Source organism: Aphis gossypii, chromosome 1 (assembly GCF_020184175.1).
Source record: "Aphis gossypii isolate Hap1 chromosome 1, ASM2018417v2, whole genome shotgun sequence".
NCBI classification, from domain to species: domain Eukaryota; kingdom Metazoa; phylum Arthropoda; class Insecta; order Hemiptera; family Aphididae; genus Aphis; species Aphis gossypii.
Window position 1 is genome coordinate 58,831,010 of NC_065530.1, and position 479,722 is coordinate 59,310,731.

The 479,722-nt window shown below is 26.0% G+C and overlaps 35 protein-coding genes and 3 long non-coding RNA genes across 60 annotated transcripts; 19 read left to right on the forward strand and 19 right to left on the reverse strand.

The window, feature by feature from the left end:
* Positions 1 to 5,094: 5,094 nt before the first annotated feature.
* Positions 5,095 to 8,976, reverse strand: LOC114128537 (cysteine sulfinic acid decarboxylase). Of its 2 annotated transcripts, none has more exons than XM_027993064.2 (8): positions 8,812 to 8,976; positions 8,268 to 8,719; positions 7,802 to 8,036; positions 7,170 to 7,389; positions 6,338 to 6,485; positions 6,013 to 6,241; positions 5,699 to 5,893; positions 5,095 to 5,548 (listed from the first exon to the last, which is right to left on the reverse strand). In XM_027993064.2, exons 2-8 carry the CDS (start codon positions 8,690 to 8,692, stop codon positions 5,375 to 5,377), a joined length of 1,626 nt encoding a protein of 541 aa, XP_027848865.2. In that variant the 5' UTR covers positions 8,693 to 8,719; positions 8,812 to 8,976; the 3' UTR covers positions 5,095 to 5,374. The 2 variants fall into 2 exon arrangements, with proteins under 2 accessions (XP_027848865.2, XP_027848866.2); XM_027993065.2 differs by having other exon boundaries at positions 8,268 to 8,739; positions 8,812 to 8,969.
* A 7,320-nt stretch (positions 8,977 to 16,296) lies between these two features.
* LOC114128534 (myotubularin-related protein 10) lies at positions 16,297 to 44,691 on the forward strand. 3 transcript variants are annotated; one of them, XM_050198030.1, is made up of 12 exons: positions 16,297 to 16,301; positions 32,738 to 32,795; positions 34,132 to 34,268; positions 34,326 to 34,481; positions 34,549 to 34,673; positions 35,608 to 35,745; positions 35,804 to 36,108; positions 36,180 to 36,326; positions 37,371 to 37,543; positions 43,334 to 43,504; positions 43,562 to 43,777; positions 43,876 to 44,691. In XM_050198030.1, the coding sequence occupies exons 3-12, from the start codon at positions 34,137 to 34,139 to the stop codon at positions 44,095 to 44,097; spliced, it is 1,785 nt and encodes a 594-aa protein (XP_050053987.1). In that variant the 5' UTR covers positions 16,297 to 16,301; positions 32,738 to 32,795; positions 34,132 to 34,136; the 3' UTR covers positions 44,098 to 44,691. The 3 variants fall into 3 exon arrangements, with proteins under 3 accessions (XP_050053987.1, XP_027848859.1, XP_027848860.1); XM_027993058.2 differs by lacking the exon at positions 16,297 to 16,301 and adding an exon at positions 31,644 to 31,988; XM_027993059.2 differs by lacking the exon at positions 16,297 to 16,301 and adding an exon at positions 31,645 to 31,988 and having other exon boundaries at positions 35,611 to 35,745.
* On the forward strand, positions 21,416 to 25,360 carry LOC114128556 (wee1-like protein kinase 1-B). The gene is made up of 2 exons (XM_027993093.2): positions 21,416 to 21,781; positions 22,510 to 25,360. Exon 2 carries the CDS (start codon positions 22,600 to 22,602, stop codon positions 24,157 to 24,159), a length of 1,560 nt encoding a protein of 519 aa, XP_027848894.2. The 5' UTR covers positions 21,416 to 21,781; positions 22,510 to 22,599; the 3' UTR covers positions 24,160 to 25,360.
* On the forward strand, positions 26,529 to 28,669 carry LOC114128568 (28S ribosomal protein S31, mitochondrial). Of its 2 annotated transcripts, none has more exons than XM_050198031.1 (3): positions 26,529 to 26,670; positions 27,168 to 27,335; positions 27,448 to 28,669. In XM_050198031.1, the coding sequence occupies exon 3, from the start codon at positions 27,491 to 27,493 to the stop codon at positions 28,604 to 28,606; it is 1,116 nt and encodes a 371-aa protein (XP_050053988.1). In that variant the 5' UTR covers positions 26,529 to 26,670; positions 27,168 to 27,335; positions 27,448 to 27,490; the 3' UTR covers positions 28,607 to 28,669. The 2 variants fall into 2 exon arrangements, with proteins under 2 accessions (XP_050053988.1, XP_027848908.1); XM_027993107.2 differs by having other exon boundaries at positions 27,226 to 27,335.
* LOC114128535 (uncharacterized) lies at positions 39,011 to 40,315 on the reverse strand. Of its 3 annotated transcripts, none has more exons than XM_027993060.2 (2): positions 40,231 to 40,315; positions 39,011 to 39,650 (listed from the first exon to the last, which is right to left on the reverse strand). In XM_027993060.2, exons 1-2 carry the CDS (start codon positions 40,246 to 40,248, stop codon positions 39,156 to 39,158), a joined length of 513 nt encoding a protein of 170 aa, XP_027848861.1. In that variant the 5' UTR covers positions 40,249 to 40,315; the 3' UTR covers positions 39,011 to 39,155. The 3 variants fall into 3 exon arrangements, with proteins under 3 accessions (XP_027848861.1, XP_027848862.1, XP_027848863.1); XM_027993061.2 differs by having other exon boundaries at positions 40,095 to 40,244; XM_027993062.2 differs by lacking the exon at positions 40,231 to 40,315 and adding an exon at positions 40,056 to 40,187.
* Positions 44,692 to 45,109: 418 nt separating the features above from the next.
* Positions 45,110 to 50,645, reverse strand: LOC114128565 (kelch domain-containing protein 4). Its single transcript, XM_027993105.2, has 9 exons — positions 50,417 to 50,645; positions 50,211 to 50,338; positions 49,733 to 49,903; positions 48,131 to 48,366; positions 47,488 to 47,654; positions 47,283 to 47,432; positions 45,657 to 45,884; positions 45,415 to 45,597; positions 45,110 to 45,349 (listed from the first exon to the last, which is right to left on the reverse strand). Exons 2-9 carry the CDS (start codon positions 50,316 to 50,318, stop codon positions 45,189 to 45,191), a joined length of 1,404 nt encoding a protein of 467 aa, XP_027848906.2. The 5' UTR covers positions 50,319 to 50,338; positions 50,417 to 50,645; the 3' UTR covers positions 45,110 to 45,188.
* A 163-nt stretch (positions 50,646 to 50,808) lies between these two features.
* Positions 50,809 to 59,389, forward strand: LOC114128530 (intraflagellar transport protein 122 homolog). Its single transcript, XM_027993053.2, has 26 exons — positions 50,809 to 51,057; positions 51,127 to 51,195; positions 51,500 to 51,609; positions 51,828 to 51,948; positions 52,005 to 52,289; positions 52,351 to 52,426; positions 52,494 to 52,685; positions 53,724 to 53,812; positions 54,060 to 54,168; positions 54,250 to 54,393; positions 54,455 to 54,592; positions 54,660 to 54,824; positions 54,878 to 54,997; positions 55,068 to 55,186; positions 55,244 to 55,397; positions 56,011 to 56,172; positions 56,266 to 56,432; positions 56,694 to 56,974; positions 57,034 to 57,178; positions 57,280 to 57,370; positions 58,001 to 58,101; positions 58,211 to 58,319; positions 58,390 to 58,549; positions 58,683 to 58,882; positions 59,017 to 59,181; positions 59,236 to 59,389. Exons 2-26 carry the CDS (start codon positions 51,137 to 51,139, stop codon positions 59,311 to 59,313), a joined length of 3,540 nt encoding a protein of 1,179 aa, XP_027848854.1. The 5' UTR covers positions 50,809 to 51,057; positions 51,127 to 51,136; the 3' UTR covers positions 59,314 to 59,389.
* On the reverse strand, positions 59,328 to 62,341 carry LOC114128531 (60S ribosomal protein L28). The gene is made up of 5 exons (XM_027993054.2): positions 62,188 to 62,341; positions 61,891 to 61,988; positions 61,676 to 61,804; positions 59,545 to 59,658; positions 59,328 to 59,481 (listed from the first exon to the last, which is right to left on the reverse strand). Exons 2-5 carry the CDS (start codon positions 61,975 to 61,977, stop codon positions 59,386 to 59,388), a joined length of 426 nt encoding a protein of 141 aa, XP_027848855.1. The 5' UTR covers positions 61,978 to 61,988; positions 62,188 to 62,341; the 3' UTR covers positions 59,328 to 59,385.
* A 3,335-nt stretch (positions 62,342 to 65,676) lies between these two features.
* LOC114128563 (polycomb protein Scm) lies at positions 65,677 to 74,254 on the forward strand. 3 transcript variants are annotated; one of them, XM_027993101.2, is made up of 14 exons: positions 65,677 to 65,846; positions 66,394 to 66,460; positions 66,719 to 66,861; positions 69,047 to 69,179; positions 69,585 to 69,685; positions 69,858 to 70,092; positions 70,159 to 70,344; positions 70,424 to 70,570; positions 70,630 to 70,764; positions 70,853 to 71,050; positions 71,451 to 71,609; positions 71,683 to 71,948; positions 72,018 to 72,145; positions 72,564 to 74,254. In XM_027993101.2, exons 2-13 carry the CDS (start codon positions 66,439 to 66,441, stop codon positions 72,141 to 72,143), a joined length of 1,851 nt encoding a protein of 616 aa, XP_027848902.1. In that variant the 5' UTR covers positions 65,677 to 65,846; positions 66,394 to 66,438; the 3' UTR covers positions 72,144 to 72,145; positions 72,564 to 74,254. The 3 variants fall into 3 exon arrangements, with proteins under 3 accessions (XP_027848902.1, XP_027848904.1, XP_027848903.1); XM_027993102.2 differs by lacking the exon at positions 65,677 to 65,846 and adding an exon at positions 66,073 to 66,161; XM_027993103.2 differs by lacking the exon at positions 71,451 to 71,609.
* A 4,126-nt stretch (positions 74,255 to 78,380) lies between these two features.
* LOC114128524 (protein unc-79 homolog) lies at positions 78,381 to 98,148 on the forward strand. The gene is made up of 48 exons (XM_027993045.2): positions 78,381 to 78,698; positions 78,807 to 78,926; positions 80,204 to 80,365; positions 80,705 to 80,875; positions 80,953 to 81,033; positions 81,096 to 81,275; positions 82,507 to 82,739; positions 82,814 to 83,022; positions 83,087 to 83,379; positions 83,896 to 84,040; positions 84,120 to 84,296; positions 84,373 to 84,496; positions 84,564 to 84,696; positions 84,792 to 84,928; positions 84,994 to 85,221; positions 85,320 to 85,466; positions 85,625 to 85,724; positions 85,860 to 86,029; positions 86,656 to 86,804; positions 87,658 to 87,815; positions 88,580 to 88,761; positions 88,823 to 89,024; positions 89,140 to 89,331; positions 89,565 to 89,654; positions 89,709 to 89,848; positions 89,909 to 90,030; positions 90,107 to 90,323; positions 90,388 to 90,526; positions 90,595 to 90,745; positions 90,813 to 90,906; positions 91,186 to 91,269; positions 91,333 to 91,478; positions 91,864 to 92,090; positions 92,197 to 92,411; positions 92,864 to 93,000; positions 93,500 to 93,607; positions 93,685 to 93,825; positions 93,896 to 94,050; positions 94,120 to 94,214; positions 95,304 to 95,555; positions 95,649 to 95,759; positions 95,849 to 95,965; positions 96,038 to 96,202; positions 96,280 to 96,458; positions 96,714 to 96,957; positions 97,054 to 97,194; positions 97,275 to 97,400; positions 97,744 to 98,148. The coding sequence occupies exons 1-48, from the start codon at positions 78,677 to 78,679 to the stop codon at positions 97,939 to 97,941; spliced, it is 7,509 nt and encodes a 2,502-aa protein (XP_027848846.2). The 5' UTR covers positions 78,381 to 78,676; the 3' UTR covers positions 97,942 to 98,148.
* Positions 98,149 to 99,012: 864 nt separating this feature from the next.
* Positions 99,013 to 100,771, reverse strand: LOC114128544 (uncharacterized). The gene is made up of 4 exons (XM_027993073.2): positions 100,652 to 100,771; positions 99,587 to 100,559; positions 99,400 to 99,517; positions 99,013 to 99,336 (listed from the first exon to the last, which is right to left on the reverse strand). The coding sequence occupies exons 2-4, from the start codon at positions 99,724 to 99,726 to the stop codon at positions 99,169 to 99,171; spliced, it is 426 nt and encodes a 141-aa protein (XP_027848874.2). The 5' UTR covers positions 99,727 to 100,559; positions 100,652 to 100,771; the 3' UTR covers positions 99,013 to 99,168.
* Positions 100,772 to 101,234: 463 nt separating this feature from the next.
* On the forward strand, positions 101,235 to 109,605 carry LOC114128558 (tyrosine-protein kinase hopscotch). Its single transcript, XM_027993094.2, has 18 exons — positions 101,235 to 102,380; positions 102,438 to 102,688; positions 103,202 to 103,321; positions 103,406 to 103,557; positions 103,705 to 103,827; positions 103,910 to 104,046; positions 104,103 to 104,315; positions 104,520 to 104,644; positions 104,993 to 105,146; positions 105,221 to 105,368; positions 105,441 to 105,548; positions 105,729 to 105,811; positions 105,887 to 105,964; positions 106,852 to 106,962; positions 107,802 to 107,930; positions 107,993 to 108,166; positions 108,359 to 108,528; positions 108,592 to 109,605. The coding sequence occupies exons 1-18, from the start codon at positions 101,622 to 101,624 to the stop codon at positions 108,929 to 108,931; spliced, it is 3,375 nt and encodes a 1,124-aa protein (XP_027848895.2). The 5' UTR covers positions 101,235 to 101,621; the 3' UTR covers positions 108,932 to 109,605.
* On the reverse strand, positions 109,589 to 111,361 carry LOC114128561 (uncharacterized). Its single transcript, XM_027993099.2, has 4 exons — positions 111,213 to 111,361; positions 110,593 to 110,701; positions 109,797 to 110,014; positions 109,589 to 109,738 (listed from the first exon to the last, which is right to left on the reverse strand). Exons 2-4 carry the CDS (start codon positions 110,693 to 110,695, stop codon positions 109,607 to 109,609), a joined length of 453 nt encoding a protein of 150 aa, XP_027848900.1. The 5' UTR covers positions 110,696 to 110,701; positions 111,213 to 111,361; the 3' UTR covers positions 109,589 to 109,606.
* Positions 111,362 to 111,485: 124 nt separating this feature from the next.
* Positions 111,486 to 114,134, forward strand: LOC114128560 (replication factor C subunit 3). The gene is made up of 7 exons (XM_027993098.2): positions 111,486 to 111,915; positions 112,001 to 112,138; positions 112,209 to 112,374; positions 112,435 to 112,634; positions 113,377 to 113,495; positions 113,588 to 113,756; positions 113,829 to 114,134. The coding sequence occupies exons 1-7, from the start codon at positions 111,829 to 111,831 to the stop codon at positions 114,015 to 114,017; spliced, it is 1,068 nt and encodes a 355-aa protein (XP_027848899.1). The 5' UTR covers positions 111,486 to 111,828; the 3' UTR covers positions 114,018 to 114,134.
* A 13-nt stretch (positions 114,135 to 114,147) lies between these two features.
* LOC114128562 (uncharacterized) lies at positions 114,148 to 116,471 on the reverse strand. Its single transcript, XM_027993100.2, has 2 exons — positions 114,897 to 116,471; positions 114,148 to 114,368 (listed from the first exon to the last, which is right to left on the reverse strand). Exons 1-2 carry the CDS (start codon positions 115,173 to 115,175, stop codon positions 114,288 to 114,290), a joined length of 360 nt encoding a protein of 119 aa, XP_027848901.2. The 5' UTR covers positions 115,176 to 116,471; the 3' UTR covers positions 114,148 to 114,287.
* A 114-nt stretch (positions 116,472 to 116,585) lies between these two features.
* LOC114128559 (46 kDa FK506-binding nuclear protein-like) lies at positions 116,586 to 120,120 on the reverse strand. 2 transcript variants are annotated; one of them, XM_027993096.2, is made up of 9 exons: positions 119,920 to 120,120; positions 119,603 to 119,698; positions 119,030 to 119,197; positions 118,865 to 118,963; positions 118,272 to 118,415; positions 117,667 to 117,968; positions 117,413 to 117,598; positions 117,168 to 117,346; positions 116,586 to 116,996 (listed from the first exon to the last, which is right to left on the reverse strand). In XM_027993096.2, exons 1-9 carry the CDS (start codon positions 119,924 to 119,926, stop codon positions 116,915 to 116,917), a joined length of 1,263 nt encoding a protein of 420 aa, XP_027848897.2. In that variant the 5' UTR covers positions 119,927 to 120,120; the 3' UTR covers positions 116,586 to 116,914. The 2 variants fall into 2 exon arrangements, with proteins under 2 accessions (XP_027848897.2, XP_027848896.2); XM_027993095.2 differs by lacking the exon at positions 119,920 to 120,120 and having other exon boundaries at positions 119,603 to 119,729.
* A 3,314-nt stretch (positions 120,121 to 123,434) lies between these two features.
* Positions 123,435 to 125,693, reverse strand: LOC114128575 (uncharacterized). 2 transcript variants are annotated; one of them, XM_050207933.1, is made up of 2 exons: positions 125,460 to 125,693; positions 123,435 to 124,156 (listed from the first exon to the last, which is right to left on the reverse strand). In XM_050207933.1, the coding sequence occupies exon 2, from the start codon at positions 124,097 to 124,099 to the stop codon at positions 123,782 to 123,784; it is 318 nt and encodes a 105-aa protein (XP_050063890.1). In that variant the 5' UTR covers positions 124,100 to 124,156; positions 125,460 to 125,693; the 3' UTR covers positions 123,435 to 123,781. The 2 variants fall into 2 exon arrangements, with proteins under 2 accessions (XP_050063890.1, XP_050063885.1); XM_050207928.1 differs by having other exon boundaries at positions 125,207 to 125,691.
* A 2,329-nt stretch (positions 125,694 to 128,022) lies between these two features.
* Positions 128,023 to 133,416, reverse strand: LOC114128548 (SURP and G-patch domain-containing protein 1-like). Of its 3 annotated transcripts, none has more exons than XM_050207910.1 (13): positions 133,129 to 133,411; positions 132,407 to 132,677; positions 132,223 to 132,332; positions 131,781 to 131,846; positions 130,219 to 130,442; positions 129,925 to 130,150; positions 129,643 to 129,784; positions 129,286 to 129,578; positions 129,076 to 129,215; positions 128,740 to 128,988; positions 128,504 to 128,664; positions 128,290 to 128,419; positions 128,023 to 128,163 (listed from the first exon to the last, which is right to left on the reverse strand). In XM_050207910.1, the coding sequence occupies exons 2-13, from the start codon at positions 132,661 to 132,663 to the stop codon at positions 128,137 to 128,139; spliced, it is 2,025 nt and encodes a 674-aa protein (XP_050063867.1). In that variant the 5' UTR covers positions 132,664 to 132,677; positions 133,129 to 133,411; the 3' UTR covers positions 128,023 to 128,136. The 3 variants fall into 3 exon arrangements, with proteins under 3 accessions (XP_050063867.1, XP_027848881.1, XP_027848883.1); XM_027993080.2 differs by having other exon boundaries at positions 130,219 to 130,493; positions 133,129 to 133,410; XM_027993082.2 differs by lacking the exons at positions 128,023 to 128,163; positions 128,290 to 128,419 and having other exon boundaries at positions 128,510 to 128,664; positions 128,720 to 128,988; positions 130,219 to 130,493; positions 133,129 to 133,416.
* A 113-nt stretch (positions 133,417 to 133,529) lies between these two features.
* On the forward strand, positions 133,530 to 134,653 carry LOC114128542 (BET1 homolog). The gene is made up of 2 exons (XM_027993071.2): positions 133,530 to 133,704; positions 133,775 to 134,653. Exons 1-2 carry the CDS (start codon positions 133,692 to 133,694, stop codon positions 134,125 to 134,127), a joined length of 366 nt encoding a protein of 121 aa, XP_027848872.1. The 5' UTR covers positions 133,530 to 133,691; the 3' UTR covers positions 134,128 to 134,653.
* Positions 134,654 to 138,954: 4,301 nt separating this feature from the next.
* Positions 138,955 to 145,990, reverse strand: LOC114128579 (uncharacterized). Of its 2 annotated transcripts, XM_027993124.2 has the most exons (5): positions 145,633 to 145,981; positions 143,018 to 143,181; positions 140,991 to 141,107; positions 140,797 to 140,915; positions 138,955 to 139,203 (listed from the first exon to the last, which is right to left on the reverse strand). In XM_027993124.2, exons 2-4 carry the CDS (start codon positions 143,150 to 143,152, stop codon positions 140,829 to 140,831), a joined length of 339 nt encoding a protein of 112 aa, XP_027848925.1. In that variant the 5' UTR covers positions 143,153 to 143,181; positions 145,633 to 145,981; the 3' UTR covers positions 138,955 to 139,203; positions 140,797 to 140,828. The 2 variants fall into 2 exon arrangements, with proteins under 2 accessions (XP_027848925.1, XP_050054093.1); XM_050198136.1 differs by lacking the exon at positions 138,955 to 139,203 and having other exon boundaries at positions 139,704 to 140,915; positions 145,633 to 145,990.
* Positions 145,991 to 152,381: 6,391 nt separating this feature from the next.
* On the reverse strand, positions 152,382 to 156,576 carry LOC114128527 (uncharacterized). The gene is made up of 3 exons (XM_027993050.2): positions 156,464 to 156,576; positions 152,941 to 153,059; positions 152,382 to 152,831 (listed from the first exon to the last, which is right to left on the reverse strand). The coding sequence occupies exons 1-3, from the start codon at positions 156,485 to 156,487 to the stop codon at positions 152,564 to 152,566; spliced, it is 411 nt and encodes a 136-aa protein (XP_027848851.2). The 5' UTR covers positions 156,488 to 156,576; the 3' UTR covers positions 152,382 to 152,563.
* A 1,802-nt stretch (positions 156,577 to 158,378) lies between these two features.
* On the forward strand, positions 158,379 to 171,531 carry LOC114128580 (chitin synthase chs-2). Its single transcript, XM_027993125.2, has 20 exons — positions 158,379 to 158,536; positions 164,187 to 164,324; positions 164,467 to 164,711; positions 164,799 to 165,092; positions 165,154 to 165,381; positions 165,457 to 165,656; positions 165,725 to 165,875; positions 166,074 to 166,276; positions 166,337 to 166,525; positions 166,587 to 166,851; positions 166,912 to 167,385; positions 167,452 to 167,652; positions 167,719 to 167,945; positions 168,020 to 168,187; positions 168,317 to 168,870; positions 168,929 to 169,071; positions 169,169 to 169,506; positions 169,581 to 169,748; positions 169,824 to 170,082; positions 170,785 to 171,531. The coding sequence occupies exons 2-20, from the start codon at positions 164,191 to 164,193 to the stop codon at positions 171,045 to 171,047; spliced, it is 4,704 nt and encodes a 1,567-aa protein (XP_027848926.2). The 5' UTR covers positions 158,379 to 158,536; positions 164,187 to 164,190; the 3' UTR covers positions 171,048 to 171,531.
* An 831-nt stretch (positions 171,532 to 172,362) lies between these two features.
* LOC114128581 (uncharacterized) lies at positions 172,363 to 174,573 on the reverse strand. Its single transcript, XR_003592764.2, has 2 exons — positions 173,890 to 174,573; positions 172,363 to 172,547 (listed from the first exon to the last, which is right to left on the reverse strand). It is a non-coding gene; the product is annotated as an uncharacterized LOC114128581 (long non-coding RNA).
* A 104-nt stretch (positions 174,574 to 174,677) lies between these two features.
* LOC114128525 (histone-lysine N-methyltransferase EHMT2) lies at positions 174,678 to 187,285 on the reverse strand. The gene is made up of 16 exons (XM_027993047.2): positions 186,167 to 187,285; positions 183,853 to 184,807; positions 183,698 to 183,784; positions 182,991 to 183,280; positions 182,562 to 182,854; positions 179,821 to 179,888; positions 179,532 to 179,761; positions 179,279 to 179,442; positions 179,061 to 179,219; positions 178,709 to 178,984; positions 178,494 to 178,635; positions 178,316 to 178,427; positions 178,063 to 178,237; positions 177,903 to 177,981; positions 177,637 to 177,815; positions 174,678 to 177,012 (listed from the first exon to the last, which is right to left on the reverse strand). The coding sequence occupies exons 2-16, from the start codon at positions 184,772 to 184,774 to the stop codon at positions 175,896 to 175,898; spliced, it is 4,293 nt and encodes a 1,430-aa protein (XP_027848848.2). The 5' UTR covers positions 184,775 to 184,807; positions 186,167 to 187,285; the 3' UTR covers positions 174,678 to 175,895.
* Positions 187,286 to 191,801: 4,516 nt separating this feature from the next.
* Positions 191,802 to 195,123, forward strand: LOC114128578 (ribosome biogenesis protein BRX1 homolog). Its single transcript, XM_027993123.2, has 6 exons — positions 191,802 to 192,295; positions 193,960 to 194,115; positions 194,194 to 194,314; positions 194,374 to 194,634; positions 194,692 to 194,786; positions 194,853 to 195,123. The coding sequence occupies exons 1-6, from the start codon at positions 192,182 to 192,184 to the stop codon at positions 195,027 to 195,029; spliced, it is 924 nt and encodes a 307-aa protein (XP_027848924.2). The 5' UTR covers positions 191,802 to 192,181; the 3' UTR covers positions 195,030 to 195,123.
* Positions 195,124 to 195,165: 42 nt separating this feature from the next.
* On the reverse strand, positions 195,166 to 199,879 carry LOC114128577 (protein lin-54 homolog). The gene is made up of 10 exons (XM_027993120.2): positions 199,276 to 199,879; positions 197,862 to 198,331; positions 197,581 to 197,790; positions 197,212 to 197,367; positions 196,910 to 197,122; positions 196,613 to 196,846; positions 196,412 to 196,537; positions 196,118 to 196,347; positions 195,618 to 196,037; positions 195,166 to 195,495 (listed from the first exon to the last, which is right to left on the reverse strand). The coding sequence occupies exons 1-10, from the start codon at positions 199,286 to 199,288 to the stop codon at positions 195,312 to 195,314; spliced, it is 2,256 nt and encodes a 751-aa protein (XP_027848921.1). The 5' UTR covers positions 199,289 to 199,879; the 3' UTR covers positions 195,166 to 195,311.
* Positions 199,880 to 200,053: 174 nt separating this feature from the next.
* Positions 200,054 to 210,088, forward strand: LOC114128576 (vacuolar protein sorting-associated protein 11 homolog). The gene is made up of 17 exons (XM_027993119.2): positions 200,054 to 200,433; positions 200,583 to 200,651; positions 201,395 to 201,568; positions 201,631 to 201,990; positions 202,088 to 202,174; positions 202,436 to 202,593; positions 203,671 to 204,040; positions 204,108 to 204,254; positions 204,346 to 204,534; positions 204,604 to 204,711; positions 204,781 to 204,879; positions 204,958 to 205,184; positions 205,279 to 205,451; positions 207,531 to 207,732; positions 207,797 to 207,892; positions 208,064 to 208,151; positions 209,607 to 210,088. The coding sequence occupies exons 1-17, from the start codon at positions 200,419 to 200,421 to the stop codon at positions 209,961 to 209,963; spliced, it is 2,919 nt and encodes a 972-aa protein (XP_027848920.1). The 5' UTR covers positions 200,054 to 200,418; the 3' UTR covers positions 209,964 to 210,088.
* A 22-nt stretch (positions 210,089 to 210,110) lies between these two features.
* On the reverse strand, positions 210,111 to 213,950 carry LOC114128533 (probable actin-related protein 2/3 complex subunit 2). 2 transcript variants are annotated; one of them, XM_027993056.2, is made up of 7 exons: positions 213,802 to 213,950; positions 212,347 to 212,431; positions 212,185 to 212,278; positions 211,835 to 212,121; positions 211,557 to 211,777; positions 211,255 to 211,459; positions 210,111 to 210,324 (listed from the first exon to the last, which is right to left on the reverse strand). In XM_027993056.2, exons 2-7 carry the CDS (start codon positions 212,418 to 212,420, stop codon positions 210,297 to 210,299), a joined length of 909 nt encoding a protein of 302 aa, XP_027848857.1. In that variant the 5' UTR covers positions 212,421 to 212,431; positions 213,802 to 213,950; the 3' UTR covers positions 210,111 to 210,296. The 2 variants fall into 2 exon arrangements, with proteins under 2 accessions (XP_027848857.1, XP_050052889.1); XM_050196932.1 differs by lacking the exon at positions 213,802 to 213,950 and having other exon boundaries at positions 212,347 to 212,570.
* On the forward strand, positions 212,762 to 216,575 carry LOC114128532 (DDB1- and CUL4-associated factor 13). The gene is made up of 8 exons (XM_027993055.2): positions 212,762 to 212,972; positions 213,835 to 214,217; positions 214,279 to 214,450; positions 214,528 to 214,675; positions 214,746 to 214,899; positions 214,972 to 215,118; positions 215,336 to 215,499; positions 216,405 to 216,575. The coding sequence occupies exons 1-8, from the start codon at positions 212,903 to 212,905 to the stop codon at positions 216,490 to 216,492; spliced, it is 1,326 nt and encodes a 441-aa protein (XP_027848856.1). The 5' UTR covers positions 212,762 to 212,902; the 3' UTR covers positions 216,493 to 216,575.
* Positions 216,576 to 226,680: 10,105 nt separating this feature from the next.
* LOC114128529 (uncharacterized) lies at positions 226,681 to 229,715 on the reverse strand. The gene is made up of 3 exons (XM_027993052.2): positions 229,341 to 229,715; positions 229,161 to 229,253; positions 226,681 to 227,144 (listed from the first exon to the last, which is right to left on the reverse strand). Exons 1-3 carry the CDS (start codon positions 229,371 to 229,373, stop codon positions 226,950 to 226,952), a joined length of 321 nt encoding a protein of 106 aa, XP_027848853.1. The 5' UTR covers positions 229,374 to 229,715; the 3' UTR covers positions 226,681 to 226,949.
* Positions 229,716 to 229,776: 61 nt separating this feature from the next.
* LOC114128528 (glutamate dehydrogenase, mitochondrial) lies at positions 229,777 to 235,462 on the forward strand. Of its 2 annotated transcripts, XM_050196931.1 has the most exons (9): positions 229,778 to 229,999; positions 230,054 to 230,536; positions 231,980 to 232,180; positions 232,592 to 232,678; positions 232,916 to 233,103; positions 233,170 to 233,286; positions 233,346 to 233,507; positions 233,579 to 233,783; positions 233,845 to 235,462. In XM_050196931.1, exons 2-9 carry the CDS (start codon positions 230,155 to 230,157, stop codon positions 234,114 to 234,116), a joined length of 1,614 nt encoding a protein of 537 aa, XP_050052888.1. In that variant the 5' UTR covers positions 229,778 to 229,999; positions 230,054 to 230,154; the 3' UTR covers positions 234,117 to 235,462. The 2 variants fall into 2 exon arrangements, with proteins under 2 accessions (XP_027848852.1, XP_050052888.1); XM_027993051.2 differs by having other exon boundaries at positions 229,777 to 230,536.
* A 5,757-nt stretch (positions 235,463 to 241,219) lies between these two features.
* LOC114128539 (tRNA (cytosine(72)-C(5))-methyltransferase NSUN6) lies at positions 241,220 to 244,759 on the forward strand. Of its 2 annotated transcripts, none has more exons than XM_027993066.2 (8): positions 241,220 to 241,567; positions 242,512 to 242,622; positions 242,933 to 243,140; positions 243,465 to 243,624; positions 243,687 to 243,888; positions 244,003 to 244,296; positions 244,375 to 244,536; positions 244,601 to 244,759. In XM_027993066.2, exons 1-8 carry the CDS (start codon positions 241,460 to 241,462, stop codon positions 244,709 to 244,711), a joined length of 1,356 nt encoding a protein of 451 aa, XP_027848867.1. In that variant the 5' UTR covers positions 241,220 to 241,459; the 3' UTR covers positions 244,712 to 244,759. The 2 variants fall into 2 exon arrangements, with proteins under 2 accessions (XP_027848867.1, XP_027848868.1); XM_027993067.2 differs by having other exon boundaries at positions 241,221 to 241,571.
* A 2,672-nt stretch (positions 244,760 to 247,431) lies between these two features.
* LOC114128526 (leucine-rich repeats and immunoglobulin-like domains protein 2) lies at positions 247,432 to 357,214 on the reverse strand. 4 transcript variants are annotated; one of them, XM_050198573.1, is made up of 10 exons: positions 357,048 to 357,214; positions 324,835 to 324,947; positions 273,897 to 274,285; positions 270,337 to 270,559; positions 270,134 to 270,270; positions 269,084 to 269,236; positions 256,779 to 256,959; positions 256,564 to 256,703; positions 255,389 to 255,515; positions 247,432 to 251,357 (listed from the first exon to the last, which is right to left on the reverse strand). In XM_050198573.1, exons 3-10 carry the CDS (start codon positions 274,261 to 274,263, stop codon positions 251,213 to 251,215), a joined length of 1,473 nt encoding a protein of 490 aa, XP_050054530.1. In that variant the 5' UTR covers positions 274,264 to 274,285; positions 324,835 to 324,947; positions 357,048 to 357,214; the 3' UTR covers positions 247,432 to 251,212. The 4 variants fall into 4 exon arrangements, with proteins under 4 accessions (XP_050054530.1, XP_050054531.1, XP_050054532.1 ...); XM_050198574.1 differs by lacking the exons at positions 324,835 to 324,947; positions 357,048 to 357,214 and adding an exon at positions 302,106 to 302,453; XM_050198575.1 differs by lacking the exons at positions 324,835 to 324,947; positions 357,048 to 357,214 and adding an exon at positions 286,412 to 286,568.
* Positions 303,933 to 309,401, forward strand: LOC126549436 (uncharacterized). The gene is made up of 4 exons (XR_007603543.1): positions 303,933 to 304,073; positions 307,683 to 307,813; positions 308,550 to 308,665; positions 309,369 to 309,401. It is a non-coding gene; the product is annotated as an uncharacterized LOC126549436 (long non-coding RNA).
* On the forward strand, positions 340,624 to 341,093 carry LOC126549437 (uncharacterized). 2 transcript variants are annotated; one of them, XR_007603545.1, is made up of 3 exons: positions 340,624 to 340,694; positions 340,773 to 340,921; positions 340,996 to 341,093. It is a non-coding gene; the product is annotated as an uncharacterized LOC126549437 (long non-coding RNA). The 2 variants fall into 2 exon arrangements; XR_007603544.1 differs by having other exon boundaries at positions 340,626 to 340,710.
* A 25,705-nt stretch (positions 357,215 to 382,919) lies between the features above and the next one.
* LOC114128555 (UPF0193 protein EVG1 homolog) lies at positions 382,920 to 399,201 on the forward strand. Of its 2 annotated transcripts, none has more exons than XM_050207849.1 (4): positions 382,920 to 383,151; positions 386,309 to 386,587; positions 386,647 to 386,790; positions 398,789 to 399,201. In XM_050207849.1, exons 1-4 carry the CDS (start codon positions 383,058 to 383,060, stop codon positions 399,025 to 399,027), a joined length of 756 nt encoding a protein of 251 aa, XP_050063806.1. In that variant the 5' UTR covers positions 382,920 to 383,057; the 3' UTR covers positions 399,028 to 399,201. The 2 variants fall into 2 exon arrangements, with proteins under 2 accessions (XP_050063806.1, XP_027848893.2); XM_027993092.2 differs by having other exon boundaries at positions 382,924 to 383,151; positions 386,309 to 386,530.
* Positions 399,202 to 417,919: 18,718 nt separating this feature from the next.
* On the reverse strand, positions 417,920 to 419,809 carry LOC114128550 (helix-loop-helix protein ngn-1-like). The gene has a single exon (XM_027993084.2). The coding sequence runs from the start codon at positions 419,698 to 419,700 to the stop codon at positions 419,155 to 419,157; it is 546 nt and encodes a 181-aa protein (XP_027848885.1). The 5' UTR covers positions 419,701 to 419,809; the 3' UTR covers positions 417,920 to 419,154.
* A 28,880-nt stretch (positions 419,810 to 448,689) lies between these two features.
* Positions 448,690 to 460,012, forward strand: LOC126549046 (uncharacterized). 2 transcript variants are annotated; one of them, XM_050197408.1, is made up of 2 exons: positions 448,690 to 453,169; positions 459,752 to 460,012. In XM_050197408.1, the coding sequence occupies exon 1, from the start codon at positions 449,235 to 449,237 to the stop codon at positions 451,269 to 451,271; it is 2,037 nt and encodes a 678-aa protein (XP_050053365.1). In that variant the 5' UTR covers positions 448,690 to 449,234; the 3' UTR covers positions 451,272 to 453,169; positions 459,752 to 460,012. The 2 variants fall into 2 exon arrangements, with proteins under 2 accessions (XP_050053365.1, XP_050053366.1); XM_050197409.1 differs by having other exon boundaries at positions 448,690 to 453,165.
* The last annotated feature ends 19,710 nt before the right edge of the window (positions 460,013 to 479,722 follow it).

Genomic DNA, 479,722 nt, shown 5'->3' on the forward strand with positions numbered 1-479,722 from the left:
TCACAGTACAACTGGTCAAAACCTAGACTCTGTAATAATAAATTCATTAAAAGCACTTGGAATTAACGATAAATATATGGTCGGTCAGGGTTATGATGGCGCTGCTTCCATGAGTGGAAATTTTAAAGGCGTCCAAACAGTTATAAGGGAAAGTCATCCAGCAGCACTTTACGTGCACTGTAGTGCGCACACTTTAAATTTAGCGATAGCTCATTCATGCAATGTTCAATATATCAGAAATTGTATTGGTACAATAAAAGCTATTGGAAATTTCATTAAAAGTTCGGCTATGCGGACAAATATATTAAAAACTAAAATAAAAAACATCGTACCTAATACCAAGTGGACTAAACTGACATCAATGTGTGATACTCGGTGGGTTGAAAATCACAACGGAATTCAAAGATTTGTTGAAATTTTCCAACCCATTGTTGAAACTTTGGAAGAATTACAATTAGTTCAAGACATCAATACGTCATCAAAAGCACTTCAATTTTATCGAGCAATAATTACTAGTGAATTTATATTAAGTATGGTTATATCAAATACTCTGTTTTCAATGACACTGCCACTATGTAAAAATTTACAATCAGTTAGTTGTGATTTAGTAGAAGCTGTACAACACATCGAAACAATACTAAACGAATTAATTCATTTACGTGAAAATATTGATAGTACATTTGATGACATTTTTGAAAAATCTGAATTTCTTTTAAAATCTATTGATGATGCAGAAAATATTAAAATTCCCAGAATAATAGCTCGTCAAAAAAATCGTGTGAATATCAATACTGATTGTCCGAAAACATATTTTCGTATAGCTATTGCAATACCATTTTTTGATGATTTTATAAGACAATTAAAAGAACGCTTCACTAACCATAAAAAAATAATATCATCACTATACTTTTTACTTCCCAATAAATGCATTAATTCTGAATTAGAAGCAAGTGATTTCGAATTGTACTCAGAGTTTTTAGATATGGATGCACTCTCAAATGAGTTAATACTTTGGAAAAGAAAATGGTGTGATAAACCAATAGTAGAGCGATCTTCTGAAATACTTGAAACATTATCAAATTGTAACCAAACTTTTTTTCCAAATATTTCATTTCTATTAAAAGTTCTTGCAACTTTACCAGTAACTACGGCAACACCGGAAAGAACTTTTTCGACGCTGAAAAGAATAAAAAATTACCTAAGAAATGCAACTGGAGAAGACCGATTGACTGGCCTAGCATTACTCAGTGTACATAGGAATATTGTTGTAGATCCGGAAGAAGTAATTAATCGTTTTTCAAATGAAAAACAAAGAAATATAGAGTTTGTCATATAAACCATTTTCCAAATTAAATGTATAGAATTAAGTTTAATAATTATTTTCAAATTTAGCAATAAAAATATTTAAATGTAAATTTCATTAATTTTTTTTTTATTATAATTTTTAAATGTTAATATTATTATTTTAAAAACAATTATATTTATATTACTAGTAATCTTATGAATTTTATACTATATTAAATTATCTATAAAATATTATAATAAAATTAGAACACATTTTTTTTTTTGTTTAAAACCCCCCCCGAAATTAATTTCCAGTTACGGCCTTGCCCTTGACTCCTTCTTGGATCCGAGTCTGATTCGATGATGATACAAACCTTTGTTTTATGAAAGACAGCCTTCCGTTTTTATTTTTAGTGAGATTCAACTTTAAATTATTATATCTCGACAATTACAATAAAAACATAGTAGAATACCTATATGGAAACAAAACAAAGAAATTAAACAGGCAAAAAGTTTACAGTTGTTAAAATATTATTATTTAATAGACTTATTCCTTCACCAAGTATTATGCATAATGGGGTTTTTAAAAAAAAAAAACGGTATTTCGTGGCCTTTCACATTAAATTCGGAGATATTCCATATTATTATTTATTATTGATCTAAAAGATACTGCGACGTTCCCCTAAGGTGTATAGTGCGTTTGTAAAATATTTACGCTGTGAAAAATACGTAGAACTAGTTTTTTTTAGAAAAAACTGACAACAAGTGGCTGTGGGTCCAATAAGAAGTATAAATTTGACACTTTTTACGTTTTTATGCATGTATAGGCGTATAGCACAGATTTTTATGCATCAAAATGTATGGACATTTGACATATAATATGCAGAAAAAATCATAAAAGTATGCAAGAAATTTGTATTTAAAATGGATGATAAAATATTAAATTTATTAAATTTTATTTTTCAACTCGCTGTTCATGTCATGTTTTATGTTATCGTATGATAACCGCACCGTCATAGAAGACACTATATATAGCTATAGTGTGGCACAGACTCTAAGACATGTCGCTAAACGCGGCAGCATAACATATCGTACCGTCCTCGGGTATCGGTTGACGTTCGTAAAACGTTTGTCGGGTGATCAGCATCGCTCGTTGCAGTGATGTCGAGTCGGATCGGGTCGACGACGGTGGACCGGAGTACAACTGCTCTTGTAGCGGTAACGCTTGTTCGGTGCCTCGCGCGGCGAGCTGCCTGAGCGGGCCGCAGGGTGGAGGTCGGCCCCAGAAAGGTTCGACGCACATACTTCCGCCGGCCACCGCCCTCAGCAGATACTCGACGTACTGCGACCGGACGTCGGGATCGTCACAACCGTCCAACTTGTCCAGCCACGCGTCCACAGTCGTCCGGTCACCGGCTGCCAACTGCGTGTGTGCCAACGCCCGCACCGTTCCCCGGTCGCATGCGTACGCTTTCGCTGCCGTCAGGATTTCGGCCGGTTGTCCGTTGTCGCTGAACGTAGCGGTCCGCCGCCATTGCGGTCCGCGCGCTGAAAATTCGTCGTCCACTTTCGGTCCGCTCGCGGAATCAAAATTCTCGCCTTCAGACCCTGCAGCAGAGACTTCCGATAAAGACTTTTCCGCCGCCGTCACGTCCGATCGCCGTTGCCCTCCGCCACTGCCGACCTCTGAGGATTTCCTACCACTCTCGCTCGTCGACGTAAACGTATATAATATACAATAGAATGCGACTTTATCGCAATGGCGCTTGATCACTGCTTTGCGGCGTACGACCGTCGACGTTAAAAATCTGCGAGTCGGCAATTAATAATATAGTCGATACACGCACACAATATCTTATTTTACGCTGTGCCTGTGCTCTTTATACTCATACTGTGTACAGTATTATCAAAAAACGATATTATGACGTATTATGTGACGGAAAAATTATTATTTATCATTGTTATGGCGACAGACATTGTAGCGATCTACCGAGTAGGAAATTCTTCAAAACCATTCTCATTTGTGCAAAATCGGAATTAATAAAATTAATCACGTATTTTCGTCTAAAATCTAAACGATTATATTATATATTATATCTGGTCCACTATATTATCGATTTATTAATTTAAATTGTTTTTACTAACATGAAATTAATAAGCACTTACCTAAAAATATGTTGTTTAGAAGATAAAATGTTTAAATATACCCAATAAAGTTTTATAATTGTAAGTGGAAACCAGTATCTGATAGTCATCAGTCATCAGGCCCTGATTAGTAATATGACTAATGAGGTATCGATAGTTATATCAGTCGATAAGTTATCGGTCAGTTATAATTCAATGATATTATCAATGGTAATAATGTTTATAAACAATAAAAATCATTTACCAAAAACTAGTAAACATTTGCAACATTTTGTAGCTGCAGCAGCAAGCTGTATACCTGTATAGAAATATTGTGTTATCACTTATCATTCCAAGTATTTCATTTGTGTAATGTGATTTCTTATTTACTTAACTTTTTATTCTTAAATATGTACCTATTATTATTTTTTGAATTTTTAGTTAAAAAGGCCCCCAAAATTTATAGTGCACAAGGCCCCTATTTCACTAAATCAATGGCCTGACAGTCATACTGCATTTGCGCGACACTATAGCTGTGATCGCTGGTTAGGGTCATCCGGCACTCGATTTGTACCTTCTTGTACACCTAATCATTGTCGATCACGTTTCGGAACTTCTTCAGTAGCCACGGAGGTGCCCTCATAACACCCGCAGCATCTTATATTGGCCAGGCTGAGTAACAGTATCAGTGTATAATCGGTGTGGGATAAACCAACAGGTGCATTGTACCACAAAACTCCCGATATTATAAATATTTAAGTATCATGTATCAATGTCAATGGTATATCTTGGATTTTTTTAAGGAGTGATAATTCATAATACATAAGAGAGGCTATAAAGAAGAGGATATAAATTTATTTATATATTATAATAAAATATAAATATTTAATAGTGGCTTACTAGTTAGTAGTTACTATCATTGCAAACGTTTTACATTCGAATTAACATTATCGAGAATATCAAAATATTGTTATGTCTGTTGTCTGTAGTTAGTATTACAAGAATACATTACAATACAACTGTTAAAATATAATAATCGATTATGTGAATATAATAATTTATAGGTAAGTTATGAAATATGATAACATTGTGTCTAGTATTATATTTAACTTATATTCAAATACCTAAGTTGTTTAGAAAAAAGTACGTGAATAATGAGTTTCAATTTTGCACAAATAGATAGTTTTAAAATTTTAAAATTATTAAAATTATTTTAACGAGAAATAAGTTATAATATACAAATAAAAAATACATCGGTTTTTTTTTTGTTTTTTGTTTATTTCAGTTTTTGTTCGTACCTAAATGTAAACACTGATGAAAAAATATTAATTAATATGTATGATTTATCACTTTTCTAGTTATTAAAAATTGTCGTATATTTAACACTCGTTTATTCCAGATAAATAATAGTTTTAATAATTATTTTTTTTAAATTTAAATTTAAATTATTTAAAATCTTAAATACTAAATGAATAGCTAATTTTACTTCCTTTATAAATAAAAGAGAAATTACTGACCTTGATTGTAGTATTTGTTGTTGTTGTTTTTTTATTGATTAGGTGAATGAAAGACCTTGGAAAAAGTGCAATGTACACTTCCCGTCTTATATTCTACCAGAGATGATAGGTATGTATCTTTTTAAGAGTAAACCCCACTGTTAAATGAAAAGTAAATACAAAATAAAACTACAAAGTTAAATAAATATATATTACGATCAAGTATATCAATATACAATGCATATAAATTATAAATTATAAATTATAATCGGTAACATTTTTATATTGATTATAACACTAATGATAGTAAACTCCCTTGTCTTTGCGCCGGAGCTTACATATTTGATAAAAATACAACAATATAATTATAATATAATTTAGTATACCTATCGCACTTGTGTGTAAACAACATATAGCACGTGAAAAATATAATATATTAAAAATCTATATCAGGAACTAACAACGAAAAATTACAAATCCGAACCCAGCCGTTCAATTTCGTTTACGAAATAATCCATATCAGCTTGGTCTAACGACGAATTTTGAAGCACAAGTCTGAAGAAATTCGGCAAATCGTTTACTGGCTGGTACGTGATCATCATCGTTCCTTCCTTCATCATCCTTTCTTTAATTTTAGGCGCCACCTGTAATCATCAATGGAGTAGGTAAATAGTAATAATTTGCTTATGGTTACATTATATAAAATTTTAAGTAAAATTAATACCGTTAAAATAATCGAATAACCGATCCATTCTATCTTTTGTTTTTACCCTCGAATATCATAATATACATACCTTATGTAATTTATTTTTGAAATCCGGTTCATTCTGACGTCCACGCAGGCTTGGTGGTATATACCAAAACGTAATGTTCGTGTACTCTGGTTCTTCTAGTACCAATTTGAAACCCGGTCTATTCCGTATCATCTCGGTGAAATATTTGGCGTTGTCAAAGTTTTCATCGACGTGCGCTTCTAGTCCGTCCGTTCCCTGTGTAGTAAAAAAGAAAAAAACAGATCAATATTGTTGAATAACTATTATTATGGTGGGTGGTAAAGCAATTTTTTTGTGAGGATATCCAAATTCGATCACCAAATTTTAGAACATACCTTCGCTTTCCACATGAACCAAAATTTGAACACGTCCGCTCGACGGCCGCACTGTATGTGCTTATCGCCGGTGTCGTACGTCGTATCATAGAACTTGTCTTTTTGGAACAGATATTGAGCGCAAGAAGAATTACTTTCGGTCAGCACATTTTTGTGTTTGGTCAAAAATGTTGAACACTGCTGTGGTGCAGTGAGCATTTTGTGAGGGTTCCAGGTGACTGAATCGGCTCTGCGGAAGATAAGGAACAACAATTAATCGCTCGATTTAATTTCAACAATATTAAATTTATGATGCGTTTGTTTATTCTTATTTTATTATAGATACCTGTCGATTCCAGTCAACAGGTGCTTGTGTTTTTTAGACATTAAAGCTCCGCCTCCCCAAGCCGCGTCAACGTGTAACCATATTCCGTATTCATGGCAAACGTCGGCTATTTCCGCTATAGGATCAAACGCCCCCAGGACTGTTGTACCTGTAATTTTTTATTCGTAATACATAATATTATAATTTGCTATTCCTCATTACCGAGAAAGTATATAATTCGATGTCAATGACCATTAACTATTTCTCGGTACAAATGATGAACGGGATTTTCAGAATTATAGCCTATTAATTACTATTATTAATAAATATATACTAAAAGGTTCGAGGTTAGGTTAGCCGTTACTTTCACTTTTTTTTTCAAATAAATTGTTTTATTCCAATTGAAATTATACGTTAGGAAACAAGACTTAAAAACTCAATAAAACATTTATTATTAAAATTGTTTTTAGTTTCTAAATGTTTGTATTATTAATGTTTTCACTTTGATATAACTGATTATTCAATGTAATAATAGCATATTTTATATTAATATAAAATAAAATCATATAAAAATTATAGGTCCATTATTAGTTATTACGAATTACGATTGCAATACATAACTTTGGTTATAAAATTATTTAAGTTGTATGACTAGTATTATTTTGATTTTCTATAATATGCTTGAATATTATAATGGTCGTTAAATCACAACGTACCTATAACCTATATATTATATAAGTATTTATAATTTATATATTTAGATACCTAAATGTAATAATACAATTATTTCAATATTTCGTTAATGGTACTATGATTAAGTGTGATTGAAAAAAATTAAACTCTCCAGACTTACCTGCAGTAGCAGACACCATAATAGGAATAGCCTTTTCTTCCAATGTTCGTTGAATTTGCTGTCGTAAATGACCCACATCCATTTTTCCCTTGGCATCTGTGTTGATTAAATACAAATTATCTGAACCGATTCCCTCGAACGCACATAGTTTTTTGATAGAATAATGCGCATCGACTGACGTATACACTACTAACCTTGGCAATCCATGCATCCCTTTTGTCTATTAACATATTTTATTATATAACAATTTAAAACAATTGACAATAATATAGCAAAATGTTTTTTTAGTATCTTACAACTTTGATAAGTGAAAAATTATGTTTAAAATTATACTTTAGGATTTTTTTTATTATATTGTTGTTGAATATGAATGGATCCATTAATAAAACCATACAATTGACGACGAGAGTTCATTTTATCAAACCTTCGTCGTCATGTACAAATCAAAGAGCAATAATATGACTTATAAAAGTAATTGAGAGTTAAGTAAGTTAGTTACACTAAGATAATTTTGACTAAACGATTTTACTCAATATTATGGATGTATATAATATAAGAAGTAATTTTGTGTTGTCTTCGCAAAGTATAAACTTTATATTACAGTAATAGCCCAAACTTATATTGTGACCTACCTTGACCTCGGGAAAAGCGAAAAACCTGGCACAGTTAATCGCGTAGCCGTTGGCTATCGAACCACCTGGACAAAATATACCGTCGCCCTTGCCATCGGGATATCCCAAGAACTTCCTCATTTCTGTTAAGACCGTTTCCTCCATAATGGTCATGACAGGCGCCACTTCAAACGTGTACACGCTCGGGTTTAGCGCATCGGTCAGCCACTGGCCGATCAAACCGTAAGGGTCGACGCTACAAACAATAATTTAAATATAATTTCGTCTTTAATCACGTCTGAAATATTAAATATATATCTCAGTATCTCCACATAATAATAATGTTTTAAAAATAAATTCTAATAAAAAAATATTACATACAAAAAAACGTATAATAAATGCTTAGGGTACTTAAGATCACCTAACATCCGTCATCCATTATTCTCTTATGTTTGGCTCTAACTACGTCTATAAAACGTGTACTCACCTGGAGAACAGTTGATTAATGAAATACGGATGTCCGGTCTTGACGCTGTGCTGTATGGTGTCCTCGATCAAGTGCAACAAGTGGCCGTGAGTGGTGGGTGAACGATCCAGCGTGAAGTCGAATGCAGCCTGCAGCTCTTCCGGGCTCTTCCAGTTGAGCACAGGGCGCCGACGATCTGTTCCCCGGAATACCGCCTGCTCGAGCATTAGACGTACCGCGTCCCGAATGAACGCTTCGTGGTCGGCCGCGTTTGGCGCGCTACGGTATCCGCACACTGCTGCCGACAGCGACTCCAGAGACGGACCTTTGCCGCCAGGATTTTCGTCCTGGACAACCTGCACCCCGGACGCGGTCACCATTAACTCGACCGGGCGCGCGGTCGCGTAATCTGTGGGTGCCGATGCGACTGGCATGACAATAGGCATGATGAAGTGTTGTGTGATAAAATAACACTGTAAAATAAAAGTTTTATCTTTGATGTTTGATTATAGTCGATGACCGCATAATATATAGAAAACGATGATAATAATAATATTTTGTGTACCTGTTTATTTTTCGGCTACGCTCGGCCGAAATACGATCGCTTTGGAGTGCGTCGTTAAATGCTGCTGTTATGCCGCTGCAATTGCACGCTGCAAACACTCTGCGGATGAAGTGCCGTTGTGACGGTACCTCTGAGTAATGACTATACTGAACCGGTGCACGGTCGACGGCGGTGCTTTTATACGGTTCGCGCGACGGTGAAGGTTAATAAACGAGCGCGGTGAGTTTGATTTTGAAAATCTCTTCCCCGCCTGCTCCTGACGGCCGAATGGATTTTATGCGTATAATAATATAGCAACATCACATAACTAATAATAATATAATAGGTTTAATCAAAACTAATTAAGACCGATGGCTGTGCCGAACGGATTTATAATTGTGCGGTCGTTTAAGTTCTGTCCGCGGTTTTTGTTTTTACCGCACTACCATAATATTATAATAGGTAGACAGGAGGTATATATATATATATATGTATAATATTATTAATTGTTATATAATTTTAATTTATTCACTTCAAATAATGCGCAGATCGTAGACGGTTCCCAACCACTTACCGAGGTAGATGTACTACAAAATACGTAGGTACCTATCGTTGAATGTGCCTGAAAACGTTACGGATTAACTTGAGTTATGCCACGATACTTAGCGCAAGCAATGCGTGAGTGCGATTAAATCCAAGTACGAATGACATCAAGTCAACAGTGCGATGGGTCGTGATGATATAACTTGTATTTTGTAAATTTTAGACCCAAAGTTTTAAACATAATGAAGTCATATGGCTTCTAGCCCGAATGATTATTGTGCGATTTTAAGATATCTCTTCGTGTAAATGTACCACCCAGTTTTGTTTATATATAGATACACTATTATTATAAAATAGTTCTACAATACAACTTAGAAATAATGGTGGTAAGTCAACAAGACGTGTTGCAGTAACTCGTATATACATATATATGTGTATATCAGATTTCCTGATATAAGTAGTTATATAGTTTTGGTAGTGCAGATTTCCTAATGTTATTATTCACTCAGGTATATATAAGTATTAATGGTAATTTTTGATACACCCTTTTTAATTATCGCCATAAGACATAATATCATATTGTTATTTGTTATATTTATCTAACCGGCTGTTTAGACGATATATATAGGTAGTATAGGTACTCTCTACACTACTATGTATATATTATACAGCACCGTCCTTGTATCGAACCCAGCGGTAGATTTATTACGAGTATTTTATATATATTATACATAGTGGACGTAGTAATAGTAATTGTAGTAATGGCAAGTATCAATATATATTAAGTAGTAGCATTATTGTATTATACTGTATGTCGTTAGAGAATCCAGCGAATGTGGGACATATACTACAGGTGCCGTCTTGGCAATCTGACCCTCGATCTTAATAATTAGCCTACATGCCCGCAGCCTTCCTACTATAGTTTTCAATTCAAAGGAGACAGGTTTTTACATGGTTTTAATGTACCTGTGTCAAAATTAATTATTTATTCCGCAGAGATGTATGTGAAAAAAAATGAAACAGAACGCCGAATAAAGGACGTGAGTGTATGAATCGCGGTGCATTGTTATTTGTTCCGTGATAGCACACGCGAGACTGTGATGTGGACAGAAAACAAATCGTTATGTTGTGGATACCTATACAACTCTTTGATAACTCCATCGTATCCGACAATCAATTAATACACTCAGAATACAAAATTATCTATCAACATTATATTGACACACGTGTTTTGTAATATCACAGTATTACACTATTATGGGCATGACGATCACATAGTATTCATCAATGTTTATATATTGTGAACCTAAAATGTCATATCGTTTAGCACAGTTAATTAATGTGTATAGACTATAGATTACCTAATTATTATTTTAGTAAGATTTTTTATTATTAACATTCTCAAGGACACTGTAGATTTTCTTTATAATTTAGTTTCAATCTACCGGTATTTCAGTTTTGAATACCTATTCAATTATTGTAGTGACTAGTGAGATATAAATTAATGTAAATATTTCAAAGATGATAAACAAAACAAACAAAATGTATACACTATAAATACTATGTAAGTAAATTACTTAATTATTAAATAAAAAAATATAATATACAATTCAAAACAAAAGTAAATTGATTTATAATTAGTAGTCACTCATCGTACTTAAGACAAGTAAGAATCACAGGTCAAGGACGTTCACAATAGTTACTGGAGATTTATATAATATGAATAATATATATTAAAAATTCAAAATGTGTATGAACGTAAACATTCAAGGTTTAAATATTTTTAAAGTTTTGTATTTCTTTTCAATTACTTACCTATATGATTTTTGATTTTTGATTAAATTGAAAAAAGTCAATTTTAAGAATGCATTTGTGTGTATTCTCATTTAAAATTAAATTTATTATACATGAATACTAATTACATTAAATTTAATATAAAGTAACTAAATGTAAAACCATCTGTCTTAAAAAGTAAAAAATTCAAGATCAGATAAAATGTCTAAGAAAAAATCGGAACCGTGATCCCCATGTAGTCCCTTACATCTCTTAATTTGCCTTGGTCCTTGACCGAGATTTATTATGGCACATATTTCAATTTTGGTAGGTCACTCAGCTGACTGGAGCATAAAAATAAGTTTTGTATCAATTTATTTTTGTTAATAGTATTATATTTTGCATTTAAATAACAATTCTATAGCTTTATTCAAAGTTCAATGTTTTATTTGGTTTAACTAAGAACTCAACATTTTTGCAATTTTAACATTTTATTTTTTTTTCAGAAATTTATTAAAAACATTTTTATTACGACATCCGTTCAATTTTTAATTCATCATGCTTAACTCTGTATAAATGAAAGTACTAAAAAAAAATGTATAAACCAATAAACATATTCTTTATTTCAACCTTAACAATAACGAGATAAAAGGATTTAAAAAAATTATACATAGAGTATATTATTTTTTTTTATTATTTTCACTTTATTTAACGTATTTTGGATAGCTTAGTTTTATTTCTGGTGAAGTCAACCTTGGGAACGAAGGTTATAAAATTGATTTCTGGCTTTAAATTATTTCTTTTTCCATAAAGCAACTTTCGTACCAATTCTAATTTAAAAAAATTATTAAAATATTTAATATAAACAATAAACATAGGTATTAATAATACATCTCTTCTATTTTATTTATTTATTGTTTTATAAAATCTTGGTATAATAAATATTCTACTTTCCATTATTTACATAATAAATTAACAGTTAGTTACTTAAATTTTTATCACTATCAGTAATATCCATTAGTAGTATTAAATAATAGTGTTAAGGTGTTATTAAGGGGCCGCGGCCACACCAACATTTGTTTTCTCTGTCTATTCGGGGACATAATAAGGAACAAAGATAATCCGTAATTCTATGATTACGACTCTCTGGTTCAATTTAAGGCAAAGGCACCTATTATATATTTTATAAAGAAGAATATTTTCTGTGCATTGAGTAAATAAATTTTTAATATTTACATTTTTGAATATGTTATTAATGGTTCAAAATAATCGAAATTATTTTAAATCATGCTAATAAGTATTTATAAAAAATGTACCTAAATATTAAAAATCTATCCTGTCAATACACACGAAATATTTTTCTTTATAAAATATATAATGGTGCTTTTATTCTAAACTGAACCAGAGAGTCATAATCGTAAAAATACGGAATATCTTTGTTCCTATATTGACTATATTATGAGATAGACAGAAAAAATAAATGTTGATGTGGCTGCCCCTTAATAACAAAATTATTGGCGGCCCCATAATGACATTGTATTTACAAGCTGTATACGCATATTCTAAATTCTAGTATATTACTATTTGAGAAATACAATATATAACATAAAGTTCTCAATGTTTAGATTTAATTTAAGTAAAATTTAAGTATTTTTTTAAATTTTATAGATATATATGTATTTTCAATAGTTAGTATAATAACTATTGAGTAATACCTAACTAAAATCCAAGTGAAGTTAAAACATTTTAAAATAAAGCATAAATTATAAGAGATCAAAGATCAGACAACCGGTTTTAAAACTCAGTTGTATAAATAATATCGATTAATATGAATTGATAAAGCTATATAGAATACTTATTAGCTATATTGTTTATAACTGAAAATACTAGAATACATTGTATATATATATCGATACTATTAACTATTTAGTAAATACCACTCACTCATTCAGCTACTCAGACACTCAGTCATATTTATGTATTAGTTCCAATGTTCTCATTGTTAAATGTTCTAACTCCTAACAATGGAGCATAGCTAAGTACTTAGCAATTTACTTTACAATTTGAAATTATTTAAATAGAAACAGTTGATAATTTTGTAATGATATTTTAAGACCTTATAGTTTGAATAAGTTAAAAAGCTTAAAATTTCTCTTACTTAGGTACTAATTATTGCTGTATCTGCTAGTTAATCCTATACTTTACTACCTACTTCACGTAACACAAATTATTTTGTAAGTCAACGTTTTATTTTTCAACGAATTTTCTGATCACACTGATCATGTAAGTATACCATTAAACCTATTACATAAAAATCAAATTACCTATTGAAAAATATTTTATCCAAAAAAAAAAAAAAACACGTATTTAGTTGTTTTATTTGTGGATTTAAATGTATATTGAACATAAAGATTACATACAAAATATATAACTATTTTTTAATTGCGTTATTGTGCACAAGATAGTAAGAGTGTGCCGATATAACACTTTTCTTTTTCATTATTTTATATTTACATGCACAATATATATTATATATTAAAAAATTTAGATACTAGGTATAAGCCGTATATGAACAAAATCTATACAACAAAAATAATATGTACCTATACCTACTTAAATATATATAATATAATGTATTATGTATATTAAATTATTAATACATTATGTTATATATTTTTTTTTTATTATTATTATATTAATTCTTCGATGACATTTTGTGGTCTAAATATATGTGCGGGGTAGGTACACAACTCAAAAATTAGCAATTTAAAAAATAATAATGATTATAATTTACATAAAACATAAATGGTACTAATAGTATTAATAGTAAAGCCGTTGCATATTGTATAATGAATTATTATATTATTGAATTGGTACCTATCATAGTTAATTAGATAAAAATATAAATGGTGGATCTTTTGTGAAAACACAGAGGTAAGTTGTACTTTAAAGGTCTTAATATGACAAAAAACATGTAAACGAAATTTAATACTAGGCAGTTGGCACATAATGTTTTCTAGACAATTTAAGCGAATGGCACTGTTATAATGTTATAGCTTATAATACTACAATAAAACTCAGTATATTGGAGACAGTATGACGTGTGTAAAGACTAAAGGTAAACAAATGAAAATTATACAATTAAATTAAATTAAATAAATGACCATAAAATACATAACATGTTTTATTGTCTGCGAACTTGAAAGCAAATAACCATTAATTTATATATACTATAATTATAACTAAAATATTATCAACTATCAAGCTTATTATATATTAGTTGTTACAGTTGTTACCAATGTTACCTATAATTAACAGGTGTGTCTTCAAAAAAAATTTTATTTTAGAACTTTAAATTATTAAGCTACATTGTAAATATTAGTAACATAATATATATGCTATGTACCAAAGGCGTTCTCAGGATATTTCAATGGAGGGGGATGAAAAAAATGGTTACATAATAAGCCGTAAGGGCACTAAAAGTAGACAAAACCTATATTACTAATATGTAAAAAAATAAAGAACCTTGGAGGAGATCTATCCCCTATTTCCCCCCGTGAGAACGCCCATGCTATGTACTCATGAATAAACAAATAACAGGTAGGTATTCAGATACTTTGGAAAGATGGAACTAGATTTTCTGTATATTATGCATGCAAATTATCTAATTTTTTTTTCAACTTTAGTTATAGAATTCTTAATTTTAATTTTTAACAACAAAATGTTGAATTCAAGAACTGTACTTTATAGTATATGTATATAATGTATTTTATGGTAATAAAGAATAATATTAAAATGCATCTAATTATTAATTAACATTTTTAAATTTATTTTTTCATCATTACTTACTTAGTAATACAATAAATTTAATTCTACGAAATCATTTTATGAGAATTTCCTGTAAAGATTATTGAATTATCTAAAATACAGTAGATGATTATTTTATTCAAATTGAATTATGTATTTATTTACAATATGTGCAGGTACAATATAGTTATTATCCTTTTTTATTATTAGCTTCCAGTTTTTACTATCATAGTATGATAACTTAACGATTAATGATTATATGATTCTATAAAATAAAACAAAAACTCAATTCTTATACAACAAAACTAGCTTCTACGAATCAGGCAATTATGTATTGTAATGATTTAACACCCAACCAAATTAATTATTATCATATTTTTTTTTTTACTTCCATCATTCATTTTATATGATAGGTTAGGTTAAAAGGTTTAGGTACAAAAATGACTGAAAACAATTCATCTGATGACGAAGAAGAGTTACTGCACGAAGAGGTCACATCGATAAAAATATACAAAGACGCATTAATTCAAATTAAAAATTTAGGTACATCAGTTAACTATAATTTTGCTCAGCAAAATAAATATCTTCAATCAAATAACATATCTAGGTACTTAAGAAAAAATAGCAGCAATAATAAAAAAACACTTCGTGATTTATTTTTTTGGAAAAAATAAGTGCTTAAATTTAATCTTTAAAAAGTTGGTCTCATACGATTCCGCTTTAAACATTTTTCACTATTATTTAATTTCTAATATGGTATATATTAGTGTATTATTAAAAACCAATAACCTGCATTAACATTATAATATATACAACATACATAATATATTATAATAATTTACCTATTATATTTTTGTTTTAAATCAAGTATTAACGATATATGTATAGTATATATATATATTATATTTTAGTCATTATTAGTTGAGAACATTAAGTAAATATAACTATTTATTAACATTTTATGATTTATGTGCATTTTTGGCGTTTATCAGTAGGTATATTATACAAATAAAAAGTGCAGGACGCACATGACACTATCTCTTTGATAGCACAAAACGCGAGACTTTATTACAAAATTATTTACTTATGTATACTAACAATTTATGTCGGTTCCAATGGGTACGTTCAATTTTCTTATAAACGGCCGAAATTGAATCGTCTCACCGGAAGGATTTTGTAAATGCACGCGTCATACGCACAAGCACAGCGCAATCAGAAAGGGGTGCAAATGCGTGGGAACAAATTTCGTGTTTCCCGTAACACGCGGACCGTGCATCATATGTATACATATATATAAATATATATTATAATATACGATATTATGTGTACACGTATGTATAATATATATATATTGTATTGTGTATATTACATAAATATATGACGAACAGGTGAGATCTTACGTGTGTGCGTGGGTTTTTTGTATAACGGTTCCGTGCGTACATCTGCCATTTAATTCCGCCTCAAGAGAAGTAATACTCCGTAAGACGAATAAGGGTAAATATATTTATATATAATATACACTGCACGCGAGACTCGTCTTTTATATATTTTAAGTAAACGTAATGCTAGTATTAAATGCATATAGCGTATATTTATAAATTATATTATATATATTATACGTTATAATATGGACAGCAGTTTTAATATTGGTCCTCGTCCCCAGGTTTAAAACATCTTCGAATAGTGAATACTTCCATATTTCCGTTAGTTATATTATGCTCATGGGTAATACTTATACAGGGTGATTCTCCAATCAATAAAGAATTTATTCAAATTCTAATTTTTAGTATTTTTAAATTTTTAATTATATTTAAACTTTAAAGATCACATTTTAACATTTTTAAGATTAATTATTGTATAGGTAGGTACTTCTCGGTAGTCTGATGAACTTGAAATTATTCAGAGGCAGATCGATAAAATTTCACCCACCTAGAAATATGGTAGAAACATTTTTGTAATATTTTTATCTGCCTATCGTATTAATAACTATTAAAATACTATAGTAAAAACTGAATTATTACTCATTACTAATCCACCACCTTTTAAAAAATTCAGTGGCGTCTGCCTCTCAATTAACTCCTTTTGCCACGCCACTTGACTATTGCTTAAAAAGTGTTCATGATGCTTAAACTTCTGTTTTTTTTTTTTTAATGAGAACCACTATTTTTTACTGTAAATTATTTAGGGAATAATTTTTTTTCAAAATTGTTATACTCGTATAGGTACCAAATTAAAAATTCGAACAAGTAATTTCTCAATACTTAAAATGTTTTTAATAAGGATAATAATCATCCTTAAAAATAGTTTTTCCAAAAGTATAAAATAAATGTAATGTTATTGTTGTACCTAGTATTTATTAGGTATTCTTAAACCATTTTTATGATTTTATAAGTGTTAGTAAATTTATATAACTTACCAACATTTTTAAATCATCGTATAGTGGGTGTAGCCTCCATATAATATATTACAAATCCATTATCATGGACCTATTATACTTTTATTATATTATATGACATTATACTTATACAAAGTTCAATATCTCTAAATCTACTCGTTCAAATTTTGATTTTGGTACTTATAATTTTTCAGAAATTTATTTGCTAAATAATTTACAGTAGAAAAGGTGGGTTTTCATTTAAAAACCAGAAATTTGTATCTCCTAACTAAATTACCTAACCTAACCAATGGAGATTCTCCGTAGAACTCTCCTTAAATAGTATAAAATATCTCAACAGTATTAAAATATGTTCTTTAGTTATATTAAAAATCTGATTTTGAATAATAGCATTATTGTGTAAAAACAGGAGGTAAGCAAGCTTGATGAATCATCCTGTATACGTACATACAAACGCACAAAAGACTCGGTGAAAATAATAATATAAAAACGCACATCTGCTGTGGAGGACTTGTCAAGATGAATGCGCCATTACTGTGGAGTTTCGACTATGATCGAACTAAAAATACTGTCAGGTAAAAATAATGAAAACAATTCGATCGTGTTGTTCGCTTTCGTAGAGACGCTAAAACTGTTATTTTGACACTTTTATTTTATAATTCAACATCTTATAACAGATGGTGTTTTTCTTTAAAAAATTGTACTACAGTCTACAGATGCCCAAAAAAATACGTCTATTATTCTTTATGATATTATTTAGTTTTACACAATAGGTATCGCTACATAATATATCATTTATTCATTGCGAATATGTGACCGCCATACAATATAATATATGCCTACCTAAAAGCAAAACATTTTATTGGATAAAATTCATCATGGATCTATAATATTATATACTTAGTTAAAACTTAAAATTGATTTCAATTAAAAATTATTTAATATTATAAACAATCTGAAATTTTTTTTACAGAATAAAGATATATTCAAAATATACCCCCACAATATAACCTATACACAGTAGCTGAAGCAGATTCATAGTACCTATAGGCTATAATTAATTAATATTCAGTATTCATTAACATAATATTTAGCCATATAGGTATAACCCTACCTACCTACTTAATTAAAAAATGTATTGCCATAAAAATTTGAATAAAACGTTTATTGTTTACTGAACTATAAGAATTAAGAGTTATAAATGTGAATAAATGATTTAATAACATTTAAAATGATTTTATTAAACAAGTATGGAAGACTACTGTACGAGTTACAAAACAGATTAATTATCGTGTTATTAATTATAGTGTTTCAACAACGATAGAATAAAGATAGGATTTTTTTAATTGACTACCACTTAAACAACGTTTTGCTCATGAAATTTAACGCAAATTTCATTATCAACAAACAACAATCATGTTCAGCCGGAAATGGTGACGAAATTTGACTTCATTATTAATTTAATAACTAAAACAGCTAAAACATACATTATTGACATTTTATAACATTGAATTTAAATCTTGATATATGACTAGGACAAGTTAAAATCATATATTTATATTTTACATACCTACATTGCATTAATATAGCTGTATTTAGTGTATTCAGCGACAATGCATGACTATGCAGTAGGTCAGAATTCGAGAAGACGTTGAAAAAAATGGTTCTACATCCCCTAGGGCCTAGACCCCTTTCTCATATGTTATTTTATCAATACAATAAAACATATACCGTTCAAAAACAAGAAATAAAATGAAATAAATTTAAAAACATAAAAATATATTCAAACTAATATTTATTATACGAAAAAAAATGTTACAAATTATAATAATAAATAAACAAAATAAAACATTTTCTTTTCGTTTAAGTAATTTACTATTCCATCAATTTAAAATGTAATTAATTAAATCCTCAGACATAAAAACAAATGATAATATTAAATATATTTAAATAATATTGCATCAGCACATGGACGCCAGCCAATTGCAGAGGGGGCAAGATTTCCCCCCTTGGACTGCAGGACAAAAAATATTATGGAACTTGTAGCTTAATTAATATTACGATAATATTATTATTATCTTTCATTTGAGAATTTTTTTATTTTGACCCCCCCCCCCCTAAAATGTTACCTATGGGCGCTCATGCATCAGCAATAAACAGGCACGCACACAAAAAAAATGTTGGGGGAGTTCATAAAAAAATTTACAATAATCAATATTTATCGATGAATGATAATCATATAAATAAACTAAACGGAAGATAGATTACAAATATAATCGAAAGTAAAAATTTCGAGCAAAGGAAAATAATAATTTATAAACCTGCAGCTGCAATACTTCAAAGAATCGATATGTATTGTTTTCAATTTAAAAACACACAACATAGCAAATTTACGTCCAGTAGAGAACACATTTTGATTGATATGTTGTAGATTAAGTGGTCAATTCACTCTCGTAAATCCAAAGAGAGATCAAAAGTACTATTCTTACCTTTAGATTGAACATTTAACGACAGGTCAATTCACTCTAATATTAAAGCAAATAACACAAAATTGATTCTATTTAATGCAACTACATTTGCTATGTAGGTATGTTGAAAGACTGAGACATACATACGAATGCAGCGTCTTCTTAGCTACACATTTTGCTTGACTCACATGAAACCTATAGACAATAGTAAGTAGTAACTTAAAAGTATTTTTAAAAATCTGTTCTAAAATATAAGTACTTAGATTAGGCTGAATTACAATAATATACAATTATAGTCAAACTTTTTTTATTTAATTATACACATCAATATCAATAATTTCCGGTATAATTACCAACTAATTATCATAAAAAACTTATTAAGACCTACACGTTTTATACAGGCGCCACCTGGCAATAATAATTATTTTTTAAAATATTAAGTAGATTCAAGATTTATATTTAGTAATTGCCTAGAATTATTATTATAATATTATGTACACACTGTTGTGACAATAATAAAAACAAGCAGTATAAGCATATACTTAAATGTTTTTTTTTTTGTTTTCAATTTTAATAACTACCTAAGTACCAACTGCTCATTATTTTACAGCCATGAGCTATGCAGATATATTTTATACAATATAGCTTTGATCAATTTGATCTTCGATCTAATTGATACAGAATTGTGTAAACGCGAAATATCTTTATATAGGTGCCTACATGGCTACATGTCTCGATTACATAATGTGACTTTGGTGTGAATAACTGCAATACTAACAGAGTGTAATATAATATCATAATTCAGAACTCGTCGGGATTAAGATAACGTCAATGAAGCAACAAACAATTTTAGAGTGGCCTGGAGTGTATACATTTAATAATTTTCATGGACAACATAAATCAATGTTAAATAATATTTTAAAATTAATGAAGAACTCCCCGAAGAAAATGCAGCATATTATTTGCGTGTATATTAATATTTTTGTTAATACAAAAAAAAAAGGGAGTGAAATAATTCATAACATAAAATTCAAAGACTTGATTTTACATAATTTATTTAATCATCCCTTTCATGGTCACCTAATAAATGATAAGTGTCTAGGTAGTTAGGTCCATAGTGATGCACGCAAATTGAAAACTAACTCGGGCGCAATGATAAACAAACGCACGTGGGACTCGTAAACAACAACAATAACATTTGGCAGGTTTTCCGACGTCATGTCATATCGGAGTAGTAGTATCGGGACACACGCGTAATAAGCATAAACCAGAATGCAGCTGATGCAGTGTGGTTGCGCAGCTGCTGCTGCTACCGTCCCGCCATTTCCATATTATTATTTTTTTTCCCCCTTCGCTCGGCGATAACGATAACAATAACAAATAACACCACAATCATACAAGACTACGGCAGTGGTGCATAATGCAGCAGCAACCCTCCAGACGACGAGCAACAGCTGCCATCAACACCGCTGCCGCCGTCGTTTTCCCGCGCTTTACCTTTGCCCGACAACAATCGCCCGTTCATTTGCGTTGGTCATACTGTATACTACAGTGTCGCCGAACCGTCGTCACCTGACCCGTACCGGCCAATCCGATGGCTCGGCGCCCTCAATGCCGCACATTTTTCGGTTCTTCTTGATATTAACAACATTTACATTTATCTCGACGACTCGACCGCCGGATGACTCATGTGTGCGCCCTAGCCCGCCAGTCAAGTTTTTATCGCCAGTTTCGAGTTTTTCGCTCGTATAATTTTTTTACGTTCGCGTTATCGTATTTAAATTCCGATTTTACCTTCTCGCAACTATTCTTTCGTTTCTCATTGTTACTGTGCTGTGTCGTTTTCACTTTCCTGATCTGCCCGTGAACACCGTTGTCGTCTATCACTATTCGCTTTCGAAACAGTGTTTTTTTTATCCGTGGTGAAAGTTTTTTTAAAAAAATCTTTGAATCTCACGTCTGTCTGGACCACAGTACCGAAGATTTAAAATGTCACCAGAATCATGTAAGTACTCAAACAATGATTTTAATTTCTACGATATTGTGATATATTAAATACTCCTCTGACTGTGAGGTAGCTTACAATTTTTTTTAAGCAACATTTTAAGCTTATCATCGGATGGCTTGGATTCCTGATTTAATTATTGTATTATGTATATTATTGTCCTGTGACCAATAAGAAATTGCTAATGTTGTAACATAGGTATTTAGGTATACTTTTACAGTTTTACAAACTCAAATGTACCTACCTAATATTATACAATTCAATTTATATAAAGTAGGTAATTAACATTCAAAAAATGAAAAAGTATTTTTTTCTTACAATAACTAGTTATTGTTAATTAATAAAATCTTAAAATAATTTTTGATAGGGCTCAATTTTTTATAGATCCTAGTACTTTTAAATTTTTTATTTTCAATCTATATTGATTTCATTATTATATTTAATTTGAAATGGAAAATCACGGGGAATTCCACCAAATAATTTTATTTAAACATATTTACCTATTTTAATAGCCAAATATTTATTTTTAGTACTAGGTATCATAATTTTTTACCAAATTAGGTAACCTATTTTTTAAATGTATTTATCTACCTATAAGAAAAATAGTTAACAAAACTAAATTTTATGCTATCAATATTATCATTAATCTGAATTTTAAATATTGTGAATATAGTATTTTTGTATTACTTTCATAATCTAATTAAGTATATTTTAATATATTTTTTCAGGTCTTGTGTAACTAAAGACGGCTATAACAATGTTCAATTTGTATGTTGACAAATTATATCTGAAAAAAATAGAATTTTATTTGACCAAACATGGACGGGGTGGACATACAACGGTTTTTCAGCCCAGTTACATTGTTACCTAGACGTTTAAATTTCAATGACTCTGATGAGTCTTCACCTTGTCTTATTGCTGCCAACATTCAAGAGTCTCCTAAAACTCCGCCTAACCATGTACAACATATTCCACCCATGACACCAGCCATTCGAAAACATCGTTCTGCAATTCCACTAAGGTTTGCTGAGCATTTAGCTTCACCTTCAAAAGCTGATTCACCTCAAAAAGATGAATTATCCTATTCACCTCCAATAAAAAGGATTCGTGTCCTTAAATTGGAAGAAGGTATATTGGATCGATCTCAATCTTCTGTAAAATCTAAATTATTTGAAAATAAGAATTCAAATCAATTACTCAATGAACCAACAATATCTAAACCTAAACAATTTAGCATTAACCCATTCTCTCCTGCAGCAACTGACCTACGGTTAAAATGGACAAATAATAATAACAACAATAACAATAATGAATCATCAACACTTGACAACTGGTCTAAAGATTTAACAAATGTTGAACTAACTGATCTTAAAGTATCTAGATACTTTAAAGAATTCAAAGTAGAAGATCTTATTGGAAAAGGAGATTTCGGTGAAGTTTTTAAGTGTATTAATATGCTAGAAGGAATGCCGTATGCTATTAAAAAAACACTTAAGAAGGTAGTAGGAACTAGACGAGAGAATTATGCTCGTAAAGAAGTATATGCGAATGCTGCTTTATTTAGTCATCCAAATATAGTTGCTTATCATTCTGCATGGAATGAGAGTAATTCAGTTTTTATACAACTAGAATATTGTGATGGTGGAAATCTAGATGAAATGATATTTACAAAACATCACAATTTCAATGATGCTGCCATTGAGCGCTTATTATCTCATTTAGCAAGTGGTCTTCATTACATGCATACGTCAAAAATGGTTCACTTAGACATAAAACCTGCAAATATCATGATAAGTCATTCTAAGTTCCTGGAAAAAGATGAAGATAAAGTTGATGGAGATATAGTTTACAAAATTGGTGATCTCGGTCATGTAGCTCACACAGACAATTTAAGTGATGTGGAAGATGGCGATGGCCGATATTTACCTAAAGAAATGTTAAGTGGAAAATATGATAGTTCATCAATAACAAAAGTTGATATATTTTCATTAGGAATGACTGCATATGAAGCCATTTCAGCTTTAAGGTTGCCAAGTGATGGACCAGAATGGCATTTTTTAAGAGATGGATTTGTACCGGATATAGAAGATTTTGAATTAAGTTTACTTATAGCAAATATGATCGACCCAAATCCTCTCAATCGGCCTAATGCTATTGATGTGTACAAAAATGTCACATTAAAAATGTCCGAGTTAACTGAGCTCTCCTCTTTACAGTTTAAAAGAGAATATTTAGCCAGCTGTACAAAAACACGGTCTACTCAATGTTCCCCAACTAATAGAACTACATCTACTTCTAAACGAGTTCCAATAGCTTTAAGCACATGGCATAAAAGGCGTCTGGTTGGACAAAAGTCAAAGCGTTACTATTCATTTTGAAAGTACAATATTGTAACTTACTTTACTCTGTTTTTTCTATGTTTAGATAGTAACTTGAACTCTGTGATGATAATTATAGTTTTTTTTTTTTGTATAAAGGGTCTCAAATTATTTTATATAAAGTCTGTGAATTTTTTATTGTATACGTTTTATAAAACTATGTGATTTTTCTATTGTTACGCTAGTTATAAATAACATAAGTTATTTGTGGTATGATAAATATTTCTTCTCACTGGCTGTGATACAGCATTCTTTAATATTATGATTTAAGTTTTATTATTTTTGCGCATTGTTCATATAAATTGAAGTTATCATATTGTCATTATACTTCTAAAATTCATTTCGGCCTAAAAAAATATTGTTTAAAATTGTATGATTACAAACTTTATTATTAAAGTTCTTTTATTACGGAAAAAAAATAAAATATATAACATTTAAATCTTTAATTTGAATACTTTATGAATTACATAATATTACTAATTTTTAAATCTTATAAACAATTGATATAACAACTAATATTGTTTTAAAACATTAGATACATTATGTTTTGATATTAAATAATTAAAATGTAATGTATATGTTGTATTAATGTTTTACCAAATAAAAATATATAATTTTAATTCTTTTTTATATAATAGTTTTAGTCTTTATAATTTTGATAATATTTAATAAATATACTGGCCAAAATGATTTTTAATGTATAATAGGTTCTTGGTATTATTATTTTTTTTATAAAATTTTTCATTTTTATTTCATTATTTATGTTGAATAATAATATTATCTATTTTAGTAACATTTTTTTTTTCATATGTATAAAACTGTCACTTTGTTAATATTTAAATTATACCCATATTATGAATAAGAAAACAACTTGAATTGCTTAAAATTCATTATGGATAATTTACCTACCTCTTTAAGTTTTATTTATGTTTTGTCATTAAGTTTTATACTGTAATAATTAAGATTATTTTCTTTTCAATACCAACAAAAATACTAGCGTAAATACTATGAAAAAATTAATAACTTGTAATTTATTATTATTGTTAATATTTAGTAACAATCATTTTAATATGTTTAAGTTTATGTTACATTTATGTTTATTAAGCATTATAATTTATTAGTTAAACAAAGTTACTGAACTGTTAAAGAATACCTATGTTCATTTTTAATGTTAAGAGATTTGTGTGTAACAATTGATGTTATTATATTTGATTACAAATAAAAAATAAACACTAATATTTTAAATCGTATTTTGTTTAAATACTTAATAATATATTAGAATGTATATAACATTGATTATGTGTTGTTGATTTGTATTTTGAAAGCTTGTTCTGAAAAAACAAAATATTGTTATTTGCATATAATTCCAACAATATAAATGGATTCATTTAAATTAATGATATAAATCAAATTTAAAAGGAATATTATGATTATTTTGGTTTATATTTGTGGCACACAGACATTATTGCGGTAGGGGTAACTATTTTGCAAGTAAAAAAGTATGATTTTATTTTTTTTATTATTACAAAATAGTAAGAATATAATTTATGTATCTTGGTTTATATGCTTTATACCTAAAAATGCATTCACTAAGAGTATAATTAGTTTTTTTTTATACATAATTATTTTTTTATGATCTTGCTTTTATCTAATCCTAATTAACACATAACCCATCCCCTTTCTGCAATACACTGATCAGACAACAAACCTTGTTCCAAATTCTTTCATCCACAATATTTCCTACTCCACGGTGGTCACAGAATAAATTTTATTTTATTTTCTATAGTGGTTATTAGATGATGAACCTTGCCCCAAATTCTTATGCGTAAAACAGTAATTTATTAAATACCTACAGAACTTAAAACCTTGTCCCAAATTATTTCATTTATTCTCTCTGTTAATGAATACTGTTACCAACTTGAATTAGTACAATTCCATGCTGGGTTTGAAACATAACAGTTAACAATATTCTTACAGTATCCAAGACAAGCCACTAGGCCGAAATATGATCTAAAGTGGTTGGAAATTTAAATTGAGTAAATGATGTCGTCAGAAGCCTCAAGGTTCCAAAACATTTTTTTTTTCACTGAAAACAATAAATTACTTTAACAGTAAGTTTCCATTAACATTCATCATAAAATAAAATATACCGAATGTAATAACACTATAAGAGACTTCATAATTAATGAGAAACAATTATTCAATTACAAACATGTTGTAATTAATGTGATTATTAGTAAATCCTTGTTTTTATAAATTTATCAAAATAAAGAAATTCAGTACTGATGTTCTGTGGCAAAGCCAACATCTATGTTGTGAATTAAATAATTTATTATTCTGTTAATTTTTAATTCATGCTTATAGTCATTATTCTACCATTCAGTATACAACTATTTACACTATATCAGTTCATTAACGATAATATGACATGAACTATGATAATCAGAATCCAAAGAAATGAGAATAACATTTTTGAGAATGTTTATGATTCAGTCAAAGTAATAATAATAGGTATATATAATTTTATATTCAGTAAATTCAGTTCTTGTATTGCTTATTAATTATTTTATAATGCCCTCATCTATTATCAAACCATCAAAGAGTTGGAAACACAATAATTTTAAAACCTTGTATGTAAAATCACAGAACAAAAATATCAAAATATATAATTATTATACAATATAGGCAGTAGGCACAGAATTGAGAATATTCTGTGATATAGGTATATGATCTAAGATAATATTATATATTATGATACATTATCAGCTATGGTAAATGTTACAAACACGAATTAAGATATCTTAATTCGTGGTTACAAACAGTAAGCACAAAACATGTGGTAGATAGTAGATACCTATAATATATTGTATAAGTATTAAATCTGTCTACTGTCTAGATGTCTAATACTCTAATGCACGAATTAAGATAAACATAAATCTTAATTCGTGGTCTCCTCTAACTTTTTAATATATAAGGCATATTTAATATTCACATTTTATCTCTAATAGGCATACAAGATTACAGTTAATAATTTACAGTAATCATTATTATTATCATTAACTCTAGATGATATAATCAAAGTTTGTATTTACAAATAATAGGTAGCATGTAAAGTAAATTTATTTTTCCAAATTTTGAAGTTGATATCGTGAAGTCGGAACTCCTCAAAAACACGAGTAAGATGAATTATTGTTTTGTTTTCTAACTCATTCCGAATAACGGTTTTTATTTGTATTTGCCATTGTGTAATTTAAGAATTCTATATTAATTATTTCATTATTTTTTTAGGGAATTTACAGTAATAGAATTTCAGATAGTACAATATATTAAAATGAATCCTACTCTGTCTATCAAGTGCATACCATTTATTAATAGTTCAAAACGTAATACTATTCGTGGGGTTTTTTGTTTAACTCAGCGTTTCAAATCAGACGATGATAATAATTCAAAAAAGAACCAATTGGCTGTTGAAAAACTAAATGATCTACTGAAAACCATGAAAAAAGGAAATGACACCAATGTGCTCCCTCAACAATCTAAACCTATTGAATTGGCACAACCTAGACAATTGGCTAGAAAAGCGGAAAAAAATAATCAAGAAACCAATGAATCTAAACACAACAAGCCATTAGGTGAAAAATTATCCGACGCAGCCACCAAAGTTGCTGAATCAATTGGAGGTGATACAAATAAAACTAAATCAGAATTATTGAATTTACTGAGAATTTACAACGATGAACCTAATGATTCTTCTGAAAAAAAGGTGAAATCTTCTGTTCAGTTAGATGATCTAATATCTGGAATGAAAATTGATCGTTCCCAACCAAAGGATGTGTCCCTTAACTTAAGTGATGTTGATAGAGCCCAACGAGTAAGAGAATTGATAGGCCATAGTTCTGGTGACTATCAAAGAACTAAAAATTACAAAAAACCAATGGATAATTATGTGCCAATTAGTTTATTTACCAGTGAACCACTTGGTATATTTAAAGATGTTGCTATAAATAAAGATATTCCAATATTGCCTACTTGGGATAGATTACATGAAAAGAGTTTACAAACAGCAGTAACACATCCACCGAAAAATATTTATGAACAAATGATTATTTGGACGGAACAAGGAAAATTGTGGAAATTTCCTATTGATAACGAACAAGGTATGGTTGATGAAAGTGATGTATTTTTCGCTGAACATGTATTTTTAGAACCATTAATTGATGAATGGTGCCCCAAAAAGGGACCAATTAGACATTTCATGGAATTAGTATGTGTTGGTTTGTCCAAAAATCCATTTTTATCTGTTGAAGAAAAAAAAGATCATATTAATTGGTTCAGACAATATTTCTATGAGAAAAATCAATTATTGAATGAAATTGGTGCATTTGAAATTAAGTCATTACCAGAAAATGTTAAGGAGTATTATAAACCTACAATTCCAGACAATTAAAATAAATGAATAAATATTGTAGTGTAGAGCTTATAAAAAGTTAATAAACTATTTGACAAAATATTATTTGTTTTATTGTTCAAAAAACCAACCTTTTATTTATTATAAGTGTAAAAAAACATTTTAAAGCTTAATTTATTGCACAATTTAAAAATTAAATAAACTAATAAAATATTTCTAATAATTTAGTAGAATATTTGTTTAGTATTCTATCCTTTAGATTGAATTATAATAAGGCATATTTATTTGAATGATTTCAAATATTTTAAATAATTAGTAAAAATAATTACCTATCAACATTTAAAAATTAGAAATCAAATTTTTAAAATAGTTTAAATTGTTTTTAATTTGGTACTCAATAACATTTAGAAAAATGTTGTGAATTACATATTATAAGGATTTTTTAAATGTTCAATATTTTATACCAGTGATTTTTAACCTGTGTTCTGTGGCCCACGGGTGGTTCGTGGTACTCATGTTTGAGATCCACGGAACTTTAACACATAACACACATCAATAGGTAACAAGATACAATTATAAATGTGTATGTTTTGTTTTTTCTAATTATTTAATTTGCAATATAAAATAATTATTATAATATATTTTGGTTTTGATAACATAAGATGTAAATAAAAGGTATTCGAAAAAAATTAGTAAGGTGGTCTACGATATTTAAAAAAATTTCATTTGGGGTCTGTGATCTACAAAAGGTTAAGAACCATTGTTTTGTACAATAAACTATTGTAAAACAGACAAAACTGATAAAAAAATAATCAATATACATTTTTCAAAAGAAAAGATATTACTGTAATGTTTGTTTAATTGTTTGAAGCAAATTATTTTATTTACAAATAAAATATAATAAGTGGTGTAAGGGGTTTGCCCCCTCCCCAAAAAAAAACCTAAATATTCTATATAATGGTTAGAACAAAATAAAAATGAAGTACTAATAACTCGTAATTTGTATCATAAATATATTATAACCCCCCGAAAAAAATTGTACCTATCTGCGCCACTGCTTAAGTCATGTAGCTCTGTTCTTGCATAGCCGATTCATTTGATTTTAAATGAATCATACAGCTTAGGGTTACTTTTTCAATATTTATTTGGAAAATAGGTATCTTTTATAACGCCAATACACGAGTCTTGAAATAAGTATAATGTCTCTAATCATAGAACGATTTTTAAGATTTTTAAAATTTGTTTTTACCTAGGTACCTAACCTATTCCAGTTATTCCACAAATATTTAAAGCTCGTGTTACTAAAAAAACTGTTGTTAATTATGTATTTATGTCCCCCGTCATATACAAAAACAACTTATACTGATTTAAGACTAAATATGTTGATTTCGACTAATACAGAATACTTTACTTTATCAGACTTAAATAAGTACTTTCGGCCTTAAATTAATGTATCCAATTGGAGTAGGTAATTCAGTAATTGGAAACTATTTATACTGATTTTCAAAAAATCGTTTGATAAATAAATCACAAAATTCTTTTATATAATATATTATTTTATCTTGGTATCCATGTAAGTTTTTTTAATTGGTTAAAATCTTACTTATTTTTTTAAATTTTTAAACCGACTTGATTCAACCATTTTTAAGCCTTTTCCATTCATATTAACGCTTTTATTAAAATAAACTTTTAAGATGCTAGGATTTATTAATAGAAGAATGATTAATTTAAAAAATACCAAAACCTTCAAAATATTATACTTTTCCCTCGTAATATAGTTTGGATCAATTATTTTTCCTACCATAGTTTTTCACGTATCAGTCTTATTAAAACTGTCCAGTATACATTTTTAAAATTATTACATTTTAAATGTAGGTGGGAACTCGTTTCAAAAAACTTGTACAACTTAAAAATTACCTAATTGGGATTTACAATTTGCAAGTCTAGGATATCATATTATTCATATTCATATATGATTATAATGATTATATATTTATATGACCTATTAAATGATCTTATTAGTTATTATTCTTATTCATTCTTCAGACACTATCCTTGATTGGTTTCAATATAATCAATCACCAATTAAGAAAATCTAATTTATTCCGTGTTCCATTTTATAAAAACAATTGTACTTTCACTTCATTTTTCCCCAGAGCTCTTTCATTGGCAACCGTTGAACAGTATAACGGGTTATGTTGATTTGTATTTTCTTCACGTTATTTTCAGCCAGAATGATTTTCTTGTTTCGTGAATTATCTAGTAAACTTGATTTCGGTTTCATTATTACCGTTTTATATTATTGTAAATACTTATAAGTACTATATTTTTTTTTATCTTTGTTCTGTATACATATAAGTTAATTTAATATTATACCTTCTGACATCTATTAAGTTTAAGTTTAAACCTCAAACCTGTACTCACTATATATTGTTACTTGTTAAAGCGTTTTATATGACCTGTTATTTATTTAAAATAAAATATCATGGATGATGCTTATTAAAACAAATTTAATTACGGACAGTTTAAACTAAAAATTAGGAATATTATATCCAAAATTTGTTTTATTTTGAGTACAAAGTAGTAGGTACCTACTTATATCTTCTTCTGGAATACAGTTAAAAAATTATTTTTAAAACAACGAGTTGTATAACATAACAAAATATTACGTTTTATTTGAAAATTATAACAATACTATGTGAGAAGTCCTGAATACTGCAGTAAATTCGTATAACTCGTAATATTAATACTATTTACTTGAGTTAGAGAGTCTATTTAATATATATATTATATAGACTCTCTAACTTGAGTTATTACTTAATAGCACTAATATAATAGTAATTAATAATAGCACTGCAATGAAAAACGAAAGAGGTGTCACCTTATCTCCTCTGATGATGTAGAAGTATAATGTATAAGTATGATGTATGCTTATCAATATTATCATATTATTTTTGTTTTAAGGTTTTTTTGGTTATGTATAATTTTTTTTTAAATTGTTAGAAATATCAAAATATTATTAATTGTTATTACTTAAAACTTTATCAATTCATATAATATTATTATATTCTATACACAGATGTATAAACATTAAACATAATATACGTTTATAATTTATATACCTGTGATTCCATATTCTAAATACAGAGCAAGAATAATTCTAAAAAACGATTTATTATAATTATCATTTATCTTAAATCTTGGTATAAACATATAATTAATTAAATAGTTGTTGTCATTAAACTATGCTGTGATATGTTTTTTAGTACTAGTTCGTCAGTTATTAAATTTTATTTATTTTAATAGTATTTTGTTGTGAAAAATTAACCTAATGCATAGATATGAGGTAGCTTTAATGATGAATGAAAATCGATTAACAAATAGCTTTAAAAGTTATGTTGGCTGGGATGATGACGAACAGGTAATTTTCTTAGGTATTATTTTAATACTTAATATATTAAGTAATAATACAAAAGGTATAATATATTATAAGAAACAGTAAGTCAGTAACCATTACATTTTAGTACTAAGAATAATGTTAATAATATTGTTTTGGTATAAATTTTAGACTATATGATCATTGTAAGTTCTGAACAATTTTCGCATTGTATACCCTGTGTACATTTATAGTTAATTTTGAGTTTTCTATAAAAATATTTTTGGGAGTTTTTATGATATCTTCAATAAGATTATAAAAGGTTACTTATTTGTCTAACAGTTATTTAAAAATATTTATTATTATTTGTATAAAAAGTGATACAATTTCTTTTAACTCTTAGGTAGTTAGAATTTTTTAATATTTTTACTAGAGAAAATGTTTTTTGTTGAAACTAACTAATATCCGATTATTATTTACTTTATACATATTATATTATTGTCAGTCATGATTAGTTGGGCACGTAGAAGTCATTTATACTTTATGTTTAATCCAATCATAAAGTTTTATTCAAAGTTCTATTTTAAATATTTTGAAATTATTATTTTTTTTTTCGTAATGGCTGTTGTAAAATTGTTGTCTATTGTATCTAACTAACATGTTTCTTCATATCTTTGACTAACAAATTAAAAATATAAATGACTATTTAATTATAATCTATATAAATAGATAGAAACAATACAATTTACAGTATCCTTTTGAGTAATTTTATTAAATTATGTATTAATTTTTAGATTTCAAGTTGTGAAACATCATTTATTGAGCAAGAATTTTCACCTAAACTCCATCCAGGTATTTAAAAACAATGTATTTATTTGTAATAAATTGATATGATTGTATATCTATAGTATTAGAAATGTTAAGGTATTCTATAAATTAGATTTATAGATACTTAATAATATATTTATTGTTATATTAATTATTTATTTGAAATAATTCTAAAATTAAATTTTTTTCTTGGGTTTTAACGGATTTTAGTAATACAACCAATTCTCCCTGTCAGCTGCTCTTGCTTTCCAGTCAGAACCATGTCTTCCCATCTTATATGGGACTATCTAAGAGATCTTTTCTTTGTGGATTTTTTGTCAATACCATGTGTAATAATGGGTTGTGACTCCGCCTGGCATGACCAACCCATTGTAATCTCTTACCATAGGCGTGCACACGGGTATTGCTGGTTATGCTATAGCAATACCTGTGGGCTGTAAACACTCACAATTTTTATTTTTTCTGACTAAAAATAGTTAGTAATGTGGTAGTTAAAATTTACAAAATAAGAAACATTACAAAAAAACGTCTAGCATTGTATTAATAATAATAATAATATGTACTGACGTATTGTATAAAATAAATTAAATTTTTGTATTTAATCAAATAAATAATGTATTGACTTATTATATATAATTTTTAGCAACACTACCACTAAGTCCTGTGCACGTCTATGACTCTTACTCTAGATTGTATTTAATATGTTCAGTTTCTGAATGAGTTCCCCTAATTTTTAATTTTAACTGAACCAAAGATCTTTCTTAAAATTCTTCTATCTCAAACAATCAGTTTATATTTTTCCATTTTACTAAATGTCCATATTTTTGCTCTGTAACTAATTATTATAATAGTGTAATATATACAATATAAGCTGCTTATTTGAAACAATTAGGGCCCATTAAGTTGTTTTTATATGAAAAATAAAAAAACATTAAAATTAATAAAATGTAAATTTCATTTGATTATACCTAACCAATAGCATTTTTTAAATAATGTTTTAGTTGTTTAAATATTGAAAACTATCTCTTCAGAATATCTGTTGGAAGTTAGTGACATGCAAAAAATCTGAAAATGTTTATAAATATTAGGAAAAATATGTTTATTATATAATGAAAGTTCTTACTGTTCTATAATCTATATTATAAGCAGCTGGAGTGTAAGAAACCAAATAGCGAAAAAAAATTATAAAACTTAATTGTATCATGAGCATATTCTGCCTTGCAAATTAAAACAATAATAATTATAATTATAATCCTTAATAAAACAAAATACCATTAATAGATATATATATATATATGTTGGTATAAAGTGTGAAAAGTTAAATCTTTAAATTTAAAAATATATTGTTGTAATATTACAGGTGAAATGATAATTGCTGAAGCACAAAGTGTTTTATTATTCACTCCAGTTAATGAACAAAAAACTGGAATATCAGGTGTTTTGTTTGTTACAAATTTCAGACTTTCTTTTGTTACATCAAATGAAAAACATTTAAAGGTAAATTTTAAATTTAATATTATTTGTATATTGTTATTTAATTAAAAACATTTTCAGGAAACATCATATCAAGAAAATTTGCTTTTGGGTCAATATGATGTATGTCTTTCCAATATAGATATTATTTATTTATTAACTGGGGACAAAAAAAAAAGACTTATGATAGGTCATCGTTTTAATGATAAAGTCAAAGGATTACATATTATTTGCAAAGTAAAAGAAACAATATTTTATTTTATTTTAAAATTTATAATTAATAAGTATTTATTTATGAAAATAGAATATGCGAACATTATCATATAGCTTTAAATTTTCACCACTTGGCCATGGTAAAATATTAGCAAATGCCTTATTGCATCATGCATTTCCAAAAAGACATCAGCTATTATTTGCTTATGACTACAGGTAAATGATTATTATTAAACAATTTAGTTGTAATTGGTTTTTAGTTTTTAACAATCAACTTAAATAATAAATATAATATATATACATTTGTTTTTTATGTTAATCTTGAGAATTTAAATTTAATATTTATGTAGTGTAGCCGCTGGTATACTTCTTTAATCATATTCTTTATTGCTATTGTATCCTTAAATACCACATATGCTTATCGTAAACAATATTTACAGATTTTATATTTCAAATTTCAAAATAAAAATTATATCTAAAATTTTTTTGGTGTTTATGGTGTTTATATATTACTAGATAACTTTTTTTGGAATAATTTTTATTTTATTTTTTTTACTTTATCTCATTTAAAAAAAGTTTTAATACATATAATGTAATAAGACTATTTAACAATATAAATTATTTATAATTCAATCATTATTCATTAAACTTAACATTTAAGTTTCACAGTTTATTATAAAAATTATTGCTAGCAATATTAATCATATTGTAAGTAGGTAACCTATTGAAATGGTGAATTCTGTTATTATTAAAGCAGAATCTAGACAGACAAAAAAAAATGAAAAAAGGTTTGTGTTTTTAAAACTATTAAAATAATATGTCTATGAAGGGAAAGTAATGTCGAGGTTTAATTGTCTTTTGTTTTTGCTAAGCCTTAGCTATTTTACTATGTGTGAACTGTATAAAATTGTCTATATTGTTCAATATATCCTAATGTCAGGTTGCATGAACAATGTGAACTATAACTAAAAATATTTAAATAAATCAATAATGAGCTAATGATTCTTTAAACATGATTTAGTTGACATTAATAAGTCCATTATATTTTAGTATTCTATTAAATCTATTAAATTTTTATGCGACCCGGCTTAATGTTATCAAAGAATTAAAAACAGTATCCTAAGTTCTAAAATTTATATATTTCTTTAAGTAGGGAGCCAAATGTTCAAAGTAGATATTCAACACCTACATTTAGATGTCGTGATGATTGGGAAAAAGAACTTCAACGTACCAAATGTTTTGGTTGGACTTTAAATTCATCTAATAATAAATTCCGTTTATCTCCAAGGTAAATTAATACTTCATATAACTATAATTATTTTTATAGACAAATAATATGTTTATAGCTTGCCACAGTATATTGTTATTGGATCTGCAGTTATTGATACTCATTTACGAATAGCAATGCAACATTTTCGAGATGGACGACTACCAACTTGGTGTTGGAGTACTGTAAATGGAGCCACATTATCTAGAAAGGCAGATGTTGTGGATCCGTCAAATCTAACTCAAGAAAATGCTATGTTAGAAATAGTAAGGAAATCACATCCTGGCCTTCTTAGACCTTTTATAATGGACTTAACCAAAAATTTGCCATCGCCAAAAGATGTTAATCAGAGTTTTATTAAATTACGAGAACTGTGTGCCCCTGGTTTGTTTTAATAATTCATACATAGTTATTTATATTCATTATTAATATTAAAAATGGATTTATTATATTAGAAAGTGCACGGCAGTTTTGGGTGCAAGATAACCATTTTTATTCTCTTTTGGAAGCCAGTAAATGGTTACAGTATGTTTCGAGTTGTCTTAGCTCTGCTCTAACAACTGCTAATAAGCTTAGTAGGAATGAGTCAGTTGTATTACAAGGTATGCATACTTACATTTTTAAATAGAGATAAATCATAACAATTTTAAGGTTGGTGTCACACTTGCAGAATATCCTCGGAGAAATAATCGCTATATGTAGCGATTTTATTTTTCCTTTGGGGAATTCTGCTGTAATGTGTCCAGTAGTATTTAAATATATAAATTTTGATATTGCGAAAATTCCGCTGCGGATATTCCATGAGTATGACACTAGCCTAAGGCACTTTATAAGACTTATATTAGGTATTCCTTGAATTAAGATAGTACATTATACAACATATTCTATACTATAATTATATTTTATTATTATTTCTTACATCTTTAATTTAAAAATATTACTAATTAATCCATTTAAAAATACATAAATGTTTTAATTTTATATTTTTTTCTGTTCTATGATGTTTTTAGAATTTGAAGGGAAGTAATTAAAAATTAAAATTAAAATAATGTGTAGTTTTTAGTATATATATACATAAATAGTAGTTAAAAAATGCTTTAGTTTTCAATTTTGAACATATTTTTCTTTCTGTAGAACATTGGATTTAATTTGTACTTTAGTAAGGTTAAAATTGAAAATTAAAATTCCTAGTTTTTTGTAAAAATAAATTGGAAAAAAAATAGAAAAAAATGAGAATTTTTAAGCAAAATCAGTTTTTGATAAAAACAAATTTTTTTCTTTGTGCAACAGAAACAAATGGCTATAAGTACTTGCAATTTTCACAAAATATTCATGTAATCATTTTCTATAAATATATATCAATTCTTTTTAAGCTATTTATTGACGTGAAATTTTCCATTTTTATTAATTTTATTTTTGGAAATGTCAACAAAAAAATATTTACTATATAATGCACGATTTGTATAGCTAAGGTTTGTAAATGTAATACAAAGTCCTCTATAAGCAGTTCTTACTGAAACCCAAAAAAAAAAAATTCTAACAAATAAATCAAAAAATGTTTGCAAGTTCTATAATTAAAATTCTACATTAATAACACGTCATAGTGTCATAGTGAATACTAAAAAATTATTATTATTATGTTTTAGAACGAGATGGGCGTGATTTATGCTGTGTAATCTCTAGTTTAGCACAATTGATGATAGATTCTCATTTTCGATCCATTGTTGGATTACAAACATTAATCCAAAAAGAATGGGTTGTTATGGGTCATCAATTCTGTACAAGACTTGGTCATGTTAATAGTACTGATTCTGTTAAAGTAAAGTATATATATATATATATTATATTTAATATAAATTATTTGTATAATACTATACATATAGTATATATTAATAATTATAGTTTCTGAAATTTGGCTATTTTATATGATTTTATATGTTCAATGAATGAATTATTTAAAAGTAATTAAAAATATTAGACATATTTTTTTTTTGTACGTAGGAAAAATATACTTTGGTTTTCAACTTCAATATCTTTTCAGATAAGATAATGAATACAGTTGATATGTTTGAGAGGTCTAAATTAGGTACTTTCTTAATACACAAGACTACATTCTTTGCAAAATATTCAAATATCACAATCCTGTTATCTAAAATTTGTCCAATTTTTAATTATCATAGATTACCTCATTTTTATTTAAATTAATCATTTTTAATTCTTTATGAGTTTTTTGAATAAGTATTATGAATAGCCCATATTCAAAGAATAAAAAAAAATGAAATTAAGAAAAGATTTAAGCACCATAATATTCATTCACATATTTTATAAGGCCGCACATGATACGCATTGAATAATATATACAATAATATTATTATTATCATCCATAACTATCAATTATCGAGTAAAATGTAAATGTAATATAAAAAAAACACAAAATTACAAAAACTAATAATATATATAAGATAGATAATTGTAAATTGCAACTTTGGTCCTTATGGATATCATAAAAATATTGTGATAGTCAGGATAACAGAGGTAGTTTTGGGCAGTGGTAATAATAATAGTCGTAGTCTAGTATAACAAGGAATTACACTAAATTAAAAATTACCAACTGTTTAAATTAAGAATTTTACGCATAACTAGTTTTTGATGAAATCAATTTTTCTATTTCAAAATTGAATATCTGTATAAGATGTAATAATAATATAAATATACAATAATAATTAAATAACTAAAAACATAGGTGCCGTTCTTACAATGTCCGGTTAAAACTAGCCGGTAGAATTCTATCATTTAACACGCCATGATAAATTATTCTGGTTAGCATTATCAGGCACTAACCAAACATTGTAAGAACGGCCCTTAACCACATAATTTAACAATTGATAGTATATGATAATTTTAATTCAGAATTTATGAATAATTGTAGAATTTTACTTTGCTTGTTTAGTCGTTTTCATGTTTTAAATTTAATTTCTTATTTTCTATTATTACTTCAATTATACTCAAATTAAATAAAGTTATAATTATCAAAACTATTAAAATTCTCATTAAGGCTACAATGCAAAATACTAAAAAGACCTAATTATTATTTGTTACTAAACCCCACACTTGTCAAAAGTCTGAATACCTAGATAAAGTAGTATTGTGTTATAAGATGTATTGGAATTGTGACCAAAACAACACTTAATACATATTACACTATAAATATTAAATCTTGTATTAATTAATTATGAGCAATAATATTAGTCTCTGGTGAGTAATAATTGTTAGGTATTAAAACAACTTAAGGATTAAATATTTTTATTTTGAAATTCCATGATAACAATACAGTACTATATGTATATAAAAAAAGAATGAATATAATATAATATAATATTAAAAAAAAAAAAAATGATTATGTAAATTAAAATATAAATAAAAAATTTTATTTAAAAACATTGATATTCTTCTTCATGATATACTGTCCAATCTTGACAGAAGTCATCTCCATCTGCTTTATATCGTTCCTCTAAATTCTCTACACAACTTTTTATATCAATTTTTAACTGTTCAGGTAATTCTAATTCATTAATTTCGGTATCTCTAATATTGTTAGCCAAAAGTCTTCTGGAAATTGTGTATGTACAAAGTTCTTGTAAAGTATATAATGGAGTGTTAATTTTAACTATGATTGGTGGGCATTCATGTTTTTGGTAATGAAAAATTTTTTTTCCATTCGCTAAAAGATATCTCTTTGTTATATGGTCAAAAAATTTCCAACTAGTATTAATGTCTTCTGGATCATTAAGATGATATTCAGGTTCATCAAACAGTAAGCAAGTTTCACATTCAAAATTTTCATCATAAGGTCCCTTTTTCCATATATTAATGTCTGATCCAATGCAATTTACAAATTTAATGCCTCCTTCATTATTATCCATAATCTAAAATTAAAAAAAAAAAAAATTATTTATATATTTACTGTTATTTTTTGTTATTGATCGATCCTATCTTATTTTTTTCTAATTAAGTATTGCAAATTCTAACTGGGATTTTAATTAATAGATTATAATTTGCATCTAGTTGATATATATATAAGTATTCAGAATTTGTTATTATAAATTATTTCATATTAAAATGCCTTGATACTTTTCACTAAAAAATATCAAAATATTCTTACCATATAATAATAAGAAAAAATAAATAAAAAAGTTTTGTTGTTATTAAAATAACTATTAGTTATTAGCTGTATAATTTATTTTGGAATCACCAAAAATTTAATGAATGTATATTTATTGCAAAAATGTATGATATATAGTACAATTCAGAGTACCTACACCCTCATTTACCTTAAATAATCATTAAACACGTCATTAAATAAACTGTACCTTTAAAATCATAAAATTCAATTTTTATTTAACAAATATATTTTTTCTGTTATATATTAATCGAAATAATTTTATATTCAAAAAAATAGTTACATTAAGATAAAAAAATAAATAAATCACGATTATAATTATTTACCTTTAATCTTTGACACATAAATAAAAATAAATTAGAATATAATATTAATTAAATATTAACTATTTATTGTTATCTGTTGATAAGAAAATACAAGTTGATTACAGTGTGTACTTGCAAGTTTTGACTATATATATAAACATATTATAATACCAACTGTGAATCATAACAATTATATTAGAACTACTAGAGCTATCTACCTTCTAGATTTTTAGAAATAATAAACCATATCGATATTATTTTGTTGATTTTGTTTTTGCGGATAAATAGAATTAATAATTCCGAAAACTGTAATAAAATCAAATATTATATAAATTTAAATAAATATGGTTAAAAATGATTTCTAGTCTATTTACTAACATAGCTAAACAATTAATGTATATTGTATAGCAGTGTTTCTTAAACTGTGTTCCGCGAAAATCACTTCAGGGTTCCACGAAACTTGAGCGCTTTTTTCAACATTTTCAAGAAAATTACTTTAAAAAATCTAACCAAAAATTAGTAGCGGCTAGCGGGGAAGAATGTTTGTGTATTAAAACTATTGAAACAGAGCAGGGGTTCTAATTATCGAACTGTAGTAACTTATTGTTGAAAGCTAAATAAAAATAGGTAACATTTGTTTTAAAAAAACTTAAGGGTTCCCCGATAAAAGTAGACACAAAAAAGGGTTCCACGGATAAAAAAGTTTAAGAAACACTGCTGTATAGTATTATAATCTGTACCAGTTAACAAACTTAAGTTACAATAAGACCTAACCTAATCTTGGGAATTCTAATTATTACGATTCGATTCCTTTAATAAATATCCCCGCGAAATAATAAACTTAGAGATTTTTAAAAAAAAAAAAAAACTATATCAATATTTCGATTTTTTTACAATATTATATTTCAAAAAGTTATGTGTCCCGCTAGTTAAAAAAAAGTCCCAACCATACTCTGTTGTTCAATAGGTGTCGAGTGAATTTCGTAATGGCGGAGTAATGCTTGTTAAAATACAAATAAATACTTGTATTTACTTTTGATCTTCGAAAATACCAACTAGATGCGATTTTTTATCAAAAGCTCCCCTTAAGTTAAAAGTTGAAGGACTGCTCCAAAATTGGATGACAGGCACAAAAAAAAAATAAAACCCATAATAATAATCAATATTTTTAAATACCTACAATAAATAATAGTATCCAAATAGCTAGAATTAGTTCGATAAAATTATAATATTTTTAAATATGTTTTAATGTTTAATCTTTCAGTATACTTAAATTTACCCACTAGAGACAGCTTTAAACACAATGATATCTCTAGTAGGAGTATTTCCGTGTAAAACTAACGAGTAATACAATACCTACTACAAATGACCATTATACGATTAATTTTATAATAATATACCTAATAAATTATTTTTCCGGACTTTTATACTTTTATACCGTTTACCACAATATTTGTGTTTATTGTTATTTAAAATTCTAAAATTTTCAAATTTTTACATAGGTACATCATGTATCTAGTATTTATGTAAATTTTTTCTATTTTACTGCTTTATTTAATTTAGTCCTTAGACTATATAGACAAAAAATACCATGAAATTTGTTTTTATATTTTCTTCTTCTTCTTCTAAGGCGTCTTAAAAACCAATAAGGTCCATTGTACATTGCTGCAACGACAACGGCTTTCCACTTTTCCCTGTTTCTTAACATTTCCTCCGTATTTTCCATGCCAATCAACTTGAGATCATCCTTAACTCTATCAACTCACCGTTGTCTGGGTCTCCCTCGGGGCCGTTTTGTATTTGGTTTCCATTTTGTTATACTCCCCAGTAGTCCTTCAGATCTCCAAATATGACCGGTCCATCTTATTCTGCTACTCTTCATAACTCCTATAATATCGGCTTCTCCAATTAATTCTCTTAACTATTCTCTTAACGACAATATTCATTATTATATATGTTTAAAATAACTATATATTTTTTTATTAATACGTATTATTTACACTTATATAGGTAATATGTTGTTATTTAAATTAATATAGACATTTTAATGTAAATTTATCATCATTTTTTAGTACCTATCTAGTGGTTATTTTTTCGCGGTACCAAATATTACAACAGTTCAGTGAAAGTAATTTCACTGAGCTGTGTAACCCTTAACCTATCAATATACTTAGGTAATATTTAATTGTAACAATTACATGTCATATTATTTATTAACATGCTATTATTAAAAATAAAAATTGTTTTTTTATATACCTAGCTATATAACAAATTTTCTGCTATCAACAAATGTTTAATATTTAGTTACTGTAAATTTCATTAGCCAAATCTCTTTTCGTGTTTATATTTTATGATAGATATCTAGGTTAGTGTATGGTACTGTAGTGCTGAAGCCTACTATTTAGCCAATTTTTTGATCTTATTGAGTTGATTAAAACCTTTGTTTATGTGTTACTGAATTTCTTGTTATAAGTAATGCAGATTAATACAAAACTAATATTAACTTCATAAAAAATAAAATACATTCATTACATTCAATGAAACTATAAAGATGAGGAAGTTGGGTTTCAGCAATATAACTATTCTCAGTGATGGGAAAGTTCTTTATAAAAATGAACTTATTCAAGTTCAAGACATTAAATATGAACTAGTTCAAGTTCATATTATTATCAAGAATAAAAAAGTTACTAAATAAAATGTGTTAAATTGCCAAGTATATAACTATGTCCATGAAAATTAAATTGTCAATGAGCAATCCCAAAACTTTTAAGATCATAATAAATAAGAATTTAGTTCACGTTTAAATTCATTTCTTGAAAATTGAACTTGTTCATGTGAAGTTCACACAATATGAACGAGTTCAAATGATCGCGTTCTTTCCCACCACTGACTATTCTCTATAATATTTATTTATTATTATTTACAAAGATTATAGTATATTTTTAGATTAATTAAATATTGAAACTATAGACATAGTAATTCCTTATATTATGGTTGTATTTTCTTACGTAGATTGCTATCTATTAATTATTGACCATTATATGGACAAAACTCAAAAGCAAATATTATTGTTTTACATTTATGTTTATTAATTCAACAATTTTTATTTAACTATATTTTTCAGTCACCATTATTATTGTTATTTTTGGATTGTGTATGGCAACTACTTCAACAATTTCCTTCAAAATTTGAATTTACTGAGACCTACTTAACTACTCTTTGGGATGCATCACATGTTTCCATATTTGATACATTTTTATTTGATTGTGAACGTGATCGCCATTGTGCTACTAAGGTTTGAATATTTTATTCAATTCTCAATATTTCTAGCTTATAAAATAATTTTATACAGGATATTAGCCCACTGATGTTACGTTCTATATGGGATTGGGAAGAACAATTCATGGATCATGATTTAATCCAATTTCATAATCCTCTTTACAATGCCTCTAAAGTTAAAGACGATCTATTAAAAGTATCAACAGAAATTTCATGTCTTAGTATTTGGACACAGTGTTACTATAGGTTTTTGCCTACTCTAGAAATATCAAACGGAGGAAAACCATTAGTAAGTGTCAAATTTTATTCATGTTTACTTTTAAAATTATTAAAATTATTTTATATAATTAATAATCAAAATAAAATTTTTTAAATTTTTTATCTTAGGAAGATTTTGCAGTCAGGGCACTAATAAATATGAGCGATAATGATTCCAAGGATACTCAAGAAGTCTGTACACCATCTAACATCGGATCTTTTTTTCCGTTTACTCATTGGAGATCTAGCAATTCAGTTCCTCCATCAACATTAACAATCAGCTCCTTATCTTTAAACACTAGCGATTTACAAATGGAAACATCATTGGTTGAAATACCTGAACATCTATAAATAAACAATTGCATAAAAAAATTTTCATTATAGTTTTTCTGATATAAATTTTAGTTCAATTTTAGTTCATAATTTTTTTTTTTCGACAGGCTATTTGTATCATATAAGTCTAATTTTAATACTACAGATAACCATATAAAATAAAATAATTGTACAATACATTTAAAAAAACTAACATTTAGTAAATATTTCTATTGACACAAATTCTAAAATAATACACTTGCAATTATTAACAAAAGAAAACATAGTATTATTGAATGTTAAAAAATATATCTATATTTTATTTAAATTTTTCTGTTTTAGCTGAAAATGAATCTATATGTGTTTGTGTGTGTATATGTGTTGTTACCTAAGTACTGTTATATCTATAATAATTTATTTTTAAAACTATTTTTTACAGTTTAATTTTAAAATATTTTATTTTTGTAAGATATATTGTGTTATTGTTAAGTTTTTTTTAAATACTGTTTATGTATTAATTTATTTGAAAAAAAGTATTGGTACAAATCTGTATTAAAATCAAAAATGTGATATATAATAAAAACTAAACAGGAAACATGATATTCAAAGTTTAAATAAAACTTTTATACATAACCACTGATTTTTTTTGTCTTAAAATACTTTCTATACTCTATTCCAAATATGTAGACTTGCATGACCGACTAAAACCGATTGATTGACGGCGCGTATCTCCTCCAATACTGACCAATCACAAAGCATCTAGTATCCGGCGGTTCGTGGGTCAACTTTATGGGAGTAAAGTATACTTCATAATTTATTGTAGTAGTAAAATAATAAAAATGTTTTTTTTTTTGTTTGACTCAATACAATAGTCATATAATATGAAATATGAATTCAAATTCATGAAATTAGAAAAGATGAATGTAAAAAAAACACATAAATATTTTTAATTATTATATTTTTTAAATGTTTTTTTTTTTTATGTCAATGTTTTAATTACCTCATTCATAACCTTTAACTGAAATATCTTTTATAAAAATTTAACTCATAATAAGTACACTATAGTTTTATTATGTTTTCAATCAATTTATATTTTTTATAAGTTATTTCCACAATGGTAACATTTTAATTCAATCAGTATCCATTTGACCATCTGATGATGATTCATCAGATTCATCAGATTCTGAAGAATCATCAGTTGACATACTATCATCAGAACTACAGTCCGAAGTCACAGTTTTTAATATATCATCACTGCAAATCATGTTCCATTTTTTTAACTTTTTGGTATCTGAAATTCATATTTAAATTCAAATAAGTTTAAAGATATTTAAAATTATAAAATATAGTTCTTACCTAATGAATAAAAGTCATTGAGTGTCAGCGATTTTGAGCCTTTTTCAACGAGTCCCCCATAGACAAACAAGGTATTATGTTTAAACGCTAATCCACTATGTGATCGCGGAGTTGGCGTTTCTGAATTTACCAAACATTGAGCTACTTCAGAATCTAGTTTGTTTGGTTGTTCTTTAACTGAAACTAAAATTAATAACCAATAAAAGTAAATATGTTATATCATTTTATTAGTTATTGTATACTTAATCTCCAAGTGGGTGTATTTTGTTCCATATCTAACATGTACAAATCATTATAAAATGTACTAGTTAAATCATCTTCTCCATGTTCTTCATCATAAACACCACCAAATAAAAATGCCTTATTATGTCCGGTAATTGGCGAACCAGATAAACTACAACGAGCAGTTGGTAAAGAACCAGCTTGTTTCACTTTTGACCAACGATAATTTGAACAATCTGTATCACCTTCTATAAAATTAAATTAAGCTAATTGACAAAAGTAGACAATTTATACTATAGCTTTTACTACAAAATATAATAAATACAATGATTGCAGAGAGAAGATGCCAGTAGAATTATTTATTTACTCTCTCACCCATATAAAACATGGCAAATTTAAGTTTAACAGAAACAGCCTTGTTTAACTAGCTTGAGTATTAGAACAAATTAACCTATTATACAACTTTAAGTTCAGAATATTATTTGTGTTATTAGATGTTGTAAAATATTAAAATTAATAATTTAATCATTTAACATAATAATCATTTGCATACAAAAAGCAAGTATAAAAACATATACAAATATAAAAATCTAAGGTAAGGTTAAAGATATTTTTTAAAATTTAAGTTTGATAATAGGTCAATTCACTTTAATATTAAGCTAACAACACAAGGATGGTGAATGGTTCTACTACAGAGTGGATTTCATCTAGGTTTTAATGATCACAATTTTTTTTTGCTGCACATGGGTTAGAAAGAATAATTAAATAGTGCAGTGATATCCTCTAATTGTATGTTTATAAAAAAAACTATAGGAGAATAAATATTCAATAGTATTAGTTTAATTGATTCTAATTCATTTTTATTATCTTTTTTGACATATTTTTAACTAGATCTATTGGTAGACATATACAGATACTTCAGTTTCATCTATTTTTATACAAGTTTGAATATCATAAAATGATCAATGAGCATACTACTATTAGGAATTACTAGGGCTTGGATTTATATGCTCAAAAACCTCAGAAATAGGCACAATAACATAATATGCATTTATGTTATTACTTTGTAGGAATGTGCCCTATAAAATAAAATAAAGTCTTTTATTTTCACTATTTTTAATATGTTTACATAACACTTTATATTATATTTATATGATTCATTTTTGTAATTATTTCAATATATTGTAATTCTAATAATTACACGACTAATATTTTTTTCATGAAAACCTACTCAATAAGAGATTACTACTTGTCCCGAAAGGTCTCAGATAAGAAAACAAATTCGTCAAATCACATGGACTATAAATATGTTATTTTAATTAAAATAAGTAAAATAAAATATATTATACATTTATAAAAGGTATATATGCGATAAAAAGTTAGAAAATACAGAAATATGCAGTACATGTCAAAAAATAACAAAATATGCAAAATACAACTTTATAATTGGGATTTATTGACTATAATTCAAACTTGTAGCTTACCTAGTTATTTTTTGGACTGTTTAGAAAAAACATGCAAATGCATAATATAAATCTGGGCCCTAGTAATTACCAATAACCTTTGATTACTAAATAATAGACATTATATTATATTATACTGTACACTGGTCGTTTATTTTTTTGCTTATTAAAATATAAACTTACTTTCAGGAGTTAATACAAACATGTCAATTAGAATTGTTCCTTTGTCATAATCTTTCTTAACTTTTTCTTTATAATAACCACCATAGACAATAATTCTACCATCCTCCATAGCAAACATTTGACAACCAGATCTTGGTGATGGTGCTTGTCCTAAAAATAATTTATAATAAGTTTAAATACAAAAGTACACAAATATCAATCATACCAGAAGTTTTGATAGTTTTCCATTTATAGTCAGCTAAACTGAATGCATATAAATCATTAAAATATTGGTAGTTATGAGTATTATCCTGAAATCCGCCAAATAATACCAAATGACGTTTGCTGAGTACCATTCTGTGACCACTGCGGCCGCAGGGGCCTCCTTCTGCCCTAAATACTGAATTATTAAAATCGTAGAAAAACCAAGTTTACCACACATCTGGTGTTTGCAATAACATTTGTTCAACAAAGTGAAAATGATGATACAATCAGAATTGATTTAACCATATTGTTATATAGTATAGCTACACTAAATAACATAATCAAATAAGATTTGCCAGCTCTGGTGTCTAATAATTGTATTTAAGATCAATGAAATACATTTTAAATTGTATTAAAAATATACAATTTTAATTACATTCATTTGAATAATGAGGAGGGTCTGTAATCTATTTTAATACATTTTAAAAATGCATAAATAATTATAAGTTAATAGATTTGAAAATAATATAATTTTTAAACTAAATCTAACACACACCAATTTTGATTGTAATTTTGTTCATTAAACTTTGAAAAATTTTAATTTCAATTAGATTTAACTAAAATGATAATTGAACCTAAACATCTTTATTATAATAATGACTTACATCACTTTTGTCCAATTTCGATTCTTTAGACTAAAAACCCATAAATCATTATAATGATAAAATTGATACTCTGAAGGACTGGCAAATTCTCCTCCAAAAATCCACAATTGTCCATTATCTACAGCAACACTTACAGCAGAGTGAGATGATCTAGAAGGTGGGGCACCAGGAGCATCCACTAATGTCCATGTATTATGACTTATATTATAAAATAATAAATCATTGTACATAATGGTCTGTAATAAGATATAATGAATTATAAAATTATACTTAAAAGAAAAAGGAATTATTCTATATTTTTGCATTTCTAAATATTAAAACATGTAACTAAAGGTTAAATTCTAGTTATAACATTTTATTGTCCTAATCCTGTACACAATTCTATGCAGAATAATGAATGTATAGGTTACAGTAATAATACAAAAAGGTTTTTGTTTCATCACTTTTAAGAGTAGTAGAAATGGTTAAATTATCAACTTAAACTTACTATCAACATTTTTTATAAGTGTTTAAGTATTAAAATTTAACTTTATTAGTGTTTTTGTTATGACTATTGACAAACGTCTTTGTAAGTCTTACATGTAACACTAAAAATATCTAAGAAAATGTTGATAATATTAAGCTTACATTTTTTTAAATATTCATCACAACTATAGAAAGGTTTTAACAAAAATTAATAATTTGAAAACATAACATACCATAACTAATAAAAAAGTGAAATGAAGTATTACGTTTTCTTCAAGGTACTAGATGATTTGTATAACAGTCTTGAAAACTGATTTAAAAATGAAACATTAAAAATTATAAGTGCGATTGGTCATTAAATTGAAATAAAATCTGAAGAATTTGAAGTAGAATACTTTTCATAAAAGTTTGTACTTAATAGTGATGAATTAAAAGGTGAACTAAGACTCCTATATTTTTTGTCTAAAATTGTAGCAGCCCAGAACTATCAAACAAAACAATTAATCAGTAGTTAGAAAAATGATCAACAATTAAAAAATTTGTAATCGTACAAAAAGCATTGACATTTTTTATCACTGCTCTTGCTACAAGTTGTTATTGTAAAAAAGCTTTTTCCAAAATAAATTTAGTAAAAAAAATAAGAAGCCACACGAAGCAAGACAAATTGGATGCTATATTTTTGTAGAGCATCACAGGAAAATTATGAAAATGTTATGAATGAGTTCAAAAATTATTAATTCAACTAGAACATATTGATTATTGTCAATATAATAAATATAGTACCTCTATTAAATCAATGCTATTGTTTAATAAAATTTAGTTGTAAAAAAATTAATTTAAAAACAATTTTGATATGTTCTTATGAAAGGAGTTAAAAAATTATCTATTATACTTACTTAAACCCCCTACAAAAAATAATTATAAGAATTCCAACCATATGTAGTATGTACCTATTGTTTTTTATTAAAACTTTATATATTAAATATTTTGTATTAATTACCAATAAAGTTAATTCTAAATAAAATTAATTACAGTAAGTACAATAAATGAAGTAAAAATTAATACTCGGTTATTAATGAAAAAAAGGTAAATTATTTCAAGTAGAACTTGACTTGGAAAATGGAAATTTTTACTTACATTTTTACCATTATGGAACTCTCCACCAAATAGTATAATTTCATCTTTATCCGGATGTGGAACAAATGAAAAATTTGATCTCCTAGATGGATTATCAATTTTTGTTTCAACCACCTTAACTTTTGCTTTGTTCTTAGCTTCAATATGAGCCACTATAGTAGATACTTCAGGCTAAATAAAAGAAAAATAGGTATAAAGAGTGTGATATAAAATTAGGTTAAAAAGGTCAACAGTAAACTATAACAAAATTAATTAATTGTTTTTTCATGGGACAACATAATGCTATTAAAAATAAGTAGACATATTGTATAAATCTTTATTATAATAAAAATTAATAAAATAAAATTAGATTAATTGGAAGAGTTCTTCATCGTAATACCTTTTGTTTACCGTTTCATTTTTAAAACTTATCATTAAACTGATTTTCTTGGACTAAATCAGCCCCTATCTTAAAGATACTATTTTTTAACAAATATACCTCTCCAATTTTTCCAATATCTTTTTTGATCCTTTGAGCTATTTTTTTTTCTCTTTTAGCAGTTGCCTTTTCAATGCGTGATGCTCCTTTTTTTTTATTTTTTCCCATGACCACTAACCTTATATTACCTAAAATAGTATTCAGTTTTATAAATATTATGTATAACAATCTAAATTATATGATTTTCAATAATAATACCAACTCACTTTTTTAAACAATTGTCAATTGACTACTGATTATAATAATTAATATTAATCTATGATACACAGAACCAAAGTAATTAATTTTTAAATAGTTAAAATTAAGATTTTTATTACTTATTATTTTAAAATTAATAATTAACTAATTAGTAATTAGTAATTAAGTAATAAAAATAAGAATATTCTGGTATTCTACATTTAAATAACATCAAATAATAATATTTAGTAACTACTAACGTGCTTATCACTCACTAATAACCACGTTGTTTTGTTTATACTTAAAAGCACGGTCTTAGATTATAACAATTTAAGATAATAAGCAAATCGTTATCTTATATCTAGAGTGGTCGATACCCAATAACATTGTTTTTCCAATCCCAATGGTTGTAGATAAATTATATTGTTCAATATTTTAAATTTAAATTTACTATTGTATAAGTTTAATAAATTATAAACCATCTAGAAATTGAAATTCAGCATTTCTAAATGTTAACACCTTTTTAAATTTTAAATCAAGAAATATCTCTTAAATTAAATTATTGAATAGTAAACATTCAGTTATGATTTTTTGATGTATTAGGAATTATTTTTTTCATTAACTTATATAAATAATACTTTTGAATACACTTTTACATAGGACGTGTAAGGTACACCTACCTATAAATTTTTGTTGTTTCTTTTATCAAATTAGTTATTAACGATCATACAATTTTTAGGTAGTTAAAAATGCATTGTATTCCAATTTGGCTTCATAAAATACAAGATAAAGATAAAATTCAACAATGGTAATATTTTTTTCCTCTTCTATTAACATATATAATATATTAGTAGGTATTTAGTTTGTTGTTACAATTGAATGTTAAATTTAATGTTTATTAAATTATTGTTTAAAATTAAATAACGGGTATATAAGGATTGTTTATTCTACTATAACTTATGATTTTTTCTTTTGAAGTTTATATATTTTTATATATATTATAGTTTTTAAACGATTTCCTACAATATTATTATCTGTATTTGTTTTAGAAGTAAAATAATTTTTGTTTTTGTTCCAAACAAAATACTATTAATGATTTTTTATACATATAGTATTTACAGTATTTGCTTCAGTATTGATGGTTCCCAATTACTTGCAACAGCAGGTCATGATGTTCTTGTTTATCGATCTATTGATGGACATCTTCTACATACTTTAAAAGGTAAAATATGTATCCTGTAACTATTAGCTTGGTATTTTGTATTATGTTATAAACAATCCATCTACATTTTATTTTATACTTAATTTTTTTAATATCAAAATTATTATTTTTTTTTTTCATTTTAATACGTAATTTGTGAAATTTAAAATTATAAATTAAGTGTAGTTATATTACAAAACTAATAAATATTTTTATAAAATATATACTTTTACTTTTAGGGCACAAAGAAAACGTTATTTGTTTAACAAATGCTAAAAATGGTAAACTATTTGCTTCAGGCTCAGCAGATAAAACAGTTATTCTCTGGTCATCTAAATTTGAACCAGTGGGAAAATACAAGTAATCAATTAAATGTATTTTTTTAATTATTACTGAATTTTTATATTTTTATTCAGCCACAATGACACAGTTCAATGTATGGATTTCAATTCCATTACTCATCATTTAGCAAGTTGTAGTTCTATGGAATTTGGTTTATACTCTTTAGAACAAAAATCTGTTCAAAAATATAAAATCTTGTTTAAAATAAACACATGTGCCTGGTCAACAGATGGTCAATCATTAGCCCTTGGGTATGATAATGGATGTATTTCCTTACGGAATCGAAGTGGAGAAGAAGTTGCAAATATTGAACTTTCTGATGGACAATCGATTTGGGCAATTACATGGTTATCATCTAGGTACTTATTAAAATAAATAATTTTATCATTTATGTTTATTATATTTTTATACGTGTTGTAGATATAACGAAGATGACATTTTATGTATTACTGATTGGGGACAAAAGTTATCATTTTTTAATAAATATGGTTCTGAAGTAATTAATTAAATAATACACACTTGATAAATAACTAAAAAATTCCAAATTTTTTTTTTTTTTGTAGACTTCCAAAAATAAAAACATTAGTTTAGAAGCTTTAACAATTAAAACATTATGTAATGATTCCTATTTATTAATTGGCGGTTGTAAAGGAAAATGTGGTATTTTTTCTATTGAAGGAATAAAGTTGACTGAATTTGAAGACAAACACAGTTGGATTTGGGCATCTTCTGTGCATCCTCATTCAAAATTTCTAGTAAGTTTCTTTGAATAAACAATTTATTTTAATTTGGTTGTATACAATTTTTATCTAAAATAAAAGTGACATAAATAGGAAGACAATTATATTCCCTAAAATCCTATTAAATATGTTTGCAGTTATGCTCTATTAATTACTTAAATATTCTCTAAAAAAATTATATAAACTATTGATAAAAAAAAAATGCGTAGATTTCAGATTTGAATTTCTGTTCATCTTAAAACCAAACAAAAATATTTTTAATAATGAAAACAAAACAACAAATTTTAATTCTTACCCAACATTATTGCCTTGAACAATTAATGATTTAAATAAGCTTTCAAACAACATTGAGAGTCAATATCATCAGTTATCCAACCGTACACTAATAACAAATTGAATAAACAATAACAAATCATGAGTAAAACAAATTAACATTTTATCTAAAAAGAAGGGTTGTATACTAGTATATCAGCTTCTTTACTGCATTCTAATGTTTAAAAACATTGAACAATTTATTATTTTGTGAAAATTTTTGATTCTTCGAGTTAAAAATGTTATAAAATCATAAAATATGCTCTAAAAATGCAAAAACTCCAAAATATGCAAAAATATACATAATAAAATCTTGTATAAAAAATCTTTAAGCCATGAACAAATTTTGGTGTGAACTAGTTATTCTTTTGATCATCCATTAACAATATGCAATATATAAATGTCGGCACTAGGTATAACCAAGGATTTGTATAAATTAAGTTAGTAAAATATTCTTGACTATGTCATAACTTTTTTTTACTCCATTAAGTAAAAAATGTTCTAACCTAGCCCATTTTATGTATTTTATTTACATTTAAAGTTTTAATACAATGATAGAAAAAGATTTTTTGATTAACTTTTAAAAACAAACATTTGACTCTACATTAATATTTATTGAAATGATTTAAAGATGTTTTTAATCTCCAAATTATTTCTATTTGTGATGTTTTTAAAATGTAGTTGTTTCATTATTTTTAATATTAAAACTTAAATAAAAGTTATATCTATCTATATTAATAGGCGTTAGGTTGTCAAGATGGAACATTAGCTTATTACAAAATCGAGTTTAGTGTAATACATGGACTTTATCAAGAAAAATATGCATACAGGTACTAAACTTGCAATTGTAATTTCACAGTTACACAAAATACATTTAAAAGGTTATGGTACACAAATTCTTAAACTAATTGAAGTCACCTGTTACTGTTCAAATAAATGGCACTGTTAATAATTTTATTAGTTTATAGATTTTCACTGACTAACAAAAAAATGCTTTTAATTAGAAAAAAATGTATATTTTTAGTTAAAATGAATATATTTTATTATTATAATTTCACTTTTTTTGTTATTCATTAGAGAAAATATGACAGACGTTGTTGTTCAAGATTTAGTTACTAATAAAAAAGTACGAATAAAATGCAGAGATTTAGTTAAAAAAATTGCAATTTATAAGGATCGATTGGCTGTAAGTTTAAGTTGAATATATTTAAAAACCATGCAATTTATTTTGAGTAAACATTTTTTATTCTTACATACCTTCATTTAGGTTCAATTGCCATCTAAAGTTGTAGTGTATGAATCATCTTTAAATCAAACATCTGAAATGCATTATAGAATCAAAGAAAAAATGACTGATAATGCTATTTGCAATCTACTAGTAGTTTGTTCAAATAATTTAGTCTTATGTCAAGTAAGGAAGTTTAAACTCTAGAAAAATAAAAACTTCATTTATTCCTAATTTACATTTTTAGGAAACAAGACTTCAATGTTTATCACTAGCTGGTACATATGAACGTGAATGGACTATGAATTCTGTTGTAAAGTACTTAAAAGTTATTGGAGGTTCGCCAGGCAAAGAACAAATTTTAGTTGGATTACATAATGGACAAGTAATTTTTAATTCTAGCTTTATTATTCTCATTAAATCAATTAATTCTAAATGTATGATATTCATAGGTTTTGATGTTACACGTTAATAGTTTGGTAGTACAGCAATTATTTAATGTAAATAAAAGCGTTCGTTGTTTTGATGTGAATATATCAATGGACAAAGCGGCTATTGTTGATGATGAAAATAAGTGTTCATTTTTTGATATGAAATCAAAAAAGCTTCTTTTTCAAGTAAATCTAATGTAAAATTGTGTGACTTAAAATTAAATGTTATGTAATTTTAGGAATCTGATATAACAAGTGTGGTTTGGAATTCAAAATTTTCTGATATGGCATGTTTTTCGGGTAAACATATATTTAATATAAAAGTAAATGAATTTCCAGCTCATCAACAACGGATCATAGTAATAAATTAATTTAATTATCATAAACCACATTTATATAATTTTTTATATTAATGCTTTAATATTTTAGGGACATGTAATAGGCATGTGGGGATCTAAAATATTTTCTCTAAATGATTCTATAGTATCTGTGATTGAAGTGGCATTATCAGTTCCATTATATCAATGTTTAGAGAAAAAATATTTTAGGTGTGTACAATTGTTTATAAATACATACAATCAAAATTATATTTATTTATTTTTTAGCAAAGCATATCAAATTGCCTGTCTTAATGTCACTGATACTGATTGGAAAATATTAGCTCGAGAAGCTTTAGAAAATTTTGAACTCTTAATTGCCAAGAAAGCTTTTGTTCATATAAAAGAATTAAAATACTTGGAGTTAATCACACTATATGAAGTAAGTTTGTTTCACATATTTTTTAAAATATATATTTATTATAAATTCTAATTAGCATATAAGCTGTATTTGTTTATTTTTATCAATAACATTTTATACCATCTTTTGTTTTTAATTTTACCATCAGTAGTATAATACTTTTCAAAAAATAAAATATGTATATTGAATTTTAAATTAATAGCTTAGATATCTTTTTAAATTTGTGATAAAATAATCAGCTTATAGATTTATAAAAATTGTATTTATTTATACTTAAATACTTTAAATTATAAAATCTTATAAAAATATAGTTATAAATGATGTCATCAGTGGATAATTTGATTCTTTTTTGCCATGTATGCAAATCACATTGTGGTTTTAACTTTAATATTAGAACAATTTCTATCTATTGTTAAACTTCATTTTAAAAATATGTTTCAATTTGTGTATAATAAATTATGTGAATAGCTTACTTAAAGCTTAATAATAGCTGAATTCACAAAACAAGATTTATTTAGTTTTTTGATACAGAAAACAAACAAATGCAAACTAGTGCTATTTTAAGAATATTATATTATATTATGTAAAATATACTATAAACAGCTATATGAGTGCAATTTAAAATTTTTTAAAGGAAAAAGGATCACATAATGATAAAGACAAACACTGTCTATTAGCTGATATACTTGCTTATGAAGGAAAGTTCAAAGAAGCAGCTAGAATTTATCAAAAATGGGGTTTTGAACATAAAGCTTTCACTATGTTTACTGATTTGAGAATGTTTGATTTGGCACAAGTATTATATTATATTTGTTTAATAATTTATTGTATATAAATTTTATAATACATATAAATGAATGTTAATGTAAAATAATTATTTGGTTCTTAGGAATTTATTGGATCAAATACTTCTGGTGAAAATAAGGAACTACTTATTAAACGTGCTGAATGGGCTATGAGTATTGATGAACATAAAGTAGCTGCAGAACTATATATTTCAGCTGAAGAATTTGACCGTGCTATTGATATTATGGTTCATAATTGTTGGACACATATGTAATTTTTTATTTATTGTTCATTAATAATATTTTATATTAAGTTATTACATCAGAAAATAAGCTCAAATATAGGTTTGTCTCTAATAATCTAGGAAATAGAAGAAATGAAAAAAATAAGTTTTTAAGGATAAAGTTATTATTGATTTATCTATCAAATTATGTAGATAATAAGAATAATATGAAAAACTCATAATATTTTTATGTTATTAAACTATGTGGAATAACTAAAAACTATTTAACATATTTTGCAATTTCATAGGTTGTTAGAACTTGGACGTCACACTGACAAAGCTGAAGAAGTAGTTCTAAGTAGAATTGGTGATGAACTTCGTAAATTAGGTGATACAGAAAGCGCTGTTGAAATATATTCTAAATTGGGCAAGGATATGGGACCTGACATGGTGTCATTGCATGTAGAGGCCCATAATTGGGATCAAGCTTTTGCCCTAGTTGAAAAAAATCCAATGTTTGCTCCTCTAGTATATTTACCTTATGCTGAATGGCTGGCAGAAAATGATAAATTTGTTGAAGCACAAAAAGGTATTTAGTTTATAGTCTTATGCTATTATATTTCTTATGTATTTTTCCTTTTTTTTTAGCTTTTTTGAAAGGTGGCCGTCCAGAACGTGCATTTCAGGTATTACAAATGTTAACTGAAAATGCTGTTGACGAACAACGTTTTCAAGATGCTGGTCATTATTATTGGTTATTAAGTAGACAATTTTTAAATATTGCTTCAAATAGGTAAATACTATCCTTAACTTAGTTATTTACTAACTAAGTGAATTAGGTATTAAGTTATTAATTCATAAGAAATATGTTTAACAAAAAGTTATTTATTGCAGTAATAATCCTGATAAAATGATAAACCAGTTCAATTTATATGACAAGTATGCTTCAATATATCATGCGTACAATGCTATTCACCGTTATATGGTTTGTACAGATGATTAAGGATTATTTATTATTGAGTACTTATACTTTTATTCACACCATTTCTCATGTATCATTTTATAGAAATTAGTGTTAATAGCAGAAATTAATATTAAAGTATTTTTTTTTAATTTGTACAGATCAGAATAGTAATGTTATTGTAAATAATATATATTTATAATTTTTTTGTAGTACAGTACAATAATAAAAATTAAATGACAAGTATTAGTTGTAAATTACGCAATTTTCAGTATTACATGAAGTTATAATAATAACTAATTAATTATAGTTCTAGCATTGCATTATTGTCCACAATGAACTTACTGTTTATTGATATAAATAATAAATATATTTCACATGTTTTTGTAATTTGTCTCTTAAATAGTACAATTATAAAACATTGACTATAGTCATATTAATTATAAGTTATGAAACTTGGATATTAATTGATATACCTCTTGTATCAAACAGCCACATTTGCAAAAAAAATATGTATGGAATATTTGAACAACCAAAATACTCCCTTTGATACTTGGATTATCAAATAATTATAAAGCATGATCATAATCTTTAATTTTCTAGTTGCTCATTTTCTCTCATATATTAATTATTTTCTGCACTATTCATTTGCAGGAGGATCCTTTTATGTCATATCAACCAGAAACTTTATTCAACATATCACGATTTCTTATGAATGAGACAAAAAACTTACATCTAAAAGGAGTTTCAAAATTGTAAGTTATTTAATATCAATAAAATAATATTGGGTTATGTATTACTTCACTTATATATAAATAATAAATTACCAACCAAATATTTTAATATAAATGTTAATTGTTTTAGTGCAATATTATATTCATTATCAAAACAAGCTCTTACTATGAGGGCATTTAAGTTAGCTAGACAAATCTTAACAAAATTACAACAGCTGAGGATTCCTCCTGAATATCAAGTACTAATATTTATTTACATAGTATAAATTTATAAGTATAAAATAAAATTTTTTTATCATATTACTCTAGGATTATGTTGATCTTGCTTCATTGAGTATTCGTGCAAAGCCATTTCATGACAATGAAGATCTTTTATCGATGTGTTATCGTTGTTTGACTTATAATTCTCCAGTTGTTCAAACATGTATCACATGCAACCATAAGTTTATTTTTTCATACATCAAATTTGGTTTGTATTATTGTATGATAGATTATTTTCCAAATATTAATTGACCACAAAACTTGATTTTTCAATTTAAATAATTGTTTTTAGACTGATTTTGTCAATTTTCATAATTTTGTTTTTATTTGATTTATATTAGAAATTTTACCATTAATTGAATTTCAATTGGAAGATTCTATATCAGATACTGAAGCATTAAAATTAATACAAAGTGCTTATGATGGAAGTAAGCCGAAAGAATCTGAAGATAAAGTTAATGATGTAAATAAATTTATTTTAGATGAAGAAAATCAAGATCAACTAGTTGATCCATTTACATACAAACTTATGAATTATGAGGTAATAATATAGTTATAAAGTACTCCTACTCCTATGATAATCATAATTTATATTTATTTTTCTTCAATGAGTATAATATACTCAAGGATATCTATGTATATGCTCAATGCTCCTTGATTAATTTTTTTATCTAGCTTAAAGAAAACACCTATCAACCCATAAAGGTTAACAAAACTATATTGCAATCAATGAGCACTACTAGTATTATAGTTTGTAAATGGCCAAAACCTTTAAAATTTAAATACTACAGAAACGTATTACCTGGATTTTCTGTGACAAACTGTCAAAATTGTTTTAAGGTATATTATTATTAAATATTTATTACATTTTTTACAATAATAGTATTTTTGCAGATGTTTCATTCAGATGAATATGAAGTTGAAATCTTAAAATTAGGTTATTGTCCATTTTGCAGAACTAAGACAGGATAGAAACAAAATGAGGATACAAAGAAAAAAGCTGTATATTTTAAGACAAAAAAAAAATATATATTTTAAAAATATTTAAGCATCAGGTTTCTTGCTTTTACCCAACTTCTTTAGGGTCAATGTAGCTCGTTTTTGTGATTCCAAAATAGCACTAGCCCTCCTCAAAGAAGCCTAAAACATCAATCATAAATTAATTTAATTGTTGATTATTTATCTTCAATAAAATTATAGTACTTGAATAAGGTCTTTTCTGTAATTGTTTCCAAGCAGATATTTTCGCAACTTGAACAATGATCTTCTTGGGCCACTAGTGAAGTTTACTTTTACAAGAGACTTTCCTGGTTTATTCTAAAAAAGAAAACAAAAAAAGTAATAATATACTTAACAGTACACAACAAAATGAACATCTAGGTTAGGGAATAATATAAAAACATAATTAGGATTTAATTTAATTTTAATATGTTAATACTAGATACTAGTACACAAGTTGTTAACTATCTACAGTTTATTTACTAGTGTCATATGCTATCTATATCAATAAAGTTATCTATACATTTTCCCTTTCTATTTTAAATAAATTAACAATATTGTTACGACATTTTTCATACATGTTTCGTCGTCTATACATGCACTAAATTAAATGCTGAGAGTGACGTGTGTGGTGGTGACATGAAAAAACATAAATTATCGAAAACGAGATCTAACCAGTCAATTAGTTAAAACTAAATACATTTTTTAAGAGAGACACTTTTATAATATAAGACTATTAAAATTTCAATGATAACTGTAAAACTACAAGCTCCAATAAAAATATTTAGGTATAACCCACCCATCCAGTTTATCATGCCCATCAACAACCATTATGATTACCATCTTATTATATTAAGTAACTATGTCGGTAGTTTGTGACATCAGCAGATGGTGAAGATGGACTGGACAGGTTATAAGTTTAGAATATATTTTGTTGCATTGGTTACTTAGTACTTGAGTCATTTAAAATTACTAAATGGATTTTTTTTTAAATATGAATTTATTAATGTTTAGTTTAGATTGTACTGTATAAAAATCCTAACCAACATAATATATTATAGGTAATAATACAGGTAACTATGAATAAATTAATAATAGATACGTAAAATATAGATTAATAAAAGCATAAAAAAGCCATAGTAAATACTACACTAGATGCCCATCAGTTATACAGTTATTTACTTCAAATTATATCAGAGTTGGTGAAGCAATATTCATCAATTGGGAGCTATGCTATCTTTCAACTAGTAAAATAAATGCTTAAAAATAATTATAAAAATTAGGTTGATAGGTGTGAGCCATTAATTTCACATTACATCACTTACTAATTTTTAAAAATAATTATCTAACGAAAGTCTAATTAACTTTTTGTCAGTAATTTTTACTATAAACTTAAAAATTAATTTAACAAATCAACAACAATTATATTAAATATAAGGCCTATTTAACCTAACTAAAAATCATATTAGAGAAAACCTGGCAGTAAACAATAACATTTAATCATGTATCTATCTATATTATCATAATTCTCTAGTAAAATCGTAACCAGCAGCTCTTATTCCATCCACAAGGAGTAGAATATACATTTTTTGACCCCGCTAATAACAAAATTATATTTAATTTAGTTTTAAGTAGCAGTTAAAGTCAAACAGATCATATGTCAAATACGGTTGTTACTTAGTGTTTCAGGAACAAAAGTTTTCTCATACTCTGTAGTAAATAACTTATACTAATGGGGAACATGACTGATTTATTAACAATTTGCCATATTATGTATACTTAATAAGAAAAATGTATTCAACTATACCAACAATTTATCAGATTTAAAATATAGTAACTTCAGTTTATTTCAGAGTTGGTGAAGCATTATTCATCACTTAATTGTTGATATTCAGTATTTAAATGTTTACTTAATCAATATAAATAATATTAAGTAAAAAATAATTTAACTGAACATTATTTAATAATAGTTTTGTTCTATACACATAAAAAACAAAAATGTTAAGATTCTTTATATTATTCTTTTTAGAATCTGACCTAGGAAGTAGGATATACTTAGGATATAAATCTGAAGTATATAACAAAACAATAAAATACAGTTGCACCTATCAAAAATTATTAGATGTAAGTATGCAAATCAATAAACACTTAAGAAACGTTAATTTCTTCAAATGACAACACAACAAACCTAAAATTCCCAATTTGTAGTAAAAAATAATCAACTAATTATTTGTTAATTATAGGTATGCTAAATTGGCATAAGATACCTAATGTAAAACATAATCCAACTTAAGTGTTAGCATAAAAATCTATAATCAATAAAATCAATACTTACTGCCAACTTGCGCTTTTTAGTAATGACAGTGAAACCCTTGTTATTAGGAGCAGATTCAACACCGATACTGTTATCGTGTACAAGACCATTGTAACGTTTAGAGGCCAAGTTTGTTAAATTCATTGGTTCCTAAAAATAATATTTCAAATTAAGCTATTTCTTATAAATTATAAAATTTATTATATTATATTACAGATATCTGCATTTCAACATACTTTACTGAATGGTTTCTTAATGTTGGTTTTCTTAGACAGAAATGCATTGCTGTTCCTAATAATCATCCAGCTAAGATCCGCCGACATCGTGAAAGTGTCTAAAAGGAAACAAATTGTCAATTATAGTTTTCGAAAACTGAAAATAAGTAAACAACTCGACACATGGTTCTATAGAAAGACTCAAAAATGTTACATCAAAAATAGTAACGCCAAAAAAAACACATTTTATTATATAAATAAATATAGAAACACAATAGTTTTAAACTTATATTAAAAATAGCAATTAAATTTACTTACGTATGGTTCAAATTTGAAGAAAATTACTAACTTCTAAGTACGAAACTTAATAAGAACATTAAATGAAATTTTGACAAATGTCAATCCGATTCAAAAGTAACCTCAAAACAATGATCAAACAGTGCAGCCTATTCCCATACTTAAAATAAGAGTGTTTATCAAATCACAATAATTGTTGGTGCTACTGATTTAATTGAAAAATTGAAAAATGTAAATCCTAATAATAACTTACTGAAGTATCATCAAGAATTTGAGGCATCTTAAACTTAAATATCTTAATTCTTAAGTTATAATAATAATAAATATGTATAATAATTTTAATGTTCAAATGTCAAATCGCATTAATAAAAAAAAAGTGGGCAAGTGAGTACCGCTCTGCTGTACATTAGGTGCCGTATGGATCATTATTATATATTATAGGAGAGTTAAATTTGAATCCAATGATAGTTATCATTGTATACGAAAAACGATTCTGAACGAAGATGATTTGTCAGCCTAGGATATAATTTCTAGTGGTTGGTAAAAAAGGTGGTTTAAAAAAACCAGCTTATATTAAAAATATTTTGAAAATTAAATCACGTAAAGAAAACGCGAATCTTAATAACTGGTAAAATTTTCAAGTATCTACGACTTATACTTTTTGAATAATAACAAATATTTAAAATCATTTGAGGATAAATCGTTATCGTTACGCTATTTTGTTAAAATTTAAAATTCAAACGCACTTAAAATTTTTCCTATAATGATGCTTCGAGTTTTCTCTATAGATACTTGAAGAGTTGAAGGTAAACTTATGGAAAACTTAGTGTTGTATTTTTAATCCTTAGTTATAAACACAAAAAATTTTATGATTTTTCAACTTCAAATATTTCGCAAATATTCATAATTTTGACGAATTTTCGTCAAAATTTGAACTTCAAATGCTAATAAAAAAAAAAATTGTGCCTATGTATTCTTATAATTTTTTAATCACTATAAGAATAACATATGAGGAACTTTGTATTAAATTTTCAAGTATTTTGATAGGGCAAAAAATTTTTATCGACACTTCAAAAATATTTTTTCAGAAAAATTGAAAATTTCAGTTGTCTATAAATAGCTCAAAAAAAGTCAAAATATATAGAAATTTAAATCACGTAAAGAAAACGCGAATCTTAATAACTGGTAAAATTTTCAAGTATCTACGACTTATACTTTTTGAATAATAACAAATATCAAAAATCGTTTGAGGCTAAACTGTTATTTAACGCGGTTTTTGTAAAAATTTAAATTTCAAACACTCATAAAAATTTTTTGTCTGAATCCGGTAGAGTTTTTTTTACAGATATTTGAAGAAAAATGTATGGAGAACCTTGTACCAAATTTTCAAAACTTAGTTATAAAAGAAAAAAATTTTATGATTTTTCAACTTCAAAATTACTTGCAAATTTTCGCGTTTTCGACAGATTTCGTAAAAATTTGAACTAAAAACGCTTATAAAAAAAAATTGTGACTAACGATTTTTAATTTTTTTTAGCTACATTAAAAACAACTCATAAGGAACCTTGTATTAAATTTTCAAAACTTTTTGGTCATCCAACAATTTTTATCGACACTTAAAAAAAAATTTCTCAAAAAAATCGAAAATTTCAGTGGTCTATAAATAACTCAAAAAAAGTCAAAATTTTTTGAAAATTTAACTATATACGGATACTACTGACATTAACATTTGGTGAAAATTTCAAGTATTTTCAGTGATTAGTTTTTGAATTACAACCATAAAAAAAAATCGATTTGGTCGAAAACTGGTTTTGCGTAAAAATTGCCGTTTTTCAGTCATTTTTTTTTTTTGTTTTTCTCGATTTTTTTGAAAACTGTTGGAAAATGTTAACTTTTTACCTCTATAATGCACCAAGAATATTCACTTTTACATCGGAAACCACCCCCATAGTTTGAAATTGGAGCATTATTTCGACTAGTTATGCTGTACACAGACACAAAAAAAAAAAAAAAAAAAAACACACATCATTGTAAAATCAATACATTCATCACTTCGTTCAGAATCTAAAATATGAATATACTTAAGGTTGTGCCATAAATAATATAATATTATCTACTATATTATCGGTACTAGGATACCGCGAAAAAATAACCCTTACTAAAAAATTGGGATAAATTTGCATTAAAATATCTATAATCCATTATGTATGTAGTACATATTGTATTATATATAGTGTAATATATCAGTATTCATAGTATAGATCATAGTCTTAGAAGACCTATAGGCTATAATTGAAATATCTAATTTAATACATAGGTGACCTTTGCTTTTACGAAATACACTCGACATCTACTATACGGCAGAGTGAGTTCCCCGTTTTTTCTAGAAAAATTCCGTGATTATTTATTAAGAGAATCGTGTACTAGAGAGCCACAAATCCATAGTCACGGTCTTACTATACAGTCTTAGAATTTGGAAGTTTCAAGTTACTACATAAAGTCTAAGTTAGAAGATCTAAACTTCAGATAATATATTTCAGATAATATTTAGATTCTGAAGATAACATAAGTTGTTCGTGGAAGATATTATTTAATATTTCATATTTGATAGTGATATTATGAAAAATGAAGTGCAAAAAGTTTAAAAAATCATTCTTTAAAACAAAAACTTACAAATGTAATTTTTATTAGAATATATAAATACAAAAATAAATTGACATATTTTAAAAGTTGAGTTTTATCTTTCATTTAGGAGATGGTCGTTGATATCATCAATCATCGTTTTATGATTTTATTTATAGTTCTTAATGACCTATTTCATTATCATAAATATAATGACGTATAAATATATAATAATGGTACTATTTTTTTTAAATATAAATTATAGCAATAATCGTAAAAAATATAATGTATCTATCATGGTATCTATCTTGTAATCAGTCGTTGAATTTTACATTAATAAATTACCACTTAATAAATATGTATTTTTATATAATTATTAATAGAATAAAAATTACGATTTTGACTCCACAAATTATTTTAACAAAAATAAATATTAAAGCTTAGACAAAAAACGTATTTCTAAGCAGATTTTAATTGGAAAAGGGCGTACACGTAATTCATTTCTAATATTCTTTCTCTTACGGTGTAGGGATAACTTAACTTCATTATTCTTCATGTTTCTGTTTATTTTAAATCGTGCTTAATGCCACGTATAAATGTATTATCACAGAAGTGTCAGAAGCACAGTCATATAAATATATCTATATGGTCGTGGTTAGAAGTACAAAAGTTGATTTAATTACGTTAACTAACAAAACATAATATAATTTATAATTAATTAAGATTATCGCAACTGTTATCTCATATGAAAAATTGTTCCCCTATAGTCCTATTTTCCATGAAATATCAGGTATGTTCCATGAAATTTGTATTTACATATTAACCATGGTTGTAGATACAACTACTGTTATGTAAACTTTACAATATTTTGTAAGCCACTGTTATCTTTCATATCCTGCCAATGGCGGACTAAGTTCTTTTGTTGACGTTTTTCTTTAGACTTAAAAAGCCGATAATGCTATTATTGCTATTTATCTAATCAACTTTTAAAAACTAATAACTATTGTCCTAGTTTTAAGCTTACTGTTCTACTTCTAAGCTTTTATATAACTAAATAAGTAAGTTTAATTTATTTATAACCTTTATTTTAGAGAAAAAGTATTAAATAAATTTAAACTAATTACAGCCATCTGGATATGGATTTTATTATTTTTTTTAAATTTTAAATTCTTTTAGCTGTAAAACATGATGTCTATTATCAAATATCAAGTTTTTGATATTAATTAAATTTTTCAATTGTTGATTATTACTTGTAGTACTTACTACTATGAATATATGTATGTATTATATATAGGTGTATACTTGAATAAGTTTGGCTCATAGTTTAGGTGTTCATTTAGTATCCTATATCTAATTTAATAAAAAAAAATTTAGTAAGTACCTGACTTTTTTTTTATCAGTAATTTATTTTAACTATGAGTATAATATTGTGGTAGTAGTATTACTATAGAAATAAAATAATGAAAATGAAAAAACATATTAACTTATATACCTAAATACACTTTAATTTTGTTAAAGGACACCAAATTATAACATTTATATTCATTACTTTTTATATTAAATCTTAAGATAACAATTAATTATTGTTTGATTTTTATATTCTAGGCTTAAATAGAAAATTAAGCACTAATTTGGACTTATTTTATACTTATGCAAACCAACAAGATGAGAGGTATGTTTGAACTATATTTTACTAATTTATATTAACTAATAAATAAATAATATATCAAGAAAACATACTAAATGGTTTATTTTTCTTAGAGAATAGTGAATTTACTTTAATTTAACCTAGAAGTAAACTTATAGTTTATAATTGAGAATGTTGGCTTAAAATGGCATTATTATAAGATTCAATTTTAATCAGATTTAACATTTTTATTGATTAATCTAAAAAAAATCTCCTAATTTATTAATATTTTACCTTTTTAAGGTCGCCCTCCGAAAGGAAAGCCAAGATGTACTATGTGTAATGACAAAAAACATCCTTTGAATTATGTATTACCTACACAAAATGGAAAAAAAGAATTTTGTTCTGTCAATTGTCTTACAGAATTTCGAAAAGAATATGTTAAGGTAATTATTGTAATTTAATTAATTAACTATTTGAGTAGCTATAAAATATTATTTTGTAATTAGGCTAGTAATAATGTATGAAACTGATTGTTGTGCATTAAATAAATGTTTATAAATAAAAAAATTAAGGAAGTCGTCAATTTTATGTTAGATCTTTATTATGTTACCATAAGATGACTATTAGAGAGATAAATTTTTTTTTTTTGTTGTTAACATATATATATAAATGAAAAATAATACTCATAATATATACATGATTTCATAAATAGCTCTTATAAAGTTATAAATATATATTTTACTGGAAATATTAACAATTTAGAAAGTGATGACAATTACTAATTAAAGAAAGAAATTATATCATTGCCTAGGAATTGTCATAATTTCCATAGTTTTTTAGGCAATGCTATCACATATTACTTTCTTACTCGAAAACATTGACTACCTCTCAACAGCCACATGCTAAAAATCATAATCATCATCTGCCAAGTTTGGTATCAACTGTCATTATTGTTCGTGATCTAAAAATAGCAGGTGGGGAAATGACTGATATCAACCGGTTGATTGAACAATTTTATGGCTATCACATATCGCAATATTTATGTCTTTAATTAAAAGTGTCCCTAATCTATACATTCAACATTGCCCGTTTAGTAGTGTGTATCTACTTTTTATTGCAGCACGTATTTGTTACTAATAGAATTTGCAAATGTAAAAATGATTAAAATACACTAAGCAAAGTTAAGAAAAATGTTAAAATAAACCTTATATGTTTATTGATTATTAGGATGATAGTGAGGTAATTAGTAATTAGATTTGTTAAAAATCATATTTTAATTAGACAGATTAAATTAAAATATCCAAAAAGTAATGGCATCTTTGCCTAATATCTTTAGGAAATGATAACATATAGGTACTTGGCAATTTATGATTTCCTTCCACTATTAGAAATTGTCAATATATCTGGTAACATATACATATTGACCATTGAAAATATTAAAAATGTATACTGAACATACTCATTAAATTTTTTCCTTTAATAATAAATTTATCAAAATTCTGATTATTTAAGATTTTCAAGCAAAGATAGAGACCATACTAATAGTAACTCATATCAATGGACTTAAAATATAGAAAAAGTTAGATGATGGTAAAACCAAATGGGAAAAAAAAGCTAAAACAAAATTGACTTATTTATTTATAAAGATTAATTATATTATTAATTCCTATAGTAATTGAGTCATGTATAAGCTTAAATCAAATACCTATTTTAATTTGTTATATATACAAAAATTATAGTGAATTTAAAAATATAGGTTCTTCGTGAATGACTAAAAAAAGTATTACTTATTATGGTAGAATTTATTATTTACTCTTAATCACCTTATATAAAATTCAAAACATAAGTATATATTACCTATGCAAGATACTAAAATTTACTTTAAATTTTAAATAAAACGTTTATAGTTTTTGAAACAATATGTAGGATTTTAACTATTTTATATATAAAAAAAATTTTAATTCCAGGTATATTATATTGATTTAAAAATAATATTCTGTTGTTAATTTACAAAATTTCATTTATTTTTATCAAATTTATGGCATTTGGTAGCATTTTAGTATTTTAGAGTCCAATATAGATTCAGAGTATAATATTTTATAATGCAAATATTTAACTCTCATGACAATATTTGTTAAATCTGTTACTATGGTAAATGTATCTAATTAAAGTACTAAAATTTTTTTTTTTTATTATTATCAGTCTAAACAACCCATCATTTAACTTTATTAAATATGATCAAAAATTTATTTCTCAAATCATTAACAGTAAAAAATAAAATTATAGTTTATTACCCATAATAAAACTATGACATTACCTAACCTAACTATTATTACTTTTGCTAAGTTTTGTATTTTAACAGTTACTAATTTTTATAAGTTAAGTTATAATAAATAAACATCTGATAAAACTATAATATTTGATTATATATTATTAATATTGATGTTTAAAATATTTTAAACTATTTTTTCATGTTATAAAATTTAAATTTAAACTGTTATTTAATTGCACAACAGGGTTATTTATGTGTGTGTGAGTGTTATACTACTTATTTATTTTAATTTTTAGTACTAAATATATATCTTAGTATTTATTTAACTAAAATTAACTCAGTTATCATTACTATAGAATGGATGTGCAAATTGTGATAATATAATTAAAGGCTCTCCAGTTAAACAAGAAAATCAAGATTCTACAGCAAAAAACTTTTGTTCAACTGTTTGTTTAAATAAACATCAAAGGAAAGAACAAACAAAAAAAAGTTAGTCCTTGTATTTAATTTTGAAACCCTTACTAAAATTTCATATTTGTATATAAATATATATTTTATAATAGTTTAAGTATATTAAATTAATGTAAAATTGTACAAGCATGATTAAAATTTAATGTATATTATAAAATCCTACTTCGCTTTCTTCATAGTTGTTAGTCACATTAGATTATTAGATACATTTTTAAACATATAATAATTGCAAAACATGCTTAAAAGTTTTATAGTGAATTAAATTTCTATTATTAAAATTCATTTAGAACAATCATTTTTAATTATTCAGTGTTGTTTTGCAATAACAATGAGGTGGTAATAACTATGTGCTAAAAATTATATCTTATTTATCTTGATGTTAAATACCAAAGTATACTATTTTATATTGTTTCTTTGTTTTAGCTGTATTTGGAGATGTTCAAGTAAAAAATCCAGTATTTGATTGGGATAATTATCTTAAAGAAACTTCAAGCTCTGCAGCTCCTACTTATTGTTTTAAACAGGTTAAAAAAAAAATAATTAATTTTTGTGAATGATTTGTATGGAATATATTGTTTACATTACATAAATTCTATACCTTAATACTTGTGATTATAATTAATTATTAAGTTTGAAAAAAAATAAATAATAATTTTAAATTATATATTATCTAACTTAAAATATTATTACATTTAGCATGAAGTATCCCCGGAAAATGAATTTAAACCGAGTATGAAATTAGAAGCTGTTGATCCTCGGAACATAACATCTATGTGTATTGCAACCGTCATAGGTGTTGTTGGTCCCAGAATACGTCTTCGTCTAGATGGAGGAGATGATAAAAATGATTTTTGGCGATTAGTTGACTCTACAGAGTTAAAACCAATTGGTTATACAGAAAAAAAAGGCGGGATGTTACAACCTCCACTTGGTAAATTTATGATTTTATGTATTTGTATTTAATTGATATTGATGAAAGTTTTAAATTTATTTTTAGGTTTTCGTATGAATGGTTCACTATTCCCCATGTTCTTAGTGAAAACCCTTAATGGAGCTTTCTATTCTCCAGAAACTGCTTTTAAATCTGAACCAGATACTCCTACTGATAATTTATTTAAAGTTGGTCAAAAACTTGAAGCAGTGGATAAAAAAAATCCCCATTTAATTTGTGTAGCGACTATTGGTAGATTAATTAATTACATTAACTTATTTTTTATATATTTAATAAAGTAAATATAATTATATTGTTTTAATTTTATTAGGTGATGTCAATAAAAACAATATATTTGTTACATTTGATGGATGGAGAGGTGCATTTGACTATTGGTGTTCATATGATTCTAGAGATATATTTCCAGTGGGATGGTGTATAAAAAGTGGCCATCCTTTGCAGCCACCTGGTCATAAGGGTAATAAATATTATACTTGGTTATTATAATAAAATAAATTAACAAATCAACTATTGCAGGATCTCGTTATTCAGGAGGTAGACCAAATAGTGCACAATCTTCAGCAAATATGAAACAAAATTTTAATGATTCTATAAATTTAACTCCAGATAGTGCTAGTGATCTTGAAGCTGGTATTCAAGAATCATGTTCTGGTATTAAAATCCTTAATTAATATTATTTAATACATTTATTTTATAAGTTTGATTTATTTATAATTAATTAAAACAATTTAATTTCCAGTATTTATAAACCATGAGTGCAAGTGTGGCCCATTTATGGATTCTTCTAAATTATTTGAACTTCCCAAGCAATTAGGGCCTGGATTAGTACAAAAAGTTTTAAAAGACACTATACAACATTTAGTAAACACTGCACATGATATACAATCAGTGACAACATTGATGAAGAAACAAGGTGATAGTACATGTACAATTACAGGTAAACACAATAAATAATAATTATGTACTACACTTATTTTTAGATCAGTAATGTGGTCAACTTATATAAATTTTTCTCTAATATTGGGTCATAATAAAGTAATTTAATAAAATATAAAAAAAAATAGTATTTTTAACCTTTTTTAAATTATTAGGACCTTGCTCTATACAGAAGCACTTAACTCAGTTTGAATTTATACACACTAACCCAGCCTATATTATCCTCAATAATCATCCCTCTCCTTCACAAAAACAAACAGCATACATCTTCAATATGTTAGCTGTATATAAATTAGTTCGAAAAATTTAAATAAATTTGGATTAAAAGTTTTCTCAAGAATCAATAATTATTTTTTAATATTCATTACAAAATAATAACATTTAATTTGTTTGATATTCAGCTACATATGAAGGAAAATCTAGAGTTTTTAAATTACCAAAAATTGAGAAAACAGATGAGTTTTGGGATTATATAAGAACTCTGTTAGAGGATCTATCATGCTGCAAAAATTTATTAAGTCCTGCTTTAAATGTTTGCTCCGAGTGTAAACTAGAAAAGAGTAAATAATAATATTTAATAATTATAATAATGTATAAAGTTTTATGTTATTAAAATAATTTTTTTTATTTTAGATGTGAATGAAGTAATAACCAATGATAGCAAAAGTATAAAACGACATGGTTCACCAGAAAGTTCAACTCCAGATGAAGTAACATTAGTAACAAAAAAACCATGTACAACTGAACCTGAAATGGAAGCTGCATCTTCAACAACCCCAACTGAAGGGCCATTAAGATTACCTGTAGACCCTGCAGAATGGTCTGTAGAAGATGTTATTCAACATATAAATTGTATAGACTTACAATTAAATACATTTGCTGATCTTTTTAGAAAACATGTAAGATTTATTATTTAAGATACAATTTAATTATATTAACATGTTAAATAAATAAAATTATTATTTTAGGAAATTGATGGAAAAGCTTTACTATTATTGAATTCTGATACAATGATGAAATATATGGGACTTAAATTAGGACCTGCTTTAAAACTTCAAAATTTAATCAATAGATTAAAACCTCGACGAAGATAAAAGTAAGTTTTATTTATTTATTAAAATACCTATTTAATTATAAATTCAGTGAGCAGTGTGGCGGAATGGTCACTCAGCTGGCCATGGCCTTGACACAATCATTTCATTTACTTGAATTTGGCACAGTGCAAAAACGTAGTACTTCGTAGAACACTAGTACATAACCCCACATTCATTACAATTGTATCTTTTTACCCCACCAGACCCACTCTATTCAGAGTGACGTCCACTCAAGTGTAAAATTCTCTTAGATAAGTGGGTAGCAGTGTGCTAAAATATTGATACTCAAGTCACAATCATACTCAATAAAATATTATAGACAATATAAAATCAACTAGAAAAAAAATATGAGAATTTTAACTATTGTAATTTTTCCTTTTTTTTTGTTAAAGAAATATATTTTTTCTTTATATTTTACAGGTAAAAAGCATTAGGAACTTATTATTCAAGGTTGATAACAGTAAAGTTTAAATTATTAAAAGTTGGCTCTCCAACTATTTTAATGTATTATGAATGATTGGTGCTTAGGTAATAGACATTTAATATGAAATTAATTCACATACAATTTTTTTAATTTATAATAATTATGTTTTCCTTAATAAATATATTATTTTATTTATGAAATTTCTATTAACTAGCGTTAAATCATTGTAAATTTTTGTTTTCTAATTTATATAGACAATAATTTATCTTTTATCTGATATAAAATATAAAATATAGTTATATATTTCTTTATAACTAAATTTTAAACCATATTTTGTTGTCATTGAATCTATTTAATAATCAATAATATGTTAAGAGGATGTTATATATTGTGTTGTTACCTCTGTCTACCGCATATCCATATGTGTAACATAACAATATAATTTTTCATAAGACTAATAGTAAGCTTTAAGTCAATGTACAATTTAATTGATCTATTTTCTCTGTGCTCAGTGGTGATTTTACAATGTACAAATTTGGCATGTTACATAATGGGCAAAAATTAAGTCATTTGTACGTTTAATACATTTAATATATTGTTTTTTTTTAGAATAATTTTCTTCTAATTACTAGTGTATTATCAAGTTCAGAAATTATAATTATATACCTTATGAATTTTTATTAGAAAATATAAATTGTTGTATGATTTTTTTTTATTAGAATCTATAAAATCAGAATATTCTTCTTTATACAATGGATTTTATTGGGTATATTTAAGTTTTATATTGCCTATTATCTTAGTGATTGAATGAATTGAATAATGTAATGGTAAGTATTAATTTGATATTCTGGGAACCAAAACCTCGCTTAGCACAAATATTAAACTATAGTCCATGATATCCTATTAGCTAAAATGATTAGTTTAATTAGTAGTGACAAGTAAATAACTAGCAACAAATAATTTTATAATATTAAAAAAGGTAATTGTGATCATATAAAAGTTATAATATTTTACACTCCATGGTTTTGTACTTTTAATTTATGTTATTTTTTTGTTATTAGCTTTAATTTATTTATAAGATAAATCTGTAATATTTTATCAAATTTCAACTTTTGTAATATAGGTATATTTGAATTTAGTTTTAGTAATAGAAATATTTATTTTATTTATTAATTATATCATAATATTAGTAGCCGTAATGGGAGAAAAATGTAATGGCAATTGTTTCTGTGATTTTAGAAATATTTTGATTGATTGTATTGAAAAATTATATTTTTTAAATGAATATAGTATTTTGTTTGCATTTGTATTGTTTTATAAACATACCACATTAACTATCAGTATTAACATTTATTTGTACTTACATAAATTTTATCTTTGTGACTATCCCAACCAATATTAAAATATTATTCAAAGAAATATTCACAATACGATTAATTATAAATATTTTAAACATTGTTGTTCACTTGTTACATTTTATGATTTATTATAAAACATACAAGTCATATCTTATAACCTAACTTTTATAGTTACACATATGGTTTTTACAGTAAACAATTATTCATATAATACATATAAAATTAACAGAGTTTGCAATAGTCACGTGTAAAAAGTAGTAAGTACAATTTATTGTAGAGTGCAATTAGTATAAGTATTTTGACTAATAAAATCTAATATCTATTTGGTAGTTATACACTCAATTTTAAATTAATTTGGTTTTATCCTCACTTCTTACACATTACAAATTTTGACTGGACAACGAAAAACAATAATCAGTCATCGTAGTCTACCTCAAAATCTCAAAATTACTATTTAAAAAAAAACATTTTTTACTGACTAGGTGCATTTTTTTAGATTCTGAACGGAGTGATGAATGTATTGATTCTACTATGATGTGTGTTAATTTTTTTTTTTTATTGTGTCTGTACAGCTAAACTAGTCGAAATAATGCTTAAATTTCAAACTTTAGAGAGTGGTTTCCAATGGCAAAGTAAATATCCTTGGTGCATTATAAAGGCCACATATAAAAATTGTTCAACAGTTTTCAAAAAAATCGAGAAAAACAAAAAAAAGTGACGGATAAATGGGAATTTTTACGCAAAACCAGTTTTTGACCAAATTGATTTTTTTATATGGTTGTAACTCAAAAACTTATCACTGAAAATACTTGAAATTTTCACCACATGTTTAAATTATCGTTATTAATACATCGCTAAATTTTCAAAATATTTTGACTTTTTTGAGCTATTTATAGACAATTGAAATTTTCGATTTTTCTGAGAATTTTTTTTGAAATGTTAATAAAAAATTTTGGCCCAGTCAAAATACTTGAAAATTTAATACAAAATTCTTCATAAACTCTTCTTATAGCGATTAAAAAATTACAAGAATACATAGGCACAATTTTTTTTATTAGCATTTGAAAGTTCAAATATTGACATAAATTCGTCAAAACCATGAATATTTGCAAATTATTTTGTTGGTATAATTCGTAAAAATTGTTATATAAGTACCTAGCTAAGAGTTAAAAATTCAAAACGAGATTTTCCATAAGTTTAGCTTATAATAATTATAAAAGAACTTATATTTTGGTATATTCAGACCATTAAAATATAAACTACTTTTTTCACTAACCATTCGAAATTATAATAATTATATCCTAGGCTGACAAATCATCTTCGTTCAGAATCTTTTTTCGTATACAATGATACCTATTATTGGATTCAAATTTGACACTCCTATTATAATATATAATATTAATCCATACGGCACTTAAATGTACAGCAGAACGGTACCCACTTGGGTTAGGCTTTTTTTTTTAAATGTTTTTGTTTATTACATCTATGTACTAAAGTAAAAAAAAATAATAATCCTACTATTACTAAAAATGATATAATTTAATACTTAAGTTAGGTAACCAACTTTATTCTAATTAGAAAATTATGAATGACCTAGATATTTTAGAAACATCCAAATTACTTAGTCCCAAACATACCACTAGGCGCTTGCTGCAATTCATGACATTTTTTATTTGTACCCTGTGGCCACCAGGACCATTAAAAATTATTTAGATTTTTGATACTTCATTCTTAAAATCGTTTTGCGTTTTCTATTTTTTTTTTCACTTTTTTACTTATATTTAATTGAATAATTTATATAAAAAAAAATTTAAATATCAAAAATCAAATCTTATACGTCACCCAATATAACTCTCCTCCTAAACTTTTAATTAAGGTATTTTGCTCTAATAAACCATTCAGTAAGCCGTATTATTGGAACAAAATTGACATGATTTCTTGTACGGTATATTTTTGCTACTGTGGCGTTCCCTTAAAGCTTCGGAAAACTACTTTTTAGCATTGACGGATCCAATGAAAATGGAACTGTACGTCTGTGCATGATTTACAGTATCAATCCCTAAATAAATAAAGTTCTTTGTATATAAAACCTATTAATATTTTGAGTGGAGTGAGACGTGAGTCATCGTGTGTAAATGACAAATGTATAATATATGATACAGGTAATGAGGTAACCTGATACTTTGTAGTTTTTAGCATTTAATATAATACTGTAAAATACTATACTGTAATGTATTATTAATATATATATATATATATTAATAATAATGATTTATGGGACAGGGAAGGATTAAGGTTTTGAAAAATATTTATTCTTCCGAAACATCAAGGCTAGGTTCGTATATACGGTTAGGTATTATTGCATTAATTATTATTTATTAGTAAAATAGACAATTAAATATAAAATATCTAAGTATACTTACTAGGTACTTATGTAATATTTGGTGTGTGGACCTTTCTCCCCGTGCTATACTTCCATTTTACAACCTATTATTATGTGTAAAAAATATATAATATATTGATCCAAGGGGGAAATGTCCAGTAAGTAATACAATCGGACGAATGTAAATACACGAAAAATATACCTACATCTATTATAAATAATACATTCAAATATCTAATACATGTATTTGATTTAACGGTGTGTTTTTTTTTTTATAAAATTTATAATTATTATGGACAAAAAGAATTTTATAAAAACAGTGTAGGTAAGTCATTAAACTTCATTCTGAATTTCAAATATTTAATTTTAAAGCTAATGATTGCAAGAGTAAATTAAAATTGTTTGTTTTACATGCCAAATTGCCAATATACGTAAAATATAGATTTCTGATTCATAGGTATTCCAATTTTTTTTATCAGATAGGTACCTACTATATAATATCTATTAATGAAGGCTCATTATTATTATTGAACCATATTTCAAAATTGACCAGAAAAAAATATAAAACAAACAAGCAAACTGGATCATGAAACTCTCAGTAATTATATTTTAAAAACCCAAATACATCTTTATTATAGATTTCATTGATATATTCGGTGAAAATAAAATCATTTTCTAAAGAAAATAATACCAAGTCTTTAAGTTTAGATGCGATACCAAGTTTTTTATTTTTTTTTTTTTATTCATATAAGTAGGTACAATATGATAATTAAAATTAAAATTTTACCTATTTCTAGTAAATGTAATCTAAATGCATTTATTTGTATTTAAATTTAGATCATTATATTTGTTCATCATATCGGCTGAATTGATTGAGATCATACTGTAATTTACTACAATCATTAATTTAAGAAATTTGCATAAATAAATCTAAATCATCCACAAAATAATGTGGATTTAAAATATTATTAATTTATATATGTATTAGATTATTGAAAACAATTATAAATAGTGGAGGCGAAAAACCTTTTGGAACTCTAGAAAACTCTCTCAGTATTTTGAGAAATTGAATTTCCTATTTTAACTTATTGAATTCTGTCAGATAGGTATGGTTTAAATCATAAAAGGATAGAATTTCTAACACCGACAAATTATTTAGGAAAACAAATATTTCGCCTATTCCGAAAACAGAAAATGAACAGGATGAGAAATCAATAATATATCTTTACTAAGAGGTGAGACTATGCGTATATGAAGAAAAAAAGTTATACTAGGAGTATATAATATATTATAATATATTATATACTACAGCTTTTATAAACTAATTCAAAGTAACTCATAAAATATCTCTAATGGTATCTGGGTTGTAGTTAGCGCCGTTAGCAGGATTATTTTTAGAATATAAATGTGTATTAGGAATATTATTAGGTAGGTACCTACGTTGCTTCCTATCATTGATTAACTTCCAAAAATATATTGAATTTAGGATTAATAATTATTGAAGCTTGAAAGGTACGTTTTAAATATTGGCTGAATAATATATTTTGGATATTTTTATGTATATTAATACAAACCTTTCAAACTATATGAGCCCCATACCGAGTTTTATTTAGCGCATCGATCGAGATTTCTGTTAATTCATGGTAAAACGTAAATAAAATGTATAACTTATAACTTATATAGGTACATATTGTATATTATTACCAATATTACCTAATTCAACATGTTACAGTCTTATTTAAACAATTATAGGTACCTACTTAAATATAGATATACCAGAATACCTTAAACGCCTTAAACAGTTATAATAGTTAGGTAAACATAGCGTTGTATCATAATAGTATAATACATTTTTATAATATACCTACTCAATAGCACAGAATATAATAATAACAATTAACAATTATAATTAGGTATTAATATTTTCCCAATTTAGACTATTAAACCAACATAATATTGTACATTTTAATTTGTGTGTGTCGAAAAAAGTTATTTTTTATTGGTTACGTGGTATTACTGCCAAGTAGTAAGTACAGCATCAAGCCATTAAATCAATAACTTACTTTAAACACGGTCCGTGTCCCTAAACACGGAACCGCGGCGATGTATGTGAAAACTGAAAAGTATCAAATTATACTATATTGTAGTCTCTTAAAATCTTAACGTTACAATTTCTGGCATTTTTGCCTTGGCATTGTAATAATTGCAACTTTTAACGATAAATTAAACATAATATTCATAAGTCAATAATGTAAAAAAAAGAATACTTTTTATATAATAGTTATTTTGAGATTATTTTAACCTATAGGTAGACTAGCTGTAGTAGTAAATATAGTAAATATTTTAGTAAATCATAAAGTAAATCATCATGGTTACTAAATCAGTATCGTGTAAGTTGGCAATTTAGGTATTTGTGTACGAACCAAGTATCTACCATACATTATTGAGTACTGAAAAATTAATAAAAACAGTTAAAAATACTTTAATTTTTCTTTCAGTTATTGCTAAAATCAGACACCTTCAAGATTATCAACTACGATTGAGCTATAACATGCTGCCTTGTCCAACTGGGCTAGACATAGCTAATTGTTTAAAATATTTTTCTCAAGTGCTTTTGAGTAAGCTTGAAATATTATAATTTATAATTAATAATTTTATTGATGAAATTTCAACAAAAAGTGTATAACCTATTACTTAAATAGGTACTCATTTAGTTCAAAATACAAACATAATATATTAAGTAATAATTTAATAATTTATGTAAGTTTTGATATTTGATCATTATAAACTATCATAAAAGTGCATAAAAATAATTATGTATAGCAATATTTTTGATTTTTGTATAGAGATATGTAGACTTGTCACTTGATTATGTATAATATAGTTTTACATTTTTTCGTAAAATAGCCATGTATGATGTTATACTTTCTATTTTTGACGTAATTTTAAATGATATTTACTTGGTCTACCTAATTATATATTACCTATTGCCAATATGTTCAAGTATTTGGTACTATTATTGACATACATATTGCCATATTGGCTATTTTCTATAAATAAATAAGTTTGATAATTTTATATTCAATCACATTTATGTCACACGTCAGGAAAGTGATTTTTTTTTATTTAAGTAATTTTATCATCTGTATGATGTATGAATAATATAGTGAGTAGAATCACTAGTTCTAAAGAATGTATGATGGTCGATACCTACCTGGGCCTGACGTTTCTTGGCGGAAATAAATAAAAATATCTGGGTGGTGGCGTGTGTGCAAATAGTGCCATATGAATTTGAATTTTAAATTTTTTATAGTTTTTGATAGTCTACTAATTTTAATTGTTTTATCGTTTAACACACTAGTAACGTGCATAAGGTAATTATCAAACCGATTTTATTACCCAGCTATACTTACCATCATCTTTTATATTTTACTCCACTTCATCACATTTTTTTGTGTTAAATATATAATTTAAAATATCACATTATTCAAGGTGTATTTCAATTTTACAGAGATTATTATATATTGTATTTCAATACCTAGTTAAATTTAATAAAATAATTAAAAACATTATTATATAAAAATAGTTATCTATCTTGTATTTATACAACCTTTGTTAGCTTTCCTGAAAACTTGAACTTAGTAAATAAAAATCGCTAACTATTAGTAATAAAAAAATATTTTTAACTTATTTTAATTATTTTAGTATTTATTATAAAACTAATTAAAATATTATTTTTCTTTAATTTTTCTACTCTTTAAAATTTTATTTAAAGGAAATTATTATATTACATACAGTTTAGTAATAAGTACCACTATTTTTATTTTTACTGTAAAATTAATATTATATTTCAAGAATTAAGTTATTTATTAAAAAAACATTTAATATGTTTCAGCAATGTTAAAGGAAGTTTCAAAATCACCACATGAAATGATTTTACACCCAGAAATGGATGCTACTCGTTTAGCTCTCTATCCAACATTAGATTACACTGGCTTGTATTCTGCTCTTGAATCTTTACTTCATTCTGCATCTTCTATTAATACTGGTTTACAAGGTAGGTTATAGGTTTATATCTATAGATATTTCAATGAGACTTGTTGGTGGGAAAAGGGGTACTCTGGTAGTCTGGTATCTCTATTTACAAGGCGGTTACATTTATATACCTAATTTAAATTGTCTGTGATTTTTATTTTATTTAAATACAAATCACAAATTAATTGTTATATCAAGTACCTATAAGAAAATTACTAATGATCTACTAAAGGCATATAATTTGTTACCCAAACCATAAAATCATTCTATTTATAAACATTGAATTGGTGCCTACTTTGTTGTAAGTAGGTATCTACATTTTGGATACATTAATTATATGACACATAATACATTTTATTAGCGTTTGGAGAAGCATTCAATCAATGTGTGGCTTGTTTGGTTCCCTTTCTTGGTGGCGATACTTTGGAAAGCTTACCATATATGATTGCAACTGCTTTTCAAGTATTACCTTCATCAGTACACCATGATTTGATCAACACGTTATGTTATTTTGTGATACCATTTACAATACGTAAATTTATTAGCATTTATCAATACAAATATTTTTTAATTTGACCCTAATACAAGTTCATTAATTTTGTTTTTTAGCTAGAAATAAATGCATGAACAATGCAGCATTATCTGTAGCTGGGATTTTATTACTAGTTTTTCAAAATACATTTGATACAGGTAAATTAATATATTAATTAAAATACCTAACTATGTTTTTATGTGTTTTGGTTTGTTCTTAGCATTACATTTACAACTAGTTGAACGTCTTATGACATTTAAAAAAAATATAAAGAAAGATTTACTGGTGGTAATTGCATATGGAACTTCAGTAGCAAGATATCATGCCGCAAGATTATTATTCAATTATTGGCCTTTATACAATGCCAATAAATTTGACAGAAATAAACCTAAATCGATTGGTAATTTTTGATATTATTATTTCATGTTTCAAAATAATTAATTAAACTTACAAATAGGAAAAAACTAATTAATTAATACTTAATTAAACTCACATACTTTTTTCACTCATTTAAATAGATACAATTTTAAATGTTTTATTAAAAAAAAAAAAAATTAACTACTTTAAAAATAATTTTATCATTTTTAATTTACTAAATTCATACTATTCTGTATTAAGAATATAACTTAGGTAAGGGTTGCCAGATTTAAAAATCACCAAACCAGGACATCATAATATTATTAAATAACCTTTTTTTTTAGTATAGTTAGTAAAATTATATGGAAATGATAAAAATCTATTATTTTATTTAAAATAATAAACCAATACAATTTTTTTTACATAAACTACATTTATTAGTTATTAGCTAATTTTGATATTTTTCTGTTGAATAGATTTTTTTCAATACAGCTATATTATTCTTAATTTTTTCATAAAATTCATTATAAGTTAGACTAAAATTCATTTTACATACGTGTACAATATTATTCCATGTTTCATTATTAAATAATATAATATAAAGTTATTTTCGCTCGGCTTCCATTAACTGGGACAAAACTAATGTCCGATCGTGGCACCGGGACAAATGGCAAGCCTAACTTAGGTATATGTAATTAGTTATATTTTAAAACTAATGCCAAATATGTTATTTTAATTATTTTAAATTTCCAAGTATCTATATACATTGTAAGTTAAATTTATAATTAATTTACTAAATATGTGTTTAAAATTTTCATAAGAACATTTTAGAAAACTTTAACTATATAGGTACTATTGTATATATTAAAAAAACCATATTATTTAATAATTGAAAATGACTAGTTAAGGTAAATACTAATTAACATGTTAATAATTATTAGTATAAGTACATATTATATAACCATTTTTTCCAGAGGCGTGTCCAGCGGGTAGGCCTGGTAGGCCCGGGCCTACCCTGATTTTTAACCTTTAAGTATACCCAACATATGCATTTTAAAATTATATTTATATAAGCACACAAATGTGTTGACTATACAAATTATTTTTATAACTAGGCCTGTCCTAAATTTTGGTTCTAGACACGCCTCTGATTTTTTCTATATAATATTGTGTCAATCTATTAAATTATTATAATTTTTTTTTTGATTATCTACATTGTTTAAAAAATTTATTTGGATTTTAATAAAACTAACAAAGTATTTCATTACTTGAAGGAAATTGGTTGGCATTACTATGTCAAAAAAAAAATTGCCCAAAAGTGGGATATGGCCCTGCTGAACGTGTATGTTTAAACCATGAATTATCTATGAAACATGCTGAAAACTGTCCACCACCATTTTACTTATGTACTGATTGTGCAGAAGATTTACATAATAAAAAACCATCATATCAATTCCATATTGTTTTACAACCATTACTTTTAGCTACATGGAAATGTGAATATCAAGTAAATAAAGTTATTAGTTAAGTTTATAATTATCTTAATTTTAAATTCTACAGATATATTTAAATTATTTTAAGGAATGTAAATCACAAAATACTATGATTAGTGTGACATGTTTTTCACCTGAGTGTGCATCCATGAATAATAATCGACCCATTAGATTATGTTCAGATTGTAATAAACACATTCATTCAGAAAATGTTGACCATATTGTTCACTGGACTTTAAAATCAGCTGGAGAATTAGATAATGAGATGCAAACTTATTTGGTTGAGTCAATTGTTAGGTAAATATTTAAAAAATTATTTACAATGTATTTAAATTAAATAATATTATGCAATAAATTTTAGTTTATTAAAAGAAGTACGGCCACCTATCTCTGAGGCTACTAAAGAAAGCCAAACTAAAGCAGCTGTATTTGGAGCTAAGGTTAAGGGTACAATGTCATCTAGTAAAACGGATAAAGAGGATGAACAACCAGAAGTTACAATAAATGATAGACAACTTATGGGCAGAACTGGTGTTTGGTTATTAGTTGCTTTATATCGAATAGAAGATCAAGAACCTCCTCGTTCTAGTATAATGGGAAGATTATTATCAATACTATTTCATTGGTTTCATGTCACTGCTTATTCTTATGATGGTAAATTTGAATCTCAAATATATATTTACCTAAAAATTGTTTTTGATTCTTAGTAAAGTAAGCTATTGGTTTTACAATAGATTTTTTTTCTATTATAAAATTATTTTAACAATTTATAACTTTAAATTTTCCAAAAGTTCCATAAATTACATTGTGAATTTAGATTTATATCTTTAGGGTTATCTATATCAATTATTGTGAAAAAAAAATGATGTTTTCAATAAAATTGACTTAAAATTGTTAAATAAATTTTAAATTTATATGTAGCATGTAATTTAGTTGGTAAATACCTAATCGATTTATGCAAAATCAAATGTACTTAAACATTTTTGAAAATTTTTTCTATCATATTTTTGCTATGTATTGACTATATTATTCTATTATTATTATTTCTTTTTTTTTTTTGTATAAAATACACTAATAATTAAAAATCTACAAATTAATTACTTATTTGTAAATAATTAATTTTTGATACCACAACAACTGTATATTTTATTCTATTCATTCTTATTGTAGACCAACAAGAATGTACTTTAGAGTATATGAAAACAGAATATATTGGTGAACGGTGGCTGAAAGGTGTTAGACAACATTATTTTGAAGCATTTGTCAACTGTTTATTACCATGTCCACCAGAATATGCACAAGTTGGCGGTAATTGGTATGTTACCTACTTACTTGAAATATTGTTAAAATATTTTATAAAATATATTATTTATAATAATACATTTAATATTTAGGGATATGTTAGCTAGTCAAACTGCACTAATTAAAAATGGCTTAAATCAATTATTATGTCTAGTACCTTATGACATTGTCACATCAGAAATTTGGGAGTTAATCATGCCACATTGGTTAGAAGCTATTGTTCGAGATGTTCCACCTGATGAATTACCAGAACTGCGGATGCTTTTATGGTACTATTAGTTATTTAATATTTAAAAAAATAAAATTATGATTTATTTTAATATCATATATAAAATTTATGTTTAGCAAAATATTAGACTCAGATATGAATCCTTTAGGATTTGATGCTACAAAACTGTACAATTTCATAGGGGTACGTTTCAAAGGCACATCTGCCAAAGTACAAGAACAAGCTTTAACTTGGATTCAGGTACAAAAATTTTACTTATTAAAGTACTAACCATTTTTTATTTAAATTATATTTATATATTTTACAGGTATTAACTAGCTTAGAGATTATTATACCAATTCATCTATTATTTAACTTCTTTAAAGATGGATTAGACAGTCTTAAAAAAATTTATAATCATGAAAATATAAAAGTATCGGATTTTGTGAAGAGTAATTTAGGTTAGTATTTATAAATATACATTATGTATTGAATAAATTAATTTTGAAAGTACTTTAGTTGATAGTTTTTTTTTAACAATAATTACCTATTTCAGATCCTGTTATTATTAAACGTACAGAAAGTGTTACAGATGATGAAGATAAACAAAATTATTATACTCGACCAGATTTGTTGGAAGATGATTTGAAACTTAGCTGTTGTGTGTTAATGTTGGATATAACATCGAAACAAGTACTTTTAAATTTATATCAACTTTTATATAAAAATGTATTAAAAATAATTTAAAATTAATTTAGATGGAATTACATGGTATTGAACGGCATACAGGATTTGCAAGTGCAATGAACCATGAAGTATGTAAATTAATTACCAACTCTTTAGTTACTGGATGGTTTACTGAGTCACACAAAGATTGTGAAAACAAAATGGAATGCATATCTTGTGAATTAATTGTATTATGGCATCAATTGGCTAGTTCATTAGTGGAATATATTTCCTTACCAAATTTAGCACATCCTCCTGATGTAAGTAAAATACTATAAATATTATAAAGGCATTTCTAAGGTCCTGTCATTCTTTAATGTAGAAATTGTATTCTATTTACCTTAATTTGTATTTAAAGGATCCGATTATAGAAGAATGTTTTTCTGATGATACAAAAAAAACACCTACAGAAGTTGATAAAAAGGAATCAAAATGCGAAGGAACTAATTTATCATTTATGCTAACTCCAGACACTATTGGTGGACTTTTAGTTAACATGCCTCAAGTAAAATATTTACAAATAAATAATCTATAGCTTAAATTTTTATACAAAATAAAATATAATTTTTAATAATAACAATTTTTTATTAGAATTCTTGTATTTTTCGGAATTATATTATAAAAAGTTTAAGATAAAATAATTAGACAATAATAATTTTTCAGCTAATGACTGCAACAGTCGAAACTGTTGTAGAGCAATTAGATTTAACTCCAGTAATGCCAGCTATTGCCAGAGCTATTACATTAACAGAATCTGATGTTGGTAATTATTTTTTTTGACAAATTTTACTGTTAATTAATGAATTTAATTTTTAAAATTCATATCAACTAATTTAATTATTTAGTAAAAGATTAATGAGATTATTAATTATCTATTATCATTAATACTATTTTTAAGGAGTTGCAACAGCAAGAGTCGCACAAGCTAAATTAATGAACGAATATGATGAACCAATAGATGAGTCTGTCCATAATATTCAAGATTTTTGGCAAACAGCTCAAGGAAGGTTTCGAATTAAAATTGACGAACTTCCTGATCAGCTGCAATTAGTGTATCATATTCTTAAAGTATATACTTCAATATCTATAGACCTAGTGAATCTCAATATGCATAGTAATTGTAAACTTAACATTACAATTAATTGGGTTAAGCATTGATTTAACTTTTAACCAAGTTTTATAACCTTATGTTCACTGATTTAATGAACATTAATTTTCCAGGCTATTTCATGATATATTGAATCTGGTCTTTTTTTTACAAGCTATAAAGCATCTATAAAACATTTAAAGAAAGTCTTAACTCTTCTAGTATGCTCATACACTGTAAGACTTCTACTCTTTAAATATTATTATAGAAACACATATTTTTTAATACAATATATATTTTATATTTATATTTATTTATAAAATTATATAAATTGAGTATTTCCTAAATCGGCAAACATTCAGTATACTAAAATATCTACTAAGTATACCTATATGTAGCATATAGTTTTAGAACAGAATTTTATAAAATAAATATTTCAAAGAATATCTAGTTTATCTTAAAACTACAATAATTTAATTAAAAAAGGTTATATCAATAAGATATAATAGCAAAGTTAATAGAAGAATAAATAACTATGATTGTATGTTTACTAAAAATTTACATTTTTACTTTTATAAATTATTTAATTGTAATATATTTTATTTAGGAGTTCCCTAAGACAAATGACACAAGTTTCAAGTATTATTTATTACAGTCCTTGCATCTTGTAGTTCTACACTGTGATACATTAACCAAAGCTGTTAAAGAGCATAGAGGTTTTGTTATATGGTGTCAAGAAAATTTGATAATTAAAAAGTAAGTACAAGTATTGGTATAATATTTAAAGTTAAATTTAATTAAAGTACTTAAGTGCGCATTACATTTCATTATTAATATACAGTGGTTGCTGCTTATTAGACTCACTTTGGACTAGACCATTTGAGTCCATTAACTGAATGAGTTAACAAGGCAAATGACCCTCAAAAAATAAAAATAAATCCTTGCTTACTAAACAAATGTTTATTAAGATTTAAGATACTATGTAAAATTCTGTGTAATTACAAATAAAAATAAAATATTGCAATAACTTGGATACTTAATTAATTTTTCTAGAATTGATTAGATTTTCCCTTTTCAGTTAACTTCATAATCATTTCTTTGTGAGTTTTATGTTGCTGAATCCCTCTACTAAGCAAAATACCAGTACCATTTAAGCATGTTTGTTGAATGTGTGTACATTTTTCCTTAATTTTATAACTTTTAAAATATGATCTCATTAACCAGTGTATGAGTCAAATAGACAAACATTTTTCTGTATATTAGTTAAGTATAGATGGAAATTGGAATCAACTGTTTTGAGTCTAATAAGTGAATGAGTCAATTAACCATGAATCCAATAAGCGGTGACCACTATAATATTTTTTTAATTAGGTTAAGAGTCTAAGAATACATTTAGCATAGATACAAAGAATCATAATAAATTAAAATTTAATTTTAAATAAAATACAATAAATGTATCTTTAGATATACCTTTAAAGCTGTCCATTTTTGTATTTTTTAACAGATTCCTTCCTTTGATTAAATGCATTCCCAATGGAGATAACTACATTTAATATAATGTAAATAAATATTCAAGATTTAAATTGTTAATTTATTATGTTATTTTTAGCATTTGGGACTGTATAGAAGGTATAAAATCTCATCTTTGCGAAGTAGCTATACCAGTTATGCTTCATTGTTTATCATTACCATGTGGTAGTGATATTTTTTGGAAACTAATTAAAGATGAATTTCATAGTTCTGATTGGCGTACTCGTTTCAATGCAGGTATAAATTATATGGACTATATTTGTATTACATAAGATAATAGTTAAAAATAATACCTTAGTACTTCACTCTCATTAAATAAATGTTTAAAGTTTGATGTTTGTAACTTGTAAGACTTACATGTAAATCATTTTTAAATTTAATTCTAATTCTATTATTTTAGTTTAACTTTTAAATATTTTCATAATATGAGTATATAAATTTAAAATGTACCTGTATCAGTAATATTACATATGACCTTAACATTGTATTAAATCTGGTCTTTATTAAAAAAAAATTTAAAACAGTATAAAAATAAAAATGAAAGAGAATTTTTACATTTATATAAATATTTTATTATATTGTGGTAACTCTATTTATCCCTTCCCACATAAAAGTGTATATATTTTAAAGGTAAGTTATAATCTAATTTTCAAAATTATACACTCACAATAACAATTTCTCACTATTGAAGTATATTTTCAATATCATATATTGTTACAATTATCTATTAATATATTTATCATTAATTTAAAATTAAATGTTATTAAATCAAATAACTTAATATTAAATTATAGTACTTAATTTTAGGGGCGGATCCAGAAATATATCAAGGGGGGGCAATACAATACTTAACGCTGAATGTAACTAGTATTTCTCATAAGTAACAATGTAATAAATGTGTATATAATAAGCTCAAGGGGGGGGGGATATATACCCTATTTCCTCCCATTGGATCCGTCACTGCTTAATTTATAATGTTTATTTTATTTTTTTTTTTTAAGTTGAAAAAGTGGTACTAATATCTAGATTTGTGGATAATACACCCTTAAGAAATAACCCTACTCTTCAATCATGTATAACAAACGCATTTTGTTACCTTTTATCAAGCATGGATGATCGTAGTACTTATGTAGCTACAAGAGCAACTCTTTTACTACCTACCATTCATGACTCTGCGTTAAAGGTAATGTCAATCAACATAAATACCTTATTTATTTGAAATATAATGATAATTATTTATTTAGAATTTAATTCATTGTATGGAAATGCATTTCGATACTGTTATGATAGATAGACCTATGATATTACAATCTCTTTATCAGTTACACAATACACTGAATGACAGAAAAATACTTTCATGGGAGTTTTTCTTAGGTCGGTTTGATGCTCTATTTATAGAAGCTCAGATACAATTAAAAAAAAGTGGTGATATTACTCATGTACGAGGTAAAATAATACATAAATTATTTTTTTTTAATTATTCATAAACTAATGTACAAAACAATGTATTATGTATGTAAATGATTTAATAAATAAAAATTTGTTTTTTTTGTTGTTGCAGATTTAAGAAATTCTGACATCACTAGTGATTCATTTATTAAAAAAGTTCAAAGAGCTCATGAATCTATGGCATCTTCTTCAGAATCAAATTGTGTTCGAACTCTCAGTGCAAGTTTTGGGCAAAAATGGCCTTATAAAAGAACTATGTCTGCACCTGCTTCTACTTTAACAAAAAATGGACCAAAACACAATGGTTATATATGATTATTATATTATTTTTAATCAAATAAAAGTAAATTGCTTATTTTTAATAATTATATAGGTAATTGTGAATGTGCTAAAAATTTGAAATGTATTGATTATAGTTGTAAAATTATAAAATTATGAAAATGCATTAATATATATTATATATATATATAATTATGATATTTCATTAACATCATAATTTAAAATCATGTTACAATAATATGTATAAAACATTTCTAGGCGATAAAGTTTATAACAGACAGTTTTCTGCTCCAATTTTAAAAAGAAAAACTTCACAACTTATTACACCAATTCTTTCTATCCTTCCGGGTATAATTAATATTATTTTATAACAACCAATATTATAACAATTGTTTTTTTCAGATCATTCTTATGGAATGGATTCTCATGAAGATAATGCTAGTGAGCTTTTACAAAAAGTTGTTGATTTAGAAGAATCTGATAAAGAGACCAGCAGTTTGATTGTTTTTTTACTCATGCAATATATGTCAAGACCCGAGCATGTAATTTAAAGTATTTAAATAAATTAAATGTTTATGAAACTAACAATTTCTTCATAATAGGCATATCCAGAAGAATCAAAACATGGAATAAGAGTTCAAGGTATTGTGTTACAGCATTTATATTTGTTATTGGGTTATAATTACAATGAAAAAGGATTTATTATACCACCAGATAAATTAAGGTATTTGTATAATATATTTATGTAATGTTTAAAAAATTATTATTTATTTCATATGTTAAAAAAAAAATTATTTTAGGGTTTTACCAGTTTTTAATTCATTTTTGTCGAATTTACCGCAAATGTTAGACCAAAATTTTACAATGGGCCACATTATTGCACCTACTGCACTGTTATTACTTCAATATTGCCCTTCACCTGAAACACATTCTATTAATGCTACTTATTCTTTGTGGTTTTTAGAACCAATGGCTAGAAAGTCATGGCTCATGTCTGTAATGGTTTATTTGTATAAGGTAAATTATTTATAAATAAAATAGTTTACTGAGTTTAGATTGATTTATTCATATTTTATTTTAGTATAATTTTGATAAGGAACCAGTAAGTCTTCTTGTAGTGTCATTAATGGAAATTGTTTTGAATACACTAAATGCGCAACAACATGTTTGTAATAGAATACCTCCTACAGTTGTTATGCCAGATGCTTCAAAAACCAAAGGTTTGTTATTTAAATTAAGTTAAATGTATTATATTAATATATAATAAAATATTTTTAATAAATACTAGTTGAAAAAAATGGTGAATCTTTGTACATGGAATCACAAAAATTGTATGAATCTCAGCCATCTACCTCAAGAAAATATCCAACAAGTATGGAAACTCACTGGGAAGAAGACATTTCATTTCATAAAAGAACTCCTCATAAACAAGGATCTACGTATGCATTTTTTACATTTTAATCTAACATAATATGTAAATATAATTAATTGAAATAATTAAATTAGAGGCTCTACTGAACCAGATGAAACAGAATCAGATTTGGCCATCGCTCCAGAAAAATATAAATCAGACAGTACAACTGGTCATTACAGTTCACATGTATGTATTTATAGGGTTGGAATTAATAAATTAATAAGTTAAAAAAATAAAGTTATGTTACTTTAACTAAAAAACTTTTAAAAAATTGGTTAACTTACCATGCTTTGTGTACTTATCTAATTAGATATACTTTTTTTTCTTATAATTATAAATGAACACACTTCACATAGTATTATCTATTCAATATTTATTTTATATTGTCAAGTATGAATAATATGATAAAAATTAATTATATTAATCAGTATTTATTATTTCTATATATATATATATGTACAACAGGGATCATTTGACGAATCAGTAGACGAGACTTTTAATAAAAAAGCACCACTTCGATCATTTTGGTCCAATGAAAATAATGTTGATGTAAGAAAAACATTTATATTAATTAATAATCATAAAAATAATTAAGTAAAATGATTTAAATAGAAAACGGATAAATGGGGTGTAAAAGAAGGAATGAAAATGTTAGCAACTTCAGCAATAATTAGTGTTGCTAATCAACAAAATTTTTTATCACAACCTATCTTAGGAACAACTTCTACTTCATCACCTGAAATAAATACAACATTAAAGTAATTATGAGTTTATGAGTATAATGAATATAGATTGAATTTAAACAATGCTAGTAGTCAATGAATTTTTTCTCTTTAGAATAATTTTGGCTTATTAATAAGTGTAATATTTTTAGTATTTTAATTTTTGTAATTTGGTATTAATTTAGCTTAAAAAGCATAATATATTATGCAATATTAAACTGTAATACTGTAATATCAGTTTTATTGTATAGTAATATTGTGTAGTATTTTTATTTAGTAAATCATATTAGGTATTCTTTTTTCTTTTTACATTTATTAATTTTTAATTCTTTCAACAAATTTTAATTTTTACAATGTATAATATTTTAATTTTTATAAATAATCATATTACTAATATAATAGCAAATAATTATTCTTACAGAAAATCTGAAGAAATAATTGATGTACAAAAAAAACAAACAACATTTTATAACCCAAAAGACATTAGTCAAACATCTACGTCATCTTCTTCTGTTACATCTCACCCACCAATTGTTTCAAATATAAAAGATAAAATATTATTACAAAAACCAACACTAAAATCATATAACTGTCCTCAGTCTCCGCTGTCAAAAATGAAAGTTCATAAAAACTCATCTTTTTCTAAGGGTAATAACATAATCTTATGATTATGATTCTAAATTATAATAATAATGATATACTTATATTATATGCTATATACTCTAACTGAAATATTAAATATCTAAATTCTTAGAATCGACTACTGAAATCCAAACTGATTTGGGATTTAAATTGGAAGTTAGTATAGAAAAAAAACCATTGGAAATTCCAGTGCAGGAACGTCTTTTACCAATTGGAACAACTATAAATTTGGTGCAAAAAATGAACAAGACTTTTGGATTAGGAGACATTGACTCGGCATCACAATCATCCTCTCTCAATAGAGAAGATAGTTCTGAAAAAGAACAAGTATATTGTATTCATATTATTTATTTTACAATTAAACCTGCATAAAATAATCATAATTATTAGACATCATAATTTTCTATTGAATCTAAATAGACTTTATTATACACAATATATTGCTATTTTAATTTGATTCAGTAAAAAAAAAAATGAAATATACCTTCATAAACAATAAACATATACTTTATGTTTATATATTTCATTTTTTTTAAAACAATAGAAATGTACTTTAAATATTTAGTATAAATAACCAGGGGCACAATTTCAATGAAAACACTAAGGGCAATGAAGCCTCTCTATTTTTTTGTGATGTTGTTAATTTATAGTTATAGTTATTTGTTACTTTTAAAATCAAAATTAATATGAAACAATTTGGAGGTGCTAAGCTTACCCAAGCCTCCCAAATTATGCCTATGCATTTATTGAATATAAATGATATATTTTGTATTTTACAGAAAAATCTCCATAGTCCACGGAAACTAACAAAACAAAGTGCTCTGGATAGCCCAGAAGACAACAAATCATCAAATCTTTCTTCTGCACGACACTCTATGACTCATGGAAATGACTCTCAAAAGAGTTTTAATTACAAGTAATATAATAAAGACTTATAGAATAAAAGCTTACTGAATTAGACTTAATTAAAAATTGTTATAGGTAGTTTAGATTTTGACTAATTTTCAGCTAAAAATTATATAAGATTAAGATTTAAATTGTATTACTGTGATATTTGCTATATATAATGACAACATAGTTGTTCAAATCTATGTTTCCTAAGTAAAAGTAATTTTTTAGTGGATTTTTAAATCATTTTTCATTTGATTATTTTAAAATACTCAAATTTTATTTGCTTGAAACTTAATAAAACTGGCTTAATGATTGTTATATTTTAAATTTGTAATATTTTAATAATTCTCAAATTGACTTAATTTTTTCAAATTTAACTAAAGCTATGTTAAATGCTTGTCTTTAATCAAATTGACTATCATAAATATATAGACATTTGAATTTTGGTTAGCCACTTTTTAATTTGAATTTATACTGAAAAATAAAAGGTATAATAATAATTTTTTTTCAACAAATCAATTTAGAAATATCCATACTCAAAATGTGGATTCTCCAATTTATGAAGCTTTCTCTTCAAATAAAAATGTTAGCAATAGCACAAGTCGCATTGGAATAGATTGTATTCAAGAAAGGTATAATATTGTATTTAATAATTAATATGTAAAAAGTACAAAATACAAATATAATACATTATAATATTTATCTATAGGTGTAGCGATTGTGGAACACGTAAAGAAGAATATAGTGATGATGAAATTGGTCTTTGCATTGTATTGTTGGGGACTTTTGTACACCGAGCTCCTTCAGTTGCAGCATGTCTTTTACCCGAAATTCTAACTGTATTAGCCAAGTACATGCCTACTTAAATCATTATTGTTTTTGATATTTTTAGGTTTTAAATATGTAATTTTGAATAATAGATGTCATTCTAAACCTACTTTTCTATGGCAAAAAGAAAGTCAAAAATTTCTACCATGTGGTTCTACTAGTATTGCAAAAAAATTCTTAAGATGTATTCTTTATCAACTTGCACCAAATGGAGTGTTTACTCAAATATTTCAAATGAAACATACTGGTAATAATCATAATAATTTAATACCTAAGTAAAATGTCTTATATAAAGAAAACTATTTGATAATTATAGAAAACAATGATAATAACTTCTTTAAGAGTATTATACAAGCTTTAATGGACTTTAACGAAATGAATCCTATAGAGCCATTACAAATGGTTTTAGAAGTAAGTAACATATTATATATAAAATATAACATTATAAACAATATATAATATTAGGTGAATTCAAATTCGACTTATCTTAGTACAGTTTTCAGGATTTTCTAAAAAAGAAAACTTTTGGAAAAAAAAAATTATTTTAATAAATATTAAAAATGTAATTTTCAGTTACATATAATAATATTCACATTCAGATAGACAAACATTTTAGAGTTGAAAAGTGGAAAAAAAGTTTTACTTTTAAACATTGATATATTTACAAAAAATTATTTTTATTATTAAAAAAATATTTAAGAATTTTTATGTATAATAATGTGTTGATTCATCAAGCATGTTGATTCTCGTTTGTTCAGTTTTTTTTTTTTTTTAATTTTTGAGATTTAATTTTAGATTTTGAAATAATAAGAATTGTACGATAAAAGAATTGACCAGTATACATTTTAATTTTTAATAATTCAAAAACTGATTTATTGAATTTTGATCTAAATAGATAAATTTTTATTAGAGAAAAGTCAACTGTTTGGCACTTCATGGAAAAACTATTTATCAGCCTTCAAATTTGTTTTCCTGTATATATATTTATTATGCACACTTATTTTAAAGTTTTATAGAACACGTTACCCTAAAATTAGTAATTATTTAATAATAAAACTCACATGTCGCACTTAATAAAAAAACAATATAATATTACATTTAAAAATACAAATGTAGGTACATATTTTTTTTACCTAATAAATCACTTTTAACTTTATTAATAATATCTCCAAACAATATTCTTCAATTTATTACATAGCTATAAGCAACTAGGAAAAGTTCAGGTATGTTTTTAGCATAGTTAGCTAATGTAGAAAAGTAGATTTATGAATCACACTTCTTATTTTGAAATAAAATAATGTTACAAATCCATTAAAATAAACCTGTTGTCTTTTCATCAAAATTTTTCATACTAGTTTATAAATTTCATAATTTTCTATGTATTAAAGAATATAAAATCCATGTTTCATCCTCTTAAAATGAATTCATTTAGGGTGTATACTTTTATTTTTTTTACTTATTTCTCATCATTTAGTAAATTATTAAAACTTTAATTTTCAGGTCTTAAATTCCAAAAAATCATTATCAACTGATGACTGTTGTATAATATTATCCAATATTACATACTATATTGATATATTAACTACAGATACCATATCCACCACATCAACATTGACATGGACAACCATTCTTAATCAATTTGATACATTGTTTAGAAAAATTCAACTAACAATAAGTAGTTTTGAAAATATTAATTTAATATTCAAGCTAATGATTATAGTTTTGAAAATTCCAGGAATTATTTCAACCAAGGTAAAGTTTAATGTTCACAAATTAAATACTTATTTCCTCGTTATAGTAATAAATACCTTTTTAATATCAATATATTACATTTTATATTTTTAGAGTATCTTGGATCCATTTTCAAAAATATTAACTTACGCCCTTCAACAACACTATATTAATTATTATTTATTAGTTGATCTTTGTTCATCAAGTTACAAAACATTTGCAAGAGTAAGAACTGTTCATTGCTAGCACATTGAATAAATATTATACTTGAAAATGTATCTTAATAAACAATATTATTTTATTCTAACGCACAGGAAAGAGAAAAAACAATACTAACAAGAGCCGTTACAGTAGAGTTAATACAAGCATTAAAATTCAAAACACAGAATCTTAATAACAACCTTTTGGTTTATGTTTCTTTTATACTTCAAGTAAAATGAATAAATAACTTATTTAAAACATTATGAATAAAGTTAATGTACATTATTGTAACAATTATTCAGGATATTGGTGGAATATTACCAGAATGCTCAGCAATCGATAACATAGTGCCAACATTTCCAGCAATTGTAACTAGTGTACCAACAGGTGCTTCAGAACTTTTGCGGAATAATTTACAAGATATTTTAGATTTCTTAACAGATTTTAATACTCTAACAAAATTAAAGGTTTGTTCTTAAAATATAATTTATTTTTTAAAATGATTTACATTATATTATAAATATAAATTTATAAACATGCGTAGAGTCGATGTACGACGCCCGAAGAAGGAATTAATGAGGATACGTTTGGGAGTACTGTGAAAGCTGGAATGTCTCAATACCTGTCATTAGAATTATTAAAAAGTAACACTCGAGATGCAAGATCATTACATAAGATATTCCCTTGGTTATATTATGGACCTAATGAAATACAAACTATTGGGTAAATATTTTTGTTTTTTTATGACATTGTATTATATTAAAATGGCTATTTTATTTTGTTTTCGATTAAAATCATTAAATTAATATATCCATTATATTAAAAAAAAAAAAAAAATTCCATTAAAACTAATTTATTTTTCAGTTTGCAGGGGAGGTTTAGTTTTAAACCATATAATTTATACTTAGTTATACCATTCTGTTCAATATACATTTTTTTATATATTTATTTATATTGTATAATAAATGTTTATTTCAGATTATTTATATACAATTGTAAGGACTTCTCGGATTGTCTCAGTCATATACGTTTATTATCTTGGATTCTAATTGGATCACTCTCATATACAACAATGCAGAATAGACCTTGTCTACCACTGTCTCAAGATGTTTCATGTCAAATAGCTGATCACATTAATGTAATAATGACAGGATTTGCAGAGGAATCAAAATCATCAGTTATTCATATGTCATCTCTTTTCCATGCCTTTGTACTTTGTCAAGTAACTATGAATAATTATACAAATAATAAAATATATAATAAGACCACCAATTGTAATCCATTAAGTTAAAACGTAATAATAATAAATATTTATTAGTTGTGGACAATTTATATGGAACAAACAGCTCAACAAATGGTAACAGCTGGTGATCACCATTCGTTTACAATGAACATATTACATGATTTTTGGAATAAAGTTACTCAAAGTATGCTAAATTTGTCTTCAAAATCTAAATCGGTATGTCAAGTTATTAGCAATTGATATAAAAAATATCATTCATATTAATATTTTAAATGATGTATATTTATTTATATTAGATGGGAGAAATGGTAAACTTACATTTTTTGAGTTTACTTGAAGCATTATTGGAGTGCCGTACAGTGACATTATGTAAACTTATACCTATGTGGAAAGAGGTTTTATTTACTGATAAAAATATTAAGGTATAGTATTCAATACATGTAATTATATCTTGACATATATTGATGTATGAGCAGTATAAAGCATATATAATATGCAGAGTGTCCCGTTAGGATTTACCCATTTACCATCCTCCTTAAATAATTTTTTTAAATTTTTTACCAATACATTAAATTAAATTAAAATATAAAGTACTTATACTATCAGTCCTTGTCTCTAGGCAAGTCAAAAAATAAAACAGAATTCTGATATCTTCATTATTTCAGAAAATATCGCAATGGGTAACCTTCACAGGACATCTTGTTTATTTAGTAATAACTAATTATAAATAAATCTTTAATCTTTGTAACCTTTTATTAATTACAGTTACCAGGCCATATGAAATTACGTTTAGATACATGTATTGATTTTGAACCTAGAGAACCTCCAACAATGAAGCCTAGATCTGATCTTTCTAAATCAGAAGTCAATTTAGATACTCTTAAATGGCTACAAACATTACAATTTAAAATGGCACAAATTGAACTTCAATCATCCCAAGTCAATGAATTTTATAATGTTTAAAATAATGGAAATGTGTTGCTTTAAAACAGCGGTTCCCAAACTGTGCATCGCGGTGCACTAGGGGCACTTTAAGCACTTTCTAAGGGTATTGTGGTCTACAGCTCATAACAAATAATCTAAAATATGTAGAATTTTTTTTGTTATGTCTTTTACAGTATTCACAGCTGGGCACCGCGATTAAATTTGATCCAAAAAAGAGAATCAAGGAAAAAAAAATTTGGGAACTACTGCTTTAAAAGAATAATTTTATGTAGTGTAACAAATTGGAATAAAATATATAGTTTACATTTTAAAAAAACAGTTAATTTCTATATTTAAAATAAGACGACAATATAAAAAAAGAAGATTAAATTAACCATATAAATAGAATAATAATTTGATTAGGATCCAATATGTGTACACTAAAATCATCTAAATAATAATTATGCCTAATTTAATTCAGTCTTTGTATTTTAATTTAACAAGTAACTTTGAAATTACTACATACTGTATTTAATCTCTACATTTAATAGAAAAAACGAATGGTCAATGATGTATTACAAATTATACATTTTATGTAAAATATATTAAGGACTTTTAATTATACAGGAAATAGATAATAAAATACTAATTTAGGAACACATTAAGTTTTTGTTATTTATAGTCTTAATTATAATAATCAGTAGTGGTACTCATTGATGTTTTGACAATATTTCTGTGATAACTTTTTATGGTGGTTCTTAGTATTATTCCTACAATTGACCTAAATGTTACAACATTTTCTATACAGTTGATACTTATCTATTTAACCATATGCTATACTTACTGGTTGGTAGCTTATTTATAATTATTTCTAATTATTTCTGACTAACAGTACATTAAGTTCTAAAAAACATATTCTATCTTTAATATGTATTATATCGCAGTTATAGGATTATTAAAATTAATAATTTGTACTAATAAATGTTTGAAGTGTTCTTCATTATAACTACTTTAAGAGATTTTAGATACCGATTAGAGTTCTATAAATTATGATATAAGTTAGTTTTCAATTTACTCAAAAAACAATTGAAATAATATTTTTTTTAAATGTAAAATTTATTTGTACTGCTTTATTTTTAAGTTGGCATCTTAAGAGAATACTATAACAAATGTAATATTACTAATAATATATTGAAAAACTAGTCTTATCATATCTGATGTTTTTACAATTAAAAAATGATCTTAAATTCGCAATATATATTATAACTAGGATTTAGTACCATCTTTACTACTATACATATTTTGTATTTCCCTTTTAAGTTTTTCTTGTTTAGCTATTATTTTCTTTTTCTTCAAGGAATAAGCTTTTGGTTTCTTTACTCTAGGAGGAAATGTTTTTCTAACTACATCTTTCATAGCTTGAAATATATCAACCTAGAGGTACACAAAAAGTGAATTTCCTTTAAAATTTTATTTAACATCATTATTTTAACTCACCGTTCGAGATAGATGAACATAACGTATCAATCTTGATTTTAAAAAGAAATTATCACAGGAATATCGGTTACCATTTGGATCAGTAAGCGTAACATCACATAACGTCACGTTCATATCACTATAAAGTATTTAAATAGGTATTTAAATTTTCATTTTTTAACTCAAAATATCAATAATAAAGTAATACCAATCAACTTCTTTAACAAGTCCGTACACAGAAGTTTCATTTTGTAAATCAATAGTGGTATATTGATTTTCTACTGATTTTACCACACAAACTAAGCTTTCCACTGTCTTCATTTTCATCCTACGAGTCTTTCTCTCCATATTTTTATTTATAGTTCAATATAACTTTTTATGAAATTAAAAATTACAGACGCACGTAGTATAGTTTTTAATTTTTATTTATCATTATCAAAACTGAATGTGCATCAAAATATATTATTGATTTATACAATTTTTTTTAATAATATATTCAATTAATTTAAACCATTACGAGTTCTAATTAATGTATACTAATTTATCTGAAGTAGTGAAAATAAGCAAGTTTAACAATATCGCAATTCACATCACACAAGTTCAAAATATTCTTTACACCGACTATCGAACCATGAAAATACTAAATAGTAAACGGATGGCAGTGGAACGGTGAACGACTGTACGGCACTACGGCGGCTATGCTGCCCGGCTGCTGTGGCCCGTGCTTAATATTTAAACTTGTTGATATTATCACAGAATAAATATTTTTATTTATTTATTTTGTGATATTATCTGTAATTGGTGATACATGCATCTTAGTGATATCACTAAGTAACAACTAACAAGTAAGAACCATTGTATCTATTCTGTGTGAGAACTATGAAGTATGAGGTTACTGCACGGTCTTTGAAGATCTTCTATGATCGTGGCCCGTGGTTTACTCAATGGGTGGTATGGCGATCTTCACTTCATAAAAGATATTATAAAGGATGTTTATTTATCAGTTGCTTCTTAAAGTTTATAGATAAAACCATTGACTAAGATATATCTAAGTGGATAATACCTATAGCTACTTTATACTCCTTCACCTTGAATTGTCTCATGCACTCTTGACTTGTAGCGTAGAAGACAAAACAATAGCTTGTAGCAAAAAAGCTTGTAGTCTACTACTCGAATGATACCTGATAATGATTAATGATTGATGAACTACATAGTCGAGAATTCTAGAGTTCTAGACTTAGACTAATAAAGTAATAACACCAATGACTATTACCTTTTATCCAGTTAACTCTAAAGTAAAATTGCTGTCGAAATATCGACGAATGGTTTTACAAATTATATTTATTTGAGTTAATCTTAATAAGTCATCATGATTCATGGACATAAAATTTATCTCTAAAATATTCATGTACCTACAATTACATGTTATCTTTGCCTACTGAACGTTTTATCTCTGACCGGTGTCAACTCTATCACATGGAAAACCTGTAAACCATCTATTAGGATACGGGCATCAACATGTTGAAACCACAGCAAATACCAAATCTTTTCCGTGTTCGCGTTAATTCGTAGCCATCACGTATTAATATTTTTGAATAAGTGGACTTCCGACTTATTATAATATGTTATGATCTAATATCTATACTCTATAATATGGGCTAATGGCCTAAAGCTGAAACGGGGCTAAAACCACCTGTTCTTATTGTAACTTATACAACAGGTTACGTCACACACATTAAAACCGATCTAATCTTCCAGAGAATATTGGACACTACTAACTTATCAACGTATTGACATATTATTATTATTATTATTATTATACCGCGGCACGACCGTATCTCGAGTCTGGGTTACCGAGTTGAGTGAGTAAATAATAATAATAATAATAATAATAATCGTACTTGTAGTAAAATGCCTATTATAAAAAAAATAATAATGAAAAGTAATAAATAATAATGATATGTGCCGAATGCCGATTGGCGATTACGAGACTATTATAATTTATAATGAGTGTCTACGGTTTCTGATTATTTGTCGTGATTTTCTCGGAAATACATCGTATACTTATTATGCCCCACTAAAAAAGGAACATCTGCATCCTTATACTCATTCGTATAAATAATAATTGAATCTTTTATCATCTACGGATCGCGTGTTTCACTGACAAATATCGTTATTTGTTGAATGTTCGTAGTTTTCAGCCGTGGGTTGAATAATACCGGCGCCAACCGACACACGACGATATGATGGATTCGTCCATTTCGATCAAAGTGCACGTAGCTGTCCAAGCGACTCCTCACGAGATACCTGTCACCATCAATACAACTGTGGAAGATGTAATTATTGAGACCTCGAAGTTGTTAAACATTGGTCCGGTTGCTAGACATCTATTTGGACTGAGAGTCTTGAGCGCCACAGACGACAATCTGTGGTTGAGCCCCTCTCTGTTTATACTATATGCTAAAAATGAACATCACATTTATGAGTATAAGTTGAGGTATAAAATGCCGGATGTCAAACGATTGAAATCAATTGATTGTTATGCTTATAATTTCTATTTTTATCAAGTCAAATCTGATCTATTGAAGAGTAAAGTTACTGGGTTGTGCTATGACACATGCAAACGAGAGCTCATTGGCATGGGTGTTGCCGACATGTATAGGTCCATGTTAGAAGAAGACAAATCTAGAGAAACCGTCGAGCAAAATTATAAACACTTTATGCCCCAAGAAGTAGTTAAGCAACACATGTTTTTTTTGAAAAAGCCTGTTCAAGAAACTTTAAAAATACTTATAAATAACAATACAATTGGCCCTCTTTATGTACCTGTCATCAAAGAAAGTTATTTAGAACAATTTAATTCTATTGCACCAGATTACTTAGAAGAAGAATATAAGGCTTTGTACAGCGAAAATGGCAGTTCTGTGAATGTTGCATTTAGAGTAAATCCATTTCATTCTGAAATGCCTGGTATAAGAATGTGTACTGAAAACAGGAAAGAAGTATGTTAAGTTATTGGTGTGTAGGTAGATAAATGTCTTAACCAACACCTGTTTCAGTGGGTACATTTGGCAGCTATTGAAGACTTGTGCTTTCTATCAACAACTGATGATGGCACTGTTGAAATATCTAGAAAGACTGGTATTCCTATTCATTTGAAATTCTTAAGTACAAGTACAATGTTTTCATTCATAACATTATTAAATGGTTATTATCGTTTAATGGTTAATTGGAATTTTGACTTGTGTGCATCTACTAATACTCCATCTTTGAGCAAACTTAAATCAATTCGTTCTCATGGACCAATCAGGTACCTGTTTTTATTTATATTATTGTTTAGAAAAATATTTTCTTCCTATTAAATAATATAACTTTATAAGTAATTATTTATTAAATTTATTCTATCTTAAATACATTGATCATAATATCATTATTAATTTGACTTATATTTCCAAAACGAAATATGTCTTACTATTATTTATAAATATATGTTAGTAAAAGAAGTTATAAAAAATTAAAAATTTAAATAAATAGATTTTATTTATTCTTTTGATTAATATTAAATATTATACTACTTTCAGAAAGCAGATTATATTTAAGATATTATATACCTAAAATTAGTACTATAAACATTACAGTATTTACATTATAAATTATAGTTATTGTTATTATGCATTGAACAATGTTAAAATGGATTAAAATAATATCTAGAACAAGTTTGAAGTTTAATTAATAATTAACTTATTTTTCATAGTTATTATTCTTGCTAGAAAATATAATTTCAAGTTTTAACTAATACTTAAAATTATATTTTATTTCATAGCATAATGAAATCTACTTCTATCTTGAAAAAAAAAATGTCAAAAAAACATGGAAGTTTTATACTTAGACAAAGTATGAAGAACTATGATAACTATGTCATCGATGTTTGTGTTAATCAGAGGTAACATTTAAACTTCATACATGTTTATTAATTACAATTATAAATAGGTGACTTAAGTAATTATATTAAAATTTTAAATTTTAGCATGAAACCAATGACATATGTAATAGAAAGTAAGGGTGGATTTTATAAGCTTGCTGGTGATGATAAAATAGAATATCCTTCTATTTGGAGACTTATTACTAACAATAAAATGTCTTTGAACTTTATTGAATGCATTTTCCCATCAGATATTGGTAAGTTTTGTTGATTACAAAATAAAGTAGATTAACTACGTAGATAATGCTCTACCTACTCAATTTTTTTTGTAAAATTTGATATTTATTTAATAATTCTTAATATATTAATATTATAATTATTACTACTTATGTTTTACTTTTTAGCTATGAATGAACTATTATTATGTCAAAATACTAGTATTAAACATAGTATAGGTAATGATGATGAAGATGATAAAATTACCGGTCCCCATTTAATTAATAGCGATTCTATACATTTATTAAAAAGTAAGCACTTACTTAAGTAAATAATTATTGTATTAAAAATATAAATCTGCTTACTCTAATAATTTTAATTATTATTCACTAGCCATTTGCTCACCAAAAAAAAAAATGCAATCACTTATGAAAGTTCGAGTGGCTACTTGGTGCAAATCTAAAAGAAATGAATCCACTGTTGTTGTTAAATTATTTCAGGATGATGTTAATATAAATTTGCATTTAATGGTAACTGGTTTTATTAAAATAACTAAACACTTAAATTTAATAATTATTTTTTATAGGATTTGTTAAGTTTATCAAAGAGATGGAGTTCTGTGTCTTCGAGTGCTATTGTACGATTATTTGGTCTATGTGTTGATACACCAACTGCCTTAGTCAGTGAATACTTCGCATTAGGACCCCTTGATACATATCTGAGAACTAATAAAGACAATATATTATTTAGCAATTTAGTTGAAGCTGCAACATATATAGCTACAGCATTATGGGATATGGTAATTTTCCTTTATTTTGTAAATATTAAAAACTATGTTTTTCAATGTAAGCTCTATGAGTGGATACCTTAATATTATTTACTTATAGCCATATTGGTCATATTATATCAAAGTTGTACCTTTTTTTAATTTTATCAATTTCAATTTCTTTTTGAAATGTTGTTGTGTTGTATTCCTATTACTAATTTACATTTGTAATTTTAGGAAACTGCATGTTTAGTTCATGGTAAAATTCGATGTCATAAATTTGTAGTAGCCGAACATACCAAAAATTCCTTTATTGTTAAACTTACAGATCCAGGCATTCATAAATGTTATACTAGCCATGAGTAAGTATTTCAAATTTTTATTATTCAATAATTTTTAGTATATTTTTTTATAAATATTATTAAAATCTATTACAAAAGATATATATCAGGGATGGCCAAACCGCATTTTATTTATCTTATCGTAAAATTTTTATAAAAAAATTTTTTAATATGAATTTATGTATTATATAATAATATGACCTTTTTTTTTACATTTTGACTTTCATATTTATTAATATATTTGGTGGCTCGCGAGTCTCTTCTCGCTGGCCACCCCTGATAGGTGTAAACATAAAATGTATCTGTATAATATATAGAGACATTTAGTACTATTATTTAGTGTTTACATATGTGTAAATGTGTTTTTAGTTTGTATTGGATTCCAACAGAATTTTATAACACCATAGAACTTGCTCGAAAATCTCCCCAAGCTGATATTTGGGCTTTTAGTTCAACATTGTGGGAGTTATTTAACTATGGTATTATATTACCTGATGTTCAAAATGTTGAATTGTTTAAAAAAGTGAGTATTTATTATGCTTACTGCTAATAACCAACATATTCATTAAAAAAAAAAAAATCAAAATTATGTTCCAGAGATTTGAAAAAAATGTAAGGATGCCAAAACCAGATTGTTGTACAGATGACATATACCACATAATGACTGATTGTTGGGACAGTGACCCTTTTATAAGAAAAAAACCACAAGCAACATTAAGAGATTTAAGACAAATTTGGCTACAAAGTAATTGTGTATTATTTGAATATACTTGGCTATTTCCGCATAATGATTACTAATTTTCAATTATGATTAAAGTTTATGCTAGTCCTCAACATGAGTATACACCTTTAAAAAAAGAAGAAATATACTCTGATGATGTCACTTGTTCTGATGCAACAATTTATTATACTTCAGATTACACTAGTAAGATACAAGTTTTATGTACATAACCTTTTTAAAAGTAGATTATATAGAAATTTTTTTCATAATTTATAAACTAATGTGTAGAACAGGGGGCAGTAACTAATAAATACATTATATAATATGCCTTCATTGTATTGTCGTTACAACTAAATTTAATATAAATGTTTTATTTTTTCCTAGTTGAAACATTTTTGGATACTGTATCAAGCTCTTTTTCGGGAAGTGAAACAAAATCAGATTTTATTGATTTTAATTCTAACCCTGTACGTAAATATTCTATAGATTTGTCAATTTCTTAAAATGTATTAATTTAAAATTATTGTTTTATTCATTTTCAGGATGACGGAAGAAGTTATCAAAATGAAAATCCTATGCTCGCAGCTACCAACACAAGCTTCAATCAATTCATGGAACAGGTAATTAAATATTTACAAACAACTATTAGATTTATTCTCTATATTTGAATAATTAATTAAGAATTTTTTTCAACCCGTCGTTGGTATTGAATTAATGCTACGCTCACTTAATTGTTTTTTCATTATTATTATGTACTCAATAGAACATTGAAACCGTTACCAAAATATTTATTTTTAACGGTTTTTAAAAGATAATATTTTTTCTTTAAAATACATATAAATAATAATAAAATTAAAAACCACATTAATAAAAACATCTGATATGTAAAAGTAAAACATATAAAATATATAAAATATTATTTTGAATTTTCTTTTTTGTTTACTTTACATAAAATTATATTATAATATCATTTAAGTGGTCAAATGTATTTTGACCATTGCTACACAATATGCATGTATATGAAGTGATGCTCAGACACTCAGTGCTCACCTTATGGATACTGATGACTGCAGGTCAATAATCAACAAGTCATAAAAAAATGTTTACAAAATTCTTATATTTACAAAATTACATTTAGAAACATGTCAATTGAATAAACGGCTTCAAAAGAATTTTATAATATAACATACTAACTAAAAAAGCTAACGATTTTTTCAAGTGAGCTCATGATACAAATTATAGGTTAAATAATATACATTATAACAGCCAACAGGGATGGCAAATCCATGGTACACAAAAATTAAAATATTTTTAATACATATATATATATTAGTAGCTGACGTTACTTACATTTTATATAATAATAAACTATACAAATATATAATATTTTTCATGGCATACTTAAAAAAAAAGGTTATATTTAGCATGTAGCATTTAAATAATTTGCCACCCCTGGATTATAATATAAATTTATGAATTTTAAATAAAAAATATTTATTATGTGTAGCTTACATCCACGGAAGAGATAAAGAACAATTTGCAAAGTGCTATGAACTGCCAAAAAAAAACATATCAATTCAATAATGCTACATTGACATTACAACAAGTTATAGGACAAGTAAATATTTTTGATTTAAAATTTATTATTAAAACTATACATAATACCATACTGTGATGGGAGAATTCGGTTTTTGAAATTAACTAGTTCAAGTTCTTAAAATTCAACTTCAATTTGCTATTAAATTATACTGTCTTAATAAAATTAGTAGATACGATCGTGAATATCATACAATTATTAAAATAATGTAAATTCAGTGTTAACTATCATACAGATGACAGATCATAACATAGTTGGCACTTACACTGCACTTTTCTAAAACGAAATTATAAGAATAATATTCTAAAGAAATATCAACTTTGTACGAATCAAACAGTACGTTTATTATAAAATTAGTATATCTTAATATGTACTATGAAGTATAAATTAATAAAAATATGTAGATCAGTGATGGGCCAAAGGGCTCAATTTTGTCACAATTACATCAACTTTTCAAATGGGTGAAGGCAGTGGCATCAAACTTTGGTCACAGCCTGACTTTTCATTCACATTTTATTTACTTCATAGTTTTGTTGTAAGTAAATAATGTATATTAGAATATATTGTAGGATCGTAGTGGCGGTAAATAATTAAATATAAAATTATGTCACTTTAAATTTAAGTTCTGTGTGCCACTGTCTGTACCCGAAAACATCTCAATTGTGTCAATGAATGAACCAAAAATATTCATGGTTATAATTCATAAAAAATAAGAACTCATTTTATATCTAAATATTTTATTTTTCTTTAAATTGAACACATTTATGTGTAATTCACACAAAATTAATGTTGTTATATTATCGATTTCATTTTCATCACCATAAATACCAAAAATTCTAATTATTATAAATTCTCATTAGGGATTTTATGGAGTTGTATTAGAAGGATTATTAGAATATAGTGATAATAAAACCAAAAAAGTAGCTGTGAAGCATATGAAAAGATCATTCCAAACTGAGGATTTCCAAAGAGAAATTGGAATTATAGAAGTAAGTCATACTTTTCTACTCAAGAAATATGTTGTATTTATGTTGTTAAATTTTCATTTTAGGGACTTAGCCATCCAAATATTGTTGAAATTGAGGGTGTATTAGAAGAACCAAATTTAATGCTCGTAATGGAATATATAGAACTTGGTTCATTAAGCAGTTACTTGAGATTACATGAAGATGAACTCGTGGAGGAAACTAATAGATTATTGAAATACTCTTTGGACATTGCTCAAGTAATTCTATATTTAAACTATATTAAATACTAATATTTTAATCTTCACTTTATTATATTATACATTTTTATGTTGGGCTTTATCAATACCAAACATTGTAAAATACTATATTCATAAAAATATTTAATTAATTAAGTAATAAGTACTTTTAGAGTAAAATGTTAAATGTATTTTATGTATAATTTATGTTAGGGAATGGAATATTTAGGAAGCCTAAATATAATACATCGTGATTTAGCTACAAGGAATATTTTGGTATCAAGCCCGACAACTGTAAAAATCTCAGATTTTGGCCTAGCTCAATTTTTACCTGATGAAAAATATTATTATTTACAAACGATGCGAGATCTGCCTTTAAAATGGTGAGTTTTGTTATGATTACATTAAAATATTGATATTAAATCTTAAATTCTATACTTTTATAGGCATGCTCCAGAAGCTATTTTGTATGGAAAATTTTCTCCAAAAACTGATATTTGGGCTTATGGTGTATTACTTTTTGAAATTTTTTCCTTGGGTAAAGAACCAAATGTAGTTTCCAAGTTGGAAGAAAGATTAGACGTTGAAAAACTAATAAGAGTTTTAGAAGAAGGTCACCGGTTACAGTGTCCATCATGTCCACCATGCAGTATAGACATATATAACAAACTTATGAGGCCTTGTTGGGCTTATGTAGCAGGTGATCGTCCAAATTTCTCAGATTTAATAAATAATATTAAATCACTTATGACTCTTGAATCTGCTGAACACTTCACACGAGGATAACAAAGATGTTTTGAACAAAATATTATCATGACTTAATAATTTTACCAGACAATCAAGGGGTACAATGAACCTATATTAACAATCAAGTGTTCTGAACAGTTCATTATGATTCAGCAAGAACTTAAATTACGAGAATAATAATAAAATTAATGTGTATGTTTGAAAAAGTACTTAGAATACCTTAAGTGATAACTAAATACAATTCTCAAGAGTTATTCAATTGCAAATATCAAGTATTTAGAAATTTTGTATTTTCAAAAAAAATTGCACACTAGTAATCTAGTCAAACAAAATAAATATATTACTATACATATTTATAACCTTAAATGTTTTGTTGTAATGGAGGTGTAGATGAAGAAACAGCAGAAACCAAATATTCTTGTATATATGTTAAGATTTAATTTACTTCTATCGTATATGCTAGTTGATACTAAATACTGTAGTTATTATTTGCTTAGTTAAAAAAAAAATGTTACTTAATATTTGTATGCAATAAGACTGTACCCATTATGTTAATTCGAAAACTTAGTATTTAATAATCATAATGTAATTAAAATATGACGGTGAGGAAAACACAAGAACAAAACAAAGGATTTTTGTTGAAATACTGTCAATGAAAAATGCAAGACTTTTTTTTTTAAATAAACTGTATTGTACTTAAAATGAAAATACAATTTATTTAGCTATGGTAGAACTACACTTTCCACAATAGAATCTGTTGGACATCTCAGCCATGAATACCCCAGGCCCACAGTTTTCAGCAGTACACTCTTTCCTCAACCTATGCACTTTTCCATTCTCATCAACCTATAAATAATGATAATTATAAAAATCACATTTTAAGTTAAGAACTGATAATTCATACCTTATAAAATTTAAGTATTCCTAACTTAATCTTCTTCTTTTTATGTTTGATTTTTTTAGGTGTGGAATAATTCTTCTTCTTACGTTTTTTAGCACCACCTCTTAAACGAAGTACTAAATGCAGTGTTGATTCTTTCTGTATATTATAATCAGATAGTGTGCGGCCATCTTCCAATTGTTTTCCAGCAAAAATAAGACGTTGTTGATCTGGGGGTATCCCTAAATTACAAATTAAAAAAACAAGTTAATAATTAACAATGTTAATAGTTTGATACCCAAATATCTACTAAGTATAATTAATACATTTTAGTAGAATATTGGTAATATTTACTGTAGATAAAACAATGGTATAAATCAATCTAAAGAACCTAACCCATCAAAAACTATACTTGTTTTTCATAAAGAATTCATTTACTTCAGATATCATAAATATTAGTTTTAGAAGATAATTTAATTATGGCTGACATTTGGAATAAAATAATTTCTATTACATATTTTTTTTAAATTTTGATATAGAAAAAAATTAAATCTTGAACAAGTAGTTAATTAGTTAAAAATATTAAATTCACTTTTATATTGGAAGTAGGTTTTTGAAAGAAGGTAGGTAATATATTTTATTTATTAGTTATTACTTTTAATTTGAACACTATATATATATTGATTTACTATATTAAAGTATTGTATAATATAGATTTTAATTAAATAAGTTGTAACCAATGATAGGTATAACATATAAATGACAGTAGGATGTCAACAGATTTTGGTGCTATTTCAAAAATAATAGGTATTAAATTTACCTTCTTTATCTTGGATTTTGGATTTTACATTTTCAATAGAATCCGATGATTCAACCTCAAGGGTAATTGTTTTACCCGTAAGGGTTTTAACAAAAATTTGCATCTTGACCTATAAACAAGTAAAAAAAAACAATAAGTATACAAATATTGATTAAAATATTTAAAATTTAATAATATCAATGATTTTAAGATAGGTAGTAAAGTTTAAATGGTTTTTGTAAGCACTTCAAACAAAATTAATTAATATTTTATAAATGTATAATATGTATTGTATTGCCACAACAATAAGATAATATTGAAATCAATTATAAAATGCAGGAAATAATATTTCTATCAATAACATTAATTAAGTGTTAGTACATAAAACCTAACTATTGGGAAAGGCCAGTTCAAGATTTTATTTATTAAAACTAAAATTCGGTAAATTAAAATGCTTATTAAAAGTAAGCATTATTATTTATATTTTAAATTCTCATAATTTATAACCAAGGGATTTAACCTACAAATACAACAATATTATATAGGGTTAACGAAAAAAATGTAACAAGAGCATTTTTATATTATTAAGGTCTACAATAATAGTATAAAACACTAACAAACAAAAGAAACATAATACTTACGAATTAACTTCGCACAAAATGAAACGCCAAGTGAATCTCAAAATCAAGTTCAAATCGGAGCCATAGCCCTAAGAGAAAGATCAAAGAATCTTCTACTATACGAGACATAACGTCATAACCTATAAAAAATTGACAAATACAACAAACAAGTTGTTCACTTTTGAAAACTTAAAATGTCTCTTTTCCAAATATTTTTTAACAATACTAATTTATCAAATTATATATTGTTCCCGCCAAATAATTACAGCAACAAATGATAAAAATTAGTAATCTAAAATCTTAGGAGTTTACGATTCGTATAGTACTATAGGGCAATTAAAGGCATACGCTATATTTATTTTGATTTTAGTATATGTATCAGTAGTTATTATAACTTAATACTTATTACTTACGTAGGTACTAGGTATAGTTATTTTTTCACTGCACACATTATTTCAGTTGTCAAAATTTCTCTGTTATTGTCGTCCATCGTCATTCTTTATGTATTTTTATATGCTGTTGGATGTAGTGTTATAGTCTACTGTAATGCCAGTAGCTAAATAGCATCAACGTTTATTTCTTTAAAAACACATTATTTATTTAAACTATAGTTGTTGATCTTATTTATTTAAACAAAATGAGTCTGTGGGCTGATAAATACCGACCTAATTCTTTACAAAAAGTTGATTACCACCTGGATCAAGCTCAACATTTAACTAACCTTGTTAGTATACTGATTAAGTAGTAGATTTATAAATTTTTATTGTATTTATGTGTTCATATAATAATTTTGTAAAATTAATTTATAGGTAAATCAAGGCGATTTTCCACATCTACTATTCTACGGACCTAATGGTGCTGGAAAAAAGACTCGTATTTTAGCATTGTTACGACAACTGTATGGCCCTGGTGTCGAAAGGTTACGCACTGAACACATGAACTTCATGGTATAAGACTGATATAAATCTATTAGTTATCCACTACTTAACTGATTAATTACTTAATAATTTTTCATAGACTCCTTCAAATAAGAAATTTGAGATAATGACTGTTGCTAGCAATTATCATATAGAAGTAAATGCTAGTGATGCTGGTATGTATGATCGCATTGTAGTTATGGAACTCATAAAAACTGTTGCTCAAACTCATCAATTAGATTCAACTAAGCAACGGCATTTTAAAGGTAAAACATTTTATTGACATTTTTGGGGTTTTTTTTTTTAACTTAACAATTATGTTACAGTTATCTTATTAACTGAAGTGGACAGGCTTACTAAAGAAGCTCAGCAAGCCTTGCGACGAACAATGGAAAAATATATGGCTACTTGTCGTATTATTTTGTGTGCCAATTCCATTGGTCAAGTGATTCCAGCCATACGTAGTAGATGTTTAGCTGTGCGTGTTCCAGCTCCTACTCATGAAGATATTTGTAAAATTTTGAAAGTAAACATCAATGTTTAATAACTAAAATAAGTAAAAAATATACTTAAGTTCTCAAGTATATTAAATTGTTAAAAACAATTGCTTTTTTTTATGATTGAGAGGGATAAGAACCCAAAGTGGATATTTGTTTTTAACTGATTTTAAAAATTTAATAGGCCAGCTTAGCCATTAATGTTCAATCTTTAGCCTTTAACCATTGTTGGTGATAAACATGTTCATATTCATAACTGTTGAAAAAATATAATATTGTGTTCTGGAAAATTATTGTCACAGTGACAATCAGTAGCTTAGGTACTGAGGCAAAGTATTTATTATGCCTCTTAAATTATACTCTTGGTCACTAAAACAGTATATTACATACATAATAAATAAGTTCATAATAATTTCATGTAGTGCTAGATTTAGAATAGGTGCCGCCCCTACCCTAAGAAAAAAAAATGTAAATATTTACATAATTTTTTTCCATTTCTTACAAAATTTGCTGATTTTCCTGATTCCATGTTCTACAGACTAAAGTCCAATATTGTAGTAAAATAATTGAGTATTATTTTACAATTGGTAACTAGTCACTTATAAATATATGTAAATATGATATGGTTACTAATAAATCTTATTTATGTTTCCAATAATTACGGTATTGATGTATAGTATTATTTTTTGTCTAGTCAAATTAACATTTATATTTTATTTATTTGTCTTTAATGTGTTACAAATCATTGTAATTATTCTATAATATTTATAGACGATTTGCAAAAAAGAAGGATTAACATTACCAGATGAATTGGCTTTAATTATCTCTCAGAATTGTGAACGTAACTTAAGGCGAGCTATATTAATGTTAGAAGCTAGTAAAGTAAAACAGTTAGTATTTACATATATATTTATAATTTAATCTTTTTTTTAAATATTTGTAGTATTATTTATAATTAATTCAATTGAATTTTAAATAATAGGTATCCTTTTGATGTGAAACAAAGTGTTGTTGTACCAGATTGGCAACTTTATATTGGCGATACTGCCAAACAAATACTAAGCCAACAAACTCCTGGAAAATTGCTTGAAGTTCGATCTATGCTTTATGAATTGATTGTTCATGGCATTCCAACAAACGTGATTTTTAAAGTAAGTAAAATCAGATTATACTATAATATTATTAGTGATAACACAGTTTTTTCATGAACATACAATTTTCAGTTTTTACTTAAAGAGTTGGTGAAAAACTGTGACGTTTCGTTGAAACACGATATTGTTGAGATTGCATCGTTTTATGAACATAGTTTATTAAAAGGCAATAAAACCATGTTTCATTTAGAGGCATTTGTCGCCAAATTTATGTTACTTTATTCAAAATTCATGGAAGAGTCATTAAATGGTATATTTTAATTTGTATTTTACATTTAACTAGATTTCTGTTAACCTTAAATTATTGTTAAAATAACATTGTATACTTAATCACTATTTAATTTTTATAAAATTAATTATAAATTTTATTTAAATATACAGGTTGAACATTTTTATACTAACATTACTTTTTCCTTAGTTTGCATTATGACTCTTCAAGAGTGTTAGTAGTAAATCACCACTGACACTCTTTCCCTATCTGCGCTGTTTCATCATTCCTCACTTCATTTTTTGGTGTTAAATGTGTGTTATCTAAATCCACAATCCTGGACATGGTATACTAATGAAATTTTGATTCCATTGGTCTTTCCTTAATTGGTTAATATTAGATAGCTAATTAACACATAAATTATTTACTTTTTATTTTTATTATACTTCACTATATAATACATTAAATACAAACAAATATATTAATTCACACTACTTGTAAAATGTTAATAAACACAAATGTCTTAATGGCAATTAAAAAATAAATAAGATGAATATAATATAGGTTAGATAGTATATCAAGTGAGTATTATAAAATATTAATGATGCATTACTGGATAGAAAAACAATTTAGGGTACAGATTAGTATACCAAAAATTGGTAATGATAATATGTATAATAATATGTAATTATTTTTAATTATATTAATATTATATTGTATATATTATCAATTTTACTTAATATAAACTTCAAATAGCTTTCACTGTATTTTAGTAATATCATATTTGTACATAATTCTCAGTTCAAGTAATAGCCAGTAAGATGAATGCTACATGTTTGTTGACAAGAAAATACTACACTTGATCCAGCATCTAATTGTATATCTATGTTTGATTGATATTTATTACCTTCATGTAAGTGACATATAATTACCTCTTGTTTGTTTGTGGATGATTTCATTTTTAAAGTGAATTTAAATCTGTTGTTTAACACAAATTGAGGTGTCTCATAGTCAAATGGCCAGTCCATTGGTCGTCTAATAAATGCTCCAAAATCAATATCTATAACGGCCATGGTGAGGCGTAAAGTTTTTTCCACTACCATAATTTTATTGATACCACATTTGGGACATAAAGTCTCTGTATGTTGTCGAAACATATTCACACATGAATTTACATCATTTGGTGTTAAAACTAATGAAAAAAAAGCCATATTGAATTATACTTAAATACAATATGCTACACGTCACTGAAGTTATATTATATTGAATAAATTTATTTTAATAATTCAGTTATGTATAAAACAATATTAAGTTTAAATCTAATCTTAAAATGGCTTTATAATGTATATAGGACATAGGTTATAAACTCATATTTTCACAGTATTAATGAATGGTCTATGAAAGTTCTCACGATGATAATTTCATCAGTTTGTGGTTTAAAAATAAAAGATAAATGTAATCAAAATTGTTTTTCTCTATGGTTTTAATAAAATAAAAATAAATGTGTCTATATTACAACAATATAATTATTATTTACTTATAAAATTGACAAAAAAATCTCAGTTATATTACCGTGTTATAATTATTTTATTTTGATTTGATGATATAAATGAAATTTGATATCCTCTTTTTAATAGAAACTCTCAATATTTCACCTGTTGTTACAGAAAAGTGCTTATAAGAGGATGCATACCTAACCTGTATACATTGTCTCCGTCTTACGTATATATAACATAACATAGTACTCTTTCAGGGAAGGATGACGGACTGTAGTCCAAGTTGAGCAACCAAATCTTCACACTGAAGAGATTTTGGAATGTACAACATTGTTTAATTTTTTTGATATAAGAACTACAAAAAAAAGTTCTTGTTTCTATATCTATTATTGTTGCTTTTCAAACTTTTTGTGTAGTACTGAAATCATAAAAATAAACATAGCATTTCAAAATCTTCTGTATGAAATAGTTGTTTTCTTAACTTCTAATAATTTTTCCAGAATCAAGAAGTTTAACCGTTGAACATGCTTAAGATAAAAGTACACTAATTATTTCTAAATCATAAATTGAAATATTTTAGAATTTATTTTATCTAGTTTTTAGTTAATAAACTAGAAGCTAAAAAGCCACATTAATAATAGTGCTGAAATACACCAAATAATAAAAAATACCATAGTCCAGGAGCTAAGTTATCACATCAAGAATATTTGTTATAATTTAAGTTAGGAAAACAATTTAAATAATTTTTCTAATAACTATCTAAATGATCGTTCAATTTACACCTAAAAACTGGGAAATATTTTCTTTTGTTTTCATTAATGACATTATAAGTTATAACATAATATTAAAATATCTTGACAATTAAGAAATTAGGAAATAATATTAACTATTGATATTCAATTTCAATAGAATAGAAATTACAATTAAAGTTTTCTTAATAAACATAAAACATTAGTCTTTAGCACTTTATTCATATGATTGATTTAGAACTAAATTTACATAATATTATTAAAAACAAGCATCCACATAACTGTCATTTAAAACATTAAATATTAACCAAATGATAATTATCCAGAAAAATAAAAGTCAGGTATTTAAATAAAAATGAGTTCAACAATTATACAATTAAGAATTAAAAATTAATTTATTATAAGTCATTCATATACAATTGGTAAATTATTGCCAAATAGATTGGGCACAAATACTTTCTATAAATGCCAAAAAATGTTGACAATTCAAAATGTTACGATTCATAATAAACAAAATTGTATACTTAAGATAAAAATTGTCTCAAAATTAAAAACTATATTATATTATAAATACAGCTTTAATTTTTTATTTTTTATAACAAACGGAATACTGATATTCGTTGTGTGGTTGTTGTAGAAAAATGAATGGTAATTAACAAATAATCATAGGAATATCAGTCGGAATAAAAGACATAATGGATACACTTAATTAACATGTTTAAGTTCTACATCAAAAACTAATGTACTATTTGGTGGAATTTCAGGCGGACTTCCTTTAGCACCATACCTGAAAACAAAAACATTTAAATAATAAATATATGTTTATTATAAAACATTTTCTTCTTAAAATACATTATTCTCAATAATAATTTAGTATTTACACAACAAAATATGTTATATAAAATACATATGTTAACTATTAAATTAAGCATTAGATGCATTAGAAAATACTACTTACGCCATATTTGGTGGACATATCACTTTTCTTTTGCCTCCAACTTTCATACCGGCAATACCAATATCCCAACCCTTAATAACTTCACCACGTTGTAATCCAAAAGTGAATCCAGGTCCTTTCTGCATTGAATCAAAAACTTTACCAGTGGATTTAAGGCGGCCAATATAATACACTTTAACCTATAATTTATTAAAAAATATATTAGTACAAAATTCAAATACGAAAAATTAATACTTATTATTTACATTCTTTCCTGGTTTTGCAACAGCTCCATCCCCAACTTTAATATCATTTATGATAACTCCACCATTTAACTTTTGTTGTTGATTTTGCTTATCTTTAGGCAGTGGAGTATCTGGTTTAGTCTTTAATCCACTAAGTGGGGTTTTAGGTTCCTTATTTTTCTGTTTTTTACTACTTTCTGTTGTACCCTAAAATATAATTAGAAATAATTAACAAACATAAAATATATTATATAAAAAAATTAATATAAAATTACATTTATCAAACTTTTATTTGCGTCAGGTGTTTTGGGTAAAGGAGTTTTTTGACCTTTAGGGGTCTTTTCTTGACCTTTAGGGGTAATCGCTTCTTTTTTGGGAGTCTTTTCATTTCCATTTAATTGTTTTTTTGGGGTTTTTTGTTGTTCTTTTGTTTTTTTCGTCAATACTGGTACTTCTTCAATTTCATCGTCACTATCTTCTTCTTCTTCTTCGTCGTCGTCATCATCATCGTCATCATCGTCATCTTCATCATCATCGTCGTCATCATCGTCATCGTCATCATCAGCTAAATCACTTACTAGACAAAACAATTATAAAATAATAATACTGTTAAAACAATTCAATAAAAAATTTATGTGCCGTTTGAATATACAACCATAGCTTTTTTATTTGTTATTTTAAAATAGTAATATGGACACCGGATGAGAACTGCATACATACACAATCAATGTGTTAAACAATAAGGAAAATATTTATACTTAAAAATTCATTCAAAGTGGTTAGGATAGATAATTGTTACATAAAAATGACAATGAATTCAAAAAATGTACCTACATACTTCGTGTTTTATTTATCATATAGTAAATAACTTAAGACTTACGTTTTAACCCTTCGCCGTCATCATCACTATCATCTTCAAAATCCATGGTTTCATCATCACTTTCTTCATCAGATTGATTACTCTCATCCAATTTAATGGATTTATTTTTTTTTGAAGTATTATCTTCCAATTTACGTTTATTTCCTGTATACAATGAAATTAAATTCTTTTTACTATTGACATTACACTATGAACACTGAAAAAGCAAACTCAATTGTGCAAATAAAAGAATTTTCACACAATGCTAGGCTAAATGACTTCCCTAGAAGTAGGTGATGATAAGACTACAATTTTTTTGGTGAATAGTAATAATAAATCAGAGTAAGAAAGGAACGTAAGAACACAACAACTTAATTATAAAATTGTATAACAGTTAATAAAATTAATTTACATAAGTACCAATAAAACAAACATAGGATAATTAACCTTAAATATTTAAGAGGCACTATATACATACATTCAGAATTACTGTTTTTCAATATTTAAATGTAAGGAAACTTTCCTTACATTTAAATATTGAAAGTTAAGAAGGAGTTCTGCAGTTTGTACAACTTAGTGAAAATATCTATATAATATATTTTTTCTTTAAGTACCTTTTCCTTGTGCTGGTTTTTCAATTTGTGTTTCTTCAGATTCAGATTCACTTTCCAAATCAGAATATAATTCATCGTCTTCATTTAAATCTAAATATCCTATAAAAATATTCAAGAAAAATATTAATTTATATTTTTTAATCAGAATCTAAATTAAATAAATACCTGTCATATGTATGTTAGCAGTGGCTGATGTAACAAATTTTAAATCTGTTCCTCGTGGGAAAATATGATCCAATCGACATTGGTACAATTTTGATGCTTTAGACAAATGACAAAGAATTACTCGAGGATTATCATCAGTCTCGACATAAACAGTATGTACATCATCAGCTAAATAAAACAAAACCAATTTTAACAAATCAACTAAATGTTGTAGGTATATATATAAATGTTTTTTTTTACATAAACAATAAAATTAATTATTTTTTAGTTTATATGTAATATTTGATTTGGTGACTACTACAGAATTAACTTAAAACGCAATACAAGTAAGAACTTCAGTATTCAATAAAGGGTCCATTAGACAACCTAGTATGTATTAATAAATAAACATGTTTTTATATTTATTTTTTTTTGTGTGTGCTTAAGTTAGGTAGACAGTAATTAGTTTCAAGACATACACAATGTCAGGCAGCATCAGTTAAACATTTGATTACAAGATAATTTATACTACACCCAGGAAATATAAATTAAAAATATTTAATTAACCCATAAATTAATACGGTTAATACATACCCTTTTTAACGGATTCCAAATCAAGTGTAGCCATTGACAGATGGAATGTGTTTTCGACAACAGTACTGTATTTTTTCCCCGGTTCCATTACTATGCCTATTAACATGAACATCGTTATTCAATAAATATATATATAATGTGTATTATATTATAAAACAAAAACACAAATAGTTTACATAATAAATGTTAATCTTGCAATACAATTAATAAATATACATTGACAATCGACTACGATATATCATTCAACAAATAATATAATACACTAATGTTCAACAGATACACACGTGTTTATAAAAACCATCATTCAATATACTTACTCCACATTTTGTCGGTGGTATAATATAACAGATTAACAATAAAAAAAAATAATTGAGAATAATTATAATATTAAAAATTATTTAAAATACACGTGTTAAAGCGATAGAATTTCAATGGCGAACAACAACGTGACTTCAACAAGGCGAAGAAGCCGAAAATGAACGAAGATCAGTGTTTGACGTTTATCCTATTGCCGAACAACAAATATGAACGAGGGTTACAATAACCATGAGCCAACAGCCAACCGAACCGATAGGAATGCGAGGGACAGAAATTACACAGTGACTTCTCAGTATGACCATATCAAGGGAATCATTGTAGATTATATCATTTGGCGCGTTTATTAAATTCATGTTTAACACTGCTATATTATGCATTTTCGCAATAACATATTATTATATTACATTAAATTTTTAATTTATCATAGAAATTAATAAAAATACCATTTATTTAGAAACTCATAACAATAAATCGTAAATCGTTAGGCATTATTGACAGGCCCTGATTTACGCAAGTGCAGATGGAGCACTTGCACTTGGCCCCCAATTTTGGGGGGCCCCCCGATCTCCGTGAATTGTAGAAAATTTTGTGTATTAAAATTTTTTTTTAAATTAATTATTTTTAATAAATTATAATTCCTATAGACCTTATACTAGTATAAGTCATTCCACACCTCAATAGTCAATACAACATATTAAAATAATAATAATAGAAAATTGTTTGAACATCGGAAATATTTGATACGTAATAACTAATAAGTAATAACTATTTATAGATTTCTTCCAGCCCAGAATTTACAGATAACCCGTCGTTGGTGACGCATTTCGCTCCTACAATTAACATTTTTAAACCATTGGTTTAGATTATTCAGTTATCTACGGAAATGAATAGCGAAAAACATTAATAAATGTTATAAATAAACTAATATAGTTATAGTATTTATAGTACATGAAATAATGTACAAATATTTTATGAGTTTTGGGATATTTATTTAATACTTAACATATAAATATTTTGTTTTTATTATCAATATTTCCCCCTCCTCTCTATATAGATTTTTTTTGGAACATTTTTTTGACTTGTGGTGGTGGGGGTAGGGGGTAAAAAAAAAATTGTGCACTTGGCCCTAATTTTATTAAATCAGGGCCTGATTATTGAACGCATAAGTGAAATTCAAAAATTTACTTATACAATTTTTAAGATGGTAAAACGTTCTATTAGTAGATAAGTTCCTAATTGTACGTTCTATCTTCTATGTAAACATTGCTAACTTTCAACAAATAAGTTTTATTACCATTTTAAGTATTCTCTAATAGTCGAATAAGATCACCAAAAACATAATTACTAATTAGTGTTATTCTATTTTTGTTTCAACCTAAGGTTCAAATACCTATATCTATCTCAAATTTGTACAATTTTATCATTAATAATTAAAAGATAATAATTTCCCTTTTAGATTCTGAACGAAGTGATGAATGTATTGATTTTACAATGATGTGTGTTTTTTTTGTGTCTGTGTACAGCATAACTAGTCGAAATAATGCTCCAATTTCAAACTGTGGGGGTGGTTTCCGATGTAAAAGTGAATATTCTTGGTGCATTATAGAGGTAAAAAGTTAACATTTTCCAACAGTTTTCAAAAAAATCGAGAAAAACAAAAAAAAAAATGACTGAAAAACGGCAATTTTTACGCAAAACCAGTTTTCGACCAAATCGATTTTTTTTTATGGTTGTAATTCAAAAACTAATCACTGAAAATACTTGAAATGTTCATCAAATGTTAATGTCAGTGGTATCTGTATATAGTTAAATTTTCAAAAAATGTTGACTTTTTTTGAGTTATTTATAGACCACTGAAAATTTCGATTTTTTTGAGAAATGTTTTTTAAAGTAACGATAAAAAATTTTTGGATGACCAAAAAGTTTTGAAAATTTAATACAAGGTTCCTTATGAGTTGTTTTTATTGTAGCTAAAAAAAATTAAAAATCGTTAGTTACAATTTTTTTTTTATAAGCGTTTATAGTTCAAATTTTTACGAAATCTGTCGAAAACGCGAAAATTTGCAAGTAATTTTGAAGTTGAAAAATCATAAAATTTTTTTGTTTTCATAACTAAGGATTAAAATTATAACACTAAGTTTTCCATAAGTTTTCCTTTAAGTAGCTATAGAGAAAACTCATAACATCATTATAGGAAAAATTTTATGTGCGTTTGAATTTTAAATTTTTACGAAATAGCGTAACGATAACGATTTATCCTCAAACGATTTTAAATATTTGTTATTATTCAAAAAGTATAAGTAGTAGATACTTGAAAATTTTACCAGTTATTTAGATTGGCATTTTCCTTACATGATTTAATTTTCAAAATATTTTGAGTTTTTTTTGAGCTATTTATAGACAACTGAAATTTTCAATTTTTCTGAAAATTTTTTTTTGAAGTGTTGATAAAATTTTTTTGGCCCTATCAAAATATTTGAAAATTGTATTCAAAGTTCCTCATATGTTATTCTTATAGTGATTAAAAAATTATAAGAATACATAGGCACAATTTTTTTTTATTAGCATTTGAAGTTCAAATTTTGACGAAAATTCGTCAAAATTATGAATATTTGCAAATTATTTTGTAGGAATAATTCATAAAAATGTTTGTATAGGTAGCTAAGAGTTGAAAATTAAATACAAGATTTTTCTTAAGTGTAGCTTAGGTACAATAATTATAAAAGAACTAAAATTTTGGTGTATTCAGGCCATTAACACATAAACCACCTTTTTCACCAACCACTGGGAATTATATCCTAGGCTGACAAATCATCTTCGTTCAGAATCGTTTTTCGTATACAATGATACCTATCATTTCATTCAAATTTAACCTACCCTAGTCCGAGGTCAACCCCACCCCCTAATGTACAGCAGAACGGTACCCACTTGCCCGCTTTTTTTTTTTTGAAGTGTCGATAAAAAATTTTTGGCTGCCCAAAAACAACTTAAAAATTTAATACGTTTATTATAAGTCGTTCTTAATGTAGTTAAAAAAATCGTTAATCACAATTTTTTTTTACCATGGTTTAAGTTCAAATTTTTACGAAATATGTCAAAATCGAACAATTTTGCAAGTATATTAATTGTAGTTGAAAATTCATAAAATTGTTCGTATTTATACCTAAGATTAAAAAAATTAACACTAAGATCCTCATAAATTTTCCTTCAGATAGCTATAGAGAAAACTTGATGCGTCTTGTTAACTTACTTAAGGGCTCCTCTCCTCCCTAAGTTGGCAAACAGTGGAGTAACTCAAATTAAACAATTCTTTCACTAAACAGTAAACGGGCTGGCCTCAGGACAACTTGGTCAAGAATGCTCTCCAACGCAGGTCTCTTAACAACTGCCATACCTTACATAGTTCAAATTACATAATATCTCCCTTAGTGGTGGAGAAAGATATGATATATATATATATATATTATATATATATATATAGTGGTATTTTACACATAAGACACAACTAAAAAAGTTAAATATTCTTTTATAAATTATATTACTTAACATATTTACATATATAACACATATTGACACAATTTTTTAACATTAATTATATTACTTATAAATAAAAGTAAAAAGTAAAGTAAATGATAAAATTAATATCTTAAAAAAGTAATTTTGATTGAATTGGTATTAATTTATAAATATTTACATAACCACAAATCATACCACATACACAACTAAAATACAAAATATTTAAGAAATTAAGTTGTTTTTATAACATTATTATTAGTACAACTTTTAACACAAAACAAAAAAAAAATCACATATTTGAATATACAATATACATATATTTAAAAATTAATTGAATTTGTATATTTATCTTTGCATAGTTTGAACATGTTCTTTTACTTCTTCAATAAGATGTATAGATCTTTTAAATTCTCCATATTGTTGGTTGAAATTGGTTGAAACATTTCTTAGTTGATTTAAGTTATGTTCAGTGCGATCAATATTGGATTCTAAAGATGAAAGATTTTTGACCGTTTGATTTAACATATCATGACTCTTTGAACTTTTGTGGATTTGCTTGATAACTGATGACATATTATTGATATTCAACTTTACCCGTTCACTCAACAAATTTTTTGAATCACCAAAAAGGGATCTAGCACTTGTACTTGAAGCTGAGGTCATTATCAATTATTATTAATATTGTATTGATTCAATAAGCTTTTATCACCACAGTCACACCTAAACAATAATTTATTTCAAAATAGTTAATATTTTATGAACTATAAATTGTATAGGTTTAATAACAAAAAAAAAGTAATAATACTGAATTAAAACACATTATAATATAAAATTAGTAATTCTCATTATTATAAATACAATACAGTAGAATAGAGGTTGGCAACCCTCAGTCTATGAAACGATTTTATGCGGCCAACGATTACAATTTATAATTAGTGTAAAAATATAGAATACCACATTATGTATTTATGTTAGTTGATAAACTGTAAATAAAATAAAGTGTATAGCCCGTGAACATTTTTATTTTTTAGCCCCTAACACTAAAAAGGTTGCCGACCACTGCAGTAGAACCTTGATTATCCAGGGTAATGGTAGAGAGGAATCATACAAATAAATGAAAAACATAATTAATCTAGACTTTTAATTTGTTTATTTAACAGTGTTATATAAAATATGTACATTGTTATGTCGTAGTTATATTAGGATTTAAAATATGAAGTAATTTATCTAAGTTTTTTCTGTTTGAAATTATTTTCTTTAATTCATTTATTTTTCATTAACTCATGACGTCACAGAAGTCAAAATTTTCCTATGTGTCTATTTACTTTTGATACAATCAAATTTTTCAGAAAAGGGTAAACACTTAATCGCAAACAAGAACAATCGAGGTTCTTTTATACATATATATCAAATAAATCAAACTAATAAGTTATAACTATATAAGTTTATTAAACTTTAAATCAAATTTATAAAATATCATTGGATCTGAAGATCTAAACATCAGATACAGCTCAAATCATACTAAAAGTGTAGTCATTATTTATTTTGCTAGTATAGTTACTATTAACAAGTTATTATTTGGGTAGGTAGTATTTATTTAGTTTTTGATCAATTAATTAATTATAATTTAAAACGTAATTACATCTTTAAAGTGTGGTTACACTTAAGAAGTAATTAGTATTTACTCATAATAATAATTTAGGTACCTACTTCATAAGCCACATTAATTCATTAATTTTCAATTGATTAGAATGTCAAATTACTACTTACTTAATTTTTTTAGCGATTCTCAAAACTCTGAACCATTAATCTATAACCTGATTAGTTATTACCATCGATTATAATTTAAATGATGTATTAATTGAGGTACAAAAGTAAGATAATTTAAGTTTTATATTATCTCTTTTCTTTATGTTGAAAGGATGATTCATGATTCAAGTCAAGACTATAAATTAAAATAAGTAAGTTTGAAATTCAGAGATTCAATACTTTAGATCATAATAATATAGTAAATGCACTTTACAGCAGACGATCGAAGTTCAATAAGTCAAGACTGAAGACTTCTTGAACTACCAATGCTCTACGATGAAGACCAAGTGAAAATTGAAGAAAAGCGAAGAGCAGCTGCTGACTTTAGATCCTATCTAAAGCGACTGAAGCAGTGGTCAAGAAATACAAGAACACCAATAAACCATACACGATTATTAAAGATTATTATTTGCATTTTTGCAACCTTGATTAATTGAAAACATTATCAGGTTTAAGGACGGTGCAGTTAGGAGGGAGTGTCCCAAAATGATAATATTATGGGCCGAACCCATAGATAATATTAGGTATATCATAATCACGATTTCTTAAATTCGTATATCTTAAATCGTGAATCGTGATCATAATTAATATAAAAACAACATTTTACATTGTTAATATATTATGTAGGTATATGAGCCCGAAAAATAGTCACATAAATGTGTAAAATCTGTTGCATAGGGAACATTGAGCATCCATTGAACTATAAAATAATATTAATATATTATAATATAGTAGTTTAATCATAGATAATAAAAGAATTTTGGTGTATTCAGGCCATAAAAACAAAAATTACCTTTTTCACCAAGCACTGGAAATTATATCCTAGGCTGACAAATTATCTTCGTTCAGAATCGTTTTTTGTATACAATGATAACTATCATTGGATTCAAATTTAACACTCCTATAATATAATATAATAGTGATCCACACGGTACCTAATGTACAGCAGAGCGGTACCCACTTTTTTTGAATTATTATTATTTAAAATAATTTGGTAAACTAACTAAAAGAAAACTTAAATAAAATAAGTATTTAAATACATGGCAAGTATTTGTTTTTGTTTTAAAATACTTCTTAAAAGTTTTTGAAATGTAATTTAAATATTTTCTGAATGGATGTATTTGTATCTGTATTTAAATACAATTTTATAAGTATTTTTTACAAGACTGCTTAATAGCTGCTGAAGTTGGGTGTTGCCATTATACCCATAATCATAGAAAAGATTAATGTGTTTTACTGGTTTTAGTAAAATTTTGACTTATTCGCCTCATCTAGAGCGCTAATATTAAGGAAGAATAAATTTTCATAAACCTGTAACAAGTGTAACATGATTACATGAAGATAGTCAGTTCACTAGGTTTCTTGCATTCCTGCAAATCCTACGTAGGCTGAGTTGTATGTAAACTACAATACATTAATTTGTATTAAAAAATATGATTAAAAATAAATCTACATAAAATCATATTATGATTTTTTAATTTGATCATAGTTTTCAGTATTTATGTCATATGCGGTCTACCACTTACTTGTCATCTGCCGCACATCCATACATTATATTATATGGTCATTCTTAATGATTCGACTGTGATTAGGTTTTATCCTAACTATGATACCTACTTCTATAATAATAATATATATTATATAATACTAAAATAAACCTAGGTCTAACCATGATTGAAGATAGGTATATCTTTAATCGTGGGTTTAACATATGACATAATTAGTTACAATTTTGTTTATGCTGTAATATGTGATATATTTTTCTACATTCAACTAAAGGGTAAGTACTTAGTATATACATAAAACCATTCCCAATTTTTTATCAATCTCATCAGTAATGCATACACCCATCAATACCCTAACTATAATTTATTAATTAAAAATGTATCATTGTGACAACAATTTCTTAGTACACAGTAAAATAATATTTTCTGAAAATATAAAAATAGTCATGCTTTTACGCTAATGAAATATAATAATAGAAAAACAGCAACAACTTGACATTGGCTTATTGGGCTGCTTTTAAAATCAGATGGGACAAATGCCCACCTTGCCGCCCCCTAAATGACAGGTTAGTCATTGACCCACCTCATTCTGGAAATTTATACTTTCTATTATTCTATTATTCTTAGAATTTCATCACTAGATTTTCTAAAGTCTCTTAAAGTATTAACTAATGATTATGACGTATATATAAGATTAATATATTGTATACAATTTAATAAAAAACTTAACTTGTTCAAAATTTCAAAATTTTTTTTTGATTTTTGATGTTATAAAATCATTTTTATAACTGTAATTTATATTTTGTATGTATATAAATATATTATTTTAAAGAACCATTTGGTAATATTTTTTGGTAAATTCACTTTGTATAATATATATATATATAAATATGGAAAAAAATTACTTTTCTAAAATCTATACATAATATTTTCTACTATAAATGGGTTAGCATGAATTTGTTGGATATCTACTACTCTTTTTATTAAAAAAATATAAAAATATTACTTATTTCACTTGGATCCCAAAAAAATATAAATATCTAAGCTTTAGTATTAGACAAATGACAAATTTTATGTTGAAAATGATGTTAGTCTAAAAAAAATGAGATAGTGAGAACTAAAATGTTCCTGGTAAATGGAATTTAATAAACTACTTTTTTTTCGTGAAACAAGATCAATAGTCATTTAATAAACCATTTTTCATATAAAATTATATAATTTAATTTATAAAAAGTGTATACTTATGAGATGAATCAAGTCATAAAGGTTAAATTAGCAGAAATTAATAATTTAATAAAAAAACAATATAATATGAAGTACATACTATAGTAAAAACTAATACAAATTACTATGTTCAGTAAATTGCTTAAATATACCTAATTGATTTTAGTAATATGGTCTTCGAGGATTATTCTGAAACATTAAAATCAATATTATTATTAAAATTTAACAAATTATACCAAACTTTGAAGAATGTGTTATAGATTAAAGTTTTTTTTTTTTTTTTTTATTAAAAAAAATGATTATAAAATTACTTACCAAAGGATTAGGACGAAAACGATATGCCAACATCATTCGTTTTCGATAAGCATCAAATTCATCATCATTTTGTCTGAGGTCTGATGGTCTTTCAACACCCAAACCATGATTTTCATTATGAGAACCGCCTCTGAAAAGTACATCAAAAGGTAGTGTACACATTCATAAAATTTTAAGATATCCAATATTTAAAAGAGTATAAAAATAAAATTACTTATTAACTGGCTCAACGATACCAGTACCACTAGATCCCAAACCTTGTCCTTCGGACCACCCAAGTTTTTGTAACATCTGAAAACCTATATTATCTTCTTTTAATTTAAATTCTTTATAATCAGACAAATCAGGCTCGCGATCTTCTCTTAAAGCAGAATACTAAAAATAATATAATATTGAGTAAATAAATTAAATAAACATACAAAAGTATTACTTTAAATTTAAATTCAAAACCTTTTCCATAAACCTAGCAAGTTCATCTGGAGGTAAAAAGTCACCAATGTGATGTTTATCTTTAGACTTTTCAGTTAATTCTTCAGCCCATCTTTCGGTAGCAACCATTTCCTCTTTTCTTAATTTATGTTCCCATGTTCCACCTTCAGTATCTTCATCACTATCATATTCATATTTAAATTTTCCAGCTCTTTGTAAACTTTCCAATTGTTGACGTTTTTTAAGCATATCTTGATATAATAAATTTATCTGTAATAATAATTAGTTATACAATTAAAAATATTATCTATGCATGTATATGATTATCATATACATTATAATATAAGTTAGTATTACTTTATAATGATCTTCTGCTTTTTTCCAATCTTCTTCAGATAAATTTATTGTTCCAAATGATTGCATAGCATATTGTATTAAAGCAGGATCATTTCGTCCTACTTGACTGATCATGGGTCCAGACATACCAGGCACACCAACTAATTAAAAAAGTTGTTAAGATTTAGTGATTAGTAAAAAGAGCTAAAATGTTAAATATTATGTAATCACCAAGTTTTTGAGCATGAACTGGTTGAGGAATACTTTGACTAATTGCAATAGGAGTACCACCAATTGTTGAAGTGACTGTAGCTTTAACATTATCATTTGCCCAACGACTTTTACGTTTACGTTTTTTATTAGTTCCATCTTCATTCTCAAAGTCCGTAGCCGCTATTTGATTTGATAATGTTTGAGGTTTTATCTCAGTTGGTGTTAATTTATTAGCTATTATTTTTGCTTTTAAGTATCCAACTCTTTGTCGAAAAATTGTATAGGCTGGAGAACTTTTGTCTCTCAAAAATCTGAAATATTTAATAATATTTTAGTATTTTAATATTTTATAAATACATAAAAATTGATACATACAATAAATTAACATCTTGGGGTCGTTCTTGTAGTATAATATTTTCAATTTCATCGCCATATTCAGCAACTGTAGCTGCCAAACTTTCGACATCTTGATTTTCAAGAACTGCTTGTGGTTCACATCTCATCACTGTATTCAAAGCTAGACAACTCCGAATCAGCTTAATTTGCGATTAAGCGCAAACCCCCTCACCCAAAATCCCACAAACAACCCAATTTACATAATAAATTATAAATGTATAGATGTTTTTTTACAAAAACTACAATTTTTCGTAACAGTACCTCTCGGAACCGGAGTGTAAGTTTCAATTGTTTGAGGTGTTGCATTCAATATATGTGCTGCTTCTGGAGTTGGTCCCAAAGACACTGTAGATGTTTCAGTTACTATAAGTGATGGTTGCTCATCAGCATTACGAGGTACAGTTGTTGTTGTTGTAGTATCTGTAACTATTGTAGCCGTTAGTGGAGGAGTTTGCAACGGATATTGTTGATAAGGACCATGAGGAATCTGTAATATAATTTGAATTTAGATATATAACAAGTAAAAATATTACAGTATACTTGTTGATTTAATACTTTTGAATTATTTTGAGATATAAATACTGGATTTTGTGACTGATACATTGAAGTTGGTTGTGAAATTTGTAAAATTGGATGTGTGGTAACTATTGATACAGTAGGAACTTGAACCACAGTGGTCTGAGGTTGAGGCTGGATTGAAGTTACTTGAACAGATGGAGTGTTATAAAAATTGGATGGTTGGTATGATTGATTAATATTATATCCAATAAATTGATGATCTGGAATAAAGGGCTCCGGTTCTTTAAATGCATCTATACAATAATTTGATTCTAAAACATTAATACAAATTATTAATAATATCAATTTTAATTAACATTGGTAATAAACTTCAATGCTTTTATTTATTTATTAAATTAATATAATAAAGTAATGATTCTTTAAACAGTATACAATAATAATCTTAAAATGTATTAATGATTTTGAAAATAATTTTAGGACACTTCATCATATCATTAAGTATTTTATATAAAAATTTTAACTTTATTAGTGTCAATCACTCTTATAGTGATTGAATATTAAAAAAACTAATATAACATTTTAATTAGAATGAGATGAACAAATCATTTTGTTTGAATTTTGTAATTGCGTTATTAAATATTAAGAGTACCGAATTAAACTATGAACGGATTAATAAATAATATAATATTTTTAATGCAGATTAATTGCTAAAATTTTGATAGGTGGGTTTTAAAAATTCTAGCTTAAAAGATGTTTTTTTTCTAATAAAGAGTGTATCGAAGGACAGTTTGAAGTCAAATTTTACCACAAGATTGTATATTGTTAAAACTTTAAATAAATGTAAATTAGTCAAAGAATAATTTAATTGAATAAGCATTATTTTTAAAAAAAAAGTAAAAGAAGTACATTTATTTAAATTTAAATACATAGCATTCTGTTTGCACCATATATATATATTTAAATCTAACATAACAAATTTTCTAAGACATTATATATCAAACATCAATTTTTTTTCATACATGAAAGTACTTAAAAACAAAATAGTTATTTTGAATACATTTTTAATGAATGAAGATATACTAAAAATGAATTATAAATTCATAAATTAAATATTTGCCATGTTTACATCTTGTATAACAATACTAAATTATATAAGTTTAAATAATATAAATAGAATTTTGTTTAATAAATTGTATGGTATTTTTAAATTTTAAAATACTGAAGCATAAAATCATATTTTTTAATAATTAGTAATTAACTACATACTTATTCAAAATTCCCAGAAAAATATTTTGTTTGGAAATATTAAATTAAAAATATATCACATCATTCAAAAAAGGTAAATACATAAGTAAAAATACAAAACAGTTATGTTGTATTTTAAGGTCTAAAAGTAATTTTTAAAATAAGTAATACTATTCATACTTTTTAAAATGATGATTTATTAATAAAAGAATTCTCTTATAAATAATTTCAGAAACCAGCTATTAAACTAAACAATAATTTATTTAAAAATTTTTCACTTAAAAATATATACTCTGAAAAATACTTTAAAAAAATAATTTTATTTAGACGTCTTAAAATATTCTTATACATACCTAATTTTGGTCCATGTACAACATTTGGTTCAATATTATTTTCAAGATCTTTAGTATCTTTCGTATCTAAAAATATATAAAAATTCTAAGAAATTAATTCACAATAAAAAATTTAATTTATATGTATATAAATGTAAAAATATAAGATTATTTTAATTATTGTTAAAATAATTTATAAATAATATGAATAGAAAAAAAATTTTTTTAAAATTTTAAAATTTTAACTCAAAAAGTGTATCCTAAGAAAAAATAAAATAGTGATTAATTATACTTTGAAAAAGAAACAACGGATACCCATATTTGTATTTTAATTAATAATTCTGAAATATTTATACATTATACGCCATTGGATCGTTTTTATCTACAATATTATAACAAACATTTGGGCAGATACAAGATTAAAAATTTTACTATAAAAAATACATAAAACGTCAAATCTTACCAGAAATGTCATCTTTTTCAAAAACATCAGCTAAAGTAGGTTTATTTTTATGAGCTCCTGTGGACTCATATGGTAACTCTTCATTTGAACCTTTTGATGAAGTCTCATTCCTGTTCAAGCAAATTTGAAATTAATTTAAATAAATATTTTTAAATTAATAATACTAATAGAAAAATTTACCAACTTTTTTATACTCTTAGATTTTTGATAAAATGATTTGATTTTATCCAATTTTATTGCATTTTTAGTGGTAGCTAAAGGTTGTTGTGATTTTTTTTCTCCAGTTAATTCAGCAATTTTCTTTTTTTTTTCTTCAAATTTAGCTTGAATTTCACGTTTCTTTTGTTCAATTAATTGTTGTTGCTTAGACATTTCTTGAAAACGTTCACTTCGTGACTGTTTTGATGGAGTTGTTTCGGAAAACTTACCATTTCGAAACATTTTTTTAATATATCCTATACACAAAATAAATTAATATCAGAATGAGTTTACAAATTATTGTAATAAATATAAACACAGTGACGAGCTTGCCTCACTGGTTTGAGGGGAGGGGGGTGGGTGGGAAGAGAATCAACTCTCAATCACAATTCGAAATTTTTGAAATTTTTAAAAATTTGTTTTCAAAGTTCTGTGAATATATTAAATGAAACAGCCATTTCTGAAAATTATTGTTAGAATAAGTTACTGAAAATCTATACACCAAATTGACAAGAAATCCATGACAAAATAGATTATTTTGTCATGAAGAAATCCAAATTAATACAATCCAACATAACAAATTATTGCATCCCCCCCCCACCAAACAAAGAAACAAAATGTTAGTAATGTCACTGTGCATACTGTTTATTATAATTATAAACATGAAATTAATAGTATTTTTGTTTAAATATTATTAAATACACTTACAGTATGAGTAATAATTTTGGTATGTTAAATTGAAAGCTATAAAATAGGAATTTATGTTTTGAGAGAGTACTCAGAGTCAAATCACATCATAAGAATACAATAAAAAAAAAAATTATATCTATTTCATTACACAAATGTTTAAATAATTTCAACGCACAAAATGTTGTTTTCAGATAAACAATTAACTATTATAAAGAATAATCACATTGGTGAACAATAGATTAAATAGTCTTATATATTATGTTAAGTATAATTTTCAATTCTTAATAGTAGGAAAATCTAAACACTAAAACTAAACAGTGAAAACCATGAGATAGGTACTAACTTGCACAATACAAGTTTTGATATAATTTGTTATCACTTATCATTATGCAAGAAGTAGACAACGAGGCACTGATAAGCAAAAAAAAAAGAAATTATAAGTAAAATTTCATCAAAAATTTCACTCAATAATTTTTAATAATATAATTAAGTAATAAATATTAAAATTCATTGATGTATTTATTATGATAATGAATACTTTTTCAAAACAAAAAGATAAAATATAAGTATTTGTATAGTTGATGGATTATAAAGGTATGTTTTAATTAAACTATTATGCATAGAAATTTAAATATTTTATTGAGTTTATTATTTCTAATTTCAGATAAAATAATGCGTAGATCTCACGGAGGAAATTACTATGATCCACTGCCTTCTAACAGTTCATACGGTGGTGAGTTTATTGAAACAGAAAATGATGATTTAACGGAACAACTAAAAGATAAGGTGAATACTTTGAAGTCTCTCTCTATTGACATTGGTGCAGAAGTAAAATACCAAGACCGCTTACTAAGAGATATGGATCATGATTTTGAAACTACTGGAGGATTTTTGAGTAACACACTTGGTCGAGTTACAAAACTTAGTAGAAATAGTGGTGGTTATAATATGTTATATCTAATTTTATTTAGTTTGGCAGTATTTTTTATACTATATATATTTTTAAAACTGAAATAAAAATCAATATTGTATGATATACCTATTTACTATTATTAATAACTGTGATTGGTCATTTAAATTCTATATTTTTAAAGTACATAATGATTAATATTTTATTTATATATACATTTTAATAAATTAATATTTTACAAATTTTAGTTTTTATTTTATACTATTATTATAGGTACTTAAATATTTTACTAAAAATTTGATTATTATACTTCCATTTGTTATTAAATTATTAGATTATTAGTGTTAGTTTTAATTAATGCAAAATTATTAAACATTTCATTCAGTTGAATATGATTCTGACAAATATTTTAAATGTATAGAATGTTAATCATAAATACAGTAGAACCTTGATTATTCAGGATAATGCAATGGAGGGGTTACACTGATAAATGAAAACCATGGTTAATCGAGACTTTTTATTTATTTAACAATGTTATATATGTGTAATGTGTAGATTATTTAATTACTATTAATTATTATGTTATTAAGTTATATCAGGACTAATATAAAGTAACTAATCTTTGTTTTTTTACTGTTTGAAATTATTTTTCTTAAATTTTCTTGTAGTAAATTTAATCTAATTGTTACTTGGGGGAAAGGAAATCAAAAGTATAAACTATAAAGTATCTAAAAGTAAATTTTATAATTGTTAGTAACTAAAAAATAATTAAGAAAAAATGGAAAATTTTACGCAAATCCATCATTCTACAAAATTGTTTTTATTTTTTATAGTATAAATCTATTTTATTTTTTTACTATTTTACGGTATTTACAGAAAAATGTTATTAAATTCTGAATAATTTAATGTAGTAAATTTATAATATATTTAATATTTAGGTAAACCCTATTGTTATATTCTGTGGTAATATATTAATTTAACACGGTTGGTCAAAATCTTAGATCATATACATATCATGTATATAATCTAAGGTCAAAAAACTAAAAAAAATATATGATACACGCATTTATCGCATTTAGTGTATCTAAATACAAGATATACGTATCAAAGATTCATGATATTTTTATACTTCCAATTGAATTTTATTAACTATTAAATGTTATAGGTACATAAAAGGTCATTATACCGTCCATAATCTATACTCTATAGTATTATAGCCTATAGCAGAGGTTCCCAACTTTTTTTGACTCACGACACCCTTAGTCATTTTCTAAAAATTCGAATGCATCCTATTGACAAGTGACAACTTCGGTTTTATATAACAGTGTATAAGTATAAATAAAAGTAGTAAGATGTAGATATAATATACTATATACACATATTATATTTTATAAAACAAATTATCACATTGAAAATCAACTATATATTTTTATTTTTAATTATTATTGCATAAATATTATAATAAAAAATACATTTCGAATAATTCAATGGCACCCTATGGTTGCCGCAACACCCCAGTTGGGAGTCTTTGGCCTATAGGTAAATACTTATTAAGTCATAAATATTAAATAATACAAAGAATCTATACTCTATACACATTTTAAAATTATAACTAATACATCAGTATATGTATATAAATACACCAAAATTAATAAATTACATAAAAATTACATCTTAATTTTTACTTTATATAGTTATACCTATGTATAATTGGTTATATGGACTTATGGTTACCTGGTTTTTAAATTATATGCTATTTTAATTTTTCAAACATTTTGTTTAATAGATTAGATCTACTGAATAAGTGCACAAAATTAGTTGGGGAAATTAAAACGCTCAACAGGAGCAGATGAACACAGACTTGTGTTATATCTTATAACAAAGCAAAGAGTGCACTTCAGTGGCGCAACCAGGGGGGTGGACCCCGGGTCTGGACCCCCCCCCCTTGGATCATGCCATAGTATTTATTTTAATTTTATATTTTTAAAGTTACCCAAAAGTTTTCATCAAAATGTATTGATTATAATTATTATTATTAGAGTTGGTATAATAATATAATTGTATTTCTCAAGCAATGAAATGTATTTATAATGTATATATAGTATATACTCAGGAAGAGAACAGAAAAACAATATATAATAAATAAAAATTTTCCTGGACCCTCCCCCCCTTGAATAAATCCTGGTTGCGCCACTGGTGCACTTTAACTACTTCTCTGTACTTTTGATTTGATTTTCTATTTTATGTAAAAAGACCTACATAGTTACTCTTATACCTAGGTAGTGGATTCATATTTTATAAGAACAAAAATTTCAGTTTAGCGCTCATCTGTATTACTATAACTGTAATCTGTTGATGGGTATACGGGCACCTTAATTTAATTTAATGTTTTTCAAATTATCTTAAAAGTTATAACATTGTGTAGTAAATTTTTATTGTTCATTTCGGCTCAATTGCATCTAAACAACTATTAACAATACAACATAAATAATACATTAATACACACACAATAAAAAATTATCACTATTGTTTCATTTATGTTTTGAGGGTTCTGCTAATCAAATTTAAATTTCTTAGTACTATTCAGTAAATACAAATATTTACAATAATAGTAATTACTACCTTGTATATTTTGGCAAAAAATATGCATGATACTTATATAAAATATTAAAATGTACCTATCATGATAAACGATACTAGATACCTACTTTAAAATTATGTAGATATCACAATACAAGATACAATTGTATCTTTGATACTGCTCAACCCTGTATACTATTATAATAATTAAATGCAATATTTTTGGAAAAAATTATATTAGCAACACAATACTAAAATAAAAATAAATTATTTTAATAGTTACATCAAAAAAAAAAAACAAATCTTGAAATACCTATACTAAGATACTATTAGTGATACATATAAGCTGAAATACTATTTTCAACCTCCTATTTAAATTGTTTTTTCATTTACAATCTTACTTGAATGTTTCAATTCAAGTTTAAGAAAAATTTGTTATATTACATGTGTTATGGATTTCGTAAAAATTTAAAATTAAGATAACATTTTTTTAATTGGTCAACACTCAAGTTCTTTTATAATTATTATTTATGAAAAATCTTGTATTAAATTTTCAACTCTTAGCTACTTATACAAAATTTTTTATAAATTGTTAACTAAAAAATAATTTGCAATTAATATTCATGATTTTAATGAATTTTAGTCATTATTTGAACTTCAAACGCTAAAAAAAAAGCACTACAATTGCGCCTTTGTATATTCTTATAATTTTTGAATCACCATAAGACTAACTTATGAGGAATTTTGTGTTAAAAATTTGGCTATCTATATTCAAGTATTTTGACTCAGCCAACAAATTTTTATTGATTTTAATAAAAAAAAATAATAATTAACACAAATATTTAAAATGTCTATAAATAGCATTGAAATAAGCATAATATTTAAAAAATTAAATTATGTAAAGAAAATTGTTAATCTAAATAGCTGGTAACATTTTCAAGTATCTACACTTATAATTTTTGAATAATAACAAATATTTAAAAAATTTTCAGGATAAATCGTTATCATTGCGTGATTTCATAAAAATTTAAAACTCAGATGCTCATAAGTCATAACATTTCTCTTTTAAATGACACTCAAGTTTTCTCAATGGCTATTTGAAGGAAAACTTATAGAAAACTTTGTGTTGAATGTTTAACCTTAGGTATAAATACTAAAAATGTTTTGTATTTTAAACTATAACATTAATTGCATATTATACAGAACTGCATTGTTTAAAAGATATGTGTACGAAAAATAACCTATGGTTTGGTTTTTCTTCTAACATAACCTACTCTTAATCCAAGTGAAGTTCAACTAAAAAAGGTGTATTCGACCTTACACAAAGAAAGTAGTGCTATAACCTTTTGCAACATTTTACATCTAAGGAATCTAAAAAAATAAAAAAATATAAAATTATAATTAATCGATTAGTCAAGTTATTAATGGTGGCTACTTAAATCAGGCTTATCATGTTATAAGATATTCCTTCTATAATATAAACTTATTTTAAGTACTAATTTATATAAATTGTTTCTGTGTTCTGTCTAATGTTTTTTTTTTTTTTTTAAAGTTATGATTTAGTTTTTATATTTTTACATTGACATTTTTTATTCAATATGCATTCAAATATAAATTAAGTTCAAATGAACAATTCATTTTTTGACCAACTGGGACACCATTACAATTTACAATATCTAATATCTAATTCAATCTATTCTTGAATGTGCGACCTGATGATTTTGAACATGTCACATCATTTTTCAGTTGTTTCTAAATAACAGTTATGACATTCTTTGCCTAACACACACGGAACATAGAAATTTATACATGTTCATTGTCAAACTTTTTTTTTTAAATTGTGAACATAGGTACTGATTAATGGATTGAAATTGTAATAATTCTGAAAAAATTGAATTGTTCAATAACACCTAAATTTGTATGTTCCACATGTATTAGATAAAGACAAAACATTATTGTTAAGTATCAAATTCTCTTCAACATTATCTCTGAAAACTCATTAACATCTAAGAAATATATAAATAAATAAATAACAAGTAAAAATATAACCAATATTAAATATATTACATTAATTTTCAGTTTTTTTTATATAAATATAATATATGTATACAATATCATATAGGTATAGGAACCTTATACTTTATACAATTTAAACACCCAAAAGTGATACACTTTCAAGTGTTTATAAATAACTATAATAATTATAATAGAGAACATATTATTATGCCAATAGTCAGTTAACAAAGAAAATAATTTAACAAAATATAAAAAAAATAGGAAAAAAATAGTAGAATAATATAAATTTTAACAATAATTTTGATTTGACTCAATATTTATAGAAATCATTTAGGGAAAATGTCAATAATTATATAACCCTTTTACAAAATGTTATAAAAAATAAAAATAATAAACAATTAACTAAGTGTTTTTACTTTTAATTAACATTCAGTCATTAAAGAAATTGTTATACCTACCATCATATATAATATATATGTAATATACTAATATGTATAGCCATATATGATTTCAAAACTTTTAAACAGTATTAAAATTTTGGACGTTTTTCAAGTTGTATATTCCAACATTTTTGCATTAAATTATATCTGCAATAAAACAAGTAAGAACTGATATTTTTGTTTTTATGATTTAATATTGCACAATGAATTTAAATTAAGCTAATAATTATTTATAATAAATAATTTTTTTTTTAAAGGGTTGTGTATGTACAGTCAATTATTTTAATTTAATTTTATCCAAAACTTACCTACTGTGTATATTTTATTTAACCCAATTGACAATTAACCCCCTTCATTTTAAAACAATAAGTGTTATTATAAACAATAAATAAAATAATTTTAACATTTTAAATATAGAGCAACAATAATTTTTAGTATTAAGAGACAATTAATATCTTATAAGTTATAACTCATATAAGCAATAATAAAATATTCTATGTTTGATATTATGAATGTTAAAAGATAAAAATCATTGACATATTCTGATCTTTTCTCATTTTATTAAACATTGTATTATATTATACATCATCAATATTGTTCTATTGATAATATACAACAAATGGTTGACAAGTGAGGCTGGTCAAGTGGGAATGCATTGAATTTTGATTTCAACATAGACCATAACATAGAGTATAAGGTCTATAGATTTCAATGATACATCATTGTATACAATAAAACATTTTGATTGAAGACGATCTATTAATCTAGGATGTTTTATATGTAGGTAGTATAATTTTTATTGACAATTAAAAAAAAGAAAAAATATAAATTAGGTACCTATCTATAAAATAGTTAAAATATGTTGAAAATTATATCATAGATATAAAATGAAAGTATAAATATTTGATGAATATTCCAAGTTTCTTTGGTTATTTATTTTTAAATTATAAGAAAATAAGAAAATCAACTTTGCCAAAAACTGGTTTTGACTAAAACTCTCTGGTTTTTCTTAAATTGTATTATATATTTTATCCTTATAATAAAGAATAACACTGAGAATTTTATACTTCTGATATAAAAAATACTCCTAAAGTTTAAATTGAAGCATTTTTACTGTCCCAAAGACCAAAAGATAATAAGTTATCACTGATGACAGGCAGAAAAAAACAATATCATTGTAAAATTAATATAACTATTATCGCTTCACTCAGAATTTAATAATTTTTTACAATCTGATTTTTTTTTTTTTTTTTTTACAGTTTTTGAAATATTTACATACATAACTTTAACCAGGTGCAAAATTAAGCTATCAGTTTAAAGAGAATACTTCATACAGGTATTAAAAATCTTAAGAGGTGCTACAATTATTTGGGCATTAAATGTCAATATTGAGAAGGTAGCTAAAAAGATTATGATATAAATATGAATTAAACAATTTTAATTTAAAATTAAAAAAGTTAAATTCATGGGAATTTAAAAACTTTGAAGAAGTTTGCTATGCAATTCATAAATAAACTTGATCAAAAATAGTACATAGGTATTCAAACATTACTTTAAATTGTTGGTTGAATAATATTGCAAAAACAATATTAATGGTACTTATACCATTAATACAATTATTATTAATTAAATTATATATTATTTTAAGAGCGTGTACTGTATGTACCTATACTGTACCTATTGAGGATGCATAGGAATAATTATTAATCAACTTAATAGATTAAAAAAAAAATACAATACCAGATCCGATTAGGTGCCTAGTTATCAAGATGTCAGTCATCATCTGTGCAGCTGGAATCATCATCTGAATTGATGATATCAATAGATTCATCAGAAGATGATTTTTCAAGTGTGTTTATCTAATTGAATTTAAAATATTGAAAAAAAAATTATATTATAGTGTTCATTTTTGTAGTTATAAAATGTATACACACTTCTGTTGCATAGCTGGTTGAAGATGTCGTGTCATCATCATCATCATCGATGACAATGGATACAGACTGCTGGTTGTTAATTAAACCGAATGCATTCCATGTGTTGACTGAGCTTGTCTATATAATTTAAAATATATTAAAAATATTAATATATATGTATTTACAGATATATGTATACATGAAAATTTATCAATATTTTATATTTGTTAGTTACTAATTAAAATCGTACATCTGTTAAAATGATCTATTTATAGAGTCCAGTGCCGTGTTGAACATTTACGAGTAATGAGTATAAACCATGATTCACAATATATACCTATTTCAGTACCTAACTACCTTTAATCACCTTAATTTAGTATGACAAATATGATTATAATGAATTAATATAATTTTGACAACAATAATATTAACTTTTCATTAACTTTTTCATTTTTGCAAAAAAAAGGTTAGTAACTAACTAATAAATTTTCCTAGGTGATGTAAAATGTATAGAGCGCAATTGGTCTATCGACCCTAAAAATTTTAAAGTGCAATTGGTATATCGATCCTAAGATGTTTAGAGTGCAATTGGTAAACTCCCAATAATATAACTAATCACTCAGGCAATAATTTCCATCACTCCACTAACTGAGACCATAGTTTGTAAACTAAAATGCTACATAAAATGTTTTTAATTATCTATTACCTACTACGTTTAGGAATTAAATAAATTTGGAAAGTAAAATTGGATAGCAAATAACACTAAGTTAAATAATCAATAATCTATTTAAAGATAAAGCAGAGATCCAATCTTATCCATTTTGTTTCCAATTACTTGTGTTTTAAGAAAATTAACATAGGTTGACAGGCACGGCACTAGAATTTTTTTCCAGGGGAGGCAGAGTGGGGCAAATATTTTTTTTACGTGGGCTAAAATTTTTCAACAAATACTGAGGTTATTTTAATGAAATATAAATATTTTCGTATCATATAACATAATATAGCTATTATCTATATAGTACATACGTTTTATATTGTATGCTCTGAGAGTCTAAACAGATAATATATACAAACTTTTGAATAGTTAAAAATGTTTTAAGAATAATGTCAAATATTTTTCTTGTACCTTATGTAATAAAATGTCTAATCACAGACCTTCAACAACTATATTCATAATGATGACATGATACACAAAAATGATAAGTTCTTTATGACTTTAATATTACATACCTTTGTGAATGAATAATTATGTTTCTTTTACTTACCTACATTTCATAAATATAAATTAAAGTAATTGTGTTTAGTAATGAACAATTTGTTTCAATCATCTTTAATGCAATGATTTGGGATACGTTTATTTGTTCATTTTCATCTAGTAATTAGTACTCAATAAAGGTAATAAAAAATAAATAAAAGATTTTTTCTTATTTTACAAATTTCAAAACACATTTTATTGAAATTGTAGTAAATTTTTTCCTTATTAGACAAATAATAAATTTAATTTATTCCTCAATTTTTTTAGTAGTGACAAATATATTATATAAGCTAAATATTGATATTTTACACAATATCGTACATATTTTTTAGTGGGGGGGCTGGCGAAGGGGCTGATCTGTTTTCTGGGGGGGCTAGAGCCCCACCTTGCCCCCCCTTGGCGTCGTGCCTGTAGGTTGATAAGATGAGTAGTGAAATTGACGCGTATACCACATCTAAGGGACTCTATTATCAAATAACAATCTTAAATCCATTTATGGATTTGTATTAAGACTATTACCATTTGATGACCAAATTACAAAATTATATTTAAACATCGAACGAATGAATAATGTATAAAGTGCCTTCGTGCAGCTTGAATTCTGAAGTATTTACAACTTTGAGCCTTATAAAACCCTGCATAGGGATTTTTTTTTGTGCAAAACATACATTCAAACATCTGTACATTGTAGTTATAATGTTATATGTGTATTTAATTATATTTATTCATAGGTACTCATTACTGCAATTATTGTTATTAGGTAACTAATAAAATATTAGAATACGGTACATACCGCGATTGATATATCATCATCTCCTGTAAGATCAATTATATTGTCAGACCAGATTGCTTTTATATGGGCTATGAACTGTTCGTCATTCGTATAATAATATCCAGCAGGAATCATGTATTCATGTCGCAATACCATGGCGTCAATATTGTCTTAGATTTGTTATGCTAAACAGGTAATGTACGTTTTAAATATTTTCCAACTAGTTAAATATAATAACATATTTGAAATTGCATATTTAAAATTAAATGAATACAATATATTTAAATATCGATTGACTTTGACAAAGAAGAGTATCTAAATATTTATGTTGTTTTAAATTTATACACAGATTTTGAATACTCAAGACTCAAGAGTATCAATTTTAAATTAAGTTTTAAGGTACTATACATACCGACTGAAATAATTTATAGATTAAATCTATTTACATTGTAAATAAAGAAAAATTGAAAAAAAGTTTTTACTGCATAAACAGAAAATTAACTTGTCGTCTAATTTTGATTTCAAAATGTTGTTTAGTTTATACCTGTTTTTTTTTTTTTAATAACATAATTTTAAGTGTTATTCTTAATTATTATGAAATGAATTAATTTTATTTATAATTGTGTTATTTTATTATTTATGCCAATATGCCATGTTTGGACAAGCCGATATCGTTAATTATTTTTGATAATCATGATGTGCATTGTTAATCATGCGTTAATTCTATTCAACAAATTCCTCTATATAATACGATTTTTTTTTTTTGTTCTCCTGGAGATTTCGTTGTATGAAATTTTCACTGTATTATACTTAAACGTACTTAAAAAAAGTTATTTTATAAATGTAAGATGATTTTTTTACTTTCATTGGTTTTCAAAACTGAAAAAGGTACATTATAGAAACTTTACTCGTATCTGAATTAGATTGTATGTGTATTTTAGTATAATTTTAATTTTATAATTCAACATTTAATGAAGTGCATGAGGTAATTGGATTGTTAATACCATTGATTCCATTGATCAATGTTAATACTTATTTTATAAATTATTTGTAGGATTTTCTACACTCATGTAAGTTATACTAGGTACCTATCTTATAATCACTTAAATCACAAAAATGAAATGATGGAGATTGATTTAAACATTTTAAATCTTACACAAGTAGGTAGTTAAGTGAACAATCGGCTATCAAAACGGTATAGGTATAGTTAGGACCATATTTACGCACGGACAAAATAGACATTTGTCCTGGGCCCACGGGGCCAAGGGGTCCACCGGTGACAAACACTATGTAATATAGGTTTTATTTTGTTGAAATAAAAATTTATTTTTATTTTGTCATGGGCCATATATTTGGTAAATCAAGCTCTGGGTATAGTTCGGCAAAGTTAATGTATTCCGAAAGCACACCCAATGAACAATGCTCATCTGCTGAGAGCATAATATAATAATTATAATGAACACGACTAATCTTTTAAAGCGTCATAGTTTTCATATTTTGGAAAATTGATCAAGAAAATATATTACATGTATATAAATTTATAATAGAATGCATTGTAATTTTTTTTTTTTATACTATATAGTACCTATTACTATTACTATACTTATAATAATAATAATAAATACATTTTATAATTTTTAATGATATAATAATCACAACAAAAATTCTTTGTAAACTACGTGTAAAAATAGCTAAGTAAAAAAATAAAAATAAAACTTTAAGCACAATAAAGATGTTATATCATAAATAAATGCTAAGTAGGTATATTGAATTTAAGTAATCTTATTTTGTTTTAAGAATTTATTTACTCAGCGAAGAATTATCTAGAATAGTATATTAATATTAGTTATAATATTTTTTAAATAATAATAATTTATATTTTAATAGCCCTTCGCATTTAGTTATTTTGTTCATAACACTTTGTTTCTCTTAAAAAATAATTCCTCCCCAAGTAAATAAATTCTTGAAACAAATAAAGTTTACTTAAATTCAATATACTTAACATTTATTCATGATATCACACCTTTATTATTTTTTACCTGGCAATTTTTACACGTTTACAAAGGGTTTTTGTTATGATATCACTAATTTTTAATATTTTTTATCATAAATGCAAATAATAACAATAATAATAATGATAATGTTTGTTTTTTTGTTATTATCTATGCCCTATGGCAACAATGACACTAGAAACGACTGCCGTGATTCTGAATTTAATATAAATTTCCATTAAAAAGTTCGCACTTTTTAATTTATTTTTAAACCTACGATCTTGATGATTTGATTTTTACAAAATTAAGTTTACACAATGTTTCTGATGTTTTGGAGTTTACTAGGAGTTAATTGATCTAGTAGAAAATTAGTTATATCATATAACAAATTTGTCTGTATTTTAGACAGTTTAAAAGGACAACTCCTGCTTTGATATAGGTACCTACTATACACGTCGTGCAGTTATTATTATTTTTTTACTTAGCTCGCGCCACGACCGTGGCACTGGATAGCGGATAATTCAATAAAAATTGAATAAAATAAAAACAAAATAATTTAATTAAATGGTTAGAATTCAATAATAAAATAATAAATAAGTATCAACTCAGAAATTGATTAATATATATCTAAGTAAATATACTTACTTCGTCCTTCTTGTGCGTTTGGTTATTTATCAGATAATCAATATTAACAACACGATTATTGATATTATATTCTGAATAAATCGCCTTATCCTCATCCATGTCCTCGTCAAAATATTGTCAATAACGATCACATCATCACCATCTTCAACCGTATGTTTTGCAGCATAGAACGTCAAAATTAACATTGAATATTTATAATTAAAATATACCTACTCTTTTGATACAAATTACAAACACTATTTTCGGCTACCTATAGTGATGTAAATTACATAGGTATTATATTTATATTAGTGTAAATTACAAACTTCCAAATAGATTAGATTTTAATAGCATATGACTAACATTTTTGGACTTAACAATTTCTGGATCTAATAAATTGGATCAAAATTCTGTTAACTTCGACGATCATACGGTATTGTATAATTTATATATTACTATATTATTATATCATACAGTATTGAATTGTGGTCAGTTACAGTCGCCGGTGGTCGTAAACTCTATTTTTGTTTATCTCTTCATATTGCTATATTTTTTTTCGTGCTTAGTTTTTGATTTACAAGTTTACAACAGTATTAAAAATCGATATCAATACATTCATCACTTCGTTCAGAATCTAAAAGAAAAAAGTGGGAAAATCAATCTCAAGTAGACTTAACAAAAAATTCAAATTTATTTTCAGATTTCTTATCACTTCACTACATTAATCGAAATTTTTATTAAAAAACACGTCTAAATTTCCACGTTCTGAGTGTGTTATCAAAGACCGACGTGGTCGGTATCGAATCTCCTTTTTAATAAAACACAATGTACATTTAGTTGCATTACAATATATATAAGGCACAGAACAATTTATATAAATAAAATATAAGACAACTACATTGCAACGTACTTAATTTATTAACGTATTACATTATTAATACCTCACAGAGCATAGAGACCATATTTTATTTTATTTTTTTTTTAAATTATAAAATCTGTAATAATATAATAAATTTTAATTTAATCATCACATTGTATATAATGTTATTGTAAAACCGTATATTACAGAAGATAATTCTTTTAAAAAAATTAATGTTTGATATTTTAATCTCCGTGTTCAGTGTAAGTTGAATTTTTTCATAGTTTATCTCTCCTCTTCAATGATCAAACTATTTCTTAAATAATATATTAATGTGTCTATCTTCAGAACCGTTTTTTGTAACAAGTTTCTCTATGGTTTCTGACACTTTTAAGTCATAATTATTAATTTAGAGCGCAGAACAGTCAAAATCTAATGCATTTAAAAATAATTAAATATGCATGCACTTTGCACTTAAAAAAGAACAATTATGCATTAATTTTTTTATGCAATATTTTCATAAATATAAATATTTTACTCACAAACTATATTTATATAATATGCTAATAATTTTGATTATGATTAGATTAAATTAATTTCAAATAAAGTATTTATAGATTTTTAAAGAGCGTGTGTAAATATACATTAGTAAAAACTTTCAAAATAAATATATATTAATTTTTTTATTGCTAATTGTTCTAATTTTATTATAAATTTATTACTTGTCATCAAATATGCTCTAAACCAGTAGTTCTTAACCAGATTGCTATAGACCTAGCTTAAGGGTGACACAAAAAAGCAACAAAAAAAAAAATAAATAAATTTTTGCAAAAAAAAATCATATTATTATTGTATTCATATTAATATCAAAGTTTTGAACGTTTTTCTCTGTGTACTTACTGTAATTTTTTTTTTTTTAATAATAGAATAATTTATAAAGCTAAGATTGTTTATTATTTTAATGTTAAGATGACGCAGTGCTTGATTCTAGTGGTTAAAGGTGACATGAATCAAAATTATTGAGAACTACTGCTCTAATCAATAGTAAAGTTAAGAAATAGGCGCTTAAAATTACAAATACATTTACATATACACTAAATATGCACTACGCCATTACATAAACTTTTAATATGTTTTTGGACTTTTGGTAGTGCCATGAAAATAATTTCAAGCGTATTTAGAAGTAAATTGAATAGTCCAATAAAACATGCAAATGCAAAAACGTCCTTACCCTATAGTTATATTATACATATTAGGACAACTTATTTTCATTGCCTAGGCCCTAGGTACTACAACCAGGTATGACTTCGACTGTACTTGATCGTACTGATGAAACGTAATTTGAACTTTAAAATTTAAATGCATATTATAAAAAAGTGTGGACTATATATTTTTAGGTAATAATTTTATACAGTTATAAGAACAATTCATTTAGGATCTTGTATCAAATTTTTCAAGTATTTTTATCCATTGAATAAAAAAAAACTAAAAAAATTTAAAAATTTCTTATGCATATAAATAGTTTAAAAAGTATAAAATATTTTTTAAATTATACCACGTATAGAAAATAACCTTGTAAAAATGTTAAGTATCTACGGTAATTCGTAGTTGAATTACCACAAAAAACCAAAATCATTTGAGGAGATATATATAGTGATATATATTGTACGGGTAAATATCTAATGTCGTAAAAATATAAAAATACTGTAAATGGCCATAAAAAATTAATTTGACTTTTCAGTAGACATTATTTTAATAAGGGTTGCATAACATTAAGAACTTAGTATTAAATTTTCAAATTTTAGTTATAAACAGACATTTTTTATGAATTTCCAATTATAAAGTAAGGTTTATCGCCATTTATAAAAAAAATGTTATTTGTTCATAAATATAAAACTCAAAAAGTCAGAATATTTGAATTATTTCATTACTAAGTGAGAATGTTAAGTTTAAACGGTTATCCGTTAAATGAAATCAATTTTATCAATAATTACATGGTTTATTTTAAAAATGACCGTTTTTCTTAATTTTTTTTCTGTTCTTCTCGATTATAAAAAATTAGGTAGGTAGATAATGAGAATTTTATATTTTTGTCTAAAGTACCACTACTTGTTGATGCAATTTTTACCAGAAACCACTCCCATCTTTGAAAATCGAAACATTTTACCGAATACTTATTCTGTTTACAAACATAAAAAACAGATCATTGTAAATTCAATACATTTATTGCTAATCCGCTCAGAACTTAAAATATAATATTATTGTTGTTTGGTGCTTAATAAAGAAGTGTTATAAATTGATAAAAAATAAGCGAATACTCATACCCAGTGACCTAGGTATACTCATACACTTGGGTATATTTAATCATCACTGGTATAATGTATATATAGAATAAAAATGAGTATAATATAGTATATATATATCGAGATAGCCGTAATAATAAACGAATACGGAAATTAGTGACTTTCTCTTATTCAGATACCAATCAGACGACTTCTTATAATGATATTTTAGGTACACGAAGTTTTTATTTTATACAGACACTGATACTACTTGACATTTTTAGTGCCCGCAAGCTAATAAAATGTAAAGTTCAATTTCAGAGTTCTCATTCGCGACTAAATAAATAATTATTATCATATAGTAATATTAGATCACTTATCCTTATATATAATCTTACGTAATCTTGTGTTGCGTTCATTTTTAATTCACCAGCGATGTATATTATTTTTCTATATAATACACAAAGCATCATATTAGGTAGGTATATACCGTATATAAAATACCAGGTATAACTATCCATATACATTTACATGCACGACCGTATTTGTTCGTTTGTATATGTAGGCACAACACGACTGGACAAAACACACGACCGTTCGAAAAATATATTTTATCAAGGTTTATTACATTTATGATTTAGAAAAAAATTAAACACCTTTTTTCATTATGAAACAACTAAGCCATAGTGATATATAATACACAATATACACTGTACTGCATAATGTATATAATACACTTACACCCGTGTATTAAATATTTACACTAAGTGTATTATTTCTAACTGTAAGTTCTAATATACTAATTTTTTTTTAAAAACAATTTTACTTTGTTTAAGTTGGTTTTATATATTTTTTTAAGCAAGACAGCTATACAGCTAGACAGCTTATATCCACGTATTATTTTATAACAATTAGGTACACATTATTCTGCATAAATTTGTATTTTTTATTTATTTTTTCAATATTTTTAATGGAAACTTGTTGTCAGTATCAATATCTATTAAAAAGGTATATAAATTATTTACTTTTAAAACAAATGATTTATGTTCATTCAAATAACGTTTCAATTTTATGTACATATAATACATATTATAGTTAATAATATTAGTATTTAGAATACAAATCGAAATTTGGACAAATAGTTTATGGGTTATAACTTTTTAAGATAACTGTTATAAACTTATAATTTATAAGTTTTTAAACTTTAAAGTATAAGTTAGCACTAGACTAAAATTTTGCGGGTTATCACCGTACCTCCCAATTCCGCTTACTATAATCTATAAATACCTATAAGGCTATAGTATATTATATGCCCTAAGACTATGCATAGGTACTACAATGTATACAATGCATATTTGCAATCAAAAAGACCTCAACTGTAATATAATATTAACGTAAAAATAAATATTTTATTTTTATTAATTTATTCTTTGATTGAATGGAAAAAAAAAATATCGAGACTTTAAGAATTACGGATATTATATTTTTTAATATAGTGTCCTGTTTTTTTAAATTTTAAATGTATGTAATTTTTATTAGCTATATTCTGATTTTAACATACAATTACATGCATTTACTATTTTAATTTGATAACGTTTAATTTCTTTTATGCAGACCATTATATTATACATGCTGTATGTGTGAAAACTGAATATGTAAATACGGTACCATACGACATACATGTACTGTAACTACTAATTAATAATTTAAAAAATACTATTTTCTCTTTATTTATTACAATATAAATTCACACTATAGTACATACCTAACCCACCTACTCGATATTATATGCTCCTCAGTTATAGGCATTGTAATATACTTAATTTCAGTAATTACCTACTTAGTAATTATGTTTATGTACAGTTTTCAATTATATCTTTAGTATAAACTAAGAAAGTTTGGTAGGTTATGTAGTAGGTAAGTATAATTTGTCCTAGCATACGTTTGTTATTCGTCACAGAATTTAAACGTAGTATAATGTCTAAACCAATCAGCTGTTGTAGCGTATCAATTATTAATTATTTTACATAATTTGAAAATTCTTTAAAAATGTTACCGTCATACTGTCATACCGTTTGATTTAATGAAATGTGTTTTAATATTATCGTATGTAGTGTTGTGTTGATGCATTTATAATATTGTCATTCGTCTAATACTGTATAGCAATGTTAAGTTCGTTCGTTATTGTTTAGAACGGTGGAGTAAGATTGCGCGCGCTTTACCTTTTTGTGTATAGGTACCTAATATGCGATTGCGCGCGCCGCTCAATGCCGAAATAACAAAATACATGATTTTGACTTTTTAAAAGCATACTATTGAGCGTAAAATTGGATGCACATTCCCAAATCGTTTATTACAAATTTTAATTATTTCGTAATTATTTTTAATAATTAAAAACACTTACAAATACATATTTTACTCAAATGTAAACAATTCTAAAAAGTGAACAAATTATGTTTAATTGAATCTTCAGGGTGGTTATGCTCACTAACATTTTCTAAAATGGAATTATCAGTTGAAACTGTAGAGTGTAGACATATACTGTTTTTTATAGAATCCCCATCTATAACATATCCATATGTCTGGATGGTTGATAAATCGAAATGTGTACAAATTCGCTACTAACAAATCACTTCGCTTTTCCAAATTTGTATGGGGAATTTAATTTAAAAAAATAAATATAAATTATTAACACTGCAAAAAGAATACATAGACTGACAAAGATGAAACACGAACTCAACTAACTATAATAGGTATAGGCTATAAAACATGCGAAATTATAGTTAGGTATATAAGTATATTCATACACATATGGGACTTACAGTAAAAAATAATAATTCTAATCCAATATAAAAATATGATCTAAAATATTATAATAATATAATCAATTACTTCTTAGTGATGGGAAGTTTGTCTGGTATCAATAATAATACGTAATAAACAGTCTACTATAGTAACATACTTACATACTTAAGATTTACCGTGCATCTATATATTTGACAACGTTGCTTAGAACTTATATGTAAAAATAATATAGCTCGCGTAATCGTACGCCTAAAAAGCTACCGCCGATAATAAGGACTTAGTGCTATCGTATATAAAATACCATTAAATCTACGGAATTAGTGAATAATATAATTATATGAATAGTCTATAAATCATAACTCGTTCTGTTTATCGATATCAATCTCGGGGAGTAGATGAACAATATTATTAAACTGTGAGAAATTGTTGCAATAGATTTTACATAATATAATATACGGAACAAGTGCAACAATACCACTATAGCCACTAGGTACTCAACGTCTCGATAATATAATCACTATAGTATACATTATTATCATATTATATACTTCCTACTTAGATATACGTAAAAATTAACGGTGTAAAAATGTAAAATTCAGATTCGGATGCCATTACCCATTGAAATGTAAGTGTATATTTATGGTGTTTGTGCGGGGTAAAAATATATTAGGTACTAAAATTCTATACTATTCTATAGCTATGGTTGTATAACGACCTCCTGATGAATGTATAAAATCGTCGTGAGGCCCGAACGGTGAACCACCGACCGGCGACTATATCATACGTATACTTAAATTAGGTTTGCGCGAGAGTGTATTATCATATTATAAACAATAATAACTGTATATTATGTAATATATAGGTAGTATATTAAGTACGACTAATACGAATCGTTGTCTGTGTTTGGATAATAATTTTTATTTTGTATTTTTATAACGCTAAAGCTGTTGTTCTACGTCCGTCGACACGGCTGTTTTGTACTCATCTGCACGTACAGCGTGCGCACCTACAATACGTGGTCGGAATAAGAAAACGTTTCGGAAATTGTTTCGTTGTCGTCGTACTCCGCGTAGTCAACGGTGCTTCGAACACCCAAATTTGGTTTTCGATTTACACCACGAATGGTTTTGTCGAGAAAATCTAAGTTAGCCGTCAACACAAGTTTATCACGTTTTAAGATCTTAAGCTTTTTTTCGGCTTCTGCGATTTCTCGACGCGTTTCTTCAATGGCTCTGCTGTCACTGTTATCGATTTTTACATTCGCCTTGAAGAACCTAAAAGAACACGTAATTTCTCAAAACGTCTAACTAGCAAAAAAACAATAATAATAATACACTCATAACCTTGACTCTCGATAATACTATATAATATATATTAATTTACTCGATCGGATCTTCGGGCCTAGTTTCGTTTAACATCCTGAACACGTCACTCACTGTTTTCCAGACACTGTTGGTTCGTAGATAGACCATGAAAGAAACGTAATCATCTTCTGGTGTTGACTGCATAAATTCAACAAGATTTATTATTTGTTTTACCATATTATTGCCATTATTCACATTATTGGAGAAAAAAACCAAGGTTCGCATGACTAAATAGAACACGCTTTTTATAATCATTTAATTTTCTAAACTTTTCAGTAATTTTTTGGTTATGTAGTTGTAGTATATGTATAGGAACACAAAAAAATAATAATTACTGAATACAAAAAATAGTTACGTATTATTTTTTATAAAAGGATTATTATAAATAATAATAAAATATATTATTATTACACACCAGGTGTTCAATAGGTTTGAAAATTCTTAGTTATACTGTAAGCATATTATAATACTTACACAGAACAATAACAAATAACATTTATAATGTAAAATATTTAATAACCGCATTAATTATATCATAATATATTATTATTTATTAGTCTCATTATTATTATTATTATTATTATATTATAATCTCGTTTTAAAACTTACTGATTACTCTGTATAATTAATTTAGTTCTAAAACTATATCAATATTACAAAAATTATAATAATTATAGTTAGATAAGAGATTAGTCACTTTCAATACAGATATGCTACGTGAAAGTGAAAGTACAGCATTAAAAATATTAATTAATATAATACTACAATTATTATTTAAAACATAATTAACAAAAAATATTAAAAACAAATTTATATTTGTAACAACAAAAATAGTAATATCAATAAAAGATACAAATGACAGTATCGTAGTATCGTAGTGTAGTAGTGAAAAAAAGAAGCTTATAAACTAGTAAGGCCGTAAGCTAATAGTATAACATGGTGATTTTAATACCAATATAATAATGATTACCTAATGAAACATAATCATTATCGCATAATTAATTAGGTAGTTAAAATTGTTTTATTTTACTAGGTACTGCTTTGTTCTATAAATAATAAAATCAACACTGTTTTTAGAATGAAAAAAACACAAATTATAAAAATTAACTATAAATTGAATTCAAAAATGTATAAATATATTATAATAATATATTCTTGTTTAAGAAAAATCTGTATCTGATTTAGGAATAATTATACTATACCTAAATGAAACGAGTATCATGATTCATGAGTCATGAACTCATGACTATGATAGTAGTATTCGGAACTTCGCAATAGTAACTATTTATTATAATACTTAAAAACTTAGTTATATGCAACAAGTGAATATACAAAAAAAATATTTTGAATACCATTTTTGGTTAAATATTAGAACAAAGTATTGGATTATAAATAAATATTTAATTAACGAATTTAGTATAATATAGTTTCATTTATTATAAGCACATGTAAAATGAGTTTATTAGTTATATTACATATGTTTTATCTATCGATTGGATAACACAATATAATATAATATGTGAACGTATGTAATTCTTTGTATTTGTATGAATTTGTTATATAGCTGTCACGCTCAATCGTGTATAAAACATAATATAATAAGTTCAAACGAGTTCAACGCACCACCTACGATCGTAAATTTGTCCACCTACGTCGACATTGTTGTGAGGTAGTCATATAATAATTGGTCTACTGCAACAACAATATTTACGTCCACAGTTCTACATACTATTATATTCTTATCCTAAATAGGATTCACGCAAGATTTGTCGCCGATCGGATTATGATTACCTATTTACATTAAATGTATATTATATACGTACAACGCACAAACTGTAGATTATATATTATTACATATAAATTAATGATTATTATAATGCATATTATATTTTCCAGTTTTTTTTCGAAACACAACCAACAACACCCGTTTTAACGAACTAAATACACAGACTGGTCATTTCATAAGAATAATGTTGTATAATAACGCGCTGTGTTAATATCATATTATAATAGTTATATGGGCGAGATTATTGCGGAGGTGCAATAGACGGACAACGCCCCCGTCAATTTTATGCGTTCATTATTATTATTATTATTTATTACTATTATTTAAAATCCATTTGGAGGTTGAAGTATAACAATGGGTATTTAAAACCAATAAACCTTAATATAGCCCGATGTAGGTTTTATAAAATTAACAAAAAAAGTTTTGAATAAAGAAAACCTATTATTTTACTGGAGATGACATTTCATTCGATTATTCTGCAGTGATAGCATATTTATTAATGAAATATAGGTTTTACAATACTAAAAAAAAAAATGTGTACATCTATAATAATAGTGACACTTTGGTTCGTTAAGAAGACGTCATCATTATTCATTTATTGTATAATCCGTTTTATTTAAATGACTACCACATAGATAACATTAAAATTTAAATATTTAAAATTAGATTATCGTTTTAGAACGATTGAACATCTAAGTCTTTAGTAATTAGTGTTTTATTTTCGTGTATTTTAATTAAATACAATCAGATTCGTCTCATTCCATTAAACATTCTAGTCAACCGTTTTAAATACCTACTTACTATAACTGTCTATAACTAATCTTAAAGAGACATATTTCATTGCTTAAATAGGTAACTATACTTATGAGTTGCTCAATAATTGAAAAATATCAGATATGAATGATATGACCTAATTTACAGAACACTGATAAAATAAATATTATTGTATTTTATAATTGTAATAAAATTGTTTGTTCCCAGTTTAATTTATATTTAATTAATATATCATATTTTACATTTAGAAAGTACTGACCAATCTTTTTTTTTTTTTTGTAATACGCCTATTTTAAATTTTTGATACACATTTCTTAGATTTTCAGTTTATAACACGACTATTATTTTTATTTATAAGCTTCCTGTTATTATAATACTGTGAGTACCACGGTCATATAACTTTATTAATTTGTATGGCACACTTTCCAGGTATCCATATTCATACTACGACTCCCATAAAATACAAGTTTATACTGCAGAGTGCAGAACACCTAAACTGACCGATTTACGTTCCCTGGGCCGAATTATTTTACTAGACAGTGTTATACATTTTTTTTAGTATTATAATATTAAGGATTAATGATTTTATAAAAATTAAGTATTTTAACAATTTTATAATATTATAATAATTTTACAATATTCCACTTATTAGTACATGATAATTGAAATTAGTTAGTAGCCGTTTTCATCAAGAAAAAAAATGTATTACATTGAATACCTTGTCAAACAGTTATTTATAAAACATGAATTTCAATAAATACAAACTATTATGGGTTGGATATTAGGGAAATATACCTTAAACTAATTTATTAATCTATTTTCATAGATACCATTTCAAATAATATATAATTATACTTATATTTGTAATCATACTTAATATTAAATTATATATCATACTCATATATCTAAAAAAACGTTTTAAAAAATATATTACTTATAGGCAGATATCCATTTTATTTGTTTATTTAATATTTAAACTTACCTTTATTAAATTACTATGATTCATTATATTACTGTTCTTTTAACAATAACGTTTGATGTTTATTGTTTGCGTTATTACTATTATTATTAAAAAATAACAATTTAATCACATGGTTTTTAGTAAACATTGATAATCAAAATGTTTGAATGCTATTCTTATATAGCCAAATAATTTATAAATATAATTGTTATCATTATATTATTACTACAAAACTTTATCACACAAAAACCATACATAAATACAAAAATATTGTATTTTTATATTTTTTTAGTCTTAAAGTTAAACCTAAATATAGGTTGTAAGAACTTACAAATAAATAACATATTTTAGCAAAGAAATTCATAAATTTGCTATACATTTTTTTTAAATATAGGTAGGTAATGAATAAGGATACGTCATCACACGTTGTAATATAGGTGTTAAAGATATGTACAGTATTACCAATATATGCAATAGAATTTTCCAGTAATATGTAATATACCAATATGTACAATTTACTATTATATAACTTTATACATTATACATATTTGATATATATATATCAATAAACTAATTCTAAGAGAGAACTTCGTAGTTTTAGTATCCTTGTATAGTTGTACCTATTACCTATATATAATATTATCAACAGAGACACAGAGTTGAGGAAAATAAAATCAGTGACCATGAAATTCCAATAAAGCGAAGAAACAATAAACTTTAAATACATACAAAATTTTCATATACTACGGTATTAAATGTATACAAGTATACAATTAAACAAGTATTCAACTTTTCGAGTAGTCAAGTCTAACTTAAAAACATGATATTTACAACTAATTTAACATGATAAATAAAATAATGGTAAATATAAATACAATTTTCGGAATTACCGTTGGTCATTTCATGAGTTGCAAATAATATTGGTAATTCTCAAACAGGTTTGTTAAAAAATTATACAAAATTTATTTTTAGGAAAATGTCAAATTGACCATGAATCATCACAATACTTATGAATAATATATATTAATTACTCTATCTTCAAATATTCGATAAATGGAATTTTTTATTATGTACCTAATCGGAATTTTAAACATTATTTTTAACCTAGGTAGGTATATTGAAGGATTCAACTTTTTACGAAAACAATTCCAGTATCAACTATTGTTCTTACGACTTACCTACTTTTTAAACATATAATAATAATTATTATCATTTATCATACATTTATTATTATCTGCATATTTTATGGTTCACCTAAAAACTGAAAATAAATAACTTTGTATGACCATTAAAGATTCAAAATTTTAAAAAAGAAGGTTTGTATAATATTTAAAATATATTTTTGTTTTTAATAAATTTTAGATTTGAATTGGTGTACAATTTTTATTCACTTTCAATACATACCTATATACATTGTTCCTATAGTAGATAAGGTATATAAATAACAAATGTTCAAGTACCTACACAATTTATACAAATTTCATTAGAATGACAAAAAAAAAAAAAATAATAAAATTCCAGCAGAGATATTATTTATTATTTTTTTTAAAACAAATTCACACGAACTGAATAATTCGTTATAACAAAGACTGATATATTAGTATTGTTATTAATTAACATTTTTTTTTCATTAGCAGGACAATGAAATTCGACTTGAACTTATTCATAGAAAGGTATTTAAGAAACATTTTGTCGAGTGACATTCAACAAGCCCCGAGGAATTACACCACGAATACCTTTAGCACCCGCAACAATTATTTTGTGCATGGAATCGTTTAATACTTTAATATATCACTCTCGGAGGTGGGGTAACGAATCATTACATAGTCTGTAGACGGTTTCTTTATTGTCCTTCTCTATTCGCTTTTTTTTTTTTTGCTTTCAAACCAACCATATGAACCTGCTTTACGAGTCTCCCACCAAGAAGGAAAGCCAAAGACCTGTCTCTTTGCAGGCCACAGTTGTCTGGCCGCGTGTTGGCGTTCGCTTGTGGTTTAATAACATTGTGTTGTAGACGTGTTCAAATATCAAAGAATGTAGACCTAGCCGGATTGGATTACTCAAGTCTACGCGATTCGATTAACTATATCAAAGGTAAAAAAATTATATTATTATATGATTTCCAAATTTACAATGCTTTAAACTTTAAACGAATTTCTACATTATAATATTCACTTAGGTAATTTCTTAAAAACTTTTCGACTATAAAATCCCAAACAAAAATATATTGTATTACAAATTTCCCTTTATAAACATTTATGCATTAATATTTATATAATATTTTGTTCAACTACAAAATATAAAATAGCAAGTTATTTAAACTTTTTTACTAAAATATTTAGCGTTAAAGTCTCTCGCTTGTTTAAACATAAAATATAATTCAGTTGGTTTATAAATATATAATATAAATGACATAATACACTTTTCTTATATAATGAACATTAAAATGAAATAGTTATATATTATGATTCATAGGTTTAATCAATTAAGAAATCGATACATTTTTAAATACATAGTCATATAGTTATGACCTTATTAACAGTTAAGAAATATAATCGTGACTCATGGGGCTTAGGATAATTTTTGATTTTTATCCTTTTGTTTTTAACGCTCAACTGAACACTTGTTACATTGTTACTTTCTTTATATCGAACTAGAATAGCTTATTTTAGTTTAAAAACCTATTAGATTATCTATATTACCCACTATCTAGCTGGCTAGCTATTTTATATTTTAATCGTTTATGATAAAACTTAATAGGTACAATTTCAAAAGAATGTATGTATAGTAATATATAGTATTATAAATGTCACTGACTGTAATTAGAAATATAAATAAGTAAATATCACTAGTTCACGTACTATAATATACCTATAGTAGTTATTTATAATATACCTATAGTACACTATAAGTGTTGTTATATTCGTTTACAAATAAAATAAGAATGTTCCAACGTTAACAAAATAAAAATAAAGCAATGCACCAATTCCTTAGATTTTTCCTTTCACTCGAACCGACGACCGGAGACCGTTTCACTTTCACGGCTAATGTGCCTTGCTATACTAGACAACAATATTACATTTTACAACTATATACAGACACGTTGTAGCGTATACAACGCTATGCGATACAAATTTTGCGTCTACGAAAATGAAACTAACTGAATGCAGTGCGAAACCTGTACAGTTCACATCACGAACGCTATTATAATATTGTTCCAGAAATATTGCGCTCGTAGAAAATTAAGACAATAAAGAAAATGCTTAGATGATTAAGAAAATATCGTAAAGCGTAAAGCTAGTTATACAATTTTTGAAATTAAATAATTGCAAGTATGAAATTAACAAGGATTTTAATTAGTTGGACGTTATTATAGACATTAGATTATAAGAAGTTTATCATAGCAATGAACAATCAAAGGTATCATATGCATAGGCGCATAGCGGTAGCCAGACTTTTACATCTGTATTGTTCTTAAAGCTTTAAATGTTCCAACAAAAGTCTTCAAAACAATTTTTATTAATATTAAACTAAAACAGACTTGGGAACAACACTAATCACATAGTAAAGTACTCAGATGAGTATATAGTAATTTATGATAAAATATAATTTTGATATCAGTCGTATTACCAACTATTATTGATAAAAACTTAAAAAATGAATGACATTTTAATATAGGTTTTAAGGTTTAAGTCATAATTTGAAATTTTTCTAAAAAAAAAAAACTAATAACAATAATATGAGATTTTATTACAGCATAATATTATACATTATACAGCAATGTATAGCAAAACATCTGTAAACACGTCTATGGAATTAAAATTTAAGGAAAATCGTAAAACAATATCTATATAAAAAGCAGATCATAAAAAATAGATATTTTTTTTTTAATTTGAAATTTTATATTATTTTATAACTTTATAATTATTATAAAAGAATTGGACAATGTAGGCAGGGGCGGACACAGGAAAAAATTTTGTGGGGGTTTTGAAAAAATTAGAATTCTTTGAAGGTTCATAAGTGAGAATAAATGCGTTTGAAATTAATCATCCATTCATTTGGGAGGGGGTTTGAACCCCCAACCCTCCCCCTGCATTCGCCACTGAATGTAGGCGATAGTAATAATAATAATCATATGTATCTAAATTCTAAATACACCGCCGTATTTTTCGTATTCTAACGTGGCTATTTTGTTTAGTTTTTAATTAATTTCATTTGTGTCCATCGCTCCCATTGTCTGTGCGCTATTCTTATTATTATATATTATATTGTAATTCGTAAATCATAAATCGTTGATTTTATTTCAATTGTAATCTCGCCCACGGCCGTAATCTAAACTCAGTGCTCTCCCCTCTTATATTAGTGTGCGTCTTCAGGTCACCGCTCTACACAAATCGAATAATTATTGAGACGTTTTGCGATCGTTAATGGAAAATTAAATACATGTTGAGATTTCTATGGAAACGAACGAGATGGTATTCCTACAACACAAGTCCTGACATTGACCGTTCTCGTCATTGTACTCGACGACTTCGGTGTGGTTGAGAATCGTCATCATATAATATACATAGTAAACCTCTATCGCGTAGATTATACTTAAAACATCATCATTCATCATGCACTGTTAACGAATTATTATACTCTTGTTTATTGTACCGATTAAATTGAACTACTGGCATACTTTTCCTACATCGTGTACAATTTAAAACCGGTTTTTAAAAAAATAAAAAATGATTTTTGTATTATAAAATCGATTATAACTATTACATTTTAATTTTTAAGAGCCATATAAACAGAAATTTAAATTTAAACAAAATGATAAAATACCTACGTTAATATGTAAAAAAAAAATTTAAAAAAATTAATTTAAAGGTTCAGCTTCAAATATTTTGTCTACAAATAATTTTAAATGATCTAAGTAGATTCAAGAAAATAAATTTAGTATAAACACAATTTTTGTGATATAATATTGTATTGGTTAAATGATTAACGAAATTCGTAATAGATACTTAGGTATAAAAAGTGTTCATATTAAAAATAATGTGTTTAATTTGTATACAAATACAAAAGAACAATCCGTAATAATTAATCAAAATCGGTTGATACTAAAATATATTATAATATTATGACTATTAAATCATAAAATTATATTAAATTGTTTTTGTTGAGTATATATAAAACATTAATTATTTTTTATACGATAATTAATACTTATTAGTGCTAGACTGCTAGCTTATGAGTTTTGAATACTAAAAGTAAATTAATGTATACCTATTTTAAATTTAATCTATCAAATGTTGGTGCCAAATAACTGGGCACCTGTATTAGAACATAATATTTTTGTTGCATAATTTTATCCTCACGACACTATTCTGACGTAGTGATGTAACATATATTTTCAAGATACTTTTGTAGGCAACAGTAATAAAGTGAGTTATATATACTACTAACCTTATGTACCAATACAAAACTACAACCTTAGTTCATAATAGATAACCACAGTTTTAGCATTCTTATAAAGGTCGTGAACAGGTCATATTATGTAGGTACACATTTTTACAAATTACTAATGTCTAATAAATATTATACACTACCTACTAATTTCTCTTTGATTACCTATCCTTGAAACACTGTTTACGAAATAATAGTTGTAAACTTGTTACTTTAAACATGCCGAATTTGAAATAAAAGCAAGTTCAATATCGTGTCGGATAAATCAATGGAATAAAATATTGAAGGCAATCAAAATATATTTTAGCTCCACGTGTATTGGTTTATTGAATGGGAATATATTATGTACCTATACATGAATTCATTTTCATTGTCAATTGTAAAAAAGAAACAAAACGTCCGACTATAGTCTTTATAATTTGTAAAAACAATAATAATAATAATAATAATGAAATAAATTTAATATCCAATCCATAATAAAACCATTAGTCATGACTTGTGTATACCTCCTAACTGAAAAAACGGACTTTACTTAGATAGTAAATAGAATAATCATAAAAACATTTAAAAAGAACCTAATAATTATTTAGATCAGCATATTATATCTACTATAAAATAAAAAGTAACTAGATTTCACTTATAGCTTCTTGTAATTCTACCGTGGGTTTTTTTTAATAAATTATGTTATGTATTTTTTAATTAATTTATTTTTATTACAAAGTTGTATTTATTATATTATTTAAATCGCATGATTAATTTAAAATAAGCCATACTAAGTACTACTACTTAATGCCGTGTATAAAGCGCATTATAATTATTATATCTATAGTTCGTAATTTTCGATGTGTTTCTGAACAAAACCGAACAAAGTGTTATAAAATGTGCAATATCGTACCTAACTACTATAATTTATAATAAATTAACTCTTAATAGCCGATATAATAATTGAGTTTTTCAGTAATTATAATATAACTAAGTTTTAATAATAATTAAAAATAAAAATAAAAATTGTTAGTTTAAAAATAAACTTAAGCGTTCAACATTATTTTATTATAATATTAACTATTATTTTAAGTAGAAAACTTATGTGGGATTTTATATTAAATTTTTACAGAAAAAAAAACAAAAAAAAATTTAAATGTAATACGGTTATTTTGTTTATGAATTAAAAAATCGTTTGAAAAGAAATAATTATTACGATTAAATATCTATTTTTCCTAATTATAAAATAGTACAAGAGATTTTTAATTTTTACCTCTCTAAAGTAGAAACTAGATCAATTTAACTATTTAAAATCACCCTCAAAGTTGAAAACTGAAGCATATTATTGACTATTTATAATTCGTATATACATATATAAACAACACACTCACGTCATTATAAAATCAATACATTCATCGCTCCGCTCAGTATTTAGAATAATTACAAATAACGTTATAAAAAATAACGTATGTTTATGCTTTTTTAGGCTAGAAAAATAATATTATAAACAAATAATATCATCATTTCAATTTTATTTGTCTTATTTTCACAATGCAATTAATATGATCAATTCAAAGTTAGCCATCTACTGATTTTTTTTTTTAGAAATATTTCATTATTGTTCTTTTTTTAATTAAATATTACATTGAATATACTTATATTAATAATATATTTCTATAAGTAATTAAATTAATTCTAATGTTTATATACAATTTCATAGAATGCATTATTGATGTTTTCAATTTTGCTTTTAATTTTAACCTAAAATTTGAAACGAAAAATTGAAATAACGTTAAACGGAATAATCCAATAACGTTTGAAAGTACAATTATAGGTAACATTAAACGTTAAAATTTATATAATGATTTATACTCAAAAACGCAAAAACTATATATTGTTCCTATACAGTATACAATTATATGTTGAATCATCCTAAGTGCTGAAATTGACCAACGTTTTAAACCATATTTTTGTTGCGTTATCTTTTTGTTATTAAAATAAGCGAATTATAAATAAATGTCTATCTATACTTCGGTATCACAATATGTTTAATTTTAATTTAATATTAAAAATATCTATATTTTTTTTTCTCTTTGTGAATGTACATTCAAATTGGGCCTGTCCCGTATTATATTTAATAAATAATAAAAAGTATTGTATTATTATAATTTAATTAAGTCCCGTATTTGAATGAGTTTCATTACTTATATAAGGCACCTTATAAAAACATTAAGTACCTACATTTATAGTAAAAATTCTTTTGTCATAGTATCAGTTTCATTTTTTAAATATAGCTCTAAATTGTTTTCAGCGCAATGACGTCTCTTCAGCGTTTGTCGTTTGTTCCATCCGTGAATAATATGTCTCACCAAAGACTTCACGATAGTGACGAGAATTCTTCAGACGATGACGAAAATTCACCTTTAACCCAAGACTTATATGGTGGAAGGTATTTAATTGTGTGTGTGTGTGTGGTGTGTGTGTGTGTGTGTGTGTGTGTGTGTGCATGTGTGTGTTTTAATATATAATACAATGAAATGTGATAAAAATTTAAAAATAAATTGACTTAATTAATTATTAATATATTTTAGTCAAAGGACTTTGGCAGATACTAAAGCATGGGACGTTTTTCGAGATTTGCCTCCACGCAGCGACAGTGGATCTATGGCTAATCAAGCATGTCTCGAATTTACTATACGTGTGTTGAAAATCCTAGCATATTTGACCACATTCATAGTTGTCCTGTGTTGTGGCGTTATTTCCAAAATTAGTATGTTTTTTATGACATCTCAAATTAGAGCCGATCGTGTCGTCACATTCTGCAATAAAGACCTAAGTAATTATTTTAAGTTTTTATTTTACTGAACGGCAAATTCTGTTTGTAATCAAGTATTTAATCAAATCATCATTTCTTTTTTCATAGGTCGTGATAAATTTTACGTTGTCAACCTTCCAACTGAAGAACGTGTAGCGTGGATATGGTGTTTACTGCTAGCATTTATTGTACCAGAAATTGGAACTTTAATACGATCATTGAGAATTTGTTTCTTCAAGTCGTGTAAAAGACCTCCTTTATTCGATTTCGGTTTTGTTCTCATTATGGAAACTCTTCACGTCTTTGGTTTAGTTTTGCTTGTGTATGTTGTACTACCAAATTTAGACGTCGTCAAAGGTGCAATGCTTACCAATTGTCTTTGTTTCGTGCCAGCTTTGCTCAGTAAGTTTATTATTTTTTAAATTAATTTATAGAGTTTTCAATAAAAAGTAAAATTTTACAGATTTATTATCAAGGACAACAAAAGGTTGTAAAACAAATTCGGAAAAGTCTGAAATATACGCCAAAGTCTTAATGGATCTAATTGCTGTTGGGTCACAAGCCACTGGTTTCTTTTTATGGCCTTTGTTACACCCGGAAAAGCAGATGAATAACCTTTCTATTCCAATTTCAGTATTTTGTATATCTTGTGGTTACTGGGAAAATTATACAACCAAGAATACATTTTTTGGTAGGCTATACTTGAAATTATATTTATGAAATAATTGAAGATAACGTTAGAATAAAATTGTTTTTAAATTTTTAGGATTTATGAAGTTTGCATACCACATAAAAGATCGAATGCGAAGAACGCGTTATTTCATATATATGCTAATGTCTATTTGGAAAATGTTATGTTTCATGTGTTTCATGTTAGTGGTTATGTTCTTTAAGGGTGAAAATGTTACTCAAATCTTTTCATTAGTCAACGCTGGCTTTTCACAACACAAGATACAAGTTCTCGAGGTAATTCATAATAATAAAAATATTTGCAATTTTTATTAATATTATTATTTTGTTTATGTATTATTCAGGTAAATCAAGTAACACGAAGTGGAACAATTTTACCAGATCTTGCTGATATAGTTACAACTGGAGATTCAGTTGACATTGATGCAGAATATGTAACTGCCTTACACGTTCTTCTTTTACAAATTATTTCGGCATATCTGTGTTATATTTTCGGTAAATATGGTTAATATTAATATACTCAATAGAGATCAACAATTGTACCATTAATTTAAAGATATGTACATATTGGGTGATATGTGAGATTACTTCAGTATCAAAATGTGTTACTTCATTATTTTAAATGAATAATTATTATTATACACTTCAGTTTTAATTACACATTGATAACTGACATTTTTATATCTTTCACAGGTAAATTTGCTTGCAAAATTATGATTCAAGGATTTAGTTATGCGTTTCCAGTAAATCTAACAGTACCAGTTACTATGTCTGTATTGATAATCGCGTGTGGTTTGCGTCACGATGATCCTTGTTTTTTCCATAATTCTATTCCAGATTATTTATTTTTCGATTCCCCTGATGTCAATTTCTTGAACAACTTTATCACTAAAGAAGTGAGCTACTTAAATCAATATTAATGGTATTGTGTAACTCATTATTGTAATGATTTTTAGCACGTATGGGTATGGCTATTGTGGCTTCTATCTCAAACTTGGGTAACGTTACATATTTGGACACCTAAGTGTGAACGTCTAGCGACCACTGAAAAGCTTTTTGCTAGACCTATGTACGATTCTTTGTTGATAGATCAATCATTGGGAATGAACAGGAAATTGAATGACGAAAAAGACGTAAAAACTGAAGTAAGCATTTTTAATTGATTTCAGTTTAAAGTAATTAAACTAACATTATTTATTCATCAAGGACTTGGCCGATCGAGATAAAGAACCAGACGAATATTATGAAACAATATCTGTGCACACGGATGTAAGCAGTACAGCCCCTAAGACTGTGAAGAAATCTGATAGTATTACAAGAATTTACGCTTGTGCGACTATGTGGCACGAAACGCACGAAGAAATGATGGAGATGTTAAAGTCGATCCTCCGAATGGACGAAGATCAGTGCGCACGTCGTGTGGCCCAGAAATATTTGCGAGTAGTCGATCCAGACTATTACGAATTTGAAAGTAAGTCAAAGTTTCTGCATATTATATAAAATAATTAATTCTAAAACATAATTTATTCAGCTCACATATTCATGGACGACGGATTCGAAATCAGTGACGAAAACGATGATTGGAATCAGGTAAATAGGTTCGTAAAACTTTTAGTTAGTACAATCGATGAAGCAGCAACTCACGTGCATGAAACAAATATACGCATCAAACCTCCAACTAAGTATCCCGCTCCGTATGGTGGCCGTCTAGTATGGACGTTACCTGGAAAAACTAAGCTCACCGTACACATTAAAGACAAATCCAAAATTCGGCATAGAAAACGATGGAGTCAGGTTATGTACATGTATTACTTACTTGGTCATCGATTAATGGAATTGCCGATTTCCGTTGAACGGAAAGAAGTCATTGCTGAAAATACGTTTTTATTGACGCTTGATGGAGATATCGATTTCCAACCACATGCAGTCAGGCTTTTGATAGATTTAATGAAAAAAAATAAAAATTTGGGAGCCGCCTGTGGAAGAATCCATCCAATTGGAGGAGGTAATCCTTGAACATAAAATTTATTATTTACCCTATTTAATAATATTGTGTTTATTTATTGTTTAGGTCCATTGGCGTGGTATCAAGTTTTTGAATACGCCATTGGTCATTGGCTCCAAAAAGCTACTGAACACATGATTGGTTGTGTGCTTTGCAGTCCTGGGTGTTTCTCGTTGTTCAGGGGTAAAGCTCTTATGGACGATAACGTGATGAAAAGATATACATTAAAATCTGATGAAGCAAGACATTACGTACAATATGATCAAGGTAAATAACATACATTTTGGCACTAAAATTAAAACGATTTGTAATAAATTTACCTTAAATATTAAGGCGAAGACAGATGGCTTTGTACACTGTTATTACAAAGAGGATATCGAGTAGAATATTCAGCTGCTAGTGACGCATATACTCATTGTCCAGAAAGCTTCAATGAGTTTTATAATCAGCGAAGAAGATGGGTACCGTCGACAATGGCAAATATCATGGATTTGCTTATGGATTACAAGAAAACAATTAAAATAAACGATAACATTTCAATGCCCTACATCAGTTATCATGTAAATATTTCCGTTGAAAACTAATATATCTAATGAGCGATTTTTTTACTTACTCAACAATTGACTATTTTCAGATCATGTTAATGGGAGGTACCATTTTAGGACCGGGAACTATATTTCTTATGTTGGTTGGAGCCTTTGTGGCTGTATTTCATATTGACAATTGGACCAGTTTCTATTACAATATTATACCGATAGTATTGTTTGTTTTTGTATGCTTCACATGCAAATCAAATATACAGGTAAATTATAATTGGTAGTTTTACAATGAGTATTTTGATAACATCAACTCATAATAATTAAATATTAATATTATTATTATTATTTTTTAATATGATCGTATATATTTTAATAATCATTCTTGTTCACAGCTATTATTGGCGCAAATTCTATCAGCTCTGTACGCGTTAGTGATGATGGCCGTTATTGTCGGTACGGCCCTACAGCTGGGTGAGGACGGTATCGGATCGCCATCTGCAATATTTTTAATCGCCATGATGAGTTCGTTTATAATAGCAGCACTTCTCCATCCGCAAGAATTCTCTTGTATCATATACTTCGGTATATATTGGCTATCCATTCCATCTATGTATTTGCTTTTAATATTGTACTCCATTATAAATCTCAACATTGTCACATGGGGTACGAGAGAGGTTCAAGTAAAAAGAACCAAAAAAGAAATGGAAGCAGAAAAAAAAGCCGCTGAGGAGTCAGAAAAGAAAAACAAACAAAAGTCAATGCTTGGGTTTTTGCAAAACTGGGACCCCAACGAGGACAATGAAGAGGGCTCGTTTGAATTGTCGTTCGCTGGACTTTTCAAATGTATGTTTTGCACTTATCAGAAACCCGTGAACGAAGGTCAGCAGCTGGTAAGGATAGCTGATTCATTAGAAGGTTTAGGTAAACGGATGGATCACATTGAAAAGTAAGTACCACAATACACAATTCCAGAATGTACATTAATGCGGGAGTCTTTATAATAGGGTTGTGATCGATCCAACATCAGTGAACCGTAAGAGAAACGCTTCGACTAGTAGCGTTCCCCATCAGATTGCTCTGGACCCAGTTCAAGAAGAAACTTCCCAAAACGAACACTCTGATACTGAGACTGACGAAGAATCTTTAGGTAAACGTTGTTATTTATTGATAACATTATAATATTCGATTTAGTTTAATTTAAGTTGTAACTGAGAATAATGAAATATATTTTTGGTCCATTTCAGAACCCAAAATAGAACGTAACGATGACATCAATCCTTTCTGGATTGAAGATAAATCTCTACGAAAGGGTCCGGTAGCGTTTTTATCTACAGCTGAACAACAGTTCTGGCGAGATTTGATAGACAAATATTTATATCCGATCGATGAAGATAAAGATGAAAAGGCTCGAATCGCAGCAGACTTGATCGAACTGAGGAACAAATCTGTGTTCTCGTTTTTCATGATCAATGCTCTATTCGTACTCATTGTTTTCTTGCTCCAATTAAACAAGGACAAACTTCATCTGGACTGGCCGATAGGCGTCAAGACAAATATTACGACTATTGCAGAGACGTCTGAGGTAAAAATTATATCATTGTTTTAACTGTTTTATTATGGACAATTTAATTATATTATAAAACCAAACGATTACAGATCATTATCAGCAAAGAGTACTTACACTTGGAACCCATCGGTTTGGTGTTCGTGTTCTTCTTCGCGTTCATCATAGTAATTCAGTTTACCGCCATGTTGTTCCATCGATTCGGTACTTTGTCTCACATACTTGCTTCAACGGACTTAAACTTGTGTTGCAACAAAAAGGTAAACGCATATGGCAACTTTTATTTTTTGAAAGTTTTCATCAATTTATAAATGATCGACGTTTCTCGGTTTCAGACTGAAGATTTGACCCACGATGGTCTACTAGACAAACAAGCAGTCGTCATCGTCAAACACCTACAACGTTTGAGGGGTATCAATGGTGACTACGATAATGAATCAGGGTCCAGTGGCGATAACGCTGTGGGCCGCCGTCGAACAATTTACAACCTAGAAAAACAACGGCAAAAGACGCGAACAATTGGCACACTGGACGTGGCTTTCCGCAAGAGATTCTTGCAAATGAAAATGGGAGAGGATGAAGATGAACCGCAAGGTACGTTAATACTTATTATATATTATTAAAGAATTTTTTATATGACAGATACTTGCACCGTATCAAAATATTGTAGGTAAATTATAGTCAGTGATTCAACTTCCGAGATAGTCCCATGTTTTAAATGGAGATCCATAGCTAGAGATAGGTAGTAATTTGGTGATATTATCTAATGGTTTATCGGTATCCTAAATTATTTTTCTTCAAATGCATCATAATTAAAAATATACATAGATAATACACATAATATACGTATTAATATCTAGTAAATTCAAATAAACTACTATCAAAATTATTACAATTTCTATAAAATAATAATATTAGAATAAATATATGTTTATATTATATGTACCTAAGTAAGTTTCAAATCATAAAAATAATTTTAAATATTGTAACTTTAACGACCTAATAACGCATTGACAAAATATAGGTATATAAACCAGGGCCGCATTTACACTTTTTACTTCCTGGGTCGACAATATTTATACGCCTCCTTAAATCATAGATTATAAATCATTTAAATTAGTTATAGACCTAGTTAAATAACTAATTTAAATACAATATCAACTCGACTTTTGATTTCAAAAATATTAGACGCCTGTTTAACTTGCATCTCACTTGTACAGATACGTAAATACAATAATCTGATTTTTGACACTCAATAACAGTTTTGTATAATTATTATTCCGTATTCGTTTACAGGTGGCACGCCAGTGTTAGGCCGGAAACTCACTATGGGCAAGGAAGTTCGACAGGCGCTCGAGGTGAGGAGACGATCCATGCAAGCGGAGAGGCGCAAGTCTCAGATGCAAACGTTAGGCGCGAGTAATGCGTTCAACCAGACACAGCGGCAATCGAACGCGGGAATCAGCGTTAAAGACATATTCAAGGGTAGTCAAAATTTGGCATACGAGCGCGACGACGGTGACGGAGACGACCGGTTGCCAATGCACGCCATCAACTGAATCTTTAAACGATCTGAAACGACATCGGATCGGACGAGAGGGATAATGAGCCCGATAGACGGAGATAAAAAACGATCCTCTCAACGGAGCGTTTCTAGTCAAAAAACATAAATCACAACACGAAGAAACCGAAGCGTGGTCATCGTGTATCGTCTATAAAAAAATATTATAATATAATTTATATTTCTTTTACCCGTCTGCGGTCTCGTTTCCCCCTTGTTTTCCGAGCCGCTTAAGCCGGTGCATCGAGATCTACGGTTAAAAACCCAATTCGAAGACGAATTTCGATACCGAACTGCCTATACCTAGCTATTATATATTGGCCATTACACGGCTCTGACGGGTTTCTTAAAAATACTCGTCGATGTGATATACATACTCTAATTACTTAATTTTTCTATTATATAAATGCCTTTTTATTATACTTTACCATGACATAAAAATACCTATGTATACAATAAACTATTGCTCATTTTGTACCATATTTTATGTTTTATGATATTATTTTACTTTATTATTAACATGCCATTATAATATGACATTGTACGCTGTGTCGCTGTAACAAATTAATGTTGAATACGTTACAAAAATGCCTTTAAGGAGGTTTGTAAATTTTTAATATTATGATATAACCACTACGACTTATGTGATTATTCTATTAATGGTAGTATGATACTATAAATATGAAACACCCATTGATGTTTAATCGTGACCAATAGTTTTTATAGACTATGCCTATAGTTTTTAAATATACTTATATACCTATAGTTTGTTTGAATGTCGATCGATCCACATCAATATTAATAGATTGTGAAAATTCAAATAACAGTAGATAAGTAGATTACTTACTACCTAGTTATTACTACTGCTATTTATTAGTCAAGTTACAATTAAATGTGCATAGATATATAGTTAATTTAATATTAATGACTACTATCATTAAGTTTTTAATATTAATATATTTTATAAAAATGAGTTTAAAATAATGTGAAAAAACGCAAAACTTCTAAGTAGGTACTTACTTAGAAAATTATGAGTTTGTTATGAAATTATTGTGTGATATGAAAATAAACAGCATAATATATTTTTGCGATACAAAAAAAAACAAATTATCAAAATTATACAATGATGAAAAATTGTATAATGTTAATTTTAAAAAGAGTGGTCAAGTGAGTAACGCTCTGCACTCTGCTGAATAGTAGGTCACTATAATAGGTAATGGGTGTATTAAATTTGAATCTAATAGATATCTACTACAGTACTACCTACCTTATATCTATCATTATATACGAAAAATGATTCTGAACGGAGTTGATTTGTCAGTTTAGGATATAATTTCCAGTGGTTGGTGAAAAAGGTGGTTTTTTTTTAATGGTTCTGAATACACCAAAATTTAAATTCTTTTACATATATTATAGTTTCGCACGATTTTCGAAAATTATTAAGTACAGCAACATCAGCAACTACATGATTAACAATCAAAGGTTTCCATCACCCTGTCTGTAAATATTAAACATTATGGTTATTAATTTTACTAGAAACTTAAATTCCACAATTACCTATAGAGAATTCTGAATTTTACATTTAAAGGAAAAACAAGCGTTCTTTTAGATTTTTATAATAAGGATTTATACTTTATAGCATCTAAAATCTCAAACCAAAATCATATCATAATAATCAATAATAATAATAAATATTATTATTATCATAATAATCAATCATATTTGGGTCGGCAAAAATATCAATTAGATTTTAGATATTAGACATTGAACTCAATATCTGAGTAGGAAATATATTAAATTGTTAAAGTAGGTATGTATATATTAATATAATATATAGTATAGGATGTAGTGAGCATACTAAACAGCAGTACAGCACCAATAATTATTATGCTCTCAAATTGTTTACATTTACAAATCATAATTATGATTTTAATTTATTTATTTGCCTCCAAAAAATGTTTAGTTTTTTTCAGCGAGTTCAGCTTTAAACGGTAATAAAGTAGGTAGTTCAAAAGTTATCTTTTCATATTTCTAATGTCATCAATAATGACTCATCATAATTCATAAATAACTTATGAAATTATGTTTCTACCAATTATTAATTCGTACAATAATGTCACGATACAAACAATAAATATAATTTTCCTAACCTAATTTAACTCAGTGGAGTACCTAGGTACCTAGATATTTAATTCATAACTATTATTTAGTAAACATAATGAAACTGTAACTTACCTAGGTACTAGGTATATTAAAAAAAAAAAAATCAATAATTAATTTTTTAGACTCTGTAGCCTTGCCGCCTAGTTATAATAGGTATACAGGTAGGTACTAATACTTTATAGGTACCTAATTGTTTTCTCATTTTATAATGTTCCTACCTACCTATATTAATATACTGAAAAGTGGTTCAAACCATACTAAGCGCTTACTTTCTGAAGACTATGACAAGCTTGCCCAAAATTTTCTGAAATGGACTATATAATTCTACATTGGTGATAGGAAAAATACTATTCGTCAAGGTAATTTACCAGTAGCAGGCTTTTATAAAAATAACATCATCATAAATTAAAAAGACAACTAAAACACCATTCCTTTTCAAGAAGTATTCAATGTTTTCTAACTTTTCAATGTCACTACTTTTCTAACACAATAGTCAGGAAGTGATTAGGCATAACAGACTAGAGATGAGAGAAAGGATAAAATTATTCACGGCGTGGATTTTAATTCTAATACCAGATGGATCCTATAAGAGTACTGATAAATTATCATCCTCAATAATTTGGATGATTTGATAGGATTGTAAAACCAATTAAAACTTAAAAAAACATCGCACTTACCTCTAGACAAGTATTTGATAGCCATATTGTTTTCTACGAACGGACTATTGGGTTAGTGATATATAACAATGGCAACAAGAACCTATTTTTATGAATCAACTATTTAAAGTACCCAACCAGTGCCTACCAATTATTCCAGTGTTAATGTAGACAGCCAACCTTCGCACAAACCCAATTCATAGTATAAAAGTAGGTACATAAATCAATTTTTGTAAATTAATAATTTTAAACTTTAAAGATTTTTAGATTTCTACCCATCTGGCCATCCCCACTATTATATTATGACATTATGCCAGAGATGGCTTCATAAAATAACTATTTATATAGTCACTGGAGATTGGATTTCAGTTGGTAATTGCAGATAAACAACTGTTGAGTTTAATTTTGTACGATTTAGAAGTAACGTACAAAAATCGAAACTGCAAACTTTTGAAAATAAACGATATGAGAGGCAATTGTGTTACGTAGATACCTATGAACCTGCCTAACACAAAGTTTATTGTTGATGTATAATATAATTTTGTTTTTGATTCCTAATACGAAAAAAAACTACCTATTGAAAAATATTATTATTGTTACATAATCTTGTAATACTTATATGTGCATATAAGTAGTCTATAGCTAGGTACTATAGCTATACCAACTATGACACAATATTATACATAATTTTAATTCACTTCTAGTGCAAATATAACCAAAACTTTTGCTTAACAATATCCACACAATCGGAAGTCTGATAACTCTAATAGACGTAATATAGGTTAATTGATAATAAATAACAACATAAGTAGTTATTGCAATTTTTATAATTTAAAATATATAATAATTTTGCTGTCAAATACATTACAAATTTAAGTTGATTTAAATTAATACAAATAGTCAATTACTTTAAAAAAATGATGCTATCAAAACATTTGTTTTTATTGTACTAAAAATTTTAACTCTGGCTAAAAATTGACATTAATAAGAATATACGAAAAAAAAATTACCAGACTTAGTTTATGATTTTACTTTCCCCACAAAATGAAATCAACAAAAAAGTAGCTATTAATTATAACTACAACAACAATACACTTAAAAGTAATCAAAATCAACAATTGAATGTTATGGATTATTGGGTACATAACAAATTAACACAATGAAAAAAAGTACAAATATCATTGGTTATGGTATAAGAAAATATGACAACAATATACTTAAGTAACCTATCTAATGAACACGTCAAAAATTAAGATAAAACATTATACAATTATATCAAATATTTAAAAAACAGAATATTACACATTTTAAGAAAAGGATACAATTTTAAAGGCTTAATATTATATTTACAAATTAATAATATAATAACCAATATCATAACTAATATGGTACAATACTACAAAACTTAAAAAACAAACATATATCAAAATTTAAAGATTCAATTATATTAATTTAACTAAATTAGGAAGACCAAATGACTAGAGTTGCATTCCATCTACAAATACAAAACAAACTTAGGCAATAATATAAATATAATTTTTTTTTTGTCATTTACATAATAACTTATTTTACAATTATACAACTTAATGAAATTTTGGTACTTCATATATACATATTTAAAATTTCTAGTAGTTCAATTTTTTCTTTATTAAATTGGAATAACTACTATATAATATAATATTAAAGTATAAGAAAATCCAAGTTTAATAAATAAGTGTTATTTCAAAAATGAAATCAATAATATCAATTATTATTTTTAACAATTAGTAATTTATAAAATCAAGTTAGATATTCAGTCATTAAGTTATTAAAATAATTTGATTTTAATATGGTATATTGCTGAATCAATTACAATTATCACTGTCAATAGGTACTTTTTGATAAAAATTAACTTTGAAGTAACAAATTTAATAGAAATTATCAGTCTATAAGTCCAAAAATATTAATAAATTTTAAGTAATCTCACAAAGATGTAACATCAAAGTTTCAAACCTTTATAATTTATTATTTAATCATTGCTGTAATAGTCATTTAAGCGATACCGTTGAGGACCAACTATCTTGATCAGTATGAGGAAAGCTTTCATCATTACAACCATTTAAAATATATAATTCATCATTAGGTTCTACTTTGACTTCCTCAGATACAGATGTTCTAGACCGTTCAGGAGGCTTATGTTGTCCATTAACTATGATTGGTTTGGTTTTAGACTCTTCATCAATTTGTTCAGTTTTAATAAAGTCTATTAACTGATCACTATTTTTTGAATATCTAGTTGTTTTAAGGTTACTATTTGAAGTATCAGATGAGATAAAAACCTTAGTATTGTTTATTAATCTACTACATTTATTAACATTATTTGGAGAAGTACCATCTATTAGCATATTTTTTTTATTAGAATTCAATGCTTTACGCCTTAAAACATAATTTTTATTAGCTTTATTATTGGTTAATTTTATTGATCCCAGGGACACTTTATTACCATTGCAAAGTTTGCTTTTTTCAGTTGTTTCTACCTTTTTTTTCTCAGTGATTATTTTTTTACTTATTGATGGACTAGAGTTTCCATTTGACAATTTGTCCTCTAATCCTTTTTTTAAAACAACTTGTTTTAATTTATCTTGTATTAATTTTGATCCAATAGTTTTTGATGACCGTTTATCAGTTACTTTTACCAACTGTTTAGATTCACTTGTATGGGATTCTTTATTTTTCACAATACTACTTAAACTAATAGTTTTAGTCTTCCCGAGTAATTTATTTTCAGGTATGGTTATCATGTTCACCACTCTGGAATCATTTTTTTTAATACTGCTTATAGAACTTTCAGTACTGGACGGACTTAAACAGCTTGTTTTTTGTTGTAATGAATTAACAGCAACAGATAATCTAGTTCTTTGACGTAATATGTTACGAACTGTCTTATTAGTCTCAGGTACTTTTGTAATTAATGGTTTATCATTAGGAAGTTCATTATTATCTGTTTTACTTTTTTCAGAAATTCCATCTGGTTCTATTTCTTCATTGTCTGAATCTATGTGAAGATTATTAATGGCTTCATCAGAAAAGCTACAGTTAGATTTACCACATTTACATGTGAACAAGCCACCCTTCACTTTCCAGAAAGTAGTACCATAATCATAACTAAAATTATAAAAAAAAAAATAATAAAATATATTTATGGTATAAATTACCTAACCTAACCAACCAGGATATGTCAGATGCACAGCTTTTAACTCTTTTTTTTTTATTTTTGTGGCCGGTGGCCAAATTAAACTAAATTTTAACCAAATTAAATGAAAATAATGAGATAAAAAAATTAATTTACAATAATATAATATTTATTTTTAACCATATTATATAGGGATATATTTTGGGTAAGTAAATATGATGTAAAATGTAAATGTATATTCCTAGAAATAACTGATATTGTGTATGTATTTAAGATAGAATTATATAAATTCATTTTTATAAAAAACGCAACTGCTTTCATTAATGAATATCAAAAAGTCTTCCATTAAATAAAAGGTAACTGACATTCATTCAAATTCTGTGTTCAAAGTGCCGTATGCAACAAGATTTTGGCTAAAATAGAAAATCTAGTGAGAGAAAAGAAATATTAGATATAAAAACCATCATGAAGAAATTATTATTTTAAATAGTGCCTAATAAACAATTAATTAGTTTTTTTTTTTTTTGATACTTTGCATTTGACATGCCTGGAATACACTAATACATTACAAAATTATAAAATTTCTAAGGTATTACCTTAATTGTTCATTTTCTTTTATATCTTGGACAGCAAAAAATGCTATTCTAGGAAACCTTTTATCATGGTGGTTGATAAATGATCGAACAGACATAAGATTTGGATCACACGAATGGTTAATAAAACGTGACACATTGCTATAGTTATATGCATCAATGCAATATAATTCAGTAGCTCCCTAAAATTAATTAAAATAAAATAATTTCCTTCAATGATCTAAAAATTGAAATACAAGTTTTTACTAATAGATTCATATTTAACTTACAGGGTTCTCTAAATTAAACAAATAAGAATCTTCTTTCAAATCATTTGCTTTTTGATCTGTAATTATTTCACCAACATACCTTAAAACATATATTATATTTTTAAACTGAAATACATTGATAATTACTAATTTTATTTAGTCAAATAATCAGTAAACATACTCGCATACAAAAGTCCCTTTAGGTATTGATTGTAGGGTTCTTACTCCCCAACCCATATCTTTATGCTTGTACAATTCCAATTTTATTTTTATACCTTTTTGAATAACTCTATTGCCACATCGTTGTTTATGACATCTACAACGCCAATTACATTCATATAATATAACACTTGGATCTGATAAAAGAAAATTATATTGAAGTTAATATTTATTTAATTCTTTGATATATCAAATAGAGTATGTCAAATATTTACTGAAATAATCAAAATCTGAATTCAAGCGTCCATTTTTGTCATATAAACAATCACCATTAGCTTGTACACATTTACAATCATTTGTATTACAAGCACCATCACAACTGCAACTCTAAAACAAGATTTATTTTACTTACACGTCATTTCACACTTGATTGTTATAAAAATAATAACTCACAGCTATATGAGACATGGCAGAATCAACATAATTTCCTACATCATAACAGTTTTCTTTGATATATGTAAATTCAACAGGTACTTCATCATCAATTTCATTCACACATCTGATTGGAGTATCTTCACAACCATGAGTTATATCTCTGTATTAACACATATTACAGTTAATAATTTTAGGAGTATTAATAAATAATTAAAAAGTAATAGTTTACTTACTCAGATATAAGAACTGGAGTAGTTTTCACAACAGCAGTTTGGGGCTTCTGAAGTTCTGGTTCGGTATATTCTAACTTAACAGTATTTAAGGGTGGAATTACAGTAACTGGTTTACGTTGTTCTGGTAGAACATTTTTTAATACATTATAGCATTTTGAATTTGGAAGACAGAGATCGATTGGTCTTTTTTTTCCTTTATTTTTATGCCAAGCCATAGCACCTTTATCTAATAGAAATGATACTATGTCTACAGCATTTTTACGAGCAGCAATATGTCTACAAATTATGAACAAAAAAATTTAATGCAATCAAATCAGATGAAAATAAAATAAATTGATTAATAAATACTTACAAAGCAGTTTCGCCAGCTTCATTGAACATATTTACTTCGGAATCATACTCCACCAAACATTTAACAACTTCAAGACATCCAGATATTGCTGCCCAATGTAATGCAACATTATTTTCATCATCTGATATCCTTGTATTTGGCTTATATGTAATAAAAAACCTAAATATGAGTTAAAATTAATATAAAACAATCAAATTAAAATTATTTATTTATTATACTTCACGACATCAGTATGACTATTTTCACAAGCCCAGACAAGAGGAGTCCATCCCCCATTATCTTTCCAATTCACCATAGAAGGTTGATAATTTAGTATAATTTTACAACATTCTAACATTCCATTCTTAGCAGCCAAATGAAGTGAGGTCATACCTTGTAAATCCTAAAACAATATTTAATAACAACTGGTAAAAATAATACATAAAGAATATTATTATTTATTTATAAAAAATTAATGTATTTCCATATTACCTTGATTTCAGGGCTACCATTAAAGTTGATAAGATATTGAACAATATCGCTATGACCACTTTTAGCAGCCATCCTCATTGGAGATTTCATTTTGTTATCAACCCGGTTTGGATCAACACCAGCTTTTAGTAATATATATACAATCATTAGGTTTCCTTGTCTACACGCAATATGCAATGCCGTTCGGTTATGGTTACTAGGAAATGTGAACATAAGATTGCATTCTGCCCCTATATTTTAACAATTTATATTAATAAAAAATAATTGTTTGTGTTAAAATTAAGTTTACCTAAAATTGATAAAACCCTTTTTATATTATTTGATTCACAAGCTTCATAAAGTCCTTGAACTGAATACCTATTTAATTAAATTACAAAAAATAGTTAACATGTATATTTCAAATAACATTAGAAAACTAGAGAGTATAAATATAAATAAATTACTTCTTATAAACAACAAACAAATTGATGATTGCAAAAACGTCATGAATTAATTATTTAAAACTTTTGGATGATTGATAAAAACTATAATTTTGAAAAAATAAAAATTTAAGAATATATACTTATTAAAATATATCATATACCAATTATATATAAGTTTTATGTAAAAAAAAGTTCCAAGGTTTTATGACTTGTGACGGTTTTTACAATCAATGAAAATATGGAAAACAAAAAATTGTCTTAACACAAAGAAAATATGATTATCAAGGATATTATTACATTTAAGAGGATGCTACCCATGCATTTGTTGTCTCCGTCTTACACACGCCCGATATAGCAAAATTTCGTTCACTAGTTTCAATAGTGTGCTGTTAATTTTGACATTAGAGTGAATTGACCAATTATACAATTTTTAGATAATAACATTATCTGTGCTTAAGCTTTGGATTCTATTCTATAATTTAATTTTCAAGCGAGATATGAGCATTTTTAATTTGAGATATTTCACTGCATATTTGTTCATAGTATGCTTGAAAAAATTGAAAAATTGCCAACGCTTAAGCACAGATAATGTTCTTACCTAAAAGTTTGATAATAGGTCAATTTAATCTAAAATCAAAACTAACAGCACACTATTGAAACTAGTGAACGACATTTTGCTATGTCGGGTGTGTGTAAGACGGAGACAACAAATGCATGGGTAGGGTCCTCTTAAACAGTATTTTATTAGATCTAAACATCTAGTAAATTATTACATTTTTACAGTATTACAAATTTTCACAAATTTTTCATATTTTATTTTTCTATAGTACGTCAGTTCAACAAATTGTTTATTTTAGAAGGAGCTATGTAAGATGTTGATTTTTATAAACTGCATTTTATTTGAATTTGTCGATAAAATATCCTTATAGTTTTCTATCGGTAATTCAACATGGTTTGTTATAGGTAGTGTCAACAAGAAATAATGTTTATTGATGCTATTAATATTTTTGCTAGTTGTAAACATCCATTTTTTATAAGTGTAGTAGTGAAAAAATACAATACATTAAAAAGTACTTTTTCCTCCCATGGAACTGATCTGTTCGAATTTTTTACAGAATTGCATGTTTTCTTATCATACTTATTCCATCATAATTTAAAATCAATCATATTAGAGTGTGTTATAAGTTGGATTTTAAACTTGTTTTTATTACTAGGTTGTATAATAAACTTAAGATATTTGCATATGGTATAAATTTGGTACGATTATATGAATCAGAAGGTACTGTTAAGTGTAAAAATGACACAAATCATTGACTAATAATGTTTTCTCTTTTAACCAGATTTTTCAGTTGTAATTTTATAGATAAAAAAAGTATAACTAAGACGTTTTTACACTCAATGAATAGAAAGACATGACTAGTATAGGTTTTTACTAATATCTCAATTTTATAAAATAGGTAATTTGTGACGTTTCTGCAATCACCAATTCAAATTTCAAACATATTATTTTAATTAATATTAAATATAATTCACAGTTAAATATTATCGAATTTAAAGTAATGTAAAAGATTTATTTTAACTTCATTAAAAATTGTTATCAAAATTTATTTTGATAATCACTTGATATTACTAAATAGAAAATAATATCTGAAAATTGAAGATTACAAATAATTATAGAACATTTTAGGTATAACAGCCATATAACTGCATATTATCATACGTTTTGAGCAGCATTTCTCAAACTGTGGGTCGCGAGAAGTTTTTTTAATTATACAGATTGCAAGAAATGTATTTTTTTTTTAAAAAAAATCATATAGACTTTAGAACTATAGAAATATAGGGAGTTGTGATAGATTTTTGAAAAAAAATTTGGGTTGCGGTCTTATAAAGATTGAGAACCACTCATTTAGAGTATGTATTAAAAAAATAAAAGTGTACATAGCATACACAGTGTAACATACCCCCTCCATCAACACACCACTACATTTACTAATTAACGATTGTAGGGATTTTATAGCACTTAAAATTGCTTAAAAATATGCACTAAAAATAAGAAATAAAAACAACAAAATATGTAAAAAAAGAAAATCTTACAGTGAAAATTGACAATAAACCCAACAAAATCAGCAGATAACAAAAATTAGAACCAAATACCTCATTTGAAATCATCATAATAAACAATAGTATATTATACCTATAATCTATACAACATTATCACTGTAATTGTACTCCATTACATAAGCTTAATAGCCCTATATTTACTTAATCTTTACATTTACAATTTACTTGATAATTCAATTGACAAAAATTTAAAAACATAAAAGTTTTGCTAAAATATAGTTTCATAAAATAAGACCGATTTCGATTAAAAACAGGTAATAATGCAAAAGTCTCAAAAAGTCCAAAAAAAGCACTAAAAATTAAAATCACAAAATATACAAAAAAAAGCAAATTAAAAATTGAGTTCTCTGTATCATAAAATACATTTTTAGCTTACTCTGCTATTCTTTAAGCATCCCATAAGAAATATGCAAATGCTATAAACATCCCAACCCTGCTAATTAATAACTATTAACTACCATTATTAAAATAATTTTTAAAAACTTACTTAATACGTTGGGTATCAACAATTTCATCCTTAAGTTGTTGCAAATATTTAGAAAATTCATGAATATCAATTTCTGGAGGACAGTCGAGAGTACTCAATTTTATTCTCCCCACTTCAACAGTAACATGTGGTGTAAAATCTTCTCTATGCTGGATTTTTTTCTTAGATGGGATTACAATTTTTTTTAGTTCAAAATCATAAACATCAGGATCACCACAGTGCAGACAGCCCCTATCATTTTGATGGCAACCAATGTGAAAAAAATGTTTATTTTTGCACATCATAAATATTCCCTAGAAAATTAGTAAAAAAAAAAGAATAATCATAATTAATATGAACCTCAAATCTTGATGTTAAAATTAAACATCTACAGTGATATTTATATACTAATACTAGTATAGGAAATAAATAATAAAAATGATGCTTCACCTCTGAGCAAAACCGTCCACAACGCGGACAACTGTGGTGTAAAAAGAAGCGCTTCATATGATGTTCACAATATGTGACATAAGGTAGAGCAACATTTGCTCTCAACATAGGCATGTTACCATATTCATCTAAGTGAGAAGCCAAATTCTTACATGCATAAACTTTTCCATCTATGCAATCATGAGCTTTACAAGTAATTTTTCCTTCGTCAACTATTACCACTTGAATATTTTCTTGACACAAACATAAATGAATTTCTTGTATTTCAAAACCACCGTCATTTATTTTATCTATAAAAATGTGTTGAATTTAAAATATGAATAACATTAATAACAACTAAAAACACAATATTCATAAATATTCAAATTTGATTTTACATAGTAAATAAATAACAATAAACCTACTGAGAAGTATCTATCTTAGATTTATAAATAACAATAATTAATTAAATATCAATAAATAAAAAATTAAGATCAACCAAAACTAAGCCTGATCTAAGTTTTATTATACTGTAGGCTATACATATACCTATAATTAACAAATAATTATAGTGTATTGATTGACAACTCTATTTTGTTGATTAAATAATTATAAGCCTATATTACAGAATGCTATACTATAAAATGGAAGCAATGAGCATCCAATAATTGACTTATTTATAAAGTTAACTTATACATTTGTATCTAGTTATATTTAATTTATTATACCTTCTGCATCAATGGTTGAAATACTGGTATCCATATCATCCTGATCATTTCTTTCACTAGACATCAATGTACCTATATCGCTACAAACTGAAAACAATACATTCCAATATAACTGGTATATCACATAAAAATGAAATTCAATCCAAATAGTATACCTGAAACAGAATGTCTTTCCGAGTTAGTTTCTGATGAGTCTACATCAAAATTTGTAAGGTCTGAGTTCATTTGATTACAAATAGCTTTCTTAATTTTTTGGCGTTCTTTTTGTGCAATTTTTTTTTTAAAAATATTATATCTTCCACCTCTAAAATACCACCTCTTTTTCTTCTTTTTATGGTCTATAACAATTTCTTCATTTATTTCCTCTTTCACTTGTACATCTTTAATATCCTCATTTTTATTCTCAATTGGAGGTTGTGTTGTACTAACGGAAACAACATTAACTTCATTTGTAACTTTATCATGTTCTATTTTTATTTTCTTCGGTGATTTTTTTTTTGAATTCACATCAAGATTGAATGTTCTTTCTTTTCGAGCAATAGCAGATTTCAATACTGATTGATTACCGTTGTTAGACCTTCTTGAAGATCTTTTGAGAGGTATAACTTCAGGGATGACATTGTTAATTTGTTTTTTCTTTTTCGGGCTATTAGAACTATAGTCAGTAAGATTGCTAGAACTCACATAAGAATCAGGTTTATTTTCATTAGGCCTCAACGTCAAGATGATTCTAGGTTTTTCTTGTTCAGTTTCATCAGAAATATTTGTAGTTGACGTACTATCGACTTCAGACTGGTTTTCATACATTTTCTTTCTAGATCTAATACTAGCTACTAACTCTTCATCTACTTGTCCATTTAACTTGAGCATGAGTTCAGCAATCTCATCGTCAGGGCTTTTTGTTACAGAAAATTCTTCTTTAATAGTACTTTCAACTACACTTGTTGTCACCATATTTTCTTCATTAGCCAAATCATCATTATCTGAATCTCCTTCGTTGCTGAATCGACTCTTCATTCTAGATAATATCTCCTGAATGTCAGGCCTACTAGGCTTTCTATCTTTTAAGTGGTTCATGTTTATAAATTCAGTGACTGTAAATAGGTATCTCTGAAAAATGAAAGTAAACTTTTTAGTTAAGTATAAAAATCTAGGTGTCATTAACTATCAGAAATAAATAAAAAGATATGTTCAATATTATCTACTCTGAAAAACATTTTAACATACAATGACTAAATTATATAAAATAGGTAGATGATAACAATACAACATTCGTAGTAAAGACATGTTATCATTTGATAGATACTGATTTGATCAATTGAATTAAAAACATGAAACATCTAAATATTTACACCTAAAAAATTTTTGCAAGTGATATTTTAGTAAAAAATAACATAATAAGGAAAAATATTCTCTTTTTCTAAATTGTTTCCAGAAATGTTCATCAAATTTATAAAACCATTACGTAAACCATAATAACCTAATAATAAACTGCTATAGGGACATTGAAATCCATAATAATTAAATTAAAAACAAAATATGATTAGCAATAAAGGTACATTAATGTTTCATTTTAATTTGTTCAAACAATCAAATTTAAAGCATAGATTTAAGTAAAGATTTAAGTAAGGATGTTCTTTAGAACTTCATTACTTAATTTATAAAATATAAAACTAACTAGGTATTTAAACATTACAATTTTGTTATTAATAAATTGATTACTTATATTCTTCTAAAAATGATAAAAATTACTAGGTAATTGAGTAATGACTTATAGCATCAGTGGACACAATTATACTTATCTGTCGGGTACCTAACCTTGTAAATTTTAATTGATTCAGATGAAATAAAAATTGTGACCGAACACTAAGATGACTTGGCAGGTATACAAACAGTCGAGACTTAAATTGAAACAAGTCGATTATCAACATATTCTCATTCTTATCTATGCGTGTGTTAATTTAATAACAGATGGATAAAAATTAAATGATTTCTTTTGGGGAGCCTAGAAAAACCGTATACTGAACACTGACAATGTACAATATAGGTATAAACACTATAACCTAACCGATTCATGGATCAGATTAATGGCAGGGACGTTTAATCGGTGCGTCATGAGTAACGAAAAGAGAACAGAAGAATATGATAAAAGTGGCAATCGCGTTAACAGTGCGCAGAACACAATTGCATATTTATGACCAATTCAAAAAAAAAAATTCGGGTTATAGTAGTGAGGTTAAATAATGATTAAAAATTAATAAATTTAATATAATTTAATATAATATAAATTTAATATTTAATGGCTAAATTCCACTTCCATTTTGCACCAGCAGGGACTCCGTACACAGGGAAGAAAGCGCACGGAACGACAAGGAAAACGAGAACAAGTACAAGAAGAACAATAACAACAAGTACAAAAAGAAGAACAACAACAACAACAGTCAACAAGAGCAACAACAAATCACTTACGATTCTTCTTAGGCGTCCATGGTTCCAAGACCTCCAACTTTCCCAGCGGATTAGCTACGGTGGCCCGGGAAACTTAGGCGGACTAGCTTGGATGTGCCTCGTACATGGAACACGGAAAAAGCTCGAAATCCGTCCGATGAAGAACGACTGACGACGGTGGTGCGTGCGGGACGGCGCGGCGGGGGCAGCGCTTTCGGCGGCGCTAAAGAGGTAACAACTAACAACGCAAACGGCGGCGGCGAAGATGTTCTTCGGTGAACGAAAACACGCATGATCACCGATCGGTACATGTAATATCGGGCCGCACTGTTGCCAACTTCGGCGGGCCTCGGAACCGTATAATATATATATACATATAATATACCACTACTACTGTACACGTCTATGTTATACTTACCACCGTGAATTATTATTGCTGAGCTTTCGCGCGACTGCTCGGTAGAACGGAACGGTCCGCGTGGCGATATAACAAGTGGGCGCGCGCCCGTAACTCGCGGCTGCCGACGTCGTCGGTAGGTCGTCGCAGAATACGGTCGTTGGGCGACGGCCGAGACCCCTCCCTGCCCCTTCGGCAGACTTTCACCGGTCCCGTCACGGCGATGTCTTCCGACAGAATTATAATATTATGCTCTCCACCGTATAGTTGATAATATTAGGGAAATTTTAGTATCTTCGTCGTCGTCGCTGTCGGCGACTGATGAGCAGTCGTGCGTATCGAGATCAATTATTCTGTTGGGCAGAATCCGTTCCGATCGGCGGTGATATCCCACTGCTGCAGTGTGCAGACCACCGAAGAACTCGCAGAGACTCGGAAAACTAGTGGTGCAGGCTCGTACAGTGGTACCTTGATCGTTTTGGAACCACTGCGGTGTAGGTGTCAATTATTGTTGTGTAATCGCGTCATCCAACGCGCGCCGCTCGTATCAATTAAAATTATATAATATTATATCGTATTATAATTAATAATTAATGCGTCGAGAGTCGTTAGTCGCGACGAACGATATGATAATGTATAATATCGTAACGATTGACCAGCAGCAGCAGCAGCAATAATATTGTCTGTTGCCACTGTTTTAAAACGCTTATAGTAGTCGGTTGTATCATGTACAAACTAACAGACTACAGACAACGTATACCGCGGGTTGGTTAACCTTATGATGATTCCCTTCGTTCGTCGCCTTTCCGTCACTCGTTCGAGTACGCACATCAGTACGGCGGCGGTGTGCCGAGTGCGCTGCGCTCTGCCAGCCGCCGCCCGGTAAATGGTATAATTGTCATACTTTGTACAATTATACAGTATACACATTGTATCTTTGTAAATTGTAATTGTATACCAATTACCAATACCACGACTGCCGTTGTCGACCACGGAATTACAAACTAAACAAGTCATTACATTATTCTTAGGAAGGTCACCGTCACTTAATTTTCGTCAATTTTCAGGAAAGCATTAATACTGTATAAATTGTAACGAAAGTAAAAAATTCGTTATTACTTATTAAACCTCATTTCTATCAAAAATATACACTTACGAGTTACTGTTTAGTGTTTACCTAACAAAACGATATCGTCTGTCGTCACGACATTGTACACTACAAAATATTGGACATCGCACCGGCTACGTTTTATCTTGTCATCGGGTTGTGATATAATAATAGATATAACTATCACAAACATATTTTGACATCTGCAGACTATCATTGATGATTATTACACGCGAATGTACGTGAATTCTTCCTACTGGTAACCGTAATCGTACTTTTCTTGCACATCAGACATTGGTTAGTCGTGCTCAGGGCAGAATACCTGGATGCCTAACCATTCATGTCGAGTGCCGAGTGGCACTATTGATTATAGGCAAATATTTTAGTCGATTATCCTTATCAATCAAAGATAAAGCTTCAAAGTTCAAATTTAATCTTTTTTTTAAAAAAAAAAGAAATGTTTTATAAATAACTTTAATAATAAAAATAAGACAAAAGTTCAGTGACATCAATCATCAATGTGTATATGCCATGGCCCATGTAATCGTAATGTATAATAAATATGGAATAATCAATTATCTATTAAATATATGAAAATCAGTCTCAACAATATTGCTTTATTGCTCCATCATATTATACCTATTGTTGTGTACGAACTGGCACCAAATATTAATTAGGTGCATTTTTTGGCTTTTACTTTTTTCATAAACTTGGTAGGTAAGTATTGACAAAAATATAAAATTTATACTTCATAAATATTTTTATAAGTTAGTATTTATTACCTATATTAATTATAATGTAAACACTGAACTAATACTTAATAAATTTACAATATATAATACAGACACAGTGATTAATTCAGGGTGTTTTTAATATAAAAATAAAAATTGGCAGGGATGTGTAGATGACGGTATGATGCGTGTTTGTATATTTTAATAAGAATTGTACAATACACCTTAATTTTTAGACATAGCAAGATAGCTACATACGGATACGACCCTCAACTATCTAAATATAATAACACGATGAGTGTTCCGACGACTGCCGAAATCCCATCGCGATGTCGTATATCCCACGCGCGGAAATATATCGATTTGTGTTAGCAACAGACGACAGTAGGTAGGGACCCGCGTAGGGACCACCGCCTGGCCAGCCAAAAAAAGTACGAGGATCCACTTTTTTAAATAGTTAATTTTTATAAGCTATGTTTACTTAAACTTCGCTTAAAAATAAGAATATTGTAAGAAAAACTATCGTACTAACCACGAACTATAAGGTACTAATACAACAGCTGATACTATTCTTATGCCGTTGATAAATATAGGTCATTTCGCATTTTCGCTAACATTTTACAGTAATATATTCATATTCCATATGAATAGGTACCTAGTTCAAAAGTATTTATCACTAGTTATCATGTTAATATGTTTCGATTTTTAGATTTTTCTTTTATTTCTTGTGTTTTGAATTGAAAAAAAGACTATCAATTTCCTTGTGTAGTGGTGGAAACACGAATATTGCCACAATTGATGTACTTTTCAGGTAAGTATGTTAACATAACCATTGATTTGTGAAACATTTTATATTTACCGATAATCTTCAAGAAATGTACCAGTAAAAATATTTGTATACATAATGGAACGTTCCCACGGGCAAGTTTACCTACACCCGGGTCTTTTTTACGCCGCTAAATTTGCTGAATCTCAATTCACTGATTCCCAATTTGCAACATTCTATTCGTTAACAAATTTGCTACCCAATAAAAAAAAATATTAAATTTAATAAGTCATAAAGATTATATTAAGAATATATTTGTGAAGGCAATTCAATAATTAAATGTATTATATTATTTATTTTATATACCTATCCTTAATCCTTATGTTAGTTATATTTTAATTTTAATTCAACCAAAGCGCGTATATTAAGAAGTTCGCATCTGCTTCGTCTTAAAGGTTTCCATGACTAGTGTCAGGTATCCTTTCCAAGTATTTGTGAATGGTGTAAATTCATAATTTTTATCCACACCGACCACATCTCTGAATCTAGTTTAACAAAATTTAAGAATATTTGAATATTTAATATCTTTTATATAAACGTAAGATTAATTGTACCATTTGCACTCATAATTACACATATTTTTCAGACTGCAGGTCTGCAGATTGCACTCAGAGCCATGATGGATGAATTTATAATAATAATTAATACAATATTGACTACCATAATATATTAATATACTAAATAATTAGTACACAAGTCTTTCAGGGACGTTTTATGGTAGTGAGGGTATAATTTTTAGGTAATTATTATTAATAATAATTAATAATCTACCTAGCGGCTAGTAATAAATAACTATCTTAAGTCTATAAAAAAATAATCATGGTTGTGTATAGGTATTATTGGTAAAGATAATAGTAACATTGTGTTATTGTGGAAAATTAAATTTAAAAAATGTGCAAGCAACTAACTTGCATATTATATAATATCACTATGTATTGATATTTATAATTTATTATTGTCTATATACATCTTATTATTTTTTGTGCCACTGTGTACATCCAAATTTGATTTTTCTAACTATAAGTAGTAAGTAGTAATGGCAATGGTGGCCTGTTGGCTGTTGCTTGTACCTTGTAATGGACAACATATTGTTATCTCGTTTCATAAACCATGGTCATCTAAATCTAAGTGCAATAATTGGATATAAATAAATATGACCTTGATCTGAATATTCCGTTATCAGATTCCGATACTGCAAAAACACGTATCGCATTGTAAATTTGCAATAACTATTCGCACATGTTTTTAATTTCGTGTCTATTTTGATTATTATCGCAATAAGAAATTCAAATTATACACCAAGGAATTCCAGGAATTTTTTTCCAAAATATCAATTTCTAATACCAATAGTATTGTTTTCTTGGTCCAACAACTTACGTACAATTACTGTATCATACTTAGATCCATAATTATTAAACTTACCTACTTTGTTTTTTGACTTCGATAAAAATAGTTTCAGTCGTACCTACCTAGCTTAGGTATTCAAGAGTAGCACATATTAGTATTATACATATTAAATATTTAAATATAACTTATTTTATATATAAATATATTTAGCTAAAATATTATAGTATCGACGTCGAGTTTATAACTAATTTTTTAAAATTATCATAATAGCACAGTATTGAGGCTAATCAATTCTATTGATTTAGTAGAGTCTAAATATATTAAATATATAGTCTATTCGATAGGTATACTAAATAATTGGCCTACAGAATTTAATATCGTTATATATATATATTTTTTTAATAAATTATTTAATTAAGACATTCCTAGCTAGGTAGCTATCTAAGCCTACTGATATGTATGTACAGTATGTACACATCATTACATAATACAAATATACAATGACATAATAATAAAGACAATTATCGATTCTCCACTTCTCCAGTATCTTCCACGACTTCACGGTCCACATCATGTATCATAATTTGTATATAGTATAAGTACACCTAACCCAGGCTTACCTAACACCTATATCGACTATATTTTTATTATACGTGTAAAGTATACATACGTGGTCTATATCTGAGCACGAGCGTTAAAATCTGTTTATTGAGTGTAATATTATTATTATCAATTAAACGTCTACGATAAACCATAATAGTAAAATGCATGTGTTTGTCGAGTTCAAAGTTAATATCTTTCGACAGTTTTCATATTATATGCCGTTTTCGGCCCGTGGTTTCGGAGAAGAGGCCGACTTGTATAAATGTAATATTGTAATTTTACATAGGTTGCTGTCATCAGCTAATGCCGAAATTATACGAAAAAATGTGATAAAAAGACGTAAGTCTCTTTACAATTTTGAAAACTGAGCCTCTACGCCAGTGATTTGTTTTGAGAATTATTACTCCCACAAAATAAAATATAAAGATATGATTCAAACACCTCGTATAGTTGTTACTTGTTTTATAAATTATAATAATATATAACTGTGCTCGTAAATACATATGGCGATACTACGACGGTGCGATCGATTAAACCATGAAAAATGATGGAGTATGTAATTATTTATTTATTCGTGTGTAAAAAACTGAAAATCGCTTAGAATTTCAACTTGCTCTTATTAATTTTAGTGATTATCTAGTTGTAAAAACCGAAAGATCATTAGAAACACTGTACGTATTTGGTATGGAAATAGTGTAAACGAAAATCAAAATTTTCGAAGTATTCTGAAAGCCTACTACAGTAATACGGTTTCAAAATAGTATTTGGTAGTCGGTAGTCTTATAAATCTCATGCAGGACCTCACGACGTACGTAAGTAATCGATATCTATCGTAGTTTTGTTTCAGCTTTATGGTACGTGTTGGTTCGGTTACGTTGGTACTCGGAGCAGACAGACTATACGTTATCTTGTGCTATGCTGAAAAATATTCCGTTATCACTTATCAGAATACGAAACTACAAAAACGCAAACACACGAATACACGGGCAGTCGGCACATCGCACGTGTTGTTGATTTTTTGAAAATGGCGAAGAAAGGTTTGAAAAGGAAGCAGAAAACGGAAGTAGTAAAAAAAGAAGATGAGGCAAAGGTGATTTTGCCTCTCGTCCGACGTTCGGACGAACCAGTTACCAAAAAGGTTTGTTTTTAATTCAATTTTATTTCTATACATTCTCTTTTTACGTAGACCCACACATTCATAATATTTGTGAAATAATTGAATTCTAAATATTGTATGTTTAATGGACCGTTCTTTAAGCCGCGCGTTTAGAATATATCAATTATTATATTAAATAGTAAATCGTCTATTTTTACGATTTTTGAATTATAGGTGTACAGATCACTGTTGTCTTGAATTTGTTTTATGTAACCTAACCTGAAGGTAATTTCAGCGTTATATATTCATTTATTTAATATAACAAAATCCCACTTAATATTTCCCATTTTTTAGATAAACTATTTAATTTAAGGAAATTAATGCTAACATAGTTCCTCTTTAACACAAAAAAAAAGTTACAAAATGCAAATATCTTATTTAAAAAATAATACCTATTTATAACTAATTGAAGTTGTTTATAACCAACAATAAAAGTTTTATTAGTTTTAAATTTTTGATCATTGAAGAATCACTTCATTGAAACTTTGCAGTAATTTTTTAATAAAATATATTTACTTAGGAGTTTTTGTATAAAACTACCAATAACTAATGTATAGTTGGTTTTGCTAGAATGATAGAGATACTAAATGTCAACTGATATATTCTTAAAAACTTTGTAACTATAGGCAATATGTAAGAATGTTCAATATTTTTATCATTATAATATAATAAAAGTATTTATTAGGGGCTTTGTTATTTGATTGTATTGTACAACATAGGCGTGCCTATGGTGGAAGTTGAGTGGGCAGCTGCCTCCCCAGCAACAGTATTGGAAGATTTTTCCATCAGTCATTTATATTAAAGTATTAAACAATAATGTAAATATTGGATAAAGCGATTAGCTGATTCTTTAAGAGATACCATATTTAAAAATATATATAAAGTTGTAAAACAATTAGTAACTATCTCAATGACAAGTTGTTCATGTGAGAGATATATTTCCAAGTTGAGTTTCGCCAAACATAGCAGCATTACTAACTTTAAGTATTAAACAGGAATCTGTCTACAATATTAATATTGTTGACGTGCGGTTGAAACTTTTAAAACATTAAAACCAGTAGATAGGCATATAGAATTGTAAAAAAAGGACTATTTAATTTACTGTATTTTTTATTATTTGTTATTTTTACACTTTTTCGTTAATTACCTATTTCTAATAACATAAACATTTTTCCAATTTAAATCATTTTTTGATAATAATTTAATCGTGTTTTTTCATACCTATTCAATTTTAATGGGTGGGTAAGCACCTTATTCCACTTTCAAATGTCATTAATGGTTTGCTTTATGTCCAAGCATTCATAACTTGACAGTAAACGTATTTTATAGTAAGTAATAGAAATGTTCTAAATTTTAGATGTTTACATATTTGAATAAAAAGTTATAGGTGTTTATATTGTAATTCTATGATAAAAGAGCCACAAATATTATAGGTAGGTATAATAAATGTAATATGTAAAAACTAAAGTTTTACAATTTGTCTCCTCAGCCATGGAGGTTTGGACATGCTTATGTTGTACAATACTTCCATTTCACAAATGGTCAGATAATAAAATATAAAATATTTTACTGTTTCACTGTATTACAGCAAACCAGTATAAAATACATTACAGCTTTTATATTATTTATTTTTTTTTGTTATTTAGGCTAAATGGGTAAACAGAGAACGAGTTTTGGTGTTTGGTACTCGTGGGATTAGTTTTCAACATCGCCATTTGATGAAAGATATAATCAAAATGTTGCCTCATGCAAAATCAGCTAACAAGATGGAGCGTAAAGAAAATTTGTTTGTAGTAAACGAGGTATGATGAACGAATTTTTCTATATTATGTTACCTCATATTAATTTTTAACATTGTTATAACATTTACTTCTTGATAGATGTGCAAGATGTCTCACTGTAATAAATGCATTTTATTTGATGGGAGACTTCAAAGAGATTTGTACATGTGGTTTTCAAATTCACCAGATGGGCCTAGTATTAAGTTTAATGTGGAGAGTAGTAAGTTATTTATATGGTGCAAATGAGAACAACATATTTTTAATTATTTGTTATTATAGTATTTACAAGTGCTGAACTAAAATTAACTGGCAATTGCTTAAAAGGCTCACGGCCATTGTTGTCATTTGACAATTCTTTTGATGCTCATCCTCAATATTCTTTGTTACGAGAAATGTTTGTACAAATATTTGGTGTGCCAGACCATCATCCCAAAAGTCAACCGTTTGTTGACAATGTTTTAAACTTTTCTGTATTAGATAACAGAATATGGTTTAGAAACTATCAAATATTAGATGAGAATGGTGCTATAGCTGAAATTGGCAAGTGAAATTTTTCTTTTTAAATTTATATCCTAAATTTATTTAATTGTTTTGCAGGACCAAGATTTGTTTTGCAGCCAATTCGTATTTTTAAAGGAAGTTTTTGTGGTGAAACTCTTTGGGAAAATCCATTTTATGTTACTCCAGCAAAGGTAGTACTAAAAAAAAAAAATTTATGTCCTCCATAAAAATAAATAATTTTTATATATATTTTTTAGACAAGACGTTTATTGAAAGATAGTAAGAAAGACAAGTATGCCAATAATAAAATACAGCGTAAAGCAAAGAAGACTAAAGAACTGCTTGCACCATTCCGTGTTAAACCTGAAAATGAAATATTTAGAGATGGCAATGTGAAGGAAAAGGCTAAACATTTAATATCTAAAAACAAATAGGCTTTTTAATGTTAAATTTATAATAAATATATTAAGAAATTTGTTTTACACACAAGTCAATAAAATTTGAAAATAAAAACATTTGAATACCATATGCACATGACTTAAAAAAATATGTACGTATACATAAAAAAAATATGTACAGAATTTTCCAACACACAACAAATAATAGAATAATATTTATACTAAGAAGCGAGCAATTATACACAAACTAAATTCAATTTGGGTACAATTTAGTATTGAAATAGACTATACATATATGATCTAAAAAATTTTATTTGACTATAAAAAAGATTTTTCAGAAGCTAATTCCATGATCTTGACAAGACATTGTCCAAACTCTTCAATTATTATGCGCTGACATTCCTCAGCACCAGCATTTAATTTTTTAGCTTCCATGCCACGTGCTAAAAGACACCGACATGTTGCTTGTACTACGTCATTAGTAAAAAATTTGAATGGTTGACTGAAAAATAAAAAAATTATTTTAAAGTCGCAACATAATTATTTGTGTTAGTTCAAGTTCAAACAATTTACTAAAATAATTAAATACATAGTATATGTACCAATAGTTGAACATTTTTTTACCTTGGTATAGCATTTGCAGCTTGCATGCTACCAAATGATGTAACAAAATTAGCTGACTTTGTTCTGGATTTTAAATGTTCCACACTCAAAGATCCAGGATGGTCTCCAAATGGAGTATGCGAATCGTCTTCCATATTACGACATCCAATACATTTACAGTTTTGTGAACATGCTATACGAGCTTCAAAGCATTCACAATAATTTTTCAAACATCCTGATCTCTTACAGTTACATCCTTTGGTATGTTGTCGTTCAGCTTGGCCTACAAAGCTTTTGATTTTTGGTCTAAATGCATTTGGATTTCTATCTAATACTGAGCGAATTGCCTGTGCTCGATCTTCTTCATGTTCCATGTTGTTGTAACATGAATTACAGTTACACTGGTAACAGAATTCACCATTGGCAAAGCAATCACAGTAACTATAACAATGTACAATAACCTGTTGTTTTAAACATTTTAAGGAATTAATATTCTAAAAATTTTAATGAATTTGACATACAGTTTAAGGCATTGTGATCGAGTGCAGTTACAAGGTTTTTTTGTTTTATTCACATCACTTGTAGGTTTGAGTTTTGTTTCAGATAATACCGGTGTGGCGGAAGAAAATGGTCTACCAATCTTTGGTAATGTAGGGGTATGTAAGTTTGTTTCTTTTTTATCTTCTTTTCTTATGGGTATTATATCATCGTCAATAATTTCTTCTTTGATTGTGACTTTGGGCATTGATACCTAAATTATTTACCATCATAATTTTAGAGGAAAATGTTGAATTCTATAATTTATTTTAACATACTTGTTTAGAACTCGTAGAGTTAGTTGATTGATTACTAGAACTATTAGACTTTTTTGATTCAAAAGATGAACTTGTACTAGGTTTACTTGCAGGTAATATTGGTCTTTGTAGACTAGAAGTCGAAGTCTATGAAAAAAAATATATAAATAATTTTACAATAAAAGTTTGATATTATGTATATATAAATTAAATATTATGTACATGTGGCGAAGAAGTAAACACTTTTATATGATTTGTAACTGGCTGTTGACTGTTAGCTGTAGATGTCTTAGCTACAGTTGTAGTTTTAACGTTTGATTTTGGTGTCGAGGTTGATAATGTGACTATTTGTGGTTGCTTTGGAAATGCTGCAGTTGTTGTAGTTGTTACAACAGATACAGTAGAAGAACCTATACTACTTGTGGCTGTTGTAGGTACTAGTCTAATGTATTGAACCTAATATAATGATACAGTTTTATATTATTTAAATAACAATAATCCGTTTTTGAGTTGTATTACTTGTTTATTGGGTAGTACTTGTTGTATTCCAGAGGTTACTGGCATTCTAACTTGTTGTAAACCGGCAACAGTTGAAGCATTAACTGTTGGAAGTCGTATATGTTGAATATTTGACACTGGTGATGATGATTGGCTAACAATAGATGGTAATCTTATAACCTGATTTGTACCATTGCTAGTTGACACTAGTGTGCCTTGTTTGAAAACGCTACCCTAAAAGTATAAATAAATATTATAAAAATATATTGATATTTATTTAATAGATTTTATTATAAGAATTGTTATTTATTATTTGAAATTACTTGTCGAATAAAAATTTTTTGTTGTTGCATCATCGGACTTTTGGTTGTTATTAGAGTTGGTGCTGGCAAGATTTTAGTAGGTCCAGATGACTTCATGGTACCAGTTGCTGTTGTCCCTTTCTTCATTGTCCCCGAAATTTTATTTACAACCATATTCTAAATTTCATAGTAAAAAATAGAATATGTTTTAACTTAAGTAAAATTTAAGCACCTTTAAATGTGTTGGTGTTAAAGGAAAGTATTTTAAAAAACGACATGAATTAAAACATAAAAAAAGAAATTTTGAATTGCAACAGTATCAGGTTGGATTAGTAATAACACAGCATCTTATCTAACGTCTATTTTAATTAAAAAAGAATTATAATATACTTTATTTTGAGCTGTATTTGGATTTGAAGATACATGTTGGAGCCGACAACCTGGAGCAAGTAAACCCATTTGACGAGCTTGTGAAAGTGTTATAGTTCTAGTTGAACCTAATTGTGCACGTTGTCCAATTGGAACGTTTAATAAAATCTGCTGAGTATTTCTTCCAGTACTTGTACTTGGTAATGTATTAACCATTACTTTTGTAAGTAACTAAAATAAAAAATAAAACAGTGATCACGATAATGATTATTTAGATTTTTTTTATTCAAATTCTATCATACAGGTTTCTTTGATTGTTGATTTCCATGTAGAGTTTGTGGTGCACTTCTTTTTATGGCGCTTGAACTACTAACAGATAGCATTTCAGACTTAGAATGTGATTGAGATTGTTTTAATGATACTATTTCATCTTCATCTAAATCTACAGCCTCTAATTTAATTTGTGTTGCAGTTAACTGAGGTGGAACAGAATCTTCAATAAGTTCACTTTCTGATTCTATTTCATCTTTAATTCTAGTCGCATCACCTGCATCACTGCAAACTTCTTCTTCAATTAAATCTAAATGGTTTTCTACAGCCATTTGTTCAACAATTTCTTCAGTCCTATTTGGATCATCAAATAAATCTAGTTCAGCTTGAAGTCGTTCAAGAGCTTCAAATTCACCCGACATTAACTTGTCAGAAGAACTTAACATGGTTAAGTAATCACCATCTAATACACTTGGACCACTCAAGTCTTGACTATCAAAATCTAAAGAAAAAAAACAGGTTTTATATAATTTAATTGTTTATTTATACTAAGCAGATACTTTAACAATAGTTCTCATTACATATTTATTTAGTCAATTTATATATTTAGTTAAATGCATGAATGTTAATGTTATTAATCATATATACTTATATGTATTATAACTGATTGACTGAGGTGAATGACCTCTGGGTTCTTAAAAGGAAAATATGAATAATTTTAAGGTCATAACAATTCAAAATTAGTATAAAATATATAATTTAGAAGATATATACAAAACTAGTTAGTTAGGCATTTGAAATAGTTATGAATATAAAAATTTAAAACATAAAGATAATGTCTTCTATTGATTCAGTTAATTGATTTTTAAATTGTTTTTGTTACAATACATAAAGTGTATGTACACTGAAAATACAGTGATTAGGATAATGGATTTTAATCAAAAGATCTAACATTAAAACAAGTATAAGAACATAATCATGAAAACAATTTTTTTAAATAATTGGTAGAAACTAGTTAATAAAACCATTATCATTGTTTTTGTTGACTGTAATGAATGTATTGTTACACTGATAATTTTAAATATCAACATCCATTACAAGGTGTATGATTATCTAAATTTCATACACTGTCAAAGAATACTTTTACATTAAGCAAAAATGATTTCATCATAAAATTATACAAGTTTATTAGTTATTTTTAAAATCAAATTTAAAACTATAATATAGGTACATTAAGGTCAATATCATTGAAATATCAAACCATGATAAAAAACAAATAAAATATTAATTAATTGATTAAATTTTGGACAAGACATTCAAGATGTTTATACTTCACAACTTTAAAAAGGGACCATAAAAACTAAAATAAAAAACTATGGACCAGAGGAGAGTAAGACTTATACCTAGTATTTTTTTTTCATGAGGGTTGCCACAGTTTGTACCTACCTGCGTTAGACATGATTGAACGTAATCGGAAAAACTGGACGGATAACGAAAGTTCAGTCGATCTTCACCACTTCGAAGTCGTGTTCCGTGGGATCCTTTGCTCGTCAGTCGCGTCTCCCTGGAGATTCTAAGATCGACTGTCGGGAATGGATCCGGTCTTCGTAGTTGGTCACGCCCCGGTCCAACTAATGCTGTCCCCTGGTCAGCAGCGAGTGGAAGTCGTCTCTGAACACCCTAAAACCGATTGCGACGCACGTATAGGTCGCATTCGACGAATATCGATTGTGAAAAAGTGCGCGTTTTTGGAGCGTTGTAACACCATATTTGATTTTCAAAAAATTTTTACCACCGACCAATCGCGTTCGTCCGATACGTAGGCACATTCGATAACAACAACAAAACGCGAAAATGGGCGCCCGATTCTCTGTCTACAAGATCACGGTCTATGGACACCAAAATAATTACCTACGACGGAAATCAAGTTTCCTGTTAAATTTTCAAAAGTTAAAATTGAACGCACCAAAAAAGCTACGGGATTCACGATTTATGATAACTGACGACAGACTGTAGTAACTTGTACGGCAATCGCGTTCAAAGTGGGCTTTTTTTTCAAAAATTCAAAAGTCAACTTGGCTTGCGGTTACTGGTCACTGGTTAAGTGATTATACAATATTCGAACCCACCATGGTTGTGGTTATATGAAGCAACCGCATTGATTAGTGATTACTTCTGCCACCGCCCAATAATTACGATAAGTGATAACGTTATCAGATGACATTTTTTAGATAATTAAAATTAACTATGTAGTTACTTGATACTTCTAAATTCATGGTGATACGCCTTAAATCTTAATAATATTCATTATTTAATAGTTAATGTTTTATTAACTTAGTACCCATTACCTACTGGCAACTATTTCCACCACCTTTCGTGTATTATTTAATTATATTGATCTATAAAAATTAAAAATGATCTTCTTTCAGTTCAGTTTTTAGTTTTAAGCTGTAATTGCCCAAGTTATTTGTTTTAATTATTATAATTTTTTTTTGATATTCGGATCAACTATTTCACTGAGTATTCTCAGCACTTAACTTTATTTTTGTCCTCGGCTGTTTTTCCTTATGTTCTAGTAAAAAAGATACTATGTCTTTTTTAGAAGTGAGTTTAAATTTTTTATTTTAAATTTGATAGATGCAATAAGTACTTATTATTCGACTATAAAACATTGAAATATATTATACAGTCAGGACTATAATATTGCCATTTCAAACAATTTATTTACCTGTTTAATTTTTTTTATGTTGCAGTGGCGAAAATTTAATTTCTTCGACATCATTCACAATGCAGATTCAAATAAAATATCTCAAACAATTGGTGTATGTAATTTTCTAAATTTCTAGTTGTATTTTTCCACCAAATTTTATGAGAAAATAGTCTTATATTTATGAACTACAGTTTTTGCAATACTATAAGTATTACTTTTAATTAAAAATAAAATAATATATCAATTAAGGTATTTTAAAGTTTTTTATTTTTATTTCTAATAACAGTTAATAATATGGGATTTGGTTAACCATTTTTCAAAGTATATTATAAATCATTTAAATTATTAATCTTAAACACATAATAAAATTTTATTATGTCTTTAATTACCTAATCTAAAAGTAAAATTTAATAATCATATTTTTTCAATAAAATTATTTTGTACTAAGTTCATTTTTCTAATTATAGTCAATTCGGCCAAGATTTAGTTAATTTTTTTTTTATTGTTATTCTAATATTTTTTAAGAAAAATGAAAAATGTCTTAAAAATTTAAAAAAATAAATTATAACCTTTTAACTATAGTATATTATGTTCAATATCCAATTTAAAATTTGTTAATTATTAGGCTACATGTAATTTTCATAAAATTGAATAAGTATTAAGTGGCAACAATAATAAATCACCCAATTGCTTAATCCACGAAATTCTTCGTTCCATTATGAATTAAAACATAATTAATTTTGAAAATTTGAATTTCTTGTTTTTAAAATATATTCAAAAGAATTAGCAAATTAGATCATTTCTTTTTAAAATGTTATTATATTAAATTTCTATTACTTAATTTTATTTATTTAGAGCTCTAAAATAACATCTACGAGTAGTGGTCATGGTCATTTGGTAACATGTGATGATGATGGTCTAGTGCATTTAATTACACGTACATTTCAAGTTACTACATTTCGAGCCTATCAATCTACTGTACTTCTTTCTACACAACTACAATATAGTAGTATTTTAGTTACAATTGGTGTGAGTATTTGTTAAATCTATTCATTATAATATTTATTTTATAACTAAACTTTAACATTTAGGAAGATGAACCAAATACCAATACTATCCTCAAAGTTTGGGATTTAGAACGAAGAGATCGTCAAAGTACTCCAATATGTATACGTACAACGAAATTACCAAAATCTGAAAAACCTACTACATTATGTGCAACTGACAATCGTTTGTTAATGGCCATTGGATTTAAAGATGGTTGTATAGCATTATTTAAAGGAGATTTGTCAAGAGATCGGAATTCTAAGCCTAAGATGTTAAAAGAGTTGGGTCAAGGAATAACCGGAATGGCTTTCAAATGTATTAGCAAGGATCAATGGTACCTTTTTGTATCTACTGTCTCATCTGTACAACAATTTAATGTTACTTCTAAAGATTCCTGTCCTATGGTATATTAGTCATTATTACTTTTATTATTCATAAAAGTATTATTCATACTATTATGATTCATTGAGATGTTTAAAACTTAAAAATGTTTTGTTTTAGACGGTTTTGGATGCAGTAGGGTGTGATTTCAAATGTTCTGTATTGGTGAATGGACCTGATAGTCATTTTATGATTGCAAAAGAAGATGTAAGCCCTTGAAACATAATTTCTTTGTAACTAAAACTAAAGCCCGAATTTTATACAATAATAGGCAATGTAAAATTTTCTATTTTATAATTTTATTAATCAAGTAATTAATGGAAACTCATTGTTGAAAAGAGCTTTATATATTTTATATAAAATCCGGTCTTATTTACTTTTCAAAGATCTTATCATACAATTTATTATTATGTATAATTTACTTTCAAAATAATTTTATGTTATACTATTTTGTTAATTTTATTTTAGGCCATATATTGTTATACAGTTGATAGTCGTGGACCATGCTATGTTGTTGGAGGTCAAAAAATTATTCTTCAATGGTTTCGAAATTATTTAATTATAGTATCTAAAGAAAGAGGAAAACCTTTGAATGCTATTACTGTTTCTACTACAACAAAACATTCGTAAGATTTACTTTAACAGCATACTGATTTATAGCGATATAAATTTACTTTAGTTATCTAGTGTGTTTTTTGATTTTTTCAAGTACTTGTTAAACTTTACATTTTCCCCCTATTAGTTGGGTTTCCAGTTATTTAGTTTAGGTTAGCAATTCCCAAACTAATACTCTAAAAAATGTCTCAATGATTCTACGATTCTGTTAATGATTATTTTTTATTAAAATTAAAATTAGTTTAAAAAAAAAGTTCAATCAAAATGTTAATAATATTTTTTCCAAATAATATAATATAAAATAATTTTCTCAATAATGATGTATAGTCTGTACTAGAGAGCCTCTCTAGCTCTCTAGTCTGTAGTCTGTACCAAATAAGAATGCACCGGGCGGCGTAGGAAAACAGGTTGAAACTCGCACATGATAGATGCGACCAATGACAGAGCGAATAGAACCGGCCAGGGGCTCCGCTGTTTATTTAGATACATCAACGCGGTGTGCTCTTATTTGGTACAGACTATATCTAGCAGTACCTCAATGTTCCATGGAACACACTTTGTGACACCTTAGTTTAGGTTTATAATTACAAATTCTCCCTCCTAGGCAGACTATTTCTATTCTTGGGAAAAGGCAGTCCCTCTACCCAAGAAGTCTGTAAGACCTCTAGTTAGAAGACCAGAGAAAATGTAGGGTGCACTTCTGGTTGTACTTAAAATTGCAAGGTCACTTACTCATTTGTATTATGTATAATACTAATATTTTTAATATTATTATAATATATAGACAATAAAGAAGCCAATAAAATTGATTATGATTTGATATGTGTAATTATAATTATATTAATTATCATTAGCTAAAATATAAAATAGTTTTTATAAATAAAATATTGTAACCTAATACATATCATATTGATTAAGAAATCAAGGCTTTAACTTAAATTACTTAAATACTAATAGTGGTTTAATTTTTTTTGTATCATAATTCTAAGCTTGTAAAAAAAATAAAAATATATACTGGATAACTAATGATAAATTGTTCCTTTATAGTTTTCTATGTATCTTACTATTATTTTGAATTATTTTTTCAGCGATGAAATTGAGTCTATTTCAATCACTGTGTTGGATATTCAAAATAAATTTATAATTTATACAACTACTATGCAAGACATTTTATCAGTTTTACCAGAGTGGGGGTCTTTGTATATTTTAACAACCAAAGGAAGTTTATCACAGTTAATAGAAAAAGATTTACAATCCAAATTGACTGTATTATTCAAAAAAAACTTGTATGATGTTGCTGTTCGTATGGCTAAATGTCAACAATATGATTCTCAAGCTCTAATTGATATATTTCGTCAATATGGTGATCATTTATATACTAAAGGGGATCACAGTGGTGCTGTTGAACAATATATTAAAACTATTGGAAAACTTGAACCATCTTATGTTATCAAAAAAGTAAATATTTTAATATATAAGTTATGCAACAATTAAAACTGAATACTAATGTACTATATATTTTTAGTTTTTAGATTCTCAATATATAGACAGTTTAACCACATATTTGCATGCTTTACATAAGTTAGGTAATGCAAATAAAGATCATACAACATTATTGTTCAATTGCTATTCAAAATTAAACAGTCTAGACAAACTTCAAGAATTTATTGTAGTAATTATAACATTTTAGATTTTAAATTAATAAATTATAGTAAAAATAATTAACTTTTAAATTTAATAATTTTCATTTATATTCATTGCAGATAAAAGATGAAAACATTGATTTTGATGTGGATGTTGCCATAAAAGTTTGTAGACAGTCATCACCTGAAAATGCACTTGCATTAGCTGAAAAACACAATAGACATTCTTTGTATATAAAAATACTTCTGGAAGATCGTCATGAGTATACATCTGCTTTAGAATATATTGAAAAACTTTCTGTTGACCAGGTACCATGTGATTGTTGAATTAAATAATCACCAATAATAATATAATTGTTGATATTTTATTAATTTCAGTCAGTACAAATAATTAAACAATATAGTAATGTATTTATAGAAAATGTTCCTAAAGAAACGGTCAGTTTTTTGAAGAAATTGTGTTCCACTTGGTATACTACGGCCAATGTAAATGCTTAATTTATTATAAGATAATAAAGTTTGTATTAAATATAAATTGTATTATCATTCTTTAAGGTAGACCTGTCTGGAAATTTAGCTCAACCTGAAGATTTCATTTATTTGTTGCTAGACGACTCTGAATGTTTAGTAGATTTTTTGGAACATTTTGATAATGTAAGTTACTTGAAAAGTAATAAGATATAAATAATATTTAATAATAATTAAAATTACTTAGTTTATATGTTATTTAAGTTTTTAGATAAATGGTCTACATCATTATTAAATACATACATTGAACATTGTTTGATTGTATGGAAAAATGAAAATAATCAAGAAAATCGTAACAAAATTGAAAAGAAAATTATTAATATTCTACAATCTACTGATATTAAAATGTGTGATCATTATCAAGTATTAATCTTGGCCATGTCTTTTGAATTTAAACCAGCTATAGTTTACATTTTTGAACACAACAAACAGTTAAGTAAAGATTCATAATTATTATCTTTTTAATTGTAATTTGTTTAAAACATATTAACATTATAATGATTATAAATTGTTTTTTTTTTTTAGATACTCTAAATTAATTCGCTATTACCTATCTCTAAATGATTACATTGGTGCAATAGAATGTTGTAGGAGATATGGACATGTTGAACCAAAATTATGGGTATTAGTGTTTAATACAGCAATAGTAGATGATATGTTTCCACCTTTTATGTTGGAAGAAATATTAAATGAAATTGGTATGTACTATAACTTATATTAATACTGAATTCTATTAATCTGTCATTCCAATGATATTTTGAAATTATGCTATGGTATTTTCTCTTGCTGGACAGATTATAGAGAAATAATACGTGATATTATGTATATTATGTGTAATGTAAGTCATCACCAGAGCTCAGAAATTATAACACTTAAAAGTACAAGTTTAATGCTTTTACATGCAATAAAAATGTGAAAATAAGCCCAAAAAATTGCACTAAAAATAGTAAATATTATGTAAAATAAAATTGATAACAAAATTCTTCTTTTATAGACTATGGTAGTAGATATTTCAGAACTATAGTTATTTGGTCTAGTTCTAGAACATAAATACAACAAATCTGATAATTGTAGTACAATGTGTCTAACAAACATTTGAAAAATAACAAAATTATTGGAAATCAATGGAATAAATTGTCTGATGTCATCGGCGATAACAACCGATAACGTATCTACCTTTTTTTTGAAAATCAAAATATATGTTTTTGTTCCCCTATTTGAATACTTTATTGGAGTTATATTGTTTAATTCATTTATAATATAAAAATATTTTTACAAATATTACTTAAAATTCTAAATTAACAAATAGCACTAGAAACCATAAATTAATGAAATTAAAGTTTTCATATATCAGAAAAGTAAAACAACTTTATATCTTACTTTCAATGTTCTATGACTTACCAAAAATATGTGTATTTCCTTGAATTTCCAAACCCGAATCATCTCTAATACTTATTCTAGATTATCCACGTTAAAAGTATAATGATATAAAACAAAAATGAGATTTTTGTACGTGATTTTACTATACATATATACATCAAAAATTAAGGCATTCGTGTAGCAGGTGATCTACTACACTAGAGTGATCTGCGAATTTAGGACAAGTGATCTACGTATAAATTTAAAAAATATTTTTAATAGTATAAAAACACATAATATTTTTTATTACAAGTATCTACGTCATAATATATTATTATACAAATATTCGTCAAGTATAAAAAAAAATAATAATTAGCCAAATATAATACATTTTTCAATTACAGTAAACATTTTTAGTATCATTTAAAAATGTTAAAAAAGTATCTATTAATTGATTCCTATAACACATTTGTTAGGTTCATCCATAGGTTTCCGAATTTCATAAATACTACAAAACACATCATGGCATAAATTGTACCAATCTACTACTGTTTTATTAGAACGTCCAGTAAGCCGACAAACGGTTACTATGCTCATGTTTTCTGACCAGTAATAAACCAACTCTAAAATTTACCCCAGCGACAATTTAGAATTCCATTTATTATTCAAATCTGTGTAGGTAAACAATTTATTGTCTTGACGCAGAGACTGGAATGTTTGATATCCTTTTTGAACGCATCTTAAACTTTGGTACTCACGTTGTTCACCAGAAGCCAGCCGTTTTTTTCTGACCGCAATTTTTGTTTCAGAATCACATTTTTTACAATTTGGCGTTTCACTGTCATTCGGAAGTGAATTGTGAAGTTGTAAAAAATTTTATTTTTTATATTGTCGATAAAAAGGTTGATTATTAAGCGATAAAGAGACTAACATAAACAGACGTACGTGTTAGATACAACAAACTACGACCATCCAACTATGATTTTTCCCGAAAATTTTACGTTTATAAAAATAAAAATAATATAAAATATGGCCAATATGCTAAAAATTGATTTTCTTAAAATATGACCAAATATTATGTAAAAATATTTAAATTCAAACTTAGTATTTAATTTCGCCATTTCATAAAACAAATTTATATATCACCTAGAATAATATCATAGAATATAATAATAGGTAATAATAATTGTAGATCACCAACTACACCTAGTGTAATACGCTAGATCACCTGATACACCTAAAACGAGGTAGTAGATCACCTGCTACACGAATGCCAAAATTAATATTCAAAAGATAATTTTTAACATTACTATGTCTTTCAGATATGTTTCAAAGAATTTAAATACTCGTCAATCAATTTCTACTTTATAACACTATAAAATATTAATAATAATTTAAATAATTATCTGTTTTAATAGAAAAAAAATCTCTGCTGTCAGCTCATTTTACTATCACATCATTGGCTAAATCTAAAACCTTTAATATTGGTCATGTTAGAGCTTATCTAACTAGTTTGTTTGGTGCTGAAAAAAAAATACTTGAAAAAGACAAAGAAATGGTTGATAAATATCAAAATGATACAGAAAATTTAAAACACACCATAGAAAAATTAAAAAATTGGTATTTATACAGTTACATCTAATAACTTAAGTATTCCATTTAAAAATGAATATTTATTTTTTAGTGCTGTCGTCTTTCAAGGTTTGCGTTGTAGTGCTTGCAATAATCAATTAGAACTTCCCAGTGTACATTTTATGTGTCAGCATTCATATCATCAACAGTTAGTAATCATTTAAATTATTACATATGTATCATGAATATCTCATTTTTTGTTTTTCTATTATTTTAATATTTTACCAGGCATCATAATACACATTACACAAGCAATAAACTTAAAATCAGTTATTATTTTATTTAATATTATTTTTTGTTACATTTATTTTTATTTTAGCTGTTTTCAAGCTTTTTCAGAAAGCGATGATGATTGTCCAGCATGTACTCCTAACAATAAACAAATAATGGATATCATACGGACTCAGGTAATAAAATACAGTAACAGTTGTTTTATAACTTGGTGGACCATTCAAGTGGTTAAACTGTTGTTTGTTAGTCAATTCTATTGGTTCATAATTCTAAATATTAAAGAATTATACAACTAAAAAAAATTGTTTTTTATTGTGTGAAAATTTAGAGCATTAAAAAAAGAATAAGTTTTGGTAGTTAACATTTTTAAAATTTTAGTTTTATACTACATTATAGAGTATAATATTTTTTATCATTACTATTTTGTATATATTTATTTTTAATTAATCCTATTTATGTATGCATATGACACTCGGCATGAGCTATTATTACAACATTTTGTAATAATAATTAATTCTATAAACTACTCTGAAAAAAAAAACAAATATAAGTACTATGGTCTATGGAAATAACATGAACATCTGAAGAAAAATTAATCATAATTCATAATTATGAAAATGAACTTGTGTGACTTGTATGTCAAGTAATTGTTTTAATCTAAATACCACGTATGTATGATGTATTCTAGATATGTTTCATTAAATGGTATGATTTTATGATGTTACTAATAAAAAATTACATTTCCCATGGAAGTAATTGTCTTAAAATAATTTACTGCTAAATTTATCTTTTTTATTCTATTTTTTCAGAAAACAATTTAAATCGGTTTTTTTTAGTTGTAGTGTTGTATACTAAATATATATATGCATTATATTAGTATTTTTTATGAGTCTCCTTCTAATCAACATTTAGGACATTTTTGGATGTTGTTTAACTTAATGCTTCAGTAAATAAGTATTTATTATATAATAACAAAAAAAATAATTTAATACAATAAAAATATTTAGATAAGACCCTATATAAAAATCAATTCCTTGCACATAGGTTGTTATTTAGTGACGACCCCCTCCCCCCGCCCGCTTTATTCCATTATACAAGATAAGCTAAAACTCTATCTCTATAGTTTCAAGATGGCACTGCAAAACTATTAGTGGTTGTCGAATTATGGGGATTGTGACTTCATATAGATGATGGAATATTATAACAGGTTTCAATCATTACTATGTTTTATATTTTATATTCATTACTATGGACTAACTAGTAACTTACTTTTACTTAGAAAACCTATATTTGTAGTTTTTATATATACGAATCTGTAGCCACTATTTATATTCGTTTCGAAAATTTAAAATTTCTCTTTGCCAAGCAGTTCCATAATAGAAAATTATTTAGCTGTGGGTAAAAAAACAGTATTTTTTATTAGAAATTTAGTAGGTGATTAGGGATGGCATTTTGATTCAACCTGTATATTACACTAACAAAGATCTTTTTAAATGTCAATGGTAGATTAACAACATTAATTGTTGAGAACCATCATTTAGTGTTGTGTTGCTAGCCACAAGTTAAATGACTATGACTTATAATATGCATAATACATTTATAATTACATAAATATTTTTCATTTTATTTAGGGCCAGATAAAAGATTATAATTCAGAATTCCATAATCAGCTAGAACGAGCCACAGATTGTTTTTCACTAATATCTGAATACTTTGGTCGATGCTTATTTGATGATTTATCTACAGTTGAAAACCAACTAGCTAAATCAAAATTGATATCATCTCCTATAGTATTAACACCTAAACCTGTGGTTCCAGTTGTACAAACACCACCAAGACTGAGTCCAATATTATCTGTACATGCTATACAACAACAAAATACAAATCCATTTGATGAAGATGAAGATAATATGGAATATGATGATAATAAAAATCCATTCAAAGATGAGTATGATGAAAGTAAAAATCCTTTTGCAGATGACACTTAATTGTAAATTGAAGTTTAATTAATAACAATTTATAAATAAATAAATAATTTATTATTGTAATTTAAATTAATATAAATGCAATACTATTGTTTCAATTAAATAAATGATATATATATATAATAATAATAAAAAAATTTTTTAAAAAAATTGAAAGATGAATACACAACTTTATTTTACTATTTATAAATTTAAAACAATGGTTAGTTATATTAGCTAACAATATTTATACATACTAGACTAAAAATCAATGTTGTTAACATTAATTTAAGATAAATTCAATGTTTTCATTATTAATTATTAATTTTACAGTATTTGAAAAGGTAAAATATTTTTTCAGTCCTTTCGAATGAATGATCTGCCACTAAAACATTAAAAATTACAGTTATTATATATATATATAAGTAAATTTAAATTATAAATTTAATGTTCTAAAAATAAAAACTACTTAATAAAAAAAAAAATAAAGGAATTTTTTAATGTTATTTTGAATTAATATACTATAATTTAAAATATATTTGTTTTGGTTTATGAAATTGTCATTTGTTAACTATACTACATGCATACTGATCGGTGTCAATTGTTCCTGTACCAATATTAATATGTATTAACATGAATAATTTACTTCAACAATTAATAGAATAGAATAATCAATAATGTTATCAAGTAAAGTAGTATGGTACATAATGCCAAAGTAACATATTATAGAATTATAATCTTCCAAACTCATTTCAATAGTGTTTGAATTGGAGATTTTTTTTATATATTTATCAACTTCAAGCATTGATTATTATTATTATGGAAAATATGTATTTTAATTTGTAATATTTATACTTGTGTTATTAAATATTAGTAACTAATACATTTTTTTTTTTTTTTTAAAAATTATGTACGAATTACTAATTTCTACATTTTCACAATATTAAAAACCCATTCTCTTTGACCTTTATATAATAAATAGCAATACTTTTGATTTTAATTATTATTACTTGGTATGAAGTAATTTGACTTTATAACTTAAAGTTGTTTTACAAATTGTTGATTGTTTAAATTAATTTTATACCTATGTATTTATCTTTCTTATTTTTATAAGGTATATCAGAAATTTTAAGCTTAAGTTGCTAAGTCCTAAAAATAAATTATACAAAATTAAGTAGTTTAATAAAATTACTAAGAATTAAAAAGCTGATAACATAATGAAAAAATAGATAAAATATATTTTAAGCTCTGTTCTACATTAGAAAAAAATTTAAGTAAATAAATAATAAAAGCTATATTTTTAAATTTTACTTACCTAATAGTTTTCTTTTCATTAGATTTTTTAGATTCTGGTCTAGCTCTGTTAAGCACTTTAATGAAGTCAGTTGTTTTTGCTCGCATACAAGAATGTATATATGCCTTCGTGCACTTAATGTGGTAATGAAGATAGTCACGGAACATATGAATCAAATTAATAGTATTTTCACGAGCTGCACGATTAGTGTGTCTCGGAAACAACACTAAAATTAAATTAATTAAAAATAAAATGTTAATTGTTTTCCAATAGCACAATTATTTTCTTTTACATACTATGTAATTTAAAGGAAACTTTCTTACCAAATGTTATGTATCCTACTTCGTCACCAACACGAGCATTAGTATCTTGCAGTTCAAGCGGTGGTTCTTTGTGCGTAAACAAAACTTGAGGTGAAGTTTGACTAGCTCGTCTGCCTTCTCTCAACTCTTGCATAAAGACTTTACCTAAAACTATGTCATCACTATCTCTGAATACTGTACTGAATACAACAGTTACACGATCTGCTTTTGCTTCCACATACCTAATACAAAAGAATTGTTTAAAAAAAATGTCAAACATAAAACAATTTGTAACTCACATAGTCTCATCTTCTCGGTAATTAATCACAGCTCTTTTATGGCCTTCTTCCCCTTTTTCTTGAAAGTCAAAATACTTTTCAAATACTGAAGCAAAACAATTACGTTTAAATTGACCAATTTTTTTCACTAACGATTCCCAGTCATCTGGAATTTTTTCTAGGTCAACTAGCAAAGAAAAATTAAAACCCGATTCTGGTTCAGTGACGTATGACCCATACACACGGTTTAATAGTTCTGTTGCTCCATGTTGTTGGAGTTCGGCATAGAATTTCAAAGCTATGCTCACCTAACATATAATACATAATTATATAATAAACTGTTTTCTAATAATATTAAACATTACACTCACCCTAAGCTGATTTTTTTGGCCTTCTAAATTTGAAATGTGAAATAATACTCCGGCATAATCCGATATGAATATATTTGTGTTTTCTGGCTTATTTCTAAAATGCAAAAGTAATAAATAAAATATAAACAATAAACGTAACATACAGTTAAAATAATGACATACCCTGCCAAAGCATTTTTAATTCTCACACTGATGGATTCTTCAACAACGCGGTTATTTGTTTCTAACAATATCATGATTTTACTGACTAACGAAACAAACAATAAAACAAAGACTAAATAGACATTTAACTATAATTGATTTAATTGATTAATAAACTATATTAAAGTATACATGGGCGAATTTTTTTTTATAATTTATGGATAAATTGTCAAATAATATGACGAATCTTCTCGGATGTTAATATCAAATATTTTCATATAAGATAACGCGGCCGGATCAGTATGTCTCTTAGTTGAAAAACCAAATATTCCGTATAAATAATTTTCATCAGAGAACGCGTGTTGGTCACTATGTACTCGCACATGTGAATGACTCCCCTACGTTCACATGGCCCGGCAATGGTTTTATAGTTCTCTCATCGTACTATCATTTATCGTAAATCACTAAATCGCAATAAGTCAACATTCAATATTTTTTTAATTTTTCATTACTGTAACAGTTTAACGTCTTTACTCTTTAGTTATACTCGAGTATATCAGAAATTGAAAATTTGAAAATGAAAGTCAAAGTATTGAGCCGGAATCCGGATAACTATTTACGAGAAACAAAACGGGATATCCAGAAAGGTAATTTTGGTGTTGGCAAGTAGTTAGTAGAATAAACTGTGCTTACAAATTTCATGTTTATACACAAAAGTGGTAATGATTGACTTTTGTTTCTTAATTATCATGTTGATATTTTTATACAAATGTTTGGGAATGATTTTTACATAAAATATCGCGAATATTCTGGACATAAATTATCTTAACACCCAAATTGTCATTGCAGATATCTATAAACCATAAAATATATAGGTATTTTAGGTAAACATTTTTCAATTACTTATTACTATTCTATTTATTTATCTAAATGATGAATTCTATACTGAATTGTAAGTTGTATTATATTATTACACTAAAATTTCATTTATCATTTTGTATTAATTTTATTACAAAAATAGAGGTTGAGCTACCATGTTTTTTTGTCTTAGCTGTATAAAAAAATGTGATGGTTCCATTTTATAGAAATTAATTCATATATCATATTGAAAATCTAACATAATACATCTTTAATACTTCCTATAAACTTTTGTCTCTTATGCTCATGTTACCTTAGCAAGAGTGTAGTTCGTCTACTTATCTTGTACAACTGTTATGCCTCGTAGCTCTCTATTTAAATCGGTTTTTTGGTTATCAGTGACTATATTTTTGGCAGTTAGAATAAAGAGGTGGTATAATTAATTTATTGTGCTCAAATCTATACCTATAAATTTTAATATGATTATTATTTTTACTGTTTAGATAAATAAGGTTGCTGCTTATAATATATTTCTTGGTTAATTATTTTAGTTTATCAATAATCTTAATTGAATTGAATCATCAAATAAATTTTGCATGTACATTAAGTAGAATTTACCTAATTCTTTCTTAATTTTTCATTATTTTCCAGTGCCTCGGAATTATGATCCGAATCTACATCCTTTTCAATCATCACGTGAATATGTTCGTGCTCTTAATGCAGTGAAATTGGAACGAGTTTTTGCTAAGCCATTTATTGGTAACTTGGATGGACATCGTGATGGTATATTCTGCATGGCTAAACATCCTAAATCTTTATCAACAATAGCCAGTGGTTCTTATGATGGTGAAGTGCGGCTTTGGAATTTAACAAAAAAAAAATGTATTAATAGTATCAATGGCCATGACCGGTTTGTTCGTGGCTTATGTTTTAACCCCGATGGCACGAGATTGTTTAGTGTTGGAGATGATTCTACTGTTAAAGTTTGGAATACAGAAGAATTTGAAACTCCATCTCATACATTCATATCTCAAGTATGTACAAATGTAAAATAAATTCAATTTATCACATTATTTTTAACTGTGTTTATTTTAGTCTGTTTTATATGGTGTTAGTTGTCAATGGTTAAATGATAAAGTATTTGCTACTTGCGGTGATGTAGTGCAGTTATGGGATATTACTCGAAGTCAACCAACATCAACTCTAAAATGGGGTGTTGATAGTTTACATCATATAGCTTTTAATCAAATTGATACAAATGTTTTAGGTAGCATATTTGTATTTTGTATTTTTATTTAATATATTAAATAGTAAATAATATGATTTTATAATAAATTTTCATAGCATCATGTGCAAGTGACCGCAGTATAATTCTTTATGACACCAGAGAAGTGAAACCAATGCGAAAAGTAATAATGAAACTTAAAACCAATCAGTTAGCATGGAATCCAATGGAAGCATATGTGTTTACTGCTGCCAACGAAGATTATAAGTAATTACTAATTTTATATTAGTTACATATTTTACCCAATTGGTATTGATTAATTAATATTTAAATTTAGTTGTTATTCTTATGATACACGGAAATTAGAATCTCCTATAAATGTGCATAAAGATCACGTGGCTGCTGTTACATGTATAGATTATGCACCAACTGGCTTAGAATTTGTCACTGGAAGCTATGATAAAACCATCAGAATTTTTGAAAGCCATCATGTATTTATATTTTTGTTTTGATAGTTAGATATTGTTTATGTAAAAATAATAATTTTATATGTTAAAATTTAGGGACATTCGAGAGAAATCTATCATACTAAACGTATGCAACATTTAACTAGTGTAATTTGGTCATTAGACAATAAATTTGTTTTAAGTGCATCTGATGAAATGAATATAAGAATTTGGAAAGCAAATGCTTCAGAAAAATTAGGAACAGTAAGTATATTTGTATTAATTATAATTTTAAATGGATAAATACAAATTAAAATGTTCTAAAGTAAAAACCTAAAGTTCTAAGTAATTGATGTTTTTTATGAAAAATATAAGTAGACTAGAGTTAGAGCATTTCATAAAAGTATGAGTGTTATATTAATTTTTATTAAATAAATTCAGTGTGTATATGAAACAGTTATTTACTAAAATATTATTTTAGTTAAGACCACGTGAAAGAACAGCTTTAGAATATAACGCTACATTGAAAGAGAAGTTTGCTGCTCATCCACAAGTTAAAAGGATCGCTAGACATAGACAAGTACCTAAACATGTCTATCATGAACGTAATCAACAATTGGAATCTAAGAAAAAACTCAAAAGAAAGTAAGTTCTTTTTTTATAAATATATGTATGTATAAGGTAATTTATACTTCAAATAATATTTCGCTTCAGAATATAAAAATAAAAAGTTAGACCAGTGGGTTACTAATAATTATTATGGGTGTGTTAAAATATTGAATTTGATTTCAATGATACATCATTGTATTTGAAAAACCGTCCATCACTTTATATAATATTTTGTGATAAGTTTTTTTTTATATACACAAATGCAATTTATTTTACTTTTAATATTACGATAGGTTAATATAGTTTTTTCTCAAATGTATTGTTAAATTATTAATTATTATAAAAGCATATATAACTCAAAATTCAATTTTACATTTCTGTAAATACCATAAACAGTAAAAGCAGGTTCATAGTATAAAAAAAAAATATATATCTTAAGATAAATCAAAAATGTTGTTGTGTATAGTAAAAGTTTTAACTATATATTATACATTGTTATTTATTGTTTAAATGAATATTTATGTCAAATTTTAACTTAAAATGTGTATATAATATGATAAGCAGAAAAATTCCTCCTTTTCTTGCTTTTCCCAATTATAAATAAAAGTAGGTACTAGCAATTTTTAATTTTGACCTTTCTAGTGTAAACTTAGTTTCAATTCGCTATCCAAAGCTACTCTAAAATTTTAAAATTAAAGCATTTTTTCATAACTTATTGTGTACTCACCAAAAAAAAAAAAAATAAACATTTTAATATCAGTACCTTCATTGCTCGGTTTTAGAATCTAAAATTTATGTAGTTATTCTTAAAAATAAAAAAACTATAGTGATAAAAATATTCAAAAAATGTTAATAGATTTTAAAATAATGACTGTTGTTTGATAAAAGAATCACCCACTATATGTCTTACATATATTAATTTTTTTTATGTATATTTTCAGGGAAGAAAATATCCGCAAACACTCAAAGAAAAATAGTATTCCATACGTCTCTGAAAAAAAGAAGAATGTTATTTCAGAAGTTGTTTAAATGTATTATTCTTGTTTATTTTAAGGTTCTACCATATGTATATATTTTTATTGAATTACAACTTTAATAACAAAATTGTATAATTTGTATAATAATTTCAATTTTATTAGAAACTGGCACTAAGGAATAACCAGGACTTGTAAGTTTGTGCCCTAAAAAATGCCTAAATTAGTATGATAACCATGGTACCTCATAATAGATTTTTATATCATCTAGCATTAAATACAACTTGGTGAAATTGATATGTAAATGCATGAACGTTGAAATTCTGGTAATAACTAATAACTAGACATTGTGACAATAATTTCTCACCCCCAGTATACAATATTATGTGAAAATACAAAAATTAGCATAGTTTTTTCACTATTATAATGATTAAACAGCAACATATGAGCCCTGGCTCAACAATCTGCTTTTAAAAACAGACAGAGGCCCATTCTCACCCATTTTCTAATGATGTCATTGATGACGGTAAGCTTTGATTATTTTTATTCATTCATACTTGCACTTCAAAATAAAATATTTATTCTGAATCAACAAAAATGTAATCATAGGTAAGTAAGTACATAGTGTATATTATGAAAAAAAAAATACACAGTTAAGCAAACTTTAGGCACATGTATATTAAGAAATACCTAATTTACAATGGCGTCGGCTAGAGCCTAAAATACATCTGATTTAAGAAGACACACTTATTATTTTAACTATTACCTTTAGCTTTGACAAAAAACCTGTGGAAATTGTAACTCCCAAATTCCCCCTATTTTATGTACCACTTACCTTACACATAAATATTATTTATATGATACTGGTATTAATAAAGGTACATAAAATAAATAGGTACAAGAATTGTGTTGAAATTCCTAAATGTTTGTTATTACTTATAAGCGTATTACTTATTTCTGCAATCAAGACTAAAAACACGTTATAAAACTTAGGACACATTTATTATTCAGGGGACACAGTATTTTAGCCCCTATGACCTACGACCCTATATATAGGTAACAGTTATTATTAATCCATTCAAATATATTCTTTCGTGAGAAAATATAGACTTGTTTTTAGTTAATTAATTCACTATTGTATAAGAATTGTTAACGTAATAATTTATTTGCAAATAGGTAGGTACTAAATTTGTAATTATTGTTGCATAGTCGCACTCTATCGGTCATTGTAATTTACAATTTGTAAGTTCTGAATGACAGCTGTGAATCACAATATCACATTAGCTGTAAAATGGTTTAGAATAACATCAATTTTAACGAATTTGATCTATGTCTTTAAACTTTTACAATCAACCTATTTCAGTTGAGTTATTAATGGTTTTGTTGAGTCTAAAGTTACCTGACTAAATAGGCAGGTACCTACTAGGACACTAGGTATTAAATTGTTACCATTCACCGTATTCTGTGTATTTACCTATAACTGATTTGGTCCGCGATTAGAATTTATTTTTCCCGCAAAATTAAAGGCATAATATTGCAGTTTATAGTTACCAAGTGATTTTTATTACTATTATTATTTTTTTTTTTTGAAACATGTATTTTGACGAATTAAGAGCTATGGTGCTATAAACTTATTATATTTTGTGCAAACAATTATTTTGGAAGTTACCTATATCCTTTTTAAGTTAGGTAGCTATTTTACGTTTTTACGTATTCGTGGAATACTATTTTAATGCCACGCGGAAGTCTTCAAGTTTGGCAACTGGAGCTGGTAGGCGAAGGAAGCTTCTATAATATACTTATGTTACTTTAACAGGCCATCGAGTCTGATGATCGGAGCCGGTAAGTGAAGAAAGGTAAATTGAGTTCGACAACCGGAGCCAGTAGGCGAAGGGAGCCACTATACTTGTTAATTTGTTATTTAACTGTTAGCTCTGTTTTTTACCTTTAAATCTAAGTAAAATCATTTGAACGCGAGAGTACTCCTTAAAGATATGCAGGTCATCACAGAATGTTTAGAAGCACGATAATTATAGGTACCTACCTTATCTAGTTATACCGTTATACTAAGTAGTTAATATACCTAGATATGTTTGTGTTTCATTTATATTTGTCTATCCGATTGGCGATTATCCGATAATATAATTTATTATAATTATAATCTTAATATTATTTGTTTATTACTCACTCCATTGAAAAATTCGTTATAGACGCCTTACCGTGGCGCGTTGCAGAAAAGTACAGCATTCAGGGATGTTATTGGAAGGGGGGGGGGGTTGAAAGGCTGCGCACCACTAACTTAAAAAATGTTAAAAATTGGCCCGCCATTAATACTCCAATGCGCCGTTATAATTAACTTAAGTTATAAGTGAACGAGTATTGTCTAAACTAAAAACTAAATTTAGATCTTATTAAGCTAACTGCAATACCTGAAATCTGAATCCTTTAATTTATTTGTTTTTTAAAGAAGACATCATTAATTTTAAAAATAAAGATGAAATTAATAATAGGTTTCTATTTGAGGTTAGGTATTTAAAATTTTTTCATCAGCAATACATTATAATAACTGATATTTTATAATTTATTTAATTAAAGTTATTTATAATATGCACTTTTACATTAATTTGTTGAGTTTTTTTTTTTGTACAATAAGGTATATTATTATCTATTTCATATGTTTAAAACATTGTTGATTATAACTTATAATAATTTTTAATAATAATTATGATAACAAATAATTAAATAAATAAATTATATGATTAAAATAAATAAAAAAAATAAATTTTTTTTTGGTGGAGGGTGGCAATAAAAATTGCTGCGACTTCAATCATGAATCATTATAAGACGGAGTAATAAATAAAAATAGGAGCCTTCGGTTTTGATTTTGGTCACCGGGCTACGGTTGTTAACAAAATCGAACTTTTAACTGGGTTTGAAGCTGTATACCTATACTTTTGAGCGAAGACACACAGCTCAACAGAAAAAGGCAATAAATAACTATTAATTATTACTTTTTATTTTTTAAGTGTAAAATGAAGACTTTAGACTATATATAGTATTATACATATCTCAATAAATGAATTGATTTAGTTTATTAGTTAACATCATTTTTAATTTTTTATAAATTTATATAAAACCACATAAAAGTAGAAAACATAATCTTGTAGTTAATGTACTTAAGAATTATCAGTTTAATATAGGATAATATGAGTACCTACTCTTGCAGTTTTGCTTACACAATTACTAACGTGATCGAGTGCGTGTGTGAGAGACAAGCATAGGCGTGATTGTTCTTTTCTGTCAAGTCTATAATGTCTAAAACTGATATAGTATTATATCATATCATATGCTTGTTAAAAATGTTAAAATGTAGATTCGATTACATAGGTAGTATTGGTAGTAAAAGTTTAAGTTCTCAACTGACTCATCTAGGTACTTATAATAATGTACTTACATAATAAATGTAGTCATGTACGATTATAAGTTCATAATTACTAGGTATAATCATAGATATTATTGTTTCAAATTTGTTATTTATTAGATGGTAGATATTTAATCATATATTTATATAAGATTATAATTATTTATTTATAACTTTTTCGAAAGAATATTTATTTTATGTAGATATATCATATATATATTACTGAATCTTATAATAGTCAAATAATGGGACATACGTTAACTGCACCCAAATGACCTTTTTTTTTGTAAACTGCGCTCAAACTTTTATTTATGTTAAAAAGGTGTAATGTTAACTGTGCCCTACTTAATACTTATTGTTTATTAACTTATTAATTTTTGACTTATTAAAGTCTCTATGATTGAAATTCAAATAGAAACATATATCCTAACTAAATAGTATAAATGAACGCACTAAATACCAAAATTCTAAAACAAAAAAAAAAAAACGCGAAAAGTTACAAAATATAGTTAATAAATATAATAATGGTCTGCAAACTTCAATTGATGAATATGTATCAACAATATGTTGTGATTTGAAATATTTGTAATTATTTTACTTTTTTAAATAATACTTTTTTTTAATTCCTAATTTCATTTTTATTTTAATTATTCATATTATATCATACATAGATGTAACGAATTAAGTATAGGTACATTAAAGATAATTTTGCAAAATATAGCTATTGGTTTTTTAAATTTTACGCAGTTTACATGTGTAATTTTGTGTTTACCTGTATTGTGGGGCGTGGGCGCAGTTTACAATCGCCGAAATAATATGGCAACGTTGCCGTTGCACGTAAATTCGTTCTCAATCGTATTCTTTTTTGGGTTAGTAATAAGTTTTAGTTAATTTTAAGTGTTCCCAAATGTTTGGCTAAGGTTTAACATTCTCAATCGTTCGAATTGATCGATAGTAATTTTAACTATATAAAAAAATTAAAAATTAAAAATAATCTGTAGATATTACCATTGATTAATTATATTTTAAACTAATGATATACCTACCTGTCCTACCTAACATTATTTATTTTTTGATTGGTTATTTTATTCTTAACAAAAAATGTAGTTAATACTTATCTATTGAACACCCAACCGATGTGTACACAATTAATTTTTTATATTTGAAATGGATATTGGTATACTCATAAGAATCTATTTTATATAGTTTCTAGTTCCTTGATTAACTTACACTATAGCTGTGATAACAACTTATACGGGTGCTTATTTATGACGGTTTTAATAATAATTTTATTGGTTATTCTCATCTGCAACGTCAATAGACGTCATTGGCAAAACATAGTTAAATAGTTTGTGAAAACTATAGGGAAATAATTATTGACTAGTGACTACGAGTCAATATGGGCAATGACTAGCGGTCTTAGACTATTATATGAATGAATAACAATTTATATTTTATATATTAATATTTTGATAACTGTTCATATTTTATCGGTTTTTGGAACGACTGGAACTATAGGTTATAGAAATAGAAAATTATAAAATCATATATACCTACATAATGTATAATACATTAAAAACAAATTCAATACAACAATTATTATATATTTATACTACCTAAATGGCTAAATAATATTGAAACTATTCTCAGCGGAATTCGTCGGAATATTTCAGAGTTTCTCATAAATATTTATATTCTTAAATCTTAAATAACAAAAAAGTGGGTAAGTGGGTACATTAGGTGCCGTTTGGATCACTATTATATATTATAGGAGTGTTAAATTTGAATCCAATGATAAATATCATTGTATACGAAAAACGATTCTGAACGAAGATGATTTTTCAGCCTAGGATGTAATTTCCAGTGGTTGGTGAAAAAAGGTTTATGTTGTAAGGGCCTGAATATACCAAAATTTAAGTTCTTTTATAATTATTGTAAGCTAAACTTATGAAAAATCATGTATTAAATTTTCAACTCCTAGCTACTTATGCAAAATTTTTTATGAATTATACCTACAAAATAATTTGCAAATATTCACGATTTTGACGAATTTATGTCAATATTTGAACTTCAAATGCTAATAAAAAAAATTGCGCTTATGTATTCTTATAATTTTTTAATCACTATAAGAATAACTTATGAGAAACTTTGCATTAAATTTTCATGTGTTTTCACTTAGCTAAAAAAATTTTATCGACACTTCAAAAAAATTTTTTCAGAAAAATTGAAAATTTCAGTTGTCTATAAATAGCTCAAAAATGTCAAAATATTTTGAAAATTAAATCATGAAAAGAAAATGCCAATCTAAATAACTAGTGAAATTTTCAAGTATCTACGACTTATATATACTTATGTATACTTTTTGAATAATAACAAATATTTAAAATCGTTTGAGGATAAATCGTTATCGTTACGCTATTTCGTAAAAATTAAAAAATTCAAACGCATATAAAATTTTTCCTATAATGATGTTTCGAGTTTTCATTATAGCTACTTGAAGGAAAACTTATGGAAAACTTAGTGTTGTATTTTTAATCCTCAGTTATAGTACAAAAAATGTTATGATTTTTTCAACTTCAAAATTGATTGCAAATTTTCGCGATTTCGACAGATTTCGTAAAAATCTAAACTATAAACGCTTATAAAAAAAAATTGTAACTAACGATTTTTAATTTTTTTTGCTACAATAAGAACAACTCATAAGGAACCTTGTATTAAATTTACAAGTTTTTTTGGTCATCCAAAATTTTTTTATCGACACTTCAAAAAAAAATTCTCATAAAAATCTAAAATTTCAGTGGTCTATAAATAACTCAAAAAAGTCAAAATTTCTTGAAATTTTAATTGTATATAGATAACACTAACTCAAATATTTGGTGAAAATTTCAAGTATTTACAGTGATTATTTTTTGAATTAAAACCATATAAAAAAATCGATTTGGTCAAAAACTGGTTTTGCGTAAAAATTCCTGTTTATCTGTTACTTTTTTAGGGTTTTTTCTAACGCTTTTGAAAAGTAATGGAAATTTTTTACTTTTGACCCCCCAAAGTACCAACTTGATTCACTTATCCCTATCGAAAACGGGGCTGAGTCTAAAAATCTAAGCACTTTTACTGCTCCAAAATGTGATGACAGTCACAAAAATAAAAAACACACATCATTGTAAAATCAATACATTTATCACTCCGTTCAGAATCTAAAAAAAAATCCTAGATGATAGTAATTTTTTTTCTATTATATAAAATGCGGAGTAATTATTACCTAAAACAAATCGCATATCTATACCAATATATCTCTATTAAATAGTAATTATTATATAACAATATTACTATTATAGCTGTTACTTTTTATTAACTTATGAGTCAATTAGTTTATAGGTACATCAGTATAGAACCTATATGTGTAACGTGTGTGTGTGCCTATTTACAATAGAATGGTGTTCAAGGTATAAAAATCGGCGGATTCCAAAGGGTTCTCGTATTCTTGTCTATTGTTTACTGATTTCCAAACGGCTCCCGTCAATAAAAGTTTAACAAACAGGTAAATTCCTAAACGGCTCCCGTGGAAAAAATTTAAAACTAAATTAAAGGGCTATTGTAAACTCTCCCGGGTCTACTGACTACTCTAATATTACCTGACGGAAACATGTAAACTCTCCCTAGTCTTCACTGCTACTAATTTAATTTAATAAAAATCATAAAATAAATCTAATATACATTTAAGTTTCATTTAAAAATAGTCAATCATATAATAATAATAATAATAATATAAATTAATGCCTTTAGGCTTTAGCTGCTATGAGTTATATTATACCTAATCTTATAGAATAAAAAATAAAAATTCATAAAATAAATCTTATTTACAAAATATCTAAATACACGTATGATAAAATAAAAATGTTTAAATTTATTTTTTTTATAGTAGGAATACAGATTTTAAAAAACTTATGGTATCTATTTTTTTGTCTTTATAATCTAAGATTTTTTGAGTTATAGTTTTTTCTTTATTTTTGGTATGACTGTTTTTACTTGTTTTTTTTTTTTTAGTTTATTGCAGCTTTGAATTTTGAACAATGTTGACCCGGGAGAGTTTACATATTTACTCCAGGTAAACATAATATTGATTCGGGAGAATTTACCATTGGGTCATCAGAAGAGTACTATTTTTAAAAATCGGGAGAGTTTACCACCGCCCAAATTAAAGCTGAGTCATGTCAATACATATTACACCTAATTTTTTTAAAAAAAATAAAACAGAAGTTCATTAGGAATATCATTGACAAATTTTCATCGAGTAAAACAACACGTATGGATTATATAAAAAATTACCCAAAATATTTGGGTAATATGTTAAAATTCTTCTTATACATGCATTTTTTATTTTTTATAACGTTAAAATTTAATATTATTTTAATAAAAATTTACAATAATACATGATTTTTTTTTATCACGAACCAGTTAATAACTCTGTAAGTATTAGGAATTTTAAAAATAATTTTTTTTATACAAAAATATTTTCAATAACAAAAATCTATAAGCATATTAAAATAAAATAATTTTTACTTTACAGTAGGTACTAAATTTGAGTAATTTGTTTGCGACTTATGAATGTTTAAATATTCATTCAATATGTTGCTACTGGGCAGTTAATATTTATTCTTATCCTATAGTGCATACAGAATAAAGATTATAGACTGGGTGTTCAAGGTGGGGTAGTGATAGGATAGGAAGGCCCGATTAGTATGACCATTATACTTATTAGTTCTTATCGGTTATGGTCGTTATGAATATCGTTAAATCGACATAACATTTTGTTTTGACTTTTAGGTTTGATAAATTGCCCAGTAGCAGAAAATTGAATGATTATTTAAACGTTCATAAGTCGCAAACTCAAATTAAGTATTGTAAACGTTATTATTAATTTTTTCAATTGGTTCATAGATTTTCGTTATCAAAAATAGGTATTATTGCTATTTGAAAATCAAAAGTTGGTATACAGTTTTATCTAATAAGGGGGCTAGTTAAAAATATCAACATTTCAAATTTTCAACACAGTACAAAACAGTATGTAAAACCTAGAAAGTTAAAAAAATATATATACGAGGGATAAGTGAACTACGTGTCCATAAAAATAGCTTAAATTAATCAAAATGTTTTAAACAATTCATTTTGTAGTAAAAAATAACTAAAATAATTATTTTTCATATTAAAATACAATTCTGTCGAAATTTGAAAAATTCAAGTAGGTATTTATAAAAAATGTCCATACTGCATGATATGTATTTTTAAAATTTTAAAGTTTCTATTAAAATTTGAACATTTACATTATACAACAATGTAGACCAATCACCAATGGCCATGAACCTATTTGTTACTTCTAATAACTAAAGTCTACAAATTGCTATTAGGAGTTAGGTACTCGTACTTTTGCAGGATTTAGTATTAAATTATCAAGATTTTTAATTGAGTCTAAATTTATTTTCAAACACAAAACAAATTTAGAGAATTTGTTAGTTTTAAGTGCTTATAAATACTTTAATAATTTCATTATGTATAGGAAACTATTATTTAAGTAAAATTATAACGTTTCAAGTTTATAAGATTATTATGTTTTGAATAATCACGGAATGATAAAAACTACTTGTCGCTATACTTTTAAATCACACATAAAAAATGTGTTATTTTTCCACTTAACTTATTTCTTTAATTCAAGTTTAAAAAAAATGTTGTGAAGTACCTATTCATTTATCACCTAAGTTGTTCCATACAGAATCTATAATACCTATATAGATAAAGTAGAAACTCATAGTGCAGCTGATTGTGCATAATATTATATACGATGTACGATGTACCTGCCTGCCTACAGGCTACAATGTACGTATTACATGATATTATAACAATTAACAGGTACTTATGTATACAAACTACGAACTAGATATTATAATAATAAAGTCCATATTAATATGAATTGGGTGATTACTTATACAGGGAAATCATTGGAATTCGAAAGTTCAAATGTGTATAGTAATACAAGGCACAATTACATTATCTACTGATATTCTTATTTAAAATTTAACTTGTTACCTATATTTATCATTGTAGATAAATAATAAGTATGTTATTATGTTAATATGTATTATGCACTTGCCTACTTTATATTTTGTTTATATCTATAATGCGATATTGAATTTTTTTGTTTTCAAACTCTATAGTGGTTTACTCGTTAAAACCCAAGTCTGGAAAAATCTTATCGTCAATATTTAAGCGTCTTAAGCTCTCTTGGCCTTATTACACGAGTTAAACATGACGCGTGACTGATTGTCTACATAATATTATAGGCACGCCTTAAACTGGTTTTCCATAGTAAGATTTTTATAATAACAAACTGCAAATAGTTTCACTGTTTAAAGCCTACAGGTACAGAAATGTATGATTATTCAAATTACTTACGTATTTTGAATACTTCAATAATTTAATATTTTAGGTAATTAAGTATTTAACCCTCTGCACGTTTTGTTAGTATTTTTAAATAAATGTTTTGAATTTGATTTGTCCAATGTTCTTTATCTATTACAAGCTACAAGTGGCTTATGTGAACAGATTTGTCTAATTGTCTTGAATCTTTTATGGAAATATTGTTACAAGTTATATAAATGTACAGACAATTATCTCATACAAAAAGAATTCAAACATAGGTACGGTCATTTTATGTGGGATCAAGGTTAATTGACTTCCTTAAATGCAAAACATTAATAATATGGTATGTCAGATGATGGGTGATTGCTATTATTTTATTCAAGGGCAATAAACACAAAAACAAAATATTACATTATTGTTCATTTATTCAAAATAACTTAACAAATATTGAAACATTTGAAACATTCATTTTTAATAATTTTACAGAAATGAAATGTAATTACTAATGTTAGATGTTAGTACCTACATATTTTAAAAATTGTTAATTTATATACATCGTTTAAGTGAATTAAAAATAAATAAAAATGTATAAAAAAATAAATATATTTATATTAAAAAAATTATATTTACTTAAGCCTATTTATTTATATTTTAACAATCATTAATTTATTAAGTTAGAACTCAATTGATCTTCCTTTTGTCATAATTGCTCGTAAAGTTTCAACTTTGCTTTTAACTAAATTTACTTGTAATTGTAATGTATCAGTGAACGCATTTTGTTCATTTTTATGTTCGGTCACCATTAATAATACCTCATTATATTTACGGCATGTTTCTTCTAAATTAGCCATCATGGACATCATTTTACACTAAATTAAAAATAATAATAATAACAATAATATCATTTATTAAGGTTCATTTGGCCTAATTTTGAATTGAAAAGTTATCAATTTGATTACTTTGTTTCAAGGGTACTTGGAAAAATCTGTTAAAAATAATGAAACTAGTATAATAGATTTTTTAATTGCAGTAAGCCATAGCATTAGAAAACAATGCTATTGAAATGTTGAATTAAATTTTACTCATACTATTTTAATTTATTTATTATTTTATGAGAATTAAAACTCATTTATTTAAATATTATACTAATATAAATAATATAAATCATTATTATTTATTTTGTGTAGCTTTATACATTTATAGAACACTTTGTTTTATGATTTTTATCTTCTACATTAAAATTAATATTGTAAATTAATTATTGTAAATTTCCTAACTCACAAGTTTTTATATAAAAGGATTAAGTATAGAGTAATAACAGATATGGAATAAAACATTAAGAATTATTGAATACGTCATGTAAATATGTATATGCTATTAAATATTAATATTTAGATTTAAATAAATAAATTAATATGATGTTATGATTGTGTGATGCCAAGGTAATATATTATGTTAAAATGAATACTAAATAGGTAATATTAATAATTAGAGCATAATTGTTGAATGTTTAGTGTTTTTATTAGTAATAAGTGGCTTTTTTTTTCAAGATTTAGTTTCAAGAGTTATTTTTTGAATTTATCAGTAATAATAAATAGTATGCCACAAGTCACAACTAGTTATTTATCAACTAAATGGCCCTGTCAAAATACAATTTTTTAATAATCAGTTTGGTAGATAATAAAAAAAAAATTTAACTCAGTTGAAACATGTGGACTACAATTACAAAATTATGTTAGTTGATTAAATCATAATAATAGACTATTTTTAAAATCAAACAGATGATCTTGGTGTTTGGAACTCTTAGTATCTTCGGTAGTTGTGACACTGTTAATAAGTACAGTGGCACAACTAGGACTAATCATCAGGAAGAGAGGATATTATACCATTATATTGTATTTTATACTGAGGGAATATTTTTGAACAAATTTAGTAACAAATTAGTGGGTATTGGGTAAAGTCACAATCCCCTATTTAGGGGGTTATCACTGAATTAGTATCTCTAAGTGTAAAGAAAAATAACTGAACAATTAGTTAAATGTATACCAGTTTCTAATTAAAAATAATTAATTTTTGATTTAATAATATTTAGAACATAATTTAGAAGATTTATGATTTAATACACGTATGACTGAATTTAGTATTTATTGACATAATTGAATATGTTTAAGAAAAATGTTAAATTTTATTTGTAATTACTTCGGTGACTAATTAATGTATATAGTTCACAGCAATTATTATAATTCTTGTAGTTTTATAATTAAAAATACCATTAAATAATTTTCGATATGGGTATATTATAGTATAAGCTATACTACTTTTATTACTTTAAATGTTTATAAGTTATAAGTTAATAATAAAATTCATTTATTCAATAAACAACATTAATAAGGTACTTTTTAAAGTAGTTTTAAACAATTCAAATGTGACATTATAAAACAATTTTAAAATCTAACTTCTTGTTAGTGATCAATTTATCTTACATTTATTGATACAATTAAAACTGTATTGTTAATTAAAATAATATTCTGCAAATAAATGTTAATCTAAACATTCATCTTCTTCCTGATTAATTAAAAAACCAAAACTAGATATCAAATTAAGAATTTTTAACTTGAATTTATTATTTATTTAAATAGGTATACATTTAAGAACAATTTTATTTTATTGTCTTATAACTTCAATTAGTATACTAGGTATGTAATATTGTCGTTAAATTAAAATATTATTGTAATACTAATTTAACTGTAATAGTTATAACAAGACAAAGTTTAATGAACATAAACAAATCAATTAAATTTGAATAATATAATTGTATGAATGTTAAATTAAAACATAATATTATGCAATAAATTCTATATAATAGTTAATTATATTGTACTTACCGAGTGGGATGTCTCATTTTCTGAAAAGAGTACTCGTTCGAATTTCTTTATTTTCCAACTTAATGTGTCTATTCTTTTTTCAATATTAGTCACCTACAAAATGAGTATTGACTTTAATGAAAAAAATAATAGATAATGTCGAAACAATATAGGAAGCACATTCAATCAGTAAGTACTTACAACTTGTTCCAAGTGATGTATGGCTTCGTCCATAGTGTTCAATAAAATACATCAAATAATAATTAAGACAATTTTTTTACAGTGGTCTTCGTTTTTGTTATTGTCGAATGTTGTTAAAAGTTAATATTGTTGTAGTCCATACTCCATAGGTACTTCTACTACAGTAGTACAGTAGTACTTCAGTCTGTACTTGGTATACTTTCATCACAGAATAGATTTTATCTGTTTTCATTTCGCCGTCTCGGTGATAAGACTATCGTTCCCGCCAAAAGTTAAAAAGTCCTATTTCAGTTCACTCCATATCATTGCGGTATCTCGTCAACGACATGGACGACCGCGGTTACGATTGCGCAGAATTGTAATTTATTATACAACTTCATCGGCTCGCAGACAACTTACACGCACGCGCGCGATTTCGTATCCGATTCCCTACAGAATAATCTTAACCCCCTCCCATTTCGGCCATATTCATTATTATTTTTTGTAATATTGCCAGACCGAATAGTGCGATCCGATCTCCGTATACAGCCTAACAATACTGCCGACCTGTCGTCTTCGTTGCCGAGGAGGCACGTCCGTCCGATAAACTGTTATACAATATCCACCGGGCACCGGTATATCGATTCGTCCGTCGTCAGTTGTACACCAGCAGCTGCCAAGTATGCACTACTTGTCTCCTCTCTGATTGCCTGTTATTTATTATTTAATTTTAGTTTTAGGTGTGCCGCTCAGTTTTTGGTCAATTTTCATTTCATTTTCTTTTATTATTTATTTTATTTTTGTCTCCTATACATACATAGTCATCCTTGTCATCATGTACAATCTTAGCCGCTTAGGACGTAATGTGTCGGAATGTGTCCTAAGGACGACGTCCATATCCTCTGCTCGTGGACTCCATGAGATGCCTGATCACCTCAAGGATGTACCTACGGCCGAGAATCCACGATTCTTTGACATGGTGGAATATTTCTTCCATCGTGCGTGTCAGGTGGCTGAGGACAAGCTCGTCGAGGACATCAAAGCCAAGATGTCTGTGGAAGACAAGAGAAAAAAAGTTAAGGGAATATTGTTGGGCATGCAGCCATGCGATCACATACTGGAGACATCTTTCCCAGTTCGCAGGGACAGCGGTGACTATGAGATGATCACTGGTTATCGTGCACAGCACAGTACACATAGAACACCATGTAAAGGAGGTTAGTTTTGGACTAAAATTTAAACTTCATTAAGTATATTATTTTAATTTTATATCAGATTTTATTTTAGAAAATGTAAAATAAAGTAAAAAATATACGAGTGTACCTAATTAGGAATTAAATATTGTTCTTCAACTCCATTGATATACCTAAATATTTAATAATATTTTACTTTAAATGTTTAAATATTAAAACAAGAATACTAAACTTTTATTGTTTTGTTAAAATAATTTTGGTTACTTATTTTAGTTAATTTACTTTTTACTTGATTGTGTTTTAGTAAGTAAATTATTAAATTGAGTTTAATTATCAATTAAATTACCTATTGTTAAAAACATTAAAAAAAACATGTACTTAGTTAAGATATTGCATGTACTTAAATATAACTGTTTATTGTTTCGACATTATACTTAGAGAATATACAATAGGTATTAAGAATATTATAAGCATAAAATATCTAAAATTGGTTCTTAAATTATTAGATATAATTATTGCTAGTATATTATGTTTAAATACTTATACACTAATAAACTATTCAAATTTAAAAATTAAAACCACTTAAAAAATGTTAAAAATTAAGTATGCAAGTGGCAAGGTCTTAAGTGACCATAATGTAGTTGTAGTATTTTTTCAGAAGATAATTATTTAGTTAGGAATGAGTCATCAAAATTTTAATTGATAGATATTCTATATTATTGTCACTTATGAAAACAATAATATTTGGTACTTCTAAATAATTATTTTTCAATTTTTTCTAATTTTTTGATTAATAATAAAATATTAAATTTAAATTTTTAAATTAACATAAAAATATTAAGTGCATTTATTAAACTAATTTAAAAAAGTATATCAAATTGAATATTTTAAGATTATAATATTAAATTCTTCATTCATCCAATTTAAGTATGTTTAAATATATAGAACTGAATATCTACATAAATAATATAGTGTATTATCCAAATTCAAAACAGTACAAAGTATTAACATTAATTAGTATTTAAAGATTAGATAGGTACTCATAATTATCTATGTGTTCCGTTTTGCACAGTTTAAACTTAAAAAGTTTATTATTTGATATTATATACCTATTTTTGATTTATAAGCCTCTTAAACTTAAAGTCATTTTTAAGTATGAGATATCTTTAATTTTTTTATGTTATAATAATTATAGTAAAATTAAAACTAACAATTTAATAATAGAATTAATAATAAAATTGTTATTATAACCTCTTTAAAAATTACTTTTGTTTAAGATAGATGATATCTTATTGTAATGCTAATAAAGCTTGAATAACAATTATGAGTTATAAATTGTAGAGTAATATTTAATTTGTTAATATAGTTAGCTTAAAATATTAATAGTAAATTGCTATCTTCATTATCATAAATATTAAAAAGAACATTCAAAGAGTTATGTACAATAATTTATTAATTTTATTATAGGTATTCGATTTTCTTTGGATGTTTCTCGTGATGAAGTGAAAGCTTTAGCTGCTTTAATGACTTTTAAGTGTGCATGTGTTGATGTACCATTTGGAGGTGCAAAAGCAGGCATTAAAATAAATCCAAAGTTGTATTCAGAAAATGAATTAGAGCAAATTACCAGGCGGTTCACATTGGAATTGGCTAAAAAAGGATTTATTGGTTAGTATGTAAACATATTTTAATTTTAAGTGATCAAACAAATTTGTAATTCAAAACAAAGTTTTATTCATCATGACCTTAAATTAAATTATGTCAAACTACATCGTGAGAAATATTGTCGGAAACGCCATAGCATAAATAATAGGATTAACGTCAATTGATGATGATAATAGGGTCATTGAAAAATGTAGGGTTTTAATAGGAAATAAATTAATAGTAAATTAAGTGTTCTAGCAGATCATTTATTTTATTTATTTACACTTTATTTATATATATGGTAAATTACGTTTATACAAATTATCATACATTAATTAAATGCAATTTTATTTTATTTATAAGAAATAAAAGTATATTATCTATAAATCTAAAATTGATATTTCTGTAATCTTATAAATTTATTTTTATTTTCAGGACCCGGTGTAGATGTACCTGCACCAGATATGGGAACTGGTGAACGTGAAATGTCATGGATAGCTGATACATATGCTAAAACTATAGGTTATAATATTTATAATTATATAACAATAAATATTCTTTTTTTTATTATTATTATTCATGTTTATGTATTATCAATTCACATTTTAAAGTTTTATAATGAGTTCAACTTTTTCTATTATATTTGTTGAATTAAAATTTATGATAACCTTTACAAAAATAGAAAATCAAACCATCTATTAATTATTACATTAATGTAAATATTATGTACTGATTTTATCTTTTTTTTTTTTTTAATAGGGCATTTAGACATTAACGCTCATGCTTGTGTAACTGGTAAGCCAATTAATCAAGGTGGAATTCATGGTCGTGTATCAGCTACTGGTAGAGGTGTTTTCCATGGATTAGAAAATTTCATTATGGAGGCCAATTATATGAGTTTAATTGGTACTACACCTGGATGGGGTGGAAAAACTTTTATTGTTCAAGTTAGCTTACTTTATTATTATTGTCTTCAATTATATACTTTTTTAATTAAAATTTTATCATTCAAGGGTTTTGGTAATGTTGGGTTACATTCAATGCGTTATTTGCATAGAGCAGGCGCTACATGCATTGGTGTTATTGAACATGATGGTTCTATTTATAACCCAGATGGCATTGATCCTAAAGTAATTACTTTATATTCATAAAAATTAAATATATTTTTAACAATTATTTATCATTTCAGGCATTAGAAGATTGGAGAATTGACAATGGTACTATTTTAGGATTCCCAGGTGCTCAGCCGTACACGGGTGAAAACCTTATGTATGAACCTTGTGATATATTAGTACCAGCTGCTACCGAAAAAGTTATAACATCAGCTAATGCTCATAAGATCCAAGCAAAAGTAAATCAAATATTAAAAGTAGTTTAAGTATAAACATTTGATGTTAATATTATAAAAACATTTATTTTCAGATTATCGGTGAAGCTGCTAATGGCCCTACAACTCCTGCTGCTGATAAAATTCTAATAGAAAGGAACATTTTGATTGTACCAGATTTGTATATAAATGCTGGTGGTGTAACCGTATCATTCTTTGAATGGTTAAAGAATTTAAACCATGTTTCATATGGTCGCTTAACATTCAAATATGAACGTGAATCAAATTACCATTTATTAGGTAAAAAATATTGTAATGTATTAATGTCGTGGAATTGGTTATTAAAATTAACTTTTTGTAGAATCTGTGCAAGAATCATTGGAACGTCGTTTTGGTCGTGTGGGAGGAAGAATTCCTGTTACTCCTTCTGAATCCTTCCAAAAACGTATATCAGGAGCATCTGAAAAAGATATAGTGCATTCTGGATTAGATTATACAATGGAACGTTCAGCTCGAGCTATTATGAAAACTGCCATGAAATATAACTTGGGTCTTGATCTTCGTACTGCTGCTTATATTAACTCGATTGAGAAAATTTTCACTACCTATAAAGAAGCTGGGCAAACTTTCTAATTCATTTTTTTCTACTATTTTGGTGGAAGCTTATTAAGGAATTTAGGTATTTGACAAACAAGCCAAATTCATATTTTTTAACTACAGTAAACTTTTAATTATTATTACCAAGTTGATATACGATCAGTCATTAATAAAACTAATACAAAGGAATAGATAACTTTTTCCTTGTTAACAAAATTCATCTTTTAAGCAAGACATACTTTTAAAAAAGTTCCTTTATAGTACAAAATCAATGTTTGTTATTTTTTAAAATATATATTTATATTTATATATATTATATATACATAAATATTCATTTGAGTCCTAATGAATACCAAATTCCATATACTTCACAACATTGAATTTGTACTTAAAAATTATGATTTTATAGTATCAGTATTTTTGATAATAATAATTCAAATTTGAAATTTGAAATTATATTATTATAAACACTGTTAAAATTGTAGTTATATTTTATAGGTTTTAATTTAATAAAATTATCATTTTATGAATTTGGCTAATTGTTTTCTTTATATTAAAATAATGAAAACATTGTTTAACTATATTGACTTATTTTAAAGTTGAAAAATTCCAAATCATTTTTACTTTTAAGAAAAAAAAGTATACGTGTTTATTCAGTATTGTATTATAAATTTTTGAATATCTAATTTTATGTTCTTCTGGTAAATGTAAAATCTAATTCTTACAGTAATTAATTTAATTAAATATACAAGTACAAATTACTAATCTGTGCTCATAATATATCACAATAATTTTAATATCATAATCATGTAATTGAAAGTGTGAGTAAATTTATGTTTTTCTTTATTTTATAAGGAATATTTAAACTTTAACTTATAGTTTATTGATATTTACATCTAAAGATAGTGTAAATCAACAGTCATTTCATATTTTATGAAGTCGTAAAGAAGTATACAAATTATTTATTTTGTTTTGGAAGTTTTGTCATATTTTAAGTTAATAATTTTAAAAACTAAAAGTATTAACTATTTGTTAGAAATTGTATTAAAATTAATGTATTTGTAATCACCACTTAATATGAAAACTGACAATACATTCATGTTGTTAATATTGTACGTATTTTTATTTTAAAGTATGATCTTACTCGTACAGTATTTTTAATATGAAAGTTTAAATTATATTTATTAATATTTGTTATTGTTGTCAATGATATATGAATAATTAATTACTTTAGTTGAATTGTTAGTTTTGTTGAATTATTTAGATGTTCTTAGGTATTACTTATGTGTGCAATCAAATATCAAATCAAGAAGTTCAAAGTTGGAAATTTGTAGAAGTAATTAATTAAATTTTAATAGGAGAATAAATCAAGTATTACAATTTTTGGTTCCATGTTCATTTTATTAGACTTCGGTGTTACCTGCGTGGTCAAATTGTATGGTTTACCTGGTTTAGAGTCAAACTACTCATACTAGTCTAAGTAAGTTCTCTACTGGTTTCTTCATCCTAATACATTTACTATTTAGTGTAATGTTAATATGATTTTTTTTTTTAAATAACTTTATAATTAATGTCTACAAGTCTACAAAGTACAAACATAACATAGTTTGCAAAAAAAATTATAGTTTTCTATATTATAATTAGATCATTTCTTAATTAATTAGCATCTGCTGGAAGAAAAACTACATGACAAATAAATCATAACAATTGATTTATTATATAGTAGTTATTTCATAATAAGTAAGTAAATTACAAATATATTAGTGTGCTTCATAGCTTTGGGAATTTGGTTTCAAAAATAAAATTAGCATTTATTTTTTTTTTCATGTTAAGTTTTTTTCTTATTATGATTTATAAAAATTACAATCTGTACATGAAAAAAAAAAAGCGTGGTCAAGTGGGTATTGCTCTGCTGTACATCAGTTGCCGTGTGGATCACTATTATATATAAGAGTGTTAAATTTGAATGCAATGATGAGTACCATTGTATACAAAAAATGATTCTGAACGGAGATGATTTGTCAGCCTAGGACAGTGGTTCCCAAACTTTTTCCTATCGCGGCACATTATTATTAGTTTTTATAAGTCCCGACAGACTTTGGATAAATATTATCTACTAATCGAATAATATCGTTATTGGGTATTAATATAAAAAAAGTTCAAGTTGTCGTGGCACACCTTTCAAATTTCACGGCACACCTTTTGGGAAACACTGGCCTAGGATATATATTTTAAATTGGATGGCGAAAAAGGTGGTTTACGTCTTAATGATTTGAATACCACAAAATTTAAGTTCTTTTATAATTATTGTAAGTCAAAAGTACCTATGTAAACTCTTAAATTATCAACTGTTAGCAATTTATACAAATTTTTTTATAATTAATAATTAAAATAATTTGCAAATATTCATGATTTTGACGAATTTTGTTATTTGAACTTCAAATGCTAATAAAAAAATGTATTCTTATAATTTATGAATTACTTTATGATTAACTCATAAGGAACTTTGTAATACATTTTTAAGTATTTTGACTTGGCCAAAAAAAATATTATCGACATTTATAAAATGAAAACTAAACAAAAACGAATATTTCAAATGTCCATAAATAACCTTAAAATAAGCGAAATATTTTGAAAATTAAATTATGTAAAGAAAATGTCAACATTTATTTTAAATAACTGGTAAAATGTTCAAGTATCTACGACTTAACTTTAAATTTAAATTCTTAACCTTAGATATAAATACAAAAAATTGTATGATTTTTTAACTACAGAATTACTTTCAAATTTTCGCTATTTTTACTCATTTCGTGAACATTTGAAATTTAAAACTGTGTATAGATAACACTATTTTAAACATTTGGTAAAAAATCCAAGTATTTACAGTGATTCATTTTTGAGTTACAAGTTTACAACTGTATAAAAAAATCTATTTGATCGAATACTGGTTTTTCGTGAAAATTTCCGTTATTCTGTTATTTTTTTGGTTTTTTTCCCGATTTTTTAGATAACTGCTGAAAACTTCTTATTTTTGAGGTCAAAAGTTTTGACCTTTATAATGTACCAAGGGTATTCACTTTGCCATCAGAAACCAATCCTGAAGTTAGCACAGCCCCAAATTTAAGCTCCTTGTGACCAAATTGGTCTTAAAATTTCTTATTAAGTTATAAATAAATGTTATTATACTTTCAACAATAGGTAATAACTAATTTCAGTAATTTGTCTAATTACAATTGGCGGGAGTAATTATAATACTATGGTAGTATTTAGTAGTAAGTTCCCACCTCAGTTTTATATACAAGTATACAATATACATATATTATAATGTTATATGTTTAGTATCTAAACTCGTGTAAGCAAATTATCTGAATGAATGTGTAATCTCTCAAGAAAATGATTAATAATATTCGATATTATTCTACATTTAGGCCAAGGACTAATTATAAGTTATAATAATATATATTATGATTCAATGATTTTCAGATTTTTATACTGGCAAAAAAATTGTGTTTGTAACCCAACTATTTAAACTAAAGAGTCCCACCGGACATATTAAAATTACCATTTAAGTGACCAGAAATAGGGTTTTCAATAAAAATAAAGATTTTCGAAATTTTTTTACAAAAATATTGTACAGTTTCGTAAATATGCTAGCTTAGTTTTGAATTTAAAATTTCAATATTATGTAGCCTACTTATGATGCAACTTAGAGAAAGGTTTAAAGGAATGCAAATGGTTTGTGATGATTTTAGTATACTTATGCCTCAAACATTAGTAGAAATGTCTGAAGAACTTTTAATAAAATCAGTGTATGACTTTACCATTAATTACAAAGATGATAAAGTTTAGATTTTACAAGACAAATTGTCTCTTTAAAAGCATATTTATCATTAACTTATCAAGAAAACTCACTAAAAAAAATGATTGTTTAAAATTTAGGAGAAATCATTATCAAAGATGACTTAACTTCCATATTTCCAGATGTTTTTACTGGTATAATCATTTTTATGACTATACCAGTAGGTAACATCTGCTTAAAACTTATCAAAAACTATTTGCGCAACTCTAAAAGTCAAGACCGGTTATCTAACATCGCTATTCTGAAATCTGAACATCGAAAGACTTCCAGTAGAAAATATTAATGTGGACGAAGTCATTGAAGATTTTGCAAATTTAAAAGCAAGAAAAAAGAATTTTCTTCGATAGCTTATAATTTAGTTTTGAAAATTATATACTTGTAACATTTTTAATTATTATTATTATTTTATTCAATTACCTACATTTATGATGTTCAAATTTCAAAATATTTTTTATGACTTACCTAGTACCTACCTAAGAGTTATAATTCTATTATTTATTTACCCACATTTATGTTTAAAATTATTTAATTTGTATGTTGTTTCTAAACTACAAGTTATACTTATTGTTAAAAACAATGTCTTATTAGGAAAATAAATATGGAGATTTTCAAATACGTACATTTCTTAGGATCTAAAAACACAATGTTTTAGATTTACATAATAGCTTTTGCAGTTAAAAAGGGGCCCAACAGAGTTTTCATACACGAGCGCAATCAAATCTAGTTACGACACTGTATGTAGGTAGTAGGTGCATCATAAAATGATGTAAAATAAAAAGTAGGTAGTGAAAATGGTTATAAACAAGTGTCAACAGCATAGTTCGATAATATAAATTAATATAATTTTCAATTGGTTGTAAAAATAGAATTTTTCTGGAATAATATATAGCACGACGTTCACGTAATTCTATACAAACCTACTGAAGAAATTTGAACTAAACTATTTCTATTAATAATAATTAAGAAATCAGATTTACATGAAGTGTTCAAAAATAAGTTTTTCAAGCACTTAAAGGAAAAATGATTAGCAAAGTTTCTAACAGTAGGTACTTATTCAGAATAATAATTTCTGCCAGAGTATAGCTGAAAAGGTCAGAGGAATCAATATATTGTGTTCAAAGGCTTAACTATTCATTTGATTACAATAGGTTAGTCAAACTTTTTTAAATTTAAAGTAATTAAAAGATTAATTAGTTGAGCTTACTCGATAAATAAATTTCAAGTACTGATGCTTATTAGTTATTAATTATTAATATTAATATTATAGGTAGTAGGTTTTTTTTTATATTTAGTAATTATTACTTATTTACTTATTATAAAATTAAAAATACCTTCTAAGTCCGTGGTGTAGGTTGTCTTATGGTAAAAATAGTTATTCAAATATGGTATAAATTTAAATGAAACGTATATCATACAATTTTCATAGGAAAATTTGGTTTTTTTTAAACTCAATTTTTTTTTTTTTAAGAACTCAAATTTTAAGTACCTAGTTTTTTTCTATAATTCACCGAATTATCATGATAAACCACGATTGGTATAGATACATTTTATCTACAAACTGAACTTTAACTATCCTACAAATAGTGAGGTTTATTGTTTATTATACATTAGTTCAGAGGTTCTCAAACTTTTCAGGCCAGGCCCCCTTTTAGTTAACCCCAGACCTGAGCCCCCTCCCTCATAAAAATAATTTTTATAGTCATGTTTAGAGTAAAAAACTGTTAAAAACAAACAACAAATATTGATATTAATATTAATATTACAAATTTATTTTAAAATAAAATGTATTTTTTATAAAATATTTTAATTAATAGGCCAATTTTAATGTGATGGGTGGGCTTGTTTTTTTTCATCACAAAGTTTGGTGAAACGAGGATTTTTAAAATTGTCTTGCGCCCCCCCCGGAGGGTCGCGCCCCACACTTTGAGAACCTCTGCATTAGTTTATGAACTAGATTTTAGTGACACGATACTATTCATCTCAGTGGCGTATTTAGGATTTTGTCCAGCCGTCCAGGGGGGGATATAAGTTGGAAAACATAATTTCCTCGACGGTGAGGGGGGTACACTTACCAACGTTATTAAAATTACTAGTAAAAAAAATACCAAGGCCCCCCCCCCCCCCTGGGGGTTCTATCCTCCTCGTAAATACGCCACTGATTCATCTTAGTGATTTTAGTAGATAATATCGATAATAATTATACAGTCGACTTGCGTCCCCTAAATGGGACGCAAGTCATCGGTCAAATTTACTACCTGATAAATATACCTTTTTTTGGGACGCAAGTAACCAAATACAGCCGTCGTCAGACTGCACTACTGCGGTCGACGTGGAATCCGTTTTGCCTTTGCCGGTACAGCTAACCGCCTTGTTGTCGCCTCCCGTTGTTCCGCGGGACCGAAGCTGCCGGGCGGTCACCTAGCCGCATGCAGAGGGTCAATCGTGTAGGCCACCGGACATTCGACGTCTGCGCACCTGTCGCGTCGCACACCGTCCATGCCGGTCCCCCTATCCTATTGCGTCACCGTTGTCCTATCCGATAGGTATTCGGTCAAGGAGGATGACGCGCTAATCGCTGCTGCGGATGCAACAGCACGCAAACCGTCATCGGAATGCATCAGGCTCTTCCAATGACGGTTCGTCTCCACCGGCCAACGTATCGTCATCACACACTGCATCCAACAAACGTTCTGTCACTTCTTCTATGACATCATTGACATCGTTAGCATTATCGTCTGCTGATGTAGCGATATACTCATTGGATTTGTGTTGTTCGATTGCGTCGTCGATGTCAATGATTTGCGTCATTGTAATATTGTTTGCTTAATTTTTGGAAGCGTAGGAATAGCCATTGGGAAGGATGTTATAGTCGTATTTAATATGGAATTTCCTCGACCCCGAGAAGATTTAATATCTCTTAGACGACTGACTGACTGAGCGACATGACTACATGAGTCTTTCGGGGACAGTTATTTTTTTTCCCTAAGACCATTATTATGAACTATACCTATTTAAGTATATTATCACAACAAAAACCCTTCGTAAACTAGGTACATGCAAAAATATCTATAAACTTATCTATTAACCTTGATCTACTTTGGCCATAGATTGCTATATAATATTATATATTTATATAAGCTTTTTTAATTTTTGTATTAAAGTCTGTGACTTTGACTATTTTCTGTTATCAGTCGCTACTCGCCTGCCGGTATCAGTTATTATCATTTCATGAAATATGTTTGAGGTTACATAAGGATAAATTTCAAATTAACAATTTAATATTTATAATAATAAAATAATATTGCTGCTTAAAGTTACCTATATAATTTTTTATAGTTTCAAGTCTGTACGAATATAATCTTAAACTCTGGTTATTAGTTAGTACTTAGTATTTTATTAGTGACTTTTAAGTTAAATAGTTTATGAAAAACTATCAATACTTACTGTATTTATTCTATAAGGAGTAACGTCTTACACACTGACACTATTATAATTTTACATTATTCTATTATCTACTTATATGAAGAAAATGATGAGACAATCGCAGGTTGTCCGTCCTCATAATTTGGATGAATATTTATTGAATTTATTAAAAAGTATCTACAAAACTAGAAATCTATCCGTAGAAGTAGGTACAATTTATGAATTTTAATATAATAATCATTTTTTTTTTTTTTTGAATGATTTAAGTACCTACGCAGGAGGTAGATATTTTTCTTTTACATTACATTTGAGAAGAATGGAGAGATAAAAAAAGAGTTGAATTAGTCTTAAGAGACCTGGAAATAACCAAATTTTTGTAATGAAGTACTTTGTGGCTTATGCTAAGTGTGGTTGAATGCTTGAGTTACGTCCAAGAATAGAGCTGGGCATTAATTATTTTTCCTTAGCAAAGAAGTTATATTATCTACTACTGTGTGTACTTGGTGTTAGAGAGCTGAATGATTCTTTTTAAAACTGAACTTTGGACTTTGGATTTTGAATTATTTTTATATTTGTAATAATTTGGTAGATTGTTCTTAATATAATTTTTGAAAATTAGGGTAAGAGATTAATGAAGAAAACAAGTATGGTATTTTATTAGGTTTTCGAATCAAGATTATTTAGTGTTTCTACTTATAAGGAATGTAGGAAAGACAAAGGATAGAATTAAAAGTAAAAGTCAAAAAATAGAATATTTTTTTTGGGAAGGTGTTAAACATGTTGACTATTACATGAGTGCTACCCATCTTACCATGTAGTTTATCTCTAAGCCAAACTTACTTATTCATGTAATGTCTAGTTTGTTCTTCTATTATATTTAAAAAAATTCACATTAAAATCATAAAATGAATCGTAATTATTTCTGCTGTTCCATTGCACTATTTTAGTATAATACAAACATTTGAGAATTATAGATGATCAATAGCAGTCAATATGCTAATAACATGATTATACTTACCTAAATTATTTATTTTTGTACTAGTAAATATTCTTTGGGACTATATTATAGTTTAAAATGTTTAAATATGTATTACATTTAAATTATGTATATGATTTTAATAAGATACCTATGATTGTTTTTGTTCTTAGGAAGTATCTCAATGGTTGACTTCTGCACCTTTATATTCATATTTCCGAGTTAATACCTTAAAGGTTACACCGTTAGAAGTTATGACTTCCATAAACGAACAAATATCAAATGTAATGTATAAATTTTATTTTATTTCTTTCTATTCCCTAGATTTCTTAATTAATTTAGATTTTTTAGAATAGTATTTTCTTTCTTGACAGTTTTTTAAAATATTATTATTGTAGACATATTATAATAATGATAAATAATGTCATTAATTAACTGTGAAAAAAAAAATTAATAATTACATTTATAAAATAAAATTACATCTACAACCCTTATCCTCTCTTACGTATGATGCACCTATCACTGATAATAGACCATGTTATACAAATATCAGTGATCAAATATTAAAGTTTTTAAACTTTATTTATGTTATAGTTGAAACGACTTAAAAATAACAAAAAAGAACAACATTTAGTTAGAGTGCATAAACATTTGAGCGATTGTATAGTAATATCACCAATGGACAAGTCATTATTAGATTTAAGTCATAAAAATGAAGAAGTGATTGTTGACATTCCCACTGGGCAATCTGCATTACGAGGCTCTCACATATTTGCGCCTGGGATTATGGCTATAGCACCTGGTAAAATAAATTAAACATTTGTATGTTGTTCAATAACATTGCATACAATTATTAATTTACCATTGTAATATAATTTTGATAATGGTTTTTAAGATTTGTAGTTTTTTATAACTATAAATATATATTATCAATATTCTAATGTGGTTTTATCTTTTATTATAGTATATTAATACCGTTTTGAAATTAAAAAAAAAATATTTAGTATGTATATTATGTATTTATATTAAAATATAAGAATTTTAGTTATTACAATATTTTTATAACCTTTACATGCATATTAAATTAATTATAAAACATATTTTTTAATTATATTTTATTTCTTAGAAGTACAAGTTGATTCATTTATATCAGTTTATGCAGACTTAGCCAAAGGGTGTAAACGAGGCTATCAAAAATATTATGATAATCCAATGAAGATGTTTGTTGGCAATGGAATTGCCAAAATGAATCGTCGACAGTTATTTAATGGTGATATAAATCCTAAGTAAGATTAAATGTGTATTATGATTTCATCCATTTCATAAAATACTTAATATTACATTTTAGAGGTATTGCGGTTGAGATGACTGACCCTGTTACAGGTATCCCTTCATTCAAATTGCCTGATGAATATGGGATGCTACAGAATTTACCTTCAATTGTAACTGGATATGCACTTGATGTCAATGAAAACAACCTTAAAGTATTAGATATGTGTGCAGCACCTGGAAATAAGACTACACATATAGCAACCTTAATGAATAATAAAGTGAGTTGATCACGTGAATAAGCTTTTGACTTAACTTTCAGAATCTAACGACTCAGAAAAAAATGTATGCCAATTTGAGTAGAACATAAAAACATTATTTTTTTTTATTATTAGGGTTCAATAGATGCAATAGATAAATCAAAAACAAAATTAAAAAAAGTTGAACTTCGATGCAACAATTTTGGAATACAAAATGTGAAGATTCATCATTTTGATTCTTTGATTAGTCTAGACACAAACAATATAAATAATAATGACGATAGACCACCATTTAAAAATGAATCATTTGATCGTGTATTATTGGATGCACCGTGCAGTAATCTTGGACAACGGCCATTGCTTAATATTCAAGTTGATAAAAATCTTATAAAAAGTTTTCCTGCCTTACAAAGAAAATTATTAATAAATGTAATGGATAACAATCAGTATATTTAAAATATATATTGACAAATTAAAATACTTATTTAATTTTTGAATGTATTTTAGGCTGTAGATCTTGTTAAGCCTGGTGGTATTTTAGTTTACAGTACGTGTACAATTACGCTAGAAGAGAATGAACACAATGTAGCTTGGGTTCTTGAAAAGTTTCCACAAATGGAACTAATTGAAATAAATTCTGAAATTGGTAGTCCAGGAATTGCAACTCAAGTAAATCCAATTAATTATTTTTCTGTTATTCTTGTCTTTATTTGCATGCTCAATTTTGTTATAGGTGGGATTAAATGAAAATTTATGTAAACTTGTAAGGCGCTTTGGTCCTGAAAATGCTGAAGAAGATTCTATTGGATTTTTTATATCAAAGTTTCAAAAAAAAGTTAAATAAATTTGTTGACATATTGTTATATTACAGAATAAAAAAAATATAAAATCATTTTAAATTGTTTTTCTTTGTTATAAGCTATAGTTTGATCTACTATATTAAGTATTATAACTCAGCTCCAGAATAACTCCCTTAATAATTTACTTAATACTTACATAGACTTATTAATAATACTCTGTCTTGAAGTTTTTCTAGATGTGGCCTAAGCAATTGACACAATTTGGTTCGACTGCCTTCTTTGCTAAATAAAATAATTTCTTTCAGAACCTTACTATTATAATTTTCTTCTATTTCTGCAGTTGAAGATTTACAGTTCGAAAAGGCAACTCATCATCATTCTACTTCTCAATCTCTGTCGGTTTTCTTCTAGGAAGTTACTCATCATGCAGTATATTTAATATACATGCATCAGATATTCCTAAAATTGTAATCATGGTTATAGCAACCTATACCAACTATACAAGTATACTGGATTCAAACTCAGATTCTGTTCAATTGGCTGCATATTACTTGCGTCTCAAAGAAAGCTATATTTTTCAGGTAGTAAAGTTGACCGATAACTTGCTTCCCATTTTGGGGTGCAAGTCGGTTGTATAACTATTATTATCGATGTTATCTACTAAAATCACTAAAATCGATAGTATCGCGTCACTAAAATTTAGTTCATAAACTAATGTATAATAAACCTCACTATTTGTGGGATGATGAAAGTTCAGTTTTTAGATACAATTTATCTAGGTATACTAATCGTGGTTTATCATGATAATTCGGTACCTTATAATTTATTCATATATCTTGCTGTCTTAGCATTAATACAATAATACTAAAAAAACAAATTACAGAAAAAAGCACTTAAAATTAGAATTCTTAAAAAAAAAAATTGAAAGTTTAAAAAAAAACGAAATTTCCCCATTAAAATTTTATGATACTTATACGTTTTATTAAATATATACCAATATACCATATTATTGTCCATATTTGAATCAAAATAATAGCTTTTATTGCCATATTATAACAAAATGCAAAAAATATGAATTTTTTATTATTTTAAATTATATTATACCCAGTGATGGGGAAAGAACTCGTTCATATGAACGCGATCATTAATTAAACCCGTTCATATTGTGTGAATTTCACATGAACTCGTTCAATTTTCAAGAAATGAATTTGAACGTGAGCTATTGAGCTAAGTTCTTATTTATTCTGATCTTATAAGTTTTGGGTTTGCTCATTGCCAATTTAATTTTCATGGAACATAATTATATATTTATATTTATAACGTTTAATAGGATAAGGTACCTACTCCTTATCATCATTATGGTTATAGCTTATAGTCGCCTATAAATAACACACAAATATAAGCAAATCTTTTACTTATTATAACGACTATGGACAAACCATACACAAACGGTTTTATACACCTATAAATTATAATATATAATTAGTTCAACTATGAACTAAAATTTTAACTAGTTCATATTTAATGTCTTGAACTTAAACTCGAAGAAGTTCATTTTTATAAAGAAATTTCCCATCACCGATTTTACCATATTTGAGTTGAACTAATAACTATTATTACCATTTGACAACCTACACCATGAACTTCGTATATTGATATGAATGATATGATAACTATATGATATTTAGAAACTTTTATATTTTAATAAAAATGAATATCAATGTGCTTTTTTATTAACATAATGATATCGATTATATCGTTATTTTCGGGACGTAATTAGGTTATAAAAAAGGTATACTGGAACGCAAATAAGCTATGTCCCTTTTTGAATATTTTTTTTGGAACCCAAGACTCAACTCACTTATTGATAATAATTTCGAATGTAAGCAGTATGCTCTCGTTCAACCTTTACCCGATTTCCAAAATCCATTTGAATAAACTCACCAGGGCGCCAAGTGGGAAATTCTAACAAATCCTGAAAAATGTTTCATGTAATATTTACCTACACTTTGGAAAAATAACCTTCTTTTACTTCAACTTCAAAGAGTTGAGATATCTTATAATACTTAGGTCAAATATCTCGGAATTTTACTAGATAAAATATTAACTTATAGGGTTCTCATCATTAGTCCAAACTGATTCGTCTTATAATTAAATCCAGTAGTCAGTAGCCTACTGATCTACACAAAATCCAAACTGTACAAATCTCTACTGGAACTTGCTAAGGCCTATTGTATGCAAATCTAGGGAAGCGTCTAACCTTCTCAAACGCACGCCATTGAAGCCTTTCAGTCAATCACTTTTCACTTAATATAGACTTCGTCTCTCGGTACGTTATAAATGAATCTTTACACTAAGACTTGAAAATAAATACTGTATATCAACTAATCAAAAGCCATTATCAAGGGATCCACTTAAAACTTCATTAGCATCCTAACCCTTTAATTTATCCCCAATCACCACTCACTCTTCCTGACAACCCAACACACCACCTCAAAAGGCGTCGGTGCTGTGACCTAGGTACTAAATTAGTTGATAAATAAACTAATTCTCAGAAGGGTTTTATCACTTGATGACTTTTGTTATCGAGTGTGTTCGTGTTTTTTTATTTATATTGCTTATTGTATAACAATTTCATTTACTTATTTTGTTAAATTTTAAATAAATACAGATTGTATTTTTTTCCAAATAAACAAAAGAAAGGTAGGTTAACAATATAACAATAATATACGTATGGGGTATATATATATAATATAGGTATGTCTTATTTTTTTTTTTTAAATTTATTTCAAAAGAGAAAAACTCACATAAAAACATGGCCTTACTCCGTTATATTATATAATAATGATGGTTCTTATTACGGATATGTATACGATACGTGATGTAAATGCATATTAAATTAATAACACTCTACACTACTACTTTAATATTATATCCACGATATTGATATTATAATAATATTACGAAAATACAACAATATTAAAATATGCGTACGATAATAATAATTTTTAATAATAATTATAATAATAATAATAATAATAATAATATAAATACAATATAATGATATAGTTATAATAATAATAAAAAAAAGATTACATTTGGGATATGCATTTTATAGATATGTATCGCTGTTAAAAGTCTATATTGATCAATATAGTTATTATGTTTATATAATAATAATAATAATAATAGTTGTTATATCCTAATAGTCTTAAAATATATAAACTCATAAATCACATATAAATGTATTTAAAATTACGTAAGTCGTATGCTAATTATGTCTTTGACAATACCCCGCGAGACGATGCCGATAACGACCTTTTGACACGACACAATTGATGGTACTTAATTTTTGTTTTATGGATGTTTTTTTAAAACATTTTATTTTATTTTTTAATGTTATTCCACAAACGTCCCGCCGGGTTTTACAAAGAATCATAAGCTTTCGTCGTTACGTAATTTATTAAGATATGTATTGCGAATGGTTTTTAAGCTTAAATATTAATGATAATAATATTATAATCAATCGTATAATATGTAAATAACACTCTTCAAACATTCCTACAAGTATATATAATAACTAAATTATGACTTAAAAGTTAAAATCAATTTTTTGTTCAGCTATAGTATTCCTCATCTACAAAATTCCTAAATTTAAAACCGTATTTGGCTAATAGTTATCATATTTATATAGGTATATTATTAAATAGCGCATTTAATCTCATCTTTATACGTGCATGATATAATAAAGTAGATACTAAATACTTATAATATAAGACGCTATTATAAAAACCGAAAATCAAATCAAAATTTAAATAGGAAAATATCACGTGAATAAAATATATAGCGGAATGGGTATACCTATGCGGTTGAACAATATTGTATAATAGTATGTATAATTATGATATTTTTATGTGCAACACGCGTACGATGCAGTGTCTGTACGTCAAATGCTCGCCGACCAGTAATTTTGATTACTTACATAGCTATATAATAATATTATTATTATATTAATATGTTTAATATTGCTGCCATATAGACCTCTTTATGCCTTATGCTAATAGACAAGAGGTGATTGCACTTCGGGGTAAGAAAGATAGAAGGCGTTTTTCCGTAACTGAGTGACTATAAATGATCGTTGCCATAAAATATCATTGATTATAAATACCAGTATTTATAACCAATGATAATATTATGTATTTATGCCATTATATACTATGAGTGTGTGTTTTCCCTCTACTTTACCATCCGCTGTCCGAATTCGAATGCCCGAATAATTAATTTTGAATTTAATTTTTAACTAAAACATGGGTTACAACTTACAAATGTATTATTGACGTGTTAAAAGAGATGTTTATAGGTCTGTTTTTAATGCTAGGCGCTAGTACTATGGATATCCCACGTTCAAGATAAACATTATTCATCCAACTACGAGGATTAGCTTGTATCAATAATAATAAAAATTGGTATCAGAAATAACTGTACTAAATTAATAAATTACGTTTAGAAATGAATAAAAATATCTGTGATTCCCTGTTCTGTATTTCTATCGGCACATATAATTTTCTGTTTTAATTTTAATAAAAATATCATACATTTTTTTTATTAATAAAGTCAATTAGTTCTAACAAATATTTACCTTTTTTTCACTTCTGAAACACCGACGACGCCGGAAATTTAATACGCGTGCAGTAATTTGCAAAGCGTATTATCGTAAAATTAGCACATCTGGTGTTAAGGCGGGCAACACCATTGCAATGTGTTTATGCGCATGTCATACCTAATGCTGTTGTCATTCAAATTCAAATTTCTTGTCTATTATAATATAAGGTCTATATGGAGCCGCCAAATTTGTCGTAGTACTAGGTGCGATGGGTATGACGGGTTGATAACCTATATGGTAAAAACTTCGATTTGTCGTTGATAGATTTCGGACGATTTTAAACACCGCGGTCGTTTTAAAAATATTCCCAATGGACGGTTGTAATCCTCAATAGTTAAGTTTCTTAAATCAACAGCCCGACGATAATGATATGGAGTATGGACACACAACAAGTAGCTAGCTGGCGGCACACACACGCGTGTTATATTGTGTAGTGACTTATAATTTGACGGTAATTTTATCTTGGCAAAGGAATAAAAAAAAAATAAATAAATAAATAAAACTTAACGATTTAGTTCAAGGTTTCGTGTTCTGTGTTTGTTTAGATGGGGTTTTTTTTCCACGGCTATAATTTCAAATTAAAAATAATTACTACAGCGCTATACGCTGCCATAATATAATGAATTCGACGTCACTGTCATCGTCGTCGAAAACGATCGATGAATTCCCGAAGCGTGTTCTAATCGTTTTACCTATGTACACCATTATTGTACCTACACCGGTTACACGACAACCACTGCGGTGTCCGAGTGGCGCACGCTTGCGTTGTACACTCTACGCTGCGACATTATGGTATAGATTATTAAATTATATACGACACGCACGGGGATGGATATTTTAAAAGCGTATAATGTCTCCGATGAAAAAAAAAACACTTCACTTAAAATTGCATTGTACTCTAAACAGCACTAAACGCTAAGAGTCGCGCTACACGTTTTCCGTGTGGCTGCGACGATAAAATATAATATTATTATTAATATATTGTTGTGTTAAGATTAAATTATCATTACCTATTTATAATATATTGTAAACTTATATGTACGATACGGATGATATGTGGTTGATATGTTGTCGGCAAAAGGTCCGACGTTTGTCGGCCAAATTGAAAGAACGATAAACGAAAAATATACATAAAAAAAAAAAAAATAAAAAAAATATACAAACACCTGAGTATGTAGGTGATATTATATTATACTCGTAGTCGGCACATCGAAATCGTATTGTATGTACGACCGTCTCGTCATGTTGGTTCGATATCGATATTAAACATATTCGTATCGCATCAATAATGACGGCTGTTGTCGGTATGGTGCGTCGTTTCGTTATTGTTTTTTTTTTTCAAAAGACGGAGAACAACATAAATAAATAAAAACAAAACAATAATATCATGCGACGAGTGTAGGTCTTAACACCACGAATTTTGACGCTCTCCGTTCGATCGATTTCGGTGGTCGAGATATTCAAAGCTTAGTAACTGGTAATGAGTTATCATCGCGTTTTTGAATATTATTATTCATATAGGTACATGTAGGTACCTAACATAATAATTTAGGTACCCGTCTTAATGTATACCGTATATACTCGGGTCTGGGCCATGTACACAGTGCACATTGGCACGTTAGATATAGTATGTATTTACGAGTAATATCAACGCGAGTTCGGGAGGTCATGGCTGTTGAATATGCGTATGTATAACACAAACATATTTTATTTATACGATTATGGCGTGAATATTAGATAGCTCGTGTGCATTTGCAGAGTGTAAGCGCGTGTGTGTGTATGTATATTTGTGTGTATGTGTGTGTGTGTGTGTGTGTGTGGTGTGTGTGTGTGTGTGTGTGTGTGTGTGTGTGTTTGTGTGTGTGTGTGTTCGCTATTGTGCTTATTTGAATTGGTGTAGAGCAAAGACGACAACTATTAGGACGCGGGACAGGACTCTAGATTCGCCGATCCCGTTGACTGACGACGAGTATTTTTTACCCACGCAGTTCATTCTTTCCACTGGCAAATTCAAAACACTGAATTCCCTGCAAACACAACACAAATAACAATACATTATCATTCATCATCATCACTTCTATTTATGAACGATTAAAGATGCGTAAAATCGAGTTGATATTACAACAATGTTAAATGTATATATAAAATAATAACATAATATAATATTATGTATACGGATGGTGTATTATAATGCGAACCGCATAAATTATATTATTCAATAGGTACCTAGTATAAACGTACGTGCTCCGTCTAACATTATGATTTTCATACCTTTTTTTTTGGAAAATGTTATATTGTCATGGAATTAAGACGTCTTTGCATACTTTTGATTTTAAACAAAAAATATGACGAGGATATCGAAAATATTTATTTTCAAATTTTATCTGCGTCAGGATTTAATATGTATTTGCACGAACATTTTATAGTTTATTATTATATACGAGTACACAACGGCGCAAGTATGTAACGATATGAAACTGAAGTTTAATCGACAATCTGAACCATAATATATATCGTGTGTAACATATGTGTACTTGGGTATAAGAGTTCACATATCGATTTTTCAATAATTTATTTATGTGCAAGGAATACCTACTTACGAATCAGTAATAATATGTCAGTGGATACAGATTTGGTCGATGTATCCAATAATCAAAATTAATTTTTAGAAAATTGATTTAATCATTTTCCACTTTTATTAAATTTAATGCTATGACGTATGTTATAATATTAAAGTACTATACTGCTCCACGAGACAAACGTGCTCAAAACGAGTGTCCGACGACCAGTTTTCCAGGAATTTAAATTTTTCTCAAATAAAAAAATAAAAGGTACAAAAATGAATTAAAAAAGTTCTTATAGTTTATGATTTATATATACTGTACTGGAAATTTAATTAAAATTCTTTAGATCATTTATATAGTGTTTCAAATAACGTTTTATAACTTATTATAGATACCTACAGGCAACGGACCTACACTTTTCTGGTATGGTGTAAAATTGTTAAATAATAACAAACTTCTATATTGTTTAGTATATAATGAACTATGATAAAAGCTCAAAGTGATTTAAGGTTAATAAAGTTTGTTTCTCGTCAACATGTGTATTATACACTGCATGGTCTGTATGTGTAGTATAATCATTTCAAAAATATAATTAAAAACAGAGCACATTAGCATTTGTTTGTTTATATTTGTTTTATTTTAGAATAAATTATCATTCAAAAGAGTGGAAAATCGTTATATTAAAGAACAGCACTATATTTTGTTTCTGAGTTTATAACTTATAGACTTTTTATGCTAATGTATGCCTGTTTCGGATTTCCTCTATCACGTCTACTTTTATTACATTCGACGGTGAGACATTTTGAAAAAAATATTATCATGTACTTTACATTCATGCCACTACTAGTTAAAATATCGTATAGGTATATCGTTTACATTATGCACATTTTAAATAATGTTAAATAAATATAACTGTAGTAATAAAGACCGATTTGGACATTTCCAAAAAATTATAGGTAACGCATTTTTTGTTCAATATACATTAATGAAATGTAAATTATGTAGATATAGAAGGAGATTATCAACTGTTAGGTTTTAAATCGATGAAAAAATTGCAATAAAGCTCACACATCTTCTTTCTAAGAGGTTTCAGGTTTGATACAGGCAATTTTAATAAAAATATTAGAAAAAATTAAAATTAACAGTTTTAAATATACGTATTTAAAATATTTAATTGTTTAATTACTAATTCATAATTTATGCTCATATGTTTTTAATAAAAATTTGTAATTGTATTTATCTAAAAGGAATTAGGTGTAAAAATTAAAAAAAAAAAATTTATTACATGGTTGAATATAACAATACTAGCTGTTTAGTTTTTTAATTTAATGTATAAATTGAATATGGTTTATTAGCATACCTATTCCATTTGAATACTGTTTTTTTTTCATTATGTTTTTGTATAAATAAGTTGGATAAAGTTTGCCTATTAATCAATAATAAGTATAATATTAATCGAAAAAATAAAAAGATTATAGAATAATTATTATTCATCCTACAAATTTATAAAATATGAATAATTAATAATTTATATAAATGATTTTTATTTTATTACCTACATAAGATTTTAGTGTCCTGCAGTAATCATATTTTGGGCATGTACCAGTTACCTCCAAAAGTACCTTTTTTATACCAATTCCCCCCAAACTACCTAGAGGAAAATGTATCAGTTGCCCTTACATGTTAATATATACACGATTACAATATATAACTCATAAAATAGGGTAGGTAAATATACAAATCATAAATAAAATGTAAAATTATTTATAAAAATAAAGTAAAATAGTTTAAAACTTTAAAATTATAGTCAAATTTATAATAGATAATTTAATAAAAAAATAGTAAAAAATTCAATATGCATTTTAATTTTTAAATGGCATACACAAAAAAAAATATAGTTACAAAAAATATATTATTATTTCAAGAAATAAATTAGTGATAAGCTGATAATATGTATAATTGAGATTAAAAATTAAAAACTATTTATTTATTTTTTGCGTGCATTAATCATTATTTTAGTAATACAATTTATAATTCTCAATCAAAAGTAGAAATATGTGTTTTATATGTTACGAGTTATGACCAAATATTTTTTTGAATTTTCAAGTATAAACGATCGACGAACGTATATAGTATACCGTACCATATGAATGTATGTTTGACAAAAAAACCAAGTTATATACTTTGATCAGTTTAATTATTATCGACTTAAATGCAATGAATTCAATCATACTAAATATACAAAAATATGCATTAAGTTCAATATATGCAAAAACATGCAAAATAAAAATAGTACCATTTTCATCACAATAATATAAATTCCATTTGGACGTAGAAAAAAAACACGCTGTTGCATACAAATCCTAGCTCTGGTTATTACAAAATACAGTATTATATATTACCTATATTATAATATATTATAATTATAATTATATATCATGTTATTTATGATTTGTATATTTACCTCCCCTATTTTACTAGCTATATATTGTAATCCTGTATATATTAACATGTGAGGGCAACTTGTACATTTGGTTGAGGGCAACTAGTATATTTTTAAAATCTCAATAACAGCCGTGGGGGGCAACTGGTCAACACCCTCATATTTTATCTAAAAACTATAAAGACTCTCCAACATACATAACCGAATAGGTATATATTTTTCATTTAGTTTGTTTAATATAATTTGAAATCCGGGGAAAGTAGTTTAGTTTTTATTATTTATTTTTATCAAGTTTTGTCAGCATTATAATAAGACTATATACATAATACAGGTATATATTATTATTTATTATACAGAATAAAGTTATACAGAAATAACGATGAAAGTCTCCACTGTGGATAACATTAATAAAATAGAAACGCTATGGTATTATCAACATATTTTGTGTTGTTAAATGTTTAAAGCAATATTTTCGAAAAAAATATTTAAATACGACTGGACTTATAAAAAAAATTCTACTTGAGAATATTTATATTAATTATTGCATTGACTTCGCTCAGAATCATTTTTACATGTAATTTCCAATTGAAAAAATACTAACTCCACTATCATATTATTCCTAAAATCTTGTTTCAACTACACCAGTGCCTGGTATAAAGATTGTGGATTTTTTTTAAACATAATTTGTTATTTAGGCTATCTGTTATGTAAGCTGAACAGAACTAGCTTAAATATTGATAAAATAAATATCAACATGGAAATAATAAATTAAAGAAGTCTCTTAGTGAAGGTAAGTATATGAAATAGTAACTATTATACCTATTCTATTTATATTTATACCTTTTAATAATGATGTACCTATACATTTTTCTTTTTAAACGAGCATGTCAAGATATTATTGTCAATTTAGCCTTATTTTGGAAAATAATTAACCTGGTTTTAGTTTTCGTTTTCCGAATTAACGTGTACACTCGTTCTCAGATTGTTCGAGTGAACTTCATACATATTATTATAATTTTATTCATTTTTATAAATAAAAAATAACACACACCTGTGTTCATCTTCCATCAGGCAGAGTATGTGTTTCTTTTGTATGATGTCGTCGTCGTCTCGGTGACGTAACTCTTTTAGCCAATCCCTGTACCAGCGCAGGTCACAGTCACAAATCAGTGGGTTATCTGAGGAAGCGAAGAAAAATAAATAAAACATTAAACTTTTGGGATTCAGGTATACCTAACATTTCGAAAAGGGTCGTTTTTATCCAACCCAATCGCCTGGAACGTCACAATCGGGTAGAGTTGCTCGAAATAATGTCTATTTCAGTGGTCATTAATATTGTGTTATGTGTGGTGTTTTTTTCGATTTTTATTATTTTTTTTTATTTTAGGTGTGGTTTATTTCTCGGAATGGTATTTTTTGTCTTTCAAAATTTATATTTTTCGGGGTAAATAATATAATATAGGTACCTACCTACGTATTACATAATATAAAACATTACTTATATTATTGAGATCGTTTTTTGAAAAATCGGATAATTCTGTGGCGGTACGAAGCAGGTGTTTCATAGGTAGGTGCTTATAATTGTATATAGATTTTATTTAATAAATTAGTAGTTTTGTACTTAAATTATAAAGTGATCAAACGATGTTAATAAACTGATAAAAAGTTAATATTTTTTTAAAATTACCTTATTAACAACGAAATTTCCGAAAAGTCGAATAATCCAATTAACTCAAAAAAATAATATTTATTAAATATTATTAAGTACCAACAGTAAAACAATTCAATCATTTAGTTTTAATTTTTAATTAGATATGAACAATTCATTGAATGCAATATTGCATATTATGGATACATAGCGAAAATGTGTTAATATTTTATAATATTATTTCTCTTACAAAAAGTGTATTTATGTATCAAAGTTTTTCATAAAAATAAATATATTTTTCTTTCAAACTATGTTTTCAATTGACAGAAGGTGAGAAAAGTGGTGTAGTTCATCATTGACATTCATATTTTATAATAATTGAAATCCGTGTCTAAAAACGTGACGTTTGCGTAGACAAAAAAAACTTTTAAATGATTTTTGAAAACAAAACCTATTCATTTGTCAGTGTATTTACAATTTGTATTTATTATTATTTGTTTCATACTTGCGTGGGTTTTTTTTCAGATGGGAAGAAGGTGGGTGAGGGTTGAGGGTTGGTTGTATATCCGTCGACTTACCCATAATATCAATAACAGTTGCAGTGTCTACGATTGCCTCGAGCGCTTCTTCCGGAACTCGCGTCAGTTTGTTGTTTTGCAGGTTCAATATTTCCAAAGAATTCAAATTCTCGAACGCCATCATTGGTAACGTTTTAATGCTTAACAAAAAATAATCAGCATCATTTTTCGACCAATCAAGCGAAATAAAATGTATTGGATTTGATACGACTTACTCGTTTTTTTGTAAATTCAAAAACGTGATCGAATCTCCAAAACCTGTGAAAGCATCTTCGGCAATATGTGATATGTTGTTTGCTTTAAGGTCCAAGTGTCGAAGTCTGTGCAAACGACGGAGCGATTCGCTTGGTATTGTATGCAAGTTGTTGTCACCCAATCTCAAATATTGAAGATTTTCTAAAAAAAGAATATACATACATTTTTTTACAGCGAAGTATTATTTAAGCATTGAACATTTTTTTTATAATAATTAAAGGGGGTTATATTTTTTTTTCATGTAGATTAGTAATTTTTAAAAAATAATCCCATGATTATAATTGTTCATAAACTGTATAATGCATTTAATATAATTAGACTTCTGGGTATGCTGTGCTCAAAGCTTGTGTATAGCATACGCAATTATATTAATTTTGTTTATTATTATCATTTTTTAATGTTTTATTATGGTTTGTTGTATTATTTCAGTGAAATAAACAAAATTATCATTCTTCATGCTTCATGGTATTTTTGTTTAAATTGAAGTACTTACTATTTTTATTACTTTTTAATATAATTTATTATACAATTTTAATATTTTGGAAAAGATTTTATATTTTTAAAATGCACATTAAATATTTCTGTTGGAAAATAATTTATTATACGTAAGTTGATGAAAAAAATATATGAACTAACTTCATATATGTTTTATATTTAATTATGTACTCGTAGATGATTATCTGAATCAGGTTTTAAAGGAGAATCGGTTACATTTGGTTTGCCATTGAGTTGTATAAGAACATGAACTTAAAAAAAATCTATAAACATATCAATTGTTTAGCTTGATAAGCATTTTAAAACATGTATTTCACAAAACATCACACAAAAAACTATTACACAGTGGAAATCGGCCTCTACAGTGTTTGGAGTAGTGCCATAAAATCGTCTATATCATTGGTTCATTGTTCAGTTTCAGGAATCTAGAAATAAATTGAACGGTCAACTTTGTAATACCAAAAACCGTCAGTAACAAAGGCTCACAAATTTCGGTTCAATTTATTTTATAGTTGTAACGATAATTTATTTTATGTATTAAAATTAAAAAAATAAATACCTATTCATTAAAATTGTAATAACCCAAACTCGTAGGAGTGTAAAAATAATCTAAATATTGTAAATGATTATATGTGTTCAAGAAACAGTTGGCAAAAAACGGAATAAATTTAAAATATTTTTTCACTTGAAAAGTACATAATATTGTGAAGTTTCTGCTATCAGATTTTCTTGCTTTATAGAATAGTTCAAGGTTCAATACTTAAGTGCAATTTGTGTCCATTTGTAATTGACATAACATCGATATCTTTGTAAACCTTTTATCACCCTAAAAGATATTCTCCGGGGAAAAAGGATACGTTATTATAAAACCAATATCATCCTCAGACCACTCATGAAATTAAAATCAAGAGATTTGAATGGAAAAGCTATGGTCAATGGATATTTGTATACCTGCAATAATGCCAATAATGGAACTCTTCCCGTATAATATTAATTACTTAGTAATGTTTAAATTTAAATATTTGTAGTGAATTCTAATGAATTTCAAATTGATTAAATATAAGGAATTCTGTTGATTTTTTTGATGAATTTTCCATATTATATAAGTACCTAGGTATGTAAAATTATAATAATTTTACCTTTTACGATTATAACTTTTATATAAAAATTTAAAGAAAAAGCGATTTAAAATATTTATTTTGAAGTAGCAATTTTGTGAATAGTGTTAATAATAAAATAATACGATTATCATTATTAATTTTTTTTTATTAACCTTATTCAGTGTTATTTTGAATACATAATCGCGATTTGAAAATTTAAATAAAATAAATGGTGTTTGGTAAATATTTGAGATAAATTTAAATAATTGTTTGTTAAAAATGTATGCACAGCTTATTATAATATGCATAGCTTATATAAAAAATTACAAAAACATTTAGCGTAATAATAACTGAATAACGCGCTTTGCTTTTATTTTAACAACGTGTAAAAATTATATTATTTTAAAGTGTAATAATTGGTAATCACGCTATATACATTGTTAACTACCTGTATATTATCTGTCTATTATTTCTATCTTATAATATTTGATACTATATACATATTTATTAATGTACCTTATCTGTATTTGTATGTGATGCTATTTAATTACTCTATTTTTGTTTTGTTACGCCTATAAATTATTTTATAGGCGATTGCATAAGTACTTTTATTGTATAATTGTTGTTCTATAATAGTTATTACTAATAGCTAAAAAAAAAAGCGTTATTGTTATTCTTATGTAGAATGTAATCTACATTCACTTCAGGGTTTTAAATCAATCTTATAACTAAGTGCTTCGAATAATAATAATAATAATAATAATATTATGATGTTAATTGGGGAAATAGCTATTGTATTATATAATATACCAACCTAATACCTGCCATCTAATATCGATCAATGTAGGTCGTCTGTGCTATTAAACTTAAATTACTAAGGATGGTGCTTTAATAGTCTATGTTGATATGGTAGTTTTTAAGATTTGAAATTTGTAGGAAATTTTTTCAATTATTTAGAATTTTATAATTTGTAAATAATTTACGATACAAGTAACTACAAGATTAAATATTAAATTTTAGATTTATGTAAAATTATTTCTATGGATCATTATATTCTAAGACTCTTAAGTACTCGAAGTATGCTACTCGCCGAATTTCGATTTATTTATTTACAAATGTTTGAAAAACCATTTACTTAATTATTTCCAACAAAAATTCAAATTTGAAAATAATAAGTTTGTACACGATACTCATTCAATGGTTTAAGATTATGTTTCTTAAGTATACTTAAAAATTCAAAATATCAGAATTTGAATAAATTTATTGTTAGAAGGAAAATTTAATGAATCAAGTTGTTTATCTGTTCGTTTGAGTTACGTGAAAAATCACATTTGTTGTATTTTTAATTTAATATCTTTAACAATACAGAGAATAGAAATAAATGTTCTTTCTATTTATTTTACCATCATGATTTTTTTCAATCTTAAAATGGTTTTCTTACTTTCTTAGGTAAATGTTATTCTTTGTTTATAAAGACCAATGAAAACGTTACTTAAAATTGGGAAACTTTAAAACTATTCTTAAAGAGAGTACACTTCAAAAACGTATAGGTTTATGTTTATCTGATAATATTGACATGTTTTATCGTTAACTTTGCCAATCTACAGTCACTATAAAAGATTTTCTAAAACTATAATAATTGTAATTACATATGAAATTTTTTTTTTAAATAACGTGTGGTCAATATAGTTAGTTAAGGTTTTGATTAATATAAAATACAACTAAAATATCTAATTAATTACAACATTGATTGTTATTAAAATATAATTAAATTCATGTCGTTTCAACGAAGATGAGTAAAAATCTGCATTATTGATAGCGGACTTTTCTCAGTAAGCCCATATCGATAGGAATACAGCATGCATGATAATACATTATAGGTACACCACTAATCAAACAAGTCTGTGCAAATATTCAGAATAAAACATTATAAAATAAAGCTTAAACAATTTATGCGAAACAATCATGTTCATTATGGGTCTGTGATGAAGATACGACTACCAGCTGCACAAACAATAATTGTTAATTATTGTTATTTTTTCGCTCCTATTACTGTTGTTGTAAATTATGTTCGGTATATCATAATATTCTTTAAAAGTTGTTAAGCAATATCATAATATATTTACATACTATTTTGATATCAATTCTCTCGTTTATTAATTGTTCTACATTAATTAAGTTGTATTTTTAACACACGTGCATTATACACGAAATCGTTAAACGTTAAACTATAGGTACCTACTGTGATTTCTTTCGTTTACTCGACGTAGATAGCAAGCATAAATACTAGTATAATAAATAATAAGTAATAAGTAATAGTATAATGTTCAAATGTTTTAATAATATTGTTCAATAAATCGTAAATGTCTAAGTTGTACAATATGTTTATGAATCACAGCAAACCCTCGGAAACAGTCTTTCGAGAGTTTAGGTAAATAAAATATAATCACTATTTTGTTTCATTTTATTTTGATATGATTTCTGTTAAAAAAGTTGAAAATCTAAAAAATCAGGTAGGTAATTTAAAATTCTATGCATAAAACGATTTACTAAGCATTTTTTTTTAATAAATAATTAGTTTAATTGAATTCTGGTTTTTGGTATTTTTAACTATATATATTCTTATGTAATAAAATATTGTAATATCAAATACTTTGAGTTAATCAGAGGACCATTTAACTATTTAAAGGGTGCCTACTGTTCAGTGGGGATGACAACTTTTTTTTAAAATTAGAATCACCTTATTTTCTTGTAAATAATTTACAAAAAGTTATTAAATTAACAATAATTGTTAATTTAATAACTTTTTGGATAATTTTGATGTATAAATTAAAATTCGATCTATAATATTTTAAGCTAGATCAGCTATTTAACTTCGTATACTAATGATCATAAATCTCAAAAAGTTGGCGTGGAAGATTATAATAGCTAATACATATTAATATTAACTACAATTTTTATCAATTGTTCGAGTATAATAAATGCTATATACAATATTACATAACTAGGTATATACTCAAAATTAATTAAAACAATTTTTAAACACTATATTATCTTAAGTAAAATAGTAAATAATACAGTTTAATAATTTAGAAACAAATAATTTGAGTTTTGAATTAGATATACCGAATTTTTTAAAAAAGCATAACGAATAAGAATTTACAATAAAACTGGTTTGGTTTTAGAAGTGTAGGTATACTAAGGTCACTAATATTACAGTTTACTTAGTGTATTCAAAAAAATGAATAATTAAAAAAATAAAATAATAGTTTTTTTTATTATTATAAGAATGTAATTTATTATTGATAATGAAATTCGATTATTTGAATTATGAACATACTATCTAAATATATGATTACCTACCCGTTATTACACGAGAGCTATAGCCGCGGACGTTAACCCAGTGTTAATAGTAATTAGTGTTATTAGTTTATTACGTTTACATACATCACATATATATTTTTATCTTCACTATTAGCTTATCAGTTAGTTATAATGTAAGTATAAATATTTATTATTCTCATTTGTTATACCATTTGTATTCTTTATCTTTTTTTATAAAGACGTACCTATAATATAGTATTATACAATTTACATAAACTGCATATATGTATATTAACACGAACGTAACTATTAACACTGAGAATCGTCGTCAGCATTTGCTCGGATCGCACCCTGCCGAGTCGGTGTACGGCTGAGATTCGCTTGCCGTCAATGGAATAGTATGTCTGTTCGCTATATCAGTCGGGGGGGGGGGGGGGGGGGGCCTACGACCACCAGACGTGATTCGGGCGTAATGTTCATAAATCATTCACTCCCCCGCACAAGGCTTGGAGGCTATCCAATACATCTTGGGATTCGATAGTTTGCTGCGTCCGACGAATATAAATTCGAGATACCATCGCGATACCGCGGGCCGTGGCCCAAACAACAAGTGTGAATTATTGCTCGAGGTGGTGAATTCTGGTCGGAAGGGAAACGAATAGTGCACAGTAACGCGCGCGCACTTTCTACGATTTTTGATTTAGTTGCACACGCGGGCTTTATAAATATAAATTACTATTTACGCTTTACCTAATTCGAGTCGAGACGGGAACTGCAATAGCTCGCGTTGGCCTTTGATTAAATATTCATCCTGAAATCGAGCGGTCTTATTTATTAGACGGGTGATACACGCGCGTCGCGCCATTGATGCGTGTTCGCCGCTTCATCATATTATAATATTATTATGTACTCGGTGTGTCTAAGTCGACTGCGACCAAGCCGAAGGGTATAGGGGTACTACGTTCTATGTAATTCATTGTGATTTAATGTGGGAGGATAAAACCGTATGAATATGCAAAGTATAGTTAAAAAAGCAAAAAAAAAAAAATCCATACACGTATAATTATATGGCTATATTATATAAATTGGGAACGTTTAATTTGTCCGGTGTGCAGAGTATTATGATACAAGTCATGTATTACTAAATTATTCGTTCTCGTTTGTATATTTAAAACAAATCCTTGAAATCGTTGAGCGATACAATGATTCGTCAATCGCCGCAGTGATTTTATAACGGAAAAAGAGTCTTCTATTGAATTTTAAAATTATATTGTAATTTGATTTAAGATTCAGTTATAGATTAACTATAGTAATTTCAAAATAGATGATAAATCAAGCTAAAGATTTGAATTTTTAAAATGCAAATCGTTAAAAAAAAATAATACCCTAAAAAGAGTAGACGAAAAAACAACGACTTGCTCTAGACGAATAGAAGTATAATTATGATGACTTTCTAAGAATATTGTTTAGTTGATATTATTTAAAATAAATCCATTCGGAAAATGTTATAATGGTGATATCTTTAGTGTAGACGTGTTTTAGTACTTAATAATAATGTCGAATTCGTACAACTTTCGAGAGATATGTTTTCGTTTGGGATATTGTTTTTAGAAATATTTTTAGAAAAAAAGTTTGAATTGCCATTCGAAAGCACGACCAACACGAATTATTACATCGATGGTTCAGAAAAACGTCTTTTTGGAGATAATTGCTGGTGATATCTGGTGTTAAAGTCGACGTGGGTAAGTAGTTTTCGAGTTTCAAATGGGAATCGGGTTCCGAGGACAAATGCATCCCTCCGGGAAAAGTTTATGGCCCGTCGTTAAGTCAACATGAACTAAAACACACACACACGCGTTGATACCTACATAGGTATACGCATTAATGTACCTACACGTGCGCAAACTGATAATAGCTGGTCGTAAAGTGACATAATACATCGTTTTATTGCGACTCTTATATTACACGCGCGGTAACCATAGCTAACGCACTGTTATAATAATATCATATAGGAGGTACCTGCCTGCGCCGTTCGTAGGCTGGAGCGATATATAATTACACTTTTATCGATCGGTGGGCACACAGCATTTGTACAGGGCAGTGATTGTGTGAGTCGAGTATATCAATATAATAATATAACTAGGGCCCGGAAGTTTATGCACTAAAAACTACCGAAATATGCATGCACTTATGCGCTTAAAAATCGTGATATATGCGCTTAAATATGCCCTTATTTTTTTAAATTTATAAATAGAAGGAAAAAAACATAATTATACTACTACGATTTTTATTCAAATTTCTTTGACAGGTAATTAAAAATATTATTAATTAATATACATTTTTAAATACTTAAATTAGATTCTAAATCTGTTTCTGACATAATTTTTTTAACTTTTCCAATGGCTAGCGCATCATCAGCATCTAATAAATGTACGACTTTTTTAATTGCTTTAAAATTCTCACAATAGTACATTGCGGCTTTTAACCAGGTTCCCCAACGCGTAATGATAGGAGAAGGAGGCAATGGTGTTTCTGGGGCTTCTCTTCGGAACAATTCAACACGAGATGGCGCCTTTAAGAACACTTTTTTCATATTCAAAATAAGTTCGTCAACTTTTGGAAATTCTGCACGAATTTTCTCGCATACACGATGTAAACCATGGGCGAGGCAGGTTATATGTACCATTTTAGAATAGAATGCTTGAATAGATTTTGCAGCTTTCACCATGTATGGTGCTGCATCGGTCACAAATAAAATAACATCGTCATGGTTAATTCCATTTGGCCACAAAGAAAAAAGGGCTCTATCAAATAATTTACTTATTGTCGTGTGGTTGGCTTTTTCTAATACTTCCGAAGCAATTAAAAAAATTTTACCTGGTCCGTCGGTTAGTAAGGTTCCAATTATCACATTCGCCACATAACGTCCTTCTGTATCTGTTGTCTCATCTATAGACACCCAGATTTTTTTATTAAGTATTTGATTTCTTATTTCATTCATCGTATCTTCGTAGCAATCATTGACATATGTTTTTCTCAGTGTAGATACAGATGGTATATCTTTATTTATGTACTTTTCAAGGAATAAACGTAGATGAGGATTTCCTAATTTTTCTAATGGAATATTTGATTTTAAGAATGCTTCACATAAATCCTTAAAAAAGTCAGATTTTCGTGTTGGAGTAGTAATTAGCTGTTGTGTGGCATTTTTATTTTGACGATTAGAGGCTCTTATATGTTTCTCAGTACTTAAGTGCTGAGTGACACTGAAACGTTTTTCGCACTTTACCTTGACTTCGCATATCTTACAAAATAATACACTCCCGTCGAACGCGAAAATATGTTCACCGAATTCAGTAACGTAATTTTTACCTCTAACGGTAACTGATGTTTTTACTTTCGGCATTTTAATACAAGTTAATCTAAAAAGGCGGACACTCGATATTCACTCACGGAACTACGGAAGACGTCAAACAATACCAACGAGAAATAACGAACTGACTGCATTCTATAATCGTGTTATTGTAATAATCCCAATAACAGAAAATATCAGCACTTTTCTAAAAATAAATATATTTAATTGAAAATATATTGTGGAATACCCGTTATCGGGCCGCCGCCGTGCGCCGCGCTGCCAATACAACTATAAATAATTTGGTATTGTTTTATTTTTTTATCAATAGGACATTCAGAAGTAATTTATTTTGTGAATTACATAACATTTGACTCTAATATGCAGTTAATATCAAAAAAGTTGTAAAATATGCGAATAAATAAAAAAACCTCAAAATATGCAATTATATGCAAAATAAAATTTTGTATTTGGATTTGTTTAAGTATAATTCAAATTTGTAGCTGATCTAGCAATTTTTTAGTCCATTCAGTAAAAACATGCAAATGCATGAACTTCCGGGCCCTAAATATAACACTATACGCTAGTATAATATATGATAATATTATATAGTGTTAGATTACTAAATTAGGATTCCGTTAAATTTCGGATAGTTAAGTTTTATGAAATTGATACATAATCCTACTATTATCGGTTAGCATCGATGAATCTATACGATTCAGACATAGCAGCCATGTACTCTTATGTATCTCGGTAATCGAGTATGGTTTTTATTACCGGAGCAACATTTTAAGCATGGCGATTGAGCACATTATTCAAATTTTTCAATGTTAATAGTTTTTATCGAATCGGCTGAGTAAGTAGTATTGATCTAGTTTTATTCTTACTCCGAAAATTTTATGAATGAAAAATAAACGACGTTTTAATTACATTTAAAAAGTGTACATTTTAAGAGTTTGATATAAAAAAAAAATACTGCTGAATAATTCGTATATTTATATGATATAATATACGGGTACCTATTGTAAAATATGATTCATAACGATAAACGTTTTGATAGAATCGAAGCACCATCACTGTAGAGTGCTGCGTGGAAATTCGGTGACAACAACTGCGGCTTACGATCGTCGTGGAGTCTTATGCGACGGATTGTGCCCATCACGGTTGACGAATTGTTTCGAATTTTTCGTCGGAAGAGAAATACCGAGAACGCGACATCATATTTCATTTTCATACCGGCAAAAGCGTATCACGAAAAACGAGCGCATATCATAGTCGTCAACTATATTATAATACTCGGTACCTTTCGTTTTGTCTACAACCGTCTCCTCATCTCACCAACCGACCCCTTCGTCACCTCGTACCTCTGCGCGTACATATCTCTCACTCTCGGTTCTCCGCTTCTCGCCCTCGCGGACCGTTCGAGCTCGCTGCAAATGAAAAGCGAACGAAAACGGACAAGCTCTCCTCCCCCCTCATGCTTTTGACACGTCCGTACAGAGAATACGGTGCTCGTTGTAAATCCGTTTTTGCGGAGTTCGTAATTTATTTTTAACGAGCTTTTTTTTTATACGTTTTTTTCCTGCCCTTTCTTTTCTATATACAAGTCCCCGTTTGCGGCTCGAGTGTTATTTTCCTCCCCACATACCCCTCTTTCAAATATTTCTCCACACACACACACACACACACACACACACACACACCACACACACACACACACACACCACACACACACACACACATTTACAATATGTATTATAGATCTGATAGATATAGGTATTTGTAACCGTACGTTTTAAAAACGGCGTTGAGATCTCGATTATATTGTGTAAAAAAAAATTCTTGATTCATCAGCTTTCGTTTGCAGCATTTTAGCGAGTAATGAGTATTATATTAATTATACCTACATTTATATAGTATAATGGCGTGAAATTGATAGATATTATAATATTCGAATACATGCATAATATCTACATATCTTTATATAGGTTATATATATATTTCACCAAGTATGCTGATCCCCTTTTTTCTTTAGTAACAAATTTATTCAAATTCTAGAATTTTTAAATGTGCTTAAAGACAATAATTTATAGTCTTAAATTGATCTTACTACTTGTGGAGTGTTCTACGGTGAAATAATTTTCTGTTTTTCAAATGAGAACTTTTCTTTTTTATTGATTATTGTTTAGTAGATCATTTTTTTTTAACGATTTCGATGTATCAAAGTCAACATTTTAACGAGTTAGTTTTTTATTAAAACTTATTAAATAGGCACCTAAAGATAAAAGTCCTAAAAAATTCTTATTTGAAAAACTCAATATTATCCATATGAAAAATTCTTGACGTTAATGTTGTGTTGAAAGATGAATTGACGAGTGATTATCCCCACCATGGGGATATTTTTTAGTGTTGGTAAAAATTAGTGATAAGGAAATCAATCCTTTTTTATATGAACTTTATAAGAAAATAACTTGTGATAACTGGATGGTTTGTTTTAATTAAATATACATAAAGGTCGTAAATGTTAATGTTTAATGTAAATGTTTAAAAAATGTTAATTTATTGTATATATATGATAAATCTGTCAGCAGTGAAATGACTGTGAAATGTTTTTGTGTTGGTATGAAGTCCCTCGATATTTTGGGATGAATTACAATTTTTAAATCGCATTTGAGCTTCAGATACGTGCCACTTTCTCGACAGCTCCGTCAACTGAACTCTGTGTATGTTTATATATTTTGTAATATATTAATCATAATGTTTGAAGAAAATGTATGACTTAAGGCTTAAAATCAGAATGTTTATTTAATATCTTAATCATACATAATATCATACAATATAATATTGTTAAGTGATTTTCTATTTAAAAATTGTCCTAAGCTGTGCGTTTTTCTTATCTTTGATCAAATTATCCTTTTTGTTCAAGTTTTGAAACTGTTCTTATGGGAATTTTTCAGGTATAAAAACAAATGTTTCTATATACTGTAAAAATAATTAATTGCTTAGTATAGTTGTTAATCCGAATTTCTCTTTTTCATGGTAAAATTTACGACCGCTTAGTTTGATAACAAATGAGGAAAAATTTTTTGTTTATATATATTTTGTTTTCGCGGTACGGTCATTTTATGTTATTGTTTAATATTCCACAATCATATTATTTTCACCGTTTTACACATTATATTTTACTTTATTCATTTATATATTATAAAACACGTATTCACCAATAATATAATATGATTTCCTTTCGCATAAATTCGAAATCTTCCACCGAAAGATTATATAAACGTAGTAACAAAAGAACATTAATTCAATGGACCTTAATCCCGGTCTGATTTATTCGGTATCGCAATGTATTAAAAGGTGCATTTGAATTTATATTATACGCATATATATCGTGTTAAAGTGTAACCATAATGTAATGTGTAATTTAAATATTCCCAGTGGTGTAGTGTGGCGGATCAATATATTTTAATATTTATACATATAATATCAACGATAATCATTTCGATGGATGACAAAAAATATAACTCTCCTTACGATTATAGGTGTAGTATTAATAATTGTTTATAATACTTTATATTATATTAAATTTATCGAAAAAATACGTATTGAGCCAATCATGTTGATAAGGCGTCGCATTTTATTGCGGAAATACTTCACTATTATATTACTATGTTTAAGCTTTTTGCAAGTACGGTAAACATTTTGTCTTTTGTTGTGCTTAGAATAAAAAATACTTAAATATTTTTATACTTGAGCATTTTATATGTTTTAGGGTTGAGAGCTGTGTGATGAAAATTCAATCATCTTATAACTCGAGGGATGCATAGAGCATAGTTCCCGAAAATATATTATATAATATATAGTATAATCTTTTAAAACGGATATAATTACCTATACTCTATAATATAAAAAAGTTGACTGTAATTTTTATCTTTTTTTACTTTATAAAATAATTTACGTATTATTATATTTTTTAAAGTTATATTCTTACCTTCCAAACCGAAAAAAGCCTCTTCATCAATACTAGATATTTGATTCCCGTCTAACTCCAACGAGTTTAGCAGAGGCAAATGTCGAAATACTTTGGCAGGAATGTGTTTGATATAATTGTGTGCTAGGATCAGCATATCCAATGTTTGTAAACCTTAAATAATAAAATATGTAGAATTAATTTATACTAATATAACGATAGCTTATTTTTTTCAAACAACATTTGTTAGATATAATAATCACAGTTACGAATTTGAGTGAAAAGTATACTCGGTGGACCTGAAAAGAGTAAAAACAGCCAACGCCATTACAGTTGTAACATTTATTTATGATAATTATTTATTAAAAATCCCAAGTTCTAATTTTTAATAATGAACATTATTATTACTATTATAATTTATAATTTATCGAAAAACATTTTTATTTTAGACTTGAGATATTATATTACATTTTAATTATTATTTGTCGTTTTTTTTTTAAATTTATAATGTGTACATATTTTTTTAAATTATACTATCTCTGAACCATTTTAATAATATTTTAGGGTAAAGTTAAAAACGAGTCGTGGATAAAAATAAAAATGCAATACTTATTAAACAAAATATAGTATACGTACTTTAAAAAAATTAACAAAAGTCCTTTATATCAGTATAAATTTAATACCTCTTGAGTCTTGAAAAAAATAGCATTGAAATTATTTTTAATGAAAAAATGAAACTTAAAAGAGACGGATTTCCTACGACGAATGCTTTAAAATTAAACAAATGTAGTTTAATATGTGTCGTATGTATTATGAAATAAATTATTTTCTTAGCTATTAATATTTAATCTATTTAACATTTTCATCTACTTGATAACTCAATAAAGGCCGTGTTTCGCTTAAAAGTTAACAGTAAATTATAATAATTAATGAGGAATTTGTGGATACTAAAATTATTTCATATTAAATTATGAACAAAAGTAATTATGTATTATATAATATTTTGTACTCAACTGTTATTAATAATTTCGGAGTCAAAAATACTGAATTTTTAACAGTAATAATAATTACCTATGAAATCGCCTTCGCTGATCGACGTAATCTTATTTTCTTGAATTTCTAATTTCTTTAAGTTGTCCATTGTTTGTAGAGCTCCAGTCGGTACTCGGCTCAATTCGTTACCACCAATGTTCAATCGTTTCAGTTTTCTATGGACCGATTGAAATTATATAACTCAATGAAATACTATGAATAAAAAACTTTTATGAAATTACTTTTCTGTGCCGGCGAAAGCATTAGCCTCGATGTTGGTAAGCCTATTTTCGTACAATGTCAATATCTCCAGCGTGCTCATTCCCTCAAAAGCATTTGCGTGGATAGCGCTGATTTTGTTGTGGTTCAAATTAAATATCAGCAATCGATCTAGGCTTTTCAACGCTGGAGTCGGTACGCTGCTTAACGAATTCTGAGACAAATCTAATTGGGTGAGCGCTTTTCCTATAAAAATACAAATAAACGTAGAAATATAAATATATGTATGTATATTAGTAAGGTTAACACGAGAAAAAAATATTAGAAATTATCGTGATACTAAACTTAAAACTTAATACACAGTTACAAATATGATTATTTAAAAAACAAACTGGAAAACTACCATACAGCTATATTGAAATAATAATAAATAGGTACCATTTTATAATTAAACGTTAATTTTATTAGTTAATGGTATTTATTATAACGTTTGTTTTTAAACATATAACTTAATAATATTGTAATTTATTTATATTAACAGCAAACAACAACTCGTTGATAAAAATATTTCTTGTTACTTTTTTTTTAATGTTGGTTTTTATAGTATTTGTTTATATATTTACTTTCAAGGAATGATCTTGATCTGTAGACTGTAATGTCAAGTCTGTAAGTCCAGCAAATCAAGACAAAAGATGATTAACGAGTATTGTTGTTTTTAAATGTATAAAATATAAACCTTTGAGGAAGTGACAATTTAATAATAAAAATATATATCTCCGTTGGGAATATGCTTTGTAGATAAATTTAAATTACAGAAAAGTTATTTTAAAAATGTATCTATATATGGAAGTATAATGTATGTTTATTATAAATTGTATAAAATGTTAAAATAAATTATCTTAATTAATAGTTAATATTTCTATTAGTGTCACAATATTCAAAATGAAAAAGATAGACAAGTGGATATCGCTATGTTATACATTAGGTGTCGAGTGGATCACTATATTGTGGGTGTATTAAATTTAAATTCAAGAATAAAATATTATTGTATGCGAAAAACGATTTTGAGTGGAAACCTAAACTGTTAGCCTATAGTATCATTAAGTATAAATTTAATACTTCATGGTATGACTTTTGATTTTTTTTATAATTATTAAAGCCATTTTTTGGAGAGAAATTTAATTTTATCTTTCTATAAATACTGTAAACCAGTAAAAACAGATTCATAAAATAAATAGATATTATAATAAATAAAATAAAAAATATCAAAAATAAATTAAAAATGTCATTGCCTAGAGTAAAATTTATAATAATATAATATTATATTTAAAAATTTTAAGTTTTCACGAATAGTGCTTTTATCATTATTTTAAGTACTTCTCTAAAGTTATTCGTTTTTAATTTACAGCAAAATAACAAAAATCATTTGGAAAAATAATTATTATATGAGTGAATTGTTGTAAAAATTTGAACTTCAAATACTCATAAAATATCAATTTGGCTTTGCGGGTCAATTTTTTTTTTTACAAAGGTTGAAAAACATATGAAATTTTATATTAACATTTTTAACTTAAGCATTGATTAAATATACTAATATATTTAATTTTATAATAATATATTAAATTAATATATTACTATTAAAAAAAAAAAAAATATATATATATATATAATATTTTATACATATTATAATATATTTAATCAATGATTTAAGGTATAAAAACAAAAAGATTATGAACTTTTTTTTTGATATTTTCACGAATTTTATCAAAATTAAAAATTTAAATGCTTATGAAAAATGCGGTGACCATAAATTGTTGGTGTTTTAATTGTAAATGATCCTTGTATTTTGTAAGTTTCAAGCAATTTTAATCATTCAGTATTTTTTTTTATTAAAATTTTTAACTAAGATTTTAATTGTCTATAAAAGTTCAAAAAAATTAAAAATATTATACATAGAAAATAATAACATAAACACCTAGTAAAAATTTCAAGTTTCTGTGAATATTCGTTATTGAATTTTAACAAAATAAATTAATCTATATGTTGAAATCTGGTTTAGCATAAAAATTTTCGTTTTTCCTTAATTGTTTGTTTGTTTATTCCGATTATAAGAAAAAATACTGGGAATTTACAACCAAAACCACCATCAAAGTTGAATATCGAAGCATTTTATGGACAAATTATCATGAACTCATACATAATAAATTACACACATAATTTAAAAGCAATATATTCGTCACACCGCTCAGAATATAAAATTCCATATTTTATATTTATTTTAAAATTATACGAAAAAAAATCATCAGTGGAAAAAAGTCAAAGTAATAATTTTTTGTATTTTAATATATTTTATAGGTAGATGCAATAAACATGTTTTGAGATATTGTCAATCAATTCTAATTTGTTACTTTTGAAAGTATTATTATTGGTGAGCACATTTATGGACGATGGCTAAAATAAGAAAAAGAGTTATTTAAAGTTTTTGATATGTTGAATATGTGAGGTTATTTGAAAACGGAAATGATGATGTATTATAATCGATAAATGTTTTCGACATTTTAGCAGTGTTTTGTATTTGATAGGTGTTCAACTTTCCGAAACTATTTCCGAAACAGTTCTACAGAATGTAAAATCAACTGTACAAGACCCATACGAATTTTATCATATCATAATAATAATATCGTTGGTATATGCAATTTAATGAAATATATTACATAGGTTCGTTTATTATGCATATCGAAATTTGCATGTTAATAATTAATTCGTCTCACAATAATAATATCGTACTATATTATTGTATTATGTTATGTGTGTTTTACGTTTGAGTGTTGATGATGACTCGTGCTTGACATTGCGTATTGATTATAACATCTCCACGTGGTTCGCGGAGTAAGCTTTTCAAGTGCTGGGTAGGTTATAAGTTATAAAAACTAACAAAAAAAAAAAAAAAAAAACCGTGTGAATGTTGTAAGTCGTCTGGCGTATAATTTAAAGTACGCATTCAATAAAATATAATATAATACTTTGTCAGAAAAACCGGAAGTATATTCATGCATTGCTATATCATACACGCCAACTGTATATTATTTATGCGTTTGGCTTCTGTTGAGCTGTTGAGATGAATACTTGATATTAAAAATTGTGAAATTTTATAATGTATCTACAAAAAATAAAACTAAACATGTATACAGAGAGGATCTACGTATGACAATGAAACGACGACAGAGATAATGCGATAGAGGTTTGGATCAATTTGTTCGATGGAAACATTGAAGGAGATTTCTAATAATATTTAAAAAGGTATTGGCACGTTGAGGTGATACATTTTAGAGCAGTTGAAAATAAAATTGCTAGTACCTATCAGAAATTCAGATATCACATGGTTGTTGCGGAATGTGTAGAGGGGAGTACCCGTACTGTATAATGATATATTATTATTTTACTTGTATTTATAGTGCTAATATATGTTACAGTGAAATTATTGTAATCTAACCCCGCAATTTATATATTCTAACCACCGTTCATTCCACCGCCGTTTTTGACGACCTATTGGTGATATAAAATATAATCAATTCGAGCTTACCGATAGAGCTCAGCGACGACTCTTCGACTACGGCCAATGTGCTGTTGTGTATGGTAAGGTGCCGGATGTCCATGCCCAGGAAGACGAAACCCTGCAACTTGGGCAGGTTGTTGTGCCGGAGCTTCAGGTAGAATATGACCAGTGACGGTTTTCCTTTGAGCACGGCCATCGTTTTGGATATGTGCTGCAAGTCGGTGAACTCGCACAGTATGTCCAGACCACCGTTCTTCTTCACTGTGCACACACACGGTGCAATCTCGCCGTGCGTGGGACATTGCTGAATGACCGGGCCGCTGGCGGACCATGCCGGGTCCACGGATACGGCCAACAGCAGGCCGCAGAACACCAATACCGACGTGGGCACCATCGCTAGCCGGTGGTCGCCATACCTGTAACCGGAAATCGGGTAAAGTCACTGTGGTTTATAAAAGTTTATGGGTATGATTTATTTATATTTAATTATTATTTAGAATATGTTTAACACCCCAAAAGAGTTCGGCTTACAATAAAGGGTTATACAGTATAAAATTGAAATAAATTTATGATACAATAAATATTTACTACAGATAAATTTATAATATTTAACATGGCTGCGAGATGAGCGAGTCTCGGAAGAGGAAATTGAGTTGGATATAGGCGCCTAACCACCCCTCTAACATAACTAATATGGGAGTATATAAAATGGTTAGTGGTTTTCAACATATTTTTCACGACGACACACTAAATTACATTAAAATAAATCGTGAAACACTTATACCAATTATTGATGGATTTTTGAAAAATAACGATTGTTTACCGTATTACCGTTTTATTGAAAACTATATTATTTACTAATTAGCCATGTAATATTTACAGAGTGATTCACCATCCTCACGTCATTCTCTCTTTTATCAATATATTTATTCAAATTGTAACATTCGTAATTTTTAAGTTTACTTATTGAAAATCATATTTTTAAATGGGTACTTAGGTACATTTCAAACCATTTAAGAAGAGTCTTGAGGTGATATAAAAAACTATTTATTTTATGTTAAATGAGAAGCACATTTGTTTTATTGTTAATTGTTAAAAAGATAATCTTTTTATTTATATAGGTAGATCGAAATTTGAATGAGTAGTTTCTAAATTATTAAAAGTTAAGTATTAATAATAATAACCCATTATAATAGGTTTAAAAAGTTTACGAGAATTGGAAAATTAAAGTGATTAGTTTAATAATTAATTAGAATTTTCTAATTTGTAAGAATCGTTAAAATATTTATTATAGTTGTAATAAGTAAACACCTATTAATATAATCATTATCAAAGACATTGATCTGAACAATAATTTTCACCGTATAAATATTGTTAGTACGATTATAATATATTGAGATATTCTTAAATATGCTTAAAATGTCTTAAGCTGGAAATGTATATTACCCTTATTACTACAGAATTGCAATAATTGAATAAATAATAACATCTATGTATTAATTTTAGGAAAATATAATGTAAAATTTTTTTTTTATTTTGGATTTATTATTTGAGACAAACTTATTAGCTAAAAAATGTTATTATAATAGGAATGATTTAGCTACTGGTCTGCGTCTATATGTATGAGTCGTACGTTGTTCATTTTCAATTCGAATAAGAGAAGATTCTATGTTTTTATTTATTTTTAAGAATAAGCCGTTTTCGACTATCACCACGGGATATTCTTAACATAGCATAAAAATAAAAATTTGAGTGTTTTTAAATATTATAATTTAAGTAGATATATTTCAAAACTCAAAATTCATGGTTTGAATATATTTGTTATCAAAATGAAAAAAATGGGGGTAAGAATGGTCATCAGGGAACCACCCTGTATAACTCATAAATAATAGCAAACAATATTTAATTCCAAGTCAGCAGTATGAATACACAACTACGTATAAAATACCTGTAACGACTTCAGACTTGGGACCTACTGTAGGGTTTTTAATCCGTGTTAGTACGTGTCGGAACAGTATTATTGTGTTACAGATAATACGACGTGTGTGTGCCATATTATAACCGACTAAAAGGTACGAGAAAAATGTTTTTTTATTGAACTTAAGAACGCATATAGAGTACACAATGATATGGTAACTGTAGTCGTGACGTGCTAATTGTCTTGAACAAGGAACACTATTAAAATATTCGTTACAACATCTCGAGACGTTTATATCAATATGTCTATTGTTAGTTATGAGTTTTGGTTCGTAATTTGAAACGTATTATAGGTTTTATTTACGTAAAACGTGTCTTAAAAGTTTCTACTAAGTTTCTGTAACTGCAAGACTATCGATATCCATAGAGTTATGTAGCTAAATTGTTTATCAAGTTGGTCGTAACAATAACTACAATGTACTAAACTTTCTTCGCGAGTAGGTAGATAATTATAACAATAATACCTAATAACAACAATAATAATAATAATAATAATAAAAAAAAAAAAAAAAAAATAATAATAATAATAAAAATAATAATAATAATAATAATAATAGTGATAAAAATAACAATGATGATAATTGATAAGTAATAACTAATTTTTGACTCACTCATTTAACACAAGAAGTATAGTAAATGGTTATTAAAGTTATCATGAAAATCAGATTTAAAAGTATAATATTATTGTGTGCTTGATAATCATTGTACTCATATCTACCTAAATTATATGAGCATGGGAATATTACTAAAAAACCTATACAATTTTCTAATTTGCATATAAAACACGCCTTTGATTTTTTTTTTTGTTAGATGACGTTTTGATGTATACCTACCTATTTTATATAGTTTTTTAATGGCTTAAAGGAAATACTCTAAACTTTTGATCGAAACTTTTTGTAATTTATTGTATTTATTACCGTCTGTTTATGACTTGCAAAAAGGTTTACAGACGATTTTAGGGTTCGCTACAAATGCTTTTAAATATTGAGTCGATTTAGAGTTTAATAACTATAATAATATTTACATTTTAAGTTCATAAACAAATCTTTTTGGGCTATATTCTATACACATATTTAGTATATTTTAAGTTCAGGGGAATGTTACAGTGATAAATATTGTATGAAAATATATTATTGTAAATATTATTATCAGGTTTTATTTTAAACACGTTTATAGGTATGTTTTTAACATATTATTATGTAATTTATATTCAAAATAAATCGTGAAAATTGTAGTTTATGAGAAATATTGTTCCTTCTGATATCTATCAAATATATAACAATATAATTCACTTCTCTTAGCAATAGGTCCCGAAAGAGTTGAAAAACGACAATAAATACGGAACTCGTCTACCACGTCATGTGCAACGTAAAATTTAAATATCTTACAATACACGAAGAAGCTTTTAGGGATGTCAAAGAAGATATTTTTTTATTGATTAATTGTACTTTTATAGGTTATATTGTATGATTTAGAAATATATTCTATTTTGTTTGTACAAATACTGCAATTTTGTTTCATGGACTTAATTTAAGAAAATGTGATTTAATGTTTCTAAAAGTATAAATTGTTTAATAATATGAACGATGCGATTTTTTTTTGCTGTGAGCTCTCAAATTCAATTGCATATTATCTTTTATTTTTATTATTTCAAATTGTACAACTGGGTTTTCTGACCTTTGTGTGCTATCCCATTCCTTTGGGGTTTATACTGAATTACACTGTATAGTAACTAGAGTGTTGGAAATTTAAACTTAACACATTATATTCTTGTTGCGTTTTAGCTTGAAAAAAATAAAGTTTTAAAATTGTTTTTTTTTCACAAAATTATTGTGTGCACTGTGTGCAGGTAACTTTTATATAGGTAAATATGTCATGTAAACTTCTTAATCAACTGAATACAATTTTACAAGAAATGTGACTCTTTGACATATAATTAAACTAATTTTTATCATAACTGAAATATATTTAATTATCGTTCATTATAAAAATCATTTGTTTAGATCAAATAATTAATTCAGTAATAATAGTATTTTTGTTTATTTTCATTAAATAATTAACCACATTACTTGTTTTAAAGTCTTAAAAAATAATTCTAGTTTTTGATTTTAATTATCTAATTTAATTAAAAATTAAAATATTTATGACAAAACATGTATGTATATATATATATATATATATATATATATATATATATATATATATATGATGTACCTATCTCGTATGAAAAGTTTTTTAAGTATCGAATGACGAATAAGTTTATAAGAAAAATATATCACAAGAGTTGGATAACTTTAAAAGAAATATATTTCAACTGTCAAATTTTGTTAGTACCATACGATAGATTAACATGTTATGATTAATATTTAACGAGGAATAAAATATATTTGTAAAGTCGATACAAATATAATACATATTATACATTTTATATTTATTGAATAAGACAGATAATAATTTTTACGATTTGTATTAGACATTTATTAGAGTGTTTTACGTTATACCCATTTTTAACAAATTAGGAATCACTAAATAAAACTTTTATTTCAATTTATGTGTTCGTCAGGAGTTTGAATTGTAATTTGCATACTTTGCACGTCTGGCTCACCGTAAACGTTTTGTACGTGCATTGTAAATATATATAGAGCGACGTCTGCCAAACCATTGATTTTCTTACTTTAAACTTGGTAGTAATATCAAAAATTGTAAAAAGTATATGTAATATAATATATAGAACATAGGTACATGGTGGTACCTACATATAAGTTTATGTGCATCAATGGTTATCATATAACCAATCACGATGAGAAAAAAAACCAGGTTAAAATTTAACACCCAAAATCACGTAGCATATTATACAATAAAAGTTTTTGCTGTAAAATATTCGGTTGATTTTTATTAATATGACGTATCATTTATAAAATCAACACGTATTAAATGTCAAAAATAGAAAAAATATACGTATAATATTTACATGATCACAGCGAAACATTAAATTACGTTATTAATATTTAATATAAAAATAACTTTAGGTTATAATGTATTGTTTCAATGAGTATTGATTTAGGCACCGGCTTATTATAATATATCTGTATCACCAGTCACCACAATGTGACATTTTATTCCATTTTTAATCATTTTTTTTGTGCTTAACTGGACTTATTGTAATATTCATAAAGAAAATAGATTAAGTAACTTTTTGATCATAAAGTTTTAGATTTTTCTTTATGCCAATATGATTATCTATCTTAATATCATTATTCATTACAATAATAAATTGTACGTTTTTGAGTGCCTATAAATAATAAATATAAATTCATTAATCAAAAATTTTAAATGTATAATTTATTCAATGTATCATGTATGTATTGATATTTTCGTAGTAATTGTTCGAAATAATCTTTTATCATATAACACTGTGAAATAGGTTTTATAATTTTATTATCGATTATTCCATTTTAACTTTCAATTTACGTCTTAGTAAATAAATGAGCTTAGAGAAGTAGAAATAACAATTTTAGAGATACTGAGCTATATTGTATAAAAATTTCACAGTCGAACTTCGAATATTTTTTTGTTAATAGTGAAGTTCACTTGATTTGTTATACTACTATGTCTGTTATAAAAATATTTAAGTTATAATAATAAAGTGATGGAGACGATTTATTGTCATAGTTATAGGCAATAGGATAACATAGGAAAGTAAAAGTGGCAACATTTTATCGTCCTATTACGATATCAAGAACTGATTACCACACCCTAAAAAATCATAACTCTACTTTATAACAACTTGACAGAATTGGCAATGATTGGAAATAAGTACTAATAATTATAATAATAATGTTTACCTTATTTTAAATGGTAGGTAACCATAGTAACTATGCTTACTTACAGCCAGGGCACCGAAAAATATCTAAACTTTGTAATGTAACGCATATAATTTATTTTAATATTAAGTTTTTTACTATGAGCGTGCATGTATGATTTTCTTTTTTTAGAATACTGAAATAATGTTTTGGCTGTTGTCCTATTCAAATAACTAACGAAATGTTAACAGCCTAAACAAATTCTGGTCTCGTGATCTGAGGTTACATTTACTTTCAAACGATAAATTGCTATGTCATAGCAATTTAATTCAAAGTTTGGAAATAATGGTAATAAAATGTAAAATAAAAATTCCATTGTAGTAATTCTCAAAAGTTACTTTTTACCAATTTAGATTTATTAATTTAGTCTGCAGTTCAGTTTTAGTGCAGTTAGTCAATGGGAGAACTCTGTCACAATATAAAAAGATATTATACATATTGTGTTTTATATACTACGCTGTATACATGCTAGAACTCTGTTACAGCGAAATGGTTATCTTTAGCTTGATCGTAAAGTAAAACAAGAAAAGAACCCTATTTTATTTCATATTTTATGCCAAGCTGTATTGAGAAACCCTTTTGTATTGCACGCAGGTAGGTAGTAAATTTTCAATGGATGGCCGTCAAGGTGGCCCAAAGGGGAACAATAACCATCTTTATTTCAAAACACCACTAGAATAAATAATATTATAGTATATTTTGTAGAATTCATATTTCTGAATACTTAATTGTAATAATAAAATAATAATTAAAAATTGTAGACATGCACACCTACAATCTATCGTTAAATTACGTTTATTTAAATAAATTTTTTTACTTCAATGATATTTAAATTTATATTTGAATAATAAGTTTTTTTATGCTGTCTTTTCGTTTGTGCTAGTTAAGTATAAATGTATATTATATAATAAATTAATACGTTTTTTAATGTAAATACTTTATGGGGTATAATATTTATTAATAGATAGATTCTTTTAAAAGCAACCAATTAAGAAAAATATTAATGTTTTAGGAAATATTACATTATTTGTAGCACAAGTATTCTTAAAAATACTGGTTTACTATTCCACTCATCAAAGATTTAAATATTTTAAGTCTTATAACTTATTAACTACCTACGTCTTACATGTTTAAAATTTACTATAGAAATAAAAAATATGAAAATACATTATTTTCTATTAAAAATGTTGTTTTAATAACTATTTACAACTTAAAACTATCTAAAATAAATATTTCAAAAAATGTTAAGACATTTTCAGAAAATTTTTTTTAGTTTTAAGAGAAACACTGAATGTATATTTGAATGTTAGTTATAAACAAATTTTTAACGTTCATTTTAATAAAATGGACTATATTATAATAGATTACTAACTGTTAAAGTGCCTCCACTGGAAAGTATCTTTTTTCCGTATTTCCGTCACTCTCAACCATAAAATCTTTTATCACTTACACTTATTGTTTAAAATGTAACCGATTGTGAAAATTCATATTTTAAGTTAAAACAAAAGATACGTATAATTTTCATATATAACTGAGTAAAAGTGTTACTTGCTGGCTTTTCGAATATTGACAATAAAAAGTTATCTAATAAGATCGTCCATAATATCCTAGCTGAGAATTATTTTGAACAAAATTGAATTCGGATTAAATAAAAAAATCAATAAAATAAAAAAACATTACAGTATTGATTATTAAATCATACATCATTAAGGTATCAGGTAAAACTTTAAAATGAACAAATGCGAGTGCATATGTAAAATATATAATATTATATATTATGAAGACTTATAATCAGCAATTTCCGTGTATAATTAAAATTTTAACAGTATGAAAACCGCGAATTGGGTTTCGTTTCATTTGTAATTAGGTACCTATGTATACATTATGTGCGTATTATTAAAACGTGGAATTTATCATTCAAAAAGTTTATAGAGCTGTCTAGACCGTTTTTATGAGTACAACGACGACTCGTATGGGCGCGTGACGGACGAAATGTGTTGGGTTAGAAAAAATATATCACAGATTTGTCCGAAGGTCATAATATGACTTTCTTAGTGTTCTTTAAAAGTTTAAAAAACTTATATGTCTTATAATTATATTAAAAAATAATATAAAATTGAATGTCAATTTTTAAACTTTACCTATACGTAATAAATACCTACGTTTATGATGTTTGATAAAATGTGTTGACGTGTTTTTTTTCAATTGGGTTGTTTGATAAATTAAATTTTATTGTTATTGGGTTTAAAGGACTATAAACATTTTTACTATCAAATGGAAAAATGACGGGTGTGTAATTTGACCATAAACGAATGGTATTATATTAGTTTAGTCATATAGGTATTAAGGTATCTGTATTATATTATGTACCTATGCATTTTTTTTAACTAGGTTTATTAGACATTTATTTACACAGACATACGTTAATATAGACGTCAATGTGTAATAATTTATGTTTGAAATTGATACGCTCAATGATATTCATTTATCGGAAGTTGTTTAAATTATAAATTTCGAGTTATTTTCAATGAGCTATTTCCCAGAACCACGTATAATGTGAGTGGGTTAATAACAACACATGTGTAGCATATGCATAAAACGTGATTATAATATTATATTTTCATCAGGTAATTAATTTTGAATGTTTCAAATTTTATTGGAAATATTAAGATTTTTGCATTTACAGTTGAAATATTAAATAATATGTTTTATGAATACTTAATGTCTCGTTTTAATTATTCATAACATATACAAATTTAAAATACAGAAAAAAATGCGTCACAAAATAAATCCATTTTAAAATTTGATTAGATACACTCAATAAATATTTTTCTTTTTTGTCTAATGGAATACTAAATTTTATTTTTTTGCATGGATAAAATAAGCAAAATTGTATCATAATCGATTTACGTTTTTCACGTGTTTACTAAAAATAATATACACTTGTCTATTATGTTGAAGAATTGTCTATTATCTATTTAAAATATTTTTTATAAAACATTTGAATAGGTACCTAAATGATATTTACACTTTTTTTTTAATGATTTGTTTTGAATAGTTATTTACCAGAGAATATTATTGGATATGAGTAACTACCCTTATAGAAAACAACGAGCTTAACCATGTTCGAACTTTAAAATATGTAAAAATATGCACAGCAAATTAGTGTCGTTACAAGTATTGTAATGTTTTTGTTAATGTAGCGTGTTAGAAGAAAATATTATGCAGTCTTTAGATTTAAAATTTTAGTTATGGATTAATGTGCACATTAAATTAACTTTTCTACTTCATTTTTATATGACAGATGACCTGAATAATTTTAAACTTTATTTTACTATAATATTATGCTTATTTAACATTATATTAAAACGATTATTTCATACTAAAATTACTAAAAATGTAAGTTCTAAAGGAATAAGTAAAAATCATAATAAGATAGGTAAGTCTTGTAACACAGTAAATAGTTATTATGAAATTATTTTATGATACGCTTATTTTGCTTGATAAATAATCAATAATCATGAATGAGAATAATGATTTTATATTTTTTATGGGTTTTAAAATTATCACTTCTAATTTCTCAGCATTATTGAACAACCTAAATAATTTACATATTATTATAGTAAAAAAAAGGGACTTACAAGTTTCGGAAACTATTATTTAAACATTAAAAATATGCTTTGTTTTTCCATTAATCCAAAGTCCTTACTCTTAAAGGAAAATATATTAAAAAATATCTAATATTAAAAATTGGACGAGTTTCTATAGGTGTGAGTGATTTTATATTTGATAAGTCATTGCGTTCGAAATCGATTTTAAATAGATCCCGCAGTTAACCTTAAAGTGGTCATGATTTATTTCTCCGCAGTAGGTAATACTTTTGTAAAACTAAAAAAAAAATCTTTTTAAAGTACAGCATGTGTTTGATTTACTACCAATAAAGTTACCACACAAAACGTTTTAAGTTTTTTTCTATTTATCCAAATAGTGTTTTTAGAAAAATTCCGTAAAAACAGTGGGTAACCTAACTTTTTAGGAACTGGTTACTTTATAGTTTTTAGATACTTAAACCATTAGGAATCAAAAATAAAATATTTATAATTAATAATTAATTAATTGTATCATAAATTTATATACTAGGTATATAATAATATAATTTAATAGATACGCTGGGTGAGTTATTCAGTTGCTCGCAAATGACCCAGTACATTGTTTGTGAAACATTAAAATTAAATAAATATTTAAAAAGTGCATAAATTGTCATTTTCAATTATTGAATTGAATATTTATATAAATTATTGGTCTTATTTTAATTTTATTAAATCTGCATTACATTATTGTGTGTAACTATGAAGGACGTGGACTAGAAACGCTTTTAAAAACTGCGACGTCACGCCGCTTGGTAGTAATTCTTAATATAATAATAATAAAAGTATATTTTTGTTCTAATGAATAAATATTTACCTTAATATTATAAGGATAAAAAAATATATTTTATGAACTTTTTGGTTACATAACAATATGTTTTTATTATATTAATATTCAAAATTGTTTAAATTTCTAACAGATTTAAATTACTTTACTTTAAAAAAGCTAAATAAACAACCAAATAAACTATTAAAAACTCTTCTTATATTTAATAATATTATTGTAAAATATTTTTCTCAAATCATAAAAAATTTAAATAAAAATGTTTTAATTATGAATATGATAGTAATAAATTGTAAATTTACGATTAAATTATAGTTGATTTTCAAAAAAATAAAAATAAAATATTCAAGCTCAACTGAAGTTAATGGTTAGATAAGGTTGATTCTTTAGGTCATTTTCCGAGGTTTTTCCATTTAAAATTGTATTTGTTCAAATAAAGTATATAAAACGTAAGCTACCACCTGATTTTTTATCATCTAACTAACTATATATATATATAAAAAGAGGGGAAACGTGGTAGGGCCAATATAGGGCTTACCCTGTAATATCATGACAGTATAATTTATTTGTTTTTCACTTTATGGTTTTTATAATTTATTTCTGATTATGACGTTATAAATTATAAATTTATAATATGTATTATAATAAAAAACGCTAATAATACTAAAAAAAAAGATGAATATCATTATATACTATAACGAAATTAGACACCAAATATAATATAATGGCTTCAAAATTCCATAATGTCTAAAAGTACATTATTTATATTTTCCTAGCAACATTCTACAAGTAAAATAATGAAAATTAATCATCTATAATAATATAATTATGTAGGTATGTGTGTATATAAATCCTAATGAATCAATTTTTGGTAACTATATACCTACTATAATTTATAACTCAATTTTTTTAAAAAAAGTAAATTTTGTACAATATATAATACTTAAAATACTTTAAATACTTAAAATTTTAAATAATGCAAATATTTTATTAAAAATGTGGTATTATACTATTTGGTATTTAAATCGAAGTTTAACAATTAAACATAACGTCGTGTTCAAGGTGCAATTAATTATTAAAATATATTTTTTAATCAAAACTGATTATGTTCTGCTTTTATTTGACTTTTAAAGTGTTATTAACTTTAATCTAAAAACCATTAGAACTACAATTATACTAGAAGAATAATTGTGTAATTGAATTATTAAAACAGTAATAAAATTTAAAGTTTAAACGAATTACAAAAGTATACGATTTGGGGCTTTCGAAGGGTTGATATAGTCTTTGCAGACCATCGGGCGATTTAATAGCATTAATTATTATTGCTAGTTAAATGATTTTTCAGATTGAAAATACTAATACGTATTTAAAAATGACCAAAACCATTACCCCGAGCAGTCGTTTTACAGATAACTCATTAATATTAAATAATGTTTACGAAAATCCTAACTAGAAATATTGATTGTAATCAATAGTTTATTTTAACATACTGTTTTAAGCTTGCGTGTCGATATTTATGACCCATATACTAGTTATATTATATACCTATTTGTTCAACTTTTGGAAAAGTTGGTCTCTGTGTATGAATATTATAGAGGTAAGAACATATTGCTTCAAATTCCCTGGCACTCGAAAGATAACATAATAAAATAAAATACATATTTTATTTCTCCATGTTTTGTGATTTGAATCAATTCAAAATATTGATTTTGATGATTTCTCGTCAAGAGGGAGAAAAACTTTCTAAAAATTAAATTTATAACAGCATTTTGTTACCAATGTTTTATAACCAAATTTATAATCCTAGAATTTGTGACTATGTATTCACTTTGTTTGAAACAACATTAAACAATAAAATACATAGGCAGTTTTATTCAAAATTTCAATTTGAGTTTAAATTAATTTATATTCACATTAAGTTTTCTTGGAAAAAAAGTAATGGTTACTTTTTAAATTATGCATACATCTTTTTCCAACATTAAATAGTAGGTACTATATTAGGTACCACGTAATTATGTTTAATGTTTGTTATAATTTGATTTTAATTCCCTGTAAACAAAATGAATTAAATGGAGAGATGTTTTTAAAAATGTAATGCTTAGGTAACAGACTTAATTTTAGTTGTTAAACTTGCACATGTTTTTTGTTTTTATAATATTATATAATGTAAATATCAGTATTAAATATTAAAAGTTTCCTAAACGAGACCATTTTAGGGTTATTAAAAAAAAAAATAATACAAGTATTTACCTTAATAGATATTATACTAACTTTTGAGGTTGAAAGAATGATGGTCTCACGCTGAGTAAAACTATTTATGATGTTTTCACACTAACACGTTATGATCTATAGTATACATTTTATACTACATGTATTTTTTTATTAGCTAAGAATGGACTTCGTCCGTTATGCGAATATGTGTTGCGATAAGGTTTCTAGCGAATCATTCCGGTCACGTACGAGCTTTAGTAAGAAACTGAAATTTTTTTTATGTAATCCGTATTCATGTAAATAAATAAAAAAAAAAGAAACAATATCTTAACTCTTGAGTTATAAACTATTCGGCAATGGTCCAATAAGCGACCTAAACATACATTTTTGGCCCATTCACACCCACATATAGCTATTCAATTTATTTCTATTTATTTTTCTTGTCTTATAAAAATTCATTGTAATTTATATCATAAAAGCATCAAATTTATCAATTATAGTTTGCTTGTTTGGGAGAAGGGATCTCCACCACTTCTCTTTAAGTTGTATAGGTAATAATGAAGATGCGCCGTTTACTCTTATTCCCTATCTCTTTTCCAGTTATGATAGGGTTAGGTTAGTCAGTTAACCTAATTATTGGTAGGTACCTACTACCTAGTAACCTGGTGACATTGGTTATTGTTTTGTTAAATTGATTTATAGCGAGTGAGGTGACAATTAAAAATATAAAAACGCATATTATGTGTTATTAAATACAATTACGGCTCTAATTAGTTGACTATTGCTATTTTTATGGTATTAAATATCGTTTTGTCCGTTTATTTTGTTTCAATCACTTTATAAGACTGTAAGTTTTTTAAATAAATATATTGCATTGTTGATTTCAATTAGAGAAAATTTTAAATTTAAATTTTACTTGCATAAGTTATATTCCTATACAAATGAATATCATTTAGAGGTATTAGAAAATGTACAAAGTTCCAGTTACTACTTTTAATTTATTTGTCAAACCTATTTATCCTATTTAAAAGACGTGAAAGTCAACAATGTAATTCTAAATAAATATTTGAATTATTCTTTTTCCGTCTTATTTGCAGAGTTATTGTCTGCTTTAGTTTAATCCAGTTCAATAAAGAAACGTTTTCAACAATATAAATTATGCTAATTATTTAAAGAGCATAGTCCTATGTAAAATAATAAAATATCCTATTTAAAAATGCTCGTTGTGCGTGTGGTATATATTATATTGTAATGTTTAGAACAATCTAATTAACAAAATATAATGTACATAACTATAATTAAATTGTAATTTATTGTAAATATTGTAACTAATTGTAATCTATTATACAAGTAGATAATTGTTATTAATGTCTTTGCAGGCGAATTGTTATGCATTATGATAATCAATATTTTAATGTTAAAACTAAATATTGTAACATGTTTGTCATAGAGAATTATATTACAGCATAAAAAAATAATAGATAACACAGATAGAAAATTTAATAAGTTTCAAAAGTATTATTAGTAGGAATATAAATATTTTTATTTGTGAATATAAAACGGTGTTAGCTAAATAAAACCCAGTTGAGGAGGGGGGTTGTTCTATTCACTACACCATGGTTATTGTCTATTTGACAGAGGGTATTAATGGAAAATGCCTCGAGCCTCGATTTTTTTCTGGGTAACTACCAAAATTTATTTATTTTTCTAATGGATTTTTAAAAACTATTAAAACGAATTTAATATTATATTATATTATATTATATTATATTTTTATTTTATATTATTGACTGTAACGTAATAGGTAGACATGAAGTAACTTATTTTATTTATTTTTAAATATCAATGTGAAGATGTGATTTTTTTCATATGTTTTATGGTATAACATGAATTAGATATTTGAGGGGATACGGAATAAAAATTTATTAGATCCAAAGGCCAACAGTATTTTCTGCTCTGAGTTCTCAAAATTCTAAATACCTAATAAACTTATATTATCATACTTTGTTCACGTATACGACATGGGCGACTGCGTACGTAGAGCTCGATACGTCTACACGAATCGGCGGCGATAACACAACGGAAATCGTTAAGGGAGGCGTTATATCTTATTTCGTATGCAGCGCACGACAACGAAAAAGACGTCCGCCGCAATAATAACGTGAAATGGGACTGGCAGTAAAAATATATTATCTCGTCGGCCTTGGTAGGGGTGGGCCGTGTGTGTGCCAGCAGCAGCATCAACGACAACAATAATAGAATAATGGCGTTCCGGTTCCCCGAAATGAAATCAGCGCGGGAAATGTAATATTATAGTAAAACGTAGGCAACGGGTGTTAGGTTTTATTTTCCTGGGTTTGTGCGGCGACGATATGTTCGAAAGAGAATCGATCGAGTTCGTAGATGACCATTCGTCGAAATTATAAATCCAAGTCAAACAAAGACCGAGCATAGTACATAATCATAATAAAATATTGTTTTATTATTATTATGTTATTGTCTTGCGTGGAAGTATTATTATTATTATTGGTGGTGGTCCTTGCGCGACCTTACGGGATCGGCCGATAATTTAGTGGAAGAAAATTCCTCGAAATATATCCGACAAATTATTTAATTTAAGTTCTACGAGTATTGAATAGGTAAATAAATATATTTTTTTAATTGAAAAAGATCGTAGGTGGGACTTAATATCCTTCTCAAAGTTCTAGAGTGGCGCAATTACGGGGGTGCCAACGGTGTTTACTAGTTGCGGACAAAGTATTAAAAATCATGTGAATTGTGGACAAAATTTAAAAAGGTAACATACGAAATGCGGACAAATATATATCATATTAATTTCCAATTATTATTTCTAGTATAATGATTGCGGACGTTGGGCAGTTATTATTTATTTTGATATCTACGATTATTGGACTGATTATTTATCAACAATAGTATTGTGTCAGTGTTTTTGGGACGGCAGCCTAAATTAAAAGATTTATTGCATATATTGTAATATTTAATGCAGTCATTAGTTTTAACTAAAGTATATAGTGATAGCATTGATTATAGAATAGCCTATTCTATAATGAATTGGTATTAGGGGTGAAATGAGAAACTTTTAAAAAATATTAATTTTCGGGCTATCATTTTTGTTATCTAATGAAGGGGATGAAAGATTTTTCTTCAAAAAGTCTATAATACTATAACTAGTATGTAGCCGACGCCAAGTGGTGGTGCTTCAGATAGCTGGTTTAAATGTTTTTTTCTTATTTTTTATTTTGATTGTTTAATATTATATACTATTATTGTGGTAAATAAGTGACATAACATCATCCTGTCGAGAATATTGGAATATTTTAAAATTATGCCACCGGTTAATCACCAATTGTTAAAAAAAAGTAGGTACAGGTTATATCAAATAAATAAGTAATGAAGAAATATTTCCTAACCTTTAAAAATTAATGCAAGTTGCATTAATTACCAAAGCGAGTTCATTAACATGTGAACATAGTTCACCTCGAGAAAGATCAAAAAATTAGGTCAAGAATTAAGAAGTAAATATACATATGGTAAAGCGAGGTTTTGCCAATATTGATCAAAAAGTTACAATCAACAGATTAATATCATATAATACAAAACAAAATTTAAATTTTAGCACTAAAATATTTAAAAACTACGAGTATACTTTGTAATCGAATTATATATTTAAAGACGATCGGAGAATTTGAATAATTGGTTACGTAGAAGAATGACGTGGTTGGCAGTGGTGGTGTGGCGTTTTAAGGGAAATCGAAGTGAAAGACTTAAATATGTAAATTAAAAAAAGGTAGAATCACAAGCATACTGCAACCGTATATTACGCGAGGGACGTGGATGAAGTAGTCGTTAGCAGTCAAAGTGAGAGGGTCTTCAGTCATCAATTACGAGTGTGTTTAATATATAAATATTTTTTAATAATTTTACAAGAAATATGGCAATGTTTATTGTTAGTATTTATAAAAATGTTATAAATATAATGAGATGATTTTCAATATTTCTAGGTAGTTCCATTAGAATTTAAAAGTAAGTGATTTTTTGTGATATTTATGTGTACCTATGTCATATGTTTATGTCATTATATTACAAGTTTATTTATAAATAAAAAGATATATATTATAATAAAGGTAATATGTATTCCATTATGTAATATTTGCGTATAGTGTATCATGTGTTCTTGTTTGTGTATTAAGTTAAATGTATGCATACATTTTTTTCAGTTAAATAAAGCCTTTTACAAATTAGGTTTCGGCCATTGGATAATTAAATGCAAATCGTTTGTTAAAAATGAAAAACAAACTATATGATATTCGTAAAAATGATTTAAATAGTACTACGACACTAATGTTTAATTCAGGTGACATTTATTTTTACAAATGAGCATGATCACGAATGACAAAAAACAAAAATAAATGTAAAATTATATATACGTATTTTTACAGGGCTTGGAAAAAAACCGTTTTTATCGAAAACTACGTTACGCGTAATAATATGTACCCACGTTAAAAAAAATAATAATAATAACAATGAACATTACGAAAACTAACTTTAAAGGTTTTTCTAGCAAATAATAACAAAAAAAAAAAAAAAAAATGGAATATGTATAATAATAAAGTTAAGTTGTAGGCACTTATATTATTCAATGTGATTTCGAGTGAGCATTGTCTAGTAGTGTTTTCGTTAAAGATTGTCAAAATACAAGTTCTCGAATAACTTAACACAGAAGAAAAAAAAATATATATATAAATGTAAAGTAAGGGCCATTAATGTGAAAACTATGGAGTTCCGTAATGTTATTGCAAATATTTGACGTTGTTTTTATTTATGTACTATTAATGATTTTTTTATGTCCTTTAGAGTTTTCCAGTCAATTAACTTCATTTCTAAAAATTTGAGATGAATTTTTCTTCTCTCAAAATTAAAATCTAAGGTTATTAAATACTGAAATATTTTTGACATTTCAAAGTATATTATAGAAATATAAAATTAAAACACAATTTGAAATTAAATTAACAACGTAAATATTAAGAATTGTTTTATGAGCAAGAATTCATTACATGACTGAAATCTATATATAGGCTATGATATTATTAACTAAACCTATTGAACTATTATAAAACGATAGATGATAAATGTAATTATTCATCTGTTATATATTTTTGTGGGTTATTAATAATATCATATAGTCAACGATAATAAATCACCGAACAAAAAGGTAACATGCAGCCTTGACATCTGGGTGATAAAAACAAAAAATATGACGGAGCAATTAAAATTAATTATTGCAGACCTATTCATGGATTTATAATATAGCTAATAAATATTTTATTTAAAAATAATTCCCGACTCGGATTCGTACATAAAGCGTCTCCGGTTAATTAGCATATTTTTCATTAGTGATTTGAATCGAGAATTGTCTCGATTTATTTTCTACGGAAATGTCTTCTATAGTACAATAAAAATAATACTTTAGTGCGTGTGTTTTGTAATAAATAAAATCATATTATAATATTGTCAATATTGACTCTATATATAATCTATAATAAAATGGCAAAATCATAAAAATTTAAATTGTGTATAATGTTAAAAACAAATAGAATTTTATTTAACAAAAAAAATTTAAAAAAAATGAATACCTATTAGTATTTATTTAATATGCTTATATCAACCCGTACAGGCAACTACATATTATTTTATAACTGAAATTCATATTTACTTAATATTCATTATTATTGTAGACACCGGAAAGTTTTTTTTTCAACATTTTGTATTATGTCATCTGTTAAAATTATAGAATTAAGCTTAAATGGTAAGTAAGACAAAATAGTGACAGAATATACAGAAAGAAGAGGCAGTAGAGATACTTCAGTATTATAAACGCCTGAAAGTAAAATATTATTTTTGATTATCGACAAGTCTCTGTAAAATTTTAGACGTATTATACTATGTATTTTATCATTCAGAAGCGAAAATAATTTTTGTTGTGCTATGTTTTCCAAGTAGTGAATTTTGTTGTTATTTAATAATTTAATGTGTTTTTTCAATACCTGTATAACGATGGATAAGGGGTACAAATATGACTAAGAAATAATAATGTTAAAAATATTCGACGATTTATAATACATGTTGTTATGAGTATGCCCTAGACACATTAACAAATAAAAATTACTGAAATATTGCTATACTAATTTCCTATATACGAAAAATGTATAAATTCAATAATTTAATATGTGTAACAAAATATCCAACCGTCAAAATCGCATAGATTTAGGTCACATGAATAATATTCAATATTAAATTACTCTGCAAGTCAATGCAAATCGGCTTGTACATTTTTACCTCCGTAAAAAAATATGTAGGTATTTTATGATTGTTGACACTTTTTCATTTGAATATAGTAAATATTATTCTGTCAGTAAGTTGGTACCTAATAAACCTCTATTTTATTTTCAAAAAAATGTGAAAATGATTCAAAATTATATTATTAATATTTAAATTTAATTTAATATTCTTCTTCAGTATCGTTTCTATTTAGAAAACATTATTATTTAATTTAACAATAAATGTGTATGTGAATCAAATAATATATATTCATTCAAAAATATTTGTATAAATAAATTTAAGTTTTCTCTAATTTTGTATTGACTTTTTAATGAAAGTAAAAAAATTGTTTTAATTTAAATATAGTCGATTTTTGATAGTTAAAAACTTTATACGAACACAATCAAAATGAAAAAATTATGTATTATTTATATTAAAGGAAAAAAAATACGCTGATGCCTCAAACAATATTTACAGATTTTGAATTCTAATGTCTGCAGTAATATTATAAAAAAACTAACTTTCAGGCGGTCAATGCTTTTGCCTGGACACAAATTCGACGACAAAACTGAAAACTAACCGAAAAGTATTGGTAACCTTGCTAGTGCTTACTTATCGGTACTTTTTTTTCTCATTCATATTATTTTTAAATATGTTTTATTTTTAATAAAACTTTCCGTATTTTGTAATGTTAGACAACTCTAAGCATAATTTATTATATTATATGGTAGTTTAAAATACTGCTGGAAATGCGCTATATTGTGTGATGGTTAAGTTTTTAACGAGTTCATTTAAATGATTCTATGAATTGCGTGGCGTGTATTTTTAACTGTGTTTATTTTTCATTTTCTAGCTCATGTTTAAAGAAATGGCCATGAATGTTATGTAAATTTGTCAAATTTAATCTAGAGAATAACTTGTTATAAAAAAACTAAAAAACTTTAGTTTTCATTTAGATTTTTGTTTTATTTTTATATAATTATAATTCAATTGGAATTATACAGGTACTTATACACTGGACCTTTTATTTAAAAAATAAATTGTCTCTTAAATATTTCTGATATCATTAACTACATAATAGACTAATGTTTAGAAGTATCTGAGTTTAGAACATGATTTATTTCAAAACAATAATGGCAAGTCCGAATTGTTACTAACCTTAAATTGTAATTAATGTTTGCCATTAGTATTAATTATTGATACGTTGACTGTAGTCGTTTATATGTACAGATGGTTTCATACGAATTGATTCCCCAAACTAAATTAATTGAATCTTAATAAATAAAACCGACTGTAACAGTTGAGTCATAGAAAACATTTTTTATTGTTCCTTTATGAATTTTAAGAATTTAAAATAATATTATGGACCTTATTAGTGCTCTTACAGATAATTTTGTTATTGAAGAACATCTGCCAAGGTGTAACTTTTTCCTGTCAAACTTTAAACCATCAATTGATAAAACATCAATATAATTCTTATCAAGCTCTGCTCTTGCTTTATCGTTTACAAATAAAAATTTGTAGCAAGTACATTAAATGAAAAATTCACTATGATTGAATAATTCAAATTAAGTATAATATTAAACAAGTTTAAACGATCTCATGTAATTTGTTCATTTTATATTTACAATAAATTGTAATAAACCATTCAATTTAAAATAACTATTGGTTGATGTGTAAGCAGTTTAATATTTTTTGACCCAAGGTAAATAATTAGGTATTTTCTAGACAGTAAAAATGTTTTTATTTTGAAAAACGTATGTTGGAAATAATGTAATTTAAACCACTCGATGCTTATATAATAAATATATTATATAATGATATGAAAAGTGGAATAATAAACGAGGATAAAATAAATAAGTGTAAGGGTATAAATGCATAACAAAATAATTGGGAAGAATAATATGACATACGTATAGGGACTAGGGGACTTGCGTTATACAATTTCAAAAAAAAAAAAAATTAATATTTAATTTGACAGCGACTTTGTGACAGGCATATTATAGAAATGAGAATAGTAATGTATGTATAAATTATGATTAAAATAGATGGTAGAGTAGATAACAAGCACAGAAGACATGTATATATATTATATAGGCTTATTTACAAATATTTTCAGTAAAATATATTTCAAAAAAATAACACAATATTATACCTTATACTTCACGTAAAAGTAATGACGCGTAGCTTGTGGTTGAGCGTTTAAAGTTCGAATTACGACTTACAACCAAGAACGGAGATAGAGATTAGAGCCGTCATATTTTAATGTGACGACTGATAACGAACGATGATTGTTATTAAATTGTGTATTATACCTATATAACGCTTGGTCTTAGAGCTCTGCATGATTAAATTGTATTTAATCAGCTAGTGGCGTTTTGGGGTCTTCAGATTGGGGAAAAATGATTATTTTTACTAAAAATACATTCATGATCAAAAAAATGTATATTATCAATATGATTTTGACTTTTAATTAATAATATGTACATAAAAAAAGCAATTAAAGTATAAAAATAAAGGCTTTTAGAACTATAAATATTTTTTAACTTATGTATGAAATTCATAAGCGCACTGGGAGGATCGCCTTGTCACCCCTCTCCCACCAGGGACATGCCCAGCTCATCCAAAACGGTAGCTCACCCGAAGCACGTTGAACGTCCGCTTTTTTTATTCAGTACGGTCAATTTATCCTAAACTTGTCAGTCGACATCCTGTTCTAATTGGTGCATTTTGGTGTTAAGTGACACGTCATTTTTCACAGTTTATTTTGTATACAACAACCAGGTGTGGCAGTTATGACGGTAACTATTGGTAATTTAACAGTGGTTTGAATGAAAGGCTTATTTAAGCTACAGCACGATATACGTACAAAGTACCTGTTTATGTGTTTTATAAAATACAATTCTAACTTTTAAGTTGCTTTTATGTTTTAGAACTCAATTATTAATTGACTCCAGTATGAGGTATCTTAAACGGGTTATTTTCCTGCTGTATATTGAAAAAAATGCTGTAAATCCTATTGATAATCGCTTGCTTTGACGTACAACCCGAATTTTATCTAGATAATAATTATAAATAAAGACATTTAAAAATAACTTCTTTTGTAGTAAGATGTTGACTGAAAATGTAATATTCATTTAATGTTTAAAATATACTATTAAAACATAAAATACAACAGTATTCTTATAATACATTTTTTAATATTTATATTTAATAACTATATTGCTATAGCAAGACAATTCTAGTATACTATAAACATTTGAGATAGGTATTTGTAAAATTACCATTTGTTCCCAATAGTTTAGTGAAGTTAGTTGTTACAATAGAGGTTACGCGATATTGAGAAAAAACTGTGTCTCAGCTAACCTCCTCCCAAACCTACTTCTAGATCAGCTCCCGTTTTGTGTGAATAGCAATATAAGATAGAGTTAAAAACAATAGTTAAAATCTATTATATGAACAAACAAATAAAAAATTACGATTTCCTTCAAACCATTATATTCAAATGTTTGGTGGAAACTATTTTTTTTTCGTAGTTTGTGTATCTATTATATTAGATAAGAAAGTGGAATACGAATATATATATATACACGTGTGTGTGTGTGTATCTACTCGTATTTATGGGTAAAACAAAAACAAGAGTGGAATGTGTTTTTCCTCAATACGACTTAACAATTGTAGTTTGGATAATTGGAACTTTGTTGTCCAGCCCGCGTGTAATATAGCCATCGCAAACATCTTAAAACAATAAAGACAGACCCAACATAAGATATTATTATAGTTTTTATTTGATCGTATGTAGTCATTCCTTGCTGAGACTTCATCTATCGAAATAATAATATTGAGTATTGAAACGTAGTCGAATTCCAACACTTGAATCGCAGTCATTTGTGCGTTGTGCCGGAGGAGTAAAATTGTGCATATTATATTATTTTATCATATACTATAATATATTAATATCTTATGTTTGTTAATGAAGTCGAATCGACGTCCGAATGATCGGACAGAGATGTAGATGTCTATACAGAATCATAAATTATAGGGCGTTGTTTTGAATTGATTTTACTCAAATACGTGGTCTAATGCGTTATTAAAAATGTATAGCCCTGTTAAAAATGTTATCAATATGAATCAATCTTAAAGAAAACAATAACGACAATTTCCTATGAAAAAAAAATTATTTATTTATTAATTAAATTAATAAATGCTTAAAAATTTAACTAACATAAAATATGATTAGCAAATATACCTAAGGGTGTATGATTGTCCCTATCATCCCTATAAAATACACCACTAACACAGGACTATCAGAAGTACATAATATTGTTATACCAATTTAGTAAAATTAATATATTATTATATGTGTATAATATACTGTATATTATAATATGGATTTTATAATGCTATGCGAAAATTTGAACGTTGAACATTTGAATAATTGTTATGATTTATTATATTTAGTGTAGCGGAATAGACGAAACACATATTTATATGATAATATGAAATGTTTAATATTCCTTATATGTAATAATGAAATAGTCGTAAATATTAAACTACCTATATTTTTTAAGTTTTAAATTATATCGTTTTAAAACAATGATAATATATTTATATTGTAGATCAGATATCAGATATGAAATAACCAATGTTTAAGATATCTAATTAAGTTAAAAAAATACTTTATTCTTTTTAATTAAAATGTAGAGGTACCTATTATAAATAAAATATTTTCTCACAAGTTGGAGATTTAATATCATTTTACTGAATAAACTATTAATTTCAATAAATTGTTATACCTAACTTATTAATATTATTATGTCATATAAAAAATTAATATAATGACCACAGAGAAACCTACCTAGTCCTCAGTGAAAATCTGTGTGGTTATAATATTAACCTTTAGACATATACTAATAGATTGCTATCAATGACAGAAAAAAATATAATATCTCACCTAATAGGTATGGACGAAACATTAGGACCAGGCACGGAAACATTACAAATATTATGATAACCTTCAAAAGAAAGATTGACCTGTATAATAAAATTCAGAAAGCTTAGCTGTATGTTTGTATTATAATATTACTGCGAAGTTTATGTATTGTATATATTTATTTAACTTCTATATGAATTTATAATGATTATATTATGTATGTACAATGATTTAAAATCAAAAGAATAATAACTTTTTTCAGTTCAATAAAAAAAAATTAATATCTTATTATAATTTTATATTAAATCTTATATATTTTTTTATAAAATATGTTGTATAGTATATAAAGTGCTGATTGTTCAATATCTAAAGTTGAATTTATTAATAACCAATAATAAAAATAAATATTTTCTATTAATATGTATACATTTTATAATTATTTTTGAATTTGTAATATAATGTTATACTTACTACCTAATGAGCTTTTATAAAACTTTATATTTACGAACTAAATTAATTGGTTGATCGCGAAAAATGTGTTAAATCTAATTATTATAATGAATATAAGACAAAATAATGGTTTTTATTTTTAAAAAGAAAAAAAATATATATATTTTTTTATGACACGATAGTATCATATTTCATTTGAAATAAATGAAAAATATTTTTTAATACATTTTGACATGGTAGGTTGCAATAGAAATTTACACTTTATTCACTCTTTCAAAATTTTTTTTATGTATTTGTACAGCAAAATTCGTATCTATACTTCTATAGTATTATTTATTAAATAATTATAGTGTTCACGTTCATTTTTATAGTCATATGAATATTTCATTACGTACCTATTTCGTACACAGTGATAGCCACTGCTATTTTTTCTAGATACATATCTACTTAAACCTTATACTTAAGTACAGTGATAATATTAAAATAAATATTTTCAAACACAGTATATTAACATGTTTATAATATTTACATTTTAAAACGATTTAATCAAATTATATGATGTATTGTATTATTATACATTATAATATCTAAAATATAGGTTTTAGGGGCGTATCCAAGGAGTGGTTTTCAGAATGTAGGTAGTTCATTGAAATTTTAACATTAAATATGTTTTAATATATATAATATGATATTTAATTTAATATCATAATTAAAATTAAGTCTAATAAAAAAAAATTTCATATAGGTATTAAATATTATAATAAAAGGTTAATATGTAATATATATTTGTAATTTTTAAAAAGCTTATAATTTTGAAGTTAATATAAATATATGTATATATATTATAACGTACGTGTTGTCTTAGATAATGTTCCCAATTAATATGCTCTAATATTAAAAGCAACAATATAGTTGAATGAAATATTCTGAATGTAAAATAATATTTATATTATGCTGTGTTATGCATCAATGAGTCGGACACAATAACACGTGTAGGACACAACTAGATACGTCTTAAATAAGAAATTATAATATTGATATACCTATCGGTTATCTAGATATTTGCATATATTATCAGATATCAGTGTTGTAATATACAGTTTTAACAATGAATGTTGGTTTGATAATTTAATGGATTAAACTTTATTCTAATACGGATTTAATTTATAACCTAAATACTAAACTAAGTTACCATATTTTATTACATACATTTGCTAGGTTTGTGACTTTATAGTTTATGCTTATACATAAAATATATTTATTAGTTATCTATTGGTTATGAAGTCAACTTAACGTATAGTTGTAAAATGATATCAAATAAAAAAAGTAATTATTATTGAGTACTTATTGAATTTTTCCTTTCTCTTTTAACACATTTTTGGTCAAGCTATTTATAAAACTATCGAGTATTATTGCGTCATATATGACATTATGACGTATTGAACGAACTACAAAATATACTTCTGTTATACGAAATACATGTTCACCAATTTATGGTTAGTTTTTCTATAAATGTACAGAACCAGATTGTTTGAAAAATAATGAAGAATTTTCATATTTGATGGCCGAGTAAAATGGTTCTAATAATAATATTATTTTACTACAATATGTGGTTCAGAAATGGGAGCTTCTATGCAATTGTTTCAATTGTTAAACTGGAGAAGATTTCTAAACGTAAAATGCAATTTTTCACGAATAAAAGAAGAAATAAAAAGTAAGGAATCGTTTTTATCGTAGTTTTTACCACACTATTTTTAAGAAAAAAATCCAATAAATTTAAAATTACATTTCACGTTTTACACAGAGATGAAAACTATAGTAGAGAAAAACTGCAGTTGTACGTTTTCTCTTAATCTAAAAACATAGCGTTAAAGTTCAAACTAAAGAATCGCTTCTCTTTTTAAAAGTCCAAGAGGAGAGCAAACAGCAACTTGTAAAACGGATCTTCTTTCTGTTTTGTCATTTTTATTTTCATAAAATGTATAGTTATTATTTAGCCAAGTGTTCGTTTTATCGGTCTCTAAACTTGACACTTTTTTTTCTGGGAATTTATTATTTTAAGTGCACCCAAACATTATACGTAGGTTTGCTTCTTTGTGCTTAATTATATCGGATATTCTCCCTTCTCAAATTCTGTCAGCATCAATTAATAGAATATAGTAAATTAGTAAGTTTTCTTCTTGCATACATAGTTGAAAAGCCTGCTATTCTTACTAAGTTCTAAAATTTTCAAAACTAATTTTTCTGTTATAAATCATCCAAAATAGATAGTTCACCTGCATAATACGCATCTTATATTATGTACTTTATAATTTATAATTCTGTCTAATCTTCTTACATTATATATTCATCACAACTTTCTTGTTTTCGTAACGTTCAATATTTCTTATCTATATTTTCCGCTACAAATTATAGTAATAATATTTAAGAGGTAGTTTTAAATGTCAAGGGTGGTAAAAATGTCTTAAGTCTTTAGTATCTTTTGAATAGATACTCTGGAGTTTGAATAATTCGGAATATAAAAAAAAATGTAAAAATTAAAAAAATAACAAATTTTCAAGATTAAGATTTATGGGAGCTTACTTAGTTGAACAAATGTACATAATCCCAAATCCGACGGTTTTATTCCAATTTTCTGACGGCGCATTATTATTATTATTATTTTTATAAGTTAGAAATGTCAAAAAAACAAACAGCGTGTTTTCATGTTTCTATATAAACGAATAATCGATATTACATAGGTATCATGATATGGATGAAATAAATGCGACAACGAAATGGTTTATACATTACATTTTTAACAGAATTCGATAGCGTGTAATTCGATTGCAATCTTGAGCAGGCAAACTTTAAGATTAAGGAAAATCAAACAAAATTATGCAAAATTTCTATGGGTATTGCTTGGATATGTGCTCCGTAAATTTGCGTTGATTTTAAATATTTGAGTCGCACCGATACAAACAAAAAACAAACAGATAAACATAATTTAACGTGTCCCATGTTATCCAGAGAGGTCTGACAACTTTACCGAAAATCGTGTAAATCGATAAACACGGTTTTAAAGTCGTCTCTGTGACGCTTCATGAATAATTTATTATTGGCGAAAGCATATTTTATTGTTAAAAACAAAACTCAACGATCAAGACTAGATACTGTGGGCGTGTACAAAAAAGGGCATGAAATATTATAGGTATACTTCTTTTTATGGAGAAACACTAATTTTTTCCATTTATTTTTTAGTGTATTTTTTATTAATATTGCTAACCACAAACTGAATGCGTTAAAACAATTTTGCCTTTTATTAAGTACATATTATTTGAAAAAAAAGATCGACATTTTAAACTAAATAATTTTTTATTAATTTTTATTAATTAATAATCTAAATTTTACCTATTATAACAACCGATAACAATAACTTTATAGTCAAAAAAATATTGTTTTATACTTTTGTTAGATTCAAATTTTGTGGAAATAAAAAAATAAACAAAATACAAAAATCCATACTTCACTGATAAACAACATTAAAAATACAGCAATCATTGATTATTGGTTATAAAATAAAATCAAAAACGTTGTCAGAAATCAAAAAATCAAAAAATCTAAAAAATTTCTTTTCACTAAAATAGTGAAAAATAAAATACGTATAAGAGAAAAAAAATAGCTAAAACGCTTCGAATTACGTAATATAAAATGTAAATTTAAATGTACAAATAGTAAATCTGTCTAGAAAATCAATCTTTTGTTTGTTAAAAAAACTCGTGAAATACGTTTCGGGAAACTTAAAAACATACGAAAAAATCGTGCCAAAGCCATAATATTGTCCGAGTGTCGTTTGATAGATATGTCGTTGACAGATCGTCACGGAATGTGTCTGTCTGATGGTCTTATATTATAATAATATCATTATACAGCGCGAGACGTTGATGCGTTTCTAAACTTTTTATCGATTTTTCCCCATGAAATAATAAAACAAAACAATTTTTCCACAGTGAATTTTTAGCCAAAATCGGCTTACGCGCTCGTGTTTCTCACCTGCGTAGTTGATGACACGGCGGCGGTGGCGGCGACGGGCAACAGCCGGAATGACAATATTATTATCGTCCATGTTCGAGCGTGTTTCCGGGCGTCACTTCCGGAGGCTACAACCAAGGCAACGGTGATCCGATAACGACGACGACGAAGATATCATGACACTTTATTTTATGATAGTATTAAAATAGTATACCTAATCTATCCGAAGGCGTGGCACAAATCGTTGGCGTAAAATTTCTAACGTTTATCGAACTGTGGACGACCCAAGAATTTACAAATTGTAGACGAAAAAACAAAATATACGAAAGAAGACGTAGGACGCGACAACTCACGCGCACAATCACTGTTGAATAGATAATATTATGTCGTCCGATATTATAGCTGTGTCAACGGTGTTAATTTCAAATGCGTTAACGATACATTTCCTGTATACAGTGGTCTATTCATGTTTTCATTTAGGTACCACGTATCGTTTCCAACACATTACACTCGGACCGAGGGTCATATTTTCGTTAATAAATACCTAGTTCATAAAATATTATCGTGATAAATGAATACTACTCCATATATTTGGATGAAACATTTTTTTGTATTTTTATTTAAGTATTTATAACGAATATTTGAACGAACCTAAAACTTGGTACTTTGTGAATATTGATTTCGGAAAAACAAAATTCATAAGATTTTTAAAGTGTAATATAAGTTCTTTAAATAAAATAATAATACAAAATAAAAGATTTTTTTTTAAGTATTTTTATGATTGGTATTTTCAATTTTGAATAGGCAAACGATTATAATGAGTAGATATATCAGAAGAGGAATTAGGATTTAGACACATTTCAAATGTTTTCATCAGTGTATTATTTTGATATAGGATTACTAAGTTTTACTCATTTTATTTGCAACTTGGGTAATTGGTAGACGAAAATAACAGTTTGTGTTGAATAATATTATAATATTTAGTGAAAATAGGATAAACGCGTTCGAAAATTTGGATCGTTCAAGTCATAATTTTATTGTTTTCGGATATCCGCCGGCAACGGAGAAACGTGTAGAAAGTTTGGTAACCGTTACACACCAAAATACCAAATATACACACGCATAATCACACGAATATGGAATACAATAACATAGCCGACTTAGATTTAATGCAGAAGTTGGTAAAATGACCGACTGCTCTTATCAATGAAGTTTGTGCTTACAGTGTTTTCAATGTGATGTGATATAATAACCACCAAAATAAGTAAATAAATGAGATTTTATATTATATCATATATATTTTATTATATTTTGTTATTATTTGGCTGTTATCGTTGCGGTGAAATTTGTAAACACAGACCTCTTTGATGTGAAAAGTCGGCCATTTTACTCGCTTTAAAATATTGAACTGTGGTTACAAAGAAAGTCGCAGCTATCTAGTTTCACTAGACCATATATCTTTGTCGGCGCATTTATAATAGTAAACTACCTACCTACGATTTTCGGTGATAGATTAAAGCCGCGAGAACACAGTTGCTTACGTCGTCAGTCGTATCGTGTCCAAAAGTTTAGATCTTCTTTCCGCAACTATGGAAATTTTCCAGTGGATCACGGTTAGTGACAGATTGATTCATAATAACAATTCAGAATGCGATAAAAGATACACGATACGGCAGATGACGTAGCTGCAGTAAACCCGGCATTATTAATGTATATACCTTTCTTTGATCGTCGTCGTCGTCGTCGCGCGCACGTACGTTATACGTTTGATCCCCACTGCGGATCGAGGTAGGGACTTCAAACTTTTCGCGGACGCGGCACGCGGTGAAAAACACGCAGTCGCGTCCATCCGTTCGATCGACCGCGAGATCGTCTGACGAGAAGTAGAAAGAGGGAAAAATACGTTTGATGTATGGATACAGGGCGATAGCGTTTCCGCCATTATATTATCGTCTCCCGACGAGCCGAGCACGTGTGATACATGTATAGGTAGTAGTTATATTATATTATATTGTTCGCGCAATGAGCGGATTCGTAAAGCCTAACTTACGCGATAGCGAACGTTTGCGTGTACGTGTTTTGCACAGCGAATAAACTTTTTTTGGATTCGTAATTTTTTTTTTTTTTCCAAGTCTTAAAAGCATATTAGGCAATTTACTGTATAGTTTTTTTTTTATTTTCGCTGACGACTTTTTTACGTATGTATCCTCGCGCAGCCACACGCGATCACGGACCACGTATTATGCTTATATTATTATTTATATCATACCATAAGCGTTTTCAACTGTCGTTCGTCACGATAAAAATACCTATTATTTAATTCGTACCTACTATTACTGTCGTATTATTCGAACTCATCATACGTGAGAGTTCTCGAGTAGTTATAATACGCGTTTCGAATAAACGAGTGTCGTCGTTATACTAACAAATAATAATATTATACTCATTAGTCGCTTTTCGTTAACGACATAAAACGACGCATTATTACAGAATAATATAAATCTATAACGTGGGTATTATGCGTGTAGGTTAAAAATATAATTTAGTACGTGTTGAAAGTGTTAATAGACATTTAAGACCTTTTATACAAATTATAATTTATTTTAATTTATTTCTGTGGATTTTATATGATTAGGTTAGGTATTTTGATTGCTGTTTGTCTTAAACGAATCAAATACGCAATCATGATTTATGTTGTAGCACTCAGCGGGGGTCAGTCGATATATATATATATATATATATATGTTGTCTTGCATAACGAATTTTAGAGGTATTTTTTTTTTTAAATAGTGATAAATTATAATCACATACCGTTTTAAGTACCAACATGTAAAATAAAATTATTATTAAAAAAAAATTATTATTTTCGACTGTACAAGTTTTAAAAGTATTTAAATAATATCATAAAAATTAAGAGCGTACTTGACCTGGGTTTAGGGGAAGAAGTAATTTTTTATGTGTTTCTTTTTAATTGGTACAAATTACACTTTTATTTTTTGAAGAATTAAAAACTTTTTTCTATTAATTTACCAAAAGTTCTCTTTGAAAAGATGCTCTCATTCGAGTAAATAAATAAAAATGTAGGTATAAATATAAATAATGCAATTAAATTAATATATACAATGAAACTTCCATATCACAAAGTCTCAACGGGCAACAAAATAAACTCTTATTATAGAGAAATTTGTTAAATAGAATTAAATAATTTTATTACTAATTTGGTTGTAGATCTCAAATACTTTGTTAAATGGAAGTTTTATTGTATTATACGTATATTTATATAAAAAGGAATACATAACAATATAAATATATGTATTATTTTAAATAATTATGTTAATATAGTTAAAAAATGAAGAAAAAAAATATGAATGATAAAAATAAAGGGGAGGAATTTCTGCATTCCTACCTTTAATAAATTATACCATGAAAAATACTAATACAGTAATACTAATAGTATTTATAATAATTTACATCGTAAAGTCTACAATAACATCACACTTATTAGTCTTTGACAATTGTGTGACTTTTTTACGTATCAACTACTTATGAATAAATGAATTAGACAAATAAATTATTGATCACGGACAGTTTTGTTAAATATTATTCACTTGAAAAACGGTAAAATATATATTTTAATTTCAAATAATTGCGAGGGTAAACATTTAAAAAATATGTATAAAATACCAGAACTTAACTGTATATTATGCAACTACATAAGAATTATTTTGTTGTGAAAATATGTTGTTTTTTACCTGATAGTATTAAGAACAATATAATTAACGTTAAGTATGCAATGTATCTATTTTTATTTAACTAAAAAAAACTAAATGATAGCAACAAACACGAAAAAACTATACATGCATAATTTATGTATAAACACAAATTGATAACATCTTTTATACATGTTTTGAAAAAACCATATAACATAAACATATTGTACCTAGACAATTAAAATTAATCAAACTACATTTGGTCAAAACATATTATATTTAATGAATACATACCAATGGAAATATTAAATTTAAAATGTATAAAAAATAAATGTCTTATAGATGAATAATATGAATGAGGATTTTAGTTTTTTTCAGCAGAAAACATTTTGAATATGTTAAGACTTAATTTTTTTAACCTTATTTATTTTTTTTTTTTTTGGGGGGGGGGGACACGATGATTGACAAATTGAACTATTAGATAAATATTTTTATAGGTCATATCGTATTTGGTTCATTACGCACGAAAAGTGACCATGAATTAATCACCGTTCTAGAAGAGCTTTTAAAGCTGAACTCATTTTAACTCACTTATTGAAATCATTTACTCTTAAGTAAAAGGTAATCCTCTTAGTTAGACTGGAAAAGAAAACATTTATAAATTGTGATTAAATCTTCTAACGGATAGAAAGAAAGTATTAATGCGACATGGTTTTAAATAAGGATAACTTTGAAATAAATAAAATTACAACAGTGATAGCTGTAGTCTTTGTTTTTTTCAGTATCATTGAAGTGTATATTATTTTCTTTATGCACGTTTAATATTTGTTAACAATGACAGTGCAATGTACAAACATTGGTGAGTATTTTAAATTATGTCCCTTACCAGTTATGTAACTCATTTTGTATTTTGACATTTAATAATATTTATGACGACTACTGCTACTAGGTGCTCGTTACTTTGTTTCTGATAATGTAAATGTCAAAACACATCCTTAAACTTAACTTATTAAAATAAATTGTTTATGGTCAAAAACTGTATGCATAAAATGAATATTTAATGCGGCTGTGTGTACATTTTAAAAGTTTTATTGTTTTAATAATGTCAACTTTGTCTCTCTTTTTATCAAAACTTTTTTCAGTTATTCTGAACATACCTAACCTATACATCATAATTGTATTAAAATGGAAAAGTTATTGTAATTAAAAACCTTTATTCCATTCAAATAAAAAATTATGATTAAATGTATTTTTATTGACCATAATTTAGAAACAAAATTATACTGGAAATGAGGTCATACTTAATGTAGTAATAATATTAATTTTTTGGTATTTTTTTTTTTTTTTTGGTACTTTTTTTAAGTAAAAATATAAGCTAAATTAAAATATTTTCTTTATATTATTAATGATTGGCAATAAAAATTAGTACTCTGTCGACATTATTAATATTTTTAATTTTCAGAAAAATATTATATAAAGTATTTCATATATTTTTGCTACGTTTTTTTAAAACTGTAATTTTTTTTTTTATTTGAAATTGATTAAATATTACACTATTATATCATAATAAATTGAGCTTATATAACTAAAAATGTATAAATTGGATAAATAATTTAATATTAAGCTAATAAATAATACTTGATAATTATTTACGCCTTCATCTAATTAATACATAATACATATCTAATAATACTGCTCTTAAATTGTTCTACATTTACATTTTATTTTTACAGTAGCCAAGTTGTAATTTTTTTAAGAGTTTCGAACGTATCATTAAGTTTAATTAAAATTACAACATATCTCTATTTTTTAGTTTTTAAAACATTTTAACAAATTTTATTCAGAATTACAACTTGTTAATATTTTGTGAATAATTTTTGTTTTGCAGTTTCTCCTGTTTTTGCAAACAGTAAGTGAGTGGCACTTAACATCGTTTTGTATCTGATTCCTCTTTCTAGTTGGACGACATTCGTTTTTCAATGGCACTCGGTTTTTCTTTTTTATTTTATTTTAAAATAAGTAAGTGTTTTGATGTAATATATATAGATTATGTAAGTCTCTATGGCGACAGTAAAAAAAAAAAAAAACAGATTTTCAAAAGTAAAGTGTATTTTATTTTAACGCATTCATTCAAAATGGAGGTTTATGTAGGTACTTGAAAACGATATAGTCTAGCATTTTTGAAAATGTTCATATAAATATTATAAAGAAGTTCTTTTTGTTCCAAAAATTTAAAAAAGATAGATTTCAGAATTTTTTGTATTTGTTTTATTTATTTTTTATTAAAATTCCATTGGTTAAATTTATATAAATAATATATTTTCATTTTGTGTCTTAAATGAATAATAATCCACATCTATACGAATTTATAGATTAACTATTTGTACAAGCATCTTACAAGTGTAGAAGTGAATTAAATTTCTTTTTATGTTTGTGTATTATATTTTAAATTAATTTTTCAATTATCTTCTGATATATTATTATTTTTTTGAATTGGGTGGTTGATTTAAAAGTTTTCATTAAGTTAATGAAGAATGAGCTTGATTTTAGTTTTAAAACATTTTTACTCAGAAAGAAGATAAATAAAATAATACCTGTAAAATGCATAAAACAATTATAATTGTAATATAAACGCATAATATTATACAAAATTATATAACGAAATAAACTGAAACAATTTTCGAACGTTTTGAATTCATTTTAAAATGTAATACTTTAATTGTATTGTATGTTTTTTTAAACTAATATATTATAGATCAAAGTGGTACTGGGTTAACATTTTATGGGAAGAAAATTATGTTGATAGCGCACATCCATAATATCAAAGCTTATTGGATATTTATCAAAGCGGATATTACAGCAAAGTAGTAGGTACAGTGAAATATATGATTGAATATAATAGACACAATGTAACTGGATAACGGATATCACCAATGCATGCGTAATTGTGTCTGATAACTGCTACAAGTGATATTTTAATATTTTAAACTGAACAAATTATAGGTACTTTGTTCAAATTACATTTTAGATTTATATTAAATGTATTAATTATTTATATATTATATCATAATAATGTATTTTTTCTGCATAATCGAGTTGTAAACAATATTAGCCTAAAGCAATAAATTAATACTCTATAATAATATATTAGGTGTATAACACATATTCTAAGTAATTAAGATAATGATGAGATAAAAAAAATTATACATTTTTTATCTGATTCATAATATTATTTTGTAGTTTGAAAAATGGCACTCAGCAATTTTGAGTTAGCCAACCTAGTATTAATATGTTTAATCAATCTTAATGAAAAATATTCATTTTGACATCATATAATACGTTTAATACATCAGTTTTGTTATTTATATAGTTGATTATAATATTTTATGCTTTTAAATACACATTTATTCTATACAGTTAATTTGTTTTTAAAATAAAAAAAAAAATAGTTTATTGGATTTTATATTATTATATGTATGTTCCTATATTTACATTAAATAAAAAAAGTACTTAAAGAATTCAATATACATAATATTTGTAGTTGAGTTTTAATGTAATTATTGTCTATTTACAGTAATCAACATTTGTAATTCAGAGACATTGACCGAAAAAAGATTTTATATTATGTTAATTCAAAAAAAGAATAATAATAATAAAATGTTAAATTTAAAATATTTAAATTGTATTTTTATTACCTTTTGTTTTTTTTAAGACTTTCTATCGTCAATTTTTAATTTACTATCTTTTCTCTCTACTTTAAACTTTTTTGATCTCAAATACACAAACGCGAAAATAATTTTTTTGTCATATTCTGAATTTTATAAATCTGGAAATGGAAATATTACCGACTAGGGTTTTAAGAAGTTAAAAACATTATTTAAATAAAACGCTGCAGAAGATTAACTTATAATTATTTGAGTTGAATACTTTTTATTTTATTAATTCGGTTGTTTACGTATCTCTTGAATAAAAAGTCATTTTAATTATAATTTCATAATGATCTTTTTAATCTTGTACTTAGGTACTGACGGCTGCACGCAAACCAATGTATACATGCGCTATCGAATAAATTACACCCTAGAATAGATATTATTTTTAATGATTAAATTTTAACATTTTTAGTAACAAATAGTACGTCACAACTCAAATAGCGACTTGAGTACCTACGTTTTATTGTTGCCATGTGTGGACAAAAAAATGTGTTATATTCAGAATAACGGTCATGAGTTATTTTATAATTTTTTCCCGCGAGAAACATTGCCTTCAATAAAAAAAAGTGGTTACTAGTGTACTACATATCACAATTATCCTAGGTGACAGGATGGAAAAGGTTATGCATTAAACGGGAACTGTTACGACCGTAGGTACTTTTACAGTGTTTTAGGTCAGACTTAACATTAAAACGATTTATAAGTTTACCAAAAGACTACCGGAACAACGCTGCACAATGGTTACATTTTATCAAAACCTTTTTCGAGTGTTGTTTAATCATTTTGCATTGTAATTTTCGGAAATCCTTGAAATAATAACTATACCTAGTTGGTTTAATTAAATTGTATTAATAATTTCACTTCTATACAATGGCGTTACGATCAATATGAAATTGTTAGAAAAAAAAAAATAAGAATAATAATAAGAAAAAAATAAGAAATAATTGAAAACAAAACAATGCATACCTACTTGAGTCTTTAATTTATATAATGTAGCTACTTATATAGTTATACTCGTGAGTTAATAAAGAAGTTATACATTAAATAATATAAACTATATTATTTTAAACACGTGAATACTTATATAATATCACCAATAAAATTATTATTACAAACTTTGTATACATAATATATAATATATTAATCAAAACTGAACGCTATTCAGGACATTTTTTTTTAAATATAAATAAATAAACTCAATAAACGATGTATGCATGTATGAACTATTGTTTGAGGTGCGTTAAAAATATGATGTTATTATTTAATAACTGTAAACCGTAAAGTATTTTAAGTGTTGAAACATTGTGGTTGAATAAGTAATAATTAATATTATATCATGTAAGGTCATCCCCACCAGGCAAATGCTGTTTGATTTTAACGGTGTGTAATTCTTAATAATAAAGTTGTATTTGATATTTTTAGTTTAAAGACTCAAAAGTTTTTGCGTAGTTAAAATCGTACTAAAGTTTTAAGTGACTCAATTAAGATATTTTAGAGATAACGAGTAACTTTGAATAATAAATAGGATTTTATTAACATACGTTTAAGGTGTGCTTTGTAATGTGTATGTTTTATAAAAAAAATAATGCAAATTTATAAAACAACGCACGCCGTCGTCGACTTACAGGAGCTAGTTAAATATGGGTGAATAATTCTTGGAATTTAATTTTGAAAGTATTTTCGTAGCAAAAAAAACACGAATGCACTATCATCGCATATGGTGTTACCAGCCAGCTCACAGATATTATTTTTCAAATGGCATATCAAACGATTATAGAATACGCTCCACAAAGAGAAAAATTAGAAGAATTAGGACGTGAAGGTGGAGGTTGATATATTATATTATTGATCTGACGTAACCCAAGTCGTTAAAATGATATTTGAAAAACGTTATTTAAAATATACATAGAATTTGATCTTTTTAGTCACTATTATATATATACTTATGTACCTTTATATATCTAAGTTGTGCGCATATAATATAATATACATAGTTCTAAAAGTTTTTTATCTTAAAAAGTCACTATAATGCACACGTGGACGAAAATAAGTGGATTGTACCATGTAAACATGTTGTACAACATAAACTATGTCTAACAATACAGTGAACGACACGATGTTAAGAGACACATTGATTTTAAAGATTGTTTTTTTTTATGTATAATGTATTATAAAGTAAGCAATTTTAATGAAATTTTGAATCTTAAATATATCTATGTATCAATTCATTGTAGATAACTGACAAGATGTAATCCAAGTAATCCAATGTCAGTAACATTGTTGATTGTTTAGTTGTTGAGTAAGTACAATATTATATAGAAATACAGCTTAATACGAAATAAAACACTTAATTAATGTAGGTACTTACAGCTTTAGTCAAGAAACTAAATGTATAAACGATAACTGATACAACTATATAAGTAAGGCAATAGGTATTTTATGTGTCATTTTATTTGTTTGATGATATCTATATAGTTAATACGAAAAATGATATAACTGTTATTCTTCTTATGTTGTTTAAATTTAATTCATAAATAAACATTTTTATATAAATGTGAAAAAAAACCCTACGAGTACTACGACACAGATAATATTGTCTTTTATGTGTAGGTACATTGATGTTTTTTGGTTATGACTAAAGCTTGAATGATTTGTTTTCGTGCAAATAATTTTTGGTTGTGTGACATCTTCTTATAGCACACTGGCAACATTAAACTTTCTGTGTAAATGCATTTTATAGTATAATATACCTATTTACTTATAGTTGTGTACTAATTGTGAGGAGGGGTAAAATGAACCCATGTTCAGAGGAAACAATAAAGACATCGTCTGTATTACAACTATATAAAATTGCATGCAAAAACCATATAATTTTCAAATCTAAATTCTATGATCAATAATGACCGAGGACAGTTTCCAATCAACTGGTTTGTTAATAAAATTATCTTAATAAAATTACCTACCTAACGGTGCCTTAACGGTGTGGAAAAAAATTCGAATTTCGAAATATTGTTGAAATTTTTGCGGAAAAACTCTCAGTTAGACTTTTATTTGGATTGGGTAAAACAATTATTAATAATCAAACATTATTTGAACTAAAGTTATAATACAATTTAACAATTAAATATTGTCTTATGATTATATAACAAAATATGTAAAAAAGTTAAACTAGATACGAACAATAGTTTGTTCTCGATAGATCATATTTATTGACCACGTCCCTCACCACCATAAAAAATCCTGGACATTTCATTACCTACCGACGAATATATAGCTGACTCAAATGTGTGGAAAAGTAGTTTCTTTGTTTTTTTTTTTTTGACAAGTTAACGAAATTATACTTTCTTAATATTTGTCTGTAGGACATTAAAATTACTTATACAAGCGTACACGATTGTTCTCAATCTATCGACTGGCGGTATCAGAGAGATAATATCGTCGATTGTACACAATAATATAATATATCATATATTATACCGTATACGCACTATAAGCGTTTGTAACCGGACCATCGGTTTATTGATTTATATTTCATACCGGAAAATTATCCGCGTACGTATAATTATATACCTATATGACGTTATTATAACTTCTGAATGTAAGATTGCACTTTGGTAAACTACGCCTATCAATAATAACGGAAACTTCAAACGATTATACGACAAACGAATTGGTGTTCACCGCTTTGACCAAAACATTCCATTCTGTGTTATAGTAGACGTGCGTGCGTACCTTCTCACTTAATATATGACTACAACATAGTAATGCGTATCGGTGGGATTTGCTATCTGGTGGGTAATAATTAATGCTGTGTGCGGGCGTTATTCCGCTCGATATGCAGTCAGTCAATCTCGGGGCTTTTTAGATACCTTCCTCCCACTAACAACCATCACTCCCACCGATCACTATACTATCCTTTGGTTTCCTCCTTTTTGTTTGTCGGTTGCACGCTTTCTATTTCATTCTCGCATTCTCTCTTTTTCTCTCTGTCAGGCTCCTGTTTCATCCTTCTTACACCTTTATTCATTCTTTAACCTCTCTACCGTACTCCACCGGGTCGTCTAATAAAACTTTGTTACGATAAAAACTTTGCTACACATGTATGCGTCCTTCCACCCTCATCTCTACCCCAACGACTGTTCTACCGACTCTTCTCCGTCGATGTCCGCCTTTACTCGTATACATAACCGCTGCTGTAGAGAACAATATGTCACACCGCAACCTGAGTACATCGACCTCAAAAGATGCAACACGCCCGCTTGTTTGTCACTGATTTGCCCGACGGTAAAAACGCAAACCAAAACCCTCCTCTTATACTGCACGAGACCCGTTGACTTAATGCTGCACACATCATCTGGGACACACGAAAATCGTCATCACGAATGTATTGTATAATATAATAAAACAGGAGATTTTCTACCAGTACATCACATGATATGTGCGTTTTTACTCGAGCATCCTGCGTCCAATTGTTAATTTTAAGAATGGTCTACTCTAATTCGTTTAGCTTTTATTAACTATGCCGCGGGACGTCGACAATACAATATTATATAATCCTATTTTCTATACGATGATTATTATATGAGATTACAATCACATGGTTAGGAAACCACAACAATAACGGATTTTGAAAAATGTTACATATCATCCGGCTTTATATGACTATATATAATATATCATATGTGTATTGTGTAGTGTATAGGTATATCGAAAATCTTATTTCAAGACGGACACACTTTCAGGCGTTACAACTGATGCGATTGTGAATCGTATTATAGTTACGATATTATGAAGTATATTTGGCTTGCTCTTGGTTTGGTTACCATTTAATTCTAGGTATACGAGCTTTGCGAATTGACGTTCGGCGTATAAAACAAACGTATTATATTTTACCATATATTGTTATTTGTGTACTTTGACGGTGAAAAAATAATATAATTTATACACGTGGCACGTTCACCGAGAAGATTTACAATTTCGCTTGGGAATTTGATTATCTACTCTTCCACTATACCTACTATCTGATTCGAACCGTTAATCTGAATTTTTGCATCCACGTTTTACTATCTATGCGTCATGATTGGTGCTATACAAAATACATGACAATAAATTATTATTGTACGTTTTTGAATGATTCTGCTAAAGTGAACGTTTTTCAATTTTCAACTGAACGATTGGAGATTATAAGATTATAGAGAAATTTATTTATAGGTATGGTTTGATTGTTATTAACGGCTCTTAATTGATTTCATACTTTAGACAGTGTTAAATTATTGTATTATTTTTTTTTAAAGGACTTTTCGAATGGCAAAGACATACAGTTTAGTTTAGTTAAGACATGTAAACAGAAAATGTTCCGAGTCTAAATTCACTTAGAGTATAAATTTAGTGATCTGTAGAAAAGTTGTGTACAACTTTAAATTACCAACTCAGTTCAAAGGTACCGTTTGAAAATGTTCATTGTCTTTTGGTCAGAGTGCTAAAGGTCATATATATATATATATATATATATATATATTTGGCATCCGTTATAATTAGATTAAAGAACACTTGGAGGGAAATGTTTAGTTGGAAATGGTTTATTCGTAGCATTACTAAAATGGTACTCGAAAACGTCGGCCGTTGTTCTTGACCTTCCGAATTGCGGTTAACGTGCTGAATATTTTTTATATTATTTTTTTCAATATTATTTAAACATAAAGAATATTTTTTGCATAGGTAATGCATATTTTTCAGAAAATAACTTTAATAATTATAAATTCTATTTTATTTATAATAGGTTAGAACAAAGATTTTTAATTATGACACGTATATAATAATATTAGAAATCCAGTTTTGATTACATACCAAACCTCTTTTTAAAGTATTTTGTTTAACGAAACATTATATCCAAAGTGTATTTTTAGTTATTTAATTACCTATTTAAAAAAATAATTTGAAAATAACTCTTCTCTTTTATATTTCTAGATTTCAGTTTTTCACATAGTCATGTTCTCAGATATAATATACGTGTGTCTCAGCTGGGTCTTGGAAACAATAATACAGTGACGTTGGCCACGATTCCGGGGATCCTGGGAAAAAATAGGATAATTGTACCGTAGTCCGTATAGGAAACAGGAACAATATGATGATGATGATGATGAGGAGGAGTAGAATTTACCAGCAGGACAGTATGACCCGCAAGAGGAGAATGCGCCCCCTTTTTTGTTTTAATTAGTCATCCTAATAAACGGGTCGGCACGGGTCTTGATGGATGACGGCCGGGATTTTGACCTACCGAACACACACTCACGCATGGATCACGCTGGACCGTGGTCGTGGTACACCGCGTGTTGCGAGCTTACGGTCCTATAGTACGTGACTGGCGTGTGGCTGAATATATGTTGACTTTTGATGCGGTGGTGGAGGTGGGGTACCCATATATATATATATATATGATATTCGTTATTCGGTAAATGGTATAATACGATGCGTGTAATATATACATAGTTATAGTACTTATAACGATAGGCACACCCGGATGATCGGGTCGGAGACCACGTACGTGTAAATAATAGTGTGATAGTAAGCTGCGGGTAGGCGCGTGTTATGGGTAGGTATAAAATACATATATTTATACGTATGTGTGTGTGTGTGCAAAATGTTACATTTGGCACAACATAAACGCCATCGTGAATATTCTGAGGTGTAGTCTTTAACTAAATACGAGTCGCGATGGTCACGTTTGCGGCTCCTGAAGAGTTACACACTCACATATACTTATTTATCCAGGCACCTACCCATTCCGGTCATACGCGACATTAATATACTCTGGGATCACCTGGGGATTTCGTGTGCCGTTCTCCGCTCCAGCGCGCATTTTGATGACGATTTTTCACGTCTTTTCATCGTCTTTTTCTCTTTCTACACACACGTAGATGTACTTATATATTATATATTATATATAGGTACATAGAATAATAATAACAACACACGGCTAGGTCACAGCGGGCATGTATTATCCCACGAAAAAAGAATAATAATAATTTTACGCTACACAATAACACACACATACATATAAATGTGTCTTCATAAATATATAATGTGTTTTCGAGGTGATGAATTGTGTCTATCGTGGGTGGTTTATTTTTGCTGCCACGCTGTCGTGATTATCAAAAACTCGGGCTAATGCCGAAAAATGTTACTGCCGCACATGCGGCGTATATTATTTTCATTATTTTTATTAGTTCATTAGAATTATAAATTATAATAGTAATTTATTATGTGATATGATTTTGAGTACTTACTACTTACCTACGCGTATGTTTTATCCCATGGTTTTATTTGTATTTAATTTATTATCAAAGAAACTCGTAAAATAATGATTTATGGAACTATGCCATGCGTATACAATATACCTACTTAGTAATTAAAACGTAGTACAAGTACCTAGCATTAAGAGGTACACATACATTATTATATAAGACCGTAATAAATAACAATATTCTAATTTGTTATATTTACACTAGTAAAGTCTTAAAAGTTGGAAAAAATCCGGAATAACATTATAATATAAGACTTGGAATTCGCACTTTGATCATTATAAACTTTTTTTTTGTGGGGGATTATGGTTTACTTTTTTAATTTAGGTAAATGCCTTGTTGCGTTGGCCTACTTTACAATAAATACGACGTGCAGGCTTATCTCTAAATCAAAATATTCTCCCTTATGACATACATGCACAGTAACAAAAATGAGAATTATTATTATTATTTTAATTACTTAACTTTTTTATAATGCTTATACTTATATAATATTTTATATTACAATATGTAAATGAAAATATATATAAATACGATGATCTATTAAAATAAACATAGGGTATCAAATGAGATTTACTATTTAGTAGTTAAAAGTGACTAGGTGACGATGTTTCTAAATAGTTTTAACACTTTTGAATAGTAAAGATTTATGTGTTAACATTATAATATTAAGGTAGGCAAGTATGTGAAATTATAAGTCAGTCATCATAATCATGGTAATATTTACTACCATCGAGTGGATAATTTATAGCCACTAAACCAGTAGGTATATTTAAGTGTTTCATAGGGTTTTATCGTACATCGACCTACTTAATATCAAATTAATTAAGCAATTCTGTACATGTTTTTGAATTTATATTCTTTACTAAAAGCTTTAATCACACGAGATCGTTGCTGTCGGTAGATCGATTATATTTGAATTATCTTTTCTAATATAACTAATAACTTGTATAATATAATTTTAACCATACAATTATAATTACACGGTACGAATATTCGATATTTCTTTATATGGTTTAAATATTTTAATTTGTAAATTAAATTATTGTTGTTTTTTTATGAAAATGATTAATTTAAAAGTAAAATTAAACTTTAAATTTAACGAAAAAACGGAGTGTTCAAAACTATGAGTTGTTTATAAAACAATCTTAACTTGAATTTTATCATAACAATTGTTAAATTAAAAAAATTGAAAACTGAGTGTCCTATATTTGTATTTATTTTTAATTGAGTATCACTAAATCTGTGTACAAAGTTGTATACTACATAAACTTACACAAACAACTTAACAAGTAAATTATAAATGATCTAATAGTTAACATAACTGTAATAAAAATCTGATACAAAAAATATTATAAATCATAATAATACTTCAGATTTTTAACAGCGCGAATGACTATACTATGACTCATGTATTTTTTTTTTTAGTTTTATAAATTTTATAAAATTACTCAAAAATACATATAAATACAAAATATACTACTCTTGTAAACCCTAGCTTGTAATAGAGTAGATATAGAATGATTGTCACTTTAACGATTGTTAAAAAAAAACCAAATTACAACAATATTGGACAATATTGATAAAGTAGGTATCACCTACCAAAAAATTCTATAATATTATATAATATTAATCAATATATATATCATTAAGAGTAAGACAAATACTATTAAAAAATATAATTTAACTTTAAAGATACATTCATTAATATTACTGTAATATTAATAAATGTGATTTTTCCAATTCGTTAAATTTTAATCGTATTTAAGTAGAATTAAGTATATTATATATAGCTTATTTATCTTTAAATCTATATAGTTTATTATTATGTTTTTAAAATCTCTCGAACATAATATTTTATAATATTTTTAGTTTTATAAAGATAACTTATTTTATCTTTTTTTTTTTTTATTATTTGAATGTTAATCACCTTTGTACTCAAAAAAAGTTTTCGTGCCTAAAGCGTAAAATATTTAACCAGCAGAAGCTACAATAATTTTTACTTAAAACTTTTATATTCTACTAGCACTTATGTTTATATTCTACAGGATCAAACATTATTTATACTATATACTAATTCATCGCACATTGGTTAAAGTTCAGTATCTAAGAAAAATAATTATGTTTCTTCTTGAAACACAAACTTTTAAAAATAATTATGATATACAAGTAAACATTATAATGTAATAATAGTCGAGAGTTAATGAAAACCAAACCTAGCTTATTTTTAATTACTAATAATTTCTAGAGAAGAAGATTATACGATCAATTTTCAATTCCATCAAATAAAGTGTGCTGGATAAAATTTGTTTAGAAAAAAAAAATCATACAACATAACTTCTTTCGATCCGTCTGTTATGTAAAAACTGTGTTCGTTAGAGTAATAATAATATGTAAACTATATGAACTAATTCAATTATAAATGTATACAGATATAATACGCTACTAATTGTATAGCTCTAATCTCACTTTTTTTTTGGGAGTCTTAACTATAGTCATAAAGATATGATGATACCGTGGATATATACTATTTTGGCATTTTAGGGTTTTGGTATAACCTTCATTCAAATAATATTTTTAATATATATTTACGTTTTACGTAATACGTTTAGAGAACATTAAAAGTGTATACATTTTTTCCCGTAAATACTACAAGTTTCTCAGCTACCTCCACCGCCATTGCCATCAGTGCTTATTTAATGATTCTAATCATGCAGGTAGTTTAATAAAGCGAATATCTTATATGTTACCTATATAATATACTTTTATTACAGAATAAATAAGAAACAAAAACCATACGTTTCAATTATATGATTTGTTTGGCAAAGTACACGTAATTTTCACCATGACGTAGCCGGCAGGGAAAACGACACAGACGTCAACCTAGAAAATTCAATCAAATTTTACAGCAATAGTCAGTTTTTCACTGTTGGGAGTCACAAGATGACATCGCGTGTAAGATGCTTTTAAAGAACCAAAGAGGGTTTCCAAATACATATTACTTGTAAGTTAAGACGAGTGCTATTGGTTTACTACAATAGATTAAATTTTCAAAAGGAGACATTGTTTGAAGTCAATCAAATTATTATTTTACTTTTTTCGTTCTAAATCTTCATTTTATTCGTAGTTTTTGCGATAAAAACAAAAACTAAGAAAAATCGAAAATTAGTATTACTCTCGAGTCATTGGTTTTTCCTGCTGACATCGTGTGAAACTGTGTTATACACACACGGCACACACACACATACATAGAAATATATAATATATGTTGAGTTTTTTCAGTTTTTATTAGTATAAAGTGGATAAAAAAAACATTATGCACCTTGACAAAGTGTACTGTTTTAATTTTTTTCTCACCTGTATATACTGTAATAACGCTTAAGAATATAAATCATAAATGCACATATTTTTATCTCGGAGAGTAAAAAAAAATATGTCATCTGTCCTCCGCGAACGTCATCATAATATGGTAAGTATAACAAATGATACACGATATATTGTTATATATTATTGTTCGTCTTTTATTCTTCTCTCAACGTACGCGACAGTGTAATTTTTGTTCTTTAAAATAATAGGAAAATGAATACAAATTACTTGAAACGTCGACAGTTCAAACTGCTAATAAATAATAATAGTAATACAATTTAATGTACCCATTTTTTAAGCATTTTCTTTTTTTTTTTTTTGTTCACGATATTACTTTAATGCTCATTTTATAATATTAATAAAAAAAATGATATTTAGTTATTTAAATAAATTATGATGCATACATTTTTTGCACGATGTAAACGTTTTATACCGTTTTGTTCAATTTTTTGTGAATTTTATATGGTAGGTACTAGGTAGCCCATAATAAGCATGCATATATACGATTTAAATAAATATAAATTTTCAACGATAACACTTATACTACTTGTGGTTTTGTCTTGTATACACAAGTTAGCTAGTGCATGTACCGTGTTGTAAATATTTACCTTAATTATGGAACGTTAGCAATTCGATAGAAATGGGAATTTTATTATTTTTACACTTAAATAATATTATTCGAGTACCTCCAAAATATCACATAGACAATAAGAGAATAAACTCTTTAGTCCAATGTTTAAGTATAACAATTCCCCACGATCTAAGTAGTTTACATTTTAAATATTTATTAATGAAAATGTAAATAATAATTTTCATTATTAAATATCACATTAGTAAATTTATTGGAATTCAAAATTAATGCGTGAGTAGGTATATTGTATAACTAAATATATTAATTCACTACTTAAATAGGATGATCAAATTATAAAGTTAAAATCGTCTGAATGACTATATAATTGGATATACCAATTAAAAAAAAAAAAAAAAAAAAAAATAATCGTCATAGCCTAGTTAATCAGATTATAGCATACTGTATACATAGTATATTATACCCGAAAATTGAAATGCAATTATGAATGAAAAGTAATTTTGTTAATTACTACTACGTGTGTCTACGGGTTCCGATTAAATTTTTTATTGTTTTTATTTTCATATAAATCAACTAATTATTTATTTAAATACCTTGAAATGATATTTAAGCGTCGATAAATAAATAACAAGTTATTCATATTTTAATAGGTGAATAATATTCACCAATTTATTTTGTTTATATAAAGTTTGTAAGCTAAATATTTGTAATATAATAATTGATTGTTTTACCAAAAAGTCTAGATACGTATTAAAATTCTACAAAGTTCTTGTAATTTTGAATATTTATATCTAGTTGTTACATTAAGTATAATTTTTTTTATTATGATTTTTTATATAGATAGGTAAATAACAAAAATATCAATTTAGTTTAACAAATACCGATAAGACACTTACGTACATTTTTAGTGCCTAACTACAAAACATTCAATTTGTGTAAAACAATTAACTTTCAGTTTATAAAAAAATCTATAATTTATTATCAGATAATAATAATATGTAAATATTGTGGTACACAAAAATAGTCAATAATAGGTACATGTAATAATTTAAACAAGTAAGTAGGAAACAATTACAATAGACGTCTAGTTTATAAACAATCGATTGATGGTTCAATTAAGTATGTTTAATTAGTTCATTAGTAGTTGCTTTGTGCTTATGCCACACATCTCATAAATTCGAATGGAATTAATTCACATATAAATTACGCTACATGTATCTTATTTATCAGAGCACGTATTAATATTTAACCGCTTGATTGACAGTTTTAAGACATTATATTCTTTGTAAAAACTTTAAACAAGTTCAAAGTTAATGTTTGTCATATTTTTTACTCTTTATCATCTATACAATACGATGTATAACGAGTTTAATCCATAGTTCTATTCATATAGTGACACAGCAATAAGAAGCAATTCCCATAGCATTATGATGTGATTAGAAATACAATCAAAATACTTAAAATTATATAAATGAATAAATGATAATAAGGGGAAAAAAATATTAGAATATTCAATTAGGAGCTCTAATTTAGGGCGTGTTCAAAAACAGATCTGATATAATTTGGTCGGTCTTGAAACTTTATAAACGAATTTAAAACCAAAGGTAATTTTTTAAATTACAGTATTCTAATTTGAAGTAATGTAGGAATGGATACAAATCAATTTATTTTCTTCAATTTTGAATATCTGCAGAGAAGAAACGAACAAAGTTTTATTATTTTTGAACATTCAACACGTTTTTCATTAGTTAATACTAAGCATAAATTTCGAACGTCAATTAATATTTTGTAATACACATAGTACTTCTACGGAAATGTACGTTTCCTAATTTATTTTCCGGACTATGCACTTTAAAACAGTATAGGAGTGAATAATAATTAAAAAATGGAAATAATAATATTGATATTGTTGAATAAAATGTGTACCTACTAACCGAAAAATATCTCAATCATTTTTACGAATAGTCTTACCGTTTTTAAAACAATATTATATTTCATTTTTTTTTTAAATTTGTAATCCAAGCAATAATTGTTTTTTTCTTAAACTTTTTTTTTTTTTTTGGTAATTGATATGTATAATATACAATTTATTGATTGTGACACAAATAAATAAAAAATATATATTCACATTGTACTGTGAATTATAATATATTTAAAATACTGTTTTCCATTAAAATATGCACACTACCAATTTTATAATTAAATTATTGAAATAAAACTATTATAAATTATTTAATATTTAATAAAATAGCAAAAGTTTAGTGTCTATAATTAGTTTGTTATTTAATTATCTAGAAAGGGTTGAATTTAAAATTTTTATATACTATTTACACATATAATAAGTGCCTTTTAATATACTTAAAACTCAATATTTAAATGATTTATGTTATAATTGACTTGTTGCATTGAATACTCGGAATACATTAAAAATAACTGTACTCAAATAAATCAACTTGTTAACTGCACTTAATGTGTTTTGTTTTATTTTTAAATTTGAATGAAAACCAAAAGTTGATCATGAATACTTTTTAAAAAAAGTTAGTTTTTTTGAGATTCGATTATGAGAAAATTAATATTTGGTGTATTGTATACATTTGTTTTAGAAGTTAATTATTTTTTATTCAAAATATCCTTACTTATTTAATTTATATTGGGCTTTCAGAAATAGATAGGTATTATATATTTTAACAATATTAAGTTGTATATTACCAATAAATGAATACATTTAGCGAAAATTGTGCCAATATATATTTTTTTTAACTTAATTGTCATTAAGAAATTAGAAAACATCATTATATAAATATATAAAACAATTAAATCACAAAAACATATCACTTATAATAGTGTAGTTGGTGATTTTTTTTTTTTTTTGTGAGAAAATCATTAGGTATCTACGATTCTTTGGAATTAAAACGTGTTAATAAAACGTGAGATTTCACAAGAGTATTTTAGGAAGCTAGTTAATAGATTATAGTATTGTATAAGGAAACACACTCGTGCGTTGTAGTCGTAGTTATGAAAAAAAGAATGTAGTCAAGAAAATATAACGAGTCGCAGTTTCCTTCCTTATGTATTTACTGTTACAGTGTTACTATCTTTAGTCCCCTTAAAGACTTTTCTTGGAGACGCTTAATATGTGGTGGATTTTGTACCTTTTTTTGTATTTATATTCGAAGGTACCTATACGAAGAAATTTTTAACAATTGATTTCCCGCACCATACAAATCACGAACCATCTTGTTATCTAGTATCCTGTGGCTCTTCATTATTTATAATTGGTTGATCCTTAATATAATTTCAAAGGGGTTTTTTTTGTACAAGAAGACGAGGTTTTATAGTGTGTATATTTAACAATATTTTATGTGGCGTTTAAAAAGATTTACTTGACTCATAACATGGTTTTAATGTAATGGAATATAAACATAAATGTATTCAAAATACAGTTAGGTATAAAATATAAGTATTTTATATTTTGTTATAATGGAAATAATATTACTTAATACTGTATTTCCTATACTTCTTTTCTATTTTTGAACTCTCACATTAAATTTATTTTTATAATATAATTTCATATTTAGTTAATTTACTTAAACTGTATCTACGGTACAATAACAGGTATAAATTTTGTACTTCTGTAATATAATTATAATACAACATCCGGCTAATGAACTTTAAGACCTTATTGATTATCATTTCAAATGTAATTTTAGCACAAAAGAATGCATTATATTCTCAAGTTAGGTTAAGTCTTTTAATTATTATTTTATTAAAAACACAACAAGTATCAATTTGCCTCTTAATACTAAAAATATTAAAGTAAACTTATCCAATTTTAAAGTTATTTATTTATTTTTTCTACGGACTTTGAATGGTCCATTATTTTTAATTTGTTAAGAATAAATTATGAACAATTCTACAAAAATGCGATGTTGTAAGATGTAATTCATGATTATAATCATAATAAACTAATTTTAGAGAAAATAAAACAATTGATTCTCAATATTATTTACATGACAGCATAAAATGTACCGTGTAATATTTATGAACATCTAATAATTATTTTAATATTCTTACCTTTTAATGGACAATTCAAATTATTTTTGCGGCCAATGCTGAAAACAACCTCCAATTTGTTTCCTTTCGGTGTTCAGCGAGGTTTTAATTAATTTTCATTGTATGTTATAGTTCTGAAACAATGAAATAAATAAATTTAAATTATAATAATTCCACTTAATTATTGAATTAAGCGAGTGGGGAGAATATTAAACCTTTTTAAATAAGCCACAAATAACTTTTTATTGGTTTTATTAGAGTGAAGTATAGGTAACACTTATATGGGTAGGTACTTCATAAATATACAATATTTATTAATAAGATTATATAATGCTAATATAGTTATTTTTTATCTGATAATTAAAATTAAATATAAATATGTACTTGTTAAATAAACGTATAAAGATATTTAACAAATATAATATAAGTATTAAGTTCAAGAAAAATAATAGTCTTTAAATTCTGTTTTAAATACAATTTTTAAGGTGTATTGTCTTGGTTCGCTTTCTATTATATTGTTTTCTCATTGTTTTTGAATCATTGTCAATTCTAGTTGATAGCTGTTTGGGTGTATGGGGTTGTATATATTTTACGAATGGGACCTATTAATTTTGCATTATGTCAAAACCCCTCTGTTTCTCTATTATTATACACGGTCTAAAAACCCTTTGTGCTCCAGTTACAATGACTAGGTAATTAAATTGATAAAGGAAGCTTCTGTTACAAAACGATCGCTAAAGGCGGAACCCACGTATAGTTTGTGTAATGCCACGAAAATTAGCAAAACACATGTAAATAATGAGCAATAATAAACATATAAACAAGGTGATTTAAAAAATTTTATTTGACTTATATGCATCTCTAATTTTTTCTTCCGTTGTTCTATTCATATATTTTTGAAAACGAACGAAAGTTTTATTTTTCATATAGGTAATATTTCTATTCGTTATCGAAACGTGCAAAGCATACAAATACAAACGATTTGGTATTTAAAATAAAAAGTGTATAAATCACTGTAGAACAACCAGACATTTTCTTATAGGGTGGGAATGTATAAATTATAATAAATAAAGTGTACATATTTTTATCTATACGACATTATTGTAGAGCATTATAATTATTACTATAATTATTCATATATTGAATCAAATGTATCATTTGACATAAATAGATATTATAGATGTGGATAGAATATATTATTTCTTATATAAGTGTAATCTGATAAAAAAAATAATCAATGTTAAAAAGGGTGGTTTTGGAAAAAAAGTTTAAATAGCCACAGAATATAATGGTATAACATGAAATGTAAGTTGATAAATATAGTAGTAGTATATAATTAAATCTTTAAGAAATCCAAATTTAAATAAATTCATTATTAGAAGATAAAATAGAGGGTGACGAACTGGCGAGCACGCTTGAAGAATCATACTGTACAATAGGGTATGAGTATGTTCGTCGAGGAGGAAAATATTATAGGAACTGTAAACCATTTCATGGCGTGTAAATAATAAGTATATTACATAGGTGTCTTTTCTCTGCCATGTCGTAACATTCGCTAACGGTCGTTAAAATATTTAACCGCATAAAATATACTATGATGATATACTTACACATCGCGACATGTGTGGGGTTCAGTGTTATTCGGTGGTTGTGTAAGACTTGGTGGTGGTGGAGGGGAGGTTTGTTGTTTTTTAAAACATTTATTACTATGCGTGGCACAAAATTAGATTATCTGATGATTTACGTGGGTCTTGGAAAGGCGCATAACGACGAGGAGCTGCAAAAAGCTTTGGCATTACCAGGAAAAAAAAACAGTCGAGTTTTTAAACACGCGTGCACATATCAACAATAAATAATATACCATACTGTATTTTTGTGTTTGTTGAATTATTTTGAAAAATATTTTTAACCCGAATACTGTGTTGGCTTATATACGCGTGTGGTCTTGCTAGGGGAGGGGGTATCTTTTCGAGCGATAAACTAAAAAACTAAAAATACTCGAGACCGGGGGTGAACCAACGGTTTGCTTTATTTCGTGTTTGGTGTTTATTGAATTATATTGGACTCGTTTCCGATTACTTCAGCGCCGCCGGGAAGTGTGCGCTTCGACCTTCGGGGATTGTCGGGCGATAAAAAACAAACAGACAGACAGACATCACGAGGCGTGAAAATTATTGAATATAATCAAACACGAGCAACGAGACGTGTATACGGCAATAGTAATCGGGTGTTCTGTTCAGCTCCCGGATGTATATATTATAATGTATAGATATTTGGAAAACGTCCAACCGTCAAACGCAGTTCGTTTTTTCATCTCACGCCAAAATTAACACTTTTTATTATTATATGTATATTATAGGCTGACACGCACAATCGATGCTCGCTGCAATAATTGTGGACTTTACTACTCGACGGGCATAATAGTATTTGAATATTGTATTAGCTGTATATTGCAAATATACAGTGCAATTATAATATAATAAAATATGTTAATAATGATTTAACGATCCGCGTATAGAGTCGATTAACATTGAGTACCTATACAGTTTTATTACCATCATATATTTGTATCGACTTCAGTGGCATTAATATAAATTTAAATTGGCTCTTAATAGTATACAACCAACGATGTAAATAAATGAATATATTGTTTATTATATTTACACTATTCAAATTACGCGGCTTCGCTTGGGAGGTATTCCACTATTTCATAAAAAAATGAGGTTGATAAAACTATTATTTTCTTTAATTTCGTATTATGAGTATATATCTTTATTTTATATACTAACTATCTCTGTATATATATCTATTAAAGTTATAATAAATGCTTCTTTCTAAAAATATTTGTATTCTTTCGTGAGGCGCATACACATATATAGGTTTTAAATATTAATACCTTATTCAAGATTTGGGACGTGATTGTTAATTTCCGGTTATTAAAATTATGCCTGTGTTGTTGCAGTATATCAGATGTGTTTATTCCATAATTCATTAAAATTTGGTACACGACAAAAGGTTATCATGATTATAAAATCTTCGCGTAAATGTGATGCAGATTGGAAAAAAGCGGCTTCTAGTAAAGTTTTATCCCTATGTTTCTCATCTTCCAGAAGGCCAAGTGCTTGCCAGGCACTTTGAAAAGTAAGATACTTAACGCTATTTACAATTTTTTAATTTTCTAATGATGTTGGTTTACGAACGTGATGCAAAATCATACACAAGTAATAATATTCTGCGTTGCTTAAGTGAACTGTGTACACTCGGCCGAGAACGGTCGATTTGTAAATGCTAGGATACTGAGAAATTGGTTGTCCTTGCTTTCTTATACTAAATTTGTTGTTGCTAAATGTATAGTAATTTGGGGCTTCAATGTATAATAGTGTTATAACAAAAGTATCTTGAGTGCTGAGTTCAAAAAATGCCATAAGGATAGTATTTTTTCCAATTTTCATTTTCTCATGAGAATTTTTCTCATTGTAATAAACATTCTGACTATTTTTTAAGTGTACAACTTGTTGAAAAACTGAAGGAAAACGTTCGTGGATAGAAAAACCTAAAACGGGCCTCTGACGAACTAATATATAATATATCTACCATTTTGGAAATTTTGAATTTCATCTCGTGATTCCACTGAATCACTTTATCTGAACCTTTATTGATGTAACTGCAAATATATTGAATAGATTTTACAAAACTACAGAGTAAAAAAAAAACACAGATAGATAAGATTTCCATGTGAACGGCATTTATTTTATCGTTAAAAAAATAATAAACATGTATATAGGTATACAATTTATACGTTTATTTTAATTAATAACTAATTATTTACTAAATTTATACCTAAAATCTTCTCTGTGATGTCCTCTTTTAATTAAAAAAACCGTATAACGATTGAATAACTAGTTTCGAAGCTAACCCGTAACAAAGATTTCCACTTTAACTTTTATATATATAGATTAATAGGCTATAATATTCATAATTGGTTATTGGTATACAATAGTTGGATAGCATATTAGGTATATATTATTATAAATATTGGTAAAAAAAGTTCATGGGGATAGGTATATTACTCTTTGATTCACGTACCCCCCCACCCCACGAACAACTATTATACACCCCCATATTATACATGATATAAAAATATGGTAGATTATATTATGTTTTATTTTTATATCAAAGTTTTGCTCGTAATTTAGGGTTTTATTATATAAAACTTGGTCATATGTACAGCGGCTCGTCACTATAAAAACCACATTACAGCCTTTATTTAAAAATAAAAATAAAGTTTTTATTGGATGACTCATATACGTTTTTATCTGTTAGGTTATATAAAATGATCGATTTTATTTATTAAAAATCCGTAAACAAAATATATTAGTGAACAGCATAATAAAATGGAGGTATAAATAAGTACTATAAAATTTGTATTAGAAAATATAATACTTATCACATTTTTGAAACGAATGAAATGCAGTTTCAGGAATCCATAGTATTAATTTATATTTTCTCTGACAATTTATTCTTAAACTTATTTGTATTATATAGTAAAAATAATAATATATGCGCAAACTAACAATAAACATAATTTAACAGCGGAATAAATTAGCTGAATTAAAAGACTTCTATTCATAATGAATGTACTAGGAATACAAGAATCCTTCGTTCTTTGGCACAAGATGATATTTAAGTTAGAGTTTGTGAATATTTCATATACATTCCGAGCGGAGACATAGGAAACACATAACAATTTATTATTAATTGAGTTTGTAGAAAAATCATTTAACGTTGAGATGTTCTTAACTTAAAATACTTATAGCTTATTAATAAACTTTGAAATCCCATTTTTATGAAATATTGAGTATAATATTAAAAATTCATCCCGTTATACAAAAAACAAAAAAAACTAATACATTTATAACGAAAAAAAAAATACTACTTTTTGGTAAAATTAACATTTGCCTTTAAAAGAATCACCTCGTACAATTATTATATATTATACATCAATGTAGTGAGCGAACAATCATTTCATAGTAAATCGTTGTATAAAATCTGTATCATATTAACAAAAGGAAAATATATTTATTTTATGGATGCTGATTTAAATAGTATGTACGTATTACAGTATTTAAAGTACTTATATCGTTATTCATTTTTCGTTTCATCTCAAAATTAAATTTAAAACGAAGAAATAAAAAAAATACAGGAACCATATATTTGTAAACATGTTTTTTAAGGCGATGATAGTCTAAATATAAATTCCAATGCTATATTAAATATTTATTACATAGATTTATGATTTTATTAATATATTTTTAAGTTATTAACGCATTGCCAAAACAAAGTGTTATTTTATACTTTATTTTATCAAATAATAATAAACGTCCCGTCAAATCATATTAGATAAATTAATTTGTATATTATTATTATTGATTTGATAATTGTAGTTGTGTACCACAGAAATCTAATTTCTTCTTCAATCGTTGACTTAACATGACAACATTCAGCTGTCATTGGTTAAATATAGGTATATGCTAAATATATTATATAATATGTAGATTTTAATATTATTAGTTCTTCCCCATCGTGTTTCTTACCCATAGTTTACGTCAACGGCACGCGGCTGCCACACATATAACGTAGGTATTAGTTTTGACAAGTATACAATATATATTATGATTTATTATATTATTTTTACCATAGGGAAAATATAAAAAACGTTGGTATGAAAATGATACCTAATTTAACGTATTTAGTGAATTGTATTATTATAAATTATAATATATCCACAAAATGAGTAGTTTGCTACTATATCGCATATACTTACTGTATAAATAATTTATACTGAAAATAACTTATAATAATATTTAAGAGTTCTTATATGTTTAATTAGTACATACAAATATTATAATAAATACTAGAAAAAAGTATTAAATTATATAAACATATTAATTGTAATAAATTAGTTTTGATTAGATAAACATAACATATTATTTTTTAAATCAATTGGAAAAAGCTAAGTTATTTCATCAAATATTTTAAATAGTTAATTAAAAATATTAGAAAAAAAACCACCTAACACTATATAGTTATAATGCTTACCTTTATCGTTTATAAACTAACGGGAACTTCGGGAACCACAGATACAATACAACGCCAAAATATAATTATTTTTGTAAAATATGTACCTAAATAATGGTATTATAGGTAGTGTTGTAATCGAAAATAACGAATATTAATAGTATTGAATAACCGTGAACCGATTTAACGCTTTTTTAAAAATGGATACTGTTCGAATATTCCTTACATAGGTTCTTGGATTTTCTTCACAAAGTCTATTATTATATTGATCAGGGGGTGGTGGCTACAGTGGTGGGGGTTGTCGGCGAAGATAAAAAAAATGAATAAGGATACATATATATATGGGCTGGAGAAATAACATGCAGAACAAATGGTGAAAAAACCTTACCCACAAAAAACCGCCCTAAATGTAAATAATAAAGAATGTCCAGGGAAATGTCGACGCAAAGTATTTTGTGGTCTAATCAAATATATATGTATTTAAAGGAGACGATCCTATGGAATTGTGAAAACAGTATCGTAGTCGCGAGTGGCTCTATGAAAAATGTAATCAAGTTGAAAATTTGTTTACTGGCACAAAAGAAATAGTGATAGTGAATTTTTAAATCGTGTTACGAGAATATATTTTCAGTAATTCGACCTGTCGCTGCGTTCTGTTATATGCCAAAAGCAACATCTGCAGCTAGACGTTATTATACTTATATATATATATGTATTTTATTGTATTTTCGCATAATCGAATATATATTTTACTATACACATTATATATACATTTTGACGGTTAAACATCGTTGCGTTGTATATTCTAATATTGAATTTGAACTTCAGGGTGATATATTTTATTATCGTGTTCAAAAAAAGCCTACTGATGATCAAGATCTTGTTATAAACTTTCGTATGCTGTCAGGAAATTCCAAAAAAATTACCACGTTCTATAGGCGAAGAGTATTCCGTTTTAAATTCATCTAAATTATATAGCTGAAATCTGTATACAGGCACAATATAGGCCAGAATAATTATATTTTGAAACTTTTGAATTGTTTCTTCCCTTCAAAAACTGTTTTCCGAAAAATGGAAAATCATCAATTACTGTCCACTCATTATATGAAACCTAAAAACTGTAGCTACTGTAAAACTAAAAAGTAGACTGCAAGTATAGATGACTAAAATATATTCGTATTTCGTTGTAGTGTTTAAAATGACATTTGTTTTGAGCGGACAATTATTGTTGTTTTTTTGTCGTTACAAAATAACATTAAGGGAAATTAAATATATACTTATACTTAAACTCAGTCGTTTCAAAAACACTGTCGTGTTTGACAAACATAAAATGTATACAGGTGCATTTAACAACAGTAAAAGTAAAACGAATTATGTTCTAGATTAAATTAAGTGGTTTTGAGAGAGGATTATAAGGATACCGTTTAGTTTGTGCAACCCTTTTGATAACAGACAATTTGTACATTGGAAATTGTTAGGAAAAGGCATTTGAGTCTATTGTTGTATAATGCGGTTTAACTAAAGCATAATGATCTAAGTTCCCCCGCCTCCCGTCAAATTGCTAATTGCAAATTCCTGTAGTATACAGGTTAATCCAATAACTTGCTCTAAACTTCAAAACTTTATGGAATTGATCTGGGAACTCGGCTGAAGACGCTCAGTTACAGTATATAAAATAATTTACTGTATATATTCTAATTGAGTTCTTGTACAATACACATATCGTTAATTGTATGGATTTTTGATGACTATAAATACAAAATATATTTGAATATTATGTAAATAAACTTCGGATTTTTTTTATAAAATAGAGTAGATTAATTTAACCTACTTAAGTATCACAATTGTGATTAATGTTGTGTAAACTCAATTTTTATTCTAGTGTACTCCACTAGAATATTTATATATTATTTTGAAAAATACTATAGTTTTTGAGTCAATTAAAAAAAAGTTACAGTTTACTGTTTAAATCGCAATGAGATCTAAGGAACGTTCGTGTTCTAAGTATATAAATAAAAACGTAGCGAAAATGCAATCAATGTAGGTATTAAAATAAATTTAAAACCGAGCATGCAATAACCACGGAGACGTCATAATGCATAAAATGTACACATGTATTATTGTTTTGCGTTGTCACTGAGTATTGTACTGGCGTACTGCGACTAAAGGTTCAACAAATCGATTTGTATGAAAATAAAAAATATTTTATAGAAAAGTATCGGTATTGTAATTCTGAATTGTTCGGGTCTCTACGGGTTTGTGTAATTAAAAATGTTCTTATCTCAACAATGATAAAATATATAAATTATAGTTACCAATACGACACATTGCTGTTTTCTGCATCGAATATAATATTCATTTAATAAAACGTTATGTACGAGTAAAACGTGAATACGTTGCATAAATTTGTTTTAAAGCCGGCCTGGACGAATGCTGTAACACGGTTTTTGAACAGAGTTCGTCTTTTGAATAAAATAAAAAAAAACTACAAGAGATTATTAATTTAGTACAGTATTATGTTTAATATTTTTTTCTGCACCTTATAACCAGCGTGTTGCTCTCGGAGTTTTTCCTCGTCGGAATGGCATTCGGCAACTATGTAGAATTCGTAATTTTCAAAACTCCGGCATTAAAACCACCACTACTCCAAACGCGTGGCATAAATTCGCGTGGTTTTCTCTACGCGTTCATTATATTATATTGCGAACACTGCCACCGCCGACCGGTGAGTTTTGGCCCCGTCGTATATTAGTATTCACGTCCGGTTTCCGAATCGTCGGATTTCAATATAATATGTATATATATATATACATATTAAGATATCCAAAATGATAATATTTCTCGTATATACTTATCATGTCGAGATATACAAATACCAGCCTATATATACAACACACACGAATTCAAGAGCACACTGCACACATCTATAGGCATACATATAGAGCCGGGATATAATACGAAATAATACACGAAACGAATAACCCGCGAGGTTTTAATATCCGCAAGAACACAGTTCATTGTTATGGAAATTGTGTGTCTTCCATGATTCTCGTCTACTGGTACATACATATATAATACTATGTACGTAGTGTGCATTATAATATTGATATCGGAGCAGCCTCAGTCGTATTGGATGTCGGATTTGTCACGCGTGTGCGGTTTCTCATAGGTCACGCACGATATGGATAATAATACAAATATGGAATCCGACATCGTTCTGCTGTCGGAAGCAGATTTTAATAATAATAATAATAATAATAATCGTAAAAAATAACAGTAACAATACGACCGCGTATATTATTATGATGAGATATTCTAAATCTCGTAAAACCATTTATAGGTTTTACAGATTTCGCTGGAACACTGCAACTTTTGGTACCCATAATATAACAATAACGCGGTTATAGTAAATCGTAATGTATGTGTTGTTATGACGCGAAGATTACTTACACATATTATGCCTATACAGCAAATGAAATTATCGCCTTTTTTATATAAAGATTATACTGTTATGGGCTACGAGATATCTATAAGATATCTACGAGACTACAAGGCTAAGTTAGTATGACCATGCCTCGTGTCAAGGGTAATGCGGATGCTACTATGACCATGACACGTGTTGGGATAGTAAACGCACCAATAATTACAGTACACTAATGATGCATTTGAGATGTTATTGCACATTCTCAAATTCGTGTCCGAATTTGCAACAACAACAACAAGGACACCTGGTTTTACCCAGAAGGCGAAAACACGACGTAAACAAGAGACGCACCACAATATATAAGGGAGCCCGAAGACCAGCAACGGCAGATGTACCAAAGCTATCAACAACAGAGCACTTTCACGTCACTCAGCCACTAATTTAATTTGTTACATGTATTTTGTTTGTATGCAATAAAACATATTACGTTATTAAGTTTAACTTTCATTCAAATTAACCATTTGGATTCAAATCTGATACTGGCACGCAACAATACTATAAAAGCATCTTGTTTACTTGATTTGAATAAATCGATGAAAACATCTATACTATAATATGAATCAATTTTTTGCTAATAATGCTCGTCATTTTTTTTTTGAATTTAAGTGCCGTCTATATTTTATTAGAAAATTTGAGTGATACGATCATGATATGGACGAGCGTCAAGCAGGTATATTATGGGTAGTTGTTTTTTTTTTTAAGTTTGTACAAAGTTTTATCTGTGCGAGCTGTTGTAATTTGACAATAACCTATTAATACTGTTTGAGTAATAATAAACAATTAAATTTTTAACAAAATGTCGTATTATTATTAGGTATTAAGAATACAATAACGCCAAAACACGTCTTGCAACCTAACCTATCACGTGATGGAAAAATGCTTTCAAACACACGTTTAAAATCGGCATAACGACGAATCGAATACCTAAAAGATTTGTGATTATTGTAATATTAATAATTTTCTTGGCAACCTTGCTTAATTTATAATTTAAACTTTTATTTCACTGATATTTTGATTACACAATGATTTGATTGATTTTTTTTACACATTTAATTACATTTTTTAATGTCTGTTTTACATTGTATAGATTATCATCAACATTACTTCTAGCAACCACTAATATTTAATTTAATTTAAATTATACTTATTTAGCCCTTTACATCAAATTCTTTTATTGCAGTATTCGAATAAAACATACTACAAATAAAATCAATGCCCTATATAATATATTAGTACGATATATTTCACACGTTCAAATAAAAATATGATAATATTTTATTCGTGTCATAATGCTCTTAAAAGGAAAAAAAACTTTCTGATACTGTGATTTTTGATTAAAATTTTATGGTATTCTCAGGTTCAACATTAAAATACATTTTTTAAATGGATTACATATGTTTGTTTTATTTAGCTTTATAGTGTGTTATATATTAGAGTTATAAAATCTTTAGTTATTTTATTTATGGAATAAACACAAATAATATACCCTTGAAAATATTATTGAAAATGTATGCCTTTACTGAATTAAAATAATTGTATATTTCAATAAGTGTGATTTAAAACCCAATTAAATATGTAAATATTTGCATAATTTCTGAGTAATTAAGTAATTATAACCTTTTTTTTAAAAGAGTTCAATAATATAAGGTTGAATCGAAATTTAATTAATACCTGAGTTTAAAATAAAATATTTGATACATAAATAATTGTTATGTTCACATATAAAATTTGAAATAAACATGTCTACAATAAATTTATAATTTAATAAATAAAACTTACTATTTATATACTTTTTACAAACACAGTATATACACATAATATATTGTGTATTATTAATTTGATAATTTTTAATGAAATTATCATGAAAAACTACAGTTAACAAAACTAGCATTTTGATTATTAATTATATTATTTTAAACACCTTTTCGTTATCTTTTATTATTGAAGTGTTAAAGAGTGAACACAGTAAATTAATTTTATTTATTCGATCGTTAAACTGTTATTTATTGAAGTAGATGTTGTCAAAACTTTGATTAGAACAATTTTGGTTACTTAAATTATATATTTTTATTAAAAACAGCTGTTATAGAAAAACTATTTTAAAGAAGTAGGTATTTAATAACATTGTAATTTGTTTATTTTTTGTTTAATGTGTTTATAAATTAATGTAAATCATTATGTTTTAAATTTTGAATATTTTTAAGTTAACTAAATACAATAAGGTGTGTGATAATATGTTCAAAGATTGTATAAAGATACGTGAACACTTATATTAAATTACGAATAAAATATATAGTATCTAAAAATAACACTAATATCGGTAGAGTTGAATATCAAAATTAAATCAAAACTGTTTTCACAGAAAACACGATATAGGTAGGTACTAAAAACACAAAAGTTGTTATTTTGTTTTTACGCCTTAAATGTTTAAGTGTTCTTGTTTAATTCAGAACGAAAAGGCAGTCGTTAATGAGTTCACACTAATTGTGCGTGAAACTTTTTCACGCGTCACACCTGTTTACTATACGTTTATGTATCTGTATATTATGGTATTATAAGGATCTTTCCCCCCAGAGCCGCTACAAATATAATAATATTCAATCCTATAACACAATAAATAATTAAAAAAAAAAAAAAAATGTGATACAAAGAAAACATTTATTAATCAATTATTTATAATAAGTGTCACTAATGGGTGATTCCTTAATCAAACTCTTAAATGTTTTAATGTCTATATCAGATCTTATTGTGCATTTTTTGATAAGTGTGTTATTTAAAATAAAACATTTTAATATCTACTTAATATTTCTCATTTTCTTGAGCTTCGCCGGAGATAGTAAGATCATTATATTTGACCTTTGAACTGTTATGAAAACCGTATCATCATAAGTTGGCAGAACACGTCAGCATAAATCCTATCGTGTCATTGAAAAATACCATTGCATACAATAAGAGGACAGAAATATATTTATTTCAATCTGCAGGACGCACATTGTTGATTCAAGACAACAGCTATAGATAAGTAACCTGCAGTTCGCATGCGATGCTGAAAAGCGGTACCATTTGCCATTCGAATTTGTCGGATGAATACTAAAATGTGAAATTCTACCTATATATCAAAATAATAAATATAAGTCACCTTACAGCTGTCATTGGATAGATACAATATTTTCAAATAATAATCTAATCTAATATTAATATCGTGCACAAGATGTAAATTATAGATGAGGGCACCTCAAACATTCGTATTTTATACTTGAGTGGTAACAATATATAGGTATGGAACTATGGAATAAGAAATGTTTTAAATTTGCAATATTTGCATATTATACATTTTTATTCGCACATTGCACGTCGTATCGATAAAATAATATAATATTGCATTGCACCATTTTGATAAAATCGTATATAAGTGAAAGGTTATAATACGTGTATAGTTTTTTGTTGTTTTAAAGCTACAATTGGTATAACGTATTTTTTTTTTTTTTGAAAAAATATCATTGATAAGTGTCTGATCTATAGGTATTACTATTTTTTTTTTATTCTTTTCTCAAAGGAAATTAGATTTTTCAATATGAACGTGCCAATACGATTGACTAATATTGACAGATAGTCGAATAAGCGAGAAAATATTATATTACCATCGACAGCTGGAAAAAATACTTTTGATATCCAAATATACTGGTGTAAAACTGTATACTATGTTTTAAAATAAAATGTATTTCTACTGTCATTGGGAATATTGTTTTTTCCTTCAAAAGAACAATCTAAATTAAAAATTATAATTTATCTATACAAGAATTAATGTCTTTATAAACATAAGAAAAGATGTTGGCTACAATTTAATTACAATTAATTGTTATTAGATTTCCATATTATATAATACACTACAGTATCGTGTTTATCAGAATCACGAAATTAGATAATTTGACATTATAGTTATATTGTACATATATTATATATGTATAAAGCACACGAACTATACGTGCCTACAATCTACATAATATATTGTAACATAATATTATATTATACTCTTATTATAGTGGTTGAAACTAATAGTAATGATTAATGGAATAGTCCCTAATCACTTCCTGATTTTAGTATGTCCATATAGATGCCATTATTAGGTAATATAATATTAGACCGCAATGGTTAGAGCACCTACTGTTAATGTACGAGTCCATTATTAAAGGGTTAATAGCTGTTACAGATCAAGTGAAATAAGCAATTATCGAAAACCAATTATTATACATTGTTATACGATTGCAGACTTCGTAAAAGTTGCACCATAACGATAATGGTACCAAACGATATGAAACGATTTCGCCGTTATAACATATTGTGATGAATAACAAAATATTGTGTAATCATTATACTTCCATAAACCTCGAACGTAACGGCTATGAATTTTTATTATAGACGTAATGTTGTGACTAGATATTGGATACAAACATATTTTCAAATTTGAAATTATTACACTACCGTAATTGATATTTGAAAAAACTCTACCGATTTTCAATGACTATCATTAGCATAACTATTACGATCGTGGGCGAAATTTTAGCAGTGATACAAGACTGATGAATAGTATAATATTCTGTTACAGCATCTCACCCTTCCTAAGATTTTCTTCATTAGGGGTAGATTCATTTTGTCTACACGCGTTGATACGCACGACTAGCGTACAAAGTTCATCAGTTAGCAGTTGGTCAATGAATAAAAGTCAAAGCCTTTGGGTTTTGTTCATAATTTTAATCAATTTAAGTATAGTATGAATTTCTACAAATGTTTGTAGACTTCGGAAAAAACGACAAAGAAAAGTAGGTATTCATAAAGAAATAATTGTGTATAATTACGACTTACGAGCATAGCGATCGATTTAGTAGATAGATGTTTTCTTGCTTGTACCTAATGGTTTTTTTTTTAGTTTAGCTACAGCAAAAATTTAACGAAATGACGCCCATGATCACAATCGTCATTATGGTTTATATAATATGCTCTCTGCGTGTAATTAATTCATATCAGAGCTAAAACGATGTATCGTGTCTATCGACCGCTATAAAAATATAACATAATTCGAACGGAACATTATTTGGAAAACGTGCGTACGGTGATATAGGATATTTCATTTTTATTGAAACGTATTATAGAGTTATTGTTACATAGGCTATATAAAATATTGTTATATACATAGTATATAATATATTGTATTTGGTGAATATTTCGTTTTACGGCGAACTCCACGCGACAATATAAACGAAATGGATCTGTCAAGAGTGTAGCGCATTTCGACAGCCATTTTTTCCAATTTATTTTTACTTTTAACTTGTTTTGCAGAAGTGAATTTCTTTACTGGCGGCACGTGGGTGTTATTTCGTTCACAAGATGATTGAAACCCGAATAAATTAAACAACTACCACATACATTTTATGTATATATAGACTATAGAACCGCAATGACTGCAACTATACATTATCGCGAATCTGCATAATCTCGCCAGTAATAGATCTACTTATATTATGTGTAGGTACCTATAGAGAATTTTTATAAAATCTGCGTTGTTATACTCCCACAGCCGAATTCACGATGATAATTTATTTTGTTTAATTATGGATTTCTACAAGAATTTGTATACTCATGATCGTTCGGATGAATGGCGAATATATTTTAATTAAATTCAAACGTACAATATTTTGAATATAGAATATTTTTTTTATACATTCAAAATGTATACCTATAGTTACCTTATTTTTTGATTATTTATTTAACACATTTATTTTTAATCAAAATATGTGAATTATTAATTTTAAATCCGGTCATATTTTTCGTATTTCTAGCCCTGACGATAAACAATGCATCGTTCACAGCTGTCTAAATATTACAATTTATTAATTACGATGGTGGTTTGGAATGGCTGACGACCTTATCAAAATCAATAAATTACGATCGATCGCTATCGACTAAACAGTAATTTTCATAACTTTCAACAAAGAAATAAATGGAAAAAAAAATACAAACAAACATAGAACAATCACCGGTGAAGTAGGTTACGGAAATTCGTTATAGTAATTGACTAAAGAGACGGGACACTTCCGGTACAAGGCAAATGTCATATTGTTTTACGAAATCGCATTCGCCCAAACGTCCACTACAAATATGAAAGCCTCTACCATTATTCCTACATATATATGCGTATAAAATGCACTTACGGACGTCACGTGGACGGTATGCGTGTTACAATGCGGTGGGGAAGTATCCAATATAATACACTGTACAGTTGTGGGTGAAATGGAATTCTGTAAACTCGGTCACCATACCCGTAATAATCATATTTCGTAATTACGCTTTTGTTTTGTAAATGAGCTTGCAACGTGCCAAAACTATATTCGACCTGTAGTAGGGTCAACCCGACAAGCATATTTGTATCTTTTTTGATGAGTGCGGTGTGCGTGTTCTGCGAATCCGGGAAAAAGGGAGCAGTAACTGAAAAATGCGATGGATCATTTTCAAGAATTAAATACCTTAATTTTCTGCTTCATGAATGTGGTAAGTATATCAAGTTGGGATCGGAGTTTTTTTTTGATAACAAGTCCAAAAATGCTTGATATTTTTTGATAAAGGTACGAAAGTCTTATAAAAACGGTTTCGATTGATTTAATGTAAACACAAAGTCTGCAACAGACAAAATCAAACACTGACAATTTGTGGATCGAGAGTGTTTATTGGCTTATTGCTGTTATGGAGAGAATAAAAGTGAGCGGGAAGAAGAGATGACGTGAATCTTACCTGCTATCGAGCCTGATTGATAAAAGGTTAGTTTGGAAAAAGACCGGATGTCCGTTAGCGTTGTATCGCAGTAATAGTTTTCTCGGCTTGTCACTAACATAGGAGCCAGTGTGAATCTTAGTGACTTTTCTGTTTAGCGTTAAACAATTGGTCGGAATATTTACGAAATATTAATCGTATTCGATAAGGTCAACTACATTATAGTAGAGCAAATAAACAAAATATATTAATAAAATAAGTATTATCAGTATTTATTAACATATTCACATAAGTTATTAAGAGTATATAATTCAAAATATAGACTTGCAGGCCATCTGAAAATTATAAAATGTCTCTTATAATAATATTATAACAATTCTTTTTAACAACTCGACAATCAATGATAATTGTGGACTGGTTAAAAAATGTATTAAAAATGGTTTAAAGTTGTGAAATAAAAAAAATGTATTTCAATAATTAAATATTTCATTTAAATATTTTAGACTTGTGATAATATTTGTTTCGCTGCCATCGTTTTATTACCGTAACACGCATAAAATATATGATGGTGACGATAACTGATAAGTGCTTAATAACATGCCAAAAATCTTCGGTAGCGGTGGTATAACGTCAGCACTCGTATACTCAAGTGGCAAAACGAACACGAGGAGAGGAGAAAAAATGTCACTTTTGTTATTGTAATCAAATTACTATGGAATAATAATATGGTTGAGACAGGAAATAATATTTAAGATGTCGACCTACTTTACGAATTCGTCGTTGTCAACTGCATGTTGTGGTTTGGTTTCACGTAAAATATAAATTAAGAAAACATATAATAGAAAGAGAAAGAGAGAGAGAGAACAGAAAATCCATTCAACTATTATGTATATCCTGTACAGAATATATTATATTATATTATAAACAATATAATAGTTTAATCGGGTCGGTAAGTAGATTTAGGTCAGTAGCGGAGTAATATAAGTATAGCTGATTAAATTATGGGATTTCGATTCACATATATAATAATAAATTACAAATTACAATAACAACCGTAGTATACTAACATTAAGCATCGTCTATTATTTTGTTGTTGTCATGTATTATATATTTATATGATAATACGCTCATATAATAATATAGTAAAAGTATATTATCCAATATATTACAGTGTTTTATAGTGCCAATTCTCTAAATGATAATTAAAATAATATTAAAAAAATATTGTTCACTCGATAACATAATTTATATAGCTTATTATTCGATAAAAATATAAAATTTGAATAAAACTAAAGAAATTAAAATTTGGTATACGCATAAAATAATCATATTCACGATATTATACGTCACAGTATGTTGATTAATATCATATCGATATAAAAGAATTATTACCTAACCTATAATAAATTATACGTATTTATTCTATACGCGTACGTCAAAATTATTAAAACTTAATATCACTATTGAAAGTCTTTATTCAAAATAAAATAATTATTTCTATAACTATGGTACATGTGGTCTATCACCTAATCGTGAAATTCTACCGAACCTAAGACGTTTTAATTACGTTTTGACGTTGTACAACATTTTCGTCGTTCTAGTTAATAAACGGGATTTATGATGTTCTCTCGTTTAATTAAATTTTAGAAAATGTATAATATTATTATTATTTTCAAAGCTAGTGGATAGGTATCGTTGTTCAAAAATGATAATTTTACATACGTGTGCAGACAGACAGTAAGTTATTATTTCCAAAATAAAATGTAATCATGTTTTTCAATTTATCAGTGGACACGATAATAATTTAGTATAAATTGATTTAAATTTGTAGTCTTATGATGTCTACTTAAGATCGATTAGGCCATTTTTTCAAATGTTGTTACTTAACTCCTATAAATTGGTATAAAGTTAAACTGAAATTACCTAATATAATGTGTGTGTAATGTGTATTAATATGCAGGTTTTTCAATAATCATGTAGACGTATTTCTTCTGCAACGTTTTGCGATGCTATTATTTTAATATATTGCACGTGACGCGTTACTATTTCTACTTTCGTGGACTGTTGTTTCATTTCTTTTTTTCTTTTTTTGCATCGATGTAATATAATAATACTATGTGTATTGTCGTTTTAGGTACACCATATTTCGAAAAATATGGATAGTAATTAAAAATTCCTGAATCTCGTGTTATTAATTTTGTATGATTTTTCGTTATTGTGTACCACGGTGAGGGTTAATTCGTTGATATTAATTTTGAATATACAAAACAAAATCAAAAGAAGAAAAAAAATGATAATATTAACATTGGATTTGCATAAAGTTATGAAATAATCCTTTTATCTGGGGTGTGACAATAAAAGCGTAGTCTCTTATTTACATTATTATCAGACCTTACGAAAACTGGCATTAAAATCCGCATTATTCGTATAAATATATAATATACCCGGGGCGCGCAACGTCTACTTCCCCATATAATATACACCAGTACACCACACGCGTGGGTACAAGGCTGCGCCGTGCTCGCAAAAAGCCGACTTTCGAACGGAACTACCGCACGGTAGGTATATTCGTATCATAATGTATTATGTACATCTATAACAACAGTAATATTGTAATAATAACAATACTTTTGTTATTGGTGTGGTGATTTCGTTTGATATTAAATGCACTGAACAATATCGATTCAAGAATATACCTACATACAAAAAAACTAAAAAGGCATAATTTCATTGGAAATTAAGTGAACAATTTCACCACGATAAACAATTTGTATTACGAGTAGGTAAATCAAATTATATAAAAGCGAACAGAGGTAACGTTTGTCTTACGTTAAAAATATTACCTTGTATGATATAAAATTATAAACACACATACACACACACGCACGCACACCCACACTCACCCATACACCCACATAACTACACGTATACACATCGTATGCTTTATTATTATACAATACATATATGTATACTATAGGCGAGCGCTTAATCACAAAAGGAACAATGCACGTTGTTCGGGAAGCCTTCGAGCCTAAATCATCTCTCGGGAATATTCTCGAGGGTGCTTTTACCATGAATTCATTATATATGTATAGAAAACTAAGAATAAAATAAAATAAAAAAGAAAAGGAAAAAAAAGAACGAACTACTGGCCTAAGACTTTGCTTCGCCTTCGTCCTCCCGCTGTGGCCGCCTTTCCCCGTGGTAGCTTTTTAGTAGCTTCGTAAATATTTATCAAGAAACTTGTGGTAGCGGGAAGGTGAGGAGTGCAAGGGGTAATATATTCGAACAATTTTTTCTTTAAACATCCCTCGGCATTCCGGGTAAATTATATTTTGAGCAGCCAACTATACAGCGATGACGACGACGACGACCTCATACTACGCCACACAATTCTGATCGGCAACACAGATATTGGACCCAGAAGAGAGTTTAGGTTATTTTATTTATTTTTATTGTTCGTAAATTATACAAACTTGTCTCTGTGGGATAATAATTAGAGGGCTGTAATGACTAGGAAACAGGCGTCGTCTTCATATCGGTCTAAAATTTTAATAGGTATGCATTAACAGATTTAATTATTTATAGTAGTAAAAATTTCGTATATGCCACATCAATACAATCTCAACGGCATGTGTATACAACTTCTGAACTTGACGACGTTGCTTTCATACTATTTATAATGTACATAAGGTGAACTATTGACTCACTGTGAAAAAATCAACACTCGAGTCGTATTTTTTCGTATGTTACTAACTAAACTTTTAAGATATTAAATAAAAAATATTTTCTTTTCTTGTCATTTCGAAAATACAGTTAACAAAATTTCAATTATGATTGATTAATAGTAAATAAATAGATGTATAATACAGATTTCACAAATTAAATGTGAGCAATTAATTAAGTTAATTCCTTTTATGAATTTAGGATTCTCTTAGTAAACGTAATTGAAATAATTATACAAGTAATTTAATCGGTTGAAAATAAATTAGAAATCATTTCATTTATTAATTTAAATTATATTTTTATTGTAAAGTTATTGCATTGAATAAATATTTGTGTTTATAAATTGAATTTCAATCTTCATTTGACTGTTGTGCGTATTTGAGTTATACAAATTTACATAAATGTGATAAAGTTACTATTATATTATATTGATGTGCAAAAGAATGTAAAGTGCAATTAAAAATCTTATAAAATTGCATTTTATGTAGGTATTAAATTATAAATTAATGCCGGTAATTAAAATAATTTACATAAGATGTTTGCTAGAAATTTATCATACCGAAAAATAAGTCAATATTGATAAAATAGTAGTTCAACATTTTTATTGATATTTGTAATTATTTAAATGTTGATGAGGATAATAAAATAGTTATAACTTATAATTTATTGAAGTTCTAATTTCCCTCAATACTAAACAAATCTACATGTATTATAATTTTTAATATTTTTAAAATGTATTACGTAAATAATAGATAATTAGTTTTATATACAAACTGCTTTTAAGCAATAATTAGTATGCAATGTTGGTTATCTGTACAAAACTATAAACCGATAAAATTATTGATTTAAAAAGTTATTTATTACTGTAGCAACTATTCATGATTAGCTTTTTTTATTAATTAATTTAAGAAGCTTTGTTATTGAAAAATTTTAATCCTTAGTAAGAGAATATGAAGAAAGAGAAAAAAACATTACTTATATAAATTATATATTTTTTTAATTAATTTATATGATGATTCATTACCTTGTACTTACTAGAATTATTATCAACACTGTGTATATTTGAAGTTAGAGTGCTTTATACTCAAATAATAAAGTTAACTTAAGTATTTTTAAATTATGTGAATTGCAGTGGTTTTTTTAGACGAGATATACACTTATGAGGAAATTTAAGAGGTTTTTTCATGTCATAAAAAAAGTAGACAGTTGCGTTATATTGCACCGTTAGTCTGCATGAGTCTAAGCACTCCCATGGCCATAACAAAGTTTCTTTATTAAATTAAAACACGTAAAATACTACATTGTACTTTGAAATTTGCCCAACGATCACGCTAGTATTATAACAGAATGAGATTGTATAGAATACCTACATAATATATTAAATTATAGGGATTTATAGGGATAATAATATGTATACTTGCACATTTTTTAATTTTTTTTTGCAAATAAAATCCACTGCAAATAATATCAACATAAAATTAATTTAAAGCCTAATCGTAAATATAGACTATAGTTAATAATAGTTGCTACTTGCTAGTGACTATAAATTTCAAATTAAACATACATTTATGATTTGTTCATTGAAAAACGTGAAATTTATGGCTTTTTATAAAAAAAAAAATACAAATATAAGCCACTCAATGAAAATAATTTATACTTGAAAAATTGTATTTTTACAAGAATTTTCTGTACATATTTTCTATTTTGAATATACATTTATAATATCGTCCTAAACTGAATATTTTTCTATCTTCTTCATATAAATAAATAAATCATATTATCTCTTTATAAAGAACGTTAATTGTGTAAAAACACAATTTTCCGCGCATCAATTTTAAATTTTTAAATTAGAATTTTTTTTTAGATGAGCGTATAATAATATGTGCTGTACGTCAAATATATTTCAGGAAAATTACTATAATCATTATTAGTGTAAAAGCAATATGAACTGTCAATGGGGTTCTTTGTTGTATGAATGAAGAAAAAATGATTTCTGAAGTGGCTAATTTCATCCAAGAAATAAGCATCTTCGTCCCCAGTGTCATATTTTTGTTGATATTATTTTTATAATGTATTGTGTTATTGTGTATATATTTTACTAGAATTTTTAATTATCGCATCGTTTATATGACCCTTAGCCTAAGAATTACCTGTGTTTAAGTCATGCATAAAGAATATAAAATATTGCGTTTTCTAAAAGTATTTTTTTTCTTGTTAATTGTTATCTTTATTAGCAGAATACTTGTTGAAAGACTCAATAGTAAATCATTAGAAAATGACTAAAATCCAAAACATTAGTTGCGCAACTAGTAGAGAACGTGAAATTATCAAGACTCAAGACCTTAATGATCTATTCAAAAATATAGAAACAGTTTTGCTAACAAATTTTTGATGCTAAGATTGAATAATTAATATAATTCAAAGAAGTTAAATTTTAGAATATATGTATTTATGTATTTATTTATTTATTCAAAATAATGATTTCACACTCAAAGAGTAGTAGATGATTGCTAATTAAAAATACTACAGTAAAAATTATGAATTATGATTAGTAAACTAATCATAGTTAGTATTCAATGTAAATATTGAAAAGTACGAACATCAATAATACGAAATATAATATGGTAAATGTACATACGTTAAAAAGTATGCAGTTAGAAGAACGGAAAAAATTTCTTCTATATCCATAACCTCGTATTGTAAAAAAAAAACAACTATAGCAGCTATACTTAAATTAAATTCGATCCACGTATAAGTGAGTACATTTTACTTGTTAAATCTAAGTAAATGGTTACAATAATTATCCTATTTCAAGTAGGTATAAGATAAAAACAACCAATCAGTGTCTTATCCGCTCAATATTTTTCTATAATAAATTGTTATTGCATTATTAATAAAGTTTGATTTATATTTATTAAAAATAATATGTATACAATATTATAAATTATTTTCATAAGTGAGTCACAAATTAACCATAGAATATCGAACTAGTACCATTTAAACATTTCAGTGTATTTGTGTTTGTCAAATATAGTGTCAATCATCTGCAAGTTAATATTTTTTTCAAACCGTTTTAGGAATATTATGATTCTCGACATTAACACATATAATTGTCAATTAACTATTGTTCAAGAATTAATAACAAATACTAGTTTTCCCATCCTAATTCAATAATAAATCTTATTCATACAATAATTATTCTAGTCACACTATCACGTAGATTGAAATGTAAATTGGTAAGATAATATTAATGTTTAGCAATCAAATAAACAAACAACACTAAGTGGTCATCTAGCAACGTCTTTTCACTACTTAATTGTACTGACTTACGTTTTATTATCCTCCTTTGATATTTTCACACATTAGTATTGTGAGTATGTAACAGTCCATTAAAAAAAAAAAATGAAATATTGATATAAATTTAAGATTTTAAATCTTTAATTTTTATGAAGGATATGCTGTTATCATTAACATTATACAATATTAAATATTTAACACATTTTAAAAGGTTTTTGTTACCATATTTTAATGTATTCAAGGGCTGAAAGTAGTTTATGAATTTACTTTTCTCTTATAGAAAAAGGTAAATAAAACATATAGAGTCCGAGTTTATTGTAAAGTATTATGCTTGTTTTTAAAATACCATTAATTTTTTCATACTTCTTACAATATGTATATTTTACTAATACTTTTAAACTTGAAAACTAATGTTTGTTAGTTAGTATTTATCATCATTTAATTTTATGTAACATTTATTTTTATAACTTTTTTAAATTTTAAATTTCTTATATTTGTATATATATATATAAAAAAAAATAATAGGTAAGCATTAGTTTTTTAAAAAAAATAAGAAAATATGTGAAAAAACAATAGTCAAATACGCTAGGTAATCGTATTGGATAAATTTGTTATAATTCCTTAAAAATAATATTATTGTTTGTAGATATCAAATGAGCGTAAATATTAGTAAAAATTATATATTATATATTTTAGATATTTAAAGTAAATTGATGAATATTATAATACATGTTTGCAATTAAAAAAAAAAAAAATGAATTTATCAAATTTTCATTTTTGACAATAGTTTGAAAATACATTAATAATATATTATATATATATAATATATAAAAAATAAGGTCAACTTTATTTTTTCTTTAAAATAAAGTTTCTATTCTGTTGCGTGTTCCTTAGATATATAAGTTTTTAAGCTTTCCTCTGTATAAGAATATAAAGCTACGTATAATTTAATTTTGTCAACGAACGCACGCATGTGTCAATCGCAACCATTATATGTACGGATATACTGCTATTACTTATTGATACTGGCATTATTAATATATAATAATAAATTATTTTTGTTACTGAAATGTATATACCTATCAGAACAAAGCAAAGTAATAGTTATTGTTGATAAGAATAATAAACGTGATTGAATTAATTGTACCTTTTAAAAAAATTGAAAATCATGCTATAAACAAGTAATCAACATCCGTATGTAAATAATATAGATCTGATAATTTATATATATAATATAATATACATATCTAATTTTTATATTATGTAAATCACACAAATGTGATAGGTTATGCGTCATTTTATATATAAAAAAAGAATGTTTAAAAAAAAAAATTGATAGTTGGTGATTCCACATACCAACTTGTACCCTAAAATATTAATATATAAAATAAATTATTATTGCTTAAAAAATTTGGTTCACGTTTTTAAACTTTTACTTTAAACGTTAAAAAGCTAAGCGCAATAAATAAACTAAACCACTTTAATACCACGTTTTTGTGTACCCACCTAAAATATTTATCACAGAATAGGTAGATACTCGGAAAATTTATATATGAGTATACTTTGACTCGTTATTATCATAATATGTATACAATCAATATAATCTCCGAAAGTGTCTCTGCATTAAAAGATATGCCGTTAAGTGTACATATCTTATATAGCTATAAAAATTCTCTTATTTAAAATGTAGATTCAAACAATTTTTTTCCTTAAAAGTCTTCTGAAATGACTCACACATCATTGGTGCAGAAGTCTTGAACCTTAACATAGTTTATATACTTATAAATAAATTACAAGTTCAAATATGACGGCGCTGTATGGTTTCTACTTAATAACACTCAATAACACAAAATATAAATATCACCTTTATTTTTATATTTGCACATTACAGTATATTCCCATAAATTTTAAATCCTATTTCGTAATTTTATTATGAAGGATCACGAGAGGATTTCTAGTATCTTATAAACCTATTATTTAATCTAAAAAGATCTACATTATCTATTTTTCTTAAAATATATTAAAATATATATAATAATATACATATTGATTTATTTGATAAATTAATGTTTAAATTATTACTGGTGTTATAATTACAAATAATTATGTACAATGTATATACAATTTAACATTCATTATAATCGATTGGAAAAAATCTATAAACAAAACATAAATAATGATGCTTTATAATAAAGTTTATGAAATATAAACAAACTTTAAAAATCAATCTTTGACCCACAAAATATTTAATATGGAAAGCGAATTCAAAGTATTGAAAATATCGAGACTCTAACTTATAAATAAAATTTTACTTATTATAAATTAATGTGAATAAGATTTATTTAAAAAACGAATGGTTACACTTTAAAGAGCTGTAAAAATATTTTGATTTTTGAAAATGATAATGGCTTTTGAATTATGTTTTTGCAATTGCAATTAAATATTTTTATTTTATAAAATATTTATATTTATTACTTAAAAAAAATAAAATATAGTATTTACTTTTTATATTGTATTAAAATAAATCATTTTTAGTCGTATTTGACTTATTTACACAAGTTTGTGATGGTGTTACGATATTTGTTTAAAACTGAAAATAAGTCGACTATATGAATATGAATTATAACAATTTTATTTTGGGAACATTCTTAATGAATCAGTAAACATTAATTAGTAAAGATAATATTTCAACGCAGTGTAAATTTTAAGGCAAATCATCATGTTTTAAATGAAGAAACATACGAAGTTAATACACTCAGTTTACTTAAGTTGAAGTATCATTGTTTGTAAAAGATTTGGTAATTTTGATCCCTGTTTTCAACCTTATGAAGTTTATGAATAAAACAAATAAATTAAAAACACGTAAAAGCTTACAATTCAATAAGAAAAATAATTAAGTACAATAAATTAATACATCTATTTTAAACAATTTATAACTAAAACTTGTACACTAGTACGATTATTATCAATGTGTATCAATCTACTAGCCTGTAGTAGTATGTATATAATTTTATTCAGTGTAGCTGACTTTTACATTTAATGAAATCGATAATTATACTAAGTTATCACCCAGTTCATCTCTATTTTTAAGAGTATATTAAATCATCACGAAATTAACAATAATTCTTTTATAGATTTCTTCTGATTTCTTAATTAGTGTATTTAAATTAAAATATAAAATAACATAAAATTAATTATCTCAACGTATAATACAGCTTAAGATTACACAACTAAGGTAAGCGTATAATTTTCCTTTTCATTTAGCCAAGTCAAACAAATAGTTTTTGAGATTTCTCTCTCTTCTTTTTATAATAAATGTCGTAGCTTCAGGGAAAATTTAGTGTCTGGGTACAAGATTTATGTCACCCAAGGGTTCAGTCATCGCGACAAATGGGTTGATCCAATCCCTCTCTTTCTCTTTATCCTTAGAGAACTAAGTTCGTTCTTCAGTTTACGTTTAATAAACCGCCATGTGGCCGCCGGGACCGTGTCACGGAGCTAACAAAATTCTACACATTTCATTATTATTATTCTACTTATAACACAACAAGGGTCTATCGGGAAAATTGGATTTCACAAATTTTCCATCGAACCATTTATAGATTTGTTTCAGATAAGAGGAATATTATTAAAGGTACGAAGGTGATTTTCCACTGGCGATTAAATTATATTTAAATATTATCAGTTTATACAACATAAACGATATTATAATATTAAATGAATTAATATTCTAGTACATGAACAAAAATATGACTATGCTATTGATACTCAAGTAATTTATTTTTAAATGCTTGATTTTCTCAATTAATATTTTTGAATTATTAGTTTGGATAACACATAATTTAAATTAACTTGATACAATATTAGTTAATCTAAATGTTATGTAAAGATAATGGCCAAAATTTTTGAAGCTCAGTTAATAATAATGATATAAGGTAGATAATTCTGTAAATCATGTATTTTTATGTAGTTTTCATGTAAATGCATTTAAAAAAAAAATAAAAATAAATAGTATTTTTAGATTTAACTAAACTTAAAGCAAAATAAAAAAAGTTTATGAATGTTAACATTTTTAAGAATCAAATTATTAAATCATCAGAACGTGGTATCACTTTTAATGTTAAGACAGATGATTATATTCCTTGAATATGTGAACACGGTGAGACAGTGGAAATTTTGATGTGATAGGTACTAACTATGGTGTTGTTATGCATTATCATGTACCGAAATTGCATATTCAACGCGCCGTCTTACTTTTGAACTAATTTAATAATATTAATTTTAATTATAATATAAAATATGCTTATTACATTAAGTATACACTGTATAAGTACCTAACCTTTTATTTAACGAGTACATTTTTTTTTATTATTATGCTTATAAATATTGTTAATTATTAATAATTAAAATGTATAGTCATATTATTCTTATTATTAGCAACAATTTCTATAATTTGAATGCAAATTAATGAGAGATTATTATTGAATGTGGTATTGAAATTCAAGATGTAAGAGTACTTAGAGTTTGAAAGAAATATAAACGAGAATTATATGGGTATGGAAAATACTTCAAAAGACATATGATAAGAGAGTATCAAATAGTGAAATAACTTATGTTGTATATGCTGAATGTATAATAATAATAATATTTTAATATTATAATTTCACATTGTACATTAAATTTAAACATTTTTCTTGACATTAGAAACTATGAAATCTAAATGGATAAGGTATTATATTAAATTGTTGATATAAAAACGAATAATTGAGATTAATATTTCCTATTGCACTTTAATTATTTAAATTGTTTTATTTTTATTTTAATATACTAATTTAAACACAAGTCTTCTTATGCTATGTATATTGTTGATATAAGGTAAGTCATAACACACAATCAATGGTTGTACTAGCTGTTTTAAAATATAAACATATAATTGTTTGCTATCAGATACAAGTACAGTTGTGTTAATTTAAATTGTGTACTTTTTAAGAGTGGCTCAAAAAATAAAATGTTAAGCACAAAATTCAAATTAAAGGAGATACATGTCAAATTTAAATAAATGTTTAAGTTAAATTACTTATTATCACTGTCTTTATTGATAGAATATTGTTTTAACAATAGCGGTTTGATTATTAATGTTTAGTGCAATATAAAATAAGTTACATTTTATGACAAAATCGTAAACGTTATTTAGGAAAAAAATCGATTTACCTCTCCCATAAAACTTTTATATTACATTGTGGTTTATACTAACAGTCAACAACCTGGCATATTCTCTCATTTAATAATTTCTTTTATCCATTATAAATAAAAGTATTTATATTTTATTATTTACTTAAAATAATTATATCATAAGACATTTAAAACACACATACCTATCATATACTTAAACACTTGATGAAAAATGTGAAGCATCGCGTGCACTATTAACTTCAGTTACATTTAGTGTTTTATGAAAAACTATCAAAAAGTTTATCTAATTAAAGATACACAGATAGATTAAAATATCAAATGTATAACTTATGTTACGAGTACATAGAAGTATTGAAAGTCAAACCCGTAGCTACAATATTAATACATTTATCTTATACATTTTTTTTTATTTAATATTTTATATACGTCATGTTATTATATACTTACTATAAATTATATTTGGTATATTATTTTATTATGATTTATGTTCGATGGAGATAAACTAAAACTTTTTCTTTAATATTTTACAATATTTTTTATTTAAGTGATAATATATTTGTATTATTTTTAAGGAAGTCAATTTATTATAGCTTACTACAGATTAAAAAATATTTTGGATTGTGATATGGGTATTTTTATTTTCAAAGAATTACAAATAAACGAAAAACGGATTTTTTCCAACGTATTAGTATTTTATTTAAATAATAATATTGATGTATCATATATGTGTACGTCTATAATCTGCATGATACAATTATCACTTATAAATATAAATTGATTTTTATCAATATTTTATAAAACCCACAGAAATAATAATTATAGCAAGACAAACAATTAAACGATTCCTATGCAAGTCAAGAAATATCAAGTAAGAAAAAAAGTTAATTGTCAATATTTAAAACATATAACAAATATAGTATATGAATTTTCACTGAATAAGGGTTTGTAGTACTAAAATTAGTACTCAAAATTATTATTATAATACAATGGATGGATAGTTATGTCATTATTAAAGTTAACATATATGTGTTATATGTATATACTCATGATGTTAATAATATTTTTTTGCGTTCGTTGATATAAATTATTATGTGGTTGGTAAACTCAGACTTAGTATTTGACTGTTTTGCTGGCCTTGCGGAATATGGTTTTTTTTTGCTTTGTACTGGTATTTACCGTCAACGGAATCCCAGCTCACTGTTTGTACAGTAAAAACGATATTGCAAACTCAAATCATATAAAATATAATAATATATTATTAACGAGTGGACGTTTTGAATCTGTTTCAGAGGGTAAAGATCAAGAAATCTATTTATTTTATTGTTTATTTTTTAGTCAGCACAACTAAATAATGTAATTTTCTAACGGTGTATAAATTTGATTTGTTATTAAAAAATGTTGAAGATGAGTTAATACTCATATTAAAAAAAAAAATAACGATGATATTTCAGATTTAAAAGAGTCGAGAAACTTTTTAACTTAAAATAAACCTACATCACGTTAAACACATCAACGATTTAAATCAGATACATTGCCATGTGATCATATTGCATTTATTATTGTAGAGTAATATAGGTATGCTTGCCGCTCTCGTGTCGGGTTACTAACGAATGGACGTAAACGACAACGTCAATGAGTCAATCGAAAACTCAAATCAGGGGAGGACCACCAGACCTGATCCCGTTCATTCCCTTCGACCGTTCAACAATGGTCCGGAAACGTGAACAGTTCAGTGAATTTGGACTTTGGAGTATAAAAATATATATCTATATAGGTATTAAGGCTGAAATAATGAGTTTCAATTAAATTATTTAATGGCTAATTAACATTTAACGATCAGTAAGCACGTATATGTTTCGTAATTATACGCAGTATATGTGCCAAGTAGGAAATAATACGACGTGGCCTACAACCCCTACATATTAAAGTATATAGTATAATATATCTTAACCTGCTGGAAAATATAGGGATAATCTCATACATTATAGGCCAGTTGTTATAGTACATAATGTATGTTGGGTGCATAATAAATTAGATGTTATACCATCGGTTAAAATATTTTTGTCACTAATATAACAGCAATATTGTTTTATATTTGTAATTGCTTAAAATTATTTATATTAAGCTTGTTAAATTGTATCAAAAAAACTGACGGACGTTGTATTAAATCCTTTTTTTTTGTAATTTAGTAGTAATATGAACTCACTTACGTAAAAAGGACACGCACCAAACATCCATTCTTACTCACCCCTATATAATTTACTCGTGAATCCGTTTTCTTAGCCATTACGAATCACAGAGGCTCGTTTAATTATATCTATTAGTCTCCGAAAAATAATTCACCCTTTACTATCGCATCCATCGACCATCACCATAAAAATATATATTTCCAGTTATGTTGAGTTGTGTTCTATCATCAGTAATAATATATACTACATCGACAAAATTAAATGAAAAATCGATGGTTGTTATGAGTTTATCATAATAATAGAATTCAACTAAGCGTTATACTGATATTATGTACAAAAATATTTATTTAGTATAGATCAGTATATAAAAATCAGTAAATAATAAATACAACGATAAAATAATATATTATTTAAAACATAATTCTATATTTAGTTAAATATCTATTTCAAAGGTATATTTTTTAAAGTTTATTTCGTTAACGATAATGATAAAAAAGAAAACTTAGCTTTAGTTTTTAATGTTTAGTTTAATTTCAGCGTATTACGTACTTAAATACGAGTAATTACGATTAAAACCTTTTGAAACTTAAATCAAACTTTTTTTTATTTTTACTAACAATAGAAGAGAATAGTCGTGATCTTAAAATGTCCTAGATACTTATCAGAGGTATTTATTAACTAAATTAATTATATTAATGAATGGCTAAAATGGATAAAGAATTTAATATAATACCTATTTATGTTTGTTATAACAAAACTGTCGACTAACATTACTTAATTATGTAGTCACCTCTATTAATGTAATGTTAAACCGTTTTATAAGTATACATTAACTTTGCACCAATTAACGGATTTAAATATTTGCATAATGTTATTCTCAAAAACGAGAAATACTTCTTTACTATACTAAAATGGATGAATAAAGTGGTTAAAAAATAACAAGCGCAATTAAGAATTCAAATTCTCGTGATAAGTTTATAATGTCTTTAAATATTTCTGTAGATAATTTAAACATGCTTTTGTAGGTATTTGTATTATTTTAAGGTTTTTAATTCGTATTCGTTTATTTATTAATGAAATAATGTACCTAGCGTAATAATAATAATAATAACAGTAAAGACTAACATTTATTATTTCGCTGACATTGTTGTATAGTACATTATACTTATGACCATAAAATTTGAATGAAAATCCCAATTTTTACTAACTGATGTGTTATATTTTATATAATTTCATGATATCATGTCCGCGTTCGGTATTGTTTTATAATAAATTTTAAAGTTTAAAAAACAACGAGTTATGAGGAAAAGCGCGTGGGCATTTAAAATATTATTTATAGACTCGTATATGACATGCATTGTACATATATGTAATACACACGCAATAATTGTGCACCGGAGAATTTCGTAAACATTTATACATAGATAATGTTATGTACATATAAGAAAAACAAAAACTTTAAACTTTTTTTTTTTTTTTTTAAACAAATTTACAAAACTCACCCCAGACACAGAAAGAATCACGTACGTAACAGGTACGGTCGTCGGGCGCGAGAGTAGAGGGGTGGTCCGGCGGCGGTGGTGCAAGTGGTCGGCTGCGGCAATGGTGATCGTCGGACGCGATCAGACCCGTCACTACTACTACAACTGTTGTACTATACTACAACCACCGCCGCCGCCGCCGACCGCCGCTAAAAACCCCACCGCGTTTTTGGGGGGCAGAACGGTCGTCTGTCGTGTGACGGGTGTCGGCGCGTGCGCTTGCGCGCCAAAATCGCGTCGCGGGCCCTCCTGTTGCACTCCCGCGGGGACGGTTTTTGAATCGCCCGCGCGGGCCCTCGCAGGGCCACCGCCGACGCGTTGCGTTCGCGCGTCGATCGCCCTACGCGCGTTCGGCGCGTGCGCGGCCGCGTTCAATACATCGCGTGAGAGGGGCGGGGGAGGGGAACGCGAGAGTCGGAGGTGGACGGACCGCCGAGGACGAGGTGAGCGCAATGGTGCGTGGCGAGTGTGATGCGACATGTGTGTGTGTGTGTGTGCGTACGTGTGTGCGCTTCGGAAAATCGGTGGCACCGCACACACACCCCCCCGTGTGTGTGTGATGCACGCACGCCGGACGCGAGCGCATCAAGGCTCGCCGACCGGTTTTGGCGACGCGGTTGTTGCACCGACGAAACTTTCAGATCCCGCCGCTACTCCTCCGCTACCGACGCCCCACATCAGACGCCGAAATTCAAAATTTCGTTGATATTAATTGTTAACCACTAATTTCGCGGTCACATCGATTACTAAATCGACTTTAGATTTAAATAGTATTATTTTTTGTTCGTAAATCTGTGTGAACTTTTACCGCTTACTACTTTATACCTACCTACGAGTAAATTTCCGGAGCTAAGATTTTACGGTGTTTTAAATCGTAGACCCGTAAACAGAAAATGTTTCTTGGTTGATACTGTTTGTTTAATAATTTTTAAGTTAGTTTCTGAAAATGTTCATAGGATTTTTCACAATTTATTTATACATAAAATTTAAATATATATATAAAATGTCAGTCGCCGCGTTCAAGTCGCGGGTGATTGACACGAGACTTTCCGACCTCCGACGGTATGAATAACAGAGCAAAATATTTTTACAGCGCAATAATAATATGTTCAATAATATTATAATATCACAACTAAGACTACCTATCTATCTGATAATATAACGACCTTCACCGAAAAATATTTATTGGTAGTTTATTTAATGAATTTCATATTCGTATTTTATACACTCAAATACAAACTTCTTCATCCCGTTCACTTGAACTACTATATGACTATAGGCTGAGATAGACATAAAATGTGAATCTTATATAGATGCCATGAATATAAATCAAATGAGTATTCGACTTTTTAAAAAGTGATAAACCGTAAGCATATTTTAAGTATCGAAATCGCTGTTAAAGGCTCACATTATAATATAAGATATATCACGTCCATAAAGGTATTATAAACCTACTGTGTTTGTTGCCTATACTTGCATTTAAATTTCATACGGTGAGTTTTGACTTTTATAAGGCTTACGGAGTTCCTGGAAAGCAAAATAAATATTTCTCTAACATTTTTACACTTATGTTCTAGCCTGTCTGTTTACAGCGTTTACGCCCATTTATAAATCATGCACAAAACATCCCGATTTTACGCTGTGACTCACGAGTGTACATTTTTTACGCATATGCTGTCGAGTGATAAGTACATAAAAAATGGGATTTGATTGCTATCGTTATACGAATAAGAGTTTAATTGAATGAGTTACATTATTACTGTATAACTATACAGTATACATACAATATCCATGAATATAATTTATTTATACTATTTTTATTATACTTATACATAATCAGTGTGTTTAGTTAATAATTTTGAGAATTTTATATGTTGTTGGAATAAGTAGTAGTTGTTTTTTTAGTTACTCGTGTAATAATTACACTTTTGTAAAAGTATTTAATAGAAAATAAAATCATAACCACTTTTTTAATAATTTTAGCAACTTTTAAATTGAGCCAAAACAATAACTATAATTAAAATAGTTTTCATACTTATAATATAAGTTATAACGTCTCTTCTATTATTTAGTTAAGTATAGTATAAACATATTAACTGAATAAGATTTTTTAAATGAAAAAAATGCACGTGGTCTTAAAACTTTTATTACATTAAGTATAATAATTATACATGCTATTTTAACAAGCTATTCGTCATCTGTACTAATTAACACTTTTTAACAAAATTAAAAGTAAACACTTAATACCTTAATCACTTCGACCTTTGTTTAGAGCAATTTTTAATGATTAAAATTTAAAACTACAAAAAATTAAATTTTATTTATTACAAAATCAAAATATTTTAAAAGCTGCTAACTAGTATTTTAAATACGATAATATAAATTTAAATTAATCGCATCTACATAATATATAATAAAATTATACATAATATATTAAACAGTATATATTATATAATACAATGAATTATATTATTTCTTGTCAGTTGTCATATTCGTAATTAAGAGTAATATAACATAATACAATAAAACTAATTATTTAAAAAAACTATTAAAATTTGAATTTACTATAGAATTTTATATTTAATCTTTTTTTGTTATTTTTATTTGATACTAGTTAGAGCAATAATGATTTGTTTAATAGCTCATTTTTCAAACCAAAAAAAAAATATCATTACATGATATACAAAAAAAAGAAACCTATTATAAGTAAATAAAATTTTATAAAATTTTATTTCATATAAGTTTACACTAGTACACTACATGCAGATAAATTATTTTAGATAAAAAGATTAAATCTATTAGCAATGCAAATTTATATATTATATACATATGTACAATATATAGTTATAGGCCATGTCATTATATACTATAAACATTGAATTTCTTATATTTGATAATAGCCATAGCTCAAATTTTGTCAACATACTAAAACGGAAAATATCAATTAAAGTTTTGTTAAGAAACTGAATAATATATTTCAAGTGAATAATTAATTTTTTAATTAGTTCGTTGTTAACATTTATAACCAAAAGAAGAAAATTTAAATGTTTAAAAGATATATTTGATTGAATTATGATGAATAAAATATGGTAGGTACTTATTATAATAAGTAATAAAAAAAAAAAAAAAAAATGTTAAATAACAGAATTGTAAAGAATTTCTTAGAATATCGCTTCTTAATTTTATGTAAATATAGTGGTTTAATGCGTTGATCATTAATTTAATAATAATTTATATTTTAATTGTTTTTTAAAGAACATAAATACACTTTTTATATAACTTATTAACGTTTTTATTGTCATTTAATTTAGATTTCAGTACCTGTAATAATATATTTTATTCAAGTGTTAATTAAGATGTTGAAAAATTTATATTTTTGAAAGTTTGTAATCATTGTTGTAATGATGTTCTTTAATTATATTTTCTTTTAAATATTATAAATGAATGTTTTGGTTATTCGGAAAATATTAAACTACGCACAAACACACTATACCTAGCAGCTAAAGGAACTGGGAAGATCAACAAATTATATATGTATATATAATCCAATATCCATTTTTTTGTTTTATAGGTCAATGAGAATTCGTAAATATAATTAAAGAAATCAAATTAGAATAAACGAGAAAAAATTAATTTTATAACTGATCATTAATCAAACTGTTATACTTCCATATTTTATATTTTTATGACAACATTTTATTAATATCTTGTAGAGTTAAAAAATATAAAATTTTATTTTATTTATTGTTAGATTTTCCACCTATACAATTACTTGTTTAGAATTGACAAGGAATCTGCCATCATTTATTATTGCATATAATTTTAAAAATCAATGTTTATGTTAATATTTATATATAAGTTATTTCCCCGTTACCGACGCTCATCTTAATAAAACATAAAAAACAGTATACAGTCGTTTCACTTAAGAGCTAAAAATACATATTGTACTTAAGATGACTACTTAAGAAAAATTAACGGAAAACTGCAATTTTTGGTATGATTTAGTTAATTATAATCATGTAGATAAAGTAAATTTACATAATTTAATTTCTACAAAAGTATTTTTTATAAGTCTATTACTTCTGGAACTTAAAATCTCAATGTTAATGGACCTATTTTAGGTTTCAACTAACATCGAATATGTGTATAATCTAAAAAAAAAAATAATTTAAAGTTTATAAATTAGAATATTTTCATGACCAATCATATTGTTATTTATAATACAAGACAAGATCATTTGACTGAGTTTATCACATTGGTATTATGTTAAATATTTAGATAAAAAAAGATATATATTTTAGACTATAGGTATTATTTTATTTAACTTACACCGCATAGTTATATGATCTTAAAAAATAACCGAGGTATAACATTTTAGATTTATTATCACTATGAAATTTATTATTACTTTAAAATTTATGTTATGGCTTTATTAATGCGTTTTAAAAATAAAATGTTGATTTTAAGTGTTATGAAAAAATATTTATTATGGATCTGAGTAAATGTTGACGGACAAATAAATTCCATCCTAAACAAAATCTTTACATGGTTTACATAGTATGAATTCAAAATATTAAAAGACTGATTTTCAAAATAAGTGCTGGAAACCTATGCATATTTTTCTAAATAAAAAGGGGTGATAAGGAGTATTAGTATGTATATTATTTTTACATTAAATTAATAGAAAATCTCTTAATAAGTTTACTGTAGTGTTTAATAAAATACTATCATATGTATCATTAACTTCTTGGCACAATAAAGTTGACCAAAATTTCGTTACTGAACTTTTGAATGAATGTTAAATTATTTGAGAACTCTTTCAACGTTTCAAATGGAATGATGTTGTACTAGTAACTAAAATAAATCTCATGAGTATTTACTAAATAGTTTACTTACAGTCTGGTGTATTTGTGTGTGTATGTGTGTATGCGTGCGCATATGTGTGTATGTTTTTTTTTATCAAAATAGTAAATATTTTATAGTTGCTTTTTTATTTGCAGTTTCTATCATTCCTGAAGGACATATTGCATTTTAAATTCTAAATGAAATTAAATAAATAAAATTTCCTCTGCACATTTTATCTCATAAATATTTCTTAGGTCATAGGTAATTGTTAAATTTACATTAAATTTAAGAAATATTATTTTTGTTTAATATAATATAAACAACAACTTTTTTATAATTTTTCCATACATATTGAATTTTTTAATTATAAAAAAGTAAATACCTTTATTTTTTTTAATTAAATTATTATTGTAGTAATAAAGTATTAATATGTCATTTATTTTTTATGTTTATACAAATAGAGTATTAATCGTAGTTAATTTTATTATTTTAATTAATTTAATAAAAAAATGTAATTTTTATTGATATTTAAATTAATGTCCTTAAACCTAATGTCCTTTTTTGAAGACGATGTTTGTAGCTCAGACAAACATTGACAACCATCAAACCGTATAGAAATATTATTTTTCTTATCATACCTTAAAACGTTCACAGTAAAATGTAAAATAATTGATACATTTTTCAAGTGATATGTTAATTTTACTGTATTTCCTATTTTGCGTACAGGAGTTATCTGCCACGATTTTTCAATATTTTTTTGGCCTGTTGATGCTAGGTACTTTTTGTATTTTAAAGATTTGTACGCATCATTACCAGGCGATACCCTTTTCAACCCAAAACGTATCCTTCTCTTTTCGGCCGATTCACTTTTCGACCAAATTTAAAAAAAAAGGTTGATTCTCTTTTCGACCAAAACAAAAAGTTTTATACATACGTCATACTTTATGTTATACATATCGAAAATTATTAAAATCTTTGTATAACGTTTGTCATCAATTATTTTCTCGGTGGTTGTACAACATCTTGTTCAATTTATATTTTCAATAGTTTTTTATTTTATTTCAAATAATTATTGACAAAAATTATATTATTATTATTTGTTTATAATTATAGTGTACACGTTTTATAGACGGAGTTTATATTTTTAACTATTTTCTATATGTTGTACATAAAGACTTAAAGTAAGTATTATAATAAATGATATTGTTTGTATTATCAACTTTTTGTTTTGACCGAAAAGCGAAGGGTACGTTTATGGTCGAAAACGGTCATACCATCATTAGTATACTCGTTATAATTTTAGTTCACACGAAGTCCAGCTACATATTACTATTATGTATTACGTTTAATTATTAATACCAATAATACTATAGGTAATAGTTTTCCTGTATGGTGGACCGAATAACGTGTGTCGTCGATTTGGTATCGTTAATTCGAACGCGTGACGAGCACATTCGGGTCGAACTCATCATTTGATCACTTCGATCATCGTGAAAAAATAATTTCACTCGATGCATTCGCAATGTTTGTATCGTTTAATACTTCGTGGACTATGTGTCAAGCCATGAAATTATTACCTACTACAATATTATTATATTGTCACAAGTACCCACGTCAACAATCGAAGCACACACGGAGCACGCTCTTGACGTGACTTTTCCAGTGCTTCGTAATAACTGTGTGTCAATTTTATGCCGTTTCGTAATGTTGTTTATTATACATTGTTTATTTTTAAATGCATTTCAACCGTAAAATATCGAACAGTATTGCAATAAAAAATACTACAATATACGTCTCAGGAAACGTCCACGTTCCATTCAATATTATAGTAAGTTAAGAGTCGTAAATTCAGTCCCAAGTGTTGCGATATAGACATTTTTACAATTAGCTTACGATTTTTTTTTTTTTTATCTTTTTGGTCCTTACACTGTAAAGCTGACAGATATAATATAGAAAAATCGTATTGCAGTTCAAATGCGTTACTTATGTTTTTATAAATAGGGGTTGAATTTGTACAATAAATTAAAGCAATCATTGTAGAAAATTATTGTGTATTCCAATGCTATCATTTAAACAAGAATAATTTCTATAGGTACCTATGCATTTTATAATATTATTGACTTTACTTTTGAACATTCAAAATGCATCCGTGTGTTTTTTACCATTTTTTTCGAACAGTACCGGCTATACTGTTATTTACTCTAAGCGCATACAATAATTTATAATAGTCCACCGGGATACCGAGAGTCTCCCTCGATGGGCTTTACTTACATTACCTGCATAACACTCAGACTTTTTCCGTCAAGTTTCGTTGAACAATATCAATATAGGCTTTCATTTACTTTCCGTAATAAGAGATATCAATAATAAATGTGACCGTTCTGAAATAACAATTGTCCACACTCCATGGGTATCTATATACTTTTTATTGAAAAAAAACAAACATTCAACCAAAATGTCCACATGGAGTCTGAAATCAATAATTGAGAATGGACTACATGCTTATATCATTTTTAACAATGCCATAGAAGATGTACGTACAACATAATTCTAATTTTTTATTCATTTATCGATAGTATCATTACTTATTACACGAAAATGATTATACCGCTCAGATTTTACGAGTAAAAATAATGAATATACGAATTCATTCGACTGTTGTTTTCGTATTTTAATATGTTATTGATTATTTTTACAGACTCCGGTACTTAGTAACAATTACATACCAATATAGGACCATTAAAAATCTTAACTATTTAATAATGCGAGTAACCGTTTGTATTCATTCTTAGAAAAACATGATTTGGACTAAACTTTGGATAGATAAATTAAAAATATTAAGCATACTAATAAAGTAATTAAATATAATATATTATTTGTTTTGTAATGACATGTATTTAGATATTTAGGAAGAATATAAGTAATATATCTATACAATTCTGATTTATAAATAGCATGGGTTTCGTTTTTAAAATATTCGGCTTGGAAGTTCGGATGACAGATTGGATTTTAAAATTATTTTAATTAAAAAAATATACTCAATATATGATGTATTTAAATTAGGCAGTACTCAGTTAAAAACAAATAATAATACATTTAATAACATTAAAATTATTGCGATTTTTTTTTAAAAATGTGTTCTGTTAAAGTGTAATTTTTAATAGTCCATTGCACTCGTAATATATGTTTCCTTAGTCTTAAAAGTTATGATGTACAACATAAAACATTTGTATTCAGCTGAATCAAATTTCCAAATTTGTATTGCAAGCTTTAATAAGAGTGAAGTTTAAGAACTTATATAAAAATCAAACTAAATAATCAGAATATTATTTATTTTGTTATTATTATTTATATTCATGTAATTTTTAATTTTAAGGTAAGTTATGATTAATTATTTATTATTTGTATATAATTATGTAAAATATTTTAATTTTAAAACACTCATAAGTAGCATTCAAATTTAAATTCATTAAAAGCGTAATATTTTTACATTTAGATTTGATACTTGCCATTAAATCTATACTCAATATATTCTAATATTTAATCTAAAAATTTAAAAAACTTGGGTAGACGTTAATCATATTATAATAATGGTGAAACAAATGAAGAATTTATACATGATAAATTATTGACATCACGACAAATAGACGACGATAAACTGTCGTACAATAAATTTGATACCATGAATTGACAGGTTAGTTAGCGTTTGGTTAATTAGTACGCACTATACATAGTTTATACATTAGCGTTAACTATATTATTAATCAATTCATTCATTTATATTTAAAGTAACATCCGCATGGAAGAGAGTAAGAGATAAAATATACATACTATAGAATATAATAAAGAAATATAATTAAAAAATATGTAACACATTTTATAATTTATTCAAAGCCATAATTGAATTAAAAATTAAAATCAGATAAATATAATAATTATTATTGAAACATTACAGCATACATTTTTATTAATTCAGCCAATGTGGGATAGTTAAAATAAGATATTAAAAGATTGCTAAATGTGGTGAACATATTAGGTGATTTGGAGTCTACTGTCTAGTAAAACCAACATCAAGTTGATAGATCCATTAATATATGTAATAAATCACATTAAATATACGTTTATATAAACGTAATGAATCGATATGATTGATATTATATTTAATGAGGATATAATAACATGGTTCTTTCTTACTATCATAAATTAGTAAATCAGACATAATGTATTATTATAATATAACTATCTATAAAATAATTAATTATTTTATTTTATCGTATATGTATATCAGTATTGTATTGAATAGGTACCATAAAGTCATGTTAAATTCAAAATTGTTAAGTGATAAATACACTAAACCTATAAAATACCTTTACAATTAATTAATAAAATCTTATTTCTCCTGATAATTTCTTCAATTATATTATTATATGTTGGCTAAAGACATTTTTTTAATGGGTAGGTAATTGTATTAATAGAGAATAAAGGCCAAAGGGGTGATATATTGTCTTAGTACACTTGACAAAAAATGTTTAACTGGTTTATTACTGGATCTAGTTTGGATTCAATACAAATATAATATATAATATATATTATACACATTATCAATTACTTTAGAAGTGTAGGCATTTTCCAAGTATAGATTTTATAGTGTTTTTTTTCTGCGGTGAGACGAAATTAAATTTAATAAGCAGAATTATAATGAATAACCGAGGTTATAAATATTATGTATTCTTACGAACTGTAGACCGGAACTAAGGAAACTAAAAGAAAATTACATATTATGATATTATTTAATATTATATTACATAAAACATATTAAAAAAAAAAATTCTTACTTAGCCAAGATGCCAGCAGACTTAAATGATTTTATATACTGAAATTCACCAACAAGCTTTAAGCAATTGAAAATAATTTTTGTTCACAAAATATAACAATATGGGTGAACCTTTATGTATTTAAAATAATTTTTATATGCTGTGTTAACAAAAGTCCATACATTAAGCATGCTATAAACTTACGATAACGATTAATGATTTATCATTTTTTTTTAGCAAACAAACGCCAAAAATACTATATAACACCTGCCATTTAAAACACCAATTGATGACTTTTGGATTAACTGCAAGAAATTTGGTATTGATTTTCCGCGTATAATTATCTTAAATATTATTATTATATTGTATCCAATAGTGTATATTATAAATTATAGACTTCAACCTTAATATTTAAAAAAAATTAATAACATTTTATATGATAGGTACTCAATTTATTATTATTCAATTCTAATTTATTAATTTTAAAACTTGCGTGGCTTAAAATCAAAATAAATGAATCGGTCAAAAAATGTATCTATGTTTATATTTGAATTTTATTAGTTATTATTTTATAATAACGGTCAATTGAAATATTACTATTAAAAACTACAGAATTCTCAACGATAAAAATTGAATTGTTTAATTTACCATAAAGTTTTTTTTTTAATATAATATTGTTATAATTATTATGCTCTCGTTGGAAAAAATCTAACTTATATGTATTCGCTAACCAATTGGCCTAACCTAAATTGTACCAGTTATGTACAGTGTGATTCCTTTTAGACTGCACTCACTATAATGTGACACGATCCTTGGATTAATGTGTACCGTGGAAGGAACTAATTTTATATTGGGATTTAGAAAATTCCAAAACTGCCAATCACAGTGGTTTAAACTTTTTGAGTAATGTAGTCAACTAATACTGCTGGCTACATCGTTTGTGCTGTTGTAGCACTTTAATAAACATGATATTATTTATAGGTACTAATTTCCCATTTTTTTATTTTATTTATTAATTATTTTATATAATTTTTAAGGAGTAAATTCTCAGTTGATGTAGAAATCAAAAAATAATAATCTGGAGATAAAACTATTTTATTTAAAAATTAATTTCGTGGAAATCAAACTGAAATTTTGTGATAATCAGATAAAAAAAAATGATGAAGTCTTTACACTATAATACATGTGTTTCGGTTGGATAAAAATATTCATTTTTATAATATTTTGCTATAAAATAATATTTGTGAATACTAAGAATATTTGAAAAAGAAGTCTCTAGTGATTTTTGTGTCATATATTTATACACACTACTAAAAATATTATATTTTACACCTTCGTCTTACCCATCACCGTAAAAAATAAAATGAAAAGTACATGATTATATAATTCAGAAGAGGAAAAAACAAATTTCATAACTAAAAAACACAAACAAATAAATAATTATAATAATATACTGTGGGGTAATGAGTTCAGGTTTTATATAATTATTTTTAGATAGATCATGTGATTGATACATATTTTTAACATATTACGTATACATAAATAATGTAGACAACTTGATTGTCTTATATTATTATAATCAAGGTGACTAAAATATTATTGACAGACATTATACTAGGTAGCAATAGCAGCAAGCGTACGATAGTGAATAATATAATATAGCGGAGTTTTAGACGGTTCCAACCACCATTGATTATTTTATCACTCGTACTTTACATCGAAGATATCGTAGGTACAAGTGTAGAGCACTTCTACTTTTACATCGTTGTCATAATATTAAACTTTAAATAATAAATAATTATATAATAATATAATAATACAAAATATGATTAATATAATTAGTTAAAAGGTCCGATAGTGAAATATTTAATATAAATTGTTTGATACTTTATTTTTAAGTTTTGTGTCGTAATATTGTAAATATCATTAAATTGCATGACAATTACTAATACTTTTAATCATCATATCTCAAGATTATTGTCCAAAACAATATTTATTCTGTATTTTACAATTTAAAGGACATATTTAAGTATTTGGATGTATACATTTTACAGTATAAGTCATTTGTTTTGTACCAACTTTACTAGGTATACACTATACGTACATCAGATATTTATTGGAAACTATAACAAACACGTAAGAGCGTATTTATTTACTAACTATGGTTAATCTATGGTTTGTTTGTTTCCGAAAAAAAAAATATTAATTTATTAATTTTCAGCAGATTTTCATAAAATAAGTACTTTTAATTCTAATTATTACGATGTCCGGTGCGCATTGTATTATTCATCCATCACGTTAATTATTCATCGTTCCGCAAAAACGTAAACTAAAAATTCATTGTCAGGATATTGTGTTGTGATTTACGAAGATGGAACAGACTTGCGTAGAATAATGAATGTTGGTTTATTTCATTTAATTATTTATACTCATTAACACACTTATATTTTGTAGATAATATACATTTATATCGTATATAATATGTACATAAAAATTGTATGCATTAATATTTGCATAATATATTTAAATACTAACAATGTAATTTTAAGCTTATTACTTGATTGCAGTTTTATTGATTTATATTAAACTGGTCGTTACATTTTTATTGAAATATAAAAACAGTGTATTTTTGAATGGCCTATACTCAAAAAAAACACAAGCATATATTCTATAGGTGTATTATAGTGATATACATCCAGGTAAGTGGAAGTGCTATTGCAGCCGTGCTCGAATCGAAAATTGTTTTTTATTGGTTCATACATGATTGGCTGTACATTATTATACCTCTCATCCATCATGAATGAGGTATTTTACATATATTATTGGTTCATAATATATATATATATATATATATATATATATATATTATATATATATATATATAGGTATACGTCATATTGACTTATATAGTGTAATATCGTTATAGAGGTATTTTCAAAAATCCCAAAAGCTAATATGGCGTAAAATTCCTATTCAAACCTAGTACCTATATAGAATTATAGGGTTTAATGGTTAATTTAAAACTATATGGTTGCTGTTGTTTTTTTTATTTTATTAAGCAATCGAAAAGTTTGATGGATTATTTTATAATATTTTTCTTTCTTTGTTGTTAGAGTGGTTTAAATAAATTCTCAATAGCCGTTTGATAATATTATGTTATTATATATAATATAGCAATAGCATATATATTTTATATCATGGCTTCGTGCCAGTGGATTATAGCTCAAACTGACACTTATTACCTATTGGTTTGGTGGTTTCCTATTTTGTCTTCAAAGCATCTATTATCCATATTATATGTAGGTTTATTATATTTATTGATATATATATATATTCGATGTTATGATATAAATATTGATTGTTTTAAAATTTAAATATTTTAAATTTTTAAGTGGGTATTTATTTTTAAATAATTATGATTTTTATACATTTTACTCGGTATATTATATTATATACATTATAGTATTATACATAGTTGTAGTTTAAAGCTAGTAATTAATTATACATTTTTTCTGAGAATTTAATTCTTTATTTGCTTGTTTGTTATATTTTGAGTTTTTTAAAATCTGAAATGATCTAATTAGTACTTATTTATTTAAAGAACCAAAGAGGTGTTTTTTGAGCATGTGCACAACATCGCGTGTCTAGTTTGGATATATTTTTTTAGATTATATATTTTCTTTTAAACTCTAAGTAAAGCAAAAAATATCGATTTTCACTCATTAAAATTGAATGAATGGTCGTTGTAAATTTCTTGTCAAATGAATATTGTAGCTTTAACACTACAGTAACTTGCTTGTAATGTAATAGTATATATTCCAATAAAGTGTTTCTCAGAAAATTAAAGATTATTTTTATATCAGAAAAACGTCTAATCTTCTGAGTTCGAGTTCAACGGTACATTAAAGTTCAAATCGTATTGAAGTTTTTATTTATAAATAATAAACTGGCGATTCAAGAGCATACCTACGATTACGCAAAGTTTGTGTAGGTGTCTGTGAAGATGTTACAAGAGTCTAAAAGTATTATTATTAAATTGAAAATGTCACAATTATACGCATTTATATCCAATCAAAATATTTTTAATTGATGTGAATGACAGACCGTATTTACTTATCAGTAATAATATAAATTGTCATAATATTTACTTATAATTTTGTATATTTTTTAAAGCTTAATAAACTGTAAACGCTCAGAGATTTTGAAATTGTGAAGTTCCGAGCAATTTCTTTAGCATTCTGTTCTGACCAGCATTTTGTCGTCTTCTTTAATTAGTCCTTTTGATCTTCTTTTTTCTCAAGAAGTCAAGAGAATAAAAATGACGTACTTAAGAGTAGTAAATAGTCACACAGGTATTATATTCAATTCAGTAAGTAATGTTTTTTAAACAAACTTTATTAAAAACACTTTTTTACATGTCTACAACTAAACTATATTGTTATATTGGTTAGCACGTCTTATAATATTGTTATTATAATTATTTGAGAATACATTGTAGTTGGCAACAGTTTATTTATAAATAAAACTAGGATTTGTTTGTAAATATTTTAAATGAGAAGATACCCAAGTAAATATTATTCTTAAAAGTGTATAGTGATATCAATAAATATATTTGTGAGCATAAATTATTATAGTATGTTAATCGATTAATTTTAATATTTTGGCTTCAAAAGATAATTTGATTTCGGAGTTATGCGATATTTCCTATTTTTTCAATTTACGTGGGTTGTAATAAAAATGTAGATAAAAATAAAATGTGGACATTATAAAAATTATCTTTTAAAATTATACTGAAATTGTATTTATTGAAATAATACTTAAATACAAGCTATACATTTTAATGAGTTAAGTAATTTTCTTGATTAATTAATGTTCTTTGATAAATGATTAAAATATATTATCATTATTCGTTTTTTTATTAAAATTACAGTAGGAAAAAATCATAAAATATAATATTGAAAATGGTTGAAAACTCATCAAAATTCAATTTGTTATTTTACAATCAATATAAAAAATATTGAAAATATAAAATCCTATAAAAATGTAATTTATTATAAAACTAATATTATTCATCTTTTAAAATATTTTATAGTTTTCATAAATTTTGATGAAATATTTTTGGTTATTATAAATGCTTACAGACAAATACTTAAAATATTAATGTTGAATAAATAAGAGTGGATGAATATTATTATTCAGATAAAATTAAATTATTGACGATAACACATGTGAACCAAAAAAAAAAATGCATCTATAACGTTGTTTTTGTTAATTTTTATTTTTATTTGATATCTTAACTTAAAACTCATGCCTACGGAGCAAAGGATGATAAAATTATAAAGCAATGTCAACGGTTTTCTACCTAAACCTTTTATTGTAACAAATTTAATGAAAAAATGTATTCAATTTGAGATAATGTTATTGTCATATTTTTATTAATATTTAATTTTAAATCAGTTTTTATTATAAACAATATAAACACACGAAATGAAAGAGACATTTTGTTTAATTATTGTAATATATGTAGATGTTATCAATACCCATGAAACTACCAACCATGTGTATATATTATACATATATTCTCGATTAAATACATTATATTTATATATTTCAATATGAGTATTTAATTTTAATTTTATACAATATATATTTATTTTATGGGTAAGGTTCAAAAACGTGTAGTATACATCGTACCTACATATTACACGGGTAATGTAAACCTTATCCATATGAACAAGGTAATGTGTACAATATCCAATTTAAATATGTATACTTTATACATTATACAGCTAATTTATACGTTAACCAATGTATTTCAGTAGATAAAGTATTATCTAATAAATTATATTATATAGTATAATATTTAATTATATTATACTTTTATTTAATTTAGGTACTTAGATACTCTGTCAAATGTGAACATACTAAGGTACTTGTAATTGATTAACTTTATACATTGTTCAAAATGCTAAACACTTCAAATGGTTCAATTATACAGTCATTCAGAATATTAATTGTACATTTGAATTTTTACGATATTTCAATTTGTTTGTAAGTTATGAACTTGTAAATATGTATACTACCACAATTTAAAAATGTTCTTATCTCACTTTAATGTATAATGTACAAAGCTTGTATTGTAGATACAGGTAATTTTCTTAACTTAAAGTTTGATAATAAGTCAAGTCACTCTAAAATTAAAGCTAGCAACACAATGTTGGTACTGTTAAATACAAATTCGCTATGTTGCTGGTGGGTCAGAGAGTAAAAAAATAGTACACTAATATTCTCATATTCTTCAATTGTGCAAATCAAATCATTCACCAGAGAGGTTTTTTAGTTCTAAAAATGAATGTGATTTAAAATAACTAAATTTCCATGTATTTCGTTTCATTATTCTAGTGGTAAAAACTAAATCATACTTCTTAAATTATAGACCTGTTTATTTGGGTGTAGATCATTTGGGCGAATAGTTAATTATATTCCATTTAATTTAGGTGAGTGTTTATTCCACCAACAATTGGTTGAATAAGTGTGGATACAGGTTTATAGATAATTTAATTTACATTTATTGCCATGAAATTTTTATAATAAAATAAATTTGAAAACAATCACATACAATATTTATACATAAATACATAATTAATAGGTAATTGACTTTTAAATGATATTGGTTGTAGATTAATATTGTAGTATAAAAGTAAAATTAAATTATAGGCATATCATTGTCTATATCACTTACGTAAGTAAAAATTATTATTTCATTCATCTAAATGATATACATTTTAAACATCCGAACAACCCCCACCCCTTTATTTATTATACTTTCATTTTAATATTTGTCAAATTTAAAAATTGTGAATTGTTACTATTATAGTATATATCATGGACTATTTTAATGAAAATAAACCAATTTCTATTGGTTTTGGAGTTTTAGACTTTACCATTTAATTTTATGATTTTGGGTTTTGTAGTAATTGTTTTAAATTACGTGTATAATGTTTAGGCTATGCAAATTAAGTTACAATAATTTTATGGTAAAATTCATTTTGCCGTATTATAGCGTTATACTTAGTTTTAATAAGAACATTAAGATAAACGCGTTGACTTAACTTTTGACAATAATGTAATGTACTCACAAATGGTAAAGCCCTATACATGTTCGTTTTAATACATATTAGTTATATAGCTAAAACTTAAGGTGGTGTATTTTCAGATTGAAATATAGTGTACTTAAATTTAATTTATAAAATAAGTATACTTACAACGAATAAAATATTATTGTGGAAATTGAAATATTCACGTCTTTTATATATAATTTCATAAAGATTCATAATAAATTCGTTATAACGTGTAAACACATTTCGCTTGTTTTGTTTATTTAAAATCCACAATCAAAAATTCAAATACTATTTAGATATTATTATTATTCATTTTAACTAATTCAATTTTATTCTACCAAATGATAATAAACTATAATATAATAGTGTATTTATTAGTATAACAAATAAACCTTTGAAAAATTATAATTTATAAGCTAGATATTTTGAAAGAGTTTTATAATATAATAGCATAGTAGGATGTATCGTACATCTATATTATACATTTAATAGAACAATCGTGTCATTTTATTGTACTATACTAGTGTACCACCATTGTTTTAATAAGTACCTGCTGTGTGATTATGATACTTCTAAGTGAATTTCTGTCTACGATTTTTTAATTTTATGGCCTTCATTTTTGCTTTGAGTTTAAGTATTTCTGAATTCTCTGTTAACTTAGTTCTTTTATTATAAAATTCATGGTTTGTTTCATTCTATTCTTGATACTAATGTGGATACTTGGCACTTATATAAATATTCTGAGAAACTGTTAGTTATTTTATCTGGCCGACCTGTGAACATAGATGATTTATTATCTATTGTCTTCATCGTCTAGGGACAGACACCAGATTCTTAATAATAAGTTACAGTAATAATTATCTAGGCCAATGAGACAATAATTATAATAGACACGCGCCAGATTTATCATAATATAACGTTTTGATGATGCATATATTATATCTACTATAAACAATGTTTTAATTAACGAAATATGTAACGCAAAATTAATTATTATTTATTTCTTAGATATTCATATTTCTTAAGATTGACTATCAAACTAAATACCATTTATACCATTTATATATACCAACAAAATATTTTTATTAAAAATTGTATTTAAATAAAATATATCGCATTTACAAAGATTAAAATCAAGTCTCATAGTCTTATATGATTATTTGTCGTTGAAAAAAGCTTAATGTTAAATTAAAATATTTGTACGATAATACGTCAATGAGAGTACTCAATAGTGATAGTTTTTTTTTTTTTAATAAAAATGTATTTTGTTTTAAGAATTATTATTATAATATACTTAGTGACACTATTTCTGTTACTGTTACCTATTTATTTTTATTTTCATTTTCTTTTTTGTTGACTTAAATAATACTAATACAAAAAAAAGTCCTCTTTAATTTGTGTCAATACTACAAATATTGATTATACCTACGTTATATCAAGTTTTTTGATGATCATTGATTACATAAAGCTATAATATTCTATAGGTAAAGATATAAACTCACCGACCAGAATTTGTAATATAAGTGATTAATGAGATTTGATTCATCTTGCGATCGATCGTAGAAAAACTATATATTTCGATTTTATTTTGAGATAGAAACAATTTATAAACGTGAAATGAGTTTCACGGGGCCACACATATTTAATTAAATAGTTATGAGTCATAACTTATGACAAAATCGTGATATCGAAAAGCACTATAAAACATGAAATCTCAAATTGTGTTTGGTTTCATTTTAGTTCTTGCAACAGTGTTTTGAATAAATTTGAACTTTGAAACTTTTAAAATTTTTAATTTTGATTTATTGTCTGTTTGTTTTTACTTTTTAAAAGTGGGTAGAGGTTTAATTAGCATTTTTTTATATATATATATACCAAAATTAAATTATTAGAACTATTTTTATAATTAATTTTAACTATATGATAACAAAATATAAAAATATAATCACATTTAATCTTTGTTTTTATAAATCATAATATTATGTTATTTAGTAAATAATAATAATAATAACGAAACGAATATATTATATTATTGTCAAATTATGATTCAATGTTTATGTAAAGTAAAAATTTGTCGATATAATATTATCATTGTTATAAAAAAAAAAATTTATCCCGTTCCATGATACAAAGTGCATTAAATCGTATAGCGCGTGTAAGAAAATATGTTATCTGATTTTACATTCATATATATTATATTGGTACTGATGATGATATTCGATATTCCGTACGTTTTGTATGAACTATAATATCAAAAATACATCGTAAGACCTAATATTTTACAATACAATATATTTTCATCAAAAGCTTATACGTGAGTTGCAATTTTTTTGAAAGTTATAATAAAAATGTTTGATACTCTGGGAAACTTTTTAAATATTCTTATACTAACGCTTATGCTTATTATTACAAATACACAAAAAACTAGTAATATTTTATTCTAAAATTAAATTAAAGAACCTAATATTCACATTTTTGATTGTATAATAACTATTAATTATAGACAAAAATCTAAACTATTAATTTATAAGATGATCTTAAAATGGTAATTATATATATGAACATAAGAAATGAAATGAAACTATAGGAGTCGATGAAACACTTGAACTTAAATAAAATTTATGTATTACAAAACATTATACTCCAGAACATTACAAAAGCTTCATCGCATATAATTACTTTGGCATTAAACCCATTAAAATGAAGCTACACTTTTTATAAAACTATTTTTACTTCTAATAAAAAACCACCACAATTCACGCTCCTGAATGACCTACATACTATTTCATTAACTGGAAATTCTTATCACAAACTTAAAAAGAAAGTATTGCCGTGGCCTTTTGACTTATTTAATTTATAACCTTTTAATCCAAAGCTAAAAAGCTAGTGTCACTAATGGGTGGACTCTTTTTCATATTACTTCTATTTATATTTTCTTTGTATTTACCACAGTATATATTATGTACTATGCATATCATGCTTAAACTTCTACATAAACAGAATAAATTAGTAAATATATAATATATAATATATATAAATATAATAAATCTAAATATACATATAACAGTGGCTAGGCTGTTATTTTATATGTTTTATGAATAAAGACATAATCTAGCTACTTCAAGATATATTAAAAAAGTATTTTCAAAAATTTCATGAATTTTCTAAAATCTTTATACATTAATGTATACAATTTTTAATTAAATTTCAGTTCTTCAAAACAATATTTGTATTTTGTAAACCAAATAATGTTGATAAGAAGATGTACCGATTCAAATACTTCTAAAATTAAATAATAATTATAAGAAATATATATACGTATAAATTTATTATAGTTTTATTAATATTAGATAAACTAAAAAAAATCTCCTTAGTTTTGTAAAAAATAGTCTAAATAATTGCTCAAATAAATATAGTTGATTATAATAACGATATTTCGTTCACACACGGAAGTACATATTTGAGCGCTTTCATCTGAATCGTCTGTGAAAAACGTTCACACAAATGGATAAATTCTTAGATAGATTTCAAGAAAAAAAAAGTTTCAAGAGAATAAACCTACCTTTTGAAAACTCATGTGAAAACATCAATTTCCGCATGAGGATGCCGATAGTACGATTTTGAGAAAACTACCATCACTGTTATGTACTGTGGAAAAATAGTATATTTTATATAGATAGTTGGCCCTTTTGACTGGACCAATGTAGTAGACCACTAAGACTTAACGGCGCTTGGGAAGTCTTTTGATCTATAGTTAGTATTTGACATATGCATGGTATAAAAACCTCCAGTGTATATGCGTTTAAATAACCCTACTATTATTTTTTCACAGTACAAAAAGGTTTCGTTAAATGTTTTTCTTCGATCTATTGCCCTTAACAATGTTTTAAGTTTTACAGGTTATTTAACTGCGTGTTGTGAATATTAAATTTAACTACTTACGTTTTTTATGGATTAACATATTAAAACATCTATGAAAATTATCAAAAAGAACATTTGACTTATTTACATAGTCATATTTTTTTTTCACATTTATGACATCGATGACAAACCAATTAAACAATATAATAATAAAATGTATATTAGGTATTTAAGATTATATTTAATTATAGTTGATCGATTTTTTTTTTAAGGTGTTAGGATTTATTGTAGAGTTTCTGGAACTTGACGTATATATTTTAATTTGAAATACTGTTGGTATTTAAGATAAGTATATGTGTATGATTGAGATAAGTGTAGATACCTTATAGTTCACCAACAAATCATATGGATCTTCTTTAATTGTGAAAAGGTATCTGTGTGTGATTCGAGTGCGATATTTATACTCTAATCAGTGACGTATTTACGGGTGAAGATGAGGGAGATACATCTCCCCCTTGATCTCTATTCACAAATGAAATATTTGTTGTATATTTATTAATTGTTTAAATTTTGAATATTATTTTAATTTTAGTCCAGATGCTTATAAAACTTAACATTAATAACAACATAAGATTAGATGTTGAAGAAATACCTAGCTAAAAAACCTTGAAGGCTACAGTTTATTTTGTAAATGATAAATAAATAAATGATTCATTATTTAATATGTTATATTTTATAACTATAAGGTTTATGCATGCACCTACTATGAACATATTAAGGCTCGGATTTTAAAGCATATATTTCTTTTTGTATATTATATGAGATAGAGATCTAATTTTTATACATATAAGTTCATCTCACGTTATTCTGATTCCAAAAAAACCAAATTTTTTTGTTTTTTTTATTTAAATATGTACTTTTTTTAAATTATTCCAGCTGTGGATTTTTATATTCTTATTATGCTATTGTAATAAAAATAAATGAATTAATAAGAAATATAAAAATCCAGAATGCTGACTAAATGGTAATATTGGATTCTTATTGTTTTCTTTATCGGCTTGTTTAATAAATGTATTAAACGTATAGATTATCGATTTACATAGCCTGCAGTACCTTATTATGGTCAGTATGCCTATAACATCGATATCAATCGTTTCAAAATTTAAGAGTGTTAGTATTGTAATTTGAAACCTCTGGTATGAAGTATGCACCGATCACATCAATGGATATTGATAGTTCGTTTTCTATGTATAAAAATATTCTGTCGGACAATAGAGTCAATTTTACTACTTCAATTATAAGGAAATACATTGTAAATAATTCTTTTTTTAATTTAAATTAATTTTTCAAATTTTTGAAATTGTTTTATTCTTTTTTATAACTAGTTCATGTTAATTTTTGTTCATGCTTTTTTAAAAATTAAATATGCTTCTTTTTTGCATTTTTAAAACAATCGTTTGTTGCTTATTATGCTTTAAAATCTAAGTCTTATATTTATAATATATATTAGATATGAAGTTATAATAAATTGATAGTATCTTCATGTATTTGGAATAAAAAAACTATTCTAGTCATATTATCCCTCTCAAATATATCCTAATACGCCACTGATTTTAAGGCAATTTTATGACGATTAATTGTATTTAGGTATTTATATTTATTACGTAAATATATATGAAAAATGCATATGACAATTAATATAAAATGTAAAGTGCTGTACATGTATAAAAATATTAATAATAATATCAATTTTCAAAGAAAATTGAAAAATGTAGCTTTAAGTATATATAATGAAATCTATAAATAACTAAAAATACTTAAAATAAAAAATGAAAAACTAAAAAAAAAATCTTCCTATATTACAATAGATAATATAATAGGATTTTAAAAGTTTTTATTATATTTTTTGAAGTGAAAATCAACATTTTTCAATTGATAGGTATTTTTTTTTTTTTTTTTTTTAATTTTTACACAATGTAAAATAATAGTTTATATCGATTGTAAATATATTTTCAATTTGTTAAATTAAGTATGGTTTTAACATATATTAATAATATGTAACCAATAATTAGATCTAAGTTAGTCTAGCCAACAATGGAAATACTTATTTATTAAAATAAGCTCAGGCAATATATTTTAAATCCTAAAGGACCAACAATGAGTATTTACTCACAAATATAATAATAATTGATTAACATAATTATTAAAAGTAATCATATATTGCCTCACCGATCACCGTTAATGCAAAATAATATTTTATTTTACCATCTTTGTGCCAATAACTAGTGCGTAGGTATCTCAAAATTTGACAAAATTAGATTGTCAATACGAATAAGACAAGTGTTGCCGAATATATTTTATGACAATAATATTATTTTATATTTCATTTTATTTTTACAAGACATTGACAATTATTTGATTGAACAGCACAAAGTACTTATTTATAAAAAAAATAATGAAATTTACCAATTGTATTAACCAAAATCATTTTTAAATTTAGAGTATGTACCTAGTAGTTATATACATAAATATAAACATAAAGCACGATTCAATTAGTGTTATGATTAAATCTATAATTAGTTGTATTAGAGCATAATAGTTAATTGTTTTTCTAGTTTTTATACATTTTGAAAACAATTTATATTAAATCAAAATGCAATGTTTAGACTGTAAAACATTATGTTTTCTTATATCGAATGATATCAATTACGTTCGTCTTGGTCTTAAATATTGATGTAAATACTTTTGTTTCATTAAGTCTAAACTAAGCTAGATTAACTAACACCCGTTGGTCATTGCTCTGATGTAATTTAGCAGGGTGTGTCAGTATACGACTTTATTACAATGTATAATTACGTGAACTCTAAGCAGTATATTTTCAGACTAATCGATGGTCGATAGTTCTACAGGGCACACGCATTGATTTAAACGGTCAAGTCATATAATTCATTAGAATAATATTATTACAATACTTAAACGTTTATAATTGTATAACATTAGTCATATTATATTGTTATATTATAATACTTTATTAAATTTAAATTGATTCAAACGATTTACTATTCGTTTACATATTTAAATGATAACTATTAGTAATAAAATATTTTCTATTTATTTGTTATATTTAAGAGTACAGCTTAATCATAATAATAATTTTATTTAACATTATTATTTTTCAAATATTATTTTTTGATTCATAGCTATAAACAATACTAGCATTTAATAACTGTAATTTTATACACACAAGACGGAAACTGTTTAATTTTACAATTGTTTGCGTGTTTAGAATGTGAAAATTACGAAGTGCCAAGTAAGTAAACTGATTTTATAGTCTGTTGACATATTAATCTCTTTTCGTATCTACGAACTGTAAATAAATATGAGTTTATATGATTTTAAATGCCAACCGACCTTGGACAAAACTAACTAATGAGAAATATCAGTAATATAGGTACCTATCATCTAATACATAGCAACGCGTACAAAAGTTTTAAAGGAGAAACGTGTCTGAAACTTTTCATGCCCATTATCGACCTAAGGTTTATCGTGTGATAATCTCTCTGATCCTACAGAGCAAATAATGATATCATTTGGCTTAAATATTATAATACTTTTTAGTTTTAACTTGTTTGTTTTATAAGTACCTACATTTATTATTACGAAACCAGTAAGATAGTATTAATTATGACTTCATCTTTATGAAAAATATTAGTGGGGTGGACTACAATACACAATTAATTTTAGTTTTAATATGAGGTCCATGAAAATTAAAATAAATATTTAAATTGTATTATTTTAAATAAACAAAATTAAGTAAGTAAAAGTGTTTTAAACTATAATAATATTGTATTTACACGTAATGTTGATTATTGACTTATAACCCAACAATCCGTATTTTTATTTTACTAATTAGATCAAATTTAATGAAATTATTTTTGAGATAAGTTCAAAGTTGATTTCAATCTTTCAACTAATACGCAAATTTAATAACAACAAATAGTTTTACTTCCAAAACATTTTAGCCCATTCTTATATTTACCCCTATCAAAGAGTCTGGTCGGTTTTCGGATTAGGTACTATTAACGATTGAGATTTGTCAGTCGACATTCAGATATCTTTGAGATTGTTCAGGAAGTAATTTGGTTCATAGATTATTCATAGAAAATTCAATAGCTATAATTCAGTTTGGACACGTCTAACTGAATATATATTTTTAAATCTAGTCAGGGCTTAAAAATATTATGAAAAGGTTATATAGGTACTTGGGACAAAATGTATAAAATTGTTATCCTTAAGAAAAATGAAATAAAAATTAGCAATATTTATTCATTAATAAAATGTAACATTGAAAGAAATATTAAAACAATCATTAAATAAAATGGAACTTCAACCGAAAAAAATATTTTAAACTGTTTAATACGAAACTATAACAATTTAGATCAACACGTCAATTTCATTAAAATATCTAATTTTTAATATTAATCGTTTCCGGAAAAAGCATAGTAAAGTATTTCATCGTATAATACAAGCCCTCTCTATTTGCTAAATACTTGAAGCTTACTCAAACTTATTAGTTTGATATTACACCGCAAGATGGCTCAGATGTTATTATTATTATTTTCTAAACCTTATAGGATAATAATAAAATACTATAGCATATCATTTTATTAGTGTACGTATTTACATTTTAAATACTATTGTATTGTTAATAAATAATTTTAATAACTGAATTAAATATGTAATTTACTTAGACTTTAAATCAATTTTGGTAGTATGATAAGCCGATAAAACAAAATATGGTAGGCACCTATTAAAAATATTTTTACAATCTTTTTACGTTTTATTATAAATATATATCTTAGATGTAACCTATTTTGTGAACCAGTGAATGTTAATATTTTAATTATATTATTTCCTTATTAATATGTTATGATATGAAGTTTAATTTTGTTACTTTGTTTTGCTGTCGAACTCTACAAATATTTTTTGTTTTTACATATTTCATACTATTATAATTGTTGTGAAACATTGAAATATACAGACTAAGGTTTGCAGTACAAATCATGCTAACTTTACCTTATAATAAGTCATATAGATAAATAATATTTTTGTATTTCCCTTTTTATTAGTTATTGTAATGTGTACCTACTGACTACCATGCCGATGGCATCAGTTACCATGGCAAACCACGTACCGTTAAATTGACTGTTTCATTGATATAATATTCTTAATATAATTCTTAAAGTTTAAAAGCATTGCTCATTTTACAATAATTGTGGTTTAAAAATTTGTTTGTATCACACAATCATTATTATTACAAAAAGATTATAATGGCATATCGAACAAAAATTTGCAATCAAGGTGGAATCTTTAATGCATCTAGACCATCTGAATACAGCTCGGAAACTCGGAAATTTTTGAACGGTATGATGATATAAATTATAAATAAACAATAAACTACAATTAGTGAAATTGTGATCAATAGCTCAAGATTGTATATATTGTATAAAATAAATTTCATCTTAAAGTGGTATTTATGTAAGATAAATAAAAAAGTAGGTACCTATATTGTCTAGAACTGTAGAGAAATTTGTTAATTTAATCGAATTCTAATTTTGTTCATTATTATAAAAATATTAAAACATTTATATACAAGATAATTTTTTTATCAAATAACACTCATTTTTTCAAAAATCATAGATTTTTTTCCAATTTTTTTTTTCAAATATCTAGATACATGTTTTTATACAACTGTATACAATTTTAATTTTTTTCACTGTTATATTTAATACCTAGTTAAAAAACTATCAAATTTTTATTTTCGAATGGCAACCTATATTAATAATTTCATAAATTAATAAATCCATTTTTAACATTTTTAACTTTCGTTGATCCGTCGGCGAGTTATAGCTGCTCAAAGTTGGTTGGTTTTAGAGGGGTTTTAGATGTTATACATCAATACTAATTAGCACCATCATCTGGGATTTTTATTTGTAAAATCCAGTAACTATAATACCTAATGAACTCGATATCGTCGATCCCATGGTGTAGCAACGAGTGGTGATCATATTTGTACCTGTTACTACCTTCCACATAATATAGCTTATTATCAATTGTCATATAATTATAATTAATTGGACTTATATTGTTAATTATTACTAACTATCTACTAATGATTTTCATCACATTTAAACTCAATAAACACTTCCCAAAACTACCCAATTTTGAAAAGCTATAACTCATCAACGGATTAATGAAAAATGAAAATATGAAAATTTGAATGTGATAATTCATAAAAAAAAAATAACCATATTAATTTATGAAATTTTAAGTATAGGTTGTCACTTAAAAATCAAAAGTTGATAGTGGTTTAAGAGTGAAAATAGGGAAAAGTTCTACAACTCTGAAACAGAATGGATCTTAAATTTTGAAAAAAAAAATTTGATAAAAGTCAATACTTTTTGAAAAAATGAGTGTTGTTTGATTAAAAAAATCACCCTGTATACAAAAACGGATATATTTGCATGTGAAACTAAAAGAATCTTTCACTTACACATAATTATTAATTATATATTGTATTTTTGTTTTACATACCTTAGTGGTTTTGTTATAGTTACTTCTGGTGTATCGTCATTTGAAATTTTAAGTTTGAAAATTCAATTTATTATCATAAAAAAATATTATAGTGAGTTAAGAATAGAACAACTTATACTATTAAAAATTAATTATTAGCCAGTTATAGGTAGAAACCTTTCACTAAGATAATAGTTTATACCTACTATAATTTGTTTCAGTTGTGTATTTTTTTCACATTCTTAAATATATATATTTTTTTTATATTCAGCTATAATATACTCAAATAAAGCATTTAATCTTTGCAAAATTCCAAAGAACCATTGAACGTAGACTTTTTGAGTGACTCTAGTATGTAATTTAAAAGTATTGGGTAACATTTTCTTATTGATAAAAGTATTTTGGTTTAAAGAGGAAAAAAATATACATAGAGGTATAAAATCAACCTTTAACCTAAAATAGTTAATTCACTTTCGAAATATTTGTTTAGCCGTTTTGCGTGTATACCTAGCTACTGTATATATACTAACGAATAGAAGTTCACCAGACCAGAAAGAATCGTTCCTGTTAAAATCAGAATGTGTATTGTAGGGTACTTCCTATACTATTCCGGAAATAATCTTCTAATCAGACTTGCCGTGTTGCTCTATTTTTATATAATTAATAAAAATGTAAAGATTATTATATCACAGATTCATAATAATAATGATGATAATAATTTATTTAATTAATTAAAAAAGGTTTTAATTGAACTTATATGAAGATCGCCTTATTTTTTATCAATAGAAAAATGACGAATTTGATATACTATTAATCAATATTCAATATTATATATTTTATACAGGAATTTTGATTAGAATAGTGTAAAAATATGATTAAGATTTTCATCGCGTAGAAAGATTTAGTTCGAACGAAGATCTCAAAATAATAGATACAATTTATGTGTGATATCCATATTCAACAAAATTGAAAATTACATCTTATGTTTTTCACCTGTATACTTAGTTATGTAAAATAATAAAACATGTGATAAAAAGAACATAACTATAAAGTTTGTAACACATTAAAATATAAAATGTTTTAAGTGGGTAACAGTTATGCTGTATTTTAATTTCAAGGATAAATTATTGAATGCAATTTAAACGATTTTGAATTTAAACAGTATTTTTGGTAGGTTACTGAACAATTATTTTATTAATTATTAAATTATAAAAATTCGTTTGTTTTATTTTATACTTTATAAATTGTTTGGTAAGTGCATACTCTTGACCACTACTACCATATATATAAACTAGATCAACTTTGCTACCAGTAACTACCCATAAAGTTGAAAATCGAAGCATTTTTTGTACTATAAAAAGTGTTTTCTGCGCAGAAATTATTTAATTAAAAATACACATGTAAAATAATATTTTTAAAGAAAGAGAAATACATTTTTTTTATTAATCTCGCAATTACATATTATAGATAATTAAATTTTAATTATTTCTGCTTTGACAACTGACAACTATGGCCATAAAAATTACACATGAAATACATTTAAAAATATATAACAGATTTATTTAAAAAATAATTTTTCAAATACAGGCATTATTCTATACATTTTATTTTAAAAGTAAATAATTTTAAGTACGCTTTTACGCTATGAACACATATTGAACTTTCAGCGACTATAACAATATGTTCTTCAATATATTCTTATTATTATTTGCATAAATGACTACCTAATGTCAAGTCATTGGTTTATAATATATTTTTTATAATGTGACTACGTTAATGATATCTATTATAGAATATAAACAATTTATCACTTTCATAATTGCTGAGCTACATAATATTAAGCTTTGATTTTGACAATTCTGGATGGGAATAATAATTTATCTTGAAATACAAAACACATTGATTCTCTTCTTATTTTTCCGGACCGATAACATCGGATTCCAAAACCACTCAGATTTTCGTTGCACAATAATTTGATTAAAATTTTTCCGTTAAATATTATTCGCAGAGTTGATCAAGGAGAGCCGCTTAACAACATTACAGAGGAAATCTCTCCAGGGTTGGCTAAAATCCGGTGGTGATACGCCGTCAACGATATCTAATCGTCCAGTGTCCGTAGTGTCTGCAGATCCCATCAAACGGTACCGGTCGACCAGACCACGAACGCTTAAGGACATCATCGAGTCTGGAGCGTATGAACCGGAATCCTACAGACCAAACACGAAACAAAGTAAACAAAATATCTATACAAAAAATACTACGTCGTCTGTGTTTGTACTACTACTTAGTAATCAAATTATGAGTTTAAGTTTTCATTATGAATAATTAAATGTAAACAATTGCTAGAAAATTACAACGGAGAAAAAGAAAAACTGCAGAGTATTATGGCTTACGGCAAAGTGACTAAATTAGATCCAGTAGCTGTAGTTAAAAATCCCAATATTCCAAAAACTACAAATGAATGTACCGATGAAGAACTCATTAACTCAGGTAAAATAGAATAATTTATAGCTAATTAAAGAAATACATATAGTATGTACCTAATTAAAATAAGATAATGAATTTAATATTATATCCATAGAACTACATTTATAATTTAGTATATTAAATATTTATTTATTTCAGGGCTTGAAACCGATCGAAATAATTTCGGTTTCGGTTTTGATTTTGTATACCGGTTTTGAAATTTTTCGGTTTCGGTTTCAATTTTGTATGCTGGTTTCTACCCTTTTAAAAACGAATTTCCAGACAAAGACTTAAATTTATAATTAAATAATAAATAATGAGCAGCAATGATGGTCGTATGATCACGCATACAATTTAAAACCCGTGCTATTTTTAGTTTTTCGGAAAACTTTTTCCTGGTATTGTACCTTTAGTATCTTTATTAATTATTGGCTCTAGCCGTAATATAAATATATGATTATATTTTATTAATGGATGGATTATACTATTTAATAATCGCGACGTTTTAAAAACGCGGACGCGCGCGTTCGAATCGCCTAGTGTGTAATCAGCTTAATAATACTTCAAATAACGAAATGGTTATTAAAATTTTAATCACGATCTCATGGGTGTATTATGGAATTTTCGCGTTTAAAAACACGTCCATAAAGAAAAAATACCGTTGTTTAAAATTTTAAAACTTAAAAAATTGAAATAATATAACAGTTTCAAATTTTTTCCAATTTAGATTTTGATTATAATACTGGTATCCAATTTTTTTCGATTTCGTTTTTGTTTATGGTTTCGGTTTCGATTTTAAAACGGTTTATACCGATTTTTGAAATCGGTTTTGAAACCGTTTTGAAACCCTGATTTATTTATCTCGGCATAATTAAAAAATAATACGATAATAATAATAAGAATAAGAAGTGTTATGTATACCAACTGAGATAGGTTAGTATCTGGTATTCCGAGTTCCTAAAGATAATTAATATAATAATAATATAAAAAATTCCTTATACAATAGAAAAGTTCACTTAATTTTCTAGAGATATATATAATAGTATTGATTTAATTATATTACCAATTTTAATATTTTATAATTATACATACCTATTGACTTTTTATAATTTGATTTATGAGTCAGATAAATATTCTTTTTTTTGTACTCTATGAAATTAGCTTATTTTCAGTACAAGAAAAAAATAGATAAATATATTGAACTTGATTACTGTTATCATATAATCGATTGTACTAGATTATACATGTAAATGGCTCCAGTAATTTTCAGATTTTTAACATTAATATACACAACACGTGTAGGCGTATCGTTATAAATTATAATAAAATAATAACTTTAAGTACAAAACGAAAAACAAATTAATATATTTTAAATTTTGATTATAATAAATGTAAATGTATGTTTATTTTTGCGTCTATAAAAGAAAATATCTCTTTTAATTGCATTATTGAAAATTATACATATAATTTTTTTTTTTTTAATTGTTTAATTTTAACTATCGTAAATTAACAAACTCATAAGACATCATAAACATTAATTAATAAGTATATATTGAACGTCAAATAAATTGTTAAGACATTCACTACCAAGTCGTACTTCCATTTTTACAGAAAAAAAAAATCCAAAACAACACGCACAAAATAAAAATTGTATTTATAGTCCCATTAAAGCTAAGCCTCTTTAGCAGTACGATTGAATATACCTTACTATATCGAAATATACATAACTAAAAAATACGGTATTTGAATTAGTTTATAAGTGAGTTTGCATGTTTACTCACTCTAAAAATACGAAAACTATCTGTTGTTTTTCAATATTACAAAGTTTTTATGTTTATTAATATTTATTGTTTTAATACCTAAAAAACAAAGTTCGAGTTAAAAATAAATAATAACGATCACAACTGAGGTATTGTTATGTTTCGTTTTTGAGATTAAAAAATACATGTTTAAAATCTGTTATATTGTTCTTGTAAATGTTTACATTGGTACTATCTAAATACTAAAATGCTTAAATGCATCACATAAATATTATATGCACAATAAATTGCCATATGCTACATTCGGGTACAATAAAACAAAAAAATATTTTTTTTATATACATATTTCTTTATTATAAAAATAATTGAAATATTATACATTTTTTTAAAGATATTCTTATCTCAACTATATTATTGACATTTTATTATTTTCAAAGAAAATTAGAAATAGTTATAAGTAATAATAATAGATATTTATTATTGATACGAGTAAAATTAAAATATTATACAATAGAAATAGAATAGGTATTAAAAACGAAATAAATTAAATTTTTTTATGAAAACCATTATTTATTTCATAAATAGAAATTATTATTTTTAAAACCTCTTTGCCACTTATTGCATTTGTTTATTTAATACATAATAATTATATTATAGTCCAGTAATTATTCATGTTAAACAAACGTACAGGACATTGAAATAATTTATGTTGATATAGAAATTTCAGCAAAATATTAGATTTTAAATTTGTTTTATTGCTTCAATGTTCTAATAAAAGTAGAATTGAAATAATAAGTATAAAAACAAAAATAAAATCTTTTTACACTATTATGGAGCTCTATTGAACTTCAATCGATAAGTTTTTTCTTTCTTGAGAATCATCGATTAAGTACTCTTGCTGTATTTTCCTAAGACTTACACTATACACCAATCCATTGTTATATCTTATGATACCTAAAAATAGGAGAATGAATTAACAGTCTTCTATTAATTTAAATATAATTATAAATACTTCCTCTACTACAAATGTAAAACAGTTAAATATAAAAATAGAAGGTATATAAATTTTAAAAATTAGGACTCAGTTCATTTATCAAATGTGTATAAATTATAGTGCTTAAAAAATTACGATGAGTACATATACCATTTATCGTAACCAAAAAACTTTATTTAAAATTTACGTTTTTATTAGTTGACATTTTCTAGCATTCATGATGTAATTGTGTACTTTTCTACCTTTCTAGACTTTTGTGGAAGGTTAGATTAAGTTTTACTTTCCAAAATAATATTTTATTTTCAACAATACGGGCTAAGCTCAACTACAAAGAAATATAATAATAACACAATAATATAACAAATACAAATAAACATTAGAAACATTCAAACTTTCAAAAATAAAAAAATGAATGTATTTAACATACGTTTATAACTGAAGAATAAGATAAAAATATTGTTCTCAAATGTACCTACTTTTATTTTACGTTTCTCTTGTTGTATACTAATATAATAATAATGTATAATAATATGTTGACGTCAATATTATCGTGCCACAAGTATAAATATAATTTTAAAATATAACTGCACGAACTATTATTACTATATTATATTATCATCACATAATGTTTTTCAAATAGTTATAGCACCTTTCTGTGCGTATTAAAAATACCATTATATACAAAGTATTATACATAATATTGTTTAACAATATGGGTTCCATCTATTTGTATCTAGGCTATAAAATGAGTTTTAAAACTTGGGTTAAACTAATAAATTAGGTTATGGTTTCGATTTTTGTAAATAGATTATTTTGTTTACCCAGTTAAACACAACAGTTTAACAGGCCAATTTTACAAACACTTTTCAAAACTCAAAGCATATGCATTCTTTTTAAATATTATTTATGTTATCGGCGATACATGTTTGTGTTTCGTAGATTATCTCAAATGAGTCAAACAAATGATTGAATCATAAAAAAAATAACAACGATTTTCAAATTCTACATAATTCCATTGTTACTTTTATAAAATACCTATGAGATAGGATTTCACACAAATACAAATAATTAATTTAATCGTAACTTTTAATTGGTATCAACAAATTGTACAAGAATATGTTTTTAGTGTTTTTACAAATGTTCAAAATACATTTTTTTATATCTGAGAATAAAATATTATTATTTTAAGTTTAAAACAATTTCTTAGAAATTAGTATGATTATAAAAAATGTTTGGGATTAAAGTGTTCTAGTGAATCACTAGAAGTATACTTTAATTTTAATTTGTAAAAATAAATAAATAAATAATATATATTACAAGGTAAATTATATTTTTTACATTAAAACATATAATACATAATATAATTTTATTATATTTTACTGAATACCGAATCTGGTATTCATGAAAAGAAAATTATACACGTGTTTACATAGGTACAAAAATAAATCGTGAGATGCAAAATGTAAATGCACACGTTGTTGCATCCCATATATTATTCGAGTGGAAACAAATCCTAAACAAATGTGACAACTATGTCAGTATGAAAATGTTATTTTTTTTTATTCGGAAAATCGTATTTAATGTACAGAAATATCCCAGATTTCCAGATATATCGTTGTAGGTAATGAACAAATGCGGTTTAATGCAGTTTACAGGTACTTAAATGTATAAAACAATTGATTTTCAAATTAAAATTACTGTTTAACACTTTTAGTTCTAGTTAATAAAAAATGAATATGATATAAATCTGGCTATATTATATTTAGTAAGATTATCGATTATTAAATCAATATTTTTAATACTTTATAGTTTATACTGATGTTAATACAATTAATACACAATAGTTATTGACGATAACCCTAAAGTTTGTTCAATAAATTATGAGAATTTGATTTCAAAAATTAAGTTAAAATGTGAGGAATGTTTGTTTTTAAATTGAACGTTAGATGTTCAAAGGCAACTAATTTACACGTTATCAATTATTTAACTCTACGATCACTTTTAGAGTTGCGTTTCTGGTATCGTAACAAAAAATAGATTCTACAATTCGTATGTGTACATATTATGTCAACATAAAAACATCCCGAATTATTCATTTTATTTGTTTTTTTAATTTTGTATGTGTAATTATTAAACAATTTTCGAAAAATAAATATTGTTTTATTCATCACACTTAGATAGTACGAGTTATTGTAAATATAAATTAAAAAATAATTTTAACTAAGAAATAAGAAAAACAAAGATAAAACAATTAAATATAAATTAGTTGCATTTTTAATATAACTCAGTTTAATTATAAGTTAATGTTAATTTAAGTTTATTAATGAGTTAATTAATGACTTCTGGAATCTAGCAGTTTAAGTTCGTTATCATACAATATTGAAGTATATTTTCAAGTTTTATACTTGGCAGTAGACAGTAGTAACAGTTTATGTACAGCAAATATTGTTATGGTAAATTTACATTTGCATATTTTTAAGATATATTATACTAATATTATGTACTTTAAGAGTATTCAAATTCGAATTACTTTTTTAATGTCAATAAAATTTAATTGTAAGATTTTAATTTTAAACGTGAATAATGAGTTTAATTTTTGTTTGTTTTGATATATTTGCGAGTATATTGCGTATTTCTAAAAAATTGCATATCAGTGTAAGATGTTTCCAAACTAATTTATCGAGCATTTAATCTTTTCACTTAAATTATGCATACTTTAAAGCGTATATTAAATTTGATTCAATAAGTTTTTTATTTATATTCTACTATCTCGTGGTAATAATATTATAGTATTGTAAATATTATTTACAAGATTTTATTTTTATAACAATAATAGATTCTCGCTAATTTATATAATAAACATAAATATGAATATATATTTATTGGATCATATATTATACTATTTTCATTGACTTTATTTACTTTGTTGACACTATACAATATGTGTCAATCAGTTTATTTGAAAATGGAAATTCACTTAAAAGTATTTACCTAATATTACCTTTTAGTACAAGAATATCGTCTGTAATTATATAAAAATTTTTTTATTATTTTTTATATACGAAACGTACTTAGAAGAAATCGTTTCAGATACAGTAGTACCCTTTGTTAATGACTGTGATAGGATCTATAAAATAATAACATAATAATATTATAATAATATCGTTTACTATGAAAAAGGTTAAAGTTCGTTTGCATAGTACGTACTATAATACTAAATACATTCACAATAACTAATAAACAGTAATCTGCTTAAAACATTGAATGAATATCGAGTATAAAATATAGTGTTTGATTTTAATAAAGTGCATAATAGATATATATTCTATTCAAAAAGCGCTCAGGTTTTACACACTTAATCAGTTTATTATTTATTTTTTTTTTTTGAACTTGAAAACGCGTTAATTTCTATCTACTATACGTATAAGTACAATAAACCCTCATCTTGTGATAATATTATAATATAGTACCTTTCTATGTAAATAGTACATTACGTATTATAACTTGATTGGGAATAATCATAATAATAATTCAAAATTAAAAAATAACGGTCAATTGACAATCTATGTATCACGATTGTATTGTCCATACTTCATTTGAGTTCTCAAATAATTGATAAATAGTCACATTCGAAAATTGTTAAACCTTTGGTTAAACAGTGTTGATTTTTAGACATTTGTTTTTGTTTCTACGTAGTGTTTATTTACGCCAAAAAATACTGTAACAATCGAAAAATGACCTTTTCAAAAGCACCAAATAGATATATTTCAATCGATAGTATTAAGTCTACTTGAAACTTTTTGAGTACTATTACAATTCAAAAGCTGAGTATTCAAAGAAAAAAGATTTTAAAAAAAAGAATCTCTGTAAGAGCAAGACCAATACAAATATAAAATATATTATACATATAATAAACTTTTTCTGGTTTTCTACGGATTTCGTTGAAAGGTTACGTTTGGTTATCGGCTGAACATTGAAGAATAATATACTCAGAGTGATTTTTTTAGACTTTTCATTTTTAATATTAATCCAAATTAGTGAGTGGAGTGGTATAATATGAATTTTTAACTTAAAATAATTCTCTGTTGTGGAAAATTTGTGTAAATGATATTTTGTGCATATAAATAAATATCGAATTTAGTTTATAATTTATAGTTTTAAGTTTATGCATCGTGTAGTGAAGTGGAAAAGGACCCCCAAAATACTGTTGCCTATCACTGAATATTATCTACCTATTAACTTTGAATGCGTATTTGTTATATCAACTTGTTCCTAATAAAATTCAATATATTTTATACACCAAATTTTCCAATTAAAACATTAATTTTACGTTACAGAGAGCGAGATTAAAAAGTATAATAAATTATTTCCATACAGTTATATATAATTTTTAAAATAACGCACAAAATTGATGCTTATGATAAAAATGATTAGAACAATTAAAATTAAAAAACAAGTGAAAAGATAAAAGTATGATACATAATATCTAAAATACTTGAGTTTCAAAATCAAATATAATATTCAAATCCTTCATAAACATTAAAAACTATATATAGCTAATTTCATGACACAATTGTGGAAATAATCTTTGGGCTACAATTTTTTTCATGGATTTAACACGAAAGCTATGATATAAATTAACTGTTGGCGATGATCTGCACCAAAATAATTGTTCCATTGATTAATTTATTCTTAAAAATTTTGATTTTTAGAATTTTTAGAACTATATTTCGTTTTTTTTAATTTTTATACCATCCAAGAAATTTTGACAATACACACTTTTTATTCGAATAAGAACTGAGAAATATTTTTTTTTACCGTGAAACTTATCTATTTGATGAATTTTAGAAAATATTTATGTATCCAAATCGAAATTCATATTGATTGTTTTTGTGTTTTTTAAAAATACGTAGAAATCATAATAGGTACACAATAAGAATTTTTTAAAATTGAAGGATATAGAGCTCTGTTAATTTGAATACTTTAGTAGCTAATATTAATCAATCTTTATTTTATAACTTTTAAAAATTGTTCTAGTATTAAATTACAACATATTCTTGGTAAAATAATTTTTAAAGATTATAATATTATCTTTATATTATATAAAGTTCAATAACTCGGAGTATGCTTGTTCAAATTTTGATTTAGATACATCAATATTTTTAAAAAACATTATCTACTTGACAATTTATGGTAAATAAAGTTGGTTCTCATTTTAAAAATAGATGTATCGGCATAAGACATACAAATCTAAATAATTTAAAATTAGATTAAGTTCATTATTAAAGCCTAAAGGTAATAAACACAGAGATAAGCATATTCGATGTTTGGCATAATACGGAGTTAAAAACAATAAATTTATTGATTTGACAATGTATGTTTTTTTTTATCTGTCATCACATTTTATTGCAATAAAAATGCTTTAATTTTCAATTTGGGCAAGTTTTTTGGCACTAAATTTATATGTTTTAATACTTTAAAAGGGAGAAGGGGTGTAAAAGTAAATAAATAAATATAATAATTATGAAAAACAAGAATTTTTACTCTGAACTAGTATTTATTTTGTTAAAATTGATTTTTATTTTTTGTCAAAATTCTAAAATAAATAACAGTAGAAACTTGAAATATTTACCAAATATTTGATTTTATAATTTTAAATATTCTGATTCATTTTAAGCTATTTATGTAGATAATTTTTAATTTAATTTTTTTTTAAATGCAAATAAAAATGTTTCACTGTAAAAAAAGCTTGAAAATACAATACTGGGTTCTTTCTTATTTTTAATAAAAAAAAAAAAAATTGAATGTAAATTCACAATGTTTTTATAAATAACTACAGGTTTACAGGTTTACAATGATATAGTAATATAATATATATTATTATTGTACAATTATTTTATTGATTTATGTTTGTTGTTTATTGACTTATAGTAAACAATGTGTATTAAGATTGTGAATGAAGTAAAATGACATTATTGTTGAAGTTTGGAAATATATTGTTATCGCTTAGCCATTTATCAATGAGATTTAGTCATCCTTCGTATTTCTAAATATTTCATTCCAAGAACGACCAATCAAAATTAAAACAGTATCATCAGTGTAACATATATGTCTTTTTAAGTAATTTGATATCGTTTTATTTTATAATGAAAAACACCATATATAGAATTGTACCTTGTAGAACACTGTATTTAATTATTTGTTCACAAGAATCATTTATTTTGATCATTTGTTTCTTATTTTATAAATAAGATTCGAAAAGAGAAAGAGTTGATCCAGATATGTCTATGTACTGCATTTTATTAAAAATATATTGTAATCCTCATTGGACACTATCGAATGCCTTAGCTAGATCTAAATAAAATGCTGTATACTTTTTTTTCTTCACCTAAAGCAGTGTAGATCAGTTTTATCACGTTAACTATGTCTTGGTTAATGGTTTTATTAGGTCTAAATTCAAAATGATTTTTAAAAGTAAACTGTTTGATTATAAAAAATATTGAAACAAACGAAATTGATAAAACTGCATATAATTCATTATGGCAATGCGAACTACTACAGTTGTATGATAACAAGTAATATTTATTTCGGGAACCAATTCATCTACTCTTTATTTGAAACTTAAACCGATTTCGTATTAGCTAAAATGGAATCGGAACGTTATTATAATAATTTGAGACGATGTTATTCGGATGGAATAGTTATGCAATTCGATCGTAACGTCGTATATGAATTATGTGAACTTGAATGATGGTGAGAGATCGATGTTTAGATTTACCCTACATTTTATCTAATTGGTAGATAACAGTCGACTAGTCACTAAATGTATCGTGATCCGTTGTATAATACAACGATCAAGTTAGAGGAGATTGAAACAATCTTGACGTATAATACGTACGCTCTTCGAGGAAGACATAAATCAAATTTGTTTTGTCCTTCTACTGTATGACTGTATTAACTTAAGTGTTCGTCAATATAAGCATATATAATAATTTATCTAATATAGGTACCAATAATATGCATATGATATTTATTCGTGTCACATCGTTTCGTTCAACAGATTTTGTGAAAATACAATAATTCTTAAGCATTTTAAAAATACAACTAGCGAGTAAAGTGTCGAAAACACTGTAACACGAACTCGTTTGTACATAATATATTATGTCTGTTATTTAATGTAATAGTGTATTGTACTTTACGCGTATCACAATACTCGAGAACGCGAATGTAACTTATTATTAGGTATGGGTCGTGGGTAAATAGTATACTATTGCAGCATAATATATAGGTAACCGTTGTCCCAAAATAATATAATACACGCCTGATTCAGTTGTCGTTTTCGACTGCAGACGCGGTGTACCGTTCGTTTTCGATTTAAAACTATTGTCGGGTTTTCAATTTTTCTCGCTTTCAAACTAGGTGTATAATATTACATGTATACGTGTGTGCATACACGCACGTTCACGTGTTCAGTGTGTATAGATCATTAGTAAATATATTATTCCGAATTCAATTCCGGTGTAGTAATGGATTTCAAATGATTTTTGGACGTGTTACGATTACGGTTTTCCAATATCAGGTAGTATAGCTAATTAAACGCATCGAAGACGTTTAAACGAATTTGTTCTTCTAACATATTGTTGTCTTACCACTCGTTTAACCACAAATAATGGGGTAAAAAAAAACCATTAACAATTATCTATAGTATTATAGTGTTATAGTAGGTACTCAACATCATCGAAATGCATACACGAATGCAAAGGTAATGCAAAATATTACTTTACCTTCTCTGATCTAACTATCGGTCATTAAAATATAATAATAATGTAAGCTTAGAAAAGTGAAATAAAAAACTATCGGTCAATTTATGTAAAATTTGAAAAAAAAATTATTTAGATTTAATATACATTTCTTAATTTTCTTAAAAAAAGTAAAACATTTATCATATTCAAAATTTTTTTTAAATCATTTGTTAAATGTCTTACATGTTATGTACGTATGAATATTTTTTCTCATTTTCATAGTCTATCTATATTCTATCCCTTAATTTTTTTTGTATAAGACCTTTAATAATCGACTACAAACTTTTTTATATAGGTAATAATAAAACTCCTTTCTAAATGTCAAGTTACTTATGTATAAATCGCTAATAAAATCTATATGGCTCACTGCAGGTAAACTTAAAAAAAAAAAATTAATTTTGAATAAATCCAAACCTTCCAAAATAGACATCATTGCTCTAAGGAATCTATAACGAATTCCCACCTTAATTATTATCAAATTACACATTTCATATAGATTTAAATCTAAAAACGTAAAATGGAGAAGCCAAGCATTATTATAAAAGACTTCACGAGCGACTAAAGCGTAGGTAGAGTTGACATCTATTTCGCAATCAACATACGTATTTAAAAGAGTTGAAAGTGTTAACGCCTTATGACTTTTTTCATCAAAATTCATGTTTTTTACTCATATTCTGAATTTTTATTGTCACTTTATATAAATTGTACATCACTTTAAAATAAAAAACCTTCAATACATTTTTAAATGTGTGTTAGTGGTATAGTCTAAGTACATTGGTAGTACAAAATTGAAAATATCAATGTATTAAATGATAGTAGAAAAATTTAGAATAAAGGTTTCAAACTTTCAACAGTGGTAAAAAAAATTACCTGTTAATAAATAAATATCTGTAGATTTAACTTTCACCCTTTTAATATTATATACCGAGTAAATGCTGCACGGTCTGACTACTCGGACTATACAATATTCAGCTGTATATATGCTTTGAAAATCTAAAATCTAATTAGCTCCATAATGCCTCACAGAATCGAGTTTCTACTGTTTCTAGTACATATTTAATCAGATAAAGGAAAATCGCGTCGAGATACGATACAATTCGTTGGTTCAGTTTTATTTCACATTTTTTGAAAATTTTGTTGTGTACTACATTGCTTTTTGCTATGAAAAAAACAAATAAATGCAATATAAAGCGTGTATTTAAGCATAAATTTATTGCCATTCACCACAACCGTTTCAGGAAATTCTACGTACAATTTTGTTTTATTTTTTAAAATTCTTTCTAATTAATAAAATCTGTTGGTCATATTATACACGTATTTTAGCAACACGATTAAGTATAAAATTAAAAATACAAGTAGATATTATATGATATTATTTATCATAAAGTTGTTTGATATTTATTAAATGTGTAATAATAATATATATTATAATATAAATACAATTTAAAAACTTTATAATTTTGCAGTGATATTAGAAATTGAAGATCGTGAAAAATTTCTAACCGACATGGAGGATTTGGGACAAGGATCCAAGTACAGTGCCACTATAATTCATGAGATTTGTGACCGAATAAAAAAACTGGAAGTGTTTGTCAATAAAAATGCCTGTAGTTATAGGCAGGCAGACGTGCGTGCCATTGCAAATAAATATCGAATACCGTTGGGATCACCAAAAACACTACCAGGATCATTATCTATCATTTGAATGATATATTTAATTCTCCAAAAAAAAAAATTTTAATTGAATTACATCATTTAATTCAATTGATTTTCCAGCATCAGGCTAGAAACTAGGTAACTATATAATACAGCGTTGTCCGACTATTATGTTTCTGTAAAAATTTAAAATTTAAATATAAATTGAAAAAGTGCACAAAAATGTAAATCTATTTTGTTACATTCATTTTAACATATATGTAAATTTTGACCTATAATAAACATATTATACTTGTATATATATATATATATAAGTCTTTATAACTACTCTCTAATCAACATATCGTACATTATATCTCTAAGACAAATTAATAACTTTTAATATACTTTTTAAATTATCAAATGGTAAAATATTTCATTTTAATTAACTATCGATTTAACTTAATTAAAGCACTGAATAAATAGTATAATTACTTTGGATGCAAATAATATTAAGTAGGTAAATTTAATGTTATTTTATATTCTCAAAGTACCTATGATTTTTATTCAAAATCTTTATTTTTTCGAATTGTAAAAACTACCCCAGTTTAAATGCATCGACAAAAACAAAACCAAATATAGATAAAACATTCAATTTTTACAAAAAAAAAACAAACTACAGTAAGTTATTTTTATGTACCTATCTTAAAAAAATTAATTGTATAGCAATTTTAAAAATGATTAAATTATTAAAAAAAAAAAAATAAATAAATAAAAAAATACTATTTATTTTGTGTGTAGGTTTTATAAAATATAATATTTAAGTAGGTATTTAAAAATAATCACTTTTTATAAATTATTTTTTATAGCTTTAGTTATGAACCGTATTAAAGTCACTAATATAACATTAAAAACCTTATGTAAATGTAAAACTGCTATAAAGTGATCTCATTCTATATATAAATAAGTATCTAAATACAACAATATTGTTTATTGAAAATAATTTATACTTTTATATATTATATAATCGTTTTTAATAATTTAAAAATACATTAATTAAATATTGAACCTAAGTAGTCTGTAGTTTTAACGAAATTAATACACCTTTTATAAAGAAACTGTGTAAATAATATTGTATAATAATAACAAGTAATAACGATATTATCTCCAGTTATATAATAATACGTGTCTCAAGATCATAATATAATGGTAAATATTTAAAAAAACGTTCAAAGAATTTGTATTAACAAGCAACTGTGCCCTTTTTAATTTTTCAGAAAACCTAATATAATTATACTTTATGCTTAAAAAACAACTTAAATATGTATACAATTCACCACTTTACGGTTTTTAATAATTACTTCACTTAAAATACAAACAACTTTTTTATATACCTATTTTCATATACTATTATTAAAACTATAACTGAAAAATATTCCAAGTTCATGCTATAATGTAATACGTTTTTATGAGCTTTAAAATAATATTGAAACTATTATAATATAAAAGTATTTTTCCAAAACAGTTGAATATGTTGTGTGATATTTATTGTAATAAATAATAATGATATGTGTATAATATTATATTATGTTAAACTAGGTATAGCATAATTATGAAAAAAAAAATTATTATTTTTAATATACACTCTATTCATAGGTACTAAGTTATTGTATGCACGCTAACATATAGTTCACTGATGATTGAAGTATGCATATTTTAGCATTTTATTAATTTCTAATGTCGTTTGTTATATAATCCTGTACACTATATAGGTGATCATAATAATAATAATAATGGATCTTACTCTAGAGTCGTTTGACGGGTATTTTTTTTCTTGTAATATTAAAAAGACAAACACAATGAAATTACGTTTTTGTTTTTTATTAACAAAATACAATTTCACTTTATGTAAATAATTTTCTATGTAACGTCGTTCATATAATCATATCCGCGGGGATGATTATAGGTACTACATTTTTCGCAACAGTCTAATCATTTCTTCTATACCTCTCTCCCACCCAGTCATCAAACAGTAGCGACTATATAATTTTTTTTCTACTTTTTTCATTCCTTATAACTGCTGGATAATACCGTCTCAAGTCTTAACGGTCACAATAATAACTAGACAGCAGCAATATAATACTTGAATAACTATAACAACGACGACGAAGATGATAATACAATAGCAATAATAATAATAACTTTTATAATAAATAATATTATACCGTTGATTAATGCGTGTGTCTTACATCTGGCGGGAGCATATTTTATATATATATAAACAGTGACGGTGTATCAACAAAAGGGTTTGCGGCTGCGGCGTGGTGGCGGCGGTCACGCCCAAGCCCGTTCATTCATAATCGCGGTCGGGTCGTCGGATAGGTGTGCAGCGGTGATCCAATTCCCGCCAGCCCCACCGGCGGTCAGGAAAAGCGGAGGAAAAGGATTATACTACCGTTGTGAATACAGACGTTATATATATATATATATATGCACAAAAGGACGACAAGAATATATACGACAGCGATGGCGATGTTAATGACGAGGACGAACCTGCAGTGACGCAACGTAATTATTGCGAGCGCGCGCGGTTTAATTGGTCAGTGAGCCAGCGGCTGTATAGGTCAGGTAGGTGCTTACATATATAATGTTAGCCGAGTATATAGGATAGGTCGCGTTTAATGGTCTATCGTGTAATATAAAGTGTAGCTGCGGGTATATAGGAGTTTGTTGCCGGACTAGCAATACGGTCCGCTATGCAAGTACAGGGTGTTATAAAGGTGTTTCATAAAGAATATTCTGGTTTAAAGACGATAAATTTAATAAAATATTATACTTAAACAATAATATTGAAGAAGGTACCAATCGTCAAAACTGAAGATCATTGAGTATCTCCCCCCCCAACCACGCGTCGGCTACATAACGATCACAACGATTAACCACACTCATCCCAAATCCTGAATAACGTGCGTCTGCAGTTGGCCATTTTAATTATTTTTTAAGTATTTTTTTAAGTGTTTTCAAGAGTCGTTGGCTATTGGCATAGGAAAACTATAAAAACTCACTTGCAGATTTATTTTACAGCCAATAGATCACGTTATGAACAAGAACCCCGATGTGATGATTTTTATAAACCGAACTTAATTTATGGTCTTATGGAACACTCTGTATAATATATACGATGCGATTTAATATGTCTGAGGGGCAGGAGCGAAGACGAAGGCAAAAGTGACCGCGCCGCGCTCTTGACAGAAACCGCACCTATGCCGTTACTCGCGATAATACGAGTGGACACATTAAGCGGGAGGCCGTTTGTCAAAACTGTTGTACACGTGCGCCAGCTAATTTGCAACGTCGTATACTACGTTGTGTAAGTCCTTTGGAAATCCTCTCGGAGCAAAAACGTCGACCCGGACCACCGCTCGGTACATATTATACATTTTAATATATAGTAGTAAAGGGGTACCTATAATAAGACTCGTTAGGCTTCGTTACTGATTTGGCCGTTTTTCTTCAAGAAACCACCAGATATTTCCATTCCGGTAGAACGATTTGATCATTCCCAAACGTACTTCAATCTCGATCCACAAAGAAGAGGTCTACATCAATATAAATTCCACTGGGAAAGCGTAGGTATAATATAATATTACTACTTATATAGCTAGGTAGGTGTATAATAAGATTATCGACATTTTCATCCGTTTGTAATATTATATTACATATTGCATGTATCTGTTTTTTAAACTATGAAATATATTTTCAAAACAATATTAGTGTAATAATTGATGGATTAATCAATTGAGATGTAGATAGGTGCCTATTATCTATAGGTTAAAAATATTCTGGTATCGTATCAAAATATTAAGACACAAATTACTGGTTTTGGATCGATGAAATAACCGTTTAATAGTTCATTATAACTATACAATATATATATATATATATAATACCTGGTCTGATATGGTTTTTAAATTGTATTATCTAGAGTGACTAATGTTATTAATTACCTATTATAATGACTTATAAACATTTTTTTAAATTGGGTAAACTAATTTTCAAGAAATAATTGATCTCTATTTAATAAAATAATTCTTGTTACATTTATATCGTGATATTATGTTTATGTTACATTTTGTTGATTCGACGTTACTCAAATGTTGAACTTCAATATTAAACTGAAATTACGGTTATAGCCCGTTTAGTTACTGTTTTTCTCAAACAGTTCCATTTTTTAAAACACAAGTTCCTTCACATTTCATAGAAATAGATTAGGAATATTTCAAAAGGGATATGGTTAAAAATGTATTGTTGTTTTTTAAATTGTATATGCAAACATTAGTATAAAAATTGACATTTTATAAATAATTATTGATATTAAAGATGAAGGCGACAATATTGTGGTTAACAGTTCCCATCCCTTCCTTGTTTTTTGAACGGAAAAAAGTTATTATATACCATACATTGAAAATGTATTGGTGGTTTTTTTAATTTAATATATTTTTTTATATCAATTCAATTTTCGATTTAGTATTTTTGCTATATAATACCAAAGCCGTTTGACAACTAGCAAATAATGGATAGAAGCTGCTTGTGTTACCGGAAAAAACAACCATAAGCATCATAAATTCATAAGTATAATATGAGATATGATTTTATATGTTGAACGTATTACTGAAATGCTCAAGCGAAGATAGTGTTTCTTTCACAGACTAGGTTCGTGAGTTTTTTCAGGGACAAAGTCCCTACCTACTTTAATAATGTAATATAATAATTAATAGATTACCCAGTTTATTTTTCATATAATGATAAATATATAGGTATGTAATGGCTAGAATTTTAGATCTACTTCTTAAAATAATTTTAATTTTTAATGCGCTTTCATTATCTGTAGTGAACAGATATTTAAAGTAAACAAATAAAAATGTTCGAGTAGATAAAAATGTCCTAAATGATCAATATACTCGCCTTTGAGTGACATTTTGATCCATTAATGACATTTTGATACATCGGTGAAAATGTAATACCCTGATCAAAATGTACTGAATCGTACCTATATGAGTACTAAATACTTGCTTTTGACAATACAGTAATATTATAAGCTCTTTGTATTATACAGGGTGTAGAATTCATAAGACATACATGAATACAAGTGATCGTTAAAATAATCTTTTGTTACATCATAAGACGTTCGTAATACTTTGATTTTAATTACCACCTAAAATAGTAGAAATATGTGTCAAAAGCATTTGAGGTAGGAACTTTGGGTCATCTAAGAGCATTTTATTATACACCGGTCAATTATATTAAGAAAGAACGGCACTCAAGTACAAAATCCAAATACACTTACTTGAGTATTATTTTTAGTTTTTTTAGCTAATTTGATAGGTTCAATAAATTGAATAAGAAAAATGTACATATTTAAAATTTAAATATAATTTCGATGGTGTTATTTTAAGATAAAAAACATAATGATAATAATAATAAATTATAATCAAGCAACTTTTTCTCTATATCTATGATAGGTACATAAGGTTTTTTAGATTATTTCCAGTGTTTTATTTTATTCGTTTTAAACAAAATAAATAAACATTTTATAACAATAATTATATAGGTAGGTAGTAATTATTTGAAAATTTTGTAATCGATTCTCGTTTGTTTTGAATGTCATATTTCATTTGGAATGTTGTCAAAGTTATTTGAAAAAGATAATGTAGATACAGCTAATAAATTTCTAGGTGCTTATCAGTCTAATGTAAAATTTATAATCTGTCAAATTCTAACTATTAGAATGGTCTTTTCGTACTGTAAAAGTTGTCGAATCATGATGAATTTTAAATAGGTAGATATATGATCGCAATATTATAACTAAAGTTCGATTCACTTTACTATAATATAGGGCTTAGAATAAAGCATAATTAATTATCTCAAGTTTTCAACTTTATTTTTTTAATCTGACAAATTCTCAGTTGTCAAGTAGAATTTTTTTTCATTACTTAAAATATACAATACTATGTACAGATAAATAAAATAAGTATTATAAGATGACATACAACGTTTAATGAAATTAAATTAAATAGGGACAACCATATCGATCTCATAATTAATTTGTGTATTTGATTATATAATTATTTTTATTTAATTTAAATTAATTTTTAAACATTATATTTTTATAATTTCTTATGCGTTACACACTGATTTTTTTTTTTTTATTTTAGATTCTAATTAGAGCAATGAAGTATTAAGTATTGTTTTTACAATCATAAGTTTATTTTTTTTAGAAAATCTTTTGGGTTAGTAAAAATAAAAATAATTAAATCTTTACCTTTAAGTATGGTTTCTAGTTAATATCGTCTGATACCCTTTGGAGATGAATATATTTTTCTAGTATTTACGGATCTAATTATGAAAAATAAAAATAATAACAATACCTATAAAATTATTATAATAAATGATTAAACATGTGATACATGATCATATAGTAGGTACTGCAAGAATTTAAACGATTATGTGTAACGAGTTTAAGACGTAATTTAAAGTAGGTAGTTTACACAATTTTATTCATATTATTAAAGTATTTAATTTTCATTATAAAATTATTTTTAATTGAAAATATGAAATAATTGTGTAAAATATAATCTGAATTCGCACCAAGGCGCATACATATTATATTATTCAAACACTTTAAGAGAGTAAAAATATTTGTTTGTTAAAGTTTTGGAAATACAAATCGATGTTAATATTATGTGTACCACATATTGCGCATTATTATTATATTTGTGTGTTAAACGAACTGTTTTTTTTTTTGTATTAGTCCTTGTGTGTGTTTACAAAAATAATACAACAAAATGCATAATAGTCAATAAAATCTATAACACTCTACAAATAGGCATGATCGAATTTTGGATTAGGCTATACCTATGAAATACTCCACTGGTCATTATCAGAATTTTTAGAATAAAAATTATAATATTAATAACATATTTAAAATTTTAATATACCATATAATCGCGTGTGTATAAAATAAATAAATAAATAAATAATAGTAATTAATAAGTAGTTATTAGTCAATCGTTGAATAAATTTATTACACAGTTGGCTTAGATAATTTCTATACTTTTTTAAATTGACTATTCACTACCTATCGTATTAATGAAATATTATAAAAGTTTTTAAATTCCATTAGAATATTGGTTGTCAACAAAACAATATTATAAATATCTATTGAGTATTGGCACTATATTGAAAAACTATTACAATATTATACAAATATCACATAATATATAACACAACTTTAAAGTATACATTGTAATGATTTAACTAAAACTTTTGATGCTTGATAGCAATTCGTCTGTTTAAACTTTAAAATGTACTTGTTTAAAATATTTTCAACAGCAGCCGTGATCTGTTGACAGTTGTGATTTTTATTTCATACAATAAACTAATTATTTAAGATTTATAAAGAGTTTTTATGTTATGTTAATAAATTCACAATGTATACTACATATTTTAACTGGAGCATATAAATTATAGAAGAAAATTTAAATTAACGTATTGAAATAAATAGAAATTAAACAAGTTATTAACTTTGAAGAAATAATTATACATGTATTTTCTACAGTAGATTTCTCATGGATAAAAGAGCCACTAGTTTATTTGACCTAACCTAACCTTCTTGTTCTTATTGTATTGTATTTTTTTTTATCATTTTTATCAGATAATTAATTGTTTTTTTTTTGCATATTTAATTACGATTTTAGTTAAGGCGTTAAGCTGATTATAATATAATATATTTAGCGAGAGGGGCCGTAAATTGTATAAATTGTATTAATATTTTATTACCATACAAATAACTACAAATTATAAATAAAATAATACATTATAACTATCTTCAATTGCGTCTCAATATTAATGGGTAAAAGATTATTATTGACTTATGAAAATAAAAATTTACCTTGAATAATTTCATAATTAAAATCTAGAGAAAGCATCACAATCTATTTTCATCTGATTAAATATTTTTCCCGATTTAAATTCAATCTCGTAATTATACATTTTATATTGGCAAATTAAACCATTATAAATTTATAATTACTAAGAATTGATTAAAATGTTATAATTTCATAATTCGTGTTTAAATATAGAAGACTTTTTTTCGATATAGTAATATCAAAAATTAAACGCGTAATATTTCAAAATGTCAAATAAAGAATAATCCTTATTATTTGTTTTGTTTATAATAAAAAATAATTCTTAATGTTATACTTTCTTATAAATTATATTTAATATTAGATTAGTTGAGTATTAATATTAATACATAGCACATTATTTTAGTCTTAATTTGAGTTTAAATTATATTTTAGAGAGATAGTTTATCAATCAGTATTTTTTTTCTTATAACTTTTTTTATTTAATGTTTAATATTTCTTGTTTTAAATTAAGTAATTTTTTATTATTATTATTATTAATCATAATATAATATACTAGTAACTATTTAAATCCAATCTACAATATTAAATAGTAATAATTTAAATAGAACTGTTTATAATAACAAATTTTAACAGATAAACCTTAATAAAATATTGAAATAATCTGTTAAAAATTAAAATTATGGAAAGTAAACTAATCAATTGCAAAATATATTTCATTAAAAAAATAAAAAACCGTTGACTTTTAATAACACTAAACTTACATTTGAAAACTAAATTGTGTAAAATATATATTTCTATAAATGTTTTAATTTAGTACGGATTTATAAAATTAACTGAATTAATTTTTAATATAAGAATGCCAAAATAAATTTCAAAATATTAACAAAGTTCGATGGCTTTTATGAATATTTTATGTAATTCATCAAAAAAAAAAAAAAAATGACAGGCTATAAAAAATTGAGTAAAAATCGTCTTTTTTATAAAAACTAAATATCATATGAAACATTTATTATTATTTGTATATGTTTTTTTTTTTTTTTTAGAAAATAACGATTGCAATATTAACATATTGAATTAGTTTAAGAAATAATATTACAAAAACAAAACTTTATGCTTGTATTATTGAACACATAATAATTATTAATACAATCTACTAAATATGTGTAAACAATATTCAACGTCTAGTAGAAAACAAATCACAAGAACCAACGTTTTGAATTAGGTACCTCGTACCTATATTGTTTTCAAAATGTTCAAAGAAAATATAAATTAAATATTATCACGCATGGATGGTGAGTTTCACCTTCGCGTTCGTATAGATTTTTTCAGAATCGTCAAACTACTTAGAAATAATTCAGGTTTGCCTTTAGCTTATGCATGTTATTAAGTCTGCAAAATAACTTTTAAATTGAATAATCCACTTACAGTATTCGCAAAAGAGTCACAATGAAATTGCAATATTGTTAGATCTTTTTATGTTTTAGCAGGTTTACACCCTTATTATTATCATCATCATCGTCGTCGTTGTAGTCTGCGTAGTGGTGAGACGTTTGATGTAGTGGGTGGCCCTCAACTACCACTTCAAAACTGACAACCAGTTTAAAAAGAAACAAAAGAAACAAACAAAACAAAAAAAAAATCGATACATATTACTTGTATTTTGTTGTATACCAATTTAATTGTGTTTGGAAATTTGCTGTAGATTAAAAAAAAAATCTTGAATACTCATAAAACATAATATAACTACACGTCAAAACCGTCTTACCGGAGTTAGAGTGTTCCGCTCTCAAGTATTATATTTTATCATTATCATCTTCTCGACGAGAAGTTTTACAGGATGTATTGGAATCGACGGTGTGAATGAGAGGGATGTTTTTACTATAAGTCGATACGACAGGTAGGTACGTGAATTTGTGCTCCAAATTTCAAATCTGTTTTTTAGTTTTAGTAGTAGTTTTAAGCGTAGTAGTGGTGTAAACTATTAGTTGTTTTATTATTTATTTGTTTTTGTTTGCTTATTTTTTTTTTTAATATTATTAAAACGAAGAAAATCTATATTTGTACAATGTACATTGTATGAAATTAAATTAGAAAATATGTAACATTTAATATTTATAGTGATAGACGACGAGGCTGAAGAAAATTGTAATTATTTTCATATGTAATTATATTGCAGTATGATTATATTATATTATCATCGTATCAGCTTTAATTTTTACTTATGAAAAAATAATAGTAAAATTCAGATTGCGTAGGTGAGTAAGTCTTTAGTAATGCATAAAATTATGAACAAACAATTATATAAAAAATATTCAAATAGCCTTTAAAGGCTATTCATTATCGACAAATGCATGGACAATAGGTAAAAACGCCGTAAGTATTGTTGGAGATAAAGCATTTTATCTTAGTACATCGTACTGATTATGATTGGCAGCATTTTGGGTTAGTAACCCGGACTGGTTTTACTTACCATTGAGCAAGTTGACTTTCAGAATAATTAATAATATATACCTATACAATATATATATAATAAATTGATATAAAAATAATAATTCATGTTAATTATACTTAACAATAATAATAATAGTAAATGTAAATAGAAAATAAACTGATCAAATAAAATTAAAACTAATAAAGTATTAAATCTTGAAATGTATTATATAGATACATAGATATATTTTAAAATATACTTTTATTAATTATATAGTTAGTATATAATTAGTAATTATGTAGTGTGTAACTATTTATTTTATATCAATGTATTAATTTCAGTGATTATAATAGTAGACTTATTTTTTAAACATATAAAGGCATTAAAAGAAACATTTGTTTTAAAAATATTTCAACTAAATCTCTAGAAGAGTATTTCATAAATAACAACAATTTTAGATTTTACAAAACACATTAATTTAACATAATAACATATTAGGTACATTTTGTGGGGTTTAATAATAAATTATTTACATAACTTTTATGACCTATGAAAACTTTATTACGTATAATATGTTTTACGGACATTTATTTTATTCATAATGTATAATATAGTTCTCATATATTTTGATTCTTTTGATTTTACAGCCTCGCAAGTTACAGAAACTAAAAGCTATCACTATACTCACGTACCTAACCTAACCTAACAGTTAATATTTTTGAAATAAAATATTTTCCACAATGGAATCAGGTTGTCGTTGTTGTTATTTTAGGTAATTTGTTGATTTAGTTTCTATCTCATAGATAAATAGTCGAGCGTACTTGAACTTTGTAATAATGTCCCATAAAGTTATGGGTCAGTTAATTAGTTTTAGCAACAAAAAAAAAATGACCTTTAGTTCAATCGTGCAACTGCAGTTTATTTTACACACACCGTTCTCAAAATAATAATAAACATAATTATTATTATTTAGATTTACCTAATACTAAAAATAGAATAATTTCATATCACTGAAATCTTAAACCTAGAAAAAACTTTGTATGTATACCATTGTTAGGTAGGTATTTTCTAAAGTTTAGAAAATCAGAAGAGGTTTATGACACAACGTTAATATTTTATTACATTACATTATTACAATATTGTTTCGTAAATCGTAGTCATCGTTAGTAGAATTTTCGTGGATACGACATATCCCATACGAATTTTTATTTACACCCAGTCGTTATGTGGTGAACTTAATGTAAAATGTATGACTTTGACAAGCCTGCGGTATAAAACAATATATCGATATTTTGTAATCATCAACGTCACAGAACAATACATTACACATATACCTAGTATATTAGTATTATGGATGAACGTTAAATGAATACGTAACAAGGCCATTTCACAGCAGCTATATAACACGCAGATAATAATAAAATATAATAAATCACGTGTAAAATGGTCCGGTTAAATACGCGCGTTCGTTTGATAAATTAAACTCGAAATCCGTTTCGTTATATTATTATTATTCGATCGAACCGTATAGTGGAATATTCTCGGCTTATCGGACGTAATATTGTAACGAGATCCGAAAGCACGAAACGAAACCTTATATTATCGTATTATATTGTGTACAGTAGATGGATAGAATAATATAATAAAGACAGGTATAATAATGTTTGAAAAGAAAGAGCTGAAGTCTCGTAATAGAAAACAATAATGATAGACTCGTATAATATGCATCAGAGATTTTGCGCTTCCCAACATTGACGATCGGATTGGGTATGCAAGATTCACGTTGCGACGTACATAGCTGGTCACAGTAAATTAAATCTATAACTTGGTGGATGTTACATTTTGTATTTACACGTACAAGTCGTACCAGATTCATATAGTTGGTATGTATATCACATAAACTTTTTAGAATTCGTCTCAAAAATCCTGTGAACGCCGCTCGACCTTGTAAGTCATATTCTCTCATTCGATTTTTGACGAAAGTCACTTTTCAGCCAAGAAAAACTAGCGAGATAAAATGCAACTACTTACAAGAGTACTTCAATATATAATATTTTAATTTGTCTACATATATTGATTATATTCTATCGTAGGCGCGTCTAGTATAGACGAGTGTCACTAAAAATGTAAATACGATTTTTTTTCTTTCAATCGAACATATTATATTCAGAACAACAAATCTCATCTCGTTCAGGATTTTTTTCAATTTAAAACAGTAAATTGAAACGCATAATAATTAATTACACATGGTTGGCTTTAAATCTATAAAACGCGTTTATATAATATGTACCTACTACACTAATACATAATATATTATAATATTGTATAAGTAGAAGTGGTAAATTGAAAGTAGTGATAATCGTTTTTAGATCGAATTATCATTTTTTCAAAATAATCTCATACAAAATTAAATTTACACATATTAAATGCAGTATATAATTTTATATTATGTTTAGTTTTTTTTAAAAAATTCGATAGTTTTTCTTTTTCAAGGTAACTACGTTCCATGTTGAATGGTGTAAGTTCAAATAATTTATAATAAAATAATAAAAGTACCTATACACATACAACGTATGATTTCCCAATGGATAACTATTTCATATACATGTTATATATATATTATAGGCTTAATATAACATTTGAAGGACACAAAATCAAATAATATTTCTCTTGAGTTGAGTTCAAGTAGAGGTGAATAGAAATATCATTATATAAAATATAAAATCATATCACAGTAAATGCCGAATATTATAAATTCTTTATTTTAGAATAAAATTTATTTTAATATCTTTGTAATATAAATCTATGTATACACTTCGTCATGTATCAAAAAAAAAAAACACGTAAAAATTATTTTATAGAATTAATTGTGGTTTGAATATACATTTTCTGTTATACACACGTGTCTCTCTACGAATAGTAAAAGAAATGTGCATTAAAACGATTGTTGTACATCATAGATTATAATATTTAAGCATATAAATATTATTATTATTTACTAAATGCAGTACATTTTGGAGTAACAAAAAATATTAACGATTATGACTTATGAACATTTCATATTCGAAACCGAAATACGTAAGCTAATAAATAAAGATATTGCAGTATTGAATGTTATTTTGTTATAAAAAAAAATTATTTATCTTTATTTAAAGGCCAAATAAAATGTATATAGTGTGTAGGTACCTATTGTTTTGTAAAAACTACAGTAATATATAGTATGGCTTATACTACAGAATACTGGGCACGTTAATTGCTATTGGTGGAGGTCGATGTTGATAGTAAATTTGGCAACTTTCTGTTACAAGTTCAGAGCTGTTAAAGTTTTGTATTGGAGTTCTCAACTAAACAATTCGTCAAAAAACTAATATATTTTACACTAGCTATAATATAATTAAATTAGGTACCGATTTCGTTCGACGATCAATGATTTTTAAAAATTATTTTTTCATCGATACTGTTTCATAATTTATTATTTATAATTACTATGTATTATAACTTCATAATACACAGAATTATAAATTAATTAAAACATAATAATTTTATTGAAAAAAAAAATGATTTAAATTTAATCAAGATAAAATCATAGTCATAACCACAAATCAGAATAAATAATTAAAATATAATTATATTTTTACAACATTTCATATTTTATTATTCGAATTAGTTGTTAATATAGATATTATTAGTTAGAATTATAGTTTGGTATTTAAAACGATACTTAAAATTTTAAAATATCTATAGGAAAAATGATTAATGATATGATGCCTGATGACATAATAAATCTTTAAAAACTGTAGATTTCAAATTGATAGCATTTTATTTAAATTATTTAGTATTTTTTTTCGTTAAAATAACCTAGGTGTTAGAGTATATGAATGTTTTAACAATTTTTTTTTTAGCTAAGTAGTTGTTCAATACTACTGATTGTATAAGTAGGTATAAATAACAAAATTAACAAACCGTCAATAAAATCTTTATTTTCATAGAAAAAAAATATAGACAGATTAAATCTAATTGTTAATTTCTAAAACTATTTTTACTATTAACTTATGAAGTTAAATACTATATACTTATTGTTATTCGCGTATATCAATTTGTTCAAAAACATTAAGATTACTCTATAACATATGAGATGATTCATCAATAGATAAATCGCCCATTGAAATACGTTTGGTAATGATACTATAATACTTAAATAATTGATATTAATCTATCCACGTTTTACAATTTCTTGGGTTGACATGTCAATGTCTGACTGTAATAAATATTAGATCTAATGTTTTATTGGTTTAATATAGGTATTTGAAAACATTTTTCAGGACTACTCTCTTTAGAGTTTTTATATATAATATAATAATTATATACACATACTAATAACTCAGAAACTGCTTGTTCAAATTTTGATTTAAATACATAAAAGTCATCTGATTAATAATTTACTGTAAAAAAGATTGAATGTCACTTTAAAAAAATAAGTTTTTATTAAAAAAAAAAAATAGGAATGAGTATTATGTATGCACATTGCACACTCAGTGTATTCAATAAAATAACTAATTTTTTGCCTAGGTGTTTACATACAAATAATTTTTATTTGTTATTTATAATATATATTATTATTTAAAAGCACTTAAAATGTGTTTAACGAAAACGCCGTAGTTAGCCCGTGTAACTACGAGTGAGTTTTGAATTAGATTATTAATTATCATTCTTATGATTATAATATAATATTATTAATTTTCGTTACATAATGTGCCTTACATGATTTTGCGTAAAACAATATGTAGAAAAACCACTGAAATGTACAAAATTTTAATTTATTAACGTTTTTGCTAACATAAATTATAAGACTTGGTCAAAAAATGACCCATTCTTTACACTTTGTTCCTAACCTATATTAGGTACATTTTAAATCGTGTATTGGGAGTAGTATAAAATATAGATACAACATAATAAAATCATTATTTGTGATAGAATAAGCAACTATAGAATGACATGTGACCGTTTCAGATGATGTACATCATAGACGATGGATCATAATGAACTAAAATAGACTGATGGATATTAATGTTAGATGAATGGATATCATAATATTTTCAAGTTAACACTTTACGGTTATTATTATTTAGTAAATATCGTACATAGTTAACTTTAGACAGTTGTAACCATTCTTCACACTATACGTTTACTTACGGTAGAAAATTGAAACCCGAGGATATCGATGTTTTGAAATGTTTTATTTAATTTAAAATATATTATTTAAAAAAATATATAATAATGTTTACTTATTTGTAAACATTAATTATTATCCTAAATGCAAACATAAAAAAAGTGAGAAATTAGGTACTCTGATATACATATACACTAGTTGTTGAGTTATTCACTGTGGGTGTTGTGTTAGAATTGAATTCAATGACTTATCACTATTTAAGAAAAACAAAGCTAAACGGAGAAGTTCTATCAGTCTATATAACACAAAATATATTAAATATTATATTTTTTGATATTACCTACTATAAATATTATTTATTTTATTTATAGTAATACAGTAGATTGAATTAATTTTTAACGAAAACATTGCAATTAAAAATTTCATGGTGTGTATAAAATATATATTTATTTACTTATTTATTTTTAATATAGCTTACATAATACCTTATAAGTTAATTAACTTAAGTTTATAATATAATTTAATAATATTAATAAAGGTAAAGTTTTTAATAAAAAAAGACAAGTATTCATTAAATAAGATAATAAATATAAAGAATATAGTTAAATGCCATTAATTATATTTCAAAACCATTATAGTTGTCGAAGTGTAGATTCATAATTATAATTGATTTAGGTTGTTACAGGAATAAAGTATACGGATTTTAGGTTTATAATTGAGCGTGGAATTACTCATAAAAAGTGGCTCTTGAGCTGGTGTGAAAAATTGATATAATCCAGCTTATTTTTATGTATTAGGTATATAAATATATTATATAATTATTATAATATATTTTTTAATAAATATAATTACGCAAAAAAGTCAAAATATTTTGAAAATTTTATCCTGTATAGAAAATGATCAAGTAAATATTTGACAAAAATGTAATGTATCTATCATTATTTGCTTTTGACATATTTATTAACGTATTAAGGAGAAATAGTTATTTTACTTCTAAATATCTAATATCCTAAAAATAGGAAACCTTAAACACATTTCAAGTCATACCATAAATTGATGTGAATTTTCACTAAACCGTCTAAACCTTATTATTATAATGTATAGACAATTTATGAGAAATCTTGTATTATGTTTTCAAAAATTAGATATAAAAATGATTTTTTTTATAATTTTTAACTACAATTAATAAATAAATTTCAAATTTTACAAATCCGTTAAATTGAATTTAAAGGCTTAAAAATAATATTGTAATTATGTTTTTTTGATATTTTTAAATTAATAAATGAAAAACTTAAGCCATGTTAAATTAGAATTTTCACGCTGCATAAAATTGCTAATCAATATTTTTTTAAACTATACTTATCAGTATAAAATCAATTCATTCATCACTTCACTTAAAATCTAAAACATGAATGTTTAATGTATATTTATAAATTGGGATTAAGTTTAATTTTATCAAAATTATCTTGATTCTTATAATGTTTGTACGCGTAATTAAAATATAATGATTCAAATTGGAGCTTATTGGAAATGTTACTGTTGTCGGTATGCAATACAATTTACTACAACGAAATAGCGACTATAATTAATTTGGAGAATTTGGGGCGGTCGGCGAAGTCAAAATTCGGTGCCAAAAACGTGTACTAATGGAAATACAATTTTGGTATAATTTTAGAATCAAGGAATAAATTATTCGAAAGCAGTGGGGGAGGTCTGATACAGCATTAAATTAGTAGTAGTGCAAACTATTAGAATTGAAATCAATCGATTAGAGGCGTCGAATACAAATTAATAGTTTATTAGTTTATTACTATAATCGTGTACAAACGGTAAGACAATATTTTGTATAATTTATTTCAATAATCTTAAATTGCAGAACCTTTGTAACACACCTTATAGTGAAAATGTGCAATTGAACGTACTTTGTCGGCTTAATCTGATTGAAAGTTCAATATAGCTTTTAATGGGTATCAAAACTAAACTCAATTTTATTTACTTTTCTTAATAATCAGTAAAAAAACGGACATTCATCAAGTGTTAATATTATTATTTTCTATGAATAGAACAACTTTTAATAAATGTTGACTCTTTTTGAGTTATTTATAAACAGTATTAATTTTCTATTTTTTTTTTTCTATAAATGTTGATAAAATAATTCTCTCAGTCAAAATTCTTGAAAATTTATTACAAGATCCCAAATAAGTTATTTTTACAACTGCATATTATACTTATTTAAAAAATCTAATCTTATTGACTATTGACACACACACATTTATCTTGTATACATATTTTGATGTTCAATTTTTACAAAATCACAAGTATCTTGTAGTAAAAAATTAGTAAAATGTTTAATTTTTAATTTTTTATAGTTAAGTGTAGATTTAAAAGTTTTATTCGTATAATTAATTTTCCTGTACGCAATAACATTTTCAAAATACCTATTTATGGAAATATTATTGGTTTATACTATGGACCTATTCACTGTTTACTGTATTTATAGTAAGGTACTATTAACTTATAAGTTAAAATAAAAATAATATAGTATAATATAAATATATAATTATAAAATAAATTAAATGTTTTCAGTAAAAGTTAAATCAACTTACTGTAATACTTAATGTAAAATAAATTACTTTCATAGCTTTATCAAAAACCTATTATGTAATTTGATATTCTTAGTGATATAGGCAACCAGACTATTTCTGTTCAGAATTGTGTTTTTTTTTACACAATGATAAATCATTTAATTCAAATTTAACATACCCACTCAACACCTAATGAATAGTAAAGCGGTACCCACCTGTCTACCTTTTTTCTTTTGAATACACAATATTTTGTGATTTTTGTAGAAAAAACTACAATTTGTCGTTATAACAATATTCCACGTATTATCTACTCTGTTGTGTAATTGAAAATTAAAATTATTCCTGTTATTATATAGTAATATAATACAACATAGGACATATTATATTATTGATCATATACTTACGTTAAATAACAGGAAACTGTAGTGGAAGTTATTTTGAAGTAGCTATTTATTTTCAATCAAATTTTGTTTTATCTGCATGTGTACATAATGCTATAATAACACACAGGTCACTTACCATTAAAAACATTTCGATTTTCAAATGTATACCCATTTATATATAATACTTCAATATGATTGAATACTTCAGATAATAATCAATTGTACTTATACAACGAAAAAATATATCTTTGGCAAAAATATGTCTTGAAAACAATAGATGCTGTGTTATTTTATTATTATATTTATAAAAACTTAATTTCTAAACTAAATACTTTATTAACTCACCATCAATCAGAATAAAATATGGGTTTTATAATTTTCTAATAAGAAAACATGAATGTAATATATAAATTAATCATTTATTAACATGTTACAATAATTCAATAATTACAATTATCAGTCTCAAATAGTCAAATATGTGTAATTTACAAGATATTGACAATATTTTATGTAAAAGGAAAAAAACAAATTACTACATTATTAATTTACGCAAAATATTCTAAATAAAACGAAAAAAAAATAACACTTATTTATATAATAACTTATAATGTTTTACAAATGAGTTTAGCTTTTTTTTTTGTATACAAATAAATCTATCGTTATATAATTTGAAATTATAATATCACAACACATTATTTTTTTATATTTTTTTAAAAGTTATTTTCAAAGTTTAGAAACTGCAGAGTGCTAAAACTCATAATGTATGAACTATGTTCAATAATGCAGTATATTAGTTTTGCGAGAATTTATGTTTTGGACGACTCGGAGAAAATCCCCAACTATATTATAGTAGGTATAAAATGCCCTGCAAGTTTTGTTATCCGAAATATTAATATAAACTATTATAATATAGACTATATTATATTTATTTGTTTTTTTTGCAGCACATTGATATCTATACAATGACCCACTTCCATTTTGTATAAACAATATGAAATAAAATATAGAAACGTGTGTGATCGTTATTCGTTTTGGTAAAGTATGATAATGTAGCAAAAACTCTAAAAACTGTACAGGTATAATGCTACTACATTCACGCATATAATAACATACTATATTAAATCAGAGTTTCATAAAGTAATGTGACATTTTTTAAACGGGTCGGCCAGGGATTTAAAAAAGTACCTACATCATGATTTTTTTTTTTTAGTATAAGTTAAGATTATAATATAATAATACGAGAACAAGTAAAGCGGTCTTCAATAATGAATCTTATCGGCAAACAGTCAACAAAAACCGTTTTGAGTCGTCATTAACTTTTAAGGTAAAACAAATATTGAATATTATTGTTCGCGCAGACGTAAATAATTTAAATGTACAACACGACGAAGTGTAAACGCGTCAAAAGTATTTTACACAAGAAAAAAATAAATAATAATAATGATGTCTCACCGGTGTTTTGTTCGAAAAATAATTCGAATTTAGCTATTAAAAATGATTATAATATACCGTGAAATCAAAATAATATTGATTAGGTAAAATACATTTTGGGAAAATCGACAATAGTGAGTACCGAGAGTGCTTTTTAAGTCAAACTAAAAATAAAAAATAAATAAATAAAAATAAGGAGCTTCAGCGCTTGCAGGTTTTTTCGTCGAGATTACGCCAATATATAGTGGCCCGTAACGTACCGTCGTCGTCTACTGTTGTTGCGATGGCCACAGCGGCGGCACGCCACTGCAGTGAGCGTAATACGCGGGCGTATCCAACGCCGCGGACGGCTTCGTCGCTGAAGGCGGCTTCGTAGCGATCGGACTGCCACTGGCCATCGAGGGCGTTCCTCCCAGCTGTTCGTGTAGGGCCACGATGTACGTCAGGGCCATCTGTAGCGTTTCGTATTTGGACAGCTTTCGCTCGTCGTCGGCCGCCGGAACGACGCCCCTGAGCCGGTCGAACGCTTTGTTCAAGCCGTCCATGCGACGCCTCTCGCGAGCGTTTGCCGCTAACCGACGGCGCTTCCTGCTACCCGCCGCGTCGGCCTTTGCACCGCCGCCACTGAAACTGTTATCGCTACCGCCGCTGGCCGACGCCGTCGACCGACAGTCGGCCGACCGTTCCTCCGTCGCGACGTAACCGTAACCGCTGTCATCGTACCACTGCAGACTCGCGTCGATTCCGCCGAAAGGGTCGTCGAACACGTCGCAATAGGGTTGCAACTGATGCGCGATGTCTGCGGTCCTCAACATGGCGTAAGATCGAATCGCACTGTTTTCACGCCGACACGACAATAATAGACAACAAAAATAACAAAAATAATACCGTCGATAATATCGCGATGCGTACACTCCGACCTACAAGAACCGTATACCCGAAACCCGTTGCACCGTCTCCGTTATATATAGGTAACCGCGCGTTAATGACGATAATCGTCGTTCACCCTGACGCGGAGGGGAGGGGGCGGATCCCGCGATGCCCCGATAGGAGCAACCGGATCGTGAGGCTACTATACGGATATTGCTATATTATTATGGTTAAAATAATAATAATAATATACAGGGTGATTCGCCAATCACAATCATCCCCCATGATGTTTCATTAGGTACCTATACGTGAAAATCAATTCGTTCAAATTTTGATTTTTGGAATACTACGCTTAGACGCTTAAATATTTTTAAATAATTGAGATTTGATATTAAATTGTACAACTATAGATGAATGATGTCTTGTGTCGATACAAACGATCTTATAGCTTATCTACTGTAAATTGTTTAGAGGATAAGTTTTTTGAAGATTTTGATGTAACCAATTCGAACGAGTAGTTCTCAGTTATTTAAACGTTTTACACTATAATTTTTTCACTATATATATAGTGTTTGTATTAAGAATAATAGATATTAAAAATGATTAAATTAAAACATAAAATAGTCATAAAGTCGGATTTAGTATTTTCATTATACCGTTTTTGTAAAATATAAGTATTGATAAATTAAATTAATTGGTACTAAAATATTCAAATAATCATATATCCCTACCAAGTCTTATCGATCCTAATGATTGACCCATGATTATTAGTATAAACATTTAAATAACTACTCGTTTTTAATTTCGATTTTGATTATGTGGTATATTTATATTGATACGTCAAAATGTTTATAAAAACTATTCGCTATATAATTTACGGAGTAGATTTGTCATCATTCAAAAAAATTAAAAAACTAAAATACTTGAAAACATGGTCTCTAAGTATATTTAAAAATTATAAAAATCAGAGAAATATTTTGAATAAATGCATTATTGAAAAATATAATATTGATGAGCAATGAGCATGGTTGTTGTGGTTGTTGAATCATTCTGTATAATAAGTACGCGGTGAGCGCGAGCGCACGCGCGTCCGATAGTTACAGTTATTTTTTCGCGAGGGATGGTGATGCGTTGGGTAGTGGCGGTGGTGGTGGTGGTGGGAGGTACTGATTTGGGTAAAAGGTATTGTTGGTGAAGGTAGTACCTATTTTGCAACGACGCTCAGCGTACTCTCAATATATATACTTGTTGTACCCATACTGCCTACCTGTACATTATTATGATATATATCAATCTATAGACTATATGTATCCGCCCGCCACTGCCCCCCGACATATATAATAGTAATTATAATTATATATATTATTATTATTCACATGATATAAGTGTGAGATAAACAATAAATCGTTTAATTTTGATTCGCTTCGCCAGGCCGATTTGCGTCTTCTTTATTACACCCGCTTTACCTAACTATTTCGAAATATTAAATATTTTACAACTATAGGCCATCATAGAGTACAATTAACTGCTTTCACAAGTGCATAATATTATTATATTATAACAATAATATGTACGTGGGATTTGTGAAACAGACGACTACCAGTTACTAGCATAATTGATCGAATTTGGCTACTATGCGTTTATTTTGCATCGACTCTTACGAGGTTAATTTATTTTCGGTTTAATTCGTGTAATGCACATACATTTTCAACCATTATTGTCACTATAGACGCGTAATACGTGCAATCAGAAATGAGGTTACCCTATAGCATATTTATTAGCACAAATCACGTTATTACAATAGTATTATAGAATAGAATGATTTTAGTGAATTAGTCAGTAATTTTATGATACCTAATGTTATTTTAACTGTGACAACAATTTAGTACCAAACAACATACCATGGTAAATAGATATCCAAAATTAATAATAATAATAAAAAAAATGTATTTATTATATTGTGGTTTATTTAAGTGTGTAATTCAGTATTCAGAAAGTTAACATGAAAATTGAATTTATTCACGTTTAAGTGAAGTTAACGCGATGACAATACATTCTTGAAAATTTAATACAAGATATAGTTCATTAATACTGAAATCATAACAATTTTATTTTATATACATTTTAAGTTCAAATTTAGATGAATAAACTTATTTAAACTATTAACATAAATGCTAAATATTTTTTATTTAATTCAAAACTTTCACGTGTATTATATTAGTATGAGTTTTACTATACGCTAGGGGTCGGCAACTAGCGGACTGCGAAAGTCAATACTCTGGATCCTGTCAACACATATAGTACTTGATTATGTTATTTACTTTAATGTATATTGTATGTATGCATATACTACAAGCAGTGACATTTTTGATTTTTTTTTTTTTATATATTTTTATCTATTTATACTATGATTTCATTTTTACTATCTAACTGTATTTACAGATAGATGTTATTAAATTTTGAATTATACAAGTTGATAAAATGCGGTTTAAATACATATTATTTTAATAGTTGAATACCAATAATGTAATGAATGCAGAATTTTAAGAAAAAGTTGTATCAACTTATTTTAATACCAAAAGTAAAATAAATGACTTTAATAGCTATGGGTATCAAAAATACATATCATGAATTATAGGGACTTAGTGCTAACACACCGTCTCCGCTTGAAATGTTTTTCATCTACAACAATAATATATCATTGAGTTCTAATTTAATATTACCCATTACAGTGATCCATTCGACACTCATGAACAGAAGAGTGGTACCTACTACCTTACCTCTTCACAAGTATATGATTCTATTTTAGTAAATAAAATTATTTTACTTATATATATATAATATAATTTCAAAAGTGGTGTACGACATTTATTGAAACCAAAATCAACTCATAAATTTACAACTAGAAATGACTAACAGATGGTTAAATATATTATTAAAATTATCGTTTTCATAAGGTCGATTGTGACGAGGTAAATATTGTGTAGTATTATTTTGTCGAAACGGGTACCCAAAATTAATCTAAATAGATTATTTTTTTTAAATTTATCTAAAAGATCCTGCAGAATATAATATTTTATTTTTTTAATGATATAATAACAACATGCAACTATGCAATTATGATACTATTATGATAGTTATTTAAGGCATAAGCTGCATATTATTATTCGACGATTACGTTTACCAATTATATTTTAATTTAACTACTAAGAATATAAAAAATAAAATAAAATTCCAACAAAAATAATAAAACAAATGTTTTACGTATTGTAAGTAATATATTTTGAAATATGTGGCATATTTATATTTTATTTCATTCTTGACATATGTTTTAAGTTTCATTGTAATTTTACAGACATTTTGTTACATGTACATTGTACATCTTTATATCCCCAGAGAATTAAGTATCATTTTTGGTGCTCTGAAAGCAACATTAATAGTGTATTATCAGTTATTAATACTGACATAGAAGATCAACGATGACCTACTGACCTCGAAACCTAGCGATCTGTTCAAAAGTTTAGTAGTTTGCTCTAATAAATGCATTTGATCATTATTATATAAAAAACCTAAATCAATATGAAAAATATTCAGTCACATTATATATTTGGAATAGTTAATTATGTAAAAATACTATATCTCGGACACACGTCTAACAGATCAATATTCAATTATATCTAAATATTCATGAAAAGTAAAATTTTTCAAGAAAAAAAGCATTGAATAGATGCATATTACACGTCTTTAAACATTATGAATATTGTTATAACTATCTTTGATCTAACACTAAGCCATTTGGAGTGTTACACATGTATTTTTAATTATTTAGTTTAGTATCAAGTCATAGTATTAACAACCAACTTTAAATTGACGTGTCAGTTTCATAATTATTAAAAATTTAAGGAACGGTATCCTTTACTAAACTCAGTCCGAATAGTTTAGGAAAAACGTATCATCGTATGTATACGCCTTTATAATATTTTTAGTGAGAAAATTTTTTTACACACAAACTTAATTTTTGTTTAACGTCCATTAACCTTTTCTATAATATTTCACCAAGATTTTAAAGACTTGTTGAAAACAATAAAAGAAAAAACACTCACCCAATAAAAAGTTTTACAGATTTTTTATAATATACTTTCTAGACATTTTTAAAAAGAAGAAATAAACAAAAGTCACAAGGTGAAATAATTTAGAAGAGCGATACACATATAAACAACAATAACACGATGTATAATATACAAGTTTGTTTATTTTAAAAGTAGATGTTAATGTAATGATGTTAAAACTATTTGAAATATACGGATACTTGTATTTTTTATTGATTAATAAAAATACTCTAACTTAAAAATATTAATAATAATATACAATATTATTATTGGTGTATAAAACTTTTGAAGAATTCAAAACAAATAAGACAGTTTCTAAAATATTATTTATATATTTTTATAATTTAAATGGTATTTGGTAAAATAAAGGGTTGTCATATCTGAAAGTTATCCTGTCTTAGTCTATAATCATCGATACAATTGTACTCCGCTTAACTAATAGGCAACGTACAAGTACTATTTATTTTATACTTAATTAATTTTCATTGGGACGAAGACCTTTAATTATAATGTTTAATATTTTACTCAGGATCAAAAGGTATCATTGAGGTCAACGTAATAGAAATTTGCTTAGATCCGTATGCATATAGTTGGATAATTGTATACAATTTTCGTAGTTATAACAATTGTCATGGATTATATTCTATATTATATCGTATATTATTATTATGCTATTTGAGTATACTCGAGGTGAATAGGCATCGAGATTTGTTGTACTTGTCTAACTCCCACACGTAAAATATAGTTAAAACTACTCATTTTGTACCTAGTATGATTGATTTGATAAAACGATATGTATAATAAACACTGATTTAAACTTAGCTTGAAGTGTGCATGAGATTTATTATGCATTAATGCTATATTTTTCAATTTAATTCAATGTATTTTTTATATTATAAATATAATTTACATAAGAAAATACAAAAAAGTGGCCTGGTTTGTACCGTAGAACGAAGTGTGTATTTCCATATTGAATTAAAATCGGTTTGAATAATATTTATATTTATATTTACTATATTGATCGTTCTGATCGATTCAATATGGCTAGTTTTTACTATATTAAAGTATGAAAGACGGAAACATAAAATATGAATACTCAAATCTCTTAAAGGAATTTTGTAAATTGTTGAATATTTGTGTTGTGCGATCACTAAGCACTAGTTATCAACGTTCATCGTGAAACAGTTTTGAATGGTAATTTTTTATGACAAGAATAAGAGATTTTATTTTTGAAAATGTCGATATGTCATATCTCATCATATACATAAATATAAATCAAATTCAAAAAGTAATGACTTAGAATCCTCCACCTAACAGAGGAAAAAAAATCCTATAACCCTATGTATTTTCACGTTATTTATATTGTATATATGTTTCATCATGTAAGTAAATAATATATAAAAATATTTATTTTTAACATTTTAAGAAAGTGCAACTATGTATAGCTAGGTTAGTATTATATATTATCGTCAACATATTATGCTGGTATTATATTATTTTAATTGTGTTTTGTTTGGTTTGGTTTTATTTTTTTTTCATTTCCCGTTGAATAGGTACTACGCGTATGCTTATATATATAGTGTATCAATAAAATTGAAACAATTTTTTACTTTTACTATTATGAACATTCATTATCAGTATAAAAACATTTTAGTATTGAATCAATATATTATTTGGAATATGGAATGGTTTATTTTATTAATAATATTAACTATACAATTAAACATATTATGACGCATCTGCTATTATTTTTTTTTTTTACTTTTTGATTAAATAATATTGAAAATCTAAATTTACAAAAAAAACAATTAGTAGAAGGATTGTGACCTTTAATAAACTAAACTACATTTGCATACTTTATATTCCACGCAATTATTTCACCGTAAATTTAATTCTATGATACATACATGTTCATAAATTATAGAAATATTTTAATATAAACATACGGTTAGTTTAATGGCAGAGGTTCCCTACCGCGGTGTCGCGAACTTGAGTTGTGGGTACAGCGAAATTATGTCAAATAATGTAGAACAATATTATACATTTTTTCACAATTTAAAAAAAAAATTGATTTTATGAAAAATAATATATTCTATTTGTTCTAGATGGTTTATAATATTACTAAAATTGTCAATCTATTATCATTATTATTATCTATCGTCATATCTACATTTAATATTTAAAATTATTTATTCGTTATTAACTTGATGCAGGCTATTAAAAAATTATCACGCAAAAGTGATAAAATAAGTAGTTAAATAAGAACCACATACAATAGGTGAATCCTTAATTCTTCTGCCCTATTTAGAAATAGTTTGCATTATGTTTGGTAATGAAGACTGAAGTTGATACAAAATACAAAAAGATCCCTTATCAAAAAATACTATTTATAAACACGTACAAGATATGTCAGAAAATACAGAAAAAAATGCCGAAAAAAATTAAAGGTTCAGATAACTTTTCTCTTTAAATTGATGAGCCCACTGACACAAGTGATAAATGTTATTTAATAGGGTTTATTATTTTTATCGAGTTATAGAACATTTTTTTTGCTGCAAAGAAATAAAAGAAACAATAACGAGTCTTGAAGTGATTAATATTATTATTTAATTTATATTTAGTCTAAGTTACTTTTTTTTTTAATAATATACAATAAATATTAAAAGTATTTAATTTTTATTAATATTTAATTAATATTAAAAAATAAATATTCTTAATTTTTTGAGAAATATAATAATTAATAATATATGTGTATAAAAAGATTCGTTATACTTAGTTAAAGAAAATTGAATTCATAAAGTATAAGTTATGATATACATATTACTATAGGATGCCTCCGGAATTTAGAAAATATCTTAGGGTGACGGGAGTCAACAAAAGTTTGAAACCTCTGGATTAAAATGTTTTACTAATTTTATCAGTTACAAAGAATATTAATTTTCAGACAAAATATCTAAATATGTAATCATTGAAAAATTGTCAACATACTCAACGATTTAGTGAAAAAAAAATGGAACACATGAGTTTTGTTGTAGGTGAATTTGCAATAAATTAGTTCCAGCATAATATATGAAATTAAATATAGAATGTTTTTGAAAATAAATTGCACGTAGTTTATGTAGTTTAATAAAGAATAAAAAATGTAGATACATTTTTAAATCTATTTATTAGTGAAATAAATAATATGATATGTTATATTATTTTTTTTGCAAAACATAATATTTTACCTACCCAGTCAAATTGTAATAATCACAGTGTCTATTAAGAAAAAACTACATTTAAACAATATAATATTTTAATATTCTTCTATTGTTAATAATTTTAATTAATGTTATTATTTTTTTTTTTTTTTTCATATTAAATTAATGTCAATAATAATTCTAAATAGTTATTGAAAAATATATAATACATTTAAATTATATTTTTAATGAAGGCCGATAAGATTCTTAAATAATAGTACAATCGATAAATAACTTACACGCAAATTGAAAACCTTATAGCTTTTGAAATAAGTTAATAAACTTTAAAATAGTCTGAACAAAACAAGTAAATGCCATCTATTATTGTTTCAACAGTTAGTTTTAGATTTTTTTTTTAAAATACACATGAACGCATTTTATTATGTTTTTTTGTATATATATATTGGGTACTCGCATTTATTGGTATAATATATATTATTTTGTTGTGTATATTACTACCCAAAATTCGTTCCATATCGGAAAATAACAAAGAGTTGAGGCTAATGTTTATAAAACAAGTGTTGTTTGTATACCTACACATAAAATCGCTTTTCCTCTGAAGTGTTTGACGTATCTGGAGAATATAATACCCCAATATATATTTTATAGACGATGTACTCTGGGCCGTCTTAAAATGGTTTGCTACGTTTGATATAGTATTTTCGAAGATCCGTAATAACACAAATTGAATTTTTGTTATTATGTAAACAGCAATTTTCACGCTTCCCTTGCCTACCTGTGTGAGATATTACATCGGTTTGTATAAAACCTACCAACGTCTGAGCTTCAAACCATTAACCGCTAATCGTCTCGCATCGTCGTCTATAACATGTACCAATATATTATAATGTATTATTATGTACTACTAATAACGTAAAATAAAATATTAATTATTTTATGGTTTATTACAGGTATTTAAGTATATATACCTAATAATCTTTATAGTATTATAATTTATAACTTATTAGTTATAAATAGTTTTATTTATAATTAATTTGCATGGAGATTTCTCGTTGAACCTGATTACGAAAAACGATCGTATTGTATTAAAACACTTTAACGAGTACCAAACAATGAAGTAAATGAATAAATATTTTAAATATTTATGTGAGATTTCGTTGTAGTAATAAAATCAAAATATTGTTATTTGATCAGCAATTATTAGTGTTTTTATGCATACATATATTGAATAAATACTCTTACTATTACAACGGATCAATAACACACAACCAACCAGAAACTATCAATTTGGCAACTTAATTTGATAGTTTGATCTTGAGTTGAATTTTAATTATTTTAATTGATTTACAAATGGTCTTAAGATTACAAGGATATTAAATAGTACAATTAATGATATTATAGTAATAAATAATATTGTTATAATTTCGAATTAGTTATTGTTTTAAGCATACATTTTCGTTTATATAAAATCAGGCATGCAAGATTATTAGCGTGGTTCGTAATAATATCTGAAACCCGACCACAAAGCTCGTGCCTCTATATTATCAATAATAAACGAAAACTATTAAAAACATTTTGATTTTCGGGGTAATTATTATCGTCCGTCGCATCCCTCTTTTCTAAAACTATTATAAACGTGAATAACGACGCAAAACAGTCCAGAAAAGGCAAACCGCTAATGGATTTTTGTCTTTCGATATTTTACCGTTTTTTTTTTTTTTTAATATTATCGTTATTTTTTTTTCTTTTCTCCCGCTCGCAATGTTTAAATAAATGGATATATTTATGAACCCGCAATTTAGGTGTGTGTATAATACGTCTGCGTCGAGGAATTTATGACTTTGTCGGGTTCATAAACCACCGGAGCACAAGTGGTCACCACCTATTCGCGCACACCCCACGGACGGCTGCACCGGTGGCGGTCGTCCCTTAAACGGTTATACTATATATATTATTTAAAAACAAAACAACTGCAATCGTCGATCTGTACACGTCGGATGAGGCCTTTAATTATTATCGACAGACCGCGTGCGCACGAGCGAGCCGGTATGCAGGCACCGAGGCACCTCTAATGTAATAATAATCGGTGGCACACGATCGAGACTTTAGGTACCGATCGACGCGATCTCCCATACACCACCTAACCAACAGTCGGCTATAAATAACGCCTTCGTTCGGCCCTTTACTCACACTCTCTCTAATGGACCCTCTGCTGATGTGGTATTGTATATAATATGATACAACAACGTTATATTAGTAATAATAATAATAACATAATACGATGACGGTCGATGACTGCGTCGGCGGTCTGGCCAAAAATTGGCTCGTGTTTACGACCACCCCCGCCGACACAAACCCGGGTGATCGGTTGACTGGTGGGCGGACGTGCGCGGTGCATCGTAAAAAACACTTGGTTTAGGAAAACACACCAAAACGCCATTATAGTAATAGTATTATCATTATTGCGTTGGACTCGGCGAGTCACCTGCAGGATCGAATTTATAACTGCCCACGTGACCTTCAGTAATATAATATATTATAATATACCTATTATACCAATATAATAATAATATAATAATTATTATTTTATGGTCAATATTATAATCCGAACAAATTCCCTAGCATAATTTCAACATTTCCATTAGAGGTAAAATTTTCAGTGAATATTATATTTAATAGGTCATGTTAGATCGAAAGTTTTTTTTTTGAATCTTTTACTGCTTATTCTACAAGTATTTTAGTTATTTCAATAAATAACCAATTGGTTTTCTTTTTTTTTACACCGATTTCGTACTTTTCATTTCTCCGTCGATGTATTTTTAAACTAATAATTTACCTACTAAAATGCAGTATAATATAATACAAACTAAAATATGGAATATTCTGAAATTTTTTAGTTATGAAATAATCAAGATTTTATGAATAATTTTATAAGTATGGCATAATATGAATGTACGCTTTTTCAAATATTCCTCAAAATCAAGTTTTAATTCCTAGAACATTACTACCTATAACAATATGATGTAACTTAAATATACAAAGAATTCAATGTCATAATTTTTTTTTTTTTTTTTTAATGAACTATAAAATAAAAAATAAATTGTAAATTGCAAAATGCTTACAATAGATAAAATTATAGAGTTCAGATGAAACTGTATGATTAAGGTAATAATTTTTACGAGTGACGATTATGTGATACAGTCCAACAGATTTTATGAAGAAACTTAACTGTTTGTTTTTCTTGATCTTATCTTGCCGAGTTCTACTTCTATTAACTGTACCAAACTTAAAACTTTGAAATTTGAATAGCCGTTTTATAGAGGCACGTTGTAATAAAACATAGTTAAGTCTACAATAATTATAAAAGGTGAACTTCTAGGAAGGTAATTTAAAAAATAACAGAGTGGTCTGGGCCCCGTCAAATAAATAAACTAAATATAACGTAGTCAAGGCGTTTCTTAAAATTATTAAATGACTTATTTAAGTAATTTAAAAGTCAGGCAAAGGAAATAATATGGCTAAGCAGTAAATATTAATATTCTTAGTTAATATTTTACTGATCATATGGATATAATATTGATTTGTTAAATTTTATATTTATAGTATAATGTATTAATATATTATAATAACTATTACAACACATTGAAAAAAAATGAAGTAAAACATGTCGAATCTATAGTAAAATTATGATTGAAAAAGGATTAAATGTTATGCACCATTTAAACATTTAAATTTTAAATAAAAAAAAACAATCTAATTGTATAATTAATGAAGTACTATATTATAACTGTTTTAATCATATATAGTTTAAAAGTTAATAATCTAACATTTTAATTTAAATAAATGCATATTAAGATTTTTGTGTAAACATCATATTATTGTATTATTCTATACAAAAGTAATAAAGAAAACAGACGGTACTAATGGCATGCATCTGGGTTGTCACTCATAAAAGAATAATATTATATTATTTTTTATTTACTTTTCAACGATGAAAAATATGTAAAAAATACGAATTTGGTGACCATAGAAAATATATTTTACTATACATTTGATTAAGTGTAATCAATATAATTTATAAATTGTTTTTTTTTTTTGTCATCTTTAAAGTTAATTTGTAGTTTATAGTTTAATGATAAAATACAATTACCAATTTCATGATATGTTTTTTTAGAGCAAAATTCTACTATTTTGGTCTCAACTTTAAAATAATATTTTAAAAAATAATATAATATTACTTATTAAAAAGTATTTTATAAAAGCTAGGTAAATAATATTAATTATTAAAAAAATAGTTATTATATGCATTAAATATGTATGTGTAAAAAATATATATTAATTAATTTTCTGAGAAAATAATACTGGTATTTAACATATATTATACACATACATTTTATGCTAAGGAATTCATTATAGAATAACTGTTACCTAGTGTATTTTAGAATATACTAGACTAAAAAATGGATTTTGGAACCTAACTAGTCAAAGTTGCAAGCACCGGATGAAACGCTTCACTCATTTTATGAGGATTATACTCCGGGCTACCGTTATGATAAAACGTATCACATCAGTCACCTATTATATAATTTATGGGTTCCTTGAAGGATAGATCGCAGTTCCATAGGTTAAGATACTAATAATGTCTCTATGGCCGTAATTATTAAAAATAATTTATTGTATCTACTAATATTACATATTATTGTTATATTATATTATACTATAAAATAATTTTTACTTAGTATAAAACATAATATTATTATAAATAAGACGTATTACCGTATAGATTCATAAAATCAAAATAATTAAGGCTTAGGAGATAAGTTAAAATTTGTTTTTATAATAATTAATATTCTATAAATGACACAGTTTTTATACATTTAAAAATTTAATTTAAATTTAATATATTTTGTTATAATGGGATGTACTTTTCACTAACCACTGATTATACACTATGATTTTATTCATTTATTTTTTTTTATATCGGATAATAATTTTTCCAATAGAGAAAGTAGGTATAATATGCAATTGTGCATTCATTAATTATTGAAATTATAACATTTTCATGAAGCGTATATTATAATATACAGTATTCTAGTAATCAGTATACATAATGAACGCCAGGTGTAAAATATACCTAACTATATATTAAATCAATAAATTCACTTCCGTTAAAAGTTCTTTGTTAATAATAATCCCAATTACTATGTAGGTAATTTTATACTGTGAACCATTATAGATCTAGTTTTTATTTTAATATAGTAAAAAATATTATAATCATGTTACAATTGTGTTTATTTCTTAATTATTTGTTTTAAACAATTTTATCCAACGTGGATTGTTTTTTTATGGCTATGAAAAAAATTTCAGTAATTTATTTACCATTTACTACGTAAATAAAATAATATTCACCTTATTTCGTTACACAATGACTATCCCAGGGGTCCTGTTCGTACTAAGGTGAAGTACATTATCGATCTAAATATTCTGTTTCAAAGCAATCAACAAGGAAAACATCTTTTTACATCAACAGCACAATACAAATATTAGATAAGTCTTAATACACCAACAATTAAATTACTTTTATATACGATTAATAATATTTGAACTTATATACTATATACATATTATATTATGTAACTACATATTATAAGCTACTATGCTGTATGCATCATATGTAACGTTTTTATTTTTTAATTTTAGTATGAAGTATCCACTATCATAATACGAATGTGAAGTCGAAGTGTACCAAAATATTCTTTTATTAAATCATTTAAATTTTTAGGTATGGTATACGTATAATAACTAGAATAAAACCATAAAATTATTAATATTTAAGTAAAGTGTTTAATATTTATTGAACGTTGTAAGTTAGTAACTATAATATCTATACTATATAATATATGCATATATCAACTCTGTAATACAATTATGAAATAATTGTTTAAAGACTTTTGATCTTTATGGTTTTATTAAAGAAATATCTTATGAGTTTTATTTTAATATCATAACAACTTTAATCAAAAAAAAAAAAAAAAAATTGAAAAAACACACAAAAAAATGTGTGAAATTTAATAAGGTTTTTTTAAATATTCAAGCAGTTAAAAATATTGTTTGTTACATGGTATGAAATATTATACTACAATTCACTTAAAAATCAGCATTCAATGTAGGTACATGTTATTTGATAAATATTAAAAATATTTATATGTAAATTCTAAAACGTAAGTAGGTTAAAAAAAATTAATATTGAACAATTATAATTTAAATAATAGGTACGAATTACCTATTTATAATTGTCAGAAATTTTTATTAGTAAAAACTAAAACTATGGCCTCTACAATATTTAATGAGAAAATATATTTTCATCATAAATTATTAATATACGATTTTTAGATAATTTATTTATTTTCTTAAACATAATACATTAAAAAGATACAATACACTTTATATTATATGTCTTTATACATATTATATGAATCCAATACTAGAAATATTTTTTATTGAATTATTATTTATATTATTGGTTTATATTAATTTAGTTTAATTATAGCAGTTAGTAATCTTTATACTTTTATTGTAGCTATTATTAAATAGTCCATTAAAATTAGTCATATTCTAAAAAGTTTATTGAATTCAATAAATAATATTTAAAAAATATCTTGAGATCGAAGGTCAGACATCAAAAATGCATAAATGAAGAATGTACGTTTTATATTTTAAGAAAAATATATTTCTATATAAAATGCATGATAGTCGAGAAAGATATTTATTTGAATAAGGAACGTGACTGCTTAAATTTTATAATACTACACATATAATAAAAAACAAAACTGACCTAACAATATAATATTTAAGTGTTGTAGAGTGTAAAATTTAATATTTTTAATTCGTTTTTCATTACTCATTAGTCATATGTATTAATTTTTCCCCTAAAATATATACCAAATGTTAAAATGTTAAAATTTAAATTATTTTAAACTATCAATAGTATAAATTTATAGTAATAAGAACTTCATTTTTATTTTATTTTTAAAGTATTAATTATTAATCTAAGATAATTAGATAATGAGATAATTAATAAAATAATTAAAGGATTTGTATGGAAAAAAAAATATCAAAAAGTTTTTCACTACTCCCAAAGCATATGTAACATATTTTATAGATGTTTAGCTGAGAGATGAATTTATTGAATGATTAAATGATCTGTGTGTGTGTTTTTTTGAATGTAAGTTCTTTTTGAACAGTAAGAATGCTTTGATTTTTTTTCACATAGATGAAATGCTTGAAAATTGTATAGAAAGATTCTATAAGTTGTTATTTTCTTGATTAAAAAATATCGAAAATCTATAATCATGAAAGTTTTTTTACAAACGTTTAAAGTAAGAATCTTTTTAAAATTCATATAAATCTCAAAAATTATTTTGTAGTTAGAAATTTATTCAAGGTTTGAAAATGTAATATATTTTTTTTTATAAGTTTTTCAAACTTTATACTCAAAAAATTATTGAATAAAAATATTAAATCAACTTATTATAAACATTTTAAATTAAAATTTTTACGACATTGAATATTCACAAGTAAAATAATTATTTTTCCTCAAACAAATTTTTATACTTTGTTGTATTCCAAAAAAAAGTAATAAAATATTAAAAATAAATAACAGTTAATACTTGAAACTCACTAAATGATAATTTTTTTTATTTTAATTAAATGATAACATTTTAATAATATTGTAATTCTTTTTGAGCTGATTTTTTTTTCTATAGCTCTTTATAAAAATTACTTTTTGGGTAAAAATTCTTGAATAATAAAAACAAAATTACACTTAAGTTTTATTTTTATATTTGTATAATAATATTTAAACTATATTACAAGGTACAATATTTGTTTATATTCATTTGAAGTTTTAACTTTGACAAAATTCGGAAAAATTGGAAAGAATTGCATACCTATTATTATTAAAAACTTTTATTTTGAATTTAAATTTAGAAAATTGTATACACTATTTTTCATAATTAGTTAGTACTTAATCATAGTGTATGAGTATGATAAATATAGTATAGTCAATTATTTTTTATAGACATTTTAAATTTACAGGAAATTACTTATTTGAACAATAGTTCATAATTACAGTGATAATTATTTTGATATAATTTAAAAACATTATTTGTTGAAACTTTCAAGTATACAACTAGTTTATTTCTATGAATTTTACTATATTCAACGACATTTTAAATTTTTTTATAAATTATATATTATTATCTATTTGTATTATCTTGCTGTTCTTACAAACAGATGTAATTACGTTTTAAGTTATATGTTGATATACTACGGTATAAATATATACTATTATTAACATAATTAAATACTAATAATATTTTCAGAAAACCCTACTGTAATACCTACTTAAAGTAAAATAAATGACTTAAATAAATATATCGAAAAATATATCACGAAATATACTTAGTGATATAGGATGATACAAACCGTCTTCGCTCAGGATCGTATTTCGAATAGAATGATATATCATTATTTAAATTTAACACTCCCGTAAACCCATAATAGTTACCCATATAATGTATAGCAGTTATACTTACTTGTCTACCTTTTTTAAAATAATTTACAATAAGAATTCGTGATAATATTATAAATACTCATATGTATATATTATGCATTATATATTCATTTAGTTCACAAGGATAAATAACTTGAAGAGAACCCTCCATAGGATAAAATATAAGTCCAAAGAACATATTATATACAATTATTTATTATTTGTTTCCGAATACATGTCGGCTATACAGATTTGTAAAAAATGGAGTATAATACAAATAAATTACAACAGTGATATTTAAAAAAATGTTCTTTTCTAAATTCAATTGTATTTGTATTTTGTTTATCCCCTATAACTGAAAAACTAGAATAATAGGGAAGTAAAAATGTAATCATTTGTTTAAAATAGTATATAATATTATGTACCAATGTACTATATACCTACCTAGGAAATAGGAATTGTTATAATACTTTTATTATCATAAAAAAACCATTGCAGAATGATGTATAGTAGTTTCTTGAAAATAAATACAAAAGTGTGATGACTGCATTTACTTAATATTATATAATTACACAATAAAACTATACATAATCTAGACAAATATAATAATGTTTATTTTATTTTAATGGTTTGGTTATATAATTAAGCCGCATAGTTTATCTTTATCACTTAACGTAAATGTAATCTCTCACTCGATGCATGTACTTTAAAGAATAAACATGATCAAATACTAAAATAAAACGTTTATAATAGAGACACACATTCGAATAAATAATATGTTTTATGTCACACAGATCAAAAACAATCATTTGTTGTATAAATATAAAACTTAATATTACGAAATATAAGTTTGGCAGGCACATATAAAGTAACATTTTTGGTGTTTTATATTACTGTTAAAAATTTTTAATTGTTTTATTAAAAGTAAAAATTAAATTATACTATTTGAATTTATAATAAATCATAAGATGTATGTATCTACACAATTTTCATTAATTTTATATGGTCACGGCGAAACATAAAAAATTGATGCCTACCACGTTTATACCTGTATTTACCTAACTTGAGTTGACACCAATCCATTAATATAAGTATTATCATTAATTATATTCAATATTACTGCAAACATACAAACCTATTTACTTTGGTGAGTGACTACTATTATATTATAATTTATAATCAATGATATTTTAAATATAAGAGTGGTTGTAAGATAGAGCGAAGAATCGAAATTCAAAACACTTAACAAAATATTATGTTATATACTATTAATTACCGGAAGGTCCGGAAGTATATTAATATTAGTATATTAATACCGAACGTATATAATATACTTTATTTTCATACCTTTATAAGTTTTTTCAGTATAATTATGATAATAATATAAATATATTTCAAAATTCAACTTGGGTACTCCAATAAAGATTTAAAATTATACCTATTATAATTTATCGATAATTTTAATGAAAATTATTTTAATTGGTAATAATAATTTTGGTTCCTTTTTATATCGATTAATAGATAATGTTATACAAAATGTAAGCATTTTTGGCTGAAATTGTAATTTCTCCAACAACTGCAACTAAAACAGTTATGTCAAGAAAAGATAAAATAATTTTAAATCCGAGCGTGCATTTTTTTTTTCAAAGGCCATTTCTTTTATACTAAAAAATGCACGACGTAAAGACTATGTGTAGAAAAACACTTCCATACGGATTTATTATTTATTTTGTTTTTTTTTTAAAACCATATTTTTTTGTTAAACGATAGGACACATATAACTATTTTTGAATTATTTAGGGTTTTAAATTAATTTTAATAATAAATCAAGTTTTAAAAAAAATATATATTACAGTATCAACTATACAAGGTATTTAGTATTTACGTGTTATTTTATGGATAGTTTATTTGGTTATACCTAATAGTTGGCGATATGAGATGGGAAAATTATTTTTTATAATTCTTAAAATTGAGAGAATCTTTTATTTAAAAGTTTATCTTAGCGTTATGACTTTTATTAAGGCACTAATGTACTATTTGATTCCTAAGACTATATTACTTTATACATTTTCACATTTTAATAAAGATTTCTTATGAATGGTTTCAGAAATACGTAAATAGTATAAAATGGGAAAAAACATTCATATTATATAGCATGAATACATTTAAGTTTTTAGTTAGGATTTTAAAAATTTTAAAAATAAAATTACATCTTCATAATTTCCGATTTACAGAATATTACTAAAAAATGATCAGCGATAAAATCACCAAACTAATAGTTTGCATACATATTGGTGTTGACTTATAAATTAATAACGTCAAATAATAATATATGAATATATTTATAATATTATAATTTGTGTTATACATTATTATGATTTATTTTTGAAAAAAAATACTCAAGTTTTAATCAATCGTTTTTCTGATAGAAAAATTAATAATTAATATCAATATTAATATTAAAGGTATAATAAAACATTTTTAAAAATAAATATAGGCTAATAAATCGTCTCCATTCAGAATAGTTGTTGACTATGGTCTATCGTTGAATTGAAATCGAACAGATCTATTTTAAGTGACCTACTGAAAGAGAAGTTACACTCGAAATGTATATTATACAGCGGGGCAACTACTCTGGTTTTTATATTTTTATTTATTATCCATCAACGATAAACATTCTTTGTAATGAATGTTTGTTATGTTTAGTTACTGGCTATACATTTAATACAATTATATACTATAATGCAATTGTGAATACAATCCATTAGCGCATTCGAATTACCTATTCACGACTTAATGAATACAATACATTTAAGTACTTAAAACTAATACTTTTCTATACAAGCAGTGTATTTGTTTAGAAGTAAATTAAAGTACACTGTATTGTACACTATTTGTGTAGAATTAAGCGAGTTGCCACTAAAATGACTCACTTAAGTCTATTTATAATTTGTTAATTTTAAAAATGTATTTTTAAATAGATATCGTTAGGTATTAAGTATTCTTAAAATATTTGAGTGAAGGCACACTTATTCAATGTATAGAACGTAACATAATAAACTTCAGAAATAATAAAATTCAATGAAATAGTTATAACTAAATATTTTATACTATAAAGTTGCTAGGTTTTTCTTCTTATTTAATTTCTTTTTTTTTTTAATAAAATTATGTGTCATTCATTTTATTGTAATATGCATTTACACGTTCCCTCGTTTGTATTTCAAAAAAATTAAACGAGTTATTAAAATTGTTGTTTGTAAAATTGTAGTTTGCATACTTGAATACTAACAAGAAGTACAACAATAATTTATAAACATGATAGGTATATCAAAACTACAGTTTCATACTAGTACACATCTACATGTCCTACGTGGCTAAATTATAATATTATGATTGTTATGAAAATCGTTTATACACCTAAATTCTATAGTATAAGCGTCATATTATTTATTTTGTGTATTACATATAATACATCTTCCAAATATGTACTAATCTCATATATTTCAGTGCTCTGTATAATAGCAACTTAACCTAACCTGGATGATTGTCCTAAATAATTTAAATTTCAAGATGATACATGATCATATGATTTTCTGAGTACCTACAACAATTTAGTATTTAATTAGATGTGTCCTACGTAGATGGATGGTAATAGTAAATTATACGTTCATTCAAAATTAAATTTAAGTTGACAAATGTAATGTAAGGTAAATTTCAATTTTAATTACTTATTACCTCGTTTTATGTACTAAGTATATTAAAAGTCAAGCAGTTTGGTATGACTTTACTATTAATAATAATCTATGAGAACGTTTCTCTAGTATTTATGAAAATTATGGTTAGGTTAATTATTATAGTGCATGTTCAATGCAGTTCATTTGCCGCTGTTCTTCATCAGTCAATCATATCTTAGTATATTAATTAATATAATTGATACCTTTTTTTAGTTTTCTTGTGGTTTCTGTTGAAATATTCTTAAAATAAAAGAGATACTGTTGATTAAATCTACTATTCGTTCATTTATTTTTTTTCATCGCCTATCGTAAAAACAATCTAAAACTACGACATACAACATGCTATACTACTATGATATTTGTTATATAAATAATTTTTTTAATTTATTAGTTATAATTTGTTTTTTTTTTAAAGATTTGAAAAAATAACTTTCTAAATACAATAGTATCGTAGTTAATACAGAATTTTAAAAAATTTTTAGTTAGGTAACTAACTATCATATCATATAACACAAATATTAAATTTAAATGAAAAATACCGATTTTTCTTGATCAAATTTGTTTTTTTCTTTCAATATGTTTAGAACATTAATAAGGCTGTACTTAGTGTTTTTTTTTAAATTTATGCAACTTCAAGAAATAATGAAACTAGTTATCTTCTTTTAAACATCTGATATAATTTACGAAATTATACTCAATTCCAAAAACTGGTCAAATAAAATATAAATATTTATTATGACAAATCCATTTTTGCAATATAATACCTACAATTTAAAGGCCGTGGTTAGTTTTCTCCAAAATTAATCCAAAATATTTATAATATATTATTATATAATATTTGCAAAAAGATATGTAGTTTAAATTATTTAATGTGTAATTAAAATATGAATTATAATTTGAATCAAAAAATTAAATCAATCATTTTTTTAACAGTCAATCTATTGAGATATTTTAAAAAATTAATATTCATAATTTTCTATTTTAAATTCTGAGCGTTTATTTCTTTAACCTATTTACATCGTTCTATGGTACAAGAATATTTACTTAAATGCTACATAGCTAATATCTATAAGACATGGAAAACAACTATGAATAATAAATAATGATAATTGCATTATATTTTTTAACAATTAATATATGTACGTACCTAATACTGAGTAAAAACGTGATTATGATGGATTCAACGTCAAACTTTGTAATGATTAGTGCTTATTATATAAGACAGCTGACGGACTGATAGTAAGAAATTCCAAAAAGTTATTATTGTTATTCGAGTTCATCAAATCTCAATGTCAAAAAAATAATTGATTACATAAATATTCATTTAAGTGCAAATTATAAACATATTTTTCAACTACCTGTGGTGGAATATATAACAAATCTTTATTCTGAAGAAAATTACAAACTTTCGATTCTAAATATTATATCAAATAAGTTAATACTGTGTGCTATTAAGAAAAATAAACAAAAGTTTTTACTTTTATTTTATTTTACATTTAATATCTACAGAAATCATCATTCCTATTCACACCACTGGATCAATTCCCTTTAATCTTGAAACTCTGCAACAAATGGAACGAGTTGATTTATATACTTTTTGAAGTAGAAACTTTTAGCCAGTGTTGCACATTGCACTGATTTCTTGAGTTGACTCTTCTACAACTCTAACTCTTCCGTAAATTATTGTATACAAGATCAAATAATTTATCTTATCTACTCGTACAAATTACAATTATTATTACAGAAACAACTTTATCAGCATACAAACAAAGTTTACAAATGAAATCTTCTCATTAATCTCACTAGACTGTTATTACTTTTAAAACATATTTGATTATAACTAAAATTCATGCATATGAATGTCATAAAACCTAAATTCAATAATAAATGGCTAAGTTCGTTTAAGACAAATTAATCTGCTCGTGAGCTGGTTCTTTGTGAATATTTACTTACTATGTTTTCGGGCTTCAAATAACCTACATTTTACAAAAATGCCTTACACTTATACCAATGTTTTTTGAAATTGATTTTTTTACGACTATGTACATTTATCGACGATGAGTACCAACGTGGACATTTGTTGTTTTAGTGAGTGAATGTGAGTAGATTATTGAAATGAATGGTGTTATTTTTTATTACTATAGTTGGGAAAAAATGTGTCGAGTGTTGAATAGAACCGTCGATGGTTTTTACGACGGCCACACGACGTGGCATGATCGTAATATTGATAAACCCTATTAATTATCAATAGTGTTCTGGGTCTACAGGTGTGTATATGTGTGTATTTGTGTATATGATATAATATAATATATATATATACATCATGACAGAGAGAATAGGGGGTGTTAAGCTAACATAACCCGGTTATAAATTACACAATAAACCTGTTAACAAGTATTTGTTTGTTTTATTGTATTGTATAAAAAAAGGATTCATTGATTCTTGCACATCGTTGTCGGCAGCGGCTGCAACGGTGACAGCATCATACCCCTGGAGCGCAGATAATCGGTAAAAGTGCTTAATCATGCGGTTCAACGAAGCCGCTACCAAGCGCCATGCAACCCATTGAATAGACCTATATTAATATCGACCTATAATCAATTTCCTTATGATTAAAGGTTAATCATAATCAATTGTAAATGCGCACTTCTTCACACAGTTACAATCAAATTATTACGTATTGTACCCGATAGAAGTATAATAACCTGGTTTAGGTAAACACTAAGTATACACTCACACACAAAAAATATAAAATATTAGTGGATACATTATATTTTTTCAGACATTCGGTTGTTTATTTTATAGACTTACATTAATAATTCAGTGGTTTCCATGTACATATAATGAATTTAAAAAAGATTTCGGAAAGAATCTGAATAATGTGTTTCGGCTATACCGAAGAATATGCCAATGGAATTCTATGAATTGGTATCATATATATATTAAAAATATTCTTCTTGTAAATTAAAGAAATAATGTGTAAAAATACATTTATTGAAAAGTCCAAGAGGAAATCAAAACAATACATATATGAGTTATCTGGGAATTTGCCAATAAGTCTCTTTGTAAACTAATGTTTTATTCATATCGATGAATAAAACTTTATAAACACTTTTTTAATACTCTAAATGTATTCGTGGGCATTCGAAAAACCACTATATAGCCTTTAAGTCCAGAAAATTTACAATGTGCAAAGTGTGTAGTATCGGCTAAAATGTTCAATTTATTTTTTGTTTGTTTCTATCAAATAATTATAATTATAATAGATATGGTTTTAAAAAATATATTATTGTGAAAAGAACATAATGAAATTTATAACACTGTTATAACTTAATGTTTTTAAATAATCTACTAACTAAAATAAAATAATGGAATGAGGAGTTAAAAAAAAAAAATTGTTATTTCTAACACAATATTTTACTTTTTTTTTATTATAGAAAATAAGTTTTATGATATATGTATAATATATAGTATTATATACTTTAAATTAACAGTAAAAAGATTAAATAGGCAATTTTCGTAATAATAACAAAGCAATTCTGACATAAAAAACAATATAATTATATAAACAAGTTTCTATATTTTTAATGCCATTATAGCTTAATTCTATATTATTTCTTTTAATAAGAATTAATTTTAAAAGTTTATAAAAATATTACATTTTATTTTTTTTATAGATCCTGAATTCATTGGTTTTTAGTTACCTTAGTTATAAATTATTTCTTTAATTATGAAAATACATTTTCAGTTTATGATAATTTCTGTTGATTAAAAATAGTAACTTTCAACTTTTAACCTAGGTACTTATATTATTTTTTTCGAGAAAAGAGCATTCAGTTTATTAAATATTATAATTTTAATACAATATTAATTTATCTTTATTAACCAGTTAAAATAATATAGCAGTTTATGAAGTGTTATGTATTTTATATAAAATTTTATCCTTTTAAATTAAATAATCTATTAACCCAACACAAATACTTTTTATTAATTATATAGAATAAAGAATACTTATGAATAAAATACACCTAAGTCTGCATTATTTTATTATTAGATTATGTTTAAATTTAAATTTAAATTAATAAAATGATACAATAATAATATACCATATTAATCAAATAGTTAATAATTTAAATTATTTGTTTATAAAATATAATTATATTAAAAAGGTTAGCAAGTGAGTACCGCTTTACTGTTCATTCAATGTTGAGTGGGTTACTATTATAGGTCTGTTAAATTTTAATTCAATGACATATCATTCTACACGAAAAATGATTCTGAGCGGAAACGTTCTATTAGCCTGTATCACCAAATGACAATGTTTTTTTTTTAATATAGCTATTAAAGTCATTTATTTTACCTTTAGTATTTTAATAGGTTGGTATGATTTTTCCAAAAATATTGCTTTTATTATATTATTAGTTATTTATTTTAATAATATATATTTTTAATTTTACACCATATAATTATATTAACTCAAAATGTAATAACATATTTCCGTAAATACTGTACAATAGTAAAAATAAATTTATATTACCTATCTATAAATAGATAATATTTAAAAACATATTATAGTGAATAGTAAAATTCATAAAAGTAAAATACATAAAAGTTTATGTTCCCATGAATAATATTTTCAAATTATAATAAAATATTTAACATATCATTATTTATTGTTTAAATGTCCAAATTGGAACTCAATATATATATATATATGATTTTCTTTATACATATTTTTAAATTTTATGGTTTCAGTATAAACTTTTGAAGTATCTTGTATTAAATTTTTAGATCCAACGTACAAAAATAAAAGTGTTTACGGACCTTCAACTATAAAAATGTTTGCAATATCTTGAAATTTTTATGAATTTCATCATAATTTTAACTTAAAATTCATATAAAAAGAAAAATTGGGAAAATTTATTTTGATACGTGTATACAGATAGATACAAATATTAAATTATATTATACACATTTTTCAAATTTTTCTACTTTGTGAATAATTTTCAATCAACATTAATATAAAAACAATTTAAAACTTCTTACACGTCTAAATAACTAAAAGAGTTAAAAAATGTTATAGTATAAATAAAAATAATTTAAACATTTAATGAAAAGTGTCTATTGTAATTTTTTTTTTTAAATATAATTAAGTATTGAAAACTGTTTGAGAAAATAATTATTTTACTGATGAATATCAAATGTTGTAAATATTTTAATTTGAAATAATCATAAAAAATAAATTTAGTTTTCAAGTAGAATTTTTTTTCAATTTAACTATAACAAAAAACCTTACATAAAGTTTTTAAATTTTATTAAAAAAAAAAAATTGTATGAATTTCGAACTAAAAATAATTAACTATTATTTTCGATTTTTATAAAATTTGTTAAAATTATAGCTTTAAACGCTTATTAAAAAATATTATGACTATATATTTTTGATATTTTTTGATTGAAAAATTAATAATTTTTTAGATTTTCTCCACTCAGAATCTTAATTACGAATAAATAACTATCTGAAAATTATTCATTAGGTAAATAACACATGCAATAATCTGTCATAAAATCAGAAATTTAAATATTTTACTTATTTATAATATGAAATTTAATAAGATTGATTTGGGTATTTTCTGAAATTGGCTTACATTAATAGTAAATGAAAAAAAGATTCAATAAAGAAACACTTGTATTATATTATAACTTTGTATGTTAGTATGTTAGTAATTTTGTATTTTTGTTGATTTATAATTATAAAAAAATTATATAACATCGATTATGATGCTTTACTGTAGGCATAGAAAAAAATTAAGTATGTTACTATTAGTGACATACTGACGTGAAATATTTCCATGAAAACTTAACATTTAGAAAACAATTTACAGACCATAAACAACTGTGAGCTCAACACGAAATCCTTTTTATCAAATGCAATGATTTATCATTTCTTTCAAGATATTATAAGACCACATAATTACACACTACCACAAACTCGTGTCTGTGACCTGTTCAAAATAATGTCTACTCAAAACTGTATCCCGCCACGATTAATGAGCAAATATGTTGCTATGAATTCAGTATATCTATAATATTGTTGACATCGTTTGAGATAACGTTAAATTGACAATATGCACTCTGCAGTGATACTGAAAACTTAAAAAAAAAGTGTTTCCTAATATACTTTGTTAGTGTATTATATACGATTCATCAACTATGATAATATTATATACATTGGTTCAAATAATTTTCTTCCACTCCCCGATTCGAATACCAGATCGATATTTCCTCGGCGCTACATTCAGCCTTAGCATAATACCAAATCAGAGATCAAAATCCTCTATCACTGTTCATAAAATACTGTAGTCGTATAAGGATGACGATATTCATACAGAAGCAGAGGATTGATAGAGGAATTAGGAAAATCGTAATAATTATTAATGACGCGTAAGCCTCCCCTTTGAATAAATGTATCCCCTAAACGGAACATAGTAATGTCTTATTATGTCTACCTACATTAAATAAGTAGTAGAAGAGAAACAACTAGGCTTTTTATTTTATATTTAATTTAACTCGATATTGTATAGTATTAATTAATCATAAAAACATAACATTGTATAAATTGTTGTGAAACAATAATTACATTTTACCGAAATTTGATTATTAAAAAAAAAAAAAAAAAATGCATATATTATAAAATATATAGATAAAATAGAAATATATATATATGTATTATAGTTTTGAGACTTGGAAACTATAAAAATGAAATACAACATTTTTATTTTTTATTTGATATGTAATTTATTAATTTACCCTTAAAAATATAGTTAGAGTGTATTTTGGTATAATTGAAATTTAATTTAACTGATATAACTATACTACTATTTATAAAAATAAAAATACTAGATTATTTTCTCATTTTACTTAATGCAAAATTATTTTAATAATAAATGATATTGTTATCAGTAGTATATATGTACCATTCCTGGCGCAGTTTCTATTTTATCAATAAAAGATCACAAAGAAAACAATGTGCAAAAAGATCAGAAATTGAAATGCAATAATAATTAAAATATTTTTCATAATACTATTGATATAATAATTAAAATTAAAATTAAAATATTTTTTCACAAAACTTATATTATTAATAATTAAAAATTGAAATGCAATATTTCCCAAAAAAATATTTTAATATTTTATGATATTAAAATGTAACATACAATTAAAAAATATTTTTCATAATAACGCGTTAATAATTAAAATCTAAAAATCTCTGGAAATGGTTTTAGACTATTAGACTATTCAGGGACTTAAAGAGAATTAAAATTAAAAATGTTTAATCAAAACATGAACATTCAATCTTTTTTGTTTTGATTTCTAATAAGTGTATTGAGATGGTTTACAAAATCATTTCTATCTATATTTGTTTTATAATGTCCCCAAGCTAATGTATCAATTCCATTGTTCAAAATAAATCTTTTATCATCATAAACACTTAAAGCTTTTTTATTTTGTTCTACAGTAAAAATATCATGTTTCTTAGTTCTAAATAAATTTTGTATAACATATTTTGGTTTTTTTGTTAATAAACAATTTTTAAAATCATCAAAACATATTTTATTTTCCACTACATTTTTCTTAACACCTTTAGATTTTTTAATTTCCTTTTCACTATCTAAGATTCGATGTGAATATAATTTAGATCTTAATCCTATAAATTCTGTCATAATTTTTCCATTCAATTCATCTTTAAACTTACCTAAAACTTTTTTGTTAACTAAAGGTAAATCATAAATATTATCTTTTGGATAATCAGATGTATCAAAATGGTCTAAATTAATTTTTATATCTTGGTAGAAATCATCAGTTTTTATTTCTAATATAAGCGAGTCTGTATCAGTGTATAGCAATCTAACTCTATTTCCATATTTTTTCTTTATTGTATTATAATAAAAATCATACATCAACGATTTAGATAAATCTAAAATACACATGCCTATATATATTGGTTGTTTGAAAAATATTTCTGTTCTTTTCATATGGATTGCAACTAAATTTTCTGTAAAAATTGTCCTTCTATCAAAATTTGGTTTTACAATTAATTTTTCTAGTTTTGCCTCATTAGAACATAATTTTATATCAACATGATTTCTTACATTCATCATAGTACGCCCATAAACACTATTGTTCATTAATTTGAAATAATCTTTTTCAAACTCATTCTTAGCTTTTGATCTAAGATCAGTATTGAAATCAATATAAACTTTTAACCAAGGAGATTGGCTAAATTCTAACACTCTATGAATTTTCGTTATCTTTAAACCTAATTTAATATATAATTTTAGCGTTTCATAATGGATTATATATTTTTTCTTATCGTACAAACTTGTTAATAATTTTGGAAGTTGTTCATCATCAAAATGTTTTTCTGGCGCTAAAGGGAAATCTGAATGTAGATCATGAAGTTCTTTAGAATATGATAAATCGACTTCTAAAATATAACCTTTAGGTGATTCATCAGAAATACCCATTACATCAAAATTATTCAGATTATTAACCCATTTGAAATCTCCAGTAGGTAAATATTTACTCATTGCCCACCCATAAAGATTATTTGCATCCAAGTATTGTAAAAATATTGATTCCTCCTTTTTTTTAAATTTATCTCCCATATATTTATTATTTGCTTTAGAATATCTTTGACTACATTGAGATAAACCTCCTCTTATTCCAGATTCAAACATCAATATTTGATCGATATCTGTTAATAAATCTAACTTTACTTTTGTCATTCTTAACATACTATCCCAGGCAAATCCTGGTGTTGTGTAATACCACAGAGGATCTAATTTATATTTTTTTAAAGAAATGTCTCTAAAATTTTCCATTATATCTGTTAATAATAAAACATCGATCTTATTATATAAACTGGTGAATTCACGAAGATTTTGTATTTTAAATACTTCCCAAATTTTTTGTGAATTTTCATATTCCTCTATCGTTATATTTTTACCAGTGAGAGAACTATAAAATTTTTCTCTAGGGGGTAAGCATGTTTCATTAAATTTTTCTTCACAATCCATATACTCATAAGGGTAAGCTAACTTTCTAGTAACTAAATTTAAATGTTCTTCAGGAAAATATTTACTAAGGTCTTTAAATTGATGTTTTTCAAGATTATTCGTTAATTATCTAAAGAACTAGATAAAAATTTAAATGAATCAATAAATCTTAATTCAGTTTTTAATTTTATTTCTTCACCTTTGATATATTTTGTACGTTCTATAATTTTTGAAAAAGAAATATATTTTTCTTCATTATTTGGAATTAACTTTATATCAGATAGGTAAGAAAAAAGTCGAGCCATACTTTCAACTACCTAGTTTCGACTACCTTAAACAATATTATTATACACAATTTTGCTTAAGGATTTTAAAAGTTATACAATTTTTAAAACATTACTTATACACAATTTTGCTTAAGGATTTTAATAGTTATACAATTTTAAAACATTACTTATACACAATTTTAGTTATACAGTTTTTAAAATATTCCATAGAGATTTTGTTTCTGTTGAGATTTCGATTCCTATTGAGTTGTTGAACTAATACCATCGATTTTAGAGGTTGAGTTGTTGAGCTGTTGGAAGTATTTGAGTTGCAGAAAAAATTCCATAATTGTTGCCAGTTGACTTTAACATCTCCGAAATCAGGATTGTTGGAAAACTTGAAAGCTATAGTTTAGTAAATTTGTAAGAATAGATGAGAAATTATAATATTAATTAATTAATTAGTTTATTTCTGAAAAATATTACACTATTATAAATCGTTATAAATATTCTATAAAAAAGAAATTGAGTTTGTTTTAATAAAGTAGTTAAAAATTAAAATGTCAACTACCAATATACACTCTATTACAGAAATACTTGGAAAAAATGTTAAGCCAACAATGGAGAAAATATTACTTAAGATTTTAACAGAGAATACAAAAAATAATAATTTAGTTACTAATGTTGGGGATATTAATTATACAGATGGAGAACAATTATTGCAAGATTTTAACGAAATAACAGATCCATTTTGCGATAATATTATGGTAGCAAAAATAGTAGATTTTAGTTATTGCGAAGGAGAACCAAAAAATGGAAAATTTTTAGTTGATAAAGAAGCTTGCGGTGGTTATAATAAATTGTTGAGATCAAAATTTCGTGAATTTAAATTAGCAGGGCATGGTGTAAAAGCAAAAAGACCATATTTGCTAGATTCCAACATTTCAACAGCTTCGGGTGTTAAACAGGTTATTGGTAACTGGAAAAAATATAAAGATGAATATGAAAATCCAGTTTTTATACCTTTTAAAGTTGAATTAGCCGATGTAAAAGTAGAAACACTATTACAAAAACTTCCAGGAATATTAAAAAAATTAAAAGAGGAACATATTTATTTATTAGATTTGGATATTACACAAGATTTTGCAGGAATTTTTAACAAAGAGGAAATGAAAAAATATTTGACTTCTAATTTTTCTTTTTCTCTATCCGATTCTAAAAAAGATAATAGAATTGTGGATAATGACAAAACAGTGGGAAAAGATTGTTTGACTTGGTTGAATGAGAATTGTAGAGCGAAAATTTACAATAAATTCCAATGTCAAATGACAAGTCCTGGCATAATTAAACAACTTGGAAATCATGTGATAGATTATTTAGATTGTCCAGACGAGAGATTGAGGGAAACTTTTCGAAACGAGTTAGCGCAAAAAAAGGGGATTACAAGATTGGAAGTAACCATTTATAATTATATTAACGAGTATTTTACTGCAAAAGAAAAGTATGATCCAATAGAACATTGTATGAAAATTTTGGAAAAAAATAAATCATATTTTCCTAAAGCTCCTTTTTATTCTGTTCCAATATCCATAATGTGGAAAAAACTGACAAACACTTTGGAAAATAGCTGTTGTATTATAGATAACAAAACAAAACGATTAAATTATGTTTATTGGGCAAATAAGAACACCAATAAATTAACTGGAATTAATATTAAGCTCCCTGAAGAATTTAGTAAACGAGAAAAAGTTATAAAATATGTTCTGTCCGCCTTTAGTTTTCCAATGCTGCCTATAAATTATATAGAAATAACTGAAGTTGATGATGAAAAAATATCTGTAATCCAAAAATGTTTTTTAAAAAGAGAAGGGAAAACTTATTTTACAAAAAACACAACCTTGTATTCTAGTATTAAAAAAACAATAGATATTGAGAGGTCTGGATTAATTGCAACTAAAAATGTAACACCAGAAGTTTTAAGGAAAAGGACAAATATAACAAATGCGTTGTCTCCATATGTAATTGAGGAAGTATATAACTATAATAAAGTATACTTAGAAGCCAGTAAAAAACGAGAACTAGAACTCGAAAATATTAGTGAGGAAGAAAGAAGATTGCATTTTTTAAATGAAACAAAAACAAAAAATATTAAAATGTTGGATGACAAGGCTAAGAGAGAAGCATTTGAAAACAAGATTTTGGAATATTTTAGAACAAAATGGATACAGTTGGGCGACAAGAATAAATATAAATTATATGCGTTTATGGTAGATAACAGACATAAATATCCTTATGTAGTTGTTTTAGTTGAGGAAAACAACTCATTTTCTGTAAGGTATATTAAGGGACTACATAAAAACTTTTTTATTAATAAATATAAAAATAAACAATATTTAAAGGAAAAAGGATTTTGCTTCCTTTCTTTTAATAGACAAGAAATTGTTTATTTGCCTAAAAACGAACATTTTATGATTTTAGAGACTGATGGATACACTAGCTATAACGGAAATCGTTTTCCTTCTATTTGTGATTTACATGTTGATAAAGAAATTGGGGAGATAAAGGTAAAGCTCTTGAATACAACCAAGATACAATAGAAAATTTAGATTCAAACAAGATGGAAGATTTTATTGGTAAAACACCTTTGGTAAAAGATTGCATACGTTTAGAGACAATTGGGGAAAATACACAATTAACAATAAGAGCCATTGCTATGACAAAATATCGCGGAAAAAATAGGTATATATTTGCTATTGAAAATACGGAACATCTTTACATATCTAATTATTGGATGGAAAAAGCAATGGAAAATTCACAAATAGATTTTAATAGAAAAATAAAAATAAAATTAGATTTGTTTAAGATTACACCAAGTAAGAATAAGGAGTTAAGAGTTTTCTGTTCAAATTAATAGAAGATATATTATTTTATTTACTGTCTTATATATAACTTTACGATAATTCTAATAATGTTACATTATTAAAATTAAATTTTATAGAATTTTATTGCAGGTATTATCTCGTTCATTTCGCAGTTCTGTTCGTCGGATGCCGGATTCTGTTTAAAATTGTTTTGTGGCTGAAAAAATAACTTATTATACAATTAGTAAGATTTAAATATTTTAAAAATTGAAGACGAATATTCCCACCCATGTACCGCTCAATACTATTACATAAAGACAATTTGTTTTATATAATTAAATAAATAAATAAACAAATAAAAATGGAAAAACTTAAGACACTTTTAGATATTCCCGGGAGTAATTTAAAATTTGTAAAATTTAGCGAATTGGAAATCAGAAAAAAATACCACACATCTTCCTTCGAATTTATCAAAACTAAATATGGTGAAAAATTAACTGTTGTTTTAGATAATGAATTTAAACTAGTTCTACCCGATAGACTTTCTAAATTAACAAAAAAAGATGTTCAAGATCTTAATTTGGATAACAATTACTTTTTTATTTATAACGGGATGGAAATATTGACGAATGGTCATAAAAAACATTTGATTACATTTGAAAAATTATTGTAATTTAATTTAATAATGTTAACTTAATTTTAACGATCATAAAATTATTTTTAGAACAAATATTAATATAATTTCAATATTAATTTCAAGAGATGTTTTACTTAAAAATATAATCCTATAATTAATACATTTAATACATAATATTTTCGAACGTCCACATTCCACAAGCATAATAATCTTAATAACGTTTACTCCTTAACATATACAGATACTCTTTTATAGAGTAGATATATTGAGTAACACTCCAGCACGCCTTTATCTTTACCGTTTTATAGGAAAGTGGCAATAATTCGAAATCGTTATTAGTTGTATTATATACCAGCACGTCTTTAATTTTTCGTTTATAGAATAAAGACAATAATTCGGTTTAATTACATTAACGAAATGTAGACATTCGAAAATTGAGTTTGTATTTAAAAAATTTGATAATACATAGATTATCATCCATGGGATCGTGTTTTAGAATACGATTGTTCAAAAAATTATTTTATATTATTTTCAAGACCCAATATACCAATACAAATATATATGTTTTTAACAAATATATTTATATATTTTTGCGTAGATTATATGTTATATTACGAATATAGGTATACATTATAGTAATAATATTTAAAATAAATGTATGTAGAAATAATATGTAGGTCAACAAATATTTTATTATAATTATCTATGTGGTATTTTTACTTATATGAGGAAATCCGTAGATAACGTATGACGTCTATCGGATATTCTAGAACAATTTCATTAGTTATTAAATACGATCGACGAGCATAATTAATTCACACTCGCCGGCTGAACTGAAAAGTTGTTGGTCGCATAGCTGGCACTCTCCCTGAAATTTGTCATGCAATAGCGAATTGACGCTAAATCATGACAGACGTAGGGGGGAAGGAGTGTTACATCAAACGACCAACGGACTTGCTGTTACCACGGATGGAAATCCATCGCAGGATTATAGTAAGTATGTAAATATATTTTTATCGAAATATTTTAATAACCAAAATAATTATAATTTTATTAAAACAACTTTGTCGAAAACAGTTTGTAATCCTTGGATTACAAAAGGAATTATTGCTTCTATAAAAATACGTAATAAATTAATTAGAAAAAAACAATCTCTAGGATTGTTTTACAAATCAAAAATTAGGCACTATATCAAAATTTTACGTGAAAATTACTTTATAAAACAAATTAATATTATTCACAAAAAAAATCCTAAAATACAATGGGATTTACTCTGCAATTATTTAAAAATTAATAAAAAGAAAACTGTTATCGACATTGATTGTAATAAATTAAATAATCATTATGTAAGTATAGGTCCTAAACTTGCTTCTAAAATACCTTCTGTGGAAGCCAAATTAAAAACTAATTGTAATTATTCTTTTAATTCTATTTTTTTCGAGCCAATTACTCCAGATGAAATAATACTCAAAATTAATTCTCTCAAAAATAATATAGCTCCAGGCTCCGATAAAATTAGTGTAGAATTATTAAAATTCAAACAAAAATCTATATCTGTTCCTTTATCGTGTATGTTTAATTTATTTGTAGAAAAAAATTGTTTTCCGAGTGAATTTAAACACGCTGATATTGTATCTATATATAAAAATGTTGGAAGCAAGTTAGATCCTAATAATTATCGACCAATATCCTTAATATCTAATATCGCTAAAATCTTTGAAAAGTGTATTTATACAAGAATAACAAATTTCTTAAATAAAAATAATTTACTATCTAGCTCACAATTTGGTTTTCGGGAAAGAAGAAACACTGAAGACGCAATAACTAAATTAATTTCACATATAAAAACAGATAAAAAATATAAGCTTGTTGTTTTCTTAGATCTTAAAAAAGCTTTTGATACTGTTGATCATAATTTATTGTTATTAAAATTGGAAAATATAGGCATAAGGGGAGTTGCATACAAATTACTTAAGTCTTATTTGGAAAATCGAACATGTTGCACAAAATTAGGTAAAAAAAAATCTGTTAAAAAATTAATTATTTGTGGAGTTCCTCAAGGAACTTGTCTTGGGCCTTTATTATTTATTATTTATATTAACAGTTTAACAAATATTAAATTAAACGGAAACTTAGTGCTTTTCGCGGACGATACTGCCTTAGTGGTAGATGCAGATAACCCGAAAGATCTATATCGAAAAGCAAATAACGATCTTCTTAAAATTAAAAACTGGTTAATGGAAAATAAATTATCTCTAAATATCTCCAAAACGCAATTTATAGATTTTTCGGAAAAAATAGACAAAAACAACAATTTAACAATTCATAATTACCATTGTAAAAATACTTTTAATATTCAAAATATTTGTAATTGTCAGAATCTCGAAATTGTTGAGGAGTATAAATATTTAGGTGTTATAATTGATCGTGAACTTACTTGGAAATTTCAATTAGAAAAAATAATTTCCAAAATTAATAAATCATTACCAGTTTTTAATGTTGCAATAGAATCAAGTTTTAAAAAATCTGTATACTCTGCCTTAGTCCAATCTCATTTACAATATTCTATAACTATTTGGGGAAATTCCTATAACTTAAAACAACTCCAAAATTTACAAAACTCTATTACTTCCAAATTTAACATAGTGGATGTTGCGTCCATGCAACAGCTTTTAGATCACCGATTAAAAAAAGAATTTTATGATTTAGATTATTTAATATTACAATATTTTGAAATATTTACATGTTACTAGAATATTTGTTCATGTGTCGCTTAATATATTATTGTACTATTAACCTATGTATTATGAACATTTATTGACCTACTTTAATTTTAATTTAAAATTTTATCAATATTCTTTTTTTTTTTATAATTATATTATTTGCACATCACACGATCATACACACTCATTAAATATTTAACGTTATCGTTCCGGAAATGTCTCCAACAATATTCTTGTGGTCAACAACATTATCGTGTTGTTCGCTTCCATTAATATAATGACATCGTATGTACCATTGCATATTATTTAACATTGAATGTTTATCGTTGTGTATGTGTGTGTGAGTGTATATTGTATATTATACAGCTCTCGAACAATATCTTTAAATATTATTTTTATTAGTTTTAAATATCAACTTAACAACGTGGACATAAAACGTTAACATGAAGACGCGTTGACGTTTGACGTTGGACGTTAACATGAAGACGTTGACGTTTGACGTTGGACGTTAACATGGGGACGTTAACGTTTTACCAATAATATATTTATTTATTTTTTTTTACTGTAAATCCTCATCTTCAAATAAAATTTTTTTTTTCTTTTCTTTATTTAAAATAATATCAACATAATAACGTGGATTTTCAACGTGAGACGTTGGACGTTGGACGTTGGACGTTGGGCGTTGGACGTTTGACGTTTAGCGTTGGACGTTGGACGTTTAGTGTTTGCGTTTCTACGTTGTTATGTTTTTTTTTGTTAAATTTTGGGATTGGAAATTATACTTGTACATTTTTCGTTCAACACACAACTCAAATTTGTCCGTTGGTCGTTTGATGTAACACTCCTTCCCCCCTACGTCTGTCATGATTTAGCGTCAATTCGCTATTGCATGACAAATTTCAGGGAGAGTGCCAGCTATGCGACCAACAACTTTTCAGTTCAGCCGGCGAGTGTGAATTAATTATGCTCGTCGATCGTATTTAATAACTAATGAAATTGTTCTAGAATATCCGATAGACGTCATACGTTATCTACGGATTTCCTCATATAAGTAAAAATACCACATAGATAATTATAATAAAATATTTGTTGACCTACATATTATTTCTACATACATTTATTTTAAATATTATTACTATAATGTATACCTATATTCGTAATATAACATATAATCTACGCAAAAATATATAAATATATTTGTTAAAAACATATATATTTGTATTGGTATATTGGGTCTTGAAAAAATATAAAATAATTTTTTGAACAATCGTATTCTAAAACACGATCCATGGATGATAATCTATGTATTATCAAATTTTTAAAACAAACTCAATTTTCGAATGTCTACATTTCGTTAATGTAATTAAACCGAATTATTGTCTTTATTCTATAAACGAAAAATTAAAGACGTGCTGGTATATAATACAACTAATAACGATTTCGAATTATTGCCACTTTCCTATAAAACGGTAAAGATAAAGGCGTGCTGGAGTGTTACTCAATATATCTACTCTATAAAAGAGTATCTGTATATGTTAAGGAGTAAACGTTATTAAGATTATTATGCTTGTGGAATGTGGACGTTCGAAAATATTATGTATTAAATGTATTAATTATAGGATTATATTTTTAAGTAAAACATCTCTTGAAATTAATATTGAAATTATATTAATATTTGTTCTAAAAATAATTTTATGATCGTTAAAATTAAGTTAACATTATTAAATTAAATTACAATAATTTTTCAAATGTAATCAAATGTTTTTTATGACCATTCGTCAATATTTCCATCCCGTTATAAATAAAAAAGTAATTGTTATCCAAATTAAGATCTTGAACATCTTTTTTTGTTAATTTAGAAAGTCTATCGGGTAGAACTAGTTTAAATTCATTATCTAAAACAACAGTTAATTTTTCACCATATTTAGTTTTGATAAATTCGAAGGAAGATGTGTGTATTTTTTTTCTGATTTCCAATTCGCTAAATTTTACAAATTTTAAATTACTCCCGGGAATATCTAAAAGTGTCTTAAGTTTTTCCATTTTTATTTGTTTATTTATTTATTTAATTATATAAAACAAATTGTCTTTATGTAATAGTATTGAGCGGTACATGGGTGGGAATATTCGTCTTCAATTTTTAAAATATTTAAATCTTACTAATTGTATAATAAGTTATTTTTTCAGCCACAACAATTTTAAACAGAATCCGGCATCCGACGAACAGAACTGCGAAATGAACGAGATAATACCTGCAATAAAATTCTATAAAATTTAATTTTAATAATGTAACATTATTAGAATTATCGTAAAGTTATATATAAGACAGTAAATAAAATAATATATCTTCTATTAATTTGAACAGAAAACTCTTAACTCCTTATTCTTACTTGGTGTAATCTTAAACAAATCTAATTTTATTTTTATTTTTCTATTAAAATCTATTTGTGAATTTTCCATTGCTTTTTCCATCCAATAATTAGATATGTAAAGATGTTCCGTATTTTCAATAGCAAATATATACCTATTTTTTCCGCGATATTTTGTCATAGCAATGGCTCTTATTGTTAATTGTGTATTTTCCCCAATTGTCTCTAAACGTATGCAATCTTTTACCAAAGGTGTTTTACCAATAAAATCTTCCATCTTGTTTGAATCTAAATTTTCTATTGTATCTTGGTTGTATTCAAGAGCTTTACCTTTATCTCCCCAAATTTCTTTATCAACATGTAAATCACAAATAGAAGGAAAACGATTTCCGTTATAGCTAGTGTATCCATCAGTCTCTAAAATCATAAAATGTTCGTTTTTAGGCAAATAAACAATTTCTTGTCTATTAAAAGAAAGGAAGCAAAATCCTTTTTCCTTTAAATATTGTTTATTTTTATATTTATTAATAAAAAAGTTTTTATGTAGTCCCTTAATATACCTTACAGAAAATGAGTTGTTTTCCTCAACTAAAACAACTACATAAGGATATTTATGTCTGTTATCTACCATAAACGCATATAATTTATATTTATTCTTGTCGCCCAACTGTATCCATTTTGTTCTAAAATATTCCAAAATCTTGTTTTCAAATGCTTCTCTCTTAGCCTTGTCATCCAACATTTTAATATTTTTTGTTTTTGTTTCATTTAAAAAATGCAATCTTCTTTCTTCCTCACTAATATTTTCGAGTTCTAGTTCTCGTTTTTTACTGGCTTCTAAGTATACTTTATTATAGTTATATACTTCCTCAATTACATATGGAGACAACGCATTTGTTATATTTGTCTTTTCCTTAAAACTTCTGGTGTTACATTTTTAGTTGCAATTAATCCAGACCTCTCAATATCTATTGTTTTTTTAATACTAGAATACAAGGTTGTGTTTTTTGTAAAATAAGTTTTCCCTTCTCTTTTTAAAAAAACATTTTTGGATTACAGATATTTTTTCATCATCAACTTCAGTTATTTCTATATAATTTATAGGCAGCATTGGAAAACTAAAGCGGACAGAACATATTTTATAACTTTTTCTCGTTTACTAAATTCTTCAGGGAGCTTAATATTAATTCCAGTTAATTTATTGGTGTTCTTATTTGCCCAATAAACATAATTTAATCGTTTTGTTTTGTTATCTATAATACAACAGCTATTTTCCAAAGTGTTTGTCAGTTTTTTCCACATTATGGATATTGGAACAGAATAAAAAGGAGCTTTAGGAAAATATGATTTATTTTTTTCCAAAATTTTCATACAATGTTCTATTGGATCATACTTTTCTTTTGCAGTAAAATACTCGTTAATATAATTATAAATGGTTACTTCCAATCTTGTAATCCCCTTTTTTTGCGCTAACTCGTTTCGAAAAGTTTCCCTCAATCTCTCGTCTGGACAATCTAAATAATCTATCACATGATTTCCAAGTTGTTTAATTATGCCAGGACTTGTCATTTGACATTGGAATTTATTGTAAATTTTCGCTCTACAATTCTCATTCAACCAAGTCAAACAATCTTTTCCCACTGTTTTGTCATTATCCACAATTCTATTATTTTTTTAGAATCGGATAGAGAAAAAGAAAAATTAGAAGTCAAATATTTTTTCATTTCCTCTTTGTTAAAAATTCCTGCAAAATCTTGTGTAATATCCAAATCTAATAAATAAATATGTTCCTCTTTTAATTTTTTTAATATTCCTGGAAGTTTTTGTAATAGTGTTTCTACTTTTACATCGGCTAATTCAACTTTAAAAGGTATAAAAACTGGATTTTCATATTCATCTTTATATTTTTTCCAGTTACCAATAACCTGTTTAACACCCGAAGCTGTTGAAATGTTGGAATCTAGCAAATATGGTCTTTTTGCTTTTACACCATGCCCTGCTAATTTAAATTCACGAAATTTTGATCTCAACAATTTATTATAACCACCGCAAGCTTCTTTATCAACTAAAAATTTTCCATTTTTTGGTTCTCCTTCGCAATAACTAAAATCTACTATTTTTGCTACCATAATATTATCGCAAAATGGATCTGTTATTTCGTTAAAATCTTGCAATAATTGTTCTCCATCTGTATAATTAATATCCCCAACATTAGTAACTAAATTATTATTTTTTGTATTCTCTGTTAAAATCTTAAGTAATATTTTCTCCATTGTTGGCTTAACATTTTTTCCAAGTATTTCTGTAATAGAGTGTATATTGGTAGTTGACATTTTAATTTTTAACTACTTTATTAAAACAAACTCAATTTCTTTTTATAGAATATTTATAACGATTTATAATAGTGTAATATTTTTCAGAAATAAACTAATTAATTAATTAATATTATAATTTCTCATCTATTCTTACAAATTTACTAAACTATAGCTTTCAAGTTTTCCAACAATCCTGATTTCGGAGATGTTAAAGTCAACTGGCAACAATTATGGAATTTTTTCTGCAACTCAAATACTTCCAACAGCTCAACAACTCAACCTCTAAAATCGATGGTATTAGTTCAACAACTCAATAGGAATCGAAATCTCAACAGAAACAAAATCTCTATGGAATATTTTAAAAACTGTATAACTAAAATTGTGTATAAGTAATGTTTTAAAATTGTATAACTATTAAAATCCTTAAGCAAAATTGTGTATAAGTAATGTTTTAAAAATTGTATAACTTTTAAAATCCTTAAGCAAAATTGTGTATAATAATATTGTTTAAGGTAGTCGAAACTAGGTAGTTGAAAGTATGGCTCGACTTTTTTCTTACCTATCTGATGTTTGAATCTGGAATAAGAGGAGGTTTATCTCAATGTAGTCAAAGATATTCTAAAGCAAATAATAAATATATGGGAGATAAATTTAAAAAAAAGGAGGAATCAATATTTTTACAATACTTGGATGCAAATAATCTTTATGGGTGGGCAATGAGTAAATATTTACCTACTGGAGATTTCAAATGGGTTAATAATCTGAATAATTTTGATGTAATGGGTATTTCTGATGAATCACCTAAAGGTTATATTTTAGAAGTCGATTTATCATATTCTAAAGAACTTCATGATCTACATTCAGATTTCCCTTTAGCGCCAGAAAAACATTTTGATGATGAACAACTTCCAAAATTATTAACAAGTTTGTACGATAAGAAAAAATATATAATCCATTATGAAACGCTAAAATTATATTTAAATTAGGTTTAAGATAACGAAAATTCATAGAGTGTTAGAATTTAGCCAATCTCCTTGGTTAAAAGTTTATATTGATTTCAATACTGATCTTAGATCAAAAGCTAAGAATGAGTTTGAAAAAGATTATTTCAAATTAATGAACAATAGTGTTTATGGGCGTACTATGATGAATGTAAGAAATCATGTTGATATAAAATTATGTTCTAATGAGGCAAAACTAGAAAAATTAATTGTAAAACCAAATTTTGATAGAAGGACAATTTTTACAGAAAATTTAGCTGCAAATCCATATGAAAAGAACAGAAATATTTTTCAAACAACCAATATATATAGGCATGTGTATTTTAAATTTATCTAAATCGTTGATGTATGATTTTTATTATAATACAATAAAGAAAAAATATGGAAATAGAGTTAGATTGCTATACACTGATACAGACTCGCTTATATTAGAAATAAAAACTGATGATTTATACCAAGATAAAAAAATTAATTTAGACCATTTTGATACATCTGATTATCCAAAAAATAATATTTATGATTTACCTTTAGTTAACAAAAAAGTTTTAGGTAAGTTTAAAGATGAATTGAATGGAAAAATTATGACAGAATTTATAGGATTAAGATCTAAATTATATTCACATCGAATCTAAATAGTGAAAAGGAAATTAAAAAATCTAAAGGTGTTAAGAAAAATGTAGTGGAAAATAAAATATGTTTTGATGATTTTAAAAATTGTTTATTAACAAAAAAACCAAAATATGTTATACAAAATTTTTAGAACTAAGAACATGATATATTTTACTGTAGAACAAAATAAAAAAGCTTTAAGTGTTTATGATGATAAAAGATTTATTTTGAACAATGGAATTGATACATTAGCTTGGGGACATTATAAAACAAATATAGATAGAAATGATTTTGTAAACCATCTCAATACACTTATTAGAAATCAAAACAAAAAAGATTGAATGTTCATGTTTTGATTAACATTTTTAATTTTAATTCTCTTTAAGTCCCTGAATAGTCTAATAGTCTAAAACCATTTCCAGAGATTTTTAGATTTTAATTATTAACGCGTTATTATGAAAAATATTTTTTAATTGTATGTTACATTTTAATATCATAAAATATTAAAATATTTTTTTGGGAAATATTGCATTTCAATTTTTAATTATTAATAATATAAGTTTTGTGAAAAAATATTTTAATTTTAATTTTAATTATTATATCAATAGTATTATGAAAAATATTTTAATTATTATTGCATTTCAATTTCTGATCTTTTTGCACATTGTTTTCTTTGTGATCTTTTATTGATAAAATAGAAACTGCGCCAGGAATGGTACATATATACTACTGTTATCTATAATATATGTATATGTACCAAGTGTATTCTATTTTATTAAATATTTTATAGGCATGAAAAAAATTACGTAGTAATTATGTACATCATAAAGAGTATTAGAGTATTAGAAATAATATATACATTTTAATCATACAGTTAAACACTATACATACTTGAGTTATTAATACAGAAATAATTCAGCACGAGCTATTATACTATTATATTAATATTTTTACATTTAAATTGTAAATAGAGATTTTAAATATTAATGAAAGCTAAAAAAGTATAAAAATATAATACATACATTTTTCTTGTATTATTAATAAACAATTCAAAAAAATTGAATTATCACTAAGTTGATAAATAAAACTATAGAAAAATGCAACAACATCGTTTAAATTTTTAGAAAATTACCATTTTTTATATAAATATATATATATATAGCAAAAATATTAAACGTATTTCCAAGGAAAATAAACATAATGGTAACAAAATAAAAACAAACCCAATAATATGACATGATAAATAAATAAATAATGTGACTATATTATTTAATAATACTTTACGATTTTCCACGAGATCATAAAAATAAACAAATACAAATATAGATCACTACAATATGCTATTGGTACTAGACAATCGCAATGAAAAAGTATTAAAATAATACTTAAGAATCAAATCTTACCACTAGAGATCCCATGACTTTTCCTAGGAAATCTGCTAGGCACAACATCAGCATTATTGAGTAATTTATAATGTTATTACTTTTGAAGCACCACTATATATCTACGGATCAGATTGATATTTATTGTAAATGAACCAAATATTTACAAACCTTGAATAGAAATAACCCAAATAACCTAATCAATATAGTTTTCCTCTAAAGTTTATAAAAACAATTATCAATTAACAAATTCGGTACGTCTTATTATAATTAAATCAAAATTATTTAAAGTTATTTAAAATTATTAAATATTTTAATAAAATGTATTTCTTAATTTATTATTATATAACAGATTGAGGCCCAATGTATAAAAGAATATACTTATCAATACAAAACTTGAAGTTTCAAAGAGCTTAATCTGAATACATAACTATTTACATAAACCTAGAGGGGTGTTCATTGCAGCAGGACGCACCATACAATGAACTGAATGGTTACGGGCGGTTATGGAATTGCAAATTGAGCGGTTTTCAGTGATTTCGATTCATTTTAAATGTATATTTTATTCTCTGCAAAATACTATTTTTGAACACTTTGTCTACAATAACTCTCGAGTTATATTATATAATAAAATATTTTAAGTTCTAAGTCGGAATTTTTATTTCATGGACTAATGGTTTGAATAATAGAAAAATATTAGTAACAATAACAAATTATTTTTTATAAGTGTTTTCCTATATCTAGTATTTCTGTATACTGCGTACCTACTAAATATTTTAAAAAGCCCCCTCTTTAAAGTAACATATATTTAATATAAATATATATATATATATATTATATATACTGTGTCTTTAGTTTTTATACATATACATTATACAAGCTGCACGAAACCTTGGATTCTAATGTCTAAAACAGCATTTTACGAACAAAAAAACCATAATATATAAATGTAATAGAACCAATAATACAGCCTCCTAAGTCCCACGCATCGTTCAGAATCTAAAAGAAAAAATGTCATTAAAGAACGTTATATGAATCGTTGGTTGAAATAAAAACCGTGGATATTAAAAAGGAATTTCAGTCATTGTCTGATAGTTTGGCAAACAACATTTTAAACTAAATTAATATTTGTTTGTCCTTTAAAGGTTAAAACAATACATCGTAACTTTGGGTTATTAAAAATAAAATATATATCCAACTCAATTATTCATTAAAATCTTCAATTATATACATATTATATTATAATTGTTAATCGTTATTTTACTTTATTAAATAATTAATATTGTTTAATTTTCCATGTAATATCGACAAGCAGGTATAATAGGTATATTATACAGTTAATATTTAATCGATTAATTAATCGATATTTTTATTTAATCAATTATTGATTTATTTGACGTTAGATACAAATAAAATTGTTGAATCTTAAAATTTAATTTGACAAACCCAATACAACATATTTCCCTTAAATCTAGGAGAAATTTATCATATTATGATTTAGTGTACGAATATTCCCTTAATTTTTTTACCGTCTAGTTATTATATATTATATAAAATTTGATACATTTTTAAATATCTTTTCTAACAAAATAGTGTTATTTTGTACTAATTATAGTAAAGTTGTAATAAATCATTCTTGGTAATTTGACAAAATAGTTTTTTCTCTGTCAAAACTTTATTTTCCCTCTACATTTTGGAAAATTTTCACTGTAATAATTAGTTATTTACTCATTTACTCAACAACAATTAAATAGAACATAGGTATATATTATATAATACATATATTATATCAGTCACATGTTTATTACATTTATACCTACTAGGTAGATAATGTGTATACAATGTTAAAACAATAGTATAAAAAAAAGTTTCATGCTAAAAAGTAATCGTTTTCCTATATGTACAACTTTAATATTATATTATATTTATAAAATTGTATAAAGTATACATTTTATTTTTCTCGCAGTGTATATATTTGGTAAATCTTAAATCTGAAGTGTTCCACTAAACTGTAACGACAATTTGCGTTGTTACCACAAAATAGCCCTTTAAAATACTACAACCGAAGTCCATTTCACTTTTATGGTAATCTATCCAAAGTTTAAACAAGTTAAACTAAAGTTGATTACAGTGCGTACAGATGTACATATATTGTAAATCTAACCATTTTCACCATCAAAATGTTCTTAATAATGGGTAGATTGCTATATAACCAATTTTCGTTTTATTGTGAATAAGCCTTGGGAGCTTAAACCCAAATTTTAAGTTCAAAAGTTTGAAAATACCTAATGCGAAAAAGTACATAACATAATTATATGAAGATTTTTTTCGTAAATAAAAATAAATTACTGAATTTAAACTTAAAATTTAAAATTTAAAAAGTAACACTAACTTAAAAACCGTCTTATTAGGAACCCCTTCTCATAAATATTTTTGTTTTTCAACTTTACTCATATATCATATTGTAATAAAATAGAATACCTATGTGTTATCCAATCACGCCATTAGCATTATATAAATAATAATTATGTTGTATAGATGACACAACTGATAAGCATATAAACTATATACGTAGGTACATTCATTTATTTATCTAACTTGATCGTTATTTCATAAAAAATAAAAGTTTTGAAAAAATAATACCACAGTTTTTTTTGTTGATATTTTTAACATATACCTATTTTATCATTGGTTTTTAGTTTTCTAGAACTTTGACCCAAATCGATGTATCTACGGTTTATTTTCGATACCTTTCATATAATATCATGAATAATAAGTGTAGCAACTTATTTATTTTCACTAAAAAATAGACATATCAAACACTTCATAAATTTTCAAAAATATTAGGCAATAGGCATAATATATAGATGAGTAAATTTAATCTTTTATCAAGAAATTAATTATAGTTTTAGCGTATTTGCATAAGAATAAAAAAATAATTAAACTTATCAATATTTTATGTTAATGGTAGAATTTCATAAACAATTATAGATGTACGAGTTGATAAATAATGATGGATGTACAAGTTTTGTATTGGGCAAATAAATTGTATTTATTACGAAATTCACAACTATTTATAGCATCTTCCATTCTATGTTATCAATAGGTAACTTACTAGCTATATATAATTACAGGCTGTGTCATAACTAACATGCGTGCGTAGAAAGTTTGGAATTTCTTAAGTTAATATGTGTGAGGGTGGAGGGGTTTCATACTCCAAATGTACTCCACAAAAGTATGCAATAATCAAAGATAACAATTATATTATTCGTACAGATAACATTTAATAGTAAGTAAATATCTTCTCGTAAATAATTTATACAATATATATATATATATATTAACAATTTTAAATTAATTTTTAACCATTTCTTGTGGTTGCAGCGTGTGATTCCCGATTTAGATTAGTGTTTCCAAACTTTCTATACTATTGACATTTGACACTATCATAATTCCGCAGACCATTTTTTAATAAAATTTCAAATACACTTTAATAACAATGGTATTAATGTTTCATTATATTTTATTATTCGTTAATTTCACAAAACTGCGAAATCCAATATTTCTGTGAAGAAAAATTAATATTAACAATCCGAGTGTTTCCATAGCTACCATGTTTGTTCAACCACGAAAAATATATTAACGTATAAGTGATGATAAGTGGCATTTCTTAAAAAAAAAAATTGTCTACGTTTTGTTGTTAAATATAAGCTACCTGACACGGCAATCCATGCTGTACAGACTTAGGAGGATATTTTCTTTTCTCTTTGAAATTGTGTATTTTCCCATTTACTGAACGCAAGCTGTCATAACATTTCACCAAAAAATCGTTATTCCCAAGATTATTTGAAATAAAACGTACTTAAATCATGCTCCATCATATTCACAACGATGAATGTAATTCTATCAGATCACAATATAATGACATCAGTAAACAATGACAATCATTAGAGTGATATAATATATATATATATAATTTAACAGTTTAACAGACGTACACTATTTCACAAACAATAAATTATCAATATAGGTACGAAAAATATATTAAAATGATGTAATGTACTACACAGTACACACAGCTACAATGATCGAAACAACTATCAAAATTCGTTAAAAATGAAGAATCACAATGATTTAAGGTTGCACTATCTACATCTAATTGCATAATGACTAATATTGCGAAATTATGATTGTCATTACTACAGATATTCTTTTTTAATCTAACCTTCAACTATACGTTCTGTGATCATAATTTATACTGTGAATGTAAACTTTGAAACATCGGTTTATGATGAAAACACTGTCAATACCTCAATAATTAATAACATTAGCTCTTTGTCACGTTTCTTGAAAACGAAATTTACTTATACATTATAAACATTGATAACGATGAATTTTTATTTTCTTTTATGTTTTAGAGCATTTAATATTTTTAATATTTCTTGTCTAATGCACCATTATATTAAATATTTTATAATTTATTCATGTATGTAAATCTATTGTTGATTATTTTATAAGTTGTATAACTAAATAATATTTTTTACTCATATATTTTTCCCCTTAATAAAATCATTTTTACATTGTTTAAATTATTTCACGCAATTTTATTAACAAATTGTTGTGTGATTACGACCTAATGCATCAATTTAAAAGAAAATTAATCTGATAAGCAGTTATAATAATATATTAGGTAGAATTATAGTATTTATTAACATTATAAATATCTTATATATTTATATTTAACTAAACATACTAGTATAATAGTACTTAATACTTGATTCCATCATATAAATATAGTCAATAAAAGAATAATCATAATAATTTTATTATTAAACTGTATAGTTTAATAAACAAATAACGCTATACTGATGAATAATAATAATAATAGTCAATTTTTGAAAAAATAATAACTTGATATAATGATTATTTAATTAGAATTAATAAAAAATAAAACTGAATACTTATTTTTAAAAATAAATTCATAATTTACCTTTAAAAAATTCACAATTTTTATCAAAGAAAGTATTATAATATAATAGTATAAGAAATTTTTATAGCATAATTTTACAGTCGACTTATTTATCGTTATATATAACTATCTTCAGTATAAACCATATGGAGCCTCGGGACGTGCGTATGATATGCTTTTAAACAAACAAAAAACTAGTGATGGGTCGTTCAATGTATATAGTGATGAAAAGCTACATTTTACTAACATACTTTAATATTATCCTAAATATTATTGACGACACTTTATTCAGCCACAATTGAATTCAGTCTGTTCTTGACGAAAGTGCTTTAATAATTTGAGATGGGTATGTTGTGGAATTTTAGGCAGGTACTAAACATCTAATTTTTAGAACAGTAAAATGCAATCAATTAAAATTCATTTAAAATATTAAAAATATAACATAAACTTATTTTTAATATGAATTATAAAATTATTATACTTTGTGATATAATTTAGATTGAATAAACTGTATTTACACATAGCTACATCATTGAAATATAATTGAAATATATTATGTCTCGAAACATATAACTTTATAGTATTTAGATTCACGAGTTTGTATGAAACAATTTATTATGATATCCTATAAAATTATAATATATAATAAAGTAATGAATCCATCAATAAAAACAGCTAAAAAATAATTAGAATTAATTTTAGATTAATTTTAGGTACACTAAAATTCGTTTTATCATAATACCTAATTTTTATATTGTAAAGTGTCGTTAGAAATATTATAAATTATTAAAAATTGACTACAATAAAATTAGTTTAAATGTCACGTATCCAAACTTAAATTTATTTTCATAAAATTTGCATTTATATTAAACGTTCAAACATGAATAATTCTATATAAAATCTTTTAATCATTAAAAAAAAACTTCCGATCGTATGCGAATTTAACTAACCACAAAAATGCTATTCATTGTCGATTTTACGACGTTGTTTATGAAAAGTTAAAAAAATTATATTACCATTAGTTAAAAACTTATAAACAATTACTAATTTATTCTATGATATCTTGTGGTATAAGCCTAATATTAAATTAATATACATTGTTTCGTTTTTGTTTTTAAATTTACAACTTTACCAACATGAAAGACAAAACTGATGAAATTTTAAAATCTATTAGTGAGTTGAAAAGTTCAAACTCTAAAATTATTACCAATATGTATAAATACTCTAAATACTCTGAAGAAATTATACAATTAAATAAAAATATATATGTGATCTGTCGTCTTCTATTTCAACTATAAAAGAATAGAACAATATGATGAAAGAAAAAACTTAATGGTAGAATCTTACATTTAGAAAGCAAAATGTTATCTTCTGAAGAGGATGTCATTCAAAAATCGAATGGTAGACAATCAAGGTTATGTAATATTATTTTATTCAATTTGGCTGATTTTAATGAAAAATAATTGAAGAAATAAGTTTAAAAAACATATTAAATATAATTAATATCAAAAATCATTTGTTGGTCATAAGTCATGACCAACAATTGAACTACCTAATTAAGTTGATATATTCAAACACCCATTTCTTCAAAAACAATTACAATCCTAGTCAAACTGGAATGGTATTAAACTGTCGTTGGATTGCAGTATGAAGTAACGAGAACGCATGCTCATTCCATAAAAGAACTACAACAGAGTAAGAACAAAGAAGAAAACAATATTATTATCAAATACGTAAAATGTATTACTAAAATAATCAATATAATATCAAAAAACTAATTGAATCTTCACAAATTAATATGTATTATCAAAACACACGCAGTATTAATAACAAAATTAACCAACTATAAACTCAAATCCCACATTGTATGTACGATATTATTAAATTTATTGAAACCTGGTTAACATCCAATATTAAAACATCGAAGTTAGGTTTAAAAGGTTATTTTAATTATCGCTGTGATAGAAGTAGAAACACCAGTTCCTTAACAAAAGGCGGTGATATTTAAATAGTTATTCCCAATAAAATAAATTCTTAACCAATATCAATTTCTAATAATACTATTGAAATGTAATTTGCACTGATTGAATTATACATGTATAATAAAAAAGTTATAATAGATTCTATATAATATATATACAAAATCGATTGTTAGAAATTTTCTTTAATAATTATTATAATACTGCCGAATCTTTAATTTGTAAAATATATCCAACGGGCATGTTTCTATTGTTTTGAGATTTTTATTTACCATTTGCAAATAGTTGCAATATTAATGACAAATTATTAAATCTAAATGTATTACAATTGAAAAAAATTAAAAATAGTAAAAACGCGTAATGCTTGATTATATTATAATAAACTCCATGAACAATCGATATAAAATCAAATTTAAACCCATTGTAGTAGGTATATTGATAGATAATAATCTATATCTACCAATTGATATTACCTTCGTATATAATAATATTGATACATGAGGTTCAATTCCAAGAGTATGTTTGTAAAAATTGGAATTTAGAATATTATAAATCGATTTTAAACTGTCTAGGTAAAATTAATTTTTTTAAATTATTTCAGAAAAATTATATTAACAACTGCAGCCACGACTTAACCTACCCATATTTATTATGATTTAAATTTATTCATACCCGTAACATCAATATTTAAATCTTATTTTCCGATTTAGTTACTGTAAGTAAAGAATTAATAAAACTTATAAAACAAAAGAAAATTACTCATTCTAATTCTAAAATGCTAAATAATATCGATCTCTATAAAAAATTTAAAAAATGTTTGCTCTGCTTGGTAAATTGTAAACACTTAAGACAACAGGATTATATAAATTATAAAAAATAAAAAAATAAATGATTATCTGTTAAAAATAATCCAAAATATTTCTAGATATTTTTAATGATACACTAAACAATAATCAATTACCTAATATTGTGTATTATTTTGGAGAAAAAGCCGATAAAGGAACCAACATTGTAAATGTATTTGGTCACAACTTTTCTAATGTCTATAACCCAACAAACTATTTGACAGCAACGATTATAAGCAATAAAACTATGAGTGACTCAATTAATTCTATTGAAATAAAACAACTACATGTTTTTAACGAATTATATAGAATATTAATCTAATTACTTCGATAGGTACAAATGGAATTTCAGCAATATTTCTAAAGGAATATGCTTTTATTTTAACACCAATAATTATTACATCACTATTTAATAAAACTTTTTGTCTTAGATATTATATTGATAACTAGAAACTTTCTTATGTAAAAAAAAAATCTTACTATAGTTAGGTTAATTTAAATGACTTATCAATAGAGTTAATATTATGGTCAATAAACTTGGTATTCATTTGACTTAAAATTATTATTTATTAACCATATTTTGACTTCACGAGAAAAAAAGCTTTTTAGAAATTAAGTTTATTAAAACGGATACGTAAAGTCTTTCTGTACAAGACTTTTCTTAAATTATTATATTGCTCATTGGTTCGCTTATAGTTAGAATACGGATCTTTCATATCGGTATCAAAATCTTCATGTCAGTTACATACATTATATAAAACTAAAAATAATTTCTTTAGGTTTCTATCATTTAATGCCATGTCAAAAAATTTCAGCACTCAAGTTATATAGATGTTAAAGGATTTTTTCATCAGCCAAAACTTTAAGTTGTACATGATAAAAATGAATTTACTATTTAAATTATTAAACAACATAATCGACTGCCCTGAATTATAAAATGTATTCATTTAAAAATGAATACAATAGGATCACGTGATAAATCTTTGTTCTATCTGAAAAAACACTTAAAAAAATTACATTTTAAATTCTCCATAGAATATCTAAATGTCCCAAGGTAACAATACATAAGATATTTGAATTTCTTCAATTTTTCTCTAAACAAATTTTTATTACAATTAAAATTAATTAAAATTATTATTATAGTATTGAATGTTCATTATAATATCATTTATTTATGCATTAGGCATTTAGACCTTTATATAAGCTATATACTTAAGATAGCAAACGGGGTTCTATGTGTTATTTTTCAAAAACGTGTTTATAAAAAAAAGAAAAGAAAACTTAATTTTAAAATCAATACATTTGTCTTTTTACTCAGAAAAACAGAAAATAGTTTTATAAAACAATGTGGTATTTTTTTTCTCAAATATAGATTAATACTTCAAATATTTACAATTATTAGGAAACAGTATAATGGCCATAATGTATAATATTATATTTTCTAAGAAGTCGATTAATAACATTCTTCGTTAGTCATGTGTAAATAATATACAATAATGGCAAGAATAGCTATTTTATAAAGCGATCGCTTCATGTATAAGTGGCAATGGGTTTTTTAATGATTCCAGTATCGTTTATAGTTTACCAATAATGAATTTATTTTTATGAATCAGGAATGTGTGAGTTTAGATTTCCACATTAATATGGAAAGATTAGTGAGAGTGTCCTTTTTTAAATAGTTGTTTCATAAAAAAAAAAATTCAAAATACCACTGACTATATAGGTAGTATAAAACATTAAAATTGTCATGTAACTGGAAATTCGTATACAATAATATATTATCAATAATTAAAAATTGTATTAATAATAAATTATGATTGTTAAAAAGTAATGTAATATTATGTAAAAAAAAAAAAATCAAATAAATAATTTTTTTGATATAGTTTTGATAATTATCTAGAATTCTTGTTTGTTCAGTTAGGTATCTTATATTATAAAACTTAATACTTTATTAGTAAACATTAAAATGTTAAGTACATGTAGATACTATAGCTAGGTGTACTGGGTGATACTTTGAATGCTTACTCTCATTATCTCAAAAAAGTAGGTATTAATCTTACAAAAATATTTTTTTTATAAATAATTTGGAATCATCACAAAACAATACAATATTAGATATGTGTCTTCTATTTTGTGTGTGTGTGCCGTGTACACCATAACTTGTCAATATAATGCTTCAATTTAAAACTTTAGGGGTGATTTATAGAGGTCAAAAGTAAGAAGTTTCCAATAGTTTTCAAAACATCGTGAAAAATCACAAAAAAGTGATGGAAAAAAGAGAAATTTACGCAAAACCAGTAATAGACAAAATCGATTTTTTAATTTAGTTGTAACTCAAAAACTATAATCACTGTAAATATTAAAAATGTTCACCAAATATTTATATTAGTGCAATATAGACACGGTTAAAATTTTAAAACATTCTGGCTTTTTTTGAGTAATTTATTATAGACAATTGAAATGTTCGAATTTTCTGTTTTTTTTTTTTTTTAAATGTCAATAAAAAAATTGGATGCCTTAAAAAACTTTAAAATGTATTACAGAGTTCCTCATGAGTTAGTCTCATTATAGTCTAAATTATAAGAATACATAGGCATAATTTATTTTTATTGGCTTTTGAAATTAAAGTATTCATCAAATTCGTCAAAATCATAAATATTTGCAAATAATTTTGTAGTAAAAAATGTATAAAAAATGTTGTCTAAATAGTTGAAAATTTCAATTCTAATTTAATACAAGATCTTCATTAAGTTTGGCTTACTATAATATACTATAATATTATAAAAGAAGTCGAGCGTTGGCTTATTAAAAAAATTATATTTAAAGTTTAAATTTGTACGAAATCGAATATTATCATGTGTAAAATAACGATTATTTACAATGAAAAATTTTAGATTTATGTTATAGTTAAAAATTACTAGTCGTAAAAACTTGAAACATTCACTAGTTGTTTAAATTGATATTCTTTTTATATTATTTAATTTTGAGGTACTCAGGTCATTAAAACATAAAATACCTTTTTCACAGCCCAATGGAAAATATATATCCTAGGCTGAAAAATAATCTCCGCTTAGAATCGTTCTACATATACAATGATATCTATGATAGGTATTTATATTATATATATTATATTGATATATGCATTCAAATTTTACACACCCATTATAGTGACCTACTCCTACTCTGTATCCGAGGTCCACTCGATATCTAATATACAGCATTTAGCGTACCCACTTGACCACCCTTTTATAAATTTTTATAAATTTTTATTTACTTTTTTTGTATGACAGTATACATTTTGAATTTAATGTTTAAAGTTTTGATGAACGAGTAGTAGACCAACGTTTTTCGGTTTCTTCATTACCGTTTTACTCCGCTTTTCCAAACTTTAAATACTTATAATATTAATACCTAGTTAAATGAAAACCTTATTGTAAACAACGATATTTACTAAAAAATATATTGCTTTCATAAAAATATTTAATATTAAATATTGCAAGAATTCAAAAAAAAACTTAAATAATAATAATAATAATAATAATAATAATAAATAGTGAAAATTAAATATATTAAATTATATACATTTTTAATTTTGTTTTATAATGACCTGAAATTATGTCAAAAATATTATTCAAGGTAATAATCCGTAACCTAATACTTTTTAATTTTTTACTTACAAAAGAATCACTCTGTATAATTAATGCAGCAAATTATTAAATTGGGTGTGTACAGAAACGTTATAATATATTTTAAACTTTAAAGTGGTCCCAATTCGACAAAAACACAAATTTATGTGTTTTAACTTTTGAGGTATAAGCTACCAATTATTATGAATTATTTTAGAAACATGAATATAAAAACAAGATAATTGTGTAGCACATGCAACTCCTTTACTTTACGAAATTGAAATTCCCATTATTCCGATGGTTTATGCATCAACGTACGACCCACGTAAAGTATTTGTACACGCTTTATTAATTATTATTAATATATAAATATATATATATATATATTTGAAATTCTCTAATTTAATTGTGGGAGTATAAGGGAACCTTATAGCCTTCAGCTAAGTCCCAATAACGTTACTTGTTTGCTAAGATTAATTTTAATATATATATATATATATTTGGGAAGAAAATTATATTTTGTTTTCTACCGAAACTTACATTGTATTATTGTTATTTCATTTACACATAATATAAACACTTCTTATAACATAAAAGAAAATAACCTTTGTTTGTTACTTTGAAATCATATTGTAAACCATCCAGCTGAGACTTAAAAAAATGTTTATTTCCATAAAAATCGGTATTACATAAATTAACTATATACAATTTTCATAAATTTTAAAGTAAATAAATGTTAATGAAATTATATTTAATTATTTATACTAGGTATGACCTATTTAATATGTTAATTAGGTAACCTTATATAAAGTTTATTAAAAACCATAAATTTATTTATTTATTATGATAGTTTAATTTAAATATTTCCTTCTTTTTTTTTTTAAGTAATCTGGTAATTTAGTATCATAAAATACTTAATAGCTCTAGTTTACATTAATTTATTAGTTTTGGCTTCAAATAAATACCTTAAAAATAAATTCAATCATTATTTTATTATTTGTAAGTTCATATATAAAATAAAAAACATTTCAAAGGTATCTTTAAAAAAAAAACAAATTGATGATACCTATACTACAACAACTATATATATATATATATTATACCGGCCATAAAAATCAAATTAATAAAAGGCTAAAAATATAGTGTCTAAGTGTCCTAAACAGTCGTCTGGCTTCATTTTCCTCAACGTACAAGTCCATTGTATTATTTTAGAAGTTTAAAAGCATTAATAATAAATCATCGCATTTGAAATATGATTACATCTCAAGACAAAATTGTCACGTTGAGAAGGCTACGCTGACATGTCCTAGACTTAAGACCTTAATAAATAAGAACCTACCAAGTAATCTTAGTGGATCAAGTATTTTTAGCCATTCATTCTAAATCGAAAAATCAATACCTATGTAGTTAGGAATCAAGGCAGTCAAAGTCATTATTTTTTTATATTTTCTGTTATAAATATTATTTATATTAGATAGTATACATTATACATGTAATATTTTTATTTGTTATGTTTACTTTGTGCTTTAACTATTTGAAATTAATATTTACAATTAATTTTACATTAAATAACCGATATCCATTATTCTTTCCCCAAAAGAAAATATTGCTATAAACAATAATTATTAAATATTAATACCTAGTTTAACAAATATTTAGTTAAGACTAATCGTCATAGATGATTCGGAAACTGTAATGATATTATAGTACCTATATTGTAAAAAAAAGAGTTATGATTTTAATATTTATAACTATCAATTTAAATCACAATGTTCAATGCAACTTACCTAAATTATACTATAAATTAGGTTTCAAGTACAATTTAAAACAAGCTACAAATTCCCATATAATACATCTTACGATTCTTTAGTTATTTGCCTAAATATTAAATCCCTGGAGTAAGATCTGATTTATAAATTATGAAATGTTTGTATGGCTGGCCATAAAAGGCCTTAAACAATCTAACATCTTAGTCTTTCTCAACTTTCACGCAATCGATGAAACTATTAATTTATTTTAAATCTCAAATTACTAATGATTATGCTAATAACATATTTTTTCTTTTATGTTCAATTTATTTTCATTTATTTAAAAACCATGAATCTACTTATCTAGTTTCAAATTTCCACAGATCAATGTATATATCTATAATATCATACATTTTTATTTGTAAATTAATTATTTGAACTACTGTTAAATATACATATATATTATATATCATCAAGAATGTTACGTATATACTATATACAATATATACTTATATATGTAATTAGATCCAAATCAGCATAATATTATACTAATACCTATCTAGTTATTTATAAGATTTAAAATGTTATTTTCATATTTTCAATTCTTCCTCGTTCTAATCATCAATCCTTTTTTTTCTGATTTAAGTTTTTTTATATTTTTATCGTATAGGATTTCTGCTAAAGATAATCTTTTTTTATGTACTACCTAATATTGCCTCATACAAAAATTTTCCAATACCAATTATAAAAAAAAAATATTCTAAATTTATGAAAAAAAAATTGATTTTTATTAAACAGAATAATTTTAAATAACAAATGATCTAGCTGAGTCCAAAGCCTGATTTTTTTTTTAATTGTCCAAATTTTATTGTCATTGGCCAATCTTTTGATTTATTACCATTTGTCAGCTATCAAAGGAGTTAATGTTTATTTGTTCATTCAATGTATCATTGATTCTAGCTGTGACGACTGACGAAGTTTAACATTGACAATTTTAATGCAACCCCATATTTTATTTAAATTTTTAACTATAAAATTTACAAACCCATGATTCTTGATGGAGTACCTATAGTAGGAGTACCAAATATTATATAAATATCTATCAGATTTAAAGCGAATTTTCGTTTTTTTTTTCTTTAGAGGTTTTAATGTCAATTAAATTAATTTACGTCCTCAAATTAAAAGCGAAATATAAAATTCATCTTGTCATAAGTTTTATTTTTAGATTCTATTGTTTTATTTGATAATTATTGCTTAAGCCTAAATATGATATAACTGCTTCTATTGTCATGTTAATATATTTTTCTTTTAACACAGCTATTACCTTATTTCTGCTATCATGCTAACTGTCAAATATGCACCATGTGAATAACTTTAAACAACTCGTTTAATGTGACTTAATATACAACAACTGAGTAACTTTAAACTATATAGCTTAATTTTTTTCCATCTATTGTCACAACATCATATTTATGCATAAGCTTTATTATTCGTTACTATTTTTTTATGTTATAATTTTTACCTCTTTTACTTTTTGAATCGTATTTTTAAACTCTTCAGAACTAAAATAAATTAGTATATTGTCACGTCTCTTAGTATTGCTTATAAATTATAATTTTATCCATTAAATACTATAATTAATTCTAATTACAATGCTATAATTAAATACTTTAATTTAAGCAGTTCATAAATAACACAACTTACCTATAGAAATTAATTATAAAATATTATGTACCCATTGCACACACAACTCCTCGCAAGAATATAAACGAATATAACAACTAATAAAAAATGTTTTATTATTACTTGCATGGTTATCACTAGTCAGGTTTTCGTTCATCTGTCTACTTTTATATATTTTTAACAAACGATGGTTTGTGGCATATTTGAGTATCACTGAATATTCTTTTTGATCGTCTTTTATATCGACATAAATTAATTTAAAATCATTATTACATTGTTACATCATTATCCGTGACATCTACATTTGGTTACATATTGGTTTAAAGTTACTAAAATTCTTTATATCATATTACTAAATAGTTGTATTGGATGAAACTATTCATTTACAATCTAATATATTATTATAACTAGAGAAAAAAATAAATGTAATATTTTAGGAGAAGTATATAGAAATTACATTTGAAATCGTAAATGCCTACCTATTTATAGTATATTACGTGATTTTATTTTCATATACATAAATATCTATTTATTTTATATATACAAGTATATATTTTATATAGATTATAAAAATATTTATACTTAATTCGTTGATTTTTTTTATAATTATTTTTTATTTTTTCAGACTAAAAAATACTTAGAATGTATAAAGTACATTCTGGCAAAAAATCAAATCATAACTTAAATTAAACCATTTAGAATATTTGAACCTTTACTTTTTAAGTTCAGGTCCGTTTATCCAAAGAAAAGTTATTTCCTGGAACCATTTGGATAACTCTAATGATTATTATTATATTGAATGCGACGATATCACTTTGGAACATTAGTTTTAAAGTAATAAAAAATTATTATTTAAATAGATATAAATAAAGATTATATACCAACATATACAGACTTTAAAAAAGTTAACGATAAAGTATTATTTAAACTCATGAATAAATTTTCAATAAATATTTGCATTATTGTAGGGAAAACGGTAATGCAAAGTATTGTAAAGATTTCAATACAGCCAAACTAAAAAAAGTCAAGCAAGGGTAAAAAAAATAATAACCTAACAAATTTAAACACCTTGCATTCTTGGTCTACAAATTGATGATTATAAAAGTTGTGGACTAGTGACATTATCAGTACTTTATTGGATGCCGGAGCTTATGGAGGTATAGGTACCCATATTATACATTTGTATATATATTTATTTATTTAACAATAGACTCATTTATTTTATAAAATTTTAAAGATATTATAGATAGACAATATGAAATATTATATTAAATGTAATATACGTAATTATAATTTTTAACAAACTTTAAACGACAATAATATTTTAAAAATAATTACAAACGCATAATCCAATTTTAATGTATTTCGTTTATTTGAATAGGTTTTTTAGAAATACAATTTGTTACTATCACTTTCTACTTTATTATTGATTTACTGATTTTTAATCACTCAGTGTATAATAGCACAAAATGTTAACTATAGGTAAAACAGATGATAAGTCATTATAATATAGCTATGAATATTAAATACACTCAAATTTGAACTTACCGTTGTTTAGTAGTTGCGGTTTTAAAGTTACCTGGTACTCATGCTTAAAAAAAAAAAATGATTTAAAAAAATTAAAAATTAAACACAAATGATTTATAAATAAATGTATGATGTATATTTACAGTTTAGGTAACAGAAACATAACTGTATCAAAAGAATATTTAATGTTTGAACCATATAATATGATTAAATGAATATGTGTCCAAAGTTTCATCTTCAATTTTTGTTGTTATTATATTATATTATATTCGGAAAGAAAACTCTTCTGAAATGCATAGCTCTGCAAAATTGATATCTTGAGATCAATGCACCTCTTCATTAGAAATTAATTTTTAAACTAAATTTAATCTTACAGTTTTTACAAACCTGGAAAGATACCAAACCGTTCAGCACTCATAAAATTTTAGTTTTCCAGTCGATAAACTTCAAAAGGTAATCTGAACACACCTGGCATTACAGTTTATTATTGCCATGCAATATCAAACGGTTGAAAATCCTATCGTTCAAACAATCACCGAAATCCATTTATTTAGTACCTAATTACTTTTGACTATGCTACTATATTATAATATATACTAATACATACACTTTGATATTTACTTTATCAAACAAGTCGTATTTTAATAATTAAAATTAAATTAATATAAAATACGAAATGGTGTACGTATTCAATAACAATAAATATTCTGCGAATAATACGTATTGTAATTTTGTAATGTCGTAAAATGTCATCATGAAAGTAGGTAACAGATT

Bases quoted from the DNA above. Each gene is read 5' to 3' on its own strand.
- LOC114128576 (XM_027993119.2), top strand. The intron at 201,569-201,630 runs GTGAGTATTTGT...TTTAACATTTAG, and splicing joins GTATTTTAGTTACAATTGGT to GAAGATGAACCAAATACCAA. The intron at 207,733-207,796 runs GTATTTATACAG...TTTATTTTTTAG, and splicing joins ATAGAAAAATTAAAAAATTG to TGCTGTCGTCTTTCAAGGTT.
- LOC114128526 (XM_050198573.1), bottom strand. From the start codon at position 274,263: ATGGTGCCCACGTCGGTATTGGTGTTCTGCGGCCTGCTGTTGGCCGTA. The intron at 269,237-270,133 runs GTAATTATTATT...TTATTATTTAAG, and splicing joins CAGCGAAGGCGATTTCATAG to GTTTACAAACATTGGATATG. The intron at 256,704-256,778 runs GTAAGTCGTATC...TTTTTTGTTAAG, and splicing joins TTGAATTTACAAAAAAACGA to CATTAAAACGTTACCAATGA.
- LOC114128550 (XM_027993084.2), bottom strand. From the start codon at position 419,700: ATGTTGAGGACCGCAGACATCGCGCATCAGTTGCAACCCTATTGCGAC.
- LOC114128548 (XM_027993080.2), bottom strand. From the start codon at position 132,663: ATGTTTCGAAATGGTAAGTTTTCCGAAACAACTCCATCAAAACAGTCA. The intron at 132,333-132,406 runs GTTGGTAAATTT...TTGCTTGAACAG, and splicing joins AAATCTAAGAGTATAAAAAA to GAATGAGACTTCATCAAAAG. The intron at 128,665-128,739 runs GTTTTGAATTTA...TATTATTTTTAG, and splicing joins TTGCTAGGTTTATGGAAAAG to TATTCTGCTTTAAGAGAAGA.
- LOC114128539 (XM_027993066.2), top strand. From the start codon at position 241,460: ATGAAGAAAATGATGAGACAATCGCAGGTTGTCCGTCCTCATAATTTG. The intron at 241,568-242,511 runs GTAGGTACAATT...TTTTGTTCTTAG, and splicing joins CTAGAAATCTATCCGTAGAA to GAAGTATCTCAATGGTTGAC. The intron at 242,623-242,932 runs GTAATGTATAAA...TTTATGTTATAG, and splicing joins TAAACGAACAAATATCAAAT to TTGAAACGACTTAAAAATAA.
- LOC114128579 (XM_027993124.2), bottom strand. From the start codon at position 143,152: ATGGTATTGCGACATGAATACATGATTCCTGCTGGATATTATTATACG. The intron at 141,108-143,017 runs GTATGTACCGTA...TAAATTATATAG, and splicing joins ATGATGATATATCAATCGCG to ACAAGCTCAGTCAACACATG. The intron at 140,916-140,990 runs GTGTGTATACAT...AAATTCAATTAG, and splicing joins CAACCAGCTATGCAACAGAA to ATAAACACACTTGAAAAATC.
- LOC114128568 (XM_050198031.1), top strand. From the start codon at position 27,491: ATGAATCCTACTCTGTCTATCAAGTGCATACCATTTATTAATAGTTCA.
- LOC114128565 (XM_027993105.2), bottom strand. From the start codon at position 50,318: ATGGGAAAAAATAAAAAAAAAGGAGCATCACGCATTGAAAAGGCAACT. The intron at 45,598-45,656 runs GTATACAATAAC...TATTAATTTTAG, and splicing joins TACACCCACTTGGAGATTAA to TTTCAGTTAAAGAACAACCA. The intron at 45,350-45,414 runs GTAAGAACTATA...TATGAATTTCAG, and splicing joins CAATGACTTTTATTCATTAG to ATACCAAAAAGTTAAAAAAA.
- LOC114128528 (XM_027993051.2), top strand. From the start codon at position 230,155: ATGTACAATCTTAGCCGCTTAGGACGTAATGTGTCGGAATGTGTCCTA. The intron at 230,537-231,979 runs GTTAGTTTTGGA...ATTTTATTATAG, and splicing joins TAGAACACCATGTAAAGGAG to GTATTCGATTTTCTTTGGAT. The intron at 232,181-232,591 runs GTTAGTATGTAA...TTTTATTTTCAG, and splicing joins GGCTAAAAAAGGATTTATTG to GACCCGGTGTAGATGTACCT.
- LOC126549046 (XM_050197408.1), top strand. From the start codon at position 449,235: ATGTCAACTACCAATATACACTCTATTACAGAAATACTTGGAAAAAAT.
- LOC114128533 (XM_027993056.2), bottom strand. From the start codon at position 212,420: ATGATATTGTTAGAAACAAATAACCGCGTTGTTGAAGAATCCATCAGT. The intron at 212,279-212,346 runs GTATGTCATTAT...TTTGCATTTTAG, and splicing joins ATTAAAAATGCTTTGGCAGG to AAATAAGCCAGAAAACACAA. The intron at 210,325-211,254 runs GTAAGTAAAATT...TTAATGTTTTAG, and splicing joins AATGAAAAGAAAACTATTAG to TGGCAGATCATTCATTCGAA.
- LOC114128563 (XM_027993101.2), top strand. From the start codon at position 66,439: ATGCAAACCAACAAGATGAGAG. The intron at 69,686-69,857 runs GTTAAAAAAAAA...TATTACATTTAG, and splicing joins CTACTTATTGTTTTAAACAG to CATGAAGTATCCCCGGAAAA. The intron at 70,093-70,158 runs GTAAATTTATGA...ATTTATTTTTAG, and splicing joins GATGTTACAACCTCCACTTG to GTTTTCGTATGAATGGTTCA.
- LOC114128555 (XM_050207849.1), top strand. From the start codon at position 383,058: ATGGCATATCGAACAAAAATTTGCAATCAAGGTGGAATCTTTAATGCA. The intron at 383,152-386,308 runs GTATGATGATAT...TATTATTCGCAG, and splicing joins AACTCGGAAATTTTTGAACG to AGTTGATCAAGGAGAGCCGC. The intron at 386,588-386,646 runs GTAATCAAATTA...AACAATTGCTAG, and splicing joins TGTGTTTGTACTACTACTTA to AAAATTACAACGGAGAAAAA.
- LOC114128530 (XM_027993053.2), top strand. From the start codon at position 51,137: ATGCATTGTATTCCAATTTGGCTTCATAAAATACAAGATAAAGATAAA. The intron at 55,187-55,243 runs GTGTGTACAATT...TTTATTTTTTAG, and splicing joins TTAGAGAAAAAATATTTTAG to CAAAGCATATCAAATTGCCT. The intron at 57,371-58,000 runs GTTTGTACAGAT...ATTCATTTGCAG, and splicing joins ATGCTATTCACCGTTATATG to GAGGATCCTTTTATGTCATA.
- LOC114128527 (XM_027993050.2), bottom strand. From the start codon at position 156,487: ATGAATCATAGTAATTTAATAAAG. The intron at 153,060-156,463 runs GTAAGTTTAAAT...GAATTTATGCAG, and splicing joins ATCATAGTAATTTAATAAAG to TCAACACCAGAAGATGATTA. The intron at 152,832-152,940 runs GTAAATTAATAT...GTGTTCTTTTAG, and splicing joins AGGCCCGAAGATCCGATCGA to GTTCTTCAAGGCGAATGTAA.
- LOC114128537 (XM_027993064.2), bottom strand. From the start codon at position 8,692: ATGCCTATTGTCATGCCAGTCGCATCGGCACCCACAGATTACGCGACC. The intron at 7,390-7,801 runs GTAGGTCACAAT...ATATGTTAATAG, and splicing joins TCGCTTTTCCCGAGGTCAAG to ACAAAAGGGATGCATGGATT. The intron at 6,242-6,337 runs GTATCTATAATA...TATCTTCCGCAG, and splicing joins CTGTTGACTGGAATCGACAG to AGCCGATTCAGTCACCTGGA.
- LOC114128575 (XM_050207933.1), bottom strand. From the start codon at position 124,099: ATGACCTCAGCTTCAAGTACAAGTGCTAGATCCCTTTTTGGTGATTCA.
- LOC114128560 (XM_027993098.2), top strand. From the start codon at position 111,829: ATGAGTCTGTGGGCTGATAAATACCGACCTAATTCTTTACAAAAAGTT. The intron at 112,375-112,434 runs GTAAAACATTTT...ATTATGTTACAG, and splicing joins TAAGCAACGGCATTTTAAAG to TTATCTTATTAACTGAAGTG. The intron at 113,757-113,828 runs GTAAGTAAAATC...TACAATTTTCAG, and splicing joins CAACAAACGTGATTTTTAAA to TTTTTACTTAAAGAGTTGGT.
- LOC114128559 (XM_027993095.2), bottom strand. From the start codon at position 119,714: ATGTTCATGTTAATAGGCATAGTAATGGAACCGGGGAAAAAATACAGT. The intron at 119,198-119,602 runs GTATGTATTAAC...TGTTTTATTTAG, and splicing joins TTTGGAATCCGTTAAAAAGG to CTGATGATGTACATACTGTT. The intron at 117,969-118,271 runs GTAAGTCTTAAG...TGTTTTGTCTAG, and splicing joins TGACGGCGAAGGGTTAAAAC to TAAGTGATTTAGCTGATGAT.
- LOC114128558 (XM_027993094.2), top strand. From the start codon at position 101,622: ATGATGGATTCGTCCATTTCGATCAAAGTGCACGTAGCTGTCCAAGCG. The intron at 102,689-103,201 runs GTACCTGTTTTT...TTTATTTCATAG, and splicing joins CGTTCTCATGGACCAATCAG to CATAATGAAATCTACTTCTA. The intron at 105,965-106,851 runs GTAATTAAATAT...TATTATGTGTAG, and splicing joins TCAATCAATTCATGGAACAG to CTTACATCCACGGAAGAGAT.
- LOC114128525 (XM_027993047.2), bottom strand. From the start codon at position 184,774: ATGAACCACTTAAAAGATAGAAAGCCTAGTAGGCCTGACATTCAGGAG. The intron at 179,762-179,820 runs GTAAACTTAATT...GTTAAAATATAG, and splicing joins AAGGGTTTTATCAATTTTAG to GGGCAGAATGCAATCTTATG. The intron at 178,636-178,708 runs GTAAGTAAACTA...GTGTTAATACAG, and splicing joins ACTCCAGTTCTTATATCTGA to AGATATAACTCATGGTTGTG.
- LOC114128577 (XM_027993120.2), bottom strand. The intron at 197,791-197,861 runs GTATGATAGAAT...TTTTTATTTTAG, and splicing joins ATCAACAATCAAAGAAACCT to TTACTTACAAAAGTAATGGT. The intron at 197,368-197,580 runs GTATATTATAAT...TATGAAATTTAG, and splicing joins CAAATACAGCTCAAAATAAA to AATATGGTTGTAAATAAAAT.
- LOC114128562 (XM_027993100.2), bottom strand. From the start codon at position 115,175: ATGGCTTTTTTTTCATTAGTTTTAACACCAAATGATGTAAATTCATGT. The intron at 114,369-114,896 runs GTAATTATATGT...TGTGTTAATTAG, and splicing joins CATCCACAAACAAACAAGAG to CTATCTAATATTAACCAATT.
- LOC114128578 (XM_027993123.2), top strand. From the start codon at position 192,182: ATGGCGAAGAAAGGTTTGAAAAGGAAGCAGAAAACGGAAGTAGTAAAA. The intron at 192,296-193,959 runs GTTTGTTTTTAA...TTTGTTATTTAG, and splicing joins ACGAACCAGTTACCAAAAAG to GCTAAATGGGTAAACAGAGA. The intron at 194,635-194,691 runs GCAAGTGAAATT...ATTGTTTTGCAG, and splicing joins TGGTGCTATAGCTGAAATTG to GACCAAGATTTGTTTTGCAG.
- LOC114128544 (XM_027993073.2), bottom strand. From the start codon at position 99,726: ATGGAGAGAAAGACTCGTAGGATGAAAATGAAGACAGTGGAAAGCTTA. The intron at 99,518-99,586 runs GTATTACTTTAT...AATACTTTATAG, and splicing joins CTTGTTAAAGAAGTTGATTG to TGATATGAACGTGACGTTAT. The intron at 99,337-99,399 runs GTGAGTTAAAAT...GTGTACCTCTAG, and splicing joins ATGTTCATCTATCTCGAACG to GTTGATATATTTCAAGCTAT.
- LOC114128531 (XM_027993054.2), bottom strand. From the start codon at position 61,977: ATGTCGGCGGATCTTAGCTGGATGATTATTAGGAACAGCAATGCATTT. The intron at 61,805-61,890 runs GTATGTTGAAAT...TATTATTTTTAG, and splicing joins TTAAGAAACCATTCAGTAAA to GAACCAATGAATTTAACAAA. The intron at 59,482-59,544 runs GTACTATAATTT...TTGATGTTTTAG, and splicing joins ACAGAAAAGACCTTATTCAA to GCTTCTTTGAGGAGGGCTAG.
- LOC114128580 (XM_027993125.2), top strand. From the start codon at position 164,191: ATGACGTCTCTTCAGCGTTTGTCGTTTGTTCCATCCGTGAATAATATG. The intron at 167,386-167,451 runs GTAATCCTTGAA...TTTATTGTTTAG, and splicing joins AATCCATCCAATTGGAGGAG to GTCCATTGGCGTGGTATCAA. The intron at 170,083-170,784 runs GTACGTTAATAC...ATTCGTTTACAG, and splicing joins GGATGAAGATGAACCGCAAG to GTGGCACGCCAGTGTTAGGC.
- LOC114128556 (XM_027993093.2), top strand. From the start codon at position 22,600: ATGGACGGGGTGGACATACAACGGTTTTTCAGCCCAGTTACATTGTTA.
- LOC114128561 (XM_027993099.2), bottom strand. From the start codon at position 110,695: ATGCAAATTTTTGTTAAAACCCTTACGGGTAAAACAATTACCCTTGAG. The intron at 110,015-110,592 runs GTAAATTTAATA...TTTGTAATTTAG, and splicing joins CAAAATCCAAGATAAAGAAG to GGATACCCCCAGATCAACAA. The intron at 109,739-109,796 runs GTATGAATTATC...CATTATTTATAG, and splicing joins GAATACTTAAATTTTATAAG to GTTGATGAGAATGGAAAAGT.
- LOC114128529 (XM_027993052.2), bottom strand. From the start codon at position 229,373: ATGGACGAAGCCATACATCACTTGGAACAAGTT. The intron at 229,254-229,340 runs GTAAGTACTTAC...CTCATTTTGTAG, and splicing joins TACATCACTTGGAACAAGTT to GTGACTAATATTGAAAAAAG. The intron at 227,145-229,160 runs GTAAGTACAATA...TTTTTAATTTAG, and splicing joins AAAATGAGACATCCCACTCG to TGTAAAATGATGTCCATGAT.
- LOC114128534 (XM_027993058.2), top strand. From the start codon at position 31,899: ATGCATAGATATGAGGTAGCTTTAATGATGAATGAAAATCGATTAACA. The intron at 34,674-35,607 runs GTAAATGATTAT...TATTTCTTTAAG, and splicing joins TTATTTGCTTATGACTACAG to TAGGGAGCCAAATGTTCAAA. The intron at 37,544-43,333 runs GTAAAGTATATA...TATATTTTTCAG, and splicing joins ATAGTACTGATTCTGTTAAA to TCACCATTATTATTGTTATT.
- LOC114128532 (XM_027993055.2), top strand. From the start codon at position 212,903: ATGAAAGTCAAAGTATTGAGCCGGAATCCGGATAACTATTTACGAGAA. The intron at 214,451-214,527 runs GTAGCATATTTG...AAATTTTCATAG, and splicing joins AATTGATACAAATGTTTTAG to CATCATGTGCAAGTGACCGC. The intron at 215,119-215,335 runs GTAAGTATATTT...ATATTATTTTAG, and splicing joins CTTCAGAAAAATTAGGAACA to TTAAGACCACGTGAAAGAAC.
- LOC114128524 (XM_027993045.2), top strand. From the start codon at position 78,677: ATGGTTACTAAATCAGTATCGT. The intron at 86,030-86,655 runs GTATATACTTCA...TATTTTATTTAG, and splicing joins TAGTGTATCATATTCTTAAA to GAGTTCCCTAAGACAAATGA. The intron at 96,203-96,279 runs GTTTGTTCTTAA...AAACATGCGTAG, and splicing joins ATACTCTAACAAAATTAAAG to AGTCGATGTACGACGCCCGA.